At 39.5% G+C, this 515,432-nt stretch overlaps 39 protein-coding genes and 2 non-coding genes across 57 annotated transcripts; 14 read left to right on the top strand and 27 right to left on the bottom strand.

Annotated features, from left to right (window-relative positions):
* Positions 1-614: 614 nt before the first annotated feature.
* On the bottom strand, positions 615-7,001 carry atp6v1c1b (ATPase H+ transporting V1 subunit C1b). Of its 2 annotated transcripts, none has more exons than XM_055054114.1 (13): positions 6,838-7,001; positions 5,834-5,994; positions 5,688-5,755; positions 5,499-5,584; positions 4,614-4,708; positions 4,416-4,507; positions 4,151-4,249; positions 3,812-3,880; positions 3,117-3,209; positions 2,159-2,252; positions 1,882-1,979; positions 1,557-1,680; positions 615-1,361 (listed from the first exon to the last, which is right to left on the bottom strand). In XM_055054114.1, the coding sequence occupies exons 2-13, from the start codon at positions 5,963-5,965 to the stop codon at positions 1,263-1,265; spliced, it is 1,149 nt and encodes a 382-aa protein (XP_054910089.1). In that variant the 5' UTR covers positions 5,966-5,994; positions 6,838-7,001; the 3' UTR covers positions 615-1,262. The 2 variants fall into 2 exon arrangements, with proteins under 2 accessions (XP_054910089.1, XP_054910088.1); XM_055054113.1 differs by having other exon boundaries at positions 5,834-6,014; positions 6,842-7,001.
* On the bottom strand, positions 6,360-6,431 carry trnag-ucc (transfer RNA glycine (anticodon UCC)). The gene has a single exon. It is a non-coding gene; the product is annotated as a tRNA-Gly (tRNA).
* Positions 7,002-10,300: 3,299 nt separating the features above from the next.
* On the top strand, positions 10,301-16,847 carry azin1b (antizyme inhibitor 1b). The gene is made up of 11 exons (XM_055053914.1): positions 10,301-10,492; positions 11,876-12,019; positions 12,148-12,346; positions 12,433-12,606; positions 12,830-13,002; positions 13,131-13,344; positions 13,432-13,506; positions 13,783-13,948; positions 14,094-14,203; positions 15,069-15,286; positions 15,387-16,847. The coding sequence occupies exons 3-11, from the start codon at positions 12,245-12,247 to the stop codon at positions 15,460-15,462; spliced, it is 1,308 nt and encodes a 435-aa protein (XP_054909889.1). The 5' UTR covers positions 10,301-10,492; positions 11,876-12,019; positions 12,148-12,244; the 3' UTR covers positions 15,463-16,847.
* A 9,338-nt stretch (positions 16,848-26,185) lies between these two features.
* adnp2b (ADNP homeobox 2b) lies at positions 26,186-36,772 on the top strand. Its single transcript, XM_055054025.1, has 4 exons — positions 26,186-26,466; positions 30,550-30,671; positions 32,430-32,552; positions 33,122-36,772. The coding sequence occupies exons 2-4, from the start codon at positions 30,564-30,566 to the stop codon at positions 35,924-35,926; spliced, it is 3,036 nt and encodes a 1,011-aa protein (XP_054910000.1). The 5' UTR covers positions 26,186-26,466; positions 30,550-30,563; the 3' UTR covers positions 35,927-36,772.
* A 1-nt stretch (position 36,773) lies between these two features.
* ggcta (gamma-glutamylcyclotransferase a) lies at positions 36,774-39,046 on the bottom strand. The gene is made up of 4 exons (XM_055054026.1): positions 38,818-39,046; positions 37,503-37,648; positions 37,267-37,399; positions 36,774-37,126 (listed from the first exon to the last, which is right to left on the bottom strand). Exons 1-4 carry the CDS (start codon positions 38,989-38,991, stop codon positions 36,986-36,988), a joined length of 594 nt encoding a protein of 197 aa, XP_054910001.1. The 5' UTR covers positions 38,992-39,046; the 3' UTR covers positions 36,774-36,985.
* A 638-nt stretch (positions 39,047-39,684) lies between these two features.
* snrpd1 (small nuclear ribonucleoprotein D1 polypeptide) lies at positions 39,685-42,328 on the bottom strand. Its single transcript, XM_055053908.1, has 4 exons — positions 42,213-42,328; positions 41,678-41,754; positions 41,124-41,315; positions 39,685-39,969 (listed from the first exon to the last, which is right to left on the bottom strand). Exons 1-4 carry the CDS (start codon positions 42,224-42,226, stop codon positions 39,893-39,895), a joined length of 360 nt encoding a protein of 119 aa, XP_054909883.1. The 5' UTR covers positions 42,227-42,328; the 3' UTR covers positions 39,685-39,892.
* An 875-nt stretch (positions 42,329-43,203) lies between these two features.
* LOC129375155 (ankyrin repeat and IBR domain-containing protein 1-like) lies at positions 43,204-65,790 on the bottom strand. Its single transcript, XM_055054057.1, is given in 22 exon segments — positions 43,204-47,277; positions 48,434-48,557; positions 48,703-48,759; positions 48,907-48,958; positions 49,819-49,997; positions 50,105-50,168; positions 50,170-50,203; positions 50,283-50,349; positions 50,441-50,527; positions 51,159-51,293; positions 51,540-51,670; positions 51,895-51,983; positions 52,173-52,333; positions 52,495-52,639; positions 52,722-52,810; positions 53,573-53,793; positions 53,868-53,985; positions 54,844-55,035; positions 55,387-55,518; positions 55,594-55,765; positions 60,225-60,559; positions 65,567-65,790. Coding segments are annotated over 21 exon segments (3,741 nt in total). The 5' UTR covers positions 60,413-60,559; positions 65,567-65,790; the 3' UTR covers positions 43,204-45,973.
* fam83hb (family with sequence similarity 83 member Hb) lies at positions 63,480-90,802 on the top strand. Of its 2 annotated transcripts, none has more exons than XM_055054060.1 (8): positions 63,480-63,560; positions 82,788-82,949; positions 83,204-83,536; positions 84,602-84,766; positions 84,880-85,004; positions 85,086-85,640; positions 85,769-88,142; positions 89,315-90,802. In XM_055054060.1, the coding sequence occupies exons 2-8, from the start codon at positions 82,827-82,829 to the stop codon at positions 89,333-89,335; spliced, it is 3,696 nt and encodes a 1,231-aa protein (XP_054910035.1). In that variant the 5' UTR covers positions 63,480-63,560; positions 82,788-82,826; the 3' UTR covers positions 89,336-90,802. The 2 variants fall into 2 exon arrangements, with proteins under 2 accessions (XP_054910035.1, XP_054910034.1); XM_055054059.1 differs by lacking the exon at positions 63,480-63,560 and adding an exon at positions 76,691-76,948.
* LOC129375159 (receptor-transporting protein 3-like) lies at positions 66,465-69,091 on the bottom strand. Its single transcript, XM_055054063.1, has 3 exons — positions 68,931-69,091; positions 67,692-67,863; positions 66,465-67,354 (listed from the first exon to the last, which is right to left on the bottom strand). Exons 1-3 carry the CDS (start codon positions 68,944-68,946, stop codon positions 67,015-67,017), a joined length of 528 nt encoding a protein of 175 aa, XP_054910038.1. The 5' UTR covers positions 68,947-69,091; the 3' UTR covers positions 66,465-67,014.
* Positions 90,803-91,240: 438 nt separating the features above from the next.
* Positions 91,241-95,697, bottom strand: si:ch211-199g17.9 (uncharacterized protein LOC108180085 homolog). The gene is made up of 9 exons (XM_055054062.1): positions 95,596-95,697; positions 95,027-95,089; positions 93,044-93,118; positions 92,831-92,878; positions 92,632-92,686; positions 91,759-91,848; positions 91,603-91,666; positions 91,464-91,530; positions 91,241-91,363 (listed from the first exon to the last, which is right to left on the bottom strand). Exons 1-9 carry the CDS (start codon positions 95,609-95,611, stop codon positions 91,266-91,268), a joined length of 576 nt encoding a protein of 191 aa, XP_054910037.1. The 5' UTR covers positions 95,612-95,697; the 3' UTR covers positions 91,241-91,265.
* LOC129375201 (U8 small nucleolar RNA) lies at positions 93,996-94,127 on the bottom strand. Its single transcript, XR_008607607.1, has one exon. It is a non-coding gene; the product is annotated as a U8 small nucleolar RNA (small nucleolar RNA).
* Positions 95,698-96,308: 611 nt separating the features above from the next.
* grinaa (glutamate receptor, ionotropic, N-methyl D-aspartate-associated protein 1a (glutamate binding)) lies at positions 96,309-105,984 on the bottom strand. The gene is made up of 7 exons (XM_055054061.1): positions 105,684-105,984; positions 100,635-100,969; positions 99,953-100,068; positions 99,655-99,855; positions 99,421-99,549; positions 99,124-99,267; positions 96,309-97,947 (listed from the first exon to the last, which is right to left on the bottom strand). The coding sequence occupies exons 2-7, from the start codon at positions 100,936-100,938 to the stop codon at positions 97,798-97,800; spliced, it is 1,044 nt and encodes a 347-aa protein (XP_054910036.1). The 5' UTR covers positions 100,939-100,969; positions 105,684-105,984; the 3' UTR covers positions 96,309-97,797.
* Positions 105,985-106,822: 838 nt separating this feature from the next.
* On the bottom strand, positions 106,823-116,508 carry mapk15 (mitogen-activated protein kinase 15). The gene is made up of 15 exons (XM_055054056.1): positions 116,297-116,508; positions 116,021-116,175; positions 114,303-114,401; positions 113,917-113,946; positions 113,289-113,379; positions 112,904-113,034; positions 112,644-112,807; positions 112,249-112,388; positions 112,112-112,169; positions 110,707-110,844; positions 110,096-110,201; positions 109,675-109,990; positions 109,362-109,471; positions 109,044-109,196; positions 106,823-107,666 (listed from the first exon to the last, which is right to left on the bottom strand). The coding sequence occupies exons 2-15, from the start codon at positions 116,108-116,110 to the stop codon at positions 107,472-107,474; spliced, it is 1,821 nt and encodes a 606-aa protein (XP_054910031.1). The 5' UTR covers positions 116,111-116,175; positions 116,297-116,508; the 3' UTR covers positions 106,823-107,471.
* A 1,673-nt stretch (positions 116,509-118,181) lies between these two features.
* vps28 (VPS28 subunit of ESCRT-I) lies at positions 118,182-121,738 on the bottom strand. Its single transcript, XM_055053626.1, has 10 exons — positions 121,644-121,738; positions 120,822-120,885; positions 120,670-120,698; positions 120,506-120,543; positions 120,333-120,422; positions 120,147-120,252; positions 119,953-120,054; positions 119,712-119,765; positions 119,527-119,618; positions 118,182-119,139 (listed from the first exon to the last, which is right to left on the bottom strand). Exons 2-10 carry the CDS (start codon positions 120,859-120,861, stop codon positions 119,019-119,021), a joined length of 672 nt encoding a protein of 223 aa, XP_054909601.1. The 5' UTR covers positions 120,862-120,885; positions 121,644-121,738; the 3' UTR covers positions 118,182-119,018.
* A 177-nt stretch (positions 121,739-121,915) lies between these two features.
* Positions 121,916-124,629, top strand: LOC129375163 (aurora kinase A and ninein-interacting protein). Of its 3 annotated transcripts, XM_055054069.1 has the most exons (5): positions 121,916-121,995; positions 122,689-122,794; positions 122,893-123,049; positions 123,658-123,810; positions 123,901-124,629. In XM_055054069.1, the coding sequence occupies exons 2-5, from the start codon at positions 122,702-122,704 to the stop codon at positions 124,605-124,607; spliced, it is 1,110 nt and encodes a 369-aa protein (XP_054910044.1). In that variant the 5' UTR covers positions 121,916-121,995; positions 122,689-122,701; the 3' UTR covers positions 124,608-124,629. The 3 variants fall into 3 exon arrangements, with proteins under 3 accessions (XP_054910044.1, XP_054910042.1, XP_054910043.1); XM_055054067.1 differs by having other exon boundaries at positions 123,658-124,629; XM_055054068.1 differs by having other exon boundaries at positions 121,916-122,066; positions 123,658-124,629.
* A 104-nt stretch (positions 124,630-124,733) lies between these two features.
* Positions 124,734-142,475, bottom strand: cap2 (cyclase associated actin cytoskeleton regulatory protein 2). The gene is made up of 13 exons (XM_055054065.1): positions 142,263-142,475; positions 138,016-138,143; positions 137,823-137,917; positions 135,865-135,942; positions 131,495-131,638; positions 130,876-130,961; positions 129,832-129,937; positions 127,401-127,593; positions 126,786-126,949; positions 126,578-126,701; positions 126,413-126,495; positions 125,539-125,682; positions 124,734-125,422 (listed from the first exon to the last, which is right to left on the bottom strand). The coding sequence occupies exons 2-13, from the start codon at positions 138,131-138,133 to the stop codon at positions 125,339-125,341; spliced, it is 1,419 nt and encodes a 472-aa protein (XP_054910040.1). The 5' UTR covers positions 138,134-138,143; positions 142,263-142,475; the 3' UTR covers positions 124,734-125,338.
* A 3,018-nt stretch (positions 142,476-145,493) lies between these two features.
* On the bottom strand, positions 145,494-157,140 carry rbm24a (RNA binding motif protein 24a). Its single transcript, XM_055053709.1, has 4 exons — positions 156,700-157,140; positions 153,495-153,618; positions 153,312-153,366; positions 145,494-147,861 (listed from the first exon to the last, which is right to left on the bottom strand). Exons 1-4 carry the CDS (start codon positions 156,865-156,867, stop codon positions 147,507-147,509), a joined length of 702 nt encoding a protein of 233 aa, XP_054909684.1. The 5' UTR covers positions 156,868-157,140; the 3' UTR covers positions 145,494-147,506.
* A 1,788-nt stretch (positions 157,141-158,928) lies between these two features.
* stmnd1 (stathmin domain containing 1) lies at positions 158,929-162,988 on the bottom strand. Its single transcript, XM_055053708.1, has 5 exons — positions 162,643-162,988; positions 161,648-161,819; positions 161,395-161,540; positions 160,361-160,486; positions 158,929-159,489 (listed from the first exon to the last, which is right to left on the bottom strand). Exons 1-5 carry the CDS (start codon positions 162,712-162,714, stop codon positions 159,064-159,066), a joined length of 942 nt encoding a protein of 313 aa, XP_054909683.1. The 5' UTR covers positions 162,715-162,988; the 3' UTR covers positions 158,929-159,063.
* A 624-nt stretch (positions 162,989-163,612) lies between these two features.
* Positions 163,613-166,708, bottom strand: LOC129374978 (tektin-4-like). Its single transcript, XM_055053707.1, has 9 exons — positions 166,577-166,708; positions 166,300-166,468; positions 166,010-166,135; positions 165,733-165,938; positions 165,384-165,636; positions 164,365-164,472; positions 164,138-164,281; positions 163,951-164,030; positions 163,613-163,870 (listed from the first exon to the last, which is right to left on the bottom strand). The coding sequence occupies exons 1-9, from the start codon at positions 166,579-166,581 to the stop codon at positions 163,666-163,668; spliced, it is 1,296 nt and encodes a 431-aa protein (XP_054909682.1). The 5' UTR covers positions 166,582-166,708; the 3' UTR covers positions 163,613-163,665.
* Positions 166,709-167,402: 694 nt separating this feature from the next.
* On the top strand, positions 167,403-170,862 carry LOC129374976 (piggyBac transposable element-derived protein 2-like). Of its 2 annotated transcripts, none has more exons than XM_055053705.1 (2): positions 167,403-167,609; positions 168,475-170,862. In XM_055053705.1, exon 2 carries the CDS (start codon positions 168,484-168,486, stop codon positions 170,242-170,244), a length of 1,761 nt encoding a protein of 586 aa, XP_054909680.1. In that variant the 5' UTR covers positions 167,403-167,609; positions 168,475-168,483; the 3' UTR covers positions 170,245-170,862. The 2 variants fall into 2 exon arrangements, with proteins under 2 accessions (XP_054909680.1, XP_054909681.1); XM_055053706.1 differs by lacking the exon at positions 167,403-167,609 and adding an exon at positions 168,309-168,368.
* Positions 170,863-171,965: 1,103 nt separating this feature from the next.
* nup153 (nucleoporin 153) lies at positions 171,966-189,421 on the bottom strand. Its single transcript, XM_055053704.1, has 22 exons — positions 189,312-189,421; positions 184,602-184,827; positions 184,220-184,495; positions 183,999-184,138; positions 183,240-183,368; positions 182,961-183,077; positions 182,782-182,832; positions 182,654-182,707; positions 181,679-181,822; positions 180,660-180,712; positions 180,326-180,461; positions 180,077-180,235; positions 179,891-179,989; positions 179,710-179,794; positions 179,490-179,591; positions 178,543-179,187; positions 178,251-178,430; positions 174,910-175,845; positions 173,916-174,326; positions 173,602-173,814; positions 173,305-173,488; positions 171,966-172,533 (listed from the first exon to the last, which is right to left on the bottom strand). Exons 1-22 carry the CDS (start codon positions 189,387-189,389, stop codon positions 172,446-172,448), a joined length of 4,506 nt encoding a protein of 1,501 aa, XP_054909679.1. The 5' UTR covers positions 189,390-189,421; the 3' UTR covers positions 171,966-172,445.
* Positions 189,422-191,141: 1,720 nt separating this feature from the next.
* Positions 191,142-199,591, bottom strand: ptdss1b (phosphatidylserine synthase 1b). Of its 2 annotated transcripts, none has more exons than XM_055053878.1 (14): positions 199,431-199,591; positions 198,977-199,327; positions 198,785-198,876; positions 197,838-197,882; positions 197,639-197,763; positions 197,000-197,158; positions 196,026-196,177; positions 195,573-195,714; positions 195,321-195,433; positions 194,996-195,061; positions 193,793-193,892; positions 193,257-193,316; positions 192,840-192,894; positions 191,142-192,131 (listed from the first exon to the last, which is right to left on the bottom strand). In XM_055053878.1, the coding sequence occupies exons 2-14, from the start codon at positions 199,168-199,170 to the stop codon at positions 192,028-192,030; spliced, it is 1,407 nt and encodes a 468-aa protein (XP_054909853.1). In that variant the 5' UTR covers positions 199,171-199,327; positions 199,431-199,591; the 3' UTR covers positions 191,142-192,027. The 2 variants fall into 2 exon arrangements, with proteins under 2 accessions (XP_054909853.1, XP_054909854.1); XM_055053879.1 differs by having other exon boundaries at positions 198,977-199,324; positions 199,431-199,445.
* Positions 199,483-203,769, top strand: mterf3 (mitochondrial transcription termination factor 3). Of its 2 annotated transcripts, none has more exons than XM_055053881.1 (8): positions 199,483-199,576; positions 200,678-201,033; positions 201,131-201,283; positions 201,368-201,557; positions 202,170-202,317; positions 202,429-202,500; positions 202,590-202,751; positions 202,861-203,769. In XM_055053881.1, exons 2-8 carry the CDS (start codon positions 200,679-200,681, stop codon positions 203,053-203,055), a joined length of 1,275 nt encoding a protein of 424 aa, XP_054909856.1. In that variant the 5' UTR covers positions 199,483-199,576; position 200,678; the 3' UTR covers positions 203,056-203,769. The 2 variants fall into 2 exon arrangements, with proteins under 2 accessions (XP_054909856.1, XP_054909855.1); XM_055053880.1 differs by having other exon boundaries at positions 201,128-201,283.
* On the top strand, positions 203,104-206,029 carry LOC129374957 (cytochrome b-c1 complex subunit 7). The gene is made up of 5 exons (XM_055053669.1): positions 203,104-203,129; positions 203,828-203,937; positions 204,748-204,816; positions 205,478-205,644; positions 205,816-206,029. The coding sequence occupies exons 1-5, from the start codon at positions 203,104-203,106 to the stop codon at positions 205,891-205,893; spliced, it is 450 nt and encodes a 149-aa protein (XP_054909644.1). The 3' UTR covers positions 205,894-206,029.
* A 36-nt stretch (positions 206,030-206,065) lies between these two features.
* On the bottom strand, positions 206,066-209,603 carry lrrc14b (leucine rich repeat containing 14B). The gene is made up of 3 exons (XM_055053877.1): positions 209,206-209,603; positions 208,499-209,127; positions 206,066-207,383 (listed from the first exon to the last, which is right to left on the bottom strand). The coding sequence occupies exons 1-3, from the start codon at positions 209,479-209,481 to the stop codon at positions 206,696-206,698; spliced, it is 1,593 nt and encodes a 530-aa protein (XP_054909852.1). The 5' UTR covers positions 209,482-209,603; the 3' UTR covers positions 206,066-206,695.
* A 1,055-nt stretch (positions 209,604-210,658) lies between these two features.
* Positions 210,659-212,791, bottom strand: gatad1 (GATA zinc finger domain containing 1). The gene is made up of 5 exons (XM_055053866.1): positions 212,357-212,791; positions 211,544-211,666; positions 211,395-211,454; positions 211,128-211,311; positions 210,659-211,057 (listed from the first exon to the last, which is right to left on the bottom strand). Exons 1-5 carry the CDS (start codon positions 212,537-212,539, stop codon positions 210,867-210,869), a joined length of 741 nt encoding a protein of 246 aa, XP_054909841.1. The 5' UTR covers positions 212,540-212,791; the 3' UTR covers positions 210,659-210,866.
* A 956-nt stretch (positions 212,792-213,747) lies between these two features.
* On the top strand, positions 213,748-214,949 carry chrac1 (chromatin accessibility complex subunit 1). The gene is made up of 3 exons (XM_055054075.1): positions 213,748-213,991; positions 214,135-214,261; positions 214,612-214,949. The coding sequence occupies exons 1-3, from the start codon at positions 213,839-213,841 to the stop codon at positions 214,689-214,691; spliced, it is 360 nt and encodes a 119-aa protein (XP_054910050.1). The 5' UTR covers positions 213,748-213,838; the 3' UTR covers positions 214,692-214,949.
* An 838-nt stretch (positions 214,950-215,787) lies between these two features.
* Positions 215,788-220,456, bottom strand: si:ch211-57n23.1 (uncharacterized). Its single transcript, XM_055054074.1, has 3 exons — positions 220,379-220,456; positions 218,629-219,174; positions 215,788-217,348 (listed from the first exon to the last, which is right to left on the bottom strand). Exons 2-3 carry the CDS (start codon positions 219,165-219,167, stop codon positions 217,207-217,209), a joined length of 681 nt encoding a protein of 226 aa, XP_054910049.1. The 5' UTR covers positions 219,168-219,174; positions 220,379-220,456; the 3' UTR covers positions 215,788-217,206.
* A 3,358-nt stretch (positions 220,457-223,814) lies between these two features.
* pip4p2 (phosphatidylinositol-4,5-bisphosphate 4-phosphatase 2) lies at positions 223,815-238,071 on the top strand. Of its 3 annotated transcripts, none has more exons than XM_055054082.1 (8): positions 223,815-224,131; positions 228,970-229,094; positions 230,001-230,107; positions 230,755-230,878; positions 232,377-232,451; positions 233,022-233,074; positions 235,563-235,653; positions 236,801-238,071. In XM_055054082.1, exons 1-8 carry the CDS (start codon positions 224,026-224,028, stop codon positions 236,942-236,944), a joined length of 825 nt encoding a protein of 274 aa, XP_054910057.1. In that variant the 5' UTR covers positions 223,815-224,025; the 3' UTR covers positions 236,945-238,071. The 3 variants fall into 3 exon arrangements, with proteins under 3 accessions (XP_054910057.1, XP_054910056.1, XP_054910058.1); XM_055054081.1 differs by having other exon boundaries at positions 223,819-224,131; positions 228,946-229,094; XM_055054083.1 differs by lacking the exon at positions 232,377-232,451 and having other exon boundaries at positions 223,830-224,131; positions 228,946-229,094.
* Positions 238,072-239,142: 1,071 nt separating this feature from the next.
* necab1 (N-terminal EF-hand calcium binding protein 1) lies at positions 239,143-268,940 on the bottom strand. The gene is made up of 13 exons (XM_055053793.1): positions 268,768-268,940; positions 266,251-266,275; positions 262,329-262,437; positions 258,824-258,849; positions 258,583-258,680; positions 252,133-252,269; positions 247,633-247,754; positions 246,385-246,461; positions 245,296-245,343; positions 243,566-243,678; positions 241,983-242,060; positions 240,855-240,946; positions 239,143-239,760 (listed from the first exon to the last, which is right to left on the bottom strand). Exons 1-13 carry the CDS (start codon positions 268,852-268,854, stop codon positions 239,732-239,734), a joined length of 1,041 nt encoding a protein of 346 aa, XP_054909768.1. The 5' UTR covers positions 268,855-268,940; the 3' UTR covers positions 239,143-239,731.
* Positions 268,941-271,220: 2,280 nt separating this feature from the next.
* On the top strand, positions 271,221-286,460 carry tmem64 (transmembrane protein 64). The gene is made up of 3 exons (XM_055053792.1): positions 271,221-272,749; positions 280,954-281,109; positions 282,921-286,460. Exons 1-3 carry the CDS (start codon positions 272,045-272,047, stop codon positions 283,110-283,112), a joined length of 1,053 nt encoding a protein of 350 aa, XP_054909767.1. The 5' UTR covers positions 271,221-272,044; the 3' UTR covers positions 283,113-286,460.
* A 7,637-nt stretch (positions 286,461-294,097) lies between these two features.
* On the bottom strand, positions 294,098-297,898 carry tdp2b (tyrosyl-DNA phosphodiesterase 2b). 2 transcript variants are annotated; one of them, XM_055053632.1, is made up of 7 exons: positions 297,630-297,898; positions 297,269-297,390; positions 297,036-297,182; positions 296,768-296,859; positions 296,142-296,260; positions 294,649-294,819; positions 294,098-294,569 (listed from the first exon to the last, which is right to left on the bottom strand). In XM_055053632.1, exons 1-7 carry the CDS (start codon positions 297,774-297,776, stop codon positions 294,288-294,290), a joined length of 1,080 nt encoding a protein of 359 aa, XP_054909607.1. In that variant the 5' UTR covers positions 297,777-297,898; the 3' UTR covers positions 294,098-294,287. The 2 variants fall into 2 exon arrangements, with proteins under 2 accessions (XP_054909607.1, XP_054909608.1); XM_055053633.1 differs by having other exon boundaries at positions 297,269-297,406; positions 297,630-297,723.
* A 1,418-nt stretch (positions 297,899-299,316) lies between these two features.
* On the top strand, positions 299,317-300,655 carry acot13 (acyl-CoA thioesterase 13). Its single transcript, XM_055053904.1, has 3 exons — positions 299,317-299,469; positions 299,543-299,727; positions 300,290-300,655. The coding sequence occupies exons 1-3, from the start codon at positions 299,386-299,388 to the stop codon at positions 300,447-300,449; spliced, it is 429 nt and encodes a 142-aa protein (XP_054909879.1). The 5' UTR covers positions 299,317-299,385; the 3' UTR covers positions 300,450-300,655.
* Positions 300,656-300,659: 4 nt separating this feature from the next.
* cunh6orf62 (chromosome unknown C6orf62 homolog) lies at positions 300,660-305,094 on the bottom strand. The gene is made up of 5 exons (XM_055053903.1): positions 303,796-305,094; positions 303,095-303,271; positions 302,884-303,009; positions 302,183-302,317; positions 300,660-302,088 (listed from the first exon to the last, which is right to left on the bottom strand). Exons 1-5 carry the CDS (start codon positions 303,922-303,924, stop codon positions 301,963-301,965), a joined length of 693 nt encoding a protein of 230 aa, XP_054909878.1. The 5' UTR covers positions 303,925-305,094; the 3' UTR covers positions 300,660-301,962.
* Positions 305,095-305,197: 103 nt separating this feature from the next.
* gmnn (geminin DNA replication inhibitor) lies at positions 305,198-309,165 on the top strand. 2 transcript variants are annotated; one of them, XM_055053901.1, is made up of 7 exons: positions 305,198-305,425; positions 306,439-306,504; positions 307,580-307,678; positions 307,754-307,907; positions 307,989-308,071; positions 308,311-308,421; positions 308,803-309,165. In XM_055053901.1, the coding sequence occupies exons 1-7, from the start codon at positions 305,198-305,200 to the stop codon at positions 308,950-308,952; spliced, it is 891 nt and encodes a 296-aa protein (XP_054909876.1). In that variant the 3' UTR covers positions 308,953-309,165. The 2 variants fall into 2 exon arrangements, with proteins under 2 accessions (XP_054909876.1, XP_054909877.1); XM_055053902.1 differs by lacking the exon at positions 305,198-305,425 and adding an exon at positions 306,005-306,135.
* A 680-nt stretch (positions 309,166-309,845) lies between these two features.
* ripor2 (RHO family interacting cell polarization regulator 2) lies at positions 309,846-372,920 on the bottom strand. 2 transcript variants are annotated; one of them, XM_055053772.1, is made up of 22 exons: positions 372,837-372,920; positions 334,738-334,858; positions 330,305-330,460; positions 330,044-330,122; positions 329,870-329,893; positions 329,706-329,759; positions 323,636-323,785; positions 322,832-322,895; positions 322,630-322,673; positions 320,138-320,263; positions 319,892-320,040; positions 319,382-319,511; positions 317,117-317,857; positions 316,063-316,247; positions 315,573-315,735; positions 315,361-315,493; positions 315,101-315,262; positions 314,815-314,988; positions 313,828-314,030; positions 313,665-313,748; positions 313,468-313,558; positions 309,846-312,414 (listed from the first exon to the last, which is right to left on the bottom strand). In XM_055053772.1, the coding sequence occupies exons 1-22, from the start codon at positions 372,895-372,897 to the stop codon at positions 312,314-312,316; spliced, it is 3,195 nt and encodes a 1,064-aa protein (XP_054909747.1). In that variant the 5' UTR covers positions 372,898-372,920; the 3' UTR covers positions 309,846-312,313. The 2 variants fall into 2 exon arrangements, with proteins under 2 accessions (XP_054909747.1, XP_054909746.1); XM_055053771.1 differs by lacking the exon at positions 372,837-372,920 and adding an exon at positions 367,620-368,027.
* Positions 372,921-385,176: 12,256 nt separating this feature from the next.
* si:dkeyp-120h9.1 (Y+L amino acid transporter 2-like) lies at positions 385,177-398,881 on the bottom strand. Its single transcript, XM_055053882.1, has 12 exons — positions 398,636-398,881; positions 393,761-394,081; positions 393,453-393,628; positions 392,618-392,760; positions 391,375-391,500; positions 390,391-390,535; positions 390,149-390,272; positions 389,119-389,222; positions 388,386-388,482; positions 388,142-388,291; positions 387,480-387,663; positions 385,177-386,759 (listed from the first exon to the last, which is right to left on the bottom strand). Exons 2-12 carry the CDS (start codon positions 393,887-393,889, stop codon positions 386,665-386,667), a joined length of 1,473 nt encoding a protein of 490 aa, XP_054909857.1. The 5' UTR covers positions 393,890-394,081; positions 398,636-398,881; the 3' UTR covers positions 385,177-386,664.
* Positions 398,882-406,015: 7,134 nt separating this feature from the next.
* On the top strand, positions 406,016-417,825 carry stmn2b (stathmin 2b). The gene is made up of 5 exons (XM_055053994.1): positions 406,016-406,176; positions 413,108-413,203; positions 413,752-413,924; positions 414,462-414,653; positions 416,247-417,825. Exons 1-5 carry the CDS (start codon positions 406,158-406,160, stop codon positions 416,304-416,306), a joined length of 540 nt encoding a protein of 179 aa, XP_054909969.1. The 5' UTR covers positions 406,016-406,157; the 3' UTR covers positions 416,307-417,825.
* Positions 417,826-420,022: 2,197 nt separating this feature from the next.
* On the bottom strand, positions 420,023-424,167 carry hey1 (hes-related family bHLH transcription factor with YRPW motif 1). The gene is made up of 5 exons (XM_055054115.1): positions 424,037-424,167; positions 423,874-423,949; positions 423,699-423,782; positions 423,504-423,585; positions 420,023-421,805 (listed from the first exon to the last, which is right to left on the bottom strand). The coding sequence occupies exons 1-5, from the start codon at positions 424,120-424,122 to the stop codon at positions 421,135-421,137; spliced, it is 999 nt and encodes a 332-aa protein (XP_054910090.1). The 5' UTR covers positions 424,123-424,167; the 3' UTR covers positions 420,023-421,134.
* Positions 424,168-467,419: 43,252 nt separating this feature from the next.
* zbtb10 (zinc finger and BTB domain containing 10) lies at positions 467,420-489,023 on the bottom strand. 2 transcript variants are annotated; one of them, XM_055053897.1, is made up of 5 exons: positions 488,102-489,023; positions 480,053-481,085; positions 473,663-473,728; positions 471,654-471,829; positions 467,420-469,454 (listed from the first exon to the last, which is right to left on the bottom strand). In XM_055053897.1, the coding sequence occupies exons 1-5, from the start codon at positions 488,780-488,782 to the stop codon at positions 469,173-469,175; spliced, it is 2,238 nt and encodes a 745-aa protein (XP_054909872.1). In that variant the 5' UTR covers positions 488,783-489,023; the 3' UTR covers positions 467,420-469,172. The 2 variants fall into 2 exon arrangements, with proteins under 2 accessions (XP_054909872.1, XP_054909873.1); XM_055053898.1 differs by lacking the exon at positions 473,663-473,728.
* Positions 489,024-492,502: 3,479 nt separating this feature from the next.
* Positions 492,503-512,170, top strand: tpd52 (tumor protein D52). 4 transcript variants are annotated; one of them, XM_055054094.1, is made up of 7 exons: positions 492,503-492,616; positions 506,179-506,306; positions 506,704-506,852; positions 507,415-507,516; positions 508,782-508,823; positions 509,996-510,044; positions 510,642-512,170. In XM_055054094.1, exons 1-7 carry the CDS (start codon positions 492,598-492,600, stop codon positions 510,756-510,758), a joined length of 606 nt encoding a protein of 201 aa, XP_054910069.1. In that variant the 5' UTR covers positions 492,503-492,597; the 3' UTR covers positions 510,759-512,170. The 4 variants fall into 4 exon arrangements, with proteins under 4 accessions (XP_054910069.1, XP_054910067.1, XP_054910068.1 ...); XM_055054092.1 differs by lacking the exon at positions 492,503-492,616 and adding an exon at positions 501,909-502,527; XM_055054091.1 differs by lacking the exons at positions 492,503-492,616; positions 508,782-508,823 and adding exons at positions 501,913-502,346; positions 502,490-502,527.
* The last annotated feature ends 3,262 nt before the right edge of the window (positions 512,171-515,432 follow it).

Below are 515,432 nucleotides of genomic sequence, written 5' to 3'. Positions count from 1 at the left end.
GTGGCAAATTCAGTTGGACAAGGACTCAAGTTTGTATTGCAAGCAAGACGGTAAAAGAGGTAAACACCAAAAGGCTATTTCATAATTATTGCTGAGACTGGACTGTATCCTGTCTGTGTAAAATCTTGCAGCACAGCACAATTCTTTCATTTTGCTTTTGTTGCAGATTTTGTGCATACTTGACCCTCTTGGGCTCCTGTATTTTACCCATTTTTACCAGTCACAGTGCATCAGAAACTTGTACGGAGTACACACAGTTTTTAGGATTAAGTGTACGAACAGCTTGAAAAGAACAAATCCATCTTCACAGCAACGTAGTCACAAATCTATTATAAACCTTCAAAACACACTGATCTCCCTATAATCTGTTTTATTTTAGATATAGCTTTTTTAGATATAGCCAATTTACAACGGCTTATTATTTACAAAATTGTATTTACTGACAAGAACTACTCTAGACCAAGCGTTTATTTTCCTATTTTTATTCCAGAAACTGAAATTCAGTTAATCCCAGTAAATTTTGCAATGTTATTTGACTATTTAATCCTCTGTGATGGTTTTATTTACAACGCAGCAGGTTTGTTTGCGTAACAGAGGACAATAAAAACTGTATATATTACATACTGAATTTATTTTCACATTAATTTTTGAGCGTGTGGTTTATTTTCCTTCACACTAACAACACAGCATTAGCACACAAACCAGTGTTGATATTCTTCAAAGGAAATCATGAAGCATCAATGCCCTTTTGTAAACTGATCAATTTAGTGCATCGCAGATCACATCAAGAGAAGGAATGCAGTGTTTTAATTGTACATATAAACAGATACCTATTTTTGATAAATAAACACAACACATTTGAAAAAAGCAAAGAAAAAAGAAACACGGTTGCTTATTCTGAGGGATAAATTTTCACTGTGTTCAGCCATACTCTCAGATCTTCCACATGTTTATTTCTCCACTAAAAATGCACTTTTTCAAGGTAAATAGGGAATGTCACCAGTGCTCCTGAGAGTCAATGGATATACAACGAGGAGCAAAGAGCAAACAACATAAAACTGTAGAGTTGAGCACTTTTGTATTCTTACAAGGAAGTCATACTTGATGTTTTCACTTGGAAATGTACAAGAAAATATTTGAATGAAAACCAAAAATGGGAAACAAAAGGTGGAAATCGGGTGACAGAACAAAATAAATTACAGCTTGTAAAGTAAGCATGTCACATCAAAACATTACAGCATATTAAGGTAATAGCCAGATTTTCAGACTTTGAAATCCAGAAGATTGCAGTCGATCTTGTAGTAAACGTACGGGTAGTACTCCTGTTGGCTCAGATTCAGACCTGGGATGTCCATGGAAGCCTGGAGGTCAAAACCAAAGTTCAGCTCACAAGTCAAATTACACTTTTATCCAATATTTGCTTTTTTAAAGTACTTTTAGGCAATGTATTAACACCTAAAGTATCAATTAGTTGATGGGTGCATTAGAAAATGATGGGCTCTATCTAAGTAATCACAATCATTTCATCATAGTCCGTAGCCATGGCTGAAACTCACGTCAATGACGGCAGCACTGCTGTCCAGGTGTTTGTACAGGTCATACAGCACCTCTCTAAGTTTCTTCATGTTCTTCTTGTTGGGCTGAAGCAGTATGGCCTGGAAGTTAACTGGCAACCCGTATCTACAAAAACAAGCATAGATGTAGGTCACCACGTTAACGCCAAGTCATTCTTTAACATTTGAGTACTAATATAAAAAATGAAATTACAGCAGATATTTAGGCCTTTTCACGTTTGAGCTGCATATGGCGTATTTTCAATCCAGATCCTATTAATCTTACTATTTGACGTTATGTTCGATGCATCATGTTAACACCTCTCACCTCAGTACTGACTCAACAAACACACGCAGCGCCTTTATGTGAATCCACGCGATGAAGGCCTCACTGAAATTCACCTTCAGCCATCGCACCAAAGGACCCTAGATGGAAAATAAGTTAAAAAAATTAATTAAAAAAAACATAGTTTAACATTGAGAAAAGACCTTTTATCAGAACATTATGTCAGAAACAACTTAGAGTTACTTCCATACATTCTGTCATTACCCCCATTAACATGCTGTACTTTGCCAGGTTGGATGTGAATGAAAAGCAGACTTACAAACTGTTTCTTCTTGTCTGTGGACAGGCGGGTCATCTCCTCTTTGTCTGCCTTCATCTCCTCCTCGTTGTACTGGAAGTCGCGCACTGTAAACCTGAGTCAAGATACACAGTAGAAAGCTGGTTAGGAAAATAAACAAATGTGCAGGAGTCTGCCCTTAGCCACTAAAATAACAGAAAAAGAAAATAAAGGGAAAGTTTACAATTAGAAAAATAAAGGATGTTAATAATAATAATCAAACATATTTCAGTCATCAATATAAAATGTGACTGTTTAGAATGAACAAATTTAGGGTAGATATATGAACACGTTTCACTACATAAACAATTAAGCTCATGCAAGACGCTGCCAATCAATATGAGTTGATGAACAGCAGTTAGAATATCGTTTCACAAAAGCTCTGAAAATCTTTATAAAGAAGTAACAGATGTAGACAGCTTTGTTGACACGTGTACACATGCAACAGACAAATACAGTTTTGTCTTTTTGTATGGTTTTGTGGCAAAAGTGGCTTTTACTCAGCCCAATTCACAGACAATAAATGTGCAAGGAGAGGAGAGGAAAGACGTGGAGCACTATTTTTTTTTTTTTTTTTTTTTTTTACAACTGCAACAAAATGCGCTGTTATTGACAATAACTGAGTTATCATGTCTGACATCCCGAGGTGGTCTAGTTTGGACAAATGTCCAAATCTGCTGAAGACGGTGAATAAGATAACAGGACCCGCAAAGACTCAGATTCTATTCTTCCATCCACTGAGTCATTGTCTACACCTGATAAAACCCTGGATTTTCTCTCTGCCAGGCAACAATTCTACCAACCTCAAATAAACATCTAATAAAATCAAGGATTGGATATTTCTATGTTTGTTACGGGACATTTAAAATACTGCAAGATAAGCAGGTGCCAACAAATGGTGTCCAGATCTGTGTTTATCAGATGAATCAGGAGAAGTTACTTGTTTTCTCTGGCTTTGTGTCTGAAGTCATCCACAGCCTTCCTGAAGAGCGTCACACTGAAAAGGCCGCTATCGTTGTCCTCAAACAGCTGCCTGACAGAAAGAGCAGAGAATACGTTCCAGTGAGAAAATGCAGAGCATGTTTGGTATTTTACAGCAAGTAATCAAGTGAATAATTGCATTAACATTATATTAAACTGCAATGCATGTTATTCTTAGCATGTGGTAAAAATGTCTTATAATGACTGCTTGTGAACTTAATTTACACACAATACTGATAAGTCTTGGCCAGGATTCTCTTCCATTAGAGATTTTTAATTTTGATGGGATTTTTCCAATGAAATAGAGGTTAATTTAAAGAACATAAAAAATAAATGTCCTGTAATCTGTTACCAACCAATACAAAAAGTGACTTGAACTTATTGAATATTGCCAAAGGTTGAGAAAATGTCTGGAATCTTTCATTTGCTACACTAAAATATGAGCAAACATGTTCAGTAGAAAAAAACGTAACAGTGACAAATATTCATTTTCTTTTATAATCATCTATAATGCATTTTTGCTTTTTTGTCATTTCTTTTTATATATTTGAATGCTTTTATTTAGCTAGATACAGTTCATAATGTTCAGATTGTTTGAAGAAACAAAATTACTTGTTGTAAATGTTTATTTTATGTAAAATCAAAGGGACGTACTTAGTGGAACGAGGTACAACCATTTCTGCCAGCGTCTCATACGTCTTCTGCCAGTCAATGTAGTTCGTCCTGTGGGGAAGAAATAAATAAATAAATAAAATAACATAATGTTGTTGTCTTAAAATAAATAAATAAACATAAAATAAAAAAAACAGCACTTAAAATACAAACACTTCAATGCAACATGCACGCGTCAAAAATAATAGTTTATGGGAATAAAGTTATTAACGATGATACAAAAACAACAACACATCTTCATATTTCACAAAGTTGTAGCTACAGAAATTCAGCCTATTGCTCTCATATTGATCACACAGATAATTCTGCAAATTATCCTACTTGGGGACGACCACCAGCATGGTAACCAGGTACTCTGAGTCCAGGACAAAGTCATCTTTCTTCACTATGTCAGCCAGACTCCTGGTCAACAAACTCCCTCTGGAAGAACACACAAAGTCACTTCACACTGCGAGCAGAAAGGCTTTTGTTACGGTATGTTCTCCAGCTAAAGATCAGAACCATCTGAGCATTTATGCTTGTTTTCTATCAATCTGTGCAGCTAAGAAGAAAATAATAACGGAAATCCAACTTCAACATTACTCACGCATTCTTCCTCTCCAGATTCTGCAGGTTTCCCTTCAGATTGTTGTAGGCTGAAGCTCTGGCCTTCAGGTCGTTGTCTATCTGAGTCACTTGCTGGAAGTCAATTATACTCTAATTTAGTGCACCAAACTTTTTCTTTGAGGCATAATTCACAAAAAAAAACTTCAGTAAAAGGTAACTTAAAGGGGAAAAGGTTTACCTTGGAGACAATCTCAGAAATGTTTTTCAGTGATTGTTTGATTGGATATTTAGCCATGTCCCACTGAAATCTGGTGATGTAGGTGACCAAGTCGACTGCAACCCACAAAAAAGTCGTCAGCTTTCAAATTTTTCACTTTCACTGTTTTTACTTACATATGTTTAAATATATGAAGGAAAACCAATGCTTTATTACTGTTTAACCACACTGCCCTGCAAAAGACTTCAGATCATTTCCATCTATTCCCATTTTGTCGCAGATAAATGAGCCACGATTTTCAAACAAAATTTCACAACTAAAAATCTGTGAGTTACTTTATTAAACCTTCTTCAGCTTGCTTACTGCGCCCCCAACATGGTTTGCAGCCAGCTGCAAATGTGGTGCCATGCTTTTCATTTTCAGATGATGGACTGAATAGTCAGCAGTGAGATGTTCAAACTGTGAAATATTGCGTCTCCCTGACTGGCCTGATGTGTTTGTTGGTCTTCATGAGGCTCTTTGTTCACTAATCTTCTCTACCTTTGAGGCCTGACACAGAAGACCTGAGAGATAAACTTTATTTGCTAATTAGGTGACTTGGTGCAAATATTTGCCTTGAATTTTAAGAGTGAAAGAGGCTGAATACAGCATTTTTAGATTTTTATCTATTAAAATGCATGTGTCCTCTCACTTTTAGCTTCATAAAGCTAAAGGCTTCATAAAGTCTTAGCTTAAGGCTAAAGCTTAATAGTCTATCATTTTATATGATAGACCATCTATCACAGTAAAATGGATGTTTGTGTAAAATGGACAGTAAAATGGATGTAAAATGGATGTTAAAATGGATGATGTGGCCAAAATGTGAAAAGATCACAAGGCTATGAATACTTTTGCAGGTATGTTTACCTCCGTTAGCTAGTAGGTTCTCCTGGACTTTGTCTCTGCTGTCCTCCAGAACATCGGCCATGTACTGAGCAACTTTCTTCACCACACTGAACATGATGATAAAACAATCACAAAAAAGAGTTGGAAATTAATGTAGTCTGAACTGAACGACACAACAAAACCATACGAGCTCATAGTGGCGTGGTTTACCTTTCCACAAAAGTGTCTAGCTTTGCAAGCTCATCCGACAGGCCCACTAACACATCAAGAGTCCCAACCTGTTTGATGTAAACACTAAAATTCAACAAAGAAAAACAACAACATAGATCATTTATAGGGTGAGCGTACTGCGTCACCTTAAGGTCTGGGATGTTGAATTTGTGGTTGGTGGACAGGTTACTGGTCCGCGTAGTGGCCACCATGAGCTTGTCCCATGTCTGCTGGCAGGTCTTCTCCCCCGGAGCGGAGATCAACCAGAATTCTGTCATGGCTGCTTTCAGGAAGTTTGTTCACCCAGCTACGTGTGGAGAGAAGTCACTGATGGTAGTAAACAGAGAAGAAGAATTGTTAGTTTAGAAGTAGAGATCACTGATTAGGTTCACAAGTGTAAGTCGATTATTTGGTCTTCTGTACAGAAAATAATACAAAGTCTCGTCTTTAATTTTCTATGTCAAACCACTGTGTGTTTACTGTACTAAATCCAAGCCACTACTTGCTCTTGACTTGTTCATCAATGGAGTGAAAACACTTCTCAGAAACAAGAGTGTGTGAGTCTAACATTGAACTAACCAGGGACAGCCCACACAGCGGGAATATCCAACATTATAATGTTTTTAATTTCTATGACCTTATTGGCAATTCTCATAAAAAAGGAAAAAGCCTTGCGTTGGCCGGGAATCGAACCCGGGTCAACTGCTTGGAAGGCAGCTATGCTAACCACTATACCACCAACGCTCACGGATACTGACCGTGACATCTGTCCCGAACAGAACTCAGCTGACCGATATTTCGTTTCCCTGTTTCTACTGTACACTTCCTATTTGTCTTCATGGCTACAGTCAGAACCACATACTGCGTAAAAAGACAGGTCTGGTGATTTATGGTCATATGATCAGCCTAAGCAGAGAAGCGTTGCTAAACAGTGATCATCTGCTTAATTAAAGGGGGTGAACATCACATGATCCACGGATCGCTCGTCGTTAAGTTGCGGATAACTTTAAGTGCAAAAAAATAAAATCTATGAAAAGCAGCTGAATAAATCTGCTTCATGTAATGATTCCTCCTGCCGCTGCTGACACGGGCTTGTTTGTCGCTGCAGCCTCACGCCGTCACGACACTAATACATAGAGGATTTCTGCACTTACCGATGAGCCTGACGGTCTCAACGCGATGGTCACGGGATTTAACTCAATGAAACAGACACAGCTTTCCATATATGAAGAGGAAAATATAAGGTTTAACATTCACAGGTCCTTCAACTGGGCATCTCACTCACGGTCAGCTGATCAAGGAAGAAGTTCTGCGTTTGCGCAACCGCTCCCTCTCACTGCTGCCCTCCCGTGGTGGTAAAAAATAAAGCTTCTTTTGGATGATAATGTGCCGTTCAGCTTTTCTGAAACATTGCCTCCTTGCGGCGAGATAAAGGTACTGTACTATGTACCTTTTTGCCACTAGGAGGCAGTAGATATCTTGAAATCAGTGGCTTGGAGCAAAGCTATTTTGTAGAAATTCTTAAATAGTTGCATTTTCACATTTATTATCCAACTCTGTGTTTAAATCTTTACACTGGGGCTCTCGCATTTCTTGTGATACATTTTAAATTGGCTTGAGTTTTATTTTGTGAATACTTTGTTATCATAATGGAAAGAAAATACAGTGTGTGTTTTCTAAGGAGAATGTAGATATAAATAATAAACTGATTGTTGTGTTGTTTTTTTCTTTAAAAACACTAAAATGGAATAACTGAGTTTTTTTTTCCATTTGACATTTGACTCATTTATGACTTTTGCAATGTTGCATTAAATTTGACACCAGACATTTCGCTCTTTAGAATAAATTCTCTAAAGCACACATCTCATATCTCAAGCATTGAAAAGAAAATGTCTTTGGATTTTTTTCAAGCATGGATGTTTGGAGGATATGAAACTGATTATTGATCATTTTGGTTTCTATCTGTAACTTCTGGCTCAAAATTAAATTTCCTTTTTCAGAACAGTGACTGCATTTTAATGAGACTCAGTGGAACCGGAGCACAAAATTGGATTTTCTCCCCCATCCTCGTGAATATGAAAGTACATTCTTTACTTTTTCTTTAAAAGTTACGAAAACAAACTTTTGTCTGGAATAAGAATATGCAAAATATTAAGTGCTGGAGAATTAAACAAATTTCCTGAAAATCGTTTAACTCATTATTCTTGTCAGACTGCACAGAATGCCTGAAAGCATTCGGATTAAGTTTAAAGAAGTAGATAACCTTTTGAAAAAATTCCATGTAGGACTTTCCTCCTCACAATCTTTAGTGCCTATATAAGTCAGAGTGTTTTTTGAGTTCATTGGAGTGCTATAAAAAAAGAAAAGGGTGTTTGGGCCACCCCACACAGTTCCTCCAAAGCACAAAAACACAAGTCATCTGACTGTGACAGATGCAGGCCAAACGTTTCTGCTTGTCTTAACGGTGTGTGGTCTACAGAACTTTATATAACACATCTCGCTGCATTAGAAAATTCCTACATCAATCTGGATTATCTAAAAAAAAGTTCGGCTAAATGATCGCCAACAAAAAAGCAAGACTGGGTGACAAAGAAAATATAAAGAGTTAATAGTTAAAAATTTGACATATTTTAATCCCTCACATTCCATGATACACAAGCACGCAGACTTTAAACTGAAATGAGGTTTTAAAAAGTAATCACCTGGATTTGCCTGATCCTATTGCAGTAAGTGGACTTTTGACTCACTGACTTTCAAAACTTTCCCACGAGCAACTCTCAAACCTCATAAAAAAATCACATAGAAATAAGTCCCTAGCTATATTTTGGTGGCTGCAGTGCATCATCATTATTATTATTATTATTATTATTATTATTATTATTATTATTATTATTATTATTATTATTATTATTATTATTATTATTATTATTATTATTATTATTATTATGTAAAAAGTTGTTTGCTCATTTATACACAAAAACAAGCTCTAGCTTAACTGGAAAAATGCCTTAAGCTATTCAAAGGCAGTCTGAGCAGGTTTGATCTGTCAACCTCATTTTCATACATTATATGTTGCTTAACCTTCTTGCATTGTCACAACTGCCACATTCTTTCCTGTCTTAAAAAGTCTTCATAATCCTTAAACTTTTTTATGTTTTGTCATGTTACAATCAGCATAACTTATTGGGCTTTAATTGAAGACTGAACGCTGCAAGTCAATGCCTCATTCGAATGTGCTTGGCTTTCTTAGACATAAAATATCTTTAACTATTTTGAATAATAAACTGAACTTTACTGGGATGTTTGATAACTAGAATAAACTGAAATTTATGCATAATTGAAATGATTTAGTTTTGTAATGTGTTTTGAGATGATATTGTGAAAAGGCGCTTTAAAAATGAACTGAATTCATTTTTGCTACAAATTCGATTTCAGTATTTTATCATGAGTCCTTATCATCTTTAAAGGTACCGTTTTCTAAAACAGTATTTAACTGCTACCTTTGCATGTTCAGGCTATAAGTGAAAAGTATTTTTCAATCCTCTTGCCTGGTTAAATTAAAATAAAAAACAAAAACCACAGCTTAAGCTCAATCGGATTGAATGGGGATCTACGGTAGACTATCTTTTTTAAGCTTAGCCGAAGATTCTGTTTGATTCGGATCTGAACTTTGACTACACCAATCTAATACATGACTGTAATTCATCTTCACGACACAACTTGCATTTTTACAAAAAAATGTAAAGAAATATGTTAGATATTGTGGTAGAAGTGTAATAAGTTCAACTGTTTTTTCAAGTCTTTGTTAATGGGATACTTCATTTGACTAATACCCAGAATATGTGTTCTTACACATCTATTATTCTATTCTCATTTAACAAATAAACATACCAAACATTTCTTTGTAGTGGGATGTTTTGCTATCTTGTATACATTTATGCACGTTATTGTTTTAGAAATTGAGAAACAAAATGAATAAAGGACATCAAGGATATCAGCTGTGATATCCTTTTGTGGTGTAAATAACTTCAAAAGCGGATAACACTTTAAGCTCTGATGTGAATTATCTACTATATTAAAGATTTGTCTTGTCATGCTTTTCCAGCGTTTAAAAAACATTGACTTGTCTTGACTTTAATGTTTTTTAAACGCTGGAAAAGCATGACAAGACAAATCTTTAATATAGTAGATGATTCACATCAGAGCTTAAAGTGTTATCCACTTTTGAAGTTATTCACCCCACAAAAGGATATCACAGCTGATATCCTTGATCTCCTTTATTAATTTTGTTTACAGTTACATTTAAATGTTGTATGTTTTCCATAAACGTAGGCGTTCTTCAACACTTGGTTTATTGAGGCTAAGCTGTGCCGCCATAGCAACCTATCATTGTCTTATTAAAAACATTAAAAGAGTAGTATGGGCTGGTTTATTGTGCGGCCATATATGGAAAGTTTATGGTTATGTAACCTAAATGAACAAACCCGGGACACTGCGGACCTTACAATATTCGGAAATACATATTTGGTATGCGCTCAAAAATGCAGCGCGTTCATTGGTGAAACTGAAACGACTAGCCCCGCCCACTGGTCGTTGATCACCTTTTCTACTTCCCCTGCTCTCTTCCAGTAGTTCTCCACCCACCAACCGACGGAGAGGACGCAGCGAGTCAACGCGGGTTTCCGACCTAAACATATGGCAAAAATAGCCTTCTTTCTTTCTTTCAACGTTGGGCCCACTACTCTTTAAAAATTCCGCCGAAAAAGAGAAGACGATTTTCCAAAACCTTTCGGCCGTTATCTCACGTAAGTACAGCGAAGCGTTGTTCCCCGGCTGTTGCTCCAAGGAGGATTCATTAAGCGGACGTTAACATGGCGGGCTGCTCTTTCTGCTGTCTTGCTACACATGATAGACCCGTTCACTGAGCTCTGGGATTTCGACATGTCTTCCGTTTTAATTCGAACATGTAAATATTGCTTCAGCGAGTCAGGTTTAGTGTGTTTTTGTGTACCGGATTTGTGTTGAGGTTTGTTGTAGGATTATTATGAAAATGCGGCGTTAACACAGCCATCTCCGACCGAAGGGCAGCCGAGAGCTACTCTAACGTTAGCGGCTTTTCTGCCTTGACTCTTTACCCAGCGTGTTTATGTTTTTCCCCGTCCGTAGTGCCAAAATAATCAGGTTTATTTGTGGCATTTGTAACGGTACTGGTTTTCCTGGTTTATTTTATCATCTTTGGTGACGCATTGAATTAATATTCAATTTGTCAAGTTGTCAGTCAGTGTTTTCACTTACAACGCATGCGCGGGATTTGGGGAGACGCATTAAATGCCTGACAAACCGGCCATGTTATCGTTTGTGGAAGTAAGATAAATACTAGCGTTTTTTAATTAAATAAACATAACCAAGCTTTTTAAGTGGTTGTGGAATAAGTACAATCTCACATTATATTGTTATGACTAGATTTTAGTGGCTTTAAAGATGAGTTTCACCAACACATTACACCAAAGACGCCTAGATCTTATTTAAGCCGCATGACTGTTTCCTTCTCTGTGGTTTGGAAACTTTTTAAGTTAAGTCTCAACTTAAGGGAGGAATGGGTCACGTTTACCGTAGATTTTAGGCAAAGAGATCGAATAAAAGTAAAAAATTATATATATTTTAAATTTTCTGTATTTCCTTTCTGTTTAATTGTTTGAGTCATGTTTTTAGGTCTGAAGTTAGGACAGTCGCATAGTTTTGAAAGATGAAAATTTGGGCTGATTTATGTTTTCATTCAGACTGAAACCTATGAGAAATCGTGACCTAAATCCACAAAAAAAAAAAAAAAAACGTTCAAAAAATATACATTTCAATTTAAGCTACAGAAATTGAAATGAAATTGTGATGCAGTGGTCATCACAATATCGCAAGCTCGGTGAATTGCTTGGGCACTTTATTTTTATTGTGTATAGATGAATTTACATGCATTTTACACTCTACATATCATGTTTTTTTTTTATTTACGCCAGTAGGAGTTCATATTACTGAAATGGCAAATACGAAGCTGTTTTTGTGGGCTCAGTGCAGCCTGCAGTATAAAGTTTGAAAATATCAGATTGTAATATTGCCAGCTCCATGTAGATGCCCTTTTTATTGCCTCTTGCGCATACATTCTTGTCTTACATTGTGTTATTTTTTTTCCCCAGGGCTCCCCTGTCTCTGTACAGGTGTATGAGCGCTACCCAGAGGGCCTAGGGGCGGCCCTTTACCGGGAGCACTTTGACTTCAACGCTGAGCCACCTTGGGATCCTAGCTGATAGCGGGACAGGTCCATCTCCTGACTTGTCCATGTTAGTGTTTCTTTTATCTGCATGAAAATAAAACAAGTCTAACGGAATGTTACACTATAAAAAACACAAAACAAATGAAGAATTTGTAAGTCGCGTCATATTGATTCTGTTTGTGTCCATCTTTGCAGTTTGTTGCATACCGGCAGGACCCCATTGGCTCAGTCGTGACCCCCGGACTCGTTTACTACTTCTTTATGATCATCGGCTTATTGGAACACGGTTAAGATGAAAGGATTCCCTGACAAACCAAGTTACGTCATTGAACTCCTGGATGGAGGAGTTACTCTGGAAGACGTTATTGATGGACACATCTGTGAACAGGATCAGGTTAGCCTTGGTTAGAATAAGCTGAGGTTGTGTGAAAACAGAATTTTTGTAAGAGCTGCGCCGTTGAACTGCTACTGTGTTGACAGGTGGAGAAAAGTGCGTTTGTGGTGGGCAACCTCGGTGCCCTGATGCGCCAGCATACATGCTGGCAGAGCATGATGCCACAGGTGCAGCCTTACTATCCGGTCAAGTGCAACAGCAGCCCTGCAGTCATCGAGGTGCTGGCGTCCTTGGGCCTGGGCTTTGTTTGCGCTAACAAGGTGAGGATATCTTTTTAATCAACACAGCGATTCATCCTCTTATGAAAGCATTTTATGTTTTGGGGCAGTTGCATCACAAGCACTCTATTGATTACTTGTCAGCTGATAAGTGTTACCCATTAAACTTACATAATACTCTAGTTATTTTTTGTATGATTTTCATGGGGGATTTTCTTCTGGAATCTGTGAATTTCTTCTAACTTGTGTGTTTTCCTCTCTCCAGGCTGAGGTGAGCCTGGTTCTGGAGCACGGCGTTCCCCCAGAAAACATCATCCTGTCGAGCGCTTTTAAGCAGCTGGCACACATCAAGTATGCCACCAAGAACAGTGTACACCATCTCGTCTGTGAGAATGAGGCGGAGCTCTCCAAGATTGCTCGCCTGCACCCAGAGGCAAAGTAAATGAGAAAATACTCGTCATCAACAGTTGTATTAGAAATATTTTTCTTTCATCTTGCGACACACTTCAAAGCGTAAACTTCTAGATGCATGTGATTTAATTGGAGGATTCTATTCTTTCGTTCAGGCTGCTGTTGCAGTTAACCACCGAGGCGCACGCAGCAGAGACCAGCATGCCCTTTGGTTTCTCACTGAAGAGCTGCAGACATCTGCTGGAGATGGCCAAGGAGCTGGGGGTCCAAGTGGTGGGAGCGGCCTTCCACATCCCCAGCTCCTGTCAGGACCCGCAGCAGGCCTACACCCGTGCTCTGTCAGACGCTCGCTGTGTATTTGACATGGGGGTAAGCACCAGCTTTAAAAAAAAAATTTCAACATTTGGACGTAAATGGAGTTTTATTGGGATTGACCAACTTGTTTTCCCTCGTCAGCTGGATCTGGGCTTTAACATGCAGATCCTGGATATCGGTGGTGGATTTACTGGCTCTGAATTTCAGCTCAAACAGGTCAGTTTTAATAGTCATGATGAGATTTCAAAAGTCTAAATTTTGTTAATCTATATTTTGTTTTGCATTGAATTTTATTTTTGAAATTAAAGCAGCTCAAAATCTGTACACTTTACTCTGGACATGCAGGTTATTTCTTTTAGTTGCCACTTTCCAGTAGCAATTTGGAAGATAGAAATTTACACTAAATAAGAAGCAGGCAATTGAGTCAAACAGTTGTGTTTTTAGTTTGAACTCTCCTTTAAAATCTGCTTGAATCATTTTTTTCCCCTCTAGGTTGAGTCTGCAGTGCGACCTCTCCTGGACGCCTACTTCCCCCAGCGATCAGGTGCGCAGGTTCTGGCGCAGCCCGGCTGCTTCTATGTGGCCTCTGCTTTCACCCTGGCTGTCAGTGTTATTGGCAAGGAGGTGGTGACTCGCCGCTGGGACAACAAGTCGCAAGGTGAGACTTTTGAAATGTTCTTCCCTCCTTTTCTTGTTTGAGCGCACTTGATTGGAGCAAAAGGTGTTGAGATGAATGTCGACTCTTAAATTCATAGCTCAGAAATGTTGCTGTCTTTCTAACATGTTTAAATGTATTACAACAGGTGAGAAGAATGAGGATACAGAGTTTCTGTACTACATGAACGAAGGTGTTTATGGCTCATTCAGCCACAAGCTACTGGGGAACATCATCACCACTCCATCAGTGCACAAGGTTAGTAAGGCCACCAACACACTGACAGCAGATCTGGTTAAATACAAAAAGATGTTTTAGCTTTATAAAAATTTGGCATGAAGCACATGATTGTGTTTTGATATATGATATCCAAATGAAACATTCCATATAGCAACATTTTTGATCCATAGGGTGATGCAGCCTCACTTGATTGCTGTTTTCCAGTGATTGTCCAAAGATGGCAATAAATGTTGCAGAAAGACATTAAAATATTCCACGTTTCTGAATGTGTCACACAAGCATGAGTCTTGCGTGTTTGTTTAATAAATGTTGTGACAAGAAGTAGACTTTGTAATGCTGAGCTTGTGTCAGACATACAATATGGTGGTCATTTTTCAAATATGTTAAAAGTCCTTGCAGCCAAATTTGTCTTCCTCGTTATCAAAGGAAAAACCTTTCAGCCAAATGACCTTAGTTGTTTTGAAACCGTAACTTTTTGAAAACATTGCCAACCCCTGAAACTGGCAGTCGGCTCATGCAGACTTGGTGTGATAATCATCCCATATTTGATGCATCTCTTCACCAGAAAGTCATTTTGAATTGGTGCATCATAAGTCTTTGTTCACCTCTACGCAATGTTTACTTTGGTCCTCAATTGACTTGAGGAACCGCTAATCAGATATAGCTTGTTGGAAGTTGGCTGATAACCATTCAAGAAAATGACTACATGATTCATGACTTGATATTTGCTGCTTTGTCGTCGATTGTGACCTTTGACAATGACTTAAAGGAACAATCTCAGAAATCAAAGAATTGTGTGTGTGCTTCCACAGTTGAGATCGTCTCTAAATTTTCTTCTAAACAACCTTTTTATTTATTTATTTTTTTGTCTTTATTTCTGCAGCACGCATTGTGTGTTGATGAAGCGGTGTATCCCAGCAGTCTGTGGGGCCCGTCACTGGACCAGCTGGACCAGGTGGTGGAGCGCTGCCTTCTGCCAGAGCTCTTGGTGGGAGACTGGCTCCTCTTCTCCAACATGGGGACCTGCAGTCTGGAGGAGTTCAGCTGTGTCTCCACCTGCAGCCAGCTGCCTGTCTACTACACCATCTCTACCCCAGACTGGTAAGACTGGAGACCAGTGGCAATTTAAAAAAAAAAAAGTGTGCTACATTTAAAGAAGCAAAGAAAATGAGTTAAAAGCCATACTTGTTGTTCTCCACAGGTATGAAATGCAGGAGGCAGGCGTGGTGCTGGACAGTGCCATGAAGAACTTCTCTGTGCTCCAGTACAGCATGTAGCAGCACTCTGCCCCTGTCCCATTTCGCATTGCACAGATGTTCCTTCCTCTGCTTTCACCATGTGAGAAGAGAGGTCGGCGTGGTATTTCGGACAAGGGGCTAAATGTGCTCAACATTCCAGCCACCTTGGGGGAAAAACATGTGTCCTATCAATAATTTCCTTCCAGAGTTTGACTTGTTTGTTGTTTTTTTTTTTTTTTTTTTTTTTTTCCCTTTGCTTGTAGAAATGGGAAACAGTTGTGCGATACCTCGATTTAATCCTAAATTCACCTGGTTGATAACCGGAGTCCTGCTCCTCTGAAGGACTGAATATGTCGGCTAAGAGCGTTAGTCTAAGCTCAAATGATATTATGCAACAAAATGGACGACTCGTTGGAGATGGGAGCCCAACAGGTTTGGGAAGGTTTATTTTTGAATCAGTCAGTTTACAAATTGTATAATTTAATCAGTTAAGTCAAATGGTCTATTAATAATCTGACAGTCTTGTAAACTCCAGCACATTGTATCTGTACATGATTTTTTTTTTCCTTCTTGGATTCAGTACTTTGTGTTGAATCTCTTTGTCGGACTCCTTACTTTGTATAGAAACGATAATTATCTAACCTTTCGCTCGACTGCAGCTCATCTCAGTGTTTTATTTATTGGAATCAAATATTACCGTTGACATATTTCAAACTCCATCTTGAATGTGTTTAGTCCAGGTAATATGCTGTGGCCCGTCTATCAGTGTTTTCCTGATGACATATTTATGTGGTGTTTATTTATTTACTTTTTTAAACGCTACAAGATTAGATGTGCTGTGACCTCAGTGGTTTCCCTTCATTCAAAGGGAGCAGCATAATTTTTCTCATTGCACATCCTTTTGCTAATGCAGAGAAACCACGCAGTAACACGTCTCCTTGTCTATAACAGAGAAGGGGGTCAGTCTGGTTAAAGATGCACAAATGTATTTGGATTAAAAGAACCTGAAGCAACCAGCTTTCAGATCTACACATTGGTGTTGCTCTTGGTCCTTTACAAAGGACACCAAAAGCTAGCTATCTTCATCACGTATGATATTAAAAACTCATACCAAACATAGTCTTTAAATAAACGGCATTGATAGTTAAACACAGGCCTCTGATAAATAACCTGTTCGATCTTTCATTGTGCCTCTTGAAAGACATGAGGGGCACAACGCAGAGTCTCTTGTACAGCTTCATGTTTGATAACTTGATAACTTGACTCGGCAGAAATTTATAAGAATCCAGGCCTTGTGTTTTACAAGTGACTAATGTATTAATTGTCTAAGGCACTAATGGACCATAGCCTGTTTTGACTGTAAATTGTGCTTGTTAAAGTAATGAAAGTGATTAATTTAATACATTTTTGAGTGAAAACTCTTACCTGTGCAAGTGTTTTGCTTTTTGGAGGTCGATGAAATAAGAACAGTGGTTGACTTAATAGATTATGACGTAATAAAAGAACCTGAAGCCCTGCAGGCCTGTTTGCCTGTTAAGTTTAATGTTCATGATTCAACAAGAGTTCAGAGGCAAAAACAAAAAATAGGCCCATCTCGCGTTTGTCAAAATATACCTGGCTTTGTGGGGAAGGAAAAGTGGAGCGCTGTGGTTGGTGTGACTCTGGGCTGCTGCAGAACCTGGAGTACTGTTTTCATTGAGAAGAATATCCTGTTAACAGTTTGTGACCTTAAGCTCTAGCATGCAGGCCAAGGCTCTGATGACACACGCCGTGACATTTCTGAGTGGAAGAAAAAAGAACATGTGGTTGGTGGCCCAGTGAAAGACTGGACATTAAAATGATCGAGTTGCTTTGGCGTGAACCTTAAAGGGTTGAAAACCCGATTCACAAGGATTAGTGGGACAAAGATCACTCTGCCATTCATTAAAAATGCTTGGGGTAGTTTCACTGCTAAAGGTGGCACAACCAGTTGTTGGGTTTAAGGAGAAATTGCTTTTCTGGAGAGACCCAGGTTGGTTGGAATCTTATTTACTCTGATTTGTCTCATATTAAAACTTGTTTGATCTGAATCATTTAGGTGTGGCATAAAAGAGAGCAATCGGTTATCCAGATTTATGGCTGCTGTTCTCCCTCTCAGCAGCCAGGAATTACCTCATCAACAAATTGCCTTAGTAATCAAGGATCACTAAGGTTTATCAAATTACATAATCCAAATGTATACCAGGGATTCATAGAAGACCACACCTAGCAATTTATCAGAAAAAGAAAATAAAGGATGACCCACATTTTGTAGCAAATACTTTGTCCAGGTCTTATCAGTATTTCAACAGTACAAGTCTACAGACTTGTTTTGAAGCCTGTTGGATCAAAGTACAGCAAACATCAACTGTAAAAATACAAGGGTCAATCCAGGATTAAATTTTTCTGGAAGAACTCATTCCGAATTGAAAAATGTTTCTCATATCTTACCAGATTACATAAACATTTTTCAGATTGGTTCTATGCACATTTTAAAATTCATCAATCATGCAAAACTAATTCTGAAATTTTTCCTATGAATGGCTATCCTGTAACAGGCCATAGCATAACATTTTTGCATGTAAATATCCCATTTTATTGCACCTATGTAATATTCAAATGGTCAGAGAAACCCTATTTTTGGTTTTCATAAACTCTTTAGACATAAATACAAAAACAAATTAAAAAAATAACCTGATATTCTTAAGTTGTTAAATGTACTGGTACTATGTTGAACAAAAATATTTGATAAAAGTTTTTAAAAAAAAGTGGAATGTTGCTTTTTCTAAGAAACTACTAAACTGCTCTTTTTAGCCTTTTATTGGCAGCTGCTGAACTGACAGTTGTGCAGCAGACAGGCAATAAGACACTGAAATAGTCACCACACACAGACATAAGTAGGTCATGGACTACTGCTGTCACTCTGTCTCCTTCAACAAAAATACATCTACCTGGTTTGATGATCACTGTACTTGATCGACCAGTATTGAGTTTCCTCATAGAAACTCAATAATGTAACTGTTAAAGTAACTTCAGGACTTTGACAGGCTGATTACTTCCATGTCATGCTGCATGGGTGCAGTCATTTATGTAAACAGAAACCCTAGCAAGTTCTGAGCGCATAAACTGTACAGGACGTATATATACTTTTCAGAAGGCCAACGTCTATTGTTATTTATTTCTGTTTCACGACAGTGATTTTAAGTTTTCACCAGCTTATGCCATATCCATCAAACACCAATAAGCTCTGAATCAGACAGTTTCACTTTTTGAATTGCATAAAATAAACTCACTGCTTGAGGGTTTTCAAGAGCCGGACAGTGGAACAGTTATCTTTCAGCAGGAAGGTGCTGGGTTCAATTCCCAGCTCAGGATGCTCTGCAGTTGTGCAATACCAGTTTTTAGCTCTTTTTTAACTTTTTATGTTGCCTCTTCAACACAGAAGAGGCTGTGTGTGTTTTTTATTTATCCTATGGATAATTCCAAACTTCTCACTTATTCGAGAGAGGAACTGCTGGACTTTAGAACAATGGGACAAGCCGGCATAAGACACAACATTCCGGTGGAGTTGAGGAGGAGACCGAGGGGCTGCAAGGCTGGGGCTAAGCTAAAGGCTAAGCTAGCGGACAACAGGAGGCGCTACAAGCCATCGATTCCCACTGTAATCATGGGGAATGTGAACTCGCTGCCGAACAAGATGGATGAGCTGTCTGCACTGAACAACCAGCGGATCTACAGAGAGAGCAGCTTGTTCATCTTTACAGAGACATGGCTGAACCACCTCGTGCCGGACGCTAACGTGGACCTGCCAGGATTCACCGCTGTGAGGGCTGATAGGGACACGAAAGCGAGTGGTAAAAGAAAAGGTGGGGGACTCATCATGTATGTGAACAATAAATGGTGTAACCCAGGACATATCACTGTAAAGACTGTTTGGTGTTGTCGGGACCTCGAGCTACTAGTCGTTAGCTTGCGGCCATACTACCTGCCGAGGGAGTTCAGTCACGTGATCTCCATCTGCGTTTACATCCCACCGAGAGCGGACGCTACCACTGCCTGTGAAAAAATCCACTCTGTCACAGCAAGGCTACAGACAAAACATCCTGACGCTTTTATTATAATCTCTGGGGACTTCAACCATGTGACCTTGGACTCTACTTTGGCCACTTTCCACCAAGCTGTTGACTGCCCCACCAGGAATAACAGGACAATCGACCTCCTGTATGCCAATGTGAGGGATGCATACAGAGCAACACCCCTACCCCCACTAGGGAAGTCAGATCACAACATCGTTCACCTACAGCCACTGTACACCCCCCTGGTCCAAAAGCAGCCTACAACAGCTCGCTCCATCAGGAGGTGGTCCCCTGAGATGGAGAGTGCTCTGAGAGACTGTTATAACACCACGGACTGGGATGCACTGTTCAGCCCGCATGGCCAGGACATAGAGGGGCTGACACACTGCCTGACGGACTATCTCTTCTGCGCGCAGATGTGGTATCCCCTGCTAAGACTGTCCGCTGTTACCCTAATAACAAGCCTTGGGTAACGCGGGAAGTCAAAACTGTCCTCAACAAGAAGAAGGTTGCCTTCAGGAGAGGAGACAGGGAGGCCATGAAGGCAGCACAGCAGGAGGTGAAGCAGTATGTGAGGGAAGCAAAAGACAGCTACAGGAGAAAGGTGGAGCAGAAGCTGAGAGAGAACAACATGAGGGAGGTCTGGGAAGGTGTGAGGACCATCACTGGCCTCAACACAAAGACCAGAGTCGTTGAGGGAACAATGGAGAGGGCAAACCAACTGAACAACTTCTTCAACAGGTTCAACCAGTCTGTGCCCCCCCAACCCCCCTCTCACTGCAGCCACCTCTGCTCCTTACCACACACCTCCCCACAGACAAGAAAACACTGACAACCCCCCCACACACCTCAGCACAACCTCCACCCCACATCACCACAGACCAGGTCAGAGAACAGCTGAGGAAGCTCAAGCCCAGGAAAGCAGCAGGGCCGGACCAGGTGTGTCCAAGGCTGCTGAAGACCTGCGCTGCTGAACTGGGAGAGCCACTACAGCGGATCTTCAACCTCAGCCTGCAGCTAAGGGAAGTGCCCACCCTCTGGAAGACATCCTGCATCGTCCCAGTGCCCAAGAAGAACAGGCCCAGCGAGCTGAATGACTTTCGGCCCGTGGCACTCACTTCACACCTGATGAAGACGTTGGAGCGGCTCTTCCTCGGCCTCCTCAGACCTCAGGTGGAACATGCTCAGGACCTCCTGCAATTCGCCTACCAGGCAGATGTTGGTGTGGAAGATGCCATCCTCTACCTGCTGCACCGGGCCCACTCCCACCTGGATAAGGGCAGTGGCACAGTGAGGATCCTTTTCTTGGACTTCTCCAGTGCCTTTAATACAATCCAGCCCCTTCTGCTCCAGGACAAACTAAATAGCATGGGAGTGGACCAGCACCTGGTCACCTGGATCCATAGTTACCTCACCAACAGGCCGCAGTATGTCAGGCTAAAGGACACCGTGTCTGACACTGTGGTCAGCAGCACAGGAGCCCCTCAGGGCACAGTGCTGGCACCTCTTCTGTTCACCCTGTATTCCTCTGACTTCCACTACAACTCGAAGCTGTGTCACATACAGACGTAAGGTGATGACACAGCCATAGTCGGATGTATCAGGGACGACGGAGAGGAGGAATATTGCTGTCTGGTGAGGGACTTTGCTCTCTGGTGCCACACAAACCACCTGGAACTCAACACCTCTAAGACGAAGGAGCTGGTTATAGACTTTGGGAGGTCCAGACCAATGCCGAGACCAGTCGTGCTAGAGGGAACTGAGTTTGAGGCCGTGGACTCCTACAAATACCTCAGGCTGTGGCTGGACAGTAAACTGGATTGGTCAAAACACACCAGCCACCTGTACGGGAAGGTGCAGAGCAGGATGTACTTCCTGAGGAGACTGCGGTCCTTCAACATCTGCAGCAAACTGCTGTGGATGTTCTACCAGTCAGTGATCGCCAGTGTCCTCTTCTACACCGTGGTGTGCTGGGGAGGCAGCACATCCAAGAAGGACACGTCCAGACTGGACAAACTGATCAGGCGTGCCGGCTCTGTGGTCGGCATGAAGCTGGACTCTCTGGTGACGGTGGCAGAGGCGAGGACACTGAACAAACTGCTGGACATCATGGACGATAGCAGCCACCCTCTACACGACGTCATCAGCAGCCAGAGGCCTGTTCAGTGACAGACTGCTGCTTCCCAAGTGCCGGACCAATAGATTCAAGAACTCCTTTGTCCCCCACGCCTTCAGACTGTACAACTCCTCACTGGGGGGTCGGAGGTGACACAGGACAGAGGGAAGAAGGAGTAGTTTTTCTACAAATGTGAACTCCATATTTATCAGCCAAACCATACAGTGCAATACCATATCACTGGTCAATCTATCGACCAAATTGCTATAATTTCCTTTTGTGTTGTATTTATATTCTTTGTTTTGTATTTAATTTGTATTTTTTTGTATTTTGTGTATGCTTACTGTGTGCCACATTTTTGCCTGTGAGCTGCTGGTAACTATAATTTCCTGAGGGAGTCTTCCCAAGGGATCAATAAAGTCAAGTCTAAGTCTAAGTCTAAGTCTCTATGAAGTTTGAATGTTCTTGACAAACATGACTAAGTTCCCTATGTGCTCCTAAATATACATATTAGGCTAATTGGGCTTTCTAAAATTGCCCTGGGTGAGACTATGGCTGTGTGTCTACTCTGTGACCTAATGGCAAATTCTCCAGGGTGTGCACTACTACTTGTCCAATAAAAAGTGGAGATACAGATAACACACGCAAGTAAACAGATATATACAATTTATAAAGACACATATATTTATCGAATCCACAGGAGTTTCAACTAGTTTTTAGTTTCACTTGTAGGAATAAAATTACTGCTCTGACCTCCTATTAGGCTTCACAGGGGTTACTGATGCCTATCTCCTGCAGTCATTTGGTGAGTGACAGCTCTTTACAAGTTGCTAGTCCATAAAAGGGCAGCGAAGAAAGACATGCAGGGTAGACAAACATACACACTCACACCTGCTTAAGGGAGAAACCAGAGTCCCTAGAGAAACCACACGCACGTAGGAGGAGAATATACAAACTCTCCCAACAAATCCAGGAACGCTAACGTCTGGAAACATGTATGCTGTGAGGAGAGTAGACTTTGACGACTAAATGACGACTGGTGCCATCAGATTCTCTTCAAGCTGTTTAATTTTTGTTCTATTGGTATATTTCCATTCAAGATTTTCATCAGCAATGCTGAAGACAAACAAAGTGCAGTGCTACGTCGTTTAAAACTCACACCTACTGTATGGCTGATTATGGTTTTTCTCTGTTATTCCTTCTTCTTTGTGGATTTTGTCCTGACAGTTTTACTTCACAAAGTGCACAGGCATGATTTAAGGTTGAACGGGTTCTTCAAACTGACATTATACAGACAATATAAAAAACTAGGACACCCTACAAGAACATTTGTGTTTTTATGGTATATTCTGAAAGATTGACACTCATAAGCTCTTCAAACAATACAAAGAAATGGAAGCATAATTATAAAACTAACAAAAGCTGGAGAAAAGACTTGAGAACATTTTCAGAGTAAAATTACACAATTTTAACATCAGAATAGGACATGTTTGGCATAAACCTGAGGTTAAATTACCATGTAAAAATGACTATTCTAAGCTTTACATGTTATAATGCTATTTCCTCATGGAAACATACCTGGAGTGTTGCTTTGATTCTTTCATGCATGATTGAGAAATCATTTAATCACCCGAGGCAGCATTTTTATAACAGGTGAGTCCAACTTGATTGCGCTATGAAATAGCACTACATACCTGAAAAATTCATTATGCTGGACCTTTACGGAACATGCTACATCATAACAAGAACCAAGATGAAGCAGAATTGGACCCTGCGAGATGACAGTGACCCAAAATATAGCAGTAGATCCAGAATTGACTGACTGATAATTAAGAAATATGGAACAAGTGCTGAACTGGGTTTAAGCCCAGATGTTGCTCCTACTGAGCTCTATTGGGGTGACTTTAAATGAAACTTAAACATCTCACAGCTGAAAGTAAGGAGAAGCATAAATCTTCCAAAGACAGATGGTACACGACTACAAGGAGCGTCTTTATCAGGAATAACTCTCAGTGGATGGGATATAAGATTTTGATATTTACCTGTAATACAATTACTCCAGTTTACAGAAAAAAAAGTATTAAGATCACACATTAAGATCATGCTTGAAGATTTCTGTCAAAACAATTTCACATTTAGAATAGAATAGAATAGAATAGACTTTATTGATCCCCAAGGAGAAATTGGACGTCCTAAATCTTGCACATGACTATACCACTATTAGTCCCAAAATATACACAGGCCTCTACCCCCATCCATCACCCAGCTTATGTCACATCAGAATATGTTCTTTTTTTCCCATCCTGGGATCCTTTGTCTCAATTAGATTCCCCTTAGTCATAACTTAGGTAATTGAATCACTCTTTTTCTGATCCCATGGGCCAATAACCCATGGGAGACCCTACCAGAAGCTTAAGCCATGGATAATATAATGCCAGTTCAGTGCCATAGCGGTGCAGAGCTGGATCAAGCTGCTTTAGATGAAGTGAAGATAGGGTAGCAAAACATTAACACCCTTCTCTCACTGATCTCTATATGATGACTGAAATGTCCAAACCTGAGCACCTAACTGTGATTTTATTAATGTCTTATTCATCTTTAAGCTTCTGCAACTAAACCAGCATCGGTTATTGAACCATCCTTGTTATATTAGCAATGAACTCCTTCTCATGCCAAGTGTATTATGGCTTGGCATGCATTTTATTTTTGATTTCTTTTCAGCTATTAAGAAAAAGAGCAATCACTCAAGGCATGGCACAAAAATGGGTGGTGAAGAAATGCTCCCTGTTGAATATTTCTAAGAAATGAGCTGTTATTTCTACGTCAGAGATAATCAGGGAGTGGTTCAACCTTCTGATTTAGGCCGGTGTATTGTGTAACCTGATACTGCAGGTACTGAATCAGTCAGCGACATCTAACGGAGTAATGCTGTCATATTGTTTAACGCTATCATCAGTGGTTGTCAACGGACTATTAGATTCTTTTTAATTGTGACAGTGCAACCTGACACTTGAGCAAATTAGACATTTTTTAATAATTTCCATTTTCATGTGGAAACTTCAACAATCAAATGTACTTCAGTGACTTAAAAGATCCACAGATTTACATGACGCAAATTAACTCAAGTTGAAAATATTGCAGTCTGACGTTCTGGCAATGAGCGTACTCATAAGGATGCTTGAAATATTCTGAAGATATATATTCAACAATATCTGAGATGAAGCCACCCAGAGATGAGACCATTGGTTAAGTGAACAAGTGAGTGAGTTCAGGAGTGCGATGCAATAAATGGTCATAACAGGTAAATATTGCTTGCACCAAATTTGTACGTACTTTTTTCACATCTTTAAACAATTAAGGCATAAACATATTTTACCATTATCACTTTTCATTTAGATTAATGTTCTAAAGGTGACCTCAAGATGGAGAAAGTAAGTCTGAATTGCTTGTTTTGTTTGGTCTAAAATGCAATAAGCTGGCAAGACAAGACTTGAACTAAAAAATGGATTTCCCTGGTGTTTGGTACTTTTCTTGAGAAATGGCATTATACAACTCTTATTGTTAAAGATGTGCAGTTCTGAAAATCATCTGTTCAGTTTGTTTCATTATATGAGCTTCTTCTTGCAGAGCCCAACAAGAAACATGATATCGCTGTTCCAAGTCTTCATTTCGTTGGTATACTTTGAACAACCATTGAACAGGAATCTAAAAATGACAAATTAAAACCACCACCATTCAGCATCGATTGATGTGGACGTAAGTCATGCCTAATCTGCATTAAATGATCTGAAACAGAACTGCAGATCGCAAACAAAAATGCCCCAGTGGTCGCTCGCCACGGCAGTTCGAGGACCATCACTTCAACAACAGCGATGTGGCGATGTTCTCAACAACAAATACGACCTCTGGATATGGAGGTCAAGTGATGGGCCTCGACTGGATGACTAACGTGCCCCTCGACCCGTCTAATAAGATTTTTAGGAACTAACGTCAAAATTTAACTTGTTCAAGTGAAAAAATAATCGGATCGTCTTTAACGAACAGTAGTGGATAAAAACTACATCGCAGTTGACAGAAAAACAGCAACATTTTTGAAAATGGCAGCTTTCATACTTTGTGCAATGCTAGCCAAAACCCATGTAACTTATGAGTCTCTTGGTAAAATGGATACTCAATATGATTGACCACAAAAAGTTGCTTGATATGACGTCACAAGCAAAGGCCCGCCCATTTAGCTCATTTTCTCGACAACCTATTGGCTAACTGGTGGTCCAGTACCACGTGACTCTCAGTGAAGGTGCAGGTGGCCACGCCCCCTAGCTAGCTATTTCTCATAGGATGAAAAAGTCCACTGTGCAGGTCTAATGTGACATCAAAACCTGGAACTAGAGTATGAAACACACCATGTGCACAGGTCGGGGCCATGCTGGCTGCAAAGGCGGCAGAGTAAAAAGTTATACAGTTTAGCAGAATGGAAAGTCTCCTATTGGTCAGGCTGTGCTGTATGCAAATGAGGCCGCTACGTCAGATCCTGAACTTGAGCGCCATTTTTTTTTCCTCAACAGGAGGAAGAAAGGGGACAAAAGCTAGACCAAAAATAACTTATCCTCGGATTCCTTGCGCCGTAATCGCCGTTCACATTCAACTTTAGCCCCTCCGCGCGGCGAGCGTGGGGAGGAGATGCTGCTCCGGTGAGCGTGGGGCGAGCAGCGCCGGGGAGGAGACGCAGTTCACCGACACACATCTGCGGGCCGGTGGAAGTGGGGCACCGTGGCTCCGCCAGAGGAGACGCAGCGACGACTAACGTTAATCTGCGCCGAAAATATCACCGAGGTAAATGCGTGCGAGGGGAGGCTGCGTGTCGCGGGAGTGGGAAGATGCGCAGGGAGTCTCTCTGTGACCTGGCGTGCTGTCTGTCAGCATGCTGCCACTGCCAGCCTCTGGTTCCTGACTCCAGTGTGGCTGATTGACGGACTGAACGTCTGCAGAGGGGAAGGGATTGGATTTAGGTAGCCGTGAATAGCAAAAAACAACAACAACTATTTAGGTGTGTGCAGATACTAACAAACCAGCTGTTGCACGGTGATTATGGTTTTTAATCACATTAACCATGACGTGCTTTAAAAAAAACCCAAACAAATCTTTGTGCAACAGTTTAACTACCTTATTATTACTATATTTGGGATTTAGATATAACTTTTTAAATGCTGCTTTTAGCAATTTCATATATTTCACATACATTTCTGCATTTGCATTTTTACAGATTTGCATACTGCACCACATTATTCCATTCAAAGCAACATTTTAAAGTGGAAAAACAACATCTATGTATTTATTTTTTTGTCTTGCAATTGGCAGAATCCTGGCATCACAATGATTCATTAAGAGTGACACAACAAAATGAGAAGTCGAGTGCCCAGGTGGGACACACAAAGAGATGGGGATGGGATGACGAGATCCATCCCAGTGATAAGAGCCTTTAAAACCGTGCTTGTGTGGGAGACGCTAAAATGTACACTAAAATGCGTTCAGGTAATTCTGATGTCGCTTTGAACCCATTTCAACACAAAATATATTTGTTTATACAAATCTAAATATGCTTTTTTACATAATTAAATCACACCAGTGCCTAGTGGAATAGTTCAAGGTGTCTTGGTACACATACACACACATATATATAAATTCGGTGAACATAACATCCTGTTGGGCCACACCAGAGATGCAACAATGACAGGGATCCCTCAAAATAATATGCTATCTTTATCGCTGCACGTGTCAGACAAAGCTGTTCCAATCCAGTGGAGAGGTCTTCATTATTTGGCATACAAAAAAAAAGCTATTTCAGCTTTCAATTTACAGTGCAACACATTATCTCATATAACTGTTATAAATCGTTATATATCCTAATATATATTGTAATAGAAATGTGACTAACCACAAAAGGCACATTTTCATTTACCTTTTCATATGTTATTTATTTATTTAATATTCTTGATTATTCCAAAGACTTAATAATGATGCAGTAGTAGGATATTTTAGTTGTGGGAAATATTAAAATTAATTAGGTTTAAATGGACTGCACCCCGATTTATTTTTTTTTCACATACTTAAATATGTTTTCAAAGCAGAATTCCCCAAATTTGAATGCTAATTTAAGTTCTGCATTGTGCATTTGAATCTCAGTAAGTTAAAATACTTTTTAAAAGTAAGAGTGTGGCTTGCATCATTTAGAAATCTAAATCCAGTTTCTCAGAAATCTTGAATACTATTATAAGATCAGCTATTAATAGATTGTTATTATCATTATTCCATCTGGTTTAGGGTGCTGGGCAATTTACTTTTGGTCAGTTTTTATTAGCGTTGCACCAACATAGAAATTTGGTCCAGTTTTGATATCCAATATTAATGCTGCTGTTCTGGTTAATAACTGATACTTACCTATAATATATACATATTTATTTCTCTACATTCTTGAACCTATGTAAAAATGGCTACACCTCTACATTGATTCTCTTTGTCAGTTGAACAACCCACAATCCTTTGCTGCATCACTGTCTCCGTCAAATGACTGAACAAATACCACATGGCCGACACCTTCCCCTCCCCCACCTGAAACACATTCACAAAAGGCAACAAGATGGAAATAAACGTCAGTTGTCAAATTCAGCTTTACTTCACGGACTGATGCCAACATGTTGAGAAACTACTTGACATCAGATTTTACGGATGTTGATCCCTGGTGGCTCTGTAGGTTTTACGATGGGTAACCATAGAAGCTATGTAGGGGTTTTGTTGTTGACCAGCTGATTAACATCTCAAATGAAGTGAATTAGAAAGAGAGAATGAGGAAGTTCTCCTGCAATAATAATGGTCTTGTGTGAGATCTTTGGCAAACAACAAATTTGATGAACTTTAAGCACTTCCAAGCACCCAGGCTGAATATTGAGAATTCAGTATTTTTCCTGTGTGTTTCACTGAGACGTGGCTGCAGGATCAAATCCCCGATTCTGTGTCTGTGCCGTAAGAGCAGACTGCCATTTTAAGAGGAGTAGCAAGAGTAAAAGACGTGGAGTAGCAGTGCTGTTAAACTGCAGATGGAATGATCCAGGACGTGTTACTGTGAAACTATTAGCATTAGGTTTTGTTCCATATTATTTACCAAGAAGGTTTTGCAAGTTTTATTTTGGCAACCATGTAAACTTTGCAGTATCTTGTTCCAGACATAACACGTAGCGTCATCAGGTCGATTATCCCAATATAACTGTCCACTACGCTTCAAATATTTTACCAGTTTTCCAGAACGAGAGAAAATAGATGCTGAATTTGTTTTATGCACATGTCTTGTGTGCATACATCTTCAACGACATTGACATCTCTTGGCAAGTCAAATCATTACTTGGTGTGCAAACCAGTTGTTCAAAGGCAACCTGTAAAAAAAGAAAGAAGAGAGAGGTAAAGAAAGGCTTTGAAGAGAGTAACTTAGATAAGTTGCCAAGTACAGAGAAAACTACAATAGAAAACTTTCTAGTGATAGCCATAACCATTTTCAAAACTCTTTTGAAGAAAATGTAATTATATAATTCATATAGTCAGACATCCTACATGTGGAACACCAAAGGTCATTGCTGACGAATCATACTAGCCCAACTCTTTCCTTTTTATAAAATAAAACCTAAAACAACTGAACCCAGAACCACAACTGCAAACTAGCCTAATAAATTAAGGAGTCCTAACAATAAACATCTGAAATATAATGCTGTGTCCAATTACTCTATAGCGTTTTTAAGATCAATTACTGAGATGCACCTGTTATCAAATTTACTTTACAAAAGAAAAGCAGCTATAAGGGATGGTCTGGTTATACACATAGATAAATTAATAGGTCTGTAAATAGTTTATTGAGCAATAAACTGGTACATCTAAAACAGTACCAGAGGGTTTAATTGTTGACATAAAGAGTGAAGTGAATTTTGGAGGGCATGTCATCACATTGCACTCCTTAAACAGATCTTTAAATACTCAAATAGAAATCACACTTCATGTCTGCATGAGGTGGAACTGTGTGGTTAAATCGTACATTTATTGCTATCTGGGGTGTGTGAACATGGCAGGGGTGAAACGCTGGAGTCAGTTTGCACACACATGCATTGTGTCATTTCTCTCTTTGTTGTAGAGTGTGCACCTCACATGCCTTGCGTTTGTGCAACGTGATCACTTTGGGTGTTTTTCATATGTACAATTTGTTCACTTTGGTCCAAATGAGTTGGACCAAAGTCAAAATGAACTGATTAGTTTAACTGGTGAGTTTTTTGGGTGGTTCGGAAAAAAAAACTCCTCACCAAACCAAAACTTGTTTGCTTAAGCAAACCAAAACTTGTCACTGAATGAAGCTGTATCGAGACCCGTTTGGTGGAAGTGGGCTTGGCACGGTTGTTTTGAAAAGCACCCTAGTTTGACTGCTGCCTTCACTTCTACACAATATGTCTACTGACTCTACACTGTTGTATCTGTGGCAAGTAATCGTAGAAGTATCCAAAAATGTTAGGTTTGATTGCAGCCTCCTCCTGCTACATGTGTGGCCAAGACACGTAACGCCAAGTTGGTGAATGTGGTTAATATATTGTATTTCAAATGGGCATCATGACTAGAACACGTTAATCCCAAATTCAGTCAATTTAGGATTAATGTATGATGACTTTCTTTCAGATGTTCATTCCCTGCACCACCACAAATGAGGCCACAATTTATCTCCTACTTTATGACTACTTTGGCAGTGCCAACTCCTTTCTAATCAAATCATATATATCCTCACCACTGGTCTGCATGTGCACAAAATCAGGCCTCAATCTGGGCGTTTTAACTTGTTTTACATTGTCTAATTGTGCCACGGTTTTCTGTTTTTTGTTTTTCTTTAAGGTTTGTGGTAAATCATGTATCAACTTCCCGTAGGAAGTGTAGAAAAGATTCGGAAGGCCCGTAAAGCAGTGAAAAACATCCTAAGTGAGATCGGCCTCGAAGACTGTCAGAACTGGCTGAAGGTATGTTTCATTTTTATTGCTCAATAACTCACAAAGGTTTTATACATCAAGAAGCTATAAATGTCATTTCTAATTGTGATTTTCCTTCAAGTTATTGCTCTTTTCATGCAGTTTTTATTGTGCTGATTGGACGACCCTCGTCTGCTTCCTGCATAACTTGTAACTACTCACTGTGTCTGACGTTACAAAGCGCATGCTACTAACCGTGCAAATTATTCAAAGAATATAAAATTTCTTCTTTGAGGTCGTTTCCAATTCATCCAAACAGAATTTTCTTTTTATGAATGAGAGAAGTCTTGAAATCATCCTTTGTGAGCCCACAGTAGTAAATTATTTCAACATCTTTTCTACATTCTTGAAATTTGTGTTTTTTATATATATATATTAATATTAAAGTCCTGATTGACATCATCTTTGTAACTGTACAACTTATTTTCGTATAAGCAACAACAACCAGCATCTGAGTTGTGAGAACAGTGAAGATTCATTCGTGCATTTTCTTGATAAAGATTCTCGCCGTGCTTCTCCAGAATGCAAAAACTTTAGCTATAAGTGATGGATGACTGCAGCTTCTCTTCTCTTCTCTTCTTTTTTTTTTTTTTTTTAGATCAGGACATCTGTAATCAGACCTGAATATGCCCAGAAAAAAAAATTAAGCAAAAAACAAGCAAAACCAGAAAATAGAAGTACTATAAGGAGACAAATACGTTTTAGATAAGCCATACACTTTAGATTAGTCTGGTCATATACAAAGAAAAATGTTCTAATTTCATTTAGGTCTCCACAGTGTCTATTATTGATAAGTTGCAGCATCATTTATAATTAAATGTTTTTTTTTTTTCATTTTCAATCACTTGATTTCTATGCAGTTTGATGAAATTGGGTCATTCATTATTAGGGTTGAGCAGTATGTAATAACTGTCAGTAAAACATTGGCAAGGCATTTGTGCCGACCAACATAGTAACATCTGTTTTTGCCGTATTAGCCACCTGCGTCCAGTATAATTTACCTTTTATCACGAACGCTTCAAGAACAGCCAAATAAAATAAATGAGGAAAAATACCATCACCACTCAGACGAGCTGTTGCTATGCAGGTTGGATTATGAAAGCAAGGAAAGAGAAAAATAAAACTGGGTGGTTCTATGCACAGTCCCGATTTCTTTGCTTTGCAGACTGTCTTGTTAATGTCACTCTGACTCCCAACTTATAATTGTCCTTTTAAAAGATGTGGACACATTTTTTTTTTTTTCGTTTTGTAAACAGATAAATCTAAACCTTAGTGTCTGTTCTTATCTGTTTTAATCAGATGGTAATCATTTCTACAAGGTTGATGCACCGTCGTTTAAGTTTTAATAAGTATGGAAAAAGAAAAATGAATCATGTGTCGATCCATTCATCCACTAATCTTTCCAGCCATCCTTTGTTTCCTCCTTCACATTTAAAGCCTGTCCACTATAGCCAGAAATTTGACTGATAAATCTGGAAATGTAAGCAGGTTATGTGGGAATCTTGCCTGCGGGTGGAGCTGTTTCATGGATAAGTTGCAGAAACAGAATTATTTCATCGGTGCAACAACTTATCTTGACTTACCAGGTACCACAGGGAGAAGTCAGAACGGCTGCTCTAACTAGGAAAACAACCGTTTATTTTGTAGATTTGGCTCAACAGAGGTTGAAGTTATGATCTTCAGGGTAAAAAGGATGTAGTTTTAACATTCTCTGAAGGGATGTTTTCTGTTATGATTTTGTTTGTGCAGGATCTGAATGAAAAAAATCCAGATGAGAAAAATCCAGATGAAGAAGAGGAGGAAGAAGAAGCCTTCCAGGAAACAGAATGGGTTGATATCACAGAGGGATTCAGTGTCCGACAGCAGAAGAAGGTGAACTTCATGTTTCCCCTTTGCATCCACGACTTTCTTCAAAATCCAAAATAATGAAATCTTTTTTTACTGTAGTGCTTTATTTTATTTTTCTTTGACATTTTTTCTCCTAAATGTTTTTGTCGTGTATCACTTCTCTGTGGGACATAAACAGTTTTCATGCAGGACTGAGATTCTTGAAGCATGATTACTTTGAGTAATTAAAAAAAAAGTATGAAGTACAAATCTAAAACTAAAATAAAAAATGATCTAATTGCTTTGGTCAAAATGAATTTTAAGCGTACTTGAAACTTGTCATATTAGGATGTCATCAAAAAGTTATTTCTATTGAGGTTCATTTCAGCAAATTTTATCCTTCCAACTTTCAAATATACTTGGTTATAACACTAAACAAACAGCCTTCTTCTTATTCCAACAATAAGACTTTATTTTATTCTCCTTGTCTGCTCAAATGCATACAAATCAGAATATGAGGATCTTTTAAGTTTGCTAATTTGATACATTTAGCAGTTGGAAGAAAAGAGTTTTAAATATTTACCTGATTTTCGTGTGTTTCCCCTTCTATGCAGTGGCCGTATCGGTCTCGATCTCTGTGCTGCACCCTCTGCAAGTACTCATCACAGAACCTCTACAACTTCAGAAGCCACGTCTCTCGCTGCCACGCATACGTCCAGTCGTACTGCACACTGGCACCCTGCTCTCAATGCCTCTTTATCGCTCACCCCAAGATCGTCAAGAAGCACATGCTCTTCTTCCACGCCAAACTGCCCGTCCCAAACATACAGCCGCAGAAGGAGAGTGGGTTCACCCATCGCTCCGCTGAGAGGTATCAATGTCGAAGGTGCGGATTCCCGACCTCCTCTATCTTCGCGATAAAGAAGCACATCATTCTCAAGCACCTGGATCACCTGGCAGATCAATACATTGGTTACAGATTGCACCAGCAGGGGACAACAGCAGTAAAGATCTACTGCTGCAAGGTGTGCAAGGTAAACACTGGAACTCTAGACCAAATGTTACACCACATGCTGGTGGAACCAGCACACTATACAGTCACCATACAGGTGCAGAGTGTCATTACGGAAAACAAGAACTACACTGTTAAACCAACTTCTAATGGAAATGGATTGTTGGTCACATTCCCAAATATTGCTCCCAAACCACAGGCGCCTCAGATATTTCCCAGTAACCAGCTGGTTTTACCCAGTAATGGCCAACCTGCTGGGACTGTTGTGGCAGTGCAGCAGCTGCAAGGCAACACGAACAGTGCAACTCTGATCTGTACCCCTGGAACCAACCAAGCTTTTCTCCCTCCACAAGCGTCGGCGCTAGTGCAGCTTGCTAGCGCAGAAGCTAAAGGTTTACTCCAGCCTGGTGCGACGATAGCCCTCCGTAGCGCTCTGCCCCAAGGGTCGTCCGTCGTCCAGCTTCCCACGGTGTCCAATGTGTCTCTGAAGCAGACACCCGTAACCTTACCCTCTCCTATAGCTCAACCACAACAGCCTCAACCACAAGGGCAGCAAGTGGTTCTTCCACCAGCACCTCAAACCAGTCTGGCTGCTGGAGTGGCTCCTAAGCCTATTGTGGCTGCACAAACTTCACAAGCAAACCACACTCCCCTACAAGGAACCATGCTCACTTCACAGTCCCTGCTGAGTCACCTTATCCCCACCGGCAACAAGGTGAATGGCATGCCCACGTACACGTTCGCGCCGCTCGTCTCTCAGAAAACATCCACGCCTCTCAAGCCTGTTGAGCAATTGAGTAACTCCACGCCACAGACCAAGAGGTGGATCACCTGCCCCCTCTGCAATGAACTTTTCCCCTCAAACGTCTTCGATATGCACATGGAGGCCGCCCACCAGACCAAATCTACCACTTCCAAGTCAGAAAGTGTTGCCGCCCGAGCAGCATTCCTGAAGAAAATGCCCGACAAGACTGTCAAATGTCTCACATGCAAAATTTTGCTAACAGAGCGGGTCGTCTTCCAACACTTGCTGCATGGGCTCAATTGTTTGTACTGCTCAGCTTTGTTCTTTTCGGTCAAACAGCTTGTAGACCATGTAAAGCTGCACAATCCAGCCAGCAAGGTGTATTGTGACTTTCTTAGGCAGAAGTACAGAATCTACTCCAAAGGTAACGGTGCCATTATCTTCCCTCATTTTGACGTGAACACCACCGCGCCAAAGGACATCCTGGGAGAAGCGGAGGTCAACCTCGCCCTAGTCACAAGTTCTCTCGACCTCATTTACTTCAAGTTGCAGGCCAGCAGCCCACAAGACGTTTGCCCTGTTCCCATGAAAATCCATAGCGCCTACTGTCCCTTCTGCAACGAGAGGTTTCAGAATCAGTCCGATCATGTTCTGCACTTGAAACAGAAGCACTTTGTGGCGCCAACCATTCATGCCATCTTGAAAACTGAGGCGTTCAAGTGCATATACTGCAACGGGGTGTACACAGGAAAAGTCACTCAGCAGGCTGTGATGCTCCATATCCAGCGGTGTCGCTGTTCTCCGAAACCACTTCCACTGCCGCCACCTCCACCGATCCCTAAGCCCCTGGCTCCCACAGCTGTGCTGCAGCATCAACCACAACTAAAGCCAGCGCCGCAGGTCAGTCAGCAGTCGGGACTTTTCTTCCTCCAAGTGCCGCAGGGAATGACGGTGACACGGGCCATAGCTCCAGCTCGTGTGATCCGAGCTCCAGCCCCTGCGGATCCCCCAGAAACCGAGGCAGAGCGGCAGCTGAAGAGGAAGCTGGAGGCAGCTTTGAAGGAGGCCATGGAGGCCAACAGGCGAGAGCGAGAAGAAAAGGCCGCCATGCGCAAGAGGAAAGAGCAGGAGAAGCGGCAGCGGGACAAGGAGTTGCAGGAGAAGCAGGAATCCCCGCCAGAGCCTGAGATCCCGAGCGACCCTACGGTCAAGCTAGTGTTGGAGCCAACCGCTGTGGAGCGACGGTGCAGTGACGAACGCAGAGAGTTTATCTCAAAGTATTTCAACATGAACCCCTACGCCACCAAACCGGAGACAGAGGAGTTGTGCAGAAGGCTGTCTATAACCAAAGCAGAGCTGGCAGGCCACTTCAGCAAGAAGCGCAGCAAGTGCATGAAAAGCCTCAAGAGGAACACGGCCGCCATCTTACTCGGCTTTAACATGAGCGAGCTGAGTAAAGTGAAGCACAAGCTACTGATCCCGGAGCCAGAGGCGCCGGGCGACATCGTGGAGTCGGACGACGAATCTGAAGAACCGGAAACGACTGAAGAAGCGGCGGAGCAGGAACCGACGACGACTGTAGAAAGGGCGAAGGATGTGGAGGAGGAACTAGAACCGATGGATGTAGGCGACGCAGAGACGGAGCAGGAGCCGATGGAATGAACCGAGATATTTCAGATATGGACCAAAAATAAGCAAATCAAGTAACATTCAAAACAGAAACTGTTAATTCCCAATGACTTTTCTGTTGAGTCATAGTCTCATTTCATAATATCTGAGTCATCCTGAAACAGAGGGCGGTTTGTTGATGTAGCCCTCACTAATAGTGCTTTGGTCCACCTCAGTATGTCATCAGTGCTCCTCGTTTTGATTTCCACTCGGATGAAATGACAGGATGCAGTGAGGCTTTTCTAAAACACAATGATACTGAGATAATGAACAACATCTCCATGGATTCAACATTTACCACAAACCCAAGTTCTCAGCTGCCTTTTATACCCTTTATTTAAGACCACTCACTCAAATATTTTGAATTTACTTTGGTTCAGTTTATATTTTTTTATTATTATTAGACCTTGCCTTATGGGTTTGACCTTTTTTTCTGTTGTGTGACCACTGCTGCTTTTGTATTTTTCACCATTTTTCACAGACCAAATTCTCCTCAGAATCTTCCCTCCAAATTTTAGTTCACTTTTTTTTTTTTTTTTTTTTTTTTTAGCCTTAATTTGAATTCTCATTTTCTGTCAGAATAACTTTATTTGTGCCATTGTGAGATCCACACGTCTGCATAGACTTGAGCAAAGATTAAACTAAACTCACACATTGCTGACTAATCCTGCGCATTGGTCTTGTTTTGTTTTCCTGGCTGCTTCTTTTTGTATTAGTATTTTCTATAACTACTAGAGTATGAAAAGTGTTGGGTTGGATATAAAAGTAAAACAGTCTGTCCAAGGCCACTGTGGTGTAAAAAAAAAACAAAAAAAAAAGAAAGAATAAAAAAATAAAGTGGTTTCTTTTTAAACAAATGATTCTTTTGTTTATTTAATAAAATATGGTCATGTTAGAGTATTTTCAGAAGACATCATGTAATTTCAGCCATCCGTTATTGGCAATTATATACTTTTAATTTTACTATTCATCAGGCTGTATGCTGGGCCACAATCTTGAGATTAGATGCTTATAATATGAGAAGGCAAACTAATTTTATTAATGTGCTTTTGTTCACTTAATTCCAGGTGGCTGCGTAACGGCTCTAATTTGATCCAGGACTGAGGGGCCGGAGTAGTTGTTGGTCTGAATGGCCTCCAGCCTCTCCAGGTATTTCCTTGGAAGCCCGTTCTGTTCCGCTCCCTGGCACACCACCTTCAATGTGGAGAAACAAACAATATTTACGCAAAAATATTTAGTTAGATTTTTTTTCCCCTGGAAAGTTTTTAGGTGTTTCTCACTTGGAACCTCTTGATTAAATAAAAACCAAAAAGAAGTTCAAGTTCTCAGGACACCTGTTTGTACTGTGGGGATGGAAGGCTGGCGTGGAAATTGTTCATCTGGTACGTCCTGCATTGTATCACACCGTCATCGGTCTCAACAGAAACCTCCAGCGGGGAGTACACTCCACGGCTCACCCCTTCCTGACTTCAAAGGCGCATGAATAGAAAAAACAAACAACACATTTTTATTTAAATGGAACCAATTTAATTGATGAACTTTTAACCAGATGTGCATTTGTGCCTCTCACTTGTCTAAGGTTGGGAGGTTTTCGTTGCTCAAAGTCCAGACGACGCCCCACACCTCTTCGCCCTGACAGGACTCGATGGTGGCCACTCCGCCGTGCCAAAGGTTTTCCGCTTTTTCCTCCCACAAGCCAAAGTTCAGCTTGTAGTCCTGTGAAAACACGTAACCAAAAGATGCAAAATTAACATTAAATCTGGGTTGACTTTTCTAAAATTTCAAACCGTTTTCTAAAATACTGTATATAATTATTTTTGTTTCTCCCCTGTCTGACAGCAATTTGAATTTGAATCCCGACCTGGAATTTACACTAGAATGTAGAAAGTAGAATGGTCAGACAAAAAAACCCTTTAAAATAGTTATTTTATGAGTTTTTGGAAATTAATGAAGACTTTACAAATCACAAAATATGTTTTATGCGATCTGTGATTAGAGTTAAATACTTCTGTTCAGACTAGAGATCTCTGAATAATGTAATTTTCAAGCAGGACCTGGAGTAAGATAGCTTTAGTCAAGAAAATAATTTTTTAATTATTTTTCTTTTTTAACTCAAATCAGAATTTTATTGAATGAGTAATTTATACAAAAATCTCAGTTAAGTTTTACCATTTCAATTTGAAATGATCAAGTGAAATAAAACATTATACCAATGCAGCTTAGAGTAAAAAATGCTGCGAAATAAGCCTTTAATTAAGTGCCAAGTCCAGATTTGATACGAAACGGAAGTTGGTTCCCGATTCCGGAAATGGCTAAAGGGCGATCCCACCTCATTTTCCCACTGCTTTGGGCATCTTTTATCTACTCCAGTTAAACATCTACAACACCTTGACTCTTCAAACCTGGACTAGATCATTGTCATCTAATGGCAGAATATTTAAAAACAATTGTGTGATTTGTGAAACTTCAATAAAATCCATTTTTGTATGCAGCTGGAACACACTAGAACTGCTGCAGCTGTTTTATTTTTATTTTGGATCTTTAATTTCGTTGTGCGAAATAGAAACATGATATAAAGTCTAATTTTAATCAAAGGTGCTGAACGTAGTGAGAAATTAGGTGGAATAGCCCTTTAGCCGAGCTTCAATCGGAAACAGACTTCAGCTCCGGTTCCGATTCGACTACTGACTTCAGTTTCTTTCATGAAACCCAGATGAAGATGAAGAGCAGCGGTTCGTTTCAGCTTTTTGAGCAACCGTAACGTGCTTCGTTACGGTTGCTCAAAAAATCTGATATGAAATCCAACATAATGGTCGTCTATCGTAAATGCACCGCGTTGAGCAAAAGATTCACGCTGTAACGTTTGTGAATTTCAATGTACAAACCTTTAGTCGACCTGTGCAGACGAACGCAGCCGACGGATTCTTTAAATGCAGTCTCTCCCTCAATAAGTTGCTTCCAAACGCAAAGTACATAAAATTACCGTCGCTGGTACCTGACATTTCTAGAAAACAGATAGCAATTAGTAAAAATATGTAGGAACTATATGACACACACATCGGAACGAGTTTCTATTGGGCAAAAGGATTAGTGAGAAATTCTGTTCTTCTTTTGTGGCGGTTGGAAGCAACTTATTGATGTGCATTACCGCCACCTACTGGAATGGCGTGTTTCCAGTAGGAAACACGCCCCCAACAAAAAGAAAAAAAACAATAATAATGATAATAAATAAAACTTATATCCTACCAATTTTGTTTTCTAAAGATAATTTATTAATCCTGTTCCCCTGTGAAAACGGCTCCCCCTGTGTCGGGAGCGCATATTGCAGCCAGAGAGGCGGATGTCTGAGTTACCATCGAGTAATGGCTTTTATGGTATGGCAAGCCGTTTCAACATTTCTGTTTAAACGGAACCAATTTAATTGGTAAACTTTTAACCAGCGGTGCATGTGTGCCTTTCATTTCTCTAAGGTTGGGAGGTTTTTGTTGCTCAAAGTCCAGACAGCAGCCCACACCTCATCGCCCTGACAGGACTCGATGGTGGCCACTCCACCATCATTTTCTTTTTAATTTCGAAAGAGAGAAAAAAATGTAATCGTTTCAACATTTTAAAATCAATTACATTTCCTTTTATGATATATTTTGTGGTCTTGCATCTACAGGATTTTATGACACTGATTGAATTTTACAATTTTAATAAGTCTCCCCTAGTTGTCAGTGCAAGCATCCCCCCAAAAAAGAAGCCAATTCTTCTTTAGTGCAAAAACACTTTATTAAACATCATTTTGAAAAAGAAAACGTTTTGACTTTTTTGTGGTCTTAATGTACAAAAAAAGAAAGAGAAGCACACTGAAATTCACAAATCGTTTCCTCTAAACGAAAGGAATAAAAAAAAAGAAAAGAAAAAAGAACATCCTGTACAAACAGTGAGGTGATGAGAATGAACTGGAAGACCAGAGAATCATCTCCTTGGTCCTCCTCGCCCTCGCCCCCGTCCTCTGCCACGTCCACGTCCTCTGCCTCGTCCGCGTCCCGCCACTGAGGAGACGCATGAACACATTTAAACATTACCAGAGGAAATGGAGCGAGCAAAACATAATTATAGCAACCTTTAAACTCAATAACACATTGAAGATTGGGCCAAAATGTAGCAAAATCTTAAATAAATGATGAAATAACTGATTTATAAAGTATTTTTAAAAAATTGTCAATTCAAAAGCTATGAAATACTTTGTATCTATCAAAAAGTTTTCTGACAGACTGGAAAAGATTTCACAATAAAAAGAACCAAGCTGTAATGCATGTTGAAACATAGCTGAACATAAGGGATGTCTGCATTGAATTATTTGATCACAAACATTTAAACAGCTGTAAATTCATCCATTTAAACACATTTAATATTTTAAAATATGATGCATATAAATGGTTATTTTCTTTTTTTTTTGTGTGGCACTTTTGGTGCTTAGAATTGCAGTGTAGACTTTAGAAAATGTCCCAACTGTTTACTACGACTCACATGCAGAAAATTCAAATACTGAGAACAAAACAAACCACACAAAACACCGTGTGCAGCACGGGCACAATTATTTAAAGTACTGAGGAATTTGTTTAGCTTCCTACTGATGATAAAAAAAGCATTTTTAATTTTACATGCATATCATACATGAGACATGTAATGGTTAATAGATTTAAAATTCATTTAATGTGGGAAAAAAAATCAAGTTAAAGTAGAGCAGGAGGAAGAATTAAGTGTTATTGCAAGCTTTCTTCTTGATCTAATTGCATTTGAAATACAAATAACAGCTTAAAATGTTATTAAGCTAATTAAAAGCTTCTCTTTTCATATTACCAAGTTTGTTCTGAATCTCCCTAATATTGTAGTTTTCTGCTTGAGGGGTTGTTGGGATGCCTCTCACCAGCTTAATGTAACTTTGTGACAAACTGTAAACATTCCTGTCTTTGTTCTCGCCTCAGGAAAAATTCTCCTAACCAGAAATTAAAACCTCAAACGAAAGAAAGAGCTGATTTGAAATTAGCAGCAATGGTCTTTAAATTTCCCTTGACAATCATAAAACGGGAAATTTCCCTTGACAATCATAAAACGGGAACATTAAAGCTTAAGAGTTTCTTTGAAGAGCCTTTGAACCCAAAGGCTCAGGGCAGACATTGTTTTTGTTGTTTCACTTTCTCACCTGCTTCTCTCTTCTTGGATTTGATCTTGGGCTCGATGTCCACCAGCAAGGTGTCCAGAGGCAGGCTGTCCGGCAGGATGAAGTAGCGGATGTTGTTGCCTCGGATGCTCAGCGACTCCAGCTGGGTGGGCTCCCGGTTCTTCAGGGTCATCTTCACCGCCTTCAGGTGGGTGTTCATGCTCACGTCGACGCCTGCAAACAGAACATCACTCACTCATTCATCACCTGAAACGCAAAGAGTGGAACTTTCCCAATGAGAAAAGTTGGGACAAAACCCCTTTTAACAATCTGACTTGAAAGGAAAACAAAGCGGCTCTGTGCACCTGCCTGAAAAAGCACTAATTTAAGAGATTTTAAATAATAACTGAACCACCTCAGGTCAGCTTCTTAACTCAAAGAGGTTATTGCATTTGAAACACTTCATATTCAACAAAACCTAGCTATGTCTGCAGAAAGGGCTCTCTCTTTATATTTTAAAGTTTTTTATACATCTACATGCTTCAGCCTACTGCGAGTAAACTGGAGGACAGTACAGGTTGTATCTATCCTCTTACCTGTGATGGTGCCGTGGACCTGGGTGCCATTTTTTAGCTCGATGGTGACAGTCTCATGGCTGAGCTTCATCAAAAACCTGTGGGCAGCATTGAAGGTGGATTAAAACGATACATTTCTGAAGCCACCTGCGTTACTTGGACTGTTATTGAGCCTAGCATTAGCTCGTTAGCCTGTAGTATTAGCTTCTGCACGTTTGAGTTTTTAGCCTCACAAAACTCAAAATAAACACCGACTACCAATTTATTTTAACAACTAAACAAAACAACAACCCCGAAATGAACCACAGTATTTTTTTCAATAGCAATAGACCACGGGAAATGGAAAGACACAACTTTATTTAGCAGGTCAATGCTAAAGTACATTGAGACGGAGCGTTTCATTTGTAACACCGCTCAGCCTCCATTCATTAGAAAGCTCTTCCCGCCTCTTCGCGATCAATTCGCTCCTAATCTTCACCCATCCGTCTCTATCGGCTCGACTTTCTCGTCTCACATGCCCGCGCGCGTTAAACGGTGACTCCCTGTCGCCCCTTACCTGACTAGTTTCATGGTGGTGGCAACCAGTAGAGAGAAATCCTCCACTGAAGAGAAAAATTACAGCGATCGAGTGAAAACACAGGCCGCCGTTGTGTGTCGGAGAAACGTTTGGGGATGTGACGTCATCAAGTAGCGTCGGTGAAAAGAGCAGCTCCTGCGCTGCTGCCGCCTCGTGGCAGAAAGATGAACACAAAATGTTCAAATTCACAAGTTTTTACTACAATTTGTTGAATAGGTCTTTTCATTTAATCTCCGAAATGACAGGCACATATAAATAGTAAAGGTAATTAAAAACTAATGTATTAGCTGACAGTTTAGTATTTTTAAGGACGTTTGTCAAGTCAGTTACATTTACACCCAATGAGTATTTTCCATCTTATTACATTACAGCCACCATGTTCAGGATATTTGGTTGGGATCTTATTTAATATAATGACACAAATTTGACACATTACTGTGGATATAAATGCAGACAAAAATGGGGGTTAAAAAAAATAGAAAATACAAAGGGGTGATTAGAAACCCTCTGATCAAACTTTCTTTTTTGATGTCGGTCAGGTGTGCACTTGAGAGCTTGTTTTGGTAAGATTCCAACTTGACGACTCTTTTCAATAAAGATTTATGTGTGTAGGCAACACTAAAGCCAATATGAGAACTGAAAAATCCATGTAGTAGCTTCAAAAAGTGGCTTTATGACAGCCGCACTTTACTAACTTACTTTTCTAAAGCTAAAAGTGCAACGCCTTGGTTTTTAAGTAATTGTTGAAATAAAAGTGTGGAGGTAAAATCTAACATCGGCCAATTAATTAGTTGACTGTAATCAGTTTTCTACAATTGATTTACTATCGTCTCAGAACCAGTTCTACAGAGGCATTGGCTCCTTTCGCCCCCCTTTAGAGACGCTATGATCAACACATTTCTAATTGAGATCAGGTCTGTTTGACCTGATTACATTCTCGTAGTAGGAGAACTCCAGAAAGACACAGAAACACCTTTTCAGTTCTTTTTATTGAGTAAACTCTGCACTGACACTTTCACTTGTAGATTTGGCCACACATCAAACCTTTCTTGAGACCAGGCGGGAATGTATCAAGTAAAATCAATGAAGAGTGCAGTTTCTTTCTTCTTTTTCCCTTAATCTATGAAGTTGTTGGTTCAGCGCAATAAATTGAGAATACAGTGAGAGGGGCACCAAATGGTACTGGACAATTATTCAACACAAACAACCCCATTTTAATAATAAAAGAAAACTAAAAAGACAAAAAAGTGATAATCATTCTACTCCACCTGCCAGCTATGCTGGTGTAAAATGAAGACTTCAGGTTCAGCGATTCCGTTAAGAGAAAACCGACCCGTAATCTGAAACGTCACGGCTCGCACCGGTCCCTCTAACATCGCGATAATCGATATGTTAGCCGTATCATTTGGGGTCGTCGCGTCAGCTGCATCAGATCTTGAGCCATGAAAGTTTGACTAAAGCACCAAAGCGTCTCTCACCACAGCAGGCAGTGTTTGAATCTCCTGTAAACATTACAGCAGGGAATAAACGACGTAATGTTCTAGCCTGAGTGAATGAAACAAACTGAATATTCAGATAAACCTGCTGCTCATCGTAGTGTGAAAACCTCCTAAAAACTGCCTGGGATGCACTTAAAAAAATCAATCACGTCACTGTGGAGCTCATTTAGGACAAATGAGTATTTAAAGCGGCACTTCTTCCGTTTTCTCTAAATAAAATCTTTGCTCTGCAGGTTTAGAAAGTGAAAACTATAATAAATATTAACAAATACAAGAAAAAAGGCACACAGACCAATAAAACTCTGGCCTTAACTTGAAAGAAGGTCATCTCTGTCTTAATTAATAAAAAGATAAATTACAGTAAATTCCCATCCCACATCTAATCAATTACAGCAAAGTGTACCAGTCAACAGCAGTGGAGTAGATATGATCTGCTGTCACTTACAGTACATCAACTATTACTTTGTCTCAGATATTATGTGCAAAACTCTTAAATCAAGCAGAACATAGTGAATTAAGTCGCTTGAGGTGTTTTCTTCTCTTAAATGTCAGAAGAAACTAATGCATTTAATGACTTTTGCTGTAGTGTGAATTAGTTTTTTTTTACGAGCCTCAACATCAGTTAAAATAATGAGCATAACTAAGTTAGATATCAGCTGATAAAGCAACGCGTGTTATTCCCCTATCAGAATTACATGACAGCAAAAAACACGCCACTCAAATAACTTCTTTAACCATTTCACATCATATTGTTTTACATTTTGATTCATTGGAAACTTGCCTTTCAAAATAACTCGCCTGAATGTACTAGCTGAGATTTACTTTGAAATTATGCAAACTTTAGAGTTTTGCAAACAAAAGTTAAGAGCAAAGTGAGTTAAATGCAGCTTTGATCAGAGGTTTACAGAGACACACCATGATGCTCTATGACTGTCATATTGATTTGGGGATTCAATAATTAATCTTCACATTTTTGAAAATCGTAAGATAGCCCACAAGTTCAGTTTTAAAAACAAAAACCGGGTGGAAATGTCTTTCCTTCGGCTCAAATATGAACATATATTAACACATAAAATTTAGATGGCTGCACTTTATCTGCATGCTTTTTCAAACCATCGACAAGCTGCTATTCTTCCAGGTGTAGCTAGCTAAACCACTTAGCTGACTAACTCATTTAGCTAGCTAAACCATTAACTAAACCATTTAGCCTGGGGCGCTTAACTAAATATTGGGGTATATAAACATATTTGAGCCTGGATGTGAAATTTTGTGTGCTGTTGAGAAAATCTCTAACTTATTCAACTACTTCTCAGTCCATCGCTCCTAAAAACGGCCCTACATGGTATAAGGAGGAGCTTTGTTGTGATGACGTAATGAAGGCAGAGTGTCGGAAAGTGTTGGAGCTTCTTAAAGGGACAGAGGCCCAATTTCAAAGGCGCCAAATTGCGAAGTTAAATTTTATGTTTGATATATGCAGCATTTTGATAACAACTGAAAGTAACATAATTACTTGACTGGGTTATAAAATGGCATTACGTGCCTGGAAAATACACAGTATTGTCCCTTGCATAACTATTCCAAAGTGTGAAATAAACTAAATAAATCAATCAATTAAAACCCCCAAATAAATACGACCAGGCCTCCATGATGAGTATATGTAACCTCCACTATTCTTCAAATGCGCTGAAATAATCTTTCATCTGAGAAGTGCCTTTGAGCAAATCAGTCCACGGTGAGGAGGGATTGGACTTTAAACGTCTCTGCAGCAGAAACACAGCAGCACAACGTAAAAGTGATGCAGGAGCGATCAGTGTGTTGGCACCAACAACAGGCACGGGAATCTGAAATAAGCCCCTCTGATTGTACAGCGCACCCATCGGGCTCCGGGTTTACAGCAATCATCTATAATCAATCAGTCAGTCAAGTGTTAAAACATGAGGCAAGTTTGGATTGCAGCACCAACACTTCATCCTTACACTTAGGAAATAAATATGAGAAGCAGGAGGATAAATAATTGTGTTAATAAAAATAAAAACCATGGTTCATGTGTTCTGATATCAACAGATTTTCTTTCACGTAATCTGAAACTTTTTTTGTTGTTGTTGTTGTCATGAATAATTGGTTGTCTGTTTCTGAAGCAACAGACAAAAAGCACTTGAACTGTCCAACCTGTGTGTGACATCATCTTTAAATACAGTATGGTACATCCAGTACTCTGATCGGTTTCCTCTCTGCTCGCCGTCACACCAAGTGTTCCTGCTCCTCCCACTCCTCTGACGACCCGCCCCCTTCCAGCTGCAGCACGGTGTCCGCTTCACTCTCCGCCGCCGGGTCAGCTTGGCCGTGTGACTGCAGGTGTGTGTGCTCTTCGTCCAGCGACAGGTCCGACACACACCCCGCGCTCGCACCCTCCTCTCTGATGTCTCTGTTTTCCAGCTCCAGAGAGTTGGGCCTCTTCGGGGCCTCGCGGCCACCGCCGGCTGCTGCTCCGGGCGCGCCCTCCAGGGGCTGCCAGACCGGTGCGGCGGTCCCGTCCTTCTCGGAGCCAGCGTGCGTGTCGGGGGAGGAGTCTGTTTCCGTGGTGGGCGGGGATGGGATGAGAGCCAGGTTCTGGGGGTTGTTCTGGGGGTTGATGTTGTTGTTGAACCATGCCATGATGTTGTCTAGCAGCTGAGCGCTGGCTGTGGGGTCCAGGACCTGCAGGCTCTGCGGGTCGCTGGGGGTGAAAGGGCCCCCTGGTGGAATCACCGGTGAAAGCAGCAGCTCTGGCTCCATCTCCGGCGATGGGAGGCACAGCTGGACAGGAGGCTGGGGCTCGGACCGGGGCGGGTCCAGAGCGTAGGTGGAGGGATGTTCGGCGGTGTAGGAGCTTCCTGGCTGGTAGGAGCGCACTGCTTCATCCGGATCCCGGCTGTAAGCGCCAGGATGGGGAGGGGTATGAGTGCAATCCAGCGCACAGGAGGCAGTGTGTTCACTCTCGGCTGAATAGGAGCCGCAGTAGCTCGGCTCTTTACTGTCATGATGGGTGTCTGTGACGGCGATCTGATCCAGAATGGCATGTGGAGTCGATGTGTTCTGGTCCAGTCTCTGGCTGCAGTCGCTGTAAGGAGCGGCGAGCGCGCCGCGGCTGCACGCCGGCTCCGGGTCCATGTAAGGAGTGGTGATGTTCCCCAGCTTCATAAGGCTGTCTCCCAGCTCCAGCAGCTCAGCGCTGAGGGTGGGAGGAGGGGGCGGCAGGGGGAGGGAGCTGAGCACGGATGGCTGCATCGTGGTGGAGTCTGTCCTGTTGGGGGGCCGAGGAGGATCCAACAGGGAAGTGGTGAAGGTGGGGCCTCGGGCTCCCGGAGGGTCCTCCATGTTGAGGGAGTGTAAAGAGACGTCAGCCAGATCGCCCGCCGTCCCCGGCCTCCTCTCCCCGCCGCCGTCCAGGCCCTGCTCTCGCCGGGACTCCTGGAGCGACAGCTGGATGGCGAGGAGGATGTTGGGGTCGTCTTCGTCGAGGGAGCCCAGGGCTCTCCGGCGACCTTCTGTCCTCTCTGCTGGATCTGAAACAAACAACAAGAAGAAAATATCTCAGTGAAACAAGGCTTGATCCACTCCACTGGATTATAAATCGATCTGAGTGATCACGGGATGCATGTGCTTCGATCGGACCAGATTGATAGAGCAATAAAGTAAAATCCTATTTGCTGGCTGTCTGCTGCACTGACAAACCAGTTATATAAAGAGGCAAGACTAGAAGTTGCATGAGTATTTGTCAAAATCAGAGAACTGCCCCCTTATAGTAAACAACAGAGAAACCTGCACAAGATTTAAGATTTTGGTGGCAAAATGTACAGTATCCAATAATATTCATGCCTCTTTTAACCTTTTTATATTAGAGTTACTCTATTCTGCTTCTTTGAAGCAGAATAGATGAACATATTTTGCCAAACAAAATATGTTCATGGCTTTTTTGAACCAAATCATTGTAATGAGATTTTAGTCTGATCAGTTCTGCCTTTGAGCTGTTTTAGGAGCTCTTCACACTTTAAAATCCAAATAATGTGCTGCTGGCCTCGACCCCCCAACTCTACATGTACACGACCACGTGAAAATGGCTGCAAACAGATACAACAGCTGACCAAAGGTGCTGGTGCTCCGCTTGAGTCGCTAGGTGATGCCCAGAGCTCCTCTGGGGTTGCTAGCTGCCCATTGATTGTAATGTCACAGTCAGAAGGGTTTTGAAACGGCTGATTTTACAGACCCCCAAAAACGTGTCTGGGTTGTTCTTAAGCACTTAGACTGTTTATAGAAATAGTTGAGACACAAACGGAAGTATAAAAATATACAGAATGTGAGTTATGCATAACAGGTCCCCTTTAAAACTATAAACCTCAAAGTGCACTCTTATTTACAATGTGCTGTGTAGAGCTGATTGAAGGACAAAAAGAGAAATAAATACAGAACTGTCCTGGAAGAAAAGCTGTTAGAGGCTGCAGAAGACTTGAGCGTGGGGCGAGGTTCACCTTAGCAGTACCACGATCCTGAGCATACGGCCAGAGCTAAATCCAACTAACATTTTGTTTCTAGACCTGAAAATTGATGTTCATAAATGTTTGTCATCCAACCTGACTGAGCTTGAGTGGTTTTACAAAGAAGATTCGAAGAATTCAGGTGGATAAAATGACAGAGAGTGTGTTAAAGCTGCTGCCGCCGGACCTGTGTTATCGCTCCTCCTGCTGGTCTCCGGCGTGTTGCTGCTGCTTCTGAGGTTGTGCAGACTCAGCATGTCTCCTCTGCGTCGTGGTCTGTGTCTGCGCCGGTACTGGATGTCAGCATAATCCTGCAAAGAGCCGTCGCGTTACCCCATTACAAACCAACGCGCAGCAGATGCCTCATGAAGTAGTTCATAATGAGCGGGTGTGCAGCCGCAGGGGGAACAAATGCCATGCATTTGCACTTTGTGCCAGGGAACTATGGTACGTTACCTGCGACTGCCTCTCTCTGGGATCTCCTGCTCCCAGTACAGAGTGCCGGCTTCCCATCTTAACACACATAAGCACACTATGTCAGCCGCAGTCATGCTGTAGCAGGACCTCATGCAAGGGCAGGTCAGCAACGATACGTTCAGGAAGCTTAGCTGATGAAAAATGTGACAAAAGCTGCTTTTTATTTATTTTTTTGGCAACTACCTCAGGTGATGCAAAGCCCAGGTACTCCCAGTCCCATGATCCTCCAGGGTAACTGCAACACAGATTCATCCAAAAGGTTTCCACGTATTTTACACAGTTTCAGAATTAAATGGCTCATTCCAAAATAGAAACGGTTGATATGAATTATGGCAGACATTTCTAGGAGACGAGCTTTAAATATACAGGAAAAAAAACAACACACAAACAATTCCCCCCCTCAAAAAAAAGGAAGGAAAATAGGACACATGGGAGAGAATATACAACAGAGGAAAAATATCTAAGGAAGGACGAAAAAAGGCAAGGAAGGAAAGCGAGACATAAGATTGAGAGGAAGGAGAAAGCAAAGAAAAGAAGGAAGGAAGAGATGAATAACAGAAAGAAATGACAGAAAAGGATGTGATGTAGGACACACAGGGAGAAGGAAGAAAAAGGATGAGAAAACAAGGGAAGTGGGACATAAAGGGGAAGACAAAGAAGAAAAGAAAGGAGCGACAGAACAAGGAACGGAGACAGGGAGGGCACAAGAATGAGAAGAAAGACAGAAGAATACTAGGAAAGTAAGAGGAATACAACAAGTAAGAAAGGATAATCCAGAAAAGAAAGAAAGGGAGAGCAAAAAAATAAGAAAGAAAGGAAGGAATTGAGGACAGAAGTAGGAAGGACACAAAAACTAAGGGAGAAGGACAGAAGAATAGATGAAAGGCAAGAATAGGAGGAAGGAACAGAAAGACACAACGATGTGTGGACAGGAAGAAAAACACAGAGAAAGGGAATAAAGAATTCCAAATATTTTGCCATGCTCCCAATTTCCTTATCCATATTTAGGCAGGCCTGTGTAGCAGCTCCATGTTCAGTGAATTACAGATTAAAGCAACAAGAACATCACTATTAATAAGCAGATTTATTGCTTACTTCCTGCGGGGCGGATCAGGAGAGTCGTTGGGAGCGACGCCGCGGGCCACAGACGCCAGAAACTCCTGCCGCTTCTGCTGCACCAGCCGCGCTGCGCTGATTATTTTGTGCCGTGGCGTCCTGAGGTACGGCCGATTGACCTTCTGAGCCAGATCCTCCACTACCATCTCCAGGTCCGTCTGGTGAAAACAAGGGGACAGCATGAGGACGACCCTTTCCAAACCAAAAAAATAAAAAATAAAAAATCCCTAAAAGGTTTCCCGTTTTGGAAATTAGACAAGCGTACCTGCATGAGTTCAAATATCTCCTTCTGCGTACTGCCCTGCTGCAGAAAGGTCAGCACTTCACGTCTCAATAAAACGGGTGTCTGGAGGCGTGCCCTCACCTGGAGCCGGACAAGAACATTCATCCAGCTGGTTCCGCTGCACAGGCAGGATCCAAACAGGTAAAGTTCAAAGACTCACGGCTAATGAAGGCTCTGCTCAGCTGCTCCATCTTCTCTTTTGCCGTTTTCAGCAGCTTCTGCTCCAACTGAAAGGGAAAGAATACACAGAGAGCAAATAAACATAAAAAGCACAGCACATATTGCAGGAAACTAATCGTTAAAGCACGCACTTAGTACCTTGTAACTGTGTTCATGGTTCTTGAAGCGAGTGTAGTAGTGCATGAAACGGTCCAGCTCCTGGAAACTTTTGTGCTTCTTTTCTGCCTGGAAAAGCATGGAGATAAATAAATAAATAAAAACGCTCAGTCTCATTAGAAAATGTGTGGTAATGTATAGCACATTGAATTATGCGGGGCATTCGGACATCAAGTCCCATCACCGTTGGATATGATCCAGGATCTCAGATCGTTTGAATGTTGCTGGATCATGGGGAACTTCAAGAACTCTAATTAGCGTAAAAGCAAGCATGACTTTACTTCACACTTTGAATTGGGCACTTTGGCTTTCTTTGCCATTTTCCTGATTTATCTACACACCGTGCTCCCTCTGCTGGCATAAGTAAAACTAGCTTACAAGTACTAAATTCCTGAAAGGTTACGTGCAAGTTAGCCTCATCTTATTTCAACTATACTAAGATATTTGCCCTAGAAACTAGACCAAAAATAAATAGATCTTTGATCTAATTTTTCATTTTTGCAGTGAGCACTCTTATTCTGGTTTGAGAGAAGCCTAAACAAATCTTTTTATGATAGCCTTATCTATCAACTAGTCTATTAATAGATAACAAACATGTGTTTTGCTAACATGTGGATGTAAATATGAGAAAGGAAATGCATACTGTGTGAGGAAGAGCCCTGTTTTAAGCTGAGAAGAAAAGAGGGTTTTTTTCTTCTACCTCCACAGTCATCTCTTTGGACTGCTCTTCTAGCTGCTGAATGACCTCATAGCGAGTGCATCGATAGTAGCCTCCCGTGGACGAGCTGTGCTTCTTCCACTCCTCCAGGCATATCCAGCAGAAATCATATTTACACTGGGTGGAGAGAGAAAGGCAGCAGTTTTATATAGAAATACAGAGTTAGGGTCTCCAGACAAAGATTCACAACATTCTGGACGTCTAAGAGAGTTTGCTGACATGATGGCAGATATCTCTAAAGTGGCCTGGAAAAGACTTTTCCAGACTCTGTATTGAATCCTGTCAATAACCCACATAAACATCGTACAATTAATCGAAATGTGTCAACAAATGACAAGGCGGATCAGAGATTGTGCAGCTTACTTTGGCACATTGCATGTGGTTGCAGCCCTCATTCTTCTGAATGGGCGACTTGCAGTTGGCACACGGTTTGGAGTTGGTCAGCAACCACAGGCAGTTAGCGGCATCTTCGTACGCCTCGCTCACTCCTGCCACTGTGACAAAATCACACGTTAGCAACATTTCTCCTGTCCAGCACCAGCATTTAGGAAAACAGTCAGCAAATGTCAGAGACCTTAACACCTGTCAGGCTGTTAAAGAGATATATTGGAGACGTCTTGGTGGAAAGATCTGACAGCTGCAGTAAATTGACTTGTTGTGGTTTAGCTAGAAAGATTCCTAGTGACTGAAAGTTCCTGGAAAAAGAGGTTGGGCTTACATTCCTCAGGCTTCATCTCTGTGACTTTCTGGAGCCAGTTCCTCCACATCTGACAATCGCATGGCTCGTGGGCCTCGCCGAGGCATTCCCTGCGGACACGGGGGTTATAAACAGAGCTGAACACAGAGAAACCTGCACAAAACCGGCTTGTTACTCTAAAATACAACAGAAAGAGGGGACAAAATTTCTGCTTTCAGCTTTTCTAACAGTGTTAATGCAAATTCTGTGGTCTCTGTGTATTTACCCATGCCTGTAGAGTAATAAATCATGGTGTTTACCAGCAGAACAGGTGACCCTTGCCACAGTCGACAGCTGGGGATGGCAGCAGGGGGAAGCTGTGGGGGTCGCTGTCTCCAGGGCCCGGTCTGGTGAGCCTCACTGCTCGCTCACAGCGAGCCGCAGGACACCACCGGATGGATGGGTTGTTTTCCACAAAGGCCTGCAATACAGCAAGCATTAGAGGTTAAAAAACCAGAGATAAATGTTGGAAAGCAGAGAGGACAAGGTTACACAACACTTAAAAAAAACGCACACAAACTGGACATAAAAAATCTTTCCTTTGATTCTGCGATTCCAATAAGCTGAACATGATGTTTCTACCTTGATATCAAACTGCAGGTAACGCTGATCCATCTCTCTAGACACCACGCTCTCTATCACATGCACAGGAACCAGCTGGTAACACTCATAGGCAGGGCAAAAGATATTGTGAGCATCACCTTCCTGAATCTTTATGTTCAGAAACCTGAAGAAAACACAAGAAAAAAAGATCAACTCGGCAAAAAGTAAGAACAGATACAGGTACACAATGGAATGGAAGGCCTTACCCCTCCCAGCAGGATCTGCAAAACTCATGACCACAGGACATGTCAATCGGGTCTTCAAAGACTGAGATGGAGCAGAGACAGATGCCACACTGCAGGGAGAAAACAGAGAGAAGCCACAATCATTAGCTGTTTCGCCTACCAGAATGTGATAGAACGGTCCTTAAAATAATAGTTCGATTCTAATGAAGGCCATTTTTATTTCTAATCTACAGCCCTTGGGTGCAATGCCTTGCAAAGGTATTCACATTTTTCATTTTCTCATGTTGTTACCAAAGCATTTTATAGGGAGTAAATGCAAAGGAACAACGTGAAATGGTAAATAACTGAAGTGGAGTAGCTTCAAAAGTTTCATAAACAAAAATATGAAAAAACTGAGTACTTAGCTTCCCTGATTTGACATGTCGGTCAATCATTTATTCTGTTGCAATTTGACCTGGAAATCGTTGGGGGCAACTCTCTACCAGCTTTGCAAAATTATATCTGTGAACATTCACCTTCAAGTTTCGCCTCTCCCACCTTTAGGTCGAGTAGTTCATTTGAAGATGTAAATATGCTTTGATATAAGAAGCATTTTAGCTCTGGCTGGGTGTTTTGGGTGGCTGCCCTGCTGCAAGGTGAACCCCTGCCTCAGTCTCAAGTCTTTTATAGCCTCTAACAAGCTTTCTTTCAGGATTCAGCTCAGTTTTCCATTAAATGTTTTATGAAAGTAAAAAAAAAACACAGAAAGAAGAGAATGGCAGGAGGGATGGTCTTTAACCTGCTGCTACCAAAACCACAAATTTAACTCTTCATAACAGGATGCAAAGGATGGTTTCCATGGCATCTTCCTGAACTCTTTCCTTATTTCTCACCGTAGCCAGGCCTTCCTCTCCAGGTGTCAGGCAGCTGTCGGTGGGGGAGGTGAGGGTGAGCGTTAGGGGTGAGCGCGGCGTCCTCGGAGTGCGAGGAGACGGCAGGGTGTCCCAGGCATTGTAGCCGCTGGGTGGTGGGGTAGGCATGGTGACGCCAGAGCGCTGGCAGCAGCCTTCAGCATCAGACATCCAGGCTTCCAGAAGCTTCTCTCTGTCCCAATCTGAAAGGACAAAAAAAAAAAAAAATTTACACTGTCATTATGGAAATACAGTATAATGTGAAAAAAAAACACACCATGTGCTCGAAGTAGGGCTTCAGCTGTGAAAAGTGGAGCTTGCAGCATGTCCGCAGTCTCTACGATCAGCATGTCCTTCAGTCGGCGCAGATCCTGAATCTTCAGACCCTCGTAAGGCTGGAAAGAGAGAGATAGAGAAACATTCAGGTGGGGAAAAAAAGCTTTTATCAAAACCAAGAAAATAACTGTGCTGTGATAAAACTGGGAAAGTGAAAAAGATCACGAGAAACAAACAGATATGTGGAGAAGAGCAGGGGGGGGGGGGCAGCTGTAGTGGTGGGATGGAGAGATTAAGTATTAGCATGGATTTGGCTGCAGGAATAAAGATCAAACTGGTATCTGTTGGCAGCAGCTGCCGCTATACAACTGTGCTGGTAACCCGAAATGCAAGGAGGCTGAGAAATAGGACGAGAGGTCTGGCATGTGCATGCGCTAAGAACCACTAAGCTGAAAAAACGCTGCAAAGACACAATTCTGCTGATGGAAGTAGAAAAATCTACGTTAACAATGTGAAAGCTGCGACCTATAAGGTACAAATCTACAGTTTGTTCTTAGGCAGCTTGTTTACTTTGACGTTGGTGTCCTCACTGGTTACAACATATAGCATAGAGTCCAAGAATTATGATACTGATCACTTTTTGTGCTTTTTTTACTCTCAAAACAAAATTTCTCTAGAAATGCAATAACTGCCCTTAGAAAACTTTGCCAAATCATTTTGTTGACAAAATAAAGATATATCTGAAAGGCAACGATTAAAGTAACATAAACAGTCTATGCTGCGAGTTGACATTAGTAAAAAAACAAGGAGAGAAACATTCTGATGGTCATTATATAATTATTTCAGCCATGTGTGTAGTTCTGAAGCAAAATGTGACAAAAAAAATAAATAAATAAAATCGATTCAAAGATACGACACAGGCATAAAAATAACTTGAGCCAGCAGGAAACCCCCAGATCTCGTGACTGTGTTCTCACCTCCTTGTATTGCGGCAGGCGGCTTTCACCGTGTGCGTCTCCATTTGACTGCTGAGCCGAGGCGCAGGAGAAAACCATCTGCGATTCCAGGCTGAGGGCCAAGTCGGTGTGGTGGTGTCGCTCGGCGTGGTCGCAAGGCGTCAGCTTGTCCTCGTCCTCCACAAAGAGATCAGCTTCGCTCCGGATCAGCAGCTACACACCGGGAGAAGAGCATGAGAATGAATTTACGTCAGAGGAAACAAGGTGACAAAGTTAAGACGCCCTGGAGCACGGTTTCCCCCAGAAAACTTGCTAAGCCTAGTGGTTGTGACAGAGAAAATGATAAACAAAATACTGATGGGTTTTATAATATTGACTCAGTTTTGCACACTTTCCAGGTTTATAGTTGTTGAAAGACTTTATTTTCAAACATCATTTTCCTTTCACACCAAAGTTGCAAAGTAAAATTCAAATAAAATACCTTGGGCTTTGTGGCTTTAGCTTAAAGCTTGTGAAAAAAGGAGAAAAGATATAAATACAGTGTCTCAACAGGGTTGGTCTCACCTCCACGCAGCTCTTCATGCCTGCAGCAGCGGCGTAGTGCAGGCAGGTGCTGTGGTGGTTGTCAGTGGTGTTCACATTGGCCTTCTCGTACTGGCCTCCTTCCAGCCTGGCGCCGGTCCAGCTCAGTATCATCTGTCCTCAGGAGGAAAGCTCATTATTACATCTTAAATTTGCGTAAAGGACATGCTGTTGTTGATGCGATCGTACCTGGAGGCAGTCTGCGCGGCGCTGCTCGTCCCTCTGCGGGCGGGCAAGCCGTGGAGAGAGCGCTCCCTCCGGCAGCAGCAGGATCTGCGGGCCTTGGCACAGAACGTGGAGGCATGTCTCGTTGTGCACATTACGCTTGTTTGGGTTTCCCTCTTTGCTGAACAGGAACGACCTAGCAAAGACAGAAAACAGCAGGTGAAATTCAAATATATGCATGAAAAAAGATGTTATAAAATAGAGTTTTGAAGTGATCAAAAAAGAATAATACGGAACGCAAACAGAAGAAGAGGAAGAACAATTCAGGTGTGTGAGAAAGTCAGGGTGCTCAAGATGTAGAAGAGGCAGTATGGTACAATATCGACCATTTCTGTTCAGCATCTCGGAGATAATCGTCATGCTGGTTGACACATGGGGATTAAATGAATGTGCCTGTTGCAGGAGTCAGGATGTTGCTGCAGTTCTGTTTAGCAAACAGTTTTCCTTCTGCCATTTGTCTGTCAAAACCCCCATTTACTGATTAGAGCCTTTCAGTTGGCCCCATGCTTTTTATTCGACTAAACGGTACGGCCTTAGAAAACCTGATCATTTTGGACCAGAGTCTTTCTAATGAGAATTTAATAAAAGAAGAAAACAGGATGCAACAGTAAAAAAGTAAAAGGTCTTCTTGATTGAAAATGACTAAATCTGGGTTGTTTCCAAAATATATACAATATCTCAAAATTCAGACTCGGAGTGAATTTGTTTGTTAATTTGTTCCCTCATTTCTTACGAATGTATTTGCACAAATGCAGATCAGCTAACTTCCCCTGACAATTAAATCTTTTTTAAATAAATTATGCTAATTAATGATTGTAAAATCACTTGCATATAATTTATTTTCACTGTATATCATATTCAAGAAGACTACGTATTTTCATTGACCCTTGTTTCGGCCAGTTAGCTCTTATAAAATCAGTGATTATGACCTTTGATGGAACAAATGTAACCCTTAGTGACCTCAGTCTGGAAGGTAATAGTCAATGAAATCATAATCATAGTTCCTTATAGTGGACTGAGTGCATTACAGAAAGTAATGTTCAACCACTGATTGCTAAAGCAAGTTGATGCATGGAAGCCGTGAAACATTATAGAACAAGAGGCTTGTTTGTTGACCAAAAGCTGAGAAATAGTCCTTTGATTTTCCCATAAGTCTCCAAACAATGTTTTTTTAAAACCAGAAGACCTCCAGGACTTTGCTCCAATCACATTCAGCGCATTCACACCTGTTTTCCGCTGCCCAGATGTAATCAGATCACCCAGGACGGCTCTTAGCGTCAGGTCTGAACGTTCTCAAAGTTTTAAATGTTTTCCGAAAGCGCAGCGCAGCATTTTCCCCTTTCGACCCACTTATCCTGTCAGCCACGACCCCCTGCAGTTTTGCTCTAATCATAGCACACAGCCATTTCACTCACACAGTAATAATCGCTAATTATTCCTTCTCAGCTCCGAACCAATACCCCCCACCTCAACACATTTACACACACAAAAGCCCTGGGCTAAGGCTGAATGGAGTCGAGTCCAACAGGGACGGCGGCTGGCGGAGGTCATCTTTTAGACTTCGAAAGGCAAGTGGTAAATCTGAGCTCCGAGACGAAACGCTTCCTACTTTGTCTCTTAACAATAGAGGCTAAACATTCTCAATGAGTCGGGGTGGTTATTTACATATTTTCTAAGACTTCCTACTCACTTCTTGTGGAGGAAAGGATGCACTTCCTGAACTGCACCCTTTTTCCCGAAATAGTTGTGTTTGTTTCTCCAAGTCTCACCATCTCAGAGGATTACATGTCAAGCCGACCCACAGGGCTGACTGCAGGAGCACAAATGAGCATGTAGCAGATATGTTAAAAATAATCTGGAAAAGGACAACTACTGAACCCGTGCATGTCTTCTTATAGTAGTCTTTATTTTGTCTGAGATTTCTCCACTTGTCTCCATCCATGCGAGCCTGCGAGAACAAAGGAGCTTTTCCTCCGATGCTTATCAGAAGCAGAGCTCAACATTCAGCACGCCTCTCTGCCCTATTATAGGTTAGTGGAAAGGAACACAAATAGCACACCAATTGATTTGTCGTGTGCAATGTTCTCAGACACAGACACATTAAGTAACTGTGGTTTTCTCCGACGCCCGCCCTCACCCTCCAACCTCATCAAATCCTAAACGTTCCTGCAAACATGCAGATGCACAGGTAATTGACTGGCCTTTTCAAACAAGCTTCCTGTTTTAATCGCAGAAAGATAGCCTAAGAAATGTAAGGAGGAGATAAAGGCAACTGAGGGAAAGATCCAGCTGTCTTGGTCACAGCCAGCAGTTTAATAATCTCAACGGGAGGTACAAAAAGTTACAATGAGCTCTCACTCCACATGTGTTCCTTTAGTTTGACCCTGGCATTTTGGCTTAATACTTAGCAGATCTGCTTTATGTTTCCTGCCTTGACAAATGCTGCTGTCACTCCAGTTGTTGCTGTGCCGGCGCTTGTGTCTGTGTGCAGCTACTTTAATCGAATGGGAAGAAACTGAGACTCCCAGCTGCACAATGCAGTGGATGAAAATCTAATAATACTCTTACAGGGGAGCTGTGGAGATTCTGCGTTGCACTTTCATTAAGTGGAGGGGACTCTCAAGAGTTGGCTCGTAAAATATAAGTAAAATTTATCCAACAGGCAAATATATTATATTAAAGAAAGAGAAACTGAACTTTATTTTTTTTCCCCTGAATGCATGTTCTGAGGTCGGTTCTGTCCCTGTCTTCAGTTTGTAACCCAAAGCCCTTGACCTCATTTCTTTAAAAAATACAGCAGAGCATATCTATCCTCTTATGTTCATCTCAAACCCATTTTTCTGGAACTGGTTGATGCTCAACCTGAGAAACTTCTTTGTCTCTGGTTTCAAAACTTTGGTCAAGGTCCTAATATGGGCTGTAAAAAGGGAAGTGTAATGTCTTAGCAAATCATCCAGAAATCTCTTAGAAACAAGTTAACTTTATGGGTGGCTGGTAATGTGACGAACAGAATAATGAAGACAGAGGAACACCGTAGAATCAATTGCTGAATATCGCAATATTCAGCAAATTATATGATTCGCTATATTTTTAAGATTTGCTGAAAGATTTAAGAAGGTCTTTGAGGTCTTAGAGTCACAAAATGTCACCAAAATCAAAGACTTGGATTGAATTAATGGAACTGATGGTGTAATATTGGTATAATAAATGTTTTTGTTATACATCTGTTATACTGCGCTTTGTTTAAATGTTCATTGGTTGGCTTTGTGTATTTGGTTATGCAGAAAAGGAACCATTTTTTGTCTCATTCCCTTATATTAGATAATGAAATTGACCTATTTCATTTTATTAATTAATTGTAACTGGTTGTTTCATTGCATTTCATTTGTAATGTACATGTGCAACTGGGTAAATAATGTCATGTGCAATAGCTGTCATTTAATTCATGTGGATTTGACTTAAAACTAAAAGTAGGATTCAATGTATTGATACTTTCTGAGGAAAATAAATATTGACAAATATCATAGAATCGATAAAATTACACAGCCCTACATCATGTACTGTGACACTGCAATAACCACGAAATTGAGATATATTATGTAGTCTAATACGTCACAAGTTACTGCAAAGCTGCCAAGATTTATGAAAGAGCGCCTATTGTTGAAATGAAGCCATGGGAACACAAAGCCATGTGGGGACGACAACTAACTTCAACTTAACAGATTCAATTTTATGAAAGCAAATTTAAGAGATTACTGGACATGAATGTCTTATTTGAAATGTTTTAAGGAAGACCTTGTTCTCGTTTCCCGCAGGGCTGTCCTGTACTCTGTAATTTTGAGCTGAATGTGAGGTCATCTTTGTCATGGCGAGAGCTTGACTGAAGCTGCAAGTTACCGGAAAATTATCTCAAAGACTCTAGAAAAATGTAGTGCGGAGTGGCTGGAAAAAAGAAAAAGTGGAGATTTCGCAACAGCCCAGTAAAAAACTAAAACTCCAAGGAGGCTGGGAAGGACTTAAAGCGCCTGAAAATGGCAGCTTCAAGATTTTGCTCTTAGAGAAGGTTTTGAACCAAAGGGTACACTTGGAGAATATATTGATAGTTGGGGAAACTTACTTTCTCCCATGAGTGTCTTACCAGGTATGCGGAGAAATTGCTACTGATCAGTGTTGCCAACAAACTTAGCAGCGCACCGAGATTTCAAGAGCTGGTTTTTTGAGATTAAATTCAGACTCCAAATTATCCCTGGAACAAAATTTTATCACAAGTGCTCCCTGATGTCACTGATTATGTTTGAGGCTTTAGTTGGCAGCTTCATATCAAACTAAATAAGATTAGATCTTCCCCTGTAGTCAAGGCTGGTGCATTTTCTTGTGGACTGCAGTGTCATTTAGAAACTCTGTATGGAAGATAATCTTTTCTATCTAACGTTGCAATAAATTCACTGATGACTCATTGGCTTTTCACAACTGTGGCTGCTCCCACAGAGGAGCAGCCACTATCTCCCGCTTGTAGGTTTCTTATGTTTCTCTGCCTTAAAAATGTAAAAAGAAGAAGGAGGGGAAAAAAAGAAAAAAAGATCTAAATAACAAACCTGAGCAGCCGCGTCATGGCGTGGCGGCATACGTAGTGCAGAGGTGTGTTGTGCTGGTACTGCTCTCCGTATGACGCGTTCGGGTCCAGGCTGTCCCTGAACTGAGGGTTGCCCTCGTACAGCTGCCAGGCCAGCGCCTCGTCGCCGCTCACCAGCGCCTTGCGGAACTTGGTGGCCGTGTTGCCCATTGCGTCGCGCTTGCGGTGGGCCACCAACTGGGAGCTGTGGCAGATCACTCGATGCTTACCTACGCCTCAGTCCTCCTCCTCCTGTTCTGCCTCCCCCGTTCACCGCAGGTCACAATTTAAAGCAACATGGTTCTGCGTCCTCCTTCCCTGCACATAAGAGAGAGACAGGCAGGAGATTGATTGGAGGGAACTGCGTGACACAAAGAGGAGGACCAGATTTGAGTTAAGTGGAAAGAAATAGGTTGCGAAGGTCGGGAAAAGAAGAGAGAGAGGGGGGAAAAAAAGGACGTGAAGTTTGGGAGTAGAGATAAAGCGAGAAAGATAGAAGGAGAAAGCCTCAATCAATCACTGCATCGATTGATCAGCTGATGTTCTGCAGCGAGAACATTATCTCACCAGACATAAAAGCAAACAGAGAAGGAGCTAGAAAGGAAGGAAGATAAGAAAGAGGCCAAGCTAGAAGAGTCAGTTAATGATATCCAAGTTATTGATCAGTTAGTCAGATGATGAAAAGCACTGTCGATATTACCACAGCTGGCCACCGGGAGTCTAGGGACAAGTAGCTGCATATATTACACAGTTAATACGCTTTCCAGCCACTGAAGGCCTGAGAGCGAGTTAAGCCATGCAGCACTAAAGTACCAAGCCAAGCCAGATTTACTTTCTCTCGCAGGCGCTAAACCCAAAAATCACAACTGTGGCTGCTCCCACAGAGGAGGCTTACACGGTACAGTGATCTGAAAAACTATCTCCCGCTTGTAGGTTTCTTATGTTTTTGGAGCAGTTCTACATTTCAGACAAATAAATCTTAATATCAGACAAAAATGATCTCTGTAAAAAAAAAAAAGAGGCAATTTTCAAATGATGATTTTATTTATTGCAGGCTCAGAAAAAAGATATCCAAACCAACCTGGTAAAAAGTAATCTCCTGAATAAATTTAGAGGAATTTTGGCCAATTCTTCTTCTTAGAATAGTTTTAATTTAGCCACGCGAGATGGTATGATCCACTGGAATTGGAAAATGACCCACTTACTTAAACTCATACCAAAGAATCTCAAGCCAGACTTTGACTAGACCTGTACAAAACCTTAATTTGGTTTGTTTGTTTTGTTTTCAGAATAGACACGCAGATTTACTTTGAATCGTTGTCCCACTCGATGATTAGAAGAAGCTTCAATTTAATGTCAGGAAATTATGGGCTAACATTCTCCAACAGGATTTTGTGTTTGAGAGAAGCGAGTGCATGATTCCTTCAGATTCATCAAGTCACTCAGGACATAAAGCAAGAAAGTATTTGGAAATATAAAAATACTTGCCTTTCACATTATTGTTGATTCACGAACATTGACCTCAACTAATTTAGTTGATGCATGCAGTCCTCAAATATTTTTGATTCTCTTGGGATTATCTGGATGAGTCTTTCTCGGGAAGGGTCCATATTTACTCAATATTTGGATAATGGTGCCCAGTGTGACTTGGTGGAGAATCAAAGCCTTAGGAATGACTTTGTAAACCATTTCACACCAACAAATATCAATTACTTTTTGCTCATTTAATTTCTTTTGAAATAATTAGCACCATTTACTGCTTTTTGAGATCTTTTAGCTTTCTCCATGTTTTCAGCCAGATTCAATCTACTTACCAGCTTTGAATGTACCCACAAAATGTGGTCATCCTAATCAAAAGTAAGAGGGGAAATTGCAGTTTCCACACATTGCGAGGTAGCATTAGCTTTCTTTCCCTTAATAAATGAGTAGATCGTTATTTAAAGTCAGTCAGGTTATCTTTTGTTATAATTAGTTTGATGATCCGAAACATTTAAGTGTGACAAAAGCAAAAAGGAAATAAAATCTGCAAGGAGGGCAAGTACTTTTTCACAACACTGCAAGTCCTTCCGTCTCTTCCCGGCAACCGGAGAAACTTTTTAAATATATTGCAAAAACAATAACAATGGAGCGATGCAGGGGAAAAAAACCCAAACAAACAAGCAACATCTTTCTCTGCTCACATGTTGCACCGTCTTTATCAACGTGTTCTGCTTCGTTTCCTTCCTGATCCTCCCCACCTCTCCCTTTTCCTCACAAACAGCTAAGCCTGTCTTGAACGCACACATCGACGGCCTGTAATGAGCCGAGTGTGTGACGAGTGCATGAGTCTGTGTGTGTGCTGGCCTGCTGAGGGTATCATTACAGTCTTCATTCTATGGCCATCTGTCTGGCCTTCACAAAGAGCCCCCTTTTTTTAGGCTGGCTACAATTGGCCGCCGACTGCCCGGACTTGGGAACATTTGAATAACGCGGATGAGTGTCTTTCCCCCCTCCTCTGCGCTGACGGACAGCAAAAATGTACGCTGACAGGGTCAAACAGAAGCTGCTCAGACTGAGCATAACACCAAAACACTTCTGGATTCTGTGTTTTTGTGTAAAACCAAGTAGTGAAGTGGGCAGCAACAGTTAATGGGTCAGTCTGTCTGCGTCCCTCCGTTTTGTGCACACTAGTTTACTTCCAGTTCACTTCACCTCCATATCTTGCTTGCCTCTTTTACTAAATAAGGACAGGAAGTCTGGTCAAGAAGGAATCCTGGAATTCAAAGGATTACATGTCTTGAACTTGGCAGTCTTCCTGTGAGTTATCTAGTGGTGTAAAATATGATCATTTAGTGGTCAGCTGGAGCTGAAACATTTGACTAATTTCCTGTTAACTAAACGTCCATCGTTTCAGTTGAGAAGGGGGGTCTGACCGATGTTGGAAAAATCCACAGTAATGAGTTTAATTTATTCCACAGGGCTGCACAGGCCTCATGAAACAGAACAACTGAAACACTGAATATTGCTGAAGAATAGTAAGAGATTACAGAGGTAGAGGAAAAAAAAAACAATTACTCAGTTTATTAGTAAGGCCAACTCGTGAAAAGCTTTACATGATAATCTGATTAAGCGATAAAATGCAAACACTTTTGTGGACAGTGACGGTTGGTTGCCAGTAGCAAAGTTTAGGTTTCAAAACAGCAAAAATGTTCCCGTGTTTCGGTTGTTGCTCTTTAAACTTCTTTTAATGCGACGCCAGAGAAGTTGCTATAGTGACCAGAGCCTGCTGGGTGGAGTAGGCCTACGGCGCCTTTTCTCCATGCGTTGCTGCACACTGAGGGTAGGTTGGCTGAAATATGTTCTCCCGTATTTAAAGAACAGACGCTTAAGGCGTAAAAAAAACGCAAATAGCACAACCCGTAACTTTCATTAACAGAAACAGAAACATGTTCTTGAGAATGTGGAGTTATATCACATTCTCACTCTTACAAAAATCCAAAGCAAGTATATAAAGTATGAGCATATCGGGTATGATATACTAGCTTTAATTAATCTTGTAATTTTGAGTTAAAAATAAGTTATTCCTGCTGTTAATATAAAATCTAACATTCTGTGTGTTAAAGGTCATTAATACATGTTAGAAATACATTCTGTTTTTTTTTTTAAATGTTGAAACATTAACATAACATTTCACTGTGCATGAAATATCAAGCTGGTTTTAGCTGGCTAATTAGTCAGGCCTATTTACTCAGGCACGCGGCTGGCTGCTTAACAGAGATGTCGATTGCAGCCTGCCATAAAAACCAACATTTGTCCTCTGCAACGTAGAGGTACAGCATGTATCAGATGCAGCCTTGTTTTTACAAAAATAATTTGGGTTACACGGTTGAATGAGACCACACAAGTTGAGGAGCCTTTACTCCTCGACATGCATCAGCGTCACCGTTTCCCTGTTGCTCGTTCGCTAATGTTACTTCCTTGACCCACTTATGACAGATAATGACCACTGGAATACTTCAGAGGTGCTGCAGTTTTGCTGACTGTCCAGCTAATTCATCCAGCCATCGCAACTTGGCTCTTGTCAACCTCACTCACATGCTTGCCATTTTCTTTTTCCTGTTTCTAACAAATCAACTTTGAGAACACAATGCCCACTTGCTGCTTAATAGATCCCAAGTGCTAAGAATTGCGACAAAGACATGACCTATGCTATTCAGCACACTTGCTAGTGTCAGTAATTCTATACCTAAGTGGTGTGAAACTAATAAGTACTTTGGTTTCCAAGACTGCCTATGTTTTTATCAAATGGAAACATCTACAAACACAGGGGTTTGTATTTTCTGTAAGCAAAGAAAACCTTTCTATCAGTAAGCTAAAAAGCAAAATGCAGCAATAGGTGAGGGAGGTGGAGGGAAGTCTGTATAAATACAGGTTGTATACAGCTAAAGAAAACTCTGATCACTCAAGTTATTTCTCATGTTTCTAGTTATAAAGATATTTACTTCAATTATAGCAGCACTGAAACTGTAACTTAATAAAACCTTGGTATTCCTTAATACCTGAAATCACCCAAGGTCTGAAAATAATTAATCCTTTATTAACTAATAATACATTTAGCCAAGGTTTTTATGTAATCATAGAATAACACAACATTTAACACATTTGATTTTAAGATATAGTTAGGAGAATATAGCAATTCACTCTGAGTGAAATCAATAAATGCATCAATAACAACTGCAGGAGAATCTGACACACATTAACTTAGTTCAAGTAGGGATTGTTCCGCTGCTGTATAAAGTGCTGCAGGACAAAGTCTGTTTGCTCAGACATAAAACTTGTTGGAGTCGGACACAGCAGCAGCTGTGATGACACACAGAGCGACTTTTAACGAAATTGGCTGGGTCGCTGTGTATCAGACCAATATCCAGGTCAGACCTCGGGTGGTTATTCTCCGAAGTGTGTCAGCATGAAATGGAGCACCAAGCAAACAACAGCCGACTTCTCTCTGCATGTGTTTGTCCATGCGGCCCCTCGGTCTCTTTTTTTTCCCCCTGAACGCTCCTTTGTTTCAACCCGCTGACAGTTTGTATGAATCACCAACCAAACAACTGCAGGGTGTCGTACATGCTGCGAGTTATGAGCTTCATCTTCGCTCTGCCCTGTTTTCAGGTCGTCTGTTAAGCGATGGTGTTGTGGTGAGAAACGTTACCTCCCCAAAAACCAGCCGCCTGCCTCGGCGTTGTTACCGCGGCTAGTCAGCCGTCTCTCCGTTTCTTCTTCGGTTAAACGTTAGCGGTTTGTGTTAGCTCCAACTACCAACACTACAGCCGGACCGCTTCTACTTACACGTTTGGAAACTGGCGTGCGTCAACAGCCATCGTCTTACAGATGTCATTCGGTTTTCCGGCTGCCGTTTCGCTCAACCATCCTCTCAGCCAGCGGACCCCGGCGGAGGACGATAGTGGAGATGCTGCTGACAGCGTAGAGGCGACACGGACTCTGCTCCAGCTTCACTTTGTTGTTGCTAACACAGAACAGACCGGATACAGTGCGCAGGCGCAGTTCTGACAACGATCCACCCCCCCTCTACTCTCGCCCCCCAACACAAGTGACGCAATGGTTGACGTATCACGCTGGGGTTCCGCCCATTGACAGAGCCAAACAGACCGCTGACTAAATCACACGAAATTTTAACGGGAACAGGACAAAAACTGTTTTTACTGTGGCGTTGATAAACAACATTTATAGCAAGCATTTAAGCAGTTGAGTAACAACTTACACAAAGTAAAGAAAGCAAACTCGTCGTCTTCTTCTTCTGTAAATTTTAATCGGTGTATTAGCGCCATCTGCTGGACTGAGGTGTAATCCATTAAATATAAAATCACTTATTTACACTTGCAATAAAAAAGTAAACAAAAACAAAATGACTTTAAACCGTCACATCTATAGAATATAATATAATTCAAGCTTAAATAATAATTGTCTTATATTCATCAAATTAAATCATAAACGACTTTTTATAGAGCTTTTTCCATCAGAGAGGTGTAGCAACTAGTTACAAATACTCTAACAACATTCTGAATGATGCATGCTTTGGCTCGGTGTATTATAGTGTAGTTTTACCAGTAATATTTTGATGTAATGTCAATCTTATTTAAGAAAACCTTCTGGCTACTCTACCCACTGTCAGTAACTTCACTCAAGAGCAAACATACTGTAACAAAATCACGCACAGACACACACCTACAGGGCTTAGATTTTTATTTTTACACAAACATCCTGATTCTATTGGTATTTTCCATCTGCTGAGCTTGTGCCAGGTTAAGTGAACATACAGTAAACAGGACAGGAAATACTTCACCCTATTCTAACATATATGTACCTTAACCACTGTAAGTATTGGTTTCATAAATGAGATATTAGAAAATATATCTAAATATAATAAATCTCTTTACAATGTGAGGAATTAACAGCAGACAAATATCCAAAACTTTTTTGTTAAAACATCCCCATTGCCAACATAATCAAACTTTGTGGAACATCTGACAAAAAAAGCAATAAAATTCCACTTGAACAGATATATTTAGATTACCTTAATTGAATAATAAAAGTATAGATCGTTATAAAATCAGGTGAAATATACATTTTTACCAAAAATGCACAAGTTTATAATCTTACAAAAGCTGATTTTTGTTCCCAGAAACAGGTCAAACTTCATCTGACAAACATATTTACAACCTCAAAATGTTCAGGATAAGGTCTGCCAAAAACGAGAAAGATGGGATGTCTCTCCTTCACTCATCGTCCAGACAGCAAATGCCCTGACGGCAGGCCTCACACAGATCTGCCTCGTGGGGCTTGGTCCACACTTTAGCAGAGGATGTTGAAGAAGCTTCGTCGCTTTCCTCCTCCCCGTAGCAATTTTTACGGATTTTGGAAAAAAGCCTGAGCAAAGCCTGTTCCACTTCTTTCCTGGTGAAACCTGGAAGTTCAAATGGCGCGTCCTGGCAACGACGACAAGCTTGACCAAAAGGTCGCATGATCACCGTACCCCGGCCATTTCTCACCCGGTAGCGGAACAGCACCACCACTCGAGCCGAAGGCCAGATCTTACGACAATTTTCGCACTGGAACCTGGGGAAAATCAGATGATGGATGCAGACTTTAGATGCATATTCAACATAGCTTTTTTTTTTTTTTACCAGATCTTAAATGGTGCTTCAAGATTTTACATCATATTCCCTCTGAAAGAGAGTACATTTCTGGATAGCATTTCTAGATAAATCACATCCTGTACTAAATTAACAACTTGCAAAAGTTTCTGTCACAGCTTTAAAGGAATGATCCCGCCAGTATAAAATGCTTCCTCACATAACTTGCATAGTAATCGCAACTAAAAACTAGACAGAACATCAACATTAATATCTTAGTATATATATAAAAGAAAACATAAGTGAAGCATAATACGTACCTTGCAAAGGCACAATGGGAATACACTTTCCAGCCTCTCTTCCTCTCTTCTTTGGTGATTTCACTTGTTTGGTTGTAGTTAAAGTTTAGATTCCACTCGTCTCCGTAGTCCAGCTCATTGTCATCATAAAGGATTTCATCAAATATGTCCAGCCATACAGATGGAGTCCATTCTAATTGAGTAGACAAAAAAAAAACAAGAAAGTTAAAATCCAGTCTGGCACAAACCGAAAATCTCAATTATTTCCCAAATTAACCTGCAAGGGTAGAATTGTAACGTTTTAAGCGTGACCCTCGCAACTTGAATCTGTCATTTTCCAGACATCAGACTGATATCAAATCTTGCAATATTAAATTACTATCGTCGTTTGACCCATAGGAGTCCCTGAGGCGCTCCACCTGTCTCCCTTGAGAGACATAAGTTTTAATTGAAAGACTGCCATACAAACGTTTCACATTGACATGTGTTGCTAATTTCTTTTTGTGAATGAACCTTTTTTATTTTTAACTACACACGACACAGCTCACAGATTATAACGCACAGTTAATTTTTCTGACAAAAGTAATGATACGCAGAGTCAATAAAGAAAGAAACCTTTTAAGACGTCTTCACTATTTCCTACAGCACTTTTTCCTTTCACTCAACTTTCCATTATAGGCTTTGACAGAAAACCGTGCAGGGTGCTGAAACCTGCTTCTGGATTTATAGTTATTCTATTTATGTTCTCATTTAAAAAATTTTTCACTACTGACTTTTCAGTGGGGTGTACGTGCAAATTTGGCACCCTTATTCAGTCAACATCTGACCATAAGGGGGCGCATTTGACCCATTTGTTTACTCTAGTTCGCCCAAAATATTCTTTAATAATAATGTTTACAGGCAAACTTATCATATGAAGTTTGTTTTTCCTCGACGCGAGTCACTATTATGTTTTTTTTTAAATTAAGTCAAAAAGCTTTGTTTTTCAGTGGAACTCTGCCTTCATGATGAAGTCATCGCCCAATACGCTTCACTTTATTACATGTTATGCTTTTTGTTATGACCTCAACATACACATAGATCTTCACTTTAACTTATTAGGATCATTCTAATGATTACGCCAGCGTCCAAAACAAAACAAAGCAACGCACTTGTTTCTAGAATAATAATAAAAAACTAAACTAAACTGAGTCTCAGTGAAACTACGAGGACAATCCTGCGTGTATATACCTATGTGGGGGGAGAAAAAAAGGGTATTACCTGTCGGTTTGCTCATTTTTGCTTTATTTTCTGGAGATCAGGAGAAAACGCAGCGCTGCTCCTCTGAATGACGCTCTGCAGATTGACGCGTTATTTATATCTGACAGAATCAGCTGCCGTCAGGAAAACGAAACTTAAGAGTCATTTTCGCTTTCCGTGCCATGGAAATGGGTTATCAACAACAAACACCGCCTGAAAGTTTCTGTTGGCACTGGCAAGGGAGTTGCCCTGTCAGCGGTGAAGAAACATTGCATCATTTTGATCTCCAACTAATGGGCCAGTCAAATGACTGGTCCATCAGCAGTCCAACACACCTTGTTTCAGGTGGAGTGGGACTGAATCTAAGAGTTGCAGGCTGGCACAGCAAATTCAAAAGTGTTAGATTTGTGTTGGTGTGGTATGTTAAAAGTGCAGTGTTGATTCAACACTTGTCTAATTCAGCAACATAAGGTTTAGTTTCCCTATGTGTTGGTATTACTCCAGAGAGTTAAACTTAAGCAGCTCTTGATTGTTTTGTGCTTCATAATGAACACATTCATAGTGTTAGTTAGGCAAATCATGACTTCAGTTTCAACTACCGAGAGTGCTGATTCAACTCTGTCACAAATAACACTTACAGAAGTGTCATTTTAACACGATCCAGAGTGCACCAACATAGAGACTTTCAAAGTACTGAGTTCAACTCTGCAGGAGTTTGAATAACTCTTCCAAATTTGCTGTGTGGACTTGGGCACCACTGATCCAGATAGTTATTCATATAGAAACACAGTGCAAAAATTTAAAGCAAAAATAATGGGCAAATATCGTCAACAATAATTTATATTTGATAGCTGTATTGTGTTTTTAAACAACACAACAACAACAATAAAATAATAGTACTGAAAAAAATCTAAAACTTTTTATTATTATTATTATTATTACTTCAGTTGTGTTTTTGTTTTTTCATTTATTTTATTGTCATTTTATGAAAACGCATATTGACACAGGATAATGGTTACAAGTTCTTCTGGACTGTGGATGAAACTAGAGAAAATTCCCAGATTAACTGATTTTTAAAAAATGTGACTCAAATCCAACTTTGTTTTGTTCATAAAACTTTGTGGGAAACTTTGCTGCTCCAATTCCAGGAATGACAGTACATTTGCATCCCACTGTCCGACTCAGTCCAGTAGATGGCGCTGCAGGACCACATTGTTCAGTAGATTGTTGCTGAGACTCTTTATGCATCTATTGACAACTGTCAGCGTCATTACTTCCTGTGAGTCATATCAGTTTAAATCGCAAATAAATAACCAGATACAGCATTCACTCGGTGGAAAATTAGAAGCTCACAAAAACAAACATTAATCAGACATTCTCATAAATGACCCACCTGCTAAACTGGGTCAAAACATGTTAGTCATTGGTATATTGTGAGAAAATATGTCTTCATTCAGGAGTCAGGAGATCTAAAATCCCAGCTAAAGTGCGCACAAGGGCAAAATTGAGTTTCAATCTGCTCATAAGGATTAGGCTGTTGCATCAACAATGATGAAGCGTCATTCTGAAAAGAATGAATTGTGTCTTTTCAGACTTTTAAATATGAAAATAATGAGATAGTTCACGTCAAACATTTTTTATGAGTCCTACTGTGGGATCGAGTTTCAGCTTATTTATCAGCTTGTTCTTTTCCATGAGGTAGATAAGGATGACTGCCTGCATGTTTCGACCTCTATCAGCATCCACCTGCTGAGCTACAGTTTCCTTCGACAACCCATAATTGACACCGTGTCAGAAAAGTTTCTGGTGCAAACACTTGTCTGTGTATTTGTAAATGAGAGGTGCTTTTGAAGTCACAACCTGTCCAAGAACTACTGAACTACTGTTCAGATGTAGATTCATTTTGTTCTCAATCATATTGAGAGCAAAGACCCTCCAGACGAAGTTCACAATGAAGCTGAAAGGTGGAGAAAAGAGCTTTACTGTTTATGTTTTATCACGTTTGGTTTTAGACTTTCTTTTTGTTTTTGATCAATTCCTTGTGGAATGTTCTCTGGGTCTTGCCATATTTAGTTCATTTCTTTGCGTTCATTATTGTCAGAGGGATGTTGCCGTAGAAGTTGATTCCACTGTGTTTAGTTTCTTAGTTTATTTTAGTTTGGTTTAAATTTGATGATTCTTTTCCCCTTTGGTTTGTAGTTCTCCTTGAGTTTTTGTTCATCTCCTTTTATGTTAATCGGTCTTCCTCACTTAGTTTGCATGTATTTTTATGGCCATAGCTGTGCCACATTTCCTCTAGTTAGTTCATCTGGTTCCTTTATCATTTCTTCCGTTAGACTGTCTATTACACTCAGTTTAACGTCCTGTTACTTTTGTAAGTTTTTGTTTCTCATCATTAAAAACTTTCCACGTTAACTGCCTCTGTTTCAGCCTACATTTGGCTTCAAACTTGAAACCAGGAACAACATAACAAATAATTTCACGAGTCATCGTCTGATTTCATCAAGCAGACTTTGTGGAAGTTATGAGTGCGGTTTCCCAATAATCATGATTATCGGTCGGCACGCAGAGGTAATAATAGCACCAGGGTGACAACACCTGTTTGTAGGTATGCAGTGACGGCACAGCAGCATTTTCTCCGTCCTCTACAAAACCTATCACGCACAATGATTTAGGAAAGACAAATTAAAACTTACTGTGCATTACAGGGACTTTTCTCATACCTGGGCTGATTGCGTCTCCACCCACAGCTAAAAACACATCCAGTGCTTGAGACGGGCCTCCAGCTACGATTACAGCAGTAAACATATCCAGACATTCATGTGATGATAATGCACACATGCAGGTTTGTCAGGATCATGACACAAAACTCATTTGGAAGTACTTGACAGAGATAATTTTAGGTGCTACTTTAGCTTCACATCGCTTAATTGTAGGCACATACATTTTCTTTCTGACCAAAGTATTTTATTCACAAAAAATATATTTTAAGTTGGGTAACTTGTAGTAGCAATAACTATTTTTTTATTGCAAATAATAATAAAAAAATATACATATATGTTTTTAAAAAATAGTAGATTGCTAGTGTTTCTCAATGCAAACTAAAGAAAATTATATAAAGATGCTGTATCGTTTCTGCCATGTCGTATCAGTTTCGTACGGCACCACTGTTACGCAGCTTTACAGGTCTGCAAAAGAAATGTGTGCGTGTGTATCTTTCCGGCCACCACTGCAGTGCAAAACTGACTTCGAAGCGTCAGACTCCTGGGAGTCACCTTATACGCAGGTGTGACATTACAGCGTGAGAAAAGCATGCTGGGAGAGCTCACAGAGACCGAGACAAAGACGCAGATACAGGAGACTTGAAGAGTAACTTCATTGTGCCGCTGCTCGACATTCACCAAGTGTCTCATTGACTCCGGAGTGCACAGATTAAATCTGCGCTGGAACAAAAGCGACGTCAGCAATGGAGATGAATTAAAGTATTCAGAGAAAGGTGTGACGGAAATGTAATTTGGAACTGGCTGGATTTCCCTGAATGCAGATTCACTCAACAACAGATTGACCCAGCTTCAGCATGAACACTCTTATTTCACTCTCTTTTGGCTCTAACAGAACAGATGCACATTTAGCCTCCAATTCATTGCCAGTCATGAGAGGAAGAGCGCTGCAGAGTTCCTCACCCTTTGATTAGAATTGGTTAACTAGATGCAAAGTGCTGGATGAGTGAAATTTGGAGGTTTTATATCTGCCTTGCCATCCTTCTCACTGTGTGTGGCGACAACGCAAACTTGGCCTCTCCAGTGTTCCTTCTCACTGTTTAGTTTAAATTTCTTTGTCATTCTTCTGACAGTAAATCTAGACACGTTGATAAGAGCAGTTCACATTCACTCATCTGCCTTACCTGAACGGCAGGATTTGTTGTCTTTCCCATTTTTAATGGTGGCTACAAGAAACAAGCTCCTCTTTGTAAATGCAGAAAAATCCTGCATCTTTAGCTGTTAGAGAAACACCCCCAAACGTGTGCCAGATGTCTCTGCAGAGGCACACTTTTTAGATTTTTATTTGTAAAAAACAAACCATGATATCATTTTTGTTTAACGTTCTAAATTGTGTACAACTCTGTGTGGGTCTATCACATGCGATCGCAGTGACATACACTGGAATCTATGGTTGAGACAAGAAAAAGTGTGAAAAGGTTTAAGTGTTACAACTTGTTTTGCAAGGCACTTTTCGATGAAAATGTATTATACAGTGTTTCATCTTTAATTAGGGCTAACTTCTGTCTAACATCCATCTTTTCTGGTAGAAAAAAATTGTTTCATCTCATGTTTAACTGCCTCGTGTTTGCATTTTCATCTTCCAATAAAACCCCTTTTGTGTATTTACATTGCATATTCCTATTTAATAACTTAGAAAAATGCAATGCAATTAATTTCCCATTCTCTAAAGATGGCATTTTCAAAACACATATCTTAATCAAATGGCCCTCTAGTGACGCCATAGATCATCAGCCAGGTGTGCAGGCCAACCTTCCTCTCTGTTCCAGAATTGCACACCTGCTGAAAGGCTGCCAGGTGACTCAGCGAGGGCGGGGTCAAGCGATGGAGGACTTAGTGAGAGATAAAGTGGGGGCAGGGAGGGAGTGAGGCAAAAGAGGTTGGGTGTGGTAAGATGCCTTAAGCACATTCCTCATTGCAGCCGCACCCAGCGTTTCTGCGTCTTTCTACCTGCCAGTGTTTGCTTTCAGGACTAATTCCAGTAAGCAGAATGTACCTGTACTTTCTCTCTCTTTTACTCACTTCTTTCGTTTCTGTGTGCTGCATGTTTCCTTTCTCCTCGCTTTCGGCTGCAGAATGTGGCACGCATCCCCACAGCTGTATGCTAACACTCCCGCTCTCTCTCCTCACATTTTATGTTGACGCCACATTAACAAGGCAAGTGCAAACATAAAAGGTGAGAGCTCAGAGACATGGCCTCCACAGTTTGCGAGTCTGTGTGTGTGTGTGATATCAGGACATGGATGGTTAGTCAAGAAAATATGACAAGAGCCACTCCCTTCGGAGCCGAACAGTGTGTGTTATCAAACAAGGTGTGTCCAGTGCACTGAACACGTTTCGGGGCAAAGGACAGCCCATATAACTGCAAACACAAACACAAGCTGACTGGTGCATAGATTTGCCTCTATTACAATATTAATATTGCCTCTTTTCAGGTGAACCATGTATTGTTTTATAGCAACACCACCAGCATAAAGCAAAAAGGTGTGAGAAAACCGAGCTGAAGCAATGGCGGGTTTAAAGAACCGTTTACTTAAGGTATGTGCAGCGGCTTGCTTTAGGAGGCCCGACCTTTTCTGAGGAGATAAAATCAGACATGACAGCATGCCGTGGTGAGACTGGCTTTAAGGAGCTTTCTATAGAGAAGGGGAAATGATCACAGAGCCTGTTGATTCAGCCTCAGTGATTCACCATGGAGAAAAACAATCGCTAATTCACTGACACTCTGTTTCACATGGAAACACGGGGTCCAAAGAAAACACATGGATGTTTAATCTAATCTATTACAATAAATAACCGATTCATTGTCATACTGCATAAACTTATACCAATACCGCTATTGGTATAAGTTTATGCAGTATGACATAAACTTATATCCCATCAGAAACCTAAATGTTTCTGATGGGAATCAGAATAATTTAGGTTTGTTCACTGTTACCATAAAAGTAACTAGACCAAGGGGTGAAACAGTAAATAAGAACAGTGACATCTTACGTTCGTTAGCTGATAATAAATGAAAAATACTTATAGGTGTCATATACTGAGCTCAGGGTTCCTACACAGAAGTGTGAATTTTTCCACCTCTTGTCTCATAATAAAAGTCAGCTTCTCCATCGCATAAATATTGCAAACTGACAGTGAGATTTGGAGAAGTTTAATTATCCCTGCTGTGCTGTTCACTGGTGGCGACAGAAAGATTCAGCTGGGTCCAGCGTCACTGTGGGCAAGTTTACACAAGCAGCTGTTCTTTGTTGCTGCCATATTTAAACTTAAAGATTTCCATGCATCTATTTTTATTTAATTTTATCTTCTTTTGAAGCGTAATGTAAAATATACTCAGTCTTGTCACTTTAAAAATATAAAAGAAATATTCTTAAGCTGCATTTGTTTCAGCAATGGCACAAATTCTGACAAATTTAGTGAAAAATGAACATTTTCTATTTTATTTTAAGAGCTTTGTACACATGGAGAGTGCTGAATTGAGTAAAAATCTGTATGATCTCTGAAAAGACTCCTGGAAATCAGGTTCAGCAGAAATACCGAATTGAGACGCACAGAAGCATGAGCAAAAACTTTACAACAAGTAGAAAATGAAAATACAAACATATTACCAGCTGTAAAATGTAAAGATCGTACTGCGGTCTGAATTTAGAAGTTATTTTTGAAGAGTTGAAGAGGGAAAAGTTGGACCATCTGAGTTATGATTGGTTCAAATTAAAATCATTACTCATAATCCTGTATCAGCATCCATGTCATTTCAAAGAAGGTCCTTCTTGTTTCAGGAAAAATGCTAAACACAAGATAAAATTTTGCAGATGTAACAGTCGAGATCGGCATCTGCAAACCTTACAACAAAAACATGACCCAATACCTGCTCTGAAGCGACGGGCTGTTGAATTACATCTAAAAATAATAATAATACATATTTTTTTATTCTGATCAAATAAATATTTCTGAAGTAGGTGGATGCTCAGTGTTTGGCTAGATTTTTAAAGGAAATACTTCAGTGAGCAACAAGACAACTTGTACCAGCCAGATAATCTTCTTGGCACGTTGAAATCCTACTGAGTTCCTAAACATTTACAACCGGTTGTTAAATAAGGAAGTAGTGCAACTTGGTGGTTACCATAAGCTGTCCACTGGAAAAAAAGTGTAAAGAAACAAATAGAGCCACTAACTAGTTTAGTTAAAATTATTTGTGGCTGTTTTTTGTTGTTGTTTTTTTTAATAATAATTAATCAGTCCCTTTACTTAATATTTTATTCATCATCCATCCATTCACGTCTCTCCACCAATCTATTTTCTCACCATCAGTTATTCAACCACATATTTCTCCACCATCCATCCATCTATGTACTTTATGAACCATTCATAGTTCATCATCCATCCCATTTACCATCTTTTCATTTATTGTACCATCCATCCATGATAAACGTATCACATTTTAAAGCTTAAAAGTACCAGATATCTACCACAAATTCACTGTGAGTTTTGGATTTGTTGTTTAAAACTAGCTCCAACATAATGACAACTGTCAAAATTCAAATTTATTATATTTTAATGAATCCCCTTTTCATGCAGACTTGCAAACTTTTCCATTTTGTTTGCATTCCAATAAACTGCTGCAGCACATTTGTTTTTTTTTTTTTTTTTTTATAAATAAAGTACAAAAACAAAGAAGAGTGGCTCAAGACTTTGGTAATAATGCAATGGTGGAAGTACGAATATGTTGTTCGTGGACTTAAGATTATTGCCAGAGGGAAAAGACGAGGCTGTGTTATTTAGTCATTACATTGAGTTCTCAAACTAACACGCAAAGCTTGACTCCGGTGTTCGACTAGTTAAAGGTCAGTCAGGTCCCTGAAGGAACTGATAAAGCGCAGGATCCGTGACGCTGAACCCACTTTTGAAACAAAGCATCAGGAGCAAACTTCCAATGGTGAGGAGTCCCTGTCGCTTTGGGAGGAGTCTCGCCGGTGGGAAAGCCCTTCCCATCCCGTCCTTCCTCATTTCACTGCGCGGATCTGCAGCAGCTCTGCCGCGGCGGCTCCGGAGGATCAGCCACCGCAGAGAGGAGCTCTGAGCCCGGGCAGCGAGGACGCGGTCGCAGCGCGCGCTCCGGAGAGGGGCGGTTTGGGTGGAGCTCCTGGCCGATCTATGGAATGTGACACTCGGGCGAGAGAGGAGACCCGAGTCGGTGGATTGAAGTCAGCACAAAGACGAGAGAGAGAGAGAACAAGTTGTGCTGCAAGTGGAGAGGTACGGACTGGAAAAACATTTGGGTCAAAGCAACTATTTACATGGAGTGGCTATACTATCCTCTCTCTTTAAATCATTGTACTTTTTTCTAACTTTAACTTTATTGTAGCTTTTTTTTTTATGCGAGCAGAATAAACGGCAAATGCAGCCAACTTTCCGCAACAACAGCCTGCAGTTTCTAGAGGATTAAGTCATCCAGGTAGCTGCTGTGCATTGCAAAACGTGAGCAGTGTTAGTACAGTGTGAGCAGACAGAAGGCTCAGTGTTCCCCGTTGCCAACACACTGTGCTGTTCTTTCACCCAGGCCACTGAAGGCAGAAAAAACAAAAAACAAAAAAAACAAATACTTGTAGAAATAACATGACTCCTGTCCTATTTAGCATGCAGAGGCTGTAGGAGAAGCAACACCAGAGGGGGAGAAAAGCTGTTAACCTTTTTACATTATGCACTGATAAAAAAAAAAAAAAAAGATTTTTAGTAATCAGCTTTGTAATTCCTTATTTTAATTTAAAAAAAAATCAATTTCTATTTAAAAGTTATAAACAAAGCTGTTATCTTCCTGCTTCCCAGGCCAACTGGACAGGAGAAAGCAAAGCTCGAAGTCAAAGAGCTGCCTTTGTCTGCATTGCAAAACAGTCAAATTCTCCTGGTTGAAGGACAGAAATATTTATAAATAAAACCCAACTAAGAAGAATTACACAATATACTACAGCTCTCAAACTTAATATTTAAGAAGAAAAGCTGCTCTTCTTTTGTGTTAGATTGTTGAATCATTGATTTATCACAACTATGGGGATCTTCATTAATCGTAATTCACTTTAGGACCAGAGCACCATGTGTTTGAGAGAGCAGTCAACTTTACACAGTTGTGCAGCTCAGCGGGACTCACTGTTGTTATATAAATAGAAAAACAAAATGACCAATGTTGATATTTTAAACTATCTTTAGCGTCTTATTTTAGTGCTTAGCATGGTTAGCGCTCTTAACATTACTAATAGCTGTTCTGTTGCGCATTTCTCTACAAGAGAAACACTTTCCATCCTGGAGAAAGTTGGATTCCGCTAAAGGATAAAACAGATCAACTTTGTATACTCTGGTAGTTTGTGTTAGATTGACTGAACTGTCGACATGCCTCTGTAGACAATAGTTTTCCTCTAACTTCATTTTGAAAAACCTCATCGATGCTGAAAATACCTGAGTCGTCTGCGCTCTGTGACAACTTCCCCACCAGAGAGGGTTGCTATTGGGAAAAAATGTTGGAATTTTTATGACCGAATTTTCATTAACAGAACAGAGGCAGAAAATTTGAAATTTCCGTCACATGGCTTATTCTCTGTACATCTCTAAATAAGTAGATACATTTTATTAGGATGCCTCATAGCCTGTTTGAACAATGCTTTGCATGCTTTGGTGTTCTTTGTGATGGGCTTAACAGAGATTCCAACCTTTTGATTATAGAGCCCTTTCTGTTGAGCAAGGACTCCAGTAGTATGCACATAACCGTTCAGTTTTACAGCTTTTATCTTCGATTCAGCCAGAGTGAGTCACTGTGCAGGAATAGCCTGAACATGTGGTTGTAATTTTGAGTTAAAAAAGCTCTTAAATGCCAGCTCTTTTCAGTGTGTGCGTGTCTCAATTTAATCTTGTCACATTTCCCACACGGCAGTGGTTGCATCTCATTCATTAGTGCGTTCTCTTTTGCATGTGTGTCAAAAAAAGGTACCCTGTTTACAGTTTGTTTTTGAGGACTAATGTGCTTTAGGAAGAAAGAAGCTGGAAAAACAGAAATACTTTCATGCGTCGGCCGCTAAGTTTTCCATTCAAGCTGACCGCAGGCCTGAAGGCAGTTGGAACAGATGAGGCATTTCAGACCTGTTTTTCTAGCCTAAAATGGGATGGGATGTGTGCCTTTGAGTGCTGTCACATTCAATACATGCTCATCTGTCTTTGAGCCGTCTTTTGTGCTTCATTCATCAGTCGTGTTGAGGTGTGATGATCTACAGAGAGACAAGAGAAGCTCTGTGTGGATTTATATCAGTTTGTGTACCTTACTCCGACAACAATGGAAAATACTGCGGCGTCCTGAAACGAGCAGCAGAACTTTACAGCCTCCAAAACCTGTTCTTAGGTATTCTGCTCTAATTCCATTTGCAACGAGTTATAACACCTGAAATGAACATGCCGGATCAAACCCGGTGTTTGCTCAGCGAGGCGTGTTCAGGTTGAGGCCGATACTTCTTGAGAGTTTGTGTCTCCTCAACTTTTGTTTAATTCTCTCCGCCACCTGGACCGGTTAAATTTTAGAGGTTTGTTTTTGTTAGCTCATGCAGGAATGTTGAAAATGAACCACCGACACATTAGCAGCGTGCACACTTGAGATCCGCTGCAGTGTTTTGGTGCTGGTTTAGTATTTCACTCCAGCTTTGTTTACGGTACATTTGCGTTTGGCTTTGCCTCATGTGGAAAAGCTGCTTACCTGAAGCAGAAATACAGAATCCCAGACTCCCAACATGTGTCAGTGCTTGCATTTTGGTGCTCACGACAGTTGCCAGAGCAGCAAACAAAGCACTGGTGTCTGTTTTGATATCCTACCTGACATGGCGCCTACCTTACGGTAATCCTCCACTGCCTCATCCTGCAGTGATCCACAGGTGAGCAGGGTGAAGAAGAAACCACCACGCTGTTTGGTATCTGTGTTTGAGGCTCTTACCTCATAACCACCTCAGTTTAGTTGCACAAAACGAGCTCCTTTAAACATCTTAAATTCTTGTAAACAAAAATGTGTCTAGGCAAAGTAGTTTTGTTAATTTAGTACATGGATTAAAATCAGTTTTTTAAAAAAACAAACTGTTAATCTCTATTGAAATGGTTGCATAATAAAGGCCATCTCCCACTTTGTTTTTCACTGGATTTGGGAAAAGTTTGCGTCTAAGAAACAACAGAAAAAATTAACAACAAAGATCTTTGAAGAGACTAAAATAAAAAAAATAAAAAATACCATTTAGAGGATGCAAAAATTCACCATGGATATGTGTTGATATGAAAAGATTTCGATATCCCTAACCTTTTCTTTCCTTCATGCTACTCCTGTGGTTTATATTTTTAATAAGTGACTGGAGTTTTCTCCTGCTATGTGGAACAACGTCTGCAAACTGGTGGAGTGTTGCACCCTTAAAAAAACAAGCTATTGCTGTAAGTATTCTCCAGGCTGGAACAAATATATTATTATTTGTATTTGCTTACAACAAAGAAAAATATGAACAGTTATGTTGTGAGAACAGACTCATTATTTGAAGAAATTGTTTTAAAAGCACAACTTGAAGCTCAAATTGACAGGTTTATAAAAAAGCTGACTGCATGCTAGCTAACTGAGAAGGTTGCCCAAATAAAAACTTCTAATCTCAACTTGATACTCTTGTGTTGCTATATAAATAATGAAAAGTTAGAAAAGTGCCCATTAAGCAATTGAAAATGTAAGTGAGCGTTTATTTTATTTTATATTTTTTGTTTAGGTCTATGTGGTAAAATGATAATAATTGAAAAATAGTCACTTAAAACATTTTGTTAATTGTCAGAATCAAATGTTGCATTATTTCAGCACAAACAATTTGTAGGGTTTAAAATCAAAGTTCTGTTTTACTTTACTGCTTTAAATCAAAGTACAATGTTACACAAGTTTGTTTAAAATTTTTGCACTAATACATGTTCGTTATTATGCAAGAAATCTATTACCAGCCAATGCCTTTATAAATATTATTATTTTATCACTCTTCTGTCCAAATTTGCATTTAAACAGAAGAGTTTAAATAAAAATTGTATCATAACTTCATGATACAATTTAAATTTTTTTAGATGTTATGGTGCATTTAGTGAATGACAAAAGTGTCAAAACATATGATTACTTAATAATAATTATAAAAAAAGGTAACTGAATACAATGTCTGCAAGTTCAACCATACCTGTAATTTGAGGGTGCTAACAGCTGGTTTAAGGCTGTTGAGTTACATAACACGGCTGTTAATTTGAGGTTTGCATACTCCAAGCATAACATTTTTTCAGTTTGTGGTTGTCATTCAGTTCCTTCAGAATGTGTTTGCATTCAAAACAACAAAGCATCTGTAGCCTAGCAGATGCTAGGCTAACTCAAAAAGGCTAAATAAGTAAGGTGATTTTTTTTATCTTTGGAAGTAAGCAGAGACATAGAACCAAGAAGCAGTTAGTAGTAATAGTTATAAGTAAGAAAAGAAGAAGAAACGGACGAGCTTTCATGGCCTGAAATAAATGAATGAAGAGGAAGTAAGCCATTTTGCCCATTTACAAATCACAAAGCTATAGTTTGTAATTTTATCCGCTGGCCAAACCACACCAGGCTACTGGATGACTCACCCGTCCGCTGAGTCAAATGGGTTCTTCCACTGTTTGTGGGTTAGGACTTGTACCCTTGGCTATCACCACAACCAAGCCCTGAACTGTTCCTGAACGTTTACACAGAGCGCATTATCCATAGTTTTATAACAGGTACCATCCCTCCCTGCCTGAGTCGATCTTGTCACACCCTGATAAATCCACCAGACTTCCAGTTAGTCTGGCAAAATAACAGCACTTTTGTAATTTTCTCCAGACTTCATGTTGAGACCATGTGCTTATTTGTGGAAAAATAAGCACATGAGATTTAACTCAATTTACATTTTTGCTTTAAAAGTGTAACTCATATGATCTATAATCTTATCAGTTAGGGAGACATTTCAAGTTGGTTCAAGCCTGAAATGATTGTCAAGGTTCATCAAATTTTTGCCTATCAAAGAAATAAACACCATCTTGAAAGTAGTGGCCACGTCTACTTTTATCTTTTTGTGTTGAAACATTAGGAATCTAATCACTGGACACTGATTAAGTCAGCAATGTTGAATTTGAGGAAAATAAATCATGCTCACATTAGGTAATAAGTTAAAAGTCATGGGACAGCTTAAAAAAGACTTATGGCAGCTTTCAGACTCAGTTTTCTTGCAGCAACAGACTTTCCTTGGCGAGGCCTAGCAACTAGCAACACTAAGCATGACGCACCGGCATGACAAGTTCATTTAGCAAACGTAAGAATGGACTTGTCTATACACCTCCTCATGTCTTTCCCACCATTCCCCTTGCCTCTTTTATGTCCTTTCCCTCCGTCTTCCTTCCATTGTGCTTTCTTCCTCCTGCTGTTTCTATGTCCAAATATTTCTTTACAGTTTATTCCACAAGCCAAATCATGATTGAGTTAATAATTAGCATTATTATGTGATTGTTTTATTACCCAGAACAGGTTTAATGTTCAATGAAACAGACTTAGCACATCAAAGTCTGCAACACCAATTTCAAAATGTGATTCTTAATCTCGTTATTTACTTTTGATCAAATTCCCAAATTTAAGGAAATTCAAGAGGGACTGAATCACAAGACCAACGTTTCTTTGCTTGACTAAATTAAATTAGATCTCTTCCCTGCAATGAAAAATCCCATCGCAATTATCTGGTATAACTGTTAGTTATCTCGAATAAATCTGGGATAATCCCCTGGTATTGATTTACTAACAACAGTTGCTTTGTTTGCTGTAGAAAACATGCTCGCTTGTGCATCCTAACACAAAGCTGCCTTTCTCTCATAAGGGATTTTTAATTCAATTACTGTATTGTTTGTAATTAATGTGGGAGTGGAGTGTTATTACACTGAGTGCAACCACAAAAGCAAGGTGATCTAAATACAGGAAAGCATTCTTTTTCTTTGCTTTTATGTTTTCTCTCGAGATTCTAAGGTTCCTAGCTAACTCTGCTGCCCTTTCTTGTTTTTACCTTTTCTGCAGAGGCTTTTCATTTGACTTTTGACCGCACCCAGTCCAACAATGCCGCACCGGTCACAGAGCTCTTCGGTTGGTGATAATCCACTTGACCCAAACTATCTACCGCCACACTACCGCGAGGAGTATCGTCTAGCTATCGATGCTCTGCTTGAACATGACATACAGGTAAATTAAAACATTTCTTGAAAGAAATGCCAGGCCAAAATCTTTCTAGAGTGGTGTAAAAGGCTAATTACCAGTTATTAATGCCAGCTGAAGTTTGTGTAGATTTCTTTTTCCTATGAAAAATATATATTATTTTTTTCTACAATATTTAAATGCTACACAAAATCAAAAGCAGAAGTAAATGGTAAGGGTAGAATTTACAGTAATGTATTGCTGTAATGCATGCACTGAACTTGCTTGTGTTGTTGCACCAGGGCTACTTTGAATTCCTCCAGACGTCAGATTTGGTGGGTTTCCTGTCCCAGTCGGAAATTGAATACATCAAGTCCACACTGCAGGGAAACAGCCAGTCCTCGGGTGCCCCTGAGCTTACATATTATGAGGGAGGGCAGGACGCTGAGGGCTCCTCTGACACCTACTGGCCATTGCAGTCTGACACGGCCGCGCCAGGGCTGGACCTGGGATGGCCACTTCCGCAGCACAGCTTCATCGGGCCCACAGAGGTCACCACTCTGGTCAACCCCTCCGACCCGGAAATGCCAAGCATTAAGGAGCAGGCCAGGAGACTCATCAAAAATGCACGACATGTAAGTAAAAACACCAGGAAAGACACGTTACAATGTGCAGACTTGATTTGTAGCTGGGTGGGTTTGTGTCAGGGAATGGTGTATTTCTTTTAGTGCTGTCCTATCAGTATACATCCCATAAGTCAACTGTCATTTCTGAAAAAGAGAAAAACTGGTTGATGATGCCCTGCCAGGAACATTTGTGTACTTGTTCGTTTGACCTCTATTTTTTGTCTGCCTCCGGCAACGTCTCCACCACTCCCTTTTAGTCAAATTTACAACTCACTGGCCGTCAGCTAAATTAAAAATATTATTAGCAGCAGAATGGCTGCCAAATGTGACAAGCAGTCAAACTTGTTTGTGTGCAAGATCATGCTTTTATTTGTCCTACGTTTCTGTCTGAATTTACAGCGTTATGAGCTGTGTCTTACAGGCATTTACTTTTAGCAACTCTCCTGAAGTCGGTGTCTGAGCAAGCACATGGAGAAATGACAGCTCGGAAATAAAATGAGTCACCCTGCAAACCTTATGTAAATTTAGTGTGGCAGATATACTGGGTGTAGTCAAATGTTCATGGAATGTCTATTTTGTTTCAAGTCTTTTATTAAGGATTGAAAATTAATTTGGATAAAAAAACTTGTCAAGTCAACAAACAGGAAGAAAATATTGTTCAATAAACACAAATATTCAAATACATAAAGTCCTGGCTCAGTTCACCAATTTTTACCAATACTTTATCATTTCTTCCTTTCCAACTCGAACTTCATACATTTGAACACACTTTTTCATACCTAAATACCTAACCGTACACAGCAGTGTTTTTCTTTTCAATTTTGTTTGTAGTGAATTATCTGACTCTAAAAATCATCAAACCTTGTTTGTACCTATCGGAAGATGTATATTTTTTATCTGAAAATCTTACTTACTCTGTGATTTTGTTTTTTAAAAAAGTAATACCCATGACCAAAACTACAAAGAGTCAAATAACAAGAACCTATATAGTACTGTTAGAAGAGGGGGTTTAAGAAATTGACAATACAATCATCATGTGTCCGTAAAATAACTGCTTTTGTTCTTGCGGTCTAGGTTATCGCAATTGTGATGGACATGTTCACAGATGTTGACATTTTCAGTGACCTCTTGGAAGCAGCAGGACGCCATGTTCCTGTTTACATTCTACTTGATGAAAGGAATGCTCCTCACTTTGTCAATATGGTTATGAGTTGCAAAGTCAACCTGGACTTAATTCAAGTGAGTTTCAAGTTTCATCACATTCCACGTGTCTATTCCCACTGTTTTTCATTTTACCCTTTGCAAAATTTTACACATGGTGTGCACTAACGGGCAAAATGTTCATTTTCTAGATGATGCGCGTCAGGACTGTTGCAGGAGTAACATACTATTCTCGGACAGGGAAATCGTTTAAAGGCCAGGTGAAAGATTGTTTTCTCTTGACTGATTGCCGGGCTGTCCTCAGTGGGAACTACAGGTAGGTTACTAGATAATATCATTTAATTATGCTGTATTTATTTAAAAACGCTAAGACTTTCTCTTTTTTGTCTATTTCTAGTTTTATGTGGTCATATGAGAAGATCCACCGATGCATTGCACACCTCTTCCTTGGAGAACTGGTCACTACTTTTGATGAGGAGTTTCGTATTCTCTTTGCTCAGTCAGAGCCTCTGATTATTGATCCATCCAGTGGACCACTCACAATTCCTGACCCGGGCACCAGCAGCTACGTGAACACCCAGTTCGGTTTGAAGAGGTCACAGTCTTTACGCAACCCTGTCGGTTTCAGGAGACAGCCTGAGATGTCCTCAGCCTTCCCATATGGGGAGTTAGATCGTAACACTTCACTTCCTTTCCGGAGGAATGACACGTTTCGTCACAACCTGGAACCGAATGCAGGAATAACGATAGGAAAATATTCTCAGCAACAGTTTCGCCTCCAGCAGTCATACTTGGAGCAGGGAAAGTCCATTGTGTCCAGGCAGATGGAGTTGAGTTCAAGTGCCTTTAAGAGACATAGCTATGCTGAAGGGACTCAGGAAAATTATTCATCTTCACGACAATATATGAAACACAGAGTAATGAACAATCTGGATGAAACTGATTTTCACAGGTAATTGACTGTAAAATGTACATTGTTTCAGGATTTAATTATTATAATTCATCTCATGTACTATAATTTCTGTACATTGACAACTAAGTCAAATATAAAGATTAATGTTTTTTTTTGTTTTTTTTCAGAGAACAAATTTCAAGTAGCCATTACTACAATGAAGGTCCTGGTCCTGGTTCTGGCCACGGACACTACGACAGATTTCGAGCCCATCATCACCTTCCCATTGACCAATATTCAGAATCTAGTTTTCACTCAGACCGGGAGCCTCCACCTGGAATGAGGGACTACTTTTCATCTGAGGACTTGAGAGGACCAGAAGGGTTCCATGCCCCTCCTGTAGCTGGGCGATATGGAGGAGGATCCGCTAGTCGGAGACCAACTATAGGACAAGCTTACGCTTGTCAGAGTTCACCGACCCAGTTGCACCCACCCGAGAAAGAACATTTTCAAAAGCAATCTGATCAAGAGTACGATCAAGATCCAAGTGTAAAGCATGGTATGAGGAATTGGAGAATCCACTCATATCTGAGTACTTATGAGGATGGTGGCGAAGAAGGCTTGCCTCTGCCTATGGGTCATGACGCCTTTGAAGAGCCCCCGCCTGCTGAGCAACTAGGTTCGTGTGAAAATTTAGCTTCACGGTTTAGATTCAAGGATCCACCAACTGTGCCCCCCAAGCCCAGACCAGATATATTGAAACCCCGCTTTGGAAAGCCAAAATTACCTGACAGCAATGATCAAGACTCTGCCCTAACAGCAAGCAATGATGTGCTTCCCTCTTTCAGTGATCTGAGGTCTTCTGTTTTGGAGAAAAGAGACAGAATAGAAAGAGGGAGGGAATGGGAGTCAGAGAGGGGTTTGGTTAGGAATACTGCAGAAGATTTGGAGGTTAAGGAAGCTCCAGATATCTTTTTGTCCAGGCATGAATCAATCCGCTCTCGCGTAAACCCTCTCCTCCAGCGTAGCTCTCGTCTGCGCTCCTCGCTTATATTCTCGTCTTCCAAAGCAGAGATGCACAGTGGTAGTCTAGGTCTAAAACCAGCAACCGAAGAAGATGACCAGTTAGATACGGTACGTACTTCCTCCATTGTGGCCCAGATTCTTGAAAAGAGAAGGTCTTTCACTCGTGAGCCTTTTGAGTGGCGAAAGAAAGCTGAAGAAAAAGACATTGTGAAAGAAAATGAAGAGAGAGGGGAAAAGGTAAAGGAGAAAGAGAAAGAAAATGAGAAGAAGGAAGAACAACAAAAAAGGGAACAAGAAAATAAAAGTCAGATTAAGGAAAAAGAGGAAACCCATAGTACTAAAAAAGAAGAAAAAACAGTCAGTGCTGAGACAACTAAACTCAATCCCTCAGTAAATGTAAATGACCCAGCTAGTAGACTACAGTATTTTAAAGATCTGGAGAACAAGAGAAAAGCCTCAAAAATGGAGATGGAGCAATCTCAAAAAGCCTTGGAGCCTGCTGAAAAAAAGCCAGACCTTTCTGAGAAGGTTTCTTTGTGTCCAGACACAACTCCTCCAGAAGTGGCTCCTCCAAAAATCCCGTCTGTAAACGTCACTTCGACAGAACAAGAACCCAAGAAGCCAGACATCTCTTCAAAAGTGGCAGAGCTCTCTCGCAGAACTTCAGTAAAGCCTTCAATAATAACCCCAAAGCCTTTTGGAAGTTCCCTGAAGCTTTCAGAGACATTGCAACCCCACAAAAAAGAAAATGAAACCGAGGGTCAAAAGAAAGATGACTTCAAAGCGCTAAAGCCTCCTCCATCACCCAAGTTATTCAGGAAGGATCAGCTGAAGATTAAGTCCCTGAATCCTCGTCGCACCTCTTGTGGTGATGACCTTATGACAAAAGATGCAACAGATGCTGAGAAGAGTGAAATGAAAAAGAGTCGCTCTCACAGTTCTTCAACGCTGCCACATGAAGAGTCTAAAGAAGGACTGCACAAAGTCATGGGATCTAATACTTCGCTAAATACAATTGGTGAAGGAAAGGGTGATGGCAAGACACTTGAATTCCTGAAGAAACAGACTCAGAGGTTAAAGGGACTTCTGGGGCCAAAGGATAAAGAGAAGAAAGCCTCAGGAGAAGACAGGGGCATGAGCACCGTTATGGAGGTGGCTGACGACTCAAGCAAAAAGGGCTCCTCAGCAAAGGTCACTACCGAACTCCCTGCCACAAACCACAAAGAATCGGCTGGGAAATCATCTTCATCCCGCTACCAGGCCTCAGGAAACTCTGCTTTGTACAGCAGCAACCTGCGAGACGACACTAAAGTCATTCTGGAACAAATCTCAGCGAACAGCCAGAAAAACCGCCAGGAGCGAGAAGAAACCGGAGGGGACAAAGACATTAGTGCCAAGGACAAAGGTCAAGAGACACAGAACCCCTTTAAGAAAAATCGATTTCTGCGACCACAAAGCAGCACCCAGGAGAGGGAAGGGCTGCTGAAGAGGATAGAGAGCCTGAGGAAGGAGAAGAAGGTCTACAGCCGTTTTGAGGTAGTTAATTCCAGCAGCACTGATGGAAAAAACATATAGTTAAGATAAATATAGATCATCTTGTCAGTGTTCTGAATCATAAAACTAAACCAATGTTTAGAAGTAAAAATATTTTGTTTTTCATTATTTGTTCATTTGAAATGTTTGCACATAGGCTATAAAGCAACAAGAATATAGTTAATTTTACTAAAGATAATTTTATTTTGGTGAACAAGCTAATGTAACAAGCTGCCTGGTATATACAGTGCTGTGAAAAGTTCTTAACCCCTTGGAGGTTTTTTACACATTTACACACTTATTGTTCAGATCTAATCTTAACATCCGATAACAATAACCCAAGTAAATACAAATATCATTTTTCCAAAGATGATTTCATTCAAATAAGTTATTGAAACCAACTTTCCCATGTCTCTTTTTTATTTTTTATGTACTGTGAAAATTTAGGCATGCAGATCTTGTTCTGGGTTCTTTTTTAACTAACTCGATAAATGGTTAGGCTCTCCTGTTTTAGTGAACAGGCTTCTCTCCTATGACAATTAACCATGAGTCCACATTTTCACCATTTTGTGGATGATGGCTCTCATTGTGGTGCACTGGAATACTGATAGGTTTAAAGGATTGTTCTTCTGTTCTTTCGATTGGACCATAATGTATTGCTTTGTGAAATCTTTTAACCTACTCCTTGTTGTCGGACAGGCTCTAGGTAAAGGACAGAGCAGAATTACTCACTTGTAGTAATCAATCCTGTTTAAAGTTGAACTCAGTAAAACAAAAAATATGGTTAATCATAGCTACATCCTGATTTAGCAACTGGGACAATTAGATTTTCATCCAGTGTATGTTTGGAGAGATTTGTTCCTTTCTTAAATGAATTGAAAATGTCCCTTTTGTATTACGTTGATAATCTGAGATATTCAAATTGTTTACCTGAAACGACAACTTTATGGAAAGAAAAAATCAAGAATACCCAAGAATCTGTAAGGTGGCAGTACCTTTCACAGCACTGCATGTAAAAGTTCTGACACAATTTCAATGCATTCTTACCAAATATAACCTTTTAATTAAACACAGAGGATTGCACAAGGGTTTCACTTTGGTGAAAAAATACAGGAGAAGAAGTAGAAAAAGAGCAGACATAAATTTCACTGTTCTCTTTGTTGCTCTGTTAACAGATGGGGAATAGCCTGGCATAACGAAAGATGGAGGCCCGGCCTTTTATATGCGGAGTACTTATGCAAGACGATCAAAAACAGCCATTGCCAACTTGTGCCAACAACAATCTATCACTCCTCAAAGCACTTCGGGTGCAAGAGCTGCAGCCTTTTCTGGAGTTACACAAAGAAGTAATAAAACTTGAAAAGACGATATTGAAAATCCTGAAAACAACCTAAAGTCATTGGGTTTGGAATGTGTCTCTTTGCCAAGAACTGGTACTACTTTCTCCTTATATGGTGACTGAAAGACAAAAGTGACTACTCACAGCATTGGTGAATGTTTCACCAGACAGATAAAAAGGTAGGCTGTTTCGCATAAAACCTAGCCTGTATGAACATGACAGGGGAATTTGAAGATGAAAATAAAGAGACTGCACATGTTTTACCAGACAAAGAAAACAGATACATGCCAGTTTTTAAAAAAGCACCGCAGTATTCTGCAGTGAGTATGCAGTACCAGTGTTGTGAGTTCATGGAAATGTTTGTGTGCCTGGGACTAGTTTGTAGATAAACATGAGAAAGAGTGTCCTTGTGGTTTTATTGTGTGCCAATGGCTCATTGAGGCCATTACTAAGGTAGGAGAGTCAATGCAATCCCAAAGAGATAAAGATGTGGGTAGTACTGAGAATGAAGTTGTGGGAAGTACTGTTGGAATAAAGAGAATGAGGTGTGCAAATGTGGGGTTTTATAAGCTCAAACTGCATTAGCAAGTGTGTGTTTTGATAAAGCTGTAGCAAAGTCTACCTTTCCATTAAGGTGTGGACCCACTGTTCAGGGCTAAAGATGTCAAATAACCATTCAGGGAGGGGATTTCGGTCAAAGTACTTGACTAATGTATGCGTGCTGTATGTAAATAAAAATGTAAATAATTTACAGTTGCCCTGAGTCACTGTAAAAAAAAGCTTTGTTAGCATGTTGTTTATTTCGGGGGGTAGAGGGTCTCAATCAGGCATTACTTCTATAGGAAACCAAGTGAAATACATTTGGGTGTATTGCACAGTTCTGGAGCAAAGCCATGCCAGCTTATATAACTCACTTTACTTCTAAGGCCCACACCCTAAGCCCTGGCTATTTTGTTAGTCTGACCACAATTGAAAAGAAAACTGAGGTGTGGGCGTGACACTTTAAGAAGGCATCAAACTATTTTGTGTTTTTATGGAATGTGTCTAGTTTGGATTTACTCCTGAGGGATGATTTAAAGTTTACATGGTTTTTGATTCACTGTTGTACTGTACATATTTATATATATAAAAAGCTTTGTTCATGTTTGGCTTTGTAAATGTATGCACTGCACAAGGCTCATTTTTGTTAAATATTATTGACATCACTGAGTGCAAACCAGTTGCACAGGGTAATTGTGCTCTTTGTTTTTAAGCATTTAATAGTGTTACACTGTTTTTAAAATATGCAACAAAAAAAAGGATTTGATTAAATATTTTAAACTCATTTAAGTTGTGGTTGTGTGTACATAAGGAGGTCTATCTACATTAAATTTTGTAATTACGGGCTTTTGAATTTCTTTTTTTGTTGATGCAGAAAGGTCACAAAGTTGCAGCTGTTACATTTTTATATGGAACACTTGTGTGGCTACAACATCAGAATAGAATATGCTAATACATATCAAAAAGTTCAACATTTTTCAGATTTAAAGTTAAAACCGCATAAAGGTTGTGAACAATTTAGACAATAAATATGGTTAAATCTCAGAATGAGTCCATTAAGTACTTAAAAGGCAAGTATCTCAGACAGTGAAAAACATGTAAGTTGAGTGTTTGAGACTATCTCACTCAGGAAATCTTAACAATTACATAAAGGAAATGTAATATTTCCATTGAGCCTCGTCCCTGAGCAAGAGACCAAGCTCACAACATCACAAACAACTGGTCACTCTAAATCCCCAAAACTAGGTTTACTCATCAATCTGCGCGTCTTCAGTCTCAAGCTGCTTCTGTTTCTTCGTCTCTAACTCTTCGTCCAGTTTGTGCAGCTGAGCCAACTTCACTTGTTCTGTCACAACCACACAACAGATCAAACACAATATGCTTGCATACAAAAAAAATCACTGTGCTCACAGATGACCGTGGGAAGAACTCAACAGAACACTTACCAGCTGATGACAGCTGATGTTTTATGTCTTCAGCTTTCTTCAACTCATCTGGGAGTCTCTTTGGATTCTAAATAACACTTTTTAGTTTCAGTTATTCACTGTTTTCAATAAACAGAGGGAGAAAATTAGGAAAACTTACAAAGACATAGTCGAGTTGCTTGTGCTGCTCTATCAGTTGCATAAGTTGGTTTTCAAATCTCATTCTGTTGAAACCAGATTGCTTTCTTGAGTTATTATGGTAATACTTTTAGTCAATTTTCTGAATGGAATTAATTATCACATTATGACAAGCTACCGCAATTTCCTGTGATTCAGCTTCACTTCCTCGATTTTATATTTGTATTGTTCCAGCAATTCCTCACTCATCTTGTTCTGCTTCAACTGCCTGCAAAACACATTTCAGCACAATTAAGATATTAAATTCACTATTTTAATGAAATCATAAAGCATTCTAAAGTATTACTTCTCTTTCAGTCACCATGTGTTGATTTGGATAAAAGCTTTTGGGAAAAAAAAAAAGGTAAAATTGTTCTGAAATTAGTTGAACATGTTTCATAAATACGACTTTCCAAAACCAGTACATTATCCAGGCAGTAAATAGGTAACAGATGACCAGTCCGTCACAGGTTTAACATTAGAGACACATTCTTCAGGTCAAATTAGAATATCTAATTAACCCAACATGGATATTTTTAACAATGAGAGGAAGCTGAGGTGGCCAAAGGAAATTCACAAGCACAGGGAAAAACATGCCAACTTCACAGATCTGCACGGCTCAGTTTCCATCCTCAGACCTTCTTGAGGGAAGGTGACAGGTAATACCATCATGCCGCCTTGGTGCCTTTGTCTTGCAGCATTCCTGCAACAATTCCTACAAACCATCCGTCTTCAAAGGGAAGAGTTGAAACAAAGTGCGTCACAGCACCCATTGATGTGTCTTTGGACAATGCTGGACAGCAGGAAATTCCAGCATTTTGCTATCAGATGGTTAAGAAAAATGTAAGCAATGAAGGAGGCCGGACTGGTTGTCCATCAGAAAGATAATGACCCAAACCAAGAAATAACTCGTAATTTGTTTTGGCACTACATGGTGAATTCCTGCCATCTACTGGTAGAAATGCGACATACACAGTGATCCATATTGGCATACTTTTAAAAAATATTCTACCTGTTCAAGTCCTGCTCAGAGTCTTCACATTGCAACTGTAGCTTGCTGGATGTATCTGACAAAAACAAACAAAAAACACAATATGCTGTTAAAATATAAATGTTTACTAAAGATTACCATATAGTTTCAGGCAATGAGTTAAATAGTAGACAGCAGGATTACAACAAACACACATCAAAATTGTTATTCTAGTGTGCACCTTTCTTATCTTTATGGATTCCTTCCAGTTCATTAGCTTCAGTTTGTACTAATGCACAAGAACAATACATTAGATTATGTATGATCAAAACACAACTTTATTGTAATTCAGTAACAGTAAGGGTAAACCTTTAATGCTGGTATGTACACCTCAGCATGTTAAAAGAACTAATCACTCCCAAAGTATATTCAAGAATGGTTTAGTATATCTTACAATCTGCAAGCTCTTTTTGCAAATTGTCTTGCACAGACTGGACACCTTTGACTTCCTCCTCAAGTTGTCTCTTCTCTGTTTAAAGAAGATGCACACGTGAGAACGTTCTATTAGACCAGTGCTTCTCAAATAGTGGGGCGGGCCCCCTTTGGGGGGCGCGGTGCGATACCTGGGGGGGCGCGTGTGATCCTGGGGAACAGGCTTTTTTTTGGCCGAACTAGTATAAAGTGTAATTGCGCACAGTAGGCGGCAGTGGCGCTCTCATTGTTACGTCTGTCACGTTTGCGACAGTGCAACATTTTACGACTTACAAGACAACAGGTTTGCCTTGGTTAGCAGTGTTAAGTCAACAAAAAGCTCAGACTGCGTTCTGTCTATGGCCTCCGTTATTCAACAACCCCCAACATGAAAAAGTTTTTCACAGGGATGAAAAGAAAAGCGGAGAGAGACAAAGATAATGAGACAACAGAAAGTCAACCGAAAGCTAAGAAGAGGAAATACGACGAAGCGTATTTAGCGCTTGGCTTCACTGTGACTACAGTTGGAGAAGAGGAAAGACCGGTGTGTTTGCTGTGTCTAAAAATGCTCGCAGCGGACAGCATGAAGCCAAATAAATTAGCGCGTCACTTAAATACGTTACATCCCAATCACGCCGATAAGCCGCTAGAGTTTTTTCAGCGAAAACGTGCTGAATATTGCCAACAGTCATCCCGCTTTGTGAAGGCTATTTCAGTAAACCATCGAGCGCTGCTAGCATCATATAAGGTGGCGTACCAAATTGCGCAGTGCAAAAAACCCCACACCATAGCAGAGGAGCTGATACTGCCTGCAGTAGACATGGATAGTCACGGTGGGGAGTGGGGGGCGCGAATAGTTTTCTTCTTGATATGGGGGGCGTAACGGAAAATAATTGAGAAGCACTGTATTAGACTTTGTTATGGACAGATTGAGAATCAGAATGGCTCAAGTAGGGTGTTGCAGTTCCTACAAGAGGGAGATATTAATCATATCTCATGAACCTCCATTCATCATGCTCTGAAACTCCACGGATGGAGTAACAGGTAAGGATATACCTCACTGATAATAACGGGTCAGTGGCATGCGAATCTTAATATTGTATGCGAAGACCTACCTCACTCACGGTTGAATGAAATCTTTGTTTACTTTTTTATTTAGTTCATATGTGTAGGTGAATACTCCCTGAACGTCACTGAGGTCTAAAAGTTGTACGTTTTTACGTATTTTAGTGATATTAGCTTTATTTCTTCTCAATTTGATATGGGAACGCGACTTCGTTTCCGCATCGTCATCGCAACGTGGATCCTCATTGGTACAAATCTTAAGAAATATTTCTACAAAATTACAACGAAGAATGAGAGCACTTCCTGGTTAAACAAGGCGCCCACTCTTTCAGATACATCCAAGGCCCTTACTTTGTGATTTAAACGTTTGATTTGGTTGAAAGAAATGAAATTAAACTACCGGATGTGTCGCTCAGCAAAGATCAGGCAATACGTCAAGATGGTTCCCCCACCACTAACACTAACACGGCCAGCTTTCAGTTTCAATTTGTGTGAAAAATATCCACTGATCAGATCAACAAAATTAAATAATGATTAATCCAAATTTTACAAAACACTAACACAAATTAAACAAGACATTATAAACCAGTACGCATGCGCGTCATTTCGCATTAAAGGCAAATAAAGACAAGGGAAATGCTACACTGACTTAAATAAATGTACGTGTTAAAAACATTTAAAAAATAACCGTAGGTGCCAATCGGTGTATACATTTAAAATGTAAATTAATAACTATTAACGTTTAACAAATGTATATTTTGTCCAACAGATGTCGCTGTTGCGCAAAATAATATTTAAAACTGATGACGTTGCTGTATCAATGAAAAACGTTTCCTAAATTAATTCTAGTTGCATTTTGAAACGTACATTATGTGGAAAAATAAAACCTTACAAAATATACCTTGTTGAAGCATCCTCAGCTTGACCATGAGCTGTTCTATTTTGGGCTCCGGCAAATCTCCACCTGCCAATTTTACAAATTAAGTTGTTCATGGTACATTTAAACTTCACCTGCATATTCTTATGTTTTTACATTGTTTTTATGGTGGGACAATGATAATGTTCCAAGTGTTGCATCTTGTAATTAACATGTAAAACATCAAAGGTAAGAGTCAAGAAAATCTTTGAATTTTCTATAACTTTCTTCCAAATGCTTAAGACGTCAAAGTCGCCAAGTAGCATTATGTTCTCATATTAGCATCAAAGGTAAACCTCTAAGCGGTTCAAGTCCTAAATTAAACTGAATGCATATTTATTTTTTTCTTTAACGTCCATATAAATTACTGAACAAATAAACATTGTTTTTGTAATATAACCGTTGAATTTTAACCAACCAGAAGAAAACCGTTAGCTTAGTTCGGGCTAAATGACACAATTCATCCCGGAAATATTTCTGCAGTGTTAAAAATCGTTTAGTAATCTGGAAACGACCACAGAGTAAAAATATTCCATTAATTAACCGAGTCCTACCGCCTTGTTTGCTCATGTTTATTCAGCTAGGCCTGTCTCTCGGTAGCTAACAGTCGTTCTCACTCGGTCTCCGAGTTAACGGTCTAAATGTGTCCCTGCACGTGCGTTCATATCAAGACGTCTGAATATGTTTGAAAACGTCATTTATTGCAGTCAATTAATGCATAAGAGCGAATTGATATATTGTACATATTCATCTCACAAAAAATAATACACTTCAAATGATTGTTCATTGCAATAAAAAAGGAAATTTAGTCGGCCTGTCTCGTTATTAGCATACATTACAGAATTATGGATACTTTTATTATGTTTTAAGCCTTTTCATTGATCTAACATTGGCATTTTCTTAGAATATGAATTTTGTGTTTTTATTACTCTTAAAATACAATCATCAAAATTAACAACTAAGCATACATTTTTAGTTAAATGACTGAAAAACTTAAAATAATATTCAAATTTAATTCAGTGGACTAGTATACACCAGTACAGTAACTGTGGTCGTGTTTTTCTGATGTGGTAACTTTTGTTTAAAAAATATGCTTTTTTTTTTTTTTTACAATTCTGTTACTCCCATATGTGCTGTGATAGCTGTGCATGCTGGACAGTTGTTTACATTTGCACACTTGAAAGACCAGCTAATGCCCAGAGGTTAAAAAGCAAAGTAAAATCCAGGTAGACAAATAAAACCTAACCCTTAATGAACACTCAACACATTCCCATTGTATCTATTTTAATGGAAAGCAGACAGCTGTGTTCAGGAATTTCAGTTCACCTTCATTTTGATGCAAATATACAATGCAAACAGACCCAGGTAGCCTGATTTACCTACTTTATACACATCAAAACACCGAGTTGCCCTATGTACACATACATGTTAATCTGACACAAACATTAAAACGAAAAGAAACAATAATCTAACAAGGTCTTTAAATAAGTGTCTCTTTCAAAACAAGAACAGCTGCACTGTAAATTGTCAGCACGTGCGAATGTGGACAGGATCATGCAGTAGGTATAAATAAAACAAAACAAAACAAAAAATTAACTTACACACCCTTCAAATTTGTTGCATGTTTCAATTAGATTATTTGGCTATTAGTGCATTTTCTCTGCTCAGTTCACATTACTGGAGAGTTTACAAAACCTTTAAGGACCTCAGATCGGTTCTAAGTTCCTTCATTTCTCGTATGAATTTACTTCAAAGTTTTACCAGTATCAGATTTAATAATCAGCAGTGAGACAAATCAAAATTCACTTAAAAGGAATTTACCAACACAAGGAGAAAAAGACAAGTGCAAATACAGAGATTGCACACAAACTTTTTTTTTGTCTCATTACATACATTCTTTTTCAGCAAAAGGTTGTTTTTTTATAATTTGACCACCATTTACAAAATAATGTAAAGGTTTATGCTAATTTTCTTCAAGAATGTTAGTCACTGAGCATTATATCCCCCGCCCCTGTAGCAACACTTCTATACATACGCTCCAGCATGCCTATCAGAGGTAGGAAAAGGGTGGTGGTAGTGGGTGGAGGAGGAGTATACTGGTATCATAAACAGTAAAACACTGCACTATTTATAGCTGTGACAAGCAAGACAGAGGCTCTCCTCCACTGACTCCTGACATCACACTGCATCTTTGCGTGTATTTCCGATTTAGCCATGCACAATTTAATCACACAGGCTGAAAGAAAGGTGACAAGTTTATGAAAACAGGCTGATTGGAGTAAGAATTATTTCTAAAACTGTCTTCTATATTCAGGCAAAGCTGGTTCTGCATCAGTAGTATTAGTTTCCCCTCTTTTCTCAGTTTAAGCTCTGCAGCAAGACGAAGCTAAGTGCCAAGCACCCGCGGCCCAGCATGTGTGACGCTCTATGTGGCCTGTCCTACTGGAAGTAGGCAGCTGGGTGATTGAGACACAGCTGAATGTGTTAGTAGAAGAGGAAAGATGAAGTGTCATTGTGGGGTTTTTCCATTTGCAGCGAAATTTATTAGAGGAAATAAAAAGGGTCCTCACTCAGTTGAATTTTATGACAAACTCTTCATTTGAAAACAGAACGTTGTGTGAATTCAAGTGACAGGTAGGTGCAGGGAACAGTTGAGGAGAAGTCAGATGAGACAGAGAGAAAAGCACAGGTAAGCAACGTTTTACAACAAAGAGAGGCATTCTCCATCTTGATGCTGCTCCCCTGAAGGTGCAGGTTCATTCACGAGAGCGCCCCACGATGGCCAGGATGTAGAGGAAAATGTTGATGATGTCAGTGTAAAGGTTGAGTGAGGCAAAGATGTACTCCTCTGGACTGAGAGCAAGCTGCTTGTTGCCCAAAAGAAGCTGGGTGTCAACAGCCAAAAACTGCAAAAAGGCAAATAAAGATGTTAGTTTTGTTCTTTTCAAAAGGAATGAGAGATGAGAAACTCTAAAATATCTATTAAGATGTTTTGGTTCTTTAGAGAAACACGGTGCGCAGAGATATTCTTCAGGCACCATTTAAATTTTGTGTTAGAATCTAATCTTTTGCATTTTCTAAAGTCCTTGACAGTTTTTCGAGTTTTATGACGCATCCAAGAAACAGAGAGGGGAAAGGACAAAGCAAAAACTGTTAAAACACAAGCTTCTTCTAGATGAAAACCTGGTACATTTATGGATAAGGTCTTGTTTCACAGATACCCTGTTTCTTTATGCATTTTATAGCAGTTTACAATTCAGAGTCAAAGCAAGGCAATCCTATCAGTCTGCTGGTGAAAACCAAAACACTCATCTTTGCACACAGGACTACTGTGAAGATTAAGCTAAGAAACAATTGTCACAATATAAAATAAAGCTCTTAGTTTAAAGATGAAGGAAAACTATTTGAATCTGGCCCCAGTCGGGAGGATAAATACGCTTGGCTTTGCAAGCAGAGAAACCTAATCCCAGGGAGAGCACTTGGACTTCTGCTGATAATTTTCCAGCTGTTCCCCTGTGATCTTTAAAAAACAAAACAAAAAAACACTTTTTAATGTTTTTCTGAAAACATTAAAAACAATCACCGGGGAAGAGGACTATGTGAACTTATCCATCTATCTATCTGTGGGATTAAGTCTAAATGCACGAAAGTGTACGTTTTTACGTGCAAAACGATTCAGCATCACAATTACAGTGTTGGTTTTTCACAAAAAAAAAAGGTACATTGGAGGTTTTTTAACAAGACAAATAAGAAAAGCTCAAGAGATTCATAAAGTATTGCCCCTTTCTGTTTGACCACATCTCTTCTTTTATGTAAATAGAGATATCACCAATACTATGCCCTTCATTCAGAGGAAGAGTTGAATGCACAGCAAGTTCAAGAGCTGTTTTAATTTAAGCAAACATTATACAACCATAATTCAAATGGAGCTAAATTAGAAAAATTACCTGGCAAAGATCTACTCATAAAATATCCTGTTACCTCTATATTTATTTCCCAAATTTGAACCAGCTATGTTGCACAAGAGTCCCAAAAGAAGCTTAAACTTATGGCATTATCATTTTATGTTGGCCTAAACTTACGCAGGTGAACAGCAGAGCCCCCAGGGAGGCGTAAACCAAGTCCAAGATCTTGTTGCGGATGAAGATGCAGAGAATCGAAAAGACCAGCAGCACAATCAGGCACACAAAGAGAACGCCCCGACAGGAAGTGAAGTCATACTTGCTCTGTGATAAGAAAAAAAAAGAACATTTAGAAAAATAAACCCCCCAAATATTCCTAATTTGTAAAACTTTGATTGGAGTGAAAACTAATCAAAGAAAATGTAAACTTTTGTTCTAATTATAGCACAAATAGGAAACAAAATGATAAGTGCTGACCTGCAGTGAGAAGAGAACAACAGTGAAGCAGACCACCGTCGTAATGCCAACGGCTATGATGACCGTCTCTGTGTTGTAGAAGCTGGCGATCATGCCCACCATGTAGGACATGCTCAATGTCAAGATGGACTAAAACAACAACACAAAAACAAAAGTTTTTGAAGATTCCATTTAAGTGTCAGAGGTCATGGATTTGTTTATTCATCTCGTTGAAATTTCAGGCGATGACTTTACCAAAGCAACCAAGTTCCAGGGGTGCTTGCGGCGGAAATCCCCACAGCAGCTGATGGTGATCAGAGACACGAAGAAGACTGCGTAGGACACATAATACGTCCACCGGTTGCGTTGCACAAACAACTTAGCATCATCGACAAACGTGAAGACGGAAACAAAACCGCAGGTGACCATGAGCTGCACTGTGAGAACAGAAAAGACCTGATGGGAAAATAAAAAGATGAAATTTAGGAGCTGAAGTGTGCAGTTGTTGTTTTTTTTTTGGGGGGGGGTTATTTCCGTGAAATATTTGACTCACTTTTCTGATGAAGGCTTGTCGGATGTTTTTGTCCTCAAAGCCAGATCCGGCAAATTCTTCGTTGTCATAGTAAGAAGGAGGAACATCACCGTGATAACCAGGGCTGCCTGCAGGTGCTAATAATTATGTAGAGGTGAGATTTTGCATACACAGGCTGGATTATTAATCATCTTTGAATAAACGGAACAACAAATATTTCAGCTGATGTTGAAAATAAGTCTACTAGCTATTTGCTAATATTGTTATTGGCAGTAGTGATGTTGCATTTGGAAGTGGAAATTGTTTATTTGTTGTCTATTCAAAGTACAAATATAACCATAAAAGATATAAAATTTATTATAATATTGATATGGTAAGTAATTTAAATATGACCTAAGTGTAAAATATATAAGTATGGATATGGTAATATGTAGGATCTATAAATAAGCTTATGTCGTCCTTTCGTCCTATAAAATGAAATAAAATATATATTTTATTAAATCTTCGTGGAATGAACAGCAAATTAATCAGCCCATATGGAACTTATTTAGGGTTTCTATACATTTTCAGATATTTTCAAATATTCAAAAGTTTGAGTGAGGCTAAATTTCAAACCACAGATTATAAGGAGGTAGATAGACAGATTAAAGGATAAAAAGACAAACAACATTACTCTCTACAGAATTTTTGTAAGAAAACTCACCCATTGAGTCACCATGAAAAGCAGGCTGTCCGGGTCCATGCTGATACGGCCCCTGATCGTATGGACCCTGTGGATAGGGCATCTGGGGATAGGGCATTTGGGGGTAGGGGCCAGGGGCAAAGACTGGACCTGGTTGGGCGAAGCCAGGCTGTCCATAGCCAGCAGGTGGTGGGTAAGGTCCCCCTGGACCCTGGCTGTAGTTGGGGGGAGGCATACCGAATCCTTGTTGAGGCGGGCCGTAAATGTTGTTGTGAAGCGGGTTGCTCTCACCCATAATTGGGAATCGACTTTTGTCCTGGGACATGGTTCAGGTAATTACTCTCTACTGCCACAATCTGTAAACAGAAAGGCACAGTCGCACAATAAATATGTATCAAAGCTGGCATTCATCAAAATGCAGTAGGTGCAATGGATTAAGGTTTAAAAGAAAACATTTACAACGCAGATGTTTGGACAACTTTAATGTGATTCTCTAATCTGAAGAGAGAGAACACCCCCACTGTGGACAACTTAGTGATTATACTACTACATTTAACCGCTTATATAGAATATCAAAATCAGCAATGAGGCTTTTTAAAGATTTGGGCAACTGCTACAAACAATGCTCTCATTTGTTAAAAAGATTACAAAGCAAAAGTAACCAACGCATGAAAATGTTAAACATCAACATTTGAAGCATTAAGTCATTTTTATCACCACGTTTTTGAATAAATATATACAAAATTAAATTCTATTTAAACAGGCTGAAGGATCTGGCTGCAGAACTGGCGGCACACACTTGATATCTTAAAACATTTGGAGAATACTAAAATGTCTCCCTCTTTCATTACAGGCACTGGCTTTTTACCATAAATAATGACATGTTTGCTGATTTGCACTACTTCCTCTACAGCCTCGTGAGTCATGGCATTTTCAGGAACAGATGCAGGTGCAAACTCATTGTTCAGTAAGTAAAAGCTGATTGAAGGCTTGCTAATGTTTCAAAACAGAGCAACAGGCTGAACATCTACAGCATCTCAGCCAGAAACACTGAGCTCCAGATGCATCTACTCATTATTGGCTGAATAAGCTAAGATATGGTAGAAGGCTGAAATATATTAAATTAAAAGTGCAACTTATTGGCCAGCTGATGCATCAATCCCTGTCCAATCTTATTTTATAATCACACAAGGCAATATTCGTTTAGCCTTAGATCAGAGGACTAAAATCCCTGTTTACAGGTTGCCCTCACGCTGTCCTGCCCCTCCCCTTTAGGCCACACAGAATTAAATGTGTGTTATGCAACACTGCTCCATTTTGCCTTGGCAAATGCATTTGGACTCCAGAGCCCGTCCTGATGATCTCTGTCTGTGGATGCATGCACCACAGGGACAGCACAGTACAAAGCTTCAAACAAAACAAAGGCCGGCTGTGCTTCATGCTGACACATAGCAATAAAGTCATTTGAGATCACGTTCTGCTTTTAATGAGCTAAGTCGCTCCACAGACAACAATGGAAATGCAGTGACATACAATTCACAAAGAAACGCAGTTTTCTTGAAACTGTTGATCAATCAATCATCAGATAAGCGTCAAGTAGAGCAGTAAAGTAATCATGTGGTGCACACCCGAAGATCTCCTCCCTGTTCAATGTCCATTGAATGCATTTAAGAGTCAATCCTTACACTGGCTCCCTGTAGCTCAGAGAAAACGCTTCAAAATAATTCTGTTAGTTCATAAATCACAGAATGGCTTCGCACCTCAATATGTTTAAGATCTGTTATTGTTGTATCAACTTTCCAGACCTCTGAGGTCCAAACAAAAAGTGGAGAAGCAACATTCAGCCTCTATGCACCGCAAATCTGGAACAAACTTCCAGAAAACTGTAAAACGGCCAAAACACTGAGTCCATTTAAATCGAGACTAAAAACCCACCTGTTCAAAAATCAACAGTAAACTTGTTTAATTATTCACATGTAATTAACATGAATACTACTTATTATTATTACATATTATATAAATTATAATACACAAGCTATAACAGCAACAAAAAAAAGACAATGACAATGAGTGGCAATGTAATATTTAGAACTTTTTAAAAGGAAAACAAGATCGGTGACAGAATAACCTGGTTTGCTTTGACGTTACCCTCATTCAAAGAAATAATTAGCAAATCTTGTGCTTTTAAACCAAGCAGCAACAACTTAAAAATAAAAATCAACTTTAGTAAGTAGATTTGTACACTGTGTCTTTTTAAGGACAATTTTATCTACACGTTTCACAGATTTCCTCATCCAAATAGATGCTACACACAGTTCTGAGAAAATGACACAAACAACACAGTGACTCCAGTATGATTCCAACTTCAGTTCAAACAGCTTTGTCCGCTGAGGTTTCAAAAACAAAATGTTCTTTCTTACATGATGCAAAGATAGATCTGCTATTATTATGTAAGTACTTGATGTAACAAATAAAAATGTTAACAAAAAATAGTGTTAAATTATGAACATGCATGAAGCCAAGATAATTCGGTTAAGAGTAGAGACAGTCTGTGGCCTCAGACTGGAAGGCCAATTTCCCTAACCACAAAGGTTTCACTTCCACTAGTGGGAAGAGGTCACTGAAAATACAGTAGACATTTTATAGTGACCTCTTATAGGTCACTGAGAATACAGTAGATATTTTATAGTGAAGGTTTAACCTGCTTTAATAAAGTTATGTGAGATAATAAATCCTCTTAGAGACGCCACGATGCTGTGAGTAAACACAAAGCCACCATGCTGGGCCGCCGCTGATAGCCATCGCTAAAGGAATTGGGTTAAAGGGACGGATTCAGTAGGCCAGTCAGAGAGCTAGGTTAACACAATTAGGTGAGCACAATACCTCAGCTACACTACAGAAAACATGCTATGGGTAAGCACAGCATGTTTACCCACAATAGGGAAAAGCGTGAAGTGCTGTAGCCACAGGCATTCATCCAAAGTAGTCGGGCCAACATGGAAATTAGTTGCACTAGCTTTTCTGACGAACATAAAAATGCAGTCATTGGAGCTTGAGTTGTTGATGAAACAAAATGTAAAATGCTGTTTCATTGTCACATGATAGCTGACTCACTTTGTACGTTTTGTTTGGTAACATCTGAGAGGTGGAATAAAGGATGTGTTTTCTTAAGCTTTTAAAACTGCAGAACTGCCACGACAACTCTCTGTGTAATTACAATTTATGTTCACCAGTCTTTAAGTGATCAACAACGTAGAAGATAACTGCCTCCATGGCCGTGCTTCTTCTCTATAGGCCAGTGCAGTAGTGGGGGAAGGAAGATGCTGTTATTGTGCCAGGCTGTGTCAGCAGCCACTGTTATCATGCCAAGATTATAGCCAGCATTATAGCCACCTAACGTTGCATCAGATGGCTGCAGCTTAACAGGCGTAGACCTTTATGACAGCAAACCGTCAACAAAGTTGATTTAAAAACATGACAAAGTTGTATTTTTTCCCACATTTACAAGCTGGTTTTATGAGAGTATGATCATTTTGGCTTGGTCAATGGGTGCAACTTCCCAAGCAAAACCTAATATGCCAATATTGAGACCAAGTTAAAGCAAATATAATTTCAGTGCTGAGAACCTCATATGACGTCTCCCCATGATCTGATGGTCATGCTATTTTAGTTTCACATAACACAAGTGGGCTGACCAAACCAGGAAATGCAGTCACTTGAACACTAACAGAATCAGGTTTTTGCAACACTAAATTATTTTCTATAGAATACTTGAAGAGACAAAATTAATTTATGTTGGGGTATGATCCTTAAATTATGTATGAAATAAAATGATTTTTGTTGTTGTTTTGCTTTCTTTTTTCTGTTTTTCTTTTTCAACAATTTAAAACAGTGAGCGCTATTTCAACAGATTAAACCCATAGAACCACCAAAACAGAGATTGGTGCAAAAAAAAAAAAAAAATAGCTTCACCTTTGTTCCCTTCTGCTTGATGAACTATAGCCAAAAATAATAAATATAAATGAAATGTTACATTTAGAGATATGAAAGTCTATGTGAATGTGCCTTTCACATAAAAACTGTTTCCCCAGAGGAATTACTCACTTGTTTTAGACAATAAGCAACCAAGGTACTTTAACTAGCAATCAAAACACTCACATGCAAATGGCAAGTCAGTGCTAGTCTTGTCTTTTTAATAGTAAGCCAAAAGTAATCCTACAGTAATTAATCCTTACTAAATTGCTTACCAGTTCATTAGTACTTAAATATTTCCCTCAATGTCCAATTCACAACACAAAAGGCATGATACAAATCCAAAATTCAATCAGCAGAACTGCTAATCAAGTGCCACAAAACTGATCACAGCAAATATATTGAGTAAATCATTTGAATTTGCTTATGCAGGCAAATTCTGAAAAGCTCTAGATACAATATCTATGTGTAATAATAAAAAACAGGCCTCTGCCAGTAGGGAGACCGCAGATGTAATGCCATCTTTGTGACGGCTGGGAGTTGCTGCAAACCAAAACAGAAACGTTGACACGGTCCTGCTCGCGTTTGCAGAATGTAAATCCATCTCCTGTAGGCCTCAACTGCGCACAAAAATGCGACACTGCCTCCATCTGTGGCCATATCATCCCCGGGATTACCGTTCAACTGACCAGGAGGACCGTTAAAGTCAGCGCCTGGGACAGAAATCCGCAACGACACAGAACACAGCTCGCCATGTTTAGATGCGCTGTCATTAACACGGTTACATGCCCACACCACCTGTGTTCATACTGCATTGATACCGGCTGGTTTTAAGACAAAACACACTCATTATGTGCTGCACATACATATAAAGACAGCCGTTACGTTTTTTCTCCCCCCGAAATTTCGTTTTTTTTTTTTTTGTCCGTAGACATTTGGGACGCAGGGTGAACCTGTAACGGCTTCCCAGAATGAGCAAAGGGGGTCGTCGTTTTCATAACATATTTGCTTTGCGCGAACGGAAACAGTAAACAAGAAAATGTCCTAAAAATATAATGTGACCTAAAATCTCTCCCACCCACGCAAAAAAAGGCTTACCTTTAGGGTATTTACTTGGGAGCAACTGTTGAAACGAACTCCGTTCAGCTTCGTCCCTCGGCCTGGATCTCTGGAATCCGACTGAGCGAGCGAAGCGGGGCCAGGGCCGCTGACGACACCGCGCCGGGCGGTCACGTGCCTACCGGGAATCACCGCTTATAACGCAGAAACTGATGAAAATGTCACGGACTCAATGACGCGGTGGCATCTGTATTCGTAACGAGGTCGTGTGGTTATTTAGAGAAAACGGCGAGGTCAAATAAAATCCGCACAAGCAAAACGTTTCAACAGAAAGCTCCAGAAAGACCAGGACACCGTTCCAGTCACGTGGTTTATTATCAGCAACGTAAGCTTGCTGATATAACGTACAACACAGTGTTTATACAGTTTATTCACCGCATTTGGGGTAAACAGCTAATTACAATTACTCACTCACTACATAATTTATTTTTAAAATACCCAAAAGGTAAAGCAAGGCACATGAGTTGCCATTATGTGTTTATTATTTGTTCTTCTTGGTTAAATTAAAGTAACATTTTAACCTTTAAAGTTGCCTAAATAGGAATACTTTTGAGGGCATAAATTTTCCCACTAGACTAGTGGTGGATGTACTCCAGCTCTCCTAAACACTGCTCTCTATCTGGCTGTCAAGCCTTAAGTTTTTTTCTGTCTTACTTTTTTCTCTATATTGCTAACTTGCAATGATGATAATGATTTAGTCACTACTACAGGTGCATGCATGGTGAAACTAACTTGTTGGTTTGAATAAATAAAACATTTTGGGTCAAAATGAGTACTTTAATGATGTCATCTACCCTTTCTGCTCTGCTTTGGTCCTCTTCACAAATTATTGTCGTCTTAACTCCCAAAGGTTTACTAAAATGATCTCCTGGGCCTTCATGGTTTTCTGGGCAAACTCTGGAAAGCGATTGGCCTGGAAACGGGCGGGAGAATATCCCTGGAGGAGATGAATATCTGGACCCTCTGTTTATTACTGATGAGAAAAAACAGAGGGTCCAGATATTCATCAGATATTCATGCTGTTTTGATTAGGAACAAAAATGAACCCATTTTTAATGATTTTCAGTTTGTGCATAGAAGAAGGTTTACTGCTGGTACGTTCACATAAAAATAAATCAGTCGTTGCAATCATTTATTAAAACATCTGTTTGCATATTTTACAGCCATCGTGTGGCCATCTTCAACCCAACGAGCCGATGTTTTAAAATGATGTTAAATGAGGCTGTTGGATTTGATTTAGTTTGATGTGAGAGCTCTTTGCTTCATAAAACATTCAGCAACAGCAAAGTAAAAATAAATAGTTCTTCTAGTTCCTGATAAGTCCCTATTTTTGTGTGGAGAACCTTTCAGAGAGACGATGGAATAGACAATGGAAATGGTGTATATGCAGCTCACTCCCACAATTTTCACCCAACAAACAAATTATCTGCTTTTCCTCTCGACAAAATGACTAGGAATTTGGGACTTCAAAGCTCTTGTTTACGTTTAATGATTAGCATTGTAGCCTGGCAAAGAAAAAGGTTGCATAAGTCCTTCAGTAGAATTACATAATAAACCCATCTAAGATGATAGATGCGGAAGAGCCCATTATCATTGACATTTTATAAGTCATGACCGTAACTGCTGCAGTAAATCATGGTCTTTCTACACAGCTCCTGTTTTCCAGCTAGATGCCAATTTATCTTAGCAAGACAATCAAAGAAAACTTTGTTGCACATTCAAATACTTGCAACTCCTCCTTCTGTGTAACCGCTGATATTATGAAAACTATTGTTTATGGTGGCGGCTACGAATCAGATTATCCAGTTCTGTCTTGTTGATGGTGCCGTAGGCTTGGGTGTAGCTGCCTAATTTGGCCCGTGGGTCACCAGCGCCAGCCACGTTGCAGTTGTTCTGAAACACTTTCTTGCTGGAGCGTGGTGGTGGGCGAAGTTCACGAGTCTGAGAACTGGGGCGCTGGTTCTGCATACACAAAAATGGACAATTTTGTTATTACTAGGTTTTAGAGAAAAAATTACTTAAAATAAGAAAATGACACATTTTAGCAGCAATTTACAGACCAATGCCAATTACAGAATAATTTTCAAGTGGAAAAAGGTTGATACATTGTTTAATTATTTTCCAAAATGTGAAAAATATTTTTAGATTCAGGCCCCCCAAGTCAAAATTTTGTAGACACGCATTTTGCTGCAATTACAAGTGGAAGTCTTAGGTGCTATTCCTGCTCTCAAGTTGTTGTTTTTGCAGCATATAATTAGGTTTTCTTCCAGGATTGTCCTGTGTTTAGCTCTATCCTTTTTCCTGTTAACCCTTATGTGTTGTGAATTGGGTTTTTCTCTGTGTTGATTTGAGTTTTTCTGTGTTTTCTGAGTTTCCGTGTTGTTCTGTTTTCCCCTTGATTATTCCCAGGTGTGTCTCGGCCCCTGATTTCCCTCAGTGTATTTAACTCCAGCTGTGTTCTTTGTTCCTGGTCGGGTCCTTGTCAATGTTGTGTCATGTTGTGTCAGTCCAGCGTTTAGCCCTGGTTTCCGCTCAGCAGTGCTGCCTGGGTTTTGGATGTTTTGGGATTATTTCTGTGCCTGTTTCATCATTAAATCACAATTTCACTCCATATCTGGGTCTGCTGCGTTTACCTCACCACCTTCAATCACCGCTTTTTATGACATTATGGCACTGCCACCAAAATATTTAAGTGTTGTTCCATCTAACCTGAGTAACTTCTTCCATATGTCTGCTGTGTGCTCTACATGCCTTGTGACCAAGTGTAAGCAGATCTTCTTCTCTTTGCTCCTCAATAAAGACCAGATTTGTTCCAGAGTCAACCACGAATTGTCCTGTCAACAGATTTTCCTACCCTGAGCTGGGCATCTTTGGGATTCACCAGATTCACCATGTCTTCCTCACTGCTTTTCTAGTTAATGCTTAACTAATTTTGAGTCTCTCTTTCAGTTCAGATTGAACTGACAGTACATTTCTTTATTGTGTCTTAAGTCAACATTGGTCGTGAATTGGCACTATATAGGTGAATGGAACAAATTTTTCTAGGAGCAAAGGCATGGAGGAGGAGGTAAATACAAATGCATGCTTTTCTGGGTAAATAGTTGAAACCATGTATCCTGTTAATCCCATTTTGCAATTATATGTTACTTTGTTTTGGTTTTCACATAAAATCCCAACAAAATCAATTGAAGTTTCTGATTCTGGTTTGAAAAAGTCTAAAAGATGTCCCTATTTTTGCAAGGCATTATAATTATATTTGCATATATAACAATGTTTTCACAATTCTGTCTTGGATAAAGCAGGCATAGAAGAGATAATGATGAGAGATGATGGACTTACCAGTGGAACTGAAGAAATATGCAATCCAGCTGTTAAAGATGGGTCATCTTTGCGAACTAAAGGGTTGTTTTGCATTTGACTGAGGCTCCAGGAGAAGGAGCGGTTGTGAACCACAGTGGCTGAACGACCCCGCTGAATAATCTGATCCATGGACTAGTAAAAAGAAAGTGAAGTAAAAAATATCAAAAAGTAGTAAAAAGAGTGAGGCTCACATTGAAATATTATTGAAAAAAAAAATACTGACATAGACAAATCAAGATAGTAACACAAAAAGTGGAGCTAAACTAAATGGTGGCATCACTTAAGAACGTTACTCACTACATTAGAATCGTTGCCCTCTGCTGATGGTGTAATTGCAGTTCTTGTTCTGGTTTGTCCTGCTGAGCTACTGCCGGTTCCAGAAAAGTGAGGGGGCCGATAAAAACCATCTGAGTGGAGAAAGGACAAATTTCAGTTTACCCTCTGAGACAATGTGATGATATAATCTATGTTTAAGAGACATACAAATGCTAAAAGACAATTACTGAAGCAAACAAATATATTTTTGAACACAGTAAACCATGGGAGAAACATCTTTGGTCAGAGACATTACAACATGGAAATATTCTAGCAAAGAAATAAGTTGTCATACTTGAAACATGAGCTATGGGGTTATGTGCAGGTTTTCCTAAGCGACAACCAGGTTGTGGACTCGTCTTCTCTGTTGTAGATGGGTTAGATGCATTGGCAGTCTCAGTTTTAGCGACCTCCGTATGTGAAGGCTCATGGTTTGTCTCGCCTGTATCCTCATTGCATGTTTTCCTCTCGTTGTTGTTGGATGCTGCAGCTGCAGGGCTTTGCTGTTCTTTATCAATCTTCCTTGAACTGGGCTTCTCCTGGCTATCTCCACAGGCTCTGTTGTTTGGTAGCCTCCACATCCCTTGCTGTGTTCTCCTTTCCAGTATCATCTAAAACAATTTGGAAGATTGAACAAATTGAATACCTTTGACCAAATAAACTTTAAACATATTATATGACATACAGGGTTTTTATTTCAGTAATATTTGAATCACCTCGTATAATTTGTTGCGGTACTGAATCACAGATAATTGCACGTCATCGTCCACTGCCAGGACTACATCGTAGTTGAGAGCTGGCTCTTTAGCTGGATTATGGAATCTAAAGGGGGGGGTGAACGTTTTAAATATTATTTTCATCATTAGCCTTTTATACAAGTGAGATGTTATTCATGACTATTGCATCAGAAATAGAATTTCTGATTAATCCACATTTTTTTACACTGATCTTATCCACTTGTCATCATCCTTGTGCTGACTCCCTTGATATTAAGTATTTTGGCCACTATAATGTGTATCAGATGTGCAAATCGACTGCAGTGACATTTCATCTGATTGACCAAACATATTACAGCACTTTTTTAATTCTATGTGACAGTGTAAAAAACCTTAACATAAATGCATTTTTTTTATTGGACTTAAAAGCAGAACGACATCTATAATCTAAACATTAATCCTGGAGCAGAAGAGCAAAAGAGCTAAGTGTAATTAGAAACAACAAATCATCAAATTAAGCCACCAAAAGAAGACAGAGATTTCTCAACAAGAATTTCTCCACGTAGAAAACCTTAGCACTGCTATTGTAGTTGCATTGTAAGTTTTGATACCTGGATACATATGGGTGACGAAGAGCCTGCTCTGCAGTCAGCCGCTTGTTTGGGTTAAAAACTAACAAACGCTTCAGCAGGTCGAGGGCATCAGGAGGCACAGACGTCTGGAGTAGATCCTCCAAAGGCACCTGTGGTCTGGTGAAAGACAAGAATGTCATGAGTCCTATATATAAAATTACCCAGCAGAGGACATGACATCAACTCTGAGGTATTCAAATAAGAACATTTCATGATGAAAAGAACAGAAGGTTGATAGATGTTTGGATGTTTTTTTTTTACATTTAGCTTAAACACTGCTGTATCGGTGCATCTCTGCTCCTGCCCACTAAGATTTTCAAGAAGCTATTTTCTTCTTGCACTTTAATGATAACCTTCAACTTTTATTCATTTAATTGAGATTTTATGCTACAGAGCAGCAAAAAATAGAGTATAATTGTGACAAGGAAAGAAAAATATATGTTTTTTTAGAAATAAAAAAAAAACACAATATTGTGATAACTCTTTTTTTTTTTTTTTTGGGACATTTCAAAATAAAATCCAGTGCAACCAATTGCCTTGATTTGCAGATAGAGCGCTGCAGTTCAGGTGTCTTAATAGAACAACTGCATATTGTACGTTCAACACATCTCACTATCATGGAGTAACAAGAAAAAAGCCAAAAAAAATTCTGTATGCAATTTGCCACAAGGAGGCATAGACGATGAGAAAAAACAGGCAGTGTGGCTGGATTAGACCAAGTTTAAAATTTTTGATGTACATGCAAAAATGAATTGTGGTGGAACAGTAACACTGAATGTTACACTAACTGGAGCACCCTTTTATGAAACATCATTTTATTGGTAATTTTTTTGTTATGCAAGGTTAAATAAGGGTACTATTAAAAGAAAAACTGTTAGAGACTCAAAAAGATTGGAAACTAGGGTGAAGGTTCTCCTTGTTGTAGCACAATCAACTTCAACAAACAATCTGATTGCGCTTACAACAAATGTCTCCGCAGCTGTACTTGCAGAGAAAAGAAGTAATCATGTATTTACACAGCAGGATGAATTACAGATGCATGTCAAACTTTTCTGGGTTTTCTAAAAAAATACAATAAAAGCTTGCATTATTTATTTCTTCCACTTCACAATTGTGCATTGCATTTTGTTGGTCAATCAAACAAACTTCTAATAAACTGCATTGTATCTTGTTAATGTAGCATAAAATGACAAGGGGTGTGGATACTTTTGCAAAACACGGAATACCATAATTACAACAAACTTGCCATATAAATATGTATAGTTCTCCTAACGTCACACAGAACAAATACAATTTGCTGTCACTGGAGATTAGGATAACATACCTTAATGTGCTTTGTCTTTTCTATATTGCATTTCAAACAAACACAGTAAAAAAGTCTTACTTCAGCAACATTCTCTGAATGACAGAAGATCCATATTCAGACTTGATGGCGCGAATATCTGGAATACCAAATGTATTTATTCAGTCCAAACCAAAAATAAGTTGTTGAGCATGTGACATTTTGACATCATCTGCTACCTTCTGGGCTGGGGTGAGGTATGGCACTCATGATCTTCTCTACTTGGTTGATGGTCGAAGTTCCAGGAAACAGAGCTTGTCCAAGCAGCATTTCTCCAAGGATGCAGCCGAGGCTCCACATATCCACTCCATTGGTGTACCTTTGGAAAAGATTATAGCATAAAAGATAAATCACAAAAATGTATTAATGTTTCCAATGTCCTGTATACATATTTCCAATTTTAAGTAGGAATACTGTCCTGATTTTTTGATTCCCCAATTCTTAAGCTTGTTCTTTGGTTAAAGACAGACATAGAAGCTATGTTTCTCTTCAAGTAAATTAAATTGAAGGGGGAAAAAAAGCCAGCCTGGATGCAGTTCAGATGGTGACGACAGATGCTCATCACAGTTGATACCTTGTTGATCCCAGCAGGATCTCAGGAGCCCGATACCACCGCGTTGCTACATACTCCGTCAGAGCTGGGTTCCCACTGTCCTCCTGGATCTGGTTGAGAGATCTGGCTAAGCCAAAGTCACAGAGCTTGACGGCGCAGTCTGTGTCCAGAAGTATGTTGGAAGGCTGCGAATATAACAAATTTAGAGTGATTTTAAGCTGTTTCACGCTGCCCTCGCTTTAGATAGAAAGAAATCTGAATATGTTTTATAAGCGCCTCACTTTTTCATCTCTGTGAATAACATTTCCTGAATGGAGGTACTTGTTGGCCCTGAGGAGCTGGTACATAACATAACGCTTGTGAACGTCTTTAAGAAGAGAGCCTTTCTTGATCACAGTGTGTAAGTCGGTATCTGGGAGAAACACAAAGAGGAAAAGTAACAGCTTACAGCTGCTGCTATAGCATGACTTTAAATGCTTAATACTGTCTGTGTCTGAACAGAAATTCTCATTCTGGTTTTTAAAGTAAAAATGCAGATGTTTATGGATGAATAGAAAGATGGAACAAGAAGGCCACCCTCAAACATCCTGCAAACACCCTCCTGTCATATTGTTAGGTTTAAATAGTTTATATTTAAGAAGACAATTTATTCGTACTAATACATACCCATGTACTCAAAGACGAGATAAATGTCTTTATCATTTTGGGCTCGAATGACGTTTAACAGTTTGATGATGTTAGGATGATCTCCGAACTCCTGCACAAGGATTAGCGTTTTTAATAGCAGAATCACAGGAAACACGGCACAGATTTTCTCAGACTTGTAATAAGCAGCAGGTAACGCAACAGCAAAATGTAATACAAACAACGCATAACGTGTACAGTTATGAAACTTCCACTATAAAACACGAGAGGTGAAGCAGCACAGGGAGAGATGAATTTGGCCCAATGAAGCCAATTTTACCCAATGACAAAGAAAAAAAAATTCTTATAAATTTTTCTTATAAAAATTTCCTGAAGATGATGACAAGATGTTTAATATAACATTACATTTGCGGTATCACGTTTCAGACAAATGAATTATAAATTAACTGTTTCCTGCTAAGCCAAACATTTTGAGCTTGTTTGGCTTAGCAAACAAGCTCTACATTAAAAATGTTCTCTACATTTTTAATGCAGAGTACATCAGATGATGAAACAGGAGACTACTTTGAGAAATAAATAGCGACGTATCAGACACACGTCTGAATGTATTTTAGGCAATAACTCCTTCTAATGTCAATATGATTGTTACCTGAAGGAACATGATTTCCCTGAATGTCCGCTGTAAAAACAGAAAAGGAAAGAACATTGCATTCATGAGATAAACTTTACAGGAAAGATGATGCAATGAACTAGGCAAACACAATCCTCCTGCTCTAATTAATAATTAGCTGTCTTCCCTGAAGGTGAAGGACATTCATACATAGAGGTTGTATTGCAGATCAGAAGCTGTCGTCTGAGATATAGCACAGTCCTGAAAGTCTTATTCACATCACAGAATAACATCATAACTTTAGTATCGCTATATTATTTCTATTGTTACTGGTGTATTTGAATTAAAATATGCAAGAGTAACAAGAATGCGTTACGATCATCTCATGATCGCTTACATTTGCAATGAACAACAGTTTTACCGACCTGCGCATCTGTCCTGTTTCTGAAAGCATCAAAGATTTTTTTCACTGCCACAGTCGCCCCTGTCTGTCGGTCGACTGCTTTCCATACAATGCCGTAGGCCTAAAAGAGGAAGAACACTTTGACAAACTGGTTCTTACACCGCCACTGGTTCTTACACCAGTACAAAAAAAGTATTTTTTGTACTGGCAGCAAAGGACATTTGATATACATGTGAAGAATTTAACAAAAAAATGTATACCAAATGGGAAAACAGCACCAGATTTGTTTTTATTTTGAATTAAAATATCTAAATTCAGTTGGATGCATTGCAGATCTGTAAGGTACATCTTATGTTCTAGAGGTAATCTCCCACTGGAAAAGATCAACTTTCCAGGACGTAAAGCAAAGGATAAATTAGATAACAGGCCCCTGGACACCAGACATGTCAAAGGTCCCCAATGATTTCTTACACAATACAATAAGACTGTAAGAGAAACAAAATATCTTTCAGTTTTCTGTTAGGTTCTGATGGTTATTGATTTAGTTAGTTTTCCACTTTTTCACTCTCTGTTCCTCTTTATGATGATCTTCAATGTCTTTTTAGTTGCTTGGATCTTTATGTCATATTGCATTGTTCTGGAAATGTTGTTTAAGGAGTTGTTTTTTTAATACAATCTGTTTTATCAAAGCAGGTACTTTCAGGAGAGGTTATGCATATAAACACGCCTCAGTATTTAAGTACTGATATATAAATTTTGTGTATTACCGCAAGTCCCATCAATGTAAAAAATGTTACAATTGTGTCTGTGCTACAGACATTTTCCAAAAGACATGCAGCAGTGATTGCTGCAAAAGGCAGTTCTACAAAATACTACCGCAAGGAAACACTTTAAATAAATTCATGAGTAAAAAATGCTGGAAGCAATTAATTATTTTCTTGCTCTTCACAATTATGCACCATTTTCAACAAATACATTGAAATATGGAGGTAAAATAATACAGGATCCAAACACCCTCCAATAGGAAAGGCAAAAGGTCTGACCCCAGAGAAACAGGAGGTCAAGCATAACACAGGCAGGGCATCAGAATACAGTGTTATTGTACTGAGGCCAGTGGATCAGATTCACACAGCACTGGAGGCTATTTGCGTATGACAAGCTTAAGCTCAAATAGTGATGTATAACAGTAGTTTCTTTCCTCTTAAAATCTACTGAGAGTGTTTCTAACAGCCCTTTGGTCTGATCCCTCACAGCCACAGCGCCACAGGTCATATGCAAACAAGTTGAACAGCTGGGAAGCATGAGTCATAGTCTCTTCTAGTTTACGGAGCTGGCAGATTTACACGGCATTTCCCAACAGGCTGTCTAAAACGAGAGCATCAATTTGCAAACCTCTGTGAAATGAGAACGGCAAGAAACCAGTCAGTTAGAGTTCTTGTGTCTGCCACAAGTAAGGCAAACAAAAGGGTTTGGACCTGCTGATCCAACATCAGCTGATCTGCTAGGAAAGAAAATAAACCACTTGCTTGCGACACGGGTGTTAACTAAGGACCTTAATTCTAGAGAATCTGAGAATTATTTTTCAACGTGATTGCACAGGAAAGCTGAAAACAGCTTATTTAAAAGGAAAGTTGCTCTTAATGTCACACATTTCCGTTGTTACTGGAGATTATTGGGCCATGCAATGATCTCCAGTAAATAAAACAAATCATAGTTAAGATCATTATAAAACATTCTTACCCCTTTTCCTATTCTCTTTCTGATTTCATATTTGAGAAAAATGTGCTCCTCCACTTCTGACACCTTCACTGACTCATACGTTTTGCTCATTTTTTTGCTTGTCACTCTGAGCCAGTGCTTCACATAGAAACCATCATCACTCTCCCGGATTATTCCTGCGGACAATGAACCACAAACAGCTTTAGAGGGCAGCCTGACCAGTAAAACGCGCAACATTCACTCGTTTAGTAGCTTATATGTTATTAATGCAACAGTGGAGAACTGCGGTGGGATTACCTGGCAACTCTCTAGCGACCACCCCGCTCAGACGCCGCTTTTCACAACTTCGGCTGCTGCTTGTCAGGAAAAATGTGCGTTTCCATTTTCTTTTAGCGACTGAAAAAGTCTCTCTTTAGTATAATCTGCAAAATTTCAGCGTTAAGCCCCTCTCCTACCCAACGTTTGACGCGCCTCACGGCTCTTGCTCCTTTACGTAGTTTTGTAGCTACTTGTTGTTATGGTAACAAAAACGCGACTGGTTCTTAAAGGAGCCGCAGCATAATTTTGTTTTCTACTTTTTTTTTTTTTTACAATGCCAAAAGTGCAGAAGTAAAGTCTGCTTTGTATACTTACCATAGGTATGACTTTGATAAATTTGGGAGTTTTTAAGATTTATTAAATCACAGCTATTAAGTGTGAGGTATAGTTTATACAACAAAAATCTAGTTAATTTCAGAACTTTCTATGCTTGCAGGTTCTTCATTATTTCTAACAACCAAAATAAAGTAAAACTATCAAGGTGTTCAACAGTGAGAGGTTTGTGTGGGAACAAAGATCGAAGATGGATGAAAATGTCTGATCTTTAAGTCTGAACTAGTTGGTAGTTTTCCAAGCTTCATACATACTTATTATTGTGACACATTTTTCTTACCACTTAAAAAACAAAACAAACAAACAATCAAAAAACACTTTTTCTTGAGTGAATATCTGACTTTTCCTGAAATTTGCAGATTTACATATTTCAGTTGACATTGAAAGGCCGGTTCTGGAGCAGCCTTTTTGGTAACATTTTATTTGACGGGTTGTGAATAAGATTGTCATGACACCGTCATAAACATGACGTAACACCTGTTATGAACATGAGTAAGTCTTCATGAATATTTATGAGTGTTGTCATCTAGTGTCATTCTGAAAATCGTGACACTTTTAATACAAAGTTGACATTATTCAAAATGTATTTATGACAACTTGACATTAACCAAGAAGTCATAATCTGATATAAATTTGTTATAAAAGTATTATTGATTAAACTTTAAAAATCACGTATTATTAAATTATTAAAGCCAGTTTAATCAGAAATAATTTTATAACAAATTTATGTCAGATCATGATTTCTTGGTTAATGACAAGTTCACATAACAAAGACATTTAGAATAATGTCAACTTTGTATTAAGTGTCATGATTTACCGAAAGACGGTCATGACATTGTCATAAATATTCAGAAAGACTTGCTCATGTTCATGACAGGTGTTATGTCATGTTTATGACTGTGTCATCCATGACCGTCTTATTCACAACCCATCAAATAAAGTGTGAGTGCATTTTTCTTCTTTGTTGAAACCCTCTGTGTCCACAATTGTGCAAGACCAGCTTCATTGTGAACAGCAACAGTTGTGATTCAGCAGCTTCCCGGCTGTTTTTTCTTTGTTGTCTTTGAAAAACGTACACAACATCCGATGTCTCCCTTCCATCTGAGAGAGACAGTTTGGGTCAGATAGTTAAAACTTTGACACAACTGTATATTTTTTATCAGAAAAGAACCTCCCAGCTGTCCCCCCAAAAATACACATAATTTGGAAGGCCAACACTCTCTGCTAAGTATCCCACAAGCCTGGTTTGCTCCTCGAAAACAACATATTTAACAGACCTAAACCATGTCTGGTCAGACCTGTGCAGAGTAACTGAAGTTTCTTGGAGAATATTTATTCATACCACCCTGAACAAGGGAGGGCAGATGTATGCTTAAAAGCATATGCACACGTAATCATTTTAGATGCATTTAGTTGTTCCATCTTAGTGGCACTGGCTAAGACAACTATTCTTTTCACTGCGGTTTTCCAAAATTTACTTTGAAAACATTCCCATTAACCTCTCAAACAATAATTGACACACCGAAAAACATGATTTTTTTTCAAACTTTATTTCTATAAAGGTGTTACATGCTTTTATTTAAAAATCAACACTACTATATACAATGATACATTTTAATAAATATGTCCTCCTCAATGGTGTTTCAAGGCTGAAACATATTTAGCCAGCATCATGAGTTTTTCTCTGGAAATTTCACCTCTAATTGTCTCTTCTAAAAAAATGGATTATACATGTTACAGGATGAGAAAAATATGTGATCAGAATAAATCCTTCCCACTAAGCATCAATGTTATAGTTAAATAGATGAGAAAGTTAAATAATCACCTGATACGATTTAATCTTTTTCTTGTTTTTTGCTGATAAGTGATACAATATAAGAACAGCAGCCTGCTCTTTGCTCTTTTCTGTCTACAAATGCTTTTAGAGGACCCACACACAGAAAGAATCAATATGAGATGAAATATGACAAACAGAACAAACCCAAAAGCTTTAAAACACGTACAGGATAGTCATAAAGTAAAGTATAGACTTCGGCTGCTGAACTTTTCCCAGAAACGATTCTTTGTTAATGCTTTGCCAAACTTGTAAACTGCCCTAACATGGCCAAGCACAAAGAGCCAAAAAGAGGGAGAAGGCAGTAGGCAGCATGATGTACCAGAAACAGGGGATATTACAAGGCAGTGGAATGTAAACTGCACCCAACCTAATAAAATAACAGAAACTAGACTTACAGAAACTGGCAAGAGTATGACTGAAAAACTGTTCAGATATAAGTTCACTCTGTGCCGGATCAAACAGAGGAAAGTAGCGTTTTATTTTTCACTTAACCAGAGTTCCAAAAGATAAGATTTATGTTAAACAGAAGCTTTAGGAAGAGTGGAGGAAGCGGTTGAAGGCGTTGTAGGCTGACTCCAGATCAAAGAGCATCTGGCGAACCTGGTTATCATCCAGTTCATCTGAGGCAGACATTCCGCTAAGGGTGGTCAACCTGTAGGAGAAATCCCGTGAGAGATGACAATATGCTCTGCTTCTGCTATTTAAACTCTAACCTTGTTATATGTAAAGGGAACATAAATATCCACTAATTTTATGCAATTACATCCATTCGGAGGTTTGCGTGCTTGTATGTGCAGCTTATTTAAATAAATTCTTTTCCCAGAAATGACTGATTACACATCAAACAATTTCAATAAATAAAAATATCTTTCATGTGTTTAAAATCATTGTCCAGTTAGAACACTCAACTCTGTCCAGTTTTTACCTACTTATTTAAACCTCTGACCAGCAACATAAAAACGTAACAAAGCATTTGGTACTAAACTGAGCCTGGAGTCTCTTAAAAGCATTAGAATAAAGATTCCTCCCTACAACTCACCATAGGTTCACTTTGTCCTTTGCCTCAGAGTCTGGAGGCATGTTGCTCATCCTGTTCATGGTTTCCATCAGCTCTCTCAGATCTGGTTGGATCTGTAGTCATGAGAATTAATCATCATGAGAACATTTCCACTTTTTAACTTTTTGCAGATTGCAGGCTTAATATGTGTGTAAAGTCAGAATCACCTCATCCATGGCTCTGATCTCCAGTCTCAGCTTGTCCATCACAGTGATGAAGAGCTAAAGTTCACCGATGGTGGTAAATAAGACAGTGTTAAGGATGTGTTAAGTTTACCATTGATAGTGCTTTCTAGTTTCTGATATTCTGTCAGTAGCTCATGTGACCAATGGTGGAGGGGAATAGTAACTTCAAAATAGGTAGATATAAATGTACTGTTTGACACAGTGAATGAGAGAAAGGACATACAGACACTATATCTGCGATGCAACGGTTCAGGTTGCCCTTATCATCTTTGATAGTAATTGGTCGATCTTCTTTAATCCTCTCCATTGCAAGTGGGCAGTCAAGCTAAAGGAAAAAATAACAGATACATCAAAGTGCGAAAAATTACTACAAAGTAACAGTTAGAAATTAGTTAAATAACTCTGGTGTTTACTGACTCTGTATTTTCTGCAGAATTCATCGATGGAGCCCACGTCAGAGCCTTGCACCTGTTTGAAAGCAGCTTTATACTGAACCAAGAGTCTGGAGCAGGAAGCTGTGTACCTAAAAATACAATTTCCTCCAGATCAGTGAAGCATACATTCATATTTAAAGGCTATGTGTTAATCTGAAGTGGTACTTACTCGCTGGGGGATACGCAGTCTTTGATGTAAGCCTTCTCCAATGCCTGCAATGTCTTTACAACAGCAAACAACTCGGCCATGTTGTCGTACCTTAAGAAACAAGATAAATCAAATGTTACAGCAATGACCAGTTCAGCTCATCATTAAGCACATTGAATCAATGCAAAGCTTACTTTTCTCGTTCCCGTGCGTTTTTGTACAGTTTAACCTCCTGCAACATCAGAAGTTAGAATGTTCAATTCAAACGAATAAACTTCAGTACAATTTTTACACGGATGAGGACTTTCAAGTTTGTTTGTTTTTTAAGTTTACACAACAATATATAAAAAACATTTACCTCGTATAACTCAGGTTTGTTAGCTGGAGCTGTGTGGAAAAAAAATTATGAAATTTAGTAAAATACTGGAGATGACAATGAAGTATCAATGAAGGTTGATACTTCAGAGGTCCTGATAAATTCATAAAAGATGCACTTCGGATTAATCTTACCTGCCCCGACTCCTCCACTGCCTGCTATCCCGTGGAACATGATGCTGATGTGAAGGATGTTGGTCTAAAAATATTGGTTATTGTTTAAATATAATTGTACACCAAAAGCAATCAATTCTTCTTTCTATAACCTTCTTCGTTTTAAGCCCTAAAAACAAAATTAAAATAAATTCTTCTTCGTTCTGCCATACAAATAAGCATCTATAGACCTACGCTGCCTTACCTCACTGTCGCCTTCCTACGAATAGAATTTAATTTGTTTCTGGAAAACTGGAAATGAATCTAATCCGATCGTAATTTTTGCCATTGGCAGGAATTTGCAGCAGAAAAAGTTATTTTGTCTTATATCTTTACCAACCATCTCTGTTCTGAGACTATGTAACATGCGGTTTTCTGTTATTAACAGAACTAATGAACATTGTTGTCATGACATGACATTTATTAATAACTTCACGGTTTGATCTTCGAAACTTGGCCTGGTTAATAATCAGGAAATGTACAATACTCTTGGCAAGAAACTGATATTACTTGGAAGAAATAACAACCATATTAATGTATTGGTTTTTTTAAAAGTCCATTATAAATGAATAGTTAGTCATTCATACAAAACAAGATGAAGTTAGATGTCGAAACAGTCGAAGCTAACTTGTTAGCACTTCCTTAATGCTTTTGTGGGACTGATCTCCGATATTTATGTATTTGTAACCAATACCCACGTAAAGATCACGTACCATATTTCTCTACATTATAACTCCAATGTATTTATTAATACGTCAACGAAAAGGTTACAAAGTTAAAAATTAGATGACATATTCTACTTACCCTTCCGATAAAATGCTATAACAGATGTAAACACACCCTCAGACCAGGACCAGCATACGTCAAAACAATAGGTGCCCTTTACGCCTCTGAAAAAAATCTCCAGAAGTAGGTATGTTTCCAAAAAAAAAAGAAAAAAAAGAAAAACTGTAGGTATTTAGTGATATTACACTACATTTAATATCGTTAAGATTTATGTGACGTAAACACGCACGTTGCGTTTTAATCAACTCTTGTTTCTAAACAGGCAAACGAAACGGACAGCTCCGTGTAAAGGCGGCAGAGTCAAACTGAAATGGGTAGAAAGAAAATCCTTTCTTAAAATACGTGTAATGTGTTTTCATCGTAAGGGCTGGTAAGTACGGAGCCCGTCCGGTCACATCGGAGTAAAAAAGAAAAGAAAAATCTCGGCCACTACTTCATAACGTGAGGGAAAAGACCGGAGTTCAGTTTATTGTGTCCAACTTTGGACTGGTCCCTAATTTTGCAGTTGATGAAAAACCCGAAAAATATTTACCTTCAACTGTACGTCACAGCATTTTATGTTTAAATGGGCTATTCACAACACAAATACCCCAATTTTATGTTGGGGTTTCTTATGAAAAAGAATTTTAGCCAGTCGTTTGAATGGCAGTAATTCTGCGTTATTCTTTAAATTTATCTCATCTTCCAATTTGAAGTGTTATTATTTATCCTGTTACATCTTTAATACCTTAAAATGTTATTCTATTATGCTTTCTATCTTGATTTTGTATGACTTTAGAGTAGCTACATTATAAGGTATTCCAATGTTGTGTTTTACTTTTTATCTAGGGCTAAATGGTTTTAAAATTATTTTTATGATTCCAAAATGTCACCCTATTTTAATAAATGTCAAGAGTTTCCTTATTTATGATAGCATTCTGTCAGTCCTAAAATTTGTATATTTTATCATGATTATTATTAAAAATAATTTTAAAAATTGTATTTTCTGTTGATAAAAGTGTTCAGAGTAACAACATTTTTATGTGTGAAAGGTAAATTTAAGCCCCTTATTAATGTTTTTCAGGTAATTTCCCATTATGAAAAACTCTAAGGCAACACCGCAGCGCTCTGCTCAGGAAGAATGTGGAATTTGGTTGGACACGGTGCAACTGAAAGAAAAGGCTAAAAAGGTGATTATTGGAGTTTAAAACACAAATGGAATTGTTACCTCATGGTCTTTATTTACTGTTTTTTACTGCTCATTTTGTGCTCTTTTCTCCCCCCCTAGAAACGCCATGCTCGTCCCATCTCTAAACTGCTGAATCCCTTGGCTAAAGGTGGAGGGTACAGTTTGGCTGTAGCCCTGAACTTCACTCAGACTAAAATGGAGATGCCAAAAACTAAACAGAGTTCCATATCTGCTTTTTTTTCACCTAAACATAGAGGTAAGCAGCCAGTAGCTTCCTAAATGTTTTTTTTTTTTTTTACATGAACAGTGTTTGCATTGATAAAATATTGAAAATGCTTGAGACTTGAGATATTTGATGATGTTTTCAATGACTGCTTGAAGAAATGTTCAAAGCTAGCTGAAATATTTTGTTTTTTACATATCACTGTATGTTTCTGAACAGCTTGAAATCTATGCATGGTTTCTGCAGTTTAAAGAATCCGGAAAAGGACTCGTTTTGAATTAGTTATCTTCTAAGTATAAATATTATGAATATTGAAAACGACAACATAATAAATATCAGTTTCTCTACATCTTAGCCTCTAGTTGTCCTAATGTTTAATTTATCCATCTATTCAACCATCATGCAGTTTGTCCATTAGTTTTTCCATCTTTCCTTGTGATCTAATTTGGTTGAAAAAGCTATCATAATGTCAGAGAACTATAATTTTTACTTTAAGAATTGACTAAAAAAGGCCAAATGATTCTAGATATTTGTGTTCTAATAAATATGGTGGGAACCCTGTGGAGAAGTCAGTATAAAGATAATAAAGCTTGAATGTGATAACTGGAATAACTTGTATTTAAAATTAATTCTTCCAAAAGTTCTCCACAAGATGTCTTCCGTTCAAGCACCAAGCCTGGATCTGGGGCAGCCCTCGATGCCGTCCACCACCACCAGACCCGTCACTGTTTCATCTGTGAAAAAGCGAGCGCGTGAAAATTGTTCTGAAAACTTGGATTTGGAGTCTGATGCTGGTATGGATGATAATTTGGAAAAAGAAAATGTGGCAGAGACCAACACAACTACATGGCGCAATGAAAGAACCCACTATTCATCTTCACTAGATGGTAAATCTGCAGAGTATCGACCCCCTCAGTGCAAGCGGAGGCTCCTTGAGCCCTCACTGCTGGATGATGAGAGTCAAATCGCTCCACAGCCATGGAGTCAGGACCCTATGTTCACCTTTAGTGAGTACTCTGAGGACGTAAGCAGCTCAGGGTCTAATTTTATAAACAATACTCCGAATTCAGAGATCTTTGGAAATTTTAAAGAGGGAACGACATCAACTCAGAAACCTGAAACTGAAAACTCTTTTCATTTAAAAGACGGGAAAGAAAATAGCAGATTAATCTCCTCTAAGTCTCCAAGTAAATATATTTCTTTATCTCATGCTGGAGCTTGGTCAAATCATAAGTGGGCAGAGGTGAAAAACGCTTCACCACGAAAACAAACTGATCACTTGGGGAGCAGTGTTGTAAAGGAATTGCATTTTGACTCATTGTGGAGGAACAAAAGAAGCTCTCCTCTTAAGAAACAGCAGAAATGCAGGGAAGCAGACGAGAACAGTTTGGCCATGTTGTTCACTCAGGACTCAGAGGGCTTCAGGGTGATAGCACATCGAGGCCTCCAGACCAGGAGCCCACTCAAGGATCAGAGTAACCTGAGCCCTGGATTGGTGAGAAATTACAAACCTGTGGAGGAGGAGGAAGATGAAGACGAAGAAATGCTCTTTACCCAAGACTCTCAGGGAAACATGGTGATCAAACACTAACCAACGCCTCTGTGTCAAAATTTGGAAGTTTAATTGAGCAATTATTATTATTGTAGTTTTCACCAGGATTTTTTCACACATTTGATTTTTTTTCTTCTACTAGCGAACGTTCTCGCGAGCCAGAGCTGAGAGATATTTCCTTTATTTGAAAAATGACAAGCATTACATAAATTTCTTGTATATTAAACATTAGTTTCATGTATATTTCTATCTGTCTTATGTCAGTGCTCTGTGCTTGATTTTATTACAAATTAAAGTGATGTATAAAACATAACAAGTGCTAAATTATACTACAGACAAATTGCATATTTGTAATTCAAAGCAGCACATCTAAGTGTATTACATTCATCTGAGCTCAATTCTTTTACTGATTCCAGCAGCTATAAATGCAAAAACCTCAGAACTAAAATAGGAATAAACAATACAGGTCAGATAAAATATAAAATGTTAGTTTTATATTTAAAGATTTAATTTTCAGTAGCTACATGGTCTCATATAAATGCCTTTATTGCTATGGCACAGACATGTAACAGATGGGCTCTAGGTGTGATTCAGTGTAATCTGATCTAGCTGTGGGGGTGGGGAGATTTAACAGCTGAAAAGTGTCCCCCCAAAGAAAACTAATTGTAAAGTCACAAATACAGTTGTAGAGGTTCAACTGACTATCTATCAAAAGGTGAAAACATTCAAGGGGGTGTGAACGTATTTAAAAGGGATTCCTGACATGCATCTCATCCTGCAATCTCAGTAGGTTCTGTCACCAGCTTGGAGCCGTCCCAAACGGTCTTGAACTGCTCCGGGACGGGAAACTCCCTCTGCAAAGAAAGCAAATCTAAAAGATCCAGCTGAGTTCATCAGCAAAACATAATGTCCCCACAAACCGATAAGCTTATCTCTGAGTGTGGAGCCTTCCTCCTGCTTTCTCACTCACATAGTCATCGTCTCCTGCTGGGATCAGGATGTTCATCTCAGAGCTCTTGGCGCTGACGATGTCGCACTTCAGAGCGGCTTTGCTCAGGTAGACCTGGCAGCCCTCGGTCTTGTTGATGGAAATAGTAGGAACAACTCCCAACACCTGCAGAGAGGAGGGAATAAAATCACCTGGCAGGTCACTGGTTTGTTTTAACATCTTGAAAAACTAACCGCTGTACAGTGCACCACAATATCATGAATGAATAAACAAGGCATTTATTAATTTACGTATGCCATAGTTTTAATAAAACTGGAAATGGGAAAGTTGAATAAATAATTGTTTCCATAATTATTTAAATATCAATAACTTATCAAATGAAAAATTTTATATTTAAATGTACAACTCAATAAAAAAAATATCTGAAAATATATTTTGTATAAATTGTTTTGCTCTGAGGTGAAATAAACTAAAAATAGTTAAAATTTGATTGGTTCAGCTGGACAGAAAGTTAACTAGATAAATCATCTTTTGCTATATCAGTCTTGAATCTATTCATTAACTCTGATTGGTAACGGAAGTTTAAATAAATGTAAGATGTCTTGCTGTGAGGGACTTAAAAATAAAAATAATTAAATGCATAAAAATATGTTTAAATAAAATGTATATTTGTTGTTGAGCTACTATGGCAGTATTTTAAGACATTCACACATTTCGAATGTCACTTTTTTTTTTAGATATTTATTTAAGTGTTTATTCAATTATGTCTCTTTTGGTCCATATAGTAACAAGGGTTAGAAGGACAGGGCTAAACTGGACAAATTTAAAGGTGATAATTGGCCAAATATCATCTATATAACCTGAAATAGTTCAGGTTATATATATCTTTACTAACCTGCAGCTGGATGCTTCTAGAGTTGATGATCTCTACGATCCCAACAGCATTCTCAAAAACCAGGCCGAGCTTTTTACAGTTATCTGGGGAAAGACCAAACAAGCCAAGCTTAGAGAAATTGTTAGAAGGAGTGTACAATCACAGCTCTATGTCTCGGAAGCTCACCTACGATGATGGAGTTAATTTTGCCTTTGACCTGCAGGGTGGAGTTGTTGCAGCCAAAGACGTACACCACCTGTTTCAACTCGGTCTCCTCAATCACTAAGTCGTGTTTCTGCTCAAAGTTTTCCTTCATCAAGCAAGACAAGGCACACGCATGAGAGCATGATGAATCATGGTAAAGGGGGTCAATATCAATTTAAGTTTTGCGTACCACCCTCCACTTTTTTCCCTCCAGCTCCAGCAGAGGGAGTCTTTTCTGGGCCGCTGCTTTGGGAGTGTTCGCATGCTGCGGATCTTTGGTTTTAAGCGGTGATGCTTGAGAACGAAGGTTGGGGTTCTTATGAGTCTTCTGCTCATCTGAGACATGCTTCAGACCTAGACATGTACAAATAGATCTCAGTAAATCAAATGTTCAATTTACACCAGTCATTTTATTTAAAAAGCAAAACTTGTGTATAAATTTTTATTTTTGCTAATATGTTTCTTAATAAAATTTATCTCCAAATAAATATATTAAGCTTACAGAAATGTGTCCAGCAGACATTCCTTGACACTCTCTCTATGGAGGACAATCTAACCTGGGTATTACTAAGGAGTTTGGTTGTTTACAGAGTGCAACATGAAAGGATATTGATAAAAAGTTTAGTGGAAGGAAAATCAGTGACAAAAAAGTCCAGCGTCAAGCGACAGCCTTGAAAGAACCACTGTGCAGAATAATGAACGTGACACAAAGAATACACTTTAGAACAAGTAAAGACTGGAACACAAATCAAACGCCTGAATCAGGATGTTCATTCTGATCAGTAGAGGCCAGTATTGGGTTTACCTTTAGTGATGTCCATGCCCTGGTTGAGCTGGGCAAACAAAGCTGAGTGTTGAGGTGTTGCACTGCCTTCTTGAAGCTTGGAGTCATCATCAGTGAAGTCCGGAGGAGGGCCAGGAGGAGGCGGAGGAGGGGGAGGCGGCGGACAGGGAGCACTGGGTGGCGGAGACGAGTCTAAGAGAGGAGCAATGGGACCCTGTGGGACGAAAAAAATGGTCTACATTGTGGTTGAGGAAAACTTAAAGCTGTGACATGTTTTGGAATCAGCAGCTGTAGTATTCAAATTGTCCATTTGAGGGAGTGTTGTACAGGAAATACTCTTAGTACTCTTAGTGGAGTTCTTGATAGGACAAATACTTCTTCATGACTTTTTGTCTCCCAAATGACACGATTCTCAGCTGAAAAATTTAAAGCTTAGTGACACAAAACACAATTCAAACTCAACAATTCAACCAAATAAATCTGTCCTAAATTTATTAGGCCAGGAAAAAAGAGTTGATGAGAACAACAGGTGGTCAACAAACAAAAAACAATCCCAAACTAACTAATAAAAACTGAAACCAAAAGGGAAAAATCTGATGGAGGTGAGAAAACACAAGACATGAAAAATGTCTTATGTTGGAATGTTCTGGCAGGATGTAAAGAAGACAGACTGACTAGTGGAGGTCATTAAATCAGCAATAAACTTATTGAGAGATCTATAGAGCCAGAGAGAAAAAAGGTAAAGTCTTTTTCTGGCTTAAATTATCTCATGCTGCACAGTTAACACAGACTGCAGGCCAGGACCTGGTTATCAGTAAGCCCACAGAGGACAGCTGGAACAAATATTTGGCAGCTCACTGACTCAAGTTGTAAAAAGTGCGGCACTGACAGGCGCACTAACTTGCTGGAACAGTTTGCTGCTGTGGTTTTTTATTTCAGACTTTAAGCCCCAACTCCGGCCCTCTTTCTTTGCGCTGTTGTGCTGCGGCCGGACCGTACGTACATGTGTCTGCATGTGAGAGAATGGCTCTGTCACTAAACCCGTAAATGAGCGGCAGATGGCAGCTGTGCCGACCAGCAAGCAGCCCTGCAGTTTAGGTTACGGCACAGGCAGCGAATGCACACAGGCCCCTTTTGTCGAGGCTCCTCTGTGAAGAAATCCTCCATTCAAGTAAACCCTGAGGACCACCTGTTAGAGCAGCACACTTCCCTGCTTGTGCACGCACACACAGCAGCTCTGTCGTCTGACAGCAGGAGCAGCAGCTGACACAAACAGCCTCTCAGGTTTCCGCGTACAGAAAGCACATGTGGTCACAGTTGTTCAGCATCACACAGATATTTATCCTCTCATTAAAGTAGAAGAATATGATTTTTAGCGCAAACATGGAGAAGCAGCTGTCCCTAAAACTCAGCGATGCACCTGGGTTTATTGAGGCTGATTAGCCCAGAGAGAAATGCATGCGGAACAAAGACACACTGTGGTTTTAGCGGGAGCCATAAGAAATTTCTTGGCCTGAAGTTTCGTCATGTTGGAGAACTTTGTAAATTCTGGAGACAGATTTGAAAACCTCCACAAAATATGGCGACTGTTTCAAATTAGAAGTCGACTGGCTGATTTTTTGGCTGATATTTGTGCCTTTCTTTTCTCGTATTGGAATTGGCCGATACTTGCATGCATTCGCTGATCCATTAGCCATGTTTTGAGATCACATAATCAGATTAATTTAAGATGATGCAGTAAATGAGATGCTCAAAGCTTGAGATGTTTTACCTTAGTTCCTTTTTGTTCACTAAGATTAAATTACACACAGTCTGACTCTGTATTTGGTGATTTCAGAAGAAAGTTTGTTGCCATGAATTTTATTCAGGCACACCGGAGTGAAGGGGGCGAGTACACTTGAAAGCCACACTTTTCTGTCTTTTATGTTAAAGAAATTTAGAGAATCGTGTATTATTTTCCTACCACTTTGTTATTATGCACCACTGTTTGTTGGTATATTGCAAGAATTCCTTAAAGTTTGTAGTTTTAAAATGAGAAAATGCAAAAAGAAAAAAAGGTTTGAGTATACTTATTAATTTGAACCAGAAAAAGGTCAAATTATCAACTGAGGAGTTCCTGAGCAGACGCTTCCAAAACCAGGAGTGTGTGTGGGAGTGGACGGTGTTTTGAGAGCCCTGCAGAGACCTGTGATGTGCAGCCACTGAGGAGAAGTTCATTCATTCATTCATGCTCTCTGCAGTGGTTTATGTAACCCCTGCTGCCATATCTCTAAAAATGGAAATGTTTGCAAGAAAAAAAGAAGAAAAAGGAAAACCTAGCTGGTTTAAAAATATCAGAGCAGAACCACAGCTGAGATAACACACCAGTGATTTTCTTCTGCTTACCAGCACATGTTGGAAAAGACAACAGAATTAATTGAGATTGTTGTAATTACAAAAGAATCCGACTCACAGTCTTGCTCCACACCAGCCCTGTGGTGTGGTGCTGCTTGATGAAGGACTGCATCTCGGTCCAGATCGACAGGTAGGCGTGTACCCAGTCCACATGACGTCTGTCGCTGGGAGAACAGAGAGCGCGAGGGACAGAGGAGACCAACGGGACAGACAAAACAGGAAGAAGGAGGAAGAGTAGAGCAAAAATAAACTAAGTAGAGCAAAAATAAACTAAAAGGGAACAACTAGGAATGGACCAGATCTCATAGAACTATAAAACGTTTGCTGGAAATGAATGATCATTGAAAGTAGCTTTAAAACATTTTTGAACAAAACACTTTTAGAGGAAGAGAATATGCCACATAATAATAATAATAACTCATCTAACTTCAGCTACCTACCGACTAAAAGTGATATATAAATCTAATGTCATTTTTTAAAAAATGGAAAAACAAAAGAAGGCACTTAACGATAAAGTAGCTATTTGCCCAAATAGTCAGAAAAGCAATTGAACAGTAGAAAACATCTCATGTGACAAACAAAGCTGGACAAGGGACTCATATTTACTGCTAGCAGGTGCAGCAAAACAGAAGGATAATAAAACTAATTGTAATGCTCACTGGTCAAGAACTACAGCAAAGAATGGCATCTCGGGTTTGCCAAGTCCACATAACATCTTCATATTGACCCATTAGGTACAGCCAACGACATATCCTGTGAGTTTGTTTCTCTCCAAAAAACTGTGGAACATTTTTTAGAGCGAAGGGATTCATTAACTCTTTGAAACACGAGGAAATTTTGCATAAAACTGCCAAAGCTGAGAATGGGTTACCACTGGGTCTTCTGTTGGGATAATAATGACAAACCAACACAGAAATGGTTCACTTGACAAAAAAAAACAAAACAAAAAAAAACAACCTTCTTATGTAAATCCTATTTAAAGATTATCAAACATCACTTTCTCTTTACGCACCAACCTTTTAAAATATTAAAGAACACAATAAAGTCCTGTCCTCATCAGAAAGTAGTGTCAATATTATCATTACTTCTGAAGCATACTTACGTTTCCTTGTAGTCCTTCAGCACTCTGTTGGTGTAGAAGGTTGCTGCATCGTTCATCTCCTTCACGTACGGACCTGGTTTCTGACTCTGGGACGGGAACAGAAAAGATGCGCTCTCATGAGAAAGTCTTTCCTCATCCTGGCAGAGACACAAACGCCTCGCCTCCACTGCAGATTTGTCTCCATCTGAGGGGTAAAAGCTGAGAAGTTCACTCTGATATTTGAAAGTTCAGTATGCTTTTGATAAATTTGGGGAAGGTGCCTTCATGATTAACACAGATCAGAGTCAGCTTTAAGGTCCTATAGAGAGGCAGCTGTGATCTGGATAAAAATGACATTTATTTGGAAATGCTGAGACCATTTCCAAGCCCGTCTATTGAGGGGAAATAGAAACCCTGCAAATAAGGCCTTTTGAAATGCATCTCAACTCTAGACTTTATTTCTTTTACAATTATTTCATATTTTCTTAAATCCAGATAAACAGTTATCAGTAGGTGTGGGCATACACACCTGCTTTTGTGTATACTTTTATTATTATAAAAAATATTGTGATTAAACTTCATGTCGTCCACCCCTAGCTCTCCTGATCAGATTTTACTTCATTATATTCTCGTTTCGTACCACTGCCACCCAGCCCAGTGCGGGAATGCTCTCGCTGACGGCCGACAGGTGGTTGAAGAGCGAGCTGCCTCGGTTTCGCTCCCTGAAGTTCTGGATCTCCTGGATGTGATCGGAAATTGGCTTCAGGAGGTCTTGGAGCTCCATCTGCAAAAGCAAACATTGGTAAATTAACAGAATAGCAGCAAAAGAGGAAGAAAATATTCAAAAGGACGTCGACATGGGGTCTCTTTGGATTGATAGTTTACAGAAATGCTTCAGATGATTTTCATCTGCCCTCCTCCACCCGTCCACACACTAAACGAGCTCTTAGAACAGGGTCTAATTTTATGACATTTTTTCCACTGGATCTTCCAGATCTTAGCTTCAGCTTAGCGTGCCTCCCAGCTCTTATCCACCTTTCCCCATCGCTCCTTTTCTTTCCGACATTCCTCCGTCCATGGGGAGATCCCTCTGGCCTTGTAAGGCGTCCAGCTCCTCCAGTGTTTACAGTTTACCAATCAAACATCTCCCACCCTGAACCCAGAGCTGTATGAAATATATACTGTTAATAAGCTGCAGCCAGAGACTAAAAGAGTTTCCTTTTAAGCTTCTGTGTGATGGAAATCAAAGAAATACTGACCATGGTGAGCAAGTTTCAAGAATTTCCTGCATGCCTGAGTGCACAGCAACAAAACCAAATAACACTGGATAAGGTGGAAAAAGCCAGAGTGAGATTTTCTCTTTGTAAATTCCTTCCCAGAACCATGTTCCTTGAAACTGTATTTGCCACTCGACTTTTGTCACAATGTAATAGTATTTTGTAAAGGTAATCACACCTCTTGGATGTTCAAAATACTTGACAGAAAGTATTTTGAACTACCTGTCAAGTTCAAACTAGGAGAAAATTGTCAGGTGAAACTACAATCATACAATTGAAACTATGGTTTCCATTGTAGCAAGATAAAAAAAAGTATGGAATCAGTATGAGGTGAGAAAAAAATTAATCAGAAATGTATTTTAACTGCAAGAGCAGCAGAGACCCACATCGCATGAGGGAGAATCAACTTTGGTCAAAAAAGGCCAGCTACGGTCTATGCAGACCCCACACATCCTGGACACAAACTGTTCAGACTTTCATCTTCAGGCTGGTGCTACAAAGAAACAAAAGAAACAGCTGCCACAGAAACAGACCATTTGTCTGCTTAACACAGTGAATAATTGAAAGAAAAATGCATATTTTCACCTTCACAATCCTTTTTTTCCTCCAAAGGCTGCAGATATATGTATATATATAGTTCCTATTTATCCCCATTTCATTTCATCTAAAGCTCATGCATTCATAATTTGTAAATGTACGCTGTCAGTGCTTGATTTTGAAGTCAAATTCCTCGCATGTGCACACAATCAATCAAAACATAAAAGCTGATTTTGATTGTGTTTCTGAAAAGTGTTTTAAAAGTTCATTTCATTTCAGTATGAGGAAATGCAGACAAGTTTAAACTGGGATGGAGACTTAGTTCAAAAACTGAGCTATAGTGAAATGGTGAAAATCAAAGCATTAATATCTGTTAGAATATTAGAAATATATTAATAAGCAGACATACATCCTATCAATTAAAGTGAGCCTATAAAGCAAATTAACTGAGCCGTATGTCTTAATATTAAAACACTGGATCAGAATAGGCTTCATCCTGTTACAGGGATTTAAACTGTCTGTCTGTGTGTGTGAACATCCTAGACCCGCAACGTGTAGAAACAAGCCTAGTCACGTTAACCGGCCAACCTGAGGTCACGCTGCTTTCTTTGCCTTCCTTTCTCTGTGTTTCACTCAGACTCTCTATCTCTCGCACTGACTACAGGCTCAAATATAGAACATGTCCATAAAAAGTCAGAGCACAACAGCGCAGCGCAGGAGAGAAAGGCCAGAACTTTGTGAAATGCGTGTGTGTGTGTGTGTGTGTGTGTGTGTGTGTGTGTGCGTGTGTGTGTGTGTGTTGTGTGTGTGTGTGTGTGTGTGTGTGTGTGTGTGTGTGTGTGTGTGTGTGTGTGTGTGTGTGTTTGAAAGAGAAAGGGTGAAAGAAAGTAGAGGGGGTATTGCCCAGATTTATTTATCACTGTTTTACAGCTGCACTGGACACTGCAGCTAAATAAATGTATGGTGAGGAGGTTTTATTTCTGAGAGTGGGAGGTTTGTGATTTTACCCAGGGAATCTGGGAGGTTTTAGTCTCGACTGTGCACAGAAAGCATTGCTACTTCGACCTCTCCCAGCTAATATATGCCATTTCATAAAAAAGACACCAGTGTTTTACCCTATCCTGCTGAAAAATACAAGTTTATTAAAATAGCATAACTTCTCACCAACAGGGTCTAATTTTGTAAGACATTTTTATATGTCTTATGAAATCAGACTTATAAAATCTTATAAGATCTCTAAACAGATTCTATATTTTTAGGCATTTTATATGACAGAACCATGCAAAGCATTGCATAATTTCAAAAAAGAAGAAAAATGCTAAATGGATTTCTATCTTACACACAGCAGTTTTTTGCTTGAAATCTTTCAGTACGTCTCTACTAGGGAATATGCTAAATGTTGCCATTCTTTATGTTATTGCTTAAACTCAGATTTATTGGAGAGAATCACTGAATGTTAGTGTTCAAGTCTCGTCAATTGAAGCAGAGGAGTAGTTAGCAGGAAAAACTGAAACATCACAAGGAAAATAACAAGTAATAATACAGGAGGAACAATGAGAACTTATGAGCATATTTACTGAGAGGTGTAAATTACAAAGCAACCAGGAGATTAATCAGTGGAAAACAGAAACAGGCAGGCAGAGGAGAAAACTGGTGACCTGAGGGAAGGTGAATGATAAATACAGAGAACTGTACTGGAACTAGAGGAGTAAACAAACCAGAGGAGAAAAATGACACCAATCAAAGAGAAAACAATAAATTAAATAAGCAAGCAAAATGGAGGGAGCTAATATGGCAAAACTGAATAAAGACAATAAATAAACACAGTCGTCTTTTACTAGACACAAAATCAACCACCTTCCATGAGCTGAAGAAAAGAGGACACAAAAGAAGGCCAGGATGATCAAGAGAGGCAGCTGGTGTATCTTTCAAAAGTCAAAGAAAACTTTGTGGCAGATTTTACATGCCTGAAGTGAAACTCAAAATAAATGTTGTCATTTCTGCCTCTTCCGCCCTCTCTTCGTGAAACCCAAACAACTTCCTTGTTTGCTTTCCGGGCTCTGCCTGAAAGCTTTTTCTCTCTCCCTCTTAGCCAATGGCCTGACAGGTTGGAAGTGCTCACTTCCTGGTGGACCCTCTGACACCAGCACACAGCACACAAACAGCACAGTCCAGAGGGATGATATCACTATCACTTCTTTCATACACGGCTTTCTGTCACAACCCTCTTTTTCTTCTGCCGTTTGGCATTTTGGGAATGTGTTGCATTAGCAGTTTTCCTGGTCAAAGAGCAGAATAATCCCTCTGCATGGGCCTGGTCTGCTGGGGGAACACAGGCTCTCTCTCACGCAGGACCGAGACACTGATCTCCAGAACCGTACTGCCGCTGTTTGCTACAGAGCCTTACAGAGCAAATGGAAATATTTTCCTGTAGCTCAGTGGATCAACGTTCTTGGATTTGCAGCATCACTGGTATGCATGCTGAAGGTGTTTTGTTTGACTTTGCTTTCAGTGAAAAGCTGAGAGAGGGTCTAATCACGGGTCTGCTCAGCCCTAATGGAGGAATCGTCACGCTTTTGAATGCATGCAGCAGCATGAAGTTGCGTAAAACAGAGAGTTGTGCTGCAGGTGCTACATAACCATAACTCTGCACTGCAGGTGCTCTCCATCGGGGAGGTTTATTTTTCATCGCTCACACCTGAACATCATGGTGGAGCTTAATTTGGGTTTTCTGACAGGACGCCAGTACAGAAATTGTGGCGTTATTTTGATCTGTGCAGCCATGTTTGTTTGGAGGATCAATAACCTCATCCAGTTTCTTATACCTCAGTTTGGAATAAAATAATGAGATGTTGTAAAAACATAAATAAGAACTTTATTTGTCAAAAAGAGAACATGTTTTTAAGTTTTATGACTCTTCTGGTTTGTTAAAATGCTGTGGGTGAGGACATAAAATCTACTAAAGCTGTCAGTAATTCATGATTTACAGCTTTATTAACATCATGTTGTTTCCACATTAACTGATCAGCACAGATTTGTTGAATCCCATAAATGGAACTTACCCTTTGATCATTTCTGCAGACAAATCCAGACTGTTTCTTTGCTAATTAACATCCAAAGTGATCACCGCCCTGTTTCAGAGTTTCTCTGCATTTATAGTTGCATGTTTTGGTGTGAAAACATTGAGCTGATTTACCTGTGCCGGTGCCTGGTGCGTGGAAGCCATCTGAAGAAACGTTCTCTGAGTCTGCAGCGCCTCATTCACCATCTCGGCCTGCAAAATTGGAAAGATTAACACAGATTTTGACTGAAAACATATTTTTGCCAACCTATTGGCAGTATCATTGCGAGATTGTTATTGTGAAACCAGCCAGCACACACACCCACACACAGATTGGGGTTATTTCCAGCCATGTGAATCCTGTGTGTGTTTGAGACCTCAAGTCATGGGCCAGAGGAACCACCAGGGAACTTTTCTCCATATAAGGGGCTCTGAAATCTTAAAAAAAAAAAAAACTGCCTCGGGTTCTCAGTTACACTCACACACAGATCCCTCCTCCACTCAGACCAGTGATGAGACACAGAGATAGAAACAAAAATAAGTGCATTGAAAATACAGGCATCCATCATTCCTCAGTTCTGAAGCCCTCTCTGTTGTGTTGCGTGATTTTAAGATCTGCAGACTTAAAAAGTTTAAACTACCAGTTATAGTTAAAACGTGGGGTCAAAGTTCTGCTTTTCTTTCTATAGGTTTTGGAGAGAAAAGAAAGTTGTTGCCATTGTGCAGAAATGTGAAGACCACAGACCTCCCACACACACGTCTGGACTCTTCAGCTGTCCAGACGTGTGTGTGTCTTTCAAAGAGCGGGATCTGGAGAGGAGCAGTCCTCACTGTTTACACACTGCTGTCCAGGGAAATGAGAACTGAACCCACTCCACTTCACACAACAGTGATTTGCTTAGATTGGAGCCACTCTTTTTTTGTTTGGCTTTGATGGTCTAACTTTTATTAAAGCGGCTCAAGATAAGATTTCAATTAAAGATTCTTTCCTAACATTTGAACAAATACTCCTTGTGTGCTGTGTATAAACACTTCCACATTAATGAGATCACTTTAGATACATTTTAGTCCATGAGAAAGCAAAAAGGATTTCTTCTTCCAGCTCAGTTTTAACTGCAGCTGCTGCTTAAAACTGAGTATTATAAAAACCTTTCAAATGTTCATCTCCAGCCTCCTCATAGGCAACGACTGTGAAAACACAGAAACTCTCACAAGCTAACATAAAGGAAGAAAAGCAAACTGATCAAATTTATGTTTATTAATGTATTATGTAAGGTCAAAAGGACAAAATTAAATAAATAAATACATAATTAAGTCATTAATTAAATGTGCCATGAAATAAATAAGTGGTCAGTTAAATGTTAAGCTTCACTTTAATGACACATTGAGTGTCTTAAATAAATTATTTCAACATTTGATTAAATATTTATTTATTTTGTGGTACATTCATGTCTAAATGTCTCATGTGTTTATGAGACATTTGGTAAAATTATTTTCAAAACTATCCAAAGACAGAGCCAGAAAAAAAAGAGAGCTGTGAAGCCGAAGCAAGCTTTTATATTTTGGATTTCGTCTCCAGACAATCTTTTGGATTTTCTTTAGAATATTTTAGAATATTTTCACAAAAACATTTGCAAAATATTCTAAATCACATTTCAACAGAAAAGGGAGCGCTCCGAGTAGGCTTCATTGTGACCAAAGTTAACTATAATGTGTCCTGCAATACTGTTTTTATACTGTTTTGTGAAAACAGTACAAAAACTGCAAAATCTGGAGAGGAGCTCCAGAATTATCTGCAAAATCTGCTTGTAATTGATCAGTTCCTTGTGACGACTCCTCTTCCAGAAACCGACAAACGTTGATGACATGGACAGAACATGCAGATGGTTATTTGCATATATTTTGTATTTCAAATACAGATCAAAACACTTTTGTTACAGAAAGTGATTATCCTGTTACATTCATTTATTACAATTTTTTAAATTTAAAATTCTGTTCTTTTTCAAATTGATGTTATAGGCTAAAAGTTAGAAAATTCTTATACTATAAATAACAGCGGTTATTTGTTGTCCTGTTTAAATAAAGAGACTTACATGTTTCTCCACTTCACTTCCTATAGCTCTGCTGCACTTCAGATAATCTGACAGTGGACCTTTCAGCAGAACGTCAAAGACCTCCACACTCGGACCTGAAAGCGCATACACAGAAATCCTCTATTCATTTCCCCATTGTGGCTACAGAACAGCAGGGAAACATTTCAACAAATGTTTTTAAGCGCCGACTCACCTCCATCTACACCATTGACACAGTTCCCATTGAGCATGTTGCTGGACGCCTGCATTGTGACGGATATTTCCTCCATGCGAGTCACAGCCCGCTCCAACCGCTGCATTAAATCCTCCATTGTGACTATCCTGGAAACAAAAACAGAAATGAGTTATTTTAGTGAACTAGACATCACTGGAAGATGTTCTGAAACTATGCTTTTACTCTGATTTTCACAATGACTTCATTGTGGGAAGTGCAGCTTGTTGAATATTAAGACAGTTGGTGTTTAAGTTGTTTGGCTTTGATGCAGCGTTCACAGGTTTTGACCTTAAACACACAAATCCATCATACAACTGAGTTGAAGAGACAAGAAGACTTAAAAAGACGGCAAGAGTCCAAAATGAGAAAACATTTTTATGATCAGTGCATCGCAATAATATTCATATTCATTCGTGTTAGATGTAAAATTTGGATTCTATTTGATAGACTGACACAAAATGGAGAATAATTGTGAAGATGAAGGATAATGATACATGGTTTTTGAGCCACTTAAGCTTTTCTAGTCCAATTTTATTATTACTAATACTTTATGTTGATCTACAAAAAAAAAAAAAAAAATCCCAATGAATTACATCAGTCATCAACTTTATAAATTAATGACCTAGATCTTTTTTTTTATCACAAAAGAAAACCACAGTTTCTTTCCAAGAGATAATTAGGGAGAATAATAATAATAATAATAATAATAATAATAATAATAATAATAATAATAATAATAATAATAATAATAAAGATTTAGGCCATAACTTTAAGAAATTGGTGATATTGAAGTTTGTGGTTGTGACAAAATGTAACACGATTTAAGGGTTATAAATGTATTAGTACAGCACTGCACAGTTAGATGTATAAAAACTTAATCAAAATCTCAGACTGATTACATTTCATACTTACTAAAACAGATATTTTGCTTAAGTTTTGAGCTGAACTGTTATCCAAACTTAGCTAATCCGTTTTAACACTGCCCAGCCGTACGGCTCATCCTGAGACAATGCAGGCCTGCTTCCAATATTTATTAGTCAGCCAAAAGGGGAATTCGATCCAGCTATCCACTGCATGTTTATGCAAACTACTGCTGGGTAACACACACTCTCCAATCTGACACCTGCCACCTTCAACACACATTACAATACAGTGATATTTCTAGTTTACAGAAAGAATTTTAAAAACACACAAAAGGAGTGTACCAGGTTTAATAATGTCCCCTGTTTGTTAATTTCTGCTCATGATTATGGACCATGAGCAGCAAACATGCCCTGATGGAGGTGGTTGAGAAGTCTCCCAGCAGTGACAGATGCCTGTCCTGAGACTCAGATGTTATTTCTGCTTTGCGGGCAGCCGCAACATGAACTCCTGAAACCTGGAGCGCTCCTGCTAGGATTACTACATCGACTACTGATGGAAACTGAGGAAAACACAAGGAGCCAGGGGAAACAGATTCATCTCAACTCAACTTCACACCACCTGTGAGGTTACATTTTTCAGGAGGGATATTATAAACTGAACACAAAGTAGGAAACACGAATTCACAAGGCTTTCCAAAAAAATATTTTTTTTATTTATGTCTACTATTGGTTTTCTTTTTTCTTTTTTTCTAAGCCTAACTTTAAATTATATAGGCACATAAAGAGCAAAAGAATATTTTGGATATGTCACATAGGTTAAGCTATAATAGGTTACTAGCTTAACCTGTTATAAAAACCACAATTTGGCAGAAACAAATAAAATTTCAGCTTCAGTAGATATTTATACCTTCGACATATGCATGAAGTTTTTCCTGCAATACACGATAAACTGAAAGATGGTGAACCTCTCCGCTCTTCGATCTTTGTATCATTTTTTCTTTCTCTAAAGCAAATTATTTATAGGTGCATTTAATCAGCAAAGGATTGTTTTATTTAATCACACTCATCCTTTATCCATTTTCTAAAATCCACTTGTCCTTGCAGGGTCAGAGGGCAACATAGAGACAAACAGGACAGACAACCATGTACACTCATCCCCACATAACAGCAATTTAAAGAGGCCAATTCACCTAACAGTCATGGTTTTGGACTGTGGGAGTTTCCAGAAAGAATCCACACATGCACAGGTAGAACATGCAAAATCCATGCACAAAGACCTCAAATAATATTCTGAACCCAGGACCTTCTTGCTGCAGTGCTACCAACTGTGGCACCATGCAGCCCCACACATCCATTGATAGGACTTCAGAGTAGATCTCTATTCATTTGATTATTTTTTTAAAATGTCTACTGCATAATTGACATGGTCAGATACAAGAAGTGCACAGAAAATAAGATAACACAAAAGAAAAGTCAGACCTTAAGAAAGCTTAGAAAACCTCTGACCAGTTTCAAAACAGTTCACAAGAGTCTGGCTCTCCATGCTTAAAGAAACTGGAATAATTAAAAACTTTTCACAGTATTTTGCAGCATATTATTGGAATAATTTACTAGCAGAAAACTTTTTAACATCTACAAACCAGAAGTTGGCAAGAAAGCCTCTGATAATGGACTACTTTGATTGCATTTCACCGATTATTTGACTGTTTTTATGAATCCAATGGAACTGACAGATTCATTTAAGTTATATTTTTCTGTCATGAAGGAATACATTTTTGATGTTGGTATGGTCTAGTCAAAGCCTGGGCCTAATTTTGATTAAGAATCTGTGATTACCGATCATCAGTCATCTGAAATGACGATCGCCCATGTAAAAAACAATCTTTACAAGTCTCCCATTTTACACTGATAATTTAAAAACAGTACATTGATGCTAAAATTACATACGTGTGAAATTGTTAATGACTGACTGATGATTCTCAGTAATCTAAGAATCTAGATCATATAAAGATTGAGTTTCAGTGTCTACATGTTTATAGCTGGTACAGGCATACTTCAATAGACCTGCAGCTCCAAAGCATGCCACACTTTTAAGATTTTTATTAGTCAAAAAATATTAAAATGTGACCTTTTCTTTAAATTGTACACTATTGAGTGATTAAGTTTGTGGTTGTAATTTGACAAAATGTGGGAAAATGGATGGAGTACAGAATCTGTGTGTTTCTGTTTCCTACTGCTGGTCAAACTTTGCACAAGCAAAAAATATCCAGCATCTGAACTGGTCTTGTTGTCAGTCGGCCAAATTCTCCATGGTGATATGAAGACTCCTGCAGTTGTGCTTTTGTTTGCTTTCATGTGGTCTTCAATATTAATGAAATCCCCCAACAATCAGCTTTTTTCTTCTTTTTCTTTCTTCTTTTTTTGGCTTGTTCCAGAAAAATTATGAAGCAAATAAGAAAATGTTGCAGTCAAATCGATTCTCTTGCGGTACGTTTTTAAAACTACACTTGTTCTCAGAGGTGTGTTTTGATGTCCACAGTGTAAAGATGGAAAAATCAACAGCTGGGAAAGCAACACGTGGTCCTGAAGGATTTCAGCTTGTGGATCCTGTGCCCTGGTATCTGATCTTTGGGGCTATATTGGGCCACAGCCTGCCGTTTGTTGCAATGGACCCACTGCAGGCCTCGGAGTGCTGGGCTGCACTTCCTGAGACAATAAGCTGCTGAACTAGGTAGGAAAACCCTGAAGTCTATGCAGACAATATTAATAATAAATCACAAATAAAATTCTGAACATGTGCGGTGAATGATATTCCCGTAATATTTCATAGGTGGCACAGAAAAAACTCCTGCATAGAAAGACAAAATACAAGAAAAAACAAGTGCAAGACAAAACTAAAGTAGATTTAATTTCAAATGCATGAAATCATTGTGAAGACAATTCAAAACAAAACTAATGTTGAATCTGTGTTTTGTTCTTTGAGTCAGACATCAGCTCATTTATTTCTCATCAGTTTGTGAGGTTTCATAGACCTCAGATTAGAAAACAATGAAGCTCCCAGATTGGCGCAAACCTAACTGAGATTTGATTCTCTGAAATCGCATCGGTGTTATTATTGTGTTGCTTGTAACATTACAAAAGGTGATCCTGACTTTCACTGCTTAGTCATGTCATAAAATCACCTCCATAGTGATTAAAATACACCCACACCGCAGGGGGAATGGGAAAAAAACACGGAGCAGTGAAGATGTTTGACCATTTGCTCTGGGACGCGCACATCTCCACCCACCAGTACGCAGGACCCTCTGCTCCTCCCTGTCACTGGATAAAGTCTACCTAAAACATCCTATAGAAACACCTTACCTCCCTCCTTTGCTCCTCAGTAAGTTTCTGCCGTCGTCTTGAGTTGGGTTTGTTAGTATTCCCGTCCGGTTTGTTCTGGGCTGTGCGCCTTCACCATGCGGTCCGGTGCGTCCTCCCCTCTCGGCTGCGCGCAGCAGCAGCAGCAGCAAGGAGCTCCGGTCGCACTCTTCCGGGATGTCCTAATTAAGCAACACGGTGAACCCGAGAACCTCAGAGACCCAGACCCGGACTGTGACTCAGTGAATTTCCCCTCTGAAGCGGACAGACAAGCTTGAAAACTTGTCTGTCGTCCGCTAAAAATAGATGACAGATAGAGCGGCGGCCCCTGCCCGGGTCTGTGTTCCTTTAACCTTCATGTGAGTCTTCACTGTAGCCTCTTCCAGTCTGGATCAGCATGGGAATATCTGGGTTTCTAAATCATCCTGCTTCAATTAGGAGTCAACAAAAAAAAAAAAAAAAAAGAAGAAAAAGCAACCTAAAACCAAATGAGAAAAAATGAAAATAAAGTATTTTGTCTGTAGGGTTTACGGTCATTTTAATTGTCTTACTTGTAAAATGTGTTTTAATGTTGGCGCCTGATTCTTTTGACAACATGATAATGACGGCGTCTTTAATGTGAAGAAAAAGATAAATCCAGTCTGAAATATTTCTCAAGATTAACAATGATGTAGGAGGAAAGCAGTACAACAAAGTAGAAGAATAGATATGTGTGCCACTTGAAGACACAGTGGTGGCAGTATCATTCTGTGGCAATGCTTTTCTTCAGAATCCTCAGAGAACATTCCCAGATAGTTCCCAGAAGGTGGCGCTCTCAGTGTTGAATCTAATTTGCTGATCATTCCCTTATATTTTCAAAAAATAATAAGCAACCTGTAGTTATAACTTTTAGGAACCTGACATTTAAACTAAGACAAGCCAGTTTCTGGGTTCGTGTTCGAGGGTTTTCTGTACTGATGCTGCGCCACAGTCGCGCTCCAGCAGCAACATGTCGCTTCTGGTTTCACCACTGACCAAAATACTCCCTTAAGCTGAGAGAAGCAAGGCAAAGGAGGAGCAGCTCACTCCCTTCTGCATGATTTATTGATGAGAAAATGAATAAATCATTGATAGACTGACACCTCAGATACTTTATCATGTGTCACTCGTTTCCACACAAACCTGGGAAAACCTAAAGCAACAAAGCGTGGAGTGTTTAGTTTAATTTACCTTTATCATTGTTTTTTTTTTTATCTTTTACCGCTCTTATTTTGTGGTATAAGTAGCGTTATAAGTAGGAAATAGATTAAAATGTGTCTCATGAAACCTTGTCTAGTGACGTTCTCTGAAAATATGAACATAGAAGACAAATAATGACAAAGAGATTTGAAACACCTAAATAACAATGAAAACATGCATGTATCTAGAATAACATACATAGGAGACAAGTTTAGCATAACGGCACAAAAATAAAATAAACTGAGAATGGCCAACATGTTACACAGATCAAAATTACACATATAGTTGCATAAAAATATGCATAAATATAAAACAACACGACGTTAAACTCCTTTAAGATGTTTGGGAGTTTTGCTTAAAGATGGATCAAGACAAACGTTTTTCTGCATTTCTCCTCCTCAGGACTCAAATATCCTTCTGTCAGGAGCATCTGTCTCAAGTGCTGCATGTTGTCAGCTGCCACTGCAGCAGCAGCAGCAAACGTCCATGTTCCTCTGAGTCGACCTTCTGCTGCACAAAGAACAGGGACCTGGTTCCGCTGCTTTTGACGGCTCTGCATGGGCTTCCCCATGTTTCCTGCTGGAGACTGCTGCACCAAATTGTTAGCCATCTATTTTAGATTTTGAATCAGTTCAGCTCCTACAGCGTAATCTCACAAAAAAGTGGCTGATTTAAGAGAGTAAATTCAAAATCCCATTCAGAATTACATTTCCAAGAATTTCAATCATTAAAATTCAGTCTCCAGTGTACAAATTGTTCCTATGTATTTGGTAAAATGTCAAAGAAATGCTAAACAAGAAAAGTTGATTCCAATGAACTATGAAGCAAATGATACTGTGAGGACTGTGAGTTTTCTTTGTCTTTATTTTAGGTTTCTGTGTCTATTGAGTCTGGTGTTGACATGTCTACCCCTTGATTGTTCCCAGTTGTTTCTCGTTCCCTGATGACCCTCTGTGTATTTAATCCCTCCCATGTTCCTTGTCTATTACATCTCGTCTTGTCTAGTCGTGTCAAGTCTGCGGTCAGATTTCTCTCGTTTTCCAGTTGCTACCAGTATTGAGCCGGAGCCTCCCGTTCTTTCTGTGCTGCCTGGATTTTGGATTTTTGTGCATTTCACTATTGAATCAAATTTCTCACTCAACTACCTAGGTTCATCGCATCTCCCTCACCACCTCACACCGCAAATCATGACAGATACCATTCATAATTTCAAACATGACACAGATTCAGTTTATTTTCTGCAGGCAGATCTTAAAGCGCCCTGCGACAGACTGGCGGCCCGTCCAGGTTGCACCGCGCCTGTCGCTCGGATCATTAGCTGCAGATTGGCACCAGCATCCCTCACAATCCCACCAGGGACAAGGGTGTTAGAAAATGGATGGATGGAAGATCTTAAAGCACTTCTTTGTTTGTCCTCCACTCTTCCGTCTTTGCCCATCATTTTGAAAAGACACAGGAGCCATTAGACCGTGTTTATGTCTTTTAAAAGACTCAACTTATAAAATGGACGAGAAATTATTTAAGGCTATTGAACAAATCAGCTGTGAGACTGCACAGCTGATTTGCATAACATAAACTTAAAAAGATGCAAGACAGCCAACAAAGGTGCAAAAACAACAAAAAAATATATCTATGCTGCACATCTGCACTGTATACATGATACAGGAACACATAGGAGAAAAAAAATTAAATCATTTATCTGTCATAAAACCTGGTACTGTTGTAGGAGTGTGCACCCTTTTGAGATACATCTGCACTTGTGTAAACTGTATTTTATTTTACTAATGTTTATGCTATGACAACACCTTAATATTTACATTTTTACCTCTCTTCCTTAATTTCTAAAGAAGATAAAGAGGTCCCAAAATTGTTGAGATGTGTCCCCAGAGAAGAAGAAGAAAAAAGGATGTCACATTTGTGTATGTGTGAGAGTAGCCAATAATCACCATGTGTTCCCGATAGGAAGTGATAAAAAGGAAAATGCCACCAAGTTTTCTTCAAATATAGAACATTTTATTTCACTTCGATTACATGCGGTTGAAATTCTGAAGTAAAGGTTTATCATCAACGCTTTAAAAGCCTTCATCCACTGACAATGAAAGGTTTTTTTGTCATCTACTTCTTTTTTTTACATATTTCCCTTGTAAGAAAAAGTTCAAGTATAAAAAATTCCCAACAGTGTAAAACAGCTGATTTGATGAATACAAAGCAACAGAAGCTACTGAAACCCCAACGACGTCTATACATTCTAGTAGAGAAAAAGCAGCATTTTTTGCTCTTTTTATTATTATTATTATTTATTTATTGTTTTTTAGTAAAACTCCTTAATAATTCCTCTCAGCTAAACGAAGAAGACTCAGAGTCAACCTGCATGCAGACGGGTCTGCATTTAAATGCACGAAGCCATTATTTAATGTTTTGTTCTAAAAGGTCAAAAAAATAAAAAGTACAGTGCACATAACAGTGTATTAAATAGCATCTACATCAATATTTTTGGTTGAGCATGTTAATAATAATAATAATAATTAATCATAATAATAATGATAGTAAACTAATCAATAACTTATATTTGCCTTGAGATGAGTACATAATAATATTAATAACACAGTACCTCCACTAAGTCTCTACTCTTAGAGTGTCAACAACCCGCAAAAATAAATAACTTAAATAATACATTTTTTTTTGTCCTTTTTCTGTTTTTCTCTCATTTAAATAGCTGTAAAAATGTAAGGCACACTGACCAACATTACATCAACGAGAAAACCCCTATTTTGTCCTGACACGCAGGCCAGTTGTCGGGTTAGCTTTGGAGAAAGTGTGAGTGCGTATCTCAGAGCTGGAAATGCTGATGCGACTGGAGAGAAAGAGAGAGAGAGAGGGGAGGGGAGGTGTTGGGTGGTTTGGGGTCGGGCGGTTGAGGGGTGCAATGCCGGTTCCCAAAAGGCTCGGCCGGGGATTAAAATGTGACAGCTCAACAAACGAGCACAAATGGTGCGTTCTTTCCAGAGAGATCCGTCTGTGCGGCGCAGGAGCGGCTCCGTCCACCGATCCACCCCTCACCCCCGGCAGCTGCCCTCTCCGTCACAGAGAGAAACGCCACTGTGCTGCCTTTGTCTCTAAGCACTCTGCAGCCTCTGGACGCATGAATGTGAGTGAAATGTGGAAAAGCAACAGATTTAGTGTTTGTCATTGTGTCCCCTCTTTTGTCAGTGTTTCTGTTGTCTCTGCAAAAAAAAAAACCCTCCCTCTCTCTCTCTGCGGTCTGGTCAGAGCTCAGGACATTTTTCAGTTTTGTTTCTTTTCTTTTGTTGATTTGTTTGCTTTGCATAGGTCAAGAGGTTAAGGCTGGGTATGAAAGAAAATGGGACATTCAGCATCAGGAAGATCATTAAGGTAGTTCTTCAAATGTGTTTTTGACACAACGATTTTAAACACCTGGACTTCCAGACAAAAATGTAAAAAAAAAATAAAATTGCTAACACATTGGAAAACGGTTTAATTTCCCTGATTATCAGAAAACATTAACTCAAAGAACAGAAAAAAATACAAGGAGGACCCTCAATGTGTGATATTAACAAGAATAATAAATAAAATAGTAATGTTATGAGGGCTTTAAATAACCAAATAACATTTTTGAAACATGACGAGTGGGAAAAAAAATGAGGCTATTCCTCAAACTAACGTTAGAGACAGCATTAGGACTTAAAGGCCTACATTATACCAACCACTGGGCTTCTGTCACTCTACTCTAGAAACTACCAGTGACAATCGCAGTAATAATAGTATCCATAGTAATACCAACAGTGATCATTTCCATAGTTTGTTCTGCAACCTTTTTTTCATTTTCAGCTTTTTTGTTCAGATAAAGCACAGCAAGTTGGAAAGTTCCTATCCCATCTCACCATTGTCATCACCATCACCAGCTTTTAAAGAACGTCAGCCTTGGCGCTGATCCGGCCCACCTGTCTTCTTTGTGACACTTCAGCTGGACCATCCCTCTCTTTGCCTGTGCAACAGTTGCAGCCGCTGCTATTGCATGCGATCGGCCTGCAGCTGCTGAGCCTGATACTGCCCGAAGGCCGCGGCCGCAGCGGCGGCTGACCCCGGGGCGGCGGCGGCTAGTGGCTGCTGGACAGCAAAGCCGTAGCCAGTGGTAGCCATGTAGCCTGGTGCGGCCGGGGAGGCGGCGTAGGGATACTGCTCGTAGGCCACGGCCGCAGCAGCATTGGCCGCTGCGGAGTACTGCGCGTAGGCAGCCCCGGTGTAGTCGATGTAAGGAGAGGTGGCGGCGGCGGTGGCAGGTGCAGCGGCTGCGGGCTGCACATGGGGGATCACCACGCTGGGCTGAACGAATGCCTGGGGGTATACATAATGGGTCGGGATGCTGTGGGACAAACACATAGACACATGTGACAATTCAATGTTTGCTTGAAATTTGGCAGTCAAAGAAATTCACCCTGAAAGTCAACTTCGCCATGCCGCGCCTGAGCACGCTCCTCACCACTCAGTTCAGTCAACAGCAACAAAGAAACTCCAGGTGGTAGCAGGAGAGCATAGGGTTGCCAAAATAGAAGAGCCAAGAAGGTCAAAGGTGAGAATAGCTTCAATTAATCTGGTTAATTTATTCTGCCGGCTTTTACAGTTTGTTAAAACAATACAATTAGTGCAGTTAAAACATTAATCTACACATTTTAACTCATATTTTCTATTCTGTTTGTAAAAAAAAACAAACATTTAATAATTTGCGGTTTCAATTTCAGGGTGTAAAATGTATGATTGGATTCCCACTGCAAAGTAGAACAACAATGGAGAAGTCAAAACTTATTTTTATGACTTTCTCAAGATACTTTTTCTTTCTTTAACTAGGAAATGTCACTTATGAACTCAATCGAAATGAATAAAATGATCTGCAGTTGTATTCAGTCAATCATCAATTTCTCTAAATTGCTGTCATTTCTTATTTTCAACACCAAATTATAACTTTGGCACTGTTTTCGGAATTTGGTGTAGATTAAGATATCCTATGCTAAATAAAAACATTAGTCTAAATAATCAACGTCAAAGTTTAGGCCTCAGTATTTTGTCACCAAAAATGCAGTTGGGATCTGAGAGAGAGGTAAAAACATGCTGGTCAGCACCCAAACCAATTTGTGCCTGACTGTGGGTAATTTCTCACACTAATTGTTTAAAATACTCTTCAGTATTTTACTACACATGCACAAATACATTGGTTGGTTAGCATAATCAAGAGACTTTCACCAGTATCAGCCCCTGACTATTGAGCAGCTTAGGTGGAAATGTAAAAGTCAAATATTTCTCCAATCAATACCAAAGCGCTACCAGGTCGAGCTAACAATGCTCTTTGGTTTGGAGGTTGTTCTTGTAAAGTTAGAAATGTCATTAAGTCTCAGTAAAGTGTTTACAAAGCTAATAAATTCAGAAGAAGAAGAGAGAGCACATAAGCAATCTCTTAATTTAGATCTGGGAAAGACTCTCAGTAGAAAACAAGAGGGCTAAACGAACGAAGGCGAAGTTGGACTGTTTCATCCTTTCAGGCCTTCAACCTGTCTGTCACTGAGCAGGCCTGATTTGAGCTGAGATCTGCAAATTTAAAAAGAAAGGCAGAGTTCAGGGTGCGTAACCTGCAGTTTGTAACGGCTGCAGGGCGGTGAAAGGCAGAGAGGGGCTTACAGTGTCAGGCTGCGGGTGAGGGGACGGAGGACAGAGATGATCCCAGGGACACATTGTAAAAATGTCACTGCCGCTTTGACAGCTGGACAGTTTTAAAAAGGGACACTGACCATTTCCCCCTCTGTGTCGGAACAAAGAGCCAGAGAGGCAGAGGGGGGAGCCGGGACTAGGCTCTGCACCAACAGGGATGTTTCGATTAAGTAAACAGTTCTGCACAATGAAAGCGTTCTGTCCTGCATGACATAGCCTGATCCCGAAGCAGAACCAGTGCAGGGCCTGAGAGTCCGGCGTGAGATGAGGGATTTGAAACTCGGAGTCAGGTTCTGACTGATTGGGCTCCTCCTCTTCAAGGTAAATGCGGGTCAAAGATGAAAGACTGATGGAGAGACTCTATCATGGCAACCCTATGTTAGAGCACCCAAATCTCAGCCACAAATACAAAACAAAAAACAAAAAAAACAAAAGTGGAAAAGCAAGTAAACAAGTAAACCAGAGAAGAAAAACGAATTAAAAAACAATATCACAGAAAATCAACCCAAAATAAGAAACATGAAAAGTAGGTAACAGATATATATGGAACATATAAAATAACTAAAGGGCAAAGCTGGTTTATCACGTTCAACACACAAACATCTACTTTTTCAAAGGCGAGTAACAAGATTCCTTCACCAAAAAAAAAAAATATATTTTTTTTTCTTCTTCCCAAAATCTAATTTGGAAACTCTCAAAAACAGCATTTTGTGTCATCATGTGATGCTGAAACTGTACTTTGAAGCCCACTAATCAATCTCAGCAGGTCCTGGCTGCTCTTCAGGGTGAGAGGCAGCCAAGTATAAAAACTTCTACATGTTACTCTACAGGAGAACCCTTTGATACTTGGAGAAATACTTTTGCGAGGAAGTAAGCCTGGACTATCCATATATACGCACACATATATATATATATATTAGGAGCCAATGCATTATTAATATTCAAACGATTCATGAAAAAGCTTGGAGGAAACCTGTGGATTCATTAAGACTGCAGACAACAAAGGCCTCCATGGATGATTTATTATGCACTTTTACTTAAACTGTGACGCTTGGAACTAGTAATTAAAAGCCCCAAATTAGTTGAGCATGCTCAAAAGAAGTGTATGGAAATTATTTTGTTATCCACCCATAGATGGAAGATGATGCAGAGTGATGATATATGTAAAACATGAACTTTCAACACTGTTTACTTGGTTTAAAACATGCATAATCACAGGATGGAGTCATTATTTCATCTAATGAGACCCATACTGCTATTTTAGTTAGCTGTGCTGCAGTAGAGGATCATTTCCTGGCCATTTCTGACAGACAAGTGCATTATAAAATAATTAAAATAATATTGTTGCTGTGAGTATTAAACATAGAGCTGTTCGATCGTATGGTTGATGTGTAAATATACCAAGACGTGACTGTCCATGTCAACTGACTGACTTGGCCAAGATAGCAAAGAAGCAGTCAAAAAGTGTTAGAAGAGTGGCAAGAATATTGTTAAGCAACAACATAAATAGCATTTACAGACTCATTAGCTTTACAACAGGCCATGTATTTGGATATAAACAGGAGAAATAATACTAAATTTAAACTTATGAAGTGATTTAGATTATAGCATTTGAAAAAAGTTTGAAAATCTGTCATTATTTTCTTTCCATGTCCTGATCACACACTTTGCGCTGCTTTAGCGAATAAAACGTTGATAACATTTTACCTAAATGTAATAATCTGCAGAAGGTACAAAAATTATGGCATTTTCAAGAAAAAATGTACAGGACTAGTGATGAAAGAGGCAGGTCTTGATGTCTATGTAAAGACAAAAGGATAATTATTTACTGCCTTAGGTTCCTTCCTTTGCTACCAATTTAGCTTAATTTCTGAAGCATTCCCATTTAAACTTCCACATGGTTCCATTTATCTGCTGATGTTACATGACGGACTACTCCAACACCACCGATGGCCCCCATCATCCAACACACACACAGATATAACTCAGAGCTTCACGCATCTGCAGTGTCAGCATTCAGGGCTTTGTGCGCCACAATGGCAGCGCTTGTTTTCTTTAACACCACGAGCCCATGTGACGAAAGCTCGCAGTGAGAGAATAAGAGCGAGACAGAGACATCCAGACATTTGTTTGTCACACTGGAGACTTTGGCGAGCTGAGCTGAAACGAGCATGATGGACAAAGACACATTAGCACAATAGGATCCAGGACCTTTGTGCGCTTGTGAAAGTGGACGCACACAAGCATCCACCTTTCTGCTAAAGGTACCTGATCTTTGGTGTTTAGCAGTGGGGTTTAAATTGTGAATATGTGTTGTTTTAAGGCTATGAGTGCACAGAAACAGTGATGTTATCCTGAAAGCAGAGTGTAAAGACTTTAGGGAAAGTGGATTGAATAAAAGAAAAACCACACAAAAGATTCATCTTTTAGTAAACCAGAAAACAGATGGAACAGCAAATACAAGTAATAAAAACAGCAAAGAAAAACAGCAAACAAACAAAAAAAAACAAACTTTTTTTTAGTGTGGTAAAGTTGCCACTCTTCCACAAAAACTTCAAAAAGTAAAAACAAAATAAAAAATCACCCCAAAAATTCAACCAATCCAATTTTTTTAATTTTTTTTTCTCTACTTTTGTTTTTCCAACATGGCACACGATTTAGCCAACAGCACCCACTTCATTACGGCACACCACGCTAAGCTCTACTCAAAAAAAAATAAAAAAAACATCAAATCAAAAGTGAAACCTACGTACATGCGTCTGTAATCACCACAGCGAGAGCTCGTTTGTGCGCGATCGAGTCTACGGGTTTTTCCCTGGTCTGATCTGAGTTTAGGCTCGCAGAACGGAAAGCTTAACCGAGAGCGAGCCTGTCGAACCAGAGAAAGAACATTGAGTCAGGCTGCAGGTTTCCATCTTTAATCCACTCAAAACATTCACACAGAAACACCTAGAATCCTGCAATCTACATTATCTCTATTATGACCGGCAGAATACCAATAATAATCCCAATATTGTTAAATATTGCTAGCAAAAGTATTTCTACCCATCAAGCTTTTTTACATTTTGTGATGCTACATCCACAAACAACAACAAAGTGATGCATAGTTTTAAAGTGGAACAAAAAAAGATACATGGTTTTAACTTTTTCAAAATAACATTTGCATGCATTCATATTCAAAACTGTTGAGTTAACATGCTGTGAAACCACTGTAGGTAAATATCTGCCGTCTTGGGCACTTTTTCCTTCACAATATGGCTCAAACTTGGATGGAGAGCCTCCATACTTTGACTGGGCCACTTTAAGCCATTGTGACTCTGGCTCTTTAAATTAATCCTGCAGAAATGTGAACTTCTGAATAGTCTTACAACTTTCCCAGGTTTTCTTTCAGGATTTAGCTCCATCTTGCCATCTACTTTTACCAGCTTCCATGATCCTACAAGCATATTAAGTAAAGTCTTATGTTTTTCTTTAAGTAATGCATTTTGCCTCATCACTGTTCAAAAAATGCCAAATGTTTAAAAGTTTTTTTGGGCAACAGATTGCCAGACATGAACAGTGGATCTGCGCAGCTCGTTTTGACTCGTCTGGAATCAAAACGAGCCTCCTGGCTGCTTCTAATTAGTGCTCACTTTTTGCAATGGTGCCATATTTTTAGTCATCCTCTAAAAACCATTTTTTTTGATCCACTGCAAAAACAATAAACAAAAAATGGCGCCTGTGAGTTGTCCAAAGCTTGGAAGATTTCTTTTGATCACTAGTAAACCCCTAAGGCCTTCCTGGAACAGCTGCATTTATACCACATCAAAAGTATCTTCCAAAGGCATTTTATTTAGGGGTAGAAGAGTAAAGAGGGCTGACTACAAATACATGCAACATTTTTTGAGTTTCTTCTTGTGAAATAATTTGAAAACCATTTATCCTTTTCTGTCCACATATCAATTATGCGATAAATCCTAATGAAATGCATGATTGTAAGGAAGCATTTGAGGTTTGTTAATACTATTGTAAAACTTTATGATCCACTGTCATAAATAGTTTATTTACAGAGAAAGGACAAAATCTTTTTTTTTTATGTAATAAAAACAAACAAAGACTCCAGAGATTCCTTACCCATAAGGCCTCTGGATGAACGCAGGGTGGATTTGGGGAACGCCGAAGGCAAAACCTGCAAAACAAAATAAAATACAAAGTGAATAACTTCCATTCTGATGAACAGCTTAATTATGTGGTTCTTCCTCAGATAAAATAGTGCAAAACAAACAAAGCTTCAGGTGAGAATGAGGCTGAATTCACCTGGCTGCATCACACGAGGTTTAGCCCCCAGGTAGGCCAGGTTCACATTGGCCTTCCTGCCATCGATGATCGGGTTGGGGTCCTTGCAGGCCCGATCAGCGGCAGAGCGGTCCACCATCGTCACCTTATGGGGAGGGAAGCAGAGGACAAGTCAGAAGATGGCTTTAATTCAAGAGATCATACAGGAAAACAGACTAAATAAAGTCTGGATGGAGCGTAAGCGTGTGGGGTTTGTTGGGGTTTCACACATTTATCATCAAACTTGAATGTGATCCAGACTGAAGTGACTTCTGATCTGTCCCGTCATTTAGCTAATGGCTTTCATGAAGTTGTTTTTTTATAAAGAAATACATTCTGAGGTCTTGAAACTGAAAAAGTATGCCAAGACATTATTTAAGGCATTACTTTGGTGATTTAGAACTGATACTAAAATATTTTTTTGTATAGATGACAAGATAAGGAATATTTCTTGCAGCTGTGAAGCTGTGGGAATCAAGGTAGGTTTGGCTGTGTTGAGATACGAGAGGCTGCCAGAGCCGGCCTCAGGCATAAGCAAACTTTATCATCTGATAGATCTATTATTGATTGAGGGTCGAAAAGCTGTTGGAGTTAGACAGGACAGGTTTACAAATGCACCAGTTATTGACAAATTGGAGAAAAGCATTAAAGGGAACCTTTATTCCTTTAGAATCTTTACGTGTTGCTTTCTTTTTATAAAATATATCTTTTACTCTTTATATTTCCCACCTAGATGTAATGTTAGACTTTATAGAGATTGCAGCAATAAGGACAAATAAGAAAAGTTGTTTTGGATGTGGCTGCTACCTGCACTCACCAAGGCAGTCAGGTTAATCGAGCAAAAGTTGTTTCTTTAAGGCAACCTGGTTTAGCTTTAACACCAACATGGCATGTGATGAAAAACCTGACTTGTGTTTCACAGCTGCAAACCAAGCAGATCCTTCTAGTGTTAACATTTATCCAACAACCTCACAGTAAACTGAGGAAAATGTGGATATCAATAATCCTGACATATCTCTGTGTCCGTCACACTCACTGATTTTTTTAAGGTTTTCAAGAACTGGAACAGGAAGTGATTTATTTAGCCATGGGAAGACTGTCACTGTTTAAGGCTTATCCCTGCCGCTCACAGATTCTCTTTTCTCACACTTAAATGTTTCAGATGCAACACATTTTAATAACAGACCAAAACAAATAAATAAAAAAATCATAACTATCCTCTAAACCTGCAAGCTGTGCCGTGTTCAGAGTCAGCAGCTCCCATCAGATGTTTCCTGTAACTAGCATTGAGTCGTTCACGTCACCGAAGAGAAATTTTGATCCACAAAAAGCATGCATGTCATGTCTAAGGTCACACCACAACATTTTGATTTTATTTAAGTCTATACTTTGACTAGACCACTCCAAAAGTTGTGTATAGTCTAGAATAGAAATATCTTTTATGGAAAATTCCAGTACAACAGCAGCAATGTGACAGGCAATCAAAGCGAACAGATTCAGACAAAAATAGAATATAATATACAAAAACAGATTTAAGAATAAAAATTACTCTACAGTAAGGACAAGATTTCAGCATATCTAATAGATAGTGTGCGTCAGTTCAAAGGGGATTTTTCAGTTTGTTTTTTGGTTCATTGTCTTTGGATCGATGCCATACAACTTAACCCAGATGTGCTTGAGTTTAATTGATGGAGTTTCTCCATCAGGATTTTATACTAGAGAGTAAAATCCATGGTTACACTGATGACCATGCTCTTATTCTGAAATGCTCTTAGTTTTATGCACCAAAATGTTTCACTTTCATCCTATCAGCACATAATAATTTCCTAAAAGTCTTGGGGAGTGACATGTTTTTCTCAATTATTAGACAACTCTTTGCCTCCTTTTGCTTTCATCTCCGATCTCTCCCATGTTTGTTCAGTCTCTCTTTCTTAACACCAACCTTAACTTAGGCCAGCGAGGCCTGCAGAGCTTCAAATGCTGTTTTTTGTTTTGTTTTGTTTTTTGTCCTGAATGATTTGTCAATGAGCCCTTGGAGATATTGTGGGTAAAGACCACACTCAAGTGTCTTTAGGCCATGTGTTTTCCATTTGTGGATAATAGCTCTCACTGTGGTTCTCTTGAGTCCCAAAGCCAGAGAGATGGTTTTGTAACCCTTTCCTGCCTGTTAAATATCATGGACTTTGTTTCTCTTGTGTTATTACATTTCTTGAGATTAGGAACGATGTGTTGCGGCATGTTCCAGCCTTCTTCACATTTGCCGGAAAAGTTTTAATTAGAAAATAATAATAAATCTTTTTTAAAAAGGGAACGTGTACAAATGCCACCATTTTTCTCCCAGGTACCTCATTATAGCACAATTTAAGATAATGTGCACCTGTAGTCCCCTGACAGGTCACAAAAATAGACATATAATATTAAAATAAGACAAAAATTTAACAAGCAAGTATAATCACCAGGGTTTAGATATAGTCCTCCTCTAATGAATTAAATAATCATTTGCAAGCTGACTTTTGTAATCAAATTGTGTTGTTATAACATTACATATATTTGATCATTTGCAACATAAGTGAGACAAAAACTCACAAACTGAAAGTAGAGGATGCAGCATTAAAATGGCATTAATTAATCCCAAATAACTGAATGAAGTTTGACAAACATACATTATGTACGTTTGATTACCTTGACAATTTAAGGATAGACTTATTTTGATTACAAAAATAATCAATCAACGCCTCTTTTTTATATTTTCTCTTTGCTTTTCAGTGCACTTTATTAGGCAACCCATAAGAGTTTTTTTTTTTTTTTTTTTCTTCAACAAGTCAGATCAAGTATCCAATGCGTTCAAATGATCAGTCTGGCGGGTGATGAGGATGATGTCATGATGTTTCATCCGAGCTCGCGTTAGGCAACACGCGTGACTCGACTGTGAGACGACCTCAGGACCTCAGCAGCTGTCAGCGCCCAGAAAACAACGTGTCCGGGCGCAGAGCTGCGGCGCAACAAGTGGTGAGGCTGCAGCAGAAGCCAGTGGCAGATAGAAGCAGCGCCTCCTTATCAAAACATAAACAACCCATGACCAGAGGCAGATATGTCACCGCTGTGAGAGACAAGCCGCCGAGGCGTACAGTGGCCGATTTAACCAGCCTAGTGCCATTTTTAAAAATATATAAATAAATGTACTTACAAATCCATAACCTCTTGACTTGCCGGTCTGCCTGTCGGTGATCACCACGGCCTCTTCGATCTCGCCAAAAACCTCGAAATATTTCCTGAGACTCGAGTCCGTGGTGTGGTAGGGAAGACCCCCGACAAAGATCTTCGTGTAGGTCGTGTCCTTTTGCGTGGTGTGCATCGTCAGTGCAAAAACAAAGAAACACGGTCAACGGGAACTGTTTTAAAACAAAAACACAACAACAACAACAACAACAACAAAAAGACAAAGGCAATCTAGTGCAAAGTGTCCTTATCAATTATTCTTTGAGTGAGAGGGAATTTTAAAAAAAATGGAGGAGATCAGCAAAAAAGTTGTCGACAGTGATGGCGCCTGGAGGTAGATTTATTCCAAGAGGGGAGAAACATGGAGCGGATTGTCCCAGAGGTGAGCATCAGGTGCTTCCAGCTCTCCTTCAACAACTCTGCTGTCTAACTTAGTGGGTTCGGGACCCATTCCGAACAGAGTCGCCTCTGACTCCACCCAGCTGCTCAGCGGACCGCCCCCCCCCCCCCCATCCTCCCCTCCCCTCCCCTCCCCTCCCCTCCCCTCCACACACACACAACACACACACACACACACACACACACACACACACACACACACACACACACACACACACACACACCGGAGCGCACCAACAGCTGGACAGCCTGGGTAAAGGTCCAGAGGTGTCCTTTCAGTAACTGCTACATTTTTATGTCACTTTTTTATTTACGTTCTTGTCCTTATGTTTATGTCTTTGTGGGACATAATTATGTAAATGTAAAATGTTTATGTTCATGTCATAAAATAGGTTCTATATGAATACATTTTTACTTACTGAACCACAGCTTGAAGTTCTTGTTGCTTCTGGTTGTTTTGGTTATTTAAGTAGGCAGGTGAATCACCGAAGATCTCTTTTGCAGGGTTTTCTGCTCTGGCTGTCTTCATTTTCACTATTTCATGACGTTAAGATGCTTTTACAGTGAATATGTAACTCTAGTGCTGTAAACATCTCAGTAATGCATTTCAAATGGAGTCACAAACAGAAGAAACCCCATTCCCCGTAGAGCCTGACCAGTAACCTACCTTGACGCAGCCAAACATGAATCATTTATATCGTAGCTTCTTTGTATACTTTTCTCCCTCTCAAGGCAGCTCTTATCAAAAGTATTCCAAGCTTATTTTCATTTATTTATTTACATTTTGTCACATCAAAATGTAAAAACTTGAATGTATTGCAGTGGGATTTTATGTGACAGAGCAACAAAGAGTAATAGTTGCAAAATGAAAGGAAAATCTCACATGGTTTTTATTTCTGAAAGAATTTTTTTTTTTGCCAGCCCATTTTATGAAACATAGATCAAGATTGGTCATGTTGTATGGAGAGAGTCTGTAAGCATCAATTTTCAGGTCTTGCCACTAAATATTTTTTTATTTATCCTTGACATAAATATGTATCGGTTTATCTCATAGTGTCACAGGAGCCTGCGTTCATTGTCACATCCATCTGAGTTTAAGCTGCTGCTTTAAAGATCCTCCACGTTTCAGTGAAATGCAACCCGATGCAGCTTCTTACTACTGGCTCTGTTTTATTAATGCAGCCACACGCCTTTTAATGTCCATAGAGAATCGTGAATAAAATGAGGGGAGGGGGGCCTGTTTCAAGTTTCTTCTGCTTGACAATGGGGGTCCGGTTAGGTTGCATACCCTTATTGTAAAGCTGCATGCTCACTCATCTGAATCAGCTCTCTCTTAAACAACATGGAGGCCCATTTAGGTAGTTGATTTAATTTAACAGCTTTAATTTAGGCTGAATCTCTCGATGGTTGTAATTCTACGAGGATCATAGTTTTAACATATTGATTCAGAGCTTAATTCGCTTCAAGATGAAGTAAATAATACAAATCTTCCCTTCGATTTGGTTTTTCTGAAAAATCTGAACATTTAGACTCATAACTATTCTGCATGTTCACTAGAATACTTCAGAAATAAACCTTATATCTTCTGAGAATAGAATTCCCCCTTTTATAGTTTATTTTACAGATTCGTTGCTTTAGTGAGTGGAAAACATGCATCACTCACTGAAACAACGCCATCTTGTGTTGAACAACACAACTCCTCTGTTTCTACCTCTCTAAAAAGTCAGCGAAACACCAACAAGAACTCATTTAGTTTTAAGGCGAGCTCAACATTGCGGTTCAGTAAAAACGGAGTTCATTTGCCCTTTTGCATTTGTTTAATAAGATCCATGTGGCCAACAACGTCTTCTGTGAATGTGCAAAATGAAATCCTTTGGCTGCCTTCCTCTCCTCTCCTATGAAGCGCTGATTCGAGGCTCCGTTCTGTGATAAACTAAAACGTTTCGTCCTTGTCCTCCGCACGTTGAAAGCTGGAGTCGCTCTCCAGCTCCTCCAAAGAATCCTGGAGCTCGCCCGGCCTCAGCTCCTCCACCACAGTCAGCTCCTCTTCCTCCATCCCCCCTCTCTCCAGGTGATCTCCTTCCTCTCCCATGTCCTCCCTGGTTTTTTCCCCCTGCTGTTTTCCCTCCGGCCACTCCTTGCTGTCTCCTTCGGCCCCTTTGACCCACTCTCCCCCCACGGCTGCTTTGCGTGGGGCCTGGCCGTGGGGCGCAGAAGCTGGAGGCTCTGCGCTGGCTGCTGGGAGCCGTAGCGACTCCACAGGACTCGAGGTCGAGTCCGCTTCCTCCTCGGCGGGAGCCGGTCGTCGACCTTGCGACGTGTTTGTCCTTAAGCGGGTCTTCATTTCTTCTTGCTTCATCTAAAAGACGGTGGAAGGAACAGATCTTTGTGTGAGCGAGAAATGAGACAAATGAACTTTTCCGTGTTTCTTAAAAACCACAAATTTTGACGTAATTTATGAAATGGCAGGAAAAGGATACATTGCTAAAAAAAATTTTTCTTACAAATAAAAATTGGCTTCATGTGGCTTCATTTTTTTAAACGCCCCCATCCCCTTCATGCTGATACCACTTAAAAAACAGCATCATTTTGGAGCAAAGGAAAGCTGTGGAAACGTTTAAAGTAGAGTTCCTACTCCTATAAGCCTGACTGCTCTGATAAAGTTACAATAAAATCTCCAGAGTTTTCTCAATACGTTTTCTGGCATTTAGCAAATAGAAATAATTTTGGTGATTCTAATTGGCCTGAAACAAGATAAATTTGACCAAATTTAACTTCAAACAGAGACACAAAATGTCTCTCATTTAGAGATACACAGAATGTCTCTCTAAATGTGCTTCTGTTTGAAACACATTTAAGGACTTTCCAAACCTTCCAAACACCTAATTGAAAATTTTCAAGCATTTTCAAGTTTTTCAAGCACCGGTACGAACCCTGGAGGCTACACAACAATATTCTACGATTTCAAAAATCCAACAGAAAGAATTGAAGCCAGTCTACAGAAGTGAAATGCTCCTATTAGCTGGGGTAAAAGGTCATATGCGTTGCCTCAGAGGGACTCAAAACGGAGGCATGCAACGCTTTCTCATATTTATTAGAGACATTTTTCTTAAAGCCATCTACCCTTTTTCTGACATTTTACAAATATGAGATACACAAACCTATATAACAGGTTTGCGGTCGTAATGAGTCAGGAGCCCGTGACATTAACACTGATCCAAACACCTTACCTTGCGTCTCTCCTCAACCAGCCTCATTTTTTCATCAAACTCTTCTCTGCTGTGGCTTTGAACCTTTTTGGCCTTCAGTGACTCCAACCTGGAAGGAAGTCTCCGGGCGACACGCTTGGATTCGTCCTAATAAGACAAACACACATTTTCACTACAATTGCTTTTGCTGCAACAACTGAAAGGCAGCTTCCCGGTTTATTTCAAATGCTTCTACGCTCAAGACATGTTCCAGCGTTTAAGGTGATGTTGCTGACAAAAGTTTTAATGCATTCAGGAGCAATGACATTATGTCCAAGTCCAGTTCCTAAAGTTTCGTAAATATAGGCAAGTCTTCATGGGCTATTTTGCACCTTGAATGTGTGATTTCTAAATTGTATTAACTCAAACTTTATTGGCCTTGATTCATTTTATTTTATTTTATTTTATTTTATTTTTATTTTATTTTATCCTGCAGTTTTGATCTTGATTGTAAAGTTGGACCTGTTGATAGACACGATGCACGTTATAGGTAATTGGAATAAAATCAGGAAAAATGCAACTTTTAAAGTGTGGAGTGAGTCTGTGACACCCTAGTTAAGTTTAGCATAAAAATATATATATATTGCCTTGACATAAAAGAAAAATTTAAGTTTTTGATTATGTTTTAACAACTTATTAATTAATTACATGTCTGATGAGATATAAAACATGTATTACCTCCTGTTAAAAGGAATTTAATATTAAATAAGTAATTGTATGAGATTATGCGAAACACTAATATATACGTTTAACAATATATGATGGCTCTGTTATGAATTTTGACTGAAATTTAAGATGTTTCTGCTTTTGCTTGCATTTTAAAGGGGTGTTTGCTGAACTCAGTTGAAACTCTTTGGGACAATAAAAGTCTAAAAAAATCACATGGCATCAAATGAGTAGGAAATTCTTAAAAGTGACCAATGTTTCAGCTCAAGACGTAGGAAAGATAAATTCCAGTTCTAACATTAAAACAGGTAATAATTGATCTTTTCAGCCACAGAAGGTGAGTCTCCCACCATGATGCAGTAGGCAGCTCCACTGTCTTTCTCCCGCATTTGTCCCACTGGGATGATGCCCTGACTCCACAGCTCTTCCAGTATCTCCATGGACTTGGGACGCCCCTGTACTGTGGCGTCGCCCTGCAGCGAGTCCGACTCAACATCTGAAGTAAAATCAATTCGAAGTGTCATTTTTTTCCATGCAACATGATGAGGTTTGTTTATTTTTGTCTGTTTTTTTTTTTTAAATTAGTTTGCAACTGAAACTCACTATTTGGAGCAACACATTCCCTGAGGCTCCCCGACGGTACAGGAGGGATTTTCTCTGGTAATCCTCCAGGTAACACCGGATGGTCTCTGTTTTCCATCATGACCCCGCTGTCCGTTGTGCCCTTTGACCTGGCTGAGTTGCCGCGTCCGCTGGATTTAGACCCCGCTTCATCCTGATACAAAAGGAGAGACGGAGAGAAAATTACGACTCAGGACTTTACAAAGTAATCGTTACACTTTCTGAACGTTTCTACTGACGCTGTCATGAAGCAATGAAAGTGTTAAGATGAATAAAGATCAGAAAATCTTTTATCAGTCCCACAAGTGGGAAATTGAAGTGCACATAGCAAAATGAAACAGAAATGAAACACAACTGAATAAAAAAATAGCACAATGTAGAAAGAACACCATATAAGCAAAACTAGAAATATAGAAGTGTAAGTACACATGCATGTGTACATGTGTGTGCATTTACATGTGTGTGTAAACGCACACACGTAAACGCACACATGCACATATGCGCATACATACTTACAATACATATACATATATGTACCCGGACCCACAGACATGTATCTGTGAATGTAAATGCTAAAAAATAAATGATGATAATTTACACATGTATAAATGTGCAGAACTCAACAGAAATAAGAGGAATTCATTTCAGCAGAAACAAATAAATTCAAACACCTTAATAAGAAAAAGAACAGAGATGTTTTTTTTAGATAACGTAAGCAAAGTCAGAGGAATTATGTTGTTTTTTTTTTTTACGTTTAATCAACTTATCAGGTTTTACGGTGTAAGCCTTTTAAATGGGCGACATTTAAGTGAGCCCAGCCTCTTATTATTATTATTATTATTATTATTATTATTATTATTATTATTATTATTATTATTATTATTAATCTTCTCCAACAGAAGGCGCACTGCCAGTTTCAAACTCCTCTGCAGGCGAACAGCGCGCACTCTCTCCAGAACCGGAACCTCTGGACTCACCGAGCGAACCTCGTCCTGGTTCGCCTCCGCCAGCGGGTGAACCGCGACGCTCGTGGAGCTTGAGCATCCCATGTTCGGCAGGTCGAGAAGCGGACGGATGAGAGACGTGTCGCGTTTATCAGCCCCTCCAGTCTGTGTACAGTCACCGGTCTCGCATACTTTCACACGGTCTCCATGGGCCCCGGCCCGTTGCCAGGGCCCGTTGCTACAATAAATGTGACCCGGTCGGGGTCAGATTGATTGACCCGGAACAAACAGAGAGCGACCAGCGAAAACATCCCTGGAGATCGGTTACACCCAGTGACTGCAGGCCAAGCCTCTAAAAGACAGGAGGAGTCTTATTTACTGGATGAAAATGTTTTAGCTGCAAAAATGAATAAATAAAAAAGTGGAAACGGCGTGTTGATATTTGAATGTTGAAAACAAACAAAAACATTCATTTAAACAAAAAGAAAAAAGGAAAGTTACTACTTGACATGACTCATTAATTTCAGATTTTTTTGTTTGTTTGTTTGTTTTAAGGGAGAAGAAAAACAGCAGCTACGTTTAGTTTGTATGTGTAAATGAGGAAATATCAATGCATCTTAAAGATGCTTAAACCTGGATGATAAAATGACGACTCAGTGTGCAAAACTTGGCTTCGGTCACAAATTTCTTCATATACTATAACTGTAGTCTCTCAATAATTTACTGAATGCTTAATTGTAAGCTAAAGCAAGTTAAAAAAAATAAATAAACTTTTATTTGCATGAATGATGAGTAATAACATACAATAAGTGAGCATTCTTCACTAATTTGAGAGGGTTGATGAGATTTCAAGCAGCTCATGCCCACAGTTTTGCTCCTCAACTTTTTTAAAATTTCTTTTTCACATAATCCAAGCATTGCAGATTAAAAAAACAAACAAACAAACAAACAAACAAAACAACAGAGACGGACACTCAAAGAAAACAAGTTAATGTACGTAGTGCTAGGCATTTTATTGGCAGTGAATAGAACTATAGGAGTCAGCAGCAGCTGCATCTACTGCATGTCGGGGTGAGGGCTGGAGCTCTGTGTGATTCTACAAAGCCTGGGTTTGTTACCCAGAACCATAGATGTGTCAATGGCCAGCCGGAAGCTCTGGTGGAGGGCCTGGCACTTCCGCGCCACCTCAAGCGTTTGAGCATTTTTCAGCAGTTTCTCCTCCACAAAGATCAGATGTCTCTGCGCCACAGCCAGGTTCTGCCTATGAAGGACGGCGACAGCAGGGTCAGTCGGCAGAAAGTCGGGTGACAGACGGGTCACTGAGGGAGGGAGAGAACTTACTGGGTGAGCTGCAGCACCGACTGAAGACCAGCAAGCATCTTTGCCAGGTCCTGTCTCTCCAGAACGAGAGCGTTATGGGGCTAAAAGAAGGACAAGAAAAGCCCGGTTATGATTTGTTTCAGCTGTAACAAAAACGAGAAAAAAAAATCTAATAATACAAGTACAACCCTCAGGCTGCAGCACCTACATTGTCCAGGCAGAGCTCAAACCGGGGCCTCTGGTTGAGGATTTCCAGAAGGTGGGTGATCTGGTGCAGCCTGGACTCACAGTTCTGAATATGCTGGATCAGTCTCTGTATGTCTTTGTTCAGATCAGAAATCTCTTGCAGGATCTGGAGGTCACAGACAAACCGAGGAGTTAAATGACCAGGTTTGAGGTGCTGTGAGATTGTGTGAAAGGTTGCAGCGTGCCGACCTTCTGTCTTTCTAAGTTCAGTGAATCCTGGAGCTTGGTCAGCTCCTGGATCTTCCTCCTGAGAGCTTCAGCGGTGCTGTTGCGTTGGCGCTCGTGGGCGTCTTTCAGCTGCAATCGTCGGGAAGATGACAGACATTGACATATGTCACTGACCCTGGTACAGCAATTATTTTGGTTATTTTAATCAAGAATATCCAGAATAATAAAATGCGACACTTATCAAAGCAATTTCCTAACCTGTGAACTTGCCTACTGGCAATGGCAATAAAGTCAATATGATTCTCATAAATGTCACATATTGTGTGGAGAAATGTTAATTTATGTTTAACTTACAATTAGCATAATTGTTAACATTTATTGAAACCGATTGCCTATCATGGACTCCAAAGTAGTCGCCATATTGCGATATGGTGACTACTTTGGCAATATGCAAACTTGAGATTGCCTCAGAACTTCTCACGTTGACAAGAATGTTTTCTTCTCAGAGGTGTTATGGTGGTCAAAGGGGACAGAAACAGAGCTACCTGAGCTCAATGACAAGAGGTATGTTGGGAACAGTCACCAATAAAGCATACTGATGGAGCAAAATGCTGATGGAGCAACATGCTGATGGAGCAACATGCATCTAATCAATAATTAAGAACCGGAGACTTTGACCCAACATGATAATGATCAGAAACAAGCAGCAGGACCATGTATGCTGAGAAAAGGATTTTTGTAAATCCTTGGCACAATTTTAATATGTCTATTTTGTGTCTCTGCAACTTGCTAAAGCACATTTGTCTAAAGATTTTTGAGGATGTGTATCTACATTTCAACCTTTGTGCATAAATTTGACCCAATGCACAGATGAAAATGATTGAATTTATAAACTTTATCGCCATTCCTCCCTCACAAAAATGCACAATTTGAAGCCCCCCCACATCCCCACCCCCAAGAAAAAAAAGAGTAAGACATTTCTGGATATGATTCATGCCTGTAAACTCCTGTCAGTAGCTGTAAGTGTGTCTTGCTCTTACATTGGCCAGCAGGAACATCAGGTTTGCCCTGCAGGCGGCCGAGTCCTTCAGCAGGTTTTCAGCTGTCAGCTTCAGGTTTTGGCAGTGAGATAGCCATGTCTCATAGCTCACATGGTTTGGTTTGATTGAGGGAGCAGGTATGTGAGAGCATGGGGTGTCCACCTCAAAGGTGATACATTTGCTGGTGAGTTTGATGGCTTCGACCTTGTCTTGAAAATCATGCAGCAGCCGAGAACGGACTGCTTTCAGAGCGCTGCGGCAGGAAAACAGAAGTTAAAGTTAATCGTCCCACTGACGATTAACTTGTGCGCCACTCTGATTAATTCAGACTTTTCTCTTTGTGCCTGACCTTAGCTTGTCGAGTAGGATTAAAATCTGCTTCTGCAGCACCTCCCTGCTCTCGTTGGTCGTCTGCTCCTCTTTCTTCAGCTTGAGGAACACCGGGTCCTGTCTCATACCCTCCGAGCACAGGCTGCTGCTGAGAGCCACGCAGTCACTCATAAGCTGACTGTACAGCTGCCTCTCCTGGAGACAGTTCTCTGCCGTGTCTTTCGCCTGAGGGCACAATCAATTTTACTAAATAGCCCATCTTTGTTCTGTGACAGTTTGATTGCTGATGCAGGTACCTGCTCCACACAGATGATTTCTCTTTCTATCCGCCGGATTAACTCATAAATATGGGCCTGCCAATGGCTGATCTCCATGTGGCGGGATGTGAAATGCCCCATGGTGTTACGAACAGACAAAGGAACCTTCAATGATAAAATGGAAATAAGCCTCCAACATAAAATTATGACCAGATGAATTATTGAGCTCCAGTGTCCCATTAATTTAGTTCAACAAAGCCATTTCAATGTATGCTGTCCAACAAAAACAACCCAAAATTTAGCAGTTTGGCTGAGCAGTTGGGCCTTACCCGGGCAATATTATTGCTATGCAGGGTGAAGAAGATTTCATTCAGCTTCACATAGTGGTCCTTATCAGGTCGTGGTTTGTTGTATGACAGACTTATACCGTCAGCCAGGGCAGGGAGAGTCAGTTTACCTTCTGATTCCTGCAGGCAATCCATCTTTGGATTACTTTTCCTGTGACATACAAAAAAGGCAAAAAATGCATCAAAAATAACTTTCTTTCACCTGAAATACTGCCAAGAGAAAATGGTGAATTTGATTCAAATTCACCATCTTACTTACCACATTGTTTTGGTTTTCTGTAAAGAAGCTCAAATTGTTGAGTATCAGTTCAGTTGGAAACAAAAGTGTAGGGACAACAAGGAGACTATTTGCATTGAGTAGAGCGTGGAAGCCTCCAACGATCTCCAAGGATACGCGTTTAAATGTCAACACAGTTAAAAACAAGTGGTGGTATCCATGATTATGGTCCATTTTCAGAACAAATTAAACAATAACAACTTGAATTCTGAAAAGAACAAGTAAAGCAGAAATTGTTGCGTTAGTGTGACCTGCCTAGCAAAATAAATGCGGCCAATGTTTAGCAGAAAATGAAAATGAACTTAAACTTAGGACAGGTTAAAAAAAATTCCAACTTCTTGTAAACTGTAGTCACAGATTTAACTAAAACTTGATCGAGCAAAAGTGTCACTCATTTTTCAACTAAAAGAGATAAACTATCTAAAGCTTAGGCTTGTGCCTTACATCTTTGTTTACAAGTTACACACAGATGTTTAACTTTTACTTTAACGACTTAAACAAGGTAGAGTGCAATTAAAATTAATAGCATAAGTAATATAATATTGATGAGACTTGAAATTAAGATGCAAAAATTCCAAAGGCCCTAGAAAAACTGCAATATATCTAAATTTTTTCATATGACTGACTCTCCATGTAAGTTACCTACACATTAAACAAGCAATGTCTCTGCTTTGTGAGACGTGCAGTTGCATTGTAAGATATTCACATATCTTCAAAAATCTGTCTTTCTGATAATATAGCAAAGAAACACGTGTTTTAACTACATTTTAAACAAAGTGTCACTCACAATATGGCGGCAACGTTGACGTACAACGAGACCAATTTTAATCTAATTCTATTGGTCGATGAGTGAAGTACATCCGGGTTGCTGACAACGGAAGTGTTTACTCGGGAGACCACCACGGATTTTAGCTACAAAAATTCAGCAAATTATCCGAATTTGCGGTAAACTATGCCGTTTTAGAAACACCTACCAACTTATCGGCTGTTTTTACTGCTGGTATGTCGGAATAAGGTACGTGTGACAAAGATTTACGGAGTTATTTGCCCATTTTGTTTTGTCGCGCCTTCGCTACATTAGTGGCTGCAAACGTCATACAATAAAAACCCTGGTGTTTACACACTGCTTGTAAAAAAAAAAAAAAAAAAAATCCTGATGTATCAAAATGATCAACAGAACCTCGTAAAAGAATCAGTTATGATCTGATGAAACCTTTGGCCAAACGTGGATTTAAATATGCTTCAAAGTAACAAAAGAGCGGTTTCTCTTGAGGAACTGAAAATTGTGTAGTTTTATAGACAAGACAGGTGATTTCCTCACAATCTTAGAGATTTAAAGAACTTCTTCTAAATCAAAGGTAGAAATGTAATATCACTATCCTGGATGCTGACAAAGAAAAGACTTTTCTAGTTTTCATATTTCAACTCCTAACCTGTTTGATTTCAGTTGAATCAAATATCTTAGTCGAATTATATGACGTGTAATTCGACTAAAGAATTAGAACTTCAGATACATTTTGAAATTATGCATCATAGTTGAAAAAGGTAATATTTTAACAGGGCTATGTTCTTCATTAAATAATTATGATTGTGATGAACCAGACAGTAAAAAAAAAACAAGGTCTATATGTCTTTTTAATCAATGCATGCAAACTTCTGGTTTCAAATGAAACTGTTTACAGTCACAAACCTCTTGATTAAACAAACAAACAAAAAAAAAAGCTACAAAAAAAATCCTCTCATTCTTGCATCTTATAAATAGAAATAATTATGGGTAAGCTAACTCAAAGATAAAACTTTTGATTTCATCTCAAGGAACGGTGTATCCAATGGGATGTTTTTAATGCTGATTTCTAATCACGTTTAAAATCTATTTTCAGAAAGCTGCGATGGAAGCATCGCCTTTCTACGGCGTACCGCCGATTGAAAGCGACGACAGCTGCCTCAGCGACAGCGACAGCGACAGCAACGAGGACAACAGAGCAACAGCAAGTGACGACTGCAGCGCCGACGAAGACCCTGACTGGACTGACGACGCGATTGCGCGCACCAGCGCTGCTACGACAAGAAGGGCGTCCGACGCCGCTTCGACGAAATGGCAGGAGGTCGCGTGGGACTCGGTTCAACAGCAGAGCTCTGCAAAACACTATCCTGTCTGGAGAGGCGCCCTTCCAGATGCGGACGAAATCAGAGAACCCGTTCAGTACTTCCGAGACTTTTTTGACACTGAACTTTTGGAAACGATTTCGCAACAAAGTAATCTATATTGTGCACAAGAGAATCCCAACAGTGCCCTTAAATTGGATCCCACTGAGCTGGAGCAGTTTATTGGCACTGTGATGTATATAAGTGTTATACACTTGCCAAGGTTACGAATGTACTGGTCCAATGATTGCCGAATACGGCAGGTGGCCGATGTGATCTCTCGAGATCGATTTGACGAAATTACAAAATTCCTTCACTTCAACGACAACAACAACATGGCGGCGAGCAACAGGGACAAGCTCTTCAAGATCAGGCCAGTCATTGATTCCCTTCTGCAAAAATTTCAGGCCATCCCTCAAGACCAAATGCTATTTATTGGTGAACAAATTGTCCCTTTCAAAGGGAGATCCTCTCTAAAGCAATACACGCCCAAGAGGCCTCATCGGTGGGGATATAAAATCTACGTGCTTTGCGACACAAAAGGTCTGGTGCATTCGTTTGACATATTTACAGGCAAAACCGCTGCTGAACACGGAGAACCCGACATCGGGCCGACTGGAAACATCGCGCTGAAGCTCGCACAAACCATCCAGCGTGCCGACGATCACCTGCTCTATTTCGACCACTGTTTCTCCTCCTTGGATTTGTTCGCTGCTCTTGCGAACAAGGGGGTTCCAGCGCTCGGGACGGTGCAGCAGAACCAACTGCAAGGGTGCTGTTTCAGCACCGACTCCGATATGAGGAAAAAGGGAAGAGGGACGTTCGAAGAGAGAAAGGTCATCTTCAACGGTGCAGAAGTGAGGGCAGTCAAATGGTTCGACAGTAAGGGGGTGATCGTTGCCAGCAATTTCCCCGGTGCCCACTCTGTCTCTAGAGTGAAAAGATGGGACAGAAAGTTGAAACACAACGTCTTTCTGACATGCCCCAGCATCATTAGAATGTACCACAAGTTCTTGGGAGGCACCTACGCGCTCAACGCGCAAATTGCGTCGTGTCGCATCCAGGTCAGGTCAAAGAAGTACTACCACAGGTTCTTTTTTCACTTTGTTGATATGGTGGTTGTGAACAGCTGGCTGTTGTATCAGCGGGACTGTGATTCTCTGGACGTTCCAAAAAAGGAGCGGAAGGACTTGCTTGCTTTTAGAACGTCGGTGGCGCAAGCGCTCTGCATGCAGTTCAATGAAATCTCCAGCGTAAAGAGGGAACCGCCGTCGCCTGACGTGGAAAGGGAATTGCAAAAGAAGAGATTTCGAGGTCCATCTCGGGCTCTTCCAACCATGGAGGTGCGGTCAGACGCCGTGGGTCACTGGCCAATGACTGACAGCGAGCGGCAACGCTGCAAGTTCAATAAATGCAAGGGCCAGAGCGTCTACAAATGCTCAAAGTGCGGCATTCACCTGTGCCTCAACAAGCACAAGAACTGCTTCATAGAATTTCACAAGTAATAGTTTCTTTCTGCAAGTGAAGAGTCAGCCAGACGATCTCCTTCGATATTTTCTGCTACAGAGCAGAATGCACGGTTGCATCAATTACATGTCATCCAGTTCCTGATGGGTCACATCATGATTCTTCCAGCTTTATGTTTAACTGTGTAAAGTCGTTTTTCTATTTTCTTTTTTAGCAAAACCAGAAGAAATCTGTCAGGAAGAAGCTAATCTATATCAGCATTTGAAAATTAGTTCAATTATGCATTGCAGCTACATTTATATTCGTTCTAATGATTGATCCAAATCAGTTTTCGCTGTTTGGTGTCTACTTCTAAACAAAATTTAAGATTTCCTGTAAAATGTGCAGTTGGTGATTTTGAGAAGCTGCATAATATTAAAACACATTAAGTTAAAAGTGGCCAAAAATGTAAACTGTGTCAATACGACATGGTTATGGAAGCTTTAAGTTGTATTTTGATTGGAAATGTCCAAAATTTATGAACCTAGTGGGCATCAGTTAGTGTTTAAGTAACCCTGACCACGGAGGTAGGTGCTTTTTGACAGTGTAGGATCACAGTGTGTAAAATGAGATGTTTTCCGTTATTTTCTTAAATAAAAATCTAAAATGTCTCATGATTTTGAGCTCAATCAGCATGTTCCTTGTTTTTTTTCCAAATCTCAAAGGCTAGTGCTGCAGAGAAAATCCACACAACGCCACATTTATTTTGTATTTTTATTGATGTAATTATCCATGGTTTTAATTTTATCACTCATCCAGTAATAATCATGGCTTTAAAATAAACTGACGTCCCTATCATCCAAAGTCACCCTCCTCCATTTAAACACGCAATAGAAAAATATATACTTAATACTTTGTACAATACTGGTTTTGGTCCAAACAAAAGTGGATCAGAAAAGCCAATATACCTTTTACTCAAAAAGGTTCTCCAATTTGCATTTAAGCTCCTTTTAAATGGATTCGGGCAACTTTGAATATAGGAATTTTACATAATAAATTCTAAAGACAAAAATGCTGAATGCAGAGTCTGTAACACAAAATTCAACTTCACAGATTAAAAAAAATATCACTATTTACAGGCTTTTATAATATTCAAAGGCCAATTAAGAGAGAGAGAGAGCGGGTGAGGCAGACAGAGGGGTGTAAAGGGAAAGTTTCAGGAATCAGGAGGAGGAAGGGCGGGATCTCGAGATGAGAGGGCACAGAAAGCAGAGTCGTGGAGCGAACCAGAGCAAATCAAACATGTAACAAGAATTTTTCAAACTACACATTTACAAAGTCCTAAAGAAGCTGAATGAGGGCGCACGCCTCCGGCCCGGTCCGTCCTCCACAGTGCATGATGCATCTTCCCAGCTCCCAAACCCGGCCCTCCTTTCCTTCCTCCCCTGGGTTCGTTTTTAAACATTCATTTTGCTTGTTCGCCAGCTGGCGACCCCAGACGACAGCTCCGTCGTTCGGTTTTCAAACACTCGGACACACATCCTCAGCATGTACACAGAAACCGAACGCACCTCAAATCTGTACATTAGAGGAGAAGGAGAGAGAGAAAAAAAAAAAAAAAAACAAAAAAAAAACCCCAAAACCCCAAAACACAAGCACTCTGCATACAAACACGCTCGTTCCTGTACATACAGCACACCGCACCGACTCCACGGCTATTTCCCAGTGATTCCTGTACAGGAGAACATCGAATTTGCACTTTACACACCTACACCTCCATTTCACAGCTCATAAACTGATCACCCATTCTAATTATTATGTGTACACTCATACCCTTTTTTTTCAATTTGCAGTTTTTGCCTCTGTAATTTTATTACAAAAAGTCATGCCTAAAGTCTAGCAGACATTTGCCGATGTGTAAAATATAGATATTACTGCCCTGCTTTTTCTATTTTTTCTTCTTTTTTGTTTTATTTCAAACATGGGGGTCTTTGCTTGATTGTAGTCTAAGTCAGGATAATAGTTCAGTCAGGAGTTGTGACTATGTGAAATCTGGAAAATCTGCACACACTTTTAATTCTCGATTGGATTTGAAAACCTTTCAGCAGCCGGTCGAGCGACCGAAAACCTCCAGAAACACAAAGCTGTGCCAAGGAACGCCAACGTTTGTCCAGATGAGAACCTTGAGAACTTTCGACGTCTTCACCGGGGGACACCGTCCTGTCTCAGTCAAGTCTAGTCTTGGGAGGGTCGTAAAGGGCTACTTCCTGCGGCGCACCGCAGTTTTGATCTTGCGCCCAGCGATCCCTGACTGTCCAGCTGGGGAGGCGGTGAATGTCTTATTTGACCTGAGAGGAAATGACAATTCCGTTAGAAAGACGATGTGTGTCATAGCTTACGATCAGATAAAATCCAAATAAATTGAAGTGAAGAGTGCAGTTGCATTATGAAAGCAGCAGAAAATGGAGCAGAAAACATGTAAACGGAATCACTGGTGCAGCTGCTTATAGATTCAAACTTTTTATGCACCACACTTTGGATATATATATATATATATATATATATATATATATATATATATATATATATATATATATAAACACAAATGAATTAAAAAAGGCCTTATAATAATAATAGTTTTATTATTACACAATAAAATTTACTGTTACTACCTTGGGATAGTATTCCAAATTCTACAGCAGAGAAAAGATAAATTAAAACAAAATTTTATGTTTGGACATAAAACATAAAATTTATGTTCTGACTGCTCTGAAGAAGTGACAAAAAAAAAGTAACTTTTCTGGCACTTAGAGAATATAAATAATTGTAATAATTCTACATGAAAAGGAAAAAAAGAGAGCTTGGTCTCATTTCACTCAACATATTAAGAAAAATGTGTTTTTTTCCCCCCACATTTAAATACTTGATTTGAACTGAAATGATCAAATGTTAGATGGCACTTTATTACCAATATGTACAATTTGAATAATGAAACACTTCAGAACTTTCTTCACTTCAGAACTTTCTTCAGGATTCAAGCACTCTGAACCTTGAAAGCAGAGCCTGTAATTGAAGCATTTTGAAATATTTCCTGTGTGGCCTGATGAAGAGCAGCCTACCCCATGTTAAATGTTGGAGTTTGTGTAAAGTTGAAACTGCCACCAGCTGCTCCTGACTGGGGTGCGATGGGGGGATTGGCGGAGGGGGCAGAAGGCGCTCCAGATCCAGCTCCAAACGTAAACACGCCTGAAGAGTTATTTGAGGCTCCAAAAGCACTGGCTCCTCCGAACTGAAAGCCTCCACCTGATTAAAAAGAAAAAAAAAAAAAAGACGTGAACTTAATCATGCGTTCCCCACCTGGAAGAAGAGAGTCGGTCTGCAGGTCGACGTGAACGAAAACCCAGAAGACGACTCACTTGGAGCGGTGTTGGTGCTGGAACCAAACACAGGTATGGAGTTGTTCTGCTGTCCAAACGTGGGGGCAGCATTGGGTTTGGTTCCAAAGGTTTGGGTCGTGGTGGCTGGGAAGGGGGATCCAAAACTTGATGGAAAAGGGGGATTCTGGTTGGCACCAAAACCTCCTGAAGGAGCTGAACTGAACACAAACGGCGACGGGGCTGCAGATGGAGCTGGAAATAATGACAAAAACATGAAAGAAAAGGTGAATATTTACAGCTGCTAGCGCTAATATTCAACAACGGTTTTAGAAGCTTTTATTATAAACGCAGACCTGATGAGGAAGCAGCAGGGGGCGCTGCTGCAGCTCCAAAGTTAAAAGAGAGAGCAGCAGGAGTGGGAGTAGAAGCAGCGTTGGCCGAAGCGCCAAAGATGAAGGGCTGAGCCGGCGCCGGAGCCGGGTTCAGCGGAGCGCTCGACGGCGCCGCTGACTGGTTGTCATGATTCTGTCCAAACATGAAGCTCTTAGCAGGGGGAGCATCATCGGCGGCGGAGGGACGCTGGCCGAACACAAACGTGCTGGGAGCTGAGGAGGATGAAGACGAAGTTGCGTCCGGTGCTGGTGTGGAGCCGGTGCTAGCGGCGCTAAACATGGTGGCGGTCGGGGTGGCGGATGATGAGGTGGTGGCGCTGGGCGGGTTATTAGCCAGGAAAGAAAAGGCCGGTTTTGGAGCAGCAGTGGAATCTGTGCAGGGAGACTGATACTGTCAGGTTTCTGGTTTCATAAACTCTTGAGTTTGTATCACTTTCTATGGAGGTACAATATTAATAAACCAGAACAGATCGACAGAAATGTAGGTGCTCTGTGTTATCAACTGGACAATATGGCTAAAAAATGTATCACAATGTGTCAGTCAATATCAGTAGTTATTGATTAGTTTTTTGTTTTCGATATAAAGAATCCTGTCAGACTGGTGGCGTGACAGTTTCCTGTTTCATCCACAGTTTTCACTGGCCAGATGAACAAATCTCACATAGGTTTAAATGACTGATGAATGAAGGTCTTAAGAGTTAAATGGGGACAATATGATAAAGAAGAAAAAAAAAAGATTCAAATGTAGGTTAATCTCAGAATGAAGGTTTCCAAACTGTTAAATTTCACCATTATACCTTTGAACTTTCCTAAAATAGTTCCAAGTGAGTCTCAACCACAAACATAACTTATAATTACACAATCGCAAGGTTTTTTTTTCAGTAACATACAACATACAGCTTAAGATGAGCTAATCATTCTGACAATTTGATATTAAAAAGCTCAACTTTAATACCTGCAGCAGCTTGTCCAAAGCTGAAAGATGGCTTTGAGGCTTCTGAAGTCGACGTTTCGCTCTTTTCTGCCTGTTTGCCAAATGTGAAAGCCGGCAGCGGCTGATCTGTTGGCGCACTCGGCTTGCTGAAGGAGAAGCCGCCTCCTGAGGGAGCGGCAGCAGCTTCTGGTTCCTTTTTCACAGTACCAAAGACGAATGTCGACGGAGCTGCCTCCTTCTTCTCCTCTGGCTTTCCGAAGGCAAATGTTGGAGCCGCCGGCTCCTTACCGGCCTGTAAAGAACCAAATGTAGAGCTCACCTGTGGTGTGCCGGATGCCACATTTGGATCGCCTAGTCTCCCAAAAACAGACCCCTTAGCGGCGGCTGTGGTGGTGTTAGTTGACGTGGTGTCATTTGATGATCCTGCTTTGCCACTATTTCCTTGTGAAGAAGTAAGAGGAGTCAAGGTAACAGAGGATGAAGAAGTGGTGGTGGTTTCTGGCGTTTTATCTGCCGGTTTAGTCAGTCCAAACGTGAAGCTACTTTTAGAAGAAGAGTTACTTTCTGTGCTGGATGACCCACTTCCAAAAGCTACTTCGCTGCTGCCTCCAAACTTCAACCCGCCACCCGCCGCCGGCTGGTCCGACTTCTTGTCATCGTTGGACGCAGCTCCGAATTTGAAGCCCTCAGAGGATCCACCGAATTTAAACCCTGAAGAGGCAGTAGTGTCTTTAGAGGACGACTCCGAGGAGGAGCTTCCGAACGGGGCTCCAAATTTGAATCCGCCCGACGATGACGAAGATGACAACGATGAGTCTGTAGTTCCAAACTTGAAACTGCCAGATCCGGCTGGGCTGTCCGTCGTGCCGAACTTGAAACCCCCAGGATTAGAGGTAGAAGAGCCAAACGTGGAGGACCCAGAAGCTCCAGCAGCTGAGGAGCCAAAAGACCCAAAGGCTGAGGAGAAACGGAGAATAATGTCACGTTTAGGATGTTCTACATCAACGAAGCGTCCTGAAAATTCAAGAAACCTCAAAGTGAACAGTTAATATTAGGGCTGCACAACTAATTAATTTTACCGATTAATTACATTTTTTGATGTCGATTTAATTTTTCAGAAAATCTGGATTTTTTTTCCCCCTCATCAATGCACTCCTTGGATTTCCATATTTCAGAGTGATGTCAGCGCCTCAAAGACAGACATCGAGTTGGACAAGCGTGCTTTACAGCTTAATTTATTTGGTCTTTGAATGATCAATTCTTGACATTTCTTTTTTTAATTACGAGACCAAAAGCCATAGAATAACAAGAATACAGTTGTAGCAATACAACAATAAAGTCAAAATAATGCAAGAGTATAGCTCTGATATTACCAGAATAAAGTTGTAATATCAGGAAAATGACGTACAACAAATAAAAAATTAAAACGAGGAACGTTGATCATCTTGTGAAGTTATATTTTGGCATATTTAAATACTTAATCTCTCAACCAATCACCATCAAATTATTATCAGAAGCAGGACTTTGAAGCAATTGTACAAACAGCAAACTATTTGGAAGAAAGAATCAGAGATTTTATCTCATTAAGATTAATTTTAGGACATTCTGGTAAGATTGTGCTTTATTCTGCTAATATTCTTTTAACTAAAGCATTCTAGACATCTATTAGTTATCCTAATAATTACTAATGATGTGTCAAGCAACTCGGGGATGACTGGAATAAAAGATAGTGTTTGAAAATATTTTTTGTGGAAGTAGAGTAAATTTTGACAGCAAAATTTAATTCATTTTTAGCCTTTTGACTAAAAAGTCACTTAGTTTTGAGAATTGCTTTAGTCTCGTTTTGGTTGAGTAATTATGACAAAATTTTAGTTGACTGAATATGCAATCCATTTCGTCATCAACATATTACATGTTAATTATAAATAATTTTTAATCAATTCCCTTAAATTACTAATCATGTTTTCTTTTCATCATATTTCTTTTTTGCTGTAAGTCAAAAATAAACACCAAACACGTAACAATTAACCTATTAAAAATGAGTTTGACTAATTCCGATGCATCAGTGATCATCTAAACTAATCATGCAAGACGAACCACAATATTCCACTAAAAGTACCAATCATGTTATGATTGATAACACTCTGTTATCAGTCATATCAGAATCAGATTTAGGAACATCAGTGATTCTGATATCCAGGGCCTCTGATCTCTGTGCGTCTGCAGTGAAGTCCTGTCTGATTTCACTCATTTTCAAACTTTCCTTGCATTCATCTTCACTGATGCTGTTGCAGCCAGGGATGCGCGTCCTCCTACTCACGTCTGTATTTTTGCTACAGTTTTCGCTTCCAGGATGTGGTGAGATTCCGGCTGGACTTTTAAAAAAGGCGAAACCAACAAGAGCAGCACCGTGTGCGTCGTCTGTTTCTAGGCAACCGTGACAGCAACAACTGCAACGAGCAACTGTCTGTCGTGAGCAACTGTCTGTCGTGAGCAACTGTCTGTCGTGAGCAACTGTCTGTCGTGAGCAACTGGCCGTAACATTTCCCATGTTTCAGCTACAGGATTTCCCCCTGTGTGTTATAAGCCTGGCGGGCCACCAGGCTTTACTTGCGACCCACTAGCCTAAGCGTTATTTATTAAGGTTTACCTTTTCTAAGACTTTATAGTTGATGACCTATTACGCTTCTTTGAACAGGTTAGGATAGATCTACAGGCTGCACAAAACATGCTCCTTAATTTACTTTTGCACAAAATCAGTCTTAGATAATGCGATTTCAGTCTGGTCAGATCTGATTGTTTTCTAGACACCATAAAACATTTAGCATGAAATTAGCACCCATGTGTGTCAGAAATTATGTGGCATTTCATCGACAATCCGCATTACTGATACGCTTTAGCGTTTCACTGACAGATTACAAACACAAGAGGCAGAAATGTTTTTCATTTTGGATTTCTGGCGAATCATTCACTAACATTTTTGCCTGTTGTCGTCTCGTCAGTAACAACTCTCAGACATCTTATCATATTTTGTCCCTGTGTTTTTTTTACCATTGTAATAAAAAATGGGGCGTCAACAAAATTACTTTGTTTTCGTCATGGTCACCAAAACCAACATTGCACGAGGGCTACTGATGGTGTTTGTGAACAAGGTTCTCAAGTAAGAAAACATCCTGTTAGAACAAAACCTCTGTATATGCCTGCAGTTTGCTCTATTGGGTAAATAACCAATTTCTACATGTTTTTGTTTCTCCGTGTAGGAGCCAAATGAATGAGAGGGGATGACTGTACACTGTCTGCAGCATTAGCTTCGTGTGACTTTTTAGATATTAAACATTCAACTATAAAACGTCTGACTTTACCTTTGGGTTCCACTGTAACTCCTGGTTTGGCTGTCTGACAAGCAACACATTTAACATCAGCAGCTTTGTTCTGAACCATGCAGGTGTCACATTCCCATGATCCTTCTGGTTTCTTGAACTGCTCTAACAGAGCAAATGTTGGGCCACTGCTGGCTGCTGAGCTGACGGCTGCTGAAGCTCCTGTTGGTTGGTTTAAATAGAAACATTGCTTATCAAAACAACCCAACGCCAAGAGAAAGAGAAATGAAAGAGAAATGCATGAGAAGCACGACGGTCATGCTGTGACTAGTACCTGGTTTGGAAGCCGTGCAGGCCACACACTTTGTGTCCTCAGCCTTGTTTTGTACCAAACATGTTTCACATTCCCACGCACCCTCTGGTTTTTTGAACTTATCTCCAAACCCACTGATCCCTGTGGAAACTGGGTCTGTGGGTGTAGATGCAGTCTTAGCAGCTGAGAAGTTGGGGGGGAAAGTGAGCGACGGTTTGAGTCCCGTCCCGGGTTTGGCCGTTTCACAGGCCACGCACTTCACCGCGTCAGGTTTGTTTGAGACCAGACACGTGTCACACTCCCAGGTTCCTGCAGGTTTGGAGAACATCGGGCTGAATCCTGTTGTTGTGGAGGCGGAGGCAGTGCTTGTGCTGCTGCTCTGTAGCCCTGCTGAATGGGCAGGAGTTTTTTTGCTCTCTGCTGATTTTGGTGAGGAGTTCGGCTTTGGGGCCTGACAGCAAACGCACTTTATTTCCGATTGCTTGTTCTGAACCAAACACACGTCGCAGCTCCAGCCCGCCGAGGCACTAGGCAAACCACCAAACCCTGATGGAGACGGCAGTGAAGAGGAGAAGCTTGTGCCAGGTGAAGGAGTGGTTGTGGGTTGGGTCTGCTGGGAAGCGGTGTTGGTGCCAGGAGAATTTTGAACAACAGGAGAAGCAAAACCTGAAAATAATAATAAAAAAACCTTTAAAAATTAACCACCAGGTGAGTTTCTCATAAAAGCATGTATCTATTTAAAATAAATAAGTAATTAATAGATATTTTCCCTCACTTATTTCTCCTACAAAAACATCTTCAAGAAGATTTTATTTCAATCATTCCTGCTGTGAGTTGACCTGAATTCAACATTGAATTTGTTGTCAGTCAAGACAGTAGTGCTTGGGTGAGCTAACATCACTCTGAGCTATGGAAGCCCAAGAAGCGCAATATAAATAAGTTTTATAAATAAGTGAACAAATTCCCACCAGGTGACTTAAGAAGATCCAGTACGCTGCCCTGCTTCAAGGTCTTGGCCGGTTTGAAAGGTCCTTCAAATTCCTCTGTGCTCTTGCTTGCTATAGGTTTCACTGTAAAACATAAAAACACACTAGATGCTTCACTCTGTTTTATGATTTTTAATGGCACTGCAACTTAAAGAAATGTCCCTTTAAAAATGTTTCAGAAAGGTGAGGAAAAGCTCCTTACCAGCTGCTGCTATGGGTGCCGTCAGGTTTCCGTTAGACATGGAGGGCGCCAGCTTTGCTACAGGTGCACTGAAGGTGAAACCAACCTACAAAGAAAGAGAAAATACATATGTTTACATCACCCCTACACAGGCAAGAGTAGAAAGGAATGAAACGGCATGTAAAGAGATAAAATAACTCACAGCAGGGGAGTAAGAAGGTGGGTTGGCTGCAGTTGCCTTGACAATAGGAGAGGAAAATGTGAAAGGTGCACAGGGTGGCGTGGAGGCCTTTGGTGGATCCTGAGGGCAGAAAACACGACATGACTGTTTTCTGCAACACTTCCACGGATCAGCACAGTAGAAGGACGCGGCGGGTGCAAAACCAACCTTGTTTGTGAGCGTCTCCTTCGCAGGAGTAGTGGCTGTGAAGCTGGGGGCGGAGCTAACAGAGGTGGCAGGTGGTAAAGATGGAGAGAAGCTGAACGTAGGCAAAGATGATTTGTTGATCGGTAGTGAAATGCTTGGAAGGACCGGTGCTTCAGTCACCTGCAGATAGAAAGCAAACATTCTTAAGTGTGTAAATAGAGCCTGAATTCATAGCCCAGGATAATAATATTATTCTTATTACTAATTAACCTCATCTTCTTCAGTGTGTTTGGCGGAAGGTCGGGATGTGGTCCTTTCTCTCCTGATTTTGCCCCCTCCGGAGCTCAGGCTGCTGGCTGCAGGGGTGCTGGACAGAGGGTAGACCGGGTCACTGAAACTCCTTGTGCTTGATGGCAGATAAAACATAATTTCTGTTAGTTAAACACACAGTAACATACATCTCCAACAATGTCTGTTATTAGAAATGTTGAGCTTGGAATCTGTGACTTTTAATAAGCAGCTGTAATATATTTTGTATGATAAAAACTACATAATCACAGCTTGATATTTATTGACCTAAATGTGTTTTTATCATTCTGTTTACCTTTGAGATGGACCTGGTGTTGCTTCAGGTAGTTGTGGTGATTGTCTTGTGGGCTAACGGGAAAAAAAGATGAGCAAAGTCTGTTTCAAAAGACTGCATGTCATTTCCAGGGTTTCAAAACATTTGTTACATGAAAAGAACACAGGAAGGAAAGAAAAGGTACAAAGAAGGACGTGAGAAAGGGCAGACAAAAATAAATAAGAAAGATGCAAGAATGGAGGACAAAGTGAAACGAGGAGAGAATAAAGAGAGAAAAGGTTGAAAAACTTCAGGTAGGAAGGAAGATGATGGACAAATACAAATTAAACGAAAGGTGTGAGTTTATCGAACAATCTTGACACCAAGTTAAAGCAATCTAAATCTCTTTCTGTATTTAAAAGAAATTAGAAAATTATTATGACGAAGCATTATTGTATTGAATAAACCGATGTTTTGTTATGCATTTGAAATATGTTTGTCTTCTGAGTTCAAGACATATTTTATGTGAAAAGATGGTTTATACTTCTTTCTGCTCCTTGGTTTCTTTTAGTTGTTTCATGAACTGTTCATATTTGTGATTGAGTGAATGAAATAAAATGTATTTAATTTATTTCTTATAGCTTTCAATCAAAAAGCTACAAGATAGGTGAGGTATAAAATAAGGATGAAAAATAGGAGATGAGGGGACTTAGGGCAAATGAAAGGACAGAGAAAGACGAGCGAAAAAAAGGACAAAAGGAAGGAAGGACAAAAACGAGGATAGGATCTAGTCAATAAAGGAAAGCGTGAATGACAAAATAAGGATAGTAGAACCTCTACAATTTAAAAAGGAAGCAGAGAATCAAAGAAGGAAGGACACATTTAGAAAATGGGATGGGGAATAAAATCTGGGAATATAAATATTTCTCCTTGTCTTTTTTCAATACTTATCCAGATCACAAAAACACAGAAATCAAATTTCCTATTCTTTCTGCCTGTTGTTTTATTGTGACAGCATTACGTTTTGTTGAAGTTCAACAACATCGGTCTGAGCCACTTACCGTCTTTTCCCTTGGCGTCCTGTCCAGGGCTCGGGTGAGTCCTCCAGGCGTCAAAGTCGGCCTGAAAGACACGGATCGATTTCCTGAAACAGAAGCTGCAGCTGGAACCACGAGTTTCTGCACTGGAGGGAGGTTTGAGTCCATCTGGGGAAAAGGCAGCAGAACAGAGAGGAAATAAATATCCAAACAAAGAGCCAGAAGAGCCTTCTCTGATCTGTATTCAATATAGGACAGACTCAAATGTTTAATAAAAACATTTTATAGCACTGCAATAAAATAATTAAGCTCTGCTTTAGCATAATCCCATCTGGCAAGGTTAATTTTTACCTCAGGATACATTATCTAATTCAAGAGCAAGACGTTTCACTCAGATTTACGACGATCAGGATGTAATTTAAAGAAGCTATTACTGAGCAAATGAGTTTACCTTAGAACTAATTAAGGATCAAGTGTCAAGTTTACTTAATATAACCTTGATTAATTCAGAGAAAGTGTCATAGTTGCCATAATTTACAAAAGAGGTGAAGACTACCAATCTATGGTTGGGATGAGCCTTGAGAGCTTCAGTAAAACATTGCTTCATCTTTCAAATAAAATAACAGCTGCGACAGCTGGGAACGTTGGACAGAAAGCAAACTGAACCAGGCACCAACGCATTAGACCAACTCACAAATGTCTGCACACACAGTGGACTACACTTGGTGAAGAACAGCTGGATGGAGGCGTGCTCAGGGCTCCAACAGGCAGCGGCAGACAATAATCGTCTGTTTATATGCGATAGCTGAACAGCTAAAAGTTGCCCGTTGAATTAAACCACTTGTGGACATGCAGTTTTTCCAGTCAGACAACAATCGATTAACTTCAAATCTCCATTAATTCATTTGTAGTACAGTCATTTATTTATCCCGATTAAAATTGCAGCACAACTTTTTTGTATTAATGGATCACAAATTAAAATAAATAAATTATACTAACCCGTTTCTTTTTCGCCTGGTGATGGGGACCATCTTGGTTTAAGACATCCATCGACTGTAATGAGAGTTAAATTACATCAAAAAGTGACTGTGAACAGATGTTCCTGACATAATGAGATGAAGACTTACTGGAGAACGACTGGGCGAGCCTGCTGTGGCTGCTGGGATTCTCTTTGCGTCCTGTTGATAGGGAAAAATATCATGTTTTTATTACTTCAGATGATTAAAGTCTGTCATCAAGTACAACCGCGACAAAAATAGATATTTACTAATCTAAATTTGGCCTCGAAGCATCTGTGTGTACTCACAGCCAGTGGGCTCGACATGCGCTCTAAAGACTGCAGGATGCGCCTGGCGGTGGCGCTGGTCACGCCGCAGGGCTGAGCGCCGGCAGGCTTGGCCTTGATCTGCCTTCTCACCGGCGCCTGCAAATTAAATTGGCCACTTTAAATCGCTAATCCAAGTTCAATCACAAATTAATCCTGAACAGTATATATGCCTATGGAGGGCGAACATGATTGAGCTCTGATGAGACGCCACTCATCTGAGTTTGAAAGTAAACATGGGCTCCGACTTTAAAAGATCACCTGGTATGGAGTGCCAGGACGACCGCGGCAGCTCCTGACCGCAGCTGCTCCTCCATACGTGGTTTTCCCAGGGTAGAAAGGTGAATCTCCAAGCTGGCTAGAGTTCAGCAGTGTGCTGTTTAACGTTGTCTAAAAGAAAAGATTGAATAAAACTTAAAGAGTTGTGGTGGAAACGGTTACATTTTTCATTTTTTATCTGGAATTGTTTTGGTTCTGTTGGGACAAACTAACAAAACATGCCCTCCAAGACTGTATGAAAAAAAAATCGGTTTTAGATAATGGTTGACTATAAAACTGACATTTATTAATGATGTATAAACAACCATAACAGGATTACAAATCAACAAAGAGCAACTTTGCCCCATAAACATTCAAAAGCTTTTATTATTCCATGAACTTCATTGCATTTTGTTAAAATGTCACAAATTCATTACCAGCAGTATATTATAAGCCTGGTGGGCCACCAGGCTTTACTTGTGCCCCCACCAGGCTAAGCATTGCTTATTTTAAACAAATAATTTTTTATGTTTTTGAGACCATTTTGAAGTATTATAAAGGTGGTTAGATCAATGAACAAGTCGTAAAGAGGTAGAAACGAATTAAAACTGTACATATCAATGCTTTCTCCCAACATATGTGGTTGAGACAATGATCAGACCCTCCTTATATTTACTTTGATATTTTATGTAGTGTATAAAATGCTTTTGGGTCAACATCCTTAATCCAAACCCAGGACGTAGATCGCCATCTAATACTTACATTGGAGGAGTTTCCAAACACGGACAGGTTGAAAGAAGGTTTTTTCAGACTGGACTGAGACTGCTGAGGTCCAGAGTTTGTCCTGTCCATCTCTGGGGACCAAAGCTGAGGAAGTGATGCAGTTTTTGAAGTTGGGACATCTGAAAAAAGAAACAGCCTGAGGATTATATTGAGTTTCACAGAGATGTTTTTAAAAAGTTCCCTATATATTTGAGTCCTACCCTTGTCAGATGCACGGGAGGAGAACCCGCTCGTGGTGGAGATGTTATCGTCTTCGTGTTGCGAGAGGTTGTCCTTGATTTCTTTGACCAAAGAGAAGCCTGTGGAGAAGGGGCCAGGGGCTGAAGAAGTGGAGGGCGGAGAGAAGAGGCTGCTGGAGGCCCCCATTGTAGGGGAGGAAGCATCCAGTGGGGTAAAGTGGAGGTGAGAACGACTCAGAGGGGGTCGAGAAAGCACATACTCCTGAAAGTTCAGGGATGCTCGGCTGGTCGAGGGTTCTGCAGATGAACCAGAAACCACAAATGAGCTTTAAAATAAATAACTCCTGTAAAAGTAACACTTTTCAGAAAAAATTGAACCTAGTACACAAGAACAGCCCCTTGCCTGTATTACTGGTGCTTGGCTCTGGGGAGTCGCGCCCATCAATGGGAGGAGGTCCCTCTTCATTACCATTAGGAGGAGCAGGAGGAGGAGGTGATGGTTGGCAGTTCTGCTCTGACCCTTGTCCTGTCTGTCCTACAGGAGTGTCTCCATTCTTGAAGTATTTCTGCAGCCAGGAAGGAACAATGCTCTTCACTGTGTCCGTCACTCGACTGATGAGGCCTGACTGCTACAAGAAGAAACATGACAGAGAAAAATGCTCTTAAAAACTCATTTAATTCTTGAAAAGAACAGAAAAAAGGCCAAAATTAATTAGATGGTTTTTTTTAAAGGCACAGTGGAAAAAAACCTTTCGCATATTTCTCATGCCTTCAATAATCACTTAATTTTTTATGCTTTCATGAATTCACGATGAAAACTTCAATCTTATAAATTTACTCTCAGCTTCTAACATTTAGAAAAGGCAAAAGATCTTAGGTCTGTAATAAATGTATAGATTAATAATTCTAAATAATTATAATTTTTGATTTGCAAAAAACTGGAATTTTCATTATTTATCTGAAGTCCCCCTTATGGAAAGAGGCCCCATTTGACAAGCATTGTGCAAAACAAACCAAAAAATCTCAGTAAGATGAAAACTGGGTCAGGCTATGTGTCAGTTCCCGTTTCCAAAAAACCCTGAAGTATTGAGACTGATCTGCACAACACCGAGAAACACTTCTGGATTAACTCTGATCATTAGTCAAAACTCTTCAACTTGGTGCAAATCTAGCACTAGCATTTCCAACATTAAGACGTTCAGGAACTGGGCTGGTAAACAAAATACACAAGACAACGTTGAGAAATATTTTTTTCCACTGAATGAAACAGATTTGGAGCAGTGAAGGCGACACAAAAGGACAAATACAACAAGAAACGAAGTATATCCCATCAGAAGAATACTAATTATGTATCTGAGAGTTCAGCTTTGTAAAATATTCAGCAGCTTTGTCTAGTCACTTAGGCTGAAGCCCAAACTGCAGAAATACGTTTGCTTTTTTCTTTAGCTGGTATTAGAGATGAGCTGGTGTGAGAATGCCATGAATGGAAAAAAAAAAAACATCTATTCTTTATGTGCAGAACGGTATTAAAGAGCTAAGAAAAATATAACATGGTGATCACTTATTTAAAAGCAACAATTATACAAACTGCTGCTTAAAGTACAAAACACATTTATTTGATTACATTTGCATTACCGTGTAAAACGCAGGTGGAATCAGCAGCATGTGAGGGAGGGGCAGCGCAGCGTTACTCTATGCTTCAAACATTTTCAGAGAAAACTCTGGTGTCCAGCAGCTTTCCAGCATCACATTTAAAAGGTTTTAAGCTACATGAGCGACATGACGGAAATAGCTCTGACATGGAAACTTGGTAAAGCCTTCATACAAACCTGTAGTAAGCAGATCATAACTAGCTGCTAGCCGTATGCAGGATCCTTCACTTCTCTTGAAGGGAAAAGTTTAATGAGCTATCATAGATGGCCAGTGTATCTCGTTATGCGTTTATTACACACATAGAAAGTTTTAGCACTTGATAAACCCCACATGAGGCTCTTCCTCCAGGCTTATCTATGATGTACACCTGTGGGCTCTGAACTTTCCACATGATGAAAACCACACATCTTTAACTGGACATGTGCGACTAGTTTGAAATATAGCAATGATTTAAGTCCCCAAACGCTTAAAATGGTTGTTATAAACATCCTGGACCTTCCTGAAAATTAACCCTAAAGATAAGGGTTTTATATAGAGAGGCGCCATATTTATATTGCTACTGTCCAATATTTATTTCTATCTTGTTGCTATTTTTGTGCTTTAGGACGGGGATTGGTCATGTGACATTTACTTTGACATGTGATAGTGATGCAGCCCAGGATAATGGGATGCTTTTCACAGCGGGCAGGGAAATGTATGTGTACTATTGGTAAATATCGCTTTGTGGCAACAATGTTACTATTGAATTTCAATATTGCTGCGTCCCCATTTTTTAATAAATGTTTTGTGAATAATCACTTATGCGGCCATATAATCTCATGTTCAAACAAAAATGTCATGATTCTATCAAAGATGATGCCATTCGGAATTTGAACAACAATTTAGGATGTCTCAACAAGCTTGTCACAATAAATCAATGAATCGATAACAAATTAAAAAGAAACTCAATAAACTTAATTTATTTGATTTACCATTTTTTTCTTATTTCTCTCTCTTTACCAAAACTAAATAATAAAAGTCTTTAATCTGGTGTTTTAGTCTCACCTCTGGATTAACCAGAGGTGAGTAGAGTACATAAAAACTTACTCCAGTAGGAGTAGCACTACAACATATTTTTATTCAAGTAGGAATAAAAAAGTATTCTCTAAATTATCTTCTCCTTTTTTGAAAGATAATTTTGTATTCAGAGACTTCATACTTCATTTTATTTGTTGTTTTCTTTATTTATTTTAGATATTCCAGATGTCGTTCAGTTCCAGTGTTTAAATGTCCATTACAATTTAAAAGTTTATTGATCTTTGTTTGTTATTATTTATCGTCCAGCAAAATGTTATCGTGACAGGCCTACATCTCAACGACAATTTTATAATTTCAGCTTTCTCTTGATGCAAATATTTTATGCACTTAAGTACATTTTCAAGTTCAATACCTCATGCTTAATTTTAGACACACTTCAAACATGCAAACTTTATTCGAGAAACCAAAAACCTGTTAAACATAGTGAGTAAAAAGAAGAGTAAATAAGAGCAGGTAACGTCGTTACTACCTGGTAACAGAATCAGTAAAAAACAAACAAAAACAAAAAATAGTGATGAATTAAAAGCAGGACAGTGAGAGAAGTTTGTTAATACAGAAATATGATCCGACAGACAGAACTGAAAACTCCTGACGACGCAAACTAAGCTTTTCACACATTTCAATTTTCAGATATCAGCTGTAGAGTTTCAGTTTGATCAGGTCTGACTGATAATTTCTGATCAAAAAAACTTGACCGGTGAGCACACACACACACACACACACACACACAATGGCATTAACACTCTTATCTAGATTACGTTACAGCGTGAAGGAGGTTCAATTTTTCTTTTTTTTACAGTCCAGCACAATTGTTTTATAAAATTAAATTAATCTTACTCTTACTCTGAAAGAATTCACTATCTTTTAATATTTCCACATCTGTTTATTGCCAACTACCATTAAAATTACTGTTTCATAACTTGAGACTGACAAGCTTTTTATTTATGTAAATGTATGATGATGTCCAATTACAGGATATTTTATCACTCTGTAAATGCTCAGAATTTAATTTGTCATTGTTTTGTTTTTTTATTCCTAGTGATGAAAAAAAAAGTTTTGTTTAAGATTTACAGGGACAAAAAAATGCTTGAGTTACCAAAAGATGAAAATATTTTTGATCATCCAAATGATTTAGTTTATGCTTTAAAGTGCCTGTATACCAGATTTCATCTGAAGTGAAGTGCATGATGTGTTTTGGTTTCAAAGCAGAATCTTTTGATGACAGTAATTTCTACAGCAACAAATCAAATGTCATTTATGTATGTTTTTTGGGGGGGCGGGGTTTTCACTGGAAAATACATTTTATTTTTAATTAAGTATTTTGGTCACCTCTTTTCATTCATTTCAATCTTTCAGATTATTCAGAATTTAATCTGTTAAAATGTTATTACAGATGCCGATAATATTCTTCTAATCAAATTTCAAGAGATGTCAAACGTTTTGACAACTCTGAAATATGTTTAGATTGTTGACACTTAATGAAAAGCCGACTACTGACTTATGTGCATATTCTTTAACGAGTTACAACAGCGACATATTTAGTGGACTATTGTAACGCCACATCGAGCTTGATGATCAAAGCAGGTTGTCCAATATTCGTAAGACAGCGCAGGGTTTTCGAACCGACAACCCAGCAAATCATTTGGACATTTTCTTCCTTTATGAAATGGGTATATAATGCAGTTTCAACGGCCAAAATCACGAAGTGCACGCGAAATGACTGCGGTGTCTGGGCGCCAATTGATCCGGGAGACAAACATGTGGGTCCCCAATCAGCCAGAGCTTTCTCTGCGCAATTAAACTGGCTGAGGTTTGGCTAGCAGATGCTAATGTCGGAAATATTTTTGGCACTCTTTGTACACAGCATATGTATTGAAAATCATTGCGCCTGGTCACATGTAGGTATTATGGCCAGCTACACAGTTTTACCAGTTGTTCCTGCTACATTAAGAAGAACCAAATACAACAATGCGGCGTTCATAGGTGCTAACTCAAGTTAGCTGTAAAGGCTAATACTTTAAATTCCACTTCCTTGCTTTATCCAAACTTCGTAAACAACTGTAAACTTAAACACCCAGTCGGGGTAATTTCCCTCGACTTGTCGTGTGTGATGTTTATTAGTAAAACTAACAAATGTAATGTTTAACTTGTCTAAGCGACACAGTCCCGTGGTTTGACCTGTCAGCGCCTGCTGCTGCTAACCTCAAGCTAGTTCGTTAGCATTTCGCAAACGTGCTAGCAGCGCGTGGAGGCCATGAGCGCTAACAGCAGGCCATAAAATGTCTCCAAGAAAACAATAACACAACCCGAAGAACGGTGGCAACGCGATCACTGCGACGTACTTCACATGGGCTTCTTACTTGAGTACTTTTATTTAATTTACCTGTTTACTCTTGGCGTAAGGTTTAGAAGCGATGTGATATCTCCTGCTTCTGATTTTCCCTCCACCCGTGGCCGCCATGGCTCTTTCGTCTGACTGTCTATCGATGTTTCGGCGCCGGATAGCTGTCATCCAGGACAGTGGCCACCTGCAGGGGAATTGTGGGAAATGAAGTGCCTTTACCTAACAAAGGATTTCCATATTTGCGACCCCACAACTGGGTTAACCAGAGGTGAGTAGAGTACATTAAAATGTACTCCAGTAGGAGTAGCACTACAAAATATTTTTATTCAAGTAGGAATAAAAAGGTATTCTCTAAAAAGGCTGTCTGAGAGCAAAATGATCGATACAGCTGGTTTAATATTTTATAATTATGTCATCAGATAGACAAAAAATATATACTTATCTGCAAGTTTTGGTGTTTTAAATACTGGAATGGAAAATAATTAAACCTGATAATGGAAGCAAATAAAATATTTTTTTCTTTTCAAAATAAAATTTCTGTTAGAGTTTGTATGTTAGAAGAGTGTAAGATACGTCCAGTGATAATACTTTTTTCTGCATGTTTTACTTGACCTCCAACCTGCACAACAGGCTCTGCAAAGAAAATATTTGAACTATCTGTGTGAACAAACAAGAGATCGGTGTGTGAATGTGTCTCAAGCATTTTGGTCAAAATGTTTGTCCTTAATTGAGTAAAGTTACTCTCAATGGGTAGAAACTCCAGAAATTTTACGCTAGTAGCAATACTTCATATTAATACAATTCAAATGAAGTAAAAAAAAATGTTTTTTACTTTATTTGTAAAGTAAAAATTGTGCTTCTGAACAATTCAGAAGCACATCCACAAATCATGAAGTGAATAGTTAGAATCTGACCTCATTTAACAAAATTTTAAAATTGTTTAAATGTCAGTCAAGTGTTCACTTTGATAGTTTTTGATAACAGCTACAAACAGATGAATGCAATAAAAAGTGAAATCATTAAAAAAGTTTAATAGCTTGACATCTTCTCTGTTATTTATTCAGCAGCATGTTAACGTTATGGGAAGAATCCATCCACCCATCCATTATCCAAACCCGCTCATTCTTGCAGAGTGGCCAGTTAGCTGCTGCTTATCTCCCAATGGAGCTAAACATTGGACAAACCTGGAAGAAAACGTGTTAAAGTTTGCAGCAGACTTGAGATTGGGGCTTCAACCTTCCAAGGCTAATGAAACTAAACTTACAGCGAGACCTATAATGTTCAATACTTTAAAACAACCTGGTTAAAGTCCAGGCCTAAATTAAGTGCAGAATTTGTAAGCAATGTGATGTTCCAAAAATGGACCCGGTTTTTCTTACTCTGATTTTAAATTAAATCAAAATCTTATGGACTACAGTTAGTTTTATCTGCTTAGTTAAAAAAAACACATTAGTAGTCATTAAGCTTAGTACATTTTAACATTTCTTTTTATACAGTGCTTGTCATTTTTTTTCCCTTAATACTGAGACCAATTGTGAATCTCAAAATCCAAAAATGATTAAATGCTCGGTTCTGGCTGGCCGTTGTGCAGTTTTATGTGAACGACAATTTTCTGTCTATTCACTGCCATAGCATGAATGTGGCTTGAACAAACAAATGCTGCAATTGATGCCAAATTTATGGTAAAATATGCAAATGTGCAAGTGTACTGCAGTCTTGTCTAAATTTCAAAATAATAAAGCCAGCAGTTCATATGAATCTGACTGAAGATAATGCCAGATATTTCATGCTGCAGAGCTAAGCATGAACTGAACATCCTTTAATGTAAAAAAAAAAAAAAAAAAAAAAAACACAATACATGATCCACATTTTTATGATTCACAAACAGATTTTTTTTTCCACGTGATCATTAAACTCATTAAATTGAAAAAGCAGAATAGAAACATTCACATCACCTCATGGTGCATCATGTTTACAATGCATCAAACAATATAATTTTTATTACATAAAGTGTTATTTCACAGTAGTAAGACATAAGTTTTTAAGGGACTCAGGTCCCTCAGTGCTTTGGACATTTTGTGCAGTAAATGCAATTTACAACATGAAAAACTAACAACGTTAACAACTCAAGTACTGCCTTTTGTTATAAACAACATACATTTTTCCATTCAAGCTGTTACATTCTGATGCTCTTTTAGATGTCAAAGATACCACATTTTGACAAATTGGACAGCATTAGTCACAATAAAACACACTGAGCTTATTTGTTTAGTAAAAGTAGCTTAGTCTGACCTGTAGTGAGTAAACAAAAACTTTAAAGTGCAGCTTATATTGAAGAAAATTGCTTAAAAACCTGATCAACTGTCTCAAATACAAGTGCAAAATTCAGTTTGGCAAAGAAAAAACAATTCACTAGAATAATCTACTTGACTAATTTTAATATCTTACAAAATGTTAAACATATAAAATGCAAACTAGACCGGAGTGCAAAAAATTTAAGATGCATGCTGACGGTAGAACAGTCCACCGGAGCCTCTTTTTTTTGGTTCATATATTTAGCATCCCAAACTTTAATCATGCAGGTCCACAAACATTTTGTTTCTGGCTCTCAAACATATTAGAATATTTAACTGAGTCTTTGAATGGCATCTTTACTACAGCTTTTTGGTTTTCAGCGACTTATAAAACCAGTGATACAAAAGTAAATGTCAATTCAATTTGGCATCCAATAAAAAAAAATTAAAAAAAGAATATTTTAATGCTTGTTCGTTGTTTCCTCGTCGCTGCTCACACTGCTGTCCCTAGCAATACACTTCCTCCGTCTTGCTAGGTGCGAAAGTCCCAATGAATCTTTCTGATCTGCAGAGAGAAAAAAATACCCACAGCAATAATAAAAATTTTACAGACAAATTCTGTAAAAAGCAACGTTATGGGACTGACCTGCAGTGGCGCAGCCAGGAATCTTGGGACCCATGACAAATAACTAGATTGGGCCCCCCAGCAAAGCTGCTATTACAATTTTTTGAGTCTGTTTGACCCACAAAAAGCATTATAATTTTAAAGGCTTGCAACTGCCTTGCTTTCTATGGTCCAATACTGACACAAGGACAATATTTACTGTTCACAAATTTTACCTACAACAGTTCACATACAGTAGGTTGCTTACATTTTTTCTACTACTGAAAGGTCTCTCCCTACCAGCAACAGTCAAAGGCAACGTGCAAAGTACACATAAAGCGACAGTAACCGCCACAGTCGTTCTCGTCTTCTACCGACTGCTGCTGAACACCGTCACCGTCAAGCCCGCTAAGCAGGAACGAATCATTTCATGCAGATCCAGGGGGGTTCAGTGCAAATATGGATGTGTGTTTTTGGTCTGGGAGTTGTAACTTTAAGTTTTTACTGATATAAACAATTTTAGAAAACACAATATGATTAATTTTGTAATTGACAGGTAAATTTATTTCATTTCTGTGAACAATTTTTTCAAATTGTGGCGGGCCCCCTGTTGGTCAGGGGCCTTGGAATTGTTCTAACTTTTCCCCTCTGTGCGGTGTCCCTCCTGACCTGTGTTTTCATCATGGCACAAGGAACCTCTGTCCTCATCTTGTACAAAAGTGCTCTGGTAACAAAAACAAATTCAGTGACATGGTGGCTTTTTGATTCAAATGAATGAAAACTTAATAATAGTAATAATAATGCATTTAATTTGTCAGCGTCTTTCATAACACCCAAGGCCACTTTTCAACATTAAACACACAAACAGTAAAAAAATTTCTAATAAAAACACAAAAACTTTAACCAGTATCTTTACATATTGAAAAACAAAACTACAATCTCACAGGTCATTAAGACATCTAAAAATAATCACCATAACCAAGAAAGTTAAAAATTGTAATAATCTAACATGATCATCAAATTAAAGCTACTGCAGTGTGTCTAGGGAGTTATAATCAGGGAAAGTCGTAAAAGGCCACATCTTACCTTTAGCTTATTTCTTTCAAACCAAACCATGCCATACAGACACAGGAGTGTGATAAGTGCCTGAAAAAAATGAAAATAAAAAGGTCAGTCAGAATAAATTTTATTAAAGTATTTATATGTTCAGCATTTAATTTGTAAAATAAAAAAAACAGAAACAAAACAAACAAAAGAAAAAACATAGGCATCCGTTTTTCATTCCTGCTCAAAATTATGCACTACACTGTGTTGATCCGTCATGTAAAATCTAATTAAAACATATCAAACTTTTTGGTTGTACTGTGACCAAATGTGAAAAAACTTAGGTGGAATATTTCTGCTAATCACTTAACATGAAACATCAAATGCAACAAAGAAAAGTCTAATCTTCAGACATCAGTGGTTTCCACTGGGACACACTTCTAACCTTCTACAAATTTACTGCATCCCATTTGACCTAATCTCAATCTGATCTCCTCAAAATAAGGAGATTTCTAACGACTGGATCTTCTGATCTACTAAACATAACTATACACACATAGATAAATATATATTCTTACCAGGCAAAGCAACCAGAGAACCACATACAAAATTTCAGCATGGGAAAACAAGTCAACACCAAATTTCACACAAAGGAGAGCTTCCAGGAATGTAATGGCCCTGCATAGAAAATAAATAAATAAATAAATAAATATACCAACATACAATCAGACAAATAGTGTTCTTGAATATAAACACTATACTGCATGAAACAATTACTCCCTCTTTTGGCAACATATTCCAACTGCAACAGCGCTTCAACCGTGGTCGTAAAAGTCCACAGACCAGTTTGTTGTGTTGCTCTCCCGCCCCCTCCAGCTCTGAGCTGGAATGCATTGCTAAGCATTTCCTGCTGGTGAGACCTCATCCTGTTGCTGTAGCATCAGGATGATGAGGGCATAAGGTGAGGTCAATAACGGCATAATGTCATGAATTTTAACTGAGCAGAGAACAGCCTGTGTTGAAATTCTCAGCTGCAAAATAATAATAATAAAAAAAGAAACCTGAAGAAGTCTTGTGAAATCGTTTTAAATATGCCAGCTAAATTTCTGAATTTTTTTCGTAATAAGTCACTGTTCCTCTACTATTTTTATTACTTTAAGACTATTACCAAAACCAAAGCTTGATAAAAGCACATTCCCCTATTAACATATCCAACGTAAAAAAATTAAAATAAAAATTCTACACACAAGTCTTAAAATAACTACCATATAATTACTTGATTGTGCCAAATTAAACTAAATTACCAGTAGTAGCTAGTAGTAATTTTCTCACAGTCATTCCCAGACTTGTAAAGATCACACATCTGATTTACTTTAATAGGATGGTCCCTTGTTATTCCCATTTTTAAGGAGTGAATAAGAGGCCTTTGTATCATGACAGGAAACCAGGAAGTCTTTAATAGCAAATTTTAAAATGTTTTGATCAACTATAAAAAAGGGACTGAATTAAAAACATGTTTAAGTTGCCATTATTTTATATTCATTTTAAATAATTGTGTTTTTGTTTAGAACAACAACAAAATATCCCTCAACTTAATTCAAATGTTGTGTAAGATCATGCCACAACAACATAAATTAATTTCTGTCTTGTACTTTAGGGTGGAGTTGATCCCAATATGCATGGAACGGTCAGCGTCAGAAAATGATTTAATTTGGAGAAAAAAAAAAATAACTTGATCACAAGGGAAATTAATAAAAAGCTGACATGAAAAAGAAACTTACCCAAACACCCAGCACTGTGTACCAACCCGCTGACACCGAGTGTCTGTCAGGTATGCATAATACTGCCTATGAAATGATGAGCAGGACATTTGTAAATTAACAAAAGCATGACTTATATTAACATAAACAGTCGTAAAAAATCCAAAACAAGAAGAAAAATGAAAAACCACAAAAACATACATCCATGAGCTATTTCGGCAGTGTAGATTTATTCCACACCCAAACAAGCTTTGCACTTTTTTGATTAACCACAAAATAGATTATCTTCAATCATTCATCACTCCTTTTCACACAGTACTAAAGTTATTATGTAGATTAAACGTACCGCACAGTGGGTGCAGTGATAGCTGCAATTAGCAGGATACGACACCAGCTAAGAGGGTGAGAGACCTGGAAGACGAAGATGTGCTTCAGGAAAAACGTGTTCAGCTCTGCCAGCTGCAAACAGAAATAAAAGAAAGAATTATTGTAAATAAGAGTTCTCAGGAAATCACTTAGAAATTTACTATAAGCTCAGATATCGAAGACTTTAACTCCATTACAGGTGTTTTTGTCAGAAAACAAAAGGGAGACAAACCTGCCATACGATCATAAAGAGGTAGATTCCTGCCAGTCTCTGGAAAGAGGAATTTGGATCAAACCAGCGCACATAGGTCCATCTTTCCGGTGTAAACTGAAGCACAGCTCGCTTTATCTTCCCCGTGGTGGAGTGGATTTTTCTGAACAAAAACAAGACAATAGTAATAATAACTCACATCTTGAAGGTGCTTAAAACAAGTCCCATTAATTTAAAATATCCCCAAATGTACTTTAGGAAGATACTAGCAGATGTTTTTAGTCAGAAATATAAATGGTAGTCAAAATATGATTACATTTCCAAGCGCTTAGGAACTTTTCATGCATCAAGAGTTACATTAAGATTCTTTAAGCCAAAGGAGCCCAGGTCACTCTTTGGATATAAATGTTTTAAGCTATTCTCTATCTACTCTTAATATACTGTATAATATGAAAAAATAAAATGAATACTGACTTGATGCTGCCCCAGCGATAGATCCTCATCTCCAGGTAGCGACAGACTGTCATCCCCAGCCAGATTCCTCCTCCATTACACAATAAGATATCCAGAATCAACTGATCCCACCAGCACTCTGCAAAGTTTGGCAGAAGGTGCATGAAGAAGAGCTGCGAAAAGTGACAGAGAGCAGAGTGAGTATACAAAAGCTTCAAGACATTGTTAAAACTTTATCCATCTATCCATCTGCGTATGCATGTGTCTTGATAATTTGAAAGTTTAAAACAACTATAAATATGGTTGCAGAATCATGCAAAAGCCATGTACAGTGATGAAGATGGAATTTAACATGTGGAGTAAAACTCTACTGGAAATTTTAACTGAAAAAAGTCCAAGTTAAACAAAGGATGAATTAAAAAGCTGATGATGCACACTCTTAAGTAAGACAGAGGACCTCTTTCTCTGCAAACTTTATTTCAGTAAAATACCAACAGAATAAAGAAAAATTATGTTAAGCTGAAAAGGAGAAGGGATGCTGGACTTTGGACAATCTAGAGAAATTGTGCCAGTAATAATGGTTGAATATCTCTCCCTCTGTGTGCTCCAGCTTTGTGAAATCTAGTGGGAAAAGACAAAGGGCTGCCCTAACATCTAAAAGGAGGCTTTAAATTTATGGTAACAGCTTGGCTGCTAAGTGTGACCTTGACAAAAACAAATATTTATTAACTTAAAATGCTGCTTACTAAATGAACAATCAAATTAAAGTTTAATTTGTTTCTCAAATTTCCAGTGTACGATCACACTTCTGCAATAAGGTATTTACTTACTTATTCTTTTTCATACGTTTATCAGGATTAAGTAATTTTTTAAAGTGATGTTCTGATCAGAAACAACATATATTCATATGCACTTAACATCTATGTGGATACAAAGCACATTCATGGTCAAATAACTCAAGATGAAGCCAGTTGTTGCCATCTCATGTAGGTCACCTCAGTGAGTTCCCAGGTGATGCTTATTGTCCAGCAGAGGCCATAGCTGCGGATCAGCAGGGCCTTCAAGGCCCAGCCTGTGAAGTGGGCGAATGCAAAGATGTCCAAGTGGTTCACGATGCGGTTCCATGTTATGTCACTGCAGTTTGTAGCATATTCCTAAAGGAGAACAAACAGAATGTAGTAAATAGGTACTGACCAAATCCCTCTCCTACATCCTTCATTGAGAAATATTTTATTTAATTATCCTGAAATATCTATTTGTTTGTCCTTTTTGTAATTTTATCAGAATCTTTTGCATGTATTCTTTTTTTTTTAAACATTATAATGATCAGAAATGCCTCCTCATGTAGTGATAACATGACAAAACTAATCTGAATACATTTTTATTAAACGTAAAAACAACTTTATTGTGCAGAAGTGTCCTGTAGTTCTATATCCAGTTGAAAAGGTTTTTACTTATATCTCACTCAATCATAGTATGAGATATGATAGATTTGGTGCACTTTTTTTTTTAGACAGACGTCTAAAGAATGGGCAAAGTAAATTCCCTGAAAAAGAGCTAAAAGGAAGAGGTATAGTTCTTCTCTTTGCTCCGGTTGTTCATATGTAAAAGTTGGTGTTGTAAGCTATCCTTACCATTATGTCAACTTCCCGTTTGGCAGAACGCAGATTTGGATCCAGCCAGTACATCAGACTCTTCACTTGTTTCCAATTGAGGAAGATGATAAAGACAAGAAACAGGAAGTAGAGCACACTGAGACCTATCAAAGACAAGAGAATCTGGTGAGAATTAAGGCAAAAATGATTTGTATCTGATGAAAAAATTCTGACTCACCAAAAACCATTCTCCATATTGCAGGATGAGGTCTTCTGAAGGGTCCTAGCAACAAGAACACCAGTTACTTCATTAAGTGTGCTTTTTATGAGACAGATATCACAGGTGCTGTAAATAATAATGGTTTAACACAAAATGCACAAATCAGGTCCTAAATTATGAAAATTATAGTCTTTTTGGCCATAAACGTTTAAAAAAATCCTCTATTTGATCAAACAGTAGTAAATTAAACACAAAAATCTGTTATATTTTAAAATAGCATTTCACTTTTTCTCCCCATTACTGACATTTCTGATACTTTGTCTATAGCAGACAGGTAAACAAACAAAAAATATTTCTATTACATTCTATATGTACTTTACAACGTCTCAATAAGATATAATTGTCTGAAGTGTACATCTAAAGAAATAAGCATTACATGACAGATTCAAAAGAAGTCATTGAAAGTCTTGAGTCATGAGTAACCATAGTAGCCATATACAGACACATCAGATAAAAGTCAGGAGTTTAAACAATGTAAAGCTTGAAAATCCAGTGTTGCTCTTGGCAGCAGGTCACTGAAAAACAGCATCTGTAACCTGACCTGTTTTTTTTAATGTAAATAAAATTATTGTTTCATTTAACAATAGTTAATATTTTTTTTCAGAATTAAGTTTCATTCTCAATTACTAAAGATATATATGAATCTGACATCAGACGGTAATGACAGATCGATTTTCAAAAATTAATTAATCTGAAAAGTGCCACAAAATCTCCTGGGTCTTTCTCAGTTTTAGACACACAAGTTTTAGCAGGTTTCTGATGAAACCGCTTTAACAGGCTTCAAGAAAGCCTGTCTCCTTGGAAGCAAAAATGACAGAAAATTCCAGATGGTTCAAGCGTTAAAGTTTAAGACCAAAGCACCAAATAGTTGACTTACATTGAATGCCACTTGAAATGTAGCTTACCATTCGGAAAAGTCAGTATGCTGATGACCATGAAGAAAACAACAACCAATAACACACCAACACGGATGTTGCCGTCTTGGTTTTCATCTTCCCTGTCAAAATCAAGTTTCACCCATTAACAACAACAACAACAACAACAAAAAAGGTCGACAAAAAAAACAACTTTTAACAGCAAAAATAAATGCCGTTTGCCTGGTGAAGGCGAAGTACATCAGACCGAGCAAGGTAGCTGCCAGAAGGGTGATGGTGTGTGGTTTGTAGAAGAAGTGAAGGCAGATATCATCCACTTGTTGCTCATTTATCTTTCTGAAATGTAGCTTAGATTCTTCACTGTTCGATGGAGGGGGAGCTTCTGTGGTTGCCATGTCACTGTCCTCGGCCTTCATCAGTTGTTTATGTCGATGTAGTTTTAAGAATTAAGACCGAAAGCTGAAGAACTGAATTTGGGAAAGAAACTCCTCAGCACTCGGTCAGGACCCATGTGGGCGGACGAAACCACTTCCGTAAAATGCAGGGGTGTACAGACGGTGACGAGGATAGCTACTAATAAGAACAAAACATATTAGGAGATAGAATTTTGCCTTAATCGACTTGTAAAGTATTACCTGACAAATTTTCAACCACATTTTGTTAAAAAAAAAATTACTTTATCGCTCAGTCGTCGGAACACACCGCTGTGGAACATTCCGGAATGTGACGTTTGAATGTAGCTCTTCCGCCAATGTCCACGTGAAAACAGATCAACATTTCTTTACCTTTCAGTGTAAGAGAAGATGGTCTGAATAGGCAAACGTGAGTATTGTGAATGCCCAGTTATCAGTTATTGTATCGTAACGTCTGTTAGTCCCCGGTTTTGCGGGTTACTGTTGACCTAGCATGTTAGCATCGACGATTCAAGCCAACTCCTTGGAGGACCTCAAATGTCCATTCTCTCCATATAGGTGGCTGATAAGTTAGCATGAAGTTGTTGCGTCCTTCTGTAAATCAGTGGTATTTTAATATCTAAACATTGTGAAACTTATAATTACATGCAATTTTGTTGGTCGAACAGAGCAGGCTACACATTATTTGGGGCCTTAGGCAAAACATGTTTGGGGCCCCAAGTACAAAACAACCATGCACAGTTAATGATAAGGACAAATTAATATAGCAGTCATGTTTTTGGACATGAGAAATCTCATCACATAAATGAGAATATTCTTACACCCAGGCTGCAAGACAGCAGTGCAAACTTTTGTATTGTGTATCCCTGAAATTGTTCATTTCATATTTATTACTTTTATGGCTGCAAGTAATTATTTTCAATTTTAAAAAAGTAATAAATTACTAATGATTAATTAATTTCTAGCTCATCAGACATTCAGTCAATCAGATAATGTGTGTCCATTATCTTATGGGAAAGGATTTATGTGGATATTTACACTGCCTCCAAATCTAGATTTGTAAAAGTAAGGAAACTTTTGTCCTGGGCTGACAAAATTAGTGATGGGGAGTATTTTAATTATGTAAGTCAGTGGAGAATTGTTGTGGGTTCCATCAGTGTAATCAGGATTTTGAATGTAATTCTTAAAAATTCCAGGTTGCAGGTATAGGAAGGTCTATACATTGGATGTAAAGACATCTGAAAGCCTATTATCAAGGTCGCCCTTCTATACGCATCTTAAAATGTATTAAAAAAAAAAAAGAAAAAACTTGAAAACTCTACTTGTACTCCTGCAAGAGAGGATTAACCAGTCAAGATGGCAAAACAAGATTTGTGCGTACTAAAATAGCTTAAAAATAAGGTTGGTCTTAACCACTTGTTTGCTGATATTGTTTTCCTTGGCTTTATATAGAATGTTTTTTAATTGTTCTGAGCTTTCTTTTTTCACACTGTGTTTTAATGTTTTTCAGAATGAGCATGTTTTCTGCCTGTGCAAAGTTGAGCCTGCGATGCAGAGGTCTTCTTTTGCCGAAGAACAGCACTCATCTGCACTATGTTCACGTTGAACATAGTACCACTGCGGGCAAATCAACCAGAATCAGTAACGGGTTTTTATCCAGAGGAAATCACACAGCAGCTCAGCCAAGATTGAATTGGAAACGGCAAACATTCTGCTATTATAATTATACAGCAAAATATCTGACAACTGAGGCGAAGGAAAACAAGCCTACAGAAGACGTGCCCAGAACAGATGTCCCTGAATACAAGCCTGCTCTGGTGCCAACAGAAGATGCTTTACCACTGCCCCAAAATCAGATTTCTGTTGGTATGCATCTAACCTTTGTAATTGACTTGGAGACCAAATATTCATCCTGAAAGAACTGAATTGCCTCTTGACTCTTTTTGTTTTCTTCATGAAGAAGATTTGGATGCTGATGACAAGTTTTCAGCGTTGGAGGAAATCAGTGACGAGGAAGCTGTTGGCATTTCTGTTCCTTCTTTTATTCCTCCAACCTCAGTCTCTCTTCAAGACTATGTCGACAAGTCGGAGACACTTACAAAGCTGGTGCAGCTTGGTAAACTCACCACAAAGATTTTTAGTACAGTGGTAGAACCAGGTAAAAAGCACCTTATTAACTCTTTCAGTTGTCTCATTGCAGGGGTCAGCTTGTGGAAGCTGGAGCGAAGGCCCAACGTTGGCTCCATGTTGCTTAGACTTGACTTCAACAGAGATGTAGCACCTTGCCTATTGTTTCTGAAAGAGATTGGAGTGGAGGACTCTCGCTTGGGCTACATCATCTCGCGCAACCCATTCATCCTCTCTGCGAACTTGGAAAACTTGCAGGCCAGGTAACATGAAAATATAAAGTGCAATGCAAAATTATTCGCATTCCTTCATTTTTTTTTTTTTTTTACCTTTTTTCATGATACAGTCACAAACTTCAAGAAAATATTGTTTTCAATTTTCTTATGTCAAATATGAAATGTAGAGTTAACTTGTGCTTTTGGCTGATCCTACTTTCCAGGTTTGCTTTCCATCTGTTCAATACTTGTTCCATTTTTCAGATATAATTGATGCTCCATGAGATCTTCAAGAATTGGCACCTCATTTTATAACTTAAGCCCTATTGAAAAAATAACTCACAGGTAGTTAGTATTTTCCAGTTTGGTTACTTCTGGTTGCAGTGGATTTTCTTCAGGGTTATCAGAGAAATGAGGGCCCTGACGAAGACACATATCACACTTTTCTGATTCTATTTTTGCAAAAGATCTGAAAGCCATCTATGTTTTGTTTTTTTAACGTTGCTCTATCACAGAAAGTACCAATAAAATGCATTAATGTTGGTTGTTGTAACGTTGCATAATATGGAGAACTAAGAAATGAATATAAATATTAGTCACATGTTGACATTTCCTCTTCCAGATTGTCTGTATTGATCGTGTTTTCTCTTTTGTATCAAGAGTGAACTATCTGAAGTCGAGGAAGTTCAGTTCAGAAACGGTTGCATCTATGGTCTCCAGAGCACCATATCTTCTTAACTTCAGTGTGAAGAGGCTGGACAACAGGCTGGGCTTTTTTCAGCAGCAGCTCAAACTCAGTGCTTCCAACGTAGGTATATGAAAATCATGAAAGATCATACGAGATTATTTTTAAATGGGCAGGGATTTTTCTTTTTTTCTTAATGGTAAGTGTAAATACTAATTTCACATATGTCTGCAGACGCGAAATGTTGTTGCTCGTCTCCCCAGATTACTGTGTGGCAGCTTGGAGCCTGTTAAAGAAAACTTAAAGGTATCCAGTCAAAGCTTTATACTAGAAAAATCATAGATTGAGTTTATTTAGTTAATAAACAAAATCCTTTTTTCTAATGTGTTCTGCAGGTGTGCGAAATAGAGTTTGGCTTTAAGCAAAATGAGATCCAGCACATTGTTATTGCTGTCCCAAAGGTTTTGACAGCCAATAAAAAGAAGCTAACCCAGATATTTGACTTTGTTCACAACACCATGAAAGTTCCCCATCACCTCATCACAAAGTTTCCACAGGTAGGTGACCATGGCCATTTGTTCTGTTTATCTCTTACTAAATTTTGCTTAATTTTTGGCCTGATCTGTAATTTTATAACACTATTTATTTTATAATTGTTTTTTTCAGGTTTTCAACTCAAAGTTCTTGCGTCTCAGAGAGCGCCACTTGTTTCTCGAGTATCTTGGGAAAGCTCAGTATGACCCAGATCTGCCCAGCTACATCTCACTGGACCGCTTGGCGTCCCTGCCAGATGAGAACTTTTGCACAGATCTTGCAATGGCCACATTGGAAGATTTTTATTTGTTTCAAAAGACTCTTTGATTCTTCATGATGCAAAATTAAAAGTGATCCAAAAACCACACTGGATACATGCAGTGGATGAACAGCCGTAAGACGTTTGTAAACATGTTACCAAAAATTATCCAATTTTGGTAACATTGTGTGAAAACTATTCTTTGCAAAGAATATAACTGATATATGTTCAGTTTAATTTAATTTTTTTTCAATGGTTTAAATGTGTAAATGAATGTACATAAAACAGAATTTGTTCTACAATGTTAAAATGTAACATTGATATAGTTTAACCTGTTCAGTTTCTTGTTCAGTTAAATTTTATGCATCATGTTGTCCTGTTTCACTGCATATTTCAACTTTAAAACTTGTAATTTCCCTTAACTGTGAAAGTAAGCTGTATTAATGCTGCCTGGCCTCTGAATTCAATTTTTTTCTCCTGAATATGAGTGGTGCCATAAAAACCTGCTTAATGTTTACTTTAAACACATATTTGGATAGTTTTTGGATACTTTAAAATGTAGTATTTTTAATGTTGGGTTCACATGATAATACATCCCAATTGTAGATTATCCAATCTATAATTGGAAGGTTTTTATTTGTTCCAAGACTCTTTTGGAACAGAAGCGTCTTGGTTAAAAAGGGTTAACCCTAAACCAAATTAAATGTGGGGTTGCAACAATTAACATCAAAACTGTATGTGATTATTTAAAAAACAACAACTTCAGTTTGCCATATTAAAGATTCAGATAAAATTGTGCTTTTATCGTCTTTATTTTAAAAAATAAATAAATAAAAACAGAAGAGGTCAATACTTCCATGTTGTTCCGGACAAGTCATCCGCTGAGCCGCCTTTTACCCACAGTACACCGCGGTCACGCTTAGTGGTAAACATGGCGGCCAGGGCACCAGGTAAGCGAACAAGGCTTCTGATTTTTAAGACATTTCCATACCTTTAACTGTCTTGTCATGTTCATATTGAATAAACCGCGTTACACTGTCAAACACGGCGTTATGAAACTGGATATCCTCTGCCTCAAAATGACTTTATTGCGCCTCTAAAATATGTGTGTCCTTAATGTCCCCTTGCTAACTGATGCTAACAGGTCGGCTAGCGCTAGCTTAGCATTATCCGTTATGTAAAATTATTTAAAAAACGTGTATGTGTAATACAGTTTTAGACATCTTTTGTACATGTTGCTCAAGAAATTAGTGCAGTGGAACCTTGATGAACGTTATTTCCTGGGCACGACCTTTTATTATGTAAATACAGCCGGCTAATCTACATTGTGGGGTGTCCTATTTAATTACATAGCTAATCTCAGATAAAACTCGGCTTCTAGAGGAAACTCTTGACATTGCTGTATATGTTAATTGTTCGATTCTCTAGCTTCTCTACATTGTAATAGCAAGGACCTTTCAGTAAAGATTTAACAAAGCAAGTTGTTTTTAACAATAGCAATACAAATGTCAGTCAAGACATTTATTATCTAACATGCTATGTAGTGTATTCAAAACATTTTACTCACCTTTAGGGACGTTAACAATTGTTTTACATAGCTTTTGAGATGGAGATATGTTTAGATCATTGTGTCGCAGCTGCATGCTTACTTTTAGATTTGCTTTTCCCTTTACTGTTGTGATGTATTGGGGAGATTGTAGGCTTCCCCCCATTTTCTCAGTGCCATTAAATGAGCTTTGTGTCCTTCCTTCATGTTACAGTGGCGACGGGCAGGCTCATGCTTGGCTTCCGCAAGTGGTATTACAATATGTGTGGCTTCAACAAGCTTGGTAAGTCAATTAAAGTTTGTTATAAAGTAGATTTTCAAAACACCAAGAGAAGGTTTAAGTTTATGATGACACCCTGAAAATGAGACTCTTGTAAAGCTTAAGCAAGAATGAACTGTGACTCTGTATCTTATTTTGCTACAGGTTAATTGGCAGGGAGAGGAAAATAAAAGTATATTGTTTTGTTTCTAAAATTTAAACCCTGAGCACCAAAATTACTTTCCTTTTTCTTATCCTGAGATGAGAAATAGGGGATTAATTAAAACGGTCAAAGTCAACTAACTTAACTTTTGTTCAAGTTTGGAAAACTCCTGCTGCTTCATGTTTGACTTGTCATTGAAAACTGATCTGTTTTCAATGATACAAAAATAGTGTTGAACTTTTTCCCTTTGCACTAACACTTTTTTAACCTAGAACTTTCCCTGTGCTTCAATTGTAAAGAAAGAAAAATACTTTTTTTGTCTTGATTTAACAGTTTTCCAATGAAAAAAAGCTATAATTAAGTAATTACTTTGTCAATTGTGATAACTATAGGAAAAAATATGATAATATTGCAGTTGTGGCTTATGTTTACCAATATTACATATTAGTCATGAGAAATCAACTACACTAATGACACTGCTTCTCTTGAATTTTCAGGATCTGAACGTTTTTGTTGTTGCAGGTTTAATGCGTGATGATACAATATATGAGGACTCAGACGTGAAGGAGGCCCTGAGGAGGCTCCCAGAGAACGTTTGTAATGACAGGATGTTCAGAATCAAGAGAGCCCTGGACCTCTCCATGAAGCAGCAGATTCTCCCAAAAGACCAGTGGACAAAATTCGAAGAGGTAAATTCACAAGGGAATAAGACTCTTTATGTGCCATGTCTTGCATTTATGAAGGAGCTAATAAAATACTGAATCACAAAATACACTTTTCACGTTGACATCATTTTGTCAACTGCTACCAGAGTTGTTTGGGGTTTAATTTATTCTCATAGCCTATCATGTTTTTGTCAGGATGTCAACTATCTGACACCATATTTGGAGGAGGTGATCCGTGAGAGGAAAGAAATGGAGGAATGGATGAAGAAATAACTCTTTCTTATCATGGTTGTTAAATCTTATATGGTTGGTGTATAATTGTTCCCTGGTGTACTATGTAAAGTTATAAAATAAAATGTAACGTGTATGGAGAAAAAAAACACAGTAAACAGATTTACATCATAAAGAACTGAAGTGTCTGATTTGTTTTTTTCTTTTATAGTTTATTGACATCACACTATAAAACACATTTCTGCACTCAGTAATATATTGCAGTTCTTCCATCTCAGATACACTAATTTCTATATTTTTTTTAGTGATAAAGCAACACAATGGATGAAACTTGTTTTTCAAATATTTTACAAGATATCCCTTAGATAAATCTTGTAAAACATCTCATCTGCCATATCTGTCTTACAGTGGTTCTGCTTATACAAGTGGTTTTGTTTATTAAATGGGAGACTTCTGAAAGAACTTGGTTACATTTATTAGGACTATCAGAGAAAATCAATTTTCTTAATTTTGCAGTGTTGGTCGATCATAAAATTCTAGTACAATTTATTGAAACCTGCAGTTTTAACATGATATGCAATAATTTAAAGAGAGTATGAATACTTTAGAAGGTACTGTGGTCATCAGCTGCTACCATCACTAAATTTATCACCACTTCTGTGGAGAGTGTGACTCAAACAAAATAGATACAATATTTTTTAAAATAAATATGCCTGAATTTAAAGTTGCCTTAAAAACAAGGATTTATGTACATTTCTTAAAAATTCACTTAATTTTAAAGATGTGCTTCTTTTAGATTTGTTCAAAGCCTCTGATAAAATCCTTCATGTCCATTTGCTGCTCATCAGGCGTTCTCATTTCCTCTCTGGGCCTGTGATCTCCTGGTGTCCACATCTGTTATTGTACCTATAAAATTCCCAATCACACTGTTGAAAGATTTTAGCATCGACAACCCGAGTTCATTGCTGGTTTCATTAATGTCTGGATCGTAAGCGCCCATGAGGGGGGTGCACACCTCCACTTCTCCTCTGCCGGCTCGCTCCAAGATGCCCAAAAGCTGACCCCTGGTCTGCTGAAACAAATCTCTGTTGTAGTCCAACAAGACCGCATCTTCAAGAGGATAAGCAACATCCTCAGAGTAGCAATCTCGGGGTGCAGGTACCTCTATGTACCTCAGTTTAGGAAACCCTGTTGTCAGCGTGGAGAACAACCTCCTGAGAGTGACAGAGCTGAGAGGATTTCCCAGAAGCTTTAGCTCCTGTAGTGCCTGGCAGGGAGACAGCGCATTGGTGAAGGTGGTTAGGTGGTCGTCCTTAATGTCGCACTCCTCGAGGACGAGGGTCGTCAATGCTGCAGAGCAGCGACTCAGGAGTTTGTGGAACGCGGTGGAAAAAGAGCTGAAGATGTCATGTCCGCTGAGGTCGAGGTGGACCAGGGATTCACTGTGCAGACTGTTGGCCAGGTAGGTCATGTCCACACGGTTCAGGCAGCAGTTAGCCAGCTCCAAACACTTCAATGGCGTATTGAGAGGGCTGGGGAAGGTAAAAACATAATTCAGGGTTGGGAAAATAGAGTCACAGCCTATCTGACATAGATTTATACGGTCATTAGAGAACACTAAGTAGATTTGTTTGGATAAGCAAATCTAATTCATATCATCAATGTAAAATATTATATAAGAATGACCTTTTGAGTTTGGGAAAACATCTTCATTTGTTTTGTAAATAAGCTTCTTCACGGATCATCTCCACCACTGCTTTTAGACTGTCCAAAGCAGACAGTAGAGAGGAAAGAGTGTAAAACCATTTAGGCAAAGTTCTATCACTTAATTCGAGTGTATTTACTGTTGAGGAGACTTCTAGAGGCAAATATCGACTACTTTCTGTTGGACTATCACATAAATCCTAATTTTAAAATAAAATAGATAATCCAGTAAGGTCAGAAAATGTCAAAACATTGAAGTGGTTTTAGTTCTTTTGCCTGCCTCTGTCCCTGACTGACTTGGAGGTGTCTGTCCTCACTGGCATCATATCCGCAACTTGAACAACAAAATACCATCCATTGTTGAACATTTAAAGCTGCCAACGAATGGGAGAGCTGTTACAAGAAGTGCATACCTTATTTATATTTATAGAAAAAACAAACCTCAGGTGACCTTGTTTGATGGTTGCAGTGGTGGGTTATATGGACTTAAAGTTTTATCACAGAATTTTGTGGCACTATTTTGATATAAGAATAAGACAATAAGAACTATTTATTTCTACTGTTTTAGGTAACTGTGCGGCTGTGGCTGCATGAAACAGTAATCATAACCCCACAAACAAATACTGCTCTTGCAAGTCATTCCCTTGTGTGATATGCTTCTTTAGGAGACCAGTAACATAAAAAAGCATGATTTGTATTACTAAACTGCACATAAGCATTTAGTCATATTTTCAAATGGATTGATAATTATTGATACTATAATTGAACAAACAGCGGAGAAAATATAACAATTGCGAGACTATGAACATTTTGGGGTATTTTTAAACATTGTTTGGAATTTATTGTGACAACGATAAATCAAAATTCTTACAAGAAGAAATGTATCAATAAATGATAAACGATACGATAAAAGCCCACCAGTATAGATAGTTGATGTACTCACCACAGCAATCGGCGAAGATGTCCAGTTAGAGTCGAGAACCCAACATAAAGCTCAGTGAGGTTGCCAAGTTGTGCCAGCAGGTGCCCAATGGTTGCTAGGAGATCATCATCATTAGCACCCAGCCTCCTAATGTCCAGCGCCCCCGCTGGTAGCGCCAGAGACTGCAGCTTGGGAAACTCCACCCTGGACAGCAACACCTCCAGATGTGTGGCCTCCAGGGGAACATTGTGGACCACCTCCAGCTTCTTTATGGACTCAGGCTCTGCCAGACGAAGGACGTAGAAGAGCTGCTTGAGAGCGAGGGAGTCGGCTCTAAAGCTAACAAAGCGAACCTTCAGAGGACAGTAGCGGAGAAGCAGGAAGGCCTGAGCCACCAGCTCGTAGTTTCGGCCTGTCACGAATCCATTCAGAAGGACGTCGATTGATGTTTGAAACGCAGATGGGCTCACGTCACTCGCCTGCATGGCCACCATGGTCTCATAGCACATTTGGGTCAGGAGCTGGGTGCGAGCCCACCGACCCATGGTGGACTTGCATGGACAGGCTTGGTGCTCAGTGTCTTTGAGGGCAGTTAGGTCCACCACATGCAAACTCTTTGCATATGTTCTTGGAGGAGACAGCACATAGTCCTGTAAGGGAATATAATCACAAAGTTATACAAGCAAAAGCATAATTCATCACAAACATCCAAACAATGTAGGGTTTACCTTTAGGCCGGTCAGAACTGCTTGTAGGCAGGTCTGGCAGGTGCAGGAGGTGAGGTCCAGCTCACAGTCAGAGGACCTCCCCAGGAGTCTCTGCATGTTGAGCTCTGGCAGAGGCCACGTCTGGACCAAAGCATGGAGCACCTTGGCCTGCTCATGGAGGTAGCAGGCCTTGAAGAGAAGCGGATAGAGGTTGAAAGACACGCAGCTTAGGTTCCCTAAAGCCGCAGAACCTGTCTGGATGAAGCCCTCAGCTGCAAGGAAGCGCAGGGACTTCATGTTCTCCAAGTGTAGGAGGCGGAAAGTAGAAGAAGAGCGATTTTCCTGATTTCACTGGGTTTTTACTGTGGGACTCATCCAGAATGGGCTTGCTGTGGTTCAGCAGCAGCAATGTGTGGGTTATGGGGGTCTTGTGATAGGTAAGAGCATTGGGGCTATTAATAGAAACAGCTGTCTCATGTCCTTCATCAGGGCACACTGTCTGACTTTCAACAGAGATAAATGGAAACAACATTCAAATGTTGCTGGGAAAATTTCCACTAATACAATTGTTAATTATTTGCCATTGTTTGGTGAATGAAAAATATTTAACATAATCAGTACAATTTCACTTTGGCCCCACTCAGAAACGTGAGTGCTTGAGTTTTTCTTGTCAACTTTGTAGTTAATGTTATGTTCATAATTCAGTGTATTGAACTAACTCTTCATTATATTGTCTTTTAGCTTGTTTCAAGTTCACACTTCTTTTGTACAAAGTGGAGTGTGAAATTATAAAATCTTTATTTTTAACTTCATCTGTTAAATTTATCTCACCATTGTTATATTCTTTCCTTTTACTTTTTGATTCTTCTGTGTTCTCACTCTGAAAAATAAGTGCACAATATAAAATAATGTCACCAAAGAGGAAATATACACGATGAAGCAAGAAATAATCTCTGACCTAAATTTAAACCATAAACTATTTGAATGATTACATATTCATGACATGATGCAAAAGACTGCCTTGAAAAGAAATGTTATGATGCTGGAAGAAATAATTCAATACAGCGACACCAAAAGATATTTGCATTTTTTAAAATTTATACAGCACTACCTACATTGCTTTTTTGTGGTTTTATTAGAAAAACTTTTTTTTAAAAATGAAATAAATTATCCTGATAGTGGTAAGGGATTTCAGGGATACCCAGGTCACATTATTTTACTGAAATTGTGCAGTTTTTTATCTGCACTGTATTGTTAATAGAGGCTAATGTTTCTGGAATTAAAATATCAGAATCCAGGAGGCATTTTTGAATAAATGTAGAGCATCCACTCGCTCCTTTTAATAGAGAAGCAGCAGCTCTACTCTTCAGATAGCAGGCATCATACCATCTGCACAGAAATAAAAAAAAAACATGTTATCTTATCAGTTTGTTTTATGTTCTATAAAAATATAAAGAAACACTGGCACTTTCAAGAAGTATTTTTAATTGTCAAATACAAAAGTATTAATCCAATGTTTCAGCTGTGTAAACAGGTTCCTTAAAATGTAGTTACAAATGGTTCGTCTTAAAATCAGATTGCAACTTGCCTTTAAACTGAAATAAGTTTGTTTTCTCTATAATACATATATACATTCAACTGCTTCAAAGAATCAGCACAAGTCCATATATGAGAAAATCCTATTAACTGGCGATGCTGGCAGACTCTTTAGCAGCCAGCGTAGATGCAGGTCCTATGTGCGTCCAGATGAAGCCTTTTTCGGGACATAGAGGGATTGTGGGAAACGGAGAGCTGCGTGACTTGAAATATTCAGAGGGGGCGTGACACACAAACTCCAAATAGTCCATCTTCCTGGGCAGATCCTCCTCTGGTCCTAATAAAAAGCACAGAACTTAAAACCATGTCAAACAAATCAGAGTAAAATGAGTTAACAGATTGCTTACCGATAATGTATGTCCCTGGATCAAAGTGGTCACTTGGACTGGCCTGAGTGGGGATTAGCCATGTCAGAGCCGCACTCTTCTCACAGTACTGGTCCTGCACAAATCCTCTGATCTGAGCGTAGTACGGCTTCCCATCGTCTTCATCTATGACCCTGATCACATCACCTATCTGGTAATAAACACCCTGTGAACACGAACAAAGTTTCTGGGTTTTAATATGATCCCTTTTAAGTATAAATACTGAAAAAAACAGTGACCACACCATACCTTGTAGAATAAAGATTCTGATGTGATGATTGTCGACACTGATTCTGGAGCTTTGATTGGCTGTAAAGGAGAATAGTCAAGTGTCAAGTACTTGACACTTGAAAATATAAAAATATTGTAAAAATATAAAAATAAAAGGAGCAGTGTACATTTTTGAGTTTGAAAATGTGTCTCCTTCCTTTGCCTTTTGTTGAAACCTTTTTCTCAGAGGCAGGAGCTTTGTACTTGGTGCTTCTCAGACGTGCGGACCTCCTGTGGATTTCCTGCTTGGACTAGAAAAAAAACCAAGAAATTTCAAATATGGAATCTTACTCTCAAAACAGTTGTACTTACCTGACATTGTTTAATTTATAAAACATTAGGGAATCATTCTTTCTTCCAATGGATAAAAAAAACGAACAAACTCTGAAATGTTCCAGGTTCCATTGGTATTACAACGAAACCTGTTGTGGTTTTTGTTTTGGCTAAATGTATTTTATTTTTTCTTTTATATATGACATGAGGTGATACAACACCACTGTCACATTGAGAGTGGCATTCTGTAACCATACATATTCACTTGCAAGCTATTATTCCCATAAAACTTCCCCTAACCCTTAATATTAAAATAAATAAATTACGTAAAATAAATTACGTAAAATATGAGACCATAAGTTGTATCCTAAATAATACGTTTCACATTTACTTTTGTTGAGTGACAAAGCATATATTGTTTACTTCTCTCCATAATCTTATTACAGTGAAAATAAAACGGAAGCCAAAGCGATCTCTGCTCTTCATGTGCTTAACTGCCGCCAGGGGGTGCTATTGGGCGGTTTTGTTGATGCACCACACGAGTCTAATAATATCCATCTGCCGTCATCTCTCTGGTTTCAAAAAGACATGAGAAAATAGACTATAAATACATAAACGTACCACAATTATTTAGGCCGCGCTCAAAGCATCTCTTCGGTGTGACTGACCTGTTTTCCGCCGCCGTTGCTGGGCTGTGTGCTGGCGGAGACGGAGGGTCCAGCAGCTCCGCCGCCGCTGCAGGTCTTTCCGGTGCAGTTATTGCACAGTATTTCACCCTGGGTTCCTTTCTTCCACATTGAGGAAGAGTTCGTCTTACAGACGGAGCAGCACGGTTTCAAACCCAGAGGCATTTTTTTTTACCGCTCACACTGAACAGTGTTCAACAAAAAAAAAAAAAGAGAGATGGAGCTCCTCGATCTGGTGCCCGACAACGGTTTACTATCAAAAGCCTCACCTGTGTAGCTGCCGCAAATCACAGTTCAAATAAAACAATTCAAATAAAAGACGTATAACATCTTAAAATAACCAACGAACAAACCAATTCGGTCTGTTTATGTGTGTCGCTATTATCCTTAGCAGCGGTCCTGCTCTTGTTCTGCGCTTCTTCCTCTGATGTTAAAAATGAAGTTGGGTACAGCGCCACCAACAGGACTGAGACCATGCATCAGTCTTAATTTAATACGCAAAAATAACAACAAAAAATATAAATAAATTTTTTAAAAATCCATCCATCCATTTTCCGGTCACCCTTCTCCCTAACGGGGTCGGGAGATGCTGGTGCCTATCTCCAGCTGCGTTCCGGGCGAGAGGCGGGGTTCACCCTGGACAGGTCGCCAGTCTGTCGCAGAAATTTAAAAAATAAATAAATAAAAGTTTTAGTATTTTTCATAAAACATGAAAAACCCAACTATCTCTTTCTCTTAAAAAATTCATTGGACACAATAAATAATGATAAAAATTATTATCCAGCAAACAGTAACTTGAGTCCAAACAACTTTCTGTGGGTAAAACAGAATACAATAAAGCAGGGCTGGTCCAGTATTGTTCGAGGGCTTAACCAGAAATTCATTTGGTCCCCTCTTCCTGATAAGAACATTCCTTGTACTAACAACATTTTTATAATAATAATAATAATAATAATAACAATAAATTTCGTCTGCATAGTGTTTTTCTAAGTACTCAAAATTGCTTTTCAACAGGTTTGTTGGAATCTGGGAGAGGGGGCCATCAAGTTTAACTTTTTGACTTTAAACTCAGTCGTGCGTGCTGTGGTGGTGCAGGGGGTGGAACACGCCCCACGTTTTAGATATTAGTTCCTCATTACAGTAAAAAAAGTAAAATAAACTAAAATTATAAGATTATCAAAAACTAGAAACAGATTACCGACGTCGTCTGAAATACTTTTTCAGTCTGAGAAAAACATTTTAACTAGTATGTAGTTGTAAAATATTTTTTTCTGCTCCGAACAACAGGAGGAATTTTGATTTACACGTCATATTCAATTGTAATTGGAACCTTCCAGTAGGTGGCGCTAATCCCGGGTAAAGACCGTCAAATGAGAGGAAGAAGACGAAGAAGAAACGAAATGCGTCACGATTCAAAACAGTACTGGAAGTTAACAGCAGAGTGTGTTTGATCCACTTTTAAGAATGTCTCAAACCAATTCAGGAAAAGACAGCCAAGCGTCAGAAGCAAAAAAGGCGATCTCACTACCGATCTCCAGAGTGCGGTTGATCATGAAGAGTTCCCCGGATGTCTCCAGCATCAACCAGGACGCTCTCTTCCTCACCACCAAGGCTACTGTAAGCTGTTGTTACGAGCTAAACTGGAGGTCTTACTAGCAGAGCTGGAATATCAGCGGTTTGTTGGATCGAAGATGTTTGCTTTAGAGTTTTAACTGGAGATTTGTAATTGATTAACCTTGTTGTTGTTGATGATTATAAAGGAGCTGTTTGTGCAGCATCTGGCGCTGACCTCCTTTAACAACCGCTCCCAGACGGACACCAACACCCTGGACTACAGCGACCTGGCTAAAACCGCAGAGGAGAGCGACACTTTCCACTTCCTCACAGGTGAGGAACCTGACTCACCTGAAACTATCAACCTTCAGCTGCTCATAATTGGTGTGTGAATGAGCTTGAAGGATGTTACTGATACTTCAAGGAAAACTGCAGACATAAAATGCGTTTATGGCTTTGTGAAATATTCTACCTTTGGTTCATCACAAGGCATTAAAAATTACATTAATAAAAATATGGATTATTTACATAATCTACATTTAAAGGGTTAAATGGCTGTGTTTGCACATTAGCACTTTTTCTGGTCCTATTACTGAAATATATGAAGTAACATGGACAAACAGTGAATTTATGTCGTGTAACTTTTTTCCCCCTCTCTTTCTCTCTTGTTTTTTACTTAACAGATATTTTGCCAAAAAAAATTCTTGCTCAAGATTATCTGAAGTCTTTGGAACAAATGCAAGATGAAGACAGTGATTTCTGATAAGGAGAGAACTTCTTTTCCAATGTGGACATTTTATCACATGTACTCTGCTGTCATTGAGAGGAAAACTGAGACGGCACATGGACTTAATTACTTTTCAGCTCACTCATGTGGTTCATGTAGAGATTTTAGAAATAAAAAAAGGTGTGAGAATGGGAAACTTGAGTACACCAAAAATATTAAATGATGTCCCTCGGATCAACTTTAACTCACGCAGTCCCAGAAATAACTGCAACCAAATAAAATGTTTTAACACTGCTCCAAAGATAAAGGCTAACAATTTTTTAATCCCCCCTCCCAACACCTAATGTTAGGCAAAGGTTTCTACAAATCTTATCCCAAATTGCTATTAAAACCTTAAACTCCAAGGTGGCTTATTGGGATTTTATGCTAGACCAGCTGAAAGAGGTAGATAATTGTGAAGGGCAAAGATGACATGTGTTTTTCAAAGGGTTTTTGCAAAATGTAATTTGAAAAGTGTGACATTTGTTTGTATTCTGCCAACCTCCCCATGTAAATACTTTATAAAACAAACACTGACTGCATTTACAGCTGCAGGTAAGACTATCAGCTTTACCTTTTGTAGATGATGCTGAAACCTTTGCCCATGTTTCTTCATAAACAGCTCAAGCTCAGTCAGATTGGATTCAGCGTATCTTTGAACATCAATGCATTTTAAGCAGCCTCCAGCTGGTTTTCTTCAGGGCTTGCCCTGTAATTAGCGTCCGTCCGTCTTCCCATCAACGCAAACCAGCTTTTCTGTGTCCACTGAAGAAGAGCATCCCCTCGGCACGATGCTGGCACCCAACGGTGCCAGCATCGTTTCCATTCATCCATTTTCTTACACCCTTGTCCTGAGTGGGGTTGGGAGATGCTGGTGCCTATCTCCAGCTAACGTTCCGGGCGAGAGGCGGGGTACACCCTGAATAGGTTGCCAGTCTGTCGCAGGGCATTGTAGTTTTCTTCAAATGTATTGTTTTTACAAAATATGATGCACTAGAACTGCAAATTTTGGCTAATTATTAAAGTACAATGCACTCAGACTCCAGTGATACATTTTCCCAAGCATCTTTTTAATGCATCATTAAAAGCTTTAGAGGGCAAAAATAGAAATGCAACTTTTTAAATAACTGAGGAAAGAAAAATAAATGTATTCTCCCCACCCCCTGTCAACTAAATGAAGTTCTCATTATCGAGAATCTATATTTGCTATGAACCTAAAGCAGAAAAGACATTGATACTTTCTACCCTTTTTGAAAGTACTGATTTTATATTAGTTTATGCAATCTGGGCATGCTGTTCCAATGTTAGCTCATGTCTCATATTGTACTATTATGCATGGTGATGTGTTCAGGGTCTCCCCATACATAAGGCATTTGGCATATGTGTCAAAAAGTAACATTTTGGTCTCAACTGACCAGAGCAATGTCATATTCCACACCTGGTGATTGTTACACCATGTATGGATTAAGTAAACACAACTTTTTATTTTTTCCTTTCAGTGCTAGTGTGATGAAAGCTGTCCCATGTCAGCTGTGAATCTCATTCGGGTTAGCTGCTCTTAGTAGCTGTAATTAGTAAAGGCGACTAAATACAAATGTATGACACACTTTTCCAAAATCTAAATTACGCACCAATTTATGTCGGTCTGTCTGCCTCATGCAATCCAAATAAAATACTTTGAAGTTTGGGTTTTGTAATCTGAAAAACTGTGAAAAAGGTCCAAGAGGTGTGAAAACTTTCACAGCACTGTGGAGTGTCAAAGAGTTTTGCAGGTTTAGAGTCTTAAATTTGTTTAATTTTTGCACAGGTTGAAGGTGCTTAACGTTTTTCTGGCCACTTCCAGTCATGTACAGATTAACTGCATATGAAGGACGGGTAACTTCCTTCATATGCGTTTATGAAGGAAGTTCATAAACGCATATGAACTTCCTTCATATCCAGAAGGAAGTTCTGCATATGAAGAACTTCATATGCAGATTCTGCATATGAAACCGGATTTGTAACTTAAATCCGGTTCTGCTTCACACATCTGATTACTGATACTGGGTGTTTCCAGTATCTTTGAAATGTATCAAATGTACCTCTATTTGTCAGCAACAACTTTGAACATCTGTTAGTTTAAATAATTCAATATTTCTGAATGTTTACACATCATAATGCTTACTTTTTATTTAGTAATGGATTTATTGTTTAGATTTTAGATTAAAATACATGTCAATGCTGTACTGGGTAACCTTTATGTCATTATAAACACACAAAAAACATAATCTCTCAAGTTTGACAACCTCAGTATATTAGAGTTTTACAAGGTGTTTTATACGACTGTAAAATGTCTATATGGATCATTCGGAGTCGTAAACTGGGACGGCCACATGTGTTCAGTTTATGGGTTTGTACTTTTTTCTGTTCTTTTACTAACGATTTAGATTTCCTTTGTAGACATCGGAATTTATTGTGCATGCACAATTTAAACTCTTGTACCAGATGCTCTTTGAGGAGGCTTTGATTGTTGTCATTGTTGAATGAGTTTGCTGAGTCGAAGGTGTGTGTTGAGCAGAGTCTTCTCTAAAGTAGAAAAGCGGCTCTCCAGGTTGTTTGCCAGGAGCTCTTTATCTTCCATGGCCTCCCTTGTGTTGGTAAGACGCTCCCTTATGCTGTCAGGAGGGGAAAGAAAGAAAATGTAAAAATTAGACTTCTGTATTCCTAAGTTCATACATAATCAAGAAAATTTCTCTTTTCTCCATTCTCTGTTTTTATGGGTGGTTTTTAGCCAGAGCTTCATTTTATTCAGTTTGCCTGGAAATGCAATGAAGTGACTCAAATTTTCCTTGTAAGATGTGAAAACCTTGTTAATTAAGCTCGAGCCTTCACATCTGGTTGTGGACCTGCTTCTGGGTCTGCGGCCTATTTGAATTAGTAAATGTTTCCTTAATAATGCTGTAGTCTCAGTCATCGGACGAAGAAAGCTCAACCTGTTTCAATTGTTAGATTTCAGCGAGCAGGAGATAAAGACAGATGCAGACAGATGAAAACACATTACAAATTCCCCAGCATCACTCATTCAGCAAAAATAAAGCTGGAAAATGTAATTTAAATATGGAAAAACTAAGCGTGCACTTATTGATCTGGATTGAACAGAAGCATGCTACTAATATACTAATAATATATTGCATGTTTTGGTAATTCGAAGTTTATACCTAAGCCTAACTAAAACGCTTCAGCTTGGAGTTCAGAGCTGCATAAATTAACTTAAGTTAAATTGAGTGGACTATAGGAATGACATGATGAAGACTGGTGTGCGTTATCGCCATAGCCTATGGACAACGTGGACAGCCTGTCTTGATGTTTCCCTATTCTTATTTATCTTATTTAGTTAAAAATGTTATAAAAATTAAGCATCTGCAAAACATGCATTTGTGTCTTTGCACCAGGAGATTGTCCAACATTTTGACACTTCCTGGTCCAGAACCGCTCTGCAATCTGGGAGATGTATGCAGGGGAAAAGCTTTAGTTGCTCAACCACGAGGTGAGAAGCATCAACTAACTCGCTCACTCTCTAGTTACCAAGCAACAAGTTGTTGAGTAACGAGTGGCAGTTTAAAATTTTGCCACCGTGCCTCACAATGGTTAAAAATAAAGAACAATGTGCTGGAGTGAAAACTGGGTAAAGCAGGAAAGGTAATAGCACCACTTTGGCAGTATATTAGAGATTTGAAACAAAAAAAACAAGACAATAATTATTGATAAAAACTGATATGAAACTCTTGTATGGTGTTACATGTTTCAGCCATGTTGCCCAACCCTAAGTATAGTTTTGATCTTGTTTTACTTATAGAATATCCACAGTACATTCAAATATCTGCACCAAACTTAAAAAACGAAACAAACATTAAAAGTTGTAATTCTCACAATCAGAATACTTTCTGGTTCTCACCTAGTAAGAATACCCTGCTCCTTCCCCTCTTTCCTTTTCTCCACCAGTGAGACAAACACGTTCTCCATGGTTTGCATTATCTCTGTCACCTTCTGGTGGTCTGACTGGATGCCCTGGACCTCCTCTCTGGCTTGGTGGTTGTAGGAAATCCCTGCTTCCTCCACCCCACTCAGGTCAGACACCGCCTGCAGCGCGGCCCTGTTCTGCAGAACAAGCAGACGGGACCTGGCAAACTCCTCCGGTTCTGCTACAGTTTCCCAGCAGACTGGAGAGGAAGGTGGCAACCAGAAGCGCTGCGTGCAATTGACTGGTTCTTCTGGGGATTCCTTAACAAAGGAACTGTCAGCAGGGAAGTTGTTGAAGAGATGCAGCAGAGAAGATCCAGAACCCATTTCCCAATCCTCGAAGTCAGGTACTCCCGATACTTGTTCCAGTACCACTTCTGATCCTCTGCTTGCATCCTCTGGTTGGGAGCAGACGCCCAGCAGGAGGCAGCAGGAGAAGCAGAGCCAGGCCCTGCTGGCTGTCCACCAGAGCATCTCCAAACTGGATGGAAAAACAAATTCAGCCGTTTCATTTCTGTGGGAATCTTTTAATATTTATTGCATTGTTTATGATTTTGAAGAAAGTCTGAATTTTATGCAGAATTGTTTCCCTTTGCTTGACATGAAGATTAGTTAGAATGTATTGGCAAGTTGTTTCCACAAAATAAAAACATATTAGCAACAGGAATATAAATACACAGAAAACAACCAACTAATAATTTACTTCAATATTTTAATATGAAACATGAATATAATATATAGAGATTGATATATTTTGGGTTATTTTTTGAAACATTTGTTTTCTCTGAAAATTTTAATATGATATAATGATGATAATTTTGGTATGATTAATACCATTTACTAAGAAATTGAATAGGAAAGGGAGAAAAAAGACTTGACCGTTTTTCACATTTCATTGAAAATAAAAGTCAGAGTCTGGAGGAAGAGTGGAAAGGCAGAGAACCATTATTGCTAGAAGTCCAGTGTAATGTTTTCGCAGTCAGTGATGATTTTAGGGGTCATGTCACCTGTTGATGTTGGCTCACTGTGATTCATCAAGTCCAAAGCCAGAATCGTCCTTTTTAAGGAGGAAAGAAAAAGACCCGGGTGTGGCTGGTGAGGTGGAACTCAGTTGTTCTAAAATGTGGCTAATCAGTAATTCATGAGTTCACATTTTTGGTTGGTTTGTATCATTGAAAGGCGATTCTTAATCTGGTTATCTTTGGCTGGTATTAAAGTTTGGTTGTAGAGCTGAAGCATTTAGTTGCATCAGAAAAGCAAAAACAGAAAAGCAATTTAAATTTTAACTGCACTGTGCCTGCACATGCTTTTCAGTTCACATTTTCACATCTAAAATCAATTTTTTACTGATCTTGCATATCAACAGAAAATGTTATGAGTTTCATTAGCTATTAAACATTTTGTTACTTAATCGATTTACTAGAATAAAAATCAATAAACCGATTTATTGAGACACACCTGTAATACATCTACAAAAACTCTTTAGCAACTGCTCTCATGTTTTATTACTATGTAGTTGTGTCAAAATTGTTTTTCTTTAGTAGCTTAGTGGTAGCCAGAAAAAGGGTAGAGAAACAGCAGAAGAAAAAAAAACCCTCTCCACTTCAAACAACTCAAGCAAATAAAAACATATTTCAACTACGACAAGAAGAGCTAGCATTTGTATTGATCTTAAAAGCTCTTACCTTGTAGGAAACAGCAGTGTGAGTGTGTTTGCAGCGGCGCTCCCTTGGAGCCTGAAGCTGTTGGAAAAAATGAGTCGACTTCAGCCTCTGCTATACAGTCAGAAAGGGTTTCCATTGGCTCCATTACAGCAGTCTAGAGCCAAACGCAGCGGAGGAAATGATGAAAAACTTACCTCAAATTAGAGGCTGCGTAATTTCATGTTTACAGCTACAAAAAGCCTGTCTGGAGAAAATGTGTGACAAGTCTTTTTTCTGATACTGACACTGCTAATTGTTCATTTGTGTCTCTTATTTCTTTCGACATAAATTAGATCTTGTATAGAAGGCTAATCTTTGTTTTAGTCTTTGTCTTTTCTCTCTTTCTGACTGTTTTTCTTTGGGAATGAGGGGGATAGAGGTAGTGATGCTCCTGGTATTTATTAGCCCTTTTTATACGTCCTGAACAGGAACAGTTTGGCCCAGTTTCAGAGGACGAGGAATCTGTTCACACCTACAGTTTTAGAAGGAAGTCAAACATTTTAAGGCTGTAAAAACAATAAAAATGTCGAGAAAAAGCTGAAAGATACGTTTACTTGAGCAGGGAATGATGTTGTCCAGTATTTACACTCTGACATAAGCAACGAGGAATGAGATACATTTTGGCAAAAACAACTAAGATTGTTGGAAACGTTTCAGGGTAACATAACAGGAAGGAGAAAACACTATCTTAGGTTGAACAGGAGCAGCTTTAGGTACGGCTCATCTACTTTAATATGTCAAACCTGATATGCACTGAATCATACAGCTTTTGTAGTTCTCCTGTAGCTGAAAAAGAAACTTTGTCAGTTGAAAAATATAACTGTACTGGGTCTTAAGCAGACAAGGATGTCGAAGCATTTCATTTCTGGCTCTCTGTCTCTGCGTGGCAGAAGAACAGCATAGCTCCAAGCCCAAACTAAACAACCACCTTAATAGTGTTTTTGCAAGTCAATCCAAATGTACCCTTTCTATTGAGCTTTTGGAAATGCAATGTATGTCTAAACATGTCGAAACAAAAACAGTTCTTGACAACCACAAATGTTCACCGGGTACCAGATGTACTCGGTCTGGTAAAACAATCGGTGAAGCACAGTCTTCAGTTCTTCTTCTTTGGATTTTGTCACAGACCTGCACAATCCTTCTCCTTCTCCAGCGGAAGGAAAAGGATTTATGGTTGTCAAAACAAAACAAAAAATCTTAAAAGTGTGGCGTGCTTCTACAGGCTTTATTTTACTGTAAATACACACTGTGAGCTTTTACAGCATGACGCTGCCACCGTCACATTTTACCTTTTGAAGATGTGTTCAGGGTTATGTGTTTTGCTACTTTTCCTCCAGAGATTGACTGTGTGTCTATTCTGACCAAAGCACCTTTTTCCCACCTGTTTGCTGAGTCCCCTATATGGCTTTTAGCAAACTATAAATCAAACTTCTTATGGCTTTCTTCTTTGTTATTACTCCAAAAAGGTACAGATGTGTAAAGTATGTTCCTAATAGTTGTCCTAGTTGTCAGACTCTTTCACCTCAGATCTAGATATTTGCTCTATAGGGGTTATCATGTATCTCTCCACATCTTTTTTGTTTTTCTCATTGGCCTTTATTTACTTATTCATTCATTTCTGAAGGCAAGGGATGTTTGTTTGTGAGGCACCACTCATTTGTAGGGTAAAAGAAAAGGTACTAACAGCAAAAACAAATGAACAGGTAAATTAAAAACTGCAGAGGGGCTTCAGTGGTGCAGAATAAGCACTTCGATATGACTTGGCTCAGTTATATGCTCTTTTGCTCTTCTGTCTCTAACATTCTCTACATGAATGTTAAAATTACCGTCTCACGGATGAAAATTTAGAAAATTCACCCACAAAGTCATCATATGTACTGTCAGAGTGAAGGAAGCTGTATGGGAATGAAAAGAAAAAAAACTTTTAAAACACGAGTCAGTTTCCTACAACTTCACATTCAGTCATTCCTCTCTGTGTTATATCATATAACTCAATAAAATACTTTAAATTGGCGGTCGTAATGTAATCAAAAGCGGAAAAGTTCAACAAGTCACAACACTTTTTTGTTTTAAAGTACTGTAAAAGGAGTACTTTAAAACAGGTATAAATACTTGAGGTCATTTGGTATAAAATTTAAAGTAAAGCCTCTTTTCTTTTCGGTTTATATGATCAAATATTGCTCATTCAACCATCTGGACTGTTTTATTGCTCCCATTTCTGGCCGAGCTCGGCTCATCGAGTGTAAGATCAGATCCAAGAGAAAACAGTAGAGCTGCCCTCGGCTCTCTGCACCCGAATCCTCACTGCTTTTTGTATCAGACGACATGTCCTGGTGGTTTATGGGACATTTAGTGACTGGAGTAACTCTCTGAGGTGTTGCTGGTCTGGGAAACCTGGGCAGCTCATCACATCCTCTGGTTCCACTCCATCAATCGCTCCACAAGCAAAGCCAAAAGTACTACTGCTAGTGGTTTTGCTGCGAGCTGCAAGAAGGTGTGAAACAAGCTGAGAACATGGATAAAAACTAAACTTTCATCTGTGGTTGTAAAGTTTTTCTGTATTCTGATCAACTGAACAGTTACAATCAAGCAGCCTGCTGTAAGACATCCATTGGACGTAGTAAACAAAGCAGAAAGTACTGCGGTCAAAAAGGACCAAAAATCACAACACACTGCATGTAAGGGAGAAAATCATTATGACAACAGGAATAGGTTTCTTCATTAGGGAGTGATCAGAGCTGATGGGAAGACAGAAGGAGCTAAAGAAAGAAAAAAAACATCTTGGAACCTGTTGGAGGTTGCATTAGATCTATCCAAACTGACTGAGCTTGTATTATTTTGTAAAGAATGTGGGAAAATTCAACCTCTGGATGCTGGTAAAGAAACAGACACACGGCGGTGATTGCAACAAAAATAATGCACATCACACTTCTCTGCTTCTCTCATTATTCTTTGTAAAAGAAACAGAAAACTAAGGTCTGATCTGCAGTACATGTCTAATAGTTGTACTTTGTCCCACCTGAGCTCTGCTATTGCCATACTAATTGAGTGATTTTCTAATTCTATGAGTGGCAGTGGGTTTTATTTGGGGGCATCTGGGGGTTCATTGAGAATCACACTGACTCAATGAAATACATTCATCTTTGTTGAAACAGCCTGACGAGTTTTCCAACGCGCTGTAAAGGAATCGGTGGTCCAACAGGGACCACTAGCGGTGACAACGGGAAACTGCTTCACTTGAAACGTTCAAGTCTTTGACTCAGTAATGAAACTTTGTCTTCAGGATCGGAGTGATATCAGGGCATTCACGGCTCGTATTGATGTTTGTTTTCGCTCAAAATTAGTCAAGCATTCGTGGAAACTTTAACACTCATGTTTCGGGGCCCACATTCCGGCGCTGTGACCCAACAACAGCTGAGAGAGGGGAGGGGAGGGGTTCACCGCGCAGCTCCTCCTCCTCTTCCTCCTCCTCCAGCCGGCTGACGTCACCACGGCTGCAAGACCGGAGCAGCTCGGCACCAAGAGCCACAGCAGCTGGGCTGCGATCCCCGCCGCCTCCTCCTCTCCGTGCCGTGGGAAGACTCGCTGCAGCAGCCAGGAGCTTCCCGTCATTCGTCACGGCGACAGACATGGCCTCCGACGGCATGGACGAGCGCTCTCCGCTGCTGTCGGGCCCCAACTCCGAGAACGTGACCCCCACGGCTCCCCCGTACCTGCAGGATTCAAGTCCCCGAGGTAAACACGGTCTGCGGATCCCCCAACCCCCACCCGGCCCTCCACACTCTCCCCTCTGCTCCCCGCATTTCTGCCTGCATGCGTGCTGAATCATTTTCAGGGCGTATCGGGTTTGTGCGTAAATAAATCGGAGCCAGGCGCAGCGAGGCAAGGGGCATCGGCTGGAAATCCGACGGCAGCTGACACAAAAGGTGGAGCTTGGACTGTGAGAACTGGAGAAGTGGGTGAGAGAACGAGAGGGGCCTGCAGTAACACCGAGCGGGGCTTTTTCAGAGCAGAAATGCTTGCATCACGACTCCCCGAGCGTCGCGGGGTGTTTTCAGGGTGACAGCAGTGGTCAAAAAGGAAGAAAACGTGAGGATCCAGCTTTGAATGCTGTGCGTTTAGGGGGAGAGAGTTGGGGCACTGCAGATGAAACCAGGCCAGCAGCCTTTTGTCCCAGATGTGTCCTTTAAAAATGAGAAGAAATGAATGAGTCACAATCTTGAGGAAAAGCAAATGTTTTGTTTTGTTTTTGTGCTTGTCTGCACGAAAAGAAAACATGCAAATAGTAAGATAATCGGTTTCAGTATTCAACAGATAGTTTCAGTGCTCTGAGAGTTTGATGTATCATACATTGACCAAAGAGTGGAGTCAAACCATTTTTTTCCTAGTCAGCTCTGAACAGTTATCAGCAGATCAAATACTGAAAAGTCAGATTTTTTTTAAAACCCCCTTTTCATCATGTGCATCTAGACTTCAAAACACATTTTCTACAGATTGCTCTGGCATAGAGCCCTCTGTCCTCTCAGTCTAGAAATGATCACTAATCATTCATGATTACTAGATGGTTTGTGATTGCTACCAATCAGTCTGCCAATCTCCCCTCATTTGGCTCTGATAGGTGATCAGTTGAAGCACTTAAATGTCTTCAATAAATGCATCAAAAATAAGAAGCTCAGAAGCCATCAGCAGAGATGGTTTTCTCTCCTTTGTGGCAGGGATTGATCTTTAAATTGACATCAATCTAATCATTTTCAGAGATGAAGTTCTGTTAAATCAAAAATGTTCCTTGAAACTGGATGAATTCATGGTCGCTGGTGATCCACTAATTACATTTCTGCACAAAATGTCGCTGGAACAGAATGGATTTAATTCTAACTTGCTGGAAAATGATTGCATTTTGTGAGGGACGCCCAATATATCAGCATCAACGTTGCCGGTGTTAGTCATTTTTTAACGTTTCAGTATTGGTCTTGTATTTATTTTCATCTTGTTGCCATGTGTTTCAGAAGGGGGTATTTTTGTGTGTGCCATTTTTTTAAATGAAATCCAGGCAGCGTGTAGAAATGCTACCAAACATTTTTCCCGCAGGCTTGTGGAACGTAAATAAACACTTTTTGAAGTCGGAATATGATTTAGAACATGATTAAAGACAAAAAAGGCAACGAGAATAGCACTCAAGAACTCATTCAGTTGACCTTTGCCTTATGTGAGGTCATTAGTGGTGCCATAATATTATTATTTTGATTGTGATCTTGATCGAACAACAATTAACTAAAACATCCAAAATTGAAGTTTTATAGAATGCAAAATATATCTGAAGTGTGTACGAAGGATCTTAAAGAGAAGTTAAAGAGAAGTTCAGCTAGCAGCTTTAAAAACTTGAGTAAAATGTGATTGTACATGTGCAAATTCTTTTCCGCATTGTCGGCGTCAGATTTACCTTGAGGCTTTATTTAAACCGCAAAATAAAATCCCCCCGTTCAGATCAGAGTCTCAGCGATTGCTTTCTTTATAACAGAGAAGTCCATTTAGTGTTTGTGAGGGTTCACACGCCGTTGTTGCAACAATGCAGCTTGCTGTACAGAAACTAAATGAATGAAATCTGTGACCAGATGAATTTCAGAAGTTCAGGGAAAAAGTGGTCTAATCCTGCCAAATTCATGCTAAACCATTGGATTAATCATAGAGACTTTAAGGATCCATGAAGCGACAGTCTGTTTGTGCAAGAGTGGCTGGGTAAACCCCAAAATGAATGTTAGCTTTTTTCATTATTATTATTATTTCTTGGCCTATTTTCTCTGCCCTCTCTGCTGCTCGGATTATCCGGTAATTCGTCTCTAAAATTTGTTGGCCGATAATCGGCCAATTTGTTAGGCGGATTACTTTCGTCTAAACCGTGATGGCATTTTAAAACAAAACGTCTGCGATAACCAAAACCCAGCTGCATTTAAGAGATTGCGTGAAAAAGACAGAATTAGTTTTCTTTTTTGTTGTTTTTGTGCTCAAACTGAAAGATTTGTTGCGTTTGTTTAATTTGGTTTAAGGGGACAGAAGGAAGTCTACCTGTTTGAGTTTTGATACTCTGCTTGTTTTACACACATAATGAACTGAATGCAACAACTTAAATCACACAGATCATTTTCCTTGTTTGTGCTTCCCATAAAGCACAAACAAGGGTGAAAAATAAGTGCAATTTTCTTTTATTATTTTTTACTTCTGGATTACTCTCAGCATATAAATAGATTCTTCCTCAATTACATTTTCTCAGTTTGTTATAATAAATCTAAGACTTCAATAATTTTTTTTTCTAACTAAATAACATTTTATTATTGATTTTTAACCTCATAAATGACATTTGAACCAAAGGTAACAAAGGTCACAAGCAGTCTTTAATAATCCGGGTTTAGTGAAGGATAATCCAGTCCTGATCTGACATTGTTTTAGATTTTGAAATGGAGCTGATATGAGTCAGTCCAGATGCTAAAAATAGCAAATAATAATAATAATACAAATTAGCTTGTTATTTCTCCACTGAATAGAAAGTCAATCAGACTTTATTGTTGCTTCATAATTTGTGCCATACATACTACTCAACACTAAATTACTCCTGGTAGATTTGAAAATAATTATTATTTGGCCAAAAAGTTTGTTTCTGATAGGAAATTTAATGTAAAGAAGGATCTGAATTTGAGATATAAATGGCATCATTAATACAATTTATTATTATTATTATAAAAATAGTAAAAGAAAGTCAAAGGAGAAAAAAGTTTAGAATTTTTTTAGTTATTTTGCTTAAAAATCAACATTAAATATCATTAATAAACTTCTTAAGAATCAATTGAAAAACTGATTAGCTTTCCTATAATTTCTGGACAGATTTTGATGTTTCCATTAGTACTTTGACGACGAGCTCTTGGTCTTTGGTGGGAAGGTCGTCTTGCAATCACTCGAGTCTTTAGCTCTTCTCAGTTAGATTTAGGTTGGAGTCCTTCCTGAGCCACTCCAAAATGTTAATATTACTTCCAATCTGAAGAAACATGCTGATCAAACTAGGAGATTGCTCTAAATAAAAATCTTGCTGCGTATGAATCATTTTTGGGTTTAATTTGACTTGTTTCCAGCTTTGATGTCACACGTTTAGCCTTCTTGTTAACAGCTGACGTCTGATTTCCCCTGTACTAGTTCAACTAAATGTTCTGTAGGCAGGAATGAATTGGCGTCATTTAGTAAATGGACTAATTTTGTACTCGAAACGTTCGAGTACGAAATAGCAAATGAATAAAATAGCCAACACTCACTGAAGCCTTGCTCACTCTTGCAGCTGTTAGAAAAAAAAAACATCTCACATGCCACCAAAGAAACATTTTTCTGTAGTTTGTTACATCTCTGTGCCTCTTTTCCCTCAGTGATACGAAAAACTGGTTATTTTGAGTTATCTGTCCTCATTTAAAACTTCCATACTGAAGAGTGATGCAGCTGGCAGAGCCTGTTAGCGTATGGCTGTGATGTGTTCACTGACCAGGAAAAATCAGTCTTCTCGTCAGACAGACTGTAAAATACTGCAAATTAATTTTAGTCACACTCTGACCTCACTTTATTGCTTTCATTTAAGAGAAACCTGAAAATGCCAATTAGGTTAAAATAATTAGCCTAACCACAATTATACCTTTTGTAGCAACTCTAAACCATAATAATAAGTAATATACTACTTGTTTTACAATATTATATATTTTTTTAAATTAAAAACAAATCTTTTTACAGCCTTAGTTTTGGTGGATGCCAGGAGTTTTATCTGTATAGTTTTGTCACAAACGTTAAGTCTTACTATAATGAAGGCTTGGGCCTTTAAATACTGCGGTAATGCTGCCTGTGGTTCCAGTGGGTTGTCTTCTTGCCTTACTTCTGGCTCAGAGGACACCGAGAGGAAATCTATAATGGGTGGATTCACTTTCAGACATGCATTAGCACCATATCTGTAAAATACCAAGAGGGGGAGGTAGAAGTAAAAACAGGCCCGAACTGAGACGGAGAAGAGAGAAAGAGAAGGAATGATCTTGTATCTTCATCAGTTTTTTAAATCTGTATTGTTGCACAGCAGGTCCCGTTTGGGTATTTTGCAGGGATTTTACAGACGACAGTGTTTGCCCTAAAGAGTGTCTCGTCTGTGCCCTGCTCTAGTTGTAATTCTAGCCAGGATTATTTAAATGTTGGCAGGGAGTCCCACCTGTCCCTGTGGTTGTAACTGACTGGGAGCCAAGTGTCAGAACCAAACCCATTCACCTGCTGAAGACGAGGAGGAAGCGCACTGGGGACGCTTCTCAGGAAATATGAGCATACGCTATTTTATTTTAATCAGCTTTTTTCTTATGGACAATAAATGGACACAATTACAGTGTTGCATTAAGACACAAGATGGTGAAAAGAGAGGTTTGAGTGATTTGGGGTGTTGCACTTGTGCATTTATGATTGTAATTTGTTTTGTGTGTCGGATGCATGCCATTAACAGCTGGGACCTGTGTGTTCTCCTTGTCCTCCTCTTCCTCTGAAAGCCGAACTACCTCCTCCTTACACAGCCATCGCCAGCCCCGACGCTGGCGGCGTGCCCGTCATCAACTGCCGCGTCTGCCAGTCCATCATCAACCTGGACGGGAAGCTGCACCAGCACGTCGTGAAGTGCACGGTCTGCAACGAAGCAACGGTAAGCTGAGTGAAGAGACGGAGTGAAAATCTGAAAAGTGTGGCGGGAATATTTATTTACCTCTCAAAGTTGGCTCTTTGTAAAAAGAGGTTTTGTGCAGTTATGCTAGCAGTTGTGCAAATCCAGCTGCTGAAATTGTGATCCTAAAATGATAGTCATGATATTTTGTGCTACTATTGTGATGATGAAAAAAGTGACAATTGAAAACTATTTATTGCTTCCTTTTAGGTAGCTGTATGGCTGTAACTGCACCAGTCATAGTTCTTGGTGTTATTTGTATCACTAAACTGAACACAGTAACTACATTTGATTATATTTTCAAACTTATTGATACTCACAATAAAAAAAATGAAAATAAAAAACGGAGGAGAAACTGGTAAATAGTAAAATAATCCTAAGAAAAGGAAGAATCCAGATTTATAACTAGCAGTTGTTTTTAAGTATGTTGGATTAAGGAGCTTCAAAAATATATGAGTCTGTGGTGTAAGAAAATAGGCATGAACTGCTTTAATTTAACTTCTTCTGTAGGGATTAAAGAGCAAACTTGCATCAGCACTTATTCCACATTACTTCAGCCTGCTGAGAACTGACTAATAATAAAAGCTTATCAGGAAGCAGAGCTCATTCTGCAGTTTGCTCTCAAAGAAAGAAGTGAAAGGAAATTTGTCACTAGAAAGTTTAATTAAAACCGTCACGATTCAAAGCTGATATGAAGTGAAACTGTTCCTTCACTGTCTGCCACTGAGCAAATAAACGGTAAATCAAACATGATGGTTTGATTTGACATGTACAAAATAATCATGTTTTTCTTAAACAAACTTCAGAATAAGTTCAGGCTTCATATCTGAAAAAATAATCAGAGTCTGTGTGTTTCTAAGCTTTTTCTGTGTGTTTGTTCTCACTAAGCCCATCAAGAACCCCCCTACAGGGAAGAAGTATGTGAGGTGTCCCTGTAACTGCCTGCTTATCTGTAAAGACACATCCAGGAGGATAGGATGTCCTCGACCAAACTGGTTAGCAACAGATCCATTCATTTAATTTAATTTCCCCTAATTGCATCACTTGTGTATTTGTTACTGTCTAATACAGAAAGAAAAAAAAAACACATTTTGGTAATAAATAACTTTCTGGTAGTAAAGTAGATTTGTGAGAAATGATATTTATTGTTTCTATAATTACAAAGACTTTAAGGTAAAGGCATTGTTTTTCTTTGTTTTAACGAGCAGGATTAGCATAATTTTTATTTTCCTGCAAGAAAATATGTTCCAACTGATATACTATGCAACCATATTGTTATTTAGAAAATAAACCCTGTATGGAGTCAGGAGATTATGCTGCTATCTGCATTTTTATATTCTAATAGTGTGTTTAAACTGCTGGTGATTGTCGCAAAGACCTGCAGCAGATAGTAGCAAGAATTGACCCACAATTCAATATGTTAAGTCCTTCATACATAAAATGTGGTATATTGAATCAAAATATCAGTATTTATTTCATTTCTAACAATTTTAATGAGTTAAAGTGTTTACTTTTACTTGAACTAGTAACAAAAGCATCATGTATAAATACATAATAGTGTTCAATTTGTTTGTTTAGGTGTTTTTCTATTTCTTGACGTTCTCGAATCCTGAACTTTTGCGACTGCTTCTTCATTCTGCAGCAGACGCATCATCAACCTGAGCCCGGTGATGGTGATCCCCGAAGAGCAGCCCACCCAGCCGGCGCTGCCCATCCAACCCGAGGGGATGAGAGTGGTGTGCGGCCACTGTGGAAACACCTTCCTGGTACGAAAGCCCACAGACACGGACAAACACTCCCAGTCGGCTGCAGACATGTTAAAGTTTTTCTGCTGTTGTTAGCATGTTCATGGAATTCATTTTGACAGCCTCGTTGCAGATTGGCTTATACTTTTGATTATATCCTGAACAATTTGTCTGAAAAATAAATCTGCTTGGAGGGAAATAAGCAACATAAAAAAGTCATAAATTTCTATTGCAGCACATTCTGAATAATTATTCACTGCACATGAAGAGGATGAATAAAATCTGACTAAACAACTTTTCTTCACACTTGATTTAAGCTCCATTCAAAACAGAGAATGCCCACATCATGATGCTACCACCACTTTGTTTCACTGTGGATGCTGGATTCTTTCTGGTGACCTTTGAGGTCAGAAGGTAGAAAACAGAAAACATTTCCCTTCAAGGTTTTCAAAGTGTAATCCATTCAGGTGTCATACTTCATTTTTCAAATTCAGTGTAAAGAAATGTCAAAGTTTCTGAATATTATTAACTTTTCCAATGCCTTATTTAAGGATTTCTGAAAAAGTTGAGACACCGACACTCATGTTATTCCATAATTTCTAAGAGATGCAGATCATAAAACCCAGTCATTATTATACTTTAATATTGAGTATTCAAAGTGCCAGAAAATGCAGAAATATTCATTATAGATTTGTGCATATGTGAAATAGAACTGATCCATGTGTTTTTCATCAGAAAATGGCTGTGTATCTAAACTCCTTTCTCATTTAGCTGTCAGCCCTCGTCGAATTTTTATTTTATTTATGGTGGCTTTTCTTAATAACCCATGATATAAACAATATATAATTCTCTGTATTTATTGTTTCCTTCTCTATCCTGATGTGTTTGTAAAATGAAATCATTTTGATTCCTTTGTAATCTAGTACAGCAAACTGTGTTTTTTTTCTAAAAGCTGTAAATGTCAGGAAAATCCAACTTGGACAACTGAACTTTATTTACAGTTAATCATTAAATGACTTGCTGGTGTGAACTCCTGAATACTGAAACGAAACCAGAAGGACTCTCTCAAAATTTCAGCTTTAAAAGCTTTTTTATGTTTTATATTTTCCCCTGAAATTGTGCATTTGTTTTTCCATCTCATTTGTGCAGGATAAATGCCACTTTTAAATATGGAAAATGTTTGTCATGTAAAGCTTCTGCTTCTTTATGTCTACAGTAGAACCAATTTATTTATCAGTGGAAAACTTCTGACTTTTAAAATAGTTATGAAAGCAAGCTCGGGGTACTTTACTTTTTAAAGTGATCTCAAATGTCTTCTTTGTCCTCTACGTCTCTGACTAGAAGCCACACTAAACTTTATTTTTGTAGATTAGTTCTCACTGCCATACAACTTTATTTACAGTAGTCTATGCTCATTACAAAAATGTGCAGACACAAGGCCACCGATTCATAGATGCATCTTTCAAGCTCGGAGCTGTTACTTTCTTAACGTCTGCACATTGTCACCTGCGGCCTGTAGGGCAGCGAGGACGCCAGGTCATCTCCGCCGATGTCTGGTCTCCCCAGCGACGGCTCTCCTCCAGCACAGCGAGAGGTTGAAAAAGACCTGATCTTACCGTTGGACACATTAACAACAGCCTAACATTTGTTTCAGTCTGTGGCTTTCTTTAAGCTGATGATACCATTCTGTGCACATGTGGCTTCTAGAGAAATTATTCATTTAAAAAAAATAATCAGATTGACGTGTAAATGCAAAAATTTCTCAACCTCCGTTGAAAATTGCTGCTTACAATACTGAAAATAAATTTTTAAAAATAGATGTCATTCTTTTACTGAGGCCGCATGTCTCCAGGTAGACGTTGCACATCTGTTAACATGTTAATTATGTTCCGTTATTATGCTCCAGGCTGTATTAATGATTTTATTTCTACTTTTAAAAGCCTCAGATAAAATCTCAACTAATGCAAAACTACATAAATTAAATCTGAATTTTCTAAGGTACTAACTTTAATAATAAATAGTGGCAAACCTTCAAAACGCATCGTTTGAAATCAGTCCCAGAAAGATTTGTGCTGATTTGTGTCTAAAACAAGAGTAGTATTGTAGTGTGTTTACATGTCTGTGTTGACGTTGAGTACATATTCTTTTTACTTTGTCTCCACAGTGGATGGAGCTTCGATTCAACACCCTTGCCAAGTGTCCGCACTGCAAAAAAATGTGAGTCTGCTGGAAGTTTTAAAACGATCAGGTCACATTTCTTTACAACTTATGTTTTCTAAAACTCATGTATGTTTTGCAAATGTTTAATGTATTAAAATGTTGGAAAATATGCTAATATATTTGATAACATGCTTGTGAATGTTTGAACATTAGTGAACATATTAGAGAACAATAGCAAACATTGCTAACTTATTATTTGAGATATTTGCAAAATATTTTCTAATAAGCTGAAAAATACCAATATGCTTGTTCATATCCAAACATTAGTTTTGCAAATATTTTAATCTCTGTTTGAAAATTACCAAACAATCTGATTGGCTCCAACATTAGTAAATGTTGCTAAAGTAATTATGCTAACATGTTCGCAATATGTTAGCATAAATATTTCATTTCCTATTGAAAATGATCAAACTTCTTTGCACATAAGCAAATATATGTGTTAAAAATGTGGCAGTTGCTATTTTTACCCTGTTGACTGTTTGCTAACATGCATGCTGCAGTCACTAGCATGTCTGAACCGAGATTTTATGTTTAATGCATTTTACTAGTAGCTTCTGAAGGCTGTACATGTGGTGTAAAAAGATTTAAAATATATATTTTTTGTCTCACACTTTGCATTTAAAGCAGCCACGTTGGTGTCATTTAGTTCACTCTCAACTTGAAAGATAATTTATAAAGAAAAATACAAACATAAGATATTTCTTTAGCTCCAAGTTGTTGAGGAAAATTATTAGCAATTCATCGCTTGCACAGAATTGGTTTTGTTAGAAAAACTTTTTGTAGACATAAAATCCCCAGACATAAATCTTAGCGCCACATTTCTGTGGCGCTGTAATCAAACGCTTTCTTCAAGGGTAAACCTGCTGCAGTCGGATTCTTTAAAGGTCTGGATTTGCAGAGGAGGTGAAGCTAATCTAGACGTGTGACAGGAATTATAAATGGCAGTCTCACATGTGGTGGTAGTAAGGTTGGCTGGTCACAAGATGAATAAGTGGTGTTTGAGCAATCAGTGGTGTTTGTTGAGAGAATGATAAGGAACTGCTTTGGGGCTCCTCCATTGCAGTTTGATTGCTTGTGAAAAACAAAACGATGCATCTTTTTAGGGGCAGGGAGGATTATTTTTCAGTATTTTTAAATTTTTTTTTAACATAATGTCATGTTTCTAGAGAGGGAGCTGGGAGTAGTAATAAAACGCCTAAGGAAATTCACTCTTAAGGAATCTTTACTCTAGTTTAATCTGAATATAAAAGCTTACAAAAGTATGCTTTGCAAAGTCTTTCTTATTGGCTGAGATGCCACTCAATCTTTAACAAATGTTAAACAGATTGTCTAGATGCCAAACTGTTTTGAGAATTCGAGATGAGAAAGCATGTTGGTCTCATTTCTGAAGCAGTGGGCCTCTAAAAAGTTGCTAAAAGAAGAAGTGAGCCAGTAGAGGCAAAAAACCCTCCACAATAAAACAAGATAGAGTCCAGACTTCACTGCAATATATTGTTGGTTTTGCACTTTGACTAATCATAAAATTATGTGGAAAAATCAAAGTAGATATTTTTCCATCAGTTAAATAAAATAATTATTTTCTTAATTGAATCAGGTTTTCTGTTAGATTTTGCAACATTTTAAGAAACTGGCAGGAAATCTGATCTAAATAAGATATTTTAATGTAGTCCAGCATTAAAAGGCTCGACTTTCTCTAATCAGCTTAGAGAAAGCAGAAAAAAAAACTATTATTGTTCTGTTTATATTTGCTGTAGCCAATCTTTGCTTTCTTCTACAAATAATATTCTCAAATGCAAGATGTTTGAGCAAATAATTATCAAAATGAAAACAGTTATGGTCAAATGAAGGTGGAAGTGAAGATGCTGCAGCGTTTTCAAGTTGAAGTTCCCTGATTACACTCATTGTCATTAAGCCATTTACTGTCTGTTTCCACATTTTACGTTCAGGTTGTTTGTCTGGAAGCGGCGGGGGGATTCCAGTCGTTCTTTTACTTAGAGCGTCTGGATAGAAAGCAGAATGCTGAACGGTGAACAGGGAACTGGAGACGGTTGTGGCGAGGTTTAAAAGCAGGTTGAAGGCTAAATGTCAGGTGATCAGCCCCCCTCAGCGATCTGAATTTCAGCGATCCTTCAAGAATGCTCAAGCCCAGTCACATGAGGGGCATGTGAGCGCTGAGGAAAGCAAAGTTATAATGATGCAAGGAAAGAACAGGATGCCACTTGCCTCCTCTTATTTGTGTTTGCATTGGGTCTGGATGACATATGCTCGTTTATGCCGCTCATGTGATGTGTAAAAAGAATTTTCTTTTTCCTCACATGATCCTTGGGATGCTGATGTTTGGTTCAATCACATAATAATATGAATATTTTTCAGTTTTTTTCTTCTGATCCTTTATTTATGAGAGTTTTCTCATACATAATATGAACCTCTCTATTTTTAATCAGCCTTTACTCATGCTGGCTGTTTTCTACTTTGCTTCCTGCAGATCGTCTGTTGGCAGTGCGCTCCCTAGGAGGCGCTGTTGTGCTTATATAACTATAGGAATGATCTGCATTTTCATTGGAGTGGGTTTAACAGTGAGTATGTCCTGCTCTTTTCATTGTTTTGTTTTTTTTCTTGTAATATTCAGTGATAAAAATGCAATTTTTGTAGCAGAAGATAATTAGAGGTATTTGCAACATTTAAGAGACCACTTAAAATGACTCTTTATAGAAAAATGTTTGAGCAAATTTAACATTGCTCTTTTAGTCTATAAACTACTGACATGTCTCTGAAATTCCAAGCAAAAATTTAGTATTTAGAAAATGAGAAATGGTCTAAATAACAAAAAAGATGCACAGCTTTCAGACCTGAAATGATCCAAAGAAAACAAGTTCCTATTCATTTAGAAACAACAGTATGAATGTTTTACCTCAGGAAGAGATCAGAAATCAATATTTGGTGGAATAACCAGGAGGTTTTCAATGGGGTTCATTGCAGAGGTCTCCGATTTTCTCCAGAGCTGTGTGTTGGTTGGACAGATATCAGTGTTTTGAGAGAAAAAATGACCTTTAACATTAATGTTCACATGTCCTGCTCTGCAAAAATGCAAAATCTTACCAAGCACTTTTGGTCTCGTTTCTAGTGCAAATATCTTAGTCCACTGGAAATAAGACAGAACTAACAAGTAACTTTAAAACAAACTTGTTTTAAATCAGTAATTCTTTAATATTGCTGAAAATGTCCTACTTCCACTTACAGATTATTTCACTTAAAACAAAAGATGTTTTGTGCCAAATGAAATAATCTGCCAGTAGAACAACTAATTTATTATATCAGTATTAAGAAATTAGTTTAAACAAACTCTTATTTCCTGCCGTAAAGTTACTTGTAAGTTAGTTTTGCCTTACTTCAAGTCTTCTAACACATTTGCTTTGGAATCTCGACCAGAAATACTTGGTAGGATTTTGTGTTTTTCCAGTGTATCTGACTGAGCTTGAAATAGTTTGTGATGAATGATGGGGAAATATTTAGGTAACAGAGAGAGAGGGTTTTCAGCTGTAACTCTACCTAAGCCGGTTCTGTTGATTTATGCACTTCACAATAATATACAAATTTAGTTGGTTTATAATAAAAAATGTTTTTATATGTTTTCAAGGTAGTTTATGCCATGTTCAAGGTAGTTTATGCCATGTTCAAGGTAGTTTATGCCATGTAATACGTTGTTTTCTTGTGTTCCAACAGGTCGGTACTCGGGACTTTGCAAGACGTTACAACGCCACCTACGTGTCCTGGGCGTTCGCTTACCTGCTGGGTCTCATATGTCTGATACGAGCCTGCTACTGGGGGGCCATCAAAGTCAGCTACCCAGAAAACAGCTTCGCTTAGTCCGGGGACAGCTCAGCGAAGCCGAAAGTGCAAATTCCTCTTTTATTTTATTTTATTTTTTCCTCTCCATATTCCTCAGATTCTAGAGCAGCCAGGTTGAGTGCAGAAGCAGAGTGTGGAGGAGTGTTTGCTTGGAGAAACGTATTCGGGGAATGTGTCTCGTCGTTTATAGTTGGAAGGTTGTTGATCCTGCTGTCTGACCGAAGCTGGTACATGTTCAAACGCTGACCAAGACCCGCGGATGAACAAGAGTGAGAAAACTTTAAATCTGGATTTTTCCAGATGGTTGAAAGAATAACTGGTTCAAAACTCTGGTTAAATTGAACAGTTCTGGACCTTTCTTTGTCAGCAACAAGCAGTTTCTGTCTTCATTATTATAGCAAGATCCAAATGAGACAACCACCTCCCATTTGCACTTCATATTTTATGCAAATAAAATTGTTTTGCTGCTAGTAAAATCGAGCTACTGATAGTTGCACACTCATACTCTATTACAGCCACCCTGACATAGTATTATGTTGTTTTAATTCAAAAAATGATTGACTTTTAAACATGATTGTCATTATTTATCCATGCGTGCCAACTTTGCTGCCCAGTATTAGTCTTGAAAAGTTTCAGATACGTATGTTTTTATTAAAATGTTACTTTTGTCCTGTGCCTGCAGCTGTTAAAACCACGTTAAAGCAATATCCTCTCCTGGTCATTTTCTGAAACAGTCTTGTAATCTGCTCTACTGTTCTCAAAGTAATCCCAAAAAACATGCATGTTGCCTCCTTCCTGTCGCTGAGGTGGTGTCTTGCTCCGTTTCAGAGGTACAACATGGCTGTGAAGTTCCTGGTTTTGCTCCACTGCCTGTGCGTTCGAATGTAAACCCTCCTTCCTCCACTTAGATCGCTGCTCTCCGACCTCCTGTGAACTCTGTGCTACATCCCATCTATTTTTCTCCAGCGGCGGGCACAGTCTGAACCTTGTTTTGAATGTGACGATGATGATGACGTAGGTGAAATTTAGAAAATACCTTGTACATAGTTTGATTTCAGTAAAGGTGAGCAAAGTCAGGCGGAAGGAAAAGATGCTTCATGAGTCTTTTTAAAAACAAATAATTTATCAATAAAATGTTAAAAGTATCGAATTGTCTGTGTTTTTCTTGATGGGGGTTAGAAGTTTGAAATATGCACTACAGCTTTTCAGAAATTTGATCAGGCTGAGTTGCCTGTGTGATGCTGCCAGGAAGCCGTTGTTCTTTATTGAAGCTGCAGTACTGCCAAATTTCCACACGGTGGTTCTCTCTGCAAATATTAACAGCTATGCTTCCAGATTAAGTCGATCATCGCCTTATAAATTATGCCTCGACTCTGCTTAAGTTATGATTCACGGAAGTATGGCTTCTCCCCAATTAAATCCTGTGCAACAAATGTCCTTTTAGAAATAACCTAATTAAAAAAAGTCCACCTGTCTCATTCAACACTAAGTCTGGGTGTTCTGCGATGGCCGTGGAGGTTTGTTAGAGAACATTGGAGAACAAAGAGCATCATGGAAAACCGTTTAGGGAGAAACTGTCTAAAGTTAAAGGTTAGATTATCAAATATATAATCCCAAATTACGAACAACTAACAGAGCACTGTTCACTAATTTGTAAATGTAAAGAGCATGGCCCAACTTCAAACCTACCAAAAGATAAAATGGCCATCCCACGAATTAGGAAACGGAACAAGGTGTTTTTAGACGACATGTTTGACTTACAAGAAGAGAAAAACTAACTCAGCACATCACTCTAAACACGCTATTGCCACTGAAACACATTAGTGTGTCAGCAATATGGGAATTTGTGGGATTTGATTTTGTCAGGAAATGGAAGTGAAAGGCGATGTTACAGAACAAATGCACAGTATACTTCCACATTGGACAACAACAAAACATTTGGAATTTGCAACACAATGTATTAGGAAGTTTGAACATGTTTGTGAAATTCTCTGTTAGACTCTTTGAAACAACCAAGCAGGAAAAATGTTTACACTGTTTACTCATAATATTAGGTTTTTATATATTTCATGCATGTTTTCCAATATGTTGACCAACCATGAACTATCCCTGTAAATAGGCATTTATTTAATTGTTTCAACTATCTACTACTCTGTTACAATAACCATGTGGTGTCACACTTGCAGAACAAAAACGAACAAGAAATACTCACAGCATACTCAACAATATTATCTTTATTAGAGACTTTGTCTCAGTTCAATACATTAAAGACAGAAATGTGGTTTAATGAGCTCCCTGGAGCTGCTACAATTGATACAATGTCTTTCTAAGCGACTCATTTCCTGTCTCTTTCACACACTCATTTAATGCAAACAACAACAATAATAATAATAACAAAAGTCTAAATTCAAACTAAGCCTAATTATGAATATATTCCTGAAACCAGAACGTGATTAGCCCAATGTCCTCAAAGAGTTATCTAACGAGACAAAAACACAAATATTTCGGCTCTACGCTGGGCGACGTCACGGTCGATGATGCCGGACCATCAGACGGGTCACCGATGAGCTCACAGTTGTTAGGATTAAAGAGCTTCTTCGTGAATAAGTGCAAACAGACACAGATGAGCTACTGGAGCTACCACTGAACTATGAAGGAACATGGAAAGTCATAAACACTAATCACCATGTCGTCACAAGTAATGCTGTTTCAAGGAGAGTGAGGTGTTTCTGGTGATGTGTTGACTGGTGTCTGTTTCCTCCTCATGCCGTCTGGTGACGATCAGTGGATGTTGGTGGGAAATGTTCAGTTGTTGTTGAGGACCCACCAAGAAGCTGCAGGTGAGATCCAGATGATTTACAATCTATTAAACCCCTTAGAACATGGCTGTCATTTTGGGCCATATCAAAAATCAGATTTTTCATAAAGGGCCACAATATATTGTTTAAACCAATTAAATTGATAAAATGCCAATAAATAGCCGTTCCTCCAGGATTTTGGAATTTAGTGTTTTAAAATTACAGATTTTGTGATGCCAATTTATAAATGTATGTAAGGAATTGTAATATTTGCACGAATGTATGATGTTAAATAATACATTCGTGTAACTTTTTATTATGGAACATAACTTGACATCAAGTGAGGCTGAAGCAGCAGCAGCCACTTAAATTCAATGTTTTTGACCAAATTTGAGAAAATTTGCTGTAAGATCATAAAAAAAAATGTCAAGATTTGTGTAAATTTTGCAGATTTGTGAAAAACTGGAACAATTTATTGATGTGATTTGGACTTTAAAGGGCCACATAAAACGTTATGGTGGACCAGATTTGGCCCCCGGGCCTTGACTTTCACACATCTACCCACATATCATTTTCAATGAATTAGAATATTGCTGAAACATTCATTTATTTTCTGGCTCCCTATAGATAAGGGAATAGAGTTTAAAATACTGCTGGTAGGTTATAAATCGCTGAACGGTTTAGCACCACAATGCATTAAAGATCTGCTGGTGTTGTATCCACCTTCCAGGTCCATCAGGTTCTCTGGTTCTGGTCGGCTCTCAGAACCAGAACATTCAGATGTGTATTAATGCCATCAGACAAAATGTTATGCTTCAATAGTTGACTGCCTTTGACTATTTTTCTGTTTTTATGATGTGAAGCTCTGAACTGCCTTGTTGCTGAAATGTGCTGCACAAATAAACTTGAATGACCAATAAATTTTTTTTTAAACAAAAAATATGAGTTTATTGAAGATACTGTTTATTACCTGCTTGAAGCTGTCATTTAAAAAACTTACTTCTAATCTGACAATATTCTAATTTTGTGTATGTCATCAAAAACTGATGGAAAACCTGACTTATTTTTATATTCACTGCATAGCATATTAATTGTGAAAACCTTTGTGGATGTGGAATGTGTTTCCTTACCAGGAACAAGCATGGTGGTGATGCTCTCAGGAGTTTCCAGGAAGTCGACGTTCCCCCTCTGGAAGGTTTTACTGTAGTTAGTCTGTAGGTGGCTGAGAAGCAGAGAAGACAACGTGAGGAACCGATCACTGTTTGTGTGCAGTGATTCAAAGTCATTCTGGTTTGTCAGTTAAAGCTTTGGAAAGGGAGCTTGTGTGTGGGAACAAGCAGAAAGGCAAGAGAATTATTCTTCTTAAAAATAAAAATGACAAGAAAAATAGGAAAATCCTTTACATTAAAATATATCTTTCAATTTATATTGAAAATTGAAAAATACATTACAAAATGTATTTTTTTGATACTCCAGAGGAAAGTTTTTTTTTTGTTTTCAGTTTTTGACCATGAAGATGAGGCTCAGAGATCATTTATTTGTCAGCAACAAAAGTATTCTCCAACATGCTATCAAAGAAGCAATCAGATTATATTCAGCGCTTCAGTCGTACATTTTCTGCCAGAATCCAGTATTCTGAACAACATAGTCTGAAAGATTTATCGTCCCGCAATCTTTTAAGTTCTTTAACGCATCCATGAAACCTCGAGCCTCTGGTTTTTGCAAATATATGATTGCAAAGACTTTGGGAACATCTATCACATTCAAGAATCCACAGGAATTCGTTTGAAATGTTCCTTATTAATCTTTACAAGAGATTTATGTATAAACTCATCATCTGAACCTTTAATAATTTATCTACAGTTGATTTCTTTTTACTTCATGATTGTGAACTAAAATTAATGTGCAGCACAAGATGAATAAAGTTGTATTTCATAATTAATTGTCGATCCTATTTATCCAATAAATGTGAAAAAAAATAGAGTAATAAATTGAAGAAGCTGATGGGGGAAAACAGCAACAAGAAAAAGACTTTTCAACCCCTTCCATTCTCGAAGTTCAAGCATCAGCCAAACCTTCACTGATAAAGAGTCCAAGCAGTAAAAAAAGAGCATAATGTAGAGTTAATGTGAATCGATCCACGATGCGTTAAACTCTGACGCACATGATTGAAACCAAGCAATCACGTGCTGTGCAGATTTATCATGTTAACTGTGATAAAAGCATCAGCTTCATTTCTAATCCACGCGGATACTCACTTCTTCCACACGTTGTTGTGTTCCCAGAACTCGTAGAGAATGAAGCGTGATTCATTCGCCAGCCGCTGAACTGCGATGCTGCCGAGTTAAAGACAAAAGAGGGGACACGAGTCATGCAGCCGCTAATTAGTGTTGCTGCATCATGTCCCCCAAGAGAGCTTGTGTTTCTAAATTGTTTTCTGAGTCCTCACTGTGAGCGAGCAACGAGGTGTTTACAGCACAATCATAAACACAATTAAATTGCAAAATGCAACCATAATCCGGCAACATTTGAGCGGTGTTTTTCATTTAATCATAGAAACAAGTTGAAAAATATACTATTTTAAGGAAGCAACGTTTTAAAGCATGTAAAACGTCACACTCTACTTCAGGCTACTGGTATGAGACTAAAACCAAAGTGACTCAGGTTGAAGAAATGTTTAGTCACAAAACAAAAAAGATAAAAATGTTAGTTCTTAGGGATCAGGAGAAGGAAACGTTCATGCTCTCCAATCCTCTGAAGCATGTTGTGGGTAAGCTCAGCAAAAGAGCAAGAACAAAACATGACAGGCGAGACAAATATTCTAACACTGCAACATGTTTTCTCTCCCTAATGTGACAGAATTTCAGATTAAGCTTATTATCTCATCAAAACCTACACAGTAATCCTGCAATCGTGTCAAGAACGATACAACTTCAAATTGCTTCGAAAGGAGGATTTAAACTGAGTTTGTTTTAATTTTACTGCAGTGGCATTTTAATAACTCAACATATATTTAGACATTAGTTTGGATGAGGGATGCAGGCCAGATGTTGGCTTACTTCAAACAGTTTCCGAGATTGATGTGGCTTTAGATGAGGATGCTTTCTTTTATTTTAGGTTGAGGATGCAACAGCTCAGAAAATAATATTTAAGTGGCAAAATCAGGTATGATATTCTAAAGTCATTTTGAGTATGTTAACAGTAAGATGTGCAGATTTATCATGTTAACTGTGATAAAAGCATCAGCTTTATTTCTAAATTAGTCACCATTGTGCTTGTGGTATTAGAAAAGATTAAGCAAAGGCAAAGGTCTGGCTTGCTCCAATATTCATCCACATTGTGCATCTAGTTGGATGCTGTAAAGAAATCCCCTTTTTTGACCAGATGGTATCCCTTGGATTTCCATTCAAAAAATAATTATAATATAATTATTTGTGGATTCATAGCTGGTGGATATCAAACCTGACAAGCTGATCTCGTCCACCGATGATATCAACCTCGGCAAAGGTCTAAAACCGGCCAACCAGATCATGCCTGCACATTTATAGTTAACAAGTTGTTGCTGAATTGTTGCCAATTCAGCAACTTTCTTGATATATTGAGCAACATTTCAGACAAAAAAATAAATAAATCTGGTGTCGGCCAAAATTGGAATTGGGAAGATAGGCTTTTTTTTTTTTTTAAAAAGATCGGTAATCAGCGAACGGCCAGAAAACTGAAATCGGTGCACTCCTACATAAAATCCAAATAAAATACAGATTGTATCTGTAACACACATGAAGCACAACATGCAAGCGCAATGGAACAAATGAGAACGGGTAACAGAGGAAAAGGAACTGACTGTAAGCATCCTGTCTGGGCACAGGCACAATCCATGTACTGCCTGAGAGCCAATCGAAACTCCTCCAGCTCCTCCTCCAGCACTGACAGCTGCCTCTGGACTATTAGGATGTGCTGTGAAGACAACACACACATTCAAAATGTCAGCTTGCTTCTGGTATGGTTAAATCATCAGCCTGTTCAGATGAAGCACAGCTCCAAAGGATAGACAGAGGTGGGTTTCGACTTTCTTTCCTCTGACAATAAGAAAGAGAGGGGTGTTGGAGCTCATCCCCTGGTTGAGAGGTGTGAAGAACGGGAAAAACTCGGTTTAATCGTGACAACAGAGAGCTTGCTGATAATTTCCTGAGGCTGATGATTTCACGGGCACAGCGGCAGAAGAGAACAGGGAGTGAATTGTGGCTGCAAGATACACTTTGTGCTTTAATGGGGGGGATTTTTCTGTGCGACTGAACCTTTAGGATCTTTACTATTTACTTGCTAATTTGGAAGAAACACACACACACACACACACACACACACACACACACACACACACACACACACACACACACACACACACCCCCCCCCCCCCCCCCCCCACACACACACACACACACACACACACACACACACACACACACACACACACACACACACACACACACACATACAGAATCTGAAGTTGTCAAACAGAAAACAGTCACACGTCAGGCTGGTCATTATCGGTTTCTTCAGCGGCCGATTTATCCCAAGTGACACACACCGATAATGACGTTGATTCATTCATGCAGACATCTGCACTGAAGCAGTAATGAGAGATATTATTTTCATATGCATGGGTTAAGATAGATTATTATACTGCAATAATATTTTTGCTGTATGTCCAGTTGTTATTTACAGTTGTCATTTTCACTATTGTTATTATTACCTGTCAATTTTCTTGTCTGAGTTGGTTTGTGATCATTTTGTCTGTTTAGTATCATTTATTTGTTGTCTTTTTTATAACGTGGGTTTTTTTTATAACATTTTCAAAGAATGTTTGATTTTTCTTCTACTCCACAATTTAAACAAAACTGTTTTGTTTTATCACTTAAAATGTCAATAAAAATACATTTAAATTAACAGTTGCAACAAGATAAAATGTGAAAAAGTTCATTAGATGTAAATAAGGTCTGCAAATCACAGGGAAATCCAGACAAAACAGATTGTAAATCAACATAAAATATCAGGCATATGTCTGACAATCTGCTGCTGTGGTTTAAGCTTGTTGGATTTTAAGATAATTTTTTTATTTTAAAATCTTTCTGCAGAATCTTGTAATAACTTTGATATGAAACAATGCTCAAGACACGCAACGAGAAATGCGCATAAACGCATAAACGCATGTCAGTGTTAGAAATACAGTCACACAGCCACAAGACAAGATTATTAATATTTTGTAGTTTTTCGTCTACACTCATTTTCACATATAAGAAAAATAACTATCATTTTGACTGGTTGATAATTCCTGAGGACGTAGAAAGTCTCGGTGGGTCCACGTGTCAAACATCGTCAAACTGTCACGTCCAAATGAACCGTAGACTCGCAGATGAAGAATGAAGACGCATAAAAGAGGGAAAGCGCCGCTCTTTCTATGGCAACTGCTGTCTTCGTTATCAGCGTCTGCACAAGCCCTCCATGTGACGGCGGAGTAATAAACACAGCATGGTCACTGCACAGTGAAAGGAGGATGAAAATCAATAAACCAACCGATTTGCTCTCCAAGACCTCCTCCTCAACGGGCTCCATGCGAATCTCCTGCAGAGGAGGAAGTACACGGAGGTTAGCTCTCGTTTAAACTGCACCAGGGTTTACATTTCCTCCATATTTACATTGATGTTGTGACAAGGTTTTGGGGACATTTTCAAACCACAAGATGAAAAGACAACGTGGATGTAAAAACGGCATCTAAGGATGTGAAATAAGAAAGAAGTCGACGTGGATCGCAAACAGAAAAATAAAATAATCTTTAAAAAGCTGCTGTAGATCGCACTGTGGACAATCATTGCAACACATTTACATAATGTCCTGTGCATAGAGAAAGGGATGCCTTCGATATGTGGGAATATTAGGACACCTTTCTCTTTTAAATGTTTTAAAAACACTTCCAAACTCATAAAAGCCCAATTAAAAATGTACACAAACCCAATCCAATGGATGATTTTACAGTTATAAAATGTTGGTATTAAACCTTTTTTTTAATGTATTCTGACTTTATGTGATGAGCTCCTTGTCTTGGCCCCCCATGCTGTCCTGATGTTTTAGATGTTTTCCTGCTCCAGCAAACTAGATTCAAATGATTCAATTACCTCCTCAGCATGTTCTACAGAAACCTGATAATGACCCTTTTATTTCAATCAAGAGCTTTGAAAAGGGAATTATGTAGTCCTGCAGGACAACACAGAACCCTCTGAAACAGTCTATGGGCAGCTGATTTCATGTGTGATATTTTAGTTTTTTGTCAGAATCATTGTTTGATTGACTCTGTTTTACTTCTGATACGACATTTACCGGCCCGTTGTCTTGGCTCATCAAATGCCTCCCTCACATGTCAGTTTATTACGACACATTGCTTCATTTTCAGGTCCAGATTTTCTCTCCTGTGTGAGCATATGTGTATGTGTTCATAATGTGGGCAGGTGTGGTTTGCCACTCTGATATTGTTGTGCACCAACTCGTCACAATTTCAGGGGATAACGTGAAGACCAGACGGCTGAATTGCTGAAGACAAACGGCAGAAACTAGACACAAAATGAGGCAAGTATAAAGAAATTATGCTGAAGAAAAAGGTGAAGTAACCTTTTGCTCCAGACGGTCGATCAGCTTCTGCAGCCTGTTGACCTGAACCGTCCACTGACAATCTTCATCGTAAGCACCTGGGGGAGAGAGAAAAATACAAATAAAATAAAAAAAAAACACAAAGGAAGCTGGATTTTAAACAACAAAGGTGCACAGATGAAAGCTGCTTCATACATCGTGTCTGTTTAAAATATTTTCATCCATCGATCCCCGGAAGCGGATGCAGGTATGAATGACTGCAGTGAGCCAGGGGGTCATTTCAGGGTTTCCTTTCATGACGGCCGGCAAACAACCACAGAGATCGATGGGAAAGCTTTGAGACCTGTAATCGCTTTGTTTGGGTTTTGTGTTTGTTTCTGGCAATCACAGCAGGTGTTGCGTTGGAGAGGCGACGTGTGCAAACAATGGTTAAAAAACAACGAGAACAGAAATGGAGACAATCAGCTGGAGCAGGTAGAGAATATTTTGTATGTGTGGAAATGTGGGGAATATTTTATCTTTGTTTTAAATATGCATTTAGGTAAAGATTTAGTACAAAGGAGCATCTGGATTCTGCCAAATATATCATTCTTCTCAAAAAAACATCGATAACGGTCTTCATCTTGACTTTACTTTTCACAAATTTTAGAATTCAAAGCAAATAAAAACTTCAGTGTGTCGAAAAGCCAATTTAACACACATCAGTCGTTCACTTTTATAGCTTAGTAATTTGCTTTAATACAGCTGCACAAATCAATCATTTGCAGGTCAAAGTTTCAGATTAGCCAATTTCTCACTTGATCAGCTCTGATTTATGGTCAACAGGTTGAAGACTGAATCACTGGACTTTTATTTTTACTGTTATTGAACACATCTGAGCCATGAACATGTGCCACTGTTGAACTAATAACACAATGGAGTGTTTTCTGATGAGATCACCAGATGAACGTTAAAGCCATGCGCTTTCGTGTTCAAAAATGCCCAATCATGTTATTTCTTTCCATCTTATCAGATTATTTCTAAAATTTGGACTTTTATACACAGGCATCCAGAACCCCAGAGCTCCATCTGAGCACGCGGTCCGGTCCCCCTCCAGGCTGTCCCTGGCCTTTCCTCTGCCTCTCCTCGCGCTCCTCCCTTCCACCTCCGTGTCGTGCTTTCTGATCTGCAGAGACGCGCTCTCTCTGACCCCACAGCTGTTTCTTTGCAAACAGCAATGCCACGTTGAGTTATTTAAAGTGAGCAGTACATGCAAACGCATGAACCCACCTGAATTGACAAGACTGAGGTGAGGGTTGTTGGGGGAGAGGCTGTTGTTTCTCTGGAGCCTCCGATTGGAGCGACGACCCGAAAGCTGGATGGACAGAACCTCTGGCTTCACGGGGCCCAGTCTGGAGACAGAGCAGAGATTATTGCTCTGAAATCAGTTCAAACGTCTAATCTAGTTCAAAACGAATGTCATCTTATGGCACTTTACAAAACAAATGAATAAATAAATACAACATTCAAAGAATGCACCGAAATTTAAATTATACAAGAGAGGGAACTTATTTATAATACACATTCCAATTTGGTCCAGCTATTAAACAATGCAGTCGAGTTTAAGTTAAAGTTTTCTTTCTGAGGAAATCTTGGAACCAAACAGAACCAAACCCATAAGCTCTGTACCATCCCTAAATCCTAAGAATTAGAGACAGAAATATCTCCTTCCAATGTTTTGTCTAAATCTCTAACTAACAATCATCATAAAATATAAGTAATTACTGATCTGAATATTAAGTTGTTCTTTCTGCAACATCACATAACATCAGGCCAGATGTAACTTTTATGAAGAGAATAAAGTTAATGTAGGGGAAAGTGATAATTATATTCTCCAACAGCCCATAGCAGTATAACAACAGAGATAACTCAGAATGGCCTGAGTCATATTTACTCTAAGCTTTGTTAAGTTTTAAGCTCAATTCTAAAAGTAGACAGGATGTCTGTCTCTGTTGGGAACATCTGGAAGAATCAGATCACTGATATATGAAGGATCTTCATTAAGAAAGAGAATTTTAAATTCAGTACTAAGTCTAAAAGAGAGTCGGTTATGGTATTATTTTGACACTTTTAGAGAAAGTTACACAGCACAGTGAGCGATGCATCAACATTTACATCATTTTCGTAATACACATTCTTAAGATAAATTGGGACTGAACTCAGGTATTTGGATCAAACTGGGAATAAATTCAGCAAGTCCAGAGTTGTGCTGCTTCATTCTTAAGCTGTGTTGTGCTGACATTGACATTAATGTCAGTGACAAGGTGCATGCTCCCAGAGGGGGACATCGCCTACGATTTATCATACTGCCGCCAACTTGTTTGGGCCCATACTATGAAAAGACTCAAGGGATTCTGAGTTCACACTGACTGTTTTATGCTATTTTATTTCTAGGTCTTTTTCGCAAACCCCTTTTCAAATCTCTGCACATTTCTATCGGTTGTTGTTTTGTTTTTGCAATCTCAAGGTTAATTATTTTTCCAGTGTTTCTTCTGAACAAGTGGATGGCAATGATTATACATCTTCTTGAATTTGACTTGAATGACAACAACCAAAAACAAAGACGAAACATCAAAACAAAATGTGTAATAAAATGCCAAAACATTAATTCATTTTTAAAAGTACAGATTAGATTTTTTTTTAAACATGCAATATTTTATCAAATTTGCAAAACTTAACATCAAAAGGTGGTTTGCTAAAAAGAAACAAACCAAACACGCCAAATGGAAACACACACCAAACCTTGACCTTTGCGTACTTCCACCACCGTCCTGTCGTTGCAGTCAGTGTGTTCAGCAGAGCTTTTTAGTCTAATATTATCTCAGTAGTAATAGTCACAGTAGTAATGGTTCCCCAGCAGTGACTCATATACTGTCAGTGTTTACATCACGATTAAAGCTGTTAAAAACTAAACCCACTGCACTCAACCAGAGACATGTGTTTGCAAACATTGTATTTGTGGCTAATGTGGGGACTGTTGGCTTCATATTTGCTAAATTATGATTTACTTCTAGCTTCCCAGTCCTATTTTCCTTCTTGAATATTTCATTTGTGATTGTTTTCTTGGTAAAACAATCACATAAGCTTAAAAAAACAACAACAACAACAGAATTTTACTCTTATCTTTTAAACAGTGATGTATTGTGAACCCTTCATCCAAACTATCGTAAATTTCACAACTAATGAAGTGGTAATTTATGTGAGGCCCTTGTTTTTCTATTCTAGGATGGAAAGGAGCTTATTCATGGTTATCTGTTTCTGCTAAAAAGGAGCCGGAGGGGCCGATGACACCATTTAGTCTCCATCCAAACCTGGTAAAAACTTTGTTTGAAATATCCCCAAGCTGACATCTGGTATGTACTATGGGTATAGTACGCTGCTGAGTCATGTCCTCAGCTACATATCAACTTTAATTGGCAAAACTGTCAACTTTAAGGGGTAAAAGAGGAATTTGAAAGCTGGAGAGCAAAGCGTGAGGACAGACAGGGTAAAGATGTCCACCTGTGTTTAAGATGGGAAGCCGACATTATTGAGAGAAGTAAGTTTCTAATTACATGCAGCATTCTTTGGAAAACCAGTATAAGTGTGCATGCGACTAAAAAAGTGGTCTGTGCAAATAACACAGCCTTTTCACAAGCACAAATGGACTTTTAACAGCCACCGCAATAACAACTCCTGATGATTGCAGGAGCATAGTGATTACATTCAGACTCACAGGGGGATTTTGCAAGAACACTGACAGAGAAGAGGCAGCTCAGGGAGTGAGGGACAGCCACTTTGAAATGACATAAAATAGAGAGATTCATAAGAAGGGAGGAGAGAAGAGAAGAAAGAACGCTGAAAATGTCTATCAGCGAAGTAGGAAATAATTTGCTCCGTATCCTTGCCTGTAAACATGAAGATAATGATGAACAGGACAAGAAAGAAGCAATGATGGCAAATTTATGTCGTCTTTCCAAAATCACAAGATAGTTTCAGGGAAATCCAAATGTGTCTGAGATTCAATGCATTAAAACGTTTCCAGTTTTACTACATCTGTATCTAAGATCTAAAAGATCTTTGTTAAAGCTTCACCTACTGTTACAGATGAGCACCTGGAAAGGCAAATTATTTTATTAGAAATGATTATTATATTGTTCCAGCAAAGTACTCAGGTTTAGAAGAAACAAAATGTTACGTTGAATCTATTTTTATTTTTTTGTAATGAATAGCTATTCCATCTCAGAAACCTCATTCACAAATAGAGAGATAATGAACTGGACTCTCTTGCTTAACAGAATATTTGAAAACACTTCATGAGAAGCTTAAAAACCCATTAGCAATAGTTATATAAAGTTTTCGCCTATTCCAGGTTGGCGGGCAAGTCACTGACAGGTGAAAAATGTGCGTCATTAGCTGTCATATAAATGTACCGAGCCTCAAATAAACACAGACTATACCTGCAGGGAGGACTCACCTGCATGTCCGTCTGCACACATGCAATCCATGTGAGCAATCTGTGCATGTGTGCTCTGGGTGAGTCATGACCTGAGCACACCGGAGGCATGTTGGAGCTCTGAATTCAGACCCAGACTGATCAAGGACAAGCAGCAGAACCGTCAATAGGGTCAACTTTCTGAATTAAGCTACATAATAGGTTTGGGATTCAGTCATGATGGCTGACTGGACTCTGAAGAGAGATATCCCTGCTGCTGCTGACCATACAATGCCCTGAAGACATAATGTTCAATTTGCATGTACTTACCCTCATCAGTGTTTTTACTCAGTTTACAGAAATCCAAGTTTGTATCGTTTATTTAAGACGCTCTGTTAGAAAACTTTTTTTTTTTCCTCCGAAAGCCATTTCTTGGATGAGAAATATAATCAGAAATGAACTGATAACGTCACAAAAATGTCATCAAGTTAGTCAGAAGATTAGATTTTTCTAAATAGGAACCTGACCTTGTTGAGAAAAATGGATGTAGTTTTTTTAATTCAGCGGTGCAAAATAGTCCTAATTGAGTTGAAAAAACATAGACAACTTCCAACAAGTATTCTTTTGTGACCCAGTGATATCTGACTGAGTCCAAATAACGCAAGTCATTTGAAGTAGCTCCAGTTCATCTTTTATGGGAAAGTGGACAGAAAATACCGGGTCTACTGTTCTCACTGCTGCCTGTTCATTCAAAAGACTGATTTAAAGACTGACTTTTTACTTTATGCTATATTAAATTACTGTGAACAGTCGTACACTGCAAGATAACATTTAAATTGCATTGTAATTGTCCAAAACATGATACTTTATCTTACATTTATATGGTACATTTTGAAAAATGCAATAATATAAAATAGGCTCTGTGCTCCTCTGTCACTTTGATCTACCTTCCCCTATCATTATGATAATCATCTTCTTGTCATCAGGTCCCTCCTGAATCCCTTTCCTTAGATCTTAACAAGCTCTCTTTAATTAGCTGAAATTTGTTCGTCCCCAGAAGAAGAAGATTTACTTATTAAACGAACGATGAGTCACATGAGTTGTACAAGGAAGAGCAGGTGTTCTGACTGGGAACTCGGCGCAGGCATTCTGTGCAAATGCATCTTTCGTGTCAAATATGAAGGATGTAAATTAGGACAAACGGAGCATGCAGACAAGTGGGAGCGTGTAATTATGGGTTTCGGTGTGTGTTTCGCTCATGCTTCTGAGACCGAGTGTGTTTGTTGGTGTGAAGGACCAGAGGGATTCGCACTCACTTCTCCTGGCGGGTCTGCTCGGCTGTGGTTTCCATGGCGCACTCAAGCGAGCTTTGAAGCGAATGAAGCTGATTGGTCGTCTCCTTCAGCAAGAAGCGGGTCACAAACTGCTCCAGGTGGGTGGACTCCTGATAATCCTGTCAATCAAGGTGAGGAAAAGGGGGAGGACAAGTTTGAGTGGGTGGAACAACAAAGGGAAACTGTGGCAGGTTTCACATGCCACTCCAGAGTCACGAAACGTCCAAACCTCCTCTGCTAATTAAAATGTGCCTAGAAGATTGTTCAGGAGAGATTATGCAACGGCGCTGCTGGAGAAGAGACAATATGAAAAGGAGGATGAGTAGAAAATGTCAGGTTTTATGGTTAACAGTTTTATGGTTTTTGTTTTATGGTACCTGACTTTTGTTAGTTTCTGCTCCCCCCCTTCACTGAGCCCACATTTACTAATCACCACACTTCAACTTTATGTCTAAGTCTCTCAGGCAGAACATAGAAACCATTTAAAAACTGTATGAAAACATTCCTACACATCCAGATAGTAATCACTCTGGGCCAATAAAAGCAGCTGCAACATTCGTAAATTAAAGCAATACAATAAGATCCGAGCACAGTAAGGAGTTCTTATTATTATTATTGCGGCAGTATTTTGGTGCTGCTATAATTAAAGTTTCCAGGTTGTTTGGAAACTTTGAATTATTATTTCTTTCTCTCCTTTACGTTCCCTCCTAAAATTAAGGAATTATAACTCCTGTGTATGCTGGTCTTCAAACTCCAAAGTAAAACCAGTAGATGTTTAATAAATGCTGCACCTTCAAGTGGTTTTTGGCCATTTTGAGCTTTTAGTTCTTATTCAGAAAACATTTACGTTTTCCCCTTTAGGAGAAGATAGTAGCATTTGAGTAAGTATCTTGTTTATTTAATTTTCTTCTCTCCTTTTCAGTCAAATCTTTACATTATTACAACTGATACATTACTACTAATGTTATATACTATTTTATTTAACAAAATAAGTATAGATTTTAAGATGTTCAATTGTTGGATACTGCTATAAGTAAATATTTTACTGCTATAAGTAAATATTTTACAAGTAACACACAATAGAAATACTGGAGAAATCAAGAATCTGACTTCTCGAAGAAACCCATCAATGCATTAAGGTGAAGAACACACTTTGTAGACACTTTATATGATTTTGAGACTAAATATATATCTACATTATTTCCATTCAAGTTCCAGTTATGTGATTATATTTGGACACTTGTAGTTTGAGCTAGTTTTAAAGCAGCAGACTGATCCTCACTCCTATTTTTATAAAAGTACAGGAGTGTTTATTTGGGACTCAACAGGAATCCAAACTGGACTATAATCTTGTGGCCACCAGATTAAGACTGAAGGATCTGCAGGTGATTTTAATAACAGATACTGTCATAATAGTCCGGCAAAGATCTTGACTTGATGACTCCTTCAGACGCATCGCGTTTTTCTAATCTACCCAAGACAAGCTTGCAAAGCCAAACAAAGACAACGCCTCCATATTTCTGCCACGCTTGATGGTCACTTTGCATGTTTGATGGAGTTACTGGCACCTTGTCGTTTTCTGTGAGAGATTTTATTTATGTCAGGCTGTGTTTGTTGGATAAACTGATTGAGAGGGGAAAATATACCTCTGACATTGTGGACATGTCATCAGCTGTGGCAGGAACAAAGCGGGAGGGCTGTCTGTTGTTCAGACTCTAATCAAAGAGGAGTGAGAGATGCTTGGCTCTGTCGAGTTTGTGGCGCACATTGTGCAGCTGCTCCCTCAGTTTTCAGCTCAGTGACTGTTTGTACTCTTGACGAGCAAAAAGTGCATTTTAAATCAAATAACTCGCACATGAGTGTACAAAAAATAAAAAAGAGTCTGCTCTTGTAAAACATAGTCGATCACATCTTTAATATTTCTCTTTCTTTATGGAGAATATTTTTTAAGCAATACACATTTGGACATAAATGCACTTTGAGATGGTGACAATAATTTCTGACAGACTGGTAAAGGTCAGCCTCTTGCAGTCTTAGCAATGTATGCATGTTCCACAGATCCACAGTCATTTAACAGCTTCTCATCTGCCTGATTTTTATTTCTTTTTGCCTTCCCTCCATGCTTAATTGACTGCTGCACAAAAGGTCAAACGGGAGCTTTGGTGAAGGCAATGACTTTTAGCTCTCTGCATATTGTTGTGCTTTCCTCAAAGTACCCCTCAGAGCCCAAAATGCCAGAACGTGTAGATAACATCTTTCATCCTCCTTAGTAAAATAGTTAAAAATGAAACACAAATCTCCCTTAAAAACGTTTAAAGCATCAACTGAAACATTTTTATTCATAAACGTTTTCAAAAAGTGATGTTCATTTGTAAATACTTTCCTTTACCTATTCTTAGCAAAATAGCTCAACCTCAGTCAAGCTGGATCGCCACAATTTTTAGACTTAATTTGATCTACAGATGTGACTGTAGATCAAATTAAGACCATTCTAACTCATAATTATACTGATGTGAGCTTCCCAACGTCTTTTCATTGACAGTGTAAAAAAAAAAAAAAACTGTCATATTATAATTGCTATTGACACTGGCTATTCCAACACATTTTCACTCCACATGTTTGCTGTGTCTCCACCTCTCAAGGTTTTATTTCAGTTATGTATTTCTTTCTTTCCACTCTTCCATAAAGGTCAGTGTTGTGGAAATGCACAAATAACCCTGCATAAATAGAAACAGATTGGCTCTGTCAATGGAGAATTCATTTATTATCCCGTCTATATATACTCACCATGTCAGTAATGTCAATTTAACTACCCATACCTGCTAGTATTTCAAAAATAAATTGCTGCATTAGCTGCCTCCACACAATTTTTTACGTTATGATGAAATTATAGTTTTGGAACTGAAATTTGGCTGAAGTAAAATCCATATGGCATCTCTGATGAGATACATGTCGTATTTATTAGATCCACATTCATGTTTCAGCAGTAGTGTGTGTGTGTGTGTATGTAAATGTGTCACACATGCAAATACAATGGCATGTGAATGCACATTATCGGTGCACAAAAAGACCCACGATGCGTTATGGAGCAACTCACATGCAAGCGGCCCCCTCACACACATCCACAGCCAGAGACCGCCCACTCCAACACATGTACGGCTTAACAGAGATGACCGAGATTCAGTCAGTGACTAACACAGCATCTGTTCTCCTCCTGGCTCATCTATTACTCAAGCATTCTCAGGGAAATTTAATAGACCATGCTTTTTTGTAATCATTTCCCTTCTATATAGCATCATATTTTTCTAATGAAGATGTTTCTAATAGTCTAAAGGCATGTGAAGACATCAGCCAATTGAAACCCTGTGTTGCAATTTAGATTTCTGCCGGTTCTGTCCAGGCTGCGCGGGGTACAGTAATTTGTTTTCAAGTGAGGTCAAGTTTCCTTTCTGAGTCAGTGAACACACTGTGAAGAAGTTTGTGATGTCGACTGATGAGTCCTGTTCTTCCCGAGGGAGATTTCTTTTAACAGAGTGAGGCAAAGAAATGACTATTATTATCTGTCTCCTTTGTTCAGCATCTGTTTTTAAAGCTGTTTCATAAAAGAGACTCAATGTTGTGAGTTTTGGTTTGTTTGGATGAAGAAATACTCAACAAAAAATAAAATACATTCCAAGTGAGTTTGTTGTTTTTTTTCATTGATTCTTGTTTTTGGTGAGGCTCTATTTGTCCTTTTTCTTCTTCTTCAAGCGCTTTTCTTTTATTACACATTTCTCCTTTTTTGTGGTGCATTTATGTTTCACCAAATTATTTTTCATTTCTTTCTGTGGCTTGTCTGTTATGTTCCAACTTTATACAAATAAAAATGCAATAACTTTGTAATTTTTTTCTACTTTTGGTGTCTTTGTTCTTTTTCAATTTTGATTCTGTTGTGATCACGTTAAATCCCTACCATTTCTTCTTTGCGTTGATTGTCATTCTCTCCAAATTTTTATGTTAGGTTTATGTAAAATGTCGTAGTTTCAAGTCTCAATTTTTGTTGTTGCACATATGTCTTTAGTCCTTCCCACCTTTCATTAGTTATTTTTTTCTTAGATCCCTTTATACTAAAAATATTAAGAAAAATAAATGGGATTAGCTAATTGTTACCCAGACTAACAATAGCAGCACACACTCAAAAATAATGTATTTCTTGGCATCCTACACATTTTACTGCAGCTATCTTTATGTTTTAGGTGAATACAGGCATGTTTTATTTTGAAGTCATGGTATTCTGAAGTGCCTTTTTGCTGAAATTGTGCCATACAAGTGAAATTGCCTTGTGCAGAAGAAGGCGAAGAACGCTGCATTTGAAAGAAAATCCCAACAGCCATGTAGGAAAGTCGGTAAACCTGTAGCCCTCTGTTGAGATAAAACCAAAAGTCTGACCACTAGCCCACATGCAAAGCACCATGTAAGCTAAAAATCTAACAAGACGATTCACCCTGAACACACCGTCCCCACAATGGAAAAAGGTGGTAGCTTTGCATTGTAATGCAAAGGTGTTCATGGAAAAGTTGCAGTCAAAGTCCAACAAAAAGGTCAGCTTTGAATTATTTTGGTAAATAATTACAATTTGAATGCAAAAATTTTAACTTTTAATGGACTTTCACTGAAACTTGCATTAAAAGTGTCATTATTTACCGAATGACACTTCATGACAACAATCATAAACATTCACAGCGACTTATTCATGTTTATGACATTGACATGTCAGTCTTATGCACACTCCTTTAAATAAAGTGTTACCAGCCATTTTTTTCCTAAACAGATATTTTATCTAACAGCTTTCAGTTTCAGGGGTGGTAAAGATCTGAGGAGGATCTTCTTCTCCTTTCATCTGTCAAAGATTTAATCTGCATCACCCTCATCACTACCTATTCACTCATCTCCTCGCTCTCTCTTTCCATCTTCAATCTTTCTTTTCTGTTTTTTACACCAGAGGATCAATATCTATTGTCCAGCGCTGTTGCAGTCTATTAAATTTTATGTTTACTTACTCCACAAGTTTAGGACAGAATATTTTGTTCTGAAGTTTAATGACTATGAATAAGCCATACCGCATCTTTTTAGGCTCTGTAATGGAAATTTGACTAATGGAAGATCAGAGGGAGTCGGTATGGTGACACGCTGAGACAGACTTGACTTGCAGCTAAAAGACGGGGCCACTGTAAGAAATCAAGCATCTCTTTGTTTTTTTATTAAATTACTCAAATTTAGCTTGACTTTTGTTTGACTTGTGTTTTTCTGCCACACCACATGAATCATGGTTTGAAAGGCACAAACATGCTTATGATATTTAAATCTAAAAGTAAAATGTAATCATTTTGGTCCATTTGAGGGCAATTTAAATCATTAGAAAGAAAATTTTGAATTGTCTAAAAGCGGGGAAGGGGATGGTAATGAAGTGCTGAGTAAAACAAAGGCATGTTGAGTCCTGCTGGAAAGTTTTAGCCATATATTCTTATACCTAGTTCAAGTCTGGATTGAGATGTGCTGACTTGGTCCTAAACAGGCTATTTTTAATCTAAAAACCCACTGAATTAAAATGATTGTGCAAAGAAGAGTGAGCCAAAATACCTCCACAAGCAACGTAAAAGACTTGAATAGATACGAATAGACACTAGCAACTGTTTTTATTTTCTAAGCTTGATTTTCTGTACATCGGGGTATGATATGCTGCTTGTTGAGAACCCATTTGTATTTAATTAATCTCTTTATTTATATTGATCAGGTCAGGTTGTGGGAACTTCTTCAATTTTTCCAGGTTATGTTTCTCTGAGGATCAGAAAATGTTAAAGGTGGAAAACAAGCAAAAGCAGAAGAAATCTGTAGGAGTGCAAAGACTTCCTCAAGACACAGATTTGGTGCTTTTTTTTATTTTTTATGAAAGCCAGTGTTTACTTCAGTATACAACATGCATTAATTATTATCAATTTAAGCCCTTGAAAAGACAGTGTAAGTGCTTAAAGTGACTGGGAGTATCAGACATTAGACAGCAATACTGAAAAATTGATTCGAATAACTTCTCATTTATTGTGCAAAATTGTTAATAAAACATATTTTGAAAGATGAAAGAAAGATGTTATAACACTACGGAAATAAAACGTCGTGGTGGTTTAAAAAATTTATTTTCAATGCAAAACCTTGCAGTTGGGGGTTTTGCAGTTGCAGTTTTGCGGTTTGGTCAAAAGTTTGCACATTTTTATGCCATAAAAAAGTGCAAATTTTTTTGCTATATGCAAGGCAGAGCAAATTAAATATATTTAAAAAACACACACAAATAAAATGTCTAGAAACTCAAGAGAAAAATAAATGAATATTGAAAACTGATGAAACAATTTTCATTGTGTGTGTGTAATTGTGAAATTAGCGCTATTTCCTTTAGCCTACCTTCTTTGTTTTGTCCATTGCTTTTAGTATGGACATATTCAGTTCTTCCAAAGCTGCAAGAACATTCTCATATTCACCAAGGTGCTGGGAGAAATACTCTACAGACCAAGAGAAAAATAGAAAATACAGACACAAAGGGATTTATTCAGATGTCCAGTGGGATTTGGTGACAGCGATCAAAATGTCGCTAAGGATTTGAGTGTTTCTCTGAGAGTGAAGTGACAGTACAGCTTCAGCTTACCACAAAGTTCATCCGTGTCCACATTGCTGTAAAAAGACGACAAAACAGGAATATTTAAATGCCATGAAAATCTGCAGGGTTTCACAATTATTATTATTATTTCCCATCTAATAAACTCTTTTTTAGACAAACTGATATGATGATAAATGATGTGCAGACAACATAAAGGGAAGAAACTCATTCAAGAAAACATTTAATATATTTTTGCATAAATGCTCAATTTTATGAGATCTGAAAGCAATAGTCCAAAAAGAAAGGAAGCTAAAAACATAGGCGATTGCAAAATCATACAATCTGTCTTTCAGTCATTGTACAAGCCCTTCAGATACTTTTCAGATTTATAAAACATTTCCTTTTTACAGTGACAAAAACTGAAGATGGAGGTTGGCCTAAACTCTGCTCAACAGAAGCTGCAGCTGTTTTTCACCTGGGAAAAAAGCTGCAGAGATGAGCTTGTCTGAACAAGAGAAAACACTTAGAGACATGGAGGCTGGCTGGGAACAGAGGAAGTTAGAAAATAAACTGCAAAACAGACCATTAAGCTCTTTTTGATGTGACCTTTTTTCATTTCACATCAACTAAAAGATGATATGACGCTAACATAGCGACAAAAACAGCAGATGAAAATGTCACCATCAAGATGTTCATTAGCAGTTTTCTAAGAAACCAAGCATATATTTAAAAGCAGACGTATTGAGTAATGTTTGGGTGTTGCACACCCAACCGAGGAGCCTGGTCAGCAGGACCTAAAGCTCAGTGACTCATTCTCTGATCAATACAGGACTCAATCTGAGAGCTCTAAATGGGTTCCTAACAACTTCACTGCCTTTTAACTGAGAGACATTGGGGCAAATTCACCTTGAGTTTAACATGGATTTAAAAAAAAAAGACTCAGCTGTGACAGAGAGGATGACTGGAAGGCGAATGATATCAATTATAGTAACAAAAACATCAATCTGATCTTCTTTTCCTCCAAAGTGATGATAAATTCTCAAAATATTAATGTTTTCATGACACTAAGGTGTGATACTTAAAGGTGTGTCTTAATATCTGTCACTATATGTAAGAATTATTTCATGTAACAAATTTAGAAATTCAAAAAAGGTTTTAAAGGTAATCAATTAGAACACTTCAAACTGTGAATATTGTAATAAACTCAGATCGTAGACCTCTCCATTCAATTACACAAATTTTCACAAGCTTGAAAGTTTTGACTTGTAAAGTTTTATCTGGAAGGATCGTCTGTTTATGTTCTCTATCTTTCTATGTGGAAAATCTGAGGCATGTGGTAAATAAGGAATAAATCTTTTTATTGTCTGTTTTTGTGTTTGTCTTCAGACGTTAAAGTCGTCTTTTTATTTCTTCACCGCTTTTGTTTTTGTCCCAGCGTCGTTTTCCGTCGAAGCTAAATTTTGTATTTAGCTTCGACGGAAAACGAAGCTAAAGATAACACGAGTCCAAAGGCAGCTTTAACGTTCCCACAGAGAAATCTACAGAAAGCTTTTTGCTCGGGAGGAGATACATGTGTCACAAAAAGAGGACAAATCACTGGAATCTCCTTTTGCATCAACCTAAAATGAAGATAATGCATAACAATATATGTCTTAAATGAAGTCCATAAATAAGGGCAAGAAATTGAGTCATAAATTTATTTAATATTTAATAGGTATTAATGTTGTTAAGCTGCCAAATAACTACACTGATTTTTAAAAAAAAATTTATGGTCATCTTGTGTCTCAAAACATTGCATTCTGTGATGAACCTAAAACTTTTTTTTTAATTCACAGTTTTTAATTAACCTTTCTCAGAGGAATTGGATAAAGGGTGATCAACAGGATAACAAATGAGTGATTAGGCTATTTAACATTTCAATAGTACTCCTATTTCTTTGTATGATTTTAAATCTACTCTAAAAAAAAGAAAGAATGAATTCAGCTTTACTTTTCTCTGCAAACACAGCTGTGGTGGTTTTATAAATAAATGTGACAAAAGTGCATTTCTTTCAATGCGTTGTCAGCTGTTGTTAAAAGAGTTCAGTAATTACGTAATGCGCCTCAACAGATACAGACCATGCAGTTGGAAATTGCTTTACAAATTATGGCTTTGAAGATAATTAACCTAGTTGCTCATTTTGTGTTCAATAAAAACTTACTGTGGAGTCAAACAGCAGAAAATCTGCTGAGGCAGTGATTATAATCCCAAGCAGAATTTTTCAAATAACATCTGATGTTTGCTTTACTGTTACAGGACTGGAACTAAACTGTTCACCTCTCTGTAAGATAAAAATTACACACCATGATATCAGAAGAGCTGCTACTTGACAGAAAATGTTTGTATTTTATGCACAATTTCTAAAAATTCACAGCTTGTTCGCTACTTTTCTAATGTGCTCTATAAGGAGTGAAAAGTCTTGTATTGTATCTACAAAATATCGCAAAGCAGAAAGTTTTTAGTATTTCCAAGCTTCAATTTCGTAAGCATAGTTTCTTACAAACACACATTTACAACACTTGCCTTTCAGTCTATTGATCAGGAAAAATAACATTTCATGTTGAGAAGTCTTTCATGTGTTTAAAGCCTTCAAAGGGAAAATCAATACAAAATGAAAGATCACACAGATTTACTTCTTTCTCTCTATTGTGAATTTGCAAAGACAAAAGAACTTGGACAGACATCCAGTTGGACTTAAAAGTCTTACCTCACATCGTCAGGACAGTTAACCCATTTCAAATTGGGTCATTTAGAATAAAACTGTGAATAAAGTTTAACCCTCCTGTTGTCCTCGGCTTATGTCGACCGAGGACAAGCCCTTAAAAAATATGTTTTTCAATTGCAGCTGCATACAGAAACTTTAATCTAACAGTCCTGCATCAGAACTATGGTGTGCACAACTCAGGGGGAAGTTTAGGCTCAAGCAATCCAAATGTGAACTTTACAAAAGAAATAAAAAATAACCAAACCCAGGCCTCAGGTCAGACTGACCGGAAGACTAAGGAAATCACAGCTGGACAGGCAAACAGTATGGAATGGCATCACTGATCTCCGTAAAACTGATATCTTTTCAAATTTCCCCCCTCCTGTTGCCCTCGGGTTGACATGACCCGAGGACAAGCCCTTATAAAACATTTTTTTAATTGCAACTGCATACAGAAACTTGAAATCTAACAGTCCTGAATCAGACCTACAGTGTTCACAACTCAGATGGAATTTTCTGCTGCAGCAATTCAAATGTGAACTTGACGAAAAAAATAAGAACAACCTCCTCTTGTCTTCGGGTCAAAATGACCCGAAGACAAGAGGAGGGTTAAGCAAAGCCACCGTTTTCTATAAACTTGTGAAATGAGTCAATATTCTGAGAACACCTTTGTTATCAGAGAAATAAGAGTTTGATCATGTCTGCGTCTCTTTGCATAAATTTCATATTTTTCCAGTCTGTTCACGTCTGAAATCTGCCTTGTGTGCTTAGGCAAATTGAAAAACAAAATGAAGCAATTACTCGACTCACTCTGTGTTATGAGAATCAATCGTGTGGAAAAGCTCCTTCAGTTCCTCGGCTGTCAGGACTCCGTCAGAGAAGTAGGATTTGAATTCATCAAAAGACAGCTTCCCGTCATCTGAGGGGGAAATTAAGATTAGGATTCATGGACAAATCTTATTTAGGTAAGGTTGTTGTAGTGGTCATAATAATTAACAGGAACAATGTCCTCCTGTCACATAAAAACATCTTAATAGCTCATTTTAACTTTATTCTGATAAAACACCTGCAGACTTAGTTGAGATTTGCCAAACTGTGAAATAACACCAAGGAGTTGCAATAAATGCGTCAAGCCTCTCATTGCTCTTTGTGACACTTTAGGAGCAATCCAACCGAACAGAAATTGATGCTCTTGTTTTTATTATCCCAACAAATAACGTCTTGTCTGTGTGGGGTCGTCATGAGTTTTTCCATTAAACTAATGTGATAGCAATCTCACAACAATCAGTTACTTTTATGCGCTGAGGCTCTGCAATTATGAAAAGAATAAAGTAACATAAAATATTTATGAGCGAAGGATAAACAGAAGTTTGCAGAGAAGAACCTGAATATCAAAACGCAGACATTTCGCCTGCGGCTTCTTCTGCCCGTCTGTGTGGACCGAAGGTGGGTGATCTTTAACCGTTCACTGCTGATCTGCCACAGATCTGACGTTGAGTACGAGTGTTGTGTTTCCATAGATACCACAAGGAAAAGCCACTTGCACAGAAACGCAACGTAAAGTGACTCACAGTCCATGAGCTCAGATAGCGAAGCTTTGAAGTCTTGGCACGTGTGCCGTTTTTTTTTTTTTTATGCAACGCTAAAAACAAACATGCAGGACGGCCTCAAAGCTTTTACAGCGTGGGATGGAGGATATTTAATGGATACAGGAGTACGTCATGCCCTGTGAACAATTTCTGAGCTTTTTTTTTGTTTTGTTTTTTTGCCTTCTCAGGATGTGAAATTGAAAGTAAGAGTTGCTTTCTGAATGGCTTTCGAGGCCCTGGGGTTCAAACAAATTCACAGACCATTGTAGATAAGTCCTACTGCAGCAAATCCTCCCCGAACCACACAGTGTTTCAAACCTTGCATGGACTACAGTTCCTGGCAGAAGTATTCTGACCTGAATACTCTGTTGAACCAACCTCCAGCGCAAGTAGGGTCAATTTAAGGCCAAACTTTATTCTTTGAACATCTGGAGACAGACATTTTTCTGCTTTGCTAAATAGCTAGTACTCTGTCATTGGAGAGTTATATTTAAAGTAACATTATTTTTTCAAGATTTGCTACAGATTCTTGATCAGATTTAGGTCTGATCTTTGACTAGGCCATTCTAAACACGCAAGTAGCGTTAGAGCACGTCAAAGCTCTGAGTATATCTCAATTGTTTTAAAATCTTCGAGAGGTTTTTGTCCAGAATTATCCTATAATTCAGGTTTTCTGCTCATATTTAACTCGGAAAAAATATGTTGAATTTTTTTTTTAAATAACATGTTCAGTTCTAATGAATCCTTTTAAACCACCCTGGAAACCTTCCAGAAACATTTGTATTTTATTAAACGTCGTCATGTGGGCAAATTTTCATCTTCCAACCACAAATATCTCCCTTGAAATAATCTTTTGCTCTATTTACTTTTTTTGTTTATGTGCACATTACTGTCAACATAAAACATGATCCTTGGGGATAAAACAAAACAAAACCTAAATATTTTATCAAATTCATACAGACAATGCCAGTTCAGTTGCTTTTTATGACATACTTGTGGCACATCAACATAAAAGAAATCAAACCATTTCTAAAAGAAATGCTTGACCTCACAGTGTTTCTGCTAATGTAAAAATTAATTTAACAAAAAAACAAAACAAAAAAATCACTGGAAAGAGTAAACTCAAACATGTGCTCAAAGAATCCTTTTTGCTTTGAATTGAGCAACACGTTTAAAAAATGAGTCGGAGGAACAAAAAGGAGGAATATTTCACCACCACAGTTTTCCAACATGATTGGTAAGAGAATCAGATTTTGACAAAAGTTGAAAACTGAGCAAAAGCATTTTTTTTTCTTTTGAATGGTCATAAGAAAAAACCTGAATGTCCCATGAAATAGTCAATTCTTTCAACAGAAATGTTCATATGTCTAATCTTTGAATGTCTTCTTCTTCTTTGAAGAAGAAAGTGATTTATCAACAAATGTTGGGTTACGGTTACCCCAAAGCGCCTCAATGACATCAAGACTTTTACTCAGCCTGGAACTGTCCTTGTCTTATTTCTCTACCAGCTCTTGGTGGGTTTTTGTTTTGCACAGCATCTCAAACACACACTAATGTTGGATTTTATGTCCTACTGCAGCAAATCCTCCCCAAACCATGACACTTACCCCAGTGGCCATGTAAGCAGTTTATTAAAATACTAATAAAAATATTAGACCGCTTTAAATCTCTTAGAAGACCCATAAGCTGCAAACATCTTCAGGACTCCCAATTTATTCCTCACCAGTAATTATATAAGTGTTTATCATTTTGCAGAAAATCTTGGAAGACCTTATTGTCAATTGTTATTGGTTATTTATCTTACTTGAATCTACCAGTGCTGTTTAAATGTGTATTTCCTGAGCCATCACCATCTTCTCTGAAAAATCTTGAATAATATGATATTTAACTTCCCGTTTGGATTAATGAAGATTTTTTTTTATAATTCAATGGATGTACACAGATTGTCACAGAGTACTCAAATTTTTCCACACATAATGTTTAAAAATTGTATCTATTCATACATACAAGATTTAGGACAAATAATTACAAAGAAAAAGCAATGAATGCTCAAAAATGACCCAGAAGCTCATCCAAACTCTATGGGATCTTTTTGGGGTTAATGGAGGTGAAGTGCAAAAAATCGGCCTCTCGTCTCACAAATAAAAACCTTCAGTTCTCTTTGGAAACGACGAATACCTCGCCTGCAGGCCGAAAAGAAGAGAGAGCATCTGACTTATTTGCAATGTGCCATCTAAAAGCCAGCCTCTCCAGTGATACCAGGCTGCATTAGTCCTCACAGCATGGGCAACATTTGCACATCTATAAAAGGCTCCATCAATGCTGAATTATAGAGACAGCTCCTGTAGCAACATATCCATCCAGTTGATGAAACAAAACACAGAGAGAGAGAAAAAAAAAAAAACAGCAATTCGTCCTCCTGATGGTTTAAAGATGAGGTGATGTAACACATGGGTAAATGTGACTCTGTCCCACATTTTTCGAACTTGTTTCTGCATTCAGTTTGGGAGTCACATTTAGTTTAACAAAGGAAAAGACATTAACATATCAAAGGTTGATTCCTTTTTAGCACCAGAACTAACACACACACACACACACACACACACACACACACACACACACACACACACACACACACACACACACACACACTCACACTGTCTTATTTACTAATCTTCAGAAGACCTTATTGACATTTAACAAGGCTATAAATCTTTTGGATTGCGATGGGGTTTTTATCAACATTTATAAGGAATCTATTTTCTGCTCCTTGATGTTTTCATAAGAAGCCATGTGTATCATTAGGTAGGCTATGTATCTTACATTATTGAGTCATGAAAACATAAAACATCAAATCAAATGAAATGAAATTCTTCCTTTAGCAATCAGGCAGCCAGCCTTAAGGGCCACCATAATAAAAGTCTCTGCAAATTGTGAAAATTTCTGCTTTTTCTCTTCGTTGGTGCTCTAAAACAGAACAGCGACGGGGTCAGTTTCCTGTTTCCATGGAAACAGCATCAGCAGACAGTCATGATTGGAATTTCATTCAGAAAGTGCGTCTGGTCCTTCACACATCAGAATGATGCAATGGATTAATACTCGATGTGCAGCTGCATGCGTGTGTTTGCTGTCGGGATACGTACCGTTTTTGTCGGCCCTCCGCAAAATCTGCAGCCAGAGAGAGGGGAAAAGTGGGACGTCAGAAAAGGTGACAACTCATCAAAGTTAGAGTGGATGTGTGTGCTGGGGTGCGTGAGAGTGAAGATCATTGATCACACTTGCAAAAGTGGCATGTCATTGAATTATTGATCGCGCTGTCCCAGAGTCCACTGGAGATGAAAGAGAGGCTGGCAGTGACCACATCAGCTTCAAACTGCTCAAATCACATGCTGAAAATAGCTGCACCCGCCTTTAATTCACATCAAATTTAACTTGCAGCTAATAGACAGTAGTGACAGGAATCTTTACTTCAGATAGAAACAACACAAACACTTCAGATAGAAATATTGACTGATTGATGGACTGATTCTTATGCCTTTGCATGTGTTGTGTTTTGATTCCCTTTTTTCTCATCAAAACCCAGCAGATACGTCTCAGTCACCATAGTCCTATTTGGAAGTTGGCATAATGATCAAAATCCCTTCAAAAATATTGCTTAACACTTGTACCTATTTTTCAGCTAAAAAGACTCAATTAAATGCTTTATAAATCCATAAATCTGTATTTTGTTGATTTTCAACAAAAGTGAAAAAAGCACAAATCTTGACAAGAGTTTCTGCCATGAATAGAAACTTTTTTATCAAAAGAATGAAAATAATTTGCATTTTATGACATCATATGCTTTCTAAAATGCCTGACAATAAATTTTTTGCAGCTAAGAAGTCACCTAATTGGTAAAATAACCTGAATGAAGCCAGCGACATCAATGAACAAATTGCATCATGAAGACAAATGAACAGACTGGATAAAAGTGAGGAGAGATTTCAAGCAGGATTTTGTCACAAAACATCCCAAGCTATGGACATCACATGGCACTCTGTTCCAATCTATCGTTTGAAAGTAATTCATGGATATTTCCTAGTTCAGCACTAGTTTGGGGATGTAATGCCACATAGACTTTTTTAAAAAGTTCAGGGACTCCAAATATTGATCTGTATAGAAAAAACAAGTCTTCAAGGATAATATGAGACACTGTTTGCTTCACCTTATCTTATGTTGAACATGTTTTATTTCAAACATGAAATCTAGATGTAGCTGGGTTTCATTTAACATATATATTTTTTAATAAATGAAGCCGTAAATGGAAGTACAAGTCATTTAATTCCTCTGAAACAAAACTTTCTTTTCCAATATGCGGGTCATCTCCACAAACACGCCGGCAGAGACGTAAAAACATTTTTAAAAAACCTGGCTTCCAGGATTAAGCGACTGCTGTTGTCGGAGTTTGTGCCAAACAGATCAGCTCAGGCTGAGGTTTGAAATCTGCCTGCCAGATTCCCTCCGACAGCAAGCTCTGGTTTCTTTCCCAGCCTCTTCACTGTTTGACACGACATGACGCATCTGAAACGCTGCTTTGCACCCAAAATAACATGTAGCTATTTGCATCGGCATCCAACTTTCCTTCATAAGACCAAGGGATGCCGACAGGTTTCTGTAGGAGACAATGCAGGTGAATCAAAGCATAGAGGAATGCTTAAAGGAGTTCTGAGTAATGAGGTGATGGATGAAGGGCAGGAGGAACGAGGCGAAGAAGCTCCTAAGAGATGATTTCCCACTCTTATCTGCATACACATGTGATTTTCATATTTAATTCCTCATCATGAGGTTGTGCTCTGTATATTCAATAACAGTAATCTGCAAAGATTTTTCTGTTTGAAAGTTAGATTGAGTGGTTTGATCTAAAATGAAATAATTACGTGACTTAATCAGCAGATTTAATTTAATCATTATTAAATTTGTTTTCATTCTTCTTATTATTATTACTACAGTTATAAAGTAGGAAACGTGTATTTGAACATTATTTTTCAATGTTATTACATACTTCAAAATATTATTCAAACAACATGCAGCTATAATGATTAATTATGCTATTTTGTCATTTGTATTGTGATCATTATTTTAAAAAATAATAATTGCAATTACATAATAATAATAATAATAATAATTTTAGATGCATACATAAAAATAATAAAGACAATATTATGTTGAAAAATTTAAAACCACTAAAACTATGAATAAAAACAAAGTGGAATCTGAACATCTCAATGTGAAATTGCTAATGACACCCCCCAATTTCAAATTAAAAATACAAAACAAATAAAATGCAATAAATTCATGGCAGGATGAAATATTGTTTTTGTTTATGAACCCTGATGTGTGGGTGGAATTTTAACCTTTATAAATCATTCAATTAATTGCTTAATAAAGGTAAGTCCTGTCAAATCCGTTGATTTGTTGGAGCAGAAACCCTCCATTAAACGGTCATTAACAATTGTGAAATGTATCCAAACCGTAAGTAAAACTAATTTCTTTACGCATCAATCAAAATAGCAAAAAAAAAAAAAAAAAAAAAAACCTTTTTAAAGTCTTGCACTTAAACTAAAGATCAAAAGCAACGCTGTGAGTTTATTTTGTACAAAATGAATGAAAAGGACACTTACATCAATAAAAATGGACATTCCCTTTTTCAGCTCCAGCTGAGTGCAGGGCTCCTCGGACACAGACTGAAGCTCCTCTGAACAATCCATCCTCCCCAATGCTGCTTCAGATGTAAACTGCAGAGGAATGTGTCTGCTTGTGCCTTTTTCCACTGATTACTGCCACAGCTGAAGAAAGCTTCTGCGAAGTCAGAGAGAAGCAGCCACAGTTTCCTGATAACAGTGTGTCAGTTTAATATTGAATCCATGCTGTTTTAGAACAAAAACGTCTGCGCTTGCTTGTTTTGACTTCATCCTAAGCAAGATTTTGTATCGGAAATTAGTACATTATTTTCTCATGTGTGTATGCCTTCAAACATCAACACATTTGTCATTTGTGATGCTTTTACTTTGAAATGTTTGCTGATGCCTATCGCTGTCTTATTTCCCAGACTTGATTCTAAGCTGAAGGAAAGTGAGAACCTTTTATTACTGTTTCAAACTTTAAATATGTGCACACATACTTGTAAACTTTCATTAAATAACATCACATTATTTCACTGGTTGAAACATTAAATAATAACATAAAGAAGATGAGTGGGACACGCTCAGTCCAATGAGCATCACAAATATGACAAAACAAGAGAGAAATGTACAGCAAACCTTTTGTGGAGGGTATAAATACCCCAAAAGAGGTCAACTTAGCTTTGATATTAAAGCGATCTTACAGACATCTACAACTCTGAGGTTTAAATTTCTTTTTTTGTGAAAGTATGAATTAGGACTGAAAATTGCATTATTCACTTACTTTCTCAAGATCAGATATTTTTATTTAAATATTTTCTGAGAAAATTTTTTTTCTTTTTCTTTGAACTTTTTTAATATTTTATATCCCTGGGTTTGTGAACTTTGAGTCAGCAGAGTTGTTTTCTTGTTATCAGTGCTTGCGGAAAAACCAAAGTTATTTTGAAGATAAGTGTGGAAGGATGTGCAAAAAATAATTAAGTTGTATATTGAGTATTGTTTTTTTTTTTTTTTTTTTTTTCATTTGTTTTTCAAGGAAGTAGCAGCTTATTAGGAAAACAAAGCAGCACTTCCATCTAGTGGAGAATTCTGGGAAGACAAAAAAAATTACTTAAATGCATTAAACCTTTTTAAAACACAGGAGCGACAATATTTTATAATAATTATTTTATAATATTTTAGAATATTGAAATATTACCAATAGCTCAAAAAAATAAGCAATTTGTAAGGTTTAAGATATTCAAATCTTAACCATTTCTATATTTATGCAAAGCAAATAATGCATTCTCACTGTGTGCCATATACAACAGGATTCCCAGAAATTTGTTTTCAAATTGTGTTGCATACTAAATAGTTCGCACTGCCTGGTATAGGCAAATCACATTTCTTGTCAAACTCATTGACAAACTTAATATCATGTGCTCTAACTAGCAAATTTTGTAACTACAGTTGTTTAAACATCAAATCATCAACTAAAACACATTTTTCTAGATGCTTACATGTCCCTCATGTCAAAATGTTTTCCCCTTCAGTTCATTCAGATGTGCAGTAGTTGTTTTTTTTTTTTTTTGCTTGTTTGTTTGTTTGTTTGTTTTTCTTTTAACAGCCCTGTTGAGGTCAAAATAAAACATTTAATTAGAACGTTATGACTGGTTTGGTGAGGCCACATGGCAACTCCTAAATACCTTGGTACATGGAGGAGTTCTATGTATTTATTTAACAGATAAGCGTATCATGCATTAGGCCTGTCACCATTTTGTGAGTGGCATTTTTGTGAATAACGTGCACATTAGTTTTAGGTCAAGTTAACTAAGTAGCCTGTTGTATAGATATAATATTGGAATGCATTGGCAGAGCAAGCATTGTGTGTACAGTAAATTCAACAACTTAACTATTGAACTAAAATTTTGTTCAGTTTGATTTGTAATTAGGTAACTGAAAAGCATATTCTGTGTTCGTATAAGCAGGTTTAACTTAATAATAATAATAATAATAATAATAATAATAATAATAATAATAATAATAATAATAATAATAATAATAATGATGATGATGATGATGATGATGATGATGATGATGATGATGATATTTGTTACAATTCTTGTCATTTTCTTTATTTTTACATCTCAAAAATATTATAAAGGTTTTCACATTTACCCCTTAAATTATGATATATTTTAAATTAAAATAATTATCTGCTGAACTAAATTACTTCTAATTTATGCAACAAGGAGTAAAAGTGTTGGATTGGTATGTTTTAGAGGTAAATTACACAAGGTTTAGATGCATTTAAGTATTTTGAAATATATCAAAAGCAGCTATTTTAATTAGAATCTGCTATAAGTCATAATGTTTTGTCACGTAATTTTAAGTAAACCTGAGTCCTTCTGATTTTCAGACTACTTCAATTTCCGGCTTAAAACGATCTCTACGATAAACTTGCCTTTCCCAACATGGCGGACGCGCTGACGTATCCTTTTACGAAACGAACCCAATCTACTCCTCGCTGAACAAACGCCAGACTTGTGCTGAAACTCCAAGAAACATCGCGATACCGGTTGCAGTTCTGTGGTTGGTTCAGAAGGGGCTGGGTTTACTTGGCATTCTGGGACACAAACAGTGGTCGGTATGAATAGCTGTAGCAGCGACGGCAGCATCCATCGTATAGGGAAGGAGACGGGACAAACAAACGGTTGAGCCGCAGGCAGCGGAAAGGACAACCAGGGCTTTTTTTTATGTCTCTTGAAGAGGCTTCGATTTTTCGCTCAGACTGCGGATCCAGTGGTTTTTTATCTCTGAAATGCAAAGGTTGGACTTTATCCACCAACCGTTTTGGTTAGCTAACGGTGGCAGTAAGTTAGCCCCGCAGTGATTGGCGCCTGTCTCCGTGTTGGCTGGCTGGATGGGAAAGCTGGTGAAGTCTTAAAAAGTTCGTCCGTTCTCCCCATTTTAACTCGATTTTACCCGGAGCCGAGGGATGGCGACTCTGAACATGGCGAGTGACGGACACAGACGCAGTAAAACCTGCTGCTTGGAGTCACTGGACTGGCACATCACGCAGCTAGTTTACCCAAGATAAACACTAACGGACGAAAGCCCGACCCTGTAATGGCAGTTGATGTGAGAGCAGCACAGCTGTGCGGTACTACTGCTGAACTCTTCGCCTAAACCCTTTTAGGCTGGATTTAATAACACCCCGGGCACAACCCCAGCTGTCACCTGAGCCCCACTGCTGCTGGTCCCCGCAGGTGATTTGAGGGAGGCGGGGGGACGCAACATGTCAGGGGTCACGACCGTGCAGCTCTTCACCAAGTTTGTGAAGCACGCGCTGGGCAAGACGCAGATCCAGCTGAACCGCTGGCTGCAGAGGACTGCCGCGGAGGACTGTGACAAGATCGACATCCTGATATGCAGCACGTTCGATGAGAGAGGGGTCGGGGCCGGGAAGACAGATGGAGACCCCGATATTATCAGCGACACGGGGGGGACATCCTTCAGCAGCGGCGGGGAGTTCAGACACCCGTGCTGCATCACCACCTTCTGCTTCAAGAGCGCCCTGCTGGCCTGCATCCTGACCGCTGTGTGCTTCTCTTCAGTCGCGCTGGTGCGGCAGTACCTCAAGGACCTCCTGCTCTGGGTGGAGAGCCTGGACAGCTTTGTTGGAGCCTTGCTCTTCATAGTTGGTTTGATCATTGTTTCCTTTCCATGTGGATGGGGGTACATTGTTCTGAATGTGGCAGCAGGCTACCTTTATGGATTCATCCTGGGCATGGGACTGGTTATGGTGGGTGTTTTAATAGGGACCTTTGTGGCACACCTAGTGTGTAAGCGGTTATTGTCTGACTGGGTCCTGAATAAAGTGGGGAACAGTGACCAGCTCAGTGCTGTTATACGAGTAGTGGAAGGAGGGAGCGGACTCAAAATTGTTGCCTTAGCAAGACTCACCCCCATACCATTTGGACTCCAAAATGCAGTTTTTTCGGTGAGTATAAAACATCGTCAATCAATTTTTTCTCATGTTTCCAGTGGCCGGCTGTCCAGGGTGTCAACCTTTTAGTGGGCGGCACAAAGACGTTTGGAGAGGGAACCTGAATTGATTTTGAATTGGTTAGATTTGTTGAGACTAATATTTCTAAGCAAATATAAGCCTTAAGCAAATATATGACATAAGAACTAATTTTTGTTGTAGTTTTTAAGTGCTTTTTGTGTAGAGTTTTGTATATTTTTGTGGCTTTACTCTTCATTGAGTAACACAAGTCAGATATGTTAAGAAGTTATTGTATATCACCTGTAACCCTACAAAATCCTAAAACTATTTAGTCACTAAAAACAGAAATGTGCATTTATAGCTAAAGAAAACTAGTAGACGTAGTTCAGAACCTGCTAATATCAAATAGAAAGTGCTGTACATTTTTGCTGAAACATTAGTGTGATTTGGTATAATGTCATCACCAGTTTTTAATCCGACTGTTAATATTTTATGCTTCTTTGTGTATTTAACCACATCACGTAGATTTTAGATGCTTTTATTCTCAACTTGAGTTGGAGGATTTGCAATTTTGTCGGGAAACTATTCACTAAATCTGCATTTAAATGCATTAATTTTCTGTAGTATACAATGCTTTCATGAATAAAGAGCTAGGCATAATGTCAATACTGCAAAAATAAGATTGCATTTCCTTCCTGTAACTAAGAGAAACGTGTAGGAGTATTTTCTCATCCAGCTGAGATGTGGAGAAGGCTAAAGCGGTGTTGCTCTGCTCTGTATCATTAAAGAAGACTATGGGTGCACTTGACACTTACCCTAGTATTTACAGATTAAATGGTGTTTTCATTAAATGGACTATGTACTATAAATGCACTAAAGAAAATCTTGTGACTTGAATCACTCAATTTTTCAGCATCAGCTCTTTATCAGAATCCCAAAAATCAGATCCTTTTTCTTTCAGTGAATGCCTCATATCTAAGCTCTATCAGTTGGACTGACAACAAAACTCTTTGGTGTGGACGTTGTGATTGAGAAAATAACTTTCAAATTTGACTGTTTTCCATGTAGTGAGGTGTTTAAAATGATTGTCGTATTTTTTAAATCTTTACAGGACATTTTTGCATACGTTTAGGCTGCTTAAGGGTGAGACAGCAAAAGTTTTAGCATATATCAGAAAGCTGAAATAACAGGAAAGGTAATTTGTTTGAGTTTTTAGCCTGTCAGTCATGGAAAATGCTGGAATTAGCATTTGGAACAAGTATTATCTGGAAAATACACATGAAGCCTGCTGTATTTCTAATGCTAACTGGATTCGTCACCTATTCTATGACGCTAAACTAGTCAGTTTGAAATGCCACGTCCATAATCGTGTTTGTTTTATAGTACTGATAAAACTGTTTTACAGTGACTCCTCTCGCTCACTCACAGTGTAACTTGACCTCTGCTTCTAATGTAAATAATTGACCACTTACAGCAAGAAGACTCACATTTTCTTGCTGTTTTTATATCTTCTTATGTAATAGTTCTTAAAGATAAAATACCTGAATTGGAAATCTGTGGTATCAACGGGTCAGAACTGTACAAGAACCAGAGATCAAAACTCGTCACAGAATTCTGGCCACTGGTTTTAACCATAGAAACGACGTTACACAATGTTTGATGACCTTGGTACAACTCAATTCTAGAAACCGGCCCATCCCTGGTTCTGTCTGTTAAATTGGTGACCTTCTTCATTTAGCAGAGAAGAGAAAGGAAATGCTTTCTTGCTGGGCCAACTGACACTCAGGGGAAATTATATCTTGCCAGAACTGAGTCAGAAAAAGCTACTACTATTTTAACTGTGAACAGTGGACATTGAACTCAGGCGTTTTCATGTTGCTTTCATGCTCCAGGCGGACAAGAGTCTATTAGCTGGAAAATTTAAGGCCGTCCCCCAGAGAAAAGGAACTTTTTGCCTCATTTCAGCGGTGCGCCGATACAACGTACGCGAGCCACTTTTCTCTGAACATGCAAACTTGATCCTGACAAAGACATCTGATCAAGCTAAATGATCAAACTAAAAAGCGTCAGGATATTGCTTTCCTCTGCCTTTCTACACTCAACCTGAGACCTTGACCTTCATACTTTACTTGAATAATTTATGATCACTGATTACCCTGTAAAGAGTAAAAGCCTTATAAAATCTGTTAGCACATTGAAGAATATTACTGTTTTTATTTTCAGTTTTATCACAGTACAATATGAACAATGACTTGGAACAATATTCAGACTCCTGGCTGAAAGCAATCGGTTGTACTTGGTTTTATTAGAGGAATCTAATAAAATCTACGTGTTTTATATATGTAACATCTAATTTTTTTTCACTTTGTAATTATCTTCAACTTCCTAATAATAAAAGGCTGTAAAGTAACAAAATATGGTAATTGAAGGGGCATGAAGAGTAAGGCATTTTAAACTCACAGTTTTCCAAAAAAGAGACATTCAACACTTGTTAGAATTGTGAGCCTCTCTTCTGGAAAGCTTGTTTCACATCATCAGCAGCGTGCTTTTTAGATGGGTTGTCTTTCCAAGAAATGTCACGTTAACTGAATGCCATGTTTGTCTCACGTTTCAGCTGAGTCAAATAAGAGCAGATGGTTAGCAGTGAAACAGCTCTATGGATGTTTACGCCTTTTTGACGGTGTGAACCTATTTCAGGAAGTGTTCCTTATTGCTAACGTCAAAATTTAAAGCAGAATCCACATGAATGCTGGTGCGTGTCTAAACACTGTATAAAGCCTCTGTTGCTGGTTATATGAAGTCGTAAAACTTTTGCAGTCAACCACCGTGGCACACAACAATTTAAAAGTGGATGCAAATTGGTGAGCTTGAAAGTCATTTATAGCTCACAGTATAAAGGAAGCAGCAGGGGAAAAAAATAAAGATTACGTCTGTTTCCACAGGAGCTGTAATTGTGGGATGCAAAACCAGTTCAGCTTTCTGGATGATTGATTTCTTAGAAGTATTTTTGTATTTAATTTGACTTATTTTTTTGCTCTTGTCTTTAGCTCCAAGAATCTAAACCAACGTAGAAGTTGTTGATTTCCACATCTCAGGTTGGCAGTGATGGGAATCAGAATGCAGCGTTTGGAAAACATAATACCACGCCACCATTAAATAACTATTTCTACCCTTATGCGCTTTAAATAAAACAACATCTTTGCTTTATTGTTATGGATTTGTGCTTTAGATATTTCCAGTTTTAGTTTGACATGAGATCATCCCAACCTGTTAAAGCTTGTGCTTCGGGGAATCTTTTAGAAGCATCTCAGATTTCACTGATTACACTGACATTAGAGATGACTTGTGAGCTCATAGATATATTGGCAAACAAACAAAACAAATCTAAATTATTTATTTTAAAGCGCAAACGCATTTAAGATTTGATCTGGAATGTTGCCGCAGTTGTATCACAGAAATCAAGCAGATGGCTTTCTTTTGCCTGAGCGGCCAAAATGCCATGTGATTTATGTGTTTTCTTAATGTGGAGGCTGAGCGGTCGCCATACTCTCTGTATCCATAGGATGATTTGGCCCTGTCATGTCAGAGTAACCCGTGTGACGCTTTAACCTTGGATGCTGCATTAACTTCTGGGTTTGGCTCTGCAGAGGTGATGGTGAGGTGTTAAAGAGGCAGACATTATGCACTGTGTTGCTCTGCCCCTGTCACTCTGGTTTGCATTATTAATTTCCTTCAAGTCGGTTGGTTTTGGAAAATAGAGGAGAAGAGCTTCCTGGAATGCTCGTTGTGGTAATTTGTTGGTTGCCACTTTGCATTTTTAATTGTTTAGTTATGGTGTCGCAGCTTTGTGTCATTACAAATGTCTTTGTCAACAGCCTCTGTCATGACATTTTCAGATTGTAAGTGGGCCAAGTCCAGCCCACCACAGCTTTTCATGTGGCCTGACTGAACACTAAAAGTGCTTAAATATTGTTTTATCAGTCAAATAAAGTGCAGTTTTTCTGTTCACTCCCAAATTATATCAATCAGTCCCTCCAGTTTCTTACAGATTATTAGGGAAATTCATGCAAAATCAACAAATCCTCACACTTTTTTCCACCAATACGTAATTGGTTTTTTATAGCAGATGTTCCTCAAAAATTGTCAAAAACTTTCTTACTTGTACTAAACGGCTGCCTCGGCCTTTACTGATTTCAGATTTCAGTCCATGATCTATACACAGCGAGTAATTAACAGACGCATTTACCATCATAAATAAGCGCAAATATTTCCAAATTGGTACCACAAACACTTTGATTTGTATTGCAAAAAATCACAAAACAATGATGAAATCCTTGGGAGACTGAAAAGATATTAAATATGATTTACTTTAAAGAATTTATTGAATATTTTAACAGTTTGTGAATGGGTCTTATCAATACATTCTGGCACTACCGACTCTTTAAGAGCATTTATGATCTTGATTTGGCCCAAAACTAAAATGAGTTTGAAATTCTTGGTTTATAGGTTACCACATTTAACTCTATATATGGCGCTGGTTTGCAAAATGTAGGACCAAAAATTCCCCCTTTTTGTGCTTCGTCCAAACTATCTTCAAATTGACACAGTTTAGATCCAGCTTAAATATCAATGTATCCAGAAGAACGGAAACCGAGTTGGTTTGGTGCGCATATATTCACTCACAGAAACCAGATAATGCATTTATCAACAAAAAGGAAAGGGAAAATCCTGTCATAGTCAAGAGGAAATGTAACGGGTTCTCCTTGCTTGTGGACCTACTTCACACCTTTTTAAGATGTTTACAACATACAGTAGACTGTTCGAAAGAGTCAAACAGTTCTGCATTTGTCCCAATATACTGCCTCTGTCTGCTTTGGACTGGACTTTTTAGCGAGGACAGTGTTGAGAATGCACAGAAGAATGGACCAGACTTATTGCCTCGTGGAAAAAAAAACAAGCTCAGCTGTGTGAAACTAGCGCTTACTTCCAGCTGCACACAGTTGTCACAGTGAGGCTTTCACCAGGGACTTCATCAGGTCCTGCTAGATGAAGGTTAATAAGATGTATTCCCTGCTCCACCTGCTTCCTCTGCAGTATTTTCACCTTCCAGTCCAGCGGGCTTTCAGCCCTTCCTCAGAGTCTCACTGTCTTGTTATAATTTGTCCCACCAGGAGGCTCATTACTAAGTCGAGCTGCTAACTGTTTTCCCAACATTCATACCCTCGACAGTACGCAGGGCGAGCAGCCATGAGTGGCAACATCTCGGCTCACGCAGCCTCATCGCGGTGGAGTTCTGCCCTCGGTAAGCACTTTCTGCGAGCGAGGCTCCATTTCAGCGTGCCCCCTGCTTGTTTCTGCTGAAGTAGATGGTGCCACATTATAGTTGGTAACCTAAAACGACCCAGAGACTGCATCAGCTAGCAAAACAATGAGACAGCTCGGGGAAAAAAGACATATTTGCTGAGACGAAGTGGACAAAATCAGCTGTTTAAGCATGCTTCATTACCCAGAGCATCATCCAACTGGCATAATGAGCTAATAAGGGAATAAGGACACTCATTGCTTTAATTTGTACCCGGTACAAATTAAAGCAATAAAAAAATGGGGTTATGTGTGCATCTAGACAAACAATAGCATTACAACTGCTAACATGTTTCTATAGTTAAGATCAGCCTACTTACAGTTTTGTTTATGAGCACAGAGTCAGACCTGCGCAGCTGCTTATCTGATTGAATCAGGTCAAAAACAGGATGGAGAGTTTTTTTTTTTTTTTTTTTTTTTTTACTTCTCGGTTTTCATCTTGGTATAGAGGCTTACAGAAGCAAGTAAGAGGTTCAGTGGGAATTGTCTGCATGGTTATAAAAATACCAACGATGCGTTCCCCCCTAGACGAACGCCAGAGAGCTTTATATGCAAGACGCCTGGCAGGCAGAGGCACTTTAAAAGTCAGGGAGGATTTCTGCTGAGAGGTTCTGTTTTTGTTTTTTAACATGTTGCTGGTTGGATGTGTCATGGCTGCACATAGTCAAGATCTTTTAGTGAAAAGAGAAAACATCAGTTATGTTTTGAAAAGCTACCAACTCCTACGCTGTTTGAAAAAGTCAGGAAAGTTGTGGAAATTGATTAAACTTTTTTTCAGGTGTGGATAAGTATGTAAAATAAAAAATATGGTAAATAATTGTATTTCCCGATTATGTCTGTATAAATAATGTGTCATTCTGTCTGTCCCTCGTCTCCTGTTTCCTGTCCTCTTCTCATTCATTTTTTCTTTCTCACGTTTCTTCCTTCTTTTTATTCTTGATTGTGTCTCTTTCCTTGATTATTTTATTTATTCTTTCTTTTTTTTTCTTACCTTGTTCCTATTCTTTTTCCCCTTTTATCCTTGTGTCCTCCCATTTGTTGTCCTCCCTTTTACTCTATTTGTTTTTCCTTTTTTACTTTCTTTTACATATCCTTCATTCCCTCCTTGTATCCTACTCCCTTTCTTCCTTTTGTTCTTTGTTTCCTTCTTCATTTCTTTATGTCAAAAATGACTACAAACATGTGGAGGACCCAGTAAATGTTTACCTTTGTCTCTGTTGATATAATCCATACTTGAGGAGTTCAGTTCAAAAGTCGTTTGGACTAGAGATATGGATGAAATACGTTTTGTGTTAAAGGTTTTTCTTTTGTTCTATTTTTGTGGTATTTCCAGGATTTGTTCTAAGGATTTGCTTGTGCACTTTAGAAAATCGGTCACAGGTTATTCATTAATATTGACCTTTGCTGTTTTTTTAATTTCAAGTGAACATAAACAACTAAGAACTGCAGAAAAACAAGTCTGGGATTTTTTTGTTTTTTTTTTTAAACGAAAGACGGTTTGGTTTGGGATTTATCTTTGCGTCGAGACGTTTGGTTGGATCCAGCGTTTGCATTTGAACGCCTTGAAAACATTTTGGAGCAGGCTGCATCAGCCACCGCTATCAGCCACAGTCTGGACAAAGTGCACACCGAGCCAAGGTCACATCCACACGCAGCCCACGCTGTCACGCTGCGGCTTATGTCATCACTTAAACAAGGGATCAAGGGTGACACAAACACAGACGTTTGTTTATATTTAGGCGGCAGCGACGAGAAACGAGATGCTGGGCAGAATCTGTGCAGACGTGTGTTTAGAACTTGGAAGTTCCACCATATTGTTGGCATTTGTTGCATAACCAAGATCTGATTTTCTTATTGTGACGTGAATTAAAGGATATTGTGGCAACCCTGAAAGCATAGTTTAATCAGCTTCTGATAGCATGTAGATGCTATCAGTAGAAACTATGTAGTTCTGCTTTTTTATTGCTGGAGTGCAGGAGAATGAATCTGATTGTGTGTTCCTGTCTTATTCTATTGTTGCAGATGCAAACTCTTTATCTAACCCTGTATCAAAGCTATACATTATCCATTCTGTTAGAAATTACCTAATTAATATTCAGTTGATGACACAATTGGTTTCCCCTACTTAATAAAATTGTATTTTTCTAAATATCTATAAGTTTTAACTGAAGCTTAAATATCTATAAGCTTCAGTTTTTCTCCTTTTGGCAAAAGCACTTTTAAAACCATGTTTTGCATTAAAAGCACTTTGGTTTCAACTCCACACACAGACAGGATTTGTTTTAACAAATTTAACAAATCAATTTGTTAAAACAAATTTATTGTATATTGCTTTTCTTCATACGTCATTATGCAGCGTCTGCTGCAGGGCTGCCTGGCTGCGATCTAATCTGATCACAGTCTCAGTTGTAAAGAAAAGGAATTTTCCTGGATTGTCCCCGAAACAAATGACTAGTGTACAAATGATGTCTAACGCTTGTTATAAAGTTTTTGATATCTAGAAGCAGACATTTAGAAACAATAAATAAAACAATTTGTTTCATTAGACTTAAGCAAATAGTGGGAGGTACACACAACTAAATATTTCTTAGCGACAGCTCTTTCCTGCTAAATGAATGTGTTGTTCTCTGCGTCAGTATGGCTCTGTAATAAACAGACATTTATTTAACCACAGTAGAGTGTGTCCACTTCTGTTTTTATTCCTTGAAATTTAACATGATAATTCATGGCATGAAAATATATACAAACAGTTCTCATTTCTGCTCCGAAGTGCTGCCATATTTTTATCATATTTTTATCTTTTTTGAGTGAGGTAAAGTCTCGGTTTCGGCTTTCAGATCACAGATGTGTCCTTGCCAAACTACCTGGTGGCCTCCTCCGTGGGTTTGCTGCCCACACAGCTCCTCAACTCATACCTGGGCACCACCCTGCGCACCATGGAGGACGTCATCGCCGAGCAGAGCATCAGCGGCTACTTTGTGTTCAGCCTGCAGGTGAGATGGATAGATATAATATCAAGCTACTCAAATGTGTAAGAGAAATGCTATAACTGAATTTATAATTACTAATGAGTGACTTGTACATAAAATAGGGAAACTCAGAATGTTTTTCAATCCCGCTCTGAGTTATTTCATGCTCACTGTTGTTTTTTTTTTTTTGTTGTAAAGGCCGGTGTATGATTCAGCTTCATCTGCAGGGTTTGTGCCTGTGTAACAATAGATAAGCGCTGGCCGGCTTTGGTAGCAGCTTCACACTGCATCAACATATCTGGTATGAGCAAGGTTGAACAAACATAGTGTCATGATACTTTGCTCGAACGTTTAATAATGCACGTGGAGAAAACGGGTGACGCTTGTTCCTGAAGGCAGGGAGCCACGCCCTCAAAAGGACGTGTAGCATTTTTGTATGACACACACCTCTCCAAGAAGTGAACGTTTAAATTGTTCCAAAACACACCTGCTGCTGAGTCTGCCTTTGTTCTAACTTAATTCAGCCCATTGGAAATATGTCCTTAAATATTAAAATTGGATTTGCATGCTTCATAATGCATGTATATGGCTGCACCACACTCAGTTCTTTTTTTTTTTTTCTCTGAAGACTTTTTGTGGCGCTAGTGGCTCGTATTTTTGACAGTAGGCAGACAGGGAAGAGGGTGAGGAGAGGGGGGACATGCGGCAAAGGTCGCCGGGACCGGGAGTCGAACTCGCGACATTCGCATCGAGGACTAAGGCCTCCAAATGTGGGACGTGCTAACCCTCTGCGCTACCACGGCACGCCTACACTCAGTTCTAACAGAATAAAAAACAATCCCACACTACAGGTATTAAATGAATCAGATTCATCCAGCTGTTTTCGAAACAAAAACATAACTGATGCAAACTGCAGTAAATTGCATGTCTGCCAATGTAAAAGAGTTTGAAAAAATGAAAAGAAATGACACATTGTTAGGTGAACTAAACAAATTATGAGATTAAGCAGCCAATATATGACTTCAGAAAAAGAAAACGGAGCCCAGTGAGCAGTGGGGATGAATTCAATGTCGAGGCTGCAGGTAGACCTCATTTTGACATGAGTCAATGTTAACTGTATTTATAGCTCAGGCATGGACCTTTGTCTAGGATTACAGTATGCAAAACTGGGTGCTGTAAAAGTGCCATTTAATTAACTACCGCAGAATACAAATTTTGTAAGCTCTATGAATAACAATGCAAAAATGACAGGAGAGAAATAGTTGAAACTCTGACAGTTTTATTTATTTTGCTTTATAAATTAATTATATCCTATTATTTTAGTTGTAATTTTGTCATGACATACTTTTTTTTTGAGTGCAAAGTAATTGACAGAATAGTGTTAGCTGGGCGAAACCAATACTTGCTCCAAATTTTTGTCTTTCTGGTAAAAATAGGCCAACATTTATGTCATTAAATGTCTAAAACTAGTGGTAGATGTGAAGAGAACTTTTTCTTTTAAACCCAACGTCGTGTTGGTGTCACTAGTCCTAGTGAAAGGAAAAAAAAACTGCTGAAATTTGACGCCACTCCATTTTTGTGACATTTCACGAAGAAGGAAGTTATGCTCAGAAGTTTTTGTTTCTTCATTGATGCAGCGCCACCTCAGGCAAGGAGGGGAATAGGTTTTTCAAAGGGTTTAACCGGTTTGATACAGTTCAAGAGAACCAGACCAGCTGAAAATGTAGCAAATGTCGCAATGTTTGTTCCCCCAGTTGAACAGTCAATAAAACTTTTGTGTCTGAAGACACCCGAAAATGATACAAATCCAAAAATGAGCTTGTGTATCTCCACAGATCATCATCAGCATTGGGCTGATGTTCTACGTGGTCCACAGAGCTCAGGTTGAGCTGAACGCTGCCATCGCTGCCTGCCAGATGGAGCTCAAGTCATCGCACATGAACGGCTCCTCCACCAATCACAGCGGCTTCTCGTACTGCAGCAAGAGGGCGACGGCCAGCAGTGGAAACTGCGTCAACGTGGTGTGACGACCAGTGACTCTGGTTAGCTCCACGGACCAGAAGACTCAGCTTTTAAGACTGGACAGCTTCAGAAGGAGCCCGCTGAGTTCTGGAGTCCGGAGCGAACTGGTGGCAAAGTTTACCATTTATCCTTCATGACATCACATTCGGAGGGAAACCCTGAAAGTGTCTTGGTTCTGTGGTTTCTGTTGTCGACATGTTGGGACCACGCATTCTTCGATAAAGAATGGTGCGGTGAAAAATCCTTTTTGTGGTTTGTCATCTTAATATGTTTTATTAGTTGGACTTCTTAGCGGTACGTCTTAATATCTGCTGTTACAGGAGATGTCAATGAAACAATAACTTTCAGAAATATCAGAGGTGAGGTGAAACAAACCTCACCAGCCGCCTGGTGTTATCATGAATGTGCAATCTGGAGCTTTCTAGAGAACCAAGGAATCGATTTTCTGTTGCCAACCTATGCACCTTTACTTCATGCGGTTCTGTCTCATTTCAGGTGACTTTATCTACACCTAGTGCTCATTCACAGTTTAATAACAAGGGCATTATAAATACTTTTGGATAATTTTGCTTTAGTCGTTGGTTCTTTTTAAAGTGCCCTCGTTTTGAGAAGTCTCCAAGCTCTTTCTGCTGGTTTGTTAGTTTTGTTCGGAGCTGCTGGAACAGGAGCAGCTTTCGCAGCAGGACACTCAGGAACGCCTCTCCAGGAAGTTTAGGTGAGGTATGAAGCCAGGGAAGTGATTCCTGCGTTGGAAGCATTGAGTCACGTTTTCCTGGGAAATCCTAGGGTTTGATTTTACTTTTAACTGTGCGATTTGGAAAAACAAAAAAAACAACAAAAAAAAGGAAAATTAGAAAAACATTTAAAGAAATAATGCATTTCAGTGATTAATTTAACAAAGGAATTTTCACGCCTAGTGTTATATTTCAAGTGTTTATTTTTGTTATTATGGCTTACAGCTAATGAATTCTTCAGATTCATTAGCTGTAATGAATTTACATTACAGCTAATGTGATGTAAATTTACATTTGAGAAATCTAAAGAGGATTTTCAACACCAGAAATGTTCTGTTTTCCCATGATGTGGAAAAGACTCTGCATAAATTGATCACTCCTAAAGAACCCAGATCCTCACAAAGTGCTGTAGCCAAGCATATTACTGGAAAGTTGAGTGGAAGGAAAATGTGTGGTGGGAAAACATGCATTTTGGATTAAAAGTACCCAACTCTGGACTAATAGCCAAGTCCAGAGTTGGACTTGGCTATTGGTCAGCAAAAGCTGACCAATCAAGCTTTTGCTTGATTGGTCAGCAAAAGCTTGATTTACCTTCATGCCACCAATTCAATGAAGTATCTTAGCCAAACGGAGTCACTAATTAGAAGTGGCATACCTTTTGGTAGGTTAATATTTCTTTTTTTTTTTTAAATATACTTTCAAACTCAAGAATGGGCCTTGCTTTAAAATCCTCCTACAGCTGTGTATCTTCCTGTTGCTTGTGCACCTTTTTCTACCACAGATTTTCCTTCCACTAAGCTTTCCTTTACTTATTCTTGGATTCAGCTCTCTATCAACTTGGCCTGCTTCTCTGTAGCAGGACAGGCTATATAATTTCTGCATTAAAATTGAAAAAAAGAGGGAATTTGTTTGTAAGTCTTACATAAAATTTTAGTTTAAGGAGTAACTGAACTTTGCATTTTTATTAGCCATAAGCTCACAAATACTTGAAATATACCCTCTGTGTGTTATGCACCCACACCTGAGTTTTAATTTGGTCTGAATTACTTAGATGAATTTTTCGAAGATATTTGAATTTCTCGAGCTGCACCTGTAAATACTTTTCATCTCTGATGTTCACAAATCCGTGCAATAGATCATAAAAGATTACCGGAAGAGTATGAATGTTGCATTCAGTGCTGAAACCAAACTAACCACAAAGTAACCCAAACCCGAGTCAGCTTAGTTTCTTTTGTAGAATGAAAGAAAAGCAAAAATAGAGCCTTTTATTGTTCTGTGCCACAGATGAACAACTTTATTTACCTACTTTTGCGTCGATGAACAAGGTTCTGATTGCCGGAGGTTTCTTCGCTCAGCCCGCTGAAACCGGCTGATGATATTTTCATAAAGACGTGTTTGACTTTGGACGGGTTTGGTTGGTTGAAAGTCTCAGAAGCTGACAATCAGACACAACGTGGACTCTACATGATGAATGTGATTCTGTGGTTTGTTTTTACATTTTTTACAATGCTGCTCCTCAGACAAAGTCTGGTTGAGGAATAATAAGGGCTTCTGTCTAAAACATCCATCTTGTTGTTCAGGAAACCTGTTTTCTAACCTTGCTGATCTTGTTTGTTTTTCTTTTCTCCCCACCCCCGCCCGTATTTCATTTCTTCTTTTTTTGTTTTGTTTTGTTTTGTTTCTGCTGAAATCCAGAATTGATGTTTGTCCAAAAACACATTCCATCTTCTGAAAAACTCTTTATTTCTCCGTTTTTGTAAGATGTTTCTAGGAATTTCCCCTCCCCTTGGAATTTAGCAATAATGTTTGACACTAAAAAGCAAAAATGACAAAAAACAAAAACCCAACATCCAAGGGAATAAAAACCGTATATGTGTAATATGTTGAGCCAAGCGAACCTGGAGCTGTTCAGTTTCAAATGTCTGAGTGGTTAGTTGACTTTTGTTTGACTCGTTTGTGTTCAACCTGCCTTTTTTTTTTTTTACCTCCTGCTGCCTCTGATGTTCTGTTGAGGAACAAAAGTGTGAGCGTTTGTTGCTTTCGGGAGAAACTACTGGATCACCTACAAACGATTTAGCTTCTCACTGCTGTTGCATGAACATCTTCAACCTCTCAGTCTGGTACGTTTGAGACACGGAGGAGGATATTTTTTCACACCAGTTTGTTAGAAAAGCATGGCGAGAACATGTCGTGTTCCCCAAAATGATAAATAACGATTACCGTACATAGTCTCTCTCAGCTGGGACTTAAGAAGATTGTGTGGAGTTTTTTTTTTGTATTTCTTTTTTGAGAAAAAGCTTTTGTTCTTCCTAGCTGGGCTCTACTTAACTTAGATCTAGTTATGCAACAACTGATTCCTGAGGGAAGTATGTTTCATAGAGAACCACAGAGGACATGTCTCTGCAGAGCAGCCGGGGGGACTGGAAGGACGAGAGGAGGGTCCGGTCCGGCCCGGTGCCATGGAATGCAATACTTCCCCTTCTGTATCAAGTGCATTACACATATGCTGTATTTTTTAATACAGAGGGTTTTACAGTGTATAAAATAGTATTTATCACTGTACAAAGCTTGTTCAGTGTTATTTATGAAAGAGAAAATAAAACTTGACAGACTTTGTTACATGTGTTTTCGTTCTTTATCTCACGTAAAACCGATGACAAGGTCTCAGCAGACCTGAAGTTTGAAAAGCAGCACGGAGTTAAATTGTTATCTTCATTTTAAACATGCAGTTCAATCCAAGAGGTAGAAGGCAATAAATCAATAGGTCATATCAACTGTTTTTTCTCATTTTGCTAAAATCAGACATGAATATTTATATATATTTTTGTCGTCATAGCTGTATTTCCATTGCACACAAATATTTTAAACTTTTTATTAAGTTAATTTCATGTACTGCATTGAACTATATTTTCAATGCAGTACATGATGTATTTATTTATAAGGTAATGTATTTAATTAGATATATTTTGTATAACAAATTTAATATTTAAATGTTTGTTTTATTTTAATTTAAAACATTGTATTATTGTTTTTTTTTTTTTTTTTTTTTTTTTTTTGTCATCATTGTGTCTTATAAGCATCTAATCTTAAAGTAAATAGATGTAATTCAGTAAACAGATACTGGTAATGTATGTGTAGGCAAATACACATACATTTAAATATCTTAATAAATCATAATTTTACCAAAATTGACAATAAACAAACAAAGTCATCCATACTGTTTGACTAATACAACTGAGCAAAATAAATCAGATTTATTCATTAATTCATTGGGATTAATGCCTTTTTCAAGCTTCCGGGTTTGAAAGAGGATGTGGGGTTGGATAACTTCTGGTGGCTATAGCGTTAGCATTAAAAGGCTAGGAAAATGGCTCAGTCTCAGCGCAGTTGCTTTTGTTCAGTCCCTGGTTGTTCATGTGGGGCAAGAAAACAGCCTCATCTGTCATATCATGCGTTCCCGATGGACCCGGACAACGGAGGCAGTGGATCCAGGCGATCCGAAGAGATGAAGGTCCGGACTTTTGCATAAAGACGGGGAGCACTTTCGTATGTAGCCGCCACTTCACACCGGAGGATTTTGTTAGCGGATCCACCACCAGCCGCCTTAAAAGTGGAGCTGTTCCTTCCCTGTTTGCCTGGAATAACTTCACTGCACCGGCAATGAGAGAGTCTGCTTTCGAGAGGGCGAAGAAACTGCAGTTTATCCTCTCAGAAAGCTAGCCAGGCTGAAGATGCTACTGCGGACCATGACAACACAGCACATCCACCCGCAGGGGCCGGGGCGGTTGTGCGCATGCGCGGGGCCGGGGAAGTTGTGCGCATGCGCGGGGCCGATGCTGTTGTGCGCATGCGAGAGGCTGGGGTGGTTGTGCGCATGCGCGGGGCCGAGGTGGATGTGCGCATGCGCGGGGCCGAGGTGGATGTGCGCATGCGCGGGGATGGGGTGGTTGTGCGCATGCGCGGGGCCGAGGCAGTTGTGCGCATGCGCGGGGCCGAGGTGGTTGTGCGCATGTGTTTTATAAAGCGGATGTGGAGTTTGATAACTTCCGGTGGCTATAGCGTTAGCATTAAAAGGCTAGAAAAATGGCTCAGTCTCAGCGCAGTTGTTTTTGTTCAGTCCCTGGTTGTTCATGTGTGGCAAGAAAACAGCCTTATCTGTCATATCATGCGTTCCCTACGGACCCGGACCGTGGATCCAGGCGATCCGAAGAGATGAAGGTCCGGACTTTTGCATAAAGACAGGGAGTACTTTCGTATGTAGCCGCCACTTCACACCGGAGGATTTTGTTAGCGGATCCACCACCAGCCGCCTTAGAAGTGGAGCTGTTCCTTCCCTGTTTGCCTAGAATAACTTCACTGCACCAGCAATGAGAGAGTCTGCTTTCGAGAGGGCGAAGAAACGGCAGTTTGTCCTCTCAGAAAGCTAGTCAGGCTGAAGATGCTACTGCAGACCATGACTACACGGCACATCCACCCGCAGGTAAAAGATAGTTTATTTTCCATATAAGATAATTTCAGTAAAATATAACTGTTGCTATAATAATATTATTATTATTCTGATCACATAATAATGAAATTATGAGATTATGTGGTTATGTATTTTGTGGAGAGATTAAGTCAATGGCTGTAACATACATGCTCCGACTCACAACATGTATTGAAGTAATGTTTCAAATATATAATTAAAACTTATTGCTAACTGTATGTTTTGCTATTTTATTTTGTGGTTTTACAGGTGCAGTTGATGAAGCTCTGGATTATATCAAGGAGTTGGAGGCCTGACTTCAAAAAGTGGATTTGTCTGCCACACTTTTAGCCGCTACTGTGCCTCTGATGACCAGATCCGGTTCTACACCAAATTTCCATCTGAATGTTTGTTCCGGATCTTCTGGGAGTCCATTGCACCCTCTGCATCACGCCTGGTGTTCTGGACCAAAGCACAGAAACTTGGAGAGGAAGCATGTGCTGAAGCCAGCCCTGCCTGCTGCATGCCTCTGATTGATGAGTTCCTGATGTTCTCATTCAGTGATGCAGTGGGCATGAAGGAGCAGCTCATTGCTGACATGTTTCAAGTCAGCATAGCTACTGTCAGCCGAGTGACCATCAGCTGGGCCAACTACCTCTTCACTGTGTTCTCTTCCATCAACCTGTGGATTAATCGTGAGAAGGTAAAAAAGCCAGTATGCCTCAGAAATTTCTGAAGTTCTCTCCAAATGTCCGTGTCATCTTGGACTGCACAGAAGTTGATCTGGAAACGCCATCATCCCTCACCTTACAGTCTGAAACGTTCTCTGCCTACAAGAACCACACCACTCTGAAAGGGCTGATTGGAGTTGCTCCCTGTGGGTTGGTGACATTTATTTCAGCGTTGTACTCAGGCTGCATCTCCAACAAAGAAATAACGAAGGTCAGTGGAATCCTTCCTCTGCTTGAGCTGGGAGATGAAGTCATGGCAGATAAAGACTTCCTCATTCAAGACCTCCTTCATGAAGTTGGAGCCAAACTCATCATTCCATCATTTAGGCATCCTGGTCAGTTCAGCAAGGAAGAGACAGAGGAGACCAGACCATTGCTCGGCTGCGGATCATTGTAGAGCGAGCAATCGCTAGAGTAAAGTGCTGCCACATCTGGGATTCCCCGGTGCCTCTCACTTTAATAGGAACTGTCAATCAAATCTGGCACAACTGTTGTGTTTTGGTAAATTATCAAGGCCCATTTTGTGTTGCAGACTAAATTATTTCTGTATGTTAATTGTTGTAATGCTATGTAAAAAGTTAAATGTTTACAAATATTCAATTAAAACACACTTTGGCAGCACACTTGACTTTCTTTTTGTATTAAGTTGAATTGCAAGGAAAACAAATCAAGTACAATTTACAATATCTAGTAAAAACAAAAAAAATATCCACAACTATTTCATATTTTATTATTGTACACCATACATTGATTTTAAAAAAATACTTAAGACAACCTCAAGGAGAAAAATTTTAAAACATCAGTTTCAAGACAACTGCAATTAAGAAAAACAAATTTTTGTAAATTATCCAACTGCCTTTTAAAGACATTTGCACATCTCTGTATGTTTCATGAGTAACAATTATTTTCAGTGATTCACACAGCTTGAGATTGGATATTTGAAATGCAAAGGAACAAAAGGGTTAGTTACACATTTTATAATTCTTATTGCATTGACATGAACACATCAATGAAGATGTTGAAGTAAAATAAGTCCAGTTTAGATTTCATTTGATCAATGAAAGCCTCGTCACGCCACACCCGCTCAACAGTTATTGTTGTTAGCGTGTCTGTAACAAAGTCGCACCATTCCAATCTGCTGATTGCCAGCTGACCCTGTACCTCCAACCAGTTTTGAGGTGTTTGAACACCTCAAAACTGGGTGGTGATCCTGGACCTTGAGGTGAGCAACCTGAGATGCATCATTCTTCATGCTGCCTTTTACCTCAACCAGTCCAAACGGGGTGATTCTGACGGGTCGTACACCTTTGTGTCCTGCAAATCACATTAGTTCTCGCAGCTAGCTGCGTTCTTCATCGACTCACGAGCCGAGTGATCCACCGCTAAGAGTTGCACCAAGATATGATGCGTCAGGGCGAACAATGAATCCCACAGGAAGCACGTTGACCCTCAACATCTCAGCATAGTTTGCCAGAACCTCAGACTCCACCTGCAGACCACGCTTCATGGCGGCAGTTCGTCTAGTGGAGCCCCTAATCATCCGAGATGCCAGTGCTGTGGCAGCAGACTCCTCCTCTGCACTTCCTCTGCAAGCATCACGGAAACGGCTAGCAGTAAGTCTTGGTTGTCTAAGATGTACCCATGCAGGACATCTGGACTGCTCTCTTGTTCTGGCTTCTATTTCATAAGACATTTCCAGTGACACTTGCAGAGAATGAAGATGCAGAAGTTGACCAAGTGTGGGCACAAAGCACATATTTGGAAGACTATGCAGCATCAGAGGAAGAGAAGGGAAGTCTGGAGCCATGTGGTGCAGAATGATGCTACCAGAGGACTTTTCAGGTGGGCACTGATGAGACATTGGTGAGCCCTGTGGCACAGGCTCAAATTTGAATGGAACCAGCTCCAAATGTGAAAGAACGTCTAGGACAAGAGCGATAAGTGGTTGGGACTCCAGCTGGCGTAGTTTTTCTCCTGATGCCAGAATGTCGGGATCTGGAAGTTGTCCTACAAACATCAGTGACATAATCATAATACATTTTGACAAAGGAAACAGAAGTGTTTTCAGCCATTTTGTTGACGTGATTTTTACTTTCCTTATTTTGCCTTTATGTTAAACTCAATTGTTGTTTTTGCATTGATGTGATATTTTTCCTTTTGTTCGTTTATATTTTCAGTTACTTAGAAATATCGAATCAGTGAATTTCTGGATATTTTTTCTCAGCTAAAATGTTCTTATGCTTAAAGCATTTATTTAACACATTGTGGTGTCTTGAGGGGTTTTTTTTCCCTTTAGATTTTCTTGTTCAAATTTACACTGTTTTGTCTCTGAACAAGGTATTTCCACTCTTTGCTCTGAGATAATCTGTTTCTTTCTGATCTTGCAAACATCACCGTTGGGACTCAGAGTTTGAGCAGCAGCATTGCATGAACAGAAATAATAACGGTGGCTTCTGGGACAGTTTGTCACAGTGATTTTGTAGTAAAGCTCTGATGGGTGCAGTTAGGGCGTCCTGGACTGGAGCACCACTTAAGCTTGCTCTCGACTTTCCAGTGACAACATGGATGCAGAAAAAGGGGAGATGAGTTTTTTAATTTTTTTAACGGTTCAGATCGACATCGGATCCCAGTCAGAGTCCAACATTTACAAAGAAGCAAAGCTTCTCCTCCTTGTGCAAGTCATTGCACCTCAGGCTCTTCACACGATCTGCTGATCTTCTCTGGACTGGGGTCAGATCTGAGTCACATCCATCATCATCATCATCATCATCATCATCCTCCAACACCACGCCGAAGGACAAGCTCGTCCCAGGGGCTCCCAGTCAGCACATGGACACGTCGGGTGCAATTCCAAGGGTATTCGTAGTGACGGAGCTCCAGCGAGGAGCTGCAGCCATCACTGAGGGCTCTGCTCCTGAAATACATGTGTGAGACTGATGGTTCTGGACGGGACGAGGAGTGAAATGATAAAGGAGGCCGAGGGGAGAAAGCGAGATGATGTTGGAGCACATCCACGCCGCCTTACGGGCGAAACGCCTGCGGTGTGAGTGGCTGTGGGTTTGTGGAGGAGGAAGGCGGGCCTGTGGCAGGAAGACGCTGCTCCAGGCAAGAGGGCTAAATCACATGACTGGAGTCTTGGCTCAGACAGCTGCTGGATCCTATATGAGCTGCTCCTGATCTCTGTGAGTTAAAGGCTTTACAGTGTGAGGGGACTTTTTTTTTTAACCTTAATTAGTGAAAATCCTTCTGACCTGCCTTTTTTTTTTCTTTTTAAATAAAACATTGTCCGTACATTGTCCGTACATGGAGATACGCATGAAAAACATGAACTGTTCATACAAAAACATCTCCCACAAGAAAAGCAGATGCTCATGTTTTCGTCTGTACAGGTCGTTAAAGGATTTCATCCTGACGTCCTTGCAAAGGAAACCAGAAAGACAAACAAGAGAGGAGGGCATGAGGCTCCCAGGGAGGAGTCACTTCAGTGTGTGACTTCTCCTAATGTCAGCCCGTCTTCTGCTGCAGCAGAGAATAATCAACATTTGGACTGGATGGAGGGGATGTCATGAAAACCTGCCACAGATTGCCGAGACGGCTCTGATCTAAAATAATAATAATACAGTGTGACAAAAAAAAGATTTGCTCCTCTCAGATGTTTCAGATTATAAATTATTATATGGGACAAAACAAACCAAATCAACCTCACCGTATGTGGAAAAAGTGACCGTTGTATTTCAGGCTCTGGAGGATCTTCGTCTACTCCTCTGTGCAGAATTGTTTTAATAACTCAGAATCGTTGGAGGTTCTTCTTGAGCATTTGCTGCCCTTTCACACTTCAAAATCATGCAATCTTAAGTATTTTCAGTCCAGCTTATAGTAAAAATATCACATAACACTTGAAATAAGGCAAAATTAACTTACAAGTAACTTTTAAGCATGACAAAGAAGATTGTTCAGTCAGTAATTTGTTAATATTTATGAAAAAGTGATTTTTATAAGTGAAATTATCTTCCTGAGTAACATTTCCCCTCCCATAGTTTAACAAATAATATGGAAATAATGTTTTGTTGCACTGATAAATTATTTCACTTTTAACAAGCAGTTTTTTTTTTTTTTTTTTATCAGTACTAGGAATTATTGACTTAAAACAAGCCCTTATATCAGCTACTTGCTATGTTTGTCTTATTTGAATCAGAAACTAGACCAAAAATACTTGGTAACATTTTGTGTTTCTGTATCGTAAGGTCATTGTGCAAATTTAAGCTGAGTCTTTGACTAGGCCAATCCAAAGTCCTTCCTTTTTTATGTGTTTTAGATCATTTTGATGCAGAGTAGCACCACTGTGTTGGAGCTCAAGGTCATGGTGGGACATTCTCCTTCAGGACCATGTGTGTTAGAGACAATGTCCATCAATTACAGCAAGTCGTTAAAGAGCCTGCTTCACGTTGTCAGACAGGTTCCACTGAATAGTTTCCTTCATTCTCCAGGTGTGCCAGTAATGAGACCCGAGTGTCGCCTGTGATACTGAATTCAGCTGTCTATAACTAGTGGAATATGACAGAAGTTGTTTTAACAAGTGTACAGATCATTTTGTTTGATGAATTTTTCCTAAAAAAAAAAAAAGAAACCTAATTTAAACACTACATTCTGTATTTATCCAGGTTACCTTTGATATTTCCAAACTCTGTGGTTCTCAGTTAAAACATCATCTTTCTGACTAAATGTTTTCTTTTTCAGTTTGAGTACAGATGTTTAATATTTAATTTCCAATTTTCTAGAACAGTAGCTCTGCTTTTAAGCAGCACTGTAACTTAATACTGCCCTCTAGTGGCAACATGCAAACACCATTTATGTCTGGAAACTCACACAACGTGTTTGATAAGAACAAAATATACATTTATTAGGTTTTTGTTGTGTGAAGAGAAAAACTTGTTGCAGTCACCTTCATCATTAAGACGGGAGCCTGTGAAGGGATCCAGGCTGCTGTCTCGCCTCAGTGGCATTTTTCTGTCAGCAGTTTTATGGGAGTCGGATGGAGAGCATAAAATTCAAATCTCAGCTGTGGTTTCCAAACAGGACGAATGTTTTTATTAACTATCTTAAAACTGCATGGAGATCAAAAACAAATCAGGATCTAACATTAACAAGCAACAAACGTCAGCTCGGGCCTATTTTCAAAGACAGTTTGGCTGATAAAAAAACGGGAGCAGCAGATGTTCGCTAAAATGCTTCCAGCTGTTTCGAGTGTTTCTACCCTGCGGTGAAGCTGCAGTAAAGGCCCCAGTGATCGCTCGTGTAGCGGCCACAGTCCAGCTTCTCTAGTCCGATCAGGGCCATGTGATCTGGGGTCAGACGTGGCACTTCTTCTTTGGACGCTGGCCGGAGGTAGACGCGGTCGAAGCGGCAGCGGCTGACGAAGGGAACGGTCTTGTTGCTGTTGGCCTTGGTGTCCCACGTGTAGCGGCAGTGCTCCTGCTTGCCCAGTCGCTCCCACACGTCACAGACGGCAGACGGTAGGCCCACTTTGGCTACCTGACAAGCCCAGAACAAAGAGGAATTCATAACGTACATTGAAGCAGAAGTCGACTCGGTGCTGCGAGGAAACGCTGACCTCGGTGTCCCTCAGATTCGTGTCCCCTCCAAACAGGACGGTGACATCATCAGGAGCGTCTTTCATCCTCTGCATCACCGTGTGCAGCTGCTTCATCCGCTCCTGAGCGTGGCCTTTACAGCTTTCAAGGTGGGAAGTCATCAGGCACAACTTCTGATCTTTGAACGTCACCTGATTTTAGACATGCAGCATTTCGAGTCACTTACTAAAGTATTCGTACTCCTGCAACTAATAATTATTCAGGCAATTAATCAGATAAAACTGCAGGTTCCCAGTTCCCATTCTGCAGATGTTTTATTTCACAACTTAAACCTTATAATATTAGAAATGCATTGGAAGATGCAAATCAACCATTCTATTCCGATTTTAAATGACAAAACAAACATCTTATCACCTAAAATGCAATAACTTAGCATTTCTTTAGCGTACGCTTGATCATTTCTAGAAAAGGATGCATCTGCAGATAAAAAATAAATGCTTGAAATGCGAAAATCTCAGCCTTTTCTGCTTGACTTGATATCGAAACAGTGTTCAGCTGATTGGCTGATTATGTTTGGGGGTTAACCAATTAATAACTGGATAGCAAAGGGTCTTTATTAAAAGATTTTCTTTAAGAGAATTTGAACTGGCTGCAGCCAAAACTATCCAACTTGGGAGTTCTGGGTAGAACATAGTTACAAAGTTTTTCTTTATCTTAAAAAGAAAATGTATTCTTAAAAAAAAAACTTAACAGTATGTTCTTCCAGCAAATTAGCTTTTTTTTTTTTAGTTTGTATACTCTGGCTAATGATTAATCAATCACTAAATTAGTTAACATTTATACTAATGATCAGTTTACCACAATTAATCTGATTAATCTTCTCAGCCTTTGTCGTGTATCAACAGATCAATGTATTTAATTGGGATTTTATTTGCTAGAGCAACATAAAGTAGGGCTTAATTGTAAACTAATGAAAATACAATATTCTTCATTTACAAAGCTAAATATAAAAAGCATTGTGTCCTTGTGTATTTGGCCAATTTTAACTCAAGTGTCCCAAAATAATCCAACTATTAAGGGTCCACAAATATTTACTTTGTGAAAGATGGCAAGAAAATAACAGCATTGGAAGAAGATGCTCCATTCACATGAAACTAAAACTTCTGCCCTTCATTTAAAACTCCACTGCAGAGGAAAACCCGCACTGCACATAGTCCTGAAACAGAAACTGTAAGGAGAGACACAGCGATGGCAGCATCATGTTGTGGGACGGTCTTCTCCAACACAGAGAGAGATGTTGAACAGAGTTTATGAGGAAACAAATGCTGATAAATAAGGAGAACTTTAGGAGGAAAACCTCTTAGAAAAGGCGGTAAAGATACAACAGCAGCAAATTCACCATCGTTTATGGGTGTGATATGACAAAAAGTGAAAAAACTTTGTGTGTGTCACATTCAGGTGGGATTCTTGGTAAAAAAAAAACAAACAAAAAAACAAGTAAAGGTGGAAATACCTGAGCTACAAGTAGATTCCTCATCATCTGTGTGGTGGGATAAGTTACAATCTCACTCTCCAAGAATTTTACTCTGGATTTCTTTAGCATCATTCCTGTGAAATAAGCTTCTTCACCACCTTCAATCAGAGTTCAGAAGACAGGAAGAGTTATAAAGGATACAGTATGTATTTATTCATCATCATTATATAACTGGGGCTGTACGGACGACTTGTGAGTAGTCGGCATCATTACTGCAGGGAACAGCAGTCAGTAGAAATCCGGTTTGAAGAAAAATAGAGGAACTTTCAACAAGGAGCCAAGTTCAGAAGTAACACACGTTAAATAAGTGCAAATTTCAACCTTTTACTTCAAAAACTACATACTTGTAAATCGTTTTCCAGTTGATTTGTTTGCAGGCTTCCTATAGGTCGGAAATGAGACCAATGTTACTAATCGGCCACTACAGAGGATCTTATTAGTGTTTTTAACCCAAAACTGCCATAATCAGTGGAGCGCTTATATGTGCGTGCAACCTACACACACCAGAAACACACACCACACGCGTCATATATTATTGATACTATTGGATTTTACTGTAGCATGAGCCTATTTCAGAGAAAAGGCCTCTCTGAGCCATACTCAACCTTCAATGATGAGGTAGCTGACAGCCCGTTTCTTCAAGTACTGAACATAAGGTGGGATGAGTTCCTGCAGGAATACCACATCAGGGGTGTATCTATGGACCGAGAAGTATCACAAGTGTAAAAGGATAAAAAAAAATAATGACAAAAAATGCTTTTCATGTGATAAATGACCACTTAAAATGTAAGACATGTGGAGGAAGTTCTGGCGAAGCATGATTATATTAATTATAATGGTGACTTGTTACTGCAGGCCTGTAGTTTCACTCACAGCACTAAGTAGGAGCACAGGCCTCTGGCCCGCTCTGCCAGGTTGTCCGGGTCCAGTCCGTCCACGTTCCAGGAGATCAGGGACAGCTTGCCGTCATCTTCCTCCGGGGGTTTCCGTGCAACTGGACTGTCTCCGGTCAAGTCGATGCTGCACATGTTTCCAGAGACTACTGTCACTGCCCTCCACTGTATGCGGTCAGAGTGACTCTCTGCTGTGATGACTTGTTGACTCACCAGTCCTTTGAAGGCTCTGCCTCCACTTTCTGCTTCTTTTTCGGAGGGATGCAGCCGCTCTCCTGGAAGTCTTCCTCAAATATCCTCTCCATGTCTGCCTCGAAGAACGAGTTCACAGCTCTCTGTGGAAAACAGGAGCTTCGAAAAAGTAAATAAAACCTGTCTGGCTGTATCTCGAGGAGATAATGATGTTTTCCTCGTGTAAACACAACGAACGAATCAATAAAACGGCCACTACAGAGGATCTTATTAGTGTTTTTAACCCAAAACTGCCATAATCAGTGCCATAACGGCACGAGCCGTGTGGACATGGCAACATCGCCTCTGGCGCATTAATACTAATGTAACCACTAATAATTACCTCCATCTCCCAGTCGTTTTCAGCCAGGTAGCATTGACCAACGGCGCTATCAGTTCCCGTTATAGTGGCGAACTCCTCGCAAAGTGCACTCCTGCTTTTTTCCTTGTCAGACACAGAAGGCGACTCCGAGTTTGATGTGGAAGCCATTTTTGTCGTGGAATCTATTTTTTCAAGCGGAATGACACGCACGAATGTGATTTCAGCGCATGTTTACGTCAATTTTGGCTCTTTCTTTACAAAGTAGCGGGGTGTGTGTAGCACTGAAAGACTTCCGGTGTGTTTCCGGTGTGTTCTGTTGGTTGCGCTTCTATATGGTGTATTAAGGCAACAGTTGTCAAGCTGGCGCCGTTCAAACTCGCCTAGTAAAGTAGATCACCGTTCAAAATAAAAACTTTAAAATTGAAAAAATATTGAATTTGATAATAGAAACACAAATAAATTATTTTATGCCTTTTTGGCAATCTTTTACATTGGGTCAATTTGTGAACCACAATGAAAATATAGGTCAAAACTGGAGGGAATTATTCTAGATTCTTCAAAACAATATTTTGGTTTATGAACTCTATGGAAGATCTATTTATTTTCTGCCTTTAGATCAGCTCAATAATTTGGCTGCCATAAGCCCACTATTAATTACACTAAAACATGATGTGGTATGTACAATGGTAGTCCATGGGAGAAGTGTCAATTATTCTCAGTGTTTCTGTGCTTTAAATGTTGTGGGTTCCTTCATGGAGCTCTGATCCACTCCTGGGAAAATTCTCAATATTTCTATAATTTTTTTCAATCATATAAATCATAATCACTGTGATTCCCTGGAGTCTAACGCCTTAGAAACAGGCTTGCAATCTTTTCCAGACTTATCATGTCAGTGACTTTATCTTCATTTCATCTTGAATTTCTCTAGACTGAGCCATGATGTGCTGCTTTTTGAGATCCATTCAGCCAATCCATCCTCTCAGACAGGTTCTGTTCACAGAGAACCAGATTGGATTGCAAAGGTTTTTTTCCTTCATAAATGAAATCATAATTTAAAAGTATTTATTTGTGCACACACAAGCTATTTTTGACTGATCCATATTATTTTTGACTTTCCAATCCAATTCATTTTATCTATTCAAGTGTGAGCATGACAATAAAAATGAAATATTTTTCACAGCACTGTACATTTCACATAGTAATCATTCATTTTAGATTTTGCTATAGTTTGATCAGGTTCATTTTAATATGTTGCAGCATTTCAGAAAATGGACACTATAAAACACATTGGAACTTTATTAGCTAATAAAACCCACAGTATTCCAGCAAGAGTTCGAGAATGGTCAAATCTGTCTCTTGGGACGTTTTGAATAAGAAGTTAAGCTTAAAAAAATTACCTTAATTTTATTAAGGTAAACCATAACTTTACCTTACCTTTTGAAGTTATAATTAAATAACCCCCTTGTGATTCTTTCAGATGTAAGATTTGATTTGAATGCACCGTGTTAAAATTGGGCCGTAAATCACAGTGACGATGCGCAACCTTTCGGGAAATAAAGATTCGATGAGAAATAAAATAAAAAAAACATTAAACATACAATGGATTGCGTCCATCACTATATATAAGTACATAATGGTCTTGTTTTTCAGGTTCTCCACTACTTTTGGTGCTCTCCCGTAAATCTACCTAAGTTCCGCCCGGACGATTTATGAGACGCATCAACTTCCTGTTGGAAATAAACAACTTTGACATTGGCCTCGTTTCCATCCGCCAAACATGAGCAGCCTGACTTTAAACTCCCTGAGACAAATAATGAGAGCGATGGTCGACCACTCGGGCTTCGACAGAGTCATGAGCAAGGTAAACGTGAACAGATATTTGTGGACAGGATCTTTTTGCGTTTTCAAACTGCAGCGCCAGCCGCTGTCCGCAGGTGGACGTTGTGTCTGCGAGCCCCGGGAAGGTGGTGTGCGAGATGCGCGTGGAGGAGGAGCACACAAACCGGGGAGGGACGCTGCACGGCGGGCTGACAGCCACCCTGGTGGACGTGATCTCCACCATGGCCATTATGTACAGTGAGAGGGGAGCCCCAGGGGTCAGCGTGGACATGAACATAACGTGAGTTCAGAAATGCATTGCACTGAGGCCAGAATGTTTTAAGGCCTCTTGTCACTTTAAATCCAAATAGGCTGCTGCTGACCACAGCCCCCCCAACTCATGTGAAATTGATGTGTAATTATACAACTATGCATCTTTGAAAAGCAGAAGTCGAGCCTCCTGCACAACCAACAAAAATGCAGCCATTAGCTTTAAGCAAAACTTTTCTGAATGACAAGTCAACAGCAAAACTCCAGCAGCCATTGTACAGTGCATACAGCAGTAAAACCAGCAGACCAAGCATCCTCATCTTAGTGGGCGGAGCTCCGCTTGGGTTGCTAGGTAATAGGCAGTGGTGGTTTTTGAAACGGCTTGTTTTCCAGACACCAAAAACATTAAGTTATTGCCATAATCCAAGCAGGTGCTATTTTTTAGAAACAAAGACCCAAGTGGAAGTATAAAAACAATCCCTTTAAGATTGTCAGCCGTCTCTCACTTTCCCTACTTAAAACTTCAGTGGCTTTTTGTTGCCATATTGAAGATGAACAAGTAATGTGTGGGGGGGGATGTCGCTATGCTGCAGGTACATGAATGCTGCCAAGATAGGGGAAGACGTCCTCATCACTGCACAAGTTCTGAAGCAGGGGAAAACGCTGGCATTTGCTACTGTAGATCTCTCCAGCAAAACCTCAGGGAAACTCATCGCTCAAGGACGACACACTAAACACCTCGGCAGCAGCTAAACCGTCTCTTCTAATCAAAACTGTATAATTTACTGCTAAAACTTGGGATTCTGAATATATACAGAATGTACTTGCACTATTTTTTTGTTAGTACATAAGTTTGCAGAACAACGTTATGTTATTTTTTTCTTACTTATTTGTTTGCGTTGTTGTGAACATTGAGCAGCAAATGTTTATTGTACATGCAATAAAGCCAGCTGGACAGAGTCGTCTTTTTTTCTTTTTTTTTTCAGACTTTGCACTGTATTGAGATATGCTCAGCAGTAAAGATTAGAGAACAGAAAATCAAAACCCAGAAGTTACATGCCTTACACCCTTTTTTTTTCAGCTAAAACACATTGAATCAGCAAGGAGCGAAACTTTACGTACTACTGTACTTCATAGTCTTTGAAAAAGCAAACCCTTCAAAACTCAATTTTAATTTAAAGAAGCTCGGCAGCAGATTCGCAACTTTAATAGATCAAATTAAACAGAAATCAGTTAGCTTTAAGCAAAACCTTTTTTGTTAGGCATATTATTATTGTAATTACTGTTAAATCTGTCACCATTGCAATTCATCACCGACCCACGTCCCTCCAAAAAACAAAACAAAAAAAAAAACAAAGCGAAAAACATCAGATTTCAGTAGCTTAAATGAAATAGTGCATGAACGGATTGAACTGTGAAAAATCAACTTCAACATACCAACATGTCTTAACTCTGCACAATGCCTTTTGAGATACTCGCGATTTTAATCAAAGGCCTGTTTTAGTATGTTTCTGAGAAAAGCAAATGACACAAAAACATCTTTTAAGTCCAGCAAATAAAACTAAGGCAGTTTATAAGAAGCAATACCTACACCATATGATTTGACAAACAACTCTTCCTCTTGTTAACTTTGCCTGTACAGGTGTTCTGATACCTGCTCATGCCTATCCTGGGCAAAAAAAATTGTCTAAACTTGTTTTAGAAGCCCTAGTAACATTACAAAACAAGCTTTAACAATCCTTTCTTATCACATCAAGGATATAAGACATGTCCATCGTAACCACCATGAAGACTTGTGAATTGTTTGTTCCGGTTTAGATGCAACATAAAGAGTTCATTCAGTGACCGATGCTGTTGACTGTGTGGCTCCAAGAGAACAACCAACCACTCAAAAAAAATCAATGTCCGTGCAGGTTCAAATAAAAAAATAAAAAAAAAAAAATGGAAGAAAGGGTGAGTAAGGAAAAGGGAATGGAGTAAAATAAAAATGTCAGAGCCAATCCAAAAAAAATAGGAGAAAGTATTGGGACAAACATGGGAAGAATGGGGTGAAAAACAAAACGAAACAAAAAACAAGATGGGAAGCAAATGGGCTTCAGGTTAGAGGGAGAAAATGAGTGGAGGGAACAAAAAGGAGATCCAAGCACAAGTTCAAATCTTTTAAAGGGACAGGGAGGAGATGAGTACATCAATTTGCTTCTGAAGGCTTAGGGAGGGAAGGAGAGGTAAAGGCTTGTCTCTGTGTGGCTGGGTGAAGCAAGAAGCCTTAATCAGGCATGTATGGGCGGAGGTGATCCTCGATGTCTCCCACGCCCCAGCAGGTCAGCTGGTCCTGGGGCAAATACAGGCACAGGCTGCACAACTTGAAAACCGTGGCCTTGGTTTTAGGAGTCTGAAACAACAAAAAAGTACAAACGGCAGGGTTTTTAAACTTGATAAACCGGTTAATTAATTTTATTTTTTTTTAAACGTTTCAACGGATGTACCTGCAGGTGTTGTCTGTCCATAAAGAGAAATACAGACTGGGTTGGGTTGTTCATCACCATTCCAGCTTTGTCTTTACGACCCAAAGCGTGCAAGCATTGCTTCTCGTAGTCTCCATGATGAAATTCAAACTTGGCCTGAGAAGAAGAGGAACGAGTCTGTATGCAAAGTCTCGGCTGCTGGTTAAATTTCATGCTCAACTATGAACTGCTATTTGACTGTGTCATTTGGCAGACTTAGAAGAATGACACCTAGAGCGGAGGTTAAGGATTTGGGTAGGCCATTCAAGAAGCATGATGTTAATCTGTTAATTTTGTCTGCAGTTTGTACAAAGAACGAAGCAACTCCCTCAAATGGAAACTATGAAGCTCCACATGTGTGGACGAGTCAAATGTTTTCTGTAGGAAAGTCCTATGGTCAGCGATCGAGCCGTTTGGTCAAGACGACAACAAGAATGTTAAGAAACAGGATATTTTTCACTAAAATCACTGTTTTCATCAAACATTTAGTTTTGAAGGATAACTGACTGAACAGCTGTGTAGGTACTCTTCCCCGACTGTTCAGTACAATTTGGCTTTAGGTCGTTTATTTTAGCTCAACGTGTCCGAAAAGGCAAATTTTACATTAAGCTGATACGTAGCACATGGGGCAGAACATATTTATCAGGTGTCATCCAAAGTGATAATAGGAGCAAAGGTCTAACCTGCACAGGCCTGAAGGGCTCGTCATCGGCCCCTTTCCATCTGGAGAACAGCAGACAGACAATCTTCTCAATATCGTTGCGTGGCCAAAGGATAAAATCCATTTCCTGTGTGCAGCCTATCACATCCTAAAGAAAAAAAGAAACATAATTATAGTAACTAAGCATTTTTTAAGCCATGATTGGGGACTTTGTTCATACAGTCGAGTCTTACCCTTCGCATTGACTGGTATCGGGGGGCATGTAGTTGCACCACATCTTTTTGAAGGAGCTCTATCGAACTCTCAAGAGAGTAGCTTGAATCGCGCACACCTCTTAGGATGTTTTCTTCGTAGTTGTTGGTCATCACAGGCACCACTTCAGCTACCTCAAAAAGTGCAGACTTCTTCTTCTGTTAAAAATAAAGCACGCAGGTTTGAGGGTTTCACAGGTCAGTACATATTTTTGGTTTTCTTTGAGATCTGACCTCCCTATTCTGAGAGGGTGCTAGGTTCAATTGTGGAAAAAATATATATTTTGTTGTTTATCCATTCCAAAATTATAGTAAAAGTTATGAAAAAAGTCGAGAATGTTTTGAATTAACAAAAAAAGTTTAAATAACCAGAAACGGTGAAGAGACATCACAAAACAAGAAAAAGACAAAGCTATATTTAGAACATTTAAAAAGGTGAAGGACGCAAAGAAAGAAAAAAGAGAACATGTAACACAAGGAATAACATAATTTTCCACATTTTTGCCCCCCATACACATCTAGACCAGGAAAATGCTTAAATTAAATGTTGTACATTTCCATCAGTTTTTAGCATTTGACTTGACAATAGCAAAATGAAAGATTGACCGATTCACATTTATGGCCCTTCATTTACTGCATCTCCAGTACAAATATAATGGAACATAGCTGTCGAGTGAACAAACCTTTTCCTTGAAAACGAAGGCTATATAGATCTTGAAGTCAAACTGATCAGCCAAAGATTCCCTTTTCTTCCGAAGCTGAGCTCGAAGCCGGTTTCTTGTTTGGTTTCTTCGTGAAGTTGGGTCCCCCATGGTTAGATTTTGTTGGTAGTGTCTCTTCCTCTCGTGTGACGTACTTTAGCGACACTGTCTATTTATTCTATGCTTTTTAAGAAAGAATGGAGCTGACAACGCATTAAAACTCTAAAACTAGATCCTCTAACCACTATGAACTTAAAAGACCAACAAATCAGATTTTAAACTAAGTCATTTCAATATTTGGTTGTTGTAAAAAGGCAGTTTTGAGAAGGGGAATGCTCAACAGGCTAAGACTCCATCGCCTTTACACCTGATCAAAAACCCATGTTTTAAGACATGGCCTTGAAGCCAAATTTAACTTTTTTTGTCGTTTTTTTCCAACTGCCACTGAAATGAGTACAACGAATTTCAAGAAAACAACTCAATTGTGGCTCTCTTTTAGAAATGATAAACTAATAAAAAAGGCTGCTACAAAACAAAACACATATTGGTGACATTTTTTTGTTGTTGTTTGTTTGCTACTGAGATTGTGTACTATAGCGAGCAGACCGACATTCTATTAACTGGGTCATCTCAAAGTCCCTGATCCATGGCTGCGGTTTTTGTTTTGTTTCTCTGAACACAGACTGTGTTATGAGCGTGTTACAGGCGGACTGGGGATACAGACGAACATGGCAGGTAGACGCAGATGCCAACAGATACAGGCACCCGGTAACATCGAAGACTACAGCGAAAGCAAACCGACATTTCCTGAACTTTTTCCGTCACTCATCTGGCCCTGGGCCCGTGCTGCTGCCACAGCTGATAGTCATGATGTGGGCGTATTTTTAGCACACTAGCTAAGGTCTGCTAGCTAGCTAGCAAAGCCAACCTAGGGATTCATTTCTGACACTAACTAGTAGTGAACCAGTGATAAAGCTACATCTTATTTTAAGACAGATTGGCTTAACTGAGGCTTTTTTTAAAAGTGTGGTCAGTCATCTTACCACGCCTTTTATTACATTTTCTGGCTCAACGAGACTGTCAGTGTTGTTATTAAAAGTCGGAAGACTGACGTTGTAACTGTTTCTGGTCACTATTTCAGCTCCATATTAAACTGTTGTCAACAACTTTCGACACAAATCAGTTGGTAATCGATCAAAACAAACGCGGAACTGCGAAACAAGCGTTAGCTAAACAAAAATCTGCCCCCTCCTTCTTCCAACGTCTGACGCTTCGAGCTAGTTCTTTCTCTTTTCTTCAGTCGTCACAACCTCCGGCTCGCCCCGCCGCATGCCATGTCAAGATAAATCGACCATCCAGCGGAGATCCCCCGTTCTATCAGTCGATGTGTGGCGTGTTCTGTCTCCTGGTGGGCCCATATTTAACGACGTGCCGTCCAACGTGTGCCCCGTTCGGTTTCTTTGTGTGTGTCAGTGTGTTTTTCAGGGCGGCTAATAACAGTACATTAGCGCTCGACGGGTCCTCTGCCTTCCCCCTCAAAATGGCTGCGCAGGCAGTTACAATAACTGGACGTAATAGGACACGTGACCCGACGGAGCTGCTTCGTTACCTGGTAAAAAAAAAAAAAAAAAAAGATACGTGACAACCCGTTCGCCATGTTTTGTGTGGCATGTGTACCTTGCATACCTTGTGTTATTCGGAATGAATCTGGATGTATCATTTTTGCATTAAAACAAATACGCTGTAATTAAATCATTTTTTAAATCAATTTAGTAAACGCATTCTTTCACATTATAAAACTGCCATTGTTAACATAACTAGAAAAAGATCCATATTTTGTCAAGGATTTTAATCTTTTCAGTGCATTGAATGCCCTCACGCCCATCACGGTAGCGCAATGATTACTTTAGGTTTTTGTTTACAGTCTTGTAAACAACAAACTTGGAAACACAAGTGAGTGGCTTGGAAACACGCGCACAAATATTTTTTTCTTATTTATTTTTTTTAATTTAACTGCAATCCTTAGCCCTCATACCACATACCACATATTCATAAAATCTCAAAAATAAATTAGATAGACAGACGGATATAGATAGAAATTGTCACTCACAACATGGCGGCACCGTTGCCGTACGATACGTTCATTTCTCCTTCTCTCCTTCTCTATTGGTGGAAGAAGGAGGCGAGGAGAAGAAAATGAAAATTCTCAATGGTGATTGGTGGTTTCACATGTGACTTGGTCTGCGTATTTAAGCCTCTGGCGCGAGATGTTTTAGTTGAGGAAAACAAGGGTTGTAAAGAGTTCCTATCAGTTTGAGCGAGGTGAGTGTGTCTCTTAATGTTGGGCTGTTTGAAATATTCTTGTGAAGAACACATTGACTAGAGATTGTGGTGTACGGGGGCGTATATTTGATTCAAATTAGTTCATTATTAGACTCGCATGGCGCTATCGTTAGCACGATCCTTGAGTTAGCTTGTTTTTAGCACGAGAAGACGTTGGTATGCTTTTGTTATTGGCCGTATAATCAACTGGAATCACAATCAACTTATAACTAGACGCCTAATTTGCTCTGGTTTTATCTTGTGCAGTAACTGTTTTAATTTGTGACTAACTTTACTCCTCAGATTTCCGGAAAGAAAATGAATTTCGTTGGAAACGTCAAGCAGCGGAGCTCCAATGAGAACATAAAGGTAATTCTGAAGTGTTTCTTCTGGGGTTGTGAGCATTTTCTTTTTTTTTGGTGCTGCTTTGTTGATGAATTGTGTCCTGGACTGATCGGGCCAACTATATTTCTAAACTCACCAGATGGTGGTTAATTAAAGCCAGATTAATTGTACAAGCCACCACCGCTTTTTTTTGTTTTGTGGTGAAAAGTTCATCGAAGATTTTAAAACTTAAACTCTTAACTTTATCTCAAGTGTGCTAAAGCTGGCATCTAGGTTTAAAAATAACGTGGATCCCTTTTAGCATAGCTGAAAATGAAAGTTTCTGCAAGTTTATAAAACCATGTTCATGTTCACAAGTTCAAAAATTTGTTGCTGTGGTCTTTTCCACCTAACCAAACTCAACAATATTCTAATGGCACTTCAAGATGTCCTTCAATTTAAATTTATATATATACTACTTAAAGGGGAAACTAAAATTTGAAATTGGCTTACTTGAGGAATCACAGATTATAGCATAACGACTCTTCTCCTTCAAATTGATTGGATTACTCTTTTTGATAGGCTCTCAAATGGCTCATATCTCTGAAAGGTGATTTAATCAGCCTCAAAACAATGGTGCTGTTGAGGTCTAGCCAAACATTAACTGGGCTGTGTTGCCTGCTCCTTAATGAGCATTCAAGAGGAACTTTCCCATGACCTCAGCGCCTTAGTGCCCCATCATTGAGCTCTACTTTTAGTGACATTGTAACTAAAGCTTTTTGTGTCAGGTGATCCCAAGCTCAGAAAATCCTGACTCTCAATAATTTTCTGTCACAGCACATTAATTGGGAAGTTTCTGACTTGTGTCAAGTTCTGTTATTACAATGCCTTTCTTTCTGAAGTGCATGTTTAATATTCTCTCCAGGTATTATTATGTTGACGATTAAGTTGAATGCAATGTTTGAGATTGATTTCAAGATGCAATTTATGCATTAAACTTTATGTACATTTGCACTTGTAAACCATATAAGGAGTCTCCAATTCTATGTATTTAATCAAAGAATTGCTGTAAAGGGGAAAATTGCCTTTTCTGATCTCTGAAGGTGTATTTGTCTCTCAGAGCGTCTCTGTACGATCTCAAAAGGCAGTTGGACAACAAAGGCAAAGCCTGCAGGTCCTCCAATCTTCAGCAGTCAACTCAAGTTTGAAATCGGCTCAGGTATGGTCTGCAACAATAGTCCTAATTGTATAGCTAAGTGTTTGCCCGTGCCTAATCCCGATTTTTCTGTTTTAGACGGGGAACGTTATTCTTAAGAGGAAACGGTGGATACTGGACCAGTCAAAAGGTCCGAAGAGGGTTAAAGTAGAAGTAAAAGCCACACAAACAGAAGAAGTTGACCGTGTACCAGATGGCCTGTCCAAAGAAGCATATGAACTTATGGTCAAAGGTAAATTTATGGTAACCTCTATAACTGGTGAAATTCCCCCTCACCCTCGAGACATGACATCTTTGTCTTGTACTTTTCTAGAAACTCCTCCTTCCTCTTACTGGAAAGAAGTAGCAGAAGAACGACGAAAGGCTTTGTACCGCGTCCTACAGGAGAATGAGAAGGTCAGTTAATCACTAGGGGTCAGATAATGTTTAGCTTTCTGAACGTTCCCACGCACTAACTCCCCCGACCTTAGGATGGAACCAGTCCAGACTGCAGTAAATGTATTCAATCATTAGTTGGCTTTTGTCTACTTCTCTGTTCAGTCAGGCCTGTCAAAACTGTCTTCAGTGCTTTTAAGGTTCTTCGGTTTGGTAACTTTGTACATTAAGGTCTGAACAACTAATTTCTCTTAAACCAGTTGCACAAGGACATTGAAGCCAGAGATGAGCAGATCAACAAGCTCCAGTCTGAGAATGAAGAGCTGCAGGAGCTGGCACAACATGTGCAGTACATGGCTGACATGATTGAGGTTTGTACCCTTGCACTTGTTTCTCAGATTTGAACTCTGAATATCTACCAAACACCTGGCATGGATTTTCTTTGTCCAGTCTGCCTTTGTCTTAAAGCTCAACCTGATCTTAGATTGCAGTAAAGGCCATAATTAGGCCTTGACATATTATGTTTCTGAACCTGATGCTGCTTTTTATCCAAAAGTGCAGCAGTTTTAGCAGTGGCATACAGGTCTGTCACTGGAGCTGGTGAGAATGGAGAAATTATGGCACCCTTAATCCAATAGTTTAAATGCCTCCCTTGTGTACTGAGTTGAAGTGTTTTTCACAGGGTAAATAAAGTTCATTGTAAGGGCACAATCTCTTGGAACAAATTAACAACTTGTATAATGTTTCCATAGAGACTGACTGGAAAGTGCCCAGAGAGCCTGGAAGAAATGAAGGACGTTGCATTTGCTGCCGAAGAGGCAGAACCAGCAGAGCAAGAGGAGGCAGACTACAGTGACGAGACGTCAGATCATGACGAAGCAGGACCCTCAGGATTAAACTGACTTTAGGAAAAAACCCTTTTGAAGGTGTGCCTTTTTTTTCTTTATTTATTTTTTTGGAGGAACCCTGTAGTCTAAAACTGAAACAAATGTTTTGCAGGGTTTCATTTAATAAATGTGGCTGTTGGCAGACCCTTGTCTAAGTTTAAAATGTAAAATTGCTTTTTAACTGATTTTGTACATGGACTGTGCAATAAACTTTATAGAAACTCTTAAGTTCCTGTTGGCTATTATTCACTTTAAGGGTGTGATAGAACTGCTACATTTATCCTCAAGTAGCTCTTATTGCACTTATTTTTGTACATATATTTTGGCATTGTGACAACTCTTAAAGATTTTTTTTTTTTTTTAAAGGTGAGGGTAAAATTCTCATAAAAATGCATCATGTTGACATAAGGAAACCACTTTCTGCTGTCTATTAACTCACAGGGGCACTTCATATATGAATGCCTTTGCACCTTATTTATACAACCTCTTTGCATGTGGAAAGAGATGGCTTTTTAACTAAAGTGCAAAGGCCTCCCTTTTTGTTTACGATAAAAATGCATAGCTTGTTTAGCTTATAACACAAGCTAAAATGGCCAGTACATTATTAGAAAATATATAAATATTTTTTTTGCATTGATTTTTATATACATTTTAACAGTAGTAAACATTTTGCTGGATATGTGAGAATACCTTGAGTGTTTGGACCAAAAATTGCCAGGTAATGCAAGCTATAAATTACTTTAGCATAGCTGAGCCTGCTGCATCCCTTATAAATCTTTTCAAATTAGGGTGACAAAAAGGCTGCACACAGCATTTTATTTTATTTTTTTTAGTTGGATCAAAATTTCCAGGTCCATCGTTTACAGAAAATACAGACTTGTGCACAAATTGAAAAGAGTAATTTTAAATATGCAAAAATATACTTTATTGCGATATTGTACCACAAAAATACTGCTAACAGATGAGTAGTTGATGGATCAGTGCTGAAGCTATGGACCACAAATTAATTTCATTTTCAGCAAAGTGTTAAAACTGTAAATAACTCCACATGTGCACACTTTTGCCTGCTTGTACTTGACAGTGCTTAGGATTCACATGGCCCACTAATTATAAACACTGGTCAACTGCAAGTTCATAAAAGGGAGAACGCTATATACAGAGTGGGTTAATTTAGACGCTAGACTAAAAATACCGTACTGCTATTTGCACATAATGAAATAAAAATTACTTCAGATTTGGACCATACTTTGCAAAAAAAAAAAAAAAGTTTGTATAGAAAAACAAATGACAATTTTTTAATAACTGTTCACACATTTACAAATAATACAGGAAAAAAAAAATACAATGTTTAATATTTAATATGGCTTTGAACTGGATTCCAAAGTTACATCTGAATGTAACGAGATCCATCTATTGTGGGTTTAATTCTTTAAGTTGTGCTTTTTCTTTCAGATCTGAGTTCTGGCCTTAATGCAAATGCTTTTTTGAAAATACATTCTCTTGAATTAGCTCTTTTTTTGCGAAAATAAAAAAAAAATTGGTCAAAATTATAATTAAATTTCCTTTGGTTACATTGAATCTAGTTGATAAAGAAACATTTATAAATATATGAAAGTCTCAAAATGTTTATGATACTTCAATGAAGAAAACGTATCAAATCTCTCCCCCCCAATGATAATCTAATATATTTCTATTAAAATAAACTCCAATTAAAATTAACCATCAGTTTAAAAGATCATAATAAAACTATCAAGGTCAACAGTTCATGTTAGACCTTAAAATGCAACATAAATATGAAAATTATTCACAGAACATGGATTTTCTGCACAACTGCAGTTTAACTCCAAAAGAATAGTAGAATTACAAGGAGTAAACAATAAATAGGAAACAGATTTTTCTGTGAATGTTTGTCTTGGTGCGTTAGCACTTGACTCAGTAGTGCAGGTAGCACGATACAAGCAGGCATTTCAAGTGCAGCTCAATAAATCCAAATATAATTCAGAAGCTTATCAATTTAATTCACAAAGTGACCTTTTGCCACTGATACCTAAAATATTTTGAAAATTATTGTGCACAGCTAAGGAACTAAATTTTGTCAACCGGTGAACTTTCAAAATGAACCAAAATAAATAACTGAAACACCATTGTCTAATAAATCTATGTACAATTTTTGTGAACTCCATGACTTCAACCAAATTTATTGAGATGCACCTGTAGATCCTTACCTCCGGTCATTGTTTTCCACACAGCGATAAGAGATGTGTAAAAACAAAGCCTTTCATAACGTAAATGTGCAGTTGGCCTAAAACAAGGCCAATATACCACTCAGATCCTATATTCTTTTTTTTCTCAGATGCTAAAACGTGCGTTCTCTAGAAATCCCTAGCCGGATTTAATACCCTGCAGCGGCTCCTGACCCGGCAGGAAAAATACATTTACAAAAAGATTTTCTGTGGAATCTGCCGCCTCGACCTCATCAAGGCTCAGGTGGTCGAAGCTGACATCATCCAGTGGGCTCCTCGTATCGGCGAGGTGCACAAAAATGAAAGAAAAACCAAAATCATATGTACAAAACAAAGATTGCACTTGTTAAACTGCAAGCGTGAGAAGGCTCAGACATAAAACTGCTGAGCGAGTGGAACAGTTGGGCCGCTGCTTCATCTCATCACAAAGAAGGCTGTAAACTGCTTTCTGACTTCACTTACCACTGAAAAACAAAAACATCTTCCACCAACATGTCTTTCAGCCTCTGCTAAATCCCTGAAAATCAAATGGAACGTACCAGAAAACACAAATCAAATTACACTGTGAGCACAACCAGGTGTATTTTCCAGCTGTGTAAAAGATGCCGCATTTACAAGCTTACTAGTGCAGTCTTCTGAAAGCACCTAAAAGCAATGCAACTAAAACATGCTGCAATAATTACTTAAAAATCACAAAAAAATTAAGCGTCACGTCGGTCTGTAGATATGAACAGATTCCTTAATAGCAAGTGATGTGGTTGCTGTGTGCTTGTTTCCAAGGAGAGGATGTTTTGCAGGAATATCCGCAGTCTGTGCAGCAGCAGCAGCAGCTTTGGGTCCAGTCAAGTTCCAGCTTCGCTTCCAGTTCAGCCTGAGACTTGGCCTGCCCGGCTCAGAAAGCAAGTTAAGAAAGGAGGAGTGCAGGCTTTGTCTCATATTAAAGTAAAAAGAGTCCAGGTCTGGATGAAGGAGGGGTGTAGGTTGTGTGTTATGACCGTCTGTTTGGTGTTAGTTCTTCTCAAGAGGCAGCTACGAACATAAATCAGTTTCTTCCCATCGGATGAAGAAGCAGAGCAGCTCTGAGAGCTCGATGTCGTCCCTCGGCGGCCGGGTTTGTTGAGCGGCTCGATGATTCAGAAGGCGGTGGTGACGGCGTTTCCTCGCCGCGTGCCCAGACGGATCATATCCCCGACCACGGTGTCCAGCTGCTCGTACGCCAGCCGCCCCTCCTCGCCTGCAACAGCAACAAGGGCCATTTAGAAACGCAGGAGGTTTTTATATAATGATCATTCTTGATAAATCAATTATCAAGGCTCAAGCATCTTTTGTCAGTTTGTTTTTCTGTTTAAATGTGAAGGTAATTTTTTCCGACGTTGTCAAAAGCAGTGGAATAGAAAGTTGAAATAGGTTGGATTTTTCTTTTTTTTAATGTTTAAAATAATAAAGTCTATGAAAGAAGAGAACCTAAAATTTTGCTCCAAACCTCATTTCATGCAAGCAAAGCATGATTATCCCGGTCTGTCGCTGGTCACAAAATACATAAGTGATCGATGTCAGGAATACAAATAAAATAACGGATTTTATTTGTATTCTTTTGTTGTTATTCATAAATATTTGTTCAAAATAAGTGGGGGTACACAGTTTTATTTTTGTTTTAAATGCAGGAAGAGAACAGAAAACACAATCTGTCTATTTTACATTTTGATCACAACAACAAAAAAAGCAGACTACACTTTAACCTAACGAATAAAAAAAGAAAAAGAAAATAAAACCAGATGTGTTTTTGGTTTTCTATCCTTATGAAAACAAAGAATAAGAACTGAAATTATTATTTTTTATTCTGCATCCAATACACATACATTAACTCTTAATATATATATATAAAAAAATGAAAGTAACACTACATTTGGATTCATTTTAATATCATTTCCAAATTTTTTTTTTTACCAGGTTAGGATATTTTGTGTAAAGACAATTTAAAAATAATTATTTGCAGTGTGTTAGAACTTCCTGAGCAACAGCTCAGCGCAAAAATAAAATCCATCACTTATAACATCTAAGTAATATGAAGTTACACTGACTGGCCAGTAGGAGGCATAGTATTGGTTGACATCAAATGTAGGTTTTCAAGCAAGTTCCCTAAAACAAGATGTTTAGTAAAAAGAAAAAAAAAAACAAAACGGAAAAAGGTTAAAGTAAAAATACAAGCTCCACTCACACTAGCTCTCATTTGAAGATAATCATGCATCGACGGCACTGAGAAAAATGATTCGATTTCAGCACTCACCAAACGTGAGCAGCGTCTCTATGGCGACATGGCGCAGCTCCTCATCAGCTGAATCACACAGCGCTACGACTGCTTTCAGGCTCTCCACTGCCTTCACATGCATAAAAACAGCTTGATGAATCCGACAAGCAAATTATATTCTTCTATCTTCAGAAGTGCGTAGCTGCTTTCAGACAACAGTGGGATGCGACTCTGACCTGCAGACAGCTGAGAGCCGAGCAGGCCGCCCTCTGGCTCTGAACTCCAGCCTCCGACAGCGCCTGGGTGTAGTACTCCACAGCCTACAGACACAAGACAACATTCAGATGCTGCTTCTGCTTAGGCTCAACGCAAACCTCGGCTACGGTCGCCACTGCTCACCCTGGTCCTGAAGTGTCTGTCTGACGCTCCAGAGGAAAGGTAGTCGGCTGCTGCCTTGTTGACCCGGGGGTCTTCTGCTGTCAGCAGGGAGGCCAGGGCCCTCAGGGTGCCATTTCGAGGCCAGAGAGTCGACAAAGGCACCTCCTCCAGTTGTACCACACACCGGGAGAAATCATCACTGCACAGGATCTCTGCAAAGCCCTCTGTGAACGAACACAAGCAGAAAATTATCAAAACCTCTGCTTTCACTAACAAGTACAACAAGCTTTGTTGCACTTTTAAGCCTTATAAAAACACAAAGCATTTGCATTACTCTAAAAACAGAAAGAAAAGGATAATAACATTTCAATTTGTATTTTTTTTCTTTCCAACAGGTGTGGCATGCATTTGTATTCAACTCCCAGTATTCAATATTCTGTAGGATCGTATTTTACAACAATTAAATTAGATTTTAATTAGGGGGGATGAGACGAACAAAGGGGAATTTTTAGAAATGCATAGCAACCCCAGCAAACACACGGATGTTTGTAATTCCAATTAAAAACACATCTAAAAAAAATACATACATTCAAATGACTAATTATGGATAGTTTTGTACAGAATATATTAATGATTTGCGGTAACTTGGAAGATAAATGTATCATATGAACAGAAGAAGAAATTAACTTTTGTTGTACTCAAATCTTTACAGAGGCTTTTGTTTTGCAGTGATCTGAAAGATATGAAATTCAAATGCTGTTCTCTTTTTTCAACACAGCTAAGAATCCTCATATTTAATTTTTAGGTTATACATTTAATTTTCATCAGTGTCAATTTATTGATAAAAACTTTAAAAAAATCTCAGAAGCCTGAAAAGCCCACAAATTACATTTCTTAATAACTGCAAAAATACCAAATGCTGTTTGGTTTCAGTTAAATAGTTTAAGTTAAATATTTATTGGAGGAAAAACATAAACTGATCTTTTAAAAAAATTGGCTTTTTTTCACCTTCTCTGGCCAGGTGCACCAGGTGAGTCTCCATGTCCTGAATGTCGTGCTGTAGGATGTAGTTGTGGAACTGAAACACAGTCAGGACGTCCCGGGAGAGCGCCGCAGCAGGAGGGCCGTGCGCCGCAGCCACGTCGCTCCTGTCCACCATCTCACCCACAACCGTGCCAATCACTGAATAAAAGGACAAACTGTTTGCAGCCTTCCTACACATGGATCCTGTGCGACAGGCTCTACCTCTGGGACAAAATTAAAACTGTTGTTGGTTTACTGGTCAAGTGCCGACCTGCGTCAGCGCTGTGTGGGTGTCTCTCCTGCAGCACTGCTGAGTATCGCTGGTTCATGTGTTTGAAAACCCGGTCCAGCGTAGAGTGGAAAAGCCCCGCAGAGCCGCTGCACTCTGACCACAGAGTCATCAGCTGTGGGCGCTCTGCAAGGCTTGGGAGAACTGGAAGGAGAAACGTCGTACAACGTAAGATCAGGCATTTAGATTTTATAAAAATAAAAAAATGATCAAACTCTGGATTTTAAGTTGCCAGCCGGTACCGTCAGCAGCAGAGGTGACAGCTCCCAGCCTGTCAACGCTGATCTCTGCCAGCTCCTCCAGCAGCTGCGTCTGTCCCGACAATTTGAGGAGAACACCGCGTCGCTGCCACACACCCATCCCGCTGGTCAGTATCTACCAGAAAATTTTGTGTTATACTTCAATAAATACACCATACTCCAGTTTCTGATGGCAGAAGACTGAGGAAAACTACCTGGATGAGGTGAATGCAGTACAGAAGGTGAATGACGATGGCTACATCCAGGTTTTCATTTCCAGTGGTGAGCGGCATCGGACTTCCTGCCACGCTGTTTCCAACGCCGGTGTCCTCTGTCAGGGCTTCACTCAGGTGTCCTCTGGCCTCGGGATGCTGGCTCCTGAGCAGCACACGCCAGCAGCGGCCACAGGGTGGCAGCATTTTAAAATGTCATACTTTTCCAAAGACGGTCAAATTCAGGTTTTCTAACAATCTGAACATCAGAGTAGAAAATGTTGATTCAGTTGTGTTCAACTGTCTGTATGTTTCAATAAAAATTTCCTACAGTATTTAAAGGAGTATTTTACTGATTTGTTGCGATCTGGACAAAATAATCTCTTTAATTGAAAAAACGAAAAACCTCAGCAAGTATTTTTTAAGTGAAAGAAAGTTACAAAAATGAAATTGGAGTAAAACATCAAATCTTCTAGTTCCTTCAAGAACTCACTCAATCCTTTCTGGGTCTGTGTCTAAAGGTGGAGATTTCTGTGGGAGACTGCAGACGCCCGTGTTGTCGTCTCCGGTGTCGTCGTCATCAAAGTCGGACGTGTTGAGGAAGTCAAAACTCTCCAGGGCGCTCTCCACCGTCAGGCTGAGGCTGGACGACCGGCTTCTGTGACCTGGCAGGCGACACTGTGGAGAAACAGGAGCACCCCATGGAAAGAAGGACATTAAACACTACAAAAGATGAGAAAAATAAAAAGCCTAGAGCCACAAACCTCACTATGCTACTTTATTAGGATTTTTGATAAACCACAATAAAAATGTGGTGGGAATGTAAGGACTTTTCAACATATTTTACATTTAAAAAAAATCTAAACTGTACAGAGCCCCCTTTAGGGAAATGTTTGAGTCAGCTTATCTGGAAAAAAAAAATAGTTCAAGCTCAGCCAGAATGAATGGAAAGCACCTGAAAACTTTGATTTTCAAGTCTTGCCACAGATTATAATTTGGATTTAGGTCTGACTGGGACATTTTAACATGTATAAAACTTGATCTAAACCTTTCAGCTGCAGTTCTGGATTCACATTTTGCAAGTTTTCATACTTCCATTTGGGTTCCAACTTTTTATAAAAACAGCCCAAAAAATAAGAAAGAATATATTTGGAAATAAGTTAATGTTTTTGGGTGTCTGGTAAGTGAGTCATTTCAAAAACCTATTGATCGATAAGTGACAATCGACAGGACTGTGTCGTTACCCAACAACCCAGGCTGAAATCCAGCTAGAAAAGACCAGAGTTTTTATAACACTAACCTGTTCAGGTAAGCACAGTAGGTTACCTTTAACAAGTTACATCAATCGCATTTTATAAATTATTTGGAAAACAAATATAAAAACATGCATCATTTCATCACAAAAAAATGGTAAGTTTATGTTTTTAATGTTAAGGAAGTGTTGGGGATGTAATAATACTTTTAAGCTAACAGTAAGTGTGAAGGGCATTTGCTGCCTCTCTCAGACCCTCATCATCATAGACAGCAGACCTTGATGTGATTATCACCTTGAGTAGGTCCTCCAGGCGCATCACTTCCTGCTCCAGGTCTTGCAGCTCCCTGCAGCGATGGGTCAGCGACTCCAGCTTGGTCAGCAGGCTGTGGATGGCTTCCTCCAGGCTGCTCTCCAGGAAAGCCCTGCTCCCCTCCCCCGCCCAGCCAAGGCTCCCCCCGCCTTCAGCCGAGCTTTCGGCAGGTGAGACAATTTCTGAAGACGTCAGCCTCTTCACAAGCTGCCTGGTCAGGTTGCCCGGCTCCTCCGTGTCCAGCTCCACCGGCTTTAGTTCGTCGGCGTGGTCCAGGAAGACGTCCTCGGGCGCCACGGTGGACAGGTGTCCATCAGAGCACAGCGACGGAGCGGCCGAGATGGAGTTGCGCTGGGACTCGGTGCGCTCCCACTCCGAGTCGCCAACATCGGCTTCATCACTGGCAAGGCTGGCACTGTTCCTGCTCCCTCTGCTTCCCGTTTCCCCGTCCTCCTCATACACTTCCTCCTCGTCGTCCTCTTCCTCTTCCTCCTCTAAATGCTCCTCTGCAATGGAGTCCTCCCTGGTCTGCAGGACAGGGGTGGGTAATGAATCTGTGTCTGGAGGAGTGACAGTGATCTCTGGGTTGGACTGGCTCTGGGAGAAGGAGCTCTGGGCGGGGCTGGGCGAAGACCCCGACGTGTCAGAGAAGGTGAAGGACAGACGTTTGCACTCGGCCACACCGCAGCCGCCATTCTCAAAGACGTCGTCCGGTAAAGTGGACTGAAAAAGGCAAAGGAATGAGTCAGACTTTGAAACATCGAAGACAGCGAGACGATTTCAAATGCGAGCGTCTCGACAGGAATGATCAGAAACGACAGCTTCAACTCTTCTCTTTAAAGACTTGGGGCTAAAATGATTTAGTTCCAAGGAGAGTGAAAAAGTGAAGTAAATTATCAAAAATCAAGTGTTGGTGAGTCATTTACTTACATCCTTATTTCTTTGTATATTACATTGAGTTTCAGATTTCAATTATGAATTTAATGCCTTGTTTTTCAAAATGTACTACTTGTAAGAAGAATGGATTTTCTTTAATCCACACAAGAAGATATTTTTCCATACAGACAATAATATGAACTTACTAATATTTGGATAAATGTTCATAAGGTAAAATCCATGTAGGGAATCAATTTCTCGGCCACCAAGCCTTTTCCATATTTCCTCCTGGAAATATTTAGTCTCTTTTTTTTCCATGACATTTTTCATAATATAGATTTCATAGCTCCCCTCAGTGCAAGGCCCACTTTATTCAATTTAATTCAATTCCAAAATAATTTATTAATCCTGAAGAAAATATATTCACTCCAGAACCAGTTTTGACCCTCAACATGATGCTGCCATTACGGTAGCTGATGGTTGATAGCTTAATTAGTCATTGTGAACAAACTTCTTAGTCTTTATTTCACCTAACAATGAAACTTTTCTCTAGAAAAGCTTGTCCATGTGGCAGGATGTGAATTCCTGTAGAGCTTGAACTTCTCAGTCTGAATGTTAATATAAAACTCACTTTATCAGAGGCACTGATGTTACACCTTCTTTCAGATTGTAGAAGTTTTATGTCTTGGTTGGTTCTGGATCGCTTTATGATCATTTTTATAATCTTATTTCATTTGGAGCTGATTTTTTTGGCTGGAGAATACACTCTCCAACTAAACAATGATCCCAAATGAAAACGACCCCAAATACATCCCACATTAATGCCTTCATCAAGTGTATGTAAATTTATCACCAGCACTGCATAGCATGAATGGCTAGAAGCAAGTCATGCAAATCCACAAGCAAACTACCAGACATGCAATTCTGCAGGTTTTGGAGTGAAGCTGGACAAACCCAGCTTAGCCGATTGCAGGGGCAACACAGTTAGGGTTCCAGAAGGGGGCGGCGGTGGGCTGATCAGGAGCACACAACACACTCACATAGACCTCCAGACTGGATCTGGGCCTTGGCCGGAGCGAGGCCAAGTCACCAAAAGAGCGGCTGCGCCTTAGCTTCTCCAGCAACGTTTCTCGCACCATTTGCAGGAAGGAGAGGCGCTGGCGCTCAACAGGATATGGCGGCCACTTCTTTACCCAGAGCACACAGGGATGAGGGAGAGGGGCGTTTGGGGTATGAGCAAGAGCATGATTATGAGACACCGAAAGGCATTATGACGTGGAACTGGACGGATGAGGGTTAGTGCAACAGCGATGGTGTATAAAAATGATTCGGGTTGTTCTGTCATGCAACACAGACGGTGCTCGGACTTACAAAGAAGGAGCTGTCCTGGAAGGTGGGGGTCTCTGGAGTCCCCTGGCTGTAGACCGATACTCGTCTCTGGAGGGCTGCAGCTTTGCTCAAGTTACCCGATGACAGAGTCAGGTCTTCGACATCGAAGGGGCTAATCGAGTGAAAGAAAATTATATGAATTATAAGTGGATTCCAAGAAAGAACTCACTGAACTGATCATTTCTAGTTTCCCCACTAGGTGGCAGGACATCACCAGCACTGTGTGTGCAGCTCCTAACTGTTGTGGGCGTTTTGAATATGAAGTGAACATATGGCAAGTCCAGTAATAGACTCTAAAAGGATCAGAATAGACATTGGCTGCATCCCATAGCTCTGCTATGCAGCAATTTGTTCCATATGCTGGGGATAAACAACGTGCCCTACCAAGATTAACTTAAATCTTAAAATGATGAAACGACGTCGGAGGAACGCTTTGTATTTGATCAGAAAATGTGATTTCATGATTGTTAATTCTTACAAAGGTCTACTTACTACCACGTCACCTCCAGGTTGAGTTTGATTGTTCCCAGGTCATTGACATCCACAGCCACCACCTGGGGCATGGCTGTGAACAGCTCCTTGGTCTCACAGATGACGCTGCCCACCAGCATGTGAGTGGCCAAACCCTTAAGCTCGGTCACCTACCAAAGGCAAAAACACGTTTTAGTCCCCGACCGCAGGGCGGGAGAGTCGACTGCAGCTGCTCGACGTTTTGTAACCATGTCTTCTCTGTGGCACCTTGATGTTGATGAGATCAGAGATGAGGGGCATGAAGACCATCTCGTCTCCATCCCAGCTTTGCCTGGAGTTCACTTCGATTCTCCCCTTCAGCTTCCAGCGCTGCCGACCGTACCGCATGAAAATCTGATGGATGGGACAAAAAGAAACGAGACTTTGACGTAAAACTATTCTTATTTGCCAATTCTGATTACTGAGTACGATCCAGTATGTCATCTCCTTTTAAATACAAAATTTAATCCTCTATCAGCTTCTCAATGTAATATTCAACAATGTAGCTGCTAAATATTTAATCGTCTTCTTTAGCTGATTTCTTACTGGCAGCATTAATGAAATTTAAGGACTTAGAGAACAGAAAAATGTAATTTCCTTATGAATATAACACCAAAGGGAAATCGGAGGTATAAACTGTGGGAGCTGTTTTATGCAGACATTTGTAAACTTGGACAAGCAAAAGCAACAATCGTTAACACAATGATAGTTAGCATGTGGCATAAATGAGATATAATTGCTTTAAATCTAACTGAAACTGGATAGAGAACAAAACCAGCCCCAAATAATGTCATTTAATAAAAATGGTTAGAAATTCATCCTCCAAGGATTCACTACATGTCAGGATATAATACAGCAGACCACATTGTGGCGATTTTCAGTCATTTTAATTCAAGAAGCATGGATAAATATTATTCAGTCCATATTTATTAGCATGTATCTATTTAACAATGGCAATCACTGTGAAATTATATAATTGCTTGTACAGCAAGATAGATTATTTTGACGCATAAAGGCTTCCACTGAAATTATCATTTAAAGTTGTTTGAATAGTAAATCCAAGTATGTTGAATTTAGTAATTTTTACTCAACAAAGGGTGTGGACATTGCACAAACTTCAAAAGGCCTCTGAACTTTGCCGTTTTCCTCTGATCTTTTTTAGAAACTTACTTCATACAGCATTAATCAAACTATTTTGCTAGATAGGCCATCTTCATCACTTCATTGCTTCCATCATCTAATCCTTTCACTTGTTCTTTTCTTTGCTTACGTCTGGGATTTTTTTGCCCCCACTTGGATTGAAATTTCGATTGTCTGCTTAAGAAACTGCTCATCTTGTGACGTCCATTTTCTTCACAGTGGTAATTTTCACAATAGCAACAGCCATCTGACAGCAAGAAGTCCCCAGAAACAAAGTGAGAGATAAATAAATGTTATATGCTCTCAAAGCTAAGTTTAATTTTATGAGTCACTAAAAAAGTCGCCGCTATGTAAATAAGATATACTAAAACTACGAAAATAGGCCAGCATCTGACTTTGCAGATTTGACACTGGCACATGAATGAAGCTAAACCCTTAAATACTGCTTTCATGCACAGTACAGCTAATATCAGAGTATATGGAAGAATGTAGAAAGGTGATGGGGAAAATATAACTTAGATAGAAAATCTGGATGTCTTCTATGTATGATATATAAATAAAATCACAGCGAGTCTTTTCTATGAACACAGCCAATCTAATGACAGTCTTTTAGCCTATTTATGATTTTTATAGTGTACAAAAACAATATTTCTCACGTCGAGCTGCTTACAAAAACAAAATTGGGTCAACCTTGCAAGAAAGATTATCTTGGGCAACAACCACTGAAACTAAACAGGTTTAAAAACTGGATTTCTCCTCATCCTCAAAAACATAAGGATGTTTTGCCTGAGGGTTATGAAACAACTGTTTTATGACTTTAGGGAAAGGAACAACCCAAAGCTGAGAGAAGAGGGCACAGTGTGATAGCTCAAGCTTTTAAATCGACTGGGTGTCGTTTGTTAGCATAAAGTTGATCTGGTCAGAAAACTGATTTTTTTTTTTTAAACTGTATACACTTTTTAACTTGAACTTATACCTTCACTAAAAAATTCTGCAGAACTATTGAAAGATTGTAATGGCTTTAGTGGCCTTTATTTGATAATGAATTGACAGGAAAGTAAGTAATGAGAGAAGGGGGAAGACATCCGGTAAAGGCCGGGAATCAAACCTGCGACAGCTGTGCCAAGGACTAAGGCCTCCAAATGTAGGTTGTGCTGAACCCCTGCATCACCAGAGCTTCTGCAGATTTATCCGTAATTAGCTCTAACAATGTTCATTTATTGAGGTGTCTGCGTTAAAAGGAGGAAAAGCTTTGCAGCAGCTGAGTATTACATTTATATTCACATATATTGAACATTTATTTTGATGATAGCACGCATCAAATGTAATATTTGTCACTGGTTTCTCAATGGTCAACTGTTTTTGTTTTTATAACTTATCATTTTTGTATTTTTATGACATAAAGCATCCCATAATTGGCATCCAATTAACAACACTGGTCAGAATCAGACCAGAATATTTCAGCAGCAATATGTCACTTAATACTGAAGAATCTAAGAATATAAACTAAATTTGAATTTTCAAATTTCTTATGTTAGTGAGATGTTTATTTATTAGGAAAAAAATAAAAATATCCTCACCTCATATTGGTCTCCAGGGCAGAGCCTAGCAAAGCCTGCCAATCCTGTCAAAAAGGGGGGAAAAAATGGGACAATTGGAAAATGTAACCAAAATATGCATGTAACTACAAGTTTCAAATTCAGGACAAATTACTATACATTTTCATAGGGTTAAGAAGAGAAAGTAAAATTATCATGGCACTTTTCCTTTGAGTGAGCTCACCTTTCATTTTGATGTGAAACTCCCCAAGCAGATTCTCCAGTTCGCTCTCAAAAGCGCTCATGTTCTAGACAAAATAAAAGAAAAAAAGAGGTCAAACAAAAGGATTCACAGAAAGAGTTATCTACAGGACGCAGGTGTGAGTGTGCATGAGTGTTTGGGGGATTTAGACGTAGAGGTGTTTACAAATGAGGGCAAATAGTCCCTGTAATATTTTGTAGGTGTTGTCTAGTGTGATGTAAAAAGTAAAACAGTTCTGTGTAGAGGTTCAACTACTCTGCAGTCCTTTACACTTTGCTTCAAAGAGCCCAGATAATGTCTTAGTTTTCTAAAGTGGTTTTTCTCTGTGCTTCATTGGGTCATTCAAAGGTTTCAGTGGCTGTTTTTAGACTCATTTTGTTCTCAAACATTCATCAGCATATCATGCAGCTCCTCATGGGTGGGAGATACGATATAGAGTTAAGTTTTTCACAGTATTTTTTGGTGCTAATAGAATAATTATAAAAGTGATGAGCTCAAGCTCTGAAATGTTCAGAGTTTCAAGTGTTGCTTTTTCACTCAATTCTACTTTAAACATCTGAAGAACTTTCTCCTTTGTCCTGGTTTCTGCAGCCTTCATGATTATGTCAATCACTAAAGTTCTCTAATAAACTTTACCAAACAACCGGAGTTCATCCCCAAGTATTTTCTACTTAAAACTTTGGTCCATCCCATTAAAATACAGTAATATTTGTTGTTGTAATGCAATATGTAAATAAAACCTCCATGTTTGTCTACAAGCCTAATTTTGAGGTTTTCCTGCAGTACCTCAGTGTACTCCTTGTACCGGCGGTTGACCTCTGCAATGCTCTCTTTGGTGCCTTTGGTGGAGGGAGAGGAGGAGAAGGCCTGCTTCATCCTGATGGCACCGTCCCTCAGGCGGCTCTGGATACAGAAAACTTCGTACAGCTCATCCACCTGAGGACAAACATTTAGGAGGAAGCAGACAGTCATGTTTGAGTTTTATTTTAAACAGTTTATGAGAAGAGGAGAAAAATACATAGAGGGAAGGATGGAAAATGTATGCAAAAGACAGGACACACAAACCAGAAGAGTCTTAAGTTAAACTGTCTACAGCTGGTATGAATGTGTGTAGCTGCAGGCTTTAAGGGCCCCAGTCTGAGACGCAGTGGGATGCTTCCCCTCTGAGGTACCATCAGACTGGGCTCAGAGCTCAGCTGGAGAGGATTTCAGGTTTCAGCAGCAGCTTGAGTTTGTGCTCTACAGAACAGCACAGAAACAGGGAACATCTCTATCAACATCTGGATAAATTACTGGAAGGTAAAACGACAAGGTATCACAGATCAGAAACTGCAGCATCTTCTGTCATCTCAACATCAATTCTTTCCCCCTTACTTCACTTACTTTAAATCGGTTGATTCTATCCACCTTTTCTAAAAATTAACAATTAATTCAACATATGAAATCTGAATCTCACATGATTTCCCCAAAACATTAAATGTAATTTATATGCAAGGTTGAAACATGAAATTGAGCTTCGTACATAAAGAAGTAAGTTTAACTGATTATCTCAAGCCAACTTACCTAGAAATATTAAAACAAAGCAGATACTCAAAGGTTGAAGTAGTGCTGAGTAACAAACTTTGAAAGTATAATTCACCTGGACTTGTAATTTCTGTTTGTTTTTTTTAAATTACAAGCCCGTTTTGATCAAAGTGACAGCACGGCAAAACAAAGCACCTCTGGTGAACCTCTTCAAAGGGAGATATAGCTGCCTGGCTGGTGCCAGCGCTGAAATATTGATGCTGAGTGCTTTTTATGGCACTCATTAGGGAGACGCTGGAGCGAACGGGTCAGTCTGGCTCCTGTTGTCCTAATGGCTGCCATTTATTTGTGACTCTTTACGAAACACCGTTGTGGGGAGACTTTTAAGATGGAGACGCGACTGGAGTCCATGCTGGAAAGTTTCTGTTCAATGAAAGTAAAGTCAGATGATGTTAGATTTACATCTCACACCCACGGTGATCCCAGCAGCTCCACCTCAAACCGAGCAGCCCACCAGCCTACCCCGGAGTGGGGCCCAGCCCGTCTGCCTGTCTGTCTGTGGTATGTGGTGTGTGTGACGAAGCGGCAGCAGCTGGAATCAGCCTCAGAACAACGTCTAACCTCACACGCTGCGTTTACTCATTGTAAAGGAGATCCAGAGGCTGGAATAAACTTATATTCTTTCCTGGGACTTGAAAATGCTTAAATAAAATTCAACACTTTTCCAGCCTCTGTAGGAACCACAAGGTAATGGGATCATCATTGAAAGAAAGTGATGCTTCTCTGCGAGAAAACTGGGCTCCAACAAACCAGAGCTGATGAATAGTCATTATCCTATCATTGTTGGATAATGAAGCTAATTTTTGTCCCCAATTATAGAGGCCTCTTGCTGCCTTCGAGGACATGCGCTTGTGAAGGTCAGCCAAGCCTTCCTCCAGAGGCTGTCCATCAGCATATTGCTCTGCCTTGGGCACATTACACCCCAGAGGAAGAAGAAACATGAAAGGCAAAATACAAACAGAGAGAGAACCGCCGACACGGACAGATGGCTAAAAATCTAACATGTCTTGTTTCTAGCCCATTCTGACCGACAGCAGCACGGATTCTCCTCTATAAACAAGACAAACACAGACACACGGGATCAGATACACTTCACTCCCTTATAAGGAACGTCCTGCAAAGCCATTCAATATTTGGTCTCATTAGTCGTACAGGGTTTTGCATTAACAGGAAACTGGACTGATTAGATTTACCCAGAATCATTAAAGTGAAGCAATAAGAAAACAAACTTAAACAATTAAAGGTAAAAGTGCTTTTTATGGGTATTCATTTATACTGAACCTTTTTATATTGTGCAACAAACCATAACGCATCTTATTGGGATTTTATGTGGTAGACCAACAAAAAGTAGTAAATAGCAGTGAATTGAAAGAAATGAGTGAAAAATGAAATATGGTTCTCTAAAATCCAAGAACCCCTTTACGCCGATATCCTTAAATAAATTTCAGCGCAACAACTTCAGACATCTACTTGGCAAACAGTGTCCGTCTGTAGAAGAAAAAAAACAATATCAACCTAAGTACAGATGTTCTTTGAAGAGCTCAGTGATTTATTTTTTAGAGAAAAATCATGGATAAAATATGAAGAGTGACATAACCGGAAACCTGCAAAGAAATAGAAGTTCACCTAAACTGACAAGCCAGATATAGGAGAACATTAATCAGAGACGCAGCCAAGAACCCATGGTTACTCTGGATGAGCTGCGGAGATCCACAGCTCAGGTGGGAGAATCTGCCATAAAAGCAGCCGTCAGTTGAGCAACTATGTGCTACTTTGTGTTGGTCTATCAAATAAAATCTCATTGAAGTTTTCACTTACAATGTGCAAAAATGTAGAAAAAGTTTATGTAATACAAATACATCTGCAAGGCTCTGTAGTTGTACAACCTTAAAAGGGTCATTCAATGAAAAAATTCCCTCCTGCTTTGGCTCTTGGCCAGCACATCTGGTAAGTGGTTATTATGGATTAAATCTAAATATATGCTAAAAAAAATCAGTTCTCTTTTGAAGTGTTTTAATTACAGCTTGGAAAAAGCTGGAGGGGGAAAAAACCCAAACAGCTTGGAGAACCAGCTGAGAGTTGTGGGAACATCTTTACTAGGGAATGAGTTTTGGTCCACGTGAGAAGCAGACTAAATATTTGTTAAGTAGTGTTCTCATGCTGTCGACCGATTAAGTTGAACTGGGAATTCTACAGGATTGTTTTTGAGCCTAATAATATCCAAATAGACTGTGTAATTTTAACAGAATCTTCAGGATTTGGCTAAAAATCCTCTTAAGACGTGAACATTATCGAGAGTTTTTGGATAATGGCGCACACCCACCTACATTTCATGCCCAGGAGCAAGTGATTATAAGCAGATTAAAAAGCTGAAAGGCCCCACCAAACAGCATCAAACACCCGGACCCTCTCTGGGGAGCTGTGTGTGTGTGTGTGTGTGTTTACAGCCTAGTAATCAAGTGTGGGGGAGAAGGGGAAACAGAAAATGCTCTTTATTAAAAATAATCACATGCAAAATATTCTCACTCATCCTGGGTTGAATTTGGCATGCGATTAGCACCGAAACATACCCGACCTCAGAAAAGGAGAGGGTGCCTGGCAGCTGCTCTGCTCACCTTCAGTCTGTGTCACTCATCTTTTTAATGATGTCCTGCTGATACCGGTCCCCACACACACAAACATAAGCAGTGGCTGCAGACTTTGTCCCATGCAGGACATTATAGAGGTTGTGTTGTGCCACCTGCCTCCACCATGCGTGCCAATTACAGTGCAGACATCTGCAGGCAACGCGGGAACAAAAGCGCTGGCTGATGTGACTCGCAAACTAACAACCCCGCTGATCGACGATCGTTAAGTTGTCCCTCGTGGCAGCTGTTCGGCGCAGAGACACGGCTGAGTCTGGGCTTAAACACGTTCACACCTGAGCTCACAGCTACCGCAACAATGAAAAGATATGTTTTTCTGAGACGAGAAAAAATGGCACATGCTGGTGCTCCAGAACTCAAGTCTCACTTTGAATCGTAAATCCAGTGATTATCCAAAAGCAACAAAAGTCTAACAGTATCTTTGAATGTTGCGGCATCGATGCTACTATTGTTATCTCTGCAGTGCATATCCCCCTGTGCAAGTACAAAATGGAAGAAAAAAATGTAATGCGTGTTAAAAAAAAAAACAACAAAAACATATGCTCCTTGTTTTTCTGTCTTTCATCTTGAAAATGTTTCACAAATCTTCCATTCATGAAGCACTTTCTTTCAGATAGTCAACTAAGCAGATCTATGCAACTTTGTATAGCTCTGCTTTACATATCTTGGCCAAAACTGTATTTTGTATAGTTTCTTAACTGAATATAAACTGCGTATTTTATTTTTATTTTAATAGTGATTTCTGTTCCAGAAAAGAGGAACCGTGGAAAAGTGATTTCAAAGAAAGGAAGAAGAGTTTGTGAATTTGGCTTTTGCAAACAATCCAAACAGAGTCAGTAATGAGACTGCAGAAAACATCAGTGAACATGATGCTGATATTATGCCTGCGAGCAAAACAGAAAAACAGTCAGAGCTAAATTTAGATAGAGAGAGACTGAAGCTTCGTGACAAGGTAAATCAGACAATCCTTTGCTTCTCCAAATATTTGCAGCTACATTTAAGTCTATTTCTGTTCTGAGTCAGCATGAACAGAGAGGGCGTCAAAAATAAATCTGGATTTCAAGGTGAAAGTCTGAGTCTTTGGTTCCTCAACACCATCCTGTGACATCTTCATAACACAGAGGAGACTTTTGTTTGCCACCGGTGTCAAAGAAAAGCTCAGTGCAGAAAAACTTTATAAGTTTAGGGACGTCGCCTAATACAACGTGACTGACATGTTTTTGTCATGTTCCTCTTCCCGTATTTAAAATCCTTCTCAGTCACACCTAATTCAAATTCATTACTCCTTCTTGTCCTCGGAAAAAAGGAAAAGCTTTGCATTATAAATCAGTTCAAAACACAAACTCTTTCACTGCTCTAGTCCTGTTCCACATGCTTGATTATGGACAAAGCTGAAGTTTTCATTGTCCTACATCTTGCGTTAACATTCCAGGTAGACGGCTTCCTTGAAATCCCAATTTGACTTCAAAGGCTGTCTTGAAGGTAGCCATAGTTACCGCTGGGCCGGTGCAGTTGTTTTGACGTGTGTGCTCTGATAACCTGCTGCCAGGTCTGATTTGATGCCCAGCAAGCGATGTGGACCACAACAGAGGCTGTGGAAGAACAGTCAAAGAGCCTTGCAAGCTTGTAGGATCTACAAAAAAAAGATGCTGGAGATTACGGACCCCAGCTGGGAGCCTGAGAGGAGACTACAACAAAAGGTATAAAAGGGGAAAAACGTTTTCTTTTCTTGGTCATCAGCATTAAAACAGCAGGAAACCTAAACTTATTATCCAAACAGGAACAAAAATAAATGAATAATACAAAAAGATAGTGCTCAAGGCTTTTGGGCTAATAAAGAAAAAGTAGGAGAATAGATTTAAGCTATTAAAGGGCAGACATATCATAATACCTAATAAACACTCTCATGTTTTAGAAAATATGAAAAGTGGAGTTGTTTTTCTCTTTTTTCATTGGAGGCTGCTCTTTTAAGAACACAGAAATGAGACAGGTGGCAAAAACAGGAGCAAATTTCTACACAGGCCAAACGGTTCACGCTTCACAAGAACTCAGGAGCAGAACCCGTCGGAGGTTCACTTTGGTCAGTAAGGTGCACTGATCGCAGTTTTATGGCCAATCACCAATATTTGAAAAGTCTCAGAAATAACAAGAGCTTCTTAATAGCTTAAAATACACATATCAAATATTCAAGCTTGATATATAGGGCATTTTTATACCTGCTGAATGTAATGTAGTTACTTGACTATGCGATAAATTGGCATTATGTGGAGATGTAATGCACAGAAAGTCGATTTTACATGATAACCCCCTATGAAAACAGATTTCAACCAGTTTTTTGTGGATAACATACAAAAATAGCTGCACTTAAATAAAATATATCCTTTACTTAAATAAGAAGTACACAGGAAGACTCATGTTAGCTACATTGATTGGAGAGACTGCAAAAGGTATGAAGTACCGACTCCTTCTACTTTTTTTTTGCTTTTATGAAAATACAAGGGGGGGAAAAACAACAAGGGGGAAAAAAAGCACGTATGAAAGATTCAGGTCAGAACTGTTGAAACATGTTTTATGGTACAAAGATCCCTAAAATAATAAGAACCCACTGGGACCTCAGCAATCCTTACCTTGCTGATGTGAAACTCGAGGCGCCTCATGTACCTCTCAATGCTTTTGATTTGCTGCAGGAAGACACAGACAGCCGGCTTCACTACAACAACAATGTGGCAACGCATGGAGTTTTGATGCAAAAACGTCTTGCTGCTTTTCAACTCAACCTCCACTGGCTTACCTTGTCGAGATCATACAGCACTCCCTGGAGAACAACAACAAAAGTTAGGGAAAAGCGTGCATCAAACAATGATTTTAAAGAGAAAAGTCATAAAATATACATTTTTGTGTTGCTTCAACAGAATATTTGTGTGCACAATGTTAATCCATATCAGCATGCTTTCATGCATCTCACCAGGCGAGAGTTCCTCTTCATGTCTTTCATTAGAGATGTGAGTTTATCCAGCTCCGTCTGATGAACTTCAAGATATTCACTGAGCAGCAGGTAAAGAAACGTTTGATAAAAATCTTAACAGATCACTCAAAGGAAATAGCAAAGATTACTGTTAGCAATACAATCTCTTAAACATAAACATTTATGAGGTTAGTCTAAACCTTCCCAGGTGGGAATGTTAACTACAATGACTGGATGAACATGAGCGTGTGAGTTACTCACTCCAAGCCTTGTTTGAGAGCTGTGTAGACCTCCTCCAGTCGTTTGGGCTGCGGCTCCCTGGAGCTGCTGCCGCCTTTATGGCCAGATAGGTGGGGCTTCTTGGGCTTGGACTGAGGCTTCTTCGGCACCACGGAGTTCCCAATGAACGAGTTACAGCTGCAGACCCGGAAAGATGGGAAAGAAGGATTTTACATTCCACTGGGTCAATGACTTTGACGAACTCCAAACCAAAGCCGGTGTGAAAAGTGTCATGAAAAAGACTTTATTTTGACACTTAAATCTTTCTTACAATTTACCAAGGAGAACCTGAATAAATACAAAAAACTGTTTACAAATGATGGTTCCACTTGTTTAGAGAAACTATCCAAAACGATCCAAACAGGGATGATCTATGTGAAAAAAAGGCAGCAGCCCGTTAAACCTTAATACTGGTTGAGCCACCCTTGGCGTCAACAATTGTCATCTAGTGTTTGTGGTGACGGGCAGTGAGTCTTTTACATCTCTATAAAAGGTAATTAGTCCACTTTTCTTGGAAGAATTGCTTTTAACCAGCCACATTGGAGGGTTTAAAGCATGAACAGTGTGTTTATGGTCGTGCCAGAGACGTCTCAATCCAGTTCAGACTGTGCAGGGCCTTTTTTTGTGCACGCCAGAGAAAGACATGCAGGTATGCCTCAGGTCATGGCCGCCACAAGCCGATGTCCACACAATCTTCACCGGAGAGGTGTCAGAGTTCAAAACGCTTCGCTTTTGTCTCATCAGTCCAGTCATCATTCAGATGTTATGTTGAACGTCTTCAACATAAGCCAAAGAACATCCTATCCAACCCCATGCCGAACATACGATGAAGATGATTTCATGATGAATATCTTCAACGTAAGACAAAGATCATCCTATCCTTTGTACCCTACGTTGAACATAAGATGAAGAACATCCCCCATTCAACACAAAATGTTCAAGAAAACCTTCATAGCAAGAAAATGTTCTCCTCCTCTCTGAGCCCCCACTACTTTTAGCTGACCTCAGAAAGGCCATCATTTATCTTTCTCCAGAGCAAAACTGAGCCAATAAAGCTGAGAGCAATCTGTGACACTCATCTGTCTCCTCCCCAGTGGTGGCTCACCAAGAGAAACCTTTTGAACTGATTCAAAAGGAAGACGACAATACATCTGGTGTAGCTAAGCCCAAGACGGGTGTTAAAGGAAATGACAAAAAAATAGTCATTTAAATTATTTCATTACAATTATCTTTATATTTAATGAGATACTTGTGAATTTCTTTAATGAATTAGATATTTATATTTTTTTAAATGTACAATAAATGTATTTAAACCAATTATATTTCTATGTAAAATGTCTTGACATTTAAAGTAGTTCATGGTGACATCCAATAAGGTTTCCCCGGCCCGCAGCATTACAGGTCCCCTGCCACACTAAACAGCAGGCATTTCTCCAGATATCTTCTGTGCCTTCATCTGCTGTAATAAAACTGACCCACTTGCAGCTCAACCTTATTCTCACTTGAGCAACGCTCATTGTTCAATGCAAAGTGATAAAGTATTTCAAATTAAAGAAAGTTCCACATCCTTCCATCTTTTGTGTCATTTTGTTTTTAGCAAACCTTGTGATTTAATGAATCGCACCGGTTTTAAAAATAACCAATTCAGATTCATTTAAAATAATAATAATAAAAAAACAGTAAAACAATTCTGTTATTTTATAAAGTGGAAACATCATTCCACAGTTTTGTTTGATGGTTTTTGTCAGTTAGTTCCAAACGTTCCTATAAAATTTACTGCACTTATAAAATTCACTCTCCTTTTATCCCAAATTATTATTCCGGTAATATGGAGCCCTGTTTAGAGACCAAAGAGCTTCCTCACATTTCTGTTCTCCCATTAATTAATTTAATGTCACACTCATTTTTGCCCCATTCATGGTTTTTAAAAGTATCTCAGATTTAACAAACTGCATCCTTTCCTTCTGCCGAACGATCGTCTTAGGGACACGAAAGCAACCGATTCTAGAGCTGGACGAGTTGAAACGTGCGAGTGGAAGTTCATGCGGAGCTGCTACAAATGAAGGGCAACACTGAATCAAACTGCTGTTTAGCCTTGGGGTCAGATGTGCTGCAGTGCAAAATGTTTCTTGACAGAGACACGCTCAGGAGCATGCATATGCACACATGCCACAATTTCTATGCCAACTAATACATTTGATTTGGCACCCTTGCACAAAAAGTGCAACGTCTGTAAGATGCAGGCATGCATGAATGCCTGTAAAGCATGATCACATATCACGCATGAGAAGTCCGTTAGCAGCAACAGAGCCACTCGTTCAGACTGTGACACGCTGCAGTGGCATCAGAGGCTGAACCTCTGCAGCCTTCCACTTCCCTCATTATTAGAGTGTAACTCGTCTGTCGCTGCAAGTCGCCCACTCGCTTGAGTCATTCCAACAAATACCATACCATTCACTGTCTGAGCAGAGAGAGAAGAGAGCAGGGGCATTTTTAAATGGGTTCTCTCAGAAGGACCAGCACAGCTGAAGACAAGTAAGCACCAATAAAGAAGATTGCAAAAGGGAAATTCGGGATGGAAGTGCTGATGTGCTTTATCTACAGAATATTGAGTCAAAAATATCATCCTTAAAGACCATTGATGTGAAAACTATAGAAACCCTGTGGGTGGCTTGAATGTTTTGCAGAGATGTCAGCAATGAATAAAAGTCAGACATTTCCAGTCTCATATTTGGAAGGAAAGACGGACAAATATAACTTTAATACAACTGGATAGGGGACATAATATTCAAATGCCACTTTTAAAAAAAAAAACAATCCTTCACTCTAATTATATGACCTTTTAAACTTTTCCAAAACAAAAAACATCTGCATATTTTGAGCCTGTTTTTCAGAGAACTTAAAAGAGTTTCCTATAAAACTGTTTAGTTAATATGTCTTCACTTTCCTAAAATTATCGCATGTCATTTTCTCCAAAAGTCAATTTTGAAAAAAAAAAAAAAAAAAAAGGTTTGAGCAACATATTCTGAAATAATACATTTTAGAGAAGCATTTTGCTGTGGTGTGGATTTTTTTTTTTTTATGACTTCATCTCGTTAACAGGAAATATTTTAGGATGGACACGTGACCATTGATTAAACTTCAAGCTTCAGGCTGACGAGGAGCATCAGTGAAAGTCTGTCATTTTGTTTTTCCACCATGTTCCACGCTGTCCAGACAGTCGCTGGTCAGCGCTACAAAACTCTAAACGCCTTCAACACCGAAAACTGACTGCAGCAAAAGCCCCTTTTAGCGTCTCTGAACATCTGTTTCCAAGCCAAAAAAAAAAAAAGCAGCATATTAACTTGGCCTTAATATCCACTTCTATGAAGAAGCAGCTTGTCTTTACATTTACAGTAAATCAGGATCACAAATCCAAAGTAATAATATTTCCCCATTTGAAAAGCATTAATGACAGAAGCAGCTCTGCTTCTTCTCAACGCAGCGGTCATTCAGAAGTGATGTCAGCGCAGCAACATGACCGTTCATACAGATTACTGACACTGTTGCAGCCGTCTCCCTTGGCAGGTTTGATGCTGTTCTTGAGCACTGTTCTTCTCCTCTAATGAGCCGTGGTGATGCACGCAGACATAGAATTGCAAACAGACTTGTGCCTTTAGATTTACCCCCTTTTTGCATCTCCACATGTTGCAAGACTTAAGAAACATGCAGCAAGCTGAAAATACCATGAGTGGGAGCAGTAAGTCAAGTTTGGCTGGGACAAACCAGTAATTAGTAGTCCAGGAAGTACATTTTTGAAAAACAGCACTTTAAATTGTTTGTCAGAAGGAGTTTTCCTCATAATAAGCACAATATATAAAAAATGCAGAATGTGGGAAAACCTTATGACTCCAAAAATCATTTTAAACAATCACTTATAGCGTTTCTTGATGTAATCTTTTAATTACTAATTGATAAAATTTTTAACTTTTGCAAAGCAGCAATAAGGTTTTCTCTTCTGTCCATGATTATCTTGGCTATATTTTTGTTTGTATGCATATTTAACACAGCTAAAGTTGACCAATCACGTAATTACCTTTTAGTTATAATGGGTCAAAGCAACATCAACAAAATTTTAGATAGCAACCTTTAGTGTAATGTAGAACTACAAAGCATATTTATTTCCTATTATTTTTAATAATAGGAAATATTATTACTGATTACAGTGTTCAAAACTGTAATCAGAAATTACTTGGTGACATTATTTCTATTTTAAGGTTAAAATTGTTTTAACCTTGAAACATTTTTAGTGAGCAAAAAATAGAAATACAATTAAATGGATGTAAATCTATCACTGCAAATGTATCTAATCTTGCTTACCTCTGACTTGCATGTGAATTTATTTCAAATATATATATATATTTTAAATTATTTACCGAGAGCGCCGCTCCTGCAACGTGCTGAATCCAGCGAACGACTGGCTCCGTATGATCCCGTTGGGCCCTCCAGGGGAGTGGGTGCCAGCCGCCATGATCTCCGGGACGCGGGAAGACACTCCTGCAGGAGACAAAGACACAGAGCTTTAAAATAAAAATCACGATCCAGACTTTTCCAGAATCAACTTTACTGTAAAATATAAAACACCAACTATGAATTTTATGGCAATATTTGTAGGATGACAGGCTTTGAAAACCTGTAAGGAAGGAAGGATGCAAGGGATGGAGAGAGGAAAGGAAGGACAGAGGGTAGGAAGCAGGACACAAAGAAGGAAGGAGAAGTCTGGAAACGCAAACATTTCTTCTTATTCTTATTTGAGTCCATACTTTTCCCGACCTGGAAAATAGTGAAACGGTATTCTGTGCTTTTCCATATTTGTCCAGACTAAGCAGGAATCCTGAAGACAACCAGAGTGAAGTGAGCATCGTGCAGCGCAGCACCGGATTAGGCGCCGTTAGTGATGCTCTCCATGTGGATGAGCAGCATTCAGAGCGTGTCCCAGCACGTCTCGACCTTCTTTAGATCTCCGTCACCACGTTGATGCAAACAAACATCAGCTGTTACTGTTACGCCTCAGGCAGGTTTCACAGCCTGCGGCGGAACAGTTGCTTTTCATCAGCTGTGCAGGTAGTTTAAAAGACAATATGCAACTCACCAGACTGACATTGGTTCACAAAGTATTCCTTTGTGACATTTTTTCCTTTGGTTTGACAGTCCAATCATCTCTGCAAAAAGATGATCTAATCAGTCCCTTTTGGACCTTTTATCACTGTGTCTATATTTACCAGCAGCAGATTTCAATTCTTTTCTTTTCTTTTTTCTTTTCCCTAAAGGAGAAGAAAGCAGCGTGACTGACGTGGGCACTTGGTGAGCGAGCTGAAAATAGACGACGAAGCATCCAAATATAGCCGTCAGATAATGATGTGGCAAAGATCAGGTGCCCAAAGAGACTATGGTCTGCTGAGAAAACTAAACTACAGCTTCAGCTGGAGAAAAATGACTTTTAACATCTAAACTGTTGGCAGCAGGTGGATGTTGTAGAATCCAGATGAAGTCCAGAATGAGAGCAGCTCAACTTTTCTGGTGTGCTCGGCACAAAAACAAGTCAAAGACACAATGATCACAGCTGTTCACACCCCTTAAATATTTTTATACCGCGTTAATTCGCATAACTGTCTTGCCGTGAAACTTTTAGATGCACCCCTGCTCCAACTAGCCGAGACAAAATGCAGCTACAGAGGCATTCATTTCATTCAACTGTGTCGGAGAAGGGATGCATCTAAAAGTTGCACGAGAGCAGTTCTTGTGAACTTGACATGAGCAACTCTGGTTCAGATTAAATCATCAGGCTGGGTTGAGAATCTGTGGCAAACCTCAAAAATCGATGTCCTTCATCCAAAATGACTGAGCTTAGGCAACCTTTCAGCGAACAAAAATGCCAGATTCTAGCTTTACTCCATGTTTACATCTCTAATTGCACAAAAATTTAGTTGTAGCATAATGAAATATAAATATATTCTGTGCATACTTTTCCTAGATGCCGACATTTTACTGTCTTTATTTAAAACTTAAATGTCAGCAGAGGCAAAAGAGCAGCTTCAGTCGGTTCTTCTGCTTCCGAGAAAGTAAAGCAAGACCAGAGCTGCCACATGTTTGACACCGTGCCCTGAGATAGCCTGGTTCGATGACAGCAATATTTCAGTTGAAACGTACCGGCAGGGCGCTTTGCTTCGGAAAGAGGAAACACATGACGACCAGACTGTAGCGAGATAATCTTCAAAATGATCCTTATAACTGTGCTATGGGGGGTTTTATTTAAGTTCATGAGGTGAATTAGAGCAGTTCAAATGTTTAGATTTATTGAGACTGAAAAAATAGGTAGAATAACACTTAAATCTCCAGAAAGAACATTCAGCAAGCCCTAAAGTGAGAGTAAATCTAACCATCAGATATTACGCAATGATTCCAGTGTTGATGGCACTGATGGGGCGAGAGCTGCAAACGTTTTTCGTGAGTCAGTTCAGTCCAGAGCTGAGAGATAAGAGCCGCCGAGAGAGAGCAAGAAAAACAGAGAAATTTATCAAATCTGATTGAACCATACCAACGTGACATGGAATCAGCTCTCCTGAATCAGCTCTTTGTCCTGATACAAACTACATAAATCATCCCACAGAGTTTCCAGTTAAAGAACTTTGCAAACATGGAGGCAGCAGGAAAAAACACTGGATTTTTTTCAGGCTGGTTGCATCACCAGAGTTTCAACAAACCCTGCTTTCTCCTGCTTCTTTTTATGTCCCCAGACAAGACAGACAAGAGCCATAGGGGGGCAGGGTGAGACCTGCGTTATCATGCAAATGCAAACACACACACACACACACACACACTATTGGCTCACCATTCAAGGCTCTATAATTGATTGAGCCGTCCACCTGATATCGTCACATTCAGTCTGAGCGCCAGACAGACTGAAACACAAAGACTCGACACGAGCCGATTTGAAGTTGTAAGACAAAAAGCTAACAATGGCTAATACTAGCAGCAAGATCTCCTGAATCACAGAGGACCTCAGCAGCTGTGAGTCTTCAGTTCAACCGTCGTGACCACGGCTGTAGAAAGAGTTTCACCTTCTCTTATAGTGGATTTTTGTCTTTTTATGGCATTAAAAGCTGCACTTGCTGTTGTGATTTGGACCATTGTCCTGCAGTAAACAAAATACTCTACTGAAGGTCTTGGTGATTATCGTGGTTTATTTACAAATCTTTTTTTTTTCCAACTTCGATCTCTCTAATGGACGCCATGTTTGATTCTTGTTGAATCAAACACGACTGACCTTAACCCAGGTCAGTCGTGCTTTAGATGTTGAGGTGCGAGCTCCTGAAAGCATCTGAAAACCAAAGCTGACTTATCAAAAGTGAGTCATTCATTTTTTCACATAAGCCCAGCTTAGCTTGGATGGTTTATTTAACTTAACTTTTGGTTGATGAACTGAGACGTTCAAGTGTGGTGAAAAAGCAAAAACTGCAGAAATCTGTAAAGGGGCGAATACTTTTCCACAAACTGATTAACCACTAACATTGCAATAACACCCAGCCCAAACCCCCATTTGGGCCCATTTCAGTGTTTTTCTGCCTTCTATGTTTATTTCTCTGACTTTCTGGCTCAGTACAGTCTAAAATAAGAGCAGCGAGTGGGAAATGGTAGCTCATCTTGTTACCTAACAGCAGAACTTGATGGACACTCTTCAGAGCACTCTCCTTGTTTCCTTTCCATTTCCTGTGTTTATAGGAAGCAAAAGAAGCAAAGGTGGGATTTTATAAATACTGATGTTCCCAAATGACACACATGATGGGGGGATATGTATAAAAAAAAACAATGCTTCCTCACACACCTTACACTTGAGGACGATTTTTTCTTCAACAGGAAAAACTTGCCTTTAACTGTAAGGTGGAGGCTTTGTTTGGCCTACATGCATTTCCAGGAACTCGCCCACTTTGTAAAAAGATAATAATCTTTCCCCTCAGAAGCAGGGATAACATCTGTTCTTTAAATATGCTCACCATGTCTGTGGCTCAAGCTCATTTCCCACATCTATAAAAGCAAAGGAAGTTTATACGGGCGGCACAATAAGCAGACAAAACAAATGTTTGCATCTCAGGACCAGGGAGAAATGTTTGGACTAATGTTTGGACTTTAATTTGTGACTAATTATACACTTTTTATATTCATAATTCCCTTGTTATGATCAGTTTATTAGTAGAATATATAAAAATCTGAGTCAGAAAACTTTTATTCAGCTCTCTTGACCGACTCCTTCACTCAATAAACCCTATGACTGTATACCGAATGTTCCCAGTCCCCCACAAGCTTCTAGATTTTCACTTTCAAACTGTGACCAAAGGAGACGCCGCATTTCTAATCAATGTTTCAGGATGAGTAAAGATTTTTCTTCACTCATTACCTCATTTTGAGTCAATAAAAACCCTTATACTTGTTTTCATCTTTAAAAGCCAGATGAACCGTATTGGGGTTTATTAATCTTAATGCAGCCGCCTTTTCAGCCCATTTATCTGAGCTTGAAATATACATCTGCTTTTCAGGCTTTTTAAGGCTTTCCTTTTGTACCGAAGCATTAAACCGATCATGCTGAACTCCACTTGCAAGGGGTCACCATATGATAAATACGCCATTAGTAAATGGGAGGAGGCGGCGCAGAGCAGGGAATTTGTTGCAAGACCAATTTGCTCTAAAGTCCAATAAGTAAGTAGTCATGCATTAGTCTTACCCTTGACTGTTACTCAGCTGTGTCAGTACTTGCAGACGCTGAGCTCAGAGGGTCACGAACATGCAGGATAAGTATATTAGAGTCGATAAAGTGCCTTCGAATAATCCCTATTATTAAGTTTTGCCACATAAATAAACATAATTTATTTGAAGTGGTCATTGTACAGTCGCCAGGATTCAATCAACAAAGTTCTGGATTCAAATTCTGTAGACAGCTTTAAAAACAACACTCCATTCATGCTTTCTAAGAACCATTGAGGCGACTCAGATATTAGTCCTAAATTCTCCAACAGAGACTCTTTTCCGAGAGACATTGTGACTCACTTCTTCCTCTTGGATTTAATTAAATTATTATTCATCTCCTTATTTCCCTCATCACCCTGCTCAGCATCACATTGTGTCACTTCCTGTGAAAGCAATGCAGACTTTCTGCTATTACACATCACCACAAAAAACAACCGCAGACTTCAGGCTCTTCGAATGAGTTGATTATTTGCACCCTGGCATGAACAGTTGTCAATGCTTTCAGTTTTATGCACTAGTTCTGGCTTGGCAGTTAAATTCAAGCTCAGAGCTTTTTACTCAAGTCCCGTGCGGCTTGTTTAATGCTGTCGCCAAAGAGTTGATGCAAGTAGGCAGCACTCCGAAAAGATCTTGAACCACAGAGCAAAAGTTGTTTTTGTTTTCCAAACCGTTGGAGCGTTCGATATTAAAATCAACCACAACCACAAGTTTTATTGTTGGGATTTTAGGTGGTAGAGCAACACAAAGTGGTGGACGATGATGAAAAGTTACAAAAATTGCACCATATTTATATCCACCCCCTTATTTTGATGGCCCAAAATAAAATTCAGTCACCTAATCAGTAAAATGGAGAACATCTGTTGGTAATTTAACCTCTGGAGAACATTACTAACAAAGACCAAATATCACAGCAGAAAGGTCAGGGAGGAAGTTCTGGAGAAGCTCAAAGAAAGGTTAGGTTACAAAACATCTCAAACTTTGACCAGCAGAGGTTCAATCCATCATTGGGAAATAAGAGGAAAAGCTGCAAACTGACTGGGACGTGGCCATTCACCTAAACTGAGAAGCTGGAAAAGGAAAACATTGATCAGAGGAGCAACCAGGATCCCTACAGTAACTCTGGAAGAGCTGCAGAGACGCACAGCTCGGGTGGGAGGATCTGCAGATAAAACATTAGACCATACTTGGAAGCTGGTCAGAGTTGATGGGATGATAAATACAGAGCAATCCTGGAAGAAAATCTGCAAAACACCTGAGGCGGGGGTGAAAGTTTCCTTCAGGGAGAAACTCTGACATAAAACAAGCTTCCAGTCTTCAGCTCTTAGAGAGACACGCATCTCATGAGTTCGAGAAGAAGTTCTGCAACTTTGCAAAGCAGACGGCAGCTGGATTTCAGTATCATTGTGCATAATCCCTGCATGTAAACGAACCCTGCTGCTCTCCTAAATGATTCCCTCTAACGATCCCATTAATCATCGCAAGTTTTCCTCTGCCGCTGAACGTTTAGCGCGCTAAACAAACCCTTACATTTGGCTGACAGCCCCCCGTTCACCCTCCTCACTCAAACTCAAACAACTGCGCACAGCTCAACTCACAATCATAACTCCTGTAAAAAATTCCCACAGTGTGTGTTTCAAAGTGAGAGCTGTTCCAAAACAAAACAAAAACAGCACCAGCCCACAGCTCATGTTAACAAGAGAAGGCTAATTCTTAACGTCTGTATAAATTAAATTCACCATGGCAACAGCAGACAAAATGGGATGAAGCGAGTTACGTAAGGCGTCGCTTATGAGCCAACTCCAGAGAAGTAGGACACACACACACTCATGTTACAGGGATGGGGTGTTTTAAGTGCCAAATACTGACTTGAGCAAAAAAAATGTTTTTCATATTAAAAAGTTTATAGATGCTCTGCTAAATCCCTATGAAGTCACGGCAAGCTTACGGTAAATGACTTTCTTTTCTTTTTTTCAATTAGAGATTAAAGCAGGGAGGAGATAATTAAAGGTCTTATGCAAAAGACAAGAGGCTGAGAATGAATATGCAGCAGCAGCAGCAGCAGCAGCAGCAGCAGCAGCAGCAGCACTGAGGGAGATAATCAAGCAGTTTGCAGCCGAACAAATCCGAGTGGTTGAGGCGATGATATGTATCCAGGTACTACTCAAAATGAGATGATGCGTTCCAGCAAAGACGGAGAAGCCGCCAGAGAAGCTATAACTAATTACATGTGTATGTGAACTGGATCTGAATAGGAGCCAAAACTACCTACCAGCCCAGAGCCAAAACGTGCAAAGATGTTTCTTTCTGATTTTCATTTCCTCTGATCGTCTTCATGAAATGAAAGGTCTGCGATGCCTGAGAGAGCGCCTCCAGGATGCTCTCAAAATACCCGCATGCACTTTGAAAAAGTATTTCCAACCTTACAAGTTTTTTTTTTTTTTTGTCACACTTAAAAGTTTTAAATCAAAGTAACTTTGACATCAGAAAAATTTAACCAACTAAATATAAAAGTAGTTTTCAAATTACGATTTCCTTTACTGACGCAAAACAAACTATCCAAATCAACCACCTCAAAACTGACAGTCATTACCAGCACGGCTAACAGGTTTTGCAATTCCACCTGCAACAGCTGCCATCCAGCATTGGTGATAAATCTTTTAGAATCACACTGAAGGAGCTTTATCCCACACTTCTTTGCATAACTTAAATGAAATTAAGCTGAAGGTCACGAGCCGATAACTGAACAGTATGAGATTTTTTTTAAACCCATTTCCTGTTATCTTTATGTGATTTATTGATTCTACACATCAGGCAATAAACTGAATGAAAGCTTTATGGTTAATTCATAAGGAGAGCAGGCAATTTTCACATACGCCAAAGTTGATAAGGATAGTTTTCCTCCCTTTATAAGCAAAATCTTCATTTGGACACATTTAAATTCTCTGCATTGCCAGGATACAGACTCAAATTCATACAGCCACAACAGTCACTAAGCTTTAATCCTCCTTTCATCATATTCACCTTCATACAGTCTTGGAGAGAACATATTTTGAATTCAAATCGCCTGCAGGTAAAGCGCATGACACTGATAAATCTGCAGAGCGCCAAGAAACACAAGCACATTTCTGTTTATGGGGAACCACCAGAGCAAAGAGATGAGAGAAGCGTAATGCAAATGGGAATTGACTGTCCTACAGGGCAGAAGGCTCATGATATTGCTTCTTAATCAAATTTGAGATTTGCTCATTTAGAGCTACTTTTGCAGAGCAAATGATTTCGAGAACAGAGAGCCTCGTTATGCTCCAGTGCCGAGGTGAAAGCATGCGTCCCTCCCGTGGACAGCGCTTTTATTCATTCTTAGTTGAAGGGTTTCTCATAAATGGCAAAAAGACAGGAAGGAAAATGCTTTAAGATGAGTGTGGAGGGGAAAATGTGTGAGGCGAAGATGAAACACCTTCAATAATAGAGTTCAGCTGTCACACCGAGCAAACACCGAACATGCACCCAACTGAGAGGAAGTCAGACAAGTCTTATTCCAGTTTCTACAACAAGCCAATGGCATTACAAAGGTATAAGAAGCACTATTCTATTGCTGTGGACAACTATCGACGTATTTCTTTAGCAAGGGTCTTTTCGCCAGCAGGTCAAAAAAATGAAAGAGTAAAAAATACAAAAGTTATACTAACAAGGTTCATAATCTTGGCCACCAAAAGCTTTAACCTGTCAAATAGCAGGTTTCTAAGTTGGGGTTGCACAATATTAATACGAAACAAAGGTGCCATTCTGCTGCAGGAAACTGTGACGATAAAGACACGCAACTCACCTTTTCTATCGTCTTTACTTTGATAAACATATGATGTTTACCAAAGACATTTTTTACTTTAATAAACCAAAAATCAGCTGTGAGAATTAAAGGCACCTCACAGTCCCTCCAACGTGTCAAATATATAATCAATGCGCAAAACATATACACATTGACATTCTAGACAATTATGATTTGATTCATTATGGAGCTTAAATATATATCACCTTTCAAATACTGAGTCAAAACAAGCATCTGTCTGACATGTAAAAATGACAACATGGCACATTATGAGTCTGAACTGCAGCCACTGTAATCTGATCATCCTGCAGCTATCAGTGTCTAAAATGCATCGCCTTGGTTAAAGAGGTGTTGTAAACCCAACCCAGTGACAGTAACAAGTTCACACAAGAATTGAGAATCTATTTTGTTCAACAATTCAGTTAAGCAAGAAATTAAAAGAGACGTTACAGAGTCCCTATGGATGACAGGAGTAATGAGATGTAAACATGTTTGTGTCTAATTTTAGAGCTGGACACCCATGACTGATCCATCTAAAACATGTATTTATCGTGTATAAAGTTTCTGTGACAAACTACAAATCAGGCGTTTCCTTTGGCTGACTTTTAAACAAGGTTTTGTGATATTATTTAAAAAGTGATTTTAATGACATACCCTAATGACTCCTGCTTACTTTTTTTTTTTTTTTTGCAGAGAGAATCTTTTTGGACCAAAAATAAACGTATCCTGACCCAGATAGACGGCTCTGACCTCTGTGTCCTCCTGAACAAGAAAAGCTTTATCGCGTCAACACTGAAAACAGGCTGGAGCGTATAAATAATAAGGGGAATCATCTGACTGTCACTTTACTTAAACACAAACTGGGGAGCCGAATGTGCTGCAGTGGGAATGTTGTAAAAACAATCTTCCTTCTGTGAGTGTCTGCACGAATGAGGAGAAATCAGCTCCATCACATGAAGTCTGAGATCAAATCAAATTTTCTAAAAATGGGTTGGGGGGCGAAGAGCACGCTGGCAGTGACCTGATGTAACCCCGCTTCATCTCCTCATCACCTCTTGTCACTGCATGTGACATATTCTCATATTCTCCTTTGCAGTCAACGCCCAACAAAAGCCAAATCTTATTCCTCGTCACTCCAGAGACTTTTCCTGCAACTCAAAGGCCTCTGAAGCTCCCCCTGACCCCGTTGGGAGCGTAAAAGTGGACTGACTTCCTCTCTTGTCACTGAGATGTGATTATAGTCACTCTGTTCTAATTATAGGTCATCTGGATCCTCGTGGGGCAGAGAAAAAAAATTAGGGTCGGGATACAGAGTGGCATTTAAATGGACAGATGACCGGATTAAGTCAGGCGTGTCTGGACTGAAGTTACATTCAGGCAGCTGTCGTTGACATTTCAGCAGCGGAGAGCAGCGTGTAATGCCTTTTGAGAACTGTATCCCATGCCATCATCCAGGCCATCTACCAAATAAGAGATTTCTTTTTAAATCCCATTTATGCTTTAGCAGCAGAGGAAGGCTTAGGTTCCTCTGATGTCATACTTGTCATATTCTGGATATGACAAGTTTCCAGAATACAATTTTTATCTCTAACACGAATTAAAAGCGAAAATAAATGATGCAATGTCCGGATATCATTACAAATAAAAAACTTAGACGGAAGTAGTTACTTTTGCTTTTTATTCCCCAAGCTTGCAAAGTATTCGCAGATTACAAAAAATAAATTGTGTATAATGATGACATTTCAGGTAATTTGTGGCTTTTATCGCTTGTAATATTTTAGAAGTCAGCTTATAGCTCGGTCAAGATTCATAAGCAAATGTTGCTGCTGTTTCTTTCAATGATAAATAAAAAAACCTGAACTTAATATCTAAACAACTAATGATGCTACAATAACTTTGTTTCATTGTATCTGGATGTGAATTTTTCTAATTTCTTGGAATTTTTGCATACCTAAAGTAATCCGCTTATTGATTTAATAAATTTATCATGCATCCGATCAGCATGAGAACCCATGAGAACCCATGAGAACCAGCTCGCTGAGCTGTTTTGTTTGATTCATTTTATGTGACTGATAGAAAAATGACCACCTGTGCTGCAGCGCCGGGATGTGGGCGCCACATAAACAGGCCTGCGCCGGTTGTTTCAGCTTCATTTGTTATTTTTAGAGGTAAAAGATAACATTCTCTTCGCTGATGGCAGCTACTGTGATAGCGATGGCTTTTTCAGCAAACTGAGCATGAAATGAAAGCCAAAAATCCATAAATGAATGGATTTGAAATTTATGTCATGCTTCTGATTTTGAGTTTTCGTAAACTCCACAAATCGCCGGACTTTTAAACAACAAAACGAGGTACAACTATGGAAACCCTACTGATTAATTTGAGCATTTCTGATGTTTCTCTGCTCAAGAGCTCGCGCGCTCCAGTTATATTTATTTCATAGGAGTGCAACACATCCCTGCAGCAACATCACTCTGGTGTAATTTCCAAACTGGTCATGGTGGATTAATGTTCAACTCATTCCTCCTGTAGCCTTGACGAAGCCATTAACCATAATCCTAACTGCAGAACAACAATTTACAAAGCTGCCGAGTCCCGAAAAGAGAAAAAATAAAATCCCGATCAAACTAAAAATCATCTATCCCCGGCAGTGAAATCCACCGGAGGATACAGCTGCGCCCGTATGCATCAACTCCAGTTTCACTGCTACATGTTTCAGCTGGAGACCATTAGGCGGCTCGGAGCAAAGACTCAGCAGGGAGAAGGGCCATGAAATATGTCTTGAAGCTCTTCTAATACAGCCACTTATGAAGCACTAGAAATTAAACATTTAACAACTAAAGTACACTCGAGATTGAGAGGCCTTAGAAGTGCAGCAGCTGTCTTAATACCAGCAGAGGAAGCATTTTGCAGATTTTTTTTTACCTGAAACTAAATATTAAAAAAGTAAAAAAAGAGAAGAGAACTTACACTTAGGAGGGAAACTGAGTCAGTGAATAATGATAAAGATAAAAAAAATGCCAAATGTTCCTCATGCTATATCATTACCATCTGTCTCTCCATACATCTGCTCATCCTACAATACAAATTTATTTCCAATATCTGACAAAATATTATTGATATCGATTTCAAAGCTTGTTTAGTAGTGGTTTAAGTGGCGCTCTTATCAGCATCTTTAGATAATGACGATTTTGTTGAGAAACCAAACTTTAAAGCTACCAACAGCAGGAACGGCCGTTCAAACCCCACCCTACTATTGCACAATGCAGTAAAAAACACTTTCGTCATGCGGGACTCTCGTGCCCTTTTATTTTACACGAGCATCATGATGGCAGGAGCTGAGAGAGCCGCCACAGCCCGGAAACGTTGACAGCTCATGTCCGACTTATTGCTAGCGACCACGGGGAAAACCGTCCAGACGGCTGCAGCTGGATGTGTCACCAATCTGTTATCTGTGTGCTGCCGCCCTGCCACCAAAAACAAAGCAGCAGACATAAAGGGATCATGACACACAGATGGGGGCCAACAGTGAATCCTCTATCTGCTGGACTCTGCAGAGACAGAGCACCACATACCAAAACAGATTATGAGCTTATGACCCTAAAACGCTTATGGCAGTCATAATGCAGCCACAACTCCCTGGCAGTACCTCAAATATCACAGCTCACTCATGATATCAAGTTCATCTGTGGCACAGTCAGAGCTGATGATTAAAGGGAAAGCATTTTCACATTTATGCGCAAACAAGGAATGTCGTGCTGATCTGCTCGGAGACAGCGAGAAGCAGGGTGAGGATAGGTTCAAACTCCCTTCCATAAATTCTTCGCCTGTATCTATGGAGGAGTTTGGAGACAGGACGGGGAGGGGAAGGTAGGGAGGAAAACAGATGGGAAGGGAATAGAGAAAGATCCAGGGAGGGATGGAGAGTGAGAAATGTAAAAAAAAAAAGTAAAGTGAGGAAGATGGAAAACCCATGAGAGAAATGAGCAAGTGCTCATAGCAGGAGATGTCCCTCAGTAACTCACATTCGCCCTCTAGCAGCACATAACTCTACTGTTCCTCATTTCTCATAAAGTACTGCTTCTTACTGATTCAATCAGAGGAGAAAACACCCACAGATCCAGGCAAACAGATGGTTTCTGTGTTTATAACATATAAGTGCAATGACTTGGATGTGATACCCCTGGAAGCAGTGTACAAAATGCATATTTTCTTTTTATCTTATTTGCAGCTTGGAGAGCAGGCTCTGCTTAATCAGCACTAGTCCAAAAGGCTGCAGTGCCTCCAAGAAAGTCTCCTTTATCTGCAGCTTTTCTGTACGTCTTTTCTACCAGAGCTAAACTCAGCTCAGCTCAATCACTGAGGAGATTCAGAAAATAGTGGATATTTATAAACAATTTATTCAATTTGACACATTTTAATAGAGTAAGGACGGTAATTCAAATTAAGCAAAGTGCAGGTCTAGCCCCCTGAATGAGCAATTACAGTAAGGCAAAGGAATGGAAAGTTCATCCATGTCACAACGTTCATAAAACAGGGGAAAGAAATCCTACGAAAACAAAACATTACAGAACAGCATAAAAACACAAGACATAATTACATAAAGAGGAAGAAATGTAAATTTTTGAGCTTTAACAAACAGTGATGTTTATTCAGAGAAGCAAACATGGAGTGAACTATATTTTCTACCAATCTTATGAATAATACTCACTAGTTCATTGTAGGTGGATAAAAAAAACAAAAACCAGTTGACAAAATAGTGACAATTTTGTCAACTGGTTTCAGTAAAAATCGCCATTTAGGTTTCCATTCCAGACACAAACAACCTGTGCGGCCACAATCCCCGTTCTGCTTTCCCGACCTGCCGACCAGCCCCAGAGAGCACCATCGCCCACATCCATAAGTCATTCCTTCCAGTTTCCTCAGTCCCAATCGCCGTCCACTCCCAAACTCTGCCCTTCCCTCCGCGTACCGACAACAGTAACGGTCAACAGCCTTCTTCTCCCACACCCTGTGAAGATGCAGCGACTGCAGGATTGGACCTGTCAGGTCGGGCTGATAAGGCCCTGCAGTCACCCACAGGCCAGATAACCTCTGACCTTAACGCAGGAACTCACTTTATCCGAACTGATGGGACGTTTATCTCCGTCTGTTCTGCATATGATCAACAAGCACAGGAAGGTTTTTCATGAAAACTTTGAGCAACAATTTGAAAGACTGTTGCTAAAAATACGTTTGAAAGCACCTTGATGACATTAAAAATAACTTTATTTCATGTTTTTAAATAGACTGTCCCAATTTCCTGTTTATCTTTAGAGGTGTCAGATTCTGAAACGCAAAATGAGAATTTAGTCTAGTGGCCATCTATTCAGAGTTTTTGCATCCTTGTTGATTTTGCTTTGCAGGGAGTTTCTTCACACTCACTTTCACATCTACTGCCCAAAAAAACAACAAAAATCATCCAGATAACACGGAGACTCCATGTGTTATGTGTAAAGCTCCAAGATAAATGTCACGCTGCTCTAAAATTTAATTAAAAGTAAAGAACGATCTAAATTCCTAATGGGCCAAAACCAGCAATTAACGTAATGAGTAATTAAGACTTCTAAAATAACGTTTGGAGATAGAACTAAACCAGTGATGGTAAAAGACATTATGCTGGAAGTTTAACGCAAATTTTACAGCTGATCTTCAAAATGAAAGACTCCATATTTGACCGGTTAGATCGTTGCAAAATTAAAATGCCAACATTTCACAATAAAAGCCTAACTTTTTCACTATTTTAACTAAGTCAGGGAAATGGAAATGTGAGTTAGTGTGGCATTTCAAAATAAAATCCAACGTATTACGTGGAGTTTCCTGAGTACCAGTATACCTAAGCTATCAAAATAAAATTTATTGCTGCTTCAGTCATTACAAAAGGTGAATTTGACATTCCTGCGCACCAAGTAGCACCATCAAAATGTTTATAGGTCAAATAATTTAAGGCATCCTGAAACCTAATCTCAGAGCTTCATATCTGACAACTGGGCCAAAAATAAACTCTTCTTTTTGTCACCAATATTATAATCAAGCTCTAAAGTAGATGGTAATTTATGTCACCTGGGGTTGAATGATGAGTTCACCAAAATGTTTTGATTTTGATAAAGCCAAAGAAAATTTGCAAAGTGTCCTCTAAAATGTGTTTGTCTTCTAAATCATTGACAAAACATAGACGAAAGTGATGTTTCATCACTTAGCAGCTGGCCTGTGATTTTAAAGCCACCATGTTTTCTTTATAGCCATCTGAAATACTGTGGCGACTTGTCAGTATTATTGCCTATGATATATAGTTTCACAGTGACACCGACTAACTGGATAGAGACTCTGGGTACAAACATGCCACCAGCACATATTTTACATACCACTGTTTCAAATCCAGACCTGCCACTTCCTGTGTGCTACAGTCCCCCTTTCTACAGAAAATACCAAGCAAGCAGGTAGGACAAAGATGGAAATCAAGCAAAACTGTCAAATGTTTGGACAAATCACAAAGCAAGACTTGCCTGTTACTTATGAATGTTGGATATCATCTACGGCACTGAGTTACACAGCCCTTGATTTGTATGCAGTCTCTTCCCAAGGAAGCTTTAAGATTGTAGAGAATGGTATGATAATTAGAGAGCATAAAGTGGCAGTGCTGCTGCACACTGCTGATCAGCTGCCAGGAAGCTTTTCTTATCCTAAAAAAGATGGAAGAAGTCCGGAAGTACCCAGTATTGCCAATATTTAATCATTCTTGATTCTTAGGGTTAAAACGCATGTCAGCCCAAATTATCCTGCTTTAACAGAGTCAAACCTTTTTCGATGAGACTTGCAGACTAAGGACAGCAAACTTTCCCATCCATGTCTTTATGGACATTTACTTGTGCATTGGTGAACAATCATGTTGGAGTAGGAAGGCATCACCCCAAAGTGTTCCCACTGGAACTGAGGGCTCAACTTCAACCCCTGAACGTCAGTCTGACACCTCAATCCACCAAACTTTACACTTCCCAAACCGAGGAGGAATAGGTTTTCACTTCAAGAAACAGATCTCCAGCCCACTTGTGGTATACACCACTGCATCAACACTTTGCTCTTGTTGATATAAACATGAATGAATGATTTCTGTACACTGAGCTTGAGCTAATCTGTGGTCCATATAAAGATCATAGCTACAGAGTCTGGATAAAGTTTTCAGTGATGCACCTCAGCATCCATTGACCTCGCTCTCATAAATGCTTGAAGAAGCAGGCTGCAAGCCAGGCTGCAAGCTTAGGGTCTGCAGCCATGGATGGTTGAACATCTGAATTCAACAATTTTGTGGCTTACCAAAGACCTTTGCCAATATTGTAGATTTGCAGTAAAAACAAAAACAATGCTTAGAGTAATTTAAAAGTAAAGTCAGCAAGCTAACAGTGGCATGACTGTTAAACATTCGACAGCATAAGATTCACCAGCACAAAGAAAGGATTTACCAATCCTTTGTCTTAATATCAAAATCAAAATAACTTGGATTGAAAAAAACAGTAAAGATATGTTATTGCTTTGTTTTAAAATTAGACTATGCGAGGTTTGTAAAACCAGTGAGCAGATTGGATATATCATCACCCTGAGCTTTAAGAAACTGTCACTCATAAATAAAGAGAAAAAAAATGTTAGCTTTCAGGTGCTGTTGGTTTTCTCTGCTCACATCAACACGGCTGTTTTGTTTTTAAAGGCAAGGGGAAAACCCAACAAAAATGACAGAGCGTCTGATTTTCCTCCAAACCACACAGTCATAATTTCTTTAATGAGGCTTTGGGGGGAAACAAAAAGGAAATGAGTGCATGTGTGTGTGTGAGCGTGCTCTTGTCTTTGCATGTGTGTGGCGGAGAAAGTGAGAGACGGGGAGAAAAAGAAAAGGAGGAGAAAGAAAGTGGGCTGAGACCGAGGGCAGCAGATGCAGGGAATGAAAAGCCGGCTGTGGTGATGTGGAGAGAAGGTGATGGGAAAGCTTGTGGGAACAGACGCCGGTCTTGCATCCCTGCAGACTCTCTCAGCTTGGCACAAAAAAGGCACACACACACCAACCCCCTTTTCAGCTTAGGCATGGCCCAAACAGCCTGGCAGCAAAGCAAAGCGCTTCCACTTAACCATATCAAAGTCAGACTGGCGCTGCACTTAAAGAAAATAAAGAAAAACTTTCACCCCAGAAGCTACACAAGCAGCCTGCGAGGGAAAAAACAAACTGCGCAGCATGCTGATCTGTTATCTGGATAAAACTGCAAATATGTCAGAGCATTGTGAATGCAGGACAAAACTTTGATCAGCGTGAAGGAGATGCAGCTGGAAATGCAATGCCAGCTGACAGCTAAAAGGCGTCCCAGCAGGTAGAAAGCTGGTGGGACACTTTAAAGACAATGGACCTGATCCTTTGTTTGTTGGTTTACTCTGATTTAACAGACAGGTCGACTGTGGGTGGCAATGATAACCTTTGACCTTCAGAATCAGCAAAAAATCTGCAAAGGAATTTCCTAAAACCATCAGGCTGGACCTGATGTTTCAGCTGCAGAGTGGGCCTCACCAAGGAGAAACAATGTGCACACCAGTCAGCGAAAGCACCATTTCTGAAAGCTGACGTGTTGAAAGCAACACTCTTTTGTGTGGAAGTTTCAACTAAGGAGAGCTGAATACAGTTATACAGTGCCAAGTGTTGGAAGCTTGAAGAATGGAAGCGAATGGCATGCTCGCTTTTCCTTCAAGCTGCTGCATAACAGGAAGCTGAACATAACACCGAAATGGCTCTCCTTCACACCTCTGCAGAATCTGCATCAAAGGTCATGTTAGATTAGGAGACATAGGCAATGTTCTGGAAATCTGACAGAATAAGTCTGGAGGGAATCCTCAGAGACTGATGTTGACTTTCTGCAAAGCTAGCTGTGCTAATTATGCTAACTAGGCTAATCACGACCATAAAATGTTGAAGATAATTCATGATAAACTCTAATTACGTTGTGAAATTAGAATGAATTGGAATGAAATGCTGCTAAAGTGACGCGTAACACCAATGCCCTCCCTCTCACACAGTGTGACATCTCCTCTGATGTTTGCTTGTATAATATTTACATACAGTACTAAAAATGTTTTTTTTTTTTACTAATATATATTTTTAAAGAATTTAACTAAAATCCATATTGCTTTACATAATTGTTTGGAAACTGGTCACAAAAAATGATCAGTGAATCTCATCCACTTTAAATAATTTTGTTCAGCTTATTTACTCGAAATGGTTCACAGACGGATCGATTCAGAAAGCTGATCGAGTACTAAATATCTGCCATCCGCAAAACCAGAGCTATGAATTAGATCACTGGCGGCTGCTGTCCGCTTGCATCCGTCAGTCCACGCATCGCCTTGATCTACTAACCCACTGCCCCAGAGAATGGGAGATCGTCCCCCTCCGCAGCTGTGCGTGAGAGGGGAGAGAAAGGAGATTTCCCTCCCTGATCCTCAGAGACGAGACGCTTCCCATCCAACGCGCTCTGCGTGCGTCTTCCCTCCACGGATGCTCCAACTCACCTCTGCAAAACTTCACCGGTTGAGAGCGGCTCCTCAACTGCGTCTCTGCCCGTCTCCCTGCGCCTGTCCGTCCATCCGTTACCACCAACAACAACAACAACAAAAGAACAAAACAAAAAATAACAAAAGAAAAAAAAGAAAAGAACACAGGAGAAAGTGCGTCTTCGCTTTCAGTGCCTAGGCTTGATTTTTCTTGCAGGATTTTTTTGTTTTTTTTTTCCGGCGCAGCTTTTAAAACAAATAATAAAAAGCTTCAGCCCCAGAGGAAAGCGTGCAGCGGCGGGTCAGATGAACCGTCGTTTTCGTCCCCGATAATCAGACGTCGCAGCCAGACGTCCACACACGGCAAAACGCCGAGCCGAGCCGCACACATTCCGGTTTGTGTTTGAGGCGCTCCTCCCTCAACAACGGCGGACCAATCAGAGGCCAGAGATCTGACCGAGTGGGCGGGACCAGCCGGTTTTTTATAACCCGAATCTGAGAAGAATAACCGCGAGACTCCATCATGTGGTGAAGGTGGTGGGGGATGAACATCGCGATATGTGTTTGTCCTTTTGTCATTTCTCATCCAGCATAAATCAGGCCGAATCAGCTCTTTAAAAAAAAAAAAAAAAGCCCAGCATTTAAATAAAAACAATGCATATGGTGAAATAAGAAGGCTTCTAATTTCAGACTGATTTCATTTCAGGTAATTCATGCAGTGTTTGCAAGATATCACTTTATTTTACATTTGCATGTACAAAGAAATCAGGTAGTTGTTTCTAAAAATTTCATATCATTATCGTTTTAATTCCAGCGAATGGTAAAATAAGTACAAAGATGAACACAGGCTAAATTGTTCTGCACAATATTTCAGCAATTGGCAACATTGGCCATGTCACAGCTGCAGTATGATATTTATTTGGCTTCATTAGTTTTCAGCGCATATGTCAATTCATCAGCTTTAAGTTTGATTTAGTCAGACTTTTGGCGTCTTGCAATGAGAGAAAAACCCTTCAGGACTTTAATTTGCTCACATCCAGAGAATGAAGAAGTGTTACAATATCATAGAGTCGTTAAATGGGTCACAGAGCATGTTTTGTGATCCAGTCAGAATATTGACCATGCCTTTCCAACTTGGGCTGCTGTGATTGTTGTAAATCGGAATCCTTTATTAACGTGTTGGGGCTTTTTGAGGCTGGTGGTGTTTTGTCATTTTAGGTGGTTATATCTTCAAAAGCTTTATTGCAAACAGACTGACAGTTATTGTTGCTGAAAGAATTGTACTTAAACAGTTGAATTCCAGATTTGACTTTTTTTTTTATGAATCCCCTCGCAACTGAATTCTGCAGCAGCTATACTCACAACTAAATCCTGATTTGGAAAACCAAGGGATGCATGCCAACCACAACCTCAATATCTAATGTCAAGTCGAGTCATTTTCTTCAAACGTTATAACACAACTCAAATATCTGTACTTAACTGGAGCAAATAGCTAGAGAATAGAAAAGATATCTGCATAAATAATCAGAGTATTTGCTCTACGGATGTTTTATATTTGACCGATCTAATTCCACTAACAGTCTTGTATACAACCTCCCTTTTTGAATAACTGTGGATGAATGAAAGTCATAAAAATACACTGCTTTGGCGTTGAACTACTTTACATTGTTCAGTGCCACACCAGTGGCATTGAATAAAGAATCTATGCCAGACATTGCACAAACACGGGTAAACCTCAGTACTTCTATTACTTCCAAGAGGTTAGGTCTTCAGAGGGAAATGCCATGCAGCATAGGTTCTCTTTAAACCCATGATTCCCAGTTCTGGTCCTGAATACCCAGAATCCAACATGTTTTAGATGTTTCTCTGGATCTAAACATCACATTTCAAAGAATGGGTCTTTATCATGTTGCTACAAAAACTGAAGCAACATTTAAAGCATTCAGGTAACTAACCCTCGAGGATTTGGAAGTGGAAACCACTGCTCTACTCTCTCTTCAGCTTTTTAGGGCTAAACCTTTATTATCTTATTCAGGATAGTGCATCTTAAACAAGGTAATAGATCTGAAATAGTACACTTTGCTCCTCTTTCTACCCACCGGGTTCATTATCTGGCATTACACAGTTTAACAGTAAGGTGTTTTTTCTATTTATTTCAATCCTTTTATCTTAGACAGAGGGATTTTCCCTGGAAAGCGAGGAGCAAACAGTAAATTACATGAGAGGAATCTACAGAGAAAAGGCAAACGTCTCCATCTTTACAAGCCGCAAACAGTGTAAAAGCTCAGGTGCTGCTGTTTCAGGTGGAGGAGAAAATTTCATTTCTGCAGCTGGATTTTGAGGAGTGACTCATCTCAGTGTGCTCCTGCCAGCATAATTGGACTCCATAAGTGGAAATGTTGTTCCACTGAGTCCATACAAATCCAATTCACCTCACCCTTCCACAAAGCGATGGGAGCAGAAAATGACTTGTCCATTTTAATCCATCATTAGGAGAAGACGACACTTTGAAAAAAGCTTGACAGGAAGGATCAGATGTGCTCAGGCATTCAGTGAAATTGTTTTAAAATTAACTTTACTTTGGGATCAAATTCTATTACTTGTGTTTATAAAATGCAAACGTGAGAATGCATTACCTTCATAATTGAAAATGAAAGTACAAAAGCTCCAGGAACATGGTTAGAAATTCGTAAGAGAAATACAAGCTAAGTGAAACAACTCTAATAACAAGGAGGGCATGTTTTATAGATTTTATCCCATTGTTTCCTAATTTGTTCTATCCCCTGTGCAAACCTCCCGGGAGCTCTGCAGGTTGTTTTTTTCTTTTGTGAGCACTTCAGTTTGAACACCAGTATCCACACACACCCCCCTCTCTCTCTTCTTCAGCTGTTGGACAGCTCAGCCTGTAATTATGGCTGTCATCAGCAGCCACTGACCAGCAGCTATATTTATGGGGGGAGCCAGCATGTTCAGACACACAGCAAAGAGAACACCATGCACACATGCAGTCAGTAAACCAAAGAAGAACAGCTGCAGGTTGATCTTTCACCAGAGTCTGTCAATGAGAAACAAGCGGCAGCTTCTTGTGGATTTTCTAGGAAAATTCACTAAATAAATTGTACAGTTTCGTACCGTCTACAAGACATGAACAATAACTAAAGGGAGAATATCACACAGTAGAGCCAGAAAATGTAAAAGTCTTGAAAGCATGAAGCTGAACTTTCCGAGTGTCAGCGTCTTTTTTAACAGTGCCGTAGTGTGAATAGAACTAAGTGGGAGGAAACAGATGAGGGAAAAGATTAATTTTTTCCTCATCTACCAGAAACAGTCTTTCCTTTGGACACACTGTGAAATCCCGAATTTAAAGAAAAGAACAAGCAGTGGAAAGAGAAAGTAATTCAGCGATGACCAATAACTCAAGAAGGGAGTCAACAGTCTGCAGGTGTTGTTTGTGAAAATTCATGAATTAAAAATCTAAGATAGACATGAACACATTTCCAACTGCACTGATAGAAATGTAACTTCCCTTATATCCACCACTTGTGTTGGATAACTTGAAGGGACTGTGAGGGCAAATAACATGTTGTCATAGAAAAACAAACCACATATAAGACTTAGATTTTAGTTTGACCTTATTCTGTGGTCAGATGTCCCCAGAAAAGCATTTGACATCTACATTACGAGTTAAAGTAAGACAGACTGATATTATGGAGAAGAGTAAAACTTGCCTTGTCATTGCATGTTTCGCAAATTTAAAGTGGGCTGCTCAACTTAACGGCTGGGAGGAACATGCCAACAAAGTGTAATCTATCTGGATTATTATTATTATTATTATTATTATTATTATTATTATTATATTATTATTATTATTATTATTATTATTATTATTATTATTATTAAATAAGCTACTTTTAAATGAGATTGTTTCTTTTTGGAATTGTGTCACTTTTGGCCTCCCATACAACAGTCACTTAAGTGTGTTATATTTGAACAGATTTTAAATCTTCTTTTTAAATGAGGGGGTCCTTTTATATATTTTCAATGTATTTATTTTTGTCATTTTAAATTTTATTGACCCTACACTAATGAAATAACATTGAACTGTCAGGTTTATATGTTAAAGAAATTTTAAGTTAACATTATTGTTTCAATTTTGGAGCTTTCTATTGAGGGATAAAGATGAGTAACAACTGCCTGCAGACTGCATCTTTTGCAGATTGCTCATGCTATACGCTGGAAAAATATGCATTTTTGTTTTCACCTGTTTATTTTAATATTCTGTGTTGCAGCTGCATGAATATTTTTCAATATCCAGAACTTTTGTTTCACTTTCTTTTTGGAGACTTTTTTTGTGCAGGAGTCATAAAGGAAAGCCGACTTTAGGGCCGAGGATCAAAGTCTAAAGCTGATGGGGAACATGTGACACTGAAATATGGGAGACGCTCGCTGTCTCCTCTGCTCAGGCTGCAGATGATGTGCAGGCTGATTTGTTGTCAGACACACTGAAAGCTCTGCTCTGTCTTTACTGCACTAAAAATAAACAAACAAAAGCTATGCTGTATTTTGTGTTATCTAGATGTACCTATTCATATATCTCCTGTCATGTATTTGAGTGTGAAACACAGACATGACTCAGCTGCATGCTGTGTGCTTTGGACTTTAATGACAGCTGGCATATAGCAGGTGGACTCTCTCTGCCTCAGAGGCAACACATAGAAGAGAACATCAATAACAGCATCACACACAGTCACAGAAAACCCTCATAATGAGCAAATGCAACATGTTCCTCTGTTTCTTCATAACATTGTAAGAACATCTTTCATGCCCAACTGGAAAACATGTATTTTTGCTTTTTGCAGTGTGTTCCAGAGCTCAGATGCTCTTGACTTTTGGCTGTATACTTTAGCTGTAAAGTCCAAACACAATGGCTGATGCCACCAGCAGAAAGTGTTAGTGAACTGCCTTCAGTGACGTAGAAATGTCTGCCCCCTTTGAACAAAATTGCTTTAAACTTTGTTTTAAGGCAATGAATGACCAATGATTCAGCACCACTTTTAACAGACCTCGCTGTTGCATATTTTAGATTTAAATATGACCTTTTTTAAAAAAAAAAAAAAAAGAAAGGTAAGTCTTTACAGATGGTTTATATTGGTTTAAAAATAAAGAAAAAGAGATTTACCACAAACCAACTGGTGAAAATGATTTTATATTTATACAAGCCCCAATACAAAAAATATATATTTTTTCGTGACTGGGTTAAGCTACCAGGCTTGTAAAAACATTTTATGTAATATTAGCTTGATTATTTTTCTATTAAAAACAAGTGGATTTAGTGATCCTCTTTCTAAATTAATTCTGCTCACTGGGGCCAGAATCAGTGCTCAACACTTCACCACTGTGCTAGCAAGAAAAGAAAGGAGCGGTTTTCGCAAATTGTGCTGTAATTACTTCTGGAGAGGCAAATTATCCTCAGTTGTATTTGACTTTAAAGCACACTGACACTGAGGCTGTCATGTTTTAAAAAAAATAAATAAATAATTACACACAACAGAATTTGGGAAACCTGGTATTGAATTCCTCTTGAGTCGCTCATGCCAAGAACCGGAAAAACACAATAAATGTTCATTTTGGATTATACAGTGAAGTTTCAGTCACATGTGGGCAGTGACTGAAGTGTTAGACGCTGGATGGATGGATGTCTGCACCGTCCCGAGGTACTTAACAGTTTTGGGAGTAATCTAGATTTAGCAAGAGGCTTTTATTCAACCAACACATAACTATAAAAAGAAAGTTAAATTACAGGTGAACATCATGCTGGTAAGAAGAACACCATTTCACTAACCAACACCAGTGCTCATTTATTTGTACTTGTGACCAGCGTTGAAACATCTCATCTCCAGATTTCTCCAAAATGTTTCTGCCTTGTACAGATTCCCAGGTGGCCCGCCACGCGTCTTACTGGGAACAGTTACCTCATCGCAAAAGAAGATCCAAACCACTAAGTGTGAACCTCACACACCCTGTGTTGCCCTCAACGCAATGCCATGGGAACCATGAGAGATCTGAGGAGAAAAGGCCAGAAGAAGGTGGAAACTTAACCAAAAATACCGAGACTTTCTTTAATTTGAACAGTTTTTCATTTGAAGACAAACAGGCAAATTTCTGCTGTGGCATTGCCTTTCTTGCTGAATGTTGCACCATTAAAATGCACTTAAAAAGGCAACATGCAAAGCAGTCAAGTTGTCTCCCTCTCACTGTACGGCCTCTCCCCTCTAAGCTGCAGAAAATAATGATTGCTAGAGTGTGTTGGGGCTAAAGTAGGTCAGTAGAGCTAACTGTCAGAAGTAGAAAGCGGGAGAAGCAGGGCAGTAAGATGCTGGCTGCTGTAGGTCCCCTCAGGTCAGAGCTTTTCCCACTGCAGAGCGGCGAGTGACGCACAAACTAGACCTCCGTCATATTAGTCTGCATGCTCTGCGTGTGTGTGCTGTGTTGCTGTGGACACACACAGATGAAGGCTGCCTCCAGACTGTGGAGGTGTATGTGTGGGTGGAATGTCAGTGCTCCTCTGTTCATGATAAAAAATGATGCATATGAGTTTGGAGATGAAAAGGTCAAACTGAAGGGGTTACAGGACCATTTTTCTACTGACAAAATGGCTTTTGTTTGGCTTTAAGGAGAGTGTGGAGCTGCTTGGTTAGTGTCAAATAAAAGTTAAGGTCAGGCTGACAGACAGCAATAAAAAAATGACCGATTTATGAACCTGCTGCCGGCAGAGCTCTTCTAGGGTTGTTACAGTCGCAGTGCACATTGGAACCACAGCTTGGCAGTAAATTGAGGCATGCTTACAGATAGAGGGGTCACCCACTGGAAAAGAAATCACATAATAAACTTGCAGTGCATGGATAAGAAGCTGCTTCATTCATAAAGGAAAAAAAACGGTTTTCTAAACAAGAAAGCCCTGTAATCTAAATTGCAGTTATCCCAGAAATGTGAATATTTTCTACTACTGAGCAACACTTATTATTTAATCCTGTGTTTAATCAAGATGAAATTATTAAACACAAACAAACACACACACACACACACACACACACACACACCCACCCACACACACACACACGCACACACACACGCACACACACACACACACACCACACACACACACACACACGCACACGCACACACATGCACACACACGCACACATACGCACACACACGCAAACACACACACACACACACACACACACACACACACACACACACACACACAAAATTCCTTAATTTGGTTAAAAATACTCCTTATTCAACTTTTGCAGGTTAAATTTAAATACAACACTCTGCATGTTACAGTAATGCATCTGCATCACAGGTTAAAGATGCTGACCTCTGCCTCAGGCTAGCATCCACGACTATCTAATCATCTCTGAATCAATGCAAATTCGGGAAGCTTAGTTGCAGTGCAGGGAGTGCTGCTGCAATTTCAGAACTTGGCGAGAAGGGAATCATTTCTGCACAAGGATGTTTCCATGCAAGCGGTGGAATTTCACTCCAAGGAGACAGGTGTTTCTGCACCTCCACCATCAGTTACCCTCGATGCAGGATGAGCATCATGAGTATTTCCTTCAGGTTGGAAGCAGCATGAAGGGATGCAGGTGAGGCATTTTTTTTGACACTCTAAAAATGTATGAATATCTACACATAGCTTGAGTTTCCAGACCTATTCTTGCAAAGCCCCATCCAGCGTGTTCAATAATCTGATCATTCACTGCATTTATTGGTGTGGATGTCATGGATTAAGTTTGCCTGCTTGGTGAGATCTTTTTAATGCCAGTCAGAATATTGGAACAATTCAAAGTGCAGACATTATAAGCTCAGGTTACCATGAGCTTAAAGTGCCACTGACCTGATGACTGACTGCTGTTTCCGTGAAAATCACTTTTATTTTAAGTTCAGCTTTTAATCCCTACAACTGTGCTTTTCCTGCTATGAGACAAACCAATCAGGTCAATCCTTAGTGGAAAATGTAACAATAAGGCTGAAATTAGGCTTATCGTTATTTCATTTGTAATAACCAGATCGGTTTATTGCAGAGTAATGCACCTGCTTTTCCTCACCCGGCTTTTTTTCTATCTTCGCCTGAGAGCCTTTTAACCCCAGGGTGTTTGATTTATACACTTGAAGCAAGTCTGGAAGGTCTCCTGAAGGTGAACGAGTCACAGAGACTCTCAAACATGCAAGCTCAACTAAATCTGGTCCCCATTACGCTGAGCAGAACAGCTTGGATTACAGCACACACTCACGCACACACACTCGAATACACAGCGAGAGTGATTCAGATCTGTGGTAAAAACCATTATCACTACATCACCTCTTTTACAGCTGCTAGCAGTTTTATATATAAACGCTATAAAGTATCCATTAAATGAAGCCGACCTCCCAGGTTTCCAGTCCAAAGAGCACAGAACCACTCTGATCTGACGTTCAGGCTGGCAGCGTGGAGGAGGGTACCGTTTCCTTCGCTCCTTAAGGCAAGTACAGACAAGAGTCTGAAGGAGAAATGGATTTGTGAAATTCAGCCCATCTATACGTCTCTCTGCCTGAACAAGCTCTGCACACCAGACCATTTCCTTGTTTAAAAGGTTTGTGTAACAACGCCCGGGTCTGAAATAATCAACCCTCAGGCTAAAGCGAGCGAGATGAACTCTCTGTTGCCAAAAGGATGACACATGATCTCATCGGAGTGGCACAGCTCAACGGATGTCATCGAGTTTCCATAACAAACAAACTCAAATTAGAAATCCAGCGAGGATTGCAGTCGACATGAAAGTGGGTCAGTTTAAGCATTTAAATGCCCTTTCTTCTGTGACCTCATTACTGAAGGAATGCTGCTCTTCCACTGAGATCACTTGATAGGAGAAGAATTTCTGAACGGTGGGAAATAAGACCTTACGTTTGGCCTCTGGCCCAGTAAAGAGCAGCCTGCATGTCTCGTCGTGGTCTCATTTATGCGTTTATTCTTTAAGTCTCTGCTGCTTTCGGTGACAAACTTTAAAGAAAAGCCCTCAAGCAAAGCAGAGATTGAAAGCTGAGAAGATAAAAAGTGTTTCTCTGTTAAAGTGTGGAGTTACTTCAGAGCTTTGCAGCAGCTTCTCAACTTACGGCGGGGTGAACTGCGTGACTTTAGAGATGCCAAGCAGGAAAAATAAAGCTTTACATCAAAGATAAATATTGATTTGCACACAGTTGAGTCAAATAAATATTTTGTCCCTTTCAACTCACAGAGAACTGTGTCTCCAGCACTCCCATGATTGGTTATTGACACACAATTACCTTTTCAATTGCAGGTTATCCTAGCCTCAGTTTGTTCTGCATATAAATCCCACAGAATCCTCCTGGATCTCAAAAAAGACATCAAAAACAAGACAGAAGATCTGTACGAGGCTGGAATGAGCAAAAAAGAGAAAAATTCAATACAAAGTGACATCATTGAACATAGAAAGCTTCCTAAACCAGTTCCAGTAGTTTCTTACACCATTAGCTATGTTAGCATCTCATTCCAGCACAGCTACGTGTCATTTCCTTAAACCTGCTGCTTCATCTTTCAACTCTATTACATTATAAAGTTTCAACATTACCTAAGTGAGTCCAGGTTTACCCAATTTATACAGAAATGTACCCTGAGCTCATCCGGAAGGATCGGTGCTCAACTATTTGGATGTGTCTTCTTAAAGATCCAAAGGCTTCTGGGATGACACTCACAAAGAAAACCATTTGTAACACACAATGTCACAATGCTTCGCAAGTGAACATCAAAATGATTCGGAAAAGATTTAGAGGCACAAAGAAAGAAAATAAAGTCAAACAGAAAAGGTGAAGCCTTATAGTTTGGCAGAGAGGAGCAAAGTACCTCAAACTCAAGTAAGAGTAAAAAGTGTCCACCTATTGGTTAAAAAAATAACTGAAGTACAAAGTAACTGATCAAAACATCCATTATTTAATATTTAAAAGTTACATAATCAGACAAACCAAAATATAATGTGGAAGAACCAAATGAAAATAGTTCATAATTACAAAATAACAAAATCAGGCAAAAGAAACATGTTTCCTATTCAATTTCTTTCAATATAAAACCTCTCTGGTGGATGTTTGGTTGAAACAAGCTTGCTCTTCATTCAGTGACGTTCCTCAAAGTGAGTAAGAGTAAAAAGTAGTGAAAATATTCCTCAAGATACGTCAATACCCAACATGTGGGTGAGAATGAAATGTAGCTTTTTGGCCCACATGGAAAATTACATGCATGAATGAAAGTCAGCTCCAGATTCCCCTGAACGCACCATGCACATCTCAAAATATGGTGGCGGAAGCATGAGGCTTTTCTTCAGCAGGGAAAGGAAACTTGATAAATGGTAATCCTGGAGGAAGACAAAATTCTTAAACATACTGACAAACCTAAACTGAATGCTTTAAAACGAGGAGAGAAGGAAAACCCTGAAAGACACATTGAGCAGCAGCAGGACAATCTGTAAACGGGCGTTTTGAAGTGGAATCTGTTTCCTTTATGCTTCTCTGAACTTTATCTAAAGTTCATCTTGCTTCGAGGCATCTTAATAGTCCAGTAGTGTTTCCAGCAGCGTTTCTCACTCGTGACTGAAAGCAGCTCTTCATGCTTTCTGACCTGACCCAGTTAGTCAAACACCGGCTTATTTAGACACAAAACACCAACATGCCACGTTCAACTGCGGCGCCATCGATCTCATGCTCACATACACACACACACACACACACACACACACACACACACACACACACACACACACACACACACACACACACACACCACACACACACACACACACACACACATATATATATTTTTTGCCGTCATTAAAGTCCTTTGACTGACTCTCTCCTCAGGGACACATTGCTCTCGAGTTCTTCGGCACACAAGCGTAAAATTAGACCGAACTCAAAGTCTCTGAGTTTGTGCTGAGGAGAAAGTGGGCGTTAAAGAAACCATTGTGATTATTTTTGGTCTCAATGCTGCTTCTGTACACTTTTTCACCAACTGATAGAGAAATTTTAACAGAGGCTTGTTTCTGAAGGGGATATTTACCATGTGTGGATGTGTGATGAATGTATGATATAAAGCAAGGCTGTGTTTGAGTTAACTTGTGTGTGACAGCATGTTGGAAGTTGAGTTTCTGTTTGGTTTTAACGGAATTGAGTTTGCAATTTTAGAGTTCATGCAGAGGTGCTGTGGGGGTTTTTTATTGGAAAATTCAAAAATAATAAGAGTTGCATCGTAGCAGCTACTTTCAGGAGCTATTTTCAGTGCAAAATTTAGAAAATAATAATAATTTTAAAAAAATTTCTCAGTGTTGCACTTGAACTACGCCCTTTCTGTATCTTTGCGTTGTCCTTCGCATCCAAAACGCTTTAATCAAATATCTCTGGTTGGTTTTGCAGCATTCATCAGGAGAGACGTCATGATTGGTTAAAATAAATATTAAGAACAATTTCCATAATCATTGCTATCATTGATCATCTCAGGTCCCGGACAAATCCAGTAGAAATCCTGCTGGACGGGTTGAAGAGACGAACAGGGTAGAAAACGAAGCGCGTTAACGCACAGATACTAAAAACAAAGTGGTCAGCTTTAAGGGTGTGTTCTTCAAAATATCCATTTTGGGCAATAAAAGTTGAATTTTTACAGATCCCTTCCATTGGTGCCAACTGGGGAAGGCGTAGTAAGTAACTACCAAGTGTTGCTGGTTACTTGTCAGGATCAATTTACTGTTTTTCCTGAAGAAACAAGGAATTGCAGCAGGGTGGAGAAAAAACACATAAAAAATACAAAGGCAATTACACTAAACTATTAGAAAAACAGCAACAAAAAAAAAAGAAAAAGATGTAATGAGTAAATGACAATCGCCCACATTTTCAATTTGTCTGAGTTAAGCCTGGAGTAGTAAAAGTTTTTCCTTCTGTTGGTCCAGATTGCGAATGCAGAAACATTCCAGTTTATATGCAGCATATTTGTTTCATCCTTAAACTTTTGTTCTTCCTCTTTGTTCCCCAGAAAGCCTCCCAGTTGGACAGCTTTATTCTACCCAGCGCTGCCAGCACGCTGGATTTGATGTCCCATGTTGTGTTGGCCGTGACAAACAAGACACTAAAGTCTGATTTGAGCAAAACGTCCAGACTGAAACGCCTCACAAAAAAACATAATGTGAATTTGCTTTGGATCCCGCTTACATGAATCAGATTTGTTGTGGTTCAGTTTAGCTGGATTCCATCGGAGGTAAACACAGGGATCAGATACAATGCAGCAGCCAGGATAAAATGAACGGAGTCACAGTGGAATCACATTCCTACATACAGATGAAATGATTAGTGTGACATGTGGACTTCGCCCTGCGAGCCCCATCTTCATGTCTCTGCTTTGATGGACTGATCTAAAAAAAAAACATTACTCAGTCTGTGTAAAAGCACGCTGCACTGTTTTTGCTCATTCATACATTCTGAATTGAATCACTGAGTGAATAGGACGAAGCGAAGCCGTCCTCTGCCTTCTCTGTTCAGGTCAGGGTAATCATAATTCAGCTCAATGTTACAAGCCAGGCTAACCATGCCTTACCCAGCCAATTGTTTCTGAGAGTGTAGCAGTGACAGCAAACATACATCACACACACTCCTGCTACTAAACGTGGCTCTGAGGTCAAGGCCAAACAAGGTTATTCCTGCAATCGTTTCAAATGCTCTCTTTGCTCTAAAGCATCTGGTTAAGATTAATTAAAATCCTCTATTCAACCCTTCAGCTTGAGTCCATTTATTTTATTTTATTAATTTTTTTTTTACATCTCTAGCACCAGTAATGATTCCTACAGTGTGGAACTGATGCGTTTTATTGATTTCTATTTCACTTTTAGTAATGTCTGATTACGTATTTGTTAAGGGTGTATATATAAAGAAAATGACAGTGCCCCAGTTTTCCAAATCACTTTTCAAAATGGGAAAGACAAAAGGACATGCCACTAGAATAAGACTCGTGTGTGAGGAGAGAGGTTACAAAAACAATTAACCTCTCAGACTCAATTTGAGTCTTATTCAATTCTCTGAAGTGAGAAAAAAAATGAAAATAAAAATAAAATATTTGTTTATTTGCATTTTATATAATGCAGAAGTTCGGTTGTACAAATAAAAGCTAAATGCTTGATTTACTTTTTAAAAAATGTATCATGGGTAAAATTCCTTTTACTCATGTAAACAAAGTGAATTTATTAATTTATTCTTAAAATGCCACAAAGCAGAAATGCAGCTGCTGGTTCTAATCTTGTCCATATTTTTGCTCAATTCAAAATAAATATATAGAACTTAGCGAGAAAATATTCACCTTTCAATTTTGACCTGCAAAAGGTTTCGACGGCAGGGATTTAACATTTGTGCTGAATCTCAAGGTAAGACAGAAATAAATGCATCAGATTCAGATAAAACCACAGATTAAGACATCATTGTTTTGTTATTTTCAAGGCCTGTAAAATGTAAATGTCTTTTATGCTCATTCACACTTAAACAGAATCTGTTCACATCATTGGTTTTGACTGACAGAACCCGTGATTGGATGTATTGTATTTTCAAATTATGCTCTGTTGTCCATGAAGTCGATTTAACATGATGAAGTAGAAACATTCTGTAAATGGATGTACAGTTTGACCCCTTGAAGGGTCAACCAATTAAAACCAATTAAAACTGCAGTGGATAGAGAAGATTTACTTTGGCCATTAATAATACAGCAAATTCATATGAAGAAAGTAGGACAGCTGAAAATGAAACTCCTGATTATTCAAACACAAAGCAATACAGAATAATTTCCATCAGTAATCCAGAGAGCTAATTAGAACAGAAAATATAAGTGATCCACATTCTGCAACCTTCAGATGTGTCTATGAATAAACACTCTGATGCCCACTGGCCAACTTCACCAGAATCTGTGTGCCGTGATTGGCTGGTTTGCTGCAGAGAGTCATCTGGCGGAGCACCTCCTGGCTGAGCTGTTCAAAGCCAACGTCACATTACCGGCAGAGAAAAATCAGTCAAAACTGGGTCAGAGGATAAGAGGCGTCGTCACACTGATCACATCCAGTGATCAGAGAACATCCTCGTGAACTGGCCATTTGAGCTTTAAGAGCCTTTACTTAAACCTTAAATATGGAGGTATAAACATTTAGATGTGAAGCTAAACTGTTCTTGTAGGAGTAGTAATAAAAAAAGTGTTTTCTGTTCTACCATCAGCAATATAAATATGTGGCATATTAATACGCATTATTATGCACTTGAACTGGAACATTTCTGCATCCACTACGTGATTTTTGTTGTTGTTTTGTTTTTCAGCGCCTGAACTTTGATCTTTCGTAAAAGGTCATTATTTTCGTTACCACCGCAGGAAAAATTAAAGACAAACCAACATTGTTCAGGCTTCCTAATGCAACAACGCTAAAGATCTTCTTGTTATGCCACTGAATTCTTTGTTACTTGATTGAAAGAATATTTTTGCAGAACTGCGCTGTTAAATTTCAAATCACTAAAAACAGTCTTCTGTCATGCTGCATTTCTGGAGGCTTATAAACTCTCAAGGAAAGTAGATTTTTCTGTGTTTTAAAATGCCTGTTATACAAGAACGCCCACACTGCAAAGGGCTCTGCTTTCTAAAAAAAAGAAGACTGACTTAAAAAAAAAAAACTCCTAAAAAGAGGAACAGGAAACAAGCAGCAAGCAGAATTCATCACAACAGAAATAATTAGACTCATTTCATGCATAGATTGGTTAATATAAATCCCACCAGCCTCTCATCCAGTAACTCATATTTCTCATCTCGCTTTCAAAAGTGAATTTCTAATTTTGGTAAGTCTATTCGAGCATGTAGCAGTGAACCACGCCTACACAGCTGAGGAGATCCCTCTGGGTCGGCATTCAACCATCACTTTTACCCTTTTCTTCACCCAGACAACCACTCCGAGTCACAAACCAACCAGTGTGACCACAGCGAACCACGCGCGCGGCTGCAGCTGCCCACCAGTAAACCCACGCTTGTTTCCCAACACTTCCCAGCTGACCCTTTGGCAAGCCTACCGTCTTCATAGAAGACATCCTCCGCTTCTTCACGCATCATCTCATCCAGGTCGTCCTCTGGAATGTCGGTCACAGCCATCAGTATTCCTCCCGGTCTGAGCAAACGTCTGGACTGCAAGAAGGAATCAACGCCGGCCCGCGGCCTCTTCGCTCCGATCCACCGGTGGGCTCCTCACACGAGAAGGGAGAGGACTGGGACTGAGCTGAGCGTGCTTCAGCTGTCTGCACAGCAATGTGTGTGTGTGTGTGTGTCAGGTGAAGAGTGGGTGGATGCAAGAGAGGACACCCAGCGACCTTCTCCAAGTTTCAGCAAGAGTGCCGATTTCATAACATCCTGTGCAAAAGCTGAAGTGAGAGTGTGCCGTTTGGAGAGCACTTGTACGAGTATGCGTGCGCATGTGTGTGTTTATGAGAGTGTGCCGTAAGAGGAGCGTCAGCGGTGTGTGTGTGCATGCGTGTCCATATCCACCGTACAGCTCTCCACAATGAGTCAGCTTGGTGATCAACAGGAATTATTCGATGGCATGTTTTGAGAAACATGCAAAGAAGGTGTGAAAGTGAGAGTTTAGCATGGAGTGTGAGATACGAAGCGTCTCTGCCGGCCATTCTTTCACAGCCCACCAGGACTCATGGGACAACACTGATTGCTCTCTCGCTATTTTTTCATTTGGCCCACTTGGAGGGGGGCTTTGGCAGTGCCGATAACGTCTGCCGTCATCTGCTGTTTCTGAAAGCTTCCCCAGAGCGGCTCAGGCTGCAAGTAAACACTCTCACCTGCTCTGAGCAGAAAGCAATTTAAATCAGGCAGAATATTTACCAAGTAAGGTTAGTCGAAAGATCCTTCTATTAGGTTGCAGAAACAGAGTTTGTGCCCCTTGACCGTTGAACTGTGCAATTAAAACTGTAGAGCAGCACCAAACTCTGCTCTTCTCCATGAAGTTACATCTGTTCAATCTAGACATGAATGATGACTTTTGAAAAATAGGGGTTTGCATAACCCCTGGGACATTTTCTTATTAGTCATGTTCTGCCCAGCAGCGTCGCACTCAGTGCCAAGTAGCCCAACAGATTTACTTTCACAAGAGGAGCATTTGACATAGAAAAGGCTTTTGGTTTATTTAAATTGGACTGGGTACAGAAGTGAAAAGGAAACGGGGAGAGGTGTGGTGAAAAGTTTAAAGGGAAAGAAGGAAATTGGATTTCCATTGCCCCAACTTCTCTAAATTTTCTTCCTCCTTTTTGTGAAACCAGTCTCTTTTTCCCTTTACTCTCCATGCTGCTTCCCTGACTCACCCGATTTAGACAAACCAATTTGAAACCAAAATAGAAACTAGGCCTCAAGTCAATTCATTATCACATTTCCCTCAGACCTGCCCTCCTCTGTCACTGCTTCTCTTTAAAGCTGAAACTCCTGGGACCAAACCTGGCAGCAAACTCATTGTCCACAGAGCGAGTTCAGACAATGTCTGTACATGAAAACCATCATCAGATGCTGACCAGATCCAAAAATGAACGCGATGATGTTGTGGACAGAGCTAATAATATTGTGTGTAGTGTTAAGAAGACAGGGGATGAAACAATGCTAGTTACTGAAAGTGGAGCTGAAACTGCGGCAGAGGTTTCAGCTCTGCAGCACCAAAAGCAGTTTTCTAAATGAGTTTTTATCCCACTACACTACAAAAATTCTAGTCTCAGCAGCGGCACCTAGCACAAGCCATCCCCTCTAATTCATGCTGCTGTCGATAATTCAAGGGTTTTAAATTTGTGTGGTGGCAGAGAACATTGGTTTGTTCAGTTTATAGCTTAAGAAACAAACTCTGAAAACTGTTTCACAAATTTCAACTTTGCATGTTTTAAATAAGCTAAACCAAAACTCCTCGGCTTCAATATTTTAAAACAAATCTGTCGAGATTGGTTTGTGCAAATTATGGGTCCAACCATTTTGGAGTAGAGCTACTTAATGGCTACCGAGTAATTCAACTGGGTACCAGTTTAAAACACAGTTTACCTTTAATTATATCACTTAATAATTAATAATTTATCTTGTTTTGGAACAGCCCTGTTGACTATGCATATGGTCTTCATGGAAAACTTGGTTCCCATGAAGGTTGGTTGGTGATGATACCTGTTGTAAATCCTTCAACAGCCTCCAACGCTGAGAAATCATCACAAAGATACACATTTGCATATGTTCTCCTTTAATAAATTGATTCCAGGTTAATATTTAAAGGTGTGTTTTTACCCAGTATAGGCTACAGGTGATGTACTCTGTCACGCAAAAGGATTTTCACTTTTGTCACAATACAAAATCTAGTAATTTTGTATTGTAAAATACTGCAGATAAGACTCTGCATTATATTATCATAATTTTATGTAGCAAATCACCAGGACAGACTCCTGCATGTGTAGATTAATCTTTATAAATGTCCAGATGTTCTGTGAAGATCTTTTTTTTTCCCCATCTGTCAACACGTCAATCTTTAAACCTAGTGGTGGTGGCACCACCCTTCGCAAACAGAGGATGTTTTGAACATCCAATTCCCAACTAAAGACCTGGGTGGAGCTTCGCCTAGCAGGACAACGACCCTTAACATAAAGCTTGGTTTTGGTCAAAGCACAATAATGTGTCAAAACCTACATCTAACATTGAAGGTTCACAAATAATCTCCGGTTAACCTAAAAGAGTGTAAGCTGTTTTGAAAAGACAAATAGGGATAAACTTCTTTTTGTATTTAAGCAATGTCAAAAGTCTACAATGCAAGGATGTTCTGCAGAAACGATCAACCTTAATGACACACATGCTGAAGGTCTGCAGGACTTTCTGTAAAAGAAGGGCAGCACCAAAACATCACCTGCTGACAGCATGAACCAGATGCCACAGATACAGTTCAAAGAAGAAGAAGAAGAAGAAGAAGAAGGATGGATCACGCAGGCAACTAGCAGAAACAAACCACACATACAGACACACAGTGACACATGCACAGCACAGCCTGCTGTCTTCTGCAGCTTCATCCCACTTCCATCTGTTCACTCCTAAAACCAGCTCATGTCCTGGTGATTAAATCATGACTCATCTTGCAATCAAACCCAGAGCGACATCATTAACAGGACTGGTACAATCGCCACACAGATGACATCATTCATATTTCATGTTTTCATCAGATCCATTAGCATTTCTTGTAGACTTCAGTGAGGTCACATTTGAGTAACATTTAGTCGTCTGTGTTTCGGTGACTGGAAACATTGTCACCACAGAGAAAACTGCGTTTGCAAATGCAGCCAGACTGAGACGCACAGTCAGACAGCGACGACACTAAAACACAGTCAAGTTCGGACACCCGCTCAGCACATACACATGTATTTATTTCTCTCTCAGTGCAAAAAAAAGCACAATCAGATCCGCTCGGTACAATAGTGTTGTTTGAATGCGGTCAAACAATGCAGCTCTTTAGCATCTGCATCCCACCAGATGATGAGTGTCCCAGGAATGAATAGGCAGCTTCAGCCTCCTACACAGTGCCTCCTCTGGCCCTGAATATATGCATCAGAACGCCTGTTACTGTTTACTAAAATATCAGTTATTAGAACTGCAGATGTAATGTGCTTTTCCATGCAGGCTAATGGTGTTGCTCAAACTCAAAGATATGCAGCCTCTTCTCTTCTGTTCCTGTGAGAAGGTAAATAAAAAAACGTGCAGTTTTCTTACAGTTACATTTCATATTTATGCTTGATTATTATTATTTTATTGCACTCTCTTTGCACTGGATTGTATGGATTGGTCATGGATTGTGTTCGATTATGATTGTTAAACAAAGATGACTTTCTTATGTTTTTAAACCCAATATATTAAGTTTATTTGGACTGATTCAAGAGTTTTAGTTGAAAATGTTGCGTTGACGTCATCTCCTGTGCCTTAGCTTGCACTCTTACACCTGTCATGAACATGAAGGAGTCTTTATGAATGTCTACGACTGTTGTCACGACGTGTCATTTGGTAAATAATGACACTATTCATGCAAAATTACACTAAAAGAGTATGAGTTGTGCATTATTCAGCCAATAATGACCCTTTCAATGCAAATATTCATTAAAACTTGTATTAAAAGTCCATTAAAATGATCGGCTCTGCATTAAAAGTGTCATGTATGGATGACACTTGATGACAATGCTCATAAACATTCATAAAGTCTTCTTCATCTTCAGCTACAGCTGTTATGTCATGTTTATGACAGTGTCATGTCAGTCTCATGTGTTACCCATCCATTAGCTGCCCCCTGGGCTGTATGTGTCAGGCCCTGAAGGATGCAGAATTATTTACCTCACTGCCAAGACGACAGACTCCATGGATGCTATCTTACTTGGAGATTAAACTGTGCATGCAGTGTCAAAAGCATAAGAAGGTGAAGGTGTGAGGGGACTAGGAAGCCATTCTGCTGCTTAGGTGAAAGGAAATATGAATTTCAATTCACTGTTTATTTTCAGGAAATATTAATTTCAATTCACTCTTTATTTTCAGTAAATATCAATTACATTTTACTATCAGCCAGCATTGTCCTAATGTTTACTTACACCCTCAGAAGACCGAAAATGTTTATGAGTTTGAAGCACGATCACATGGAACAGAACGTCCAAACAATGCAGGGTACTGGAAGTGCAGCACAGAACACAGAGCAGACAAATAAGAAGGCGAACAGGTTTTTGCCGCAACAGATCACTGATCATTTTAGTACATTTAACAAAAGCAGAGTGACTTCTTTTGCTTCACCATGGCAGATATTTACAGAAAACTCCTCATTAAGTTATTTTCTGCTTAGAAATGTCCAGAAGAAGGATGTGAGTGACAGAGAAAGAGGACAAAAATTCGAATATTCTCCCTGTGTTCCTTCACAAATGACAAAAAAAAAACGGGATGACTGCAAGGGGATGACTGGTTGCCCGAGTAACAACGAGGAAGCAGAGAGCAGATACTCTATGTACATGTCTATCAGCTCCTTGGGCAAGTTTATGAGAAAAATTGCATAAAAACATCAATCGGTGCGGACTGCGGACAGAAAAACTTCACAAAAAAAAATGCTGGTGCTGGAAAGAACAACACATGATGCTCCAGTTTAACAAACCAGCAAAGTCTGAGAACTTTTAGCTGGTGCACAGACCAGAGGGAATTATTTGAAAACAGGCAAATTTGTGCAGATGACAACGAGCGGCAAAAATACCTACTGTACTCATATCGGTATCTTTTCATCCTCACATGGTGGAAAGTCCTGACTCTGCGATGCATGTCACTAAACTCCCCGCCTTGTGAGCTTTCCCCAGAAACTGCTCCTTCTGCTGCTTTCCCCCCCCAGCTTTTATTTCTGGCCTCTCTCCCTGTCTCTCCCTGCCGCCATTGTGTTTTGCAACTGTCCTTGTTTCACAATCGCCTCCTTTTCTCCTGTCCTTTCACTCCGTCGCTGTCTCAGAATGCACAGAGGGCATCAGACAATGACAACAATGCAGCCGCTTCTCTCCAGCTGTGAAGCCTGGCACCGCACAGATGGCAGAGTAGACGTGTGCGGCCCTGCTCCCCGCCTGCCGGTGCTACACCTGGAGGGAGGCGATAACGCGCCGCTGACGCACTGAACCGAATGAATCAGCGGCCCGCGGCGCGTCTCTGCGCTGGTCTCTGCAACTCCATATTTATACATATGTCCTGCAGTGCAGTTTCAGCACAGCGGTTTCCTGGGCTTTTGTTAGGTCGCAACCACAAGCCTCAGTGTATTTTTTTTTTTAGATTTTATGTGATAGACCACTACAAATTGAAAAATCAGAAGGCTTCTGCCTTCTACGACTCAAATTTGCTGCATTTACAGTTGAAAGTATTTTTAGCGTAAATCCGTATTTGGACCTCTACATGGTAAAAAAAAAAAAAAAAACTTCCTGGAGTTTTTCTTTGTTAACAGCCAGAGCTCTATTGGACGGAAATGGAGGGTATCTGGAAACACACGTATACTCAAGTCACAAAATCTCAATCAGATTTAGATCCGGGCTTTGACTAGGCCTGTGTATTAAGTGAGTATATCTGGGGTTGTTATCGCCTTGTTGGGAATGCGAACCTTTAGCCTAGTGTTCTTTTGCAGTCTCGTTGGTTTTCCCATTAACTCTGACTGGTATCCGAGTCGTGCATCCTCACAGCATGATGCTGCCACCACCTAGTTTAAAAATGGGTATGGTGAGTTCATGGTGATGCATTGTACTCTTCCAATAGCATTTCACCTGGTGGATCAAAAAGCTACATTTTGGTCTTAACATACCTCTACATACTGTGTTCCCTACAACACTTGTGCAAAATACAAGCAGGACCTGTTGCCACTCTTCCATAAAGTCCAGTTTGCAGATTGGGTCACTGGTAAGTTGTTCTGTCAACAGATTGTCCCACCTGAATTGTGGATCTCTCTAGCTCCTCCAGAGTCAGCATGACTTTATGACTGCTTCTCTGCTCTCTTCTTTATCCACTGGCATCAGAGTAAAAGGGGCTGAATATAAATGCAAGCCACACTTATCAGATTTTCTCTGCAAAAAACACGATTATCATGTGTTGTTTTCCAAACAGTTTGAAAGTTTGCTCTACTTTGTGTAAAACATAAAATCTTAATTCAGTCTAAGCTAAATAGTCAGCAAGCAACTTTTCATCTATGATTTAGAAAAGAAGCTTGGTTTCATTGTTTTATCCTCTTTTCAGACCTTTCACTTTCATGAGAATATTTTTAAAAAATGTTTTACTTGCCTGCAAGTAAAACATTTTCATCATCAGTGTGCTACAAGTGTCAAATAACACCATATATCTGCATACATGTACTGTATGCACACCACAAGGGGAAGCAAATGAGTGCATGTAGTCTAATCCAGGTTTATTTTTGACAGGGACATGAGACGGTTTGCAGCAGGGTGGGGCAGCAAGGTAGCAATAGCTCTAAAAAAAACCCTCATTTCCTCTCCCACGCTGCCCATCGCTTCAAGTCCACAGCTTACACCTGCTGGTTACACAAAGGGGGAGGCACGTTTCAAAACCAGATAAATACAGACAACCCAGATTTTTAAACGGGCAACGTTAGCCACACAAATGGGAGGTTATTTTTCTTAAAGTTTACACAGATTCTGCCAAGCGGATACGCAGGGTGGTTCTCACAGCACAGTTTCTCAGAAACCGGGTGGAGACACAGAGGCAAAGGTTGGGCAATGGTGTGTAAAAAAACATCAAGTACTGATTGCAGCTCTGCCTGTAATACCCAGATGAAATTGTGTAAAGAGGTCAGTTTTAATATATCATGAACGGAGAGACCTCTGTTTTACTGTCCGAAGATAGCAGACGAGAAAAGCAACACTTTTCTTGACTCCTCAGTTGCATCATCATTATGGAAAAGACACTTAAATATGTCTGAAGGAATGAACAACTTCGTGTTAACTCACTTGAGAAAACACAATGAGATCAGCAGTCACTACACAGCTGTCCATTTCCCCGGAGAATGAGAATTAGTTTCGCCACAATTACATGACCTACATATGATTTATGCTGCACAAACCTACATTTTTCTCATTTAGCAAATTATTCTCGACGTCAGACCAGCTTTTCAAATGCGGTTTCAGCTCCAGCTGTTCCTACATTTATAATAACTTTACACTCAAGAACCTCAGGAATCTGTCTGAACTTTGGATGCTTTCTTGCTCCGTTTTCCCCTTTTTAATTTCTGACTATGACAGCATATTGTAGTTGCCAGAAGGAACGTGGAAAGAAAAGGACAAAAGATTTTTTTTGTGTAAAATGGCTTAAAAAAATCTGAAAGATACGAAGAATATCATGTGATAAGCAGTAGCAACAAACGGGATAAGGCAGTTCTTTTGTTTTTGACTTGCTGTATGGGAACGTCTGACTCTTTAGACCGAGTAAACCTGGTAGCTGTGCTGGAAGCTGATATCTTTTTAATGCAGATGAAGAAACACTGGCTCTGCTAAATGGGCGTCCAGTTAGAAGCTAAGAAATAAATGTTAAAGCTCTCACACTGTAACCTTCTTGCCAAACAGCCGGGCAGTCCTGCTTTACGAGGCCCTTACATTGTGTCACTTACCAAATGTGGTACGAGACGACAGCGCCTTGGAGAGTTCAGCAAATTTTGCCATTAAAAAAAATCCTATGTTTTTAATAATTAACTTGAACGGTTTGCAGTTTTTATGCTTTAGTCCAAAATTCATTTGTTTTGTGGTGAAAAAAGAGAAAGTACCTGAAACGCCTCAAAAAGAGACTTTAGGAGAAGAAACTTGGCAACACATGGTTAAAGACACATTCTTTTCTGGCTCATCAGCATTTGAATGTTTGTTCTCATCAGAAAGGCCGGATCTGCTTTCACAGCCAGCATTTTGCAAACACACACACACACACACACACACACACACACACACACACACACACACACACACACACGCAATTATGTTAAACTGGCATCTCTCTGAGAGTAATGGACACTCAATAAAGCCACATCCGGGCCACCATGAAAATCCAAGAGCTCCACTGAGAAGCACAAAGAAGAAACTGGCAGCTCGGTCCGAATGCAGAGACATGGGAACCATGAGCTCATGAGTCGGTGTTAGGAAGGGGATGCCAGCTTTTCATGTTTGACCAGTCAACCCAGTGCTTTTCATCAAGTACTTATCATTCATGTCTCGACGAAGCTGACGAAACAAGCAACGTTAGGGGTTAGTTTGTATCTTGTGCTCAGTATCAGACAACTTAGGAAAATAGAAGCAATTTAGGCATTTATTTCAGATTCCCTTCACCTTGCAAACATATTTCTGCCTTTAATATGCACACACATATTTTTATATTTTACATCCTCAATGTATTTTATTAGGATTTTATGTTATCGACCAAAAACTCATGTAAAATTGTGAAGTGGATTGAAAAGGATACAAGGTTTTGCTATTTTATTATTTGTAGATCACAGTAAAGCAACACAGAAACAAGCATAGAGTTCAATAAGAATGACCAACAAAATACTTACAAAAATCATGGGGAATGCATTGAGCAATGATAACAAAACTATTATTAAATAATCAACACATCTCAAAACAAAGACCAGACAGATGAGGGGCAAACACAAAAACACTAGCATTCACTCATGTGCAGAAAACTAATGCACACTACATTTTTCAGATTTTTTGATCTTAATGTTTTCATGTTCAGATTTTTATTTATAAAACCAGTTTTATATAACTTAAAGGCTTGCGAACACATAAAACATTATGTGTTTTACACTCTAGTTTCTTTAAAAATGAAGCCTTTGGTAAAGACACAGAATTCACTTAGTGCATTTGCACACTCTGCGATGACAAATATTCTCACAGCGACCTGATTTTATTTCTTTGGACCTTTTAAAATGTTCTTTTTTTTTCTTGCTCCTTCCAGTCTAAGCCTTGTGAGTCATCACAAACAAAACCAACATATCCACAGCCAAAGGACAAGGTCAGCCTGAATCCTGGTCACGCTGCTCCAGGACAGCAAGAACAACCACAAGAAAATAATTCCTCACTGATTCCCTTCACTCCAGGTAATATAAAGAGAAACCAGCGGTCAGGTTTTCATGCAACCTGCTCACATGCAGATACAATGTGAGCACAAGTGTCTTTGGATGCAGAAAACTAATATAAAATTTGGAGAAAAAAATATCATTGAATATAGCTGTATTTGAAAACATATCTGATTCTATTTCAATAGTCAGACCAAGGGTTTATTGCAGCCTGAGATGGATACTTTTTAAAAAAAAAATCACCTAAACTGTACCTTTCTGACAGCATGAAGTAGGCTGAAAGGTCTCAAAAAAACTTCAAGAACAACTGAGAAAGTCACAAACATCTGCCAGTCTGGAACGAGTTCTCATATTATCTGTAAAACATGGATCAGCGATGTTCTTGTCCTGAGACGCAGGCCTACAAAAGTTACTCTATGGGCACATTAAGAAGGTCACCAAAGGCCTCAGAAGAACATCTAAAGCACTGCAGCTTTACTTTCCCCAGTCCTATCACACATGTTTGTGATAGGACATGAGAAAAAGATGATAGAGTTCAAAGGTCAAAGCCAATGCTGACGCAAGGCCCAGACTTTTGAGACTTTAGACTGATTACTAGCAGCAGTGGATCTTTGCGGCATTTATCTCACTACAATGTGTGTACAACTAACCTAGCATTTTGGAAAAATAACAATTATCTTTTTGGGAGTCTAAACAAGTTGCTGTCATTGATGAAACCATAAATTTTGCTCTCCTACATGAAACCCTGCATGAACATTACCCGTCATCAATTTCCAATCTGAAATTATTTCAGCCACCGGTGAACAGCAAAAATAAATTGCAGCCTTTTTAATGGCCTAGTCAAAGACTATGGCTTAAATCCTGTCTGACCTGGTCAATGTGGCTGAATAAAACCAAATCTGCAAAGAACACCAAGCCGCAGTCCGTCTACGGTGACGCAGAAGGCTGACTTTCAGTTTTTCCACAGGCTTGATGACAGCTGCTGCCTCCAGTCGTAGCAAAACCAGTTATTAGATTTTTTGGAGGGAGTTACCTTTACACTTATGACCTGGTTAGTTTGAATCACTTTATTTTTCTCTTAGTAAATCAATATTTGAAAATAGTATTCTGTATTTCCCCACATTGTCTCTGTCAAAAATTACAATTTGTGTGAAACATTAAAGTAAAATCAAGTCAAACTGGGGAAAAAACCTTTTGGACTTCTGGATGATTTTCTTTTTTTTCTTCTGGGTCATGAGTTAGTTCTCTGCTGTTTTAAACTAACATCATTGTGGATTAAGTTAAAGATGGTTGCCCCACCTGTGAACTATTCTGGAACGGTTCTTTCAGGTATTTTAATAGCAGTAGCAGTTTTCTGGCTTTGAAGTCGTTTTAAGGCCTTAAGTTTCACCTGCACTTTTTCAGCTTTCTATCTGGGCTCCTATGACTGTAGTGAAATGAAATTAGCTGAAATATTGAATAGAAAATAAAGTACAGCTCAACAGTTTTGTTTTATAAGGCAAACCTTTGAAGGTAGAACAACGTTAAAATGAATTCAGAGGCATCTGTTCTCTCTGCAGAACGTTTACAGCACTTTTTGTCCATGACACATCTGCATGCGTGTGTGAACAGTGCATGTGGCCTTTGTTCACTTATCCATGACTTTCACTCTCTTTCCATTAGACTTTCTCTCTGTCCTCATAAGTAGCCCACGCAGCAGCTCTGCTTGTTGACTTTATTGTGTGAAACTGCAGAGAAATGGGCCAGAACTGTTCACTCACATGTACCACGAATGCCTGTGAAATAAATCTCCCTCGGTGGGAAAAGCAGAAGGAAAAATGTGCTGAAAGAGGAAACTGACGTAGAAAAGGTGGCAGGGTGAAAGAAATAACAAAAGGTGTATAATCTCCTCCAGTGTAGTTCAACATTCCAACAAAGCCTCCTGCATCGGCAGAAACAGAGGCTACGGTGGTGAGGAGGCGCGTTGCCATGGAGTGGGAAGATGTTCGGAGCGTGGACCACCATTATGGATCTGAGCAGAGACTGAGAGGAGAGCAGCGGGGAGATAATGATGATCAGGAGGAGGGGAGGGGATGGGAGAAATAAAGGAGAGGGAAAGAGATGAGAGAGAAGAGAAGCAATAAAGTAAGTGCGAGGAGGGCAGAGGTGAGTGATGGGATGGCAAAGGAAGGGGAGGTGGAATACAGAATGAGAAAAGTGTTGTCAGAAAGGTCAGGAGGAACACAATCATACAATCTGCTAAAGTGGTTTATTTCTATCACCTCCGTCACGGCTTCCTCTTATATAAAAAAACACCAGTCTGACAGATAACAGATGAGGGCCTGTGTTATGACTGGATGAAAAAAAAAAACCATCTAATACTGCACCCTCAGTGTGGTAGCAGACAAAAGACAGAATAAATCCTCAGGGACAGAAGAAAACACTTTCATGCCTCAAACACACTGCTGATTGGAGCGAAAGGCTTAGCAAAGACTTGTGTGTTTGTATGGCGGCGTTATTGCGTGACTGTGGAGGCCCCCTGCTGGTGGCTGCTGGACACAGAGTTTTACAACAACAGCAACAAAAAGTTTCACAATCATCCCCAAAGCAAAAGTCTTCAAAATAATGTTGGGCAAATGTAACATTTCTCTCGTCACATGTTCACATTGTATGAATGACGTCATGACTTTCATTCATAATTTAGCTCATGGTTCTTCTCACACACAAGAAAGCAAGTAAATTTAACAACTGAAGATCTTTTTGGAGATTTCTGAGCAATTAAAAGGCACATTTCACACCAAAACACATTCACATTTCACACAAGCTTCATACTTGCATACTTGAGGTCCACAATTCTAAATATATTTAGATTTTTTTTATATATATGCATGTATATATAACATGCATATATGCAAACACACACACACACACACACATATATATATATATATATATATATATATATATATATATATATATATATATATATATATATATTATATATATATATATATATATATATATAATATATATATATATATATATTATATATATATATATATATATTATATATATATATATATATATATATATTATATATATATATAAAACAAAAAATACAAAAAACAAAAAATACATTCATTTGAGTTGTGCCTCTTTTCATGCCAAATGCTGCAACAAACCAATCGGAAGCTTGCAAAGTCATGACATCATCTGGCCTTCTCCAAACTTTTGAAAGCTTCATTAATCTTAGTTTATGTGAAATTACTTGTGACATATGGGGAGATCTAAAACTATTGCACAATACCATTTGATGGCATATTATTCAACATAAAGTTATACAACAAATTTCCAATCTCCACAGTGATAACAGTCCTGTGGCAAAGAACTTATGTACGAACGCTGAACTAATCAGCAGTACTAAGTTGATCAAAGGATCCCTACAAGGAAGTAATCAATAACCTGAGAGTTTTCATCCGCTCTGCTGACAGCGGCCAGATTAAAGAGGCTCTAATATGGTGCCTAAAAATACTGAAAGAACTGTGGAGTTTAAATGGACTGACTGGATTAGTTTATCTTCTTTTCACAAACAGCATTTAAAAGCATGATGCATCTTGAGTGTAAGGCCTCTGCTAATCCAAGGAAAAGATTTGTCAAAGCATATCTTGATGCATGGTGCTTGTAGTGAGACCAGAGGAAAGAGTCAGAGCTTATTTTGGGAACGCCGTAAATAATGCATCACCCAGAAAAACATCCCATTTCTGGTCTGCGATGCCGACTTTCATTTTCCGAAAGTTTCATTTTAATCTCACCTAGTCAAAGCACAGAGACTTAATCAAAGTCCCAGCAGGCTTTAGAAACCTCCACATTTATAAGCTAAGGACGGTTGGACAAAAAAACACTTTTCTGAGATTCAGACTGGAACTGAATGGTTGTCACAGAGATTTGTCTTCTGCTTAACGTGACGAACAGATAAATGGATCCTCATCCAGTGTTTTTTTTTTCTCTGACCAGCTATGAACAGGTTCAGGAGTGTGGCTATTTTTTTAATTTCCTGACATTCAAATTAGCACACATCAAGTATTTCCATCTAAAATAAGCATTTTATTTCATGGAAAACTCAATGTGTGTTTTGTTTTCAGTCAGGAAACACTGCAAATCTCTGATCTACATTGTTGCTCACATGCTGAACAAACAAACACCCGGCATCTATCTTCTCCTCACAATTTGACCCCCCCAAAAAAAACTCTCAAACGTTTGCTTATTGGTCTGAACAAACATTCAAAGCTTGTCTGAGGTCTCTTTAACCAAGCCTGTTCACAGAAAGACGGATGGAAGGAAATGAGAACACATTTCATTAGACACTTCCTTGAGGCTTATGGAAGAACACTGAACTGTTCGCCATGTTGTCATTTAAAGTTTTTCTGTATCCCTCAAAGTATTTCCCCTTCAATATATGTCAATGTCAAGCTTTTAACAGTCTGAATTCATGAAACCCAACAGACAGCAGAGGAAGAAAGCTCTGAAGAACTTCGAAGCAATAACGCTGTGAAACAACAAGCTTTGAACAGATCGTAGAGTATCATTCAATACATCATCTGAAAATGAATAAATATATCTTCATCCATATAAACCAGCAATAAAAAGGCCATTATTCAGAGAAGCAGTCATAGTGGAACATGGTGGGGGCGGCAAATACAAGACAATTGTGGAAGCATTGCGGCCATTAAAGATTTGAGACTGTAGCAGAGGTTCACCTTCAGGATAACGATCCTAAACACGCAGCCAGAGCTACGATGGAGTGGTTTGGATTTTAAGGATAGCCGTGTGTTAAAAAAAAAAAGCCCAGTTAAAGTCCGGACATAAATCCAATTAGAAGTTGTGGCAGGAAAATTTTAAAGTTGATGTTCAGAGATCTAATCTGAATGAGCTTGTACTGTTTTTAAAGGAATGGGTGAAAAACACCACAATCGATCAGAAGTATAGATTATTCTTCTGATTCTTCATTTGGGATATTTATCAGAATCACAATGTTTTGATTGATTTTCTGCTAATCTTAGCATTCGTGCCACCAGAGCATTATTTTACCCTTTCTACAAGTCTGAATTGGGGTTTTATTCGTCCTGCAGAATTCACACATGAGAATGAAAATTTCACCAGAAGTTTCTCTGGGTCACAGCAAACAAAGACCAGGAAAGAAAACCAGAAGAGCACAAAAACACAACAAAGAAGCCAATAACACAATGAATAGTTGTCCTGTATTAAAGTGAAAAAGTTAAGCTTGGCTCTTTCAGTCAGTCTGCTTACGGTTGAACTTCCTGCGGCACACATGAGGCCTCCAGGGTCGCCTTCGTATCCAGTGCAGACGCCGCGACAGCTCCATCTTGACGAGCAGGTGTCAGTGTGGAATATCTATTCACCCCATTAAAAAACAGCACGCCTTTCCTTCTTCCCATCCCCAGGACAGATATTTCCTCCAAAGATGCTGCAGTGCCAGGCACCACCTCATCAGCCTGGATTTTCACAGCTAAGAACAGCTTCCCCCCCCCCTCTTCTGCTGCTGTTTGCTAGCCTTTCTGAAGGGATGGAGCAGCTACAGCTTCCACTGCTCCATCTTTTATGCATGAGCCAGTGGAACCCAACTCCCTCGGTTCTGGGGAGGAACACAGCTCCTATCCGCAGGCAGCATCTGAAGTGCAGAGTGTACAGCTAGGAGAAACGTGATGCCTCCGAGCTGAGCCTCCCAGGAGGGGAGCCGGTTGAACGGCGAGGCTGAGCCGGTTACCTGAGGAGGCTGGAAGGTAGACAGGTGGACAGAGACACCCTTTACGGGTCAAACCTTTACTGTTCCTTTCTAAAGTAGACGTCCCTTTAAATTCAGTTTAACAATGACCTATCATCAATTTGTAAATGTTGTAATGAATCAGTATGAATAGCTCGTAATACACACTGTGTACGATTACTTGAACGTAATCGTACTGGGTTTGATTCCCGGCCCGGAGTCTTCCTGCATGGAGTTTGCATGGTGGATTCTCTCCGGGTACTCCAGCTTCCTCCTACAGTCCAAAACATGGCTGTCAGGCTAATTGGTTTCTCTAAATTATCCTTAGGTTTGTGTGTGTGCATGGTTGTTTTTTGTACTGTCTGTGTCAGTCTTGCCCTGCGTCAGTCAGGGCAAGACTGACACAGGGCAAGACATGTTTCCCGAAACATTCGCTGGAGAGAGGCACCAGCAGCTCCCAACACCACTAGGGACAAAGGTGAACAGAAAGTGGAAAATGTGGAGACTGAGTTGATGAATGTATTTGGGTAATAAAGGGAAAAAAAATCTAGATTTAACCCTGAAAGATAAAGAATTGTAAAAAGTCTTTCAAAAAAATGTTGCATTCTTGAATTTGCTAAGATTTCGGGATGTGAACACAAAACTGTCAAAGCCACCAGAGACCCAATCTCCTCCAGTGCTGCCACATTTCAGAACTGCACCAAACATCTGTTTCCTCAGGTGTTCAGAGACCAGATATGAAAGGATGACACTTGACAACCCCCTGAACAAGATGAGTAAAACATCAAGACTGAGCCAAGAAACATCTGAGGACAGGTTTTCCCAAGGTTTTTATGTTCTGATGTTTTCAGACCGGCTACGGACCTTTAGCTGGATCAGTAACACAGAGCTTCACTTCGACTGAGACGGCAGTAAGGTAAAGGCTGATCTTTTCAGTCAAAAGTCTGCAGCAAACATCATGCAAGACGTCAGCATGCATCAAAGTACGAGCAGACCTGCAGCATGAAATTATTAGAGACGACTCCCTTCCTCACCTGACCTGTTCATTGAAAGGAAGCGTGGCTGCAAGGGTTACCAATTTTTTAGAATTTTTTATTTGAGAATGTTTTATTGAACTACCATTGCCCAATAATTGTGTACATAGATATAAACTCAATAAATCCACACTAAACTGTGGCCTTTAGATGGGTTGCTGTATTATCAGACCATCTCCCACACATTGGTTTAAAGTTAGCCTACATCAAATTTCTACACATCTTTTTTTTGCCAAATAATTAACCACTAACCTGTCATAAGAAATATAGGAGATAAAAACTCAAGAAAATAAAGTTGCCCATACTTTAGTTTTGAACCATGTCACTTATTATGAGCTATACATTATTATATTATTCCCTCTTCAAAAACATACCCGAAATGTTGCCTTGATTATTTTTTATACATTTGAGAAATCCTTTAATAGAGGAGACATGTTGTGACGACTTCCTGAAGGCGGCGCTATCAGAAAGAGCGGGAGTTTTTAAAGAGACAGAGGTCAAATTTCAAGGCATTAAATCAGGAGGTAAAAATTTCTTTAAATCATATTTGATAAAACATTTTTTATAACAATAGGCATGTGGGCCAAATTTAAATGATCTCATTTAGAACATGAGATAATTAAGTTGAGTTGCCCACCAACAGGATTGCTCATACAATGGACCACCTAAAAATTTCTCAAAGGGCGTATTTAAAATATTTGAACATTTCGGAAGCTAAATCACTAGACATGAAGCCAAAGGTCACCCCATTTGCTGCCGTTTGCAAAGCAGCCAATCTAGAAGCGCGATTTATTTTTGTTGTTCCTGGTTTTAACCCCAGGAGAGAAATGGAGGACTACATTTTGGCTTTTGCGTAGTGCTAAGATGGTTTCCACTGCATGTTAAGGTATGCTTGGAGTTAGAACTATTGAAATAGGCAGAATATGTTTATTTAGAGTGGTTCTCAACTATTTGTGGATTTTAGCTATTTAGGTAGCTGTGCTCCCAAAACTCCATACTTTTCTCAGAAGACATTTCATAATAAGTGCAAATTATAAAAAACTGATTTAGGCATTGCCTAAAATATTGAATAGTCACACATATTGTTTTGAAACAATAAGCTTTTTGAAAACAAAATAGAGTTAAACAAAAAAAAAATGCATGCCTCAGATTAAGAAACAGTGACCTCTAGTGGCAAAAAGTATAATGTCCGGGGGGAAAAAACGTACATCGTCTCAACTTTATTTGGATGAAACACACAGCACATACATTCTACAGTTGAAATAATAAGAATGAAACGGTTTTCAGCATTTGGTTGGTCTACGTCCATATCTTTTACCATAGAAAGGTAAAAAAAAAAGACTCTTTCTTCCGTTTCTCAACAAATTTTAAAACATTTGGTATCCATTGAAACAGCAAACACACCATTTATATTGCGACATTCACTGCATGTAGTTAAATATAAGCTCATACCTGCTGGAAATGGACTAAATGTTGTAGTCAATATTCTCTTTAAAACAAACAGCTCACTATAGTTTGGTCTCAACATTTACTAGAATCCCAGAGAAAACAAACGGGCACATGAACGGCATTGGTCTTGGTTTTCAACTTGTGTTGTAAATACGACCCATCAAGCCAAAGACTGCTTGGTGCAGGAATTGCTTTAGACGACAAAAATATCTGGCTATGTTACAGTAAAGTTTCAACAATTGTGCTCAAGACGTTACAACAGGCAGGAAAAGTTCACCACACTTGGAGCGCACATAAAGTTCAGAAGGGCCACATTTCTACATGCAGCTCAAACTCCACACAGCTGAATAACACAAGAGTCTGAATGTTATTAGCTCTATGACGACACACTGCAACATTAAATGTCCTACATGTTTCACAATCCTTTGAGACTGGCAGGGATCAGTAGCAACAGCGTGCCTGATCGTGAGGTTTGCCTCTTAACATTATGCGGGGCATTTAATCCTGCAACAATCACAGTAAATAAGCATAAGGTTTCCATCCTCAGCTGTTTGCACATGTGTGGAAAAAGGCAAGAGAGGGATGAAAATAAGGCACAACTTCAACAAAAATTTGGCAAATAAATTTTTGCTGATGGACGTTAACGTCACCCACAACCCGGAGCAGAAAGTTTTCTAAATAAAGACGAAATGTCAAATGAGTGAAAAACAGCCGGACATCTTGACCTGTCAACTCTTGGGAAAAAAAAAAAACAAAACAAAAAAACAGTAAGATAATCAGCAGTTGGTCCTTCGGTTCAGCAACTTGTAACAAAACTATTTGTAATCCACAGAACAGTCAGTAGAATATGTGCAAAACTGTTTTTGTGATCTCTGAGGAGTGCCGGTGAGTTTCCTCTCTCACCCTGCTACTGCCACTACCTCTCTCACACACACACACACACACACACACACACACACACACACACACACACACACACACACACACACACACACACACACACACACACACACACACACACACACACACACAACTTTAAACTACTAATCAAAATGCTGTAAACTGCTTTAGTGTGAAACACCCTGCTGCCGCTTCACCGACTGAAAGGTGTGAGAAGAGGAGGGCAGGAAGTTTGTGCGGCTCCTCTCTTCAGGTTCTCTCAGGCTTATTTACTTTAGTATTATTATTATTTTTATCTTATCCCTTCCTCTGTGTATTCAATCATCCTCCATTCAGACCGAGCTTCAGTCCATCTTCTCTGGTTCTATGTTGTCCAGATCAATATCTGGCGAGGCCACGCAGCAGAAGAGCAGTTTCTGGGTGAACAGGGAAATCTTATCTACAGTGAGAGGAAAAAAGAAAAGCATTAGAAAAATAAATCAAGACAAACTCAAACTGCTTATTTTAATTAAACTAACATCATTTTATTTATTTTTTTAAGTCTTGGACTTGCAATAATAAGCTTCAAAACTTTTCTTGCACCATTTTGCACTGCTTGCTGGTAATTGCACAGTCAGAAGAGGACAGCGTGTTCCTGAGATATAAATACATGCACACACAGCTTCATTATTTAGTGAATGCAGACTTTCCAGTGGACTGAACTTTGAAACACTAATCTGAATCCCTTCTTAGCTCCCAACACTGTTCTGTTTGAAAAAGAAGTAAAGAAAAGCTTCTTACTGCAGAAAGTTAACAAAGCAAACTAACAACCAGTTTGCTGCTTAATAGACCCACTTCTCCACGAATCCCATGGAAATTACTCATCCGGCCTACAAACTGCACTCAGGAGCAATTAAAAACATTTTTAATGTAAATCATTTTTCAGATGAGGACACCTAAACACACCAAACTGTAAAGTTGGACAACTTTTCTCTATTAGTTACAAATTCTGTAACATTATTACGGCTGACGGAAAAATCTAAATGAGAAATACCTTTTTGAGTACCATAAGGTATTTACAATATCTTCTAATGGAAAAAAAAGTCGTCTTAAAAAAAACCCCAGGAATAAATAAATAATAAAAATGCACTGCAGTGCCATGCAGCCTGGGGGTTCTTACCAAGCATTTTCCGGAGGAAGGGTGGTCTAGACGTGGGAGGTAGATGGATACAAATATAGTAAACTGGCGCTCCGGACAGAGCAACAGCAATTCCAACAAGAGTGTTGATGGTGTCACTGAAGAGGGGAAGAACCACCAGGAAAAAGCTGCACAAGCAGTAAACTATTGGGAAGAACAGAGACAGCTGTGGAGAAGAATACATTAATTAATGTAAATATATATTTATGTGCATAATAAAATATAAAAGGAAGACGTTATAAAAAAAAACTTTATGCCGTTCTCTTTATTACTCCGAGTTACTAAGTTGACATGGACTGCAGTCAGTATTAAGATAAAATTAATCAGTTATTGCTGAAAACATGAATATGTTGATCAGGCACACAATGGTTTTGCCGTCTAAATAAAAATAAAAATAAAATTAAATTAAAAAAAAGACTGTCAATACTTTGGTAAGATATTTCAATCTGATCATTTTACCTTCAGTCCATCACCAATCGTGGCAAAAAGTGAAAATGAAAATTTGCCGAGCAATTCAAATACAAATCTTTGAAGTTTTCACTGAACTGATAAAACGGGAGTGCAGATATTTCCACCGTTTTGGGAGTCGCATGTCAACAAGCAGGAGACGTGCGCGGCTAAAGCGACCGCAACGGTTGTCCTACCTTAACAGGGCGCGGCCATTCGGGAAATCTGAATCGAAGGTAGATCTGACTGGCCATCGACAGGCCGATGAACAGCCAGTAATTAAAGCTGAAGTAGTTGATCAGCTGGAAGACGTCGGGCACGGAGAGGTAAATTAGCGACATGATCCCCTGGAAGAAGAGAAGCACATGCATGCATGTCATACAAACAGAGGCTGAGTGCAGAGTTTTGCTTGAGAGCTACTAAAATATTAAACAAACCAACATTGAAAAGAAGGGCTGGAATCGGGGTGTAACGTTTAATGTGGATCATGCACAGGGCCTCGGGCAGGTGACCTTCTCTGGAGCCAACAAAAAACAACCTGCGGGGCAGAAAGAAATGTTGCAAAGGGCAAAAAAAAAAAAAAAAAAAGAACAAATGCAAATCGACTCTTTGAGGAATCTTCAAAATGGGCTAGATTTAGCAATGGGTTACAGAAAGGTCACAGTTTCAAAACCACTAAAATTTTCCATCACATCGTTCCTGCAGTGCAAGTCCACTGAAAGTAGTGGAAACGCAGTTACACCATTACACTTGATTAGTATAGCTTATTTGTGGTATGTTGCAAAAACTGAGTAATCAAGTATGAATGAGCATGCTAGAATTACATTTCAGCACCTGCAATCTAAAACCAGATTGTAAAGACAATCAAAGCCGATTATGACTGCAGCGATTAAGGTGACAGGTTAATTTGTCATTTCCTGTTAATTCAGTGTCTGTCCTAATTGTTCTTTCAGGACAGTGCTGGCTCTGGCAGCAACAGTTCATGAAGATCTGCCCACAATTCGGAAAACATTTAAGAAGCAAATCGCCTATGCATTCATATCAGAACCTTCAAAAAGAAAATGCAAAACAACATGTTTTTGATTTGTAATCATAATACCGTGACATTTTTACCTCAGGTTTATCACACCGCCATCATTTTATGCCATGTCTAAAGGCATCATTTTACACCCACCTTGAGGCGGTAATGATGGATGAGTTGAGGCCTCCGTAACATGAAATGGCCACAGAGAAAGGGATCATCCATCGAGCCCAGCCCAGGACTTCGTCTGCAAACGTCTAACAGGACAGTAAACATAGATCATCATTAATGCAGATAAGATTCAGTAACAAAGCCGAGGATTACACAGGAATCCTTTTGGGTTAACAACTTAAAAACGACACCAGCCGAGATCAAAACGGGATGAATTAGTTTCCGTTAGTCTGGCTCCAAGTTTAAATTTCTAAGAAGTGCAGGATGGAAGCAGAAGACGTTTGCTTTCACGGAATCGCTTCATTCTCGGTCAACAGACCCAGGTCATAGCTTGACATCATAAGTAAGCCATCACACTGCAATAAAAATGATAATTCGGTCATTAAGAAGAATTGTTCCCCCCATCTGCCCTGTAATCAGATCATGAACCTCCCCGCTGCTCCTGCATGGAGCACTAATGTCTTTAGCCAAACGAGAACGCCGCCATCTCTACTCCGTCGGTCGCAGATAACCAAAGGGACGCACCATCGCCACGTGCTCATATCGGTGCTCGTCTACCAGACTGGAAATGATCATAGTCAAAGACAGGAAGTGCAGATCGCAACGCGGCGCTTCTATGGTGACGAACAGATCATGGATAAAAGGAGATCCTGTATTTTCAAACACACTGACGTTACAACTAAAGTATTTTTTGGGTGGAGTTTGGTTCATAATTGTGACACAGGGAAGCAAGAAGAAATGCTTTACGTAAAGAAAATGGTTCAATCAATTATGGATTCTTAAGAGAAGAAATAAAAAGTTTTCTTTATTTTTTTTAGATTTTTCTTTAAAAATAGTTTAAAAAATTTTTCTCTGCACCTTGGTTTGATCATAAAAAAAAAACAGGCTCAATTGACATGAATATCTTTACAAGCTATTGCTAATCAACCTGTTCATATAATCGGCATGTTTGATGGGTTACCATGCGAACACCACATGGCTTTTAAATCCTGAAAACTGCACAGAAACTCACCACAGCAACAGCTCCACTGGAGAGCACAGTGTCTGCATCCAGGACCACGTAGTAAGCTACGTTGGTTAAAATGTAGATTATTGTGACAATGGGCATGGAAATGGCAATGGACAAAGGGAGATTCCTACAAGGGAAATAAAGGGAAAAATGGCTTAAAAAAGTTTTAGAATATCTTTGTTAGTTTCAAAGGGAGCGCTCATGTAAAGGACACGGAGGGAACACAGGAGAACAGGAAACCGCACCTCTCTGGGTTCTTGATCTCCTCCGTGATGAAGTTGAGCGTGTCCCATCCAGAGTAGGAGAAGAGAGCTGAGTAAAGAGCCAAAGCCATGGGGCCCATATCCAGCTTGGAGTCTTTGAACGGCTCTTGAAAATTCTGGTCAAAACCTTTCCCCCAAAAAATACAAAGAAAAATGCAATTGTTCATTCTGTCACTGTTGCAATTGTTCATTCTGTCACTGTTGCCATGATGCCTGATATATGTCCACGTCACTGGTGAACAAAGTCCAATAGATTCTAATCTTAAAATCCAAATTAAATGTATATATTTCAATCGTTTTAGAACTGATTAAACAGTTGGACTCAAAGTGAATGAGGCTTTCATTCAAAGTGAAATTGTAATTTATGACGAAATTAACATAGTGCTAACATTATCCAAACATTTGATATTTTAAAAAATTCATAAAAACACAAGCTTTGTATTTCTAAAGGAAACAATTTTATTAGCACCACATTTGTTAGCAATGCAGAAAAAATGTGTGAAAAGTTCTTAGAAAATGTTGCTGCCTTCACCTCTGAGGCCCAACATGTAGCGATTAGTCGATTTGATTTGTTTATTTTCACAAGAGAGATTTAGAAAGTCAAGTTCATTTCACAATTTACAATTTTAAAAATGACTCTTTGTCATACCTTCCCGAAACATCAACCCAATACAGTTCAGAATAAATACGAAGTGATAAAGCAATCAAATTTACTCAAATCCAAAACGAGAAATACCTCACTCCGAGATCAAATCCATCAATATCCATTAATGATTAGCAAGTAATAAAAAGCCATGCTTTAAGCCATCTGGTTCCACCTCCTTGCAGGCTAATCAGTAACTAGTAAAACTTTCCAGCTGCAACTCTGAACAGAGCAACAGTGTTCACATCCTCCTCTCTGAGCTTCATCTCTAAGCTACTGGGACCGGTGCTGCTGCAAACCTGACAGAGTTAACGGGACAATACCTTGACCCAGCTTCACCAAGCCAGTGATGATGATGACGAGGAGCGCCAGCAACTTTGCTACAGTAGAGACGACCTGGAGGACCGCTCCCCATTTTACTTTCGTGCAGTTAACAGCAGTTAACAAACCTGTAAGAGAAAAAAAAGAAAAATTAAAAACAGACCTTTGGTAATTAAAAATATACACATTAAGCATTTAAACTGCATGATCATAATCCTTCAGGGAAGAAACATGAGAACCTGCAAGAATATTTGAAACTTTAAGTTTAAAACTGGTTTCACTGATCTGCTTGAAGCTTGCCTAAAGGCACTTATCACAGTAACATACCTGGTTGTTTCAATAAAGCAAACAGGTTTAAGGATCAGCCAGTGTGTTTGCATTGTCTTTAGTCTTCAAATTCTTCCCTAATATGCCATTCCTAAGCCTCTACTGTTGTCTTTGCATTAAGAGTTAATCACCAGTGAGGCTATAAACACACACAGCTTTATGATTTCAAAGAGAAGACAGGATGAGGGTATTACGTCGAGATGCCAAAGGCTCTAAAACTCAAGCTTGTCCCCCTTCATTTTCATACTGCACTTATGATGCAATTATGTTCAACTAGTGAACCTGGATCCTGCAGAAAACATTTCCTAAAAGAGAAAGTTCTAATCCAAGACTTTGTGCAGTGTATTTGCATAGAGCTCTGCTGTTTAAGGACCTGTGAGTGTTACAACCTCAACAGTTTTCAGATACACAAGCAAGTGAAACAGCTGATAGCTGGAAAATGTGTGGTTGTGCTACAAGATTTTGAGAGACCGGCTTACGGAACAATGAAATATTTTCATCAAAGAGAATCAGAGCAAACATTAAACACAGTTTTCAAAATGATAATTTCATATAAGGCGCGAGAAACTTAAATAAAATCTAGCCATAACAGTTTAGGCCATCTGGTCTTTATGATTGGCTACAGTCTTTTACAATACTGTGGAGACATTTAGGTTTTCTTAGTACAAAATAGTTTTAGTTAGTTACTCTTCAGGTGTCTTTGGTGTTTTTAATATCATAACAAAGTATCTAGTCAGGACCACTCTAAGACTTTATGTTTATTTTTATTCAAACCATGCATAAGTGACCAAACCTATTTACTTGGAAGTAAGTAAAGCCATGTAATAAAAATTGACACACAAAAACACCAAAGATGTTATTTCTCTAATATATATAAAAAAAAAAAATTATGGAACATGCTTAGAAGAAGAGTCTTACATATTACGGCAGCTGCAATGAGGCGGACCGGGTAGTACGGGGCTAAACAGGTGGGGTAGAAAGGCTGGATCAAATAGTTGGAGAAGGTCAAGGCTATCACTGCCTGAGAGGCTGGTTCTACGATCAACAGGGACGTCCAGAGCCTGCAGTGGAGATGAGCGATCAGTTACTGTTGCTGGACACCTTAAGCATGGATGTCACTAGACCCGACATCCTTTTAAAATATGAGCTACGCTAACATTAATGTCTGTCTAAGTCAAATCACAATGTGTTTTCTGTTACTTTTGATGATTGTGGCTTACAGATCTTATAAACAAAAAAATGTTTCAAAGGAAATATAATTACAGAAAACCCAACTTAAGAAATTTAATTATCTTACGGCCGACCTTAATTTGCATTTGTTCAGGTTTCAGTAAAATTCTTCACAGGGAGGGACAGTCACAGAACCTTGCTTTTCACAGCCTTTTGTTGGAAAGTTGAATGGAAAGAAAAAATGTGATAGAAAGAAAAGAGCATAGGCAACAAGGAAAACCACAGCTTTCAAACTGGTCCACTTGTCTTGAGTTTAACACACACGCTTTAGAGGATTGTGATGTTTGTACCAGGAGACAGCTTTTTTTTTCTTTTTGGTAATGTTCACAGTATTTGAGAAACTAAATTTTCGATTTTCATTAACTTGAAGCCATTTTCATCAAAAGTAACAAAAATAAGATGTTTACAATTCATGCATAACCATTCCACATAACTTTCACTGTTAGGTGAGTAGAGATGTATTTGTTTTCAAGACGCTACGAAGAAGAAAAACCTCCGTAACTTCAAAGGTGCCCCGACATACCGAATAAAAGCCACGAAGCTTCCAAATGCTTCCAGAATGTAAGCATAAGACGCTCCGGATTTGTGGATAGTGGTGCCGAGCTCAGCGTAGCACAACGCTCCAATCACAGACAATATCCCTCCGATGGCCCACACCACCAGAGACAAGCCGTAAGAGCCTGCATGCATGAGAACTCCCTGCAGGGACAACAGATGTGCGGAGAAACAGGAGAGAATGGGGAAACATGCAACACTGTTTGCACAGAGAACAAAAAAAAATGGTAACAAGATTCATTTATGATGATCAAATATTTATGCAAGATATCTTACCTTCGGAGAAACAAAGATTCCAGAGCCAATCATATTTCCCACGATGAGGCAGACCCCATGGAGGAGGGAGATCTCCTGCTTTAGTCTGACATCACTGCCCACAGACTGGGAGTCTCCATCAGCCACCATGTTCACCAATTTATTTCAAAGCTCAAAGGCAGAGGTTAATATGTCGAATTAAGTGTAGCGCAAATTTATCCTGGTAAAAAAACGATAGGTAGTTTGGACCTAACAAAGACAAGTGGGGTTGGTCTTATAGGAAGTTCAAGATTAGCACATCTCAAAACAGAATCCAAGGTGTAATTTCTCTCGTTGGATATCCTGCAAAACAAAACAAAACAACCATCAGTCATATTCAATTCTTTTCTTAAAACGCTTACAGTTTTCTAAAAGGGACAAAGTGATTTTAGCCTAATGTATCATTAGGACAAATCACCAACACTGGGTCAAAGCATCTCCAAATATTCATTTCTGTTGGGATTTGGTTGAATATATAGATAAAAGAGGAACACCAGGCTTGTAATACAGGCTAAGCATTGCTTATTTTTTGTAAGTTTTTTTTTTTTAATGTTTGCATTTTTTTAAGACTTTATAGTTGGTGTTCAGGTTTTAATCTTCCAAACTTTTAATAACACGTAACTATCAAGTGATATTTTCAAATTTCCTGTTAAGTTTAAACAATTTCTAACTCAAAAACATGAAGGCCTGCATAACACCCAACCACCCGGTTTAGCAGGTTTTCTGGGGGAAACCTTGCAAACCAACATCATTCTGCACGAAACTAGGTCTGGAGGTCCAATCCTCAGGAGCCGGTGGAAGGCGTGACCCTGCTCCAGGGTCACGATGACCTCAACATGTCATCGTGCTCTGCAGAACCTGATTCTACCTCTGCTGAGAACAGTTTTGCATCACACCTAAGCCTTTCAAAAATTGAAAAGATTGCAACAATGCAAACTATTTTACATTGCAACGAGTCGCCTCTAATCTTTAAGACAAGTAAACCGACACACCCAAGCCAACTTCTGAACAATACATAAACCAGTGGTTCTTGACCTTTTTCGAGCTACCGAACCCACCAGTTTCATATGTGCATTCACTGAACCCTTTTTTAGTGATAAATTATATAAGATTTTTGTTTTCCAAATTCAGGACATAGGCATATGTTTTTTTTACTGCTGCACAAAATGAGTCATGCATGGAAATCACCTTGCTCAAAGAACAAAACCAACACAGTGCATGAACTCAACAAATTACGGTATTACTTTATTCTGACCCAAAAAAATATTTCGGCCCTGTAAAAGAATTTTAGCCCCCAAAAATATATATGTATGTTTTTACTATTTCACTAATTAAAGATAAATTTTGATTCTTTTAAAGAATTGAACATTTTTTTAATAACTTGTTTTTTTTATTTGAAATTTTATTTTTTTGTCGTTTTGAATCCACAAAATACTTTACTTTTCTCCATCTCCATGCAGCTTCAAGTATTTCTTACCTTTTTTTTTTTTTTTTGAGGACCAAACTCCAAATCCAGTGTACTTTACTGTGTGTAGTGCATCATTATGGCATATCGTGTTAAAATTTCCGATCTATTTATCATTTTTTATTTTAGCATGCCTGTGCAAAACTAAGCACAGACATGCTTAGTTTTGCCTGTGCCAGACTAGATGGGACGCTGACTCCCATCCGGTTCCGTGATACATGTGAATCCATGTTGTACATCAGGGGAGCTCAAACCTTTTGAGACCAAGATCTACTTTTTTCTCTCACCAGCCAGCTGAGATCTAACTCATGACATAAACATAAAAATAGTAAATTAAACCCTACTGACTTATTTTATATGCAAATGCACATCAGTTATATCAGAAGTACTAAAGTGATAGAAAACCTAATGCGGGTCTTCCTCAGTGAGATTCTGCACTGGGAGCAGGTTACTGGTTTCTCAGCCAGAAGCTGGTTTATGGTAGATCTGAAATTTGGTTTGAAGACGTCAATATAAGAAACTGCAGACTGATAGGAGGAACCCAAGAGCTCTCTGTAAAGGTTTTTCTTCTGAATTTGGGATTAATTTAATTTCACATAATTATTGTGGTAGAAGCCATTTGTTTGTTAAAACTCAACCTCGACATGTTTAGTATGGATTGAAATATTGAGAAAGAAACCACACGACATACAATTGCAACAGCCGTTGACTGCTGCGCCCACTAAATTTCCCGCAGCACCGATTGGCCAAGCGATTCTCTACAGCAAGCAATGGCCAAGTGGGGCGTGTCATCACGACTTTACACAAGTGTGTCTTTACCTCCGCAGCAGAGGCTCTGCAGAACCCCTGAGGGTGACTCATCGAACCCCTGGGGTACAATCGAACCCAGGTTAAGAACCACTGACACAAACCAAGCAGGTCCAAAACTATGCAACTTCATAGGCAACAAACTGATCAACCATGCATTCTTGAAAATCCGTTGATAGATACAGAGTGCTGCAGAGTGACAACATCCAAACAGAAATGAATATTTGGAGACACTCTGACCCAATGATCTACCCGTCGCTCTCCAGTCTCGTGCTTTTTTCAGGTCACAATATTGACTTGCTTCCTTATCTGCCTCAACCACCAACATGGACCATGATGAAGAGATACTTGGGGTTATTCACTTCACCTCTCAATGGTCACAATGTTAAGCCTGACCAGTGTATTGTAGTAGATTTTGAGACATTATGAACCACAACTCGACACCGGTGGACATTTATCTTTGGTGAAGGTATTGACCATTCTGTGGTTAACCATAAACCTGAAAGATTTTATATATATGAGACATTATAAACCACAAAAAGCTATTTTCACATATATCGCATCCAAATTATTCATCGTCAATTGATAAATTTGTTTTGACCACGTAAAAAAAAAGAAAAACAGAAAAACCTGCAGCTGCTGGTCTGTGACAAGCAGCCATCATGAGTCCCTTTATGACATGAATGGAATTATGCAAGCATCTGTTCTGCCTCCTTAAACTAATCTGGCTCCTGCAGCTAATGGATCCCTGTTTACAATACATCTCTGGAGGAAACAACATGAAGAACATGTGCTGTCGACGGTGCCTTGGAGATGCGAACCGATGTGCTCCACATTAAATGATGAACCTTAGGCAATTAAACACAAAGACTAACTTCTGTGATTTCTAAAAGCTTGTTTCAGTACAGCTATATAACAGTGTACATGACTTAATTAAAACAATGCCAGAGAAACACACCAATAGAAATTTAACATGTGTTACAATGATATTTCCACGGTAAGATAACCCGAAGTAAAAACATCAGATTTAGTAAAACATTTTCAAACAAAAATCATATAAAAAAAACCCCAAAATTATTCCACTGGTTTATCAGTCAGATTTATTGTAGCTTTGATGAATAGATGTGAAACAAAAGATTTAAGATACAACATTCTGTAGCAATAAAATAAAAACCAAAATGCTGTGGATCTTTTTAGCCCTTGAATATCTAGCTTCTTAAATGCTCATTTTTATTATTGAAGTCGTACATTTTCAGAAAATATGATCATCTGCAGGTTGCATTACAATATGAATATGGAAATTGTGCATTGTGAGTGACATCTGAGCCTGACTGTAAGATTATTTCCAACATTTTTTTTTTCTTCTTGTGTAAAGTTGTTGACGTTAACTCCACTTTGGACTGCTGGACATTAAAAGAGATCTGGCAGATTGCCATTAAGTAACCCCCCACCCCCACCCCCCATTATGTTCAAATGCCAACTTTAGTGATTTAAGCTTTTTTATTTCTATTTTTTAAAGCTGTTTGCATTTTTCTTTCTATTTTATACTTAAATTGGAATGTAGGAGGAAGGTTGATGGCTGTGCCAGGGAGTTTAAAAAATGGCAGCAACATTAATTCTGATAAATGTATATTTCCGAGTTGGTCAGCTTACACATGTTAACCTTGTGCACAACAATTACATTTCGGCAAAGCTGTGTGACTTTTTTTTCAATATATATTTTGAATGGGAGTCAATGGCACAAGAAAATGTTTAAAAAAAACATTTAAAAGATTTAATTTGTCCTCTAAAACCACTAGCTTCAAGAAGATAGTGTTATGGAAAAATACAGCTTAAATTAACAACAATAACAACAACAACAAGAAAAAAAGGAATCAGGAAATGGTCACGCTGGAGTTGAGTTTAGCCTCTTCACCTAAAAATAATAATTAAATAAAAATAACACAACAAACTAGACGGAGAGGCGAATCTCCATCCATCGCTGAAGACCACAGGGACATTTTAATCGACGTTCAATCGCGCCTCATCTTCCTCCGGGTAGACAAAAGTCGGCGTAACACCGGCTCACGTTCTGAGACAATAAGAAGAAAACGTGGACGAGAACATCGTCCACGTTCTTCCAGCAGCGTGTTGCTGCTGGAAGAATGAACGCCGGTTAATGTGGACGCGTCACGCACACACCGACACCACGCTAAAAATCACCTCGCCGTGTCGACGACTAGCTGATGGTTAGCTGCTGGCCTGACGCGGGTTTAAAAAGGGAAAGCCGCGAGAACAAAAACAAAAAGAACAAGTGGCTTTCCTTACCACAAACTTTAGCTAGCCACACAATTCTGGCGTAAGCGCAGAATTTCAGAACCCACTTTGCGGAAGCTTCCTGGTTGGCATCGAGCTAACAAAACTGAGGCAGCTGGAGAGCGTGGATGATGTGGTAGTTGCATCATGCTAACCCGAACATCTAAAAACGGTTGAAGGAAGTTATGAGGGGAAGTTTCTTTTATGTACCGTGTTGTAATGCCTAAATTCACGTATAGGCTCCGGGTGAAGAGCGTATCAAGGGATGAAAAACAACAGAATATAGTCACCTCGTTTACGTGCCCACACACTCCTCGCCGCGACCCAGGTGCTGTGTTCAAAGAACTTCAGCTTCGATCCACGCTGGATCAGCACTCAACATCTGCTCCAGCTCCTCCTCAGCAGCAGCCACGGGATGACTGGAGACTCACAGAGAGACCTGGGGCAGATCGGCTCATGAACGAACAGAACCTCATGTATGCATTAAATAGAGATCAGGAGGGAAGAGTTTCTCCCGTCATCAGACAGCTGCATGTGTGCATTTGCATGACAGCCTGCTTAACCTGGTGCGCAGGCTATGGAAGACCATTACTGCCACGTAGGACAAAAATGAACGCGGTGTGTCGCAAGAGAGAGTCGCAAAGTTGTGATTTTGAGTTTAAAGCGCACAGTTGTAGGGTTGTAATTTCAGAGTTATGATTTCAAACGTGAAAACTGGTTGTTTGAGTCTCATCATTAGGACTTTCAAAACTTTGATTGTGTTGTTGTGAATCTTCTGCTTTTAGCAAAAAATAACTTTAGAGCTCATATTTATGACCTGCAGACATGACGTCTGAATTTTTAGAAGAATAAGGTTTTAAAACTCCCAAAATAATTCTGACTTTGTATTTCATACATGTTTTAATTTAATTCGTGTGATAACGTCAAAAGAATAAGTCTGACGCTCTGAACCTGGACAAAAGTATGAACTTGAAAGTTATAATGGTGACAGATTTTTGGACCTCATATATAAATTTTTTCAAACTCGTATGACTTCGAAATGAACGTTTTTGCATTTAAAAGTCTTATATATGATACATGCGATTATTGTAGTCAAACCTTGATTTTCTTGGTGTCATTTTTTTATCTCACAATTCTTACTTCAAAATTTATGAATGTAAATATAAAAATCTTGACTTTTTCTGTCATACTTAAGCTCTTTTAATTGACTTTGAAACTGATGTTTATAAAACATTATGTATTAAATAGAGCTTAAAGTCAAAATGGTGACATTGAAATTTGTGATTGACACATTTTTTGACTTTCAAACTCACAATTTAGACACTGAAAGTTGAAATGCATCACACCGAATCTCTTAGCTATAAGGCATCAATCAATCAATCAAATGTTATTTGTATAGCACATTTCAGCTACAAGGCATTTCAAAGTGCTTTACATCATAAACACAAAACACAAAGGCATGCAACATAGAATAAAATACCAAGGTTATTTTTTTCCCCCTCTTCTTTCCCTTTCTTCCCCCTTCCCTTTGACACGGAATTTAAGCGCCTGTTACCGCCGGACTCCGCCGTCCGTTTAACCACGGGTATTCGCCGGGCCCCGTTGCCCACAACAGGAAAAAAAAAAAAAAATTACATACATATCCACAAAATCAAATCCATACATATTACATTTCAAATGCAACTCTAAACAGGTGCGTTTTTACTTGAGATTTGAAGGAAGTCAGGGTTTCCGCTGTTTTACAGTTTTCTGGAAGTTTGTTCCAAATTTTTGGTCCATAGATGCTGAAAGCTGTTTCTCCCTCTCTTGGTTCTGGTTCTGGGGATGCAGAGCAGACCAGAACCAGAAGACCTGAGAGGTCTGGAAGGTTGATACAACAACAGCAGATCTTTGATGTATTATGGTGCTAAACCGTTCAGTGATTTGTAAACTAACAACAGTATTTTAAAATCTATTCTTTGAGCTACAGGGAGCCAGTGGAGGGACTTTAAAACTGGTGTTATGTGCTCTATCTTCCTGGTTCTAGTGAGAACGCGAGCAGCAGCATTCTGGATCAGTTGCAGCTGTTTGATTGATTTGTTGGACAGGCCTGTGAAGATGCTGTTGCAATAACCAATGCGACTAAAGACAAACGCATGAATGAGTTTCTCTAGATCTGGCTGAGACATTAGTCCTCTAATCCTGGAGATGTTCTTCAGGTGATAGAAGGCCGATTTTGTTACTGTCTTTATGTGGCTCTGGAGGTTCAAGTCCGAGTCCATCACTACTCCCAGGTTTCGGGCCTGATCGCTAGTTTTTAGTTGTAATAACTGAAGCTGTGCATTGACTCTAGATCGTTCCTCTTTAGGTCCAAAAATAATGACTTCAGTTTTATTTTTGTTCAGTTGGAGAAAGTTTTGGCACATCCACACATTTATCTGCTCTAAGCATTTATTCAGTGATTGGATGGGTTCAGAGTCACATTGACTCTAGAGGAACGATCTAGAGTCAATGCACAGCTTCAGTTATTACAACTAAAACCTAGCGATCAGGCCCGAAACCTGGGAGTAGTGATGGACTCGGACTTGAACCTCCAGAGCCACATAAAGACAGTAACAAAATCGGCCTTCTATCACCTGAAGAACATCTCCAGGATTAGAGGACTAATGTCTCAGCCAGATCTAGAGAAACTCATCCATGCGTTTGTCTTTAGTCGCATTGATTATTGCAACAGCATCTTCACAGGCCTGTCCAACAAATCAATCAAACAGCTGCAACTGATCCAGAATGCTGCTGCTCGCGTTCTCACTAGAACCAGGAAGATAGATCACATAACACCAGTTTTAAAGTCCCTCCACTGGCTCCCTGTAGCTCAAAGAATAGATTTTAAAATACTGTTGTTAGTTTACAAATCACTGAACGGTTTAGCACCACAATACATCAAAGATCTGCTGATGTTGTATCAACCTTCCAGACCTCTCAGGTCTTCTGGTTCTGGTCTGCTCTGCATCCCCAGAACCAGAACCAAGAGAGGAGAAGCAGCTTTCAGCATCTTTGGACCAAAAATTTGGAACAAACTTCCAGAAAACTGTAAAACAGCGGAAACCCTGACTTCCTTCAAATCTCAAGTAAAAACGCACCTGTTTAGAGTTGCATTTGAAATGTAATATGTATGGATTTGATTTTGTGGATATGTATGTAATCTTTTTTTCTTCCTGTTGTGGGCAACGGGGCCCGGCGAATACCCGTGGTTAAACGGACGGCGGAGTCCGGCGGTAACAGGCGCTTAAATTCCGTGTCAAAGGGAAGGGGGAAGAAAGGGAAGAAAAAAAAAAAAAAAAACCTTGGTATTTTATTCTATGTTGCATGCCTTTGTGTTTTGTGTTTATGATGTAAAGCACTTTGAAATGCCTTGTAGCTGAAATGTGCTATACAAATAAAATTTGATTGATTGATTGATTGTGGTAGCTAATATTATTTCCTGTTATGACCTGAGCTAGTGGGAGAATATAAATATTAAATAAGAGGGGTTCAAAGATTGAACCTTGGGGTACCCCACATGTGACCTTTGACCTCTTTGATGAGAAGTTTCCAATTGAAACAAATAAATCCCTGTTCTTTATGCAAGATTCAAACCAGTCGAGCACCGAACCAGAGAGTCCAACCCAACTCTCCAGTCGATTCAATAATATGTCATGGTCGACAGTGTCAAAAGCTGCACTGAGGTCCAACAGAACCAGCACCGTGGTTCTGCCACAGTCCGTATTTATATGAATATCATTGAATACTTTTACGAGGGCAGTCTCCGTGCTGTGGTGAGAACGAAAACCAGACTGGAAAGTGTCAAAGCAGTTGGTCATCATGAGGAAACTATTTAATTGTTTACACAGTGTTTTCAATAACTTTGCTGATGAATGGGAGGTTTGAGATTGGCCTGTAATTCTGCAATAGTGATTTGTCCAGGTTGTTCTTTTTTAACAGTGGTTTGATGACTGCTGTTTTCAAAGCCTGGGGGAAAACACCTGATGTAAGCAATGAGTTTACAATTTGGATCAGATCAGTAGCAATAACAGGCAGGACTTTCTTAAAGAAACGTGTGGGTAGGACATCCAGACAGCAGGAGCTTGAACTTAATTGACTTATAATTTCTTCTAGAGTTTTATAATTAAGTAGTTGAAAATGGGTCATTTTTTCTGTATTTGTTTTGTTTGTTTTGTTTTGTTGATGTGCAGATTAATCCTCTGATTTTTTGGATTTTCTCTGAAAAGAAATCAGAAAACGTATTACAGGCAGCATTAGATTGGAGTTCAGGTGGTAACGTCACAGGAGGGTTTGTGAGCCTGTCAACTGTTGCAAATAAAGTTCGAGCATTATTGATGTTTTTGTTTATGACATCTGCAAAGAAAGCCTCCCTTCCATGTTTTAGTGTTAAGTGATAGTTACGTAGTTTTTCTTTGTAGATGTCGTGATGAACGGGAAGTTGAGTTTTACGCCATTGTCGTTCTGCTCTGCGACAGAGTTGTCTTGCAGAACGAACTATTTGTGCATTTCTCCATGGAGATTTCTTTCTACCAGTCAAAACCTTTACTTTAATTGGGCCAATAGAATCAATGATATATGAAACTTTAGACTGAAAATCATCTAACAACTGATCTACATCATTACAGCTTAAGGGTGAGGAAGGAGAGTAGATTTGATTAAATGTTTCTGCTGTGTTTTCTGTGAAAGAACGTTTTGTGACAGTAGCTGTTTGTCCAAGTGGGTCAAAGAATAAAGAACCTTCAAAGTGATCCGACAGGGCGACATCAACTACAGAGACATTGGAAATATTCACATCCTTAATGATAACCAGGTCCAGTGTGTGTCCTTGAGTGTGTGTTGCTTGTTTGACATGTTGTGTTAAACCAAAATTTTCTAAAATATCAGAGAGCTTTTTTGCTCCTCTGTTTTCGGGTTTGTCCACATGAATGTTAAAATCACCAACAATTATTAAACAATCATAATCAATGCATATGAGAGAAAGAAGATCATTCAAGTCAGTAAAGAAATTTTCCACATATGCTGGAGTTTTGTATAAAGTTAGTGTCAAAGTTCGTTTGAAGCCTTTAACCTGAATTCCAAGATACTCAAAATGTGAAATGACCGAAAGAGATTTTATTACAGTTTATGGTATTTTTAAATATAGAAGCCACGCCTCCTCCTTTTTTATGTTTTCTATTCTCACTTAAAAAATTGTAGTCAGGAGGCGCTGATTCATTTAGTATAATTTGGTCATTATCGTCATTCAACCATGTTTCTGTCAGAAACATAACATCAACATTATACTCAGTGATGAAATCATTAATTAACAGAGCTTTAGCACAGAGTGATCTGATATTTAAAAGAGCTACTTTAAGTGGCTTAGAGGCCAGAAGATTTTCGGTCTGAGGTTTCTTTAGGCAGGGGATCACTCTGAGGTTTGAATTAGGACCGCTGTATTTCATATTTCTGGTTTTTGTAAATTTTCTTGTAGTGATGCAGACAGGTAATGTCCTGTTCTGCAGAACCCGGGGGCCAGACACATTCTGGATGGAGACAGCTGTAAAGATAATATCTGGTCCCCGGCCTCAGACCTCAGAAACGCAGAGTGATGGATCCTCTGGGGTTTTTGTTACACAAGCACCGAGCTTTTTTGCGCTTTTGAGCGGTTTTACAATTTTCTTCTGGATTTCTCCAGCACTGGTACAAAACCAAGTTAAAATCTCTTTTCTGGTTAATCAGTAGCAATATATAAGGCCTCTGTTTGTACACTTTGAATAAATAGCAAAGTAACAAATTTCTTATCAGTGCAAACACACGTTTTGAGAAGGATCTTGATGTATGGGTCACTCTGCGTTTCACTTGGGGCAAAACAAAGACAGATGCAGGTGGAACAACATGAAGAACAAATGCGTCATAACCCAAGAGTGCCAAAAGCTTACCTGGATCACAGCCAACAGCAGAGTAACAAATGATGGACATTTAACTCTGCGTTTGCCATGCGATTGCTGCGACTCGCTGGGTTTCTGTAGGTTGGGATTTGCTGCCATCTTGTGGTGTTTCTTATAAATATTTCATTCACTAGTTTGAACGTGTGTGTGCTCGCCTTTCCTTTTTCTAAAACTGGACGAACGTATCCAAGATAATCCAATTAGATTTATTTAAGATACTGTTTGAACTCTCGAGGACAAAGAACCTCCAATTATTACCTCTAATTAATTATTATTATTTATTTTTTTGCAAAAATAGCAATAAATAAATAAGCAGATAAATATTCCAGTAGTGCATTGTAGTTTATTTTGATGCATTTATTTATTTATTTATTTATTTATTTATTTATTTTGATCAACTTTATGGGCAGTGTGCTATGAGCCTGCTAAACCATCAAAAAGAAGGAAACACCCATAATGCAATCAGCCACTAGAGGACCAGATCTAACTTACAGGAGGACATAAGGGCAATCAGGGCTGTAGCTGGGAGAAGGGAGTGTGGCACAATGCATTTGAGGCAGCTGAATGCGCGTTACAGGTCCACAGTGAAGTCAACTTAGAAACTGATGTTTCCTCACAATAGTTTCAAAATAAAAGTCCATGGAATGCAAAAATAAAAAATAAAAATAAAAAATCTTAGGATTTGTGAGGGTTGTGGGAAATTGCAGATTGTGATGTATAGTTCTGAACAGCAAGCTCTGGTTGCATTTGATGTTGCAATGCAAATTTACCTCCACATCACGTTGTTGTTGCCCGTTAGCTTCTCAGTGAGTGCTTAAGATATATACACATGCACAATATGTGTACACAAATACGATTCCCTTTTATACTGCTACTAAAAGACTTGTCTCGTTAAACCATGAATGCGTTCTTCACTCAGTGTTTGCTCTCAGATTACAAGCTGAATCAAAGTCTTAGTGGAGTTACACTTCCTCCTGCACTATTACACTGATTTGCTTTTCAGGCTGAAACTTTGGTGGATAACGCAAAAGCAACACTAAAACTAGGAGAAAATAAGAAGGGAAATATAAAATATGTGAAGCAAGGGAAAAAAAGGTAAATATTCTAAGCACGTTATTCAGAGTGAAATGCAGGGAAATTAACAACGCACGTGAAAACAAAGAAGAAAAAAAATTATTCACAAGATTTTTGTTGACGCTGTTTTCTACATCCCTCATTATTTTTTGCCTTTTACATATACAAGTTTTTCTTTGATTCTGTTTAAAACGTGCAGATTTGGCTGTTTTTTTGTTGGTTTTTTTGCCTTCACAAGCTACCGTTGTGTTTCATTTGGAATCGACAGTTTTTCAGTCATTATTTTTATATGACAAAGATTCTTATACAGCTTTATAAAAATTGTTAAATTTAAGGGATCCAAACTCACATCTATTTATTTACTTTGTTTGTTTATTGATGTTAACTTAATGTTTTCTCCATGACCTCCATACCATAGTGCCAAAATTAATGTTGCAAATGTGGGATAATAATAATAATAATAATAATAATAATAATAATAATAATAATAATAATAATAATAATAATAATAATAATAATAATAATAATAATAATAAAGGGCGGCGGGGGGAATACCTCCCACAAAATATCTGCTTTTATTTTGAAGTATTTAATCAAGACTTCCGGTGTTGCCCTGCTTATTTGCCGCTGCCTTTCCTGCAGCTCAGCACAGACCAGCAGGCGCACCGGCAGCCCCCGTCTCTCTCTGCTGACTCAGTGCCTTAACAGCAGTCCCTTCACCCGGTGAGACACCATCCAGACACCGACGCACATTTCTCCGGCCAACTCACCCCAGCGACTCGCTTCAGACATGGCTAAGACCGCAATCGGTGAGTTCTGATTTTTCCTCAGATATTTCCCCCGCCCCCTGCCATCAAAGAACGAGGCAGGTTTCAGGGTGATGGTGATGATGATGGTGATGATGGTGAGAGGCAGTGGCGACACCCATGGCACAAAAGGATGCTGAGGTGCTGACAGGAGGGAGCGGCCAAACTCACTCTGCAACTCACTTCCTCATGTTGAAGTTCGGAAACTGAGGCATCTTTATGTGTTTATTTATTCAATTGCAGCTGTTATAATTTAGTCTTTATTTATTTTGTTCAATTTAAAATTTCACGCAGCTCGGACAGAAATCCAGCCAGTGACGCATATGCGTATTCAGCCTGCATTCTGATTAATGCACGTCACTAAATAAAACATAGATTTATATATATATTTTTTGTTTTGTTATTGTTGTTATTCCTTTATGGAAGCGTGGTTGCATCGCTGCAGCACCTGCCCCCTTCACTGCCTGACTCAGAGGCGTGCAGCATAATGCAGCTCCAGCGACCCCACCCAACATCCCAGCTCCGTTAAAAAGCCGCTCCCCAGGGGGGGGGGGGGGGGGGGGTGCGGAACGTCTCACCGTCACAAATCTCCCGTTTTATTAAAGAAAAACTGGGTCGTCCTCACCGTCTGTGTCTGCTTAACCCATTTTCTACGTGACCGCTGCATATGCAGACATGTAGGACGGAGGGACAGGGGGGTGGGGAAAGGAGCCCCCTTAACAAGAATTACTTTGCTGTCGAGGGAAGAATTTCCCATTGGCTCTGAAAAAGGAATATTAGGCTCCTAATCTTGTTCGGAAGATTATTGGATGAATTTGCTCTATATCTGAATACCATGGGAAAAAAAAAAGATGGCAGCGTTTATTAGAAATAGGAATAAATAAAATGAGATGGCTTCTGTGACATTTATTGTAATTCATTTTGCTGCTATTAAGCAGCAGCTTGAAAAACACAATCTTAGCTGCTGCAAGTGAAAGAAAGCTTTAATGCTTATGCTCAAGTGCATGAATGTTTGTTTTCTGGTTGGCAGAGCAGGTAATGGAGGGGCGTGCGTGGGGCGTGGGGGGCCGGGGGGCCCGTGGTGAGGGTCTGGGATGTCTGAGCTCTGGGACACTTAAGCACCGGCCTCTCCTCCTCGTTTTTTTCCCCTCCTCCTCCCTGCTTTTTTTCTTGCTCCTGCATGATCTTGAATTGAACTGCAGACAGGCAGAATGGGATGGGCACGGGAAGCGGCCATGATGCCAGTCATGGCTCTGCGGGTCACTGAGTTCATTTAGACCAATTTCTTGTTTTTTGCAGTAAAGCAGAAAGAAACTTAGTAAGCATTTATTTTCTAACAGCTGCAGATCTTCATTATGCATGAAGATTAATTCTATTATTACCATGATTGTTCATTTTATTAGTATGAATAATACTAATAGGATTGAAGTTGATGATAAATACCGCCTATCATTTCCAATTAAGGTTGAAATCAATCCCTTTGTGTCTGGCAATGGAAATGAGCCAATGATATCCACCCTAAAATCAATAGATAAGGGTTTTTTAAGTGGAGTTTTATTAAAAGGTCATGTTCTTTGCATCTTAATGCAGTATTAACTCAGATTGCTAACCAGTAAGTGGATGCAGGGAACCAAATGGATTTTGCTCATACACAAATTGTGAATGGGCTGGAATTATTATTATTATTTTTTTATCTGTGTTAATCCCAAAAGAGAAATAAATGTTGTAGTAACTCAAACTAAGTTTCTTCATAGTCAATATAAGCGGTTAAAGCTGTGGAAAAACCAAGCTCTCCTGTAGTGGTCTGTATTACAGCAGATCTGAAGGAGCCTCTGACCGAAGACAATCTGTTGTTGAATTTCTGCGCAATAATCTCTAAGTCACAAAGCAGACCCCCACAAAAAGTGATACTTTTCCTTTCTATACTGCTTTGCAATGGAAATGTGTTATAAGACCTCTAAGATCAGTATCTTAGATCCACTTATCATATAATCAAATCAAATAACTGCACAATTCAAACATAGCAGTGCTTAACAATAAATATGGCTGGAAAAAGAAAAAAAAACCAGCAGTTTCAATGTGGTAAAAGTCATCCTTGGTCCTGACCAGTTGCCACTGGGACAACCCAGGGTTACAACTGCAGCGAACTTCACTTTTTAACAGAATCTCACATCCAGAAGCCAGAATTACCCCTTTAATAGAAAAGTCCTCTGCATTGTTCATCCCATTCGTATTTATGACCATTGTTGTTACGGGCATATCTGCATGATCTGGTTCGTAACTCATCCTGACTTATCACCGGTTGGGTCCCTTCGATCTGTGCGGCACACTCCCATCGCTGGTCTGAGATGTCTGTTGCTCCTGATGACGGGCTGAGAGGAGAAGGAGGTGACATCAATCCTGCTGGCCACGTTTTGCTGAATGTTTATCACATCTGGATATTCAGATCAGAGACAGGACAGACAAATCAACAACATTAATACATGGCTACTGTAATCTCAGCTAATTTTATTTGAATAACCTTTTATTAAGGTAAATCTTATGGAATAGGGGATTCAAAACAGATTTAAATAGACAATATTCAATACAATGCATAGAAATGCATTGATGCTTTCTCTATTGTGCTTAAAATGTGTTTTGATCTCCAGTTTAATAACATCTAATTGCTTGGTGTGGTAGAATGTTGTCTTAAGATATTATGTGCAGTGTGATGCGTTACCTCATATTTCATGCCACGCTAAAACTCTCAGGAAACTGTCCACAAACGGACTCATAAATCTACTGAAATATCAGTCGATTTATGAGTCTTTAGAGAGATATGTACTCCAACTGGAAGTCTCAATTACTGGAATCTCATCACCAGCTCTCCACTCACTGTCCTTGTTCGTTTGGGTCCCATAACAATCCATTTAACGATCCAGTTTGCTCTTGCAATAGCTGCATAATTTCATGTTTATATTTTTGCTGTAAAGTTGCTGAACAGGCGTCCTCAAACCCACAGTGCTGTGAACGCTACAGCACCCAGGGGGGCCTGTGGGCCTTCGATGAACAATGCTGCATGTTTGTTGTTTGCCTTTTATGGTTAGATTACTCAAAGTGACTGTGAAAATCCTGCAAGATTAGATGGAGGCAGAGGTAGAGGGGAAAGAAAGATGGGAAAACAGCCAATGCAGGTGTGGCGGTTTGTGCTGACAAAGAGAAAAGAAGGGGGAGGAGGGAGGTTGAGGGTGACAAATATTAAAAATGATGGAAAAAAAGTAAGAAAACATCAGCAACAGATGAGATGGAGGACAGGAGCTAGAGAAAGTGCCAAAGTGAGAGCGGTGCTCTCTGAGGATATTGATGATCCGGGCTCTTTGGTTGATGGATTGGAAGTGGAAGTGCACTTTGATGGGTGCGTCAGTGGTCAAGATGGGAAGTGAGGCGCAGACATGCTGACCTGGCTGGATGGAACTGCCTGTGGGAAGCAGAGAGAATCATTGAAAATGTTATCATCCCCGCCTGACAGGACGTCATCCCATCTCAGCCGGGAACAGGAATGTGACCATGTGCTCAAACACTTTCTGAGTTGCTCTGACACTGCGGCTCATTTGTCATTTTTATGTGTCTGATCTAAGAAGGATGCGTTATATTACACTACTTATTAAGAGACATACAGTGGCACTGTAATAGATTTTGTTCCATGGGGAACTTCACATATTTTAGATTATGGAGACATTAGAAAAATGAGAGCTCGGGAGACATTTCAGCTCGTTTTAAGTTTCCTTTGTGTAAAATGTTCGGAAATGAAATCTGCTTTGACAGGGTGATACTAAAACCTCACCTCAGAGGCTGCAAATGAAATGAAATAACATTACAGCTCAAGTAATTTTTGAGTTTACGTGCTGGCTGCACTGAACTTTATATTACTGTAGTTTTCTCTGCATAATATTTTTCTTTTACTGAGGTTATTTCAACAGTTTGAAGGTTTTATGGAGCCTTAAGTGGAATTATGATTTGAGGTCCAACTTCTGGCTAACCCAATCACATTTCTTTTATTTTATTTTTTCACAGATTAACCAGTTTATCATGATTAATAGACACAGCTTCAATGCAAAAGCATCAGAAGAGCAGCCTCAATCAGATGGATTGTTTGCAAATGTTTATATCAGTAAAATGATCTGGACTGAGACATGAATTATACAGAGAGAGCAGGTGGAAATTCCCAGTTAAAATCCCGTTCCTTCCTGGGAACAGTATGGGAGTTGGGCCAGGACATGTACCAAGTCTGTGGGCACGCAGCTTTGGAGTGGGGGAGGCTGGTGTGGGGTGTTAAACTCGTGCAGGGAGGTGCAGAAGAAGAACAGCGAAGGGAGAATAGAAAGATGTACTGGATTCAGGACATTTGCTTCAATCTGAAGCTAAATGTTTATTGAAATAATCAGCAGATTATTTGATTGTAAAAAAATATGTTTTTAGTTATATTCAAATGTTTTAAAAGCCCTATAAATGATCAAAAATAATGAACGACTCCACTGAATTGTGAAGGGTTTCAGAAGTCAACAGGGTGTTAGAAAATGGCTGCTGGAGTCTTGACAGAAACACAGCTCCTAACAAGCCGCTGACGGCCCTTCAAACGTTCCCCAACCACCCCCCGCCCCCAGGTAATCAACGGAAACGGGGCAATCCGCTAATTACAGACTGAAGTGCTTTCCACCTGAGGCTGCTGCTTCCACTATGCTGTCTTGGGGGCAGTCAACTATGGCAGATATTCCTCAGGGGTTGTCACTCCTGGCTGAGTCTATTTGTGATTCCTCTTCAAGTCAAAGTGTCAGTGTAAAGACCATCAGCAGGTGTTTTCTCATTTCCATACAGTCAATAAAAGGAAACCGTTTCTTTTCCATTTTAACCCCCGTCTGTCTTCCTCTTTGTTCCTTTCTTCTCCAAAGTTTTAATTTCGCCTTGCTGTGCTCACTCTCTCCCACGTATTCCTCAGGGAAGGGGTTAACAAGACCATCAGAGAGTAGCGAGAGCTACATGTGAGAGTTCATCACATTACTGGGGCGACTGCCTGTCTGCAGGGCAGAAAGTGAGATACAGAGAGCTGCAAATAAGCACATGAGAAGGAGATTTCCGATTTATCATCCTCTAACCTTATTGCTTCTTTACTGTAAATCTAACTTCTGCCGTTGCTCTTGTATCCTAATGCAAATCATGAATCAAAAGTGCCACATTTCAGCCCTGCAGGCCTTGTGCTCTGGGGTGATGATTGATGCTGTTCTGTGACAGCTGGCATGCAGATCTTGCAGTATGGTGCAGGGTGCCTTGAGAGAGCGGAAATGTTTAATAAGCTGCAGTGTGTTGCAGATATTTTTCCACCTTTTCTCTGCAGAGACTGCTAATAAATCCACACAGCAAAGTGTCTTAGATGCAAAAAAAACAAAACAAAACAAGGTCAGAAAAGTTTGGTTGTTCCCGTATTTGTTTTCTCTGTCTGCTCTCTGAAGTACATCTTTCCTCGCCACTAAACAGGCCGCATGTTGCCAGACCCACTCGGTTGTGACCCCATTTTGCTGCAAAAAGTTGTTCTTTCATATTGAAGGAAAAACACAATTTATGTCTTTAAAAGAGCTATGAAACACTTTTTTATTTTAATATTCTTAACGATGTGCGACCATGCACGTTCAAGAAAGTTTCAGATCGATAAAATATTTTAGAAATATATTTAGTTGATACCAGGAAGAATAGGATGGAGTTTCTTTCTGTTTAAAAATAGCAAACTTTTATATTAGCATCTTCCTTGCTGATATAAAATATAAAAATGTGACTGAATACTAATTAATGCAACCTGCAGACGATTAAATACCAGGGCCACAGTGTTTGCGTGACAATAAACAAATGCGTCATCAAGGATACATTAATAACATTCTGACACATTTATTAATGTAAACTGTGAACGAAAACAAAAAAACATTGTACAAATAAATACAAGGCCTTGATGGATACCGTTTGTGACATTCAGATAACAGAAAGGAAGACCGCTGAGTTGAAAAGACACAGAATCATTCTGCATATTTAGAGCACAGATTTTAAGGATATTGTAATCGATGGAAACAGAATGATTAACAAGAACAGATCTGTTTAACAAGCAGACTGGTTCTCTACTGCTGCTGCTGATTCTACGTTAAAAGTAAAACAGAAGCCAAAAAGACAATAATGTATAAAACAAGGTTAGACAAGGTTGGTTATTGGGGTTCTTCTTTTTTTTCGTCTGTGTTCCCTTTTAATCACTTTATTCCTCTCCACTGAGCTGTCTGCATGTTGCCAAATCCAGCCAGTTAGGATTGCTGCCAGCTTTATTAACGTTTTTGACAAAGACGCGGCCTCGACATGAGGAGCGAGCCTGCTGCCTCGCGCAGATAAGCAAACCTCAAAACAGATAATCAAAACCAAACTGGGAATATACATAAAATACTATCTTTTTTTTTTTTGTTTGTTTTTTAAGTGACTTATCTCTGACCTTTTGTTGCATTAACAAGAGAATTTGCCAGGATTTAAAGGGGCGATGCACTGGCAGCATCAATAAAAAATACATCAAAATAAAATGCATAGTCGATGATGTGTTGCGAATCCTGTGGGGACGGAAACATCGAAGCTGTGCAGGGAAATTAGGCCAAGTGAGGAGGCATCCATCACACTTTCTCTGCAAGGAAGACAAAGGGAGATGAAAGCAACTCAGCTGCGTCAGACATGCTTTGATGAGGAGGTTTTTCTTTCTCTGAATAGAAAAAGTCTTCCTATTTACATCAAAGGTCTTTTGGCATAAAAGTAGGTTAATAATGTTTCATCTTTTTCTGTGTTACTGGGTTAATGTCGCCTCCTTGTTCAGACGTGAGGAGCACAGTTGGATCTGCACACGATAAGAAAGCAATCGTGCTTCCGTTTGTCTCCACAGCTTACAAGGAGAAGATGAAGGAGATTTCTGTCCTCTCTCTCATATGCTCCTGTCTGTACCCCGAGAGCCGCAAAAACATTTTGGGGGACTTTGAAGGTAGGAGGGAATCCTCACAGGGAACATTTTCATCTTTAGTGAATGGGCTGGCATGAGATCCGCATGGTATATGGGACACGGTTTCATGGTACTACACAAAAATATAAAACAAAACAATGTAGCAGAATTGAATAGCTTTCTTTAAAATACAAAAACAGTAGTGGAGATATTATTCCTTTTGCAAGGAAGATATTTTATTTACAATTAAAATACTGTGAGTAACTACAGTTTTGTCAGGAAAATCAGCCTTTGATCAAAACTTGAATCTGGATGAAAGACGATACACACTGGAAGCACTACAGTGTTATGAGAAGCTATGAGAATCATTTGGCAAATTAAACACATGTTGGACATGATTCATGGAAAATAACAGGAGGATTTTGTGTCCCCCCCCCTGTTCCTCCAAACAGAAGAAAGAAAATAGCTGTTTTGAATCTAACACTTTCAGTATCCCTTGATACCAGCCCATTCCTACAGGCAAACAGATTTGAGTTAAAATTCATAAGGCAGCAGCTGACAGTCTTTCCGTTTAATGCATGCTCCTGCAGACATGGACATCAAGCCAATCGACAAGCGTGCATCAGGTCAAGCCTTTGAGGTCATCCTAAAGCCGCCCTCTCCTACATCTGACGCGGCTCACTGCATCACCAGCCCCCCAAAGAGGGACATTTCCCTGGAGGACATCCAGAAGAAACTGGAGGCGGCCGAGGACAGGAGGAGAGTAAGGAGACTTCCTGCTGTTATGGCTGCAAGCCAGATGCCAAATATTACTTTGCTTCAGTAAATGAAAATGTCTTCATACTGGACATTCAGCTAAATCTACTTCAAGTCTCATAAAAACTCTTTGAATGTCTAACAGCAGCTCCAGGTGACTTAAAAACATCCCATCTATTGTGAGCTAATTTCTGCATCTGATTGATTCAGATGTCAATACAATGAGCACCTGGTACCTGGGGCAATCCATCAACAAATCAATTATATAATCATCCTCCTGTCAATATGACTGCTTGATTGATTTCTTTGTTGCTAAATTTTCACTAGAGTACTTAGAAATCACAATAGATACTCTAGATCGCATTTTGAGAACAGAAGGAAGGCATAAAAAGTGAAATACCTCCTGTAGTTTTACTCGTTTATTTTGACCGTGTTACTCACTGATTCATGTTCGTCTCCTGAGATCTGGGAGTGGTTTTCAGTCAGTTCCTGTCACGGTATTGATCCGAATCCTCCCATTCTCATCGCTCTCTTCTTCTTTCAGTCCCAGGAGGCGCAGATCCTCCGGATCCTTGCCGAGAAACGCGAGCACGAGCGCGAAGTGCTGCTGAAGGCCATGGAGGAGAACAGCAACTTCAGCCGCATGGCTGAGGAGAAGCTGCAGGTGAAGATGGAGCAGATCGAGGAGAACCGGCAGGCCTACCTGGCGGCCATGATGGAGCGCCTGCAGGAGAGGGTGAGGAGAAGGGAATCAAAAGAAGAACGTGGGATGGAAAACTAGGGAGGATTCATGCAGGAAGACAGGACAATTATTTCCAGGGTGGTAGGAGGTTGCAGCAATAAATTTAGGTAAACCCTGGAAAAGAGGCACACAGATAGATCATTTCAGAAGATTACAAGGTGTTGCTGTCAAAAGTAAATGTATATCATACAACTAGAACATTTATTTTCAATTGCTTGTAAGTAAAAGTATTCTAGTATTCTTACTAGAAGTATGTTAGTGTGACTATTAGATTATTATTTCTGATAAGAGAACTGAGTGGACACCACCAGCAGAGGGCGCTCTTTCTAAAGAAGTTCAAGGAAGAACTCAATCAGTGAAAAGTCAATTTCATTTGAATGACTTGCATGAAAATTCCCAACCAAGCTGAATCATACATAAAAAAAAATACATTTAGAATTACAGCAATTGCAAAATATCAGATATGTAAATAAAAATTAAACAAAAATAAAATCACAGTTAGTTTTAGTATGAAAACTTTATTTACTTCTAGTAATTCAGATGAGTCTTAAAGAAAAATGTGAAAGTTTATGAAGAGGAATTTATTTGTCAGACTTTTGTCTGCAGCTGAAAAATCCAGATCAGCATGAGTTAATTTGTGCTGCTGCACAGCTTCTCATTGTGTGGTTGTTGATGAGATTAGTGTTGCTTGGTGGCTTGTAATGGTTTGTTTTGAGTGGGATGTTTGATGCGAGTTCTCCGTTTATTGTTGTGCTGTCATTGCTGAAGGACTCGTTTTAAACTGAGTTTCTGACTTGGGAGATTTTTGAGATGACGATAATTATGATTGTTTCAGTGTTGTGGGGTAATTCATTTAAATCCTTAAAATGAACCAACAAAACTGTAAAATTCGTCCGGAGTTGAACGGGAGGCGAGTGAACAGATATTGAGACTGGAGCGATTTGTCTTGCAAAAGTATTCATACCACTTCAGTGAGTTTTACTGGGATATTAGGACTTGCACAGTAGAAGGAAAAGGACACACGTTTTCATATTCTCACCACTGTGAAGCATGGTCATGGCAGCATGATTCTGTGGAGATGTTTTTTTTTTTTTAGTAAACCAGAGAAACTGGTCAACGTTTATGGAATGAATTGAGTTAAATAGAGATCAATTCCTGTTTAGCTCTATAAATGTTCTCGTTGTATGACATCCAGACCTAGATCCAAGCATATTCATGTTTCAGAATGGCCCAGTCAAAGTCCAGACCTATATCCAATTGGGAATCTATGGAAATAGTCTTTGGATGTTATGATCACCATTGAAATTTTATTGAAATTGAACTATTTTGGAAAGAAAAGGATCATGCTGAGTGAAAAATCACACAATATTGTGATTTTCCTGAGTAGCAAAATGCATTACTGCCCTGCCCTTCTATATTTATCTGCTTAGTTGTGCATGTCCACCTGATGAAATCCCAATAAAACTCTGACATTTGTAGTTGCTACAACCAAATGTCAAAATATGTTCCACCTGTAGGGACACATCTGCGCCACAAAAACTACAAAAAACCCGATAAAATCTGTTTTTTGTTTTTTTATGTCCCCAGGAGAGGCATGCTCAGGAGGTGCGCAGGAACAAGGAGCTGAGAGAAGAGTTGATGCCGTGAGAGGCCCCGACAGCCTCCACAGCCCCCACCTTCAGTCCGAGGAACACCTCCCTCCCCACCTCGTCCTCCATGTCCACACCTCTCCACCCGTCTCCCCGACATTCCCACCCCCCTCTTGTATTGCTATGAAACTTTGAAGAAACGCCACCCTGAGATAGCGGGAGATTCAAATAGGGTTGGGGGTGGAAAGGATTGCAAAAATGTTAAAAAAAAAAAAAAGTAAAGAAAGGAGGAAAACGATCATCTCCTATCCTTTAAAAAAAATAATGTTTTTGTTCAAACGTGAAGAACAAAATCCAATTGACACCTGACAGCGTTCTTTTGTAAATACTTCTTTTTTGTTATATACAGTCCGATACAAGCAGCAAAAGTATTGATTGCAGTGTGCCATTTTTATATATAGGTTTCTTCTCCCTGCTTATATAAAAAATATATAAATGGATGTGATGATCTGTTCATGTTTTTTTTTTTCCTTTACTCTCATTTCAGCCTGAGAATGTTTGTTTTAGGTTTCTCTCGTGTGGTAACAAGCTTAGGTGTTTGTTGTGAATTTGCCAGCTAGCTGATGTTTTGCCGTGAACAGGTTGCGCCTCCCCACCACAAAAGCCTGCATGCACCAGCGGGGTTGCAGAGCCGGGGGCCACATTTTGCAGGAAGGTCGCCAAAAGGGAACGGTGGTGTTGCTGGTTCTTGCAAGCGAGCTTTTTTTTTGTGGGGGACTGCCAGCTGTTTCCGCACATCTGCTCCTGTGACAATAGGTAGTGACTGTACTGCAGGAGAACACGATAGCATTTAATGAGCCCATCCTCATCCTCCTCCGCTTCATTCCCATCTCTCTTTTTCGCACACGCACACACGTAGACCGTGAAATCACTCACACGCTCGCCACACAGCACAGGAAAATACCTTTCATGCACCGTTAATCTCATGAAGCTTCCCCTCAGAAATGGCGCCGTTACATCCTCGGATGCCACTGTTGCACACAGCACCTCTGTTGAAGTTTGGGTCTATCGTTAGATCGCTGGAGCTCAGCAATCTCAAGTTGTTCAATTTAATCGTACTAGAAAAGAAAAGACATATCTCTCACTTCTCTCTCTCTTCATTACATCATTCAACTTTCCCCTGAAACACAGCAAATACTGGCACAATGAAGATATTTAAGCCATAAGAGGCATGACTGCATTAATGATCAATAGAAATAGTATTTCTAAGAGTAAACTTGAATGAGTTGCAACGACGGGTGCTTGGACGGTCACACACGCACACTTGGCCCCTCGATGTGTGTGAGTGGGTGTGTGAGTGAACTGCACAGAGACCAGGTAGTTAGTGTGTTGATATGTTTAGATATAAAAACCAACAACAATACAGCGTGCAACGATTGTCAGAAAGTTAGACACAGGCAGTTAGTTTCCTTCCTGACTCTCTTTCTCTCCTCCGTCCATTTGTGTGTTTCCTCCTCTTCCACGTATATCTTTGTGAGCAAGCAGTGGTTAATAAAGATTTGGGGTTCAGTGAATAAGACTGGCTTTGAGAGTGATTTCTTTCAAGAAAATGTAAACGCACATTTTCCAGTTGCAGAATATTTATGTGCTTCTTCATTCACGGTCGCCTGACCTCTGGCGCAGGAGCAAAATAGCAACCATCTATTTCGTCAGCAAGCAGGGAAAATTGTCTTTCTGTTTTTTGAATCTGGTAACTACAGATTACAAATCCATCACAAGGCAGACACAGAGACATTTAGGACAAACAACCAGGCACTCACCCGGAAATAAACAGACCAATTATCTCAGTATGCATGTTTTTGGATCATGAGTAGAAGCTGGAGTTCCCAGAGAGAACCCAAGCATGCACAAGGAGAACATTTGAATTGCTATGCAAAAAATAAAAATAAAATAAGATTCGTAATTTACAAACATATCCAATTATGCAAAAGTAATCCAGATTAACACTGTTCAGTACATTTTAGTTTTACAGATAAGAGTCAGATTTATCTATGGGTTCAGCAGATTTTTTTGCAGCTCTTATGTGACCACAAAACTGATTACAATTATGTCAAAATACTGAGAATACAATTTTAAACAAGATTGATAAAAGCTTGAAAAAAAACAAACAGTTGTTTCTCTAAAACTTGCAGAAGGACATTTATTCAAACATTTTTGGGATAAATGTTCAATTAGGATCCAGATACTTATTGCCAGAAGCATTTGCTGCACCTTTCCAAATCAGTTAAGTTGCCCCAGTCTCTTCCGAAAGTCACATCTACAGCTTCTACAAACATTTTGGGAAGCGGTTCATTCTCAAGCACGGCACATGACCTATGAAACATTTGGGCATGAAGGAGACGTGGCCTCAAGCTTTTGTAGTCTGGTAACATTTTCACTGCACCACCAAGTCTTAACAGATGATGTCACTGCAGATCAGGCCTGAGTCTGTCTAAGAGTTACCAGAGAAGACATCATACGCTACGTGCTACAAAAATTGGGACGTGTGAGACGAGAATGACCAACTGCAGACAGTTTTTGGGCAACTATTCTTCTGGTTTAAGCTGTCTTTGTGAAGCCAGGTGTTATTGCTTGGTACCATGGTAAGCGGATGCTCAAGGTGTACAGAGGCAAAGGAGTCAGACCTTCAGGTTAAAGTTGATCTGATGGAACTGAATGTATAACTATATAGCAAATTACATATGAAGTATATGTACTATTGAGTTTCCATAGGTTATATTGAGTATAACCTTTTGTTAATACAGGGAAATACATTTAAAGGGACCACGAAACAATATTTATACTAAAGCGAACAAAATATACTGGTTGACCAAATGTAAATATGTATATTAGTGATTTATAGTGTTTTATAAACGACTGCAGCGGTGTGTTGTTTTGCTGGTACTTTTGGCAAAAGAATAGCATTAATAACTCACAAAAGCCCCAAATTACAGGCATTCATGTTGTAAGTCATCGTATGTAAACCTCTGACTTTAATTAAACTTTGCTTATGGGCTCCATTAACTGATCAAAGTTATTCTGATCTCAGAGGAAGAAGGCCTCATGGCCAGTAGAGGGAGACAAAACACAACAAAAATCTGATTGTTAAATATGAAAAACACCAAAGGGAAAAGTTTGTTCTTGAAAAAACAAGGAGCTGGTTGTATATCGGCAAGATCCTAATTCTGAAAAAAAAAGGGATGCTGGTTCTGGGTTGAGAACAGAAGGAGCAGCTGGTCCAGCCTGAAATGATGGCAGAGACAAAAAAACTTTTGGACTTCCTTTCTCACAATTCCTCTCTTCTGCTCCCACCTTTGATTTCTTTCCTTCCCTCCCTCCCTCACCTATTCCTGCCATCCTCCTCTCTTCTTTTCGTTTTTTCATCCCTTTTCTTCCTTCCTCTCTTCCTTTCTTTTTTTTTTAATCGTCTCTCTCTTTCTTTCTCTCCTTCTTTCTTTCCCTCCTCCAGTTCCCACGGAGCGCACGGGTCCGGCCGGGCCCTGCTATTGTCCAGGATATCCCCGCCTTGTTAATGGTTTCCTGTGCACACACAGAGGGCCGCTGAGAGAAACAAGCAGCCGCATCTGATACCAGCCGTCGATACCGCGCACACATGAAAACAAACACACACACACATTCATAGTCACCGGGCAAAACAACGGCGAGCATCAACAAGCAAACACACACTCCAGAATGTACACACGCTTGGCCAAACAACAATAAATCAACAACATCTACCAGAATGGATGGTTTATTGCAGGGAACATGTGATGAACAGCAGTAACAGAAATGGAAAACTGACAACTAATTTATTGCCGTTTTGTTTGTGCTTTGTACAACCACAGACCATACAGGCTGAAAGTGAGGACACAAAAAACACGTCTACAACACGAGCCGTTTAATCAATTATGTGATCCTGTTTCTCTGAAACTGATTTGACTTAAAGGGCTTCAGAATCATCACTGGCAACAATGTAACACTCAACAAATAAATGCACATAGATAACTGGAGACAAGGTGGGAAAAAAACAACGACCTGTAGCCTTAATTTTACAACATATCAACACAAGATGATGCAGAAACATTCCTAAATGCCATTCTGAACAATCATGTGGTCGCGCTTCATTGAAACTGAGTTGACTCTTTCTAATACATTTATTGTCGATGCTGTGATACTAGACAAAGTATGCAAATAACTTGGACACATGGTGAACGAACCTGGCCTCGTTTACATCAGAGAAAAACAAATGTGAGAATTCACAGCAGAACGGAAACGGAAGTTAGGAAGACGACTTGGGCAACAGTGCGGCGGCGTATGATTAGTTGGAGCCAAGCTGGTATTGGAGCTTTAATTCGGAGTATTTAGCCAAACAGACACCTGGTTTCAGTTATTACACCCCATAAACTGTCGTAAAAAGAGGGGTGGGGAAGGAGTTGTGTCATGACTCTGAGCCCCGTTCCTCCCCGCTGCAGCCAGGGCATCCAGTCATCTTCATGCAACTCGGGAAAACAACAAAGGGGGCAGATGGGGTTTGTTTTCACCAAAGAACTTATTGAGCATCTGGAAAAGCCATTTCTGATTGGCTGACAAAGAAGAGGGTGAAGCTACTGAAGAGGGATCGATCCGCTCAATAAATCCCTTTTGTCGATGTTTACTTGTATTTTTATTCATTTATATATATATAAAAAAGAACCAAAATGTATAAACATTTCACTCTCCTCTGTGGGATATCATCAAAATAGAAGAAGACATAACACTTTCTTAGCAGGGAACATAAAGTCTTGCCCTTGAGTCCGGCTCAGCTGGGAAGTGAAACGAGTCTGTGTAAGCAGGTGGTGCTATTTGAGTCAGAAAGCTCCTATCTCCATGCCCCAGGGTCTGTAGGGTTTGCCCACGCTGGCGCTCTGAGCCGGGGGGCTGATGGCAGTGGCGGGGGAGATGATCGGGAAGGCGCTGAAGGCGAAGGGGAAAGCTGAAAGCGAGGAGAGGAGCGGAGGAGAGAGCTTGGATGCCGACGACGGAACCAGGGCCGGGTGCAGAACGGTGGTGGGAGCAGAAGAGGTGGACGGGATCCTGATCGGACCCTGGTCCGAGAGCGGGGTGGCGCTGTCGCTGCGTCTGCCGGGCACGTGAGTCTCTGCGACGAGCGAGGAGGATGAGGGCGAGGTGGAGGAGGAGGGAGATGAGGAAGATGTGGACGACAGAGGATTATGAGGGCTGCTGGTGGTGCTGCGGGGCAGAGGTGCCAAAGGAGCCCCCTGTTGGTGCTGGAGGAGGATGGGATGCGCAATGTGGGCAGGAGGGGATCCAAACGCAGAACCCCAGGCCAGGTGACTCAGGCCGGTGTGAGCCTCTCTCTGACTGGCGTAGTTGTTCAGATGAGAGACGAGGCGGATTCGCAGAGGGTCTGTGCTGTCCAGGCCCTCGATGATGCTGAGATAGCGGGCGGTTTCAGCCAGGCACTCCCTGAAGCCCAAACCACGGTAATCCATCGCCAGGGCATGGGCATCAAAATAACCTGGGGGGATGAGGTAAGAAAACCACTTCAATTTTACACCACAAAACTCAGAGCTAAAGAGAGGCTCCGGCACGTGTAATCATCCCCTCGCCTTCAGGGAAACCAAGTCTCGACTTGAGGCGACTCGCGCAAAATTGCGATACACGTCAAGTCTACAAATGTATTTTTGTTGGAAGGAAACGATCACTGGTAATTTGGTATGCACCGAAAAAAACTTTTTGATGACTACAATGAGAAGCTCGAAGACCAGTTGCTCTGAAATAGCAAACTTTTTTTTTTCACGGAGTGAATGACAACAGCAATCGTATGAAACTCGTTAATGAGCTAAGAACAAAAAATCAAACATTGAGACATGTCTGTGGTTCAGTCAGGCTAGGAGAGAGCAGGTAACAGGAAGGTTGAACATATTGCAGATAAAGGTGCTCTGTTTTATTGCTTTGAACTTTCAGCCTCTGTCGGTCATGGAACAGGCTGAATTTGGAAATGTTGGCAACTAGAAGATGACTGTCTGTGCTTCCACTGTGAGTGATTCATATCTTTGTACATGCTGCTCTCAAAACCACATGCCAGACTCAAAGTCTGGTCAAACGTCTAGCTTGGTTTTATCTCAATTGGAGAGCTGATCTTTACATATGTTGTGGTAAACAGAACTCGTAAAGCTTGTATTAAAACATAATAAATCAATATAAATAGTCTGAAAATATTTCTTGTTTAAGAAGTTCGTGTTTTGAAATCCTTTTAACAGTTTTTACACTTCAACTTTCTTACTAAGTTGAATATGTTTTGGCAAACTATTGAAAAGAATGTAAAATTGGACTAACTGGCTTTCCCTAAAACTGTTATGCAGGATTGACTTTGTGAAAAACCGAGACGGCGTCCAACAAGCACTATTCTCTATTAAGCGCATAGCAACCTCTCTGCTCTGGAAACCACAATAAAATTTCCAAAGAACATATATATATATATATATATATATATATATATATATATATATATATATATATATATATATATATATATATATATATATATATATATATATATATATATATATATATATATATATTTAATGTCTCAAAATATGTATACCAGGTTTTATCTTTATGCCACATATAAACTCATTTTATAACAATATTATTACACTTTGTCAAGCGGTGTCATAATTTCCCAAGTTGCTTCAATCTAGTTTGTTTTATTCCTGACTGTCTTTGCATTCCTCTTTATCATTCTTGCACCCTGACCAGTTTGTTGATCTATCATGCACTCCATGCAAAAGGGAAAATCAGATTTGATCACCCCTTTTGTTCAGCAAATATCACACTGACACAGCAAGGCAACCAGACCCACCAGGGTATATTTTTATATGGTATTTCAAACATTACCTCCATGCCTGTGGTTTCTATATATTTGCTTATTCTCTGCGCTAATTAAAAAGAAAATAACCTTGGCAGAGAAATCCTAGACGATATGATAACTAAAATGGAAATAAACCCTGATTATTTTCCTGCCTCGGCTGCCAGAACAGGACACAATATACGGATTACAGCATTTAAAAACACAGTTGAAATGATGGGACCTGTTGATCAAGTTACGGAAGGCACTGAAAACAAAAATTCAGTCATTATGGTCCCACACAGTCTTGGACTGGGCTGTGCAACAGACCAGTGAGAGCAACGAGGTTGTGTGCTTTTTTTTTACCTTTGCCTCCAGCAGCATGAAGCATCTTGAGGTGATCCACAGTCATCTGCAAAATCTCTGCTTTTTCAAGCTTGGCTGAACCCTAGAGTATGGAAGGGGGGCAATTTATATTATGGTTATTATTTTTAAATTTTAAAAAAACAACCCACACACGACATATCTAAAGCATTTGATTGTTGTTACATGTGCGCTCACCTGTTTCTCATAGGCGCTGGGAACCAACCTGCGCAGCTCGCTCAAGCTGTTGTTTATTCTGTCCCTGCGCCGCTTCTCTATGATCTGGCGAATGAACAACACTCCGTTAGGCGTCAATCTGCCGACTAAAGCATCACAAGAGTTCGCCGGATTTCTCAAATTTGATCTGACTTACTCCTCTGCGTCTTTTCCGCGCCTGCACCTGCGTGGATGTTGACGGAGACATGGAGCCGAGAGGAGAGCTCATGTTCCTGAAGCGGTCAAAACGAATGGACTGTCAGTCAAACAAAACTCACTGAAAAGTCTGTCTGACGTAAATCGGGGATGAGAAACCTTACCCATTCTCATCTGCGCTCTCTTTCTCCACTTCGATAGTTTCATCCAGCTCGCTGTCCGACGAGCTAAAGTCGTGACTCCGTTTCATTTTTCAGAGTATTTCCAGACGTGCGTAACGCGCAGGTTCGTCCGAAGCGCCTCTGTTTGAAAGCGCTCGGCGTTCCCACGGTGTCATTTCAACTGTGTTGCCCGCCAGCGGGGGCGGGGCTCGGGGCTCGAAGGAGCCAATCAGAGAGCCGCCAGGACTTTGATTGGCGCAGCCGCAGCAGCAGCAGCGCCTCTAGAAGAGTCTTGAGAGGGGAATAAAAGTTCAGACGTCTCACTCTGGGGACTATTTTGATGGTCATGAGCGAAATCAAAACGATAGCCACATATTTGGACTTGCAAGAAATTTCAATATGGAATACCCAAAAATATATATGACAACAACAACATGTCAATTTGGACAGCAAGCAGATGTAAAGATGCCCTGGAAAACAACAACAAAGAACTTAAAAGAATGCACATCTGCAAAACAACCGCTGTGGTGCGAGTACAAAATGACACAGCAGTGTGGTCTGTGGTCGTTTTGAGTTTCTTCAAGTCGAGAGTTTCTGAGGAGTTTGAGGGCTCTTTGTTTCACAATCAGACCATGATGGGACCGCTGGTGTTTTTAACTTCTAAAAAAAGAAGAGCGCTGCTATTCCTGCCATTTAGATCTATTTCTGTTCAAACATTTTGAATCTGCAAGTTGTGCTCTTTTCTGCATGTGTGGCGTCTGTGTCCTGCGCCGATGTGTCGATATGTCGTAGTTGAGGATAAGCAAATGTAGCCACGGATTTAGGCAGAGGTGGGTTGAGTGCCCCAAAATTTTACTTTTTATTTCATTTTTTTAACTCAAAAAAGAGTAAAAAAAAATGTATTTGGTAAAAAGTCTACTCAAGTACCGAGTAACTGAGCAAATGATCAATCATTCAATATTTAAAAATTCCATCATCTGACAAATAAAAATATGAAGTTAAGTGGAAATTTTGGCATTGTAAGGACCGAAATCACAGTGATTCATGTAAGTAACAAAAACCAACAAAATCAGACAAAAGAACATTTTTTTCCAAACCCGTTTCTTTCAATAAAAAAATGATGAAACTTGCCGGTGTGTCTGCTGAATGTTTGGCTAAAACATGTTTGTTTTTCATGATACTCATGTAAGAGCAACAATACCTCAGAATAAAATCACTCAAAGTTCAGCATAGTAAAAATAATCCGAAAATCACATTTTTTTTTTCAGAAAGTTACAGGAGTAAGTGTAACTAGTTACTACCCAACTCTGGATGTGGAACAGCATCTGGATAAGTTGAGTCTACTATCTCATTTCTCTTAGTTTTTTCTAAGAAGGAAACTATTTCTCTAAGTCTGCTACAAAAATAATTTCAAATACTTGCCCACACCAGTCATGTGTGCAGTTGTTCATTGCAATTTGTTTGACAGAAGTCATGGATTGAACATAATATTCCAAATTATCGACGAGTTGATCAATTAGCTTGTTCATTAGCTATGTGCTCAGGAAGCAGCTTCAAAAATAATGAGCTCTTTTGATTTGGTTGGTGAAAGATTTTTGTAACTGGATATATTTCCAAACAGCTGAATTGGTCTCTTTTTTTTTAAGTGATGTGACAGGGAAACGTGTTGCTGACTTCTTTCAATCGTCCAGAAGGCCTTGTGCAGCAAAAGGTTGGGAATGGGTTGTATAGTGTCATGTCAGTCATACAGTTTCAATTGCATTTGAAATGGTTCCATAAAGAAAGTTTCATCTTATATCACTTGCTACAATATCTGTCCAAAAAATTGGATTAAAAAAACCCCAAACATGATATTTATGAATTTCAAAGTTATACTTGTGGAAAGCAAGCATTCCCAAGTCTAAATAACTTGATTATAGCAAACAATTTAAACAAAAACATTGTCTAAATCTTAGTTTAGGTAGACAAGGTTGTCAATGATGACGCCCTGGGTGGTGAGCCATTTTGCCCAGGTCAAGAACCACAACAATAACCACAGATAAAAACCACAAATCAAGCCAAGTTACGTTGATATGTCACAGCATACAAGTTCAGGTCTGACCTTGGAAAGCAAGGCGATATATTTTCAAATTCAGATGATTTTTACTGGATTTTCGGGGAGCATGTTTGAAATTCTCTGTGGTTTTGGGAGAGACTGATCTTTCCAGACATAGAGGATCTTTGAAGAAACTTTGACAGCGGTCCAGTGGACTTTCTGAGCCCTTCACCTCCCATCCTCCCCTCCTCTGTGTGTGTGTGTGTGCGTGTGTGTGTGCGCGCGTGTGTGTGTGTCCCGGTGGTGACGAGGAGTGGCTGGCCGGCTGTCAGCACGCGCTGGCCGTGGGAAAGTTCCCTAACCGGCGCTGATAACCAATCAGAGGCCGACGGCCGTCTCCGGCGCAGGAATGAATGGAGCAATTGGTCGGGGCGACGGGCGGTCTGCGAGCGAGCGTGTGAACCTGTAATCCAATACTAACTCAGCCCGGGAGGACAGACAGAGGCAGCGCTGCCGCAACCAGAGGAAGCCACCACGTCTAATCTTACCCCACAGAGAGAACCTCATGCACGGTGGAGACTCCGTGGCCACTTCAAGGTCTCTGTGAGAGCAGTCAGTCCAGCACCCCACGTCTCCTTCTCCCCGGAGTTTCCACATCATCACCGCAGCGCGACTGCTGGCTCCTATGCTGGTCGCACTCCCCCAAATAATTTGACAGATTCGCTGCTGTGTGTTTGTATACACAGAGGGGTCATGTTTCTGCATGCGGAGCTGGCTGCAGGGCGCTGCAGGGCTCCTGCGGGGGGACCTCCAGTCGTCGTGCTGTAGTTTAAACCCTTTATGAACAAGCAGGAAGACTGTGCATTGTTCCATGAGCTTTGCATGGTGTTTTATTTGTTGAGCTGTTACTGATCTCATTGTTTTTGGGATTTAGGTTGGCATATATTGCATTGAATGTAGGCTACATTAACTTGGTTAGGGAAACAAAATCTGAAAGTTGATATTTTGTATCTTTAGTTTAATGCCGCAAGTTTGCAAAAACAAAACAAAACAAAACATGTAGATACCCAGAATATATCAATTATACAATAACTGAGTTATAATCACAATTCTTACCTCTGAAATCAGTATTAAGCAAACAATAAACCAGTTAGGCAAAGTTGCTTAAAGCCTGATAAAAAATAATATACTGATTGATGTTTTCAAGTCTTTATCCCTGTGATATTATGTGATATTATGTGTGCTAGCTTCAAAAGGGTATTTTAATGTGACTGATGAGTCAGTTTATTAATAGATTTTACTAGACAGAATATATTTATTTGTGTAAGGCAAAGTGCTGAAAAGATAGTTTTCTTTTCAAAACGCTTTTAAAAAGTAGATGTAAAAGTTCAGATGATCATTGTTGCTGCTGTTGAATTGTTGGGATTCTGTGCTGAACAAACTCAGGCAACCGAGGCAGTCGAACATTTTTACTATAAGGACTTTTCTCATTTTTGTCACACAAAAATGAAAAAAAATAAATAAATAAACCCAAACAGTGAAAAAGCTGAGGAAGCATTCGCATGCAAGGAGGAAGCACAAAATCTGAACTTGTGGAATTATTTCAATCAACAAGAGAGTACTATTTGTTCTGACCTGCTTGTGATTTTAATCTCAGCCTCATAAAAGTCCAACCAGAATCATATGCACACTCATATGCACACACACAGCTTTTATTGTGATTGCTTTTCAGCCAGCGCCGAAGTCGCAGTAGCCCTTGTTTGGCTTATATGAATGAGAGGAAGCACTTAGGGCTGTTTTCATCTAATTGTTGTTGTGTGAGGCTCTGCTTGCAGCAGCACAGACTCACAGATGCAGAATAACATTTACGTTATTGATTAATGGTGGATTTATCTATGCATGTCATTCTGAGGTGTTGGAGCTTGAGTCTCGCCACCTGAAAGCTTCCGTCTCAGTAAAACAGGTGTGCTTCCACATTACCGACTGACAATGTGTGTGTGTGTGTGTGTTAGTAGCGGTAGTGGGAGTAGAGGGGAGGAGAAGAAGGGGTGTGTGAGCCCTCTTGTTGTATTTCAAGTTCAACCAGAGTTCCCACGCTGTTATTTTCTGCCCGGCTGTCTTTGTTCTGTGGGTCTCATCACATGTTGTGATTAGTAGGGCCTTTCAGGGGCCGCCCTTTGAAGGTGAGGGCCAGCTCCGCCACATCATCATAACCCCCGTCTCCCTTTTTTTTGAAGTTCCTGCACCAAATCTCATCAAATAAAGTGACGTTTCCACTGTTTTGCTCTATTTTGTTCCTAGCGCCGAGTTTGTACGCTGTTCTGTTTCTCCAGTTTGACGTATCACAACCACAAATTATTTTACTATATAAGCTGTTATCCTGGATGAAGGTGTTTTGGAGCCTCTAACAACTTTTCTTCCATGATTGCCCTGTAATTAGCTCTCCTTCTTCTCATTAGCTCTCAACAATATGATGCTGCCACCATTTTCTTTTTTAGCCTTGGGGATTTCGTGTACAAGGGGATGTTTTAATCCCCCCGACCCCCAAACATTACTTGTGGCAAACTCTCATTGCTTTTTCTTATAGAGCAGAGTATTGAAGGCAGATGGTTGCATAAAATTTTCCATCAGGTTATCCGAGCAGGGGGGCCAAATACGAATGCATGACACGGTTTTTGAGTGTTTTGTTTCGTAAATCAGGTACATAAATATATGTTGCTTTTGCACAAAGTTTCCCTCAGTCCTGCCTATTAAATCTTCCCCTCTCCCTGCCCTTCTCCTTCCTTAATAAGTCATTTTATTGTGGCTTTAAACTCAAAGATAATTTATGTGCCTAAAACCCTCAAATTGAAGCTAAATCCTTTCAGTCAGACTGTTGATTAGGAGCCAGCTTAAACAGAAGACACTAAGACAATAATTTAGAAACGTTCTAATTCCTTCCTGAGTGAGTCACATGTTTCCATGCCCTCTTTGCCCTTATTGTACAATAAAGTGCTTTTAACTTGTAAGCATTATTAAAAACAACATTTTCTCCACAGCGATTTCAAGTCTGTACTTCACACATATTAAATCAAGGCTCTGACTAGAGGAAATGCGTGTGAATACGAAGGCTTTGACACTCTGTCATAGGTGGATTCCACCAATAAATTCGGCAATCTGTTGCATCTCACGCTGAACGTAGTCGCATAGTGACCCGCATGCCTTAAGGTGTTTGGCTGTATCAGTTTGTTTGGATGTGATTTCCGGCCCAGAGCCGGGCCAGCTCTGCATGACTTCAGGAAGAGTAAATGGAGTTAGGCTGCAGCGTCGACGGAGTGATTTTGATGAATGATGTTGATGCCACATTCAGGAACTCTCGGTCCGCTAAGTCGTGCAAATCTGTCAAGAGCTGAAAAGCTAAAGTGTTCTTTGTGTTGTTGTTTTTTCTCGTGGAGCTCGGGGTTCTCAGCTGGATACGTCAACAGACGTGTCAGCTTGCATTTAATCTTTAATTACTTTCATGTCAGCAGTGTTTGTTCAGTCATTTGAAGTCCAAACATCTCGTTTGCTTTTAAAAAATAAATATTCGAAACAACTGTATTCCCTAAATAGTAATATTAGGAGAACCCACCACTTAGAGATTTTTCTTTGATCCTGTCTGAAACCGAACAGTGAATGGTTGAACGAATCAGTTCCTTACTGACTCAGCTGATGACGGATGTAAAGTTCAAGGATGACGGTGAACATTTGTAAGGCTTCCAAAGACGTGGAGACAAAAGGATTGTGGAACGAGTGTTTTAGTGTATGGTGGGGCCAAGAAACCCAGGCCTGACGGCAACAATCAAAGATCTCAGCCTGAGAGGCTAAAATTGAGATCTGTCACACCCTGGTAGCATCAGACTATCACCACATAGCTGACCTACATTACTAACTGTGTGCAAAAGATATATACCTGATTTATGAAACAAAATACTCAAAAACTATGTCATGCATTTGTATTTGGTCCCCTTATCCGTCAAGCTTCTCTGGAGGATGAAGACTGTTGAGTGACGGTTACTGGTGACCGTTGAGATCTGTCACACTCCTGTAAACAAGGAGTTCATGCAGAGTCCTAGTTCTTCTCTGGATTGTAGTTCAGGAGATTGTGGGCCTTGAAATGAATTCCTCTGAGGCCACCGTTCTGGAGCTGCACCCACATCCAAGAAAGGACTACGAGGAACATGCTGAGGGCGCTGACTGATCACCACAGAAGGAAAGGGAAACCAAATGCTTTCGCCTGGGACTCCTTCAAAAGGAAGACAAGAGCTAACCTCTTTTCTTTTTCTTGGTTGTGTTGAAGACAGATGGACAAACAAACGGATGGATCGGTGGATGAATGATATTTTTCCGTGAACTTTTTTCCCAGTTCCATGTTTATGCAGATTAAACGCCATGCTGTTTTCAAATTGCTTCGGAACCACCCGTTTTGACACTCATTGAACACAATGACTTACTTTGTGTAGTGCCCTATGATAAGTTTCATTGGAATTTATTGCAAAAATAAGTAAATTAAACCAACTGCATGGAGGACCAGGAGTGCAGATGTCTCTTGGCTGGCTGCGTGTCTCTGTCTCTAACTTGAACAAAAAAAATAAATAAATAAATAAAAAAATACAAACAACTTTTGGGAATGGGACCACCTACATGCTGAGTGCTGCGGCGTCTGCAGGTTAGCCACAGACAGATGTTCATCCGCTCCAAACAATACGTGGAGCCGCTCTCTGGTGAGACCCTGCGAATGGTGAGCCTTGTTATTGTTTATAAATAGAGCTGTATGGAGCGCAGAGGAAGACTAACTTTGTTTCCCCTGACAGAGAGCGGAAGCGACGACTAATTCTCCTCCGGACCTGTATGACACCCGACCATTGTCCCCTCGCGAGAGGGGAGGGGGTGGGAGCCAAATGAGACATGAATGCGAGTGTCTTTAGCGGGGTGGGGGGGTGTTTGTGATGCAGGGTTGAGGTCCGTATGTGTGAGACAGCCTGGTATTGTCCTTAAGGCGGGCGGGGATCTGAACGTGGTTTCATTGTTTGCCCTTGTCAATCATTGTTATTTCTTGTGCGAGTTGTTTTTTTTTTTTGAAAGGGGTCCTCTCTTTCGACCCCACTTCACTGGTATTCTTCTCCCTGCTTCCACTTCAGCTACAAACAGAGCACATCAGTCAGCGTGTTTGTGTATTGAGGAAGTGAGGGATGTGTCAAAGTTGACCCAGTGACACTCAGCTCTGTCTTGTCCCCTGCGTGGGAAGTGAGGAGGGCCTCCCCATCAGTCTCTGTCACGCCAACCCAACACCAACATATTTACCCCAAATACTTAAAGATTAAACAATTCTTGTGATTTTTTTCCCCCCCCCTCTGTTTGACCAAGATGTCTGATATTGAAGTCTCACTGATCTTCAAACCTAATAAAAATCTGATTTTAATCCAACTTCTACAAAGTTTTGACTTTTAAATGTTGAGATTTTAAGTGCTGATTTGAAGTTAGTGCTTAAACATTTTTGGAGCAGTGGTTTAACACATCCAGCACTAAAATTTACGTATTTTGTTCCGGTTCACCAGGATCAATTTAATTAAGCTGTTTTATGTTGCACAAACGCACAACAAACGTCTCAAGGCACAAAAAACTCCCTTAAATTCAGAAACACTCAGTCAATTCAATCCAATAATGTAGCCAAATTTAAAATTAATTATATAGAACTCTGGAAAGAATTAAGAGCCCGCTGCACTGCACCCCATTGAAAACCTCCTGGTTATTCCACCAAATATTAATTTCTGAACTCTTCCTGAGTTAAAAGATTAGTATTGTTGTTTCTAAATGAATATGAACTTGTTTTGTTGTCTTTGCATTATTTGAGCTCTGCCATGTTTTTCATTATTTTGACCATTTCTCATTTTCTGCAAATAAATACTTAATAATTTCAGAGACATGTGGTCAATAGTTCATAGAATAAAAGAACGATGTTCAATTTACTCAAACATATATCCATAAAAAGTAAAATCAAAGAAAATTAGTTTTAAGTGGTCTCTTAATTTTTTTTTCCGGAGCTGTATATGTACACAGACTGAGTCCTCATGGATCTGTGTGTAGCAACAGTGATCGTCGTTTGCTGTTGATTGGGGAAATTGTTTATTTTCTCTAAAGTGCACCGAGACCATATTAGTTGTGAATCGGCGCCATACGAATAAGCTGAATTTCATTGAATTGAGTACAGCATGAAAATCTAATCTATTCAGTATTTAATGTAGTAAAATTCTTTAATATATTAGTTTGGAACCTTATGCAAACCCAGGTTTCTTCAAATCCAAGCCTCGAAGATCCATCCTGCAACTTTTAGTTTTTCTGGTCCAACAGACTGAATCAAATGGCTGAATTACCTCCTCGGTTTGCAGTCAAGTTCTGCAGCAACCTAGTAATTACCTCATTGTTTGACTGAGGCGTGTTGAAGAAGAGTCACATCTAATAGTTGCAGGATGTTAGCCCCCGAGGGCTGGAGTTTATGGACTCCTGGTCCCACCTGATCCGTGGACAAATAACAATAATTTAAGACTGAGAGTTGCAGTTTAAGAGCTTTGCAAAAACGTTAAATTAATTCCAATACGTTGCATCTGGAAATTATTCACTGTGCTTGGCTTTTTCCACATTTTCTTATGTTACCGCCTCATTCAATACTGTTTTAAATTAATCTATTTCTACACACTATGACAATGTGGGAAAAAAAGTTTTGGAGATTTTCATTGGAGCACGTGAAATATCCCTCCTTACTGAGGTGTACATTCATATTAAAATAATTGTAAAACCCACTGGACTCTACTTCAGTGGACACCAGGTTCGGGATAGCAGTACCGGTCATTTGAAAACGAGTTAGAAGCTTCATGTTGCACGTGAATGCTCTGAGGCACCTGGAGAGTTTGTCTGAAAGCAGATGGATCAACATATGTTACAGAGATAATGTTAGTGATTTATTTTCCTTCCCCACAGGAAACCAAGACGACTCCAACACACCCTTTTGTCTGCATTTCTCAGATCTTCCGAAAAGGTCGTCTAATCCTCCGTCTGGTACATCTGATACCTAATTCAACAGGTGGAAGGGATGTGAAATGAAGGTACTCGACTCCCATGTGTTGGGTACGGTCAAGTACCTGCTGGCAATAATCAGTGAATTTAATGTGGCGATAAGAATGGGATGTAGAGTGACGGTAATTTCTTCTTTTTTGGCGCAAGGGTGGGTTGGGGGTGTTTGGGTGGGACTCATGTCTGGAGTGAGGGAACCTCCTGGTGGGTGGTCACTGTGAGAGGAGGGTGAAAGTCAAGAGAACAAAGCAAGTTACTTAACTTTCATCTCAACCTGAGGCTATTATTTGCGTTAAGCTTGACCTAATCACACTTTTACACCTGCCTTGTGCAGTTGGAAAATTATAAATCTGTAATGTTTTGATCTTTTCTACATAATAAGAGTCAATGTGACGGAAGCTGCAGCTGAAATTTGAAAAAGCAGAAGACGCTGAAGTAAGACTGCGGCAGGAGTCAAGCATTTAGAGCCGTGACTAGCTCTAAATGCTTCTTCAGGTCTGATGCTGTGATATGAAAGCAACGTGATCTGTGAGCCTGACATGAATTCATGCTGACATTTGAGACGAAAATCGGCACCGATTTCTCGCATTTGTCAAACAGCGTATGTGGACACACACCTTCAACAAGCATGAAAACTACTAACCACCAGTCTTCCCTCGCTAACTCGATAACAAGCTCGAAACTCTTGAAACATGTTTTAACGTTTGACATTTGGCCTCCAGTAGAAAAACCCCTTCCTTCAAGCATCTCCGAAAACCTTGGGAGACGGGAGAAGCCCCCCTCCTCTCCAGCTGCAGCAGAGGGGGTTCGCGATCCTCTGACCCTCGTAATGACGGCGGGTCAAGAGTCAGGCTGTGTGAGGGAATCGTCTGCGTCTGCAGAGCGCGTGAGGAACGCCTGGGAACCAGAGCTCGCTGTGTGATCCTGTGAAATTGATCTTTCCAGAAGGGACCCGTGGTGTGTATTTATGTTTAGGTGGTGGTGGTTGTGTATGTGGGCTTGTTTGTAAGATTCAGCTGAAATCGTAGACGCAAGTTGGGAGAGACTTTGCTGAATTAAGCTTGCATGTCCTCTGAGAAAGAAAATCAGGCTTTGAATTATTTTGATTTAAAACAACCAAATTCCAAAACGTGACTTGATCTTTTTGAGAACTAATTTAATTTAGCAAAAGTACAGATTCCGACAAATAGTTTTTAAAAATCCTAAATGTATTTTGAAACACACCTCCAAACGGTTGATCCTCCGCATTTATCTGTTCGAAAAATATCTCCATGGAATTGTTTCCAAGGAAGTAATGTTTTGGAAGAAGTTAGCTGTTGGGTGTTTTGCTCCAAATGTGTGTCAGAGTGTGCCCACTGATTCAAAGGAAATGTGGTAATGTGACTCAAATAAATGTTATCTAACAGCAGGAGGACACACAAAGCCATTTTAGTTGGAAATAAACTCGCTTAATTTAGTCAAGGTGTTCTAATCTGTCATACATTATAAGTGAATTGGCCCAAATACGGCTCAGATACTCAGACGAGGTGGAGTAACGCATCTTAAGAAAAATAATGTGTAAAAAAATACGTCTAAGTGAGATTTAAGCAATTTTATGATTATTATTATTCAAAATACGTCACTTCCATTGGCACAAAATATAATTTTTTTAAATAAGTACACAAGGGTTGGTCTGCATTTTATTTTTGTATAACAGAGGGTTAGTGAAATTATTGTCAAGGATAAATTAAATGCTATATTTTGAGTTGAGGCCAAAATGATTCGCACGCCTGGCTTTATAACCGTGTTTCATTCTGTTGTCACAGCTACTAAATGACTCCACAGTGGTAAAATCAGCATGTTAATGTGAGCAAGATGCATAGAGAGGAAAACAAATGTTTTGCATGTTTGTGACTATTTCCGTGAGAGAGACTCCACTAGTGAAGCCTTGGCTGCTCTTTTATCTCCAGCATCTGCTTTTCTTCTTAACGCTCTCCCTCTCTCTCTTAGACCAAACCTCCACTGTCTGTCTGTTCAGCCTGTTTGGACTCGACTACTTCAGTCATATCTGCAGGCTTCTTGTGGCGGCTACAAAAGCAATCCTTGCTTGTGCTTATTCAATCACAGGGGGATCTTGGGGAGGTCTTTCGTCTGTCTGTGCCCTCTTAGAGGCTTTGTACTAACATTATGAAGCAATCACATCCATTAGTTGGGACTTGTGATGTCTGATCCTGTCGCAGTACATGGGGCCTGCGTTGAATCGGGGCACGCCCCATTCAAGAAATTCCTACAGGTCTGTTCCAAGTACATATTTTTATTTTTTGCTAAAACTTTACATCAGTTACAGAGATCTTGATATAAAGGTCTGTTTCAATTTCACGTCAATGATAATTTTAACTGCATTTATTTCGCTAATATGTTGATCCAACTTACAAGATTGAAACAATGGTCTGTCATTTGTCGCCAAAAGTGATTTTGCAAAAAGAGAAAAAAAATAATAAATAGAAAATACACCACCTCTTTCTTTCCATAAATATGTTTTCGGCAAATAAATAAATTAGTTTTGACCAAAAAAAAAAAATGACTTGAGTACAGTGAACCCTCGTTTTTTGCGGTGGTTGCATTCCAAAAAGAACCTGTTAAGTAGTTACCTTTATTTTTTTACAATTATTATACGGCATAATTAAAAACTCTACATTAAAACCAAAAATCAAAACCTGTTTTCAGGCCCAAGCATTTTTTAACAAATAGAACACTTTCTTACAAATAACTACAGTAAAATAATTTTAATTATCAATACGAAGTACAGTAGGACAAACTGTGATTTTGGTATTTCACAGACTGTGAAGCTGTGGCTTGACTTCACTCTCTAGTGTCTTTTTTTTCTGAAGCCTTTGGTCCAGGTGTTTTTTCAAGAGAACATAGTTAAATAGTTGTTGCTTATTTTTTCTTCTAGGCAAAAATATTTGCCACAATTTGCCAAGCTAGTATTACGTATATTTAAGTACCGTGACGTTATTGGCACTTCACGTCACAGTGCTTAAAGGAGACCGTTTAGCCAACCAGGACGCAGAACACAATGCACTGTGAAAATAAAACTGCACAAAAAAATCCACGAAGCAGTGAGGCCGTGAAGAGTGAACTGCGTTATAGTGAGGATTCACTGTATTTACATGAAAACTGCCTGACCGAGACTCACACCATTGCTGCTAACAGGAGAAAATCATTGATGGGGCATATAGAAGTAATCAAACATGGAACAGAAGAGGAAAGTCATAAAAAGGTCAATCTAGTTGTTTGAAAACTAAGACTTAAACACACTGTACCATTCTACAAAAGGCTTTCTGTCATAGTTTGGGAAGAACTAAAGGACCATGATTTTCTAATTTTCTACAAGATGGACAAAAAAAACTCTGCAAAGACATCTTACAACCTCTAACTGGAAACAAGGATGTGGTGAGAGATAGATTTTTCTATCATGAGAATAGATTACCCATTTGTAGATGATAAGAGTCCATGTTATTTCAAGAGTCTTCACACATACCAGAAAAGTGAATCTCCCAGAACTGCTTGGAAAAACACCAAAAGCGCTGCCCGTAAAATGTTCTGTCATGGCGTTAAAGTTTATCCAATCCCACAAGCTCTGGAGACTGAAAAAAATTCAGGATAAAGGCGAAGACTCAATTGAATCCCCATCTTGTTGCAGTCTAAGGACTTCGGATGTTTAGAGTCCCGTAAAAAGCCTCTAGACGTAGGGGGTTCAGATAATAAAAGTATATAAAGTAGTAATAATTGTTAGGGAAGAAACAAATACAAGGTTTCCCCAAGAAGACTTGCCAAACCTGGTGGTTTGGGCGCTAGGGCAGTCATTCATCCAGCGGCCCGGTGTCTTTTTGAGTTAAAAAAATGTTTAAAGTTGGCAGGAAATTTGAAAATACCACTTGATGACTATGTGTTACTGGAAGACTAATACCTGAACAACTATAAAGTCCTAAAAATTGCAAACATTTAAAAAAAGACTTAAATACATAAGCAAGGGTTAGCCTGGTGGGTGCACAAGTGAAGCCTGGAGGCCCACCAGGTTTATAATATACTGGGGGAAACCCTGAAATAAAAATCACCTTTTTAAATCCACAACACCATTAGCATACCTGCCTTAGTATTTGCTACAGAGCATGCTCAATACTCCTAGCAACAGCTGCCATGATGCAGACACTAAGGCTTCTATGCCAAGTTGAATTAATTTAACTTTGAGACCATTCAAAGGCCGATTGACTCCGACTCCTAGAATAAACTAGCTGCTTACAATCTTTCGACACAGAATCCATTATTGGAGTTTCCGTCAGAGACACAGGCATGCCTAACTTAACCTGGATTGAGAAATTACCTAACGCTTGTGAATTGATTGATAAAAAAAAAATAGCAAAACGCTGCATTGTTAAAGTAGCATTGTTGTTGTACTTCTTATGTATGTAAAGTACTTCTGTTAGGTGCTCTGAGCTCATCCTGAGTTGTTTATGTTTTGGCAGTTTCATCCATTCTACGTTGGAATAAAGGAAGAACTAATTAATCCTGACATATGTGAAAGGAGTTTGGCTGATGGGTAGTTTTGGTACAAGACACCATAGCGAGACCATTATAGTAAGAGTTGGTGGCATATGTGTGTGAATGGCCTTAGGATTATGATAGACAAGTTCCCGATGGAACACAGGTGGGGTTAAATACACAGGAGGTCATCAGGGAACGAGACACACCTGGGAACAAAAGTGGGAAGACAGGACAACACAGAAGCTCAAAATAAACACACAAAAAACAAATCCTGAAAACAACCTGATCACTTTTTAGATCAACAACAGAAATAAAAAACAGAAACAATAAAAACAAACTTTCTTAACATATTTCTGTGCATCATAAGTCGCAGCTTCAGTCCAAGTTGATTCTTCCATTTTATGCCGTTTAGCTTCAGATGTCAAAATTTCAGCTCCAACTGTGAGCTCCAACGTTGGCTCTTTAGGCCGTTTGAATTGCCCTGAACGTGGCTTCACAAACTCGACCTGGGACAGAATGTGCCCGGGAGCCTAACTCATTAGGTAGACCGCCTCTTTTTCTTCACCCTTGCGGTGGCCAGAGGTTTGGTTTCTGAAGTCACTGGTGGCACGAAGGGCCCCATTCACCCTTGAGCTCAATCTTCTTTCCCTGGCAGACTGCGGCTGAGGTTGCCGTTAAGGGAAACGGTAGACCGGTCAAGACCTCGCCAGAGCGAATGTCTGACGAGGTGCTGCGGAGGCAGTGCTTCACCTTCTCCTTGCAGCGTTTCTGCATTGCTGCAACGGTGGGGCCAATAAGCTCTTTGGGTCCACTGGAGTGTCAAGGAGTTGATGTTTCTCTCTTTGTCCCTATTTCAATCTCACACATAAATCAAAACCAAGAAAGAGCAAGCATTGTACCCATTGCGCCACGTTCACGTTCTGTCGAACTGGAAGAATTGGAAGCCTCTACTGCAGAGGGAGGTCTGAATGAAGACGACCTGGGAGGGGACGATGGTGGCGACATTGATATTGACGGACCTAGACGTGATGTCGCAGAGTCCTGAGAATACACAAAAACTGTACAAATGTCTAGGGTTACCTAAGTTTCTAAAAAGAGGATTAAAAACTTCAGCTAGTTATGCTTTGTTGTCACTCTGGCTGTTATCTTGGATTTCATTCAGGTGACTTCAGCTTTTAATCCATCGTTCTTTTCTGTCAGAGAGGATTCTTTCTTTACCTTTTCTCCTTTGAGATCCATATCAATATTGATATCTTGTGTTTAATTCAATTATTTGATTATTTACTTCGGTGAGTAAGTAACTTACTTGACCTACTAGAAATAACTTGGTAAACAAATGAAAGTTATGTGTAAGCTGATGTTTTTTTTAGTCTAAATTAACTTTGAATGCTAAAGCTAACGTGACGTTATCATTTGCACCTTCGCTATCTACAACACAGAACTTTTAGTAAATAGCAAATTAAAATGACTTGATTATTTTCTTACCGAAGTAACTGAAGAGCATCTGTGGTTGAGGTTAGGTCCAAGAAAAAAGAAACAACTTGGCAAAAGGAAAGAAGAAACTTATATGGAGCTGTAGGACCTTATCTGCTTTGGAGCCTGACGCAGCACTCTGATTGGCCCATTTGAATTTAGGCGCCAAACCTGCCTCTGCGTTGCTTCTTCCAGCTCCACAGACCAACCTGAATGTGGCGCAATGGATAACTTGGTTTTAATGTATTTATTTCATACAGATGCATTTGTGTAAAACATTTGTCTTACTCTTCTTATTTATTTCAGGTCCTTATATCGGCCGTCGTAAAAGCTCAGCCAACACAGACTTCGTTCTGGCCATGAGAGAAGAGGATTAAGAAAATTGGGCACAGCGTTGACCGCCATGTAAACAAGAAGAGGAAGAAAAGCTATGACAACATCTACAAACAGTAAATCATTATACCAGAGTTTTGTTTGTTTTTTGAAGGTACTAAAACTGGTTACAGACTTTAAATCAATAGGAAGACATTTGTTGTCTTCCTATTGATTCCTGTTTGTTGTCTTCCTAACAGGAATGCATTTGTTGTTTTGAAGTCCTTCATGGCGGAGCGGGACGAGTTTTGAAGAGAGTAACGTTACGTGCAAGGAGTAAAATGGTGAGCACAAACAAGGTCATTTTCACTTGGAACAGACATTTGAACAAGTGCATCGTTTTCAGTCGTGTCAAAGAGATCCTTGCCTCATATTTTACATTGTTAAAAGTTACTTTACAGATGTAAATCAAGAGGCGATTATCAATGGGTAATGTTGATTGTTCTGTAGCGGGTATCCCGCTATTGTTCTGTAGCGGGTATCCCGCTACAGAACAATTACTTGGCTCCTCTGCACCGCTCAAAAACATCCTTGTAGGTGCATCAACTCACCCATGCAACACACAAGACACAGGAGACACCATCAACATCAACAGGCAACCACACTGCCCTGCTCTGCCCGAACACTCAGGAGGGAGAAGGGAGGAGGCTCCGCCTTTATTACTTAGCGTAACCTTCCGCTTAACAAAATAGTGCCAACATAAACACAGTAGTGGCAAACATCATATTCAACAGGTAAAGCATGTAGGACTGAGTACACATCCCTGGAGAACTCCTGTGCTTATTTTGTTGGTAACTAATTATAATTTGTCATAAACTGTGTTTTAGTTTTGAGGGAAGGTCAAAAATCAATTTATAGAGCAAAATTTCAAGACACTGCTTAAGAGAGATTTGATTTAAGCTGCTACTAGAAGCCTGATTAGAAGGGAGCAGTAAAGCAGTCATGGTTTGATCAAGTCAGTGGCCAGAAAATCAAAAAATACTTAAATTTAGGGGTAAGGAATGCACCAGGTAGGCCTTTTTAGGGCACAAGAAGACAGAATTGAGGCCTGGTTGAACACTGAGAGCATAGTTTGAGTAGGACTTGATTACCACAGTCAACTTGGCAATGCATGGGTCTCACCATAGTTATGCTTTGGTTTAATGAGTTGCTGAGTGAAGAAAGTAAGCTGTTCCACAAACCCCAGGTGCATGACGACAGTTAGCACGTTATGGACTTTTCAAAACTGAAACGTGTGATTTGCTGAAAAAAAGGGTGACCCACTCCTAAAAGACTTGTATGCCATTATAAAATTAATAATTTAAGTAAGTTGCTTAATCTACCTTGATTTGAATTACTTATCATAATTTTGCATATCGTAAACTCTGCTAACTTTAACTAAATTAACACTTTGCCCCAAATTGTTAAATAATTGCGGGAGCTGAGCTGATATAGCGTAAAGCATTTAATGCTGTAAGATTTGCATGTGGGAAGCCGTTGCCTCGAACACGTCAAATCCAGGTTGTGTGGGAAGTTGCTGACCATCGCTGACTACACGACGTGAATGATGTTATTACATCACTCCGAGGCCCAGTTCAAAACATTAATTAAACACACTTCCCTGGTTTGTTTGCTTTTGGACTTGTGAGTGACGTGTGTATGCCTTCGTGTGCATTGTGTGTGGTTTCTGTGATGTGAATCCAGGTTCACTCACCGAGTCTCACTGTTTGCTGTGTGTGTGTGTGTGTGTGTGTGTGTCACACAGTGGTTAGCGCAGTGCTGATTGCTGTTTATTTGGTCTGTGGGTCGACACAGAGCCTTGCAGTTAGAAGCGCTACTGACAGCACTGTTTTTATTGGGTCCCTGTGGCTGAACCAACACTAACATAGGGGTCGCGCTCTTCGCTCTGTCCCCCACACCAAAAAACTCCCATACCGAAGTTCCTGTCTGCTTCAAAATAACGTACAGTTAATCACCATGTGTGCAACATGAGATTTTTACTGGGGAAATATAGATATTTTTACCTCAAAATTATGCAGGAATCCATCACACTGACATGGATCAAAGACCTAACAACTACTCTTTTGATAGAACCTCCATTTATTGTTGCTTAAATAAGACAATCTGTCTGCATGTCGGTGCAAGTAAACCGCTCCGTTTTCTGCAACATTTGATTGTTTTGTGTATCTTCTGGACAGTATTGGTTTCTGATATGGCCGACATGGGCAACCGCCCAGGGCAGTATCTTGTGGGGGGTAGCATGAGTTGTTAAGTTCTCTATAGTCTCCATGTCTGGACTAAAGTCTGGGGATGTAAATCAAAAGCTTTTTCATCCAAGAAAGCATTCAGACACTGATAAAATCCTATTGACACAAGAAGAACACTGAACATATAAAAAGAAAAGTCCAAAAGTGAAAGACGCAGTGGCAACATCATAATCTGAGGAGACTTTTCTTCATATGGGGCTGCAAGTTGGTTTTGGTCTGAGTTGATGAAATAACAGGCCAGTTTGGACCCACAACCTTCAGGTAGAAAATTGAGGAGACGGAGATGCTTGTTTTTCGGCACTTCTGAGTCCAAGTATTCATCAAACCATGAGAGAAAAGTTAGTTTCAGAAAATATTCCTGAAGTTTAAATTCTAAACATTTGTGTAACTATTCTCCTCTAAAGGAAATTATTTTTGGTATTTTACAACTTCCTGTATAATGTATCATGACTTGGTGGACATGGTGGAAGGCCTGCCTTATCAGATGAAGGTTAATGCTCACACACACTTTCACATGCACACATACACACACACACACACATATATATATACACGCACAAGGTGGTGCACGGTATATGAATGCCTAGTCATCCATGTAATATGACCCTGCCTCAGCCTACACATGAACACGCTTATAAAGAGGTCACCGCTTTGCCTTCTGGTGGTCAACCCCCCCATACACACACACACACACACACACACACACACACACACACACACACACACACACACACACAGTGTCTGTGTGATTGCGTGTTCACACAGTGAACAGGAAGAGAAAGGTATATCTCAAAGCATTGATTGATCATTTTTGTCCCTTTTTTTAAACCTAAAACACACAGCTATGCCTTTATTCAGCTGATATCTCCCTTTACTGAAGGAAGCTGCGATGCACTGGTGACCTCAGGGACACAGAGGGTGGGATGCTGGGATGAGACGGCTGTTTGTGCGTGTGTTTATCTGCGAGTCCCCACTGTAACGGCTGCTCCCGGCCATCCACGCAGCTGTCTGCTCAACACACTCCCACATAAACACACCAATGTGCGCACAACGCTGAGCAGCTGTGAGAGATCCCCCCCGCGGCTGCTTCCCAGGCTGAAAGAAAAGAGAGAAGGGGAAGTGGCTGGAAAGGATTACGCACAACAATCAGCCAGTCGCAGAGCGACAGCCACACGTGGAACCTTGTGAATGTGCGGATTATCCAGGAAGTTATAGCGCTCATTCCTGCTGCATGATGAATAGTGTTGTAGTCTTCATGAGGAAGATATTAAAAAGGTAGTATGATGTAAAATTGGCTTTTTTGAACTTTATATTGTGCTATAATGTTATTCCCTCATCAAAAACATACCTGGAGTGTATGAAAGACATGTCTCAAACATGTCCTCTTCGCATCATCCAAGCTACCGTATTTCCACCTCAAAGAGCACCCCACCTGTGTAAATCCCCCACTGAGCTCCTTCAAACTAGCCAGTAGCAATTAGCAAACACTTTGTTGAACTGCGTACCTGCTGAGCTCCTTACATCAGCCACTTCTCAGTGCAACGCTTGTAAAAACGTTGCTAAAGGGTTAATAGAGGAGAAATGTTGTGATGACTTGAAGGCATTAAATTAGAAAGTAACATTTCCTTTTAGTCATTTTTGATGCGTCGCATTTTCACAGCAACTGCAGGTAGCATAGTTAATTGTTCTATAAAATAGCACTGCGTGCCTGGAAAACACAATAATGCCCCTTTAAAAATTAAATTAGACAAATTTTGGGAAATTAAAAACAGACATTTCAACTGAAATCTTTTTGTGACAATAAACGTTTTTATTCCTGGCAAGCATCTGCAACTTATTGGTAGGAAACGTACGGATTTAGTTTGGGTCAGAAAGAAAGCAAAGTTTGTGACAACTTGCTCTCTGCAGACAGCAGGCACAGTCAGAAACCAAGATGACAAGATGAGATCGTTTTAGTTATTTCACTTTAAGACGGGATGATTTTAATCAACAACTCTTGTGCTGGAAAAGACCCTTCCTGTTTTTTAAATGAGGGATGTGCTGAATTAGACCAAAACAAGATAGTAAGAGCTATAGAAAGTTTGAGAATCAAAAGTAACTAAAGACCAAGAGATAACAAAAATAAGCCGATAACCTACAGAGTGTCTCCATCAATGTCCATTCACAGTTGAAAGTACGAAACAGTCCAAGCTCTGTTTCGTTTGTGAACGTCATGAGAGATAAATCATGGTTAGACTCCCTATTTGAATCACCTCCTGCTGACGTCATACACGCTCCAAAAGTGTTGTAGCCATTTCTTTTTGTTACATGGCAGAACACCACAAGTATGTGTTTGTTCCGTCAAATAAAGTTTAAGAAAAGAAAGAAAGAAATGAAAGATTGCCCAGTCATCTCTCGAGATAGTTTTATAAGAGCAGCAATTAATCTACCAAACCGAAGCTTAAAAAAGGCGAGGGGGGAAAGAAGAAAGAAATCAGCCCTGCAGATTTTCTGTGTGAGAAGCTGTAGAGAAATTATTCATAGTGAACAGGAAATAGTAACTCGGTCAGAAACAGGAAACTCCTTTAATGAAATTAAACATCAGCGTTTTATCGCCCAGGGCAGTATTCAAACAACAACTTCCTTCCCAACAGTCGTGTTGTCAAACATCATGTGTGTCAGACTGGTCGAGTTTAGATTTCACTTTCAGAAAGGTTTCATTGAATAATTGCAGTCATTTTTCTTTCTTTATTTGGGATTTTGTGGGAATTCGGACATCGAAAAACCCGCTTGGACTCAAAGGTTTTGTCTGCGTTTGCATTGCAGGCAATTTCCTTTGGGTTTGTTATCCCTGCAGACAGAAATAGACAGAAGCCGGGACAAGCAGGAACGGGGAAGGGTTAGGCGACGATGTCATGGGCCCCGTGGTTTCTCTGCAGGAGTTCCAGCGTGTGTATGATCAAGGTTCGTGGGCATGTATTGTGGGTTTTAATGGAGACAAGAGTAAAAAACAAGAGAGGGAACCAAAACAAGTTTGACAGCGAGACCAGAATCAAAGTTTCGCCTTTGCTGCGCACATTCCAGACTCCGGCTTTAAAGCTTGGTGTTCACCACACATACTTGCTTTGTAGCTGTGAAGAAGTTCTCATGAATATTGGGGAGAATGTTTAGGCGACAGTGGGCTGCGCTCTTTGTTTGTATGCATGCGTGTGGCGTGCATGAGTGCTGTTGTGGTTATTGATTCATCCTGCTTATGAGGCATGACATGATGAGCCAGTCAGGACATGGGAGGGAGTGCAGGGGGGGGGAGACAAAAACACTGAGGCAGAGAAAAGACAAGGATGCAGGATTTACACGGCGCAAAATAAAAGCCGGGGGATCATGGAATGATAAAGACACAACAAAACATAAAAAGACAAAGTTTATGTGGGAATGTGGATGAAAGCAAGCCGTTCATGTGTCTGTGGGTGCAGCACTTTTGATCCGATTCAATGGGGACAGGAAACTCTGCAAAGCTAAACTGTTCTGATCAGGAAATCGTGCTAACAAGTGGGACAAATATGCATTTAAGCACATGGAGAGTATTAATTGTAGTATTATAAGTAGTCGCACATTCCACAATTCTTGCCTTCTTCTTGAAACATGGGAAAAAGAAAACCATTAATGTTTGTCCCCAAATTGTGATGCAGATGTGGAAGATGGTGCTCCGGCCAGACAGCACCATCTGTAACTTCCTGATCTTCAACACGTGAGCCACAGTGGGAGACGTGGTGGCAGCATCATGCTTTGTGAATTATTTTTCTTAGCAGGGGAAGTTGTTCAGAATTCATGGGATAATGGACGGAGATAAGAACAGGACCGTTCCAGAAGAAACCTGCCACTGACCGCAAAAGAGAGATACTCGCTGTTTAAAGCGCACTCAGAGTTGAAATAGATTAGATATTTATGTATTTTGAAATCTGTGCTGTTTGTTTGGTAACCAGTAGATAATTCACACATGTGCACTATTTCTCTGAAATAAACACTGTTTGTGGATCTGATCCTTGAACAGTCAGGTTCTTCATCAGGATATAAATAGCAGGACGGATGTGCAGTTACAGTTGTCCGGGTACAAATAAAGCATAGAGAAGTTACACAAAACAAAGTAAAAATGTATTAATTACAATTTTATTGTCTCTATTCTGGGTCCTCCTTTTGCTCACAGAAATCTGAAGTGGAAAGACAAAGTCGGGTTGTGCAGCTTCAAGCCTACGTGAGATATAGATGGTGAAAAAGGGCTTTCCAATCTGTTCATAACTTCAAAGGTGGTCAACACAAAGCAAAAGTGGTAATAAATAGATGTGGACTCCGTACCCGTCTGATGAGACTCGATGCAGATGCTTTCCCACACTTCAGATGATTAAAAACAACCTCATTCCCACACTTACGTTTGGACCCGAATTATAAAATGTGTTACTTTAACAAACTGGACTAAGTTCTCACACTGTTGTAAAACAGCTTTGCATGTGTGTGTGGGTGTGTGTGTGTGTGTGTGTGCGTGGGTTGATGGGTGTGTGTGTGTGTGTGTGTGGGTTGATGGGTGTGGGATCTGCAGTAGCAGCTGGTGGATTATGCAGAGCCCTTGCATCCCCCATGTCCGTCAGAGACTGTCGTCATGCTTCCTGTATTGTGGCCAGCACGGCGTGATGTCACTTCCTGCACTCAGTAGCGTTATGTGTTTGTGTGTTTATGAGGGTGCGGACCCGACAGAGACCCAGCTGCAGCGTCGGAGTGTCTAAAAACAAGAAAGGAAAGACTCCAAGAATAGAGGTCCTTCTAGGGACCTGAGCAGAACGTTTACACTGACTGCATTTTTTTATTTTTTTATTTTAAAGAACGAAAAGCCTTCGAACATCATGCGCTCAAACCTGTGCAATTATAAGAGGCGTTAGTCTCTACTTGCAGTAGCTCATTTGATTCAGTTTACATCGACACTAACTCTAATAAAGTCATGAGTCGTGACGACTGGGATCATATGTTTTATGTAATTCGGATGATCTTTGATTGTCGCTTGTCTCTGGGAAACCCAGATGGCAACTAAAATGGAAGCGTTTTCATCTGAACATCTTTAAAATATTAAATCCATGATTTAACTGAGCTTTTCAGCCCTGTTTCCCCTCTAATCGCTCGTCTTTCCTGCGCTCCTCATTCAGCTGTTTGTTCTCGTTCGCGTGACCCCGTTTCAGAGCCTTAGCTTGGCAGGACGGCCGCTTGGACACGTGGTTCATTGACTGGAAAAGTTTGGCTACACTCTCTGCTTCTCTTTCCTCTCACACCATTTATTATCTGCACTCGGAGACTCCCAGGACCCGAGGACTTGCGCTCACATGAACAGAGAAACACACACACACACACTAGCGCATGGAGACAAAACTCACTCACAGACGGATACAAGTAACACTCTTCCCCTCCGTGTGAGAACTTCTGCAACGTCTCCTCGGCTGAGTCACACAGATGTTCCTCTTGGCACCTCAGCAGGTTGCGGTGGGGTGTTTTGGGGGGGGGGAGTCTTTCTGGGATCTGGGAGGGGGCCGCCGAGGGCCAAACAGGGCCCCAGAGCCTGGATGAGAGCTTCCTTTGTGGGACACAAAGCATTGTCTGTGCTGGGAAAGGCCACAGGGATGGGAACACCGCCCAGAGCCGGACACTAAGCAGCGATTCTGGCTTTTCCATGTGTGAGTGTTTGTGCGAGGGTGGAAGACCACGACGGACTCTTGAGTGTGGGAGAGAGAAACAGAAAGTGTGTACTAACTTATCCAGCATGCACATGTTTGAGTCAAAGTCTGTCTGAGAAGGTTAAAGAGCAGCTGAAAGCATGACATTGGAGGAGCTAGCTTTTTTCCCTCCTTTAAAGTCTCACTTTCCATGACCTATTTTAGCATCTAAACAGAGTTTTGCTCTGTTTAAACCTAACACATTTGGTTTGGTGCGCTCCTGTCTGTGGAAGACCATGAGGAGATCCAAAGAGCTCTCTGAGGAACTTTGGAAATAATCGCAGCAGTTTATTGATCTGGATAGGATTGTCTTGGCAATTTGGAAGTTATTCAATATAAATAAACATAAGTGCATCCAGTCCAATTATAAAGATAAATGTGACCTACAATGCTTCCTTGAACAGGTTAGGATATGTCTAGGGGCGATACAAAACATGTTTTGCACAAAATACTTTTTAGATCTTTAGATTTTAGTCTGCTCAGTTCTGCCTGTTTCGAGCTCCTTTCAGAATTCGTTAGAGCCTCCTGTCACTTTAAATCCAAATAAACCTTAGCTGGTCACGCCCTCCCCAAATTCAATATTTACACTCACAAGTGAAAATGGCTGCAAACAGATGCGCAGTCAGACAACCGTACATCTCTGAAAAGCAGACACGGACCCTCCTGCACAACCAACAGTGAAGTAGCAAGTGGTTTCTGCAGCACAATACTTGCCTTTTTCAGCAGTCATTGCACAGCGAATACAGCTGGAGGAGAGTCTGAGGACAGTGAGAGTAAAACAAAATTAAGCTGAAGCCAAAGTAGATCCTCCAACACAATAAAAACCCGAAACATGGCGGCTGGCTGAGAGTGAAGAACTCAGCCCAGATCGAAGCCCACATAATCACATGAATCTCAGTCAGTCAGAAAAACGTTTGTTGGAAGAACAAATGAAATCTTTGAGGTTCAACAGCTTCAGCTAAACGTACAGATCAAATCAGTTTCATATCTATTGACACTTTTTTACATTTAGGCCATAGGAGATTAAAAAATGGAAGTATTGCATCTCATTTAGTTTGTGCAGTTTTTAAATTTCTCTGCAGAAAAACAGTCTACTTACCGCCAGTTCTAGTTTCCCTGATCCAATTATTCTAGCTAGATCTGTCAAACATTTCTGCAGGGATGTAGGAGAAAATGCACAAAAATAACGTCAAACATATGGGATTTTGTTTTTCTATTGGAAGCATATGTTAAAGTTATGAGAATTTGCAAAACTGAAAATAACAGGAACATTTGTCTTCACTTTTGTCTACAAAAAAAAAGTGATGCCTAAACTGAGAAAGTCTCTGAAGAGAAGAAAAAACTCATGACTTCATCATATCAGCACTGGGATGAAGCTGTTGCTCCGACAACAGCCAGTCTGACATCAACCCCGCCCGGCTTTTCTTTCAAATATGATAAGATATGGTGCTGATGAAGGACCAGGAAGTCTATTTTAAGACTTTGGGAACTGTCGCTTACAAAACTTGGACAAAAAAAAAAAAGAGTCGGCCCGAGCCAAGAAAGTGAGCTTGCATGTGTGCATGAGTAACGGGGTGGAGCGTGGGGACGGTGGGAATGGACGAGGAATGTCAGAAAGCCAAAGAAGGGGAAAGAATGAAAACAAAAAAGCAAAGAAGTGGTTTATGCCCACAGAACAAAGATGAAGAGAGGGGTTTTTTATAATTGGCCTTTTCCTTCGGGTCCCAGACTCACTGGCTGAGAGGAGGAGACAGGGGGGGACCGAGGGGAGAGTGTGTAGTCTCTGTCCAACACGCAGACACAGAGACACGGGAAAGGCAGGACTTCGGGACGTAGGTGATGAGAACACTGTGATAAACGATTTCTGTCTAATTACAGTCGCCACAGCTCTTCCACAGCCAAGCACGTCTCACCTAAACAAAACACACACTCTCTCGGATAAACACACGCTCTCGAAACTTTCCTCTCATCACACACGCCTTAATCCCCCTCACAAATGAGAACGTCTGAACTTCAGAGTGAGTCGGGCCCTCGGGGGCCGCAAGCGTCTCGCCGCGTGACCGCGTTTTACGCGAGACGACCTTGACCTTGACGTACCACGGTGAGTCTGCGTGAGCGAACGGTGTGTAGTCTGGCTCACAAACCGCCTCGGGAAGCCCCGCTCTTTAAAAAGCCCCGTGCGTCTGCGAAAGCCCCGCAGAGCGGCAGTCTCACAGTTTGTTGGCTTATTTCTGGGACGTTTCAGTGGGAAATCCTGAGAAAGTTCGCCGGTGGTTCTGTCTGGAATGGACGCTTTGGATTTCGTGTGCTGCTGCAAACTATCACATGACGTGCAGTGAACAGGCAGCAGCCATGTCTGTTGCTCAGATTCATCTGAACAACAAGAAAATGACAAAATTGAAGGTTAAAATGTAAAACATCAGATTATCAGGTTATGGGAAGTGATGTTTGGATAAGGTCAGGACCTGATTAGAAATGATGCAGAACCTTTGCATTAAAGTTTTTTAATGTGTGATCTCTGTCAGGCTCACACACGCAGACTCAGTGGGACTGTGGCTCCGCCAGCGGCTCAGGCTGCAGGCACTTCGGCTTCAGGCTTCAGGCTCCAGGCTCCGGTTTCCTCCTGGTGAAAGTCCAATCCACGCAGGTTCCTCCCGGCTGCTTTGTTCTCCTCATCCCTCCACCCTGTGGGAAGGAGGGAGCGACGGACACCGTCAGTGTCAAAACACGAGATTATCGCTCTCGACACACACACACACAAAGCGACAGGAAGGAGACGTCTGTCCTTTGTTATGCTTTTGTCTTTTCAGTTTCTCTCACGTTTCACTTTTTTTTCTTTTTTTTTTTACAGCTGTTATTCATCTTCTTTTCCTCCTCGACTGTCTGCGACTGTAATTCGTGATCGATTTAGAGAGTGTTGTAAAACCTGATAGAATAAATCATGTAAATAGACACATTACTTGTGTGAAAAAGTAGGTTTGACGTTTTATTGGGTGCTGTAGCTTCACAAGAGAACAGAATCAGGTTTCTTTATCTCTGAAGGAGGAAAGCTGACATTGACTGAAAGTACGCATCAAGTGTTTAGATGTTCAATGTCACAAATTATATTAATTAGCTTTTACATAACTGTTTGTAAATATTAAAATAACCAATTTAAAAATCATTTTAAACGGTCGCGACCTTAAAATATGTTCCAATGGCAGCTTCATGTCGATCGGCAGACCAATCACAAGACGTTAATGTTTGACTGGATTTCATTTTATGGGCTTATTGACAAAAATGATGAAAACAAAACACAATAGACCCTCCATATACGGATATGTTTACTGTTGTGTTTTATAAAACACAACAGTAAACATTTCAAAACAGAATGCTTAATCTGCCTGAAGATCTGCTGAGTTTGGGTTACAGTTTCCCCTTGTGCTTTCTCTTTAAATTCAACACTTTCTGGCTTGCAAAGCTCCATTTATATTGCTGTATTGTATCACGTTTGATGTTTTTGGTGGATTGTTTTATTGTGCTCTGTTTTTAAGTTGCTTTATAGGAGGATGCTGATTATTTTGTTCCCTTGTGGTAACATAACTGGGTACATGCATCTTTTCTGCAGCGAGGGGATGCTTGTTTTTAAAAGTAGATGTTTTTACTTAAAGTCGAGGACGTGCAGCGACACTCCAATAAATATTCGCAGCTCGCAGGAGGTTGCTCAAAGTGTTTCTGGTTTGATCGGGGATCACGAGCTGCCAAACTTCACAAGAGTTAAATGGCTCAGAAAGAACCACAATTAATGGGAAACAGTGTGAGACAATGACTTCAGAAAACTATTTAGGTCAATTCAATTAAGATCTGAGCATTTTAATGTCAGCAGATTTTATGAAAACAATCAGCGCCTAAGAAGTTTAAGTAAGTAAGTTTGAAATATTTCGTATGAGGACGTTTCATTGTTTGTCAGAAACAGACACACATCTTTCACTATTGACAACGACATTGGAGCCAAATACCAGGTGTGAGTTTGTGTCTTAGAGTTGTCTAAATGATGGAACTGTTTAAGTTTCATTTTTAAAAAGCTAGACCTCATTTTTTTTTTGAGACAGCCTTGATCAATAGTCCCATAATGTTTCTGAAGTTTTTCTACCTTGCAGTCCAGTCTGAGGCGCCTAAAGTAAATGACTGGTTCTGTGTTGATACATAAAAGACAACTTAGGGACCAGGTTTGGCGTTTTGTTGCTCTGATTTCTTTGCTTGAATCGATGAAAAATGCAAAAACAACTACAAGTTTGATAGAGAAACTGCCTCTTTTGTTTTTGCTTTTTTTTAATTTAATCTTTTTTCTTTAAGTCACGATGCCGTTAAACGGCTGCAGAAGTTGTTTTTCTAAGCTGATGCCACTTTCGCAGTGTTTTACATTTACAAGAAGAACAAAAACATGGCTTCTTAAGTCTTTATTGGTTAAAAAAACTCTATATCATGATGCTGCCACCATCAGTCTTTCTATGGGTTATATGTTGAGGGTGGCGTGGAATGTCAATCGGCTGCACACACTCTGTTTTTCTGTTGGCTGCACAGAGTTTTAATTAGAAAACAAATGCAAGTCAGACTTTGTAGTTTAGAAACTACATAGTTACATAGAAAATTTGAACTGTTTAGTTTCCACTACACAATGATGGGCAATATTGTGCTGGTCCATCACATAGAATCACAAGAAAAACACATGGTGGAGTTTGTAATGCTTGAGACAAATCACTGAATTCAGCAAATATAAAACAGGCTACAATCAACTACAAAGTCTTCTGCATTGTTTATTCGTATGAAGAAAAGAGAACAGAAGGAGAAAAGTCAACTTTCATCAAGTCGCTGCTCCTTTACACTCTTTAATAATAATGTGTGTGTATCCCGGGTCTTATCGGGCGACACCTGCGCCGCCGCTCAACTTTAACAGCCCAAATCCAGCCGGATCACGAGTAAATGCCCTGGGATTACAACACAGCTTAACACCAAAGCATTTAGACGCAGGAGCTGCCTTCCTGCCTTGTAACAATCCTCTGTTCGCTTTGACATGCGGTGGGGCTTAGCTGCCAAAAGACAGCTGTCCATCAGCGCCCGGCTTTGATAAAGAGATAAATCATGCCTTGAGGCTGCCACACTTTTTTCTTTTTTTTTTTTTTTGTGCAACAAATTATCAAAGGCCGTATTATGCTCGAGCAATTATTTTGATGGGTTGAACCCAGCCTGCAGCGACGTACGTTTTCATCTGAACTCCGTTCCAAAGAAAACAGTTTCTGCCTGTTTCAAGAGCTCGTTTTGTAGCAACAAAAGGAGTCGAGGCGACGGCTGCCAAAGCTTGATGTTTCGCCCTTTGGGTGGAAAAGTGACATCAAAAGCTGCAGCACTTTGCTCCTGAACTCCTAGAGGAGCTTAACGAAGGATAAAGGGAGGCGTGAACCTCATCCTATGCATCATCCACACACAGCTGTCCACCGGGTTAGGAAAACAGAGCCACCAACGAAACCTCAGCTGCACCTGCACAGGTTTATCCCCCAAACAGAACGGGAAGAGAAACGACAAAGAGTTGAAGTGCTCAGTGTCGACAACGATTCTGATGTGCGCTTCGGGCCTCTCATAGGTTGGATTTTTTATTTTTTTTGCCCCTAGAGTGGAGATGTGATCATAAAACAAAACTAGCAAAGAAAACAAATGAAGGCTGGGCGTATTTTTGTGTGGAAGAAAAGCAGGAAGCTTCGAAATCCGAATGCGAGCAGTTCAAAAAAGTGCAAGGAAGGTGGTAGGGGGCATGTACAGGGTCATATATCAACACACACACACACACACCAACACACACAGTTATTCATTGTAATAACACAAGGACTGCCAGACAGCCATAAGCTCTATGTGTTAGCAATACCTGCTTGGTGCAGAAGTAGCTCCATCTGCTCAGTTCATTTCACTGATAAATGAAATGAACTGTTTCATTGTTTCTGTGACTGAATGTTTGGGGTCAGTGCCTTGAAGGTGAACCTTCAGTGGAGTCTCGGGTCATGTGACCCCTCTGACAGATTCTTCACGGTTTGCCATCAAATCAAACCAAAAGCGTCCCACACCATGAAGCTGCCTCCACCGCCATGTCGTTCCCCCCCCAGCCCCCATCATGGTGTTTTCAAGGCGATTTGCGGTGACGGAGTTTCACCGCACAAAGCAGTTTGAATGTTGCTCGTTTTTGGTCCTGTCTGACCTTTCACACGTTGGCTGTCCCTTGTCGAAAACCTCCGACTGAATTTCTCATGACGTGAAAAAGTTCACGAGGTACAAAGGCATTTGCGAGTGCGTCCTTTGCCCACTTGCTTTCTCGTCCTCTCATTTATTTTTTTCCCCCCCAGTTACGCGCATAGCCACACAGGAGAGGCCTTGTGTGCGAGGGGCTGTGACAACTGCGGCGGTGGCTGCACCGTGACCTTTCATCCCTGACAGCATGGGAAAGTGGGCACTTTCAGCTGTTAGGACTCCAGCAGATCCTCCTGAGCAATAGTTTATGATTACACATTGATGGGAAGATGCACTAAAAAACACAGAGGACTGACAAACTGCACACACACACACAAAAAAAAAAAACACCCAAAAGAAAGCCTACAGTATATCAGAGCGAGGATGTGTGTGTGTGCCTCACTAGCACCCACACAAAGCTATTTAAGACCTGGAAATATTTCTGCCTCTCTCTTTATGTTCTCACAGTCCTCAGTCGCCGTAGGAATGTAAAGTATCCAGATCCCCGTTCCCCCCAGGCAGCATGGTGGTGAGACCCTTGATTTAAACAACTCTGATTGTTCCCATGTCACTTCCTGCAACAATCCGTGCGCCAGAGTCCTCCATCAGCTGCTCAACCTTAAAGGTTTTTCCAGGAAGAGATACATCCTCGTGCCGTAGCTCGATTCAAGCTGCTGTGCACTTCATGAACGACGGGGCTGTTTTTTGTTTCTTTTTAAAAAGGTCATGCTTGGTTGGAGAAAGTCTTGTGATTTCCTTAGATTTTACATTTTAAAACGACTTCCTGGTTGCTTCGATTGACAGAGTGGAGGTAAGTCCATTTTAATTTGCCCGTTTTGTCTATTTGGAGCTGATTTATTGTTCATATTTTGTAGCCTGACCACTGAGCACGAGAGAGAGCAACCCTGCAGTGTTTCCTCAGCTCGCAACCAGAACACATTCAAGTTGGGAGCAATGTCATTCCCAGATCCAAGCTTCGACTTCAAGGACAGTTTGACTTTAGAGTAAGTGAAACCATGCGTACCTGACAAAACCCAATGATGTCAGAAACCACTTCACTCATGTCCACTGCCACTTTGCGTCTTTAACATGCACTATAAGCCACAACAATGTTCATCTTTCTGCAACTCACAAGATTTGCCCCAAACATGATGCCTTTGTACTTCAGTCGTATGTTGAAAGGTTTGGTAAGGCGAACCTGCAAACAATGTCCAGTAACAAAATGAGTCACCTGTCGTGGGATCAAACTCGTCCTTCGTGGCGTCACCGCCAACCCGCCTCATGCGAAGACGTCTTTATTAGTTCTTTAAACATCTGGACGAAAATATTTTGTATTCAGAGGTAGAAAAAAATATATATTTAGCTCTTTCTTTTCTTCTTTCTCTCTTTCATTGCTTCAGTTTTTAGTCGCGTATTGCGACATCAGCTTTTCTTTCAAAAATTGCAGGATATACAGTGCACTCTACTAATTGCTACTCCAGGTAGATGTGTACAAAAAGCTTTTCAAAATGTTTGAATTTAATAAAAATATATATATATATAATACAATCCGATGTTTGCTATGGTGGATTCCTTTTAAAATCATCGTTAACTCGTATTACCAGAAATTAGTCCCACTTTTCTCAGCAATTGTTTAAAAATGGAAAAATAAGAGAGTTTTTCAAGCGCTCCTTATGTTCATTAACCTCTATAAACTTAGAAATACCTCCAAAAAAATATTAATTTAAAAATCCTATATCTAGTCAAAGCACCACAGTGAGAGCCTGTACATTGAAGAGGACGCTTCACTTGAGTCAGGTAGAGAAAAGCGTCCCAAGCCGGAGTGATGTGGTTTCACAATACCCACTGATGTGTTTAGTGGTTCACCACTGACAGAGGAAAACTTGTTGTGTGGTTACAGAAGAGAAACAAATGCATCTGTAGTCCCATCAGGTTCGGGTCAAAGGACGCGCCGACCTCCAGAGCCGTCCTTCGATTGTTTCTAATCCTTCTGACAGCTGGGAGCCTCGGAGCCGCAGATGCACAGGCGAGAGAGGTTGAGGACAGCTTTGAGACTTTCGCAGAGGCAGCCATTCGCTTGCGTGCGGGTGTGTGCGTGCGTGTGTGTGTGCGTGCGTGTACATACATATGTGTCTGAGGCGCAAGTTTACATCCAAGAGTGACTGCGTGTGGTGTGGAGAGCCTCATGTTAGGCATCCTTTCCCTGTCAAATCGGCAGCTGACTGTGATTAATATTTCAAAAGGCAGCAAATGGAGAGCACAGGCAGGCCAGCGTGAATGCATACGTGTGGGTGGTTGTGTGTGTGTGTGTGTGTGTGTGTGTGTGTGTGTGTGTGTGTGTGTGTGTGTGTGTGTGTGTGTGTGTGTGTATTTTGATGATATAATTGACATAATTACCCCCCTCCCTGCTTAAACATCACACACATCCTGACAGACACAGCCGGAGACACACAAGGACAGCGCTTCTCTCTTGTCTGTGTTCACGCAGATGATGCTTAAATGTGGTTTTAAGTGGGAGCCCACATTAAATCACCACACATGAAGCCACCAGACTCAAACGGTGTTTTTTTTCTTTTGCATGATTAAAAAAACAAAGCACTTGACTAATTGATGCAATTATTAGATGCATCATCTTTTGGTCTCCAAAAGATGATGCATTTGGAGATCAAAAGATGTCAAATCTGTCGTAAAATATAATCTGTGCAATATTTAGAATTTGGCTGCAAAGCAGGATTGTGTTAAATCTGCAACCCAGTGACACCTAAATCAAGAGGAGTTCAGTCTGATTAAACAACTGTCGGGAAAAAATTTGAACAGCGTGTTCAATAATTTATCTTATTCTTCAGTTTAAGATGATTAATCTGAAATGACATCTGCAATGTTTGGGGGACTTTTGCACCATCTGAGAGGAGAGTGAAGACTAAAAAGAACAAAGTTGTTACACAAACATGTGAAAGTCCTAAAACTTTTTTTAGAAAACTGCAACATTTCATACGACCGGGTGATGGTTGATATTTTCTGTGACGAGAGAAAAATCTCATAATATGTTCAGATCAGACCAAAAGGTCAGAGGGCAGCAAACACATCAAGAGAGATTCAAAAACATTTAGGAATGAATACCGTTTTGATTATTAAAGGAAGCTTAAATGTGAGCATATATGGAAATTAAACACAAACAGAGACACAAATACTTTACAGGGATGTGAAAATGTATTTTTCTCAGTTTTATATTTTTCTTTTTTTCTTTTGATGATTAAAAAAACAGAAATTTGCCCAAAAAAGCAAAAATAGAACAAAAGAGTCCTGGTTTTGTAAATCAAAACCCTCATCTCTAGAAAAGAAATGTAAAGTATAAATCGCCACAGTTTCTCTCTTTCGTTGCTACAAAGGAGGGTGGCACACACTTCCACCAGCGGGTGACTGATTTTGGAACGAAAGTTAAAACGGCTATCTCTGCTGTTTGCTGCTTTTTTTTTTCTTTTGTTGTTGTTTTTTTTGTACATGAAAAGTTCAAAATAAAATCCCAATCCCCAGTGAAAGTTCTCCCTGATGACCCGGCTTTGATGCGGCCTTTGAAGTGGAGACGTCAGGGGTAACAAAGATGGTGATGGTGGTAATTGATAGAGGGGAGCTGAACGGTAAATGGACGATCATGGCGGACAGGAAGTGCTGAATGTGAGTCGGCCTCGGGCTGTGTGATAATGCAAGGGAAGGGTCGGGACGGCCGCGATAAGGGGAAAATAGTAGTCGTGACGACTCGCGTGTTCTTGTTTCTGGATTCGTCTCCGTGTCAGAGACGGTATGCTCAAGAAAATAAGAGAAAGAAAAAGAAAAAATAAAAGCTTGTACGCTTTCAGAAGACGCTGTTTCCCACAATGATTTTCTTTTTTTTTTCTTTTAGGGTAAAATACATGCTGTTTTTTAAAAAAAAACTAAACAGATTTTGATGATTGTGACCTCACGTTAAGAAAACTGTTGCTATTTATTGAGCAAAAGACGAAGCCAAAGTGAATATTTTCCATATAATTGTAAAGCAAGGAGTGAAATGAAGTGTTATATTTTAGATCGTTTTTCATGACAATGCTGCTTCAGTTCATTCATTTGACCATTTCTCCACAGCTCTAAGCTTCTGCCTTCAAATCAGGCTGTGCTCTACAGTTTCACTTTTCCATGCAACAAATTCATTTTCTTCTTTTTCTGCCAGTTTTTCAACTATCATTCTGATTTGTTGCTGTAGTTAGGATTCATTCCAGCCATTGATTTCATCCCATTGGATCCAGAATATGTTTGACAAACAGAGGACCGAGTGTCCGCACGGTGTCCCTCAGCTCACTGACAATCCCAGGTCATCACTACTCCACCTCCATGCATCAAGACATATAGTTCCTGATTTCTTCTTCTTTTGATATGAATTAGTAGGGAGAGGTTGAGTTGGGTAAGTGTGTGAGTAAATGAGTACATTTCTTTAAAAACATTATTGTCTGGATTTGTAGCTAAATGCAGCATTTTAATTGTACGCGACTTGTCAAAAAGAGATCTCATCAGAAGGGACTTTTCGTAAAAATAAAGCTTGGATGAAAAATAAATAAATTGGGAGCTTACGAGAACATTGAGATTTGTGCAAAGAACGATAGCAGAAATGTAAATAAGGAGTTGAGATGACAACAGCTGGCCTGGATTAGACACTTCAGAGGAGGAACAAGCTTCTGACACATAAACGAGTGACTCAATGTTTAGTCCAAAGTTTGTTATCTTTTCTCCCTGCTATGTCTCTCGGAAAGAAAAAAAAAAAAAAGATAAGCAAACTTTGTTTCAAGCGGCTTTCTGACTTCAGCCAACGGTTTCCAATATAAATCCTCCCGAATGTCTCCGACACGTGGACACACCTTGTGACGTCATGTGTTTGGAGACATTGGGAGCGAATCTCAAAGCCACACGCTCAAACAAAAACTGGCATGGTAAATACGACGGGAAAATTAGATTACGGACATATCTGGTTCACCTCTATGGTTTTGATGAAAGTCAGTCAAAATAGACGACTTTTCACTTTCATCTGCAGGTAAATAAGAAACATTCACTCGGTTTTATTTGAAACACATTCACCTAACAGCATTCAAAAATATTCAGGTGGTCGATAACACTTTTTAGAGTTTAATAAACTTATAAGAATGTTAAAATGCATTGTTTTAGCTTTTTATAGTGTCTAAAAAAAGATAAATGAATTTTTAACAGGTAGGAATGAACTCATTGCACATTTTGTAGATTTTCTCAAGCTTGTGTTCAGTTTGTCAAGCTAGAGCATGAGAGGAAATCGGCGTTAATGCAGCTCACTTAAATGTAGAAGAAAACATGAACACCGAATCGCTGTCAAATCATTCTAGTGGGCTTGTGATTCCTTCGGATCAACGTTCTTCACCTTTCATTTCTTTAATTGTTCTGTTGGGTCATTTCAAAGGTTCTGCTGTGAACAGCGGCAGCAGCAGCAGGAAGCAGTGGCATGCAGATAACACTGGTCTGAATGTAGGGCTTGGTGACCCGGGGGAAACCGGGCCTGGGGATTGGAGCTCGCTCTCTCACACAGAAACACAATCGGGAGCCGGCAAGGCTGGACAAGGATCTCTTTAGTAGGTCTTTGAAAGACCAATCAAGCAGACATCTTGGCTCTCGTCATTGTTAGCCGCCACAGCACTGCCCACAACAGACCAGGAATATCACAGGATGTCGGGGTTTGTGTCATATTGAACACAGAGAGCAGGGAGACGTCTCGTCTATCGATCCTTAACAGGCTTCAAAAACAAAAAATATCGACTTGATTGGTGATTAACTCTACAGATGGTGTGTGCGTGCGTTAAGAAGAAACGCAGAAGAACGGAGATGCAGCGTCAGAGACGTTGCTGAACAATAATTAATTGCTAAGCTGACAAAAGATTTATAGCATTAAAAACTCAAATGAACAGAGCAGCTTTTGTCGGGCACGTCTCCGGTCTTGTTGCAACGATGCTTAGTTTTTAAAAAAAATAAATAAATCCCTCAGAGTTCAGTTTGTTTTTTTGGCAAGAAGCTGCAGTTTCTAAAGTTTGGATGAACATTCTGTACAGATGTCACCAGTTGCTGTTATAGGATCATTTCTGTGCTCTTTTAAAAGGAGGAAGTGCTGGTGGGCAAATTCACGAATCTGCTACAAGCTCCAAATGTGAGCCGACCTGAACTTGTGTGCCTGGAAGCAGCCAAACTTTGAATTGCTCTGTCCAGTAAGCAAAAAGTAACATTAAGATGTTAAGAATTTTCTGAGATGTTTTCTTACATTTTAACCATATTTTTGCGTCATATCTCATTTGTGACATGACTTATTATTAATACTAGTATTGATTGTGACTATGATGAACTTGTTTGTATTATTATTGTGTAATTAGGAATGGATGAGTCCCTCCACGGCTCCACAGTTGGCAACCAATTCCTTCTGCTCTGAGAAATGTCCACTTAGAGACCGATACGCAAACAAGCCTTCATGAACGCAGCAATAAAAAAGCTCTGCGTTCACCTCAGTGACCACCGCATAAACACTTGAACACTGAAACTCTCGAGGCATTTGCATGAATAACGGTGCACACACACACACACACACGCACGCACGCACGCACGCACACACACACGGCGCTCCCACACTCGCTCACATCTGTTTGAGTTTGTTTTCTGTCTGAAGCCGTCTCCTCCGATCCCTCGCTGCCTTCCCTCCTCGCCTCCTCGCCTCGTTTCCTCAGCAGGCCGAAGGAAGCACTCGCCTCCTCTCGGCTGCTGCTCGGCGTCCAGCTCACGTTGCTGACGTGCCTCCAGGTTTTCAAACCGCTGAAGACGATATGCAAATGCTCACCTCTGGAACATAAACATTTCTAAAAACAGCCACAGAGAAATGCAAAGTAAGGAGCTTGTTTTCGTCTCGCAGATTTTCAAATATACCTTTCGTTGTTGAATAGAATGATCAACTTTTAATAATAACAACAAACCAAAATGAACAGGTTGATCAAATAAACTGGAGGAAAAAAGGATTTTACACGTCCTGCAGCAGTGTTATGAATATGATAAATATATTATTGCAAGCCTCTATAATGTGACATGATGAGAGTAAATGGTGGGAGACCTGCTTTCTGCCAAAACACTGCCCAGTCTGGCCATTTTGTTTTAAGATCGCATCACTTTTAAAATAATTATCACTTATTTTTAATCTCTACGTTTTTTTTTTGTTTGTTTAATCAGAATTATTATTACTATTACACAAAAGTAGCCAACATTTGATTATTTAATCAAATGGAAAAGAGAAGCCACTTTTACTACAAACCTGCAGGTTTTTAATGTTTTGTTTCTCAAACAAATGATGTAATTAATTAGAAATAACATGGCAATGTGTCGACCCCTTTAAAGCAGCCGAATCAGGTTCTAATACTGTTTTTATTTTTTAAGGAAGTGAGCCTGATTGCTTGAGGTAAACCCGAGGACTGGAAGAGATGTTTTCATCCGGCCTCACGTCATTTTCTCTGATGAATGCTGGAAATAGCTGTGCGTAATTTGGAGGAGACATCTGTCATGGAACAGCTGTAAAGTCCGATTATGTGTCTGCGTCAGCTGAGGAAATGTTGGCCAAATACCTGGAATCGTCTTGAAGGGAGAAATTTGTAGAAAACTTGATGTGCGTTGTTAAAAAGGCGTCGCTATGTTTAAGGTGTTTTCCTCATTGTCCTGTGAATGAAGTGAACGAGGAGCATTTTTAAACGTGCAACAGGAAGAGGAGGCGTTTCAGACGGGAAGAAACTTCTGTGTCTGTTTTCAGCAAAGACAAGAAAAGCTGCGCGTGAGTTAGAAACTTGGTTTGTTTCAGGTCGAGTTTGAGTAATTCCACCCGTCCATTGACACGCCGCCTCTTTCTGAGGAACTGAAATCCGTTTTGTTTGTTGTGTGGCGACAGTTTGTTGTGCTTCTCTGAACTTGAGAACTTCAGTCTCGTCTCTCCAGCATCGGCACCTTTATGACATTAAACGGATTCAACAGATTTTTTTGCTCATTTAAAAGCACAATGAATCAAAATTAATTAGACTTAACCAATTGGATATCCAGTGGTGTAATTAATGGATCAATGAATGAGGGAGTTAGTCAGCTGCAGTCTGCTTTTCTATCTACCACGTGGAAATCAGAAGGAAGTGTGTGGCATAAATGCAAGCCTGCAGACCTGATGGATTTGCAGTTTGTCACAAGTTGCGTCAGGAAAATGTGAAAGAATTGAGCTTTGTGAGATGAAACTTAAAATGCAAAGTTTAGGGATACATGCAAAGTGCTGTGTGTTGAAGAAAACCACCGTGCTTCACCATACCCACGGTGAAGCACGGTGGTGGCAGCATCATGTTTTTATCATGTGGGATAAGAAAACGGTTTAGAGTCGAATTGGAGAGATAGATGGAGAACAATTCAGAAAAACTACGTGTCATTTCCCTTTTACTTCACAATGATGAAGTTGATCTCTGGCATGAAATCCCAGTAACAAACACGGAAGTCGGCAATTGTAGCGCAGTGTCACAAAACATGACAAAGTGCAAGGGGGCCCGAGTACTTCTGCAAGAAACAATCCGAACACAATCTCACCGTTGAAATGGGATCGACCTGCAGATGGCTGAAAGCTTGCCAGAGGGAGTCTGAGCTGCCTTTATGGCCGTGAATGTATGTCCGAGTGTGTGAATGTGACTTTACACTGCTGCCGTCAAGCTCCTGGCGTTGACACAGTAAACTGATCCTGAGGGGTCTGAGAGGGGAAACATCTCCCAAACGCACACACACACACACACACACACACACACACACACACACACACACACACACACACACACACACACACACACACACACACACACATCCGCGCGCACGCACAGACACGCACACGCTCCAGAGGGAGAGGAGAGCACTGGAGGAGCGGCACTCACACGGAGATTGAGTTACAGCCGAATTAGATCTGAGCTGTGGGAACCAGCACCTTCGCCTAGACACACACTCACACACACACACACACGTGGCTGTCCTTAACACAACAGACGAGCAGGGACACACACTGAGATGGCACGGTGTGTGTACCCGTTCTCACATAAACATGCTCTCCCACACACACACGCACACACACGCACACACACACACACACACACACACACACACACACACACACACACACACACACGTGAGCCAACAGATGCTCATAAACAAACACACGGCTCCGAACAGATGCAGGCCGATCCTGAGGAGCACATGCAGAAAACATGACACGAAAGAGGAGCTGTGTCATGTGTGAAATAAAGCCTGAACGCGACACAACGTCGTGCGTGTCCCTGCGTCTCTCTGTGTGCGGCTGTATCAACAGACTCAACGGCATAAAGATAAGTGTGGCTATAAAAAGACGCAAACGAGAAATTTCTGTCTCCCATAAACGGAAGACTGACAGAAGCCAGCAGCGGCAGGTTTATATCTGGAACAAACAATTTAACGCACACAGCTAGTGTGTGTGTGTGTGTGTGTGTGTGTGTGTGTGTGTGTGTGTGTGTGTGTGTGTGTGTGTGTGTGTGTGTGTGTGTGTGTGTGTGTGTGTGTGTGCAGGCCGGATAAAAACGAGAGAGAACAAGGAACAGAAGAGAGGCCACAACACCACACACAAGTAAACTCTCCGCATCATAATTGCCCTTTCGTTTTCACACGCTAATGTCTTTCTGTCTGTGTGAACATGCGTGTGTTTATTTTCTATTCTCCTGCCAAGACTGCACAGCCGAGTACGCCAGAAAAGCCAAACCAACACAGAGCGTGTTTCCTGGTTGTTTACACGTGGGCTGGATAGATGGATGAATGAATGCTGCTTGGTCAGGGGCCTTTCGTAATCAGAAGTGTGGATATTTGAATTCCATGTAAGAAACAACAACAGGAACCAAATCCGAGAGGTTCCCGAAAAAAAGCCCCAAATCCAACATGGCTGCTTCACGCAGACAAGGTGAAGCAGCCATGTTTGCTTGTTTGTCTACTTTTTGAAGACGCATGAAGCGTAACGTCAAAACTCACATTCTAAACTAATATCCCCTCTTCTTCTCCAACTACACAACCATACATTTATTACATTAACAATCCATAAATATGACAACTATACTCATATTTAATAGTTAAACCATCAATATAGTATGTATTTACTTTTAACTACGATGGATTTCTTTAACACACGTCAATAACAAAAACAAAAAACAGCAAGAATTGAAAATTCACACTATGTACCCACTATATATATTGATAAGTTTATTATTATCTGGAGAGTTTTATGTTTGGACATTGTCTAAGTTCAATATTCAAATTATTCCACAGTTTCACTCCACTTAATACTCAGTATTTACATATTTTGAACCGTGTTTCTTCCTTTAACTTATAAATTTGCTCCTTCAACTTAAGCAATTTTTGCAAGAACGTCTGATCTTTTCAGACTGACCCTGAGACTCAGGATGTTGCACAGGTGACAAAAGCTGTCCTCGACAAAGCTGGAGTTCAGTTGCGTCACCTGAATGATGGCTATAAGGAAAGATTCAAATGCCGGGAACCAAATTTGCCTTCACCACCATGTAAAAGGTCACAGCGGGTCACAGAGGAGAAAGCGGTGATCAGGGAATAATGACCTGCATTAATGTTTGCTGTCCTCTTGACCTGCGTACCGTCACATGTGGGGTTGTTGAGAATGGCGGACGTCAGACACGCACGTACATATTCATATTACATACCAGCACAGTGGGTGGCAGCTGGGCTTCCCTGCAGCTGTGACCATATGATTAGCCGTCTTCTCTCTTTATGTAAGTGTCAAACAAACTACACACACACACACAAATCTAAACATCCCCTCACGGCAAACACACACTTGCTCCACGCTGCCACCCAGCCCTGTGGACACAAACTACAGGAGCACCAGGGGAGAGAGAGAAAGGGGAGTGCAAACAAACTCTCCCCAGGTCCGGGGCTCCGGTTTCAGCCTTCCGTCCGCCGTGGGGCTCGGGGGCCATGGGAACATGGAGCACCGGGGGCCCTGTGTCAATAAGGAGCAATGGTTCGACACAATGGAGGCCTGCCTGCAGACAACACCGCTGACAGATACCCACACAAAAGGGCCCGTGAATGGGAAGGAGGCAGGAAAAAGAATGGGGCAGTGTGTGGTTGGCCGCGGTGCCAGCGTTTGATGGCCGTTTCGCTCACAAAAACGCAACCGCGTCCACGAGAGGAAACGTCCCTCTGAACGAACCGCAACGCCAGAAAGCACGGCCAACGCGAATCAGCAGGCGGCTTCATGCATTTTTGAAAAATTTGTTTCAGTCACTGACGGGTGGAGTGAATCGTCACAGACTGATTTCTGAGTGTGTCTGGCTTCGAATGTGCTGATCATGCGCATCGCTCCAGAGACACAGTGATCTTATCTGCTAACTGAGATTTTATGGAATGAAACTGTTCTAACGTGACACAGAAACTCCTCTCAAATGCTCACAAGCTTGCTTTTCAAACTGAATAAAGATGAATTAAAATGTGTTTTGACCTTCTCAAGGCACTAAACAGCGCATCACTAGAAAACATCACTGCACAAGCCTCCCCATCAATGGAAACTGTATTTTCCTATGTCCAGGCCAGGCTTCTTTAAAGTCATGTGCTGCCACCTGGTGTCAAACAGCTGCTATTACTCTAAAGCAAGATCCCGACAGCAGATGGCAGCACTTTTAAATCTAGTGAGCTGAGAAGAACACACTGGGGGATTTTTTTTTTTTTTTTTTGCCCACCTCAGTGAGATATTTGCTGATAAAAACCTGTTAACGCAGGATTATGTCGTAAAACCGAGCACAGACACTAATCTACGGTGCAAACGCCTATTTCTATCTCTGTGGAGGTATTTTATTAGGCTTTTTGGAATAACTCTGACTGAACTTAAAGCACTGAACGACTGCCCCGAGGTGACCTGAAGCCATGAACGCTCCAGTGAATCTCAACAAGTATTTCTACATGGATCAAAGTTAAGAAAGCAAGGCGAGGTAAAGGGATGGATTTCTGGAAGAAATATTTGTCTGCACTCTATTAATCTTCTTTTCTGCATCCATCCAGACCTGAAAAACGGCTACACTTCCACTCGGTGTGGGAGGCGGTGTCATTTATCCTGCCAGTCAGCTGTTTACTAAGTAACAACCTCAGGTGTGTCACAGTTAGAGCTGTTATTTGCACCTCAGACAGTAGACTTTGTGTGACCTCCTGAGGCGCTTCGTTTTTCAAAGCCAGCAACAAATGACAGTTGTTTTCACAGCGACTGAATGAAAAAGGCGCACAGAAAGGTTAAAGCAATATCAAAGTTTTATTCGTAAAATGTAGTATAGAGAGGAACAGTAGTACAATTCAGACAGAAAAAAGGAAAATGTAGTTCCATCTTTGAAAACCTTTGATAAAAACGTAAAAAGAGTAACCTGAATTTGCTTCGTGTTCGGAAAAAAGGGCACTGAGGCGCGGCCCCGGGTTTTGCATCACTGTTAAAAGTTCCAGAGACAGAGAGAAGAATTGAAAAATACAACCTTTTTTTTTTTCTTTCTTTCTTAGTCGGCAACAGCGTAAAAAAATACAGCTGGGAAAAAAAACCTCTGCTTTACATCTGTAGTGTTTTTGCTTCGTTTGCTTTTTCTGTTGGGTTTTTTTTTTTTTTTTTGTGGGATTTTTTTTTTCCGTCTCGATTTCGTTGTCCATATAACAAATACAGCATAAAATCTATCATGATACATCGTAGCTTCTGCGTTTCATTCATTACAGTAAAATCAGTAGGATGGTAAATAGTATCAAAAGAACAAACATGACAGAAATGGTGAGATGAACGAGCACGCGGCGTGAAAACGGAGAAAGCAACAGGTTAAAAAAGTTCACCACAGCAGGAGGTTTGTGGCTGACCATGTTCAACTGATTTCATATATTCTTCATACATATATATATATATTTATCTCATATATTCTCAACATATACTCATACATATATATATCCGCAACATAACCCCTCCCACTGTGACTTGAAGGTAAAAAGTGACACAAAGAGGATGAATATCTCTATGACTTAAAATATATCTTCTTCCACTGAGCGTATAAAGGAAGTTACACATCTTCGGTATCATTAGCACTTCAGTACATACTGTATAATTCCACTGCATACGAACAGATACTGCTGTTCCAAGCTTTAAACCTGCAAACAATCAGTGTTTCTTTACAAAAACATGTGCTTGGTGAAACAAAGGAGGAATTGTAAGTGGAAAAGACAAAAAAAAAAAAAAAAAAAAAAATTAAAACAAAGGTAAAGTGAATGATTTTGAAGAGCAAAAACATTTAAAAATCTCAACAGTTACAGACACGAGCAAGGATTTTTGTTTTTATTTCTACACTAAGCAAGTATTCACCTGGCTTTTCCGCATACATTATATTCCAACAATAATTAATAATAAAAACAATTTTGGTTGGACAAATAGAAATTAACAGTCTTGATTGCATTTCGGAGTCTATATATATATATATATATATATATATATATATGTATGTGGATGTACACATACATATATATATATATAAAATATTAAATAACAAAAACAGGACACCTATTTAAAAAAAAAAAACGATGCAACTGGAAGAAAGACAGTTTTTATATAGTTCCATTCAGACCCGCTTTTGGGGGAGAGACGAACATAGAAAGAAAAACTCTTTTCATGAAAAGTAAGTGCATGTCTATGAGGCGCCATAGAGCTTAACTTTATGCGGAACAAAGTGTTTTCTACCTGGCAGACCTAAAAAAAAAAAAAAAAAAAGAAAGAAAACAAGAAAAAGAACCACACACACACACACACACTCAAAAAAGACAAATTAAACTGTTGACTTTAACAAATGCAAAATGGAGTTGTTTTAGACTTAAAAACATCACGCGTCATAAATTTCTGCACATTTCTAGCCCCGCTCCATCACAAAACCAACGTTCAAGTGATTAAAAAATATAGATATATATGCTCATTTAGCTTTCAACCTCAGTACCAAACATAAACAAACAGGTAATTGATGTCCATTTAGGTCCTCAAGATGGCGATCACAAGTACAGTTGGTAGTTTTGCAAAAAATAAAAATAAAAAATGGTATGTGTGTGCGAGCATTAAATTAAAAATAAAAAGCTTTCAAAACGATGGCAAAAGCATACCTGATAGTCGCCGTAGCAAAACAGTGTTCTATAGATTAAGCTGATTATATATGCATAACTGAGTCAGTTTAAGCTTTTATGATTATAAACATCATACATAGCCTGTAGGTCCAGTATTCTGCGACAAGCATTACAGCACCAAACGTTTCATCATTTGGCAAAAATTCAAGCTTTAAGTGAAAGTCAAATGCTTTTGTTTAATAACAATAATAATAAAGTGTTACTGTGACGCTGTGATTTGTATAAAGCTAGCAATAACATTTCCCCTGTTTTTCTATTTTTTTTTTTTAAATATTTCCCACCCCATTTAAAACAACAAACCCAATGTTGTCCGTTTTTCTTTTTTTAAGTATATTCAGTAGTTTTTGTTTCCTGCTAAATCTTGGTGTGCGGTCTGTTTGGCACAATATCACAGCCCTTTTTTTTCTCTCTTTCTTTCTTTAAATTAATCATAAATATGGCTGTGATACATTAGAGTCACAAAACAGATTTTTTGGTTCCAAGATTTTTTGCAGGGAAAGAAAATAGGAAAGACAAAAACAAAACGAATACAATATTTAGCGCGTCTAAACAAGCTCTACAGAGCAAGTATCACTCTTCCTGTGGACAGTAATGCTCTTGGTCTGTGTGCCTCAAGCAACACACTTTCAGATTGCTCGCGCACACAGAAAAAACAAGAAAGACAGAAAAAAAATAGCATTTAATAAGACCATAATAAGCTCTTTTCATAAATTAAATAATTAACATTTCTTTGTTTTGATGATTGGCCTACCTCAACTCAAAAAATAAAAAAAGAAAATTACAACACCCCACCCGACTTGCACCCCGAAAAAACAAACAGGAAATAAAAATACATCACCAAAAAACCTGATTCATCGTATAATTCATCATTAGAATCATTCTCTTATAGGCGCTGGGCCCAGAGTTGGACACATTATAATAATAATAATAATAAAATCTGTACATATTGGAGTTCCCATACTAACAAAATTAAAAAAAAAAAAAATCATCTCTGTTGTGTACTTGCACAATTAAGTAACCTCAAGGTTTGATAGCACTTTGGAGTTGATTGTTTACCAGCTAGGTTTCGTGTACATATTTATATGTATATTAAACATCAACCTTTTGTTTTTTTTTTCAGATTTGTTTCTCAAGCTTGTTTAGATTTCTTAGTCCTCGTCTGGAGCGGCGGCGGCGTTGCCCTCTCCCCAGTTTGATTGGTCGTTGTCGGTGGGCTCCTCCCCCTCCCCGTCCTCCACTTCCTCGCCGTCGAAGTCGTCATCGCGAGGAAACTCCATGCCCTCCAGGCCCTCCTGAGTGGCTTGGTGTGAGTCGGCGCAGTCGGCGCACACACCGTAGCGCCGCGAACCGTGACGGATGCCGACGCTGGCTGCAAGCATGAAGATCTTCTTGCAAACCATGCATTTGTATTTTTTGTCTTTCTTGTGCACCTGAGAATAAAAATTAAATGGGACGATTTAAAAAAAGAAAAAAAAAAAAAAAGAAGAAGAAAGGCTATTGGAGTGAAGTTCAGATCTATTTTTTTTTCCATTTTGTGACCATTTTTAAGCTAACCCGATTCAAAACGATGGCTATTGGTAAAGCAACATACTGCCCTACTATGAAATGTGTAGCTTTTATTCGCAGCAAAACCAATTGAAGGACAAAAGATTTGGATCTTTCCTTAATTTATTCTGCAGACTAAAGTATCCACATATGAATTTTCCATAAATGCAAGCAGAAAATTGGCAGTTGTTCAAAGCCTTAGTTAAACAAATTGCCCAAAAGGTTTTCCAAAATGCTGAGTGATTTTTTTCACCCGTAAAACCTAAAATAAGACGCATTGTTCACTGCAGATCTACGTTCAGTCTGGGATTGAAATCATCTCAATAATTTTTTACCCTTCTAAGGAAAAAATACATGCAAATTTTATATTATTTTCAAGTAAAATGCAAAATTGCTCATTCTTATGATAGTTCTGATTTTGTCTTTTACTTGTTTTGCATGTTTTACAGTCGGTTACACACTCTGATTGGTCTGTTGATGCTCACATATGAAAATCAGAGCTTGTAAACTTTAAGTTGTAAAACAGAAAAAGTCACTGTGTTTGCATGCATAACATTTCAACTCTTCCGATAATTGGTTTTGATTCGGCCAGCAACAGAGGCTTTGCTGGTAACAGATTGGTTTAGAATAAACGGGAAGTGAGCGATAAGATAACATTTTTACAGGGATGCATTAAAAAAATTCTCAAGCTGGTAGAAGCCAATTAAGTCAACTGATTTCACAGTCACTTCCTGGTTTGGCTACTTTGTGGTCGTGTGACCAACAACTAAGCTCAAAGCACGCAGCACCTTCCCAGGGGAACAGCGGCACGCTGCAGCGATCCTGATTTTCTACCCAATCAGGATCTACCCAAAGCTACCCAAAGCACAAAGCTTTGGGTAGCTTTGGGTAGAACTACCCAAAGCCTTAAGCTTCAGTAAAATGAAAAAGGACCACAGGGGAAAATTGTCTGTCATAAAATGTTTGAAGTTGAAACAAAAACAACTGGTTCCAATAAACACCGGCTTCACATCTTACCATTTTTACAAACTTGGAGAATAAGTAAATGTAAAAGGCAACTCCTCTTGGATTGTTTTAGTGATTTTTTATATATTTTTTAAAGAAATATGAGTTTTTATTCTGTTAGGAAACGGGACATAAAAACTAAAGTACAGAGATGGACATGTTCTCCACTTACTTTATATATACTTCCAAAAAAAATGAGAAAATCCATACTGTTCAAGCCTGCATATGAACACAATATGCTGGTATCACAAGTAGTTGAACTCTGCCCCACCCATTGCTGGTCACTAGCGGTCAATATATTAAAAGAAGACGACTGCACTTTTCTCTCGCTTGAAAGAAAAACAAATCTAGATGACTGCATATATGTTTTGGGGGAAAAAACAAACAAACAAACAAACAAAAAACTTCCAGACTTCTGTGATTAGCACCTAAAACAGAAGGTCATTATTACACTGCAGTAAAAGTTCTGAATAATCTGCTAAATAATCCCACTGACTCACCATTAACTGCTTGTATTTAGATTTAAAAATCATTGCTACTGTAATAACGTCATAATTCAGCAGCTGCCGAAAAGGATCTTTGCAGGTTATGTCTTTTTTTTTTATATTATTGTGTGAATTCCTTCAGGCTACAACACTGGTCCTTTCATTCAAAGATTTATTTTGAAAATCTCATACCAGCCTATGCTTAGATAATAGTGTCTTTTTTTAATTAAATTCTATGGATTATCCAGATGAGGCTTTGTTTGTTCTTTCAAGGTTCAATATCTGAAAACGATCGTCTTTGCCCTTTTCTTTTTGGCTTATGAGCGCCGATTCCTTTTTTTGTACCACTTTGCGAGTGACCCTACCTTACTCCCTACTTCAACAGGAACTGATAAAGAGTCTAAAAGACTCTGCTTGTGCACTCACTCCCTGGAGGAAAGCTGCCAGACGCAGAACACAAGGTGGTGTGGAATGAAGTGAGAGAGGCCAAAATAATCTGCAGGGCTTGGCAGCGTTTCGGGGGATGCGCACCGACCGGTGGTGGAACGGAGGAGAAGGCGGGGGGCGGAGTTCAGTGTGCGTGTGTTAGCTCACCAGGGAATGTCTCTTTACGTGCTCGCGGCGGGTGAACAGCTTGCCGCAGATGTCGCAGCTGAAGGAGCGCACACCTGAGTGGATGATGAGGTGCCTCTTGAGTGTGCGGCGGTGCTTGGCGATGTAGTTACAGTGGGGGCACTTGAGCTTATTGAGGGCTAGGTGTGAGGCCTCGCCTGAGGAGAGAGAAGCAAAGCAGCGGAGGATAATCAACCAGAGTCACCGGTCTGTGAAACTTCAATTTGAGTTATCGGGAAGTTCCTTTAAACCAATAACGCTGAGAGGCAGCAAGGCTATTATCATAAAACCTGCATTTCAATCCGAAGGCCTAATGAGAACAGGGGGTGTGTCAGGAACCAATATCCTGTTTATCAAATCAGTTGAGAGCAGAGATGCGGTGACCATTACGGCAAAAACAAACCACAAACTGAAAAGATGCATTAAACATTATTTGCCCCAAGCTATGAAAGTCTGATAAACTGCAAAGGCACAAGTGAAATCATTAAATGCGTCTGTATTTCTGTTGCTCCGTAACCAGTGTGCTACACGGAAAGAGGAACAGCAGCCTAGTGCTAATTATAAAGTTCGGTAATTGAACACAATAAAAGACGCTGAATTACGCACAACCTAAAGTCACAATTTCTATTTCTAAATAACACCTAGTTTCAAGAGTTTATCATGTAATAATTATGTTTATTTAATGAAAATAATGTTCTAATTTTGCGTGTTTTATTTTATTTTTTTTTTTTACAGCTGGATTTGCAGAAAATGCTCCAGTGATAGTCTTGCTGTGAGGAGAGTGGGGCTAACGATGCAGGGCCCTTTGTTTATGTCAGAGAGAGCAAAACAGAGGCGTTGTTAAGGTAGCTTGCCAAGGGGTGAGGAGGGGGGGATGGTTGATGAGAAGCAGGTCACCTGTGTATTCCCCTCGTGTGTGTGGCTGTGGGTTTTAAACAGCTGAAGAGAAGGTAGCGGATGTACTGCAGTCCGATCATTTAAGCTACATGGAAAGTTGCAACCTCTTTGCCATCTTGGCGCAAAGAAGTGGTCTCGAAGGGTCACAGTAATGTTTCTTAAATTGTTTGCTCTCACTGTACAGTGTGTTCCTTCTTTTGTCTGTTTTTATCTTAGTATGAATCTGAGCGCTTCGGCCCGACTGTCACTTTGCTGGGAACCCCTACTAATGCGACATCCTGACTTTCTGTACAAAAACTTGCAACATGTTGGGAGTTTTCAAGCATTTTATATTTGAGCTCTGAAGACCCAGTTTCCAAATTGGTAGCTGGAAGAAACGTGAACTGGAACGAGAACTGAACAGACAGAAATGAAACGGTGGAAGTTTTTCACTAAATGGAAGACTTAAAAATCAAAAATGGCACCTGCAGAGGAGAGAGCTGGATACAGCAATAAACTTTTGAAAGTTTTTATCTTGATAAATTAGATTTTTTACTGGATATAAGACAGAAAAAATATCCTTTTGAACTGTTTTCCCCAAATGAAAGATAAAAGATAAGTCCCATTCTGACTCTCAGCTGGAACACCGGTTAGTTCGGTGTGATGTCATGTACAGATCCGGTTCTGGATTCCAATGTGTATGGAAAGCTGGATTAGCCGACAATGCTGGTGCTTTTACACACCCATCACTTTTCAGACATACACTGCAACAACTTTTTTTCTTTTTCTTTTTTTTTTGCTTCACCTGTGCATTGTATGATCACTTTAACATCACTAGGCAGAAAGAAAAGGCTCACGCTTCACTGTTCCTGTTTGCTCTGCTGTAACAACCGACAATGCACTTAGGGACATGTTTCCCCTGAGAAAACGCCTCATCGTTAGTTGGAAAAAAATCCACTTCAGGTGAATCAACTACACTCATAAAGCCTGGTTTAAAGGATTTATGTGGAAAGGGTGACTCAAACCTTTTTCTAAAGAAGCACATTAACAAAATCTTTCATTATCTACGAAATTAGCTGGCGGTTCAAACTGTACTCCAGAGAGTGGCATCTTACCATTCTCCCAGGACTCCCCTTGCTGTAAGTCTTGCATGATGCTATACTGGATCTGATTGGCCAACTCTGGGAAAAGGGAGGGAGGGGAACAAGGGGGAGGAGAGAAAGAGAGAGAGAGAGGAGAGGAGGGTGAGAGCCTGTGGGGGATGCACACCTTCACGATGTTCTGTGTACACAGCCAACCACCCCCACTCCACACAAAGGAGGCAAACAGACACTCATAGAAGCCTACTGTATGTAAAGCAGAAGTTCCCAAGATGGCAACAGGCTAACTAGGTTTCCAGCATGGTGGGGGTTAATTAGAGAATGACAGAGTAGAGCCTTCACACCGGCTCGTCTTACACTCCGCTTTTGTAAGCACCTGTGGATGTGTGAGTATACCCTTCCTAAAGCATCAGTGCTTAGAGCCCATTAAAGACACACCCCTATGAGTGAGTGTGTGTGTGTGTGTGTGTGTGTGTGTGTGTGTGTGTGTGTGTGTTCATGCTCCCTGGGTCAATATTTGGAATAGTGAGGACAGCCCTGGTGCATTAGAGTGGATTAGGAAATGAAGGGGCTGCCCCTGGCAGCTTTGCACCTCTCTGGGACCGGAGCAGGGGGGGTGGAGGGGGTTCATTCTGTATGGGTGTGTTCTCTTTCGAGGCTGGTGTTCATGCAAATGCCCACCTGCTCTATGTGCCTGTGCAGGTACAATCATTTGAAACAATCCAACAGTCCTGCTTGGAGCAGACAGAAGAACCTGCTGGCTGTATGCGTTGTAAAAGCGTTCAGCAGGAGCGGCCGGGCAGTGACAGTAAAGCACTTTAATCCTGTAAAGCCCTCGTAGCTGTGCTTGTTTTTAAACGCTGCAATGCGACTCCAAACTCACTGCTGTGTGTCATTTTGGGGGCAAAACTTCAAAGACGCAGAAGCTAATTGAAAACAAAAATGAGCGTCATTTGGACATGCCTCTATGAAGATACAGTGTAATCATTATAGACAGATTTCTATTTTCTAGCGCCGTCGTATGCATGTGATTGATCCAAAAGGTTTAAGCAATTTTGACCTAAACGCCTCTTTGCAGCAGAAGGTTACCTGCACAGTTTTGTACTGCGCTTACAATTGTGAGTGAAAATATGAGCTGGTGCGTTTAGCAGCAAAATTTGCCACCGAACGCACCAGAGTTTAAGTCCTGCCCTCTGTCCCCTTGCTTTGTGTTTTTCGTCCCTATTTTTCAGATTATTGTCAAAAAGAAAGCCCCTAGAGCACATAATAATCCTTAATAGCAAACGAAAAACTCGCCATAATGGAGGTTTGGTAAAAACCAATGTAGTATGTCGCTTACTTATTGGAACAGTAAAGTATCCTTCCACCAAACAACAACAAGTTGATAGTTAACCTTTCAAGATCACGTTTCAAACTAAATTATTTCTTGTAAGAGAACCTGAAAAACTGAGATGTTTGGTTTGAGACAATAAAACATGAAGCAAGTTTTGAACATTTCCATGTTCCTCAATGATTAATCACAGCACTAGAGTGATTAATTTGATTAAATGTTTTTTTTAAATCAATTGACAGGACTTGTATTTTTCCCCCGTTCTGAAAACGTGAAAGAAACAAAGAAGTGTGGAGAATGCCCCTAGGCGCTGTTGGTGTTTTGTCTGATGCAACTGTGTGAGGGTTGGTGTTGTAACTGTAAAAATAGTATTTAAAGCTGCAGAAAGAATGCCATCATTCAGGCCACTATGTTTCCATCCTGAGGGCCTGGCAGCACAGAACAAACTGAAGCCAAACGAAAGCCAAAAGCGTGACATCACTGTGGGAAACTGGGCCGACTAAAATCGCTGCATAAATATGCACAGGTTCAGATGGAAGCACGCATCCGGGTTATTTAGCTTTGGCAATCAGATTCAGTGAACAGTTTTCATGTCAACACAAAGGATGACACATTCAAACAACTTTATGTATTCTCGGTCATTTAAGACAACATGAAACTTCTCTACAGTGGGAATAAATACATGTTCTGTTTGCAATAAAAAAAACTAGAGAGAGAGAAAGAGAAGGAGAGGGGAAAATGCTGTCACAAACAAGTAACGTGATGACTATAAATGGGACAGGACAACTGGGTTGACAAATAGCATTAAGTGGGTTACAAGCACTCCACATGCATGTTGAGCTACTGAGCCTTCAAGTCTTTTTATCGCCAGTGTATGGGTCTAGACAGAAGGTTGCTTACCCTTTGCATGATGGGAAAGTGAGAAAAACAAATATTACCACATGCTACATTGCTGTGAGCTAACCGTCACAGCAAATATACTGTCCGCTTCAATGTCTTTGATCGAGCTCAACAAAATCCCCAGAGTGTGTGGGTGTTTTCACGCGCCGAGTCGGGTCACACTTATCTTGTTTAAAGCAACACGACAGTGTGGCTTCCAAAAAGACCCCTGGGACCACTTATAGATAAATGTAAATGTGTAGTTCAGTACTACAGGCAAATAAGACTCTTTTTTTAATGATCTGGGACGGTGGATTATAAAATATATATATATATATATATAATATATATATATATATATATATATATATATATATATATATATATATATATATATATATATATATATATATATATATAACCCTCCAGGAAGATTGCTCTGGTTTCTTATTTAATACAAAAATCAGTAGATACAATTGCAATATTATATCACCACTGCATTCTTTTCTGCATACACTGTGTGCAGGCTGCAAATAGTTTTTACTAATTATTTATCAGCATAAAAGACACTGGGCGATTACAAATCATGGATATGAAATAATGATCAGTGACAGAATAAAAAGTATAGTCCAAAGCATGATCAAAAGAGCTTGGATTTTCAAAATGGGGATGGAAATCGGTGTGTCACTTTCTACTCCAAGGTTTTGATCTACAAAAAAATCCCTCACACAAACTCTGACCCACTTACTCTTGTTTTGGAGACTGGAAACTATCATAACAACTCTAGACAGCAAAAACAGTTAAAGTTTGGAGTGTCAATATCAACACATCATAAATACAAATCATTCTACTCCACATAAAGGAATTACTCCTCAAAACAACTCCAGAGGACTTGCTTCAAAAAATTTGAATTATCTCTTTCAAGAAGGAGAACAGACACTCCTCTAATCCTAAAAATAAAACCACTCCAGTAAAGTTTTCTAAAATTACCTCTCGGTTCTAACACTAATTGTTTTACAATCCTGCTTTCATATGTTCAAGACTGGCAAGTTCTGCAACTTGAAAAACAAAACCACCTTTTGGAAAAGAATCTACATCTATAGTTCAGTGCCTTTCACAGTTTAAGCTTCCCAGCATGAGGCTATATTTAAACTGAACAAGATCTGAGAAAATTAACTAAACGTAAGAGACGTGTTTTTCTTTGATAACCAGCCTGAAGCTTTCTTTGGCAAAATGAGCACAGGTGGGTAAATAAAGCGGAGCAACAAAGATGTGTAGAGAATAGAAAGCAAAGGAGTCGGCAAACTTTACTGGTGTTTTCACTAGACTATTACAACACACTGAACTTCTTCATGCACTCATAGGAGGAGCTGGAGGCACTAAGAGCATTCAAGTGCATTTAGGAAGGCCTGGGGGAGCAACAGTTTCCCCTGCTTCCTTCATTATCCTACATCAGGGAGGCCTTTGCTCTCAAACACACTGAAAGCAGTTCTCCATTTCTGCACAGCCTTTGTGACACACACACACACACACACACACACACACACACACACACACACACACACACCACACACACACACACACACCACACACACACACACACACACACACACACACATCTCCTCTGCTTGTCTATATCACTTCACCTAATATATGATATCATTATGGGCTAAATGGGACCAGCAAAAGGAGATACACATGCAGGGTACAATGAATAGAGCAATGTACAGATTAAGAGATTTAGGAGGGGAGAAGAAAAAAGTAAACTGACAAAACAATGGGAAAAGGGCAATTTTAGTCACCCAAAACGCCTAAACTTGAAGACAGGGCAGCTGGAAGACTTGTAAAGATGAAAAAAAAACAACAACAGTATTTTCAAGCAAAAGTCAAAAGACATGCTGTGTCTTGCACTGAAATTTTCCATTTTTTGCCGTTTTAAAACACATTTCAGTATTCTATTTGATGTGACAGACAAAGTAGTGTATATTTGTGAAGTGAAAGTAAATTTATGGTTTTTAAAATACATTTTGGGAAAAGTGTGTCTGCTACTGCCACCAAGTAAATACAAGTATTTCACCTGTAAACTGAAAAAGTTCAATTTCTCATCCAACCAGAGTACCTTGCTTTAAGTTTGTTGTCCCTCTTTGTGATTTTTGGAAAACTTTTTTCACTATGTCTTTCGAGCGGATCAACTTATAGAGGTCCTGTCAGCAGATTCTCATACTTGCAAGGATAATTTCTGCTCCCTCTGCTCAGCCTGTTTGTTTACATGGAACATCTTGTCCCAGAAGGTCTCCAGTGGTGCCTTAATTATATTTTCTGATGATCGATTAATAGACGTTCAAAGCTCGGGACACTGATCAATTGAATGCAGGCCACACCTTGATTTTATGTGAGAAAAGTTCAAAACCTTGTAAGATCTTTCTACCATTACAGAAATATGCACTACTTTGTGTTGGTTTATCGCAAAACGTCCCAGCAAAACAACATGTCCAAATGAACCAGTCAGGGGTGGGTATACTTTTGCAAGACACTGCAGTTCTTTATGGGTGAATACAAGTACTGATTAGTTATATTTGAGTCAAACTTTTGAAAGTATTCTGCAATGAACAACAGTTTATAAGAGGAAAAAAAAAAGTTAACATCACCTGTTATAAGTTACTTTGAGAGTAGTTTTATATTTCGAATAACTCCAATCAGAATAACTTCCATAAGAAAAGTCCTGATATACAATAATGTCCAATTAAAAATAAGTAAATATAAGTTGTTTTTTTTTTTAAATAAACGGTATGTGGAAAGTAGCAAATGTAGATGAGCCAGGAGAGTTAGTGAAGCACATGGCAGATAAACAACTAGCTAATTTGGTAACGTCACTGCTGGACACAGGAACTTGCTCTCTTACAAGCTCCTGACTATGTTTGCAGTATCAATCTCAACACATCACTCAAGTAAATAGGAAGCACACTGTTAGGGAGTAGGAGTAGAAATGAACTTTTATGGCTAAACTCCAGCCACTCTATCTAGAAAACCCACAAACGCATCGACTGATTATTTATATCCCTACATTCCTGAAACATCTCTGAAATTCTTGCATCATCTGCAGACCCCCCAAAAAAGATCCACAAAACGGGTCAGTTTGAAGTTATTACAATTGATCTCTGTATGAAATTCTTCTCTGACCCTTCTGTGACCCTGTCCATTGTTAATCTTTAGGTACTAGAAGCTTATGTACTAGAGGCTACTTAAACATGCAAAGCACGTAAACTGAATGCCCTCCCTTCCCTGCTGTCTCTGTCCAGAGCTTCCCATTCACAGATCAGCCATAACAATGTGACAACAAACAAACTTGTGAAAAACAAACTGTTGTCATCATAGTGGCAGTGGGTTTTGACATATTAAACAAGTGAGCAATCTGCTGTCGAGGTTCATGTGCTTAAAGCAGTAAAAATAAAGACTAATTTATGTAAAAATATTAAGCAACTGTGATCCAAGGTAAGACAACTAGTGAACTGATAACACGGGGAAGAAAGTCAAGGCCCACTGATATCCAATCGGAGCAGTTCCACTTGGTGATAAGATTTGTGCCATTTATTGATATGACAAAGAGCAAAACATTTCTAATTTTCACTCTTAATCCAACAAATACAATAACTCAATTTGTTTAATGGAAAATCAAGGATGATGAATGTAATTGAAATATTATTTCAGAAATTTAAGTTTTATGCAATGAACAAAATAAGCTGTAGAAACTCAAATATTTATTTATTTTTCCCCAGATTTAGGCTTGTAAGGTTCTAAAGTATCTGAAAATGGAAACAAGATCAACAAAAGAAGCTGAAATGATTAAACTAATGTTCTTATTCAAATTAATAAGCGTCTGTTTGGGTTTTTGGTTTTAGGATAAACAAAGTTTAATCCAACAAATCATTAATAAAACCAGTATAATTCATCAACGCTTTGAAAGAGCTGAAGGAACTGATGACAGCCTGGAGCCAGAAACCATCCAGAAGCCTTGTTGAGTCATACAGCTCTGTGCTACTTTGACCTACTCAATATTAGATGTGTAATCATATGGTTATGGCTTAACAGTGTATAATCATCACATCATAATCGCACTCAAGCTATATCTTAATCAGAGTTGTAAAATTACAACAGTAAAGAGGAAATACTTTCTAGCGCTCCAATGTGCGCCTTACCAGCATTTTCTGAGAGTGAGGAGAAGTCCTCTCTGGGGTAGGAGGCCGACGGCTGGATGAACATCCCTTCATCGAATCCTTCTTCAGGCTCTGGCTGGAAGTTGTAGACGAATCGCCTTGTGGTGGTCTGCTTTTTCCGCCGCCCACTTCCCGCGGCGGCGTCCGTCGCCTCTCGTTTTATTGCGCCAGGCGCTGCCGCCGTGCCCCCTGCGACCGGCTCGTTCCAGACGAAGACCTGCGTCTGGCTGCCCGCTGCCCGCATGTCATTGGTCTCTGCTGAGTCAGATGAGGTTTCATTGTGGTGGGTCCAGTTACCAGACGCCCCTGGGGTCACAAGGGCACAGCCCTCAACCCCGGCCGCCGTCACCTCTATATCACTGGTTTCCTCCTTTACCCTGCCATTAACATCCTCTTCTTCAATTGCATCCTTTCCTTGGTTGCCGCTTGCCTTGATTGACAGCTTGGACAGGATACTCGTGGCCCAAAAGTTGCTTGGTTTCCGATCCAGTCCTCTCTGTCCCTCCTTGGCCACTGTCTGCCTCTTGTTGTAGTCCACCACCACCGAATCAGGAGCCTCTTGTTTAATGCTGATATTCAGAGCGTCCTTTATGAAAGCCCTGCACGACTGTACAACCTCCGTCATTTGGAGGTAACTCGCAACAGTCATCACCTCAATGGCATTTTGGCTTGTGAGCAGCAAATTTCCGGAGTAGAGAAAGTCGAGGATGACCGAGAAGCCCTGCACGGCAGCAACATCAAGGTGTGTGACAGTGGCTTGGTCCTGTGCCTCGCTCTTGGTCAGACAGTAGAGAGTTTTGAAGTAGCGGCTGCCTGCCACCAGGATGTTCTTGTGCGCGCGGAACACCTGGCCTGAGACAACTATGTTCACATCACAGAGGATGCCACTTTTGCGCTGTTTGTCCAACTCTTGTAGTAGCTGGTAGCAGTAGGAGTTTTCATTGGGCTTGTTGCGGTAGTCGTCCTCTGAGCAGTTAGTGGAGGGGCTGGTGTTGTCCGATGGTCTCACAGTCTCCTTATGGCAAAAAAGGAGAAGAAAACAAAAGATTAGTGGGGGGGGAAAAACAACATATGCAAAATCTCATGGTATTAAATAGAAACATGTCTCCACAATGTAGACCAACAATGAATCTTTATTTGTTAAATTTTTAAAAAAAAGGGGGAATTTTTTTTATTTTCTAAGAAAAAAAAGTTCAATTATATTGCTCTGTGATCTTAATCTGGCGTATTTCCTTCTGACGCTTTGTACGTGTTTTGCTACACCTTACTAAACTTCCACACAAACAGGTTTCATTTGTCTGTTTATATACAGTGGAAACATGCACATACATCCCCTTGACTCTCTGTCTGACACCACTGCACCTGCCTCAAAGAGGTGAAACAGGTTCAACAGGCTACTGTTATGAGGGGGGCAGGTAGGAATGAGGCAGCAAAAGACATTACTTTAAGGCTTGCTCATAAACAGTCATATAATCAAATCGTTTCCTCAAACAAACTTTAACCTCATAACGACAGATAAAAAACATGCAATGAAAGCAGTTATCTAACAGTCAACCTGCCGTTTGCTCTTACGTCAGGTCTTTCAGGTATGTACGCGTCAATAAATATTTCAATAAGTTTCCCAAAATACCAGGGAACATGTACAAACTCGCTGAATTTAGCGAAGCAAATGAGAGAACAGTGTTAAGGCGGTAATAAGGATCAATCTCTGGGGAAATATCAGCCGGAGTTCAATAAATGTTTGAGCTTTTACTTCTTCAGCTCCTAAAATGCTTTTTTGTTGTTGTTGTTTGAATATATAATTCAGTTAATATATATGCATTAGATACAAGAACACAACCTGCCTGTTGAATGGGAGAACTGGCAAAGCATAGACCTGCCCTGGAACATCCCACTCACCCGGGTATTCATACAGCAGGGAGGGGGAGGGTAAAGCACCAGCATGACAGGGAGCAGAAGACAGTGTACACATATGTGCATATACTCAGTAAATACACGGCATCATTATAACCCACAAAAGGCTGGGCTGAGGTGAGCCCTTAAGCGTCCTGCTATAACAATAGAAAAACATTTTTAAAGCCTGAAGAGCATAAAGGTGCTTTCTGTTTTGTTTTGTGCTTCTTCCCAACATAATACACACAAGCAGAGCGCAGATCTCTGGCTCATTTTCGAATTGCACAGCAGATGTCCTAATCCAGAATAATTCACATTGCTCTGGCCCTGCATTTTTGCCCCCACCCACCACCATCTCTGCCACGCACAGTTTGAAGTCAGACTGCCCACACGTACACACAGCTGGGGCTTCGGACCGGGTAATTCAGATTAAATCCATTTCTCAGAGGTCCCCACCCAGCCCCCGCCTACCCACCACCCCCACTCCCTCCACACTGCAGCTCTTGTCCAGGGCAGCCTGGGCACAGAGGGCTGTATGGGGGGGTGAGGGGGGTTTATCGTCCTCTGCCACAGCTGGAGGGGGGGAGAGATGGAGCGAGATGGGATAGAATAAAATGAGAGGCAGAATGAGGGAGAGACAGAGTGAGTGGAGGTTGGGTGGTAGATATATATATAAAAAAATTAAAAAAACAAAGGAAAAAAAAGGATGCAAAGACAAACTATTAAGAGACAATGATTGCAAGGGTTTGTGGGAGTAAAATATACATGTCACACACAGATGACAAAATAAGGTAAAGGGAGCGTGATGAGAATCATTGGTGAGCAGATTAACGACATGAACTAAAGGACGGGGACTGAGAGAGTGAAAACCTGAGCGCTATGAAAAAAAACAGGCTGAAGAGACGATGTGGAGCAAAGGGGGACAGAAAGCCAGCGCGATAGAGAAGGAGTTGTCGGGTCACCCCATTTTAGCATTCACAATAGCCTGTGCTCTCCCCCAGGCTGATTGTCCACTCACTGTGGGCCTTTGTAAAAAGGCTTGGCACTCAACTCTCTTATTACACAGCAGCTCCCACTGACAAATACAGAAAGAGCTGTGGAGCATGTGGGTGAGTCTAAGAGGTTGAGCTGGGAGGATGAGAAATTAGTCCATGATGTACACATCAAAGCCTCTGGAGGGGTGCATTCACCCTGCTGAGTACTAAGGTTGAATACATTTGTGTGGTAAAGTGAAGGTGCACAGAGATCAGCTGGTAAACACAAGTAGGCAATTTTGTAGCTTGCCTGCCCAGTCAGAAACTCAAAATCGGATTTTTATCCGATTAGTAAATGCATCGTATGAAAAAGCTAAGACTACAGGTATTGATAACACTCTTCCATGGGGAAGTTGTTACTGTGGGAAGAAGAAGTTAGCCATCTTCAGTGTCGGTGTGGTTTTTAAAAATGATTTTAATGCCAGCTGAGATGCAACAAGTGGAGGACAGTTATAAAGAAATAAGCCTGGTGGTCATTTCTTTTACTTTTAGGGCAAAATTATTTTTGTGGGATTGTGACTACATGGAAAGATTCGTAGTTCATTCTTATCATCGCTTACCACAAAAGGTTTGTGAAAATATGTCCAAAGTGACTCTCCTCATGCAGAATTAATTTAGAAATGTTAGCAGATGTTTGAAAACCTCAGAGTAGAGATAAGTGGGTGTCAGCCTTCTTCAGGGCAGGAGTTCATTATCGTGCAGTGCAAGGAATGTAAGACATACTGCTAAAAATCCGTTTCTATCACTAATATAAGATGCTACAAGTTTGAAGCATGTAAAGACAAAGTCCTATTTATTATGTCCATGTTTTAAAAATAAAAAGAAGAAAGTAAAATCATATTTTTCCTGAAACAATGTGTTGCTTCTGCTCCAAATCAAAATAATTACTGGCTGTTCACAGCAGATGCATCTTTAACTATCCAATTTCATTTCCAAACAACAAAGTATAATCTGCTAAAAACTGATTCTGGTGGGCCAAACATTTACAAAAGCAAATATTTGTCAAGAATAAAGCAAGAAGAGCCATACAGGCATTTGAGTTCAATTGGACTTGTTAGAGATTACCATTTTTGACTTCTTCTCTTGATTTGACAAGCTTTTAACCAATTATAAAGCAACAGGCAAATATAACCTAAAAGATGGGAGATCGTTCTGCAGGTCTCTGCGCCTACAACTTTTAACTTCCCACAGATTTTTTTTTTATGTTTGAACATTAAAAGTCCAACTATCTGGGTGCTGGATAGGTTGCTTCATCCTGGCCTCATCAGCGGCAGCATCCCTTCTCCAGATGTGCCACGTATGAGCTGAGAGCTTAGAGAGACCAGCAGACCAACCCTGTGCAGCAGATGCTGGAGGCAAAACCTAACTAAGCCAAGAGAGAATTGAGGGACAATATCAACCTCTGCCAAATCCTTATTCATTCCAGAGATTGTAAAAGGTGAACAGAAACCAAGAGGGGATGGGCAAGATGAGTCCTTTGATGTAGGTCAAAAAGAAAAGTTTGAAAAGCCAAACGCAAACGCCAAAAATCTAGTGATTTACAGGTACATTAAATGAATCAAGATGGCTTTAAAGTCAAGCTTAGCAATGTAGAGTATCAACACTCCAAGAAATTTACTCCCACAAACCCAAACAATCCACAAAGTCCCAAGGCCAGTAAATGCATGAAAAAACTTTTAGACACACCATGAACAAAATCATGTGATGCAACTCCTGTCTTCATGCAACATAAAGACCCACTGGAACCACTTTTGTTTACCTTTAATGCACACATTATCCTCCATTTGCACACCCGTACCCCATCCACCCAGCATCCATCCTGTCCCATGACCAGCCCAGCCCAGAGGCCATCTCCACCGCTCTTTGCCCAATTCTGCTGCGTCTTCCTCTATTCCTGGCCCCTCCTCCTCACTCTGTCCCTTCGATGCTAGAACAATATCGCAGTGTGCGTTTGGCCCAAGGTGTGGGAGGGTTGCTCTGAGTGTCTCCCTGCGTACCAACAATGCTAAACAGCTATGGTGGGGGTGCCACAAGAAAGGGGATTTTTAGCAAGAAGAATTCTCCCTCTGGCTTCACCCCACCCATTCTCCCTGACCTGTGGCCCCCAATAAACATCCCATCTATCTGTTAGGCTCCACCGGGTGTGTCTCCTTCCCCATTTGGGGAGACACTGCAATTATGAGCGAGTGTTTGTCATAACCAAATTTAGGGAGGGGGGCGAAAGTTACTTTACAGTTCTGAAAATATCTGAATTTCCTGTCTGAGAACTATCTGTGATGATCTCATTTCACACTAAGATCAAGAAAAAGATAGACATCAGCTAAGCTGTGTCATCAAAGTTGTTGTTTTTTTTATTCCAACATAGCGTATTTCATTAATTGTGTGCTTAGCAACAAAAAGAAAAGCATGACAGTGACACAAAAGGGTAAAACACAGAATGAATAGAGAGAACAGTTGTATAGCACTGGAATGAGTTTCATGTGACAATTCAATGCATCTTTGTTTCATATGGTAGAAATGGAAACAGTCATAATTTGGCTTAAAGAGTTTAATAACACAAGACTGTGGGCAGTGAGCACTGACATAGGATTGACACATATTTGATTCCTCTTCTGAGGAAAAATGAGCCAACAGTAACTCATGACATCATGCAATATAACAAAATGGGAAAAATGTTGCCTGTTCAACATTTAAGATTGAAATATTTGATTTCAGACACCCAAGGTCTGCTTTTATCCTGCCACAACCTCTAAACAGAGAGAAGTAGCATAGGACGCCTAAGACAGCACAGAGCGAATTAAGAACAAGAGCCCCCTTTTTTTCTGAGGACACCCACATTTACTACAGCTGCCCGGGTGTACAGAGGCTAATTGAGTTAGCTTTAACATGCAGCAGAGGCCTGGCTAACATGAGGAATGAATGTAGAGAACAAGACGTCGTCTCATGACGTCTTTAATGTGCTGCTTCACAATGCTTTGCAACTTTAATTATCATATTCAAGAAGCACTCCTATGGAAGCTCTGAACTGAAGAACACAAATCAGAAATAAATAACTGTACAGCTAATTAAGTTGAACATACAAACTAAACACAGAAATGGGACTTTGTAGTTCAAACAGCCTCCTTAGTGGTGTCTGGGGTCCTTGTTGCTGGGGAAAAGCCACACCAAGCCCCTAATCCAGTCCTACTGCTCTCCTTACCAATTAGAGATGTGTACAAGTTGGGGGATGACTTTAAGTAATTCTGATTAGCAACTGCGTGTACTAAGGAAGGGAACTAAATGCAGTAGTGAAATCCTCTCTGCTCACAAATTAGAGTCAAACAGGACCCTGTTCTTAATTCTCCTGACAGCTCAGGCCATTGTCAGTACATGAGGTGGTATGCGACCATGATTAAGGAACAGAAAATGTGGGCACTAATCAGTGAGTCAGTGTTTCAAACCGAGCAGTTTGTTTATATGGACATCGCACAAAAAAAAAAAACTGATGTAGAAGAGTTGCCTCTGCTCTAATAAGATGAAGAAAACCAATAAAAAGACCTCATGCATATCAGCAACTAAATACTTATACCATTAAAACATCTTGACTTTCTTTAACAACATTTAGCATGATGATACTGACAAGGCACGCCTACCTCCCTCAGCCTTTATAGCCCGTTATTAAAAAGAAGTCAGTGCAAAGTCAGTTAGTAGATGGTTATAATAATAATAAAAACATACGGAAACCTCCATATTAGCATTTTTGTGAGAGAGTTGTTTGTGTTTATTGTTGTCCACTTTTATCTGCACACAAGACTTTTCACATTTTTGTTCCTGAATCAACTTGCAGTATAATGCGAGGAAGTGTGGTGATGTGACTCCATTGTAAGAATTCAACCAGATATGAATTCAACATTTTTCAAATTAAAAACAAATTAATCAAGGTTTTATATGACATTCTATCAATATTTATGATTATGTCAATTCATTCGGAACAACATTTACAGGTGCAAGGCTATAATACTGGTTATGAAGTTGGGGTACCAATGGCAAAAAGGCAAACTCAGCCAGAGCCTTTCACATTTTGCATACCCAATAATATATTTGACTAAAGCACTCACATCTCCTACATTAATTGTTTCAAAGAAAGCAAACTGGTAATGTCCTTGCAAGCTTGATCAATGCATCTCTAATGATTTCCCGAAACAGTAGGCAAAAAGCCCGGTTGTATAGATGTAAGATGATTCAGGTGATGCTGTGCTACTTGATTACTAACATCTATTTTACTGATTCCTCCCTGTTGTAAGGTCGCCTGTAGGCAAAGCAAGCTGTCAGGCTTCAGCCAGCATGATTTACTCCCCTCCTCTTGTTCAGCCTTGCAAGTGACACCATCTATGGATTTTGGGGGGTCATTCTCGCACAATGCCTCTAATTTAGCTCCCTGAAGGGAGGAGTAGGAGGAGGTTGGTGGAGGAAGAAATGCGCCAAAGGTCACCCGTGACTGCAAGGCAGTGGAGTTAGCATGAGAGGCGGGGGGTTGGGTGAGGGGTGCGGTTCCCCAAAGGCTGTCAGGGTCGAGCCCTTGCCATTGTTTGACCTCTAGGCAAGCTAGCAATCAACACAACAGCCAATAAAAATAGTACTAAATTCTATGTAACACAATCACATTTGTGAATCAAACTGCTGCTTTCACGATGCTTTCTGAGACTCAACCTCTTGGTGTAGCAGGTGTCAAACAGGAGCAGGTGTAATTACTCTGATATCTGAAGGGACAGTTAATTTTAAACCTTGAAATGTTTTCTTAAAACCATCTATAAGTGACTCACTGTTACAGGAGCACCTCACCACCGTTAATGACCATCTACCTTTAGCTTGACAGGAACGCCTTAAGCGGCTAGAAAGCTATGCTAGCTGTTAGCTAAGGCTAGAAGGCTGGAGCTAACTAATTAGCCAGGGGGGAGGGATTGGGAAGCTTAGGTAAAAGCCAATTTTCGCCTTAGCTTTATAATTTAAGTTCTTCAACGTAAAAAAGCAACGATAAAACAGGTCACGAATCGACAGTTTGACAGTTGTCTGACTGGTATTTCATGTTACGTAGGTAAACGGAAGCGGAGCCAGCTAACGTTACCTGTTTGGTGGGGTCATTTCTGCCGTGCTCGGAAGACAGGTGATGTCTCAGCAGCAAGGCCCGCTTGTAGTTACGGCTCCCTTTGACGAGCTCGTCGCTGTTTTTAGTGGCAATGTTGTGGCACCAAGAGCAAGACATGAGTCCCGTCTCTTGGCAGAATTTGAGCCATGGGAATTCTTGCAGCCACGAAGCGTGGAACCTTGAGTGTTTCTGAAGCAGGGTCTGCGGTCTCATCTCTACCCCAGATTTCCTGGAACCAGTTTCGCCTCGCCTCGCAACGCCCCGACACTCTTGTCCTTCGTCAGTGTTGTTGGTGGGACCGTTCCCCGCTGTCCAGCTATTCCCCTCCATACACCCGTCGTCTCCTTCAACCGAGCCCGCACGATCGTCCCCGTCCCCGGCTACACAGCTGCCCCCTTCCGGGTCCTCTTCCTCCTCCGCCTCGGGCTCCGTGCTGTCGCTGACAGACCCAGCGCCCTCCACTCTCTTCTGCGACGGTCCCTTCGCCCCCAGATCCCTGTCCTCCTCTTGATCCGGCCTATTCCCGTTAAAATGTCGGTCTTGACAGGCCGGGGCCTCCCAGCTGTTACAGTTCCCCCCGCCGATGCCGCTGGAGCCCGTTAATCCAGCTGATCCACCTCCTCGGAAAGCCAGAGACCTGCGATTTCTCTCACCGGACATTTTTCCTTTATAAATATTACTATCTTCACTTTTCCAACAGTGTCTACCCTCCAGCGAATAAACAGTGAATTTAAAAGCGATGTCTTTCCCCGAAAGAGATGGCCCGCCGTCGTTTCTTTCCCCCGCCTGGCCCTCCCGGTGAGAGTATGTAGGTTATGCGGAAATAAATAAAGGTTTTAAACGCATAATGAATTTCAGGGTTCTCGCTGCGTCCGCGCAGGCCCCGCAGAGGTCGAATGGCAACGACTTTCCTCCCCACAATGCACCTCGACTAGAGCGGGGGAAGGAGGGGGGGGGGGGACTGGAGAGACGGGGGAGGAAGGGGGACGGCTTTAAAGGGAGATGGGGGTGCTGTTGATCTGCAAGGGGTCCTTTATATTTTAAGGCTGCACCCATTTTCCGCGTGCTTTTCATCTTTTGAATGTGCTTTTTTTTCGGTCTATAAATACCGACGTGACCACAATGGTCATATGACTTCTACATGCATGCATTAACCAGGAAGTGTACATTTTAATAATAATAATAATAATAATAATAATAATAATAATAATAATAATAATAATAATAATAATGATGCTATTATAAAAATATTTTATATTAATATTTAATAAATATTAATTAAATATAAATATTCATTCGATATGTCTATTTAGAGAGAAGCTTGGCAATTTTAATTCTAAATTGATCATATTTATTGATATTCTTTAACACTGTTGATGACACTCTTGACTCTACACATGACCACTTTAGTCTTTATTTATTCCTGCTTCTGACCAATAAAATTATACTGTTTTTTTTATTTTTATAAACAGCTATTGCTAGTTAAGGTGCACATTCAGTGATTTTATATCAGTTTAATAAAACACAAATAACAAATCAAACAACTTCAGCTTTTTTATTGATTTGTTGGTGTTTTAATGACTTGAGACAATTGTGTAACTATTACTAGAAAAGAAGTGTACATATTATAATACAATTACAACAATATTATCATTATTATACATATATATATATTTATTTCCTTTATTTAACCAGGTAAACCCCATTGAGATATGGGTCTCATTTTTGAGAAGCACCTGGACAATTTTTCTACTGTCTGTACTTGTTATCATAATTATAATTATTATTATTGGGATAATATATCAACATATGTTGCTATAAGTAATAGCTTATAGAAAAAAAAGTATAAAATATGGATGTAAAGTATAAATACAAAGTAGTAAAATGTATTTGGAAAAGTATTTGCATTTTGTAGATATTTTATACATCGACATTCCTTTGTTATTCTAAAAAAAATTAGGTTCTTATCAATTTTTATAGACTACTGGCTGCATTGACACAATGGTTCTTGGTAAACTCTGAATCTGACAAAAATGAAATAAAACAGTGGCATTAGCTTTTAAACTGAAAATTTATTGACATGCATACACAATTTTATGTTGTTGAATCTAACATGTAATACCAACTAAATGGCTTCAACAGTCCAAAGTACTATATTTATGTAAATATACACATTTTTCATCTTAAATGTGTATATTTTTAGACCCCCTACCTTTTTAGATTCCCTAAAAAAATAGATCTTTGTTTTTTCCCTGGATAAAATTAATCTATTTTGAGACTTATGTAAGGAACTGTAGCAGATCTATCTAATAAGTCTGTTTCTACTTGATGTTAATGCAATGTATTCCAGCAGAGGACACTGTTTCACGATAGCCTTGCTCTTTCTGTACGTGTCTCTTCATGGGTAATACTTGACATATTTGTGAATATACTTTATCTGCTGCTTCTAATTAATAGTTTTACACACAGTGTGTAAACAAGAGAGGGACTTACCCCACTGTCTGGATACGGTAATATGGGTATTATGTCCTATTTGTTTAATTGGTTTCTTGTTAACAATGTGAAGGATTGTTTTCCTCAATTAAAAAAAAAAATCCATGAAAAAAAAAAAGGAAGAAAAAAGAAGATTTTGCAAGAATATCTTGTTAGGTCAAGACATGTATTCTCTCCATATAATACATAAAAATCTGTACAAACTAACATAAGTATGACTACATGACTACATGGTTACAAGTTAGTATCATAAGAGCCCTTGAATTAGCCTTTGGGTTCTTTGCAAACTCTGAATAAGCCACACCTTACAAATCAGATTGATCCATGTAAGTACCAGTAAGTACAGTAAAAATATTTTGTAAATCCCCAGTAAAAACCCTTATGTACTATGTGGCAAGTCACACTTGTTACCAGGACAGCTACAGTCTGGTACCTGCACGACTACATGGTAAGATCTGCCAAATGCATCTCTTAAGAAGTTCAACATCTACAGCCCAAGGTTCCGTAAAATACAATTTAAATATCTTGTTAGGTCTAGACATGTATTCTCACCTTATAATACATAAAAATCTGTACAAACTAACATAAGTATGAAGAAAGCACCCTTTAAGTTCCAGGTAACTTGTCACACCTATTGTTATAGCCTGGTACCCAGAGGTAGCCTGTAAGTATTCCCAAAAGTGTCTCTTTAAAACCTTGCTAACATCCCAGAGAAAATATATGACACCCTTTAAGTGCCCTAACAGTTCATGGTAAGTAACACCTCATAAGTCTGGTAAAAAAAAAAAAAAAAAAAAAACTGCTTCTTGGCCTATGTTTTTTGCTGTAAGCAAGATTTTGTTTCAAACACAATTGAGCAGGAAGGTGATGATACCTGAAAAAGGGTGAAAGTTCTGTCTGGGCATATTAAATTAAATTAAATTAATTTCAATTCAATTCAATTCAATTAAAAATTCTTTCTTAAATTAAATGTTACTGAAATTCATAATATCCTAGGTTCTTCAAAGAGTTGTAGATCCTGATGGCCAGGGTTTGAAAGAATTTCCTGTAGGGGTCTGTATTACAGCAAATCTGGAGAAGCCTCTGACTAAAGACACTGCTGTTGTAAAGCAGTTGACTCATGAAGAGGATACTCAGGGTTGTCCATCATTTTCTTGATTTTATAAAAACCTTTGCACAATAATCTCCAGGTAGGTCACAGTAGGTCCTAGAATAGAACAAGCCTTATTTTTTATCTGGCTGTTTGGCCTTAGCAAGTCATTGGCTCTGATGTTGCTACCCAAACAGATGATGACAGAAGAAATTATATTGCATCCCTGCAAGTACCCCAATAAGTTTGTTTTCTGCAAAATACTTACAGAACATAAACAGCTTCTTGCAGAAAATATTGAATGACTAAGCTTCATCAAGAAGCGCAGTCTGCTCTGTCCCTTCTTGTAGATCACAGTTGCTTCACAGTTGCTTCTCCCGGTCAGTCTGTTGTCCAGGTGAGCACCGAGGTACTCATGTCACTGTCTCTGTTATGATAAAGATAAAACTTTGCTATTTAATTTTGTGCTCTTCTGTCTTTGTTTGAGTTTGTCTAAAGTCAGAGGGAACAGCTATAAATAGTTTGTCTTGAATAAAAAGTGAATACTTGACATTTAACCCAGCACAGCGTATGATGATTATGCTGCATCAAACATATATTTTTAATGTAAGTTTAAAATAATAATAATAATAATAATAATAATAATAATAATTTTAAAAATCGTCCATAAATTGTCTTCTCCTTCATTTGCTGTGCTCTCGATAGTGTAAGAACACAGCCCACGTGCATCTCTTTGTTTACACTCCTGCGTGCTGACGTCACCGAGAACCCCACCCCGTACGGCGGGCTGCCTGGCAACATGACGGAGAGAACAGGAAGACATTCCGCCGTCAAGTTTTCAACCTGCACACCCTGGACTTAAAAACGACCAGAAACATCTGTCGACCACACAATGGAGGGCGAAGGGAAAGGTAAACACTTTATTGCGTTTTATTTGCTCTGTCAGTATTGTTATTGATGGTTCTCATCTGTTTTTTTTTTAACTCAAAAGTTCACAGACTAGCAAAAAGAAAAGTTTGTGTTGCTGTTCTTTTTTTTTTTTTTTTGAAAAAGTGATGCAAGTAAAGTGACAATAAACTAACAACATGTAGACTTTAGCAACCTATTTTTAACACTGTTTCTGAAATTAGAGTTTCAGCCTTCCAGAAACTTATACGGAAGTCTGATGTTCACCTTTTACCCCGCATGTAGTTGTCAGATGGGCTACTTTAGTGAAAATATCAACGGGGAAAGTATATTGAGATGATCAGCTTAAAATAGGGATTATAACTTTTATGGCTACTGAAGAGTCAATCAAAAAGAAGTGTTTTAATAAATGAAAAGAGAGGAATACATTCTGTAAAGCATTTACGTTTTGTAAATGTCATGAGGGCACAATGTTTCTTGCCCTCATTCCAAAGTTTAATAACATTGTGTTTTGGGATAAAGCAAGGTGAACTGCAAACATGCTTTACATGCAATATTTCATCTTCCCTGGCTTCCTGAATATTTCTGTAACATTTTATCCGTCTGCACTTAAACCTCTTCATCGATGAGACTTTGGTCTTTCTTAGCTAGTGTTTTAAGCAAAACAGTATCTGGAGAAAGATAAATGTTGTCAATGGGGGCAGTTGGTTACAGTTCTGCTGATTACATAGAAGCCGGTGGCAGAAGTTTGTTTGTGATCATCCAATAGAAGTTGAGTGTTACTATCAATTAAAAAAAAAAACAACAACAAAAAAACATCTCCCCTCCAAGTTTTCTGTATCTAATTTTCTGATCTCTGTGTGCCATTAAAGCATCAGAACACAAAATATGTAGGACATTCATGTTGAAACAGTGGACACAGCCTGTTACAGATTTAATATAATTTTGTTTGCGTTTTTTTGAGCTGTTAGTTGAGGTTAGAGCTATAAGATAAATCATCTCAATGACATTGTGAAGTTACTCTTATGGTAGCTTACTGTATAATCTGATGCCACAAAAACTGTACTAGCATGCATCAAATATCCAGTATTTGACAAATCTTGAATGTGTTTTAGAAAAACCAGCACAGTTTAACAAGATCTAGAGATGCACAAGTTAGTTTTTTTCTGTTCAATAATTTATGGGGGTGGTTAAGTCTGACCTGTTGATTCAGACTGATTTATTTTCTTTGTTTATGCTTTTTAGGAGTAACACATCAAACTGGAAAAAGACATACTACAAGTTTTTAAAATAGAGGGAATAGTTTATATTCCAACAGCAAATGAAGGAATTTCAATATTTTTCCCAGTTATGAATCAAATGAAGCAAATCTTTGTTGAACTGCATTTCTAATAAATTTTTTTGATAAACTCATAGTCTTAGTTGATGCACATTTTGACTGTAAATGTTCAGTGTTTCAGTTTTGATGCATAAATTGAATGTGGCAGAGAACAAATAACAAAATTAGGATCAAGGGATAATTGGCTGTTTGGTGCATTACTATCCAATCACACATGTTTTGCCTTATACTGTAAGAGGATGTAATATCACAATAAAATATGGCTTAGATGTACTTTTTTGGCAGACTATTATATTTGACTGAATAATATATTTTACCAGCTGGATTCACAATGAGATACATAGAGTATGTTACAATTTAGAGACACAAAATCTTAAGAGCATAAAAACTGCCAGGATATTATACTAATTTAAAAGGAAGGGAAGATTAAAGAAGTTATTGACACCAATATCATTATCAAGAAATGTTATCAATAATATTGTAGTTTAATATTTTTATTGTTATGAAATTTGAAAATGAGAAATACTCCACAAATGAATATTTTTGTGGGGTTCTTTGTTCATACTGCTATTTATAAGAATAAACATTTTCATAAGGTTGTTCAACTGTCAATTTATGTAATTATTGCACAATATACATCCATACTTTCAGAATTAAGCTTTTATTATTTTGCAGCAGCTAACAAAAGTAAAGTTAAAAGTCATTCTTCTTCTCTGTCACTTTAAATTCAGTCACTTTTATGTTCCCCTTTATGGAAATGTGCATTGTCACTCCAACAGACTTTCATTTTATTTTTCAACATGTCCAGATATGCATGGCAGATATGTACTGTCTAGTATGGCATAAAGCTACTACAGTGGTTTATCTGAATACCCCTTTGTTTTGTTTATTGTTTGATTCTAAGCTAAAATTCCCATTTAGGGGAAGGTGTAGCTCATCTCATTGTGCAGGATTGCTTTAAACTGCTAAAGTTTAAAAACTGTAAAATTTTATGCTTAAGTATAAAGTATTTTTAATGACAAACAAAAAAAGTGATGGATTTTTGTCTAGTATAGAAAAACTTGTCACCCACATCTCAATGCACGCTTCTGGTTAGTTTCCTGAAAGATTGCAGCTGCACTTTCTCACCTCATCCCCACCAACGAGGTAGATAAATGTGGGTGTTTGGTAATATTTTCCGACACAGAAAACAGAGACCTAGCAAAATGATTCAGTTTATGAAGTGTTCATTTTAAATAGCTGGTTATGCCTATGAATGAAAAATAGTCAAAACAGTAATTAGATTTTTTTATTATTATTATTATTTACTCATATGCTGTAGTGTTTTTACACAGTAATGATATTTTGTTTTTCTGTTTTTAAATTCACAATACATTTTTGTTTTCAATGTTTGTTCAAATAACATTCAACAGTGGGATTTTTACTAAGGGTTACATTACAAGCAGCCACCCTTCATAAAATGTGTCAGTCATGTAGACTGCTCTATTTCACTCATCATTTAGTTTTCCCTTTGAAATGTGTTTCAGATGAAGCCTTGTGCTTATGCAGATGAAGTGAAATCAGGTTATCAGGTTGTAGTAGGAGTAAGGTTAGTGCATACTGAGCGGTTGGTAGTTTTTAAGAGCTCCCCTTTTTCTTATTGTGTGTGGGGAAAGACGACCCACTTGCACAGAAGCATCTCTTTCTTTGAGTGATCAGTTCTTTGCACCGTTTCTTTATGTTCAATGTGTTAAAGAGGAGCGATACTGATAACGTGATTTGTATACAGTGGGAAGATTAGGCTCTAATCAACATTTCATTCTTTGTTGCTTTTCCAAACAAATGTTAAAAGCTGTGAATGAAAGCTTTTTTAGTAATTTTTTCTCTTTTTTTTCAAAGTTGTGTTCAGCTGTGTCTCCTATGTTGTGTGGGTATTTTCTACTTCTGTGGTCACTGACCTTTACTTTCAGAATCAAAAACAAGACAGTCAGGGTTGTTGTTTTTCGACTGGCTCACCTAAATAAGGCTGATCATGAGTACAGATCAACAATTTTGCTTCATTAGATTTGTATGAAGAACAACTGACTGCTTTCATTTGTCAGAGAAAGTATCTCACAGTCCAGAGCCCCAAAGCCGGTTTTTGGCAGAACCACATTTTATAAAGTGCATTCTGATGTCAGAGGTTTCATGGCACATCATTGTGTGAGAATTTATTATAATCCCTACCAAACTTTTGAATTCATATTGATGTGTTTCACTTCCTTTAGGGACCAATTTCACAATCATCTGCTTGTTTTGTTTATTTGTTTAATGTCTACAGCAGCTACAGTGTATTTCACATTTATTGACATCCTTGTTATAGATGTGGAAAACTAACAACTGTAGAATAAATCAGTCTGCAATTGCAATTGCATAAATCCTACACAGAAAAAAATGCTGCAGTTTTTCTGATTAAGGCTTTTGAACATCATTTACAAAAAGGGTCTAAAAATTTTGAAAGCTGTGTTTATTACATATAGAAAACTGGTCAGTAAAATTAAATCAAATATGTTGTAGATAAATAGTTTGTTATTGTTTATTAATGGTGACTGAAAAAGCACCAAACTGCCTGCCTATATACTCACTCTTTTGTCATTGATAAAAGACGTTTGCTGCACATTCTAAGTTATGCTTTTAAGACAACTTAGAATGTGCAGCAGATGTCTTTGGTTATAGATCCAGATTTAAAGAAGGCTTAAATTCATTTGGTGTTTTTAGATCTTTGTACTGAAGTTGTCGTTCAGATGTGAGGTTTGGCCTGGCAGTGCCGTCAGCTGAATGAAAGCTCTTAAATCACGCAGACAACCAACATGACACTGTGGAGAGACTCCTAAAGTTTCTCTCTCTGCCAAATGGAGCACAGTGTGCAGCCTATAAATTATAATTCCTAAATAACTGAAGATTTAATTGTGTAATTTGATCTCATTCGGGGAGGAAAAAATTCTGTTTTTTTAGACATTCTTGGAGGAGATGACTGAGACTGTGCTGATTAGGCCTAATTATTTATAACAGAGATACCGGAATTTCTTGTCCTGTTTTTTTTTTTTTCCCCAACACTCCTCTGTTGTTATCCTGCATGACAGAAGACAACTATCCAGTACTTCTTTGCTTGCAGGATGGTGGCTTTTTCAGCATGGATGCAGACTCTAAAGTAAATACAAAACTGGGATACTTTCTTTTCCACTTTAATGGCTTGAGAAACTTCAACAGGAATTGTGATGGAGATTATGTCCTGTAATTGACATTACAGAGGAGAATGCTAAGGCGCTTTAATTAGTCATATTTCACAAAGTAGTGTGTAATTTCTTATATATATCTGAGTGGTATTGTACACTGCAGCAGCTTTTTCTGTTTCCATTTTAATATTGTGGAATTGGCTAAATTGGATTTTTTTCCTTTCATTTAAAGCTAAAGTTGAATGTTTCATTTTGCTTGAGATTTACCTGATTTTATTTATTTGTTGGAATTATTCAATTTAAATCTTTTTTTTTTTTTTACATTATTGCTAAGTTTCTCAACTCGTGTTAAAAAAAATTGCAATTAATTTTAATACTTAGTAATCCACAATCATAAATAAATTCCAGTTTTGTTTTCAAAACGTCTTTTATTTTCCACATTTGATGGTTAGTTAGATGTTGTAATCTGAAAACGTCCTAAATAATTTAAAAAGATTTTTGTATAAAATTTCAGTACATGTCTTTTGAACCTTTTCACAATTTGTCCTTAATCTTTTTAATACATTTTGTGGGTATTTTGTGTGATATGCTAACACGTAGTAGTGGACAATTGTTGATTTATTAAATTTTTTTCTCCAATATTCTTACAAGTAAAAACCAATTTAACAGATGGTCTGCATTTGTATTCCACCAAACCAAGTAAATAGGCTCTTAGCTACACTGCTGCATTTTGCGTCAGTTTGTCATATTCTTGTTTTTATGTTTGTTTTTGAAAGGACTTTGTGATTTTTTTTTAAAAAATGTCTGTGATAGCTGCAATATAAATCAATTTAACTTACTTTTCTAAGCTTAATGACTTTGTATCTGCAACTACAGCACATCTGCTTGGAGTGTTTGCTCCTCCTTCTTTGAAAAATAGCTCAACATCAGTCGGACTGGATGGAGAGAATCTTTGAGCAGCAGCTTTTTAAGTCTAGCCACAGATTCTGGATCTGATCTTACTTCTGGATTTTTATTCGGCTAGTCTAAAGGGCAGGTGTGCATGTATTATTTCTTTCCCTGTTTTAATGCACCTGAATAAAATAGTTGGACCTGGTTTGTTAGAACAAGATTTGGTTGGGTATCTTATTGCGAAGAGATTTTCTCCAGTTTAGTGGGTGGGTTTTTTTTTTGTTTTGTTTTTATTTTTATTTTTAACCATCCTCCTTTATAAACTTGCATTGAAAACACATGTACAGTCTCTCTGCTCCATCTACGACTTTCCTTATTATTTTCCCATGATGCACATCTCATGGGAGCTCTGTGGGTCCAGTTCTTGCAGTCATTCATGTCCCATGATTCTCGTTTTAGGCCAATCATGTGACAGGCTATGCCTCAAATAGTGGGGTAATTGATCTCATGCTGTGGATCGTTAACCACTTTAAGATGGCTGTTTGTTCCCTGTTACAGTCTAGGTATATCTTATCTGTTCAAATCCCAGTCATGAACATGTGAATATTAATCTGAAATGTTGCATAATTTATGACTTGAATGTAATTCTTGTAAAGATTCTGTGAGTTGTACGAAATTTACTTCTTTTTAACAATTGTCATGTCAATTTGTTGTTTTGCTGGTCAAGTTGAGTGCAGATTGAAGTTCATTTTGAGTTTAAACCTAACCTTTATGACAATTAGCTGCTAAAATAGACATAAATATTTGTTTTTCTAGTTGAGATAGAAAAAAATCATTTGAAAATATGCATTCTGCTTCAATGGAGTTGATTTTAAACAACAGATGCCAATTCATCTATCACATAATCAGGTTATTATCAGAACTCTCCTTGAACCTGAATGCATGAGAATGTAATTCAGTCACTTAATTCAAGTGACCCATCCCTGAGCTCTGGGGTTTGACCCCCAGATCGAAAGGTTTTAGATCTCTCTCTCTCTTTTTCTCTCTTTTCTCTTACTCTCTCTCTCGCTGAGAGAGAGTAGTTGTGTGGAGTAGCCAGTGTAATTTGGGAACTTGTCATGGCTGACCAGCTGCTTCCCCTTTGAGCTGACTTTTCTGACTGAAAATGCACTTTGTCAAAGTTTAGATCATCAAAGGCAGCAGCGTCATGCTTTTCCGTAGCAGGGGTAGAAAAGCTGGTCACATCTGATCAGATCATGGAGTTAAATTTCAAAAAATCCTGAAAGAAAATCTGTTGGATCTGTTGGATGCTGGAGAAGAGGTTCCCTTTCCAACAGGGACATCTGCTCTGAGAATACAGCTGGAGTTACAACGGACTGGTTTAGGTCGAAGCAAATTCATGTGTTAGAATGGCTTAGTCAAAGTCCTGACCTAAATCCAGTTGAGATTCTGTGTTAGGCGTTTTCATGAGCAACAATGCTCTTTTGTCATTCTGACTCAGCTTGAGCGATCCCTGATGAAGACACAGTGGATGTAGAAACATTCGTCTGCCTTGGTGTTGACATGTTCATCAGTAGTTCCCAGCCCCAGTTTGTCTTCTTAGTTTGAGTCATTTGGCAAAGATGCATGCAACTTAAATTCCACTTCACAATTCTGCTGAATGTGTTGATACGATGACATAAAATCCCAATAAAACATATTCACGGGGTAGTTGTGCAAAGCATCGTGTTTTAGGCAACATTTTTACTTTCTCCTCATCAGGACATCATTTGCTTATGAGTTGTGTAAAATGCGTCTTTACATATTTATTTTCAACATGAGCTATGTATTTTTTTTTCTGCAAGTAGCAACACTTCTATTGTGTTGAAAAAATTTTTTAAAAATATTTATGAGCACCAGTTCATACTTTAGGAGCTAAAATATGTGTATTTTGCCACAGTTACATTCTCCGCAACAAATTGAGTGTTTGCTCAGCTGTTGCAGATTGAAGATGCAGGTAGAAACTGACTCCTCTGTTGCATAAAAATGTGGTGATTGAATCCTTTTATATTCTGCTTTAGAATGAAATAAGTCTGTTGCGTAATGTTCAGGTAAAACAAAAAAAAATTACATTTGTTTCAATGAGTTTTTTCTATCTAACTTTGGGACAGTTTATAAAAAAAAACAACTAAAAAACTAAGAAACTCCTCAGCACTTGTGTTTAGCCAGTATAGAGTCTCTGTTTGTTGCTTAATCGAAGCATTTCCTCAAAGGCCAGTTGTGGACTTGCTTGTATGAAACCTTAGAAAAGAAGAATAGTTTGAGCTGTGTTGAAGGATCTCACCACCGATTCATGTTTTTAAGTCTAAAACTGTGACCTTTATTATTTAAAATTTATGATGAAACAATCCTTTCTACACTGACCTGATTATAAATGGAGTCTACACTGATCAGGCATCACAATATAGCAGATGAGGTAAGTAATGCTGAAGATTTCTTTGTCATGGCACAAGGCGTCAACGACAGCAAGTGAATATTTCATGCTTGGTTAGTTTAATGAGAGCTGATGTGTGACGGTGCCAGTGCCATGACTGGATCAGAGCTTTGTGTTGGGGTCTTCCCAGTCTGCAGGGATTGGTGTTTATTTAAAGGTAGTCCAAGTAAGGAATGGTGTCGAACTAGCGTCAGGGTCTTGTGTGGACAAGTCTGCGTTACCGACTCGACCTCTAAATTTTCCAGATCTCATTTCAGTGGAGCATCAGCAGGATGAGCTTGACAAACCTGTCTGTTTTGTGGAGGCTTAATCTTAGAGCTTACAGGACTTGAGTGCGCCAGAGACGATGAGGCTGCACAGTAATACATACATACTGTATGTGTGACTACAGCCCTTAATATTCACATGTTTTTGTAGCTTAATTTATACCAAAGCTCATTAAATTGGTAGGGATATTGTAAAGGGAACAAAGAGGAAAAATAAAGAAGAGGAAGCGACTGGATCATGATCGGTGCTGTCACAGCAATGTTCAGTAAAAGTGGTGCAGGACGCCATTCTCCCTCAACCGTCCTTTAGTTGCACTGACTTTTCTAAACTAGACCAAATAGTTCCAGCGTCAGAAAACTGTGGCAGCGTGCATGAGCCAGAAGACATTACAAACTAAGAAAATAGTTTCAAAATGATCCAGGTATTAGTTTTCAACAAACTGTTTTAGTGGTTAGTTGGAGGAAAAAAAATGTAATGATGAATAAAAACTTCAACAAAGCAGCAGCTGATGTGTTTTCCTGTTGGATCAGCATAAATGGCTCATAATGTGGAATCTGCTGTGGTGACACAGAAACTTTCAGTGAAACCAAAGCAAAAAATTACATTAGGTGTGTTTATTAGGTTTGTTGCAAAAAAGAAGACCGACGGAATATCAGGAAGATGGATTTGTACACGATCTAGAAATAGATTTCTTCAAAAAAATTATGATTTATTTACTTTTCTCCACTGATCTTTAAAATGTTCAAATGTCTCCCTGTGACAACAGAAACCTGCAATTAAATGAATGTCCTTGTCGCTGAGAAAGAACAGATAAATTCACGTACTGAACGTCCACAGTACCGCTTTTTTGTTTTTTCTTTCTTTCATTTTTTCAAAGCACAAAAAGCACTTTCCCTCCATTACTTCCAGAGCAGCCAGTGTCGCCTGCAGCATCCTCCCCTCTCATTCTGGCTGACTAGCATTACTACTGCTGCTCCGAGTTGGACTGGCCTCCCAGGATTATCGCTTCTGTAATCTGGGACACTGCAGATTATGCTTTTCATCTAATGCGCCCCTACACACACACACACCACATGACCCTCTCACACAAATGGACTCTCTGCTACTTTCTCTTCACTTCACAGTGAGGGAGTGAGGAGTGGAAATGGCAGAGAGACTAGAGAGTTGAAACTCTGTAACATGCCTTCAAAAACTGGTGGTAAAACTGGTTGTACAGACGGATTTTTGAATGATGGACTGAGAGCTGACCTTTGGGATTATAGTGGAGAGGAGGAGGGTGTGTGTGTGTGTGTGTGTGTGTGTGATCTACAGCAGCTGCTTGAGGGGACGGGTAACTTATTAAGCAGAGAGTTTACAATCCTTTGGCCTTCTGCACCAATGAGTAATGAAAACGTGGTGCTGCTTTGTTTCGTTTTGTCCTTCTGGCTGCTCCTAAACCAATCTAAAATCTGCTTAAGTGTTCATCACAAAGAGAACAAGAGTCCAGAGTGTTGTAAGCAAGGAGAGACAGTGACAACCAGCACGCGGCTGGATCACATGCAGACAATCAGGACTCGGGCGGCTCCGCTGAGGTAGAGATTGCGTCGAAGGAGGTGGTTTTTCACAGCGGCGTTCGGCGACCTGTAAATATGGAGCCTCTGGAGGAGTACCACTCTCCGTTTGACTTTGAACAAGGGGTCAACTCCAGTTATCTCTACCTCTCCCCTGCTTACAGCGACACGCCGCCCAGTTCGCCAGCTGTCAGATCCAGAGGTAATCACAAGGAGGAAAGGGAGAGGCTGAGTGGAGGGTGTGTGTGTGTGTGTGTGTGTGTGTGTGTGTGCGTGTGTTTTCACTGGACAAAAAAAAAAGAAAAAAAAGGCAAACATGGCTTTGGGTCACTGAGCAGGAAGAATTTGGGGAACACGAACTATAAGGGGAGGGGAAAGCTTATTATTGTGCGATGACAATAGTGTTGCATTTGCTGTTCAGATTTATCACTGTATCTGTGCAAATTGTTTTGTTGCTGTTTCGATGCCAAAACTAAAAAAAAAAAAGGTTAAATATTTCTTATCTTTGCTTCATTTATTGTCCACCTGTTTTGACCATCATTTACTCTGTTAGAATAATTATTGAGTTCAGGAAGGCATTGCATATTGAATGCTCAAGATTTGAATGATCTAATTAAAGAAAACTAAAATATAGATTACAGTAAGCTACATATATTACTAGATCTTGTTAAGATGTGAAAATAAAACCCCATCAGTTCATCAGTTTTTTTATTGAATTTTATTTGAATAGACTTATCCAGTGTTTGAATAGACACTGGGTGATTTATTAAATAATACTTACTTAATAAATATACCTTCCACAGAATTTTTGGGAATTGATAAGAAACAGTTTAGATGTTTGTAATTTACAAGAAATTGAGATTCTGTTTCCATGGGGGATAAATATGAGCGTCATTTCTGCTTGCCCTTCCTCACAATGAGAAGGACAAAAGAACATGCCGTTCAAGTAAAGGTGATGAGTATCATAAATTTTTGTTCTGGGGCAAAACAAAAATTCTGATTGATATATTGGTAAATAATAATTGATTAAACTTACCAACCCCCCAAATTTTATGGCATGATTGGGATTATTGACATATCTAATTAGAATTTTTTAAAAATATTGATTTGTTTGAAATGCATCCAAGAGACAACCATGTCACATTTTTAAACAAGGAACGATACCGCTGCAAAAGGCTTTTTATATAGTCAGAAAATCATCTAAATTACATTATTTTTCGTTCACTTTCACTGTTTTATAATCTTATTACCTAAACCAGATCTGGCTGATGTGCTGAGGGACGATGAAACTGAGGAGACAGGAAGAGTTTATTAGATTTGGCTCCTTCTCCTTTGTCTCCTTACAAACAGGTAGGCAAGTTTGTGGAGAACTTGCCTACCTGTGAGAACTTTCATTCTGAAATGCTGCTGTTTTCTTTCTCACAAGCCTGTTTTGCATTCAACTTCTAATTGTTCATTGCTCAAAATGGTGTGGTCATTGTGGAGGCGAGTGCAGTTTTACGATAACAAGCTAAACTTCTACATTCAGACTTCTCTATTCCCTTCAAATCGGTAGCTTTCATGTTCACTTACAGAGTATAATTTCTGTAACTTTAACTAGCGTGCAAGTAGAAAGTGTTTTGTAAAGAAATGCAGTTTCTAAAAGTTATTCAGTTGGTACAAAAGCACACATTTCATTTAAGCCTGCTCTACCAGTTCTTTCTTTGTAAGGAGGCTGGTATCTGTGTTGTGTATTTCACTAGTGTAATGTAATATAGTGGATCACCCATGTTTGAGAAAAGGGTTGAGGACACAATGAAGCGATAAGATCCTGCAGGGCAGTGAAACCGTTGCACTTCAGAGGAACAGAGAAATGTCTTCAGAGTTTGTGTTCGACTTCAGACATAATTTATCATTTATACTGTTAATTTAATATCTAAACAGTTAACAGTGGCACAACAAATCACTTTACAATAACTTCTAGGGTTGTCCTGTCTCGACTTCTTCTGTCCAGATACCAATCTGAGTCATTCAAGAGAAGAAAATGTATTTGCGAATTAAATTTCATTCCATTTTATAGTCTTGGAAACTCAGTACATTTAAAGTAAATTAACACCCATGATAGTCTGTTGATAATAGAGTTGAATTTCACTTAATTCGAGCTGCAAAATATATTCATCCAGTCATAACTGTGTGAGATATTGCAATTTCAAATGACTTTTTGAACACACAAATGCATTTAAATCCTCCCGGCCAGTAAAATAATTGGTCGGCTAAATGGACTTCCACTTCTCCTTATGTCTGCACTAAATGCAGATTTTAGTGCCAGAAGTGCTAAAGGAGAGTGACAGTGAAAATAGGAGAAGAAAATATATATCACAAGCTATATTGAGGAAATGTTTTCATTACTTCTTTTATAGTCATTGCAATATTGACAACATCTCAATTTCTCACAGCCCTGATTTGTCAATTCTGCAGAGTTGCATTATGTATTTGAACATGTAGGATATGTAAACCTGCAGCAGCCTGATCTTCAGGCCTATCTTTGCACAAGCGTTAGATACAGTTTAGTTATGTCCAAAACTAAACTGTTTACATTTAGTACAGTAAAATAACACTGGATGCGTTCTAGACCCGCAGCACCCATATTACTAACCAATTTTGATGAGATGAATGCTTCTGTCATTGTGTGGTGTTTTCCACAATATATAACATTCAGTATATCTCCAGTTTGCAGTATTCTTTCTTGAAGAGACATGATGATGTGATTAATGAGCTTCTCTCCTTCTACCAGGCCTCCATATTTCATCTACTTCTTATCCAGTTTTTCTCACCTTCACTGGAAAAAGGAAACGACTCAAGTTGTCATATTTACAGACTCGGCCTCAGACATTCTCAAAGATTTACATGCAATATTTCACTCCAAAGTATTAGCGATTAACACACTCATTATTTGTTGACTGAGTCGATAAGCCGCCATCGTTTGTTCACGCTAAGAACAAGAAAGGCTGTAACGCCTTGGGAAAACTCGTTCAGAACGCTGTATGTCCTCATGACTGCTTGGTGCCTTTTTCTGTATCAGAGTTGCACTGAAATGACCTCGTTTCAACTTCCTCGCTTTTTTTTTTTTTTTTTTGTCCATAACTGACGTTTCGATCACTGAACGGTGCGTCCGTCAACAGACACACTGTAGCACATTTCAGAAACAAGGCGGCTCTGAACCAGCCTGCATAGATATCAGAGGAATGACGCAGACTGCATCACTTGTTATCACCAGAAATGTCCAAAAGGTTGCTTCTTAAAAACATTTTGTGTTTTATTTTATGTGTATCTGGTCCTTTAAATATTCTCGTTTTTCTAGAATTGGCAATATAAAAGTATAAACCAAAAGTCTTCCATGCAATGTAGGCACAGTTTGAGAAGTGAAACAACCTAACTGCAGTGTTTGGACAGGTATAGATGACTCTCATTTAAGCTTTAAGATGGGCGTGCCTCATTCCACTGAAGTAAAAGACTTCCATCATGAACTTCCTGTTCTGACTTCTTCTATTCTCTTGTTTTTTTTGCATCTTACTTCCTTTTACTTAGAATTCCACAATTTTTTAAATATTAAAGACTCACTCTAGCTACTTTTCATAGTCGCCATACAATTTTTTTTAATGTGTGAACACTGACTTATTAGTGTAAAGAGGGGATAAATATGACCACATCCTTTTGTAAAGTATGAAAAAAGCAAAGGGCTTCCTTTGAGACTCGCATCTTTTTGCTATTTTTCTTCTTTTTTTCATTTATCAAATTTTTGAAGACGAGGAGACTCGTGCTTGTAAAGTTTGGATGGTTGATCTGTGTTTCCTTATATTCTTGTACTTGCCAGATTTCCAGGAGCAGCCAGACTCTGTAGCCGAGGTGGGAGAGGATGCAGTGACATCTGCCGGTGCAGCTCCTCTTCCTCCTGTCATGACGGAAGAAGAGCGTCAGGAGCTGCAACAGGAGCTGGCTAAGGTCAGGAGGGAACAGAGATTAATGAGCGACGGCACCGAAGAGTTAGAACACAAAACTTTCATCATTGTTTACTTTTATACATGACAGGTTTTTTTTTGCTTTTCTTACATTATTCTGCTATGTTGTTAATCTCAGACTAAATCCTAACAAATAATTTTTTCTCTAAAGCCATTAACTTGCCTTTTTTGATCAACAGTGGTTCATTATTTAATTATTGTTGCACTTTTGTGCCCTGTTGCTCATAGAAATGCTACTCAGAAACAGGATCAACTTGTCTTTTTTTTTTTTCTTCTATTTTTTTAACCAACTTCAATATAAAGCACTGCTCATAAAGCACTGGGTAATTTGGGAATTTGGTGTCCCATCATTCAGAATGGCGTATGTATTTATATGTCAGGTTGAAGAAGAGATCCAGACGCTGTCCCAGGTGTTGGCAGCTAAAGAGAAGCAGCTTGCAGACATCAAGAGGAAACTGGGCATCACGCCTTTAAACGAGCTGAAACAGAACATCACCAAAACCTGGCAGGAAGTCACCACTTCCACAGCGTGAGTACTACTAAGTTGCGAGGCACTTTTGTTATGACTATCGGGCGTTTTGAGTTTTTGTGTTTGATTTTTCTTTTTCTTTCTCTCTCTCTTTCATGCACTACTCATCTGACCAAGAAAGAGTTTTGCTTCATTGCTTTATGAAATAATAATAAAATGACTGTGAGCATGTTCTGAGATGCTTTTGAAGTATATTTTCTATTAACGGAATGGAAACCTCTTGGGCTTTATTATATTTAAATTATTCATTATTGTTCTGCATTTCTGAACGTGCTGAAAACACAGTTAGCTGTCAGCACTACTGAGCGACAACTCCTTCCCTGCTGTGTGAGGGGAGAAAAAGATGTCAGCGCTGTTGACAGGTTGCCTCTGGCTCTTGTGAAACTGTTTGATGGGGTTTATTCTACAGGAAATGAGTGGCGTTGGGATTCTCCCAGGCTTATTTTAAATGAAAAAGACATTGAAGCTTTATTCTGACCTTGACGTTTCTCCTCAGCCTTTGATCCCGCGGTCTTTTTTCATTACATTCATATCCTCCTCTCCTCGCCCTGCTGCGTTTCAGCTATCGGAGGACGTCTGAAACTCTGTCTCAGGCCAGTCTGAAAGCGACGGCAGCCTTCTCCAACGTGGGCTCGGCCATTAGCAAGAAGTTCGAGGATGTCAGGTATGTCGGGTGCCAGGTGAAAGGTTTCCTGTGAACTCCAAAAGTCAAGGGTTTATGCTGACAATGAACAGAGCTACTTAAGCATAATTGCAAGAAAAATTTCTGTTTTTTTTTCTTTTTTTTATTTTCACTGAAGATGCACCAATTTTTTGAGTTTTTTTTTTTTTTCTGGTCAAAACCGGTTCTTGGGTTTCTCTGAGGTCTGATTTGCCAATCCAATTTTTATTTTATTTATTTATTTTCCAATTACTGTGCTGCAGTGAAAGTATTAAATACAATTGAAAGTTAAGGAATTGCAGCTATTATTGCATGTAGGTACAAGTTCCCAACCCTGGTCTTGTTCATTTTATTCAGGGATAAACTCTACATGTTGCCGGTTGATGTATTTAAAGACAGAGAATAATGGAAGTTCTTTGTTTTGGTCCAGGCATGAAAAAGGGAGCAAACAATCAATTTTTTCATTATTTGACCTTCTGATTACTAATCGGAAATACTCAAAGGAAATTCATTTCCATGACTTACTGATTGGTGCATCTCTTTTATTTTTACTAAGTGATGCACCAAACAAGCTTTTATAGGCCAATACCAATTTCTAATTGCCTTTTAGGTTTGAATTGCCGAGTACAATATTGGCTTTAGTCCACTTTCCTTCAATTCATCCATTCACTCGCCTGGGCATCAGTCCGTCCATCTATTCACGATTAAGCAGGATTAAAGACGGTTTAAAAACACCCAACGACAGCTTGTTCAGGCTGAGATTCACCTCCCGTTGATCTTCCTGTGGACCTAAGCCGTCTTCTACCCCGTCATCCTTCTTCCCTCGGGATTATTGACCCACAAACAAGATTGTTAGCCCTGGTCAAAGCTGCAGTGTGCTGAGAAATGCAGCCTTACAGATCCTGAGTCCATTTAGGGGGGTGACGGAGGGGGGTAAAGAACAAGGAACCCACTGCGGTCAGAGACGTTTTGTGTGGGCGTGTCGTCTTATTTGTGTCCGTGCTTTGTGAATGTTTCATACGTGTCTGTTTGATGAGCAGATATTTGCTCTAATGCAGGGGATTAACACGTATCCTCTGTGATAGCACACAATCGATCTTAATGGGATGAAGCAGGGTTTACAGGCTTTATGCACTTGGTAGAATAAATTACGTTTCGTTGTGTAGTGAAGCCTGTCTCACCTTTGTTCTCCTGTTCTTTCTGTGCACGCTTTGCTTTTGTACGACTTAACTAATGGCAGATTTCTTCTCCTTAATGCTGTCGGATAGTTTACAGTCAATACAACATTCAGCTAGTATGCCAGCAATAAGGTAAGGAGCAGCCTATCTAATTGATGCTGATGGCACACAAATCATAAATAACATAAAGGCAACTTATGTTTTATTCGACAGCTTAAAATGATGCAGTCTTATTGGCAGCCTAGTCTTTTATTGTATTTATTTTTTTTAGTGGGAGTGCCGTAATGTAGCACATTTTAATGCAATCTTTAATTTTATGAACAAAATTTAAATGAGGACTCCATCTCTTTCATGTCCACACTTCTAATCGGGAAATAAGAAAACATGCTCTTCATTCAAGACTTATGTGAGTTTTATAATTCAGAAAATGCTGTAAGAAAACGGCTACTTGAACACACTCAGTTTATATGTTGGGCAACAAAAAAAATTTTTTTCTTCTCTTTCATCCCTCATATGTCTACAGTGAAAGATGTGCCGACTGCAAATGAATTGTCAATTCTGGTATTTTTATTCAGTGCAGAAGGTTTTTATCCATCATTACCAAAAGGGCCAATAAGAGTAGAAGACCCTGCGAGTGAAAAATAGCGTCTTCTATTTGCGTTAGCGATTGTACAGAGGTCTGAGTGTTAACTGTAAGCATCCCAACAGTATCAGCTGATATCAGCACACAGCAACACCGCAGTCTGAATAATCTCCCTCAGCCAGGCTGCTGTTTCTTCAGGTTAACAGAGGTCGAACAGTAAATTTGTCCAAAACATGGAGATAAAACCCGAGGCACCCTCTGACGAAGCGGGGAAACGCCCGCCTTCAGAAACGCATCTGCATGTAGGCAGACATCCTGCCCCGAATTTCAAACTTCTTTCGGCTTCAGGGTCCCAAAGTTTCCTGCATTCATTTCAGACCAGATATAATTTCTCTTAAAAAAAAAGAAAGAAAAGAAACAAACAAACATGTCCTCTGCTTTATCTCCGCATCCCTTTTATTCTGCTTTCCTTCTTTTAGTTTTTTTCTTCTTTTATGGAAAACAACACCAAGCAGCTTTTCAGTGGAAAAAGATCTGAACAGAATGGGGTCACCTGGGAAAAGGCTGCTTTGTGAATATTTGGTATCAGATATCTGGACCTCCTAAAGTTGTGCTTACTGTTGGTGTTTGCCCTGCAGTGAGCGGACGAGGAGGTCGGATAAATGCAGTCTGCTCAGGTCTGTCTGTGTTTGTCGACTCACTGTTACCTCCCACTTCACAGGAATGCACCAACTTTCAAGTCACTGGAGGAGAAAGTCGAGACACTGAAGGTATTGGATTAATTTTGAATTTGCATAGATATGGAAAAAAAAAATAAAACTACAATGTTTATTGGGTTGTGTTTGTCATGTTCTGAATATTAACAATAAATAAACATTATAAGCATAATAATTTTATCTAATAAGCCATATTATTATTGCAAGAACTGTAACGGCAGTAATTGCTGTTATTTCTTTTGAAAATAATTGGATTGTGCTCTCCATCTTTGTTTTTAATTTTTTTTTAAATACAATGAACAATAATGTTTTTATAGCTGCCCATGAGACTCTCACAGTAAGATGAGTAAAAATATCAAAGCATTAAAGTTTTTCCACAAAAAATGTCATGCAAAAATAGTTAAGTTGCTGTGTTTGCCTTAAAAAAAAAAAAAAAACAGGCAGAAAGGCAAAAATTCTGCCATATTTACATTTCCAACTCGTCCTCCAAGTTTTCATGGTAAACTCAATTTGATGCACCTCTCCATGCACGGTCATGTTCATAGTCGGGTTTGAGAAACCCGTTAAATTGTTAACTTGCAAACTGTTTGCACATTAATCATTGTAACATCATGGAAGTCAATGACAGATTTATTCTTCCTCCTCGTTCAGACTAAGATCACCCCCACCAATCCTCCCAGCAACCAGGACGGCAACGTCCCGGAAACCAGCGAGTCTTTGATCAACCAGCCTGAGGACGCCCCCACCCTGGACGCACCCATGCAATGAGACTGAGACCGCACTTTCACCCTCTGACCTCTTTATCACCCGCACCCTGCACTCCCCACCCCGCTCCTCTGACCAGTTTAACTCTTGTGTGCCAGTCTCCCTCTATTGGAAACAAATACCTTCCCAGCATCCTCTGCGATCGACTTGCCCGCTCTCCTCTTCCAACACACACACTCAGTCGTTAGCTTGTTTCAAACTAAAACCACAGGGTGGGCTCAGGCTCATATCCTCATGTCTTTTGGGTTTATCTAGTTGGTTCGGGCTCACCGTTAGAGGAATTCTTTTTCCTTGATGCACTCTATTTCTTTGCCTTTTTATTTCTAACCAGAAAAGCTTGAATGCCAAACATGTTCCAGTTTACTTTAGTTTCTTTTATGACATTAACACTTGAGTGTAGAAAACTGTGCAGTTAGAACAATTGCAGTGTACTTTAGAAAGGTATTAAATGTTGGAGTCATTGTTATTAAACACGGGTGGTTTTGACTTAGTTTTTCCTCTTGGGCCAAAATGTTCCCACCCGAGAAATATAACATGGTGTCCCAGCAGTGAATATTAATATTTTTGTATCTTATGCTGTGCTCGGGTGGCTCGGCTTTCCGGGTTTGATACATTGCGTTGTTAATTTGACTACTGACTGCACGTTTCAGATTCAGGCAGACCTTCCCCTTGCATTGTAGAGAGACCTGTCAGAGCCTCCCACCCCGCGGCCCCCACGCTCGGAAAGCTGCAGGAAAACGGCCAAGATCAGCAGAACAGCTCAGAGCAAACACGCCGTCAAGGTCCAGCCTTGACCTGAGGTGACAGAGAAATAAATGTAGCCTCCACAGCCAGCCAGAGTCAATATTTGAACACTAGTGCATTGTTTCTGTGAGAGCGGCAACACCCAAACTACCCATGCTGTGTAGTACACAGCCCTGCAGTAGTGTTTCCCCCCCCTTTTTTTAAAAATTCATTTTGATCAATCAATCAAAATGAGCTTGATTGATTGATAGCAAGTATTTGTAGAAAAGGTCTCTTTTGCATTTATAAATGTATTTTTTTATGTCAAAACTCTAGTTAGAGTCGGCTTTACAGCCTCATGCTGCTTTATGTCGATTATATGCTGAAAGCAATTAAACTCTAATTTATTGGGCTTCAAACAGTGATCAATAAAACCCGAAAGGAGCCGATTTCAACACAAACTGAGATAAAGTCAAACCAAATGAAGGACAAACTTTTCTATTGGGCGCAGCATCAAACTGGTACAAGTCCTCCCCTGCTGGTGGATAAGAGGTACTGCATGAATATCAATCAACTCCCACTATCAGTATGAAACATGATGGCGCTGAGCTGTACAGACTGTGGATCAGACAAATCTATTGTTTAGTGTTGTTTTCTTTGATTATCAATAAAGATTCTCATGTTTTTACGCAGTCAGGAAATGTCGTTCTTCAAGCACAAATAAGAAAAAGAAAACTTATAAGTATTTAGTAGCGTGTTCTTTATTTATTTAACAAAAATATGAATTTCTGAGGAAAAATGGCCTGCTATTAAAGTCTGCAACTTCTTGTTTTGTGACCACAGTTAGCTGTTTGTAACTTTTAATTCAAATGTAATCCAAAATAAATTTGAATGCTAGAAGTCCTGTTGTGTTCATAAAAGAAAACCTTTTAAATTGAACATGTTATTCCAAAATGGTCGGCAACTTCCAGTTTTAGGTTGTTGCATATTTTTTGGACTATGCACAGATAACAGAACTCACATGTCCAGACTTTATATGAAAAGTGCCAGAGGTTTGAGGCTTGAAAAGTTTAAACATTTTTAAAATGGGAACATCTGTAGGAAGCATGCATGTCAGACATGGGGTCATGTTTTTTATTTCTCACAAATATTGTTTTTTTTTAATAGAAACACAAATACCCTATAATGAACATCCCTAAAGTAACCAGTCTCTCGTAAAAGAAACGCCAACCAGAAGCTCTCAACCTAATTGGGATGCTGCACCTTGTATGGCCACACGAGGGCAGCCAATCTCAGAAGTGGCACCTACTTTTGATGGCTTTATTTTCCTGTTGCAGGCCAGACTGCCTGGAGCCACAAGGCCGGTAGCTGCTGCAGTTGCTGCAGCTGCTGCTGCATAAAGTCACACTCATCACTGCTGGCTGTTTTATCAAAGAAAACCTCTGATGGAGACAATGTTCCTAAATAGCTTGTGACTAAGAAGAAGGAGCTCTGCATGAGAATTTTACTAAAATTTAACCCATTTTAATTCAATTGATTATTATTTTTTTACTTTCATCTTTCTGTTTAAATTATAATTTCAGAGTTTTTTCAACTGGCAGAATCTCAATGTTTTAAGTGCCTTGCTTAAGGGCATATCGACATGTGGCAGTGGAGGAAGCTGGAATTGAACTTATTGCTGATTCACAGTCAGTCCTAATTAATCTGATAAGACGTTTCTATAAATTAAATGTTTTAAATAGAAGCTTAAATTAAATTCGATTTAGTTTTGCCATCCCCAACAAATTAAAAATCTAGGAAATGCTCAAAATTCCAGGTTTGCAGTCTTGCACAATGCATAAAAGATCAAATTCAACGCAGCAAACATAAACTCCCTTCTGACTCCACATGCAAAAAAAAAAAAAAAAAAAAAAGCCACAACTGAGTAGTCATATTTTTTCAAAGTGACGGTTTCTCCCTCGCCAATACCAGCCTGGCCCAGCTCACAAAAAGAGAGAGAGACACGTGTACAGTTTTTAATAAACAGCTGCCAAAAAATCTTTATTCAGTCATAATGGTTTGCTGCAGAATGAGTCTCTCTGCAGAAAGTCTAAACTGTTCAAACAACACCAGGAAACGCGAAAAAGTAAAACACGGCTTACAACAAGAGAGATGGCAGTTTCTACATACAGAGATCACAGGAATCAAAACATTACAGTTAACAGTCAGTCAGATTCTTCTCATGTAGAAAAGGAAAGTCTTCATATACTGATAGAATCCGTTTTATAGTGTGGGAACGAATATAAGGAAATGTCAGAGGTGCAGTAGAATATACATTTTGCGAAAGAGAAGGTATATATTGCAGCTATTTCTGTATGTTGGTTTGATAAATAGATCCTTACTGACTCAGTGTGTGACACCGATGGCTGCTAGTGTGTGTGTGCGTGTGTGTTATGGAGACGTAGACCATTTAAAATGTGCAGAACGCGAACATTCAGTTCAAACATGGCTTTGTGTGTGTGAGGTCCAAATCCCAAATGTACTTTTTGGGATACATTTTGATGTTGCTTTGTTTTTTTTTTTAGAGGTTTTTTTTTTTTTTTGGGAAACTAACTGCTGAGGTAAAAGTGAGGGTTGATGCCAAACTCACATCTGAACGTCAGCTTTGCAGAGGTGGCTCAGCATTAAGAGGTCAAAAGGTGGAAAATAGTTTTGTCAGTTCAAACTTTTTATTTTTTATTTTTCTAGATTAAGCCAAAATCTGAAAGCACAATGAGAGCAGTGGTGCTGCCAGACCTTCCAAGATGCTCTGTTCTCCATTTCAATCTAAGCTTTCAATAAGTATACCTGCAAGGGTTTCAAACAGATTCATCAGAAGATAAATTACTATACTCCAAAGCAATAAAGTGCCGATATAAACCTGATAAATTGGAGACGAGCTTCATTTATCATCTAAAGCTTTGAGAAACTAACCCAGATGTTTGCCCTGGTTTTAAAGATCCAAGAATTTGTAGGAACAGATTGTCACCAGACCTTGTAAAAATAAGGTTCTCTAAACTTCAGTTTAATCAAAATATTAACTCCGTAGAAATGACAGACAGCTGCACCTTAAAAAAGAAACACAGAACCATAAGTACCCAGCGCTCTCTGATGATATCTATCCAATAATTAAGAACACACAATTCATAACCATTCAACTTTTCTACACTTTCTCACAACAAACATCTATGGGGTCAGTATTTTATGTTGCAGAGTAAGACGGAGCCGTGCATAAAGGAAACATCTGGGAAGTGCGCTGTATACCCCCCCTTTACTCCGACAGCCTTCAATAAAATCTAGTGCAAGAAATTCCCTTTGCTGGTTAAGACCAAGGGCAGTCAGAATAACAATATACTTTACTGATCCCAGAAAGAAAATTGCTTATTTGTTGAGAAGCTACTCCATCCAAAATGTCAAACATTAGCAATGTAACCATAAGTATAACATAACTATATTAATAAAACCTTACAGCCTCTTTTCAGGGTTGACCTCGACTCTCAGACAGAAATTTGAAAAGAATAACCTCATGTAAGGTTAATTAATTTGTTTCTTTTTTATATATACTATTTAGTCAATCCACTGTTTTGATAAAAAAATAAAATAAAAATTTCATGTGTTAAACTTTCTTTTGCTAACCTTGAACTTGTTGCACAGAATCCAGAAACTGGACAGCAGTGGTTAAGGCCAGCTGACCTCACAGATTGACCCTGCTGTAATGAAACCCAAACTGAGCTTCCCTGCAACCGTGTGCCGCTCGCTGAGCCCTGCAGGCCTCTCCATGCCTCCATGCTGCTTCTTGGAAGCAAATCTCATCAGCCCAGAGAAACCACCAGAGCTCCTCTGTTCAACTCTTATCTCGGTCCCTCCCTGGTCTGAGGGCGATGCTCTGCAGCTATCCATGTTTATGATGACTCGTCACACTGGCTGCCAGCGGGA

This window comes from Poeciliopsis prolifica, unplaced genomic scaffold (assembly GCF_027474105.1).
Source record: "Poeciliopsis prolifica strain line A6 unplaced genomic scaffold, Auburn_PproV2 SCAFFOLD038, whole genome shotgun sequence".
In the NCBI taxonomy this organism is placed as follows: Eukaryota; Metazoa; Chordata; class Actinopteri; order Cyprinodontiformes; family Poeciliidae; genus Poeciliopsis; species Poeciliopsis prolifica.
This window is presented reverse-complemented; position numbering and strand designations above follow the sequence as displayed.

Excerpts from the sequence above, each read along its gene's own strand:
- LOC129375163 (XM_055054067.1), top strand. The coding sequence starts at position 122,702 with ATGAAAAACTCTAAGGCAACACCGCAGCGCTCTGCTCAGGAAGAATGT. Across the intron at positions 122,795-122,892 it reads TGAAAGAAAAGGCTAAAAAG|AAACGCCATGCTCGTCCCAT; the intron begins GTGATTATTGGA and ends CTCCCCCCCTAG. Across the intron at positions 123,050-123,657 it reads TTTTTCACCTAAACATAGAG|TTCTCCACAAGATGTCTTCC; the intron begins GTAAGCAGCCAG and ends TTCTTCCAAAAG.
- mterf3 (XM_055053880.1), top strand. The coding sequence starts at position 200,679 with ATGAGCATGTTTTCTGCCTGTGCAAAGTTGAGCCTGCGATGCAGAGGT. Across the intron at positions 201,034-201,127 it reads CCAAAATCAGATTTCTGTTG|AAGATTTGGATGCTGATGAC; the intron begins GTATGCATCTAA and ends TTCTTCATGAAG. Across the intron at positions 202,501-202,589 it reads CTGTTAAAGAAAACTTAAAG|GTGTGCGAAATAGAGTTTGG; the intron begins GTATCCAGTCAA and ends TGTGTTCTGCAG.
- LOC129374978 (XM_055053707.1), bottom strand. Across the intron at positions 165,939-166,009 it reads AAATCATCTGTGTGGAGCAG|GCGAAAGACACGGCAGAGAA; the intron begins GTACCTGCATCA and ends TTGTGCCCTCAG. Across the intron at positions 163,871-163,950 it reads TCGGTGCTGCAGCTCACCCA|GCAGAACCTGGCTGTGGCGC; the intron begins GTAAGTTCTCTC and ends CGTCCTTCATAG.
- necab1 (XM_055053793.1), bottom strand. The coding sequence starts at position 268,854 with ATGGATTGTTCAGAGGAGCTTCAGTCTGTGTCCGAGGAGCCCTGCACT. Across the intron at positions 258,681-258,823 it reads GGACACGGATGAACTTTGTG|AGTATTTCTCCCAGCACCTT; the intron begins GTAAGCTGAAGC and ends CTTGGTCTGTAG. Across the intron at positions 239,761-240,854 it reads CACCACCATGCTTGTTCCTG|CTTCTTGGTGGGTCCTCAAC; the intron begins GTAAGGAAACAC and ends TCTCACCTGCAG.
- cunh6orf62 (XM_055053903.1), bottom strand. The coding sequence starts at position 303,924 with ATGGGGGACCCAACTTCACGAAGAAACCAAACAAGAAACCGGCTTCGA. Across the intron at positions 303,272-303,795 it reads CCTTCGTTTTCAAGGAAAAG|AAGAAGAAGTCTGCACTTTT; the intron begins GTTTGTTCACTC and ends TATTTTTAACAG. Across the intron at positions 302,318-302,883 it reads AGCCCTTCAGGCCTGTGCAG|GCCAAGTTTGAATTTCATCA; the intron begins GTTAGACCTTTG and ends TCTTCTTCTCAG.
- lrrc14b (XM_055053877.1), bottom strand. The coding sequence starts at position 209,481 with ATGAAGTCCCTGCGCTTCCTTGCAGCTGAGGGCTTCATCCAGACAGGT. Across the intron at positions 209,128-209,205 it reads CAGTTCTGACCGGCCTAAAG|GACTATGTGCTGTCTCCTCC; the intron begins GTAAACCCTACA and ends ATTCCCTTACAG. Across the intron at positions 207,384-208,498 it reads CATCTTCGCCGATTGCTGTG|CCCTCTCAATACGCCATTGA; the intron begins GTGAGTACATCA and ends TACCTTCCCCAG.
- ptdss1b (XM_055053878.1), bottom strand. The coding sequence starts at position 199,170 with ATGAAGGCCGAGGACAGTGACATGGCAACCACAGAAGCTCCCCCTCCA. Across the intron at positions 196,178-196,999 it reads TCACCTGGGAACTCACTGAG|CTCTTCTTCATGCACCTTCT; the intron begins GTGACCTACATG and ends CACTTTTCGCAG. Across the intron at positions 193,317-193,792 it reads TTCTCTGGTTGCTTTGCCTG|GCACTTATCACACTCCTGTG; the intron begins GTAAGAATATAT and ends CATTTTTTTCAG.
- tdp2b (XM_055053632.1), bottom strand. The coding sequence starts at position 297,776 with ATGGCTTCCACATCAAACTCGGAGTCGCCTTCTGTGTCTGACAAGGAA. Across the intron at positions 297,391-297,629 it reads AAAACGACTGGGAGATGGAG|AGAGCTGTGAACTCGTTCTT; the intron begins GTAATTATTAGT and ends TGTTTTCCACAG. Across the intron at positions 296,860-297,035 it reads CTGTGCTCCTACTTAGTGCT|ATACACCCCTGATGTGGTAT; the intron begins GTGAGTGAAACT and ends CTCGGTCCATAG.
- LOC129374957 (XM_055053669.1), top strand. The coding sequence starts at position 203,104 with ATGCAGTGGATGAACAGCCGTAAGAC. Across the intron at positions 203,130-203,827 it reads TGGATGAACAGCCGTAAGAC|AAGAGGTCAATACTTCCATG; the intron begins GTTTGTAAACAT and ends AAATAAAAACAG. Across the intron at positions 203,938-204,747 it reads CATGGCGGCCAGGGCACCAG|TGGCGACGGGCAGGCTCATG; the intron begins GTAAGCGAACAA and ends TTCATGTTACAG.
- si:ch211-57n23.1 (XM_055054074.1), bottom strand. The coding sequence starts at position 219,167 with ATGCTCTGGTGGACAGCCAGCAGGGCCTGGCTCTGCTTCTCCTGCTGC. Across the intron at positions 217,349-218,628 it reads GAGCAGGGTATTCTTACTAG|CATAAGGGAGCGTCTTACCA; the intron begins GTGAGAACCAGA and ends CCCTCCTGACAG.
- si:ch211-199g17.9 (XM_055054062.1), bottom strand. Across the intron at positions 92,687-92,830 it reads AATCCATAAAGATAAGAAAG|ATACATCCAGCAAGCTACAG; the intron begins GTGCACACTAGA and ends TGTTTTTGTCAG. Across the intron at positions 91,667-91,758 it reads CTGAATCACAGGAAATTGCG|AATGAGATTTGAAAACCAAC; the intron begins GTAGCTTGTCAT and ends TGGTTTCAACAG.
- vps28 (XM_055053626.1), bottom strand. The coding sequence starts at position 120,861 with ATGTTCCACGGGATAGCAGGCAGTGGAGGAGTCGGGGCAG. Across the intron at positions 120,544-120,669 it reads ACAAACCTGAGTTATACGAG|GAGGTTAAACTGTACAAAAA; the intron begins GTAAATGTTTTT and ends CTGATGTTGCAG. Across the intron at positions 119,766-119,952 it reads GCATCGCAGATATAGTGTCT|CTCTTCATCACTGTGATGGA; the intron begins GTATGTCCTTTC and ends GGTGAACTTTAG.
- acot13 (XM_055053904.1), top strand. The coding sequence starts at position 299,386 with ATGAGCAGCCTGACTTTAAACTCCCTGAGACAAATAATGAGAGCGATG. Across the intron at positions 299,470-299,542 it reads TCGACAGAGTCATGAGCAAG|GTGGACGTTGTGTCTGCGAG; the intron begins GTAAACGTGAAC and ends CGCTGTCCGCAG. Across the intron at positions 299,728-300,289 it reads AGCGTGGACATGAACATAAC|GTACATGAATGCTGCCAAGA; the intron begins GTGAGTTCAGAA and ends GCTATGCTGCAG.
- grinaa (XM_055054061.1), bottom strand. The coding sequence starts at position 100,938 with ATGTCCCAGGACAAAAGTCGATTCCCAATTATGGGTGAGAGCAACCCG. Across the intron at positions 99,856-99,952 it reads GACAAGCCTTCATCAGAAAA|GTCTTTTCTGTTCTCACAGT; the intron begins GTGAGTCAAATA and ends TTTTCCCATCAG. Across the intron at positions 99,550-99,654 it reads CCTGGAACTTGGTTGCTTTG|TCCATCTTGACATTGAGCAT; the intron begins GTAAAGTCATCG and ends TTGTTGTTTTAG.
- nup153 (XM_055053704.1), bottom strand. The coding sequence starts at position 189,389 with ATGGCGGCCACGGGTGGAGGGAAAATCAGAAGCAGGAGATATCACATC. Across the intron at positions 180,236-180,325 it reads AACACACTGAAGAAGATGAG|GTGACTGAAGCACCGGTCCT; the intron begins GTTAATTAGTAA and ends TTCTATCTGCAG. Across the intron at positions 179,990-180,076 it reads AGGAGACGCTCACAAACAAG|GATCCACCAAAGGCCTCCAC; the intron begins GTTGGTTTTGCA and ends TTCTGCCCTCAG.
- fam83hb (XM_055054060.1), top strand. The coding sequence starts at position 82,827 with ATGCCGCACCGGTCACAGAGCTCTTCGGTTGGTGATAATCCACTTGAC. Across the intron at positions 82,950-83,203 it reads TGCTTGAACATGACATACAG|GGCTACTTTGAATTCCTCCA; the intron begins GTAAATTAAAAC and ends TTGTTGCACCAG. Across the intron at positions 85,005-85,085 it reads GTCCTCAGTGGGAACTACAG|TTTTATGTGGTCATATGAGA; the intron begins GTAGGTTACTAG and ends GTCTATTTCTAG.
- ggcta (XM_055054026.1), bottom strand. The coding sequence starts at position 38,991 with ATGTGTGTGTCATATAGTTCCTACATATTTTTACTAATTGCTATCTGT. Across the intron at positions 37,400-37,502 it reads AACCTCCCAACCTTAGACAA|TCAGGAAGGGGTGAGCCGTG; the intron begins GTGAGAGGCACA and ends GCGCCTTTGAAG. Across the intron at positions 37,127-37,266 it reads CATCCCCACAGTACAAACAG|GTGGTGTGCCAGGGAGCGGA; the intron begins GTGTCCTGAGAA and ends TCCACATTGAAG.
- LOC129375159 (XM_055054063.1), bottom strand. Across the intron at positions 67,355-67,691 it reads TCCCATTGTGCCTTTGCAAG|GTTCCAGTGCGAAAATTGTC; the intron begins GTACGTATTATG and ends GATTTTCCCCAG.
- rbm24a (XM_055053709.1), bottom strand. The coding sequence starts at position 156,867 with ATGCACACCACGCAAAAGGACACGACCTACACGAAGATCTTTGTCGGG. Across the intron at positions 153,619-156,699 it reads AGTCAAGAGGTTATGGATTT|GTGACGATGGTGGACCGCTC; the intron begins GTAAGTACATTT and ends CCTCCCCATAAG. Across the intron at positions 147,862-153,311 it reads TTCATCCAGAGGCCTTATGG|CATCCCGACCCATTATGTAT; the intron begins GTAAGGAATCTC and ends TTTGTCCCACAG.
- stmnd1 (XM_055053708.1), bottom strand. The coding sequence starts at position 162,714 with ATGGGATGCTCAAGCTCCACGAGCGTCGCGGTTCACCCGCTGGCGGAG. Across the intron at positions 161,820-162,642 it reads ACCAGGACGAGGTTCGCTCG|GATGAAGCGGGGTCTAAATC; the intron begins GTGAGTCCAGAG and ends CTTTTGTATCAG. Across the intron at positions 159,490-160,360 it reads TGGTTGAGGAGAGACGCAAG|ATGAAGCAAGAAGAAATGAA; the intron begins GTAAGGTGTTTG and ends ACCGTCTTTTAG.
- chrac1 (XM_055054075.1), top strand. The coding sequence starts at position 213,839 with ATGTCTCAAACCAATTCAGGAAAAGACAGCCAAGCGTCAGAAGCAAAA. Across the intron at positions 213,992-214,134 it reads TCCTCACCACCAAGGCTACT|GAGCTGTTTGTGCAGCATCT; the intron begins GTAAGCTGTTGT and ends ATGATTATAAAG. Across the intron at positions 214,262-214,611 it reads CACTTTCCACTTCCTCACAG|ATATTTTGCCAAAAAAAATT; the intron begins GTGAGGAACCTG and ends TTTACTTAACAG.
- mapk15 (XM_055054056.1), bottom strand. The coding sequence starts at position 116,110 with ATGAGCAAAACGTATGAGTCAGTGAAGGTGTCAGAAGTGGAGGAGCAC. Across the intron at positions 112,808-112,903 it reads TTATTCACAGAGATGAAAAA|CCTTCCAACATACTTCTGGA; the intron begins GTGAGGCGCTTA and ends TTATATTCGCAG. Across the intron at positions 107,667-109,043 it reads ATATTTCTTCAGTTCCACTG|AACCAGCGCCCCAGTTCTCA; the intron begins GTAAGTCCATCA and ends TTGTGTATGCAG.
- tpd52 (XM_055054091.1), top strand. The coding sequence starts at position 501,955 with ATGCCTTCAAAAACTGGTGGTAAAACTGGTTGTACAGACGGATTTTTG. Across the intron at positions 506,307-506,703 it reads TGCAACAGGAGCTGGCTAAG|GTTGAAGAAGAGATCCAGAC; the intron begins GTCAGGAGGGAA and ends TTTATATGTCAG. Across the intron at positions 507,517-509,995 it reads AAGAAGTTCGAGGATGTCAG|GAATGCACCAACTTTCAAGT; the intron begins GTATGTCGGGTG and ends CCCACTTCACAG.
- pip4p2 (XM_055054081.1), top strand. The coding sequence starts at position 224,026 with ATGGCCTCCGACGGCATGGACGAGCGCTCTCCGCTGCTGTCGGGCCCC. Across the intron at positions 229,095-230,000 it reads CGGTCTGCAACGAAGCAACG|CCCATCAAGAACCCCCCTAC; the intron begins GTAAGCTGAGTG and ends GTTCTCACTAAG. Across the intron at positions 232,452-233,021 it reads CTCCTCCAGCACAGCGAGAG|TGGATGGAGCTTCGATTCAA; the intron begins GTTGAAAAAGAC and ends TTGTCTCCACAG.
- adnp2b (XM_055054025.1), top strand. The coding sequence starts at position 30,564 with ATGTATCAACTTCCCGTAGGAAGTGTAGAAAAGATTCGGAAGGCCCGT. Across the intron at positions 30,672-32,429 it reads ACTGTCAGAACTGGCTGAAG|GATCTGAATGAAAAAAATCC; the intron begins GTATGTTTCATT and ends TTGTTTGTGCAG. Across the intron at positions 32,553-33,121 it reads GTGTCCGACAGCAGAAGAAG|TGGCCGTATCGGTCTCGATC; the intron begins GTGAACTTCATG and ends CCTTCTATGCAG.
- azin1b (XM_055053914.1), top strand. The coding sequence starts at position 12,245 with ATGAAAGGATTCCCTGACAAACCAAGTTACGTCATTGAACTCCTGGAT. Across the intron at positions 12,607-12,829 it reads GCTTTGTTTGCGCTAACAAG|GCTGAGGTGAGCCTGGTTCT; the intron begins GTGAGGATATCT and ends TCCTCTCTCCAG. Across the intron at positions 13,003-13,130 it reads CGCCTGCACCCAGAGGCAAA|GCTGCTGTTGCAGTTAACCA; the intron begins GTAAATGAGAAA and ends TCTTTCGTTCAG.
- atp6v1c1b (XM_055054114.1), bottom strand. The coding sequence starts at position 5,965 with ATGACAGAATTCTGGTTGATCTCCGCTCCGGGGGAGAAGACCTGCCAG. Across the intron at positions 4,709-5,498 it reads GAACCTACTAGCTAACGGAG|TCGACTTGGTCACCTACATC; the intron begins GTAAACATACCT and ends TGTGGGTTGCAG. Across the intron at positions 4,508-4,613 it reads TTTCTGAGATTGTCTCCAAG|CAAGTGACTCAGATAGACAA; the intron begins GTAAACCTTTTC and ends ATTGACTTCCAG.
- cap2 (XM_055054065.1), bottom strand. The coding sequence starts at position 138,133 with ATGGAGGATTTAATGCAGCGGTTGGAGCGGGCTGTGACTCGCATGGAG. Across the intron at positions 135,943-137,822 it reads GAAGTGAAGTGGAGAAACAT|GCCGAGATGGTGAATGAGGC; the intron begins GTAAGTCTCTTT and ends CCAATTTTGCAG. Across the intron at positions 129,938-130,875 it reads CTGAAGGACTACAAGGAAAC|CGACAGACGTCATGTGGACT; the intron begins GTAAGTATGCTT and ends CTGTTCTCCCAG.
- snrpd1 (XM_055053908.1), bottom strand. Across the intron at positions 41,316-41,677 it reads GGTCCACGGCACCATCACAG|GCGTCGACGTGAGCATGAAC; the intron begins GTAAGAGGATAG and ends TTCTGTTTGCAG. Across the intron at positions 39,970-41,123 it reads ATCCAAGAAGAGAGAAGCAG|TGGCGGGACGCGGACGAGGC; the intron begins GTGAGAAAGTGA and ends GCGTCTCCTCAG.
- hey1 (XM_055054115.1), bottom strand. The coding sequence starts at position 424,122 with ATGAAACGGAGTCACGACTTTAGCTCGTCGGACAGCGAGCTGGATGAA. Across the intron at positions 423,783-423,873 it reads CGCGGAAAAGACGCAGAGGA|ATCATAGAGAAGCGGCGCAG; the intron begins GTAAGTCAGATC and ends TTCATTCGCCAG. Across the intron at positions 421,806-423,503 it reads TCATGCTGCTGGAGGCAAAG|GTTATTTTGATGCCCATGCC; the intron begins GTAAAAAAAAAG and ends TCATCCCCCCAG.
- si:dkeyp-120h9.1 (XM_055053882.1), bottom strand. The coding sequence starts at position 393,889 with ATGGTGGCTGATGGAGACTCCCAGTCTGTGGGCAGTGATGTCAGACTA. Across the intron at positions 389,223-390,148 it reads CCAGTGGAGCTGTTGCTGTG|ACGTTTGCAGACGAAGTCCT; the intron begins GTGAGTTTCTGT and ends CTGTCCTGTTAG. Across the intron at positions 386,760-387,479 it reads CTTCCTCCGGAAAATGCTTG|ATAAGATTTCCCTGTTCACC; the intron begins GTAAGAACCCCC and ends CTCTCACTGTAG.
- zbtb10 (XM_055053897.1), bottom strand. The coding sequence starts at position 488,782 with ATGTCCGGTGAGAGAAATCGCAGGTCTCTGGCTTTCCGAGGAGGTGGA. Across the intron at positions 473,729-480,052 it reads CTCACTCTCAGAAAATGCTG|AGTTGGCCAATCAGATCCAG; the intron begins GTAAGGCGCACA and ends CCCTTTTCCCAG. Across the intron at positions 469,455-471,653 it reads ACGTAAAGAGACATTCCCTG|GTGCACAAGAAAGACAAAAA; the intron begins GTGAGCTAACAC and ends TTTTATTCTCAG.
- gatad1 (XM_055053866.1), bottom strand. The coding sequence starts at position 212,539 with ATGCCTCTGGGTTTGAAACCGTGCTGCTCCGTCTGTAAGACGAACTCT. Across the intron at positions 211,667-212,356 it reads GCAACGGCGGCGGAAAACAG|TCCAAGCAGGAAATCCACAG; the intron begins GTCAGTCACACC and ends TTTTTTTTCTAG. Across the intron at positions 211,312-211,394 it reads CAGAATCTTTATTCTACAAG|GGTGTTTATTACCAGATAGG; the intron begins GTATGGTGTGGT and ends TCGTGTTCACAG.
- stmn2b (XM_055053994.1), top strand. Across the intron at positions 413,204-413,751 it reads CATTTTGGGGGACTTTGAAG|ACATGGACATCAAGCCAATC; the intron begins GTAGGAGGGAAT and ends ATGCTCCTGCAG. Across the intron at positions 414,654-416,246 it reads TGGAGCGCCTGCAGGAGAGG|GAGAGGCATGCTCAGGAGGT; the intron begins GTGAGGAGAAGG and ends TTATGTCCCCAG.
- gmnn (XM_055053901.1), top strand. The coding sequence starts at position 305,198 with ATGTGTGGCGTGTTCTGTCTCCTGGTGGGCCCATATTTAACGACGTGC. Across the intron at positions 307,908-307,988 it reads ATATGAACTTATGGTCAAAG|AAACTCCTCCTTCCTCTTAC; the intron begins GTAAATTTATGG and ends GTACTTTTCTAG. Across the intron at positions 308,422-308,802 it reads ACATGGCTGACATGATTGAG|AGACTGACTGGAAAGTGCCC; the intron begins GTTTGTACCCTT and ends ATGTTTCCATAG.
- LOC129374976 (XM_055053705.1), top strand. The coding sequence starts at position 168,484 with ATGGAAGCATCGCCTTTCTACGGCGTACCGCCGATTGAAAGCGACGAC.
- tmem64 (XM_055053792.1), top strand. The coding sequence starts at position 272,045 with ATGTCAGGGGTCACGACCGTGCAGCTCTTCACCAAGTTTGTGAAGCAC. Across the intron at positions 272,750-280,953 it reads TCCAAAATGCAGTTTTTTCG|ATCACAGATGTGTCCTTGCC; the intron begins GTGAGTATAAAA and ends TTCGGCTTTCAG. Across the intron at positions 281,110-282,920 it reads ACTTTGTGTTCAGCCTGCAG|ATCATCATCAGCATTGGGCT; the intron begins GTGAGATGGATA and ends GTATCTCCACAG.
- ripor2 (XM_055053771.1), bottom strand. The coding sequence starts at position 367,698 with ATGGCTGTGACCGACATTCCAGAGGACGACCTGGATGAGATGATGCGT. Across the intron at positions 316,248-317,116 it reads GCCTGGAGGACCTACTCAAG|TGTCGCCTGCCAGGTCACAG; the intron begins GTGATAATCACA and ends GTTTCTCCACAG. Across the intron at positions 312,415-313,467 it reads AGAGACGCTGCTCACGTTTG|GCGAGGAGGGGCGGCTGGCG; the intron begins GTGAGTGCTGAA and ends TTGCTGTTGCAG.